The 463,351-nt window shown below is 41.4% G+C and overlaps 4 protein-coding genes and 2 long non-coding RNA genes across 9 annotated transcripts; 3 read left to right on the forward strand and 3 right to left on the reverse strand.

The window, feature by feature from the left end:
* Positions 1 to 84,578: 84,578 nt before the first annotated feature.
* Positions 84,579 to 244,329, reverse strand: LOC132383516 (tetratricopeptide repeat protein 9A). Of its 2 annotated transcripts, XR_009508697.1 has the most exons (5): positions 243,587 to 244,329; positions 163,345 to 163,527; positions 139,841 to 141,281; positions 89,870 to 89,982; positions 84,579 to 84,596 (listed from the first exon to the last, which is right to left on the reverse strand). XR_009508697.1 is itself a non-coding variant. In XM_059954596.1 (3 exons), the coding sequence occupies exons 1-3, from the start codon at positions 243,996 to 243,998 to the stop codon at positions 141,202 to 141,204; spliced, it is 675 nt and encodes a 224-aa protein (XP_059810579.1). In that variant the 5' UTR covers positions 243,999 to 244,329; the 3' UTR covers positions 137,627 to 141,201. The 2 variants fall into 2 exon arrangements, 1 of the variants encoding a protein (XP_059810579.1); XM_059954596.1 differs by lacking the exons at positions 84,579 to 84,596; positions 89,870 to 89,982 and having other exon boundaries at positions 137,627 to 141,281.
* Positions 244,330 to 248,700: 4,371 nt separating this feature from the next.
* Positions 248,701 to 299,349, reverse strand: LOC132383527 (uncharacterized). Of its 3 annotated transcripts, none has more exons than XR_009508706.1 (3): positions 299,297 to 299,349; positions 254,049 to 254,184; positions 248,701 to 252,454 (listed from the first exon to the last, which is right to left on the reverse strand). It is a non-coding gene; the product is annotated as an uncharacterized LOC132383527 (long non-coding RNA). The 3 variants fall into 3 exon arrangements; XR_009508705.1 differs by having other exon boundaries at positions 299,287 to 299,349; XR_009508703.1 differs by lacking the exon at positions 299,297 to 299,349 and having other exon boundaries at positions 254,049 to 257,058.
* Positions 299,350 to 299,367: 18 nt separating this feature from the next.
* Positions 299,368 to 320,215, forward strand: med6 (mediator complex subunit 6). The gene is made up of 8 exons (XM_059954611.1): positions 299,368 to 299,434; positions 302,023 to 302,182; positions 311,340 to 311,431; positions 312,969 to 313,051; positions 313,626 to 313,734; positions 316,274 to 316,389; positions 319,150 to 319,177; positions 319,270 to 320,215. The coding sequence occupies exons 1-8, from the start codon at positions 299,413 to 299,415 to the stop codon at positions 319,398 to 319,400; spliced, it is 741 nt and encodes a 246-aa protein (XP_059810594.1). The 5' UTR covers positions 299,368 to 299,412; the 3' UTR covers positions 319,401 to 320,215.
* Positions 320,216 to 330,715: 10,500 nt separating this feature from the next.
* Positions 330,716 to 357,816, reverse strand: LOC132403918 (peroxisomal N(1)-acetyl-spermine/spermidine oxidase-like). The gene is made up of 7 exons (XM_059987744.1): positions 357,698 to 357,816; positions 356,247 to 356,414; positions 352,884 to 353,025; positions 349,936 to 350,129; positions 347,202 to 347,454; positions 338,311 to 338,407; positions 330,716 to 330,838 (listed from the first exon to the last, which is right to left on the reverse strand). Exons 2-7 carry the CDS (start codon positions 356,395 to 356,397, stop codon positions 330,716 to 330,718), a joined length of 960 nt encoding a protein of 319 aa, XP_059843727.1. The 5' UTR covers positions 356,398 to 356,414; positions 357,698 to 357,816.
* A 12,137-nt stretch (positions 357,817 to 369,953) lies between these two features.
* Positions 369,954 to 376,290, forward strand: LOC132405434 (uncharacterized). Its single transcript, XR_009515870.1, has 4 exons — positions 369,954 to 370,033; positions 370,164 to 370,282; positions 370,618 to 370,698; positions 375,964 to 376,290. It is a non-coding gene; the product is annotated as an uncharacterized LOC132405434 (long non-coding RNA).
* A 16,125-nt stretch (positions 376,291 to 392,415) lies between these two features.
* Positions 392,416 to 439,933, forward strand: synj2bp (synaptojanin 2 binding protein). Its single transcript, XM_059954638.1, has 4 exons — positions 392,416 to 392,585; positions 410,212 to 410,348; positions 423,316 to 423,411; positions 425,468 to 439,933. The coding sequence occupies exons 1-4, from the start codon at positions 392,420 to 392,422 to the stop codon at positions 425,579 to 425,581; spliced, it is 513 nt and encodes a 170-aa protein (XP_059810621.1). The 5' UTR covers positions 392,416 to 392,419; the 3' UTR covers positions 425,582 to 439,933.
* Positions 439,934 to 463,351: the final 23,418 nt, after the last annotated feature.

Below are 463,351 nucleotides of genomic sequence, written 5' to 3' on the forward strand. Positions count from 1 at the left end.
TTGAATTTCCCTCCCCTTACCTTAAAGCCATGTCCTCTTGTACTGAGCAGTTGTGCCCTGGGGAAGAGGCTCTGGCTGTCCACTCTGTCTATTCCTCTTAATATCTTGTACACCTCTATCATGTCTCCTCTCATCTTCCTTCTCTCCAAAGAGTAAAGCCCTAGCTCCCTTAATCTCTGATCATAATCCATACTCTCTAAACCAGGCAGCATCCTGGTGAATCTCCTCTGTACCTTTTCCAATGCTTCCACATCCTTCCTATACTGAGGTGACCAGAAATGGACACGGTACTCCAAGTATGGCCTAACGAGAGTTTTATAGAGCTGCGTCATTACATCACGTCTCTTAAACTCTATCCCTCGACTTATGAAAGCTAACACCCCATAAACTTTCTTAACTAACCTATCTACTTGTGAGGCAACTTTCAGTGATCTATGGACATGTACCCCCAGATCCCTCTGCTCCTCCACACTACCAGGTATCCTGCCATTTACTTTGTACTCTGCCTTGGAGGTTTTTCACTCAGAGAGTGGTTGGTGCATGGAATGCACTCCCTGAGTCAGTGGTGGAGGCAGATACACTAGTGAAGTTTAAGAGACTACTAGACAGGTACATGGAGGAACTGAAGGTTGTGGGTTATATGGGAGGCTGGGTTTGAGGGTCGGCACAACTTTGTGGGCCGAAGGGCCTGTACTGTGCTGTACTATTCTATTTTCTATGTTCTATGTCCTTCCAAAGTGTACCACCTCACACTTCTCTGGGTTGAACTCCATCTGCCACTTCTCAGCCCATTTCTGCATCCTATCAATGTCTCTCTGCAATCTTCGACAATCTTCTACACTATCTACAACACCACCAACCTTTGTGTTGTCTGCAAACTTGCCAACCCACTCTTCTACCTCCACATCCAGGTCATTAATAAAAATCACAAGAAGTAGATGTCCCAGAACAGATCCTTGTGGGACACCACTAGTCACAACCTTCCAATCTGAACGTATTCCCTCCACCATGACCCTCTGCCTTCTGCAGGCAAGCCAATTCTGAATCCACCTGGCCAAACTTCCCTGGATCCCATGCCTTCTGACTTTCTGAATAAGCCTACCGTGTGGAACCTTGTCAAATGCCTTACTAAAATCCATGTCGATCACATTCACTGCACTACCCTCATCTATATGCCTGGTCACCTCCTCAACGAACTCTATCAGGCTTGTTAGGCATGATCTGCCCTTTACAAAGCCATGCTGACTGTTCCTGATCAGACCATGATTCTCTAAATGCCCATAGACTCTCTCTCTAAGAATCTTTTCCAACAGCTTACCCACCACAGACATAAGGCTCACTGGTCTATAATTACCTGGACTATCCCTACTACCTTTTTTGAACAAGGGGACAACATTCACCTCCCTCCAATCCTCCGGTACCATTCCCGTGGACAACGAGGACATAAGAATCCTAGCCAGAGGTTCAGCAATCTCTTCCCTTGCCTCGTGAGCAGCCTGAGGAATATTCCATCAGGCCCTGAGGTCTTATCCGTCCTAATGTATTTTAGCAGCTCCAGCATCTCGTCCTCCTTAATATCAACATGCTCCAGAACATCAACCTCACTCATATTGTCCTCACCATCATCAAGTTCCCTCACAGTGGTGAATACCAAAGAGAAGTATTCATTGAGGACCTCATTCACTTCAACAGCCTCCAGGCACATCTTCCCACTTTTATCTCTAATCGGTCCTACCTTCACTCCTGTCATCCTTTTGTTCTACACATAATTGAAGAATGCCTTGGGGTTTTCCTTTACCCTACTCGCCAAGGCCTTCTCATGCCCCCTTCTTGCTCTTCTCAGCACCTTCTTAAGCTCCTTTCTTGCTACCTTATGTTCCTCAATAGACCCATCTGATCCTTGTTTCCTAAACCTGCCTTCTTCCACCTGACTAGATTTTCCACTTCACTTGTCACCCATGGTTCCTTCACCCTACCATTCTTTATCTTCCTCACCGGAACAAATTTATCCCTAACATCCTGCATGAGATCCTTAAACATCGACCACATGTCCATAGTACATTTCCCAAAAACATCATCCCAATTCACACCCGCAAGTTCTAGCCTTATAGCCTCATAATTTGCCCTTCCCCAATTAAAAATTTTCCTGTCCTCTCTGATTCTATCCTTTTCCATGATAATGCTAAAGGTCAGGGAGCAGTGATCACTGTCCCCCAGAAGCTCACCCACTGATAGATCTGTGACCTGACCCGGTTCATTACCTAATACTAGATCTAGTATGGCATAACCCCCAGTTGGCCTGTCAACATACTGTGACAGGAATCCATCCTGGACACACTTAACAAACTCTGCCCCATCTAAACCCTTGGAACTAAACAAGTGCCAATCAATATTAGGGAAGTTAAATTCACCCATGATGACAACCCTGTTATTTTTGCTCCTTTCCAAAATCTGCCTCCCAATCTACTCCTTGGTATCTCTGCTGCTACCAGGGGGTCTATAGAATACCCCCAGTAGAGTAACTGCTCCCTTCCTGTTCCTGACTTCCCACCCATACTGACTCAAAAGAGGATCCTGCTACATTACCCACCTTTTCTGCAGCTGTAATAATATCCCTAACCAGTAATGCCAACCCTCCTCCCCTTTCCCCCCTCTCTATCCCTTTTAAAGCACTGAAATCCAGGAATATTGAGAATCCATTCCTGCCCTGGTGCCAGCCAAGTCTCTGTAATGGCCACTACATCATAATTCCATGTATGTATCCAAGCTCTCAGTTCATCACCTTTGTCCCTGATGCTTCTTGCGTTGAAGTTAACACACTTTAGCCCTTCTACCTTACTACCTTTATACCCTTTATTCTGCTGCTCTTTCCTCAAAGCCTCTCTATATGTTAGATCTGGATTTACTCCACACACTTTTTTCACTGCTCTATCGCTCCGGGTCCCATCCCCCTTGCAAATCGGATCCCACCTCCCGAACCATGCTAGCAAACCTACCAGCAAGGATATTGCTCCCCCTCGAGTTCAGGTGCAACCCATCCGATCTGTACAAGTCCCACCTTCCCCAGAAGAGATCCCAATGGTCCAAAAATCTCAAACACTGCCTCCTGCAACAACTCCTTAGCGACGCATTCAACTGCCATCTCCTCCAATTCTTACCATCACTATCACGTAGTACTGGCAGCAATCCTGAGAACGTCACCCTTGAGGCCCTGTTCTTCAGCCTTCTGCCTAGTTCCCGAAACTCACACTTCAGGACCTCATCTCTCTTCCTGCCTCTGTTGTTGTTCCCAACATGTATCACGACTTCTGGTTGCTCACCCTCATTTCTCAGGATGTTATGGACACATCCAGAAACATCAAGAACCCTGGCACCTGGGAGGCAAACTACCATCCATGTTTCCTTTCTGTATCCACAGAATCGCCTATCTGTCCCCCGATTGTAGAGTGCCCTATACTGCTGTTATACTCTTCAGTTCCCTACCATTCTGAGCCACAGGGCCAGACTCAGTGCCAGAGTCACAGCTGCCGTTGCTTCCCCCAGGTAGGTCATCCCCTCAACAGTACTCAAAATGGAGTACTTATTGTTGAGGGATAGCCACAGGGGTGCTCTCTATAATCGGATATTTTCCTTTCCCTCTCTTGACAGTCACCCATTTATCTGTCTCCTGTGGCCTTGAGGTGACTACCTCCCTGTAGCTCTTGTCTATCTCTGCCTCACTTTCCCCGAGAAGCCGAAGGTCATTGAGCTGAAGCTCCAGTTCCCTAACTCAGTATCTGAGGAGCTGCATCTTGATGCACCTGGTGCAGGTGGGGCCATCAGGGAGGCTGGGAGTCTCCTGGAAATCTCACGTCCGACACCCAGAACAGAACACTGGCTCTGTAGACATGCCCCCTGTTTTCTCTAGAGTTGAATAAGAAATAAAGAACGAACTTACCTGGACTCCACCTGTTCTTGCTGAAGTCTGTTTGAGCCAAAGCCTTCCTACTCTGTCTTAGACTGCTCCAATGGCAACCGCTTCCACGATGACTGCCCCGGTAGGTGATACCTCTGTTTTATAGAGACTGGGTTTCTCGTCAAAAATCTTTGTCAGACCTGTGCAGGAATTTTCCTGCTGCATTTGTGCAGTACTCCAACCAACAGCTCCTGTCAAAAAACTTGCTGATTTATGATAATAATCATAAATCTTTAAAAAATAAAGAAAATAGAAATGGCTGGCTACATTGGAAAGATGTGTTCAACTGCAGAAGAGATAGCTGGATTCTATATACTGAGTGAATTAGGCAGCATTTTAAAGTAGATGATATAGCCAATGAGAAACAAGCGCCAGTTTTGCTGAGTGCAATGGGTTTAAAGATATAAGCTTGCTTAGAGGTTTGATTGCTCCAGTCAAACCAGTTGAAATGAGCTTTGCTGATATTGTGAAAGTAGCGCAGGAACACTTAGAACTGAAACTATTGTTGACTGCAGAACACTTTATGTTTCATAAGTGGAATCAAAAGGAAGAGGTGTCCATTTTAGTGTACGTAGCTGAATTGAAGAAGTCGTCTGAGCATTGTTAGTTCAGCGATGGGTTTAATGAGGCACTAAAGATTGTTTAGTGTGTGGAATCTTCCAAGAAAGCATTAAAACGTGGCTCCTAACTAAAGCACAAATTATATTTAAGACAGCATTTGAAATAGCTGTATCAATGGAAAGAGCAGACAGAGACACAATTGAGTTACAGTCAGGAATGAAAGTCAACAAACTATCAATGTCTGAAAATATACCATTGTGGCAGGAGTACACATGCACCAGTTTAAAGCTGACCACTTCCAAAAATGCAGCAAAGTAAGACATATACAAGGAGCATGCCGGACAGACAAAAATATGTGAACTGCACAGAGCAGAGAAAAAGATAAAAAATTAGCTTGCATTTTCAAGAAGAGCATTAATCTGCATAATGTTGATGAAAATTCTGATAATGATGAGAGTGACACAGTACTGAGTAGCCTTGAGATTTAAAATGTGAAAATTAACAACAGGCAACCAAATAGCTTACATTAGAAGTGAACAGCAAATTAACTAAAATGGAATTGGGCACTGGCTCGGCTGTTTTAGTCATTCTTCAAAATAAGTTTGAGCAGCATTTCTGAACTGAAGCCTGTAGATATCAAACTAAGAACTTACACTGGAGAAGAGATAACTCCAGTGGGAATGACATTTGTAGCCATAAATTACAACAACCAACAAGCTACATTGGGCTTGTGTATGGTAAAAACGTGAAGGCTAGCATTGTGGGGACATGACTGTCTGAGACCACTATGACTTGATTGGAGATCCATCCACCATTTGCATGCCATATCTTCTGCAACAGAGTCAACTGAAAGTGAATTAAGAACTGTACTGGATGATGGCACAGCAGTATTCAAGTATAACATTGGAAAACTCAAACACATCAAGGGTAAAAGAGTGTTAAATAAGAGTGCCAAACCCAAGTTTTACAAAACCCATCCTGCTCCTTATACCATCTGTGCAAAGTAACCAGTGAGCTTGATTGCACAGAAACTGAAGGAATATTTTCCAAAGTTGAATGGAGCCTATGGCAACATCAGCGGCGAAAATAGTCAAGAAGAATGGGTCTGTCAAGATCTGCGGTGATTTTAAGGTCACCAACAACCATGTATGAAAGTAGATTAATACCCTGTGCTCAAGATAGAGGATATCTTCACAAAGCTTTCTGGGGGAAAACATTTTAGCAAAGTGGACTTAGATGAAGCCTACCTATTGATGGAGATAAACACACACAAGGGGCTTTATCGCTATAATAGACTGATTTTTGGGATAGCATCTGCACTTGCTTTAAGGCAGAAAGCTATAGACTAGGTGCTACAAGGCCGCCTGGGTACTCAGAGTTATTAGGATGACACTAAGGATGACAATGAACATCTCAAAAATGTCAAACCAGTGTTACAAAAAATTAGACGATTCTAGGCTCAGAGCACAATGCAACAGGTGTGAACTATTTAAACAAAGCATCACTTACTGTAGTCACACCATTGAGGCACAAGAATTACACAAGTATGCTGAGAAAATTCAAGCAGTTGTGGATGCCACAAAGCCAAGGGACACTTCACAGTTGTAGTCCTTCTTAGGATTTGTCATTTACTAAAATAGGTTCTTTCCAAACTTGGCTTCCATGCTCCACCCCTTGAACTCATTTTTACAGATCAGGAAGAAATAGCAACGGACAAAGCAGTGTGAGGTGGTTTTCAAAAGGTAAAGAAACGGTGATGTCAGACACTGTATTCCCACATTATGAACCACAACACATCCATGAAGCTTGCTATGAACTGTTCAGGCTACCAACACGTCCAAAAGAATCATATCCAGAACCATTTCCTGCAGTCCCAGAGTCAACTGCTTATAGCCACCATGGAGGAGGACCCAGAACCTGAGATTATTTCACAGCCTCAAGTCTCTCCTGTCAAGCAGAGTGATCTACCACTCCCACACTCCCCACTGTCAGGAAAGACATTATTCCACAACAGTAAGAAATTTTCAACAGCGATTAAATCTTTAGGCCTGATGGAACAACTTAAAAATTATTATGCTGTGGAGGTCTATATAGTAGTTGCATTTTATATGAAGGTTAGGGTTAGGGTGTATGCAGCATGTATACAAGTTGAGATGCATTCTATGTTGAGTAGGGAGTTCAGAGTTAAACAGGTAGGAGTGTTGTGTATTTAATATTTGAGTAATATTGTACACATATTGTTTGAATAAGCATCCTTTGCTGCTTACATAATGCATTATGGGTTATATGCAAAAGTATGGGAATGTCATATGTCATCACACTATCACATCATATGTGTGTGCCTCGCTTAATGTAAAAATAAAGTAAAATACATTATTCCTGGCTCCGTCTTTTTGCTTTCAAATAACATAAACCGAGTGGTGAATCTCTAGATTTTTCTGCCATGGATGATTGTGAAATCCAGATCATTCATGATATTTAAAGAGGAGGTAGAAAATCTTCAAAAGATCAGGGCATAATGAGCTTCGGGGAACCAATGCAGGAGAGGCAATGAGACCTGGGAATTATCTCCTCTTCTGAGCAGCTGCAAGCATATCGAATGGCAGGCCAGGCCTGATGGGTCAAATTGCTCCGCTATTCCTATTTTCTGGTGTCTTGCCATTTCTAAATGGTGTGAATGTGCATATCTCAGATAAAAAATGTCAGCACACCATTAGGCCTAAGAAGTCGGAATAGGTGAAGGCTTTAATGCCACTTAAGCCTGCTAAATTATTTGATAAGTTCGCAGCTGATCCTATTATCTCAAATCCATTATCTTTCGAATCTTCATATCCCTTGATGCTCTTGGCATTGAGCAGCCTTTAGATCTCAGTCTAGAACAACCTTGGGGCAGTTCACATAATGCTACAACACTGCAACGTGACCCTGGTTCAATTGCATCAGTATTTGTAAGGGGTGTGTGCATTCTTCCCGTGACTACTTGGGTGTCTCCCGGGTGCTCTGGTTTACTCCCACATTCCAAAGACTGGTTAGTAGGTTAATTGGTTACGTGGATGTCATTCAATGGTGCAGGTTTGACGGGTTGGAAGGGCACGTACTATGCTGTATTTCTGAATAAACTTATAAATGAATACTTACATGCTTCCAATACATGCATATATGCATATATACAGAACTCGCATATATGCATACATACAGTATGTATGTATGTACATAATACATACTCAGTGACTGAGCATTCACCGTCCTTTGGAGTAGAGTATTCCACACAAAGTAAGGAGGAAGAGGGGGGAGGGGGGTCTTGGGACTCTTAGCTCATCAGTTATTACCCTGCTTAAGTCTGTAGGTTTATAATATCCAGCCAGAGGAAAGAACTTTTGAGCATCCACACTCTCCATAAGAATCTCGTATGCTGCATTGAGATCATCTCTCCTTCTTATAAGATAGTCTGCAAGGAGTCATCAGATACTTTCAAGTTAGCTTATTTCTTCTGTCTGCTGCTGCAATTACACCTGTTTCTCATGTTCTCCATTGGTGTCTGTGAAGTTGACAGAAAGTGGGATGACAAGCAGTAACAGTCTTCTTTCCACCTCCTCCGCCTAGAACTCATGAGCAATCCCAGAAGACCTGTTCCTATATTTTCCCTTGGTTGTTCATACTTTCCGGGCCACAATTGCTTGTAGAAACTAGTTTAGCCACAGTGAACATTCTTTTTATCAGAGATGCATTCTAGATTTAAGTCGTGCAAGTAATGCTGCTGCATGTGTTCAGTAAATGTAGTTTGCTGCAAACAGAAAGTATTGTAAGGACAGGAAGCATTGGAAGAGCACACAGTTGACTCAGGCCTCAAGCTGTAGGATCTCTTGCTTTCAGCACTAGAAGTGAGGCATTCGAACCATTGCATTCTACCGGGAGGGGCAGCGTTGCCCATTCGTGGCCACTGAAGATTTAAAATGGACTGAGGGGCCTGGGCTATATCTGCATATATTTGTCTAGTTGTGTTTTTACTGATGTTCTATATGTGCTTGTATATGCGAAGACTGGGCCTCAAAGCCAGGGATTCATCTAGCAGGAGTCGAACATCAGGGCCAGTGGATAGATGATACTGGTGGACTGGGGGGGCCTGGATTCTATATATTCATATTCTGCATCATTGTATTTTTCACTGGTATATGTGGGTTTGTTGACATGTATGCATCAAGCCAAGGCATCATGTGGGTAACCGCACTACCTGCCCCCTTGTGGAAGTGTTCTTCCAAGCCAACATCTGTGCATCAGGAAGCTGTCAGCATGGAATGTCCTGCAGACGCTGCAGGACAGGGACTCTAGGGCTATGGTGGGTTTGATCCCTGAGTAAATTGTCCAGAAGGTCTCATTACCAGAACTCATCAACCTCACTTGGCTGGCAGTGACAAATGAAACAGCCCATAACTGCATATAACAACATCCAGACAACATCGGGCTTGGTCTGATAAGTATCAAAGTACATACACATCACTGTATACAACCCTGAGATTCATTTTCTTGCTGGAACACTCAATAAATCCATAATAGAATCAATAAAAGACCACACCAACCAGTTCAACCTGAGTGCAAATACAAAAAGAGATCTTATCTTGATCTTATTGAATGGTGGAGCAAGTGTGATGGGCCAGATGGCCTACTCCTGCTCCTATTTCTAAATGCTCAGGAGCTTGATGGTTGAGAGATAAAAACTGTTCTCGAACCTAAGACTCCTGTACCTTGCTCCTGATGGCAGCAGTGAAAGGGAGCATGACCTAGGTGGTAGGTGTCCCTGATGATGGATGCTGCTTTCCTGTGGAAACACTGCATGCTTGACAACCGTGACAATGTCAGGTAATATTGTGGCAGGAAATGATCATCTCAAAGAAGAGAGTCATAACACCTTCATTCAAAATTCAATGGCATTTTATGAAGTTTTTTTTCTATCTTCTAATTGCTCAATCCTGGTACAAAACTGCTAACAGAAAAGTCCTTGCTGTCTGAGTTAATTGAATAAGTATCTGGGTGAGTCACAGATACATGAAAGCTTCACTCTCTGTGTCCATCATATGCTGAGCCAGCCAAGCTAAATGAGTTGTAGTAGAACGAATGCTGCTTTTGGGCTAGAAAACAAAGAAACAACCAGTGCTTCTGATCCCTGTCTTTATGCAACAACCTGTGCTAAATTGTCCGCTGGTGACCTTTCATTGAGCTTGTGGCTGTCCTTGATGCTTTCTGTTTTCAACAGTTGCTAAATGTGGAAGGTGCCCTTTCATTGTCATTCTCACATTACTGCCTTGTGAAAGAAGAATGTGATCTAGATCTTGTTGATTTCAAATGACTGATGGCTTATATGTCCATGAAAGTACAGCTTTCCTTTGCCTAACCATTCCTCACATCATTCCATTATAATTCATATTATACTTCCCTATTTTCACTTTCATTTGAAGCTTAATAACAAATGGATACTGATCCAATCATTTTGATCAATTATGAAATAACCAACTACTCAATATCAAAATGCTGGAGATTTTATCTTCAAAAATATGTAGAAGTATGACAGGTTTAAGTTTTCATTATTCTTAGTCTTGAATTGTATGTGTCTAGACTTTATCCACTTGATAAAGAGGATAATTTCTATTCAGGTCTGCACTGCTGTGATCTAACAAATATTTTGAACCAAAGTTCTGTCTATGTTCACAAGCCAACTCTAATCATCCTTGCTGGCTGGTGTGCTCAGAGGATAATGGATAATAATGAGTCAAATACCTTTCACCAAAAAATTTATTCACCCCAGTAATACCATTAATGTATTACTTGCTGTTCCTCATTTCCCACTAGAAGTAGCCTGAAAAAAATCTGCTATATACAATCTACTTAGACCAAGTTCCACAAAGTTTGTTCCCTGGTGGTGTGATTCTTGAGGCTCCTGTATCTTCTTCCTGATGGCAGCAACAATTTTCTCATTTGCAGACCCCATTCAGTTCGGATTGCAAACAACATCTCCTCCACAATCAGCATCAGCCAAAGTGCACCACAAGCCCCCTGTTCTACTTGCTTTACACTTGTGACTGTGTGGCTAAGCACAGCTCCAATACCATATTCAAGTTTGTTGATGACACCACTGTCATAGGCTGAATCTAAAATGGTGATGAATCTGCATATAGGAGGGAGATTGAAAATCTAGCTGTACCACAACAACAACCTTTTAGCAAGACCCAAGGAGCTGATTATAGACTTGAGGAGGAGAAAACCAGAAGTCCATGAGCCAGTCCTCGTCAGAGGGTTCGGAGGTGGAAAGGGTCAGCAACTTTAAATTTCTCGGTGTTATCATTTCAGAGGACCTGTTCTGGGCCCAGCATGTTAGTACAATTACAAAGAAAGCACAAAAGTGCCTCTACTTCCTTAGGAGTTTGTGAAGATTCAGTATGATATCTAAAACTTAAACTATCTTTCATAGATATGTAGTTGTGAGTATATTGACTGGCTGCATCACAGCCTGGTATGGAAACAGCAATGCTCTTGAATGAAAATCCTACAAAAAGTAATGTATACAGCCCAGTCCATCATACGTAGAGACCTCCCCGCCATTGAGCACATCTACACAGATAATTATTGCAGGAAAGCAATGTCCATCAGCAGGGACCCCCACCACCCAGATCAAGCTGTCGTCTTGCTGCTGCCATCAGGATGAAGGTAGAGGAGCCTCAGGATTCACACCACCAGGTTCAGGAACAGTTATTACCCCTCAACTATCAGGCTCTTGGACCAAAGGGGATAACTTCACTCAACTTCTTACCCTATAGCTGAAATGTTCCCAAGGACTTCTCTTATGTTTTTGATATTTATTGCTTATTTGTTATTATTATTATCTAATTTTTCTCTGCTCAAGCTGGTGAAACCTAAGGCACAGGCATAGCCAAGCACACTCATTTCTCAATTAGTAGGAATTTTCAGATTATTCCAGTGGTGTTCAGTATTGTGGCTTTCTGGAGATTTGTGTTGCCCTATTGTTTAATGCCATTGTGCACTGACTTTGGGGTGATGTTTGTTGCAAATATTATTATCTGGATAATGTATATCCTGTTCATGTTCCAAAGTCTCTCAATTCCCTCTTTCAATTCAGCGTATTTCTGGTGTTTTTTCACTTCCTGATTTCTGTAAGCTATGTGTATTTGGAATGGCTATATCCTCCTTGTTTATCCTGTCATATTATATCTGGATGATTATTATGGATTGCCCTATCTGCAATAATTAATCAGTCATAATATAACTTGTGGAACTCTAAAATTGGATCAGGCTTGCATTTATAGGAAGGTATGATTTATTTTCTGAGCTTGTCTTTTAAAGCAAGATTTTGGCGACTGATGTTTGCCACTTGATTGGATCTCTGTAAGTAATCAGATTGTGTTGAACTGCTACAGGATCCTGTAATGTGTTGGATTGTTTCTGGTTTTCCTTGACATCTTCTACATTTTTCATCATGAATTTTCTGGTCTTTTATTATGCATTTTTGATCATTTTTTGTGTTAACCATCTGGTCCTGTATTGTCACAAGGAAGCCTTCTGCTTCTGGGAAGAGGTCACCAACTCTGAGCCAGCCATTCGACACTTCCTTGTCAACATCTAGTTTGCTCAGGTCTTGGAGATGTCTTCCAGGGAGGATCATGCTCTTCCATTAGTTAACTTTTTCTGCAATCATGATAATTGCTTCATTTTTTCTGAATTGTGCTCTTAATTAAGTGTGGTGGTGTAGACTTCTTACCAAAATTGCATATGCTCCTGTGGAATGCTGAATCCTGTTTTTGTTGATGAAACTATGTCCTCTGAAGTTTCATCTGACTGCTGTGTAGATTTTTAATGCCTATTATTTCTCTTCCCACTTCTGTGCTAGGTAGTGTTAATCTAAGCACATTCCAGTGTACATAATGCTTTCTGAAATTATGATTTATTATTTCTTCTTCCTGTCTGAAATTGTACAGTTTCAACGATGGGGCGGAATATTTTTTCTCTGCTTCTTTAGGACACGCTGATGGATGAGTGGATTCAAAAGATCAGGAACAGCGCAGGTAGGTGGTCACTCTGTGTGATGTCCTAAGGTTTTCGTAATCCGGTGTTCCTTGAAATCTCCCTCTACACAAAGCACCAGTCCCCAGCCCTAAATCAATATCTGGTGACACTTGTGTGTAATGTTGCATCACATTAAAAGTACCATCTGTACAGTTGTTTAGTGGACCATTATAGATTACGTGAGAGCAAAGCAAGAGATGCAAAACTCAACAGCAACTTGTAGTTAGAGACTCTGAAACCTTCCCAAAGTATTTCACATGGATGAAAATCCCTGACACCAAAGGCAATAGGAGAAGGTGACAGTTGGTGGCTAAAAAAAGATAGAAATAGAAAATAATTCTTTTGAAGAGCAGGAAATATAGCCAGGAGTTTAGGCCTCTCAAAGATGTTGGTAAATAGTTTGCCTCCAGAGTTGGAGACAGAGAGATTGAGAAAGGGGAGAGCAGTGTCAGAAATAGACTGAATGAATTTAAGGGCAGTCTGGAAGTTGGAGGCAAAGTTGATGAAAATGATGAGCTCCACATGCGTGCATGAAGCAGCACCAATACAGTTGTCACTGTAATGCAGAAAGAGTTGGGGAGCATTTCCAGGGAAGGCTTGGAACTTAGACAATTCATAGACTGTTCAGCCTATGTTTTATCTTTTATGAACCTACCGATTCTCACAGGAATCATGACCGTATCACTTCCCGCCCTATCTCCTGTAAAAGTGCTATTCCCTTTTCTCAGTTTCTTCATCTCTGCCACATCTGTTCCCAGGATGAAGCTTTCCTTTCCAGGACAACAGAGACATTCTCTTCCTTTAAAGAATGGAGTTTCCCTTCCTTCACCACTGGTGCTGCTCTCACCAACATCTCCTCCATCTCCCGGACATCCACACTCAACCGGACATCTTCCCACTACCATAACGGGGATGGATTTTCCCTTACCCTTACCGACCACCCCATGATCCTTCGATTCTAACACATCATCCTCCACAACCTCTGCCATCTTCAGTGGGATCCTACCACCAAATACATCTTTATTTTCCCCCTCACTCTCTGCTTTTGTATCAGAATGCTACCTTGTTGATTCTGTTATATATTCATCCCTCCCTACTAATCTCCCTCCTGGCACAAATCCCTGCAAGTGAGAGAAATGCTACATCTGCTGTAGGCAACATCCCATATGCTTTCCAACCACACTATCTATCTATATTGCCACTTTGAATGACCTATGGATTTGTACTGCAAGGATTCTTTATTCCTGAATACCCTGAGTCCTTGCATCCATAATGCCTATTCTCACTTCAATACTAAAATTCATTTCCTCTCCCTTATCGGGATTAAGCTCCATTTGCCATTTTTTAGCCAATTTCACCAATGTATTCCTATCTCTGCATACTAAGAGCACCTTGCACACCATCGACACCTCTGCCAATAATCCGCAAATGAAGCCTCGCATTTTGTTTTCATATATTACAAACCGCCAAGTTCCAACCACTGAATCTTCTGGGACACATACTCATGGGGTTCCACAGAAGTGGAAGGAACTTCAGTTTGCCTCTAATTTGTTACTGAATTTTACAGATGCACCTTGGAAAGAATCCTATCAGGAAGTATTGCAGCTGGGTACAGTAACTGTTTTACCCAAGACCATAACAAATTGCTGAGAGCTGTGGTTACAGCCCAGTCCATCACACAGACTAAGCCTTCTCTCCACCCTCAATTCCTGCTGCTTCAGGAAAGCAGCCAACTGATCAAGTGCCACCTCCACCCTGGCTATGTTCTATTCTCTCCTCACCTGTCAGCAGAAGATATAAAAGTCTGAGAGCATGAATTCTTCAGACTTTAGGACAGCTTCTATCTTACCGTTTTCAGACTCTTGAACAGATCTCTCACCGGCCAAAAGATAAATGGATAGCCTAATCTACCTCATCATGGCCCGGCACTTTATGTGTGGACCTGCAGTGCACTTTCTGTGCCACTACAGCACCATATTCTACATCTTGTTTTCAGAATCAGATTTAATATTACTAGCTTATGTTGTGAAACTTGTTATCTTTACAGCAGTAGTACAATGAAATACGTGATAAATAAATATAGAGAACAAAAACTGAATTACATTAAGTATATATACGTGTCTGTGTGTGTGTGTGTGTGTGTGTGTGTATATATTTATATATATATCTCTATTAAATGGTTAAGTTAAAATAAGTAGTTGTACAGGACAGAAATAAAAAAGTTGTGAGATAGTGTTCATGGGTTCACTGTCCATTTAGAAATTGGATGGCAGAGGGAAAGAAGCTGTTCCTCAGTCGCTGAGTGTGTGCCTTCAGGTTTCTGTACCTCCTTCCTGAAGGCATGTCCTGGATGGTGGAGATCCTTAGTGACGGACACCACCTTCCTCAGGCACCGCTCCTTGAAGATGTACAGGATACTATGAAGACTAGTACTCACGATAGAGCTGACTAATTTTACAAGTTTCTGCAACTTACTTCAATCTTGTGCTGTAGCACACCCCCTCCCCTCACCGAGATGGTGATGTAGCCTGTCAGAATGCTCTCCATGGTACATTTGTAGAAGTTTTCAAGTGTTTCAGTTGACAAACTAAATCTTCTCAAACTCCTAATGAAATATAGCCACTGCCCTGCCTTTTTTATAGCTACATCAATATGTTGCATCCAGGTTAGGTCCTCAGAGATATTGACAACCAGGAACTTGAAACTGCTCACTCTCTCCACTTCGGATCCCTCTAAAAGAATTGGTTTGTGTTCCGTCATTTTACCCTTCCTGAGTTCACAATCATCTCTTTGGTCTTGCTGATTTTGTATTGTTTTTTTTTCTGTTATCTAGATGTACTTACTGTGTGCATGGCATGATAAATTCAGATTATGTACAAAACAAAAGCTTTTAGTGTAAGTCTGTACATGTAACAATAATAAACTATTACATGGCAACACGAGTGAATCTGCAGATGCTGGAAATAAATAAAAAACACAAAATGCTGGCAGAACTCAGCAGGCCAGACAGCATCTATGGGAGGAGGTAATAACGACGTTTCGGGCCAAAACCCTTATTACCTCCTCCCATAGATGCTGTCTGGCCTGCTGAGTTCTGCCAGCATTTTGTGTTTTTTTTTTATAAACTATTACACTGTTATTTTTAGATATCTGATTGCAAAAACAATCCTCTGCTATTACCCTCCTGTTGCTGAGCTACTTTTGGATCCAATTTACCATCTTGTTCAGGATCCCATTGCCCTAACATTTTGAACAAGTCTCCCTTGTCAAAGGCCTTACCAAAGTCCAAGTAAATCACATTTACTGCTCTGGCCTTATCAACCCATTTTGTTATTCTCTTAAAAAGAACTATATCAAATTGTTCAGACAGGATCTGCCCTTGTCAAATAAATACTGGCTGTCTCTGACTAATCTGTACAAGCAATTGTTTATCTTCTCACTCAGAAGTTTCTTCAGTAATTTCCTCACAGGTGTTGCTAGGGACTTGGGCCTATGGTTACGTGGCTTTTCCTGGCTGCCCTTCTTGAAAAACATTTGTTGTCCTCCAGTAATGTGGTAACTCACATGTGTCCAGAAAAAAAGGGTTTCAAAATCACAGCCAGAGCACTGGCATTCTCTTCCATTGCAGCTGGGATAAATTCCATTCAGCATTGGGGATTTATCCACATTAAACCTACATAAGCCAACTGTAGAGGAACATACAGTATCTGCTCTGTAGTGATGGTTGAGGTAGAATGGTAAGGGAAGTACTTATAGAGGTGACAACTACATTCCTCCAAAAACTGTCAGAAGATTGTGCTATAGCACCGGCTCCTAGGGAAAGTGTTATGCTTGTTAGACACCTCAAGCTAAATACTGAAAGATATTCATCATTGGGGACCCATAATTCAATTGAAGGGACTGTTGCTCTAGCCAACTTGAAGATCTGAGGCCTATTAAGAGGCTGCTCCTGAATTTATGGTCTGCACCAGTCTTAAATTGCATGCATGTGACTGAATTTCATAACAGTGACATAAATCATTCATTATAAGCTAATTAACATGGCTATATTTTGCATTTGAGCAATAGAGACATTGAAGGTCACTTTACAATTCTGCATTGCATATTTAGGACAAACTTATCAGCAAACATTTTTAAAACACGTGCAATAGAATATCTAGGTCTTTGAATCTCTAAGTTATCAAAGAGACTGTTTATATTGTGGATTACATCTCATCTTCACAGAAAATGCAGTTTATTATTTAGGTGAACTATGGTATTGTAATGGATGGTTGCTATAGAAATACATTTATAATCATAGGGAAATTATACAAAGCTCAATGAAATTTATTGATGTATGGCAATACTCCAGCTGTTGTTTTATGTACAGCATATAGTTCTGCATAACTTAGTTGGTTACAGATTGATTCATAAAGCACATCAGCACTGAACAGAGGCTATTTACTGAAGTAAAGATGATGAATGCATTTATTTTAGGGTCTCTACTGAATAGATCAAACATTGCTTATCTCATGGGATTCCTGGAATTTTATTGGTGAAGGTGACTGGGATATAGGGTTACAACTATGATTTACATTGGTTGAATAAGTCAAATCTGTTTAGGACTTTAGGATTTGTAATGACATTTTGTGAATTGTTAATAAGCAATTCTATCCATTTCAATACAAAACCAATGAACCTCGTTAATTTCTTTCTCACAATAAGCAACCAGGTAATCTACATGTCCAATTCCAGATATTGGAAACAAATAATTTATTCTAATCTGCATTATGGGAAAATATTACCAGGCAAACAGAGGAAATCATTAAAGGGTGTTCTCAAATTCCCTTAGAAATGTGTAACATGTAAATGGCTAACATGAGGGGACATAGTTTTAAGGTGCTTGGAAATAGGTACAGAGGGGATGTCAGGGTTAAGTTTTTCACAGAGAGTGGTGGGTGCTTGGAATGCACTGCTGGAGACAGTGGTAGAGGCGGATACAATAGGGTCTTTTAAGAGACTATTAGATAGGTACATGGAGCTTAGAAAAATAGAGGACTATGCAGTAGGGAAATTCAAGGCAGTTTCTAGAGTAGGTTACATGGTGACACAACATTGTGGGCCGATGGGCCTGTAATGTGCTGTAGATTTCTATGTTCTATCCCTGCTAACTCATGAGAATCCCTGACTCCTGGCTCATGACCTCTGGGAGTGGGGAAGGAGCATTCAGGATGTCATTGAGAAACTCAAGCCCATTTTTTTGGGCACCTAGCATAAAAAACAGATGGAGCACACTACTTCCCAAACTATCCACCTACCTCCCTGTCAGGCATCCCTGGCCCAACTGTGTGACTGTCTGATATTCAGTATCGGCCTGATCAGCCACCTCATAACTGAAGTTACCCCAGCCTTGATGGACTGTCTAAGACATTGGTGACTTACATACAACATCTATCAGCATTTGTTTACAAGGTTCAGAATTATGGAATCTGCTTACATGGAATCGGTCACAATTTGCAGCATTTTTATACAGTTAACATTAACATTAGTCTTTAATAGCTTGATCGTTCTACATCTTGCAGAGATGTAAAGGAGCACAATGGACATGGGACTTTGTCAGTGTAAACTCTTACATGAGCGCAGACAAAGCCACACAAAATATCACCATTACACAGTGCTTGCTCACAAACGGGGGAGCCCTCCTAGGTGTTGAGATCATTATTTATTCCCCAATCAATCGATTACCTGGTTATTATCATAGTGCTATTTGTAGAAACTTAGTGCGTATCAATCAGTTGACTCAATTCTTACATTATGACAGTGACCATGTCTCCAATAAAATTGGGTGTAAAGCTGTTTAGGCCATCCAGGGGTTGTGAGAAGTGTTTAAATAAATGATAAGTTTTTTACTTCAGTGGAGCTTGGATACTGGTAGGGTGTGGCACAGTAACCAAAAGCAGATGAAGATAATGACTTAACTTTCTGTTTGCTTAACCATCTTGTTAAGATCCATTAATTTTTGGTTCCAATTAGCTATGATTCATCAGTTCAAATTATTTCTTTATTGGCCAAGCTTACATGCAGTTGTATCTAAACACTATTACAAAAGACAAAACAAGAGTCTATCAAATCTACACAATACATAACTTACAGTGAATGCCTGATGCTAGTTCCAGGACTTCCAACAAGATAAATGGAGAAGTTTCTATTCCTCTTTACATTTCAAATGTAATTACATCTTACAAGTTTTACCCTTTGACCTGTGGCTCATTAATTTTTCTATTAGTTCTTGGAACAGATTATATGATACAATTCCTCAAATGCCAATTGCATCCATCTCCTTGATCTTTCTGCAAATCTCATTTAGTTTGCTATTTGTGAATTTAATACATGTTGTTCTCAGAAGTACTCATCTTTGGTCATTCCCGGAACAGCCAGGTTTTACTAACACAGCCCTTGTCTGGCTCTCCACTCATCTAAGTACTACTATTTACTTTTTCTCCATTGGTCCCTCTTTCATAGCCACTGACCCACTAAACCCAATTGGCACAGGCCACTGATCACCATAGTTAGGAACTTGTATTCCTACCTCCTAACGTAGCTTTAACCTTTCTCTCAGTTTGTGTTCAGTGTCATGATCCACTTGAATCTGTGTATCTCCTTGACTGCTGGCTTTGTCTTGACCACAGTTTATTAATTCAACAGTCCTCGATCCAATCAGTGTAGTTTCTGTTGCATTAAATGGCCCTGCAGCAAGCACTTTTCAGGACATAACTCAGTTTCAATTCTCATTCCTATTCAAAATTTGCAAAATTCAGGTGGTGACTATTTTGATTTGGTTTAAAAAGCTGGTTTCATGCCTTCAAGAAATCATACGAATCCTGGTGCGGGGCCCCAGCCTGAAACATCAACTGTTCATTCATTTCCATTGATGCTGAGTTTCTCCAGCATTTTATGTGTTTTGCTCTGCATTTCCAGCATCTGCGGAAGTCATCTTCGACATTTGCAGTTTTTAATTCAAGTTCAGTTCCACCATGGAGTTGCTATCCTTACCTTTCTCATTTCAGCTGCCATCACATATACCTACCCACTTCCTGTGATAACTTGATATTTCCCACAACTGCTTTTGGTTGGATCTGATCCGAATTGGGATTAATATTTGACAATGCAACAAGTAGGAAGTTGTGGCCCTGCCTAGGGATCAGTCCATATAGTGAGAACAATGGAAATTCCATTACTGGCTTCATGCTGTTTGATAACCTGTTTTGTTATCCTGCCTCACATCTCAATCTCTGTAAAGAGTTTATATGAAACATTTTCAACTAAATGCAGACATACAAAATGTCATTTCTCCAAGGAAGGGAAGTACAGCCTGCAAGCTGAGGTTACATCCTCCTTGATTGATGGAGAATTCCCTCAGTATCCAGAAGCAGAATCAGGTTTAATATCACTGACATATGTCATGAAAGTTGTTGCTTTGCAGCAGCAGTACATGGTAATACATAATAATAAAAAACTGTGAATTACAATAAGAAGGCATTGCTCCTTGATGTCCTGGATGCTACAGAGGGTAGTGCCCATGATGGAACAGACTGAGTTTATAACTTTCTGCAGCTTAATTTCGATCCTGGACAGTGCCCCCCCCCCCCTCCACAACCATATCAGATGGTGAAGCAACCAGGTACATGTGTAGAAATTTACGAGTGTCTTTGGTGACATACCAAAGCTCCTCAAAGTCCTAATGAAATATAGTCACTGCCCTGCCTTATTTGTAATTGCATGGGCCCAGGATTGATCCTCAGAGATGCTGACACTCAAGAACTTGAAATTGCTCATTCTTTCCACTTTTGATCCCTCTATGAGGACCAGTGTGTTTACCCTCATTTTACCTAGTATAAAGTCCACAATCAATTCTTTGGTCTCACTGATGTTGATTGCAAGGTTGTTGCTGTGACACCACTCAACCAGCTGATCTATCTCACTCCTGTATGCCTTTGCATCACCATCCGAAATTCGGTCAACAATAGTTGTGTCATCAGCAAATTTATAGATGGTATTTGATCTGTGCTTAGCCACAGGGTCATGACTGTAGAGAGAGTAGAGCAGTGGGCTAAGCATGGATCCTTGAGGTGCCCCAGTGTTGATTGTCAGTGAAGTGGAAATGTTCTTTCTGATCTGCACAGACTGTGATCTGCTGAGAAAGTCAAGGATCCAGTTGTAGAGGCCCAGATTTTGGATTTCTTTAATCAGACATGTAGGAATGATTATAGAACATAGAATATAGCACAGTGCAGCACAGTACAGGCCCTTCGGCCCACAATGTTGTGCTGACCCTCAAACCCTGCTTCCCATATATCCCCCCACCTTAAATTCCTCCATATACCTGTCTAGTAGTCTCTTAAATTTCACTAGTGTGTCTGCCTCCACCACAGACTCAGGCAGTGCATTCCATGCACCAACCACTGTCTGAGTAAAAAGGCTTCCTCTAATATCCCCCTTGAACTTCCCTCCCCTTACCTTAAAGCCATGTCCTCTTGTATTGAGTAGTGGTGCCCTGGAAAAGAGGCACTGGCTGTCCACTCTGTCTATTCCTCTTAATATCTTGTACACCTCTATCATGTCTCCTCTCATCCTCCTTCTCTCCAAAGAGTAAAGCCCCAGCTCCCTTAATCTCTGATCATAATCCATACTCTCTAAACAAGGCAGCATCCTGGTAAATCTCCTCTGTACCCTTTCCAATGCTTCCACATCCTTCCTATAGTGAGACGACCAGAACTGGACATAGTACTCCAAGTGTGGCATCTATAAAACTCCAAGAGTTTTATAGAGCTGCATCGTTACCCCGCAACTCTTAAACTCTATCCCTCCACTTATGAAAGCTAACACCCCATAAGGTTTCTTAACTACCCTATCTACCTGTGAGGCAACTTTCAGGGATCTGTGGACATGTACCCCCAGATCCCTCTGCCCCTCCATGGTACCAAGTATCCTACCATTTACTTTGTACTCTGCCTTGGAGATTGTCCTTCCAAAGTGCACCACCTCACACTTCTCCAGGTTGAACTCCATCTGCCACTTCTCAGCCCACTCCTGCATCCTATCAATGTCTCTCTGCAATCTTTGACAATCCTCTACACTATCCACAACACCACCAACCTTTGTGTCATCTGCAAGCTTGCCAACCCACCCTTCTACCCCCACACCCAGGTTGTCAATAAAAATCACAAAAAGTAGAGGTCCCAGAACCGATCCTTGTGGGACACCACTAGTCGCAACCCTCCAATCTGAATGTACTCCCTCCACCATGACCCTCTGCCTTCTGCAGGCAAGCCAGTTCTGAATCCACCTGGCCAAACTTCCCTGGATCCCATGCCTTCTGACTTTCTGAATAAGCCTACCACCTGGAACCTTATCAAATCTATGTTCTATGTTCTATATTTGGATTTTCAGAAGGCCTTTGACAAGGTGCCACACATGAGGCTGCTGACCAAATTAAGAGCCAACGGTATTACAAGAAATTTACTAACATGGTTAAAGCATTGCTGATTAGTCAGAGGCAACGAGTGGGCATAAAAGGATCCTTTTCTGGTCGGCTGCCAGTGACAAGTGGTGCTCCACAGGGATCAATGTTGGGACCACTTCTCTTTATGCTGAATATCTGTGGTGAACTACATATACCTGTCAGGACATGCCTCCTGCTGACTGCTCCTGTGGCTCCTCCCACAGACCCCTGTGTAAAGGCGATTGAAGCCTGAGCCCGGCCTCTCAGTCTCCAGGATGTAGTATGGTGGTCAACCACTGCTTGTTCCTTCTTCCAGTCAATAAAAGCCAATATCTCACCTTTACATTTCAGAGAGAGTTATTGATGGTGCATCAATATCAATGATTGTAATGATGGCTTTGTTGGTGGAATTTAGAAGAATGAGGGGAGATCTCACTGAAACCCTTCAAATGTTGAAAGGCCTAGACAGAGTAGATGCGGATAGTATGTTTCCCATGGTAGAGGTGTGTAGGGCAAGAGGGTACAGTTTCAGGGTAGAGGACCGAGAGGTGGAGGAATTTCTTTAGCCAGAGGGTGGTGAATTTGTGGAACTTGTTACCACAGGCAGCTGTGGAGGCCAGGTTGTTAGTTATATTTAGGGCAGAGTTTGATTGATTCTTGATTGAACACGACATCAAAGATTACGGGGAGAAGGCCAGGGAGGGGGAAAAGGGATCAGCCATGATTAAATGACAGAACAGACTGGATGGGCTAAATAGCCTAATTCTGCTCCTATGTCTTATGGTCTAAACACTGAGCTGTAGTCAATAAACAGTAGCCTGATATGCTTTAGAATTGTCCAGATAATCCAAGGCCACATGAAGAGCCAATGAGATTGCAGCCTCTGTAGACCTACTGTGACGACAGGCAAATTGCAGTAGGTCCAGGTCTTTGCTACTAACCATAACCAACCTCTTAAAGTACTTCATCACCATAGATATGAGTGCTTCTAGACAATAGCCTTTAAAGCAGCTCAACCTGCTCTTCTTGAGCCCTGGTATGATTGTTGCTCTTTTAATGCAGGCAGGAACTTCGGACTGCAGCAATGAGAGATTGAAAATATCTTTGAACACACCCGTTAGTTGGTTGGCACAGGTTTTCAGATCCACACCGGGTACCCATTTGAGGCCTGTTGCCTTGTGAGGGTTCACCCTCCTGAAAGACGGCCTGACATCTTCCTCCAAGACAGGGTCACTAGGTGCTGTAGGGATCATCGTACCTGTAGTTACATTCTCACTTTCGCAACATGCATAAAAGGTATTGAGCTCATCTGGGACTGAAGCATCACTGCCATTCTTCCAATTACATAAACAGGCTTCACCACAGTCAGCTTCCTTATGTGGGAACTGATCAAGTACACTGTAGAATCCAGGAAATCGGTGTGTTTTTCACCACAGTTACATAATGGTAATTCAGGCTTTATATCCCCACAGGTTTAATATTATCTTGAAATCCAACTAGCCACTTCAGATTTTCTTCAAAACATGCAATATACTGATATACACTGTATTCAACACTGCAAGAGGCAAGTGGCAATCAGCAATTTTCCAAATCTGTGGTTTCATTAGCAGTCCATTAATGTGCAAGCTTAAATCCTCTACTTATATCACAGCTCGTGGTGTTCCGGGAAGAAAAGAAACCTGCAGCTATGACAGCTCCTGCACTGAATCTAAATGCACAGCATATGAAACAAGATGTCAAAATACCTTAAAGCTGCTGACTGGTATTACTTCATTTTATTCAGCTCTCATTTCTCAGACCTGTTGGACAAGATTGGATAGATTTTTGCATAGTTGGGGAATTAAAGGTCATGGGGAAAGGGCAGGTAAGTGGAGATGAGTCCATGGCCAGATCTGCCATGATCTTATTGAACAGAGGAGCAGGCTTGACGTCCAGTTGGCCTACTCGTGCTCCTATTTCTTAAGTTCTTTTGTTCTGTATAGAATCGGATCTAGGCAATTTGGCTAAAATCCATAAGGAAAATGAATTTATAAAGCTTGGCACTAAAGATAATTTAGATCCCTGAGAAATAAGTAAGTAAAATACTCATTACTTGGAGGAATACATTATGCAGTAGCATTTCTTACTTCGACAATGGTATCACTTCACCCCTAATCACTGTGAAATAGCACCATGTTAATCTCAAACAAGAGAAAATCTGCAGATTCTGGAAATCCAAACAACACACACAAAATGCTGGAGGAGCTCAGCTGGCCAGGCAGCATCTATGGAAAAAAAGCACAGGCAATGTTTTGGGCTGAGACCCTTTGGCAGGACTGAATGAAAGAAAGATGCCGAGTAGATTTAAAAGGTGGGGGAGGAGAGAGAGAAACACAAGGTGATAAGTGGAACCGCAGGGGTGGGGATGTGAACTATAGAGCTGGGAAATTGATTGGTGCAAGAGATCCAGGGCTGGAGAAGGGGGAGTCTGATATGAGAGGACAGAAGGCCATGGAAGAAAGAAAAGGGAGGAGGAACACCAAAGGGAGGCGATGGGTGGGCAAGGAGAGAGGGTGAGAGAGGGAAAAGGGGATGGGGAATGGTGAAGGACGGCATTACTGGTTCCAGAAATTGACATTCATGCGATCAGGTTGGAGGCTACGCAGATGGAAAATAAGGTGTTATTCCTTCAGCCTGAGTGTGGCCTCATTGCGAAGGTAGAGGAGGCCATGGATTGACATATCAGAATGGGAATGAGAAGCGGAATTAAAATGGGTGGCCACTGGGAGATCCTGCTTCATCTGGCAAATGGAATCCCCACTGATCTCCCTCCTGGCACTTACCCTTGCAAGCAGAACAAGGGCTACACCTGCCCCTACACCTCCTTCCTCAATATCATTCACAGCCCCAAACAGTCCTTCCAGGTGATTCGAATTTTCACCTGTGAGTCTGTTGGAGTCATACACTGTGTCCCATGCTCCCGGTGTGGCCTCCTGTATGTCAGTGAGACCTGACGTAGATTGGGAGACTGCTTCGCCAAGCATCTACACTCTGTCCACCAAAAGAAGCGAGATCTCCCAGTAGCCATGCATTTTAATTCCACTTCCAATTCCCATTCCAATATGTCAAATCATGGCGTAATCCACTGTCATGATGAGGCCACACTCAGGTTAGAGGAACAACACCTTATGTTCCATCTGGGTATCCTCCAATCTGATGGCATAAACATCTTCTGTTCTCACCCATCTGCCCCCCCCCCCCCCGCCTCCAGCCCTCTATCTCTTTCACCCAATCAACTTCTCAGATCTTTATTCATCCCCCTCCCCCAGGTTTTACCCAGCACCTTGTGTTTCTCTCTCTTCTTCCCTACCTTTTTAAATCTACTCTGCATCTTTTTTTTCTCCAGTCCTGCCAAAGGGTCTCAGCCCAAAACGTTGACTGTACTTTTTTCCGTAGATGCTGCCTGGCCTGCTGAGTTCCTCCAGCATTTTGCGTGTGTAACCACGTTAATCTTTTGCAAGTTATTGCAACCACTTCCTAAGTAGTTACTATTTAAGAAAGGCAATATCCCTATTTTAAACTCTCATTATTCTCAGAAGTGAAGCTGCCATAAAATATGTAATAATCTGACAAAGCATGCTAACTGATGGGTTTAGGCAAGGATATAATGAATTCAAATGACATGTCATTTATTTTCTGAATGAGCAGCCTATATATTTGCAACCTCATAATAGGAGTCAAGGTGTGAAAGAGTAATTTTTAACTAATGCACAAGAATATGAGTAGGTCATTCAGATGCCTGAACTAATTTCACTGTTAACTTGTGATCATAGATGATCTGCATCCTGGTGTAGTTTAAACATTTGGCCCTGTGACTCTTTAAAGTTTTGCCTTGTAAAACAACTCCTCAGTCTCTGTTTCCATTTTGTCCCTTGGGGAATATATGTAGCTGCATGTTTTCCAGGTTTTCAGAGGAGTTTCAGATTTCCACCACCTTCTGTGTCAAATGATTCTTGATTCTAAATGGCATGACTTTAAGGGTTTTCCCACTGGTGGAAATAGTTTCTCTCCATCTAACTTGGCAATCCTTTGATTATCTTAAGCTCTGCATCGAACGCATTTAACCACATTTAGTCCAGTGAATAAAAACACAGTTTCTGCAATTTGTTTTTGTAGTTTTTACCTTTTCAGATTAGGAGTGATCCTGTTTGTTACCCTTCAGTTTTAAACTGCTGAAGGGCACTGCCCAGAAATTAATAACCAAGTGTAAATAACATAACTTTTAGACCTCTTGAGATAATAAAAAACAACATTCCATCGGTTGTGTAATTGCTTTCCTTTTGTATTCATCCAGTAGCAGTTCTTCATGTCTGTATTTGGCCTCTAAATCTCAGCAATTTCTAGCTTCATGCCATTTAGAAAATGTACTGACTAATCTTTCTTTAAAGTAGCAACTTATTACTTTCCACAATATTCTCCATCCGACACAAGCTCCCCCCACTTACTTAAGTTCTCATGCAAGGTTCAAAGTAAGTTGATGATCAAAGTGCATATATGCCACTATATATCCTGAGGTTTCTTTCCTTGCAGGCATTCACAGTAGAACAAAGAAATGCAGGAAAATCAACAAAAAGCTCCACAAACAAAGCTGACAACCAATGAGCAAAAGAAGACAATCGGTCAAATGCATTTAAAAAAATAATAAATAAATTAATGCTGTGTACTTAATTTATAAGTTTCACTCAGCGACTTTCTGCTCCTATTTATACTGTATATTATTTTGCCTAATTGATTGTTATCAGCAAAGTTGAATATAAGGCTGGCTATTTCTCAATCCAAAGCTCGCGCGTGTGTGTGGGTGCATGTGTGTGCGTGTGGGTGTGTGTGTGTCTTTATTTATTGATCGTTTTATTTATCTTTCTTTCTAGGTATTTATCTATTTATTTTTTTATTTAGAGGTACAGTGCAGAACAGGCCTTGACACCCCCAACAAGCTGCACTGCCCAGCAACCCGCCAGTTTAATGCTAGCCTAATCACAGGGTCATTAACAATCTCCATTTAACCCACTAACCATTACGTCTTTAGAATATAAGAGGTGACTGGAGCACCTGGAAGAAATCCAAGCAATTGTGGGAATGACATACAAACTTCGTACTGAGGACACGGGAATTAAACTCCAACATCGATGCCCTGAACAGTAATAACATCGTACTAACCGCCACACTACAATTTAAATATTTGTACATATTTACATTTATGTGAGGGTTATTTTACTAATGATTGCAATTGTGTTATGCCTATGTTGCTCAATCTCAATATAAATTCTGATTTCTTCATCTCTAAGGCATTAATAACGAGCTGCATAAAATCAGTTGCTGATGATATTAGAGTGATGGACAAGCTTTAATTTATTATCCCATCTGGGAAATCAAACATTGGAACCTGTCCAAAATCACTTACCATTTGTGAAGTGGCCAACTGGCCCATCAAATGTGTCACACACCCAAAATGTTGGAGGAACTCAGCAAGTCAGGCAGCATCAATGGAGGGGAATAAACAGTTGTCGTTTTGGGCTGTGACTCTTCATTAGGAAAGTAAGACTGTAGAAGCGAGCATAAGAAGGTGGAGGGGGTGGGGAGTACAGGCTGGGAGGTGAAAGATGAGACCAAGTGACAGGGAAAGTGAGTGAGTGGAGTAGGGGGGAATAAAATAAGAAGCTGTGAGGTGATAAAGAAAAGAGTTAAAGGATGGAAAAAGAAGAAATCTAATCAGAGAGGATAGTGGACTATAGAAGAAAGGGAAGAAGGAGGAGAACCAGAAAGAGGTGACGGACAAGTGAGGAGAACTGAACGGTGAGAGGACAGCCAGAATGGGGAATTTTTAAAGAGAGAAGGGGAAGGGAAGTATTTACTGGAAGTTAGAAAAATCAGTGTTCATGCCATCAGGTTGGAGGCCACCCAGATGGAGTAAGAGGTGTTGTTCTTCCAGCCTGAGTTTGGCCTTATCATAGCAGTAGAGGAGACCATGGACCGGCATGTCTTCATGGGAATGGTAAGTTAAATTGAAATGTGTAGCCACTGGGAGATCCTGTAATTGGCAGTGGTTAGAGGAAAGATGCTCAATAAAGCAGTCTCTCAATCTGCTTTGGGAATCATTGATGTAGAGAGGCTGCGCTGGGAGCATCACGTACAACCAACCCCGACAGACTCACCTGAAAGGACTGTTTGGGGCCCTGAATGGTGGTGTGGGAGGAGGGGTAGGGTAATTGTAGCACTTGTCCTGCTGACAGGACTACGGGGCCACTGACAATTGTAGTTGGAATGGGAATAGACTGAGTCAGATTGAATGCAGTAGTTCGTAAATAAATAAATAAATAAAACTGCTAATCTAATAAAAATATTTAACGGTGAAACTTAATCAACGTGCATTGATATTGCTTCATGGTCTTGTGAAAAAAATTAAACTTCTCACCCAAGTGAGAGCCATTTATTTTGACCATGTTTTAAACAAAATGTACTGAAGTTTACAGAAGTAAACTGGCATGAAACTGGATGACTTTGGTGCTACAGATTTGACTGACCTGTTTCTGAAATTTATTGGTATTCCCTAGATTTCCATGAGATACTTTTCCTTCTCTGTAGATTCTGATTTCACTTTTACAATTTTGCTTTTATATGGGAAAACGAAGGGACTGGGAATGGGAATAAAAAGGGAAGTGAGAAAATAGAAGAGTTTAAGTAAGGGAAGAGAGATAAGAATAGTGAAATGTAAATATAGATAACCTATACCTGTTATCTATAGGTAACAGATAAATAGGCAGTAAAAGGATGATGAAAAACCTGATAGGAGGAAGAATGAAAAAAGTGTTGCTCAACTCTTATTAGCACAGCAGTAGGATTCAAGATATAGGGCTGATCAAATAATTTCATATATCAGTCCTAAATATAGAGAAAGGAACTGACATTTAGAGATAAGGACTAACTTGTAATTGGAACAGAAAAATAGTACATTTAATTTGACTACATTTTACAAGGATTTTACACTATCTGCAAAGCATGGCAGATTTTTTTCTTGGCAGAATTTGAGATTTTATTTGTGGTCTGAATAACCAAAGAGACTATCTGCTGAGATGATGATGATGGCTAAGGGAGCTGATGGTGTGTTTTTTTAACCATGGCCATTTTCATTGGATCTGGACATGTCTAGCAAGGCCAGTATTTACTGCCCCCTCTGAGCTGTCCTTGAGAAAGTGTGCTGTGCCACCTTTGTGAACTGCTGTGCTCCTCCTTGGTAGGGTTTAGGTTATACAGTGGATTTTGGTTAATTGGGCCATCAGGCAGCTGCTTATGTGGGTCAACTCTTAAAGAACACAAACTAATCAAGTAAGTTGTCGGGATTCCAATCATTTATTTGGGACACCATCCCACGTTTGGGAGACTGTTACAGAATGGTATCTAATTAGTAACATCCACAGGCCGGCAATTCTTAAGATCGACTAACAGTTCTTGGGCACATAGGAAATCTGCATGGAGCAGAGCTCTAGCCACTTCAGCGAGGATGAAGTCCCACGTGTAATGTTTCCCACTGAATCAGAGCATCACCCATCGTGTGCCGTAAGTCCGGATCCTGCTGGCGTTAGCGGCTTCCAACAAGATTTTGTCACTCTTTGCCTTCTCATCAATAGGACAATGCTGGCAGCACACTCACTTGAGCACCTGTGTCACACAAGTTAAAAGGGCGTCCATAATGAACAGTAGATTTCCCTGGCAGCTGGAAACCATGGTGTTCACAGACCTCTGCTGTCCCGATACGCTGGCATTTTCGAAGCTGCATTTCCTAGCATTCATACCAAAGTAAGCATGGGAAAAACACAGACCCTGCATTGTCTGTCTGAAGCCCTTATTGAGGCAGGGACAGGAGGAGGACTTACGTACCTCCACCTGGTTGCGTGTAGACTATCAGCCATTTTAGCAAGCTCCCTATAGTCCTTCACGTGTGCATTAGTGAGGGCTATGCAAACTGGATCAGGAATTTGCTGCATGAAGAGTTCTTTAAAAATAAAACAAGGATAGTGATTTCCCAGGAGAGACAGTATGTGGTTCATTAGCTCCGCTGAGGCCAGACGAGGAGAACAACTGTTTGAAGCGTTCAGAATCCAATAGTCCGAAAGTCTGTAAAAGGTGCGTCTTTAGCAATCGAGTTTTTTATCTTGCAGCCATAGAGTTGCTGAGTGACTCTACCACATAGAAATATTTGGTGTTGTTGGCAGAGATTTCTTGCAGTATGAATTGAGCCTCGGCTTGTACAAACCAAACAATGGCATTTTGCTTCCAAAACTGTGGCAGCTTCAACGTGACTGCATTGGCCAACATGTTCAATAACTCTGGAATTGTCCTAGAGCATCAGACTCACAAACATCAGTTTTCATAAATAAAACAAAGAGAAACGTTTTACCTTTAAGAAAAAACATAATAACTCATTTATTGTACTCCAAAACCCAAACACAAAGTACAGTAACCGAACTTCACCAAATTACATCATCACGTCGGACCAGTCTCTTAAGGTGAACCCCAACCTAATGTTGGTGGTTGTTAATTATGTACGGTTCACCAATTACATTACCCTACACCAGGAGTGTAAATGTAAGCATTTCATTACTTCGACAAGATTGAAACTATCAAGAATTTGAATGTGACGATGAAAATGATGACTTGGAGGATGCATTGTATTAAGGCAGTCCATTACCTGCATGAAATGAATGTGCTAATTTTATTAATTGTGTACATTGGGTGAGTTCCTCCATCAATAACCATTAGGAACATATACACAGTTTTATATACAGTTGTAGTTTTGGTAGTCTTCTAATTAGTTCTGTATTTCATTTAAATATATAATTTGTTACTCAGTTATATGGTAGTTTATCTTTTTATATACCTTTTTAACTATTTCCTTGAAACTTCGGCTAATTGGGCCAAAATGTACGAGTCCTGATGTATCACAATTAACCAGAATCCATTGTATATATTTCCAAATAACTTGGATGGGCATGTGCAGGTAGGAATATTGTCATGTGCCTGTTGTCCTTGGCTTCAGTAGATGGTAGAGATGGCAGGCTTGAGAGATGATGTTGGAATTGTCAACAGCTGCAATGCCTTTTGTAGATATTACACAAAATGATGCAGTGGTAGTGGAAAGGATGAATATTTAGGGTGATGGATGGTAAAGCTCCAGCCTTTGCCTAGTTTTTCAAGAATGACGTTGAACTTCTTGAGATTACTTGGAATTGGTGACTGGAGAATATTCCTGTACAACTCCCAGCTAGTACATTGTAGATGATGAAAAGGCTTTGGATTGGCAGTTACAAAGCACCTGACCTGCTCTTGTAAACACAGTATTTTACGTTAGTTGTCCCAATGAGGTTTTGGTCAATGATGACTAGACTATAGAAGATGGGAACTTGATGATGTTATTGCCATTGAACTTCAATAGCCAGTGAGGTCCTTTTTGGAGGTGCAAATATTACATGCTGAAGACCCATCCCTTCATTTTTCCCACAAATCTGACCCATGGATCTTCTGCCATAGAATAAGATATTATTAGCACTGAAAGAAAACAACAAAGCTATAAAAGAAAATACATTAAAAAATATTTTTATAAGGGACAAGAATGGCAATTGGATGAGAAGAAGTCCAGAATAATACAGATAGCAAGTGAATTTAGTGGAGAAATTGACCAGAATCTTGTCAATATACAAAAAGGTGTATTTTTCATTACTACCTCAGGACTGGACAGAAACGAAGAAGAGTACCAGCTGAAGCATATGGTATGACATAGATTTATTTTCACTATAGTTACAAGTGTTATAGAAAAATATATTAAATAATATCTTGAGTTAAACATTGAATGCAGGCGAACCATTAAGATTGTAACTGATATATATTTGCAATTGTCCTGCATTTCTTAGTTACTTTCATCAACAAAAATTGAATAATTTCAGAATTAAACTTAACAATGAATGGAGTTTACACTGATTGATGTTTGCAGAAGAAGGTTTCAAATCTTGGCCTTATTTTGCATGTAGAAACATCTGCTTTACTAAAATGCTGAAAGATCTAGCATTAAATCCAATACCACTGTCCTAGTCTTATATTGCCAAGCCCATGCAGCATTCTTTTACTCATTCTATCCAGTAATATCTTAGTGTTTGAATGTTTTGATTTAAACACATATAATCTTTCAAATTCCAAGAAATGCAAGCTCAGTTTATGCTGGAGCCCAGGATGGAACTTAGGAGAGAGATGGTGATGAGAGGAAGGTGAAGGGAGAGTGAAGTCACCATGAAGATTCAAACTCATTAGTCATGTTTTAACATCTGAAATGTAAGAGAAAGGTCTGTTGCACACCAAATGTTGTGAGGAGCAACATTGTTCCACAGACTGTGACAGCTTTGAGATGTAAGTGTTGCTGACAGAGCATGCATGTACTGATGCATGGCATTAGGGGTGGATGTCAGGATGTGATATGTACAGTGTCTTGCAATTGCTGGACAGTTTAAATATTCCTGTGATTCTTGGCAGGCATGTATGGTGAAGGCTGGAATTTGATTAGAAATCCATGTGTATGAGTTGGAGCTAGCTGAAGACATTTGCAAAGGAAGGAGATGTAGCTGTGTTTTGGCCAATACCATTTGAAGATTAGAAAGGGAAGAGAAAAAAAGAACTTGAAGAGAAAGCGAGAAGGCTGAGGTTGAACAAGGCAAATGAGAGCTAGACAGCAGACAACATCTTCAAGACTGGCATTCATAAAAGAAAAGTGACACTGAATTCATCAGCAAATGAAAATCAAAGATGCAGCAGATGCTGGAATTCTGAAAAAAACCACATAAAGTGCTGGAAATGCTCAACAGATCAAGCAGCATCTGTGATGGGACAAAGAGAATTAACCTTCCAAGTTAAGAACTTGTTATCAGAACAGCTCTGATGAAGAGTCTCCAACCTTAACTCTATTTCTCTTCTCACAGATGTTGCCTGACTTGCTTAGTGTTGCCAACATTGTGTGTTTAATGTCCCAATTTTGTGGCTATTTTTTCTTTTGCTGACTTAAAATTTTGCATTGCTGTCTTTAACATAATGCACCAAAAGACTGTGCATTACAACTGTTAACGACTACTGTGCCTGATATGTAAGATGCTGGCCTTGTATTTAGTTAATCAGTTGTTCCAATCATACAAAAAGTGTCAATGTGTACAACACAAAATGTTGGCTGACTGATTAGTTGGAGAATTTCCCACATTTTGAAAGAGCAATGCATAAAAAGTACACTCTAATATACTAAGTAAGAAAATGAGAGGGAAGGGCAAGAGGCAGATCCTAGAGAGTACTCCAGTGGCTGTCCCCCTTAACAGTAAGTATTCCTGCTTGAGTACTGTTGGGGGGGACATCCTACCTGAGTGAAGCAACAGTGGTCATGCCTCTCGCTCAGAGTCTGGCCCTATGGCTCAGAAGGGTAGGGAAAGGAAGAGGATGGCAGCAGTGATAGGGGACTCTATAGTTAGGGGGTTAGACAGACAATTCTGTGAACGCAGGAAAGAAACGCTTATGGTAGTTTGCCTCTCAGATGCCAGGGCCCAGGATGTTTCTGATCACGTCCACGATATCTTGAAGTGGTAAGGAGAACATCCAGAGGTCATGGTACATATTGATACCAATGACATAGGCAGGAAAAGGGAGGAGGTCCTGAAAAAAGTCTACGGGGAGCTAGGAAAGAAGATGAGAAGCAGGACCTCAAAGGTAGTAATCTCAGGATTATTGCCTGTGCCACATGACAGTGAGTATAGGAATAGAATGAGGTGGAGGATAAATGCATGTTTGAGGGATTGGAGCAGGGGGCAGGGATTCAGATTTCTGGATCATTGGGACCTCTTCTGGGGCAGGTGTGACCTGTACAAAAAGGATGGGTTGCACTTGAATCCCAGGGGGACCAATATCCTGGCAGGCAGGTTTGCTAAGACTATTAGAAAGAGTTTAAAGTAGAATTGCTGGGGGGCGGGAACTGAACTGAGGTGACGGAAGAAGGGATGGTTGCTCACAAATAGAGAAAGCTTGGAGACAGTGTAAGAGAGAGAATAGGCAGATGATAGAGAAGTGACGCGCTCAGTCTGATGGTTTTAGAGGTGTTTATCTTAATGCAAGGTGCATTAAGTTCCCCTCCACCTGGGGACTTCTCAGACAAGGATTCGTACACAAAGCAATGGAGACAGATTCAGGCTTTCGAAAATCAGTTCTGGTCTTGTTGGAGACACGAATATCTACCTTTGTTGTAACACATACAAAAGTGGACAGAACCTCGCAGGGATCCTCAAGTTGGAGTTTTAGTCCTGCTCAGGGACAAACAGATCACCCGCAACTGCTGGCCAATGGCCAGAATCACTGCCACATTCCCTTGTAGGGATGAACATGTTAGGAAGGTTGAGTTGAACACTTCTGACCAAGGTGATGTGAAAACTTAGCAATGATCAGTTGCGGAAGTCATTCTACTTCTACCTAAAGACTGATCTAGAGACTGAAGTTTTGTATCATGTTCGTAGTGACCTTACGAAGGTGTTGCCCTTAAGGCATTTGTTTAGCTTTATTACATTTTTGCTTTAGTAATTCATTTGTAATTATTTTCTAGTTAAAGTTAAGGTTATCGAAAGTAAATTCACTGTCTGTGATGTATCGCGGCATGCGATGATGTCACACCTGATTTCGCCGCGTCTTGTGGGAAAATGCCGGTTTGGAGAAACAGGAAGGCGGAGGCTTGTGTGTGCAGGATTAGCGCGAGAAAAGTTTCATTCTACGCACTAAGAATCATCATAGAAGAAATGACGTAAGTTCATAAGATAATCGATATGTTGAAGTAAAAATGTTAACACTGATTCTGTTAAAAGTAATGACAGTTGATAAAGTTTATTTTCTTGTGCTATTGAAAGCGTTGCTGGATAGTTTGTGTTGAAGTGTATTTAAAGCCAATTGATGGCGTAGGTAGATTCTGACTGTATGTTATACTTCAATGTAATATAGTTTTTGTTGTAGTTTTACTTTTACAATTATTTATGATGTAAATGTGATGCCAAGAAGGAAACAAATACTGTATATATTTTGTATTGTTTTATCAACACTTTTCACCATACATTAATGTGGAAGAGTGAACAGTAAACGGTTAATCTTACTGCGATCGTGCGTTCATTGACTACGGTTTAACTCAGTGTTTCGTTCAGAGATTCTACACCTATACGAGAACACTACAAGTATCATGAATAAAGCGGATGAGCTTAGAGTGTGGATCAGCACGTGGAACTATGATGTTATAGCCATTACAGAGACTAGGATGGTGCAGGGACAGGAATGGCTACTTCAAGTGCCAGGCTTTAGATGTTTCAAAAAGGATAGGGAGGGAGGCAAAAGAGGTGGGGGCATGGCACTGTTGATAAGAGATAGTGTCATTCCTGCAGAAAAGGAGGAAGTCATGGAGGGGTTGTCTACAGAGTCTCTGTGGGTGAAAGTTAGGAATAGGGTCAATTACTTTACTGGGTGTTTTTATAGACCACCCAATAGTAACAGGGACAACAAGGAGCAGATAGCGAGACAGGTAAGTTGGATAAGCCACCAGGACTGGAGGAGATGTACTCCAGGCTACTGTGGGAGGCGAGGGAGGAGATTGCTGGGCCTCCTGTGATGATCTTTGCATCATCAATGAGGATGAGAGAGATTCCGGAGGGTTGGAGGGTTGCGGATGTTGTTCCCTTATTCAAGAAAGGGAGTAGGGATAGCCCAGGAAATTATAGGCCAGTGAGTCTTACTTCAGTAGTTGGTAAGTTGATGGAGAAGATCCTGAGAGGCTGGAGTTATGAACATTTGGAGAGGCATAATATGATTAGGAATAGTCAGCATGGCTTTGTCAAAGGCAGTTCATATCTTTTGAGCTTGATTGCATTTTTTGAGGATGTGATTGAGCACATTGATGAAGGGAGAGCTGGAGATGTAGTGTATATAGATTTTAGCAAGGCATTTGATAAGGTACCCATGCAAGGCTTATCGAGAAAATAAGGAAGCATGGGATCCAAGGGGGCATTGCTTTGTGGATCCAGAACTGGCTTGCTCACAGAAGGCAAAGAGTGATTGTGGATGGGTTAATTTCTACATGGAAGCCAGTGACCAGTGGTTTTTCTTGGGGATCTGTTCTGGGACCCTTACTCTTCGTGATCTTTATAAATGACTTGGATGAGGAAGTGGAGGGATTGGTTAGTACATTTGCTGATGACACAAAGGTTGGGTTTGTTGTGGATAGTGTGGTGGGCTGTCAGAGATTACAATGGGACATTAATAGGATGCAAAACTGGGCTGAGAAGTGGCAGATGGAGTTCAACCCAGATAAGCGTGAGGTGGTTTATTTTGGTAGGTCAAATACGATGGCAGAATATAGCATTAATGGTAAGACTCTTGGCAGTGTGGAGGATCAGAGGGATCTTGGGGTCTGAGTCCATAGGACACTCAAAGCTGCTGTGCAGGTTGACTCTGTGGTTAAGAAGGCATATGGTGTATTGACCTTCATCAATCATGGGATTGAGTATACGAGCCGAGAGATAATGTTACAGCTATACAGGACCCTGGCCAGACCCCACTTGGAGTACTGTGCTCAACTCAGGTTGCCTCACTATAGGAAGGTGTCATGGTCCGGTCTGTTAACTGCTCATTTCAGTTAATTTCCTTTAAACTCTGTTCCACTGGGCTCCTTGATTAGGGCACCTGATCCTCATTTGAACTGGCAGCATATAAACTCCAGCTTTCATCTACTCGCTGCTGGTTCATCACCTCATCAGAGCAGCTATGCAAGTTCCAAACCCGAGTCAAGTTCCGAGTCCCAGTCAAGGCTCTGTGTCCAGTCCAGTCAAGGCTCTGTGTCCAGTGCAGTCAAGCCTTCGTGTCCAGTGCAGTCAAGCCTTTGTGTCCAGTCCAGTCAAGCCTTCGTGTCCAGTCCAGTCAAGGCTCCGGGTCCCAGTCCAGTCAAGGCTTTGTGTCCAGTCCAGTCAAGGCTCTGTGTCCAGTGCAGTCAAGCCTTCGTGTCCAGTCCAGTCAAGGCTCCGGGTCCCAGTCCAGTCAAGGCTTTGTGTCTAGGTCCAGTCCAAGTCCAAGTCCTGGCTCAGAGTCTAAGTCATGTCTAAGTCCATCTCTGTGCCTGTGTCCTGCACTTGGGTCCGCTCCTTGAGTCACTCTAGCCGCCTCCATGTAATAGAAGGATGTGGAAATCATTGAAAGGGTGCAGAGGAGATTTACACAGATGTTGCCTGGATTGGGGAGCATGCCTTATGAGAATAGGCTGAGTGAACTCAGCCTTCTCTCCTTGGAGCGACAGAGGATGAGAGGTGACTTGATAGAGGTGTATAAGATAAGAGAGTCATTGATCATGTGGATAGACAAAGGCTTTTCCCCAGAGCTGCAATGGTTAGCATGGGAGGGCATAGTTTTAAGGTGCTTAGAAGTAGGTACAGAGGAGATGTCAGGGGTAAGTTTTTTACGCAGAGAGTGGTGAGTACGTGGAATGGGCTGCTGGTGGTGGTGGTGGAGGTGGATATGATAGGGTCTTTTAAGAGACTCCTGGATGGCTACATGGAGCTTAGAATAATAGAGGGCTACGGGTAAAGCCGAGGTCGTTCTAAGGTAGGGTCATGGACATGTTCGGTACAGCTTTGTGGGCTGAAGGACCTGTACTGTGTTGTATGTTTTCTATGTCTTTGCTTAGCTTGTGTTTGGAACGTGGAATTGACCTGTTTAGGAAGTAGTTGAGTGAAATTGGTGACATGAAAATATGCTACGATGGAAACATTACTGATAGATTGAATTGGTGTACATATAACAGGAGAATATCAGCAAAGAATATAATTGCTGTCACCAGATAGTTGGGCTGAATGGTTTTGTTTCTGCGCTGTATATTTTATACAATGTTATATGCCATTTGTAAAATCATTCTGAGGTGGAACTACCCTTTGTGGTCTTTTACTATTAGAGCTCAGCAGAATTATATTTTGGCATGAAATTGACTTCGCATATTAGTGCCTCCAAGTCACATATTTCACAGTGAGCTAATCACCGACATTTAGCATTACTGTCCAAGGAGAAAATCATCAATCAAACTATCAATTAAGATGCATGTTGGAAGCAGATCATTTTAAGAACACTTGTGAATTTGGATCACTCTGATTTTTGAGCACAGAAATGGTAAGACCCATTTGACAGGCTGTTTAACTCTTTCATTAAGTGAACTACTTCATTAAGAAGCTTCCTACTTCATGGGTAAAAACACCATATATACATGTGTGTGCAAACGTGCACATCAACAACCTTAACCTATAGTCTTTGTGTTAGCTGCAGCATTGCTGGCAGCCAGGTTATGAAGGCAAAAACATGTTTTCTGTCTGTGTGTGAGCTCATGAGAAGGGAAGAACATGAGTATGTGGGTGGTTGGGTGGATCTGTAAGTGTAAGTCTGAGTGTGGGTAGATGTGTGTTTGCTGGATAAATGGATACTATTATGTGCAAACGTGTGTGGATGCTTGCAGGCGTGCATCTGTTGACTGTAGAGGACATAGCACTCATCCGTGTGCAGTTAAATACCTTTCACCAACCACTGTGATGTGAAGGCCAGGGTCCCATATGATGAAGGACCACTGAGTAGAAACGGGCTGCAGTGTCCAGCTATACCTAATGTAAAATGGCACCTTTGAGAAAGGAAAGGAAAAAAATTCTCCAAAATAAAGTTTGGCCTGAAGTAAAACTTTTCAGCATACAGTTCATTTCTGTAAACTTTAATTTTAGTTCCAACTGGATGGAAGTTTTCTTCCAAGCAATTTTATCTGAAATGTTTTTGAATGGTTTTAAGCCTACATATAAAAGTCAAAGATGAATAATGCCTGCGGGAATGTTACAGGATTGTGAAGCACTCAAAGGGAATATTTGAAATCTTGCTCAATTTAGTTACTAAGAAATGCAATCTGAATCCTGTGAGTTACAACCTTCAGTCTGTTACTAAATGATGACATGCAGATGTTAAATAATAAATAAAACTATTTTCGAAGAACCTTGCTCTTCATTTGATGGTGTCATTTATAACTGCCAAGGTTGTGGAGTTCAATACCAGAAAGTAAGAGTTATCAAAAGAAAAGAAACGTTAGATGCTGGAGCTATGGTTATTTAATTTTTATGGAGTTCTGTGTGTTAAGTGACATCACATATTATCAAATAATATCATATAGTATTTTCTGTGTGTTAAATGTAATTTATATATGGATGCCATGGCAGTGTAGAGGTTAGCACACACTATTACAGCTTGAGGCATTTCTGAGTTCAATTCCAACACCATTCTTTAAGGAGTCTCTTTACATCTTCCCCATGAAATGTGGGGGTTTTCTCCAGGTCCTCTGGTTTCTTCCTACTGTCTAAAGATGTACCAGGTAGATTAATTGGTCATTGAAATTTGTCCCATGATTTAGGTTAGAGTTAATCGGGTTTATCAGTGGGTTCAAGTGTGGGTTTAGTATTTTTTAAGGAACATATGGGTCAGCACAACATGTAGGGCTGAAGGGCCTGTATTGTGCTGTAGTGTTCTAGTAAACCAAATGCAGTCATGGGGAAAAGATACAGACAGAGGTGGGAATTGAACCACAATCACTGGTACTGCCAAGTGTCACACTAACATGATGCTACTATGCTGCCCTATCAAAGCATTCTATGGCCCAATCCTTCGATCTTTGTAACTTATTCCAGCTCTTCAGTCAGTGAGAACTCCTTGCTCCCAAATTTTGTCTTCCTCTCTGACTTGGCCCAAAACATCAACAGTTCATTCCCCTCCATAGATGCAGTCTGTCTTGGTTAGCTCTTCCAGTGTCTTCATCTGCAGAACCTCTTGTGGTTCGAAAGAACTAATCAGGTTGCAGTGGCTGAACAATTCCCTTAGCTCAAGGAGATGATAAAGGAAATCCCTGTTATTATTTCATATTTCTGAGTGAGTTTCAGAACTACAGATGCTTCAAGTTGTTGAAACACTTGATGTGGTGCTTTTTCTTGTACAACAGTAACTCTGTGAACCTGAACTAAAGAAAGTGATAGAAGCCCTTACAACTACTGATGAAAGGTTCTGGAGCTGAAAAGGTGAGTGTACTTAATTGGGTACACTAGATGAGTATTACAATGGAAAACGAACGACCTCCCCCAACCCCAACACCACTGCGAGTACAAACAAAGGCTCAATGACAATGCTAATGGAAACATGCCAATGGGAATCTGGACTGAGGGTAGAAGCAGGGCATTCTGGGAGACTGATGGCCATGGGCAAATGAAGGGAAAAGTTAGAACAGACCAGGGCTGTGTATTGAGGAGAGATGACAAAGGCGGGTGAATTAGGAGGTAGAAGGTAGAAGGATTGCAGGGTTGAGTGTTCAGGAGAATTATCAGAATTGTGGATCTGAAGGTCAAGTGACTAGGAGAATCAGGGTTCAGGTGTTGGGCACAGGGAGGTCAACAATGACATCAGAACATGTTGGTTAAGGTTGAGGAATTCTGGCAGAGATAATGTTCTGATATAGTGGATACCAGTGTTGGCGCATGGCCTAGCGGATAAGGCATTGGTCTAGTTTTTTTTTCATTTCTAACATTTTTGGAATCCATTCTTGAAAGAATTTTATTGGATTTTCTCCCTCTGTACCTTCCATAAGACCAACAATTTTGATATTATTTCATCTACTTGAGTTTTCAAGCGCATCTATTTTTTCCAACATCCGTTTTCTTTCTATTGTCCAGGCAAGACTATTGTCTTCTATCTTACCTATTCTTTCAGTGTTTTCTTCCACTGATCTGAAGGTCACTGGTTCGAGCCTCAGCCTGAGGCAGTGTGTTGTGTCCTTGGGCAAGGCTCTTAACAACACATTGCTCTGCGACGACACTGGTGCCAAGCTGCTTGGGTCCTAGTGCCCTTCGCTTGGACAACATTGGTGGCGTGGAGAGGGGAAGGCTTGCAGCTTGGGCAACTGCCGGTCTCCCATACAAGGCGCAACCTTCCAAGGCGCAAATTCATGGTCTCACGAGACTAATGGATGCCTATACCTATACCTAGTGGTTACCATCAACACGTTGTCTAAAATTACCTCATGGCTGTTTCAGAAATGGGAAGACATTATTGTGCTAAGCATAACTATCACTTTGGAAATAATTGTGATTTCTAATTGTGTAATTAAAAACAAAACAAAAAAAGCAAAGCAGATCATATTAACATAGAAACATTGAAACACAGAAAATCTACAACAAAAAACAAGCCCTTCAGCCCACAAATCTGTGCCAAACATGTCCTTACCTTAGAAATTACCTAGAATTACCCATAGCCTATTTTTCTAACCTCCATGTACCTGTCCAGGAGCCCCTTAAAAAGCCCTATCATCTCCACCTCCACCACCTTTGCTAACAGCCCATTCTATGCACTCACCACTCTCTGCGTAAAAAACTTATCCTTGACATCCCCACTGTACCTACTTCCAAGCACCTTAAAACTGTGCCCTCTCATGCTAGCCATTTTCCCTGGGAAAAAGCCTCTGAAAATCCACACGATCAATGCGGATTGATCATCAACTTATACACCTCTATCAGGTCACCTCTCATCCTTCTCATCCTCTGTTGCTCCAAGGAAAAAAAAGCCAAGTTTACTCAACCTATTCTCATAATGCATGCTCCCCAACCCAGGCAAAATCACTGTAAATCTCCTCTGCACTATGGTTTCCACATCCTTCCTATAGTGAGGCGACCAGAACTGAGCACACTACTCCAAGTGGGGTCTGACCAGGTTCCTATATACCTGCAACATTACCTCTCGGCTCCTAAACTCAATCCCACAGTTCATGAAGGCCAATGCAATGGATGCTTTCTTAACCACAGAGTCAACCTGCACAGCAGCTTTGAGTGTCTATGGACTCAGACCCCAAGATCCCTCTGATCCTCCACACTTACCATTAATACTATATTCTGCCATTATATTTGACCTACCAAAATGAACCATCTCACACTGATCTGGGTTGAACTCCATCTGCCACTTCTCAGCCCAATTTTGCATCCTATCAATGTCCTGCTGTAACCTCTGACAGCCCTCCACACTATCCACAGCACCCCCAACCTTCCAGATCATTTATAAAAATCACGAAGAGTAGGGGGTCCCAGAACAGATGCCTGAGGCACACCACTGGTCACCAACCTCCATGCAGAATATGACCCGTCTACAACCACTCTTTGCCTTCTGCGGGCAAGCCAGTTCTGGATCTACAAAGCAATGTCCACCTTGGATCCCATGCCTCTTTACTTTGTCAATAAGTCTTGCATAGGGTATCTTGTCAAATGCCTTGCTGAAATCTATTTAACTACATCTACTGCTCCACCTTCATTAATGTGTTTGGTCACATCCTCAAAAACTTCAAAGAAGCTCATAAGGCACGACCTGCCTTTCACAAAGCCATGCTGACTATTCTTAATCATCCCTATGGCTCTCCAAATTTTCATAAGTTCTGCTTCTCAGGATCTTCTCCATCAACTTCTCCATCAAGCACATGGAGGTCAACCAGTGAGAACAGCGGGAAGAGTTTAAAAGTGAGTAGAGTTGAAAAGGTGACGGTTAATTCATCAGCGGTTTGAACAGGGCACGACTGCGTAAGTGCATGGAGGTCGGCCAGTGAGAACAGTGGGAAGAGTTTAAAAGAAAGACACTTACAGACCAGGCATCGGAGTAGAAGGAGACAGAGTAGGAAGGCTTTGGCTCAATAGGGCTTAGGCTACAACGCGTCAAGGCAAGGTAGATCATCCGTTTAGAATACAGACTGAAAGAATGTGGGGGAGGCCAGTTTTCTGTGCTCAGTCAGATGTGGGAGGTCCTGGAGACTCCCGGCCTCCCAGACGGCCACATCTGCACTAGGTGCATTGAGCTGCAGCTCCTAGGCTGCAGTGTTAGGGAACTGGAGATGCAGCTCGATGACCTTTGTCTGGTCAGGGAGAGTGTGGAGCTGATAGAGAGGAGCTATAGGCAGGTAGTCACTCCAGGGCCTAGGGAGACAGATAAGTGGGTAACAGTCAGGAGGGGGAAGGGCAAGAGGCAGATGCTAGAGAGCACCTTAGTGGCAGTCCCCCTCAAAATTAAGTACTCCTGTTTGAGTACTGTTCGAGGAGGAGGGCCTACCTGAGGGAAGCAACAGTGGTAGCGCCTCTGGCACTGAGTCTGGCCCTATGGCTCAGAAGGGAAAGGAAAGGACGAGGAGGGGAGCTGTGATAGGGAACTCTATAGTTAGAGGGTCAGACAGGCGATGCTGTGGACACAGGAAAGAAATGCGAATAGCAGTTTGCCTCCCAGATGCCAGGGTCTGGGATGTTTCTGATCGTGTCCACAATATCTAGAAGTGGGAAGGAGAACAGCCAGAGGTTGTGGTACATATTGGTACCAACGACATAGGTAGGAAAAGGGAGGAGGTCCTGAAATCAGACTACAGGGAGATAGGAAGGAAGTTGAGAAGCAGGACCTCAAAGGTAGTCATCTCGGGATTGCTGCCTGTGCCACGTGACAGTGAGTATAGGAATAGAATGAGGTGGAGGATAAATGCACGGCTTAGGGATTGGAGCAGGGGGGCAAGGATTCAGATTTCTGGATCATTGGGACCTCTTCTGGGGCAGGAGTGACCTGTACAAAAAGGACAGGTTGCACTGGAATCTGAGGGAGACCGATATCCTGACGGGGAGGTTTGCAAAGACTATTGGGGAGAGTTTAAAGTAGAATTGCTGAGGGATGGGAACCGAACCGAAGGGACAGAGGAAAGGGAGGTTAGCTCACAAAAACAGAAAGCTTTGAAACAGTGTGAAAGGGAGGATAGGCAGGGATAGAGAAGGGACACATTCAGACTGATGGTTTGAGATGTGTCTATTTTAATGCGAGGAGTATTATGACCAAAGCGGATAAGCTTACAACGTGGATCTGTACTTGGAGCTATGATGTTATGGCCATTACAGAGACTTGGATGGTGCAGGGGCAGGAATGGCTACTTCAAGTGCCAGGCTTTAAATGTTTCAGAAAGGACAGGGAGGGAGGCAAAAGAGGTGGGGGCATGGCACTGTTAATCAGTAATAGTGTCACGGCTGCAGAAAAGGAGGAAGTCATGGAGGGATCGTCTACGGTGTCTCTGTGGATGGAAGCTAGGAACAGGAAGGGGTCAGTAACTCTACTGGGTGTTTTTTATGGACCACCCAATAGTAAAATCGAGGACATCGAGGAGCAGATAGGGAGACAGATTCTGGAAAAGAATAATAATAACTGTGTTGTTGTGGTGGGAGATTTTAATTTCCCAAATATCGATTGGCATTTCCCTAAAATGAGAGGTTTAGAAGGAGTGGAGTTTGTTAGGTCTGTTCAGAAGGTTTCTTGACACAATATGTAGATAAGCCTACAAGAGGAGAGGCTGTACTTGATCTGGTTTTGGGAAATGAACCTGGTCAGGTGTCAGGTCTCTCAGTGGGAGAGCATTTTAGAGATAGTGATCACAATTCTATCTCATTTACCATAGCATTGGAGAGGGATAGGAACAGACAAGTCAGAGAAACGTTTAATTGGAGTAAGGGGAACTATGAGGCTATCAGGCAGGAACTTGGAAGCATAAATTAGAAACTGATGTTCTCAGGGAAACATACAGAAGAAATGTGGCAAATGTTCAGGGGATATTTGCATGGGGTTCTGCATAGATACATTCCAATGAGACAGGGGAAGGGTGATAGGGTACAGGAACCGTGGTGTTCAAAGGCTGTTTTAAATCTAGTCAAGAAGAAAAGAAGAGCTTAAGAAAGGTTCAAAAAAACTAGGTAATGATAGAGATCTAGAAGATTATAAGGCTAGCAGGAAGGAGCTTAAGAATGAAATTAGGAGAACCAGAAGGGGCCATGAGAAGGCCTTGGTGGACAGGATTAAGGAAAACCCCAAGGTATTCTACGAGTATATGAAGAGCAAGAGGCTAAGACATGAGAGAATAGGACCAATCAAGTGTGACAGTGGAAAAGTGAGTCTGGAACCGTAGGAGATGGCAGAGGTACTCAATGAATACGGAAAAGAATCCTGGTGACTGTAGAGATGACTTGTAGCGGACTGAAAAGATTGAGCATGTAGATATTAAGAGAGACGATGTGCTGGAACTTTTGGAAAGCATCAAGTTGGATAAGTCACCAGGACCAGACAGGCTACTGTGGGAAGTGAGGGAGGAAATTGCTGAGCCTCTGGCGATGATCTTTGTATCTTCAATGCAGATTGGAGAGGCTCCAGGGGATTGGAGGGTTGTGGATGTTGATCCCTTATTCAAGAAAGGGATTAGGGATAGGCCAGGAAATTATAGACCAGTGAGTCTTACTTCAGTGGTCTAATGCCCTTCCCTTGGACGACATCGGTGGCATGGAGAGGGGAGACTTGCAGTTTGGGCAACTGCTGGTCTTCCATAAAAAAAAACTTCACCTAGGCTTGCGGCCTGGAAACTTTCCAAGGCACGAATCAATGGTCTATCAAGACTAATGGAGACTACACGCACACACTTCAGTGGTAGTAAGTTGATGGAGAAGAACCTCAGAGGCAGGATTTATGAACATTTAGAGAGGCATCTTATGATTAGGAATAGTCAGCATTGCTTTGCAAAAGGCAGGTCGTGCCTTAGGAGCCTGATTGAATTTTTTGAGGATGTGACTAAACACATTGATGAAGGTAGAGCAGTAGATGTAGTGTACATAGATTTCAGCAAGGCATTTGATAAGGTACCCATGCAAGGCTTATTGAGAAGGTAAGGAGCCATGAAATCCAAGGGGACATTGCTTTGTGGATCCAGGACTGGCTTGCCCACAGAAGGCAAAGAGTAGATGTAGATGCGTCATACTCTGCTTGGAGGCCAGTGACCAGTGATTTGCCTTAGGGATTTGTTCTGGGACACTTACTCTTTGTGGTTTTTATAAATGACCTGCATGAGGAAGTGGAGGGACTAGTTAGTAAAAAAAAAGGTGGGGTGTTGTGGATAGTGTGGAGGGCTGCCAGAGTTTACTGTGGGACATTGATAGGATGCAAAACTGGGCTGAGAAGTGGCAGATAAAGTCAACCCAGGTAAGTGTGAGATGGTACATTTTGGTAGGTCAAATATAATGGCAGAATATAGTATTAATGGTAAGACTCTTGCCAGTGTGGAGGATCAGAGGGATCTTGGGGTCCGAGTCCATAGGACACTCAAAGCTGCTATGCAGGTTGACTCTATGGTTAAGAAGGCATACAGTGCATTGCCTTTATCAATTGTGGGACTGAGTTTAAGAGTTGAGAGGTAATGTTGCAGCTATATAGGATTTTGGTCAGACCCCAGTTGGTGTACTGTGGTCATTTCTGGTCGCCTCACTACAGGAAGCATGTGGAAACCATAGAAAGGGTGCAGAGGAGATTTACAAGGATGTTGCCTGGATTGGGAAGCATGCCTTATGAGAATAGATTGAGTGAACTCAGCCTTTTATCCTTGGACCGGAGGTGGTTGAGAGGTGACCTGATAGAAGTGTACAAGAAAATGTGAGGCATTGATCGAGGGGATAATCAGAGACTTTTTCCCAGTGCAGAAATGTCTAGCGCATGAGGACATATTTTTAAGGTTCTTGGAAGTAGGTACAGAGATGTCAGGGGTACGTTTTTTATGCCGAGAATGGTGGGTGTGTGGAATGTGCTGCCAGCGGAAATGGATCGATAGGGTCTTTTAAGAGACTCCTAGATAGGTACATGGAGCTTAGAAAAATAGAGGGCTATAGGCAAGCCTAGGTAGTTCTAAGGTAAGGACATTTTCGGCACAGCTTTGTGGGCTGTAGGGCCTGTATTGTGCTGTAGGTTTTCTATGTTTCTACGTTTCCATCTTACCAACCACTGAAGTAAGACTCACTGGTCTATAATTTCCTGGGATATCTCTACTCCCTTTCTTGAATAATGGATCAACATCTGCAACCCTTCAATCCTCCGGAACCTCTCCTGACCCCATTGATGATGCAAAATTCATTGCCAGAAGCTCAGCAATCTCCTTTCTCGCCACCCACTGTAGCCTAGGGTACATGCAGTCTGGTCTCAGTGACTTATCCAACTTCGTCCTTTCTAAAAGCTCAGGCACATCCTCTTCCTTTATATCTACCTGCTGAGGCTTTTCAGTCCGCTGTAAGTCATCCCTACAATCGCCAAGATCCTTTTCTGCAGTGAATACTGAAGCAAAGTACTCATTAAGTACTTCTGCTGTCTCCTCTGGTTCCATACACACTTCTCCACTGTCACACTTGATTGATCCTATTCTCTCAGTCTTAGCCTCTTGCTCTTCACATACTTGCCTTGTGGTTTTCCTTAATCCTGGCCACCAAACCTTCTCATGGCCCCTTCTGGCTCCCCTAATCTCATTCTTAAGCTCCTTCCTGCTAGCCTTATAATCTTCTAGATTTCTATCACAATCTAGTTTTTTGAAGCTTCTGTAAGCTCTTCTGTTCTTCTTGATAAGATTTACAACAGCCTTTGTAAACCACAATTCCTGTACCCTACCATCCTTTCCCTGTCTCACTGGAATCTACCTGTACAGAACTCCATGCAAATATCCCCTGAACATTTGCCACATTTCTTCCATACATTTCCTTGAGAACAACTGTTCCCAACTTATGCATCCAAGTTCTTGCCTGATAGCTTCATATTTTCCCTTACTCCAATTAAATACTTTCCTAACTTGTCTGGTCCTATCCCTGTCCAATGCAATGGTAAAGGAGATAGAACTATGATAATTGATTTCCTGATGAACGGAACCCACACCTACAGCAAGTTTCCTGGTCTGCACAAAGCAGGGTGAGTTAAAACAAGTTGACTTGAGATTGTTTTTTATGAACAGGAAGACCCTATTTAATATATTGTCACAGGTTGCACTAGAGACATCCCTTGGACATGTAGACACTCTGTCTGAGATATTGGAATCACTCAGAATCACTTAAAATGACTGTGAAAACCTTTATCCTTGAAATAAAGTTCAACACAGTATCATCTGACAGGATAAAAACTGACATTTGACAGCCAGCATGAAAGAACTATGAACCATCAGACATGATTTCTTGTGATTTTTAGGTTCAGCTGTGACTTTAAACAAGGGCAGATCTGCTATGCAGTCTTTGAGGATCAAATGAGATTTTCTGGTCTGTATGTTCCAGAGGAACAACAATAAATTCCTTTATGTGTCATCTTGTGAAATTGGGGATATGGTGTTAGATTAATGGCCTCATCCTTCTGTCTCCTCCTCCATCAACGCAAACCTTATTCTGTCTGATGGGCAAGAGTGTCCGTCCAGTCAAGTGATTTTTTAATTTGTTAACAAAAGATCCCCTTACTTCCTTAGCTTTGGCACATTCAGCCAGTGGCAGATGAGATTTTCAATCTCTCTCATGATCAATTCGTGATATTCTTTCTGAGAATGTCAAGAAATCTGCCCTTCTGAATGGCAACAGTCCTCACAACCAAGTGAACGCAAAATTGCAGCTGCATAATATGTGCCTGTGAGCAAGTGGAATAAATGGATGGAAGAAGGGAGGTAAATTCTGTTTCACATACCAATGTTTGCCCTTCCAGCCCAATGAGCCACACTGCACTGCAACCCATCTATTTAATCCTAGCCCAATTACAGCACAATTTACAATGACCTATCGACTAACTAAACAATATGTTTTTGGACTGTGGAAGGAAACCAGAGCACCCAGAGAAGCCCAGGTACACACGGGAAGAACACACAAACATTCTTATGAAGGACGCCGGTATTGAACTCTGAGCTGCAACATTTCAAACAATAATAGCGTTGCGATAACCCGTACACTACCGTGGAGCCCCATTTTCTCTGGAGCCGCAGAGGCCAAGGGAGACATGATAGCAGTTACAAGATTATGAGGGGCATAGATAGACAGCCAGATCTTTCCCCCAAGGTTGTAATGTCTAATACCAGAGGGCATGCGTTGAAGGTGAGAGGGGCCAAGCTCAAAAGAGGGTTTCTAGAGTAGGTTACATGGTTTGAATAACTTTGTGGGTCGAAGGGTCTGTAATTGTGGTAGATTTCTATGTTCTATGTTCAATAGTGTCTACCAGTTAGTAAAATAGGTAAGTATTTGAAGGATTAAAAGCAAGATAGTTAAATATGGAAAATAATCAAGACTGTAAGTGAATGTGTTTGGGTATAAGACTGATCAGATTTTTCTATATAGAGCAGACATGGACTCCAATTCCAATTACACATCCTCTAAATTTAAATAATTGTTCTTCAATACAGGGACTCCAATCCTCTATTACCCCTCACCAGTCATCATCACTCAACCGCTGTTAATATACCGTATTTGTCAGGGCACCAAAGGATTTCAAAGCCAACATTCTTCAGTTTTTCTGAGGTTGTTCATTCAGCATTAGTTCAGTAACCTAGGCAGAAATGGAAGAGTGAAAAGTTGACCAGAGTTTTAAACTAGAACCCTTCATACCTTTCATTGTAGATGACAGTGTCAATAGAATAATATGGCAGTCACTCACTTTGTGATACAAGGAGGTATTGATGCAATTTGTCACTGGGAGGCAGTCAACTGCAAGTTCCTTTCAGTAATAATCTACAGCTTGTACTTTTAAAAATATTCCATAGATGCTTACAAATTTGCTTGGCAAACACTATATCCAATATTTGGGAAGAAGACTACAAATATTTGATGTTAAATTGATGGTTAAATTTAGATTTTGCACCTAATTCAGATGTGACAAAGCTTCACGGTGTCAGCTACAACCAGACTGAAAGTCTTCCCATTTTTGCCTACAAAGCCTTTAAGAACATAGCTGACTCAACCTAACAAGTCAATGAACATTGCCAAGCCAGTTTACACACTAATAAATAGTTCCAACCCAATTTACAAAGTCCTGAGGCACTGTTTATCAACATTTCAGTCCACAGACATTGCTAATCTATCCTACAAAGCCAACAAACATTACCATTTCAATGTACTCAGAAATATAGTAAATATTGCTAATCTAATCTAGAAATACTAGACATTGCCAATCCAGCCCATACAGCAATGTCAGCTAATGATCCAATTTGCGTAGCCAATGAACGCCATATCTTCAAACCTCAAGGCCAACGGGTAAAATTTTACTACTCCCAATGAACACAGATGAATGCTTCCAGAATGTTTCTCTTTTACTTCAGAATTCCAATATCTACAGGTTTTTATTATTTCTGATGACCTTTGGATTTCACGTACCTAAATTAATGTAATGAGTGTCATGTTGCCTCAAGAAATCTACAGCGTACACTATCTGTGACTTCAAGCAGCTGACTGTACTGTTTTGCAGAAGCCTTGCATTCCTCATCTGAGGAATATCAACAGTGTGTTACACGCTGTGCAATATGGCCATTGTGAGGGATGACTCCTGCTAGGAATTAGTTGTTCAAAACTTAGAGCAAGGAGGGAGGGAAGAAGAAGTGGTTCTGGGAAGAGCAAGCAAAAGCACTGGAGGTAGAGACATGGTGTGGAGTAGGTAGAGTAGGAGGAAGGTAGAAGAGGGAGTGGAGCTGTGGGAGATTTGAGGTAGAGGCAGAATGAGAAAAAAAGGGCAAATGGAAGATGAAATAATGAATTGGTAGAATTTGGAGGCAGGGCAGAGTAATGATGGAACTAAACGGTGACTCCTTTGCATGCATCTTTGAAAAAGGCTCTATTTTCATCTTTCATATCTTTGTTTTTCCCTTTCAAGGTTCTTTTGAAGACCCTGACCTGGAGTTACATGCTGACTATGGTTCTTTGCAGGAATGGGACCCACTCTCGGGGTTTCATAACCGGCCGTTGTTGTTTGGCATGCCAAGGGCTCGGCCTAAGAGTCTGGCTCAGCTTTGGAGGCCTAGGATTTTGGGGCTCTGGAGATGGGCAGATCAAAGGTCGGTGTCACGGCTGGAGAACCATGTGCCTTTGGGGGAGGTAGAATATCTACAGCTGTGTGCCTGGATACTTTGGCACGGAGCTTGAAAATAAAAGCAACGTAACGACTCTTAACATCATAAATCTGTGAGTTGTTTGTTATGTCTCCCCTCTCACTGTGAAAGGAAGACATCTCTTTCTCCTTTATTAGGGAGAAAGAGAGCCTATGGTATGTTGAATACCGGGTGAAATTCAAAGTCTTTGAGGTAACTGCAAGTCTGTGTCTTTACTGTTGCTTTGCTCACACTTGAGTGCTTGGTGGCGGGTGCTGATGCTTTTTTTGCCAGTGAGGGGAGGGGGATCGTTGCTTTGCTGCTGCTTATATGCAGGAGGGAGGGGAGCTGGGGGTACTTTGGGGTTCTAACTTTTAACTGTATTTCATTCATTAGGGCACTCCTCTGTTTTCATGGATGGTTGTGAAGAAAAAGCATTTCAGGATGTATATTGTATACACATCTCTGACATTAAATGTACCTTTGAAACCCTTGAAGAGAAAGCACAACAAAAGCAGAGATGGTGGAGGGAGCGCAGGAACAGGAAGAGTGGTTCTAATGTCGAACAACTATTATGCTGAATGTGTGACTATTGATCTAAACTAAAAACCTCCACCATAAAATAAACATAAATTTTATATTCTATTTCAGCGAAGACATCTTCATTGGTAATTGTGCTCAATTTGCCTACTACAAAGGATTAATTTCCTGTTAAAATGGGTGACAGCTGTCAGTTGCCTCAAGCAGATATTTCAAGGAAGGTTTTGTAAGGTATTGCCACATTATGTTCAGCTTTTTTATTGAAGAACTGCTGCACGGAAGCATTAAAATGTGTTCAATGAAATGGCCAGATCTAGTAAAGTCAGATTTCAAACCAAGGCTTTTCTGTTGATTGTGCTATGCCTTCAGTTTACATTCCCAGCCGGGTGTGAGTCAGTAAATTCTTGAACAAGACAAATCATGTTTTTAGCTGCTGTAACTGATGGGAAAAGTGCCAAATAGATTTCCAGGCACTTGATTTTCATTTCTTTCTGGACGTCAATAATTTGAGCTGCTTCTTTCAAAACTGGATAATGAATTAGCATCCTTCTCTGAAAATGACAAGTTTTTGCCATGTAAACATCTATCGCATCTGTGTAAAATTTTCAGTGTTAATGCAGAGCAACAAATGACATCCTGTTTGGTTCTCAAACCACTGAATGTTTAAAGACAATTGAGGTGCAGTAAAGACTTCTAAAACATATGTCATTTTTTTGCAGATTTACAAGTATGTCAAGCTTTATAAATATGCTGATAAGGTTCTTGAAAAAAAATTGCAAGAGCTGGAATCATTTTTGGAGATCATTATGTTGCCCTGAAGGAATATGTTAAAGGTACAAAGAGGAGCAAGACAATTTTTACTAACAGTACATACAACTCAGCATTTGGATGGAAAATATTTAGTTCCTGAGTGGTTGAATCTTTTGCTTTTTGCTCTGTTGTTTTGTGTGATTTGAGAGCTAGAAACAAGTTTAAACACCTTCTCAGTTCCAATTCCAGTGCTCACCCATCAATAGCTCTAGGTTTCATATATTCTCCCTTCATTATCACAGAATATACAAAAATTCCCTTTGTCACCCATTTTCTTTGAACCTTTATTAAAAGGTGCTGTTGCCACAATATAAACTACCATCTGCAGACTGTATAAATAATCTTTACTAAATATTTGGCTTATGCATAGGGGCTTGAAGAATTCTTTGCAAGGTCATTCTGATTTTTACTCGTAGTCAGTTTCTTGAAGACTTATAATAATTCTCCCAGTAGTTACACAGCAGGCTAGGCAGCATCTATAAGGAGAAGCGCTGTTGACGTTTCGGGCCGAGACCCATCGTGTGTTGTTGTTTGAATTTCCAGCATCTGCAGATTTCCTCTTGTTTTCTCCCAGTAGTTATGTTGGTATTGTCCAAAGATCACCTAATGTGGTGTGGGCACAGCAGGAGCATCCATATTGTCTTTCTGATGGAGAATCCTGCGTCCATCATTCACTGGGTCAACCAACACCTGTGGTTGCATAGAATATGCATTTGACGGATGGATACAAGAAGAAGCAGTTCAACATGGTTTTCCCATGGAATTCCTTTCTTCAATGAAAAGTCAGAATCCAAATTAAAATGTAAGCATCTTCAACAGTCCCAATTGAATTTCCCTGAGGAGGTATGAAAACACAAACAAGACAATTTGTCTCCATGCACATCATTGCTTCTAGCAGGTTTTAAGATAAAGGACCCTGTTTAATAATGTTGACAATACACTGTGGTGCCAGACCACTGCTAATTCAATTTCTAATTTACTAATTTTAGTGATACTTGAATCAGTCAACATCCTCCTGAACACTGGAGATGGTTGGTCTGCAAAGCTAAAGTCAGCTGCACTCAATTAAAAATTCGGTAAGAAGTAGTTCTGCTTCAATTGCTTCATGATATAGATTAATTCTGAGAATTGGGAAATGAGTTCAATTCTTCAATGTACGCACAACCACGGCTGGCCTCTGCACCTTTAATATGAGATTTAAGTTTCCTGCTCCTTCCTCCTATTTGGGAATATCTGTATAACAAATTAATACTCTTGAGGAATTGTCTTCTCTAGTATATGCTGACAGACCCTTGTAGTTTTTTAAAAATAAATGTTGATAGGGCTTAAAATGGTAATTTTAAGGTTCCACTATATTTCCCTTTCATCATCTGTTTGTCAGGTTGTGCAAATCAAAGAGCAACGCTTTAAAACTACTAGCTATCTCATAAAATTCTCATTGCCTTAGCATCATAGTGAGTTTGACTTTAGTTACCATGGGTTGAATCGACCAACTGAATAAAATGAAATAACGTTTTGAAAACACAGTAAGATGACAGCAGTAAATTTTCATTTGTTATCTCTCTGAAATACAGGTTTTCCCCTCAACAGACAGATATGACAATGATTAAGCCAAGGCCTGGAGCAGGAGGACAGCTCTCCAGTGCAAATACCCTATCTCAGGAATTAGTCACCTACAACCTGGAGGAGAGGCTCATCAAATGGGATCTACACATCAGCCAGGGCTAGAAAGTGGGAGATGTTTTTTTGCTTCATGCTATCACGTAGCAAAGTGGCTATCACAATGTTTGCTTCAAAGCACTAAAGCTGAAGGCTCCTAAAATTATTCCAAAATAGATAATCCTGTGTTCCTGATAGGCACCTTCCATTCTGATTCTTTTGGAGTAGATCATTTATGCCAGAGAATATTCATTTTGATTTAGGAAAGTGGGCTTATACTTGGCCTTCTCCTGGGATATTAAAGTCATTGTTGCAAGATGTGTCCATGACTAGATTTTTTAAAAAACATGGAAAAATCATGTGCATAAAACTTTTGAATTAACAGCGACAATTGGGTTAATTTTCCTTTTGTGAACTACACCTTATGGACAGGATCTGCAAGGGATCAACGACTATGTCAATGACTTTGAGTAACTGCGCTAGCTTGAGTCACAAACAAGAGAAAATCTGCAGATGCTGGAAATTATGGCAACGCATACAAAATGCTAGAGAAGCTTGGCAGGCCAGGCAGCATCTAGGAAAAGAGTACAGTCGAAGTTTTAGGCATTTTGGTGTATTCTGAGAGAATACAGCAGATTCATTATTCATGGAACTACTGTTGATGACCTGTTCATTGTCTGATAATCTACTGGAGGAGAGATTACTGGACATCTTGCAAACTCCCTTGTACACATTACTTTCATGATGGGAACAATCTAATTAAAGGGATCTTTGTAACACCATGACAGCAGTCTCAACTTCCACAGCATCTCTATGTCATGGATGGCTGCTGCCTGTCCTCCAAATGGAAAGTGCAATATCAGCTGTTAGGCATTGCAACATGATAGAGAATTCGATGTCCACAATGCCGTAGAACTGCACTTAATGCATTTTCCTCAATATTGCGTCTAGCACACCAAAATAGGGTGAAATCCAAATTCTGTGTGTATGTTCTCGAGGTGTAATTAACTTCTAATTTCATTCCGCTGACTTTTTCAGTCACTAAAGCAAGGGCAGTTAAGGATTTAAAGTCTTGTAAATAAGTCATGTCATAAATCACTATTTACAACAAACAAAATACCATTAAAAACAGTACAGAACAGTGGAAATACTGGATTAGTACTTTCAAGTGATGTCCACCGAATTAATTATGTTACTCAGGGGTGCGTATGTGTGACTCATCGATCACTGTAAATGTGTTGTGTGTTAAAGTGAATTTAATTCCATTCATATTTTAAATACAGATCAAACAGGTGTACTGGGTAATGTACATATATATCTAAAGCCAGTTCATTCTTGCTTGAATGGGCTATGAAACAAGCAAGTCAAATACCCATTCCCCAACAGATAAAGAAGTATGTTATACAAAGCATCTGACAAACTGATTTTCTATTGCCTAGTTTATATACAGAAGCATCATTATGTTCTTTTGGTGAACCTTTTCTTGGAGATTCCCATCTATCATGAGCTGTATAATCAGCTCATCCATGATATTTGCAAGTTCTGGAGCTGGTAATGTTATCATCCACCCAATGTGCTGAGATCAGCGGGCAAAGCTATGATACATTTATTATTCCTGACTGCAATGTCTTTCAGCATGTGAAAGCAAACACAACTGGTTTACGGATGCCCTGCACAGAATGAGACCTGTCATACAACCTAGACTGCACGTGACTCCAACTCACCACTATGTTGCTGCCCTTCAGCTAGAAGTGCAGCACAGGGAATGATTTAAGAGGAAAACCCAAGCTAAATCTGAGTGGAATTCTCACTCTGCCAAGTTCAAGAACACCTACTTCGGTTCTCTTCAACTATTTAGTTCTTGAACTTACGGGGAGAAACCTCATCTTTACTTTTTAATAAAACTATGTCCACCTTGAGTATGTTGCATTAAAATGAATATTTTTTCTGTCTAATTAGCTTTCTTGCGAAAATTTGGTATAATTAATGTTTAATTTATGTTTCTCTTGTGTACGCTGCTTATATGATGCTTGATGCCTGTGATGCTGCAAGTTATTCATTTCACCTATGCATACAGGTACTTGTGCATTTAACAATAAAACTCAACATTGACATTGAAAGAATTTGTTGTTATGTAGTTCCTGTGTATATTAGTTCAAAAATGACAGTAAAGATATCCACATGCTTTCTCTGTTGAGCCATAACAGGTGGTAGGAGTGCGCTCAATGCCCTTCTGTACCATATGGAAAAGGCTTCAATCAATGTGGAACATTGATTTGGTTCCACTTCAAGTGTCGTGTTCCAGCCTAAACTCTGTGTTAACATGACACAGCTGAGAGCTGTACAGAGGAATTTAAACTTAACTTTTAGAAGAATATTTTAAGCAAACAAGCTATGCTATACATCTACAAGGCATATTATAAGGCTGTGTCAACAAGCGTAATTATTAATGGAGGTGCCCACGATATTAATGGAATGGATCTGCTATCCATTCCACCATTCCCAGGAACCTTCCTGGTAATTGTGTGATTCAACAGTTTTTGGACCTTTCCGATGGTGCCATTAACTTTCACTCATCTTCAGGAATGATCTGCCTTGCACTGAAGGGCTCTGCTGTTGATTTAAAAGCCTGCGCTATAATATGTTGCACCTGCCCAGCTTGGCCTGATAAACTTTACTCCAAGGTGTGCAACATTAGGAGAATAACAGGAGGTGACATAGAGTGAATGACCTGCTGGAAATCAGAGGAAGAGGAATGGAATGAGATGTCCATATCTACAGGTGGCATATCTACATATCATCAGACCATGAGGCACAGGAACAGATTTAGACCATTTGGCCCATCGAATCAGCTCCACCATTCAGATCTGGCTGATTTAACACAGCTCTCAACTATGTTCTCCTGTCTTCATCCATAAGTTATTACGCCCTTACTAAAGAACCCATCAACTTCCGCTTTAAATATGCCCGATGACTTGGCCTCCATAGCCGTCTGTAGTAGCAATGAAATCCACAGATTCACCACCCGCTGGAATTCCACCTGATCTCTATTCTAAATACATGGCCTTATATTCTAAGGCAGTGTCACAGAACATAGAAAAAAAACCTACAGCACAATACAGGCCCTTCTGCCCAAAAAACTGTGCAAACGTGTCCTTACCTTAGAGATTATGTAAGGTTACCCATAGCCCTCTACCTTTCTGAGCTCCATCTACCTGTCCAGGAGTCTCATACAAGATCCTATTGTCTCTGCCTCCACCACCATCGCCAGCAGCCCATTCCACACACTCACCACCCACTGCGTAAAAAACCTGCCCCTGACATCTCCTCTGTACCTACTTCCAAGCACCTTAAAACTGTGCCCTCTCGTGCTAGCCATTTTAGCCCTGGGAAAAAGCCTCTGACTATCCACACGATCAATGCCTCTCATCATCTTATGTACCTCTCATCCTCCGTCTCTGCAAGGAAAATAGGCCAAGTTCACTCCACTTATTCTCATAAGGCATGCTCTCCAAACCAGGAAACATCATTGTAAATCTCCTCTACGCCCTTTCTATGGTTTCCCCATCCTTCCTATAGTGAGGCAACCAGAAATGAACGCAGTACCCCAAGTGGGGTCTGACCATTACCTCTCAGCTCCTAAACTCAATCCCATGATTGATGAAGGCCAATGCACTGTATGCTTTCTTAACCATAGAGTCAACCTACACAGCAGCATTGAGTGTCCTATGGACTTGGACCCCAAGATCCCTCTGATCCTCCAAGATCATTAATAATATACTCTGCCATCATATTTGACCTACCAAGGTGAACCACCTCACACATCTGTGTTGAACTCCATCTGCCACTTCTCAGCACAGTTTTGCAACCTATCAATGTCCCGCTGTAAACTCTGACAGCCCTCCACACTATCCGCAAAATGCCAAACCTTTTTTTTTACTAACCCATCCCTCTACATCCTCATGCAGGTCATTTATAAAAATCACAAAGAGTAGGGGTCCCAGAACAGATCCTTAAGGCATATTACTGTTCCCTGACCTCCATGCAGAATATGACCCGTCTACAAACACTCTTTGTCTTCTGTGGGCAAGCCAGTTCTGGATCCACAAGGCAATGCTCCTTTGGATCCCATGCCTCCTTACTTTCTCAATAAGTCTTGCATGGGGTACCTTGTCAAATGCCTTGCTGAAATCCATATACACAACATCTACTGCTCTACCTTCATCAATGTACTTGGGCACATCCTCAAAAAATTCAATCAGGCTCATAAGGCAGAACCTGCCTTTCACAAAGCCATGCTGACTACTCCTAATCATATTATACCTCTCTAAATGTTCATTAATCCTGCCTCTCAGGATCTCCTCCATCAACTTACCAACCACTGAAGTAAGAGTCACTGGTCTATTAATGCCTGAGCTATCTGCACTCCCTTTCATGAATAATGGTACAACATCCACAATCCTCCAATCCTCTGGAACCTCTCCCATACCCATTGATGATGCAAAGATCATTGCCAGGGGCTCAGCAATCTCCTCCCTCGCCTCCCAAATTAGCCTCGGGTACATCTTGTCTGGTCCCGGTGACTTATCCAACTTAATGCTTTTCAAAAGCTCCAGCATATTATCTTTCTTAATATATACAAGCTCAAGCTTTTCAGTCCATTGTAAATCATCCCTACAATCGCCAAGATCCTTTTATGTAGTGAATATTGAAGCAAAGTACCCATTTAGTACCTCTGCTGTCTCCTCTGGTTCCATACACACCTTTCCACTGTCACACCTGATTGATCATAAAAACATAGAAAACCTACAGCACAATACAGGCCCTTCGGCCCAAAAAGTTGTGCCGAACATGTCTCTACCTTAGAAATTACTAGACTTCCCCATAGCTCTCTATTTTTTTATTCTCTCTATTCACTCACGTCTTATGCTCTTGCTCTTCAGATATTTGTAGAATGCCTTGGGGTTTTCATTAATCTTCTCCGCCAAGGTCTTCTCCTGTACCCTTCTGGTTCTCCTAATTTCTTTCTTAAGCTCCTTCCTGCTAGCCTTATAATCTTCCAGATCTCTATCATTACCTAGTTTTTTGAACCTTTCATAAGTTCTTCTTTTCTCCTTGACTATGTATACAACAGCCTTTATACACCATGGTTCCTGTACCTTACCGTCCTTTCCCTGTCCCATTGGAACATACCTATGCAGAACTTCACGCAAGTATCCCCTGAACATTTGCCCCATTTCTTCTGTACATTTCCCTGAGAACATCTGTTCCCAGTTTATGCTTCCAAGTTCCTGCCTGATAGCCTCAAATTTCCCCTTACTCCAATTAAGCACTTCCCTAACTTGTCTGTTCCTATCCCTCTCCAATGCTATGGTAAAGAAGATAGAATTGTGAACACTGTCTCCAATGTTCTCCCACTGAGAGATCTGACATCTGACAAGGTTTATTTCCCAATCCCAGATCGTACAGCCTCAACTCTTGTAGGCTTATCTACATATTCAAGAAACCCACCTGAACACACCTAACAAATTCCACTCCATCTTAACCCCTCGCTCTAGGGACATGCCAAACAATACCTGGGAAATTAAAATCTCCCACCACGACAACCCTGTTATTATTACAACTTTCCAGAATCTGTCTCCCTATCTGCTCCTCAATATCCCTGTTGCTATTGGGTGGTCTATAAAAAACGCCCAGTAGAGTTATTTTAAAAACACAAACACAAGGAAATCCACAGATGCTGGAAATTCAAGCAACACACACAAAATGCTGGTGGAACACAGCAGGCCAGGCAGCATCTATAGGAAGAAGTACTGTTGACGTTTCGGGCCAAGACATTTTGTTAGGACTAACTGAAAGAAAAGATAGTTAGAAATTTGAAAGTGGGAGGGGTAGGGGGAAATCTGAAATGATAGGAGAAGTCAGGAGGGGGAGGGGTGAAGCTAAGAGCTGGAAAGGTGATTGGCAAAAGGGATACAGAGCTGGAGAAGGGAAAGGATCATGGGACGAAAAGAAATCAATGTTCATGCCATCAGGTTGGAGGCGACCTGGACAGAATATAAGGTGTCAGTGGAACAAGTGCTACACCTGCCCTTACACTTCCTCCCTCACCACCATTCAAGGCCCCAGACAGTCCCTCCAGGTGAGGCAACACTTCACCTGTGAGACAGCTGGTGTGATATACTGTGTCCGGTGCTCCCGCTGTGGCCTTTTATATATTGGTGAGACTCAACGCAGGCTTGGAGACCGTTTCACTGAACACCTACGCTCTGTCTGCCAGAGAAAGCAGGATCTCCCAGTGGCCACACATTTTAATTCCATATCCCATTCCCATTCTGATATGTCTATCCATGGCCTCCTCTACCGTCAAGATGAAGCCACACTCAGGTCGGAGGAACAACACCTTATATTCCATCTGGGTAGCCTCCAACCTGGTGGTATGAACATTGATTTCTCTAACTTCTGTTAATGCCCCTCTTCCCCTTCTTATCCCATCCCTTATTTATTCATTCCCCCCTTTTTTTCTCTCTGCCCCTCTCACAATCACTCCTTGCCTGTTCTCCATCTCCCTCTGGTGATCCCCTCCCCCATTCTTTCTCCCTAGGCCTCCTGTCCCATGATCCTTTTCCTTCTCCAGCTCTGCACCCTTATTGCCAATCACCTTTGCAGCTCTTAGCTTCATCCTTCCCTCTCCTGTCTTCTCCTATCATTTCAGATTCCACCCCCCCACTTTCAAATTTCTTACTGTCTTACTGTCTTTTCTTTCAGTTAGTGCTGACGAAGGGTCTCATCCCAAAACGTCAACTGTACTTCTTCCTATAGATGCTGCCTGGCCTGCTGCGTCCCACCAGCATTTTGGTGTGTTGCAGTTTAGTTATTGACCCCTTCCTGTTCCTAACTTCCACCCACGGAGTCTCCGTAGACAGTCCCTCCATGTCCTTCTCCTTTTCTGCAGCTGCGACACTATCTCTGATCAACAGTGCCACACGCCCACCTCTTTTGCCTCCTTCCCTGTCCTTTCTGAAACATATAAAGCCTGGCACTCAAAGTAACCATTCCTGCCCCTGCACCATCCAAGTCTCTGTAATGGCTACAATATCATAGCTCCAAGTACTGATCCACGCTCTAAGCTCATCTGCTTTGTTCGTAATACTCCTTGCATTAAAATAGACACATCTCAAACCATTGAGCTGAGTGCATCCCTTTTCTATCACCTGCCTGTCTATCCTCCTTCTCACACTGTCTCGAGCTTTCTCTATTTGTGAGTCAACAGTCCCTTCCTCCGTCTCTTCAGTTTGGTTTCCACCCCCAGCAATCCTACAAAGTAGTTTAAACTCTCCCCAATAGTCTTAGCAAACCTCCCCACCAGGATATTGGTCCCCCCTGGGATTCAAGTGCAACCCGTCATTTTTGTACAGGTCACACCTGTCGGAGTGAGGTCGGAAAGAGGTCCCAATGATCCAGAAATCTGACTCCCTACCCCTGTTCAAATCCCTCAGCCACACATTTATCCTCCACCTTATTCTATTCTTATACTCGCTGTCGCATGGCACAGGCAGTAATCCCGAGATTACTACCTTTGAGGTCCTGCTTTTCAACTTCCTTTCTAACTCCCTGTAGTCTGCTTTCAGGACCTACTCCCTTTTCCTGCCTATGTCGTTGGTACCAATATGTACCACGACCTCTGGCTGTTTTCCTTTCCACTTCAGGATATCGTGGACGAGATCAGAAACATCCCGGACACTGGCACCTGGGAGGCAAACTGCCATCTGTGTTTCTTTCCTGCATCCACAGAATCACCTGTCTGATCCCCTAACTATAGTGTCCCCTGTTGCTGCTGCCATCCTCTTCCTTTCACTACCCTTCAGAACAAGATTTGGAGAGCACCTAAGGATTTCCAGCGGGAAGACATTTTGAGTTCTCGGGGGAAGAGAGAGGCCAGACTGCGCAGACACGTGATGTCAACCAGTTGAGCGCAAATAGTTTAAAAAGGGCAAGGAATCTGCAGAAGTTTTTGATTTGGAATAAGAAGGCAGCGGGAGAGCACCTAAGGATTTCCAGCGGGTAGACATTTTGAATTCTTGGGGGAAGAGAGAGATCAGACTGCGCAGGCGCGTGACGTCAGCCAGTTGAGCGCGAACAGTTTAAAAAGAAGGCAGCCATATCCAGCGGGCAGCGTCGGGAGCAGGCAGCAGAGTGAAAGGGCTTTGGCTCAACGGACTTCAGCAGTAACGGGACGAGGCGAGGCAGTTGTTGGTTGCAAAAGGAAGTGATATGCGTGTGAGGTCGGTTTCCTGTGGTCAGTCCTGGAGTCTCCCAGCATCCCAGTCAGCCACATCTGCACCCAGTGCATCCAGATGCAACTCTTAAGGGACCATGTTAGGGAACTGGAGCTGCAGCTCGATGACCTTTGTCTGGTCAGGGAGAGCGAGGAGGTGATAGAGAGGAGTTCCAGGCAGGTGGTCACTCCAGGGCCATGGGGGACAGAGAAATGGGTCACAGTCAGGAGAGGGAAGGGGAAGAGTCAGGCACTAGAGAGTACCTCTGTGGCTGTACCCCTTGACAATAAGTACTCCTGTTTGAGTACTGTTGGGGGGGGACAGCCTACCTGGGGAAAGCGACAGTAGCCATGCCTCTGGCACAGAGTCTGGTCCTGTGGCTCAATGGGTAGGGGAAGGAAGAGGAAGGCAGTAGTGATAGGGGGCTCTATAGTCAGGGGGTCAGTCAAGCAATTCTGTGGACGCAGTAAAGAAACTCAGATGGTAGATTGCCTGCCAGGTGCCAGGGTCCAGAATGTTTCTGATCGCTTCCATAATATCCTGTGGTGGGAGGGAGAACGGCCAGGGGTCGTGGTACATATTGGTACCAACGACATAGGTAGGAAAAGGAAGAGGTCCTGAAAGAAGACTACAGGGAGTTAGGAAGGAAGTTGAGAAGCAGGACCTCAAAGGTAGTAATCTCGGGATTACTGCCTGTGCCACGTGACAGTGAGAATAGGAATAGAATGAGGTGGAGGATAAATGCGTGGCTGAGAGATTGGAGCAGGGGGCAGGGATTCAGATTTCTGGATCATTGGGACCTTTTGGGGGACAGGTGTGACCTGTACAATAAGGGCAGGTTGCACTTGAATCCCAGGGGGACTAATATCCTGGCGGGCAAGTTTGATAGAGCTGTTGGAGAGGGTTTAAACTATGTTTGTAGTTTGGCAGGGCGGTGGGAATCAGAATGTGAGTGCAGGGATTAAGGTAGAAGGACAAGGGCATGATGCTAAGAGTTCTGAGTTGATGAGGAAGGACAGGCAGGGATGAAAATAATTATAGCCAGTTAAAGGGGTTGAAATGTGTCTATTTCAATGCTAAGAGTATTAGGAACAAGGAGGATGAACTTAGAGCATGGATTAGTACGTGGAACTACGATGTTGTGGCAGTTACTGAAACTTGTTTGGAGGAAGGGCAGGATTGGATAAACTTTACTCCAAGGTGTGCAACATTAGGAGAATAATAGGAGGCTACTTAAAGTGAATGACCTGTCCCACTGAGGCAAGGAAAAAATAGTAGGAAAAGGGAACTGTGGCTGACAAAACACGTGAGGCAACTCATCAAGAGGGAAAAGGAAGTATATGTTAGATATAAGAAGCAGGAAGTAGGAGGGGTTCATGAGAAATATAGGGTAGCCAGGAAGGAGCTAAAGAAAGGACTTAGGAAAACTCAAAGGGGGCATGAGAAGGCCTTGGCATGTAGGATTAAGGAGAACCCCAAGGCGTTCTATGTGTATGTGGAGAACAGGAGGATGACGAGAATGAAGGTGGGACTGCTAAAGGATAAAGGGGGCAACATGTGCCTGGAGGCGGAGGAGGTTGGAGAGGTCCTAAATGAATACTTTGCTTCAGTATTCACAAGTGAAATGGATCTTGATCAGGATGAGGTCGAAGTAGAGCGGGCCTGTGTGCTGGACAATGTGGAGATTAAGGAAGAAGAAGTGCTGGATCTTCTTAAAAACATCAAGATTGATAAATCCCCAAGGCCGAATATGATACACCCCAGGTTGTTGTGGGAATTGAGGGAAGGGATCGCTGGAGCATTAGCTATGATCTTTGAATCCTCTTTGGCTACAGGGGAAGTGCTAGAGGATTGGAGAATGGCAAATGTAGCTCCCTTGTTTAAAAAAGGTAACAGGGAGAAACCTGGGAACTATAGACCGGTGCAGACATTGGTGGTTGCAAACTACTGGAAAGGATTCTTAAGGATAGGATCTATGAGCATTTGGAGAAGTACAGTCTATTCGTGGATAGTCAACATGGTTTTGTGAAGGGCCTCACAAGCCTGATTGAGTTTTTTGAAGAGGTAACAAAAGAAATTGATGAGGGTAGGGCAGTGGATGTGGTCTACATGGACTTTAGCAAGGCACTTGACAAGGTCCCTCACAAGAAACTCATCCAGAAAGTCATGAGGCTTGGGATAAATGGAACCTTGGCTGTTTGGATAAAAAAATTGGCTTAAAGGAAGAAAGCAGAGGGTAGTTGTGGAAGGAAAGTATTCTGCCTGGGGGTCGGTGATTAGTGGAGTGCCGCAGGGATCTGTCCTGGGACCCCTGCTATTTGTGATTTTTATAAATGACCTGGATGTAGAGGCGGAAGAATGGGTGAGTAAGTTTGTGAAAGACACGAAGATTGGAGGAGTTGTGGATTGTGCTGTAGGTTGTCGAAGGTTACAAGAGGATATAGACAGGCTGCAGAGTTGGGCAGAAAAATGGCAGATGGAGTTCAATCCGGACAAGTGTGAGGTGATGCATTTTGGAAGGACAAACCAGAAGACTGAGTACAGGATTAATGGTCAGTTATTTAACAGTGTGAATGAACAAAGGGACCTTGGGGTTCAAATCCATACATCCCTCAAAGTCGCTGCAGAGGTTGATAGGGTAGTTAAGAAGGCCTATGGGATGCTAGGCTTCATTAACGGGGGGATTGAGTTCAAGAGTAGAGAAGTCATGTTGCAACTCTACAAATCTCTGGTGAGACTGCACTTAAAATATTGTGTTCAATTCTAGTCAACTCATTATAGGAAGAATGTGGAAGCTATAGAGAGGGTGCAGAGGAGATTTACCAGGATGTTGCCTGGATTGGAGAGCAAGTCATATGAAGCAAGGTTAGCAGCACTGGGACTTTTCTCTTTGGAGCATGGAAGAATGAGAGGGGACTTGATAGAGGTCTACAAGATTATGAGAGGCATAGATTGGGTGGATAGTCTGTACCTGTTTCCCAGGGCACCAATGGCAAACACCAGAGGGCATATGTACAAAATTAAGGGAGGGAAGTTTAGGGGAGACATCAGGGGTAAGTTTTTTTTTTACACAGAGGGCTGTGAGTGCCTGGAATGACTTGCCAAGGATGGCGGTGGAGGCTAAAATATTAGGGGTATTTAAGAGCCTCTTGGACAGGCACATGGATGAAAGAAAAATAGAGGGTAGTGTGGGTTTAGTACTTTTTTTTAAGGATTATATGGGTCGGCACAACATGGAGGGCTGAAGGGCTTGTACTGTGCCGTAGTGTTCTATGGTTCTATGGTAGCCTTCTGAGCCACAGGACCAGACTCTGTGCTTGAGGTGCAGCCACTGTTGCTTCCCCGAGATAGGCCATCCCTGCCGCCCCAACAGTACTCAAGCAGGAGTACTTATTGTCAAGGGGTACAGTCACAGGGGTGATCTCTAGCCTCTGACTCCTGCCCTTCCCTCTCCTGACTGTTACCCACCTATCTGTCTCCCAAGGCCCCAGTGTGACTACCTGCCTATGGCTCCTCTCTATCACCTCCTCACTTTCCCTGACCAGATGAAGGTCATTGAGGTTCTCTGTCCTCTGGTCCCCACTCTCCATGTCCACTCTATGTGGTTGGTGGTTGGCATCCGTCTGTCTCAAAGGACAATGGGTGATGATCTTCATCACAAGCCTGAGTAGAAGATATGGAGATCCTGAGATGCCCAGTTGTCAAGACCTCCCTCTCAGCCTCACCAGTGTAGTCCAAAGGAAAGTTTATGAAGCAATATGTTTGGTACCAGCTTGGCTGCAAGGATGTTCAATATCATCTAGCAGCCTTTAGGGGCTCCACTCCAGATTTTCTGTTTGGGTTCACTCCTATAGCCTCCATCTTTCCCGAGGCTGCCCACAAGGCAGTGGGGCTGCTTACTGGGGATCTGGTTCATGGGCACCAGAGCGTGTCCACACAATGGTGGTCCTGCATGTTATGTGTGCTGGGGCCAGACCTCCCATCCATCCTCTGTAGTTCAGCCTGAGTGCTAAAGGAGTTCAGTTTCTGTGAGTTGCCAGCGAGGAGGCACTTCATGAGGCTTGCTGCTGGAGAGGCTACATACTGGCAGGAAGAGACTCACACATTCAGCTCTCCTCTTCGCAAGACTTCTAGCTAGTGGTGGAAGCTGAGAGTGAGAGCGACAAGCACTACCCACTATACTCCCACACTAGATGCATCACACCAACCATTTTAACACCCACTCTACGTAGGCCTATCAATATTCCATAGGTTTCAATGAGATCAGCCCTCATTCTTCTAAACTCCAATGAGTACAGGCCCAGAGCTATCAAACAGTCATCACACATTAACCTTTTCATTCACAGGATCAATCTTGTGAACCTCCTCTGGACCTTTTCCAAAGCCAGTACATCCAATAATAGATAAGGGGCCCAAAACTCCTCACAATATTCCTGAGTGCAGTCTGACCAATGCCTTATAAAACTTCAATGCCACATTCTTGCTTTTATATTTTAGTCCTGTCGAAATAAATATTAACATTTTATTTGCCTTCCTCACCACTGACTCAACCTGTAAGTTAACCTTTGGGGAATCCTGCACGAGGACTCCCAAGATCATTTGCACCTCTGGTCTACCCTGGACCAAACATATCGATGCAGCTACATGACAGTGGCTATATTTCAATAGGAGTTTGAGGAGATTTGATATCTTACCAAAGACACTCACAAATTTCTACACGTCCCATGGAGAGCATTGTAATTGGCTGCATCACCATCTCGTACAGGATGGGGGAGTGCTATTTGACAGCATCAAAACAAACAGCAGAGAGTTATAAACATAGTCAGCTCCATGACAAGCATGAGCCTCTGTGGTATTCAGGACTTCTTCAAAGAGCAATGCCTCAAAGAGGCTGCATCCATCATTAATGACCCCTCCCCAACACCCAGATCATGCCTTGTTCTCATTGCTACCATCAGAAAAGACGTACAGAAACCTGAAGGCATACACTCAGTGATATAGGAATGGTTTCTGCCTCTCTGCCATCCAATTTCTGAATGGATATTAAACCTATGAACACTCCCTCACTACATTTTTATGTTTATTTTTGCACTACTTACTTAATTGAACTATTTTACACACACACACACACACACACACACACATATATATATAAAATATACTTACTGTAGTACACATTTTTCTATTATTATGTATTGCAACATACTTCTGCCGCAAAGACAAATTTGAAGACATATGCCGGTGATAATAAATCTGAATCTGATTCTGAAATTGCTCCCCAATTATAAAATAGTCTACACCATTATTCCTTCTAACAAAGTGTATGACCCTACATTTCTCAACACTGTATTCCATCTGCTACTCCATTCTCCTAATCTGTCTAAGTCCTTCTGCAGACTCCCTGCATCCACAACACCATTTGCCCCTCCACCTGTTTTTGTATTTTCCTCAAATGTGGCAACAAAGTCATCAATTCCATCATCCAAATCACTGATAAACAGTACAACATGAGAAGAAGCAGTCGCAACACCAACACCACAGAACACCTCTAGTCACCAGCAGCCAACGAGAAAGGGCCCCTTTATTTCCATTCTGTGCCTTTGCTAGTCAACCAATCTTCTATCCATGCTAATAATACCATGGGCTGTTATCTTGCTTAGCAGCCTCATGTGCGGCACCTTGTCAAAGACCTCCTGAAAATCCAAGTTAACAGCATCCATTGACTCTCCTTTGTCCATCTTACCTGTTGTTTCCTTAAACATTTCTAACAGATTTATCAGGCAAGATTTGCCCTTAATGAAACCACGTTGGCTTTGGCCTATTTTATCATGTGACTCCAAGTATCCTGAAACCCCATCCTTAACAATGGACTCCAAAATCTTTCCAACCACTGAAGTCAGGCTAACTGACCTGTAATTTCTTTTCTTCTGCCTCCCTCCATTCTTAAAAAGTGGAGTGAAATTTGCAAGTTTCAAGACCCACTGAACCATTCCAGAATCGAATGGTTCTTGAAGAGTCACTACAAATTTCAGTGATGTCCAATTTCTGATTCATCATTGAGGGCTCACTTCCATTATGGAATTGAGCAGTGTATGAACATGTTAGTAGGAATCAGTAGGCATCACAGTCAGCCCCACACCATTCCGCCTCCCCACACTGGACCAAAGACCATATTACCTTTTGTGACCACATACATCATAATGACTTTGAAGTCTTCAGGTGAATCGGCCTGCAAATGCTAATGAGGTTTCAGTCAGTCTAGCCTGAGCCCTTGCTCACTTTGTTCATACTGTCAAAGGCCTTTTCAATGTTTCCAAGTGTTTCTGAAGAGCAGTTTGACATTTATTTGAAAACATATTGAACTAATTAATTATCTTTTAAAAAACACAACATGACAATGATATAAGGGAATGTGAAAAACATATCCATCTTCCTGATAAAGGCTTGCAAATAATGCCTGCCCCAATTAAATGAACGGCGCCATACTGAATGTATCAGCTGAAACTGAAGGGTTGGTTGTGATGTATTTGCCTTCCACTCCTACCCCATCCCCCCACCCACGTTCTGCATCCTACTTCTGGACTCAACAGAGAGAATCAGGCTGAGAGAAAATTAGGCTTGTCTTCGACTTCCAGCTGTTACCAAATTCATCATTCTGTGCATAGATGCTGGAATCCACAATACGGACAGTGATACAGAGCACTCCGGGGATGGCATCACTTAGCTGGATATCAGGCAGGAGGTCATTGAACTTATTCAGAGTCATAAAGAAGTACAGCACAGAAACAGGCTGTTCAACCCATCTAGTCCACGCCAAAACAATTTAAACTGCCTACGTCCATTGACCTGCTCTGGGACCATAGCCCTCCACACCCCTACCATCCACATACCTATCTAAATGTCACGTAAACATTGAAATTGAGCTCACACCCACACCACTTGTGCTGGCAGCTCATTCCACACACTCACAACCCTCTGAGTTTCCCCTCATTTTCCCATTAAACTTTTTACCTTTCACCCTTAACTATGACCTCTGGTTGAAGTCCTACCCAACCGAGAAAAAGCCTACTTGCATTTATCCTGTCTATAGGGTGGGTATAGATAATTTCATATTGCTCTATCAATCCTCCCCTCAATCTTCTACCTTCGAAGGAATAAAGTTCTAACTTTTTAAATTTTTCTTTCTAGCTCAGGTCTTCCAGTCCCAGTAACAGCCTTGTAAATTTTCTCTGTACTCTTTTGACCTTATTTACATCTTTCTTGTAAGCAGGCGACCATAACTGCACACAATACTCCAAATTAGGCCTCACCAGCATAACATCCCATCTCCTGCACTCAGTGCTTTGATTTACGAAGGCCAGTGTGTCTAAAGCTTTCTTTACGCCTCTATCTATTTGTTTCTACATTGCATCCACAAGTTTGGAGCATCAAGCGAGCATTAGCAGTGACACTTGCAATAATCATGACTTGCTATTTACACTGTTTCTGAATTTCTGACTTAGGAAACAGGATTTTCCTCCTCCAGCTCACCAAGTTATTCAGCGTTGCATCTGAGAACCCTTGCTGGTTGTTCACTTGCGTTTTCAGCCATTGCTCAGAACATCACAGCTCAGACTGCCTTTGGAACCAGTTAGCAACACCTCCTGCAATCGGACTGCACAAGCCTTCTGCAAAGTTTAGACTGGCTTTAAGTAGCACCACAGCCCAGGTGTGCAGCTAATGAATGCCGAAGATTTCATAAGCTGCTCCCAACACCAATATAGTGTGCAAACTGCCATGAAATGAACATTCAGTTATAAACCTTCTATTTCACCTCATCAGATTCAGTTTATTTATCACATGCACATTAAAATATACAGTGCGTCGTTTGCATTAACATCCAACACACAAGGATGTGCTGGGGGCAGTCCATGAGTGTTGCCAACATTCTGGCACCAACATAGCGTGGCCACAATGCTCAGCAGAAAATGACAGAACGTAGCAAAGCAGAGCAAAACAAGCAATGAAACAAGAACAGCAAAGCAAACCCCTTTCCTCATTCCTATCCGGACACATACACGCATACATGGTCCTCCAGCTCCACAGGCTGGAGTTTCTGGGATCTATTTATCTGAAGGATATGTACACCCCTAGAAGAAGGAATATTCTAAAGGGAGGATGAGATAACTGTGGTTTACAAGGGAAGTCAAATACAGCAGAAAAACAAAAGAGAGGGCATACAATAGTCAGCATTGTTTCCTTTAGGGGAAATCTTGCCTGTCAAATCTGTTGGAATTCTTTGCAGAAAACTGGATAGACAAAGAGGAGTCAGTGGATTTTGATACTTCGACTTTCAGGAGGCTTTTGACAAGGTGACACACAAAAGGCTGCTAAACAAGGCAAGAGCCCATGGTATTATAGGAAAGATACTAGCACGGATAGAAGATTGGCTGACTGGCAGGAGGTTAAGAGTGGGAATAAATGGGGCCTTCTACAGTTGGCTGCCGGTGACTGGTGGTGTTCTGTAGGGGTTGGTGTTGGGACCGCTTATTTTCATGTTATATGTCTATGATTTGTATGATGGAATTGATGACTTTGCGGCCAAGTGTGAGGATAATGTAAAGGTAGGTGGAGGGGCAGGTAATGTTGAGGAAGCAGGGAGTCTGCAGAAGAATTTGGAGAATAAGCAAAGAAGTGGCAGATGGAATACAGTAGGGAAGTGTACGGTCATGCACTTTGATAGAAGGAATGCAGATGTCGGCTATTTTATAAACAAGGAGCAAATACAGAAATCAGAGGTGCGAAGTGACTTGGGAGTCCTGATGCAGGATTCCCTAAAGGTTAACTTGCAGCTTGAGTCAGTGGTAAGGAAGGCAAATGAAATGTTAGCATTCATTTCGAGAGGACTGGAATATAAAAGCAAGGATGTAATGCTGAGGCTTTATAAAGCATTGGTCAGCCTGCACTTGGAGTATTGTGAGCAGTTTTGGGCCCCTTGTCTAAAAAAGGATGTTCTGGCATTGGAGAGGGTTCAGAGGAGATATAGGAGGATGACCCCAGGATTGGAAGGGTTAATGTATCAGGAGCTTTTGATAGCTGTGGGTGTGTTCTCACTGGAGTTTAAAAGGATGAGGGAGATCTCATTGAAACCTATCGAATATTGAAAGGCTTAGACAGCGTGGATGTGGAGAATATGTTTCCTATAGTGGGTGAGTCTAGGACGAGGGGGCACAGCCTCAGAGTAGAAGGAAGTCCCTTTAGAACAGGGATGAAGAGGAATTTCTTTGGGCAGAGGATGGTGAATCTGTGGAATTCATTGTTACAGATGACTGTGGAATCAGGAATGTGATCGACTGCTCTTCCTTTAACAATACGAGCTCAATTCCAACAATTCTCAAAATGCGTGACACCACCCAGCACAAGGCAGCCTACTTAAATGGCACCCCATCAATGACCGTAAGCTTTCCCTGTCTCCACGGCAAGTGTGCACTGATAACGATTTATTAAAGTCCCTGCAGTCAATTAGAAAATCTACTCCAAACACACTTTAGAAAACCAGATAAGGGCAAGGATAGCCATCAACTGCAGGTTTCTCTCCAAGTCGCACACCACTCTGCCTTAGAAATATTTTACTCTTCCTTCATTGTTGTTGGGTCTAAATCCTGGAACTCCCACCCACAGTAGTTTAAAAAGGCAGCTCTCCAGCTCATTTCACAAGGGTGATTAGGCATGAGCAATAAATGCTGGCTTTGTTTTAGATCATTTACCTAGATCCCAAAAATCAATTAAAATAATGGCCTGCTGCTGTTGCTATCTTTCCTGACAGTGCCACGAAAAGCCAACTCGATGTCTGGTAAATGTATTGAAGTAAGATCCTTTCTGTCATTGTCGGATGGATCTGACATACACTAACCTTGAAAGGGGATATTAAAGAAGTGTGTGAATGGGACTGTGAGTTATGTCAGTGCTCCCTGACTCTCATAAGTGCCTGCAGAGTGGAGTGGGAATTAGGAAAAGCGTTGGTTCTGAAGAGTTTTGTTGTTTATTTAAGCCATCCAGCAAAGAAGACAGAATTTAAAACCTGCTCTGAGATTTAAAAATGCCCCTCTTGTGCCTTCAACCTCTTTATAAAAATGAACCACAGCCAAGTATCGTCTGGCTAGTGGGATTGAAAAACTCAAACATGCCTCGAAGCATTAAGCTCTAAACATTAAAGATTATCTAATTGCTTCACTCCGGGTAGTAGCTAATACATTAATGAAAAAACTAGTAGAGAGATTTGCAATATGTGAGGCTATTCAGCAATCATGCATATGGTAATGTTCAGGCAATTCAGACTATTTTCTAATTTTTGCACGTCTTATATAAAAAAATTGCTTTGTAATAAAATAGGGGCTTAATCTAGAGAGAAGGTTCAGAGATCCTTAAGGCAAACTCCATTTGAATTGGTGTTAACAGTTTGCTTTTTCATCCAAAGTATAGTGAATCCCACATTTAGCCAATAGATCAAGAAACAGCAAGATCGTTCTCTCTATCTGCACTGTCTTGTGTATTGTCTCTCCATATCTGAGTCAAAGCCTGAGTATTCTAGTCCCAGTAGTGTGAAGTAAAGAAAATAACACAAGGATGAACTCCATTGCAGTACTGAAATAACACTGCTGTTTCGGAGAGGCCGTTTTCAGAGTTAAGGAAGGCTATTGTTGCTTTTGTTGGGATCCTGGTCATTGTTTATCTCTGAAGCAATGTCACTAACTTCACATCATCTGACCACATTATAGCACAGTTTGGCTGAGTGCAGAGTTTTGCTGCTGATTTTCCCACATTTCAAGTACTTCATTGACTTTAGAGTATCTCAGGATCAGGAAGGCACAAGCTGATCCTTTCACATAACTTACTCTTTCTTATGTTCGCAATGGGTTGAAATTGGGACAGACTGCGCTTTCTCATATTTTGTTCCCAGCAGCTAAGAGCTGTGGATTTCCTTAGTCTTCCCCTCCTCCTACACATTTACACAGCCTATTCGTCATGCAACACAATCATAATAAAAGATGGGATACAATATCCTCTGGAAAATAGTAATGCTTCCATTACTGCTGTGGTTGAAGCCATGGGTACAGGAAAATAAGTTACTTGAATAGTATCTGAAGGACTGGACTGTTCATCCAGAGATGTGGTTTCAAATGCCAATATTACAGCTACGGAATTTACATTCAAATACTTAAATAAGTATGGTATCAGCTGTGATGATAATGAAACTAGAAGACTGTTGTAAAAACCCATCTGGTTCACTAATACACTTCAGGGAAGTAAGTCTGCCAGGCTCGCTGGTCTGGCCGATATGTAACTCCAGATCCATTATTGTGCTTAACTCTCAACTGTTCTCTGAAATGACCTAGCAAGTCATTCAGCCCAAGGACAATTTGAAATAGAAAAGCTGGGCATCTCCACATTCTGTGAAGGAATGAAATAAATCAAACCTGAGACATTATTGGCTAGTGCAGGTCATTTACTAGAATATCGAAGTGAGGTTGGCTTTATTATTGTCATATATACCAAGACAGAGTGAAAGGGTTTTGTGGTCAGATCATGCCATATATATGTACTTTGAGGTAGTTAAAGAAAAACCGAATGCAGAGTATAATGTTGTGGCTACAAAGTGCAGTGGGGTAAAGAATGGAGTGGAAGGATCACAATGATGTAGATTGGGGGGGGGGATTAAAGGCAATAAGTCACTTCTGGCAATAGGATACATACATCCCAATAGTGATTGTGTGGTAGAAAAGAAAATAAAGGATCTGATAATGGATGCATCTCTGAGAGGCATGGCAATAATCTTGGGAGGGATGGAGCTGGATTTAAATGTACATATAGACTGAAAAAAATAATCAGATGAGCAAGCTGGCTTGGATGAAGCACACCTAAAGTAGTTTAAAAATAGGAGCTTAAAGCAGCAAGTTGAACCAGAGCACGTTGCATATTAGGTCTGGTATTGTCCAATGGGATAAGATTAATTAATTACCTCAATATACGTGCACTCCCATGATAATAACGATCACAATGTGAATCAATTTTACATTCTTTTGGAGGGATAGAAGATAGGTTCCAACATACCTCTTAAACTTAAATAAGGGCCATTATGAAAGTATGAAAGGAGAGATTGCAAAAGTGAACTGGTAACATAGGTTAAGGAATTGTTCAGATGAGATACAGAGCAAATATTTAAGGGGATATTTCAGAATACACGGAATAGATGTATTCCAAAGAGAAAAGACAATTCCATAGAAATGACCATGGTTAACTAAAAATGTTAAAGGTATTATCAATCTTAAAGAATTTACAAAGATGTTGCCTGGATTGGAGAGCATGCCTTATGAGAATTGGTTGAGTGAACTTGGCCTTTTCTCCTTGGAGCAACAGAGGATGAGAGGTGACCTGATGGAGGTGTATGAGATGATGAGGGGCATTGATCGTGTGGATAGCCAGACGCTTTTCCCCAGGGCTGAAATGGCTAACACTATGGGTATAGTTTTAAGTTGCCTGGAATAGGTACCAAGGGAATGTTAGGGATAAGTTTTTCACACAGAGTGGCGGGTGCGTAGAATGCACTGCTAACGGCGGTGGTGGATACAGTTTAGTCTTTTAAGAGCCTCTTAGGTAGGCACATGGAGCTTAGTAAAATGCACTAGGGAAATTCTAGGCAGGTTCTAGAGTAGGTTACATGGTTGGTACAACATTGTGGGCCGAAAGGCCTGTAATGTGCTGTAAATTTCTATGTTCTAAGCAAAAAGCATGTAATTACACAAAATCTGGGATCATGTCAGAAGATTGGACTGAATCTAAAAAAATTAGCAAAACATACTCAAAAGATTAATAAGGTGGGAAATATTAGAGTACAAAATAGACTAACCAATAATACAGAAACAGTAATGATTTCACTAGGTAATGAAAAAAGAGTTTACAAAGTGAATGCTGGTTCTATAGAAAATGATATTAGGGGATTAATAGTGGAAACCATAGAGACAGCAGATGAATTATATAGACATTTTGCATCCAGCTTCACTACAGAGTAGGGGCTCCCAACCCTTTTTTTTTACATTGTGGATCAATACCATTAAGCAAGGGGTTGTGGCCTCCTTACATATATAAGCTACATTCCTAAAATAACAGTAAACTGGGAAAGAAGGGAAGAATTCAACATAGCATTTATCACAGAAGTAGTGCAGGACAAATTATTGAATCTGCAGGCTCACAAACTCCTGATCCTTGCCTGATTCCATTCTAGGATATAGCTAATGGGATAGTTGATGTGCTGGATTTAAGTTTTCAATATTTTGTAAATCTGCAAAGGTTCCATTGGGAGGGGAAACAACACTTATAACTTCCATTCAGAAAGGGAGAGATAGAAAGAAGGAAGAGGTTAGTTATATTAACATCTATCAATGGGTGGCTGTTAGAAACTTCACCTTCTTAGGAAGATCCTCTGGATTGAGGACAATTTGCTTCCATTGATTGTTGTGAGTTCTGACGTACCTGATGAGGCCAACGTAGGAAGCACAGATGCTTTCATAAATGAGGTGGACATGCCTGGCTGGTCATGTGTTCCTTCTACCATTCTGCCTGATGCAAGTGCTAAAGGTTCTCAGTACCATTCCAAATGCTTCCCAACCTTTGAGTGGTCAGGGCCTGGCACTCCTAAAAATCAGATTTTGAAGAAAGCTTTGAGCATATCATTGTACCTTGTCCTCCATCTGCCTGGTATTCTCTTCACATGACACACATCTTAGAAAAGAGATTTCAGGAAACTGGAGTCAAACATGGAAATGAGATGGCCAGCCTAATGGAGCTAACTGAGTGTAACTTGCGTCCCAAAGCTTGTTGGGATGACAAAGTTGTTTTTGTTATCCTTCCAGTAGGTTTGGAGGATTTTATGGTGTGGTATTTTGTGGGGTTTTTCCCCACTGTCTTGAGGTACAGGTAGTCCGGGTCACAGAAGCAGAAAGCAGAAGTCACCAAATTCTATGCTGGTCTATCAAAGGAAAGGTGAATTTCATAATTAACATCTGCATCTGCAGGTTAGTGGCTCTGCACACACAATAAATGATCCATTATTAAAGCTGTTATTACACTTACAAGGAAATCATGCGAAGAGAACATGGTCTTGTGAAAGGAAAATCATGCTTGTGCAACTCATTATAGTTCTTTGTTGAAGTAACATGCATTGTGGCTCAATGGAAACTGATGGATGTACTATCTACACTTAAGTTTCCAGATGCTGCATGAAAGATTATTGGAAAAATAAAAGTTCATGGTACAGGAGGTATAATTTTGGTGTGTATAGAAAATCAATATTAAAACATAGATGCTGGAGATATGAAATAAAAACAGAAAATGTGGGAAGTACTTAGCTGGTCAGTCAGCATCTATAGAAAGTGAAACAGGTTATCATTTCTGGTCAGAAACCTGACAGAAGGTCTTGTTAACTTTAAGATTCTGTTCACACAAACACTGCCTGACGTTCTGTTTTCAGCACTCTTAGATAGTGTGGATAGAAACATAGAAAACCTACAGCACAATACAGGCCCTTCGGCCTACAATGCTGTGCTGAACCCGTCCTTACTTTAGAAATTACCTAGGGTTACCCACAGCACACTATTTTTCTAAGGTCCGTATACCTATCCAGGAGTCTCTTAAAAGACCTATCATATCCGCCTCCACCACTGTCGCCAGCAGCCCATTCCACGCACTCACCACTCTCTGTGTAAAAGAACTTAACCCTGACATCTCCTACGTACCCACTTCCAAGCAAGTAAAACTGTGCCCTCTCATGCTAGCCATTTCAGCCCTGGGGGAAAAAGCCTCTGGCTATCCACACGATCAATGCCCCTCATCATCTTATACACCTCTATCAGGTCACTTCTCACCCTCCATCACTCCAAGGAGAAAAAGCCGAGTTCACTCAACCTATTCTCATAAGGCATGCTCGCCAATCCAGGCAACATCCTTGTAAATCTCCTCTGCACCCTTTCTATAGTTACCACATCCTTCCTATAATGAGGCGACCAGAACTGAACACAATACTCCAAGTGGGGTCTGACCAGGGTCCTATATAACTGCAACATTTCCTCTCGGCTCCTAAACTCAATCCCACAATTGATGAAGGCCAATGCACCACAGAGTCAACCTGCGCAGCTGCTTTGACTGTCCTATGGACTCAAGACCCCTTTGACCCTCCACACTGCCAAGAGTCTTACCATTAATACTATATTCTACCATCATATTCCACCTACCAAAACAAACCACCTCACACTTACCTGGGTTAAACTGCATCTGCCACTTCTCAGCCCAGTTTTGCACCCTATCAATGTCCTGATGTTACCTCTGACAACCTTTTACACTATCCACAACACCCCCAAATTTTGTGTCAACAGCAAATTTACTAACCCATCCCTCCACTTCCTCATCCAGGTCTTTTACAAAAATCATGAAGAGAAGGGGACCCAGAACAGATCCCTGAGGCATAGAAGATTGGCTAGCTTACAAAGAGTAGACTTATTGAAAAAATGTATAGGTATATGGACAGGAAAGGAATGGAGGGTTATGGGCTGAGTGCAGGTCAGTGGGACTAGGTGAGAGTAAGCGTTCAGCATGGACTAGAAGGGCCGAGATGGCCTGTTTCCATGCTGTAATTGTTATATGGTTATATGGTTATAATTTTTTTTTCTGGATGACAAGTTGTAACAAGTGGTACACCAAAAGGTTTGGTACTGGATCATCAACTTTGTATAAATTACGTAGATGCGTAGGGGTGAAGACCCTAATGTGCCCAGCAGAAATTGTATCCACAGTGTGATGTGCTTTGAGAGCTTGGCCATTGATATATCTTCTCCAACTTGAAGAGCAACATGAATCTGATCCAATTTACGTACAATCACATGTCAACAGCTATTTCATTGACTCTCCACTCAGCTCTGGAAATGTGACGAGAAACCTAGGCGAGAATGGTTAGGACCCATGTACCAGAGTACCTGAGACTAAAATCGAGACATGATACAAAACTGAAACCAAGACAAGGTTCTAAGCTAGACGAGAACCCAATTGTGACCTGATAATTGACCACCGAACCCCAGTTCAGGTACTCTTTAAATATTAAAATCCTGATACCAAAACACGTCTGCCAATTAATGGGATGCCTGAATCTTTAAAAGGGCCTCTCCAGTTATCCACTTTCCAGAGAGTTAGAGTGTCTAAATCCCGGAAACTGGCACGGTTGAATGCTTCTCGTAACAGGACTCTCTCCCAAACAACCGACTCCCGACGGCCCTGGCTGCTCAGAGAGATGATGATGGAAGTCATGTATGAGAGCCAAATCCAAAATGTCCCTTTACAGCATCCAGCACTGTTCCTCAAGTCCCTCCCAGCCCACGAGGAACTTCCAAAGACCCCAAACAGTTCGCGAATCCAGAACTCTTCTTACAGTGAAGATCTGTTTCCCATCAGCAAACATGGGTCACGGCGGGTCTGATGGTGGTGGAGCTAAGGAGTTGGTGCTTGCATATTTTCATTTAGAAATGTGGAAAGTGGGATTAATTTGAGGGTCTTGGGAGCTGCAAGGTGCAAGTCTCTAGGCTTATTTCTTAAAAAACTTGAACTTGGGTGCCAACTTCCCAGACTCCACCAAAAGGGGCAAATCCTGAGAAGACAGCCAAACCTGTGCCCAGGCTGCAAAGCTGGTCATTATCTTCTCTTGCAGTTAGCCTTTACTTAAGCCTTCCAAGTAGAGGCCAACAAAATCTCCCTTGCCCTAGTCCATTACTTCTTGCAGCATCTGACGAGATCTTCAGCCTCTTGTTCAGGGAATAGGGGCAGAAAATACCCAAATTGGCATTCAAATTGGGATATCCCATGCGCCAAATGCTGTATAGTTTTGTGAGCAATCTCTGCCCACATCAAATGGTCACACCACTCGTCTGGTTTTTCTGAGACCGGGCATCTTAGGGCTTGTTCCAAATTTTGGTTCACCCATTCTGTCTGGCCGTTATTAGCTGATTGGGGCAACAGAGGAAAGATTTGCTATTTCCCTGCAAAAGCACTGCAGACCACAATCTGACACAATGTCCACCAGAAATCCTTGGATCCTGAAGACCTGATGCAAGATAATTTCAGCCATCTCTGCAGAAGATGGTAGTTTATTCAAGGCAATGAAGTTGCAGGCCTTCATAAAATGATCTACAAATACCATGATGGCGGTCTTTCCCTTGGAAGGCAGAAGACCCGTGACAAAGTCCATGGAGATGTACGCCCATGGTCTGTCAGGAACAGACAGAGGGTGAAGGAGCCTCTGAGGTTGAGTGTGGGACTCCTTACTCCGGGTGCATATGCCTGTACGCATGGTTGGACATTTCTCACCAGTCCAAGCCACCAATGTCTTCTCTTGATGACCTCAGAGTCCTAACAATCCCTGGGTGAGCAGTCATTTTTGATACATATCCCTATTGAAGTACATAACACCTGACAGAATCTGTACTCTTTTCCATAGATGCGACCTGGCCTGCTGAGTTCCTCCAGCATTTTGTGTGTGTTGCTAGGATTTCCAGCATCTGCAGATTTTCTCTTGCTTGTGACCTGATAGAATACCCCCTTGCACCTGGGCATTGCAAACAAGTTTGATGATCCCTCAACCAATTGGCGCTATCAGCCTGGCTTGTAGAAAAACGGTGGCAAGCTGCTCCTCTCTTTCGGGTTCGTCGAACTGATGAGACAAGGCATCTGGCTTTTGATTTTATGACCCCGAATGATAGGTCAGGATGTGTCTAAAGTGGGTAAAGCAAAGAGACCACCTCGCCTGCCTGGAATTCAGTCTCTTGGCCTCCTGAATATAAGCCAGGTTTTTGAGGTCTGTTCATACAATAAAAGGGTTCTTGGTCCCCTCAAGCCAGTGATGCCATTCCACCAGAGCCAACTTGAGCACAAGCAGCTCTCTTTTCCCAATGGCGTAGTTCACCTCTGCCAGGAAAAGCCTCCTGAAGAACAATGCGCACAGGTGCAGTTTATTGTGTCTACTGAGGCAACACTGCACACATTCCAATGTCTGAGGCATGCACCTCCATGCTCCATGATGAAGGGAACTTGGCGCAACCAAAATGGGACCTGTTGTAAACCACTGTTTGAGCTCTGCAAAAGCAGCCCCTGTTTCGGTAGTCCAAACAAAAGGGCCCGTGGATCTCTTGGTTAGTGCTGTGAGTGGAGCTGGCACTGAGCGAAGTTTTGGTAAAAGTTGGCAAATCCTGGGAATCATTGGTCATGTTTCACATTGGCTGTTTGTGGACAATCTCTGTGTCTTAGTAGGCCGTGCTTGAGATTGCCATTAGAGATGATGAAACCCAAAAATGAAATGGTGGTTATGTGAAATTTGGATTTCTCCAGCTTTTCATAAAGTCCATGATCAAGGAGCTGCTTTAAGACATCTCTGACATGAGCGATGTGCTCCTCCGTGGACTTGGAGAAAATTGGGACGTTTTCCAAGTAGACGAAGACATACTTATGGAGCGCATTCCATACAGGGGTTTTGAGAGGAGCATTGATGATATAGAAAAACCAATGCCTGCAGCAGGATCTGCCCAGAAACCAAGCGGACAGCTGTCCAGGCCAGTTGCAGGCATGGGCTGAGTCAACTCCTGCAGCAGTACGTTGAGCCGAAGAGCGGCCCCCAAGTCCAGGGAATTAACAGCAGACACAGAGTCCACAAAAGCATTCATTCAACTCTTGTCTGTTCTTAACCCAGGAGATCTCCACCTTCAGCATGACATCAGAATCCATGAGAAGTAACGACTGCTGTTTCAGTCCTCCTGACACTGGCCAGTCTGTACAGTTCTTCCGATGGCTACAGCTTTGGACATCTGGCCCACAGTGACCTGCTTCCTCACAGTAATAACAACATCCTCTACTCCGATGTTGGGACCTGAGAGTCTTGTGCAACCGATTTGCACGGGCTTGACAGGATCCTGAGCAGGAGGTGGGCTGATCATTGTCTGAGGTTGGGGAGTGGAGCTGCAATGCACTGAGGCTGGGCTCGGGCTAGCCCTCTTCAACCTCATGAGATAATCCCACTTTTGCTCCTCCAGGCAATTGTGGAGGATGGTGGACTGGTCGATGAGTCTAGGCCTCTACATTTAGTTCATCTTGGAGTCCATGGGGTACAGAATGGACAGGCCTCTCCATTCCAGCCACTCTCTTGGGCTAAAGGGCAAAAACTCAATAGCATAATCGGCCGCTGATTGACTGACCTGACGTGCCTTTATTAGACAGTCCGAAGCTTGGTTTTCTCCGGCAGGGTGATGGAACACCCTCCTCGTGGCAGCCATGAATTCCTCCAAATCTGAGCAAATCTCTGAACTTCATTCCCAGTGTGCCGTGGCCCGGGCCAGGGCTCTCCTGGTCTGGAGAGGGATCGTGAAGGCCACCTTTCCACACTCTAACTGGAACTGGGACGGCTGGAGTTCGAACACCAATTGAGTGAGGATGCCGTGGCAAGAACCTGGGTCACCACTGAATCCCTCTGGGGTCAGAAGATGTACTGGCTCTGCAGAGCGACCGACAGCCTCGCCTGAACGACGCTGGCTTTCCCCTTGTGATTGCTGGCACACGGCGACCTGGAGGTTGTGTGTCTCCAGGTCTAGCTGTGGCTGGCCATGGCTGATAGAAGGCTCCAATGCCCTGCTTGGTCCATGTTAGGCTCAATCATATTGTGGCGAGAGACCTCGGCGAAGATGGTAAGCACTCAAGTACTGGAGTATCAGATGCCAGAATAGAGACACAATATGAGACTGAAACAAAGACAGGGCTCTAAGCTAGACCCTAGACGGGAATCCAAAGTTGAGCTGACGTTTGAACACCGAACCTCAATTCAGGTGCTGTTTATGTATTAAAGTCCTGGCGCCAAACCATGGCCACCAATTAGCGGGACAGTCTAAATCTTTAAAGGGGCTGCCCCAGTTCTTCATATTCCCGAGAGTTAGAGCATCTAAACCCCAGAAGCTGGTATGGCTGGGTGCATATCATAACAGGATGCTCTTCATTGACTACAGCTCTGTATTCAGCAATGTCATCCCTTATCACTAAGCTTCAAGACCTACACCTCCCTGCGCAACTGGATCCTCAATTTCTTCACCTGCAGATCCCAGTTAATATGGATTGGTGACAGCATCTTCTCCACAATCGCCATCAGTACAACTATACCACAAGGCTATGTGCCTATCCCCCGTTATGCTCACTGTGTACTTTTGATTGTGTAACTAAGTACAGCCCCAATGCCATATTTAAGTTCACTGATACCACTGTTGTTGGTCAAATCAAAGGTGGTGATGAATTGACATATAGGAGGGAGATTGAAAATCTGGTTAAATAGTGACAGAGTTGATTATTGACTGCAGGACAAAGAAAGCAGAGGTCGATAAGCCAGTCCTCATTAGAGGATTGGAGGTGGAGAGGGTCGTAACTTTAAATTCCTTGGCATTATCAGATCAGAGGATCTGTCTTAGCACCAGCAGTAAGTGCCATCATAAAGAAGGCACAACATTATCACTACTTTCTTAAAAGTATATGTCATCTGAAACTTCAACAAACTTCTATAGATACAAAGTGGAGAGTATTCTGACTCCACATCATGGCCTGGTATGGAAACACCAAAGCCCAGGAAGAGAAAAGTCTGCAGAAAGTTGTGAACACAGCCCAGTCTGTCGCAGGCAAAGCCCTCCCCACCACTGAGCACGTTTACAAGAAGCACATCCATCATCACGGACTCCCACCATCCAGGCCATGCTCTCTTCTCACTGCTGCTATTGGGAAGGAGGTACAGAGCCCTAGGTCCCTCACTACGAGGTTCAAGAACAATTATTACCCTACAACTATCAGGCTCCTGAACCAGCAGTAATAACTTTACTCACTTCAACTCTGTGAACTGATGTCACAACCAGCAGACTCACTTTCAAGGACACTGCAATCCATGTTCTCAGCATTATTTTTTTATTTCCACAATTTGCCTTCTTTGCACATTGGTCATTTACAGCCTTTGTTCTTGGATAGTTTGTCATATTTTCCATTGCATTTCTTTATTTTCCTTTGAATGCCTGCGAGAAATGAATCTCAGGGTAGTAGTTAGCGACAAATAATAAGTATTTCAATAATAAATTTGACTCTTTCACTCTTTGACTAAAGGCATGGTTGCTAAATTTATAGACGAGATCACTTTGTGAAAAGCACATACAGGGGCTACAAAGGGAGTTTATGTAAATGGGAAATGAACTGGTAAATGGAATATTACATGCAAAAATGTAAAATTTTCAATTATAGTAGAACAAATACATTTCAAGTGGATTATGTAAATAGCGATAGAGCAGAGAACAAGATGGTAAGGAATCTGATATCCTAATGTACAATCATAAAAGGTCGCTTTGCTGGTACTGCAATACCTGGAAAAATATTGCAATTTAGAATGTATCAGTGCAACACAGTCTGAGTCTGAGGGACCCAATACTTAAACAATTTAAACACCAGGCCAAATGGATTGGAAAGGCAGGGTGTTGGGACAGAGGTGCAGATCAGGCAGGTTCTGCTCACTGGTGCGTGATGTTTGCTCCGCTCTTCGTTGCTCTAAGACCGAAGCTGTGGGTCTGCTCCGGCTGCTCGGGGTTTTGTATCTACGAGCCTTGTAACATATTGCTCCGCTGTGTGATACACTGAGGCTGAGAGGCTGTGGGCCCACTCTGGCTGCTCCAGGTTTTCACTTCCATTTTGAATGCTGTTGCTTGCTTTTACTGTTTGCAGGATTTCTGTTCTTCTTTTTCTGTGCATTGGGCATTTGTTGGTCATTTTTTTGGGGGAGTTCTTTTGGAGTTTTTTTGTGGCTGCTTGTAAGGAGATAAGTCTCAAGGTTGTATAATGTATACATACTTTGAACTTTGAAATTTGAAAGCTAACAGAATGTTATTATTTTTTGTTAGAGGAGCTGTGGAGATATTTGGAGAGATTTCATTTAAATACATGATAACCTAATGCATTTTAAAACAGTTAAACTTTTAAAGTAGAAAGGTCAAAGTTACAGTAAAAAATACATTATAAATATTTAGATACATGATAAACCACTAAAATGCACACTATGGAATTAGCTAAACATTAAATGCTGAATTGGCCAACTCTGCCTGGGATAAATGAAAAGCAGATGATGGAAACCTGAAATAAAAACAGAGAAACACTCAGATGTTCAGCAGATGTGGCATCATCTGTGGAGAAACAGAAGTAACATTTCAGGTTAATGGTCTTCTGATGATTGTTTATACTGAAATTGTACTAGCACAAGTAAGCATATTGACTTTAGACTCTTCTATGCTATGAACACCTTGCTTAATGACATTGATCGATGACATTAGAGAAGTTGGCAATCACTGCTTTAGAGAGGACTTCTGAGCAATGTTCTTTCATTGCAGTGCTGTAGATAAATATAGCTTTCTGTCTTGCGTGAAGGTTATTAATTAGAATCAAAAATACCCTATAATTTCTGGTAAAGGAATATTGAGGCCAGAAAAATGAGGCTCTATTTCATGGCTTGCTAGTGGAAAATCGATTCTTTGCATGGGCTACATATAGTTAACATCCAGCTGTGTTTAGTTTAAAAAATTTCCCTTCACATGACAATGATTAATCTGTAAATGAAGCTTTATTATATAGATGACAGTGGAACAATTTTCCTATCCTTCCAAGTAGCAGGGAAAGATCTTTGAAGAACAATTTAATATTCTTGTTATTTTACTGTTATGCTTGGATCAGGGATCTTGCTTTTGTGATGTATTTTAATGGATGACTTCTATATCATGCACAATTCAGCCTGAGGGATAAAACCAGTTTTCTTCTTTTTTTATATATAATCAAGAACATTGAATCCTTCTTTGTCAGCCATAACTAATGAAATAAATGTAAAAAAGCAGGAAATACTCCAAAATGGTAACTGTTTCTTTCTCCACAGATGCTACCTAGTGAGTGAGTTCTTACTGCATTTTCTTTTTATTTATTTCAGGATCCTAACATAAGTAGTATTTCATTAGCCAAATCACTGTCTGTTGCTGGTGGAGTCAACAGTGTCAAATGGTCTCCTTGCTCTCCTGTGTCTGGGTAACACAATTAACTTGAAGTCTGAAGACTTCAGATTCACTCTGTGCTCTTGTGCAATGCTTCGCAGGTTGGGCATCTCAGATGAAACATTAAAAGGAGTTCTCAATTGCTTTTACTGGTGATTTTTATATGATTCAAAGAACTGATGATACTCTGAAGAATTGTCAGCTCTCATTTAACACTGCTCCCTCAACAGAAACTTACAGCAGAATTTTGTAATTCATTCCTACTTGTAGAATCTTGCCATAAATAAAAGCAAAGCCATTTATTTGTTTTAAATTTATTAACTGTACTGAAATTTGATGAGTCTCCATAGAAATGTCTACCAGCTTTGCAGAGAACAGAATTTCCTTAAGCGGACATGAGAGCAGATTTGCTCAATGTGATACATTATAAACACTTCTAAATGTACCTTAGCAGCAAGATCTGAAAGCCATCCAGCATCTCCATCCCTCTGTCCTATGTTAGTGCCCACTAACATAGCTTTTCCTGTGAAATCTGATCCATAGGAACAAAGCTCAAACTGTCTGAAGTCATTCTACTTAAGATATTTTGCCTGTAGGACTCCATTTCCTTATTCTTTATTTTTAAATTGTGATCATTTCTCATTTCCAAAGTTACAGTCCCTTTAGTAGAGTCTGGTCATCCACTGAAATATCTTTTACATGTTTAAGGGTTTTCTAAAAGACCCATTGACATCTTTCAAGTATTTGTGTCCTGCATTATAGTAGCTGTGTTTATATAGATCAGTATAGCTCAGGAACAGACTCTTCAGCCCATGACATCTGTGCTGACTATGAGGATAATGCCTGCATATGATCCATGTCACTCTATTCCCTCTCTGTTCATGTCTAAATGCCTCCTAAATGTTACTGAGGTATGTGGTTGCAATCCAAGCCCTGCAATGCATTCCAGATACCAACTGGTAAACTGGTTTATTATTGTACTGAGGTGGTGAAAAACGAAGCTTTGCAGGTCATTCCATTACAACAGTGCATTGAGATGCTGTCCTACAAGTTATAAAAAATACAGAATCCAAATTAATGGTGCAAGGTCATAAAAGTAGATTGAGAAGTCAAGAGAGCATCTTGTCATTTTAGGAAACATTCACCCATCTCATAGCAGCTGGATAGAAGGATAGGTCCTTGAAGCTGTGGTTTCTAATGGGAGAGGGTAGAACCCACCACCCTCTGGGTAAAAAAAACTTGCTTGCAAATCGCCCGAGAATTTTCTACTCTTAGAAATGCCCTCTAGTATTTGACATTTCCATCCTAGATTAGTCACATTTACATTGGAACATCAAAACATACTGTGAAATAGGTCATTTGCGTCATTACTTGTGATGTGCAGAGGGCAGTCCAAGAGTGTTGCCCCCACTTCCGGCATCAACATAGCATGCCCACAACTTACCAACCCTAAACGTGGAATGAGGGCAGAAACCCACATGGTCACAGGGAGAATGTACAAACTCATTACAGACAGTGGCAGGAATTGAGCCCCACTCAGTGCTTGTTGGCTCTGTAAAGCTATTGCACTGCATGCTATCCCACTATGTCTATCAGTTCACCATTCAACCTCTGATGCTCCAGAAAAAAACATTCAATTTTGTCCAACCTTTCCTTACGGTTTATACATTCTAATTCAGGAAACATTTTGGTGAACATCTTCTGCACCCTCCAAAGCCTCTGCAACATTCATACGGACTAGCAGCCAGAACCACATACAGTCCTCTAAATGTAACCCAACTCACGTTTGATACAGCTCCAAACAAGAGTAAATCTGCAAATGCTTGAAATCCAAGTAACACATGCAAAATGCTGGAGGAATTCAGCAGGCCAGGAAGCATCTGTGGAAAAGAGTACAGTTGACAGAAAAAAGGGATCTCCCAGTGGCCACCCATTTTAATTCCACTTTCCATTCTGACATGTCGGTCTATGGACTCCTCTGCTGTTGCGATGTGGCCACACTCAGTTTGGAGGAACAACTTATATTCCATCTGGGTAGCCTCCAATCTGATGGCATGAACATCGATTTCTCAAACTTCCAATAATGCCCCACCTTTCTCTATTCCCAACTCCCATTTCCTTCTCTCACCTTCTCTCCTTGCCCACGCATCGCCTCCTTCTGATGCTCCTCCTCCCCCCTTTTCTTTCTTCCATGGCCTCCTGTCCTCTCCTATCAGACTCCCCCTTCTCCAGCCTGTATCTCTTTCATCAATCAACTTCCCAGCTCTTTACTTCACCCATCCCCCCTCCCAGTTTCACCCGTCACCTTGTGTTTCTCCCTCTCCTCCCTCCACCCTTTTACTCTGATTCCTCACCTTTTTTTCTCCAGTCCTGCTGCAGGGTCTCGGCCTGAAACACGGACTGTACTCTTTTCCACAGATGCTCCCTGGCTTGCTGAGTTCCTCCAGCATTTTATGTGTGTAATTTTTATCCAGCTGCAATATATCATGCCAACTTTTATACTCAATGCCCTGATCGATGAAGGCAAGACTGTTGTATACTTCAAGTTAAAGACGCAATCAGTTGTATGTTAGCTGTGACAAGTGTTTGCATGCTATTACTTCCTAGAAGGCAAAACCTAACATAAATGGCTGTGATGAGTCACTCTGATGAGCACAAAGCTCTTCATGCATGCTTTGAAAGAGTGTATCTGTGGACCTCTGCAGCATCTGGCAACCCCGTGTTCTCTGTCTCAGAGGCCGACATCAGAATACCTTTCAAGAGAATGAAGCCTTGAGTGGTGTCAGGCCACGATGGTATACCTGGGAGGGCACTGAAAATTTGTGCTAACCAACTGGCTGGAGTATTCAAGGACATCTTCAATCTCTCTCTACAGCAGTCAGAGGTTCCTTTCTGCTTTCAAAGAACATCAATCGTACTGGTGCCCAGGTACAGCAGGGTGAGCTGCCTTTATGACCATCATCCAGTAGCACTCAATTCTAACATGATGAAATGCTTTGAGACGGTGGAATTAACTCCTGTCTGAGCAAGGACCTGAACACACTGCAATTTCCCTACTGCCACAACGCTTCTACAGCAGATGCAATCTCTCTATGGCAGGCTACTATTTATTGATTACAGCTCAGCATTCAGCATCTTCATCCCCGCAATAGTAACCAACAAGCTTCAAATCCTGGGCCTCTGCAACTGGAGCCTTGATTTCCTCACCAGGAGAGCACAGTCAATGCAGATTGGAAATAACATCTCCTCCTCACTGACAAAACAGGTGCACCTCAAAGATATGTGCTTAGCCCACTGCTCTGCTCTCTCTACACCCAAGATTATGTGGCTAGGCACAGTGCAAGCACCATCCAAAATTTTGTTGATGACAACTGTTGTTGGCAGAATCTCAGATGGCAACGCCGAGGTGTACAGAACTGTGATAAATCAGCTGACTGAGTTGTGTCATTGCAACAACTTTGCATTCAACACCAGCAAGACTAAGGAATTGATTGTGGTCTTCAGGAAGAGAAAGTGAAGAGAACACACCCTAGTCTCCACTGAAGGATCTACAGAGGAAAGGATGAGCAGCTTCAAATTCTTGGGCATCAACATCTAAGAGGACCTATCCTGAGCCCAACATACTGATGCAAACATGAAGGAAGCTATACTTCATTAGGAGTTTGGGGAGATTTGGTACAGCACATCACCAAAGGCTCTTACAATGGAGAGCATTGCGTATAGTTGCTTTACCCTCTGGTATGGAAGCTCCAATGTGAAGGATTGAAAAAATCTGCAGAGGATTGTAGACGCAGCCAGTTCCATCATGGGCAGTAGCCCTCACCGCCACCCCCCAGCATAAGGGACAACTTCAAAAGGTGGTGTTTCAAGAAGACAGCATCCTTGATTAAGGACTTTTGCCAACCAGGACATGCATGATTCTTATTACTACCATTAGGGGAAGGTAAAGAAGCCTGAGGACACACTCACAATGCTTTAGGAACAGCTACTTTCTGTATACCATTATATTTCTGAATAGTCCTGAAATCATGAACACTACCTTACTATTTTGCTCTTTTTTCCACTCTTGATTTATTCTTTACATTTCTTCTTGTAACAATTAGTAATGTTTAAGTGTTGCACTGCACTGCTGCTGCAAAACAGCAAATTTCACAACATAGCTGCCATTTCCCTGCCTAACTTTCCAAATTATTTATTTTGTGCTACATATTCGACAACCTTCCTCACTATACACAATTCCACCACTGGGTTATCCGCAAATTTACTAATCAGACCACCCACATTTTGTCGAGTATATTTTTATTTATCGGTGCTTTTTGGTAACAGATCCTTCCAGCCCAATTGCACCCTGTGACCGATTAACCTACTAACCTGAAAAAGCTCTGAATATGCGATGAAACCAGAGCACTCGGGAAACCCTCCTGGCCACAGGGAGAATGCACAAACTCCTTAACGACAGCAACAGGAATTAAACCATGCCATACCTATAACAAAGAAAAGTGCATTTTGTTTGCAAACTAAATCACAAATAAAAAGACAGTGTTAGGTTGTGGTGATTCAGTGCAAAAAAGCCTGGGATGGATAGGTGGGTACACACACAAGACTGAGGACATACCTTATCAGAATGATTCCGAGTAACAGGAGGATGCAATGGGGTGTTCATGGAGTTGGCATGAATACAAATCCAAGGACAGAGCTAGACAGAAATTGACTTGGCCATAGAAATACAGAAGGTAGTACAATAGAGTGTTATTCCAACTGCCCCACAGTGTCATAATGGGGGGCATTGGGAGTGGATCCAAAAGCAAGACAGACACTGAACTACCAACAACAGGACTAGGAGTGAGAAGGAAGCAAGGAAAGTGGGGAAGAAAGGATGCTGGATATGACAAAGACCCCAGACGAGACAAGGAATCCGGGCCTGGGCTAGGACTAGACAAGGATAGCGGAACCAGGACATGGAACTGGGAACTAGGAGCCTGGGCTTGGACTCCGAGCCAGAGACTGGACAAGGACCCAGAACCTGGGTCTTGACTTGGGCTCGGACTCCAGAACCAGGCTTGGACAAGACCTGACAACATAAAGAGGAGAGGCACAGGACTGGACGTGAGACTCCTAAGCGAGTCAAGGGAACCCCAACACAGGACGAGGGAATCCCAGCACTGGGCTGGGCAAGGTATTCCTGGCCTGGGCGAGGCACATGGACAAGACGAGAACACGGAGCCCTGGGCTGAGGGAGAACAGGAACGCAGAACACGGAGCCCTGGGTCGAGGGAGAACAGGAACATGGAACACCATGGACCCCTACTTGGGTACAGGACATAGGGCCAGGACTCATTATACAGAACACTGGACAAAGAGATGCAGTTCCCAACACTAGGTAGCAGCAAAACCACCAGACCTACCTAGCAAAGGCATGGACACAGACAGACAGTTCCAAACAGGGCGAGGCTCCAGGTCAAGGCAAGGCTCCAGGCAGAGGCAAGGCCCTAGGCTGAGGCTGCAGGCAGGGCTTCAGAGGGAAGGAAGGGAACAGTCCAGCCTCAGGGTAACAGCAATGACAGCCTGACTTACCCAACAGAGGCAAGGACCAGGAGGGACAGATCCCACCATAGGATAACTGCAAGGACAGCCTGACTTACCCCACAGAGGCAAGGACAGGATACCAACAGGACAAACCCTCACAGAGGCAAGGAATGGGATACTGACAAGACAAGCACCACAGAGACAAGGCCGGGATACTGATAAGACAAACACCACAGAGACAAGGACAGGATACTAACAAGACAAACCAGCAACCACCCTCAAACCCAGGGCCACTTCTATTCCCGGCCCCAAGACAAGAATCAGGTGCCTACAATTAAGCCCAAATGAGACAAGGGAACGCTGGAAGACCCAGAGTCTGGAGTCCATGGACCGGACCGTGAGCCAGAATGCCGACTTCATGGATTGGACCATGACATACAGTACTGTTCTACAGGGATCAGTGCCAGAACATTAATATGGATAAACACAGGAGATTTGGGAGATGCTGGAAATCCAGAGCAACACACACACACACACACACACACACACTGCTAAGGCAGATGTTGATAGATTCTTGGATGGTCAGTGAATGAAGGGATACAGGGAGAAGGCAGGAGATTGGGGTTGAGGTAGATAGATCAGCCGTGATGAAATGATGGAGCAGACTTCATGGACCAAATGGTCTAATTCTGCTGTTACATCTGAAGGTGGTATGGTCTCATTGAACTCAGCAGATCAAACAACATCTATGGAAATTAATAAATATTCATGAAGGGTCCTGGCTCAAATGATTGACTGTTTATTCATTTCCATAGGTGCTGCCTGGCATTAAGGTGGATGTTAATGTCAGGATTTTAAGATGTTAAAAATTTAAGGTTGGCTCACAAGGCTGATGGAAACATTAAGTTTAAAACTTTGAATGATCGGGCAGGCATCATTCACACCTAGAATCAATGTAAGAAGCATTGAACTTTTGGTGATCTTAATGAATTATTTAACATTCTCAGAGAATTTGACAAGATAGTTACTTAGAGAATGTTTCCTCATGTTGAAAAATCTATACCTGTGATGAAATTTTTTCAAAGTAAAGGTCTCTCATTTAAAACAGAGATGAGGAAGAATATCTTGTCTCAGTAGGGTGGTGCAGTGGTGTAGCTGGGGTTGTGCTCTGGTGGTCTGGGTTTGATCCAGAACTCAGATGATGACTGTGAGAATGTTGCATTTTCTCCTCCTGGGGAGGTGATTTTTCTCCAGCATCTCAAAGACACCCTGGTAGGATGTAATTGAAATTAGTTCTACTGCAGATGAGTAGCAAGAGAATTACGGAGAAGTTAATAGGTATGGTGGGTTGCCTCATTACAGAAAGAATATGGAAGAATATGGAATATGGAAGCTTTGGAGACAGCGCAGAGATTTACCAGAATGCAGTCTGGGTTAGAGAGCACGTTGAGTGAGCCAGGGCTTTTCTCTGAAGAATGAAGGGGAATGAGAGGTGACTTGGTAGATGTGTACAAAGTGATAAGAGGCATAGATCACGCGGTCAGACAGAAGCTTCTTCCCAGGGCAGAAATGGCTTACACAAGTGGGTGTAATTTTAAGATGACTGGAAGAAAGTATAGCAGGGACACCAGAGGTAAGTTGTTTTTACACAGAGAGTGGTAGGTGTGTGAAACATGCTGTCTGGGGTAGTGGCAGGGGCAGATACATTAGGGACATTTAAAAGACTCTTAGGCACACAGATAAAGATAAATGAAGGGCTATGTGTGGGGGGAGAGGGTAGGTTGATCTTAGAGTAGGTGAAAAAGTCAGCACATCATCCCGGGTGTGAAGGGCCTGTAGCATGCTCTACTCTTCTATTTTTTCGTGTGAGAGAATAGTTATAGGGACGGAAGTAGTGGGATGCTCTGGGAGCTAGCATGGATATATCGCCAAGCAGACTCTCTCTGTAGTATATCATAAGAAAAAACAGTATGAATCTTCCCTTCCCTCCACCTCTTTATTCTGGCATCTTCCCCCTTCCTCCTCAGTACTGCAGAAGGGTCTCAGCCCGAAACACTTCCATAGATCTGCCTGACCTGCAGAGTTCCTCCAGCACGTTGGGTATGTTGATTTGGATTTCCAGCATCTGCAGACTCTCTTGTGTGAGTAAGAGTCATTGTTTGTCTGGGGCCCAGACTTCTGTGGAAACCAAATCATTTGATACATTCCAGGTCAGCGTTAGCAAACTTTCATTCTGTAATGGCATTATGGGTTACGGAGAATAGGAATAAAAGTGGAGTTAAGATACTGAGTGGTGGAGCAGGATACCACTGCCTGTTACCCAAATTTTTTATGTTGTTTTGTTCGTTGAACTGGTTGCGTCAGAAATTCTATCCAAAGCAGAGATTATAACTGACAACTATCATTCAGATCTGTTTCTATGTGATGACTAAGATGCCACCTGTGTTGTGACTATCAACCCCACTGAAAGCAAGGTCAGCCCATTCACTTCCAATAGATAAGCGAGGAAATCTGAAGAAAAGCATTGGATCTATCAACAGGATCTGAAAAAAAAATCAGATAATTTCAGTAGTATTGCAGTTTCAATATACTTCCGCTTCTTTTTGCTTCTATGTTACCATTATTATTGTGAATATATCCAACTGCAAGCCTGTATTTAAATTGTGCTTATTTTTCTGCAAAGCAGTGGACTGCCATCAAATTCTCTCACATGTAAAAAGGGTCATTTTTTTGGGAAGATGTTGGTGCAGCTCCTGAAAATTTTCTGATCCGATCCATGGTGCACATGAGGGACTTGTATCAAGGTTCAAGGTACATTTCTTATCGAAGTATGTATGCATTATTCAGCTCTGAGATTCATCTTCTCCAGACAGCCACGAAACAAAGAAAACCATGGAAGTCATTCAAAGAAAAACATCAACACCTCCCCACAAAAAAAAAACACTCAAAAGGCAACAAGAACATCTAACCCCGAACTCCTGAGGAGATAATAGATCAATATGGGTTATTGTGCTCAGTTTCAGTAGCCTTGCTACAGGAATGATATTATTAAACTGGAAAATGTGCAATCAAGGTTTACAAGGATGTTGTCAGACTTGAGGGGCTGAGTTGTAGGAATATGGACAGACTAGAACTTTATTCCTCAGAGCTTAGGAGACTGAAAGATTTTATAGAGCTGTATAAAAACATGAAAGACATAGATAATGTGAATGCACTCAGTCTTTTTCCCTGGGGTGGTGAGTTGAGAACTAAAAGACATAGGTTTAAAGTGAGAAGGTAAAGATTTGATGTAAACTTTGAGGTCAATTTTTTTTAACACAAAAGGTGGTATGTACAGTATGTGGAATGAGCTGCCAGAGGGAGTAGTTGAGGCCGGTACAATAACTTTCAAAAGACCATTGAACAGGTATATATATTGGAAAGGTTTAGAAGGTCAGTGTCAAAAGCTGACAAGTGAGACTAGCCTGCCTTGGGGCATGGACAGCTGGTCGAAAGGGCCTGTTCTGTGCTCTATAACTCTATGACTCAATGCCTCTATGACAGACCTGTGCTGGGATTTGTCATTTTCTGGTTCATATAACATGGCAATATACTGGCTCAGAGCCTCATCTTCCTTATCATACACATAAGCATAGAGTTGTCAGTTTGCAGGGTAACGTAACTGGGATAAATGTACATAATTCACAACCACCAACATTGAGTTGGGGTTTCACTTTAAGAGGCTGATCTGACTTGATGACATTATTACATAAAAGGTTTTTAGTGCACTTTTGTTGTGTAGGTTTTGGAGTTCAATAAAATATGTTATGGGTTTCTTTAAACATAAAAAGCCTCACTTCATTTTATTTGCAGAAACCTACACTGGTGACCCCGATGCTCAAGGACGATTCCAGAGTTATTGGACATGCCAGCCAATGCAATTGCTTTGAAACTACAAGAATTTTGTTCGTACAAGTGGAGGCCCAGTTCTCCCTGCGAGAAATCTCCGAATATTCCTATGTGGTAGCATTGCTCAGCAAATCCACGGCAGTGAGAGTGGTGAGTCTACTAGGACACCCGCCTGAACACGATAAATATTGATCACTGAAAACTCACCTTTTACAGACTTTTGGGCTATCGGAGTCAGTGCGCCAAATAGTTGCTCTCCTTACCAATTCTTGGTAATGGTAAGCCTCCGGAGCAAATGGACCAGACGCTGTCTCTCCTGGGAAATCAGCATGCTCGTTTTATTTTTAAAGAACTTTCCATGCAGCCCTCGCTAATGCACTCATGATGGACTTTAGGGAACTTGCTAAAATGGCAGATAGGCTCCACTCCATCAAACAGCGGTGCATTATTTCTCCTCCGTTCTCTACCTCAATAAGCCTGTTTAGCAAGGCCCCCAACATAAGGACACCTGTGGCTGCAAAATCAGATGATTGGGCCTGTGCTTTGGAAGGAACGCTAGGGAGTGCCAACCACCTTGCAGCTTCAATGGTGCCAGTGTATCGGGGCTCCAGCTGCCAGGGTTATCCACTGTTCATTATGGTATGACATGGGTACTCAAGTGAGTGTGCTGCCAGCATTGCCTATTGATAAAAAAGGCAAAGAGAGATGAAACCTCACTAGAGGCCGCCAATGTCAGCAAGATCCAGACTTATGGGTTACAACAGGTGAAGCTCTGCTTCATTGGATGGCGTTACACATGGGGCTTCATCCTAGGTAAAGTGATTAGACCTCTGCTCGGTGCAGATTGCCTGTATGCCCAAGGGCTGTTAGTCAACCTTATGAACTGCAGGCTTGTGGATGTCAAGGAATTCTCAGACCTCACCAGGCCCATATTCTCCACTATAGTCGCAAAACATGGGGTCAACACCACATTCCGACAACTGGCCTGCCAGTCCATGCACACACGTGTTGACTGGACCACAAAGGCTGAGTCTGTCAACATGGAAAGACACGGAATTGTACACTGGTCGAATAGCCCCTGGGCTTCATCCCTCCGAAGGACCCCTAAGTCCGACGGTACTCTTCTCCATAGATGCTGCCTGGCCTGATGAGTTCTCCAGCATTTTGTGTGTGTTGCTGGGATTTCCAGTGTCTGCAGATTTTCTCTTGTTTGTACTTATGGGCTCCCATCAGGTGCCTATGACAATTTTGCTGATGACAACTGTTGTTGGCAGAATCTCAGATGGCAACGCCGAGGTGTACAGAACTGTGATAAATCAGCTGACTGAGTTGTGTCATTGCAACAACTTTGCATTCAACACCAGCAAGACTAAGGAATTGATTGTGGTCTTCAGGAAGAGAAAGTGAAGAGAACATACACTAGTCTCCACTGAAGGATCTACAGAGGAAAGGATGAGCAGCTTCAAATTCTTGGGCATCAACATCTAAGAGGACCTATCCTGAGCCCAACATACTGATGCAAACATGAAGGAAGCTATACTTCATTAGGAGTTTGGGGAGATTTGGTACAGCACATCACCAAAGGCTCTTACAATGGAGAGCATTGCGTATAGTTGCTTTACCCTCTGGTATGGAAGCTCCAATGTGAAGGATTGAAAAAATCTGCAGAGGATTGTAGACGCAGCCAGTTCCATCATGGGCAGTAGCCCTCACCCCCACCCCCCAGCATAAGGGACAACTTCAAAAGGTGGTGTTTCAAGAAGACAGCATCCTTGATTAAGGACTTTTGCCAACCAGTTCCCAATTCATTGCAGACTGTTGGCCCAGGATCTTGGTAATAGGATACAGCACACCATGGTATATCACCCACGGTCCAATGGCCTATGCAAGTGCCTTCCTTGACCAATGAGTGTTGGTATGATCAGCCTTCATGGGTCCTGCTGGAGCTCAGAATAGCTCCAAAGGAGGATCTGCAGTCGTCTGCAGCTGAGTTGGTATATGGGCAGCCGTTACGAGTGCCAGGTGATATCATTCCTGATGCCACAACCAGTGGGTTGGCCTCTCAACAGCATTTTACCCTCTTCAGTAAATTCAATACCTTTTCACCTGTGGCTACCTCTCATTGTGGTGTACTACGCTCTTGGGTTCCTATGGACCTAGATTCTGCCGCATTTGATTTCATCCACCATGATGCACACCAGCATCCCCTTAGGCCCCCTTATGATGGCTCGACCCATGTTTTGGAATGGGGAGAAAAGATTTTTATCATAGATAAGAGAGGCAAACCTGAACTTATTTCAGTAGATCGCCTTAATAGGGCCCACCGAGATTTGGTGCATTCAGCTGCCATGCCCCTGGCGTGACAACGTGACCACGAGCATGTCAACGCATCTGTGGACAAGCCAGAGGCTCCTGCTGTTCCGCCTCCCATGCAACATGGGGCCCGGGCCAGGTGGCTCACCTAAGCTCCAGACAGGTTCACAATGCTGAATTCTGGGAGTCCTGTGTATTGAGAGAAATGTACATAATCCACAACCACCGACATTGAGTTGGGGTTTTGCTTTAAGAGGTCGGTCTGATGCGATGGTATTATTGCATAAAAGGTTTTTAGTGCATTTTTGTTGTGTAGGTTTTGGAGTTCAATAAAATGTGTTATGGGTTTCATTAAACATAAAATGCCTCACTTTGTCTTATTTACAGAAACCTACTCATTTCCCACTGAAGGAAGTGTGGGTCTGCTTAAGGAAGATGAATCTTTTGCCGTGAATGAGACTTGAATGTCAGTAAGAAAAGACTTACACTCATGACCATCCGATGTGGCTGCTTCAGCCCACCTCACAGCGGACAAGACTACAAATGGGTCAGAATATTGAAAAACAACCCTAACCAGACCATCCAATAGCAACATTTTCCTTTCCACTCTTTCATTGTACTTACCAGCTATCAATGTTCTATGGAAAACTATGTTGGATCAAACACCACCATTAATCACTGCAGAAGTCCACTGGAACATTGTGTTATTTTACATTTATTTCAGTGGCTAAGGTTAGCATTATTTAGCTTGAATTATCTTCCCCAACAACAGCATATTTAAAAAAGGTGTGACAGCAAAAACAGTAATGCTTTCTAAAATATAAAGTTTGTAATTAGCTCAATAAATTTGAGTGTTGGCTTGCTTGGTAATTGGAATCTGTGCCAGGTTTGTGCTTTTATTTGGTGCCTTCTTCTGTGCAACATCAGTTATCCACGGTTCTGTTGCTTTTAGATATTGCATAACACAACTAATATGAAGGAATTAATTTACACTCTGGGTATTTCACTTTTCTTTTTCTGTTCAGTTTTTTTGGAGTATCGGTTGTCACTGGTTGTATCTGCATTTATTTCTCATCCCCAAATGCCCTTAAGACTGTGGTAGCGAGCTGTATTCTTGAGCCAATGCAGTGCAAAGGACAGAGCATTTCAGGATTAAGATCCAGGGATGCTGAAGAACTGTGGGGTATATAGACGGTGTTCTTCAACAGTTGCTGCCTTTGTTTTCTTTGATAATACGGACCATGAGTTTATCAGTTGCTGTTGGAATGGTCTGGGGATATGAGGTGCTGTTGGAATGGTCTGGGGTTATGAGGTGCTGTTGGAATAGTTTGGGGTTATGAGTTGCTGTTGGAATGGTCTGGGGTTATGAGGTGCTGTTGGAATAGTTTGTAGAAGCTACTGCAGTGTGCTTTGTAAATGGTACATAGTGCAGTCACTATGTGTTGGTAATGGAGGGAATGGATGTTAGATTGTATGATCAGATCCCCATCAAACAGGCTGCTTTCTCCCATGTCTGGTTTCTTGGATGTTTTTGAAATTGCAAGTGGAGAGTAATTGATTACATTTTTGTGCCTGGTAAATGGAGGAAAAGCTTTGGGAGATCAGAGAGTGAATTGCTCACCACAGGATACCCAGTCTCCACTTCCCCTGTAGTTACATGATGTATGTGACTGTTTGCATTCAACTTCTTATCAATGGTAACTTTCAGGATATTGCTGATGGAAGAATATTGAGGCAAATTCCAAACTTTATACTCCAGTTGTGGTTACATCAGTGACTTAATAACTGCCTCATTTTGTAATCAACTCCATGAGATCACTTATCCTGAGAACTGCACCTTGCTTTATTGCAAGTTGTAAGTGAGGGACAGGATTTCATATTAAAGGCTCCATTTTCTTTCAGTGGGACAGAACTGGGCCTCACGCAGGTTGAAATGTCTGGATCTGTTTTGTGACAAGTGTGATTTCCACAGAAAGTTGCCACTTAAAAAAGCACAAAATGGTCCAAATTCTTGAATTTATTTTTAGCCGAAACTGGGCAAGTTCACCTTGATCACAACTACCCCAGATTTGCCAAAATGCCAGTTGACTGTACAGCCAGGGAATGAAGACTCGTTCTCCCACACTCCTCCACTTTCTAGCCTGGTGTTACTGGTCAAAGATGAGGACCTGAATAATGGATCAATTTTTCACATTTGAGCCTTCGTATTGCCATTCATCAGACAAAATGCCAATCACTCACCCTTGTGGAAGCATGGCCTTGATGTTGAATCTGGCCACTTCTCTGAGCACAGTTGAATTCCATGTTAATCATTAAGTGACAATAAAAAGCACCTATGATTTTGTGAATAGAATTAATTCTTCAGATAGCAGATTCAAAAGCCACTTTTACACTTAGTGCACAGGCTGAGAACATTTTAATGGCATTTGTACTGAGTCTGACTTCCATTTTTGACACTTTAGGTTTCAAGTGACAGGTACTAGTATATGCATTGTTGTCTCATTTTTAGATACAGTCAATCACCAATCCCATTACTGCAAAGTTTTGCTTGTTAATGGTTGCTCCATTACTTTGTTATTTAAAGTATCATTTTCTGCTGGCTGCTGTTGAAAACTTGAAAGGTGCACATTTAGCCTCAGGACTTCACCCAGTCACTCCTGTTACTACACAGTATCTGTAGGGATCATTTCATACACGCTTGAGAAATCGGCTGAGACATCAGATGGTTTCATTCTGCTGTTTCTTACATGAGGTCTTCCACGTCTGTCTGCCAGTACTTCAAAGATCTCCACTGTCATTATCTTGTTTGCTTTCCAGTGTGAAATGCACACCACTTGTGACATAACAACACAAGTAGTTGAACTGCTTCTCACAGCTCCACAATCCATGGTCAATTCTGATGTCCAGCGGTGTCCGTATGGAGTTTGCAAGTGCTCCCTGTGATTGCATGGGTTGACACTCTCATTTCCACTCACAGTCCAAAAAGACTTATGGGTAATGACAAATGTAACTTGACCCTAGAGTGTTGATATGTGGTAGTATATGAGTTTTAGGGAGGTGGGGTGGGAATTGCAGAGAGTAACATTAATGGGAATGTGGGGAGAAATGGATTAGTATAAGATTAATATGACAATGAGTGCTTGATGATTGGTGCAAACTGGGTGTACTGTATTTTTCAATCATCCAATGTTGGAATAGCTCGTTAAAGGCCATACTCGGGTTATTAGGCTACTGGACAAATAGCCAATAGATGCTTGATATTGGAATAGTTCTGGTCAACAAGGCAATTCAAACAGAGCACCATGCTTTTTAAATCCTGGCAATTCAGAATCAGAATCAGGTTTATTATCACCGGCATGTGTCGTGGAATTTGTTAACTGTCAATTGAATATAGAAATGGCAGCTAGACCTCCATAATTAGCACATTCTAGCATGCTACAAAGTTTTAATGATATTCTCTCAATGATAAACAATATCTTATCCTCTGTTTCCTTAAATATTTCCCTAAAGCTCAATTATGGGATGAGTTCCAATGCTTTGAATGGAACTACTGGATTATTGAAAACCTTTTCTGCCAATTGATTCATATATTTAGCAGTTGTGGTCATAAAGTGAATAGTTAATTTGCCTCATTTCCAAATTAAAATAATTGATGTTTTATTTGCAGTTCCACATTAAAATAACTCTCTCTTATGAATTGGAACAATTTGGTAAAATTACAGTTTAGAGAGTTATTTTGTTTGATAGTTTGGGCAATTGAGGAAATATTTTAACATGTTGATTCAATTTAATTGATCTTTTATTTATCTCTGGCCCTCAAGAGATATGAACAAAAGTACATTATATTCAATGTTCGTTCTTTTGTTCCACACCATGATCTACATATCTAATTTGTGCATTATTTAATTAACTTGAATAGACTAGTTTCCATGCTAATGAAAAAGTTTATTGCCCTTAACATTTCAGTTAACATTTCAAATTCCTTCAGCAACTTTCCCTAAAAACTGCTAGTTTCATTTCCTTTACTTTCCAGTTGTAGTGAAGGTTCTTTGACTTGATATATTAACTCAATTTCTTTTTTGACAGATGCTGAGCATTACCAGTAAATTCTGTGTTTATTTCAGACTTTTGGCATCTGTAGGTTTTTTTTCTAATTTCACTTCTTTTAATACTCAAAAATATAAAGGACCTTTCAGTATATATCGAAAAATGCACAAGACAAATTGTGAGTTGGTCATTACAGGCAGGGCACTGTGAGAAAGTTAAAATGGAATGGGAGGGAGCAAAGTATGTGTGGAGGTTGGCTTGCTTCCTGCCATAGCAAATAAAGGTATATAAATCAAGGACTGGCATCCTAAAGAGTCCATGAGGTAAAAGCAAAAATTAGAAATTTGAATGTCCTTGAAATGAGTAGCATCTGCACCATCTCTTCCATATTTCCTAATCATATCTTGTGTCCCATCACTCCCTGAACCCTCTTGAGACATCTCATTATCTGTGACTTAGTCCTCATGGTGACGACATACCATAGGATAGAAATTCTGGTGGATGCAAATCAGTGCACAAGATGTGTGTTGTAATGGGGAGCCGCTGAACGTGACTTGCATATTATTGTATCGGTGCTGGGGACCAAGGCTAGATAATGCAGTCCTTTCTTCCATGGCCTTCTACCCTCTCCAATCATATTCCCCCCCCCCCATTCCTTTATCTCCTTCACCAATCAATTTCCCAGCTCTTTACTTCACCTCCTCCCCCGTCCCAGTTTCACCTATCACCCACCACCTTGTACTTCTTCCTCCCCTCCCCCACCTTCATACTCTGACTTCTCATACTTTTCCAGCTGTGATGAAAGGTCTCGCCCCAAACAATAAAATGTTTATTCCTTCCCATAGGTACTGCCCGACCCGCTGAGCCTCCAGCATTATGTGTATGTTGCTGCTGCACAATGCAGAGCTGCTGACTATCGTGGGCCTTGTTCTGATGTGGCATAAGGAAGAGTGATTGGTGCATGTTTTGTTATTGAGACGGGAGATAGTGGTGTGGGAAGGAATCATTGCAGCCTGTGGTGTAGTGAGGAATGATCAAACAACGTTGACTTGCTGTAATATTAACTGAAAGGAGTATATTCCCAAAATAGTCTAAGCTAGTAAATCACAAAGCTGAACGATAGAGACAGGTACATTAATCATTCTGCACTCACAGAAACCGTGATTGGATTCAGCTTCTAACTGCAGTGGTTGATGCATAGGTTTCATTACTGCCCTCACTCTCTTTGGCTTCAGCACAGGAGTACTTGCTGGCAGTACAGTGCAAAAGTCTTAGGCAGAAGAGTACCTAAGATGTTTGACAGTACTGTGGTTGTCAGCGTGGAGTTGAGAGCGAGTTTGTAACTCTGGCGGGAATAGAGGACGATGGGAGTGGCGAGGGTGGAGTGCTGCTGGAGGGCTGTGGGACAGACAGGTGGCAGAGAAAGGGTGCCGGGGAGGGGGGTGTAAAGAAGAGTAAAGTAAATTTTATTATCAAAGTATGTATATTTACCACGTGCAGCCTTGAGAATCATTTCTGTGGCACAGGTGCAGACACATCCAGCCCTGAGACACCAGGTAAGGTCATCTGATTCCAAACAACTGGTTTACTGATCATTACAGAATGTCTCTTCAGTGTTTCCCTCTCCCTCCTCTCTCCCTTCTCCTTTTTCCAACCATGATTCCCCTCTCCCCGCCCCTTCCTTCCCACTCACAGTCCACAATAGAGACCCATATCAGAATCAGGCTTATCACTTACAAATGTCATGATTTATTTTTGCAACAGCATTACTGTGTATAAAATTACTATAGTACCATGAAAAAAGTCTTAGATACCCCAGCTATATACATGTGCCTAAGATTTTTGCACAGTACTGTGGGTGTGTGTTGCTGCAGCTATTGAGCTGAGGTGAATCTGCAGCCCAGAGTTGGTGACACTGGGGAGGGAAACAATAGCAGAGAAATGTTCCAAGCCACGAGAAGCAGCCAGCACTGCGATGTGATTTTCCTCAAAGCAGCAGTTTCTTTTGCAGAATCAGTTGTTTTATTGTAATAAATCAGTGCTGCCAGAACATTAAAATATACAGCAATTTGGTTTTCTACATTAGTTATTCTTATCCATTGAGAGTCTTTCAACCCTGAAATGCTTTTGTACAATGATTTTAAAACTTGCATATCGAGCAAATGGAAAACATAATAAATCTTAGCATAGATTTTTTTTTATATAGTCAGTGTTTATTGTAAGGGCGGATGTGCCTGAGTTATCTAGAATTGTGCAAAAAAGGTAAATTGGACCCTAAATTAGATTTAGAAAACTGAACGTGCTGGAAATACACCGGAGATTAACTAGGTTCAGAGTTATTTCTAAAGTCTATTTCCAGCATAGGAAGTGTTACACTTCACAACATTAGGAAAAACTCAGAAGGTCAGCAGCATCTGCGGAAGGAGAAAGAGTTAAGACTAACTGCCCTCATTGGCCCATTTTTTTTCAGAGATATTCCCTTTGGGCCACGCATCCTTCCTGCATCTTCTCTCCTGCTGAAAACTAATATCTGCTCCCAAAGGGGCCAGCTGCTTGGGTGTGTTGCAAGTGAGTAGATGTTGTAATGGAGGATTGCAGGTTAAGGGGGGATGGAGGTGTTGGTGGAAGAATGCTCCCAAGTTTTCACAAAAGGAAATGCTTTGTGCATGCAGCTCATGGAAAAACTCCATGCAGGAGCCATATTTTTGGCAGAAAGATCCCAGGAAAGACTCACGTGCTTTGATTGATGATGTTTAATACCTGATTCTTGCTCTGTCTTCTGTGGGTTGATGGAAGAGTAGTCAAAGTCTCCCCTGTTTGGGTATGGAAGTTGCTGTGCTCCCTCACTGAGCAGCACACTGTCAGTTGTGGCAGTGGCCTGGAATGATCCTGGGGCTAGGAAGCAAAGAGAAACCCTGAAGCTGATTTCCACAGACAAGGCAGTCCAGATGCATGAGATTGTTACTGAAATTGTGAGATATTCCAAATGAAGACAAATAGTATTGGTCATTTAAATAGCATAGTTTAGGGGGCAATGTCATGGTTCACCGTGGCTTTATCTGCAGCAGGTAACGTATTTTAAATGTTTTTTAAAGGAAGTCACCAAGCAATAGATGCAGGGAGGGTGGCGCCTGTCATCTAATAAACTTTAGAAAGGCACAAGAGATTCAGCAGATGCTGGAAATCTTGAGGAACCCACAGAAAAGCCTGGAGAAACGTAGCAGGTCGGGTGACATCTATGGAGAGGAATAAACAGTTGACATTTCAGGCCAAGACCCTTCATCTGAAATGGAATGGAAGGGTCAGAAGCCAGAATAATGTGGGGAAGTGGAATGAAGGATGAAGCTGGGAGGAGATAGACAGAAGAGGTGAAGAGCTGAAGAAGGATGATCCAAACCTACCTCTCGAACAGGAGACTCGTGTCTGCCAAACTTCAATTTGAAGTGTGAATGCCTTGCGAAACAACAACATTGCAGGTTGATCACGAAGATTCAGGCGCATGGGATCCACAGTGACTTAATAGCTTGGATTTAGGATTGGCTTTCCCATAGAAAACAGAGGGTGGCAGTGAAGAGTGTTACTTTGGCTGGAGGTCCGTGACCAGTCAGGTTCTGAGTGACCTCTGTTGTTTGTGATATATCGATGGCTTGGATGAAAATATAGATGACTTGGTTAGTAAATCTGCACACAACACAAAAATTGTAGGAGTTGCCAACATGGAGGAATGTTGTTGGAGGAGACAGATGTAGATCCATTGCAGATGTAGAGAAAGGGAAGAAGGAGTTTAGTCGGGACAAGAATGAAGTTTTGCACTTTGGGAGGTCAAATGTAAGGGGAAAGGATACAGTTAATGGTAGGATACTTAACAGCATTGGTGTACAGAAGGACACCTGGAGTCCAAGTTGGTGCCTCCCTAAAAGTGGCAAGGCAAGTAGATAGAATGCTAAAGATGGCATTTGGCATGTTTGCCTTCATTGCCAGGAGTGTAAGAGTCAGAAGTGGCAAATGAAATACAATGTTGGAAAGTGTATTCTCATGCATTTTGATGGAAGAAATAAATGGACAGACTATTATTTACATGGGGAGAGGAGTGAAAATGCAGAGATGCAAAGGGACTTGGGTGTCCTTGTGCAAGATACCCTAAAGGTTAACCTCTGGGTTAAGTCAATTGTGAAGAAGGCAAATGCAATGTTGGTATTCATTTTTAGAGATATAGAATATAAAAGCAGGAATATGATGTCGAGGCTCTACAAGACAATCGTGAGACCACACTTGGAGTATTGTGTGCAGTTTTGGTCTCCTTATTTTAGAAAGGATATACTGACATTGGAGAGGGTTCAGACAAGATTCAGAAGAATAATTCCAGGAATGAAAGAGCTATGATATGAGAAATGTCTGGCAGCTCTTGGGCTGTATTCCCTGGTGTTCAGGAGAGTGAGGGGGATTCTCATAGAAACATTCTGAATGTTAAAAGGCCTGAACAGATCAGATATGGCAAAGTTATTTCCCATGGTAGGGGATTCTAGGACAAGAAAGCATGACTTCAGGATTGAAGGATGTCCATTTAGAACTGAGATGTGGAGAAATTACTTTAGTCAGAGGGTGGTAAATCTGTGGAATTTGTTGCCACGAGCAGATGTGGAGGCCAAGTCATTGGGTGCATTTAAGACTGAGATGGATAGGTTCTTGATTAGCCAGGGCACCAAAGGGTATGGGGAGAAGGCCAGGGAGTGGGGATGACTGGAAGAATTGGATCAGCCCATGATTGAATGGTGGAACAGATTTGATGGGCCAAATGGCCTACTTCTGCTCCTATATCCTATATCTTATGGTCTTATGGTCAATAGACAATAGTAGACGATAGACAGTAGGTGCAGGAGTAGGCCATTTGGCCCTTCTAGCCAGCACCGCCATTCACTGTGATCATGGCTGATCGTAGACAGTCAGTACTCCGTTCCTGCCCTCTCCTCATAGCCCTTGACCCCGCTATCTATAAGAGCTCTATCTAACTTTCTCTTGAATGCATCCAGAGACTTGGCCTCCACTGCCTTCTGGGGCAGAGCATTCCACATATCCACCACTCTCTGGGTGAAAAAGTTTTTCCGCATCTCTGTTCTAAATGGCCTACCCCTTATTCTTAAACTGTGGCCTTTAGTTCTGGACTCACCCATCAGCGGGAACATGCTTCCTGCCTCCAGTGTGTCCAATCCCTTAATAATCATATGTTTCAATCAGATCCCCTCTCATCCTTCTAAATTCCAGTGCATACAAGCCCAGTTGCTCCAATCTTTCAACATGTGACAGTCCCGTCATTCCGGAAATTAACCTTGTGAACCTACACTGCACTCCCTCAATAGCAAGAATGTCCTTCCTCAAATTTTGGAGACCAAAACTGCACACAATACTCCAGGTGTGGTCTCACCAGGGCCCTGTACAACTGCAGAAGGACCTCTTTACTCCTGTACTCAATTCCTTGTGTTATAAAAGCCAGCATGCCATTAGCTTTCTTCACTGCCTGCTGTACCTGCATGCTTGCTTTCATTGACTGATATACAACAAGTACTTGTTGTACTTCCCCTTTTCCTAACTTGACTCCATTTAGATAGTAATCTGCCTTCCTGTTCTTGCCACCAAAGTGGATAACCTCACATTTATCCACATTAAACTGCATCTGCCATACATTTGCCCACTCACCCAACCTGTCCAAGTCACCCTGCATTCCCATAACATCCTCCTGACATTTCACACTGCCACCCAGCTTTTTGTCATCAGCAAATTTGCTAATGTTACTTGAAGGGGTGCTGTGGATTTTGTGAACAGGGCCCTTTGATATGTCTGCCCCTTGGAGCTCTGTTTCTTGATTTCCATTTAGTTGTTTGAACTACTAAACCGATTTCAAATTGCAGGCGTGCAAATTTGTCTCTTATACAACTATAATATTCCAGTGGGGTATGTCTGTCTGACATCATTTCAGCACCTATTAGAGGTATTAAGCTCAACGTGTCAGCTGTTTCTCTTTCCACAGATTCAGTTGACTTGCTAACTGTTTTCTTTTTTCAGCACTTACAGTGGAGGAAGTGTCTGACGTCCTGAGGCAAAGTAGGCTGGATAAATACCCAGGGTCTGACAATGTGTTTCCTCAGACCCTGCAGGAGGCAGATGCAGAAACTGTTGGGACCCTAGCAGAGAAATTTAAATCATCCTTAACAACAGCTGAGATACCAAAAGATTGGAGGATAGCCAATGTTGTTCTGCTGTTCAAGAAAGGCTCAAAAAATATAGGCTAGTGAGCCTGCTATCAGTAATGGGAAAGTTATTGGAAGGTATTCTGAGGAACCGGATATATAACAAGTTGGATAGACATGGGCTGATTAAGGATAGTCAGCATGGCTTCATGCGTGGTAGGTCATGTTGAACTAATCTTATAGAGTTTCTTGAGGAAGTTACCTGGAAAGTTGATGAGGGCAAGGCCATGGCTGTATTACACATGGACTTCAGAAAAACATTTGACAAGGTCCCGCGTGAGGAGGTTGGTCAACAAGGTTCAGTCACTCAAGATGAAGTAGTAAATTGGATTATACATAGGCTCCTTTGTAAGTGTGAGAGAAGTCAGGGAGTGGTAGTAGATGGCTTCCTTTTTAGCTGGAGGCCTGTGATTAGTGGAGTGCCACAGGGATCAGAGCTGGGTCCTTTATTATTTGTCATCCACATCAATGATCTGGATAATAATGTGGTTAACTGGACCAGCAAATTTGCAGATGACACCAAGAATGCAGGTGCCGTGGACAGCGAGGAAGACTATCAGAGATTTCAGTGAGATCTGGACCAGCTGGAAAAATGGGCAGATGGAATTTAGTGCAGACAAGTGTGAGGTGTTGCACTTCAGAAGGACCAACCAGGGTAGGGCACTGAGGAGTGTGGTAGAACAAAGGAATCTGGAAGTACAGGTCCAGAAATCATTGAAAGTGGCATCACAGGTAGATAGGGTCATAAAGTAAGCTTTTGGCACATTAGCCTTCATAAATCAATGTATTGAGTACAGGAAATGAGATGTTATGTTGAAGTTGTATAACATTGGTGAGGCCTAATTTGGAGTATTTTGACAACATGAAAAAATCTACAGATACTGGAAATCCAAAGCAACACATACGAAACAGAACTCAGCAGGGCAGACAGCATCTATGGAAAAGAGTAAGTAGTGGACATTTTGGCCGAGACCCTCCTGGAGTATTATGTGCATTTTTGGTCACCTACCTACAAGAAAGATGAAAAAAGTTTGAAAGAGTACAGAGAAAATTTAGAAGGACGTGGCCAGGTTTGGAAGGCCTGAATCATAAGGAAAGATTGAATAGGTTAGAACTTTATTCCTTAAGACCATAATACCATAAAATATAGGAACAGAATTACACCATTCAGCCCATTGAGTCTGCTCCGCCATTTCATCATGGCTGATCCCCGACCTTACTCAACCCCATAATCTTTGATGCCCTGACCAATCAGGAAACTATCAATTTTCAAGAACCATGGTCTTGGCCTCCACAGCTGTGTGTGGCAGAACATTCCACATATTCACTACTCTCTGGCTAAAAACAATTCCTCCTTACTTCTGTTCTAAAAGATCATCCCTCAGTTTTAAGGCTGTGTACAGGGTACACCACCATAGGAAACATCCACCATATCTAGTCCTTTCAACATTCAGTAGGTTTCAATGAGATCTCCACACATTCTTCTAAACTCCAGTGAGTACAGGGCCAAAGCTGCCAAATGCTCCTCATATGTTAACCCCTTCATTCCCGGAATCATCCACGTGAAACTCATTCAGACTCATACCAATGACAACACATCCTCTCTGAGATATGGGGCGCAAATCTGTTGACAATACTCCAAGTGTGGCCTGAGCAGAGTCTCAGCATTATCTCCTTGTTTTAAATTCTATTACCTTTGAAATGAATGACAAAATTGCTTTTGCCTTCTTTATCACAGACTCAACCTGTAAGTTAACCTTCTGCAAGTCTTTCATGAGGACTCCTAAGGCCCTTTGTACCTCTGTTCTTTAAATTTGTCCCCATTTAGTCTGCACTTTTGTTCCATTTACCAAAATGCATTATCATACATTTCTCAACACTGTATTCCATCTGCCACTTTTTTTGCCCGTTCTTCCAATTTGTCTAAGTCCTGCTGGAATTGCATTGCTTCCTCGGCACTACCTACCCTTCCACCTATCTTTGAATCATCTGCAAACTTTGCCACAAAGCCATCAATTCCATTATTTACATTATTGACAAACAATGTGAAAAGTAGTGGTCCCAATATCGACTCCTGAGGAACACCACTAGTCATTGGCAGCCAGTCATAAAAAGCCCCCTTTATTCCCACTCTCTGCCTCCTGCCTGTCAGCCATTCCTCTATCCATGTCAATATCTTTCCTGAAATGTCATGGGATTTTATCTTGTTAAGCAGCCTCATGTGTGGCACTTTATTAAATGCCTTCTGAAAATCCAAGTAAATGACATCCACTACCTTTCCTTTGTCTACCTTGCTTGATACTTCCTGAAAGAATTCTAACAGGTTTGTCAGGCAAAATTTTCCTTTATAGAAACCATGCTGACTTTGACTTATTTTATCATTAGTCTCCAAGTACCTAAAACCTTTTTCTTAATGATAGACTCCAAAACTTTCCCAATCACTGAGGTTTTGGCTAACTTGCCTATAATGTCCTTTTTTTTGCCTTCCTCCCTTCTTAAAGAGTGGAGTGACATTTGCAATCTTCTAGTCCTCCAAGACCATGCCAGAATCAAGTGATTCTTGAAAGATCATGACCGATGCATCCATTATCTCTTCAGCAACTTCTCACAGAATTCTGTTATGTAGTCCTTCTGGTCCAGGTAACTTATCCACCTAAAGACATTTGAGTTTGCCTAACACTTTTCCCTTTGTAATAGAAATGCACTCACTCCTGCTCCCTAACTCTCATGGACCTCTGAAACACTGCTAGTGTCTTTCGCAGTGAAGAATGATGCAAGATACTTAATAAGTTCATCCACCATTTCTTTGACCGCCATTACTACCTCACCAGCATCATTTTCATGTGTGCAATATCAACTCTCGCTTCCCTTTTATATAACTGAAAAATCTTTTCATATCTTGCTTTATATTATTGGCTAGTCTACTCTCATTTTTACCTTTTCCCTCCTTATCCCTTTCTTAGTTGCCTTTTGTTGAATTTTAAAAACTTTCCAATCACCCACCTTCCCACTCACTTTTGCTGCATTATATGTCCTTTTCTTGGCTTTTATGTAGTCCTTAACTTCCCTTGCCAGCACGGTTGCCTACCCCTGCCATTTGAGAACTTCTTTTTCTGTGGGTCATTTTATCCTGGGCTTTGTGAACTATTCGCACAAACTTCAGCTACCTCTGCTCTGCCGGCATCCTCGCCAGTATCTCCCTCCAATCCACCTGGGAAAGCTCCTCTCTCATGCCTCTGTAATTCCCTTTATTCCATTGTGATACTGATACATCTGACTTACGCTTCTCCCTCTCACATTGCAGTACGAATGCAATCATATTATGATCATTGGTCCCTAAGGGTTCCTTTACCTTAAGCTCCCTAACAAAATCTGGGTTATTACACAAAACCCAAATTCAGATAACCTCTCCCCGAGTAGGCTCAAGTACAAGCTGTTCTAAAAAGCCATCTCATAGGCATTCAACAAATTCTCTCTCTTGCAATCCAACTCCAACCTGTTTTACCCATTCCCTTTGGATTCAAGTGCCATCCGTCCCTTTTGTGCAGGTCACACCTAGCCCAGATGAGGCCCCAATGATACAGAAATATGAATCCCTGCCTCCTTCTCCAATTCTTCAGCCATGCATTTATCTACCACCTCATTCTATTCCTATCTTCACTGTTGCCCGGCACAGGCAGTAATCCCAAGATTACTATCCTTGACATCCTGCTTCTCAACTCCCTTCCTGACTCATAGTATTCTGTTTTCAGGACCTCTTTCCATTCTCTACCTATGTTGTTGGTACCAATATGTACCACGACTTCTGGTTGATCACTCTCCCTTTTCCGGATATTGTGGACATGTTCAGAAGTACTGTGGGCCCTGTCACCTGGGAGGCAAACTAGCATCCGTGTTTCTTTTTCTCATCCACAGAATTGCCTATCTGTCCCCCCCCAACTACAGAGTCCCCTATTACTGCTGCCATCCTCTTCAGTTTCCTACCTTTCTGAGCCATAGAGCCAGATTCAGTGCCATAGGCATTGTGAAACTTGTGTTTCTTCACTGGAATGTATAAAATTAAGAGGATATTTGATAAAGGTATACAAAATTATGAGGGGTATAGATAGGGTAAATGCAAGCAGGCTTTTTCCACTGGTGTTAGGTGGGACTGCAACCAGAGGCCACGAGATAAGGATGAAATGTGACAATCTTAAAGGGAACATGAGGGGAAACTTCTTCACTCAGATGGTCATGAGAGTGCGGAATGAGCTGCCAGCTAAAGTGATGCAAGCAAGCTTGATTTCAATGTTTAGGATAAATTTTTATGGGTCCATGGATGATAGGGTTATGGAGGGCTATGATCACGGTGCAGGTTGGTGGGAGTGGGCAAGTTAAGTGGATTTGGCGAGGACCAGGTGGGCTTAATGGCCTCTTTCTGAGCTGTACTTGTCTTGATTCGTTTATGACTTCATGACTCAATGTCACTGTGAAGGTTGTAGAGCTGACTGGCAGAAAGCCCCCATGAGTCAGGTTGGTCAATTTTTTGGGAACTCCTAAGAGAAACATCGGCCCCCTTGCATCAAGTATCACAATATATTGTGTTTCTTGCTGGGAAATTAGTCTTTCCCACCCAAGAACTTTACTTTTATGATGAACAAGTGTCTTTGCTTCTTGCATACAATTCCAGTTAAGGAACTCAATTACAGATGTGACCATTTCCCCATTTCCAATTTGAGGATAATTACTAAAAAGGTCTTTGATCTAAAACCTAAAATGCAGCTTTACTTTTCTTTCCATTGATGCCACCTGATCTACTGGGTGTTTCCAACATTTTCTGGTGTTATTATTGATGATTATATATACTGAGTGTTGGTAAAGGTTCCCGCCATCAATACAAACCATTTAAAGAGAAACTTCAATTAAATTATTTTCTTAATAACTTAACATAAATTATTTATCTCTCTAACATTGAAATATGTTTGTGACTGCAGAAGACGTGGCAGATTCCCATAAGTTAGACTTGAAAATCAAATTATTAATTTTTCCCTCTATTAGTCCTTAGCATCTGAAGGAAAAGTAGAACTGTCCACTTTTCTACTTTAATACAATCACAAACATGCAAATCCTTGAAAGAAAAGCTGATTTATTGATTTTTAGTAATTTCTGATGTTTACTGTTTGTATATTCAAATTAATCTTTCAATATACCAAGTGTTTAGTAATAATAACTCACCAACTGCCTTTGAGCTGTATGGGAAAAGTCGGATTGCATAAGAAATAGATTCAGAATAGGCCATCAGACTTGTAACTCCCCCACCATTCAATAAGGTCATGGCAGATATTTTATTATTGCATTAGCTTCCTGCTCTAATCCTGATTCTCTAAATTTGGAAATACTTATCATTATCTGCCTTGAATATTCTCAGTATTCAGAGCTTCTACCACTCTCTTGGATAGAGAACACTCTGGGTGAAGATACTTCTTCTTGTGTCTGTACTGCGATTCCGACCATTTGTTTGGGATGGTAATGCCTGGTTAGAGACAGTACAGTTAATGCTAGACCTGTCAAGCCCTAGAAGAATTTTGTCTGCTTCAATCAGATCACCTCTCATTCTTTTAAATGCAAGAGCTTAGCTTCAGTCTGCTCAATCTTTCCTCAAATGTCAAATCTGCAGTTCCAGTGACAAATCAGGGATCTTACCTGTTGATTTAAAGCCAGAGGGGTATAAATAAGATGCAGTCTGTTCAGGGGATGCGCATGATGAATTGTTTGTTTTAATGTGGGAGATATTTCATTGAAGTTTCTGCAGAAGCCAATTCCAAGACCTTCCAATAATATTAGAATTTCTCTAGCAGACACTAACCATCAAAAGGCTATATTTCAATAATTTTCTTTTGTTTTGCTGCTCTGCCAACATTTCAGCAATTATTCATTTACACTGTGGGCTGCCCCTTTTATGAGTTGTTATCCTGCGGGCAGAGATATTGAGGTCACAACCTTCCCATTAGCTTTGGGCAGAAGTACCTAGATCTGATCATTTTGCTTTGTGAGCCACTCTGTGCATTGAAGAAGTATAGGTAGATTAAATCAAGTGAATGAGCATACTCCCCTATGGTTGGGTGTCAGCAACTCTGATCAGCAAGGTCCAATCCAAATTTCAAGTTATTTTCTGTTAACTCTGGAAGGTATCGGTTTCCAGTACCTTTATTTCTCCCACTAGTTACCACTGTATTTTCACTTACCTGTTTCCTTCTGTGTTACACTGAAAGTCATATTGCAATGGTTCAGTGGCCCTGTGTTTCTGCAGAACAAACGTCCTTTGGGATCCAAGATCAATGCTTCTTTCTGAAAGTCACACAAGGAATGTTCTGCCTAGTCTGATCAGCAATCTCTTGAAGCACACTCCGCTGCTAATGGAGGTCTAAGTAGAACCCTGAGCTTGCATCAGACACCTTTGTACCTGACTTAAAGTGGATATAATGAATATGAGACGGTGACTGATTAATTTAGCGAGGAATTTTTTTTTTAACTGTGTCACGAGGTGTGGAACATGTTATTGTAGAGCTTGAGCTAAATAGTGAAGATATATATTTAAGAACAAGGTAATTACATAAAGAAGAAAGAATGAAGTAAAGAGAATGGGAGTAAGGTCAAGTGGAATTTAGTTAATAACATAGGTCAAATTATCAGAATAGTTAGTTTCTGTGCTTTAAATTGTACGCAGTGATAAAAGGTGAAAACACATCTTCACCCAAGATAGCTGACTCCAAAGAAGAATCATTTGAATTACTCCAGTTTTAAACAAAGGTTGAAGATTTTCGTGTTCTGCACAATGAGGCCTGGAGAAACCCTGCAAACCTTATGTAGCCATAACTCTATAAGAATTTAACTCTTATACATACAGATGTCTGCACAATCTTCTGACCTAAATTTAACTATCCTTTAGAAATATCAATAATAACTAATCAAAGACTGCAAATGGAAGTCAACCCAAATTACTAGTCAGTAACCTATGCTGCCTATCAATTGATTTTGACATTACTAATGTCTGGTGACCCTGCGTTTGAATACTTCATGTAGTTCTCTGATTATTGGGCTGGGTTTCAAATTCAAATTCTATAATCTGCTGGATTTCTGCTTGTGAGTGTTTTCAATCTACAATTCATTCAGGTGACAAAGATGAAGCTTAGAAGTTTTGGTCAAGAAATACCGGCTGTGTGGTGAAGAAAGCACAACGCTGCCTCTTTCACCTCAGACGACTGAAAAAGTTCAGACACGAGGAAATCTGCAGATGTTGGAAATTCAAACAACAACACACACAAAATGCTGGTGGAACACAGCAGCCCAGGCAGCATCTATAGGGAGAAGTGCCGTCGACGTTTTGGACCAAGACCCTTCGTCAGGACTAACTGAAAGGAGAGATACTAAGAGATTTGAAAGTAGTGGGGGGAGGGGAAAATGCGAAATGATAGGAGAAGACCAGAAGGGGTGGGATGAAGCTGAGAGCTGGAAAGGTGATTGGCGAAAGTGATACAGAGCTGGAGAAGGGACCGGAGGCCTCGGGAGAAAGAAAGGGGGGGGGGAGCACCAGAGGGAGATGGAGAACAGGCAGTGCAACATAAAGATTTTTATTCCTCATGTTATAACATGGAAGCACAAAATAAAATTCTAAATCTAAATCTAAAATCTTATTAATGTTATGTTAGAAGGGTTTCTTTTAATAGATAAGCTTTTCTAATCACATTGGTATTGAAGCCCCAACCTTGAAAGGAAAAGATCCTAAACCCACCAACTCCCCTTTTGCCCCCCGAGGTTTGATCCACACACCATCTAATAATATCCCACTTTTAAATCTTTATTACTCCTCCATCCCCATGCTGACAATCCCACCACAACTATACAAATCAACAGCAATTTTTTTTCGTCTTGGAAATCCAATCACTCAATCTAACCCATTGCCCAATGCCTTGGTCAACAAGTACATCACTTGTCCACCTGATCACTGAAGCCTCTTCGGCTCTTGAACAGCAGCAATCCCATTTCACTAGCCGCACAATCACCGTTTAATCTTGAACCCAGGATCCAAAGTCCCTGCTGGTCCTAGGACCACTTGCACAGTTAGAGCAAATGAAGCGTCTTCAACTCTGAAAAGAATGTGATCCCTTTTGGAATTTCAGCATTATCTATGACAATGAGTCTATGACCTAAAAGGTCAGAGCCCAATAAAGTTCAAATGTTGATTTGTTGTCAAAGTATACAACTCTGAAATCCTTCTTCTCCCGATAGCCATGAAACAAAGAAAGAAAAGAAAGGCAGCACGATCATCAACCCCCAAATCCCCCTCCCCACACAGGCACATCGATCCACGAATACCCCTCCCCACACATGCACATCGATTCACAAATCCCCCTCCCCACACAAAAAAAAACAAGGAAGATCAGGCGAAAAACACAGAATATAAAAGTCTATAAGACTGAAGAGTCTACAGTCCAAGTCCATATGCAAAAACACAGAAAACCTGGGTCATATTCTTCCAGCACAGCAGCAGACTCTCCTGAATTTGATCGTGGGAGCGATCATTCTCCACATACCACATTCCCTGTTCTCCTTCATGTTTCAATCTCCCTTGTTGTTTTAACCAGTGCACAATAGAAGCTTTAATCGGTGAAAGTGACTCCTTACCTAACTGTACTACCATTGTCCAGTGCCTAGGTCTTTTCAGTTTAACTTGGGATAAGTCAATGCATGGTTTGTTAAGATGTCTGGTGTTCTAAAAGATGCAAGAGTTGTGCGTGAAAAAATTGCCAGTCTGGTACACACAAACGATTGAATTTAGAAGGTGTCCACTTTACGATATACTAATTACATGAATAAACAGCTTGGTCATCTTTTGATTGATACGAGCTGGAAAACTGAGTGGAAATTTATTAAGTAATAGAACAGTACAGCACAAAAAAGGCCCTTTGGCCAACATATTCCGTGCTGAACTGTTATTCCTCCTAGTCCCAACCCACACCTGGACCATAGCCCTCCATCCACTTCCTATCTATGTACTGTACTTAGCCAAATTTCCTTAAATGTTGGAAATTTACAATGTTGGAATTTAACCAATTCCACTGGCAGTTCATTCCACACTCGTACAACTCTCTGAGTGAAGAAGTTCCACCTCAGGTTCCCCTTAAATATTTCACCTTTCATCTTTGAGTTCTAGTTCTAGACACATCCAACCTCAGGGGAAAAGTCCTGCATGCACTTACCCTATCTATACCCCTCATAATTTTGTATATCTCTATCAAATCTCCACTCATTCTCTATGCTCCAGGGAATAAAGTCTTAACCCTTTCAACCTTTCCTTATAACTCAGGTCTCAATTCCTGGAAACATCCTTGTAAATTTTCTCTACACTCTTTCAATATTATTGATATCTTACCTGTAGGTAGGTGACAAGAACTGCAGACAGTACTCCAAATTTGGCATTACCAATGTCTTATACTACTTCAAACTAACATCCCAACTCTTATACTTAATCCTTTTGATTTATGAAGGCCAATGTGCCAAAAGCTCTCTTTACAACCCTATCTATTTGTAATGCCACCTTCAATGAATTAAGTATATCCTACCCTGTTTTTCCCTCCCAAAATGGAACACCTCACACTTGTCTACATTAGATTCCATCTGCCATTTTTCATCCAAATTTTCCAGCTGCTCCAGACCCTGCAGCAAGTTTTGAGAGCCTTTCTCACTGTCCACTACACAACCAATCTTGGTGTCATCTACAATTTTGCTGATCTATTTTACCACATTATCATCCAAATTTTTGATATAGGTGACAAACAATAACAGGCCCATCACTGCTCCCTCCGGAATACCAGTAATCACAGACCTTCAGTCAGCGAGGCAACCATCTACTACCACTCCCTGGTTTCTCCTGCTAAGCTGTTGTCGAATTCAATTTACTACTTCACCCTAAATGCCAAGTGATTGAAACTTCTTAACCAGCTTCCCATGCAGGATTTTGTCAAATGCCTTGTTGAACATGTAGACAACATCCACTGCTTTTCCTTCATCAACTTTCCTGGTAACCTACTCGAAAGCTAGATAAGATTGGTTAGACATGGCCTACAAAACCATGTTGGCTACCCCGAATCAAGCATTGTCTGTCTAAATACTTATCTGCTGCTTAGAATACCTTCCAATTATTTACCCAGTACTAATACCAGGTTACCAGTCTCTAATTCCCCAATTTATTCTTAGAGACTTTCTTGAACAATGGAACAATATTAGCCATCATCCTTCATTACTCAAACACCTCACCCATGGTTAAGTGTAGTGCAAAAATTTCAAGGGACATTGCAAATCATTCACTAGCCTTCCACTAAGATCTGAGGGAACATATTATCAGGCCCTGGGGACTTATCCATCCCAATTTGCCTCCAGACAGCAAGCACCTCCTTCTCTGCAATCCATATACATGACCTCATTACTCTTTTGCCTCAGTTTTGAGTAATACAGATGCAAAAAATCCATTTAAGATCTTCCACATCTCTTTCTGTTCCATGCATATACAGTATAACTATGCTGATCCTCAAAAAGACCAACTTTGTCCCTTGCTCTCAGTTTGCTCTTTATATATCTGTAGAAGCCCTTAGGATTCTGCTTCACCTTGTCTGTCAGAGCAACCTCTTGCCGTCTTTTAACCCTCCTGAATTTCCTCAAGCATTCTCTTGCATTGCTTATACTCCACCAGTGCCTCATTTGTTTCTTGCAGCCTATACCTGCTTGGAACCTTCTTCTTAACTAGGGCCTCAATACTCCCCAAAAGCCAAGGTTTCCAAAACCCATTAGCCTTATGAAATATTGAACAAAGAAGCCCAAATTAACCTATCTCTAGCATTCTCAACCATCCTGTCAAAAAAAAATAGAAAAAAGAAGTGGAAGTAAGCCATCTGGCTTCTAAAACCCATCCCATCTTCAATAAGATCATAACTGACTTGATCTTCACCTTGCCTGCAATTTTCTGCCGGATCCCCACAACTCTTGACTCTCTTTCAGTGCAAAAATCTGTCTCGATTTTGAATGTATTGAATTACCTACCCTCTGCAGCTCTCGAGTAAAATATTCCAAAGATTCATATCCCAATGACCAATGAACTTTCGCCTAATGTCTTTAAATTGTTGGGAGAACTATTTTCTGAGGTTATTTCCAAAGATTTAGATTCCTACTGGACTCTTGCTCGCATAGATGCATCTGGATCACTGATAAACTGTATTCTATATCAAAGAAGGTGATGTATATATTGAAATAAAACAAAATATTTCTTCAACGGGTTGATCAGGGCATGACTGCGCAAGCGCGTGGATGTCAGCCAGTGAGAACAGTGAGAAGAGTTTAAAAGGAGACAGATTTATAGAGTGGGCATTGGAGGAGCGGGCGACGGACTAGAGGAAGACAGAGTAGAAAGGCTTTGGCTCAGTAGGGCTTAGGCAGTAACAGGTCGAGGCCAGGTAGGATACAGACATGTGTATGAGGCCGGTGCTCTGTGCTCGGTGTCAGATGTGGGAAGTCAGGGAGACTCCCAGCCTCGTGGTTGGCTACATCTGCGCCAGGTGAGTCGAGCTGCAGCTCCTTAGGGACCATGTTAGGGAACAGGAAATGAAGTTAAATGAATGTCATCTGGTCAGGGGAAGTGAGGAGGTGATAGAGAGGAGCTATAGGCAGGTAGTCACACTGGGGCCTCAGGAGGCAGATAAGTGGGTAACAGGAGACATAAGGGCAGGAGTCAGAGGCTGGAGAGCACCCCTGTGTCTATACCCCTTGATAATAAGCACTCCTGCTTGAGTACTGATGGAGGGGAAAGCCTACCTGGGGGAAGCAGCAGTGGTCACGCCTCTGGCACAGAGTCTGGCCCTGTGGCTCAGAAAGGTAGGGAAAGGAAGAGGAGGGGAGCAGTCATAGGGGACTCTATAGTCAGGGGGTCAGACAGGTGATTCTGTGGATGCAGGAAAGAAGCGCGGATGGTAGTTTGCCTCCCAGGTGCCAGGGTCTGGGATGTTTCTGAACTCGTCCACGATATCCTGAAGTGAGAAGGAGAACAGCCAGAGGTTGTGGTACATATTGGTACCAATGAGTTAGGCAGAAAAAGGGAGGAGGTCCTAAAAGCAGACGACAGGGAGTTAGGAAGGAAGTTGAGAAACAGGACCACAAAGGTAGTCATCTCGGGATTGCTGCCTGTGCCATGTGACAGTGAGTATAGAAATAGAGTGTGGTGGAGGATAAATGTGTGGCTGAGGGCTTGGAGCAGAGAGCAGGGATTCAGATTTCTGGATCATTGAGACATGGACAAAAAGGATGGGTGGCATTTGAATCCCAGGGGGATCAATATCCTGGTGGGAAGGTTTGCTAAGGCTATTGGGGAGAGTTTAAACTAGGATTTCAGGGGGGTGGGAGCCAAACTGAAGAGACTGGGGAAGAGGCAGTTGGATCACAAATAAAGAAAGCTTGGAGACATTGCGAGAGGGAGGATAGGCAAGTGATAGAGAAGGGACACACTCAGACCGATGGTGTGAAATGTGTCTATTTTAATGCAAGGAGTATGAGATTAGAACGTGGATCACGACTTGGAGCTATGATGTTGTGGCCATTACTAAGACTTGGATGACTCAGGGGTGGGAATATTTACTTTGAGTGCCAGCCTTTAGATGTTTCAGAAAGGACAGGGAGGGAGGCAAAAGAGGTGGGGGTGTGGCACTATTGATCAGAGATAGTATCACAGCTGCAGAAAAGGAGGAAGACATGGAAGGATTGTCTATGGAGTCTCTGTGGGTGGAAGTTAGGAACAGGGGTCAATAACTCTACTGGGTGTTTTTTAAAGACCACCCAATAGTAACAGGGACATCGAGGAGCAGATAGGGAGACAGATTCTGGAAAGGTATAATAATAACCAGTTTGTCGTGGTGGGAGATTTTAATTTCCCAAATATTGATTGGTATATCCCTAGAGCGAGGGAATTAGATGGGGTGAGTTTGTTAGGTGTATTCAAAAAAGTTTCTTGACACAATATGTAGATAAGCCTACAAGAGGAGAGGCTGTACTTGATCTGGTATTGGGAGATGAACCTGGTCAGGTGTCAGATCTATCAGTGGGAGAGCATTTTGGAGATAGTGATCACAATTCTATCTCCTTTACAATAGCACTAGAGAGAAATAGGAACAGAGAAGTTAGGGAAACGTTTAATTGGAGTAAGGGGAAATATGAGGCTATCAGGCAGGAACTTGGAAGCATAAATTTGGAACAGATGTTCTCAGGGAAATATACGGAAGAAATGTGGCAAATGTTCAGGGGATATTTGCATGGAGTTCTGCATAGGTACATTCCAATGAGACGGAAAGGATGGTAGGGTACAGGAACCATAGTGTACAAATCTAGTCAAGAAGAAAAGAAGAGCTTACAAAAGGTTCAAAAAACAAGATAATGATAGAGATCTAATAATAGAGATAGAGGTCTAGGCTAGCAGGAAGGAGCTTAAGAAAGAAATTAGGAGAGCCAGAAGGGGCCATAAGATTAAGGAAAACCCCAAGGCATTCTACAAGTATGTGAAGAGCAAGAGGATTGTAGGGATGACTTACAGCAGACTGAAAAGCTTGAGCATGTAGATATTAAGAAAGAGGATATGCAGGAGCTTTTGGAAAGCATCAAGTTGGATAAGTCACCGGAACCGGACGAGATGTACCCCAGGCTAATGTGAGAGGCAAGGGAGGAGATTGCTGATCCTCTGGCAATGATATTTGCATCATCAATGGGGACAGGAGAGGTTCCGGAGGATTGGAGGTTTGCAGATGTTGTTCCATTATTCAAAAAAGTAGAGTAGAGTAGCCTCAGAAATTATAGACCAGTGAGTCTTATTTCAGTGGTTGGTAGGTTGATGGAGAAGAACCTGAGAGGCAGGACTTATGAACATTTGGATAGGCATTATATGATTAGGAGTAGTCAGCATGGCTTTGTGAAAGGCCGGTCATGCCTTACAAGCCTGAATGAATTTTTTGAGGATGTGATTAATCACATTGATGAAGGTAGAGCAGTAGATGTAGTGTATATGGATTTCAGCAAGGCATTTGATAAGGTTTATTGAGAAAGTAAGAAGGCATGGGATCTAAGGGGACATTGTTTTGTGGATCCAGAACTGGCTTGCCCACAGAAGGCAAAGAGTGGTTGTAGACAGGTCATATTCTGCATGGAGGTCGGTGACCAGTGGTGTGCCTCAGGGATCTAATCTGGGACCCCTACTCTTCGTGATTTTTTTAAATGATCTGGATAAGGAAGTGCAGGGATGGGTTAGAAAGCATACGGTGCATTGGCCTTCATCAATCATGGGATTGAGTTTAGGAGCCGAGAGGTAATGTTGCAGCTATACAAGACCCTGGTCAGACCCCACTTGGAGTACTGTGCTCCGTTCTGGTCACCTCACTACAGGAAGGATGTGGAAACCATAGAAAGGGTGCAGAGGAGATTTACAAGGATGTTGCCTGGATTGGGAAGCATTCCTTTTGAGAATAGGTTGAGTGAACTTGGCCTTTTCTCCATGGAGCAACGGAGGATGAGAGGTGACCTGATAGAGGTGTATAAAATGCTGAAAGGCATTGATCGTCAGAGGCTTTTTCCAAGTGCTGAAATTGCTAGCATAAAAGGGCACTATTTTAAGGTGTTTGGAAATAGGTACAGAGGAGAAGTCGGGGTAAGTTTTTTACGTAGCGAGTGGTGAGTGCGTGGAATGGGCTGCTGGCGGCGGTGGTGGAGGCGGATATGATAGGGTCTTTTAAGAGACTCCTGGGCAGGTACATGGAGCTTAGAAAAATAGAGGGCCATGGGTAATTTCTTTCTTTTTTTGAAACTATTTAAATTTATTCCTTCTAAAAGTAGCATTTGATATGAAAACACAAAAGTGTAGAATGATAATAGACAAAATGCACAATATACTGCATATCTTAATTTTCTTCTCCACCTAATTCTTCTTCCTCAGCTTCCTCTCCAGATATGGCATCCTGATATTGCTGATACTCAGACACCAGGTCATTCATATTACTTTCAGCTTTCTAAAGTAGGGACATGTTCGACACAGCTTTGCGGGCTGAAGGATCTGTATTGTGCTGTAGGTTTCCTATGTTTCTCTGTTTCTAAAATACTGATCAGCAAAAATCTGTGAAGAGAGAAAGTTAAGTATATCAGATGAAGATGGTTTAAGTTGGTACTGCTGAAGGTGAGCAACAGCTTTCTGGCAGTTCCCAAAACAAGAAATAGAACTGAATACTTTATTAATAATACTTCCTCTGTAAAAAAAAATTATGGTAAATGATCACTGCAGATGATGGAGAGGCTGTGTTGAGAGTCGAATTGTGTGGGTATGAGGCAAAGTCTGGGAGAGGTTGCGTCTTGTTCGAGGAGAAGTAAAGCAAGGTCAAGGCATGTTTGAGATGGAGTCCGGACGAATTGAGTGGAGGAACGTTGGAGTAAAGGAGAAGAAGCAGATCCGGGGCCCGTCCACCTAAACCAAGAGTGAGGTTCAATCAATCAAAGTGCCAGGTCAATTTGGAAAGGTCAGGTACAGGCTGAAACATGACAGCAGGATCCAGGCCCAGAGCATATTGAAGCGAGAGGACACGGATCTTAGGGTAAGAATGACCCAACGTTCGGATGATTTAAACACTGGGCCAGATGTATTGTAAAAGCAGAGTGCCAGGACCAGAGACGAGTGTCAGGCTAGTTCTGCTCACTGCTCTGCGGTGTTTACTCTGCTATGTGTTGAGCTGAAGCTGAGGCTGGGAGCCTGCTCCAGCTGCTCCAGGCTTCGTGTCTGAAGTCTCACCCCACCCCCCACATTGGGGGTTGTCCGTCTTTTTTTTAATGGGTTCTTTTGGGTTTCTTGTTTTGCGGCTGCCTGTTAGGAGACAAATCAAGGCTGTTTAACGTACACATCCTTTGATAATAAATGTACTTTGAACTTTTAAATTTGATTCATGAATTTGCCAGTATTTACAGTCTTAGGCTATTGTGCTGTCTTTGCCCCCAATTGATGAATGACTGGCAGAGCCCAGTACATCTTATTGCATTGTGAGGCTTATTATCTTGAGTCACAATGAGCTTTAATGAGTGAGACATATCCTAGCATCGTTAAGTTACCTTGTGGATATTGGCTTTATGAAGCTATTGCAAACTTAGTAGATGGACATAGTGTCACCGCATTATGATTAAGATTGAACCTGGGTTTGTACTTGGTAGTTTCAACATGTGTTTTTTCTAACTCATTCTGATAATAGTATATTCTGCCAACACTGAAGTCACAGGCAGGCATTTAATATGTTGTAGCTTCTGTTTATGGTAATATTGCAGAAGTGTTACTACTCATTTCAAGCCAAACTGCATATTGTGTGTATTTCTGCCAATATTCCTGAGCCAATCTACCTGAATACAACAAGGAAAGGCTTTGAGGGTGCCTCTTATCATAATTAATCTTTATAGCATGATGTATAGTTTGTATTATTTCTTTGCATTCATTAACATGCCAGAAACATTCTTAAATCAACACAAACCATGGATGCAAATGCATAAATATACAATGAACATATAAAGTCCAAAATTTATTTTGCTTCCTGAGTCAAAATCTTTTATTGTAGATGCAACTAGAAGCAGTGAAGGCTGAATTTGGAGAGCAGAGCATGAAATTTGATGTGATAATATTAGCCGTGTAAGAAATTTCTGGTCTTGGATCATTGTTACCCATTTATCTGCCCCTGGAGTTCATATTATACAAATATAACTATGCTTTGAAAATATGCAAAATATTTATCCTTAATTTGAGTATATTTCATGGCCCTTTAGGTAATACATACCATATTTTGCCTCAGCTTGATCATACTAACACCATGACTTGGACATTCAGAGAAACGTATAGTGTTTTACACTTCTTTAGCTTGACTTATCTCAAATAGTGCTTCTATTCACCCACACCACCAGACTTAGGAACAGCTTTTACCCTTTAACCATCAGACTCCTTCACTGGTGTGGATAACTTCACTCCCCTCAACACTGAACTGACTCCGCAACCTATGCACTTACTTTCAAGACTCACGTTCTCAGTATTATTTATCTAATATTATTCCAATTATTTGTCCTTTTTGTTTTCGCACAGTTTGCTTCTTTTGCACATTGTTAGTCTTTGTGAGTAGCTTTTCACTCATTGTATTGCATTTCTTTGTTCTACTGTGAATGCCCGCAAGAAAATGAATCTCAGGGTAGTATATGGTGAGGTATACTTACTTTGATAATAAATTTACTTTGAACTTTAAACTTCCTTTTGTTTTTATCATCTCTAAACACCTGCATACCTTGTATGTTAACACTTTCTATATTCCACATAGTTCTGCTCAAGTAATGATCTAAGATTTGACAGGAAGAAGAAAAAACACTGAAAAGAAATTAACTCAATTCGGTACTGACCCTACAGGCATTACCTTTTGGGCCCAGGGACTGACCATGGCTTCTGGTTTTATTTGGATTATAGACAGAGGAATAGATCGTGACTGCAATAATTTTTGGAAAAGGAGATGTTATTGGGGTCAAGTGCATTCCCTTGTACTAATAATTTGTATTTACATAATGAGGACCTTAAAAGGATTAATGGCACCTAACGGCAACTCCTTTGTTTGCATCTTCGGAAACAGTTCTATTTCCATTTTTAATAACTCTATTTTACCCTTTCAGGGTTTTTTTGAAGACCCTGACCTGGAGTTACACGCTGACTACAGTTCTTTGTGGGAATGGGACCCGCTCTCAGGGCTTCACAAATGGCTGTTGTTCGGCACGCCAACGGCTCGGCCGAAGAGCTTTGTTCATCTTCAGAGGACTGAGATTTCATGACTCTGGAGATGGGGGGGGGGGGGGTCGGAGGTCAGTGCCTCCGCAGGAGATCGGTGTGTCGTTGGAGATGGAAGATCTATCTGTGTGCCCAGAGAACCAAAGATCTTTGGGCACAGAGCTCAGAAAAAAAGTGATACAATGGACTTTTAACATTGTAAACCATTTGATATGTCTCCCCACTCACAGTGAAACAGAGACATCTCTTTCTCCCTTATTAGGGAGAGAGAGAGCCTGTGGTATGTTGAATACTGGGTGAATGAGTAGTCTTTGGGATAACTGCAAGTCTGTGTCTTTTCCATTGCGTTGCTCACACTTGAGTGCTCAGTGTCGAGTGCCAATGCTTTTTTTGCCAGTGGGGAGAGGGAAGATTGTTGCTTGTTTCCACTTATGCTCGGGAGGGGAAGCTAGAGGGGACTTTCAGGTTCTATCATTTAACTGTCATTTATCCTTTGGGGGCACTCCTCTGTTTTCATGGGTAGTTGTGAAGAAACAGCATTTCAGGATGTACATTGTATACATTTCTCTGATGTTAACTGCACCTTTGAACATGAGAAAATTCGTGTGCAATTGTAGAATTAAATATGTGCTTCGGTTTTTACTCTGGAGCCTTTGTTTCCTGCTTGTTCCATAATCCCAAATAAATCTGGTTGAATTTCCTGTTGTTATCATCTTGCCAGCTGCGTTCAGAGTTACACACAATGCGTGACACACTGCTAAATGCAGATGTGTCCCTTTTGTTGGTATTGTTGTACTTCAACAGAAAATTCTGCCACATGAAACAAAGAAATAACTCAGAGAAAATCCAAAAACAAAAGCTCTGAAACAGAACAGAAAGTGAACTACAGCTGTGAAAATGCATAAAAACATACTGTCTCAACAGAAATGTTTCTCCTTTATTATATTAAAAAGGTACTTCATCACCCTGATTAAGTGAATTTACTGGCAAATGGTAGCAAATGGCTGCTGCAAGAGGGAGACAGAAAGCTGAGAGATTCTAGTTCAGTTAATCTTGCACATTTTTCCCTCCTTTGTCTTCTCTCCTTCATTGACTAATGGCCACATGTCTCATCTGTATTACATGTAGCTGCATTTCCCATCTGCTTTTAGTCTGTATATTCCAATTTAGTGTCATCTTAAAATATTCTTCTTTGATGAACAAACTGTGCAAAAACACAACTCTGTAGAGGAAAGGACTGTGCAGTGGGATTGTAGTCTGGCCTATGGGAGCAGATTTCAAATGCAACCCAGACAAATGTGCCTTGAAATGAGATTACTATCATTTTCATTTAGAATCGACTAAATGACTGCAGTAATTTCCTATTTGCAGTTTGCAGGTCGAATGAAGTCACCAGTATCCAAACCAGTATCCTTCCTGAATTTCCAGTCCTCCATAACTATTTCCATTATAATATAGGTTTCATGTTCCCAATGTCCTATCAAACACCATTGTTTCTCCTCCCCAATAGTATCTACATCCCCATCCTCCCCAAAGCTGCAAACAATCACCTGCCAGTCATTCCTCTTCCAAAATCCAGAACCAACTACTAGTCATTCCTGACCTTGATGATCCCATACTCCCCACTCCAAATATCCCTCCTTACCCTACCACTGCATAGTTTTCACCTAGGGTGGAAAACAATTGACAGATGACAGAGTGCAGGACATGGGGTGCACAAGAATTCTTTGGCAATGATCTGCTAACTATCTGACTGTCAGTTTCATTACAGTTCTTAATGGATATGGTTGAAGAGTACAACACGGATCCAGGTCCAAATGTAATACCCATAGGATTGTTTGAATGGAAAGCAGGAAAGAAATGCAAAAAGGATTGGAAGATATAGAATCCAAGCGGGTAGAATCAAGAAATTGCAAGGGTAAAAAGACCCTGATGGGAGGTACTTACAAGCCTCTGAACAGTAGCCAGGATGTGGGCCACAAATTACAATTGGGGATAGAAAAAGCATCTCAAAAGGGCTGTGTTATAATAGTCACTGGGGATTTTAATATGCAGGTAGATTGGGAAAATCAGGTTGCTGTTGGATCCCAGGAGAGAGAATTTGTAGAATGCCTTCAAGATGGATTTTTGGAACATCTTGTGGTTGAGTTCATTTGATGATTAGCTATTCTGGACTGAATTAGTGAAATTAAATGGATTTGATTAGGAAGCTTAAGGTAAAGGAACCCTGAGGAGACAGTGATCATAATATGATAGAACTCAGTCTGCAATTTGAGAGGGAGAAACTAAAGTCAAATGTATCAGTATTACAGAGGAGTAAAGGGAATTGCAGAGGCATGAGAGAGGAGCTAGTCAAAGTTGATTGGAAGCGGGCACTAGCAGGGATGACAGCAGAGTGTCAATGTCTGGAGTTTCTGGGAGCAACCTAGAAGGTGCAGGATAGATTAATCGTGAAGTATTCTGAAGACAGGATGAGGCAATTGTGGCTGACAAGAATAGTTAAAGCCAACAAAAAGGCAAGAGAGGGCATATAATAAAGCAACAATTAGTTGGAAGTTTGAGGTTTGGGAAACTATTAAAAACCAACAGAAGGCAACTAAGAAAGTCATAAGGGAAGGAAAAGGTGAATTGTAAAGGTAAACTAGCCAGAAATATCAAAGAAAATACCACATTAAAAAATACATATATAAAGATTTAAAAAGAGGTGAGATTAGATCTTGGATCACTGGAAAATGATGCAGGAGAGGTAGTGGGGGACAAGGAAATGGTAGATGAACTGAATAAGTAGTTTTGCATCAATCTTCACTGTAGAAGTATGCCAGAAGTTCAAGAGTGTCAGGAGGCAAAAGTGAAGTTGCCATTACTAAGGAGAAGGTGTTTGGGAAACTGAAAGGTCTGAAGGTAGATAGGTCACCTGAACAAGATGGACTACACCCCAGGGTTCAGAAAAAGGTAGCTGAAGAGATTGTAGAGGCGTAAATAATGATCTTTCAAGAAGCAATAGGTTCTGTCATGGTTCCAGAGGACTCAAAAATTGCAAATGTCACTCCCTCTTCAAGAATTGAGGGAGACAGAAAAAAAGAAATTATAGATCAGTTAGCCTGACTTCAGTGGTTGGAAAGATGTTGGAGTCCATTATTAAGGATATGATTTCCGGGTACTTGGAGGGACATGATAAAATAGGCCCGAGGCAGCATGGTTTCCTTAAAGAAAAATCTTACTGGGATATCTGTTGGAATTCTTTGATGAAATAACAAGCAGGATAGACAAAGAAGAATCATTTGTGTGCTTGGATTTTCAGTAGGCCTTTGACAAGGTGCCACACAAGAGATGGTTTAACAAGTTAAGAGCCCATGGTATTGCAGGAAAAATAATGACATAGATAGAGCATCGGTTGATTGGCAGGAGGCAAAAAGGAGCCTTTTCTGATTGGCTGCTCATGACTAGTGATATCCCACAAGGTTTTTGCTGGGACTACCTCTATTTATAATGCATATCAATGATTTGGATGATAGAATTGATAGCTTTGTGGCCAAGTTTGTGGAAGATATGAAGCTAGATGGAAGGGCAGATAGTGTTGATGAAGTAGAGAGGCTGCAGAAGGAGACAGATTAGGAGAATGGACAAAGAAGTGACAGGTGGAAAACCATATCGGGAAATGTATGGTCATGCACTTTGTTTGAAGAAGTGAAAAAGCATTGAGTATTTTCTAAATAGGGATGAAATTCAAAAGTCTGAGGTGCCAAGGGACCTGTGAATCTTTATGCAGGATTCATTGCAGATTAATTTGTAGGTTGGGCCAGTGGTAAGGAAGGCAAATGCAACATTAGCATTCATTTTGAGAGGACTGGAATATAAAAGCAAGGATGTAGTGCTGAGGCTTCATAAGGCCTGTTGAGGCCTCACCTGCATTATTGTGAGCACTTTTGGGCCCCTTATTAAAGAAAGGATGAGGTGACATTGGAGATGGTTCAGAGGAGGTTCATGAGAATGATTCCAGGAATGAAAAGCTTATCATTGATTGGGGGCTCTGAGTCTTTACTTGCTTGAATTTAGTAAAATGAGGGAGGATTTCACTGAAACATATCGAAAGGTCTAGATTGAGTGGAAGTGGAGAAGGTGTTTCTTATGGTGAGGTCGCAGCCTCAGAATAGAGAGACGGAGATGTGGAGGAATTTCTTTAGCCGGAGGGTGGTGAGTTTGTGGAATTCATTGCCGCAGGTGGCTGTGGAGGCTACAGCATTCATGTATTTAAGTCAGAAATTGAGGCGTTCTTGATTAATCAGGACATGAAATGCTATGGGGAGAAAGCAGGAGAATGGGGTTTAGAGGGAAATGGATCAGCCATGATGAAATGGCAGAGCAGAGTTGATGGGCTGAATGGCCTAATTCTGCTCTTATGTCTTATGATCTTAAAAAAATGTAACTTTCTAAGTTTGGCAGCAAACAGGTGTGTCAGTGTAGTATAAAGAAAGTCTGAATTACATGATATTTTCAACCCTGTCACTGATGTCCTTTAGGTTGATAATTTAAAACTGCCCATTCGCTGAGACAAACTCTAAAAAATTATGCTCTCCCATTAACGCACTCATGCTGAAACAAGATATCCGTGTGCCTATCTTGTCAGCCTGGACATTAAAAGGCAATCCAAAAGTCTTGCAGATTTACTGTCCACGAACAGTCAATGGATGATAATGGGGAATGTCATTTCAGCTTTCTCTCAAAGGTGATCTGTTACCACATGACTGACAGAGACCACGACTCTCCAGGTTGTGCCGTTTATCTGGTGAGCCACAGAGAATCAGTACACCCTTCATGCAAGTGAGGACCCACACTTAAGATCAACAGCCTCTCTGAATATGACACAAAGCAAGGCAAGACCGTTATTATTAATGAGGAAATCTATCAACATTCCAGATTGAGTTCTTGGAAGAGTATGATATCTGAGCATACCTCATTTCCCAGTCTCAGTTTGTCTGTGGCTGATATCAGGCACGAATGAGTGAAACCATTTACTTACAGTGGACCAGCAGTGACCAAGAAAAGACATGTTGTTACCTGATTGTGACCTCCACTAACCATTGAGGTAATTCTCTTCCTGCCCACTGGTACAGGCTACTGAATTGATGGTTTTCATTGGGCAATCAGATTATTAGTATTAGATAAACTTTTTAAACCAACTACATACAGTCTTTTGAGCATATTGAAAAATAACCATCATCTCCAACTTATATTGACGTTCAGTGTAGAACATCATTATTAAATGACCATACCAATCTTAATAATTTGAATATAATCTTGTTACTTGAGAGTCAGGATTTGCCTACTCTGCTTTCAGCCTTGCTTTCCTCTGTGTTCAAAGTTCAAGGTACTATCGAAGTAGATACGTCACCATTTGCAACTGTGAGGATTTGTTTTCTGGAGGGCTTACTTAGTAAATCCAAGAAACATAATAGAAGTAATGAAAGACTGCACCCAACAGGATGGACAAGGAAAAGACAACAAACTATGTAAATACAAAAAAAAGTACATAAGCAATAAATATCAAGAGCAGGAGATAAGGAGTCCTTCAAAGTGAGCCCTTAGGTTGTGGGAACAGATCAGTGCTGGGACGAGTGAGCTTGTGTGAAATATTCCACCTTGATTCAAGAGTCAGATGGTTGAGTGTGATAGCTGTTCCTGAACATGATGGTGTGGGTCCTGAGGCTCCTGTACCTTCTTCCTGAAGGCAGCAGCAAGAAGAGAGCATGGCCTGTTTTCCTAATTCCTTATTATCTGGTAATAGCTGACTACAAGCTATAACCTTGAAACCTGCAAAGCTGTTTTCATTGCCAGCAATCATTTTGTTTATTGGTTTAGAGGGGATAGTGAGATGGTGAATTTTTAAAAAAAGTTCACCATGTTTTTCTTCTGAAGGGGAAAGAAAAGTTCAATTTAAAAGAACAGCATGTTTTTCTTTGGAAGGGGAGAGAAACATTCAAGTTAATAAAAAGGCAGAAATAAGCCATGCGTATGGCCACTGGTTCATAAACTGTTAGCACTGGGTGATAATAATAATAATAATAATAATAATAATATGAATAAAGAGCAAAAATGGCTGACTACAGGATGATACGCATGTTCAGTTGCGCAATAGATAACTGGATGATATACATTGAATGAATTCAGCAGTAGTTTGAAGCAAGTGTAATAGCTGATGGAAAGAGAGTGCCAGTGTTGCTGAGTACAATGGGCAAAAAAGCATAGTTTGCTTAGAAGTTTAACAGCTCCAACCAAACTAGCCAAAACTATCTTTACTGATATCGTGAACATAATGCAGGAATACTTAGAACTGGAAACATTTAATTGCAGATCACTTTAGGTTCCATGAGTGGAATCAAAAGAAAGGGAGTCCATTTCAGCTTAGAGAGGTGAATTGAAGAAATTGTCTGAGCATTGTCGGCTTAGTGATGGGCTTAATGATGCAGTGAGAGTTCGTTTAGTTTATGGAATCTAACAAGACAGCATTCAAAAACAGCTCTTAACTGAAGTACAACTTACATTTAAAAGAGCAGTTGAAATATGGGGGGTGATTGATAAGTTTGTGGCCTAAGGTAGAAGGTGTCAATTTTAGAAAACCTAGTTCATTTATTTTTCATCATAGTCCCCTCCTACATTTACACAGTGCAGCGGTCGTGGAGCATACGGATCTTGGACCTCCAGAAAGTGTCCACAGATGGGTGATTGACAAGTTTGTGGCCTAAGGTAAAAGGAGATGAGTTATACAGCTCTCGTTACATCCACATGCAGATCAACTCTTTGAGTAATTATGCAGCAAGTTTGAAGTTAATATCGCCTTCTACCTTAGGACACGAACTTATCAATCACCCCAGTGAGTTATTAACTTCAATCTTTGTGGCAGGGGCTCACATACACCAGACCAATGCATATTTAAAGGCAAAACTTGCAGAAAATGTAACAAAGTAGGACACATACAAAAAACATACCAGGCAGTGAAAAATAAATAGACTGCACAGGGAAGAGGAAAAGCTAAAAAGTTACAGTTTCAAAAACAGCACTAATCTGTATGGTGTTTGTGAAAAATATGATAATAATGATAATGAAACAGGACTATGCAGCCTTAAGATTTAAATGTGAAAACTAAAAATAGACGAGCAATATGGCTTACATCAGATGTGAATGGCAAATTAATTAAAATGGTATTGGACATTGGCTTGGCTGTTTCAGTCATTCAACAAAATGGGCATTTCAAATAGACTAAACAGCCTGTAAATATCCCACTAAGAACTTAAACTGGAGAGAAGGTAACTCCTGGGGGAATTACATTTGTAACTTCTACACAACAACCAAAAACTTGTAAGTGGTAAAACGTGAGAAGGTCAGCATTGTGGGGCTGTGAGTGGCTGAGACAACTACGAGTTGATTGGAGATCCATCCACCAATCTGCATGCCACATCCCCTGTAATAACACCAACTTCATGGACACAAATTTCTTGTGCAACTACAAAGTGACCAGAAGTGTTCCCAGTAGCCTCTACTACCGCATCATATACTGTCGATATGTTGAGAAGCCTCTTCTCCAGGACTGGTGTTCCAGAGCATTTAGTCAGTGACATGGAGCGCATTAACACCTTACACCCAGCTACATTGGACCCATTCTGGTTTGCTTATCACTTGAATCAATCCACTAATGATGAAATAGCCTAAGCCCTCCACTCCGTCCTGTCCCACCTGGAAAATGAAGTCTCATATGTCAGGCTGCTGTTCATAGAGTTCAGTTTGGCTTTTAACTCCATCATACCACAGAAACTGGTGGGAAAACTTTCCTCACTGGATCTCAACACCTCCTTCTGCAACTGGATCCTGGACTTCTTAACAGAAAGGCCACAGTCTGTCCGTGTCTCTAGTCACATTATGCTGAGAACTGGTGCTCCCTAGGGCTGTGTGCTCAGCCCACTGCTGTTCACACTACTGACGTGTGACTGTGTCGCCGGTTTCAGCTCAAACCATATCATCAAGTTTGTGGATGACACAACAGTGGCTGACCTCATAATAATGATGATGAGTCAGGGTACAGAGAGGAAGTGGAGCAGCTGGTGGATTGAGGTGAGACGAACAACCCAAGTCTGAATATGAAGAAGACCAAGGAAATCACTGTGGACTTCAGGCAGGTGCAGATGAACCACCCCCCTCTCCAGAGAGACAGTTAAGTTCACCAAGTTTCTGGGAGTTCTCATCACAGATGACCTCACCTAGCCCTTAATAACACCTCCCTGAACAAGAAGACACAGCAGCGCCTCCACTTCCGAAGGAGATAGAGGCAAGCAAGACCCCCCCCCCCCCACCACCACTATTTTAACTGAATTTTACAGCAGTACCATTGAGAGTGTCCTAACAAGCTGCATCTCCATCTGGTACAGGAGCAGCAGGGCATCGGACTGGAAGCCCCTACAAAAGACTGTGAGAATTGCTGAGAGAATCCATACCATCCATCCAGGACATTTAATGGGAGCTCTTTATATTCTCAAGGATCCCACCCAACCATCCAGCATCCTCTTTGACTTTCTACCATCAGGCAGGAGACTCTGATGCATAAAAACAAGAATGGTCAGGATGGGAAACAGTTTCCTCCCTCAGGCCATTAGGCTTTTGAAGTCCCTGCATTTGAAGTATCATCAGTTAATCTATTCTGTATGTTACAATATTTAATGTATGCACTTTATTTGGTTTGTTTATGTGCGATTCATCTGTAGATTTTATCCTTGCTTTCCGAAGTTATTGTGTGCTTTATATGTGTTATGTGTACGACTGTGCTTTACACTCTGGTTTGGAGAAATATTGTCTTGTTTGACAGTATAAATAGTTAAATGACAATAAACTTGACTTGATACTACATCTGCACTGTACCACCTAGCTAGAAATAGTTTGGCAGAAAGGTTTGTCCAGGTTCTAAAGAATGTGCTGAGCACATTGTCAGCAGAAAACACTGCAATGAATCCGGGGCTTGCTGATTTCCTCTTTGCCTATCACAACATAGCACATTCCACAACCAACAACTCAACAGCTGTGCTATTCCTTGGTCGTCCCTTGTGCCCACGCTTGGATCTCCTCAAATCCAACCTCAGAGTGATTATGTAGGAGAAACAGCTGGGAGAAACTGAGGGATACTGTAACAAGGAGGTTCAATGCTTCACTCCTGGACAAGCAGTCCTGGTGATGGACTACAGAGGTGATCAAAAGTGGGTACTTGGACAGAACTAGACCACTCTCTTACAGAGTGGAGATGACACATTGATCAGAGTCAATTCTTAGAGAGCAAAGAACCACTTCCTACAGTCCCAGAGTCCACTCCTGTGATCACCACAGAGGAGGCCCCAGAACCTGAGATTGTTTCACAGCCGCAAGCCTCACCTGCCAAACAGAGTGACCACTGCAATCCCCACCCCAACCCCCACCCATCAGGAAGACGTTATTGCACAAGAGCAAGAACTTCTCCACAGCAATTAAATCTTTACACTTGAATAGGACAAATTAATATTTACTATGTTGTGGATATCTATGTAGTACTTGTGTTAGTAGTAGTTGTGCATATTATATAATGATGAGAGAACAATATATTACATATTTTGAGTTGAGATGCAGAGAAGCATTTTATGTTGAGTTGTCATTTATAGCTAATCAGAGAGGAGTGTAGTGAAATTAATATTTTAATAATATTTGAGTAACATTCTAAATGCATTGTTTGATTAAGAATTCTTAGTTTGTGAACGTAATTCATTAAGGTTATACCTAAGAAGTATGTTAATGGCATACGCCATTATGGCACCACGTCACCCCTCACTAAAACAGGACAGAAAAACTAAGGTGGCAAATATCCTGGCTTTTATGGTTTTCTTTCAATTAGTTTCTGGATTTACAAAACATAACAGATGCCAGGAAAGACTAAAAAATAATTAAATGTATAAAAACCTCCCATTTACTGTAAATCGCTTAAAGTAATCTACCTCAGTCAGTGCATTTCATCAAATGGATTTACACATTAATACTTCTATATTTATCATATCACCTTTAACGTTTGAGATAAACCTGCCAATCTCTACCAAATATGGCATGTTTTATCCATGCTGGCAAGCTCCATTTTGAGAGCAAGTTCATTGAATTTAAGGCTTTTAAAACATAAATGTAAAGGAATTTTAAAACACTTCAGTAAAGTCAAAGTTCTTCTGTTAAGACCAATGACTGAGATGTGATGTTATGATCTAATTCATGTGGCATAAATGAAATACTTCCTCCTTCCAGATGCAACAATAAGACTTGATTTGCAGCACACTAAGGTAGCTGCAGTAGTACTAGAGAAGACAAATCAGTATACCCTTCAAATCAGTTCACTGTAGGCAACTATCACACCCAGAAGCATACTGCGTGACAACTCTTGAAGAAATCCAGATCAAATTAAGGTTGTACGTTCATAATTACTATCACTATTCAATGCAAGTCCATCCTTGGCAACCAAGCTCCCAACAATAGCGCATGACCAAGTTAGCATCAGTGGGGCATGAGCCATACAGGAGTGCTCCTTCAACTTTCCTCAATTGATTTTATTTGTTTTCATTTAACTCCTGTTAAATCCAGTGGCAAGCTGGTGCAGTAGTTAGTGCTGCTGGCTGACAACTCCGGAGACCTGGATATGATCCAGGACTTATGTGCAGTATAGGTGTTGTGAGTTCCCCCTCCCCCCTATGGCCCACATGATTTCACCCCTGCATCCCAGACATATGCTTTTAGATTCACTGGTAAATGCAAATATGTGGAGAAATGCCAAAGAATCAAAGGGGAGTTGCAGGGCTATAGGAAACTAAAAAAGAGAATAGGATTTACTGGACTGCAGTGGTGGGAACCAACATGAATGAGAATGGGCTGAAAGGCCACTATGTTGGAATTGTTGAGTGATGAACAGACCTAATGGACAATGGGGTGCAGAGTTAACCATTTCCAACCCCCCCCCCCCCGAAAACTACAAACTATTGCAGTTGTTATGCTGCTCATGAGAGAGAGATAAAGCCCAGGCAAGAACATTTGCTACAGATAAGAGGGGAAGAGAGACTGTTGATTTACTGTATTACAACTTCTACAAGGATTATTTCCCTTCTACTACTTGGCTCGTTAACATTCCTCAGGAGATAGCAGGAGTGGCCTGATTTGATGGACATGGTCATTCAGAGTTGATGGATAGCTGAGACCCCGTGAGTGGGGATAAAAGACAGGTCTGGAGAGACACCCTTCAGACACACCAGTGGACACTGACTGAATGTTGGGAACTCACAGGAAAGGTGGGGGCTTCGGAGACCGAACCAGGAGATCAGTCAGTAAAACTCAGTGTTATAGCAGGGCCGGTGGGGACTTGTGTGCGTGTCCACTCATGCCAGAGTGACGAGTCCACCACAGAAGAATGGTCTAGCTGAAGGACGGAGGGGTCATAACTGAATGACCACCACAACAATGATGCAACGGAATCAAAAGGCAACAGGAAGGTTTGCTGACTGCAGCTGCTTAATCTCTCGCTCTCTCTCTCTCCACAATGATTTCAATACAACAGCCATAACTACTTCAGCATTTATGAACTGAACTCTATACTTTCCTATGACAAATCATTTACCCCTAGACATCGATAGAGCTTGTTTATTATTGATTATTATTATTCCTACACGTTTAGGTTTATTACTGCTAACTTGTTTTATATGTATATTTGCATTTTTGATATTGTATTGTGTAGTTTACTAATAAACACCTTTAGTTTGGTACCACCAGACTCCAACTGATTCTTCTTTCTCTGCTGGTCAGACACCCAGTTACAGGGTACGTAACAGAATGAGCAAGTTATTTTTTGTTTTTGATTTCTTGACAATTGAGTTTGTCTAGTGCAGGGGTTCCCGATGTTTTTTTATACCATGGACCCCTACCATTAACCGAGGAGTCTGTGGAACCTCTGATAATGATTATCGAAGTCTGAGCCATCGTGAAGGCTTTACAGATTCAATTCTGGGTCTGTGCAGAGTTTGCTTTATATCAGCAAAGCAAAGTGTATGCTGCAATTGGTTTCCATGCCCAGAGTTAGAAAGAGAAAATAGATCATAATGTCTTTTCCTCACGGTGGTCTCTTTAGGCCATTTGCAGTGTGGCGAGTCATAGAGCTGAGACCGATCCAATTCTCGTCCACTTGATTGCATTTCTTCAAAGCTTACCCGCTACTGAGAAACAGAAATCTCACACATCTGTAGTGTTATTCATTCCCTGTTGCCGCTCGAGTGCAAATTGATTAACTCAACACAGACTGGCAGGTGAACTCGGGGCCTTCTTAAAATGTGCACCTCAGAACCATGAACACACAATGGATAAGCACTTTAAGAATTGATGCTAGTAGAAAAAAACATTTACATCAGGTTCAATATTCAAAAGCGAACTGAATTAAGAATTAGAAAAAGATCAACCCAACCCTAAGCTTCACATTGTTTTGTTAACAAATCAATAACACTGATAGAGTGATCAATACCAGCTTTTTCCTCAAGAACATGCTAATTAAGGAGTTCTACATAAAATCAAGAGCATTTATTTAATACTATTACACCACTAGCATGAAGTAAGTGTATGAACTGGTCACATAAATTTGTAATGAGATCTCAGTATTCTCCTCAACCTGACTAACTGTGAGTCCCCAACTCTTGTTTAGAGGTGCTTGGAAGTAGGCACAGAGGAGATGTCAGGGGTAAGTTTTTTATGGAGAGAGTGGTGAGTGCGTGGAATGTGCTGCTGGCAACAGTGGTGGAGGCGGATAAGATAGGGTCTTTTAAGAGACTCCTAGATAGGTACATGGAGCTTAGAAAAACAGAGGGCTATGGGTAATCCTAGGTAATTTCCCAAGTCAGTACATGTTCGGCACAGCATTATGGGCCAAAGGGCCTGTACTGTGCTGTAAGCTTTCTATGTTTCCAGGTTTCTAAAGTCAAAAATGGAAGCAAAATAACTTGGTCTGTAAAAATAGACCTTTCTGCATTCAATTTTGAAATGGTTGCATTGTGATCTTCCTGAGCTACTTTCCACCATCGAAGCAGGAAGTTCCTTCCACTCTGTTATGGTCCAGCACTTTTAAACATTTTGGTAGCTGTGGGGTCAAAGATTGCTCTTCGATGAGCAAACAATGCAAATGATAGCAGCACTGAGGGAATGGGGCACTCTTGGTTGTTTATACTTCAGAGGAGACCTCAAATAAATAACCTATCCATCTCACCCACTGATCCAGAATGAATGAAGTGCCTGACGCTCTTGCACGGAATATCTTCTCATCATCAAATTTCCAGATTAAGTATTCAGTTCTCATACTGCTGCTTGTGGAAGCACATTATGAGGCTATTACATTTGCATGGATAAATGCAATTTAAATGTGGTAGAAGTACAATATGTAAGAATAGAAGATTGAAAGATACAAACAGCATAGATAGTCATAACCTGCTCTCTATATTTGATTGCAATGTTTAAGAGAAATTTGGATGAGTATGTGGATGGGAAGGGGATGGAGGGCTATGGTCCATGTGCAGGACAATGGGACAAGTGAGAATAACAGTTTAGCACAAACTAAACAGACCCAAGAGTTGCAGTGCACTATAGATTTATGTTAGGGTACGGGTTTAAGATATGAAGAAGTTGTAAAGGTTTTTTTTTTAAACACAGAAAATAGGTGTTATCAGGAACACACTGCCAGAAGGAGATGATGGATTTAGATGTTTAACTATGTTTAAGAGTTGTTCAGCTGACACTTAAATAGGCAAGGCAAAGAAGGATATGGTCCCAATGCAGACCAGAGGGATCAGTGTAGATGGACAGAAAGTTCTGTGTGGATGTGGTTGGCTTAAGGGCCCATTATTGCACTGTACAACTCTATATTATTAGCTGAAACATATTCAGAGCTTTGAGATGTGACTGAGGAATTATGTTAAAGTGCTTTATTTTCAGCCAATAATAAGACCCCCTTGAAATGGTAAAATAACTGGGAGAGAATTATAAATTACTAATTATGAACTGAGAAGTTGGAAATGACAAGTTTTGAAGACTACATTTTCATCTTTAGATTTGTTAAAAGTAATGCCTCCTTAGTTATAAGAGCACACAGCTTAACTCCTGACATAAATGTGACCATCTAAAAAGATTGGTATATTCAGTACATTTTGTTTGGAATATATTTTATAGCACACTCCCCTAAACCACCATTGTGATTACTGCACTGTCTAAACACAACTATTAATACTCAGATTATAAAGGGACTGATTAACCAAAGGCTAATAGAACAAATGTTGTGCTGTAATTATTTTGCATCTTGTATCTTCCTTTAACAACACACTTATTGTACCATTGATATCAAAATACGTGCAATCATAAAGCAGAAGAGAAAACGGTGTAAATACTCAGCAACTGTTGCATTACCTTCACCATGCATTACCAGGGCTTCTGGTTCTTATGCCATATTAACATCACGGCTCACTCCTGATAACATAACTGAAAAGCTGAATTCTTTTCCTAGTTCTTGGCAAATTGTTGTGCAGCGTTAGGAACACTTGCATTTAAATGACGAGTTCATTCTGCATTCACTTGTGGTGGGCCTGACGGACTGTGGGAGAGAGTTTCCCATAAATCATTAAACAGCTCAAAGCCAATAACATTAATGAATTTGCGACTGTTGGTTAACTTGGGAAGTGGATGTATTAACATTTCTAAGACCTGTTGTGTTAGAACTACCTGTTTGTATTTGTATGTTGCAACTGATGGGATCTACTGATGTAAAAACTAAAGTTTATTAGTTAAGTATATAAATACTTGACTTTTTTTGGCAGCCTTCTCTCCCTTCCGTCCTTACTCTCTCATTTCTCTAGCTTCCAAATGCACTGCTTTTTTCTAATGGTTCTCACTAAAATATTTGGCAGAGGAACTTGAGACAAGCACAGTGATGTTAATTCATGGTTCTTCAGTTCTGCAAACAATTGTGTTCCACTTCCACTTTGGTTTATCCATTCCACTGAGCATACTCAATGTTCGTGTCACATCACATCTAATTCCACTTCAGGAAAAGTTATACTTTTTAATTTAAAGCACAAATATCAAAATTGATAATAGTAGATACTTGTTTTCTCTTACTGTCTATACAGGGTTTTTAAATTTTAATATAATAATTCTTGTGTATATTTTAAACAAGACTTAGATTAATAAATAGTCACTCTCAACTCTTTCCTCCATCCCAAACCTTTAACGAGAAAAGGTTAAATGACAGTGCAAATGTACAAGAATGCACAAACGTTTTGTATTCTTCCTACAAAACCTATTGTGTTAAGATGGTCTCGCTTGCCCAGCTTTTAGTCAGGATACTTGGAGTTGACCATTTTATGGAATTGTTGTGATGTCATTGCAAAAGCACTCATTTCCCCATTCTTATTGAATGATACTGCACTGCTTTTCATGTTTTCAATAAATATTTGCCAATTCCTGTTATCAATAGAGCTTTCTCAGTGTTTAACCTTCTGTGACAAGCAAGACAGGTAAAAAAGTCTTAACCAAGCTTGCCTATGGTCTTGTAATGACATCACAGCCTGGGCTTTTTTCCAGTCCATTCCCAATTCCACAAAGCTGCTGAACTTGGTGTGTTCTGCAGTGCTGCAGTTCTTCAGCTGAGGAACCAAAGTCAGTGTTGCGCAGGCAAACATCCAATCCACGGAACAAAGTTTTATGCTGAAATATAGCCCTCCAGTCAGCATCCCAATTGTCTGTTCATAATCCTGGAGGAATGCATCCATTTACAGTGCTTCCTTCTCTTTCTGTGAGCTTCTGCTGAGCTTCATCTCCGCTAGCTGGATGTATCTGATCACATTTGTATCTGCAAGAGAAAAACACGTGTAAAGATGACCCAGTGTGCAAAGCCCCCTATTCCAGGCACCACAGATAAATTCACCGTGCTGATAGGCTAACTCTCATTCTTGACCATAAAAACAGAGCACAACCTGCCCATAACTTCTAATCTTGTTGCCGTCCAGAGGAGCAAATGGACAGAGCTCTTCAGGAGAGATTATGCTGAAGTTTCCCCACACACTTTGCCTATTGCTGACGCCAACCAAAGCAACATGCATCTACCTTGATCAGGCATAAGAACTTCAGCAATCTTGTGATTAGATTTCATTCAGCAGAGGGCTGTGTATTATGTTCATGGGGATGGGTCATATTTGCACACACTGCCTCTCTTAGTCCTTCTTTGAATGTTATTTCAAGTTATTGAAACTAAAGAATAAGGATGGAGTAAGAAACAAAAATTAATTTAGAGTTTAACGGAAGAAAGCCGAAGAATCTGAATATAATGTAAACATCTTATTACAATTATAGAGCCTTGGTAAGACTATGCTGGAGTAATGTGTACATTTTTGGACTCCTTATCAGAAGAATGGGTACTCCTGCTCCAGAATGAATAAGCAAAATTTGTAATTTTAAAAAAACTTTTACTGAGATACAGCACAGAATAGGCCCTTCTAATGCTTCCATCCACATCACCCAGCAATCCCCTAATTTAATCCTAGCCTAATTACTGGAAAATTTACTATGACCAATTTTCTCTGGACTGTGGGAGGACACAGGAGCAGCCAGAGGAGACCCGCACAGTCACGGGGAGAACGTACAAACTGCTGACAGACAGCGGTGGGAAATGAACCCAGGCCACCTGTACTGTAAAACGCTGTGCTAGCCACTAGGCTACTGTGCTGCCCAAGATTAACCAGATTCTCACCAATCTGGAATGATTGGTCTGTTATACAAAAAGAAATTAGGAGGGAAAATTAAGTAGGCTAGCCCTTTATTCAGTGTTTTGAAGAATTACAGTTGGGCAGTTACAGGGACAGAAAAGGTGCAGAAGATTATGAGCCAAACACTGGTAAATGGGACTAACTTGTATGAGGCATCTTGGTTGGTTGGTTGACTAGTTGGGCTGAAGAGCCTGTTTTGGTGCTGTAGAACTCTATGTTGGAAATCTTCATAGGATAGATACTGGACAATATTTCCCCCAGGTGAGAAGCCTAAAACTAGGTTTCATAGTCTTAAAATTAAGGTTTACTCATTTCTAACTTTAATGAAAGAACTTACTTCACTCATAAAATTGTAATTCTCTACCAGCAGAGATGTGGATTCCTTTGAAAATGAGACTGATTGATTTCTGTGTATTAGAGGAATCAAGGAATAAGGTATAGGACAAAAAAAAGTTAATGTAAAAGATTAGCCATGATCTTGTTGAGTTGCACAGCAGACTTCAGGGAATGATTCCTGCTTCATTTTACGTTCTTATAATAGCAAAGGGTAATCAGTGATAGTACTGAGAATCAATTTTAGTTAAGCTCAGTTTGCACGATACGTGGCAACAGAAAGCAGTCAGAAGAAGAATACAACCTGGGAAAAACACAGCCTGCAAGGTGCCCTGAAACAGTGATTACTCAACACTGTTGGCTGGTGAATTTTGCCACAAACATATTTAAAATGGAATGAGTAATAAGACTATACCAAAACAAAAAGAGTACTTTACATTTTAATAGAACGCAAAAGGTTGAACAGCACTGTGGAGAGCAATCTGACTGGCTGAATCACCATCTAGGGTAAGGAGGCACCATCTAGGGTTTGGACCTAGCCTCCTCACCATCAAGGACATCTTCAACATGCCTCAACAGGGTGGCATCCTTCATTAAAGTCCCTCACCATCCAGGACATACCCTCTTCTCATTGCTACCACCAGGGAGGAGGTACGAGAGCCAGAAAACACATACTATATGTTTTAGGAACAATTGCTTCCCCTCCAATATCAGATTTCTCACAGACCATGAACACAACCTCACTTTCCGCACAGTTTATGTTTTCCTATTTCATATTGTAATTTATAGCAATTTTTTAAAATGTATTATACTGTCCTGCTGCTGCAAAACAGCAAACTACACAGCATGCGATAGTGATAATAAATGAAGATTCTGGTTCTGATTCAAGGGAAATGCTTGAACAAATATCTTAAAAGGGCAGAGAGGTGACAATGCAGAGGGGTTAAGGGTAAGAAATTCAGAGTTTGGTGCCTTGTCAGCTGAAGACACAGACAGCAATGATGGATCAAAGAAATTAGTGTTCTCATAGTAAGGGAGATTTGGATAAGTGCAGAAATCGCAAGAGGTAAGGGACTATAAGGTTATAGAGAGAAAGCGTGAATGAAACTCTATTGGGAATTGCAAACAAAGATGAGAAACCATCACGTTACTTTTTCATATTTGGACTTTCATGTTTTTCTACAATACCAGAGGCTATTTGGCCCACTGAATTGCTGTCAGCTCTCAAATCAATCCAGTTCCCCACGGTTCCCTGTAACCCATTGTCTCTGTCTCTTCTCATTACTATCACCAAGGAGGAGGCACAACAGCCAAAAGCTGCACGCCCAATGTATTTCACTGTGTGTTTGGTTGTTTTGATGTACATGTGGCAGATAAAGCTAATCTAGTCTCTAATCTATACCCTGATAGAATAGTCCTGTCACCCACCTACATTCAGGGTAATCTACACTAACAAATTAACTGACAAAGCAGCATGATTCTAGGGGTCGTATGTGAGTTTCTTGTATGGCTATGTATTGTGAAATTAGGGCTGAGTAATCCACCTTAACCCAGCATTGAATAGTACTGAGTTAAGCAACTGATAACATACAAATTCAGATTCAACCTTCTCTCCCAGTTGCTCATTGTGTAACATCAAAATTGGACCCTTTACGGGCATCAAGTGCCTACTGCTGGGCATGGCAGTTCATAGGATTTATAAAGAGAGGATCCCTGAAAAACCTGTGAATACCTGGGATGTCACTTTCAGTGGATATGCTGAAGTATAAGTTTCCAATACCCTCCATCTGTACACGGAAGTGTCAAAAGAAGATCAATCTTCATTGTCTTTGCTTCACAAGGCAGGTTGCTACAGCAATCTACCATTTGTAACTGACTGACCCTCCACATCCCGAGACTGTTCATGAAGTCAATGAGGTGATTGTACTTTGTAGATGAAGCTTCATCCCACAACCTTGTAACTCATACACAAGAGGCTTAGTGTAGCAACAAGGATGGCGCATCTCATATCATCTCTGTAAGTTCTGCCATCTCCAACAGGATCCCACCGTCCCACTTTCCATTTACCACACTGTTCGTTCCCTACGAGACTCCCTTGTCCACTCGTCCCTCCTGGTACTTATCCTTGCAAGCGGAACAAGTGCCACACCTGCCCTTACACTTCCTCCCTCAGTACCATTCAGGGCCCCAGACAGTCCTTCCAGCTGAGCTGGCACTTCACCTCTGAGTCTGTTGGGGTCACCTACTGTATCCAGTGGCCTCCTCTATATCAGTGAGACCCGGCAGAGATTGGGAGACCACTTCGACGAGCACTTACACTCTGTCTGCCAGAAAAAGTGTTATCTCCCATTGGCCATTTCTATTCTACTTCCCATTTCCAATCTGACATGCCAGTCCATAGTCTCCTCTACTGCCATGATGAAGCCACACTCTGGCTGGAGGAACACCTTATATTCCGTCTGGGTAGCCGCTAACGTAATAGCACAAACACCAATTACTCAAACTTCCAGTAATACCTCCCCCCCCCCCTGCACCATTCTCATTCCCCTCTCTCACCTTATCTCCTTACCTGCCCATTACCTCCCTCTGGTGCTCCTCCCACTTCCCTGTCTTCCATGATCTTCTGTCCTTCCCTATCAGATTCCCCCACCTCCAGCCCTTGATCTCTTTCACCAATCAACATCACCCCTCTCCTTCTCCCAGTTTCATCTGTCACCTACTACCTTGTACTTCTTTCTCCCCTACCTCCAGCTTCTTCCTCTGACTTCTCATCTTTTTTTTTTCCCAGTCCTGATGAAGGGTCTTGACCTGAAACATTGACTGTTTACTCTTTTCCACGGATGCTGCCTGGCCTGCTAGTTCCTCCAGCATGTCGCGTGCGTTGTTCAGTGAACGTCAGTCCAGCAGGATGCTGTCACAATATCTGAACTTTGTAAGCTGAGTGTCCAAACAAGAGACATGCAGTGCACATCTGTACTAACTATGGAACTTAGTAAGTTTACCAGGGCCATCTCATGTAACCACAGCCTCTCAGGAAATGAGATATAAACTGGCCAATGCACAACTATCAAAACTCTTAATGAAATCCTCTAGCAACCATATATATACAAGCCTATACAACCATAATGAATTCTGGGACAAACCTGACACTATATTTTTTTTCCTTTATTTTCTTGGTTGCCAAAATCAGGAGGAAGCATCTGAAAACTCCACAGGGAAATTCAGGAAAGGAAAAATAGATAGAGAAACATTTTTTAAAGGCTTCAGCATTCCAAGTTCCAAAAGAACTTAAGAGATTTCCTGTTCCTCTCTACTGAATCTCAAGGTAGTAAGAGAAGAACAAGGAAACCTCTTGGGCAACTTCACAGTCTATGAGATTTAAATAACAGATGGGAATTGTACAGTACATGCACCCTCTCCATCCATCTCCCGATGATTCAAAATATATCAGTCAGCAGACACAAATGCTGTGCTTACAATTTTATGTGCTCTGCAAGCTTCAGCATACCTGGTGCAATTCTACCAAGACAGGCCTGTGCCTGCGCAGAAGCAGCATGGGCCTCTTTGTGAGTGTCCCCATGAGGTTTTCCTGGACTGCTCACGGGATCCTTCAATGCAGGAAAACTCTCGGCAAATGAGTGCTTGCAACCCTAACAGAACCTTGTCCTTGAAAATGCATTAGTCTGTTCCCTTAACCCAAGTAGGCAGTGCATGTCAGATCAACTCTACTGCAATTCCTAGTGACTAATAAATCTCTCTCTGCTTTGAATCATAGCGTGCACCAGAGAGAGGGTTCATTCTGAAATACCCATTTTATACTTGTGCTCCACCGAGAATATAGACGTTATTATAGCATGACAGCAATGTTCATGAGATACAGAGTACTCAACTGACTGTACCTTGTCCCATGGGGTGTTTTATCTGTCCCAATTTACCAGATGTAAATTGGATAGAAATACAGTCAACCAGAACTTTCGTGGCTGCACAGCTGCACTGATTAATGATCCTGGCTGATTTTACAATTCATTTGTCTGATCTGGATCATGATACAAGTCAAAGAAGCTCTACTTGTGTTAAATTGGGAGGAAATGAAGGGAACTCACTGCTCTCACACACACATCCATGTCAACACACCTGAGGTGGAGAACACCAGGCAGAACTTCCGAGAAAATTCATTCATCTCCATCAATTTTACAAAAGTAAATCTGAATGTTGCACAGTGCCACTTGGAAATAGTAGAACACTTAAATAATTCAATTATATGTAGCTGGAAGTCTAATTACACTTTCTTCTCATAGATGATGAGGAAGGTAAGTGGCTTGAAACCTCCCAGTGTCGATATAAATATTTCTCAGATGTGATGTTCTGCTTCACTCCACAGCTGTGAGTGAACACCATGACATGTCTATTGAAGGCACAGGAGCAGAATTAGGCCATTCAGCCCATCAAGTCTTCTCTGCTAACTAGTTCATCCTTTTGATGCAACATTGTAGAGATTATGCACAGTAAAACACATCAAAACTACGAGGGGTGATTGATAAGTTTGTGGCCTAAGGTAGAAGGAGTCAATTTTAGAAAACCCAGCACATCTATTTTTCAAACATTTTCGCACTTAGTCCACTGGTCGTGGAGCATACGGATCCCTTCTTTGTAGAAGTCGGTGTCTTTGACCTCCAGATGTGGTCCACAGCATGGGGTGATTGATAAGTTTGTGGCCCAAGGTAGAAGGAGATGAGTTATTAACTTCAAACTTTCTGCACAATCGAAGAGTTGAAATGCACATATATGTAACGAGAGCTGTATAACTTATCTCCTTCTACGTTAGGCCACAAATTTATTAATCACAGCTGCTGTGGACCACCTGGAGGTCCAACACGCTCTCATTACATGCACATACAGTTCAACTCCTTGAGTGATACTGCAGAAAGTTTGAAGTTACTAACTCATCTCCTTCTACATTAGGCCACAAACTTCTCCTTTTACCTTGGGGAGATTGATATGAGTTATTAACTTCAAACTTTCTGCAGTATCAAAGAGTTGAACTGTATGTGCATGTAACGAGAGCGTGTTGGACATCCAGGTGGTCTGCAGCAGCCGTGATTAATAAATTTGTGGCCTAAGGTAGAAGATGGATTATACAGCTCTCGTTACATGCACAGGCATTTCAACTCTTTTGAGTGAAAATGCAGAAAGTTTGAAGTTGATAACTCATCTTCCTCTACCTTAGGCCACAAACTTATCAATCACCCCATGCTGTGGATCACGGCTGGAGGTCCAAGATGCCAACTTCTACAAAGAAGGGATCTGTATGCTGCATGACCGCTGGACTAAGTGTCTAAATGTAGGAAAAATAGATGTGCTGGGTTTTCTAAAATTGACTCCTACCTTAGGCCACAAACTTATCAAACACCCCTGCTGTGGACCACTTCTGCAAAGAAGGGACCCGTATGCTCCACGACCGCTGGACTAAGTGTGTACATGTAGGAGGGGACTATGTTGAAAAATAAATGTGCTAGGTTTTCTAAAATTGTCTCCTTCTACCTTAAGCCATGAACTTATCAATCACCCCTCGAAGATGGCGGCTAAAAAATAAAGTGAAGATTGAAGTTTTACATTTTTACATTTACTTCACTTTGTGGGCATTTTCTTGGGTCATGATTATTATTTGCCAAAATTATATATTTTTGGTTATGAGCTTTAGATGTATAAAGCACAGCTACATTGAAACTGATATTGACTATAACAGGTACACAAAGCTAAATCAAACATGTAGATTGCCTATCACCCAGCTGGGTGACAATCAAAGGAAAGTTGATAGGAAAATAGGGGAAAGGGGTTAATGGGACCACTCTGATATCTAGTATAGACTCAGTAAACTGAATGCCTGCCTCTAGGTCAAAAGATACAAGAGATAATAACATGTAATTAACCTGAATTGTCTGCTGTTTGCCCCTCTCTGGGCTATCTAATTACATTTATATTGAAGTAGTTGGCCCAATTGTGATTACAGAGGACTCCCAGCTTATGAGTGACTTTCAGCTATGAAATTCTGGCCTTTGTAAATTCATCTATCCATTTTTAAAGCATTTTTCAATGCCATTCTCATTCTTTCTCACATGCCAATCAAACTACCTTTCTCCTCTTTTCCATGTGCTTACTCTAAGGTCATTTCAAAGGACTCAGGATTCAAAGTACAGTTATTATCAAAGTACGTACGCAGTATACAACCCTGAAATTCCACTTCCCACAGCCAGCCACGAAACAAAGAAACATCATGGAACCTGTTCAAAGATAAACATCACCCTCTCATGCACAGAAAACAAATCTCGCAAATGCCAACAAGAAAAAAAACAAGTATAAACACAGAACATAAAAAACAAAATCAAAACAGTTCATTTTCAGTTCAGATCAGTGTTTATTATCTGTAGGCTACCCTAATTCAACGTCGCCCAAATTAGGAAAATAGCACCAGAAAACGAGCAATCAGGAAGTACAGTCCAATCCACAAACTGCAGGCCCAGAGCTTCGTTCTCATCCTCCGACAGCATTGAGGGAAACAGACAGACCATTCAATCACAGGGTCTTCCCTTGGGATCAGTGAGTGAGAGGGAGAGAAGGACCATTACACGCAGACACCTTCCTCCGGCAGCAGCGAGAAGCTGGTAGGCAGCACTGAACACTTGCTCGCCTCCCGCACCCGTCTTGATGTTTTTAAACTTCCTCAACATATTAATTGGCGAGATCAGCAAGAAATCGTGGGCTCACGTTACAACTCTCAGCTTCTTGGCCCCGAGGTCGCTCACCCCGTGGAATCTCCTCGGAGACAACAAAGCACCAGATCATTCAATTGGCCCCAAAACACACCATCAAACTGCAGATCACAGGCTCCAAAGGAACCAGAACCACTTTTAGAAGAAAAAGAAGAAATGGAAGAAACAAGCTTGTGGACCATCTGGAGGATATTGCCTGTGCTAGTGTTGTTCACTGGTATCACCAATAACCGATTAATCTATCACTGTAACCTTGTGATTTGGGAGAAAATGATAGTAGCTAATGGAACTTACGTGGTCCTGGAGTGAATATACAAACACCAGAGACAGCACCTACGAATAGGACTGAACTCAGTTCCATGCAGTTACGAGGCAGCAGTTCCAATTCTAAATGATAATTCTTTGCAAGGCCAAGTATCAATAGGAAATTTGAATTTGGCCTTACCAATGCAACAGCGTCATTCAGCTGGAGGCCACAAAGTTTTTGACAGTTGAGCTGGGGTTTGCTGTTGTCAAAAATGTCTGGAATACTTGAACTTGCTTTACAGAATAAAGGTTATCATGCACTCATAAAGTAGGCCGCATACCTAATTAATACCCAAATATACTTTTATGTAGCTTTCCATGTCTCAGGAATTTAATGCAATGAAAATATTTGTGGAGAAAATGAATTGGACAAGGATGATGATGAAACAGAGTCCCTTGAACTCATGAAATAAAAGAGAAAAGTCAAAGCTAATAATGTTGAAGTAAAATGTAATCTTGTGTATTTTGTTTAGAAGACACAAGAGATTATTGCAGCCTCAGATGGTAATAAATCAAAGCGCAGATGAAGGACAACGTGTCTCAATAATGAGACAGATTTAATAGAAACAGGAGCAAAAAGGGAGAAAAATACGCTGGAACCCAATTTTAAAACAAAATTAGAAATGCATGGATGCACAGATGTACATTGAGAATGAGATGAACAAATTGTTCATTAGATATTAAGAAATGACTTCAAAATGTGGAAGAAGTTTTCCAGCTGCAGCAATTCCAGTAATTGATCCAATAATCAGATGCCAAAGCCAACATTTATAAATTTCCCCTTTTAGTAGAAACTATTAAGTGAGAACAAGCACCTCGGGCCAACAATCCACTAAAGAAGTTTAGTGGGTTAAAGAAATCTGTCATGTTTCTGTCAACCTTTACCAATTTTTATCAATACTCCATAGAAAGCTTCCTATCTGATGCATAACGGCTCGGTATGGCAACTGCTCTGCTCTGCAAGAAGATACAGACAGTTGTAGACACAGTTCAGCACATCACAGAAACCAGCTTCCTCTAATGGACTCTGTCTATACTTCTTGCTGCTCAGTAAACTAGCCAGCACAATCAAAAAGCCCACCCACTCCGAACACTCCCCTCTCTCCTCTCCCAGTGGGCAGAATTTACAAAATTCTGAAAGTATGTACCATCAGGCTCAAGGGCAGTATCCACACAACTGATACAATTCTATTGAATGGTTCCCTAGTACAATAAGATGGACTCTTGTCCTCACATTCTTTCTTTCTAAATCTTTTTATTATTATTAGTAATATGAACAGAATACAAATGATATATTGATAAAGAAATTACCAACATACAAATTCCATTACATATGAAAAAAAACATACATAATAGTTACAATATAAATGAGTTTACCAAGACATAAGCCATAAAATATATGTATGATCATGGTAACTCTAAATATTTCATAATATATGATATAAAAAAAGAAAAAAGAAAGAAAAAAAACAAAAAAAATATATAATGCAAAACTAGCTAATCTACTAATCTAATAACTAATAACTAATATAGAAGAAAAGAGAAGCAAAAAAAAAGAGAGGAAAAAAAAGGGCTGTTTATAATATCTCACAAAAATAAGTATTCATCAATGCCGTCACTTCCGGTCCTCTCAACATACATAAGCTAAAAGCTGGGAAATCAAATGAATTTGGCACAGGGTCATATTACATCATATGAAAATGTTGAATAAATGGTCTCCATAACTTTTCAAATTTAATAGAAGTCTCAAAAGTACCACTTCTAATTTTTTCTAAATTTAAACATAACATAGTTTGAGAGAACCAATTAAATACAGTGGGAGAATTAATTTCTTTCCAATTCAACAATATAGATCTTCTAGCCATCAGAGTTAGAAATGCAATCATTCGACGGGCAGAAGAAGATAAATGCAGTGAGTCTAACATTGGTAAACCAAAAATTGCGGTAATAGGATGAGGTTGTAAATTAATATTCAAAACCACAGAAATAATATCAAAAATATCTTTCCAATATTTCTCCAAAAATGAACAAGACCAAAGAGTTAAAGACGCAATTTCAGATTGACATCTATCACAAATAGGACAAATATGAGAGTAGAAATGAGCTAATTTATCCCTGGACATATGGGCCCTATGTACGACCTTAAATTGTATTAATGAATGTTTAGCACATAACAATGATGTATTAACTAATTGAAGAATTCTATCCGAATTCTCACTAGAAATAATAAGACTAAGCTCTCTTTCCCAATCCTTTTTAGTCTTATAAAGAGGCTCTGAACGTTTCTTCATAATTATATTATAAAGTTTTGAAATAAGCCCTTTTTGAAAAGGGTCTAATTCAAGTAAACTCTCCAAAATATCTGAAGGCACAAAATTTGGAAACGTAGGGAGTACAGAACTTAAAAAATGTCTAATCTGTAAATATCTAAAAAAATGAAATCTAGGCAAGTTATATTTGTTGGATAATTGCTCAAAAGACATGAAACAATTGTCTAAAAATAAATCAGAAAATCTTAGTAATCCCTTAGTTTTCCAAGTCGAATAAGCTTGATCTATAATGGAAGGGTGGAAAAAACAATTAGATACAATAGGACTATTTAAAACGAATTGAGTCAACCCAAAAAACCTCCGAAATTGAAACCATATAAGCAAAGTATGTTTAACTATCGGGTTGTCAATTCGTTTCGGCAATTTAGAAAGAGCAAAAGGGAGAGAAGTCCCTAAAATAGAACCCAGAGCATAAGCTGATACCGATTTAGTTTCTAAACTCACACAAGGGCCGAAAGATCCACCCCCATCTTTCAACCAACATAACAAATATCTAATATTAACTGCCCAATAGTAAAATCTGAAATTAGGTAATGCTAACCCGCCTTCCTTTTTTGTCTTCTGTAAATATATTTTACCTAACCTGGGATTTTTATTCTGCCATATATATGAAGAAATTTTAGAGTCAACATTAGTAAAAAAAGATTTCGGGATAAAAATTGGTATCGCTTGAAAAATATATAAAAACTTAGGTAAAATAATCATCTTAATAGCATTAATCCTACCTATTAGGGATAAAGATAAAGGTGACCACTTAGTAAACAAACATTTAATCTGATCAAATAAGGGTAAAAAATTAAATCTAAATAAATCTTTATGGTTTTTTGTGATTTTGACCTCACATTCTACCTTGTTAAGATCTTGCATCTCATTGTTTATCTGCATTGCACTTTCTCTGTAGCTGCTGCACTTTATTCTGCATTGTTATTTTTTGTTACATTGTACTACTTCAATGCAATGATTTGATCAGTTTGAACCAATACCATTCTACCTCCATTCTAATCCTAACCCAGTTCCCCACCAATAATACCCTAATTTTTCCTGTAGATCTCACTGACTTTTGATCCGGAACTGCACAGTCCCTATGCTACTAACCCTTTTCACATTTCTTCCACTTTTCCCCTTAACATGTTGGCCCATAACTGCTCCCTTGCCCACCACAACATGCACGCATAAACCCGAAGAGAAAGCGCTCATGGACTATCTGACTGCCAAGAGGATCATAGTGTGCTGCATATGGAGGAAATAAGTGAGTAGTGGAGAAATGATGAGGGCTGTACCATTTTGTTGAATGATAACAACTGTGGCTCAGTCAGACCCCATCGTGCCTCTGAACTGAGAGTTCCTGCCTCGAGAAGAAACAGAAATCAGGCTGACACTGGGAGCAACATTAAAGGAGTACTGTGCTAACATTCACAATGCTACACAGAGGCCCTGTCTCCTTTCAGTAAGGTACCTGTCCCCACTTGATGAGAACAGTTCTAAATAAAGGCAATCTGGCCCATGTCAACATCCTGTGATTTCACACCTTGCTAGAAGAAGTGAGCTGGTGAGAGACTGTGCTGGCAAATGGGGATTTTGGGGAGGGGATGATGTTGGTGAAAGGCACCCTTAAGAGGATCACAAGTGTGGGGCAGGGCATGGGTGAGAACTTAATACCGACAGAAATTTAAAGACACAAAGCCAGACCTAGCTTGATGCTTCTGACTCTTTGGCAACCCTTTAACACCAAAATTAATTCAACTGCTGGTTCAGCATTTTGAGTGCAAGCTTGAATTCTGTGCAAGAGACATCAGATAAGAATTATGCATTGTCTGGCATCACTGCGTAAGCCACATGCCATCACTCACTAGATTGTCAAAAGCATAAACTAAGTTTATCTGCCTGACCTTAAACGGGAAATTCAAAGCCAAAGCCTGAGCCATGAATACTCCCGGTCCAGTAAAGATACCAACTTTGCGTCCTTGAAGGAGTAAATCTAGAAGGTTATTATTAACTCTCTCCTTGCTCTTCTGATTTGTATGAAGTCTGCCCACCGACTCTGAAAAATTTAAAATACTTTAAGGTGTAGCTTTTCTCATGAGGACACTTTTGCAATAAATTAAATGAAAAGAAAACTGAAGGAAAAATATGCATTTGTTTCATACATCGTCCGTAACACCTTACTGAATTGTGCTAGACCCTATTACCCCTGTATACATCAATGCTCGTCAGGACCATTTACTGTATATTTCCCTCTTAGATGTGTCCTCCAGAGTGCAACACTTTACACTTGTCTGAATTAAATTCCATTTTTGCAACTGACCTATATGCTACAAAAGTCTCTAACATACTTTGTCACTGTGCACAATTCTTGCCAATTTTTTGTGATATACAGACTTACTATTCAGACCTTAAAAACAAGTGAGGTCCCAGCACTGATCCCTGTGGAACACCACTGATCACATACCTCAAGTCAGAACAACAACCTTCCATCATTTCCTCTCTCAATAAATAAGATCCTCACAGGCTCTGGGGACTTTATAACCTTGAAATTCTCCAAAAAGATCTAAACCTCCTCATTCCTGATATCAACATGTTCCTCACCAATCTCACTCTCCCCCTACATCCTTCTCCCTTGATGAATATTAATACAAAGTACTTATTTAGAATCTCACTTGTTTCCTCCGGCTCTAAGTATAAATTCCCTTCTTTATGCTTAACTGGTCATACCGTCTCGTCAGCTACCCTATTGTTTCTAATAAATGTTTAAAATTTCTTGGAATTTTCATTAATGCTACTCACCGAAGACATTTCATGGCCTGTTTTTAGCCCTCTTATTTAAGTTTTTTTCCTGCTTCCTTCATATTCAAGTGTCCTGTCTGATTTCAGCTTCCTAAGCTTCACATATGTTTCCTTTTTGACTATATTTACAACATCTCCTCATCCGAGGTTGCTGAACCTTGATCATCCTTCTTCCTGCTCATAGGAACTTGTCGGCCCTGAATTCCGAATAGCTGGTCTTTGTACAACTGCCATGTATCAGATGTGGATTTGTCCACAAACAGCCACTCCAAATCTATTCCCTAATTGAACTGACTTTATTACTGACATCCTTCATATACATGAGGAGTAAAAATCTTTACGTTACAATGTGCAATTTGTAGTAATTTATAATATATAGTATGTACAACAGGATGGTAATAAGATGGCTAAATATGAACAGTCAATATAACATAGAAATACAGTTGTGTCAGCATGAATTAAGCAGTCTGATAACTTGGTGGAAGAAGCTGTTCCAGAGCCTGTTGGTTCTGGCTTTTATGCTGCGGTACCATTTCCCAGATGGTTGCAGCTGCTACCTAATGCTGTTATAACTACCTTTTGCCTTTATTCAGAAACCAGGGAAACAATGAAACTGGAAAGCTTCGAAATTTCAAGATTCAAGTTTATTTGTCACGTGTACTTCGAAACATAGTGAAAAACGCTATTTGCATTAACAACCAACACACCCAAGATGTGCTGGGGGCAGCCCACAAGTGTCACCACACATTCTGGTGCCAACATAGCTTACCCACAATGCTCAGCAGAACAACACAGAACACAACAAGCAACAACAGCAAAAACAAGCTACATTCCTCCCTCCTTCTCATACACATAGACCATCAATTTTACACCAGGATAGGCTTCTTGCTCCAGCTTTTAGTGGACACAAACTCGGGCTTGAAGACTGGGGTTCAACCTCCCCAGTGGACCTGCAGACTCAGCTCCCGCCAACGAGCCTCCACTTGCATTGAACACAAGGAAAGCCCTGTATTCTTTCTCAGCTGGCTAAAATGATCCTGGACTTGTGGACTAGAAGATATGAAAGGTTCTTGTGAAATAGACAATTCGATCCACTAAATTTAATCCTTATTAATTCCAGGCTCCCCGGTCTCAATCTTTGGAACAACCCTACTGATTTTGCCACAGTTATATTTCCTGACCAGATCACAACAAATGGTCATCAACCTTTGCAATATCGAATCTTAAAGGCCAGAATTATTTTGAGTTATTCAAAGTGAATGCTATCAGGAAATACTCAGTTGGATTATCTCTCCCCGAGTGCAATTCCCCCTTAAAATTTCAGTCCCTTCTGCTTATATAACCATATAACAATTACAGCATGGAAACAGGCCATCTCGGCCCTTCTAGTCCGTGCTGAATGCTTACTCTCACCTAGTCCCACCTACCTGCACTCAGCCCATAACCCTCCATTCCTTTCCTGTCCAGATACCTATCCAATTTTCTTTTAAATGACAAAATTGAACCTGCCTCTACCACTTCTACTGGAAGCTCGTTCCACATAGCTACCACTCTCTGAGTAACGAAATTCCCCCTCGTGTTACCCCTAAACTTTTGCCCCTTAACTCATGTCCTCTTGTTTGAATCTCCCCTACTCTCAATGGAAAAAACTTATCCACGTCAACTCTATCAATCCCCCTCATAATTTTAAATACCTCTATCAAGTCCCCCCTTAACCTTCAATGCTCCAAAGAATAAAGACCTAACTTGTTCAACCTAACTTATTAAGGAATGTATTCCAGTGACCCACAGGGCTGAGACGTTACTAAGGAGGTGGGAAGAGAGTGTGGTGGAAGAGATTGGTGAGATGATCTTAAGACTGAAAATGTAAAGGCATTGGCAGCCTGATGTCCAAATCAAATTAACTACAGGTCATCTTTCAGATATTTTTGGCAGGTTCCTTGCCCAAGATTCAGTCTGATGGACAAATGTCACCAATCTAATAGGTCCAACAGCTTAAGGCCACAAATAGAACATAGAATAATTCAGCACAGGAACAGGAACAGGAACAGGTCCTTTGCTGCTGATGCTTCCTTAGCATGAAGCCAAATTAAACCAATACTTAATGCCTGCACATGGTCCATATCTCTCTATGCAAGTGCCTACCCGAATGTCTGCTGAACACCACTGTCATATCTGCGTCCTCTACCAACTGAGGCGGCGTGTTCCAAATAACCGTGTAAGGGTGGAAAAAAATCAAAACAGAGGGGATTGGAAATGTCGTGAGGTAGGGAGAAGCCCTGCGGGATACCATGACGGAGATTGGGGAGGGTGGATTTGTGAAAGCAGCAGGGTCATCCCAAAGGCAATTAGATGCTGAGACTGAAGGAGTTTAGAGTCAGGAGGGATCATCATGAATGGGACATTTTTTTTTAAACAATGTTTCACATCATCCAGGGACAAGGGAAGAAGGAAAGAGAGTTGTGTGCTGCAGGAATCAAAAGGGGGTAGTGCAAGTGGGCTGGGGGGAGGTATCCTGTGGAGCAATGAAGAGTTCATCAACATATTGATGTAGTCATAAAGAAGGCAAGTCAGTGGCTATACCTTATTAGGAGTTTGAAGATATTTGACATGTCAACAAATACATTAAAAAACTTCTATAGTTGTACCGTGGAGAGCATTCTGACAGGCTGCATCACTGTCTGGTACGGAGGGGCTACTGCACAGGACTGAAAGAAGCTGCAGAAGGTTGTAAATCTAGTCAGCTCCATCTTGGGCGCTAACCTACAAAGTATTTAGGGAGCAGTGTCTCAGAAAGGCAGCGTCCATTAAAGGACCTCCAGCATCCAGGGCATGCCCTTTTCTCACTGTTACCATCAGGTAAGAGGTATAGAAGCCTGAAGGCACACACTCAGCGATTCAGGAACAGCTTCTTCCCCTCTGTCATCTGATTCCTAAATGGTCATTGAAGCTTTGGACACTACCTCACTTTTTTTAATATACAGTATTCCTGTTTTTGCACATTCTTTTAAATCTATTCAATATACATAATTGATTTACTTGTTCATTTATTATGTGGGTGGGGGAAGGCTGGAGAGGACAAAAGAGGGAAGGGGAGGTGGAAGGTGGGAAGGAAAAGGGTGGGAACAGAGGGGATGTGGGAGTAAGATAGGGAGGAAGGGAGTGGAGAGGATCAGGGTGGAGAGAAGGGAGAGGATAGGGAGGGAGAAAAGTAGGGGAGAGGACAGGCGTGGAGATAGAGGGTGCATAGGGAGGAGAGGGAGGAGATGGGAGAGGGAGAGGACAGGAGATGTGGGGAAGGGAGAGGGAAAGAGGAGGGAAATGGGGAGGAGAGGGAAGGAGGGAGTGGATGGGGAAAAGGAAAGGAGGGAAGTGGGAAGGAGAGAAGGAGAGGAAGGGAGACCAGTGGAGGGGAGCCAGGGAGGCAGGGGAGGTAAGGGTTGGGAGAGTGAGAGAGGGCAGGTTAGGTGGGGAGGGGAGGGAAGGGGATGAGTGGGCAGAGTGGAGGGAGGAGAGGAGAGAGGAAGGGAGGGAGGTGAAGAGAGATGAAGTGAGGTGAGGAGAGGGGGAAGGGTGGCAAGGGGAAAGGGTGAGAAAGAGAGGAAAGGAAAGGGAGGAAGGGAAGTGGATGGGGAGATGAAGGAAGGAAGGGGAAGGAGTGGGAACTGAGAGAATGAGGGAGGTGAGGGGAGAGAATGAGGCAAGGGAGGTGGAAGGGAGAGAAGAGAGAAGGAGGAAGGGGAATGAAGAGGGTGGGAGGGGTGATGGAATGGTAGTGAGTGGACACACAGAAGGATGGGAGCGGAGATGGAACAGTCTAAACTGCAAAATTCCTGTTCAATTCAATCAGCCAGTGAAAGTTAAAAACCCTCAGTTGCTAGAAATATGAGATAAAACTGAAAATACTGGAAATACGGCCACTTAGGCAGCATCTACAGAAAGAGAAAATGATTGGAGAGGTGAAGGGCCTCCATCCTGACCTTCACCTGTTTCTCTTTCTACAGGTACTTCCTGTCCTGTGGTTTCCAGGTTACTGTGAACCAGTGGCCAGGGGCGAGGGTGGAATCTTACATTTCTACCAAGGCACATTAATCTTGCTGAATCAGGGAAGTGGGTTGAATATCTGAGATAGACTGCAGCTCAAGTATTTGCTGCTGGATTTCAACTGGCTGAGATATAATTACAGGCTCTTATTTTTTATAGATAAAGCCAGCACTATTGTGGTCCCCAGACCCTCTTTCATATGTTTGACTAGATAAACACTGAACTTAGTCACTATTAGCAATATTTTGAGTAGTTTCTCTGCAGCTAAAATTATAGATGATGTGCTGCCAGGCTTGGACTCCACACACAATTCAATGAAAATGTACCAGTGATTAACTTGTCATTTGCAGTACAAATACTTAACTTTAAAGAATGACTAGTCTGTAACCTGTGGATTATTTAATAACTTCTGCTGGTACTCAAGAGGATGCATGGAGCTGGGTTAATTTCTGAAATGCCATCATAAATTTGCTGATGATACAGCCATAGTTGGCAGAATCTCAGATGAAGACAAGAGGGCATACAGGAGTGGGATACACCAGCTGGTTGAGTGGTGTCACAGTAATAACCTTGCACTCAACATCAGTAAGACCAAAGAGTTGATTGTGGACTTCAGAAAGGATGGTGGGGTGGGGGCGGCTACAACACCGAATTCAAAGAAGCTACAGGTAGTTGTAAAATCAGTCAGCTCCATCAAGGGTACTAGCCTCCATAGTATCCAAAATGTCTCCAAGGAGTGGTGGCCTCAGAAAGGCAGCGTCCATTATTAAGAATCCTTTTCACCAAGGACATACTCTCTGCTCATTGTTACCATCAGGAAAAAGGTACAGAAGCCTGAAGACACACACTCTGTGACCCAGGAACAGCTTCTTCCCCTCTGTTATCCAATCTCTAAATGGACATTGAATCCATGAATTCACCACTTTTTTTATTATTTCTGTTTTTGCACTACTATTTTTAAATTATATATACTCACTATATTTTTTTTCTATATTACATATATTGCATTGTACTGCAAAGTTAACAAATTTCACGACATATGCCAATGAAACTAAACCTCATTCTGATTCTGAACTGTACTTTTCTCATGGCAAATCTAGAAGGCCACAGTACCAGATTTTACCATGCATTTTAAGAGTCTTAGAATAACACAGCATAGTAACAGGTCCTTTGACCCAACTTGTTCATGACGACTAAGATGTCCATCTAGTCCCATTTTCCAATTTTTAGTCCATATTTCTTTCAATCTTTCCTATCCAGATACTTGTTCAAATCTCGTTTGTACCTGCTTCAACCACTTCTGCTTCTGGAAAACTATTCAGTTAGGGAACTGTGCTGAGCATCGCTATAATCCTAAAGCATAGGTGAGAAAGATAACTTTTCAACAACTGCCTCATTCACTCATTCAACACTGGTTAAACTGCTTAATGCTTTGCAGGCAGCAAAGAACTTGCTCTAGAGTGGGGGTTCCCATCCCTTTTTATGCCATGGACCAATACCATTAAGTATGGGGTCCACAAACCCCACGTTTGGAACCCCTTCTCTAGAGTAACATTCTGAACCAACACTAATATTACTTTTGATGCCAGCACAAGAAGTTTGTTACAAAATATCACATTCTAATCTCCCAATCACCATGTGACAAGCACAAATTTGAGGGAGAATGAGAAGTGAAGAGATTAAATCTGGAATATAACTAACACAGTTCAAGAAAACCATTGAACCTAATATTGAGCTAACTTAGCACATCAAATTCCTAGACTTGGGACTCAGCACTTCCCCTGCAACTGGTCCCATTACCTCCTGACCAATAGACCACAGTCTCAGGAAGGATAGGCAGCAACTCCTCTGCCATGATTATCCTCAACACTACCCTCTGTCTCATTCCTAATGCACTCACAGCTGTGAGGCCGGCTTCTGCTCTAACTCCATCTACAAGTTTGCAGACGACACCACGGTAGTGTGCCAAATCTCAAACAACAATGAGCTGGATGGAGTACAAGAAGGAGACAGGAAGTATTATGACATGGTGCCATAACCACAACCTTCACTCACTGTCAGCAGGACAAAAGAGCTGGTCACTTACTTCATGAAGTGATGCACATGCTCCTGCATACATCAGTGGTGATGAGATCATGATGGTTGACAGCTTCAAGTTCCTATGAGTAAACATTATGACTAGCTTGTCCTGATCCAACCACATGGCTGCTCTGGTCAAGAAAATGCAACAGTGTCTTTCCTTGCTCCCGAGGCTATTCAGCAGGTCCCTTTTGACCCTCACCAAGTTTTATCAGTGCATCATAGATAGTAAATGTGTACAATACATAACACATTTAATAATAATAAATTAACTTTGACTTTGTAAACACCATGCCTGGATGAACCATGGCTTATTAGGGTAACTGCTGCACTGCCTGACTGCAGATGGTTGTGGACACAGCTCAGCGCATTATGAAAACCAGCCTTGCCTCCATGCACTCTGCCTACACTTCTTGCTTCCTCAGTAAAGCAGTCGACATAATGAAAAACCTATCCACTCCTCACATTCTCACCTCTTCAGCACCTCCTCCCCCCAAATCAGACAGAAGATACAAAAGCCTGAAAGCACGTACCATTGCAATCAAGTGGAGTTTCTGTCCCACTGTTATAAGACTACTGAATTGTTTCCTAGTAAAACAGAATGGATTCTCAATTCTTGCCCTCACAATCTACCTCACACTGCACTTTCTCAGCAACTAAAACACTATGTTCTGCATATTGCCTTTCCCTTGTACTACCTACATGTACTGATGTGGTGAATTGATCTGTATGAACAGAAGTTCATACACTGACCCTTGGCATATCTGTCAATAATAAGCCAATTTACCAACTTTCATTAAACTTGATATGGAAGTATCTCAAGCAAATTCAACAGATTAGGGTTCAAACCCAATATTCAGAAGATTCTCCACATGCCTGACTTCGAGCTAACTCAGACATTACATGTTCCTGCATTAAATGTCTCATGCCTTCAGCCTCTAGGGAACAATTAAGTCGTTGCCATTTTGACTTGCAAGTAGAACTGTGAGAGTTCATGTTTCAGGAAATCTCATTGAAGAACAGGTAAATTTTTCTGCTACCTATTTTTCTCTGATACTGACAGTAAACAAAATAAGTGACATTTTGGAACAACGTTCAACCCTTGGAACAGTGGTGATATCATACCGCTCAATCCAACACAATATTTTGTTTGTACCACAACTTGGTGTGGTTGACAGCCATGGAGATACCAAATTAACATAATCAGGTACAAATGGCCCAATGGGAGAATGAGAGGACTGAAATTCTGCCCTCGTGGCATTGTAGTAGGGCAGCTCAGACAGCACAAAAAAACGGATCCATTTCAGACATTCGGAAAGCAATAAGCACCAGTAATATTCATTTCACAGGCCTTCCCTTACAAGTTACTAAAGCTGAATTTCTAGCTCTCCATCACATGTGCATTTCTAACAAAGTGTCTGCAACTTGAAATGGTAATTATGTTTCTCTCCACAGCCTGACCTGCTGAATGTGTCCGACAATTATTTTTAAATTACTGAATACGTGAAATTCTTCAAAAGTATTTTCTTTCTTCTCCACATAATCTGTGTTTGAAGAACACTTGTATAACGGTACAAGAAAATTCGATCCGAGTGTAGGCATGAGAAGCTGCTTGGTTCATGTCTTCTGTTTGCTTCAACCCCCTGAATATTAACACCCTGAATGCTTCATATGACTGAAACCACCGGTCAGACTGACAGAGTCCTGGGACGGCTCATCACCAGCTTCGGAAGCACTGAAGAACCTGCCCCCTCAGCAGTTCACTGGGCCCCTCCTCCCTAACTGATCACTATGCATTGTGAATACCCTTTCCAACCTGCAGAGCCCCACACAAGGGAGCACAGGGCTAACTCCCTTTACTCAAAAGTCCAAGGTGATGGAAGTGGTAACAGGAATCCATCGCCAAACACAAGTTCCTGGAGGACCTCAGCAGATCAGGCAGTATCTATAGGGGGAATAAACAGTTGACTTTTCAGGCCGAGACTCTTCATCAAGACCCTTCATCTCGCCCCAGAACATTGATGCTTGACCTGCTGAGTTCCTCCAGCATTTTGGGTGTTGCTCTGGATTTCCAGCATCTGCAGGATCTCTCATGTCTGTGGAGAGGAATCCACCCTTCCTTTCCCTGGTCTTTGCTCCAGAAAGTTTGACCTAAATGCATCCCACACTACAAAAGGTAATTGTTACAGTCTTGCTTGAATCATAGAGAAATTAGTGTCTCAGTTTACTTGGGGATGTCGTCAAATACGCAGCTCTTTTGTGGTCCAGCATTAAGTAACATGAAACTATTGAGAGAGAACCAGCCTGCAATGGCACGAAGACCATTATGACCAGCGCTTCCTTGTGCAGCATTTTTTTAAAAATTAAAGTATCACATTAAATGTTAAAGTGTCTCCCTCTCATTTGGTTCGATATATCTGAGAAACAAAATGGAGAATACACTTAACTCTGCACATATCTGTATGCACCGCAAGTTAGACAGAGGAAAGAAAAAGATCCCTTACCTGTTGGCTCGCGGTTCCTTGCTTCCTTCAGATAATACAGCGCTTTGTCATAATCTCCAAGATGGTAGTAGGCCACGCCAGAGCGATACAGAGCCTTGAAATTATCCCCTTCCTTCTTCAGGACCTTGAGACAATATTCCTTCACCCGCTCATAATTCACTAGTTCTGCTTGTAGTAAGCAAGCTATTGAGGAAAATGAAGACAGAATATGAGGAATAAATGATTAGAGGTTTAACATAGACTGGAACACAAAAATAAGACAACAGGAGATTTTGCTGCACTTGGGGTTTTTGTTGTCCTTGTGGCAGGTACAAACATCTTCCAGTTAGATGGTTGTGGCCTGCAACAATTGATGCCTGGTATTTGCATGAACATATGTCAATGTTGATGGATGTTGCTATCCTTGTGCGGGACAGCATTTGTCCCTGTGGCGACAAGGTTTACTCTCAAAAGTAAAGCACCATATGAACAGCTTCCAATAACAAAGTAGGAACTTGAAATTCTATTGCCAGAAGGGTAAAAGCCTGTCACAATTTGTACAGACTGATAACCTGGCCATACTTCTCACAGAAGTTGTTGAGTCATACTGAGATACAGCATAGAAACAGGCCCTTCCGCTCACCAAGTCTGTGCTAGCCATTAGCAACCCATTTCCACTAATCCTACATTAATCCATTGTTTATTCTACACACATTCATTAATTTCCCCAAAATTCTTCCACTCACATACACATTAGGGGCAATTTACATAAGATCATAAGACATAGGAGCAGAATTATACCACTAGGCCCATCAAGTCTGGTCTGCCATTCCATCACAACTGATTTATTACCCCTCTCAACTTCATTCTCCTGCCTTCTCCCTGTAACCTTTTATGCCCTGCCTACCAAAGGAACTTCCTGTTTTAAATATACTCAATGACCTTCCCTCCAAAGCTATCTGAGGCAATGAATTCCATAGAATTACAACCCACTGGCTAAATGAATTCCTTCTCATCTCTGCTCTAAATGGACATCTCTCAATTGTGAGCCCAGACACCCCCATTATAGAACATTCTCTCCAAATCTACTGTATCTAGGCCTTTCAATAGTCAATAGGTTTCAATGAGATCCCACCCCCATTTTTCTAAACCCCAATGATTGCAGGCCCAGAGTTGTCAAATGCTCCTCATATGTTAACCCTTTCGTTGCTGGAATTATTCTCGGAAACTACTTCTGGACCGTCCCCAATACCAGCACATCTTTTCTTAGATAAGGGGCCCAAAACTGCTCACAATACTCCAAGTGTGGTCTGACCAATGCCTTATGAAGCCTCAGCATCACATCCTTGTTCTTATACTCTAGTCCTCTCTAAATGAATGCTAACAATGCATTTGCCTTCCTTAGCACTGCCGCAACCTGCAAGTTCACCTTTAGAAAATCATGCACGAGGACTCCCAAGTTCTTTTGCACCTCTGACCTTTGAATTTTCTCCCCATCTGGAAAACATCTATCCCTTTACTCCTTCTACCAAAGTGCATGACCAGACACTTCCGCACACTATACTCCATCTGCCACTTCTTTGCCCATTCTCCCAATCTGTCCAAGTCATCTGCAGATCCCTGCTTCCTCAACACTACCTGCCCCTCCACTTATCTTTGTATCTTCTGTGAACATGCCCATAAAGCCATCAACTGCGTCATCCAAATCCCTGACTTATAGCATCAAAAAAGGCAGTCCAATATCGACACCTGCAGCACACCACTTGTCACTGGCAACCAAACAGATTAGGCTCTCTTTACTCCAACTCTGTGTCTCTTGCCAGTCAGCCAATCTTCTATCCATGCTAGTATCTTTCCTGTAGCACCTTGGGCTCTTATCTTGTTAAACAGCTTCATGTGTAGCACCTTGTTAAAGGCCTTCTGAAAATCCAAGCAAACAACATCCACTGACTCTCCTTGGTTTATCCTGCTTGTTATTTCCTCAAAGAATTCCCACAGATTTCCCCTCAAGGAAACCATATTGACTTTGGCCTACTTTATCATGTGCTTCCAAGTACCCTGAAAATTCGTCCTTAATAATGGACATCTTCCCAGCCACTGAAGTCAGGCTGACTGGCCTATAATTTCCTTTCTTCTGCCTCTCTCTCTCTTCATAAAGAGTGGAGTGACATTGCAAGTTTAGAGTCCTCTGGAACCATTCCAGGATCTAGTGATTCATGAAAGATCATTATTAATGCCTCCATAATCTCCTCAGCTACATCTTTCAGAACCCTGGCATATGGTCCATCTGATCCAAGTAACTTATCTACCTTCAGACCTTTCAACTTCCCAAGCACCTTCTCCTTAGTGATAGCAACTACACTCACTTCTGCCCCTAACACTCAAGAATTTCTGGTACAATGCTAGTGTCTTCCACAGTGAAGACTGATGCAAAATGCTTAAGTTCATTCACCATTTCAATGTCCCCCATTACCATCTCTCTAGAGTCATTTTCCAGTGGTCCAATAACTCTTGCCTCTCTTTTATTCTTTACAGATCTGAAATATAGCTTATTAGGGAGAGTGAATGGGTGAAAGAGATGAGCTACAGGGAGTTGGTCACCCCGAGGCTGCAGGAATTGGATATGTGGGTGACTGTCAGGGAAGGGAAGGGAGGGAAAGAGCTCAGATAGTGGAGAGCACCCGTGTGGCCAACCCCCTCAGTAATTGTTATCTCATTTTGGATGCTGTTGAGGGGGATGACCTGACAGAGGATGACCACGGTGATCGGGTCTCTGGCACTGAGCCTGGTTCCGTGGTGCAGATGGGAAATAAGAAGATGAGGAATGCGGTGTCATAGGGGATCCCATAGTGACAGAACAGACAGGAGGTTCTGACAGCTTGATAGAGATACCCGCATGGTGTGATGCCTCCCAGGTGCCAGGGTACAGGATGTCTCGGATCTGGTGCACTGTATTCTGAAGGGAGAGGGTGAACAGCCAGAAGTCTTGGGATATGGTTGGTACCAATGACATAGGTAAAAAAAAAGGGAGAAGGTCCTGAAGAGAGAATTCAGGGAGCTGGGTAGGAAGTTAAAGGCAGGACCTCTAGGGTAGTAATCTCAGGCTGCCTGTGCCACGTGCTAGCGAGTGCAAGAATGGCATGATCAGGTGTATTAATGTGAGGCTGAGAGACTGGTTTAGGGGGCAGGGCTTCAGATTCCTGGATCATTGGGGCCTCTTCTGGGGGAGGTACAACCTGTACAAAAAGGATGGGTTACACCTGAACCCAAAGGGGTCCAATATCCCAGTGGGTACATTTAATAGAGCTGTCAGGGAGGATTTAAACTAATTTGGCAGGGGGATGGGAATCAGAGTGATAGGGCTGAGGAAGGGGAAAACAGAAATAAATCAAAGATAGCGTGCAACAGAGGTTATAGAAAGAACAGGCAGGAAAGGAGGCAGAATCAAAGCCAGTGGTGTGAGTTACAGGGCAATAGAGGCATGGTGCAGTTAAAACAGAAAGCAACAAAAAATGGACTGAGAGTGTTGTGTTTGAATGCGCGCAGCATAAGGAATAAAATGGACCATCTTGAAATTCAGCTACAGATTGGCAAATATGACGTTGTGGCCATCTCTGAAACTTGGCTAAAGGATGGCTGCCATTGAGAGCTCAACGTCCAAGGATATATGGTATATCGAAAAGATAGGTTAGTAGGCAGAGGGGGCGGTGTGGCTCTGCGTTTAAGAAATAATATTAAATTATTGGAAAGGGATGACATAGGATTGGAAGGTGTAGAGTCTCTATGGGTTGAGTTAAGAAATATCAAGAGTAAAAGGACTCTAATGGCAGTTGTATACAGGCCTCCAAACAGTAGCCGGGATGTGGATTACAAATTACAGCAGGAGATAGAAAAGGCATGTCAGAAAGGCAATGTCATGATAATTGTTGGGAATTTTAACATTAAAGTGGATTGGGAAAACAAGGTCAGTATTGGACCTCAAGAGAGAGATTTTGTAGAATGTCTAAAAGATGGCTTTTTAGAACAGCTCGTTGTTGAGCCCACTAGGGGATCGGCTGTGCTGGATTGGGTGTTGTGCAATGATCTGCAGTTGATAAGAGAGCTTAAGATTAAGGAACCCTTAGGGAACAATGATCACAATATGGCTGAGTTCACATTGAAATCTGAGAGGGAATTTCAGTATTTCAGTGGAATAAAGGAAATTACAATGGCACGAGAGGGGAACTGGATGAAGTTGACTGGAAAAGGATATTTGCAGGAAGGACAGCAGAGCAGCAATGACTGGAGTTTCTGCAAAAAATAAGGGAAGTGTAAGACAGATATATTCCAATTAAGAAGAAATTTTCTAAGGGAAGAAGTACACTACTATGGCTGACAAGTGAAGTCTGAGCCAATGTAAAAGCCAAACAGAGGGCATACAAGGAAGCCAGAGCTAGTGGGAAGCTTATAAAAACTTGCAGAAGGAAACTAAGAAGGTCATTCAGAAGGAAAAGATGAATTATGACAGGATGCTAGTGACTAATATCAAAGAAGATACTAAAAGCTTTTTCAAGGGTAAAAGAGAGTCAAGGGTAGATATAGGACCAATACAAAATGACACTGGAATATTGTAATGAGAGATAAAAAGATGGCAGAGGAACTGAATTTGCACATTGCATCAGTCTTCACAGTGGAAGATGTCTGCAGTATACCGGACATACAAAAGTGTCAGAGAAGTGAAGTATGTGCAATGAAAATTATAACTGAGAAGGTGCTCAGGAAGCTTAATGGTCTGATGGTGGATAACTCTCCTGGACCTGATGCAATGCACCCACAGGTTCAGAAGGATGTAGCTGGAGAGATTGTGGAGGCATTGACGATGATCTTTCAAGAATCAATAGATTCTGGCAATGTACCGCATGACTGGAAAATGGTAAATGTTACTCCACTATTTAAGAAGGGTGGGAGGAAGCAGAAAGGAAACTATGGACCTGTTAGCCTGACATTAGTGGTTGGGAAGTTGTTGGAATCGATTGTTAGGTATAAGATTACGGAGTACCTGGAGGCACATGACAATATAGGCCACAGTTAGCATGGTTTCCTGAAAGAAAAATCCTTCCTGACTAACCTACCACAATTCTTTGAGGAAATTACAAGCAGGATAGACAAAGGAGATGCAGTAGACGTAGTGTACTTGGATATTTAGAAGGCCTTTGACAAGGTGCCGCACATGACGCAGCTTAGCAAGATAAGAGCCCATGGAATTACAGGGAAATTACTGGCATGGGTGGAGCATAGGCTGGTCGGCAGAAAAAAGAGAGTGGAAATAAAGGGATTCTGGCTGGTTGATAGTTACCAGTGGAGTTCATGGGAACATAGAAAACCTACAGCACAATACAGGCCCTTTGGCCCACAAAGCTGTGCCGAACATGTCCCTACCTTAGAAATTACCTAGGATTACCCACAACCCTCTATCTTTGTAAGTTCCATGTACCTATCCATAAGTCTCTTAAAAGACCCAACCGTTTCCATCTCCACCACCATCACCGATAGCCCATTCCACATACTCACCACTCTCTGCGTAAAAATCTTACACCTGACATCTTCTCTGTACCTACTTCCAAGCAACTTAAACCTGTGCCCTCCTCTGGCAGCCATTTCAGCCCTGGGAAAAAGCCTCTGACTATCCACATGATCAATGCCTCTCATCATCTTATACACCTCTATCAGGTCACTTCTCATCCTCCGTTGCTCCAAGGAGAAAAGGCCGAGTTCACTCAATCTATTCTCATAAGCCATGCTCCCCAATCCAGGCAATATCCTTGTAAATCTCCTCTGCACCTTTTCTATAGTTTCCACATTCTTCTTGTAGTGAGGTGACCAGAACTGAGCACAGTACTCCAAGTGTGGTCTGACCAGGGTCCTATATAGCTGCAACATTACCTCTCGGCTCTTAAACTCAATTCCATGATTAATGAAGGCCAATACACCATATGCCTTCTTAACCACAGAGTCAAACTGCACAGCAGCTTTGAGTGTCCTATGGATCCCTCTGATCCTCAAGAAGAAGAAGGCCCTTAACTCCAAGTGGAGTCATCGGGACGCTGTCGTGATGGCGGTTTTTTAGCAGGCTTTCTTGTTTTTACGAGGCCGAGTTGCGAGCTCATCACTCAACCCAGCACGGATGGAAACAGTGTGCAAGGGAGCCAGCTGGATTTGAACTCAGGAGCCTTCACTCCGAAGTCCAGCATTGATGTCACTACACCACCAGCCGGCGACACTGGCAAGAGTCTTACCATTAATACTATATTCTGCCATCATATTTGACCAACCAAAATGAACCACCTCACACTTATCTGGGTTGTACTCCATCTGCCACTTCTCAGCCCAGTTTTGCATCCTATCAATGTCCCACTGTAACCTCTGACAGCCCTCCACACTATCCACAACACCTCCAACCTTACTAATCCATCCCTCCACTTCCTCATCCAGGTCATTTATAAAAATCACAAAGAGTAGGGGTCCCAGAACAGATCCCTAAGGCATACTACTGGTCACCGTCCTCCTTGCAGAATATGAGCCATCTACAACCACAGCCTTCTGCGGGCAAGCCAGTTCTGGATCCACAAAGCAATGTGCCCTTGGATCCCATGCCTCCTTACTTTCTCAATAAGCCTTGCATGGGGTACCTTATCAAATGCCTTGTTGAAATCCATATACACTATATCTACCTTCATCAATGTGTTTAGTCACATCCTCAAAAAATTCAACAGGGGTCAGTGTTGGGACCGCTGCTTTATACGATGAATGTCAATGATTTGGGCTATGGCATTGATGGACTTGTGGCTAAATCTGCCGATGATACAAATATAGGTGGAGGAGCGGGTAGTGTTGAGGAAACAGAGAGCCTGCAGAGAGACTTAGATAGTTCAGGGGAATGGGCAAAGAAGTGGCAAATGAAATACAATGTTGTAAAGTGTATGCTCATGCACTTTGGTGGAAGAATTAAACAGGCAGACTATTATTTAGATGAGGAGAGAATTCAAAATGCAGAGATACAAAAGAACTTGGGAGTCCTTGTGCAAGATACCATAAATGTTAACCTCCAGGTTGTGAGGAAGGTGAATGCAATGTTGGCTTTCATTTCTCAAGGTATGGAATATAAGAGCAGGGATGTGATGTTGAGGCTCTACAAGGCACTCAGGAGACCACACTTGGAGTATTGTGTGCAGTTTTGGGCTCCTTATTTTAGAAAGGATATCTTGACATTGGAGAGGGTTCAGAGAAGATTCACAAAAACAATTCCAGGAATAAAAGGGTTACTTTATGAGGAATGTTCTGCAGTTCCTGGGTTGTATTTCCTGGAGTTCAGGAGCATGAGGGGGTACCTCATGGCAAAGACATGGCAAAGTTATTTCCCATGGTAGGGGATTCTGGGACAAGAAGGCATGACTTCAGGATTGAAGGACATTCTTTTAGAACAGAGATGTGGAGAAATTACTTTAGTCAGCGGGTGGTAGATCTGTGGAATTTGTTGCCATAAGCGGCTGTGGAAACCAAGTCATTGGGTGTATTTAAGGCAGAGATAGAGAGTTTCTTGATTAGCCAGGGCATCAAAGGATACAGGGTGAAAGCAGGGGAGTGGGGATGACTGGAAGAATTGGATCAGCCCATGATTGAATGGCGGAGCAGCCTCAATAGACCAAATAGCCTACTTCTGCTCCTATATCTTATGGTCTTATGGAAAAAAATATTGGTATCCTCTTTGATATTTCTGGCTAGCTTACCTTCATATTTCATCTTTTCTCTCCTTTTTTTTACACTGACCAATTAACTTACTAACTTGCACATCTTTTGGCATGGAAGAAAAATCATACTGCCTTATGGAGAATGTGCAATCTCTGTGCAGACAGCGCCCAAGATTAAGCATCATCAGTCATCACAATAGCGGCAGCAGATATTTTAGTAAACTTTCAACAACTTGCAATTAAAGAATGCTCTCAATTGAGTCAAAATATCCCATGAACTTTACAGGAAAATTATTAAAGAAAAGTCAATACTGTACCAAAGCAGTGATATTCATTCAGGTGATCAAAAGATTTTGAAAGAGATTTATACATTCTACAATTCAGGCATGGAAGTCTACAGGCCCAGTTGCCACTGGTGCAGGAAAGAAAGTCAGGGATGTAAAGATGACCAAGAAAAATGGAGGCATGCAGAACTCCCCAAAGATTTCAGGGTTGAAGGAGAATCTTGTATGGAAAACTGCTAATGTATCTCAGAGGATGGTGACATCAATGTTTTATGAAAAAATAATCACTATGCAGCAGATCATATCATCCTTACACCAAAAGCATACCTTATTACTGGAAGAAGTAAGGTTGGGGTTTCCGGTGACATCATCATTGAGAATGGCAGCTTAAGTCACTAGCACCTCCGGAAAAATGCGTAATAAGCCCCATTAACCCATCAAATATAATATTTTTTGAAAAATATTTGAACTGAAAAGAGGGGCAAGAATGGGGAGAAGAAATGGAAATAAAAAAGCGACGCTGCGGAGCCTGCGTCCGAGAGGAGTGCAGCGAGCGGCTCTCCGACCCGACCGCGTGCGAGCGAGGCGGCTGCTGGGTCTCTTTCAGACGAAGCAGCGAATATCTTCAAAATCCTGAAAGAGATAAAGGAGGTCCAGAAAGAAATAGAGCAGCAGCTCCATGATATTAAGGCAGAGTTCGCCAGCGTTAATCAAAATATAGTGGTGGCAGAGACTCGCACTGAGAAGGTGGAAGATCACGTTCAAAATGTGGAATGGATACTGAGCAAGACAATAAAATCATACATCACCAAGAAGGTAAACTGCTTGACCTGGAGGGAAGATCACAGCGGAAAAATATCAGAATCTACAACGTTCCCGAAGGAGCGGAGGGCTCGTCAGTGACGGAGTTTGTCGGAAAGTTACTGCGGGACACGCTGGAGCTTCCCCCGGCTAAGAAGCCAGAAGTCGAAAGAGCCCACCGCGCGTTAGTCCCAAAACCTACCCAGGATAGAAAGCCACGCTCAATAATAATTAAATTCCTTTGGTACAGCACCAAGGCGGAGATTCTATGAAGGGCCTGGGGTAAGAAGAGAGTGTTTTTAGAGGATAAATTAATATATTTCGACCAAGATTACCCCGCTCCCCCATGGTCCTCCAGAAACACAAAGAATACTCCAAAGTAAAGCAAGTATTAAAACAAAATAAGATTAGATTTCAAACTCTGTACCCTGCTAAACTTCAAGTGTTTTATGACAAAGGGACGCAGTTGTACCAGACAGTGGAAGAGGCGACTACAGACATAAAGGCCAGAGGGTTGCCCGTCAGCGTGATCAAAATGAAGGAAAGCCTGGCTGAGGAATTGTCCCACTCGGCTTGGGAAATAGTGCGAGAAACGAGAAGGCAGGAGACCGGAGGAGACCGAGGAAGACCTATCAGGAAGAGACCGGGAGTTTCCCAAAGACAGTCCTCACCCCCTTCACAAGAGCCATAAAGTTTGGCTAACTTTAAAAATGTTGAGAAGCTAAACGGAAGCAAAAGTACACGGTGATATCCCTATCTTGAGAAATGCTTACTATAATGTGGATTTTATATTACTTAGTTGTTATTCTTTATTCGCTCACTTACTCCTTTTTCCCACCAAAATATGAGAATATATATACATGTGTGTGCATATATGTGTGTGTGTGTGTGTGTGTGTGTGTGTGTCTGTGTGTGTGTGTGTGTCTGTGTGTGTGTCTGTGTCTGTGTGTGTGTGTATGTATGTGTATATATATATATATATGTGTGTGTGTGTGTGTGTGTGCATTTATATATATATATGTATATATAGGAGTACATGGGGAAATCTTTTCTGTGTAATGGATTTGTTCACTGACTTTTATGAATACTGCAATGGGGGCCCTCAACTCACAAGTAGGAGGGGTTATCCCCCAGAGCTAGAAATTTCTTCTAGCTCAACGCAGGGTCACTTACTAGAGTCCTCAGCCTTGGAATCACACGTTCATTGCCATTTTTGTTATTATTTGAGTTTCTTGGTTCTTATTTGTTCTGGGAGTAGATCAATTAAGTTTTATTCTAATTTCAATGATACATTGACAGATAAATACAGATGGCTAAGGACAAGGTAAAATTCATTTCTTTTAATGTAAATGGACTATTAAATCCAATGAAACGTAAGAGAATTTTATCCAAAATGAAAAAAGAACAAGTCCATATAGTATATTTACAGGGAACTCATTTAAGGGATAATGAACATAAAAAACTAAAGAGAATGGGCTTCACTAATCTGTTCTTCTCATATAAATCAGGACATAGGAGAGGAGTTGCTATTCTTATCTCAAGTAAGCTAAATTTTGAAAAAATATTCAAAATGGGAGATAAAGAAGGCAGATATATTCTGGTAAGGGGGAATATAGATGGCAATTCAGTTATTCTATTGAATATATACACACCCCCGGGAAGTGATATTGGTTTCTTTCAGAAAATTACTGATATTATGGTAACAGAAACAGAAGGTATCCTGATATGTGGGGGAGACTTAAATTTACAATTACAACCAAAGTTAGACTCTTGGAGTAGAAAAACCTATGAAACAAAACCCTTTCATAAGAAAGTTAATACACTTTTTGAGGATGTTGGCTTAATTAATATATAGACAGACCTTTTCCCTGACAGAAGGGATTACACTCATTATTCTGCTCCACAGTCTGTATATACAAGAATAGACTATTTCATAACATTTGGAAAAGACAAAGACAAAATAAACACCTGTGGAATTGGGATAATAGATGTAAGTGACCATGCACCTATATATTTATCGTTGATTTTTACCTACAACCAAAGAATACTATTTGGAAATTAAATTCAAGTCTACTCAATGATCCGTACTTTAAGGAACAAATTAAAAAAGAAATTAGTCTCTACTTAGAATTTAATGATAATGGAGAGGTTTCATCTCCCATTTTATGGGATATTCTGAAGGCGGTCTTAAGAGGGAAAATTATAGCGATATCTTCATATAAGAAAAAAAATAAGCAATAAAACATTAGAGGAATTACAAAATAGACTGAAGGAACTAAAGAAAAAACACAAATTGAATTTGGCATAGGATACATTAGGGGAAATTAAAAGAATTAGGAATGAAATAAATAATTTGGCTACGCAAGAAATCAGACAAAAACTTAATGTTTCTGAAACAGAGACATTATGAAAGTGGATCGAAATCTATGAAAATACTGCCGTGGAAACTGAGAAAAAAAGATAGCAGAAAATACAATTCATAGAATGAGGGATCCAAGAACAAAAATGATTAAAAAATAAGCTAAGTGAAATTCAAGAAGCTCTTGAAGTGTTTTACAAAACGCTATATTCAAAAGTTCCAGGGGGAAGCATGACCCAAATTGACACCTTCTTGAATTCTCTAGAGTTACCCATTTTAAGCGAAGAACAAAATAGAAGAATGACTGCTGACATAACTGAAGTTGAATTAAAAGCTGCAATTAGTAGGCTTAAATTAAGCAAGTCACCAGGATCAGATGGGTATATGGCAGAGTGGTACAAAGAATTTAAAAATGAGTTAATTCCTGTTTTACTCCCCACACTGAACTGGGCTCTAAAAAAGGCACAAATGCCACCCAGTTGGAAGGAAGCAATAATCTCAGCTATACCTAAAGAAGGCAAGGATAAAATGGAATGTGGGTCATTTAGGCCAATATCCGTTCTTAATGTAGATTATAGGTTATTTACCTTCATCATGGCCAAACGATTACAGGAGTTTCTACCCCTACTGATACGTAATGATCAGACAGGCGTTATATGACAACACCAGACTCAAGACAATATACGAAGGACACTAATGCTTTTTTTGTATATCATGGATCATATACAAAAAAATAAAATCAAAGCAATAGTGATTAGCGTGGACGCTGAAAAAGCATTTGATTCGGTTAATTGGAATTTTCTTTACAGAGTTTTACGCAGATTTGGTTTCCAAGACACAATTATTAAAATTATACAGACACTATATAACAATCCTACTGCTAGGATTAAAATCAATGGATATTTATCAAATATTCTTACTGTAGAAAGGGGCATGAGACAGGGTTGTGCATGGTCACCACTACTCTTCGCGTTATATCTGGAACCATTAGCTCAATACATCAGACAAAGTGAAGATATCAGGGGAATTACTATTAAAGGGACAGAGCATAAATTGGCTTGTTATGCGGATGATATTTTCATCTATCTAGGGCAACCAACATACTCTTTATCTAAATTGATGCAATCCTTCGAACAATATGGTCCATTTTCAGGATACAAGATCAACATAGATAAAACCCAATTACTTTCATATTACTATAGCCCACCAAGAGAAATTGTAAGTTGATACCCCTAGGCATGGCACACAGAGTCTTTCAAATATTTGGGCATCATTATGCCAAAAGATTTGGAAAAATTATCAGAATGTAATTATCAGTCTTTATATATAAAAAAAAATTAGGGAAGATGTGGCAAGATGGAGCCTGATTACTTTTTTCAGTCTCAGTTCAAGGATTGAGTCTATTAAAATGAATATACTGCCCAGACTGTTATATCTCTTTCAGACCCTACCAATAGAGATTAATCAAAATCAATTCAATGAATGGAACAAGATGCTATCAAGATATATTTGGCAGGGTAAAAGGCCTAGAGTTAGTCTCAAAACTTTGCAATTAGCAAAGGAAAAGGGGGATGGGGCTTGCCTTGTCTTAGAGATTATTATTTTGCAGCACAGTTGAGAGCTGTGATATGTTGGTGCAACCCATAATATGACGTTCAATGGAAAAACATTGAGGAACAGCTACTTCCCATCCCCATACAAGCAATTTTGGCTGATAACAACCTGCAAAGGTACATAAATACTATTGATAACCCATGGGTGAAATTGACTCTTAAAATATGGAAAACTACTATAAAAGAATATAACCTAGAGGGAGATACAACAATTTTTAAATGGTGTGCATATGACTCTGATTTTACACCAAATAAATTGGATGCTAGATTTAAGGACTGGACAGCTAAAGGAATATCAGTTCTTTGCAACATAATGAAAGAAGGAACACTGTTCAGTTTTGAAATGCTTAAAGAGAAACACTTACTAGAAAAACAAGATTTTTAATCGGTATTTACAGGCGACAATATGTTAATAAGATGCTTAAAAATATAACCAAGGCAAACACATGCTTGATAGAGCTCTTTAGAAAAGCATATAATTCAGGTAATGGTAGTAGAATCATTTCAAGCATGTATAAGGGCTTGTCAAATCTTAAAACATATTCGACTTCATACATTAAAACAAAATGGGAGAAGGAAGGAGGGATAATTACATCTGAGGAAGAATGGACAACAATATGGAGATATCAATGGAAGTGTACCAATTCACAGAAATGGAGGGAGTTTGGATGGAAAAACATGATAAGATATTTTATTACACCCTTTCAGGAATCCTATGATGATAGTAACCTCCCTGTTTGCTGGAGAAATTGTGGAAATCAAAATGCAAATCATTATCATATTTTTTGGGACTGCCTTGTTATCAAAAAATATTGGGGAGGGGGATACACAAATGCCCTACAAGACATCTTTAAATGTGAAATACCCTTGGAGAGTAAGGCCATATATTTTGGATATATACCTCAAGAATGGTTGAAAAGAGATAAATATTTAATGAATATACTGTTGGTGGCTGGTAAAAAGACTCTTACTAGGAAATGGTTATCACAGGAGAGCCCAACTTTAAATACATGGATGGAAATTACAATGGACATTTACAAAATGGAGAAAATAACAGCATCTGTTAATCATAAACTGGAACAATTTGATTCATACTGGAAAAATGGTTTAACTACATAATGCCTCATAGGCCTGATTTTATTCTCACAAATCAATGAATCTGTTGTAAAAAAAAAGAGATCACTCCCTACTTGTACATAGTTCTTTCCTTTTGCTTGTTTTTTCTTTGCACTCTTTTCTATAAGTGCATACCCCAGATAAATACTTTGTGGAGATTTTGTGATTTATATGATTATATGATATATATGTACAATGTTTGAAATACATCTTATGGACATTTGATGAACTTCAATAAAAAATAAATTACGAAAAAAAAGGAAGAAGTAAGGTTGGGCTTTAAAATGAGGCTCTCCGTTGATTGGGATCAACCATGGATGTTGTGTTCCAGTTGTCTATGTGATATGAAAACCAGGAAAGTATGAAATAGAGAGCAAGCTGGTGCCCATGCATCAGGCTCCCCTCTCCACACAGCTGATGAATCCAAAGAAACAGCAGAGACCAATACAGTTTGGCACTAGCGGCTAGAGTTGCCAGTCAGTGTGGAACTCAATGTGGGTTGCTCCAGATCCAGATTTTTCCTCGAGGACTGAGGTTCAATGAGTTTCCTCCCAAAGCCGTCCCCATTAGTGGATATAATAGCAAAGCAGCCGAAGTTTGAGATCAAGAATTTTCCTTCTCCTAGCTGAGCTGCCAACCACGACTCATGAAGCTACTGGTTTTAAGATATCAATAACCTGCCTTTTCCCTTACTCCTGTCATTAGAAATGTTTCCACTGGGCTAAGTAGCTGAACAACACATGATGGCCAGGAGCTGGATTTGGTTGTCAGAGGCTATTTGAGACACATGTCTTTGGGAGCATTTAATAAGTAGTGTAAGTCTATCCCCACTACCTCCCCTAGCTATGACAACCTTAAGGAATGAGGGCTTAAAAATAATCTTTCTATGAACAATGCTTTTAGGCTACAGAACATCTTAACAGAAATAACGTGAAAGCAGAACCTATTATATTAACTAAAAGAGAAAGGGATTTATTCTGAGAAGGAAAAAATGATCAGGTTAAATCTAAAGATTTGATCAATCATTGATGCCTTTATCTGAGAGAATAAGGGATACAGGGAATTAAGGACATAGGGAATGGGATTGGTCCATTGGGAGTAAGCAGCAAAGCAGTACGAACAAATGGCTTCCTTCTCTGCCATTATAAACACAGGAACGGGACAACTTGAGCACTTTTAAAGAGAGATTGAGGCTGAAATTTTAATTAAACTAAAAGATTATATTTTGGTGTATACAGGTGTGGTGAACTACATCTACCTGTCTGGACACGCCCCCCGCTGACTGCTCCTGTGGCTCCTCCTACGGACCCCGGTATAAAGGTGATTGGAGCCTGAGCCCTGGTCTCAGTCTCCAGGATGTAGTATGGTGGTCAATTGCTGCTTGTTCTTTCTTCCAGTCAATAAATGCCTATATCTCACCTCACGTCTCGGAAAGTTATTGATGGTGCATCAACAGGTCCTGCACAAGAGAACTATTTGCAACCCAAACTGTTCACCAATCAGATATGTGATCACAAACAGAGTTCCCACATAATAGAAGATGCTTGCAACCCCAAAGCCACAAAAAATGGCCTCTCCCTAAGTAGTAATTTTTTTTATGATTCAACCAAGGATGCAATAGGCACAACAACTCCAGCTGCACAGTTTAATTTCACTTTTAAACTCAATGAGGAGTAAATAATACCAAACTAAAAGACATCTGCATTCACAACAAAGAACCTTATTGCATAGAATGTAAATAATGGGCCCATCTGCTTCATAACAGCCATTTCCTTTGTCAGTAAACTTACACAGCAACAACCTGAACAATCATATTTGTCAATAAGTTTAATTCCCCAAATCAATACCTTTCTCACACAGATACTAGTCGTTCCCTTTCTCCTCTGGTCCACTCACCTCTCCTATTAGGTTTCTTCCTATCCAACCCTTTACTTTCCCACCCAAACTTCACCTATCACCTTCTAGCTAGCCTCCACCTTTTCCTTCTGGCATCTTCCCCCTTCATTCCCAGTCCTGAGGAAGAGACTCGATCCAAAACATCGACTGCTTGTTCACTTCCATGGATGCTGTCTGACCTGCTGAGTTCATTTAGCATTTTGCCTATGTTGCTTTGGATTTCTAGCATCAGCAGAATTTCTTGTGTTTATACTTGTCAGAGACAATTCGGAAATACTATACTAGTCATAAAAAATACTTTTAAACAATAATGGGAAAGAAACTTAAAAAAGTTGCTGATGTGGTAACTAGCTGTCAGCAGCACAGTAAACTAGATGAAACCACCTACTGAGCTTGCAATGGTCATGGCAAGGTTTCCTGTGGCTCAGTGCATGCTTCAGCAATCCTGCTTCAGCAAAGTTGATTTTAATTCATGCACATGGGGAGATGGAATTGCAGGCCACGGCACAGTTTGGAAAAAAAAGCATGTTCACTGCTGGAGCAGACAGGAATAGCAACACTGTTGGACTAGCAATTCAGAAGCTTGGACCTGAGACCCAGTTAAAGGAGAACATAATGTACCACTGCACACTGGCAACTTAAACTAAATCAATCAAGTGATACAAACTTGGTTTCAGAGGCAATAACTATGAACGGCCAGATTAGAATATTCAAAAAACACATCTAGGTCATTAACATGTTGTAGGGAAGGGAGTTTGTGGTCTGATTGTGTCTGGACTATACACAATTAAAGTCATATATGCTTTGGTTGATTTTTAAAAGCCATTTGAATCAGAATCAGATTTAATATCACCGGCATAGTTAAATTAAATTGGATTAAATAAGTAGTGCAAAAAATAGGCTTAAAAAAAAGTGGTGACTTAGTGTTCATGAGTTTACTGTCCATCAGAAATCGGATGGCAGAGGGGAAGAAGCTGTTCCTGAATTGCTAAGTGTGTGCCTTCAGGCTTCTATGCCTCCTTCCTTATGGTAGCAATAATAAGAAGGCATGCCCCTGGGTGATAGGGGTTCTTAATGATGGACAGTGCCTTTTTGAGACATTGCTCCTAGAAGATGTCTCGATACTATGGAGTCTTGTGCTCACAATGGAGCTGACAAATTTTACACTTCTCTGAAGCTTTCATCCCATGCAGTAGCACCCCCCAACCCCCACCACCACCATGCCAGACAGTGATACAAACAGAATGGTTTCCATGGTACATCTGTAGAAATCTGCAAATGTTTTGAGTGACATACCACGTCTCTGCAAATCTCTAATGAAATATAGATGCTGTTGTGCCTTCTTTATAGCTGCATCAATATGTTGTGCCCAGTTTAGGTTCTCTGATACATTGACACCCAGGAACTTGAAGCTGCTCACTCTCTCCACTTCTGATCCCTCTGTGAAGATTGGTGTGTGTTCCCTCATCTTACCCTTTCTGAAGTCCACAAACAATTCTTTAGTCTTACTGACATTGAATGCAAAGTTGCTGCTGTGACAACACTCAACTAGCTGGTATATCTCACTTTTGTACATCCTCTCTTCTCCACCTGAGATTCTGCCAACTATAGTTCTATCGATAGCAAATTTATAGATGACATTTGAGCTGTGCCTAGCCATACAGTTATGGGTGTAGAGAGAGCAGAGCAGTGAGCTTGGCACACAACCACAAGGTGAGCCACTGTTAATTGTCAGCAAGGTGAAGATGTTATTTCCAGTCTGCACAGATTGTGGTCTCCTAGTTAGGAAGCTGAGGATTCAGTTGCAGAATGAGTTTCAGAGGCCCAGGTTCTGGAGCTTTTCAATCAGAACTGTAGGAATGATGGTGTTAAATGCTGAGCTATAGTCAATAACAATCATTGGGCATACGCTAGCAAAACCACCTAGTTCAAGGGTTAGTTAGGGAGGGTCTACAAATGCTGGCTTTACCAGCAATACAAATTCCAGAAATAACTACATTAATGAAAAACATACAGACATTCTTTGCCCGAATGCCAGGAATACAGGTATGAAGCATCTCCTCTTCTGGTGAACCTTTTCAGTGAGGTGCAACATGAGAAGCATCTGTATAAATCCATTTGAACTGTCCTAGAATTTAACATTCCATAACCAAGCTCTGAATTTTAATCAACATTATTTCACCAAATTTAAGAATATAGACCATAAGACTGTCAGACATAGGAACAGAATTAGGCCATTCAGCCAATCCAGATTGCTCCACCATTCAATTACGGCTGATCTTTTTTTATCCTTGAACTTTGATGCTATGACCAAACAAGAACCTATCAATCTCTGCCTTAAATACACCCAACAACCTGGTCTTGACAGCTGCTTGTGGTAATAAATTCCCCAAACTTGTCACCCTCTAGCTAAAGAAATTTTTCCACATCTCTATTTTAAATGGTCACCCCTCTATCCTGAGGCTGTGCCCTCTTGTCCTACACTACCCCACTATCAGAAACACCCTTTCCACATCTATTCTGTCTAGCCTTTTCAACGTTCAAAAGGTTTCAATGAGATTCCACTGCCCACCATCCTTCTAAATTCTAGCAAGTAAAGGCCCAGAGCCATCAAATGTTCCTCATAATAATAATGCTTTCATTTCCAGAATCATCATTGTAAACCTCTCTGAACCCTCTCCTATGCCAGTACATCTTATCTTAGATAAGGAGCCCAAAGTGTTCGCAATACTCAAGGTGAGGTCTCACTGGTGCCTTTTAAAGCCTCAACATCATATTCCTGCTCTGATATTCTAGACCTCTTGAAATAAAAGCTAACATTACATTTACCGTTCTCACCTCTGACTCAACCTGGAAGTTAACTTTTAGGGTGTTCTGCACAAGAACTCCCAAGTCCCTTTGCATCTCAGATTTTTTGGATTTTCTCCCCACTTAAAACATAGTCTGCACATTTATTTCTTCCATCAAAGTGCATTACCATGCATTTTCCAGCATTGTATTTCATTTGCCACTTTCTTGCCCATTATCCTAAGCTGTCCAAGGCATTTTGCAGCTTTGCTGTATCCTCAACACTACCTGCCATTCCACCAATCTTCTTATCATCTGCAAACTTGGTAACAAAGCCATCTATCCCATCATCTAAATCACTGATATACAGCATAAAAAGCAGTTCCAACATCGACTCCTGTGGAACACCGATAGTCACTGGCAGCCAACGAGAAAAGGATCCTTGTATTCCTACTCACTGCTGCCTACCAATCAGGCCAATCCTCTAACCATGCCAGTAACTTTCCTGTAATACCATGGGTTCTTAACTTGGTAAGCAGCCTCATGTGTGCCACCTTGACAAAGGCCTTCTGAAAGTCTAAATATGCAATGTCCACTGCATCTCCTTTACCTATCCTACTTGTAACCTCCTCAAAGAATTCCAACAGGATTGCCAGGCAAGATTTTCCCTTGAGGAAACCATGCTGACTTGGTCCTTTCTTGACCTGTGTCACTAAGCACACCATAACCTCATTTTTAACAATCGACTCTAACATCTTCCCAACCACTGAGTTAGGCTAACTGGTCTATAATTTCCTTTCTGCTGCCTCCCTGCTTTCTTAAAGGGTGGAGTGACATTTGCAATTTTCCAGTCCTCCATACCAGAGTCCAACGATTCTTTTTTTTAAATATATTTTTATTGAAGGAATGACACAGTATAGAATATATAATGGATTACAGTTCCCTCCATTTTGCTTTTATATCTTACCCCTAAACAACTCTCTCCTCACCATGGTAGCTAATGTATTTACAACATAACAATTCACAAATACAAGTACAGACATTTCACCGCCAGTTGATTCTTGAAAGATCATTCCACAATCTCTACCTCTACCTCTTTCAGAACCCTAAAGTGCAGTTCATCTGATCAGGGTAACTTACGTACCTTTAAGTCTTTCAGCTTTTTGAGCACCTTCTCCCTTGTAATTGTAACTGCACTCACCTCTCTTCTCTCACACCCTTCAATGTCTGGCACACTGCTCTCTTCCACGGTGAAGACTATAAGCAAAAGCAGACTATGACCTCAGATGATGTGACATGTTGAGACCTTGAACACTTGGGCTTTTCTTAAAGACAACGCTTTCAATTACAGCACTCACACACTGAGGCATCGCACTGACAGATAACTCCACTCCAGTACTCATGCACGCAGACTGCAACACAGTCTCACACACACACTGCCACGCATTCACAGACACAGCTGCTCCTGTATACACACCATGATATTCCTCACATTGTGAGAAGTTCCTCTCAGAGTAAAGGAGCACTGAGGGTGCCACAAATGCACCTCTGAATTTTGGGAAGGCCATGATAGACTCCAACCCAAAGGCTCACCAAGCCACATTTGCACCATGGAAGAGATTGGGAAATCTACTGTCCTGCAGTAAAGAATGTCAATAACCTTCCCAGAGTTGTGGTGTGGAATGAACTGAGAGGTCTGACACATGTCAGTCATGGTGGCTGGATTGGTCCTGAAGCCAAAGAAGTTGAAAGTGACCATAATCTTGAATGATATGGCCAAAGTTGTGCACAGCAGCTCCATCCTCCTGTCTCTCTCACAACTGCCTCCTAAACCTGAGCCACAGAGATGTCTTCCTCCAAGATTGAGGCACGAGAGTGCGTCTCTGTACATTCTTTGGGATTGGGGTCAGCTCCTCTTCTTCCTTGAAGACCTCATCACCTGCAAGGCCCAGGTTGAAACCCCCTCCTATGAAGTGTAGTCAGCAGGATACCACCGAGATATCCGAGATTAAGTGCTGAAATGGAGGCAAGTCTAACCTCTTATCATTTGGAGTTTCTCTCAGCCAATGAAAACAGCTGCACACCAGACTGCAGAATCAATCGTAGAACTGGTAGCCATTCAGCTTATCATGTCTTTCCCCACTCCTAATAGACCAATAGCATTAGTCCCACTCACCTGTTCTTTCACCACAATCTTACAAACTGCTTTACACTAAGTGCCTATTAAATTTAAATTCCTTTTTGAAAGCACTGACTAATTCTGTTTTGAATGCCTCCTCAGGCAATGCTGCCCAGGTCAAAATGCCCTCTGAGTTTTTCACAGCACTTCTAAATCTTTTGCCCAAAATTTTAAATGTGATCCTGGCTTTTAATGATGACGTATTTACTCTGCTTCAAAAGCACACCCTGTCTTTTACCTGTGATCTTACAGTGTGAGAAACGAGTGTGCTGTATACAATTGACCTTTCTGTAGAAACTGTCCTTTGAATGGTGCAGTCACAGAACATGCAGTGAGTGAAGACCTGATTGGTCTGTGGCTGCCAAGTGATGGTTGATCCTTGGGCCAATGCCATCCATTTCTAGCCGCCAGCACTCCTAAGGTGACATTGCAAGAGGACTGATGTCACCGCGTCCAATAAGGAAAACGTATCAGATGGATTAGCTTGTGTTGTGACCGGAAATGCCAGGTCAAATTTCCTGAGAGACGGGATATGACCTAGAGAAGGTCACACTCTGGTTAAACTCCATTTTCATAACAGCATTACATGATCTAATTTCTAGGCAATGATATTTCAAAGTCTCATTATTAATTGAACCTGATATATTTGGCAGTGAAGTCTGTTCGATGATTATTTCACACAATAATTTTTCTCAATTTATGAGGAAAATGAAAGCAATGATATTATTGATGTGAGCATTCATTAAACAGGTACTTAAGCCCTCCAATAAAATTCTTATAAGCCCAGAGCATCAACTAGCTTCACCAGATCACCCGTTGCCACCTGCACATTTTACATTAGTGCAAAGCTGTTCTGGCACTTTTGGCTTCATGCTGATGCAAATTGTTTAGTATAATTAGATCATGAAGTTGCCAGTATTGAATTTACTCAGTGATTTACAGCAACCTCAAAGAAGGAGTCCCTTATCTCTTCAGCACTGTAAAACCAAAATGAAAACAAGTCCAAATTTGTTCAGTATTTTCTTGATTTTCAGAATATTAATTCATTAATATTTGGAGCTCCATTTTCTCTGCCGAATTGAGAAATATAATAAGAGAAGAGCACAAGTGTGGTGTTTGGCTTTTCAAGCATGCTTCACCATTCAACACAATCATAACTGACCCTTACACAATGCCATATTCCTGTTCTCTCCCTCTACTCCTTGATATATTTTGTAAAATATATCATCTTTTTAAATATATTCAGTAACTTGGCTTCCACAGACTTTTGTGGATGAAGATTCTCACCTTCTGAATGAAGGTTTCATGTGTCCTAAACATCTTTCCCCACTTGCTGAGACGTTTACTTCTCATTCTAGACCCCCTCTCAGCAACCAGCCTGTGAAGCCATGCACAAATTATACATATTTCAATGAGATCTCCTCTTATTCTTCTAAATTCGATTGAATTCAGACCTAGTCAACTCAGTGTTCCCTCGTACAGAAGTTAGACCAACCTGGGAATCAATCTGATGAACTTCTGTTTAGATGCAGAGACCAAAACAACACACAGTACTCATGGTTACTTTCACCGAGATTCTGTATAACTGATGTAAGGTAACTTTCTCTCGTTCTCAGAATCTCTTTAGGCCAGTGTGCTAATTTCCTTCTTAACTGCCAGCGTCAACAGTGTGTTTACATTCAAAGCCTACAGCAACCAGATTTATACTGCATTCACTCCTTCAGTTATACTTCAACATTTCCCAATCTATCATCGAGTTACACAAGAGAAAAACAAGCTCTTTGGCCCAACTTTAATGTGGATCCTCAGTCTGAGCCAGTAATTACCCATCCTTAACTGAATTTAAGAAGATGGTGGTGGTGTTCTCGAACCACTGCAGTCCCTGAGATTTGGGCAGACCAATAGTGTTTTAGGGAAGAGTTCCATGATTTTAACCCAGCAAGGTGAACGTCAATAGATTTCAAGTGAGCGTGAAGTAGGAACTGGAGGGAAACTCTGAAGAGGTATTGTCCCCATTCTTTTGCTGTTTGCCCTTCTAGGTGGTAGAGGTCAAGGAATTGGAGGGTGCTGCCTAAAGAGTTTCTGCCGTACACCCTGTAGATGTTACTATCTGCTGCTATTGTGCGGCGGTGGAGGGGTGAGTAAATGGTTACATATGGGGTGCTAAACAAGTGGGTGGCTGTGTTCTGCAAGGTACTGAGCTTTGTGAGTGCTATTGAAGTTGCATTCATCCATCACACTCCTGGCTTAAGCCTTGCAGATGGCAGACATATTTTGTGGTGGCTGGAGGTGATTAACTTGCCACAGGATTCCTAGCCTCTTGTAGCCACATTGTGTACATAGTCACTCTTGTTCAGCTTCTCATCAATGATAACCCTTCAAGATATTGATAGTGGGAGACTGAGAGATGTAATGCCATTGAATGTCAGCTGCATTTTCTCTTGCTGAGCTTGGTCAGTGCCTGGCACTTGCATGGTGCGAATGTTACTTGCCACCTGTCAGTTCGGCCTGGAAAATGCCCAGGTCTTGCCACATTTGAATGTGGACTGCTTCATTATCTGAAGTCACAAATGGTGCTGAAAATTGTGCAGTCATCGGCAGAAGTTCCTACTTTTGACCTTGTGATTAAAGTAAGTTTATTGATGAAACAGCTGAAGATAATTGGGCCTTGGATACTACCCTGAGGAATTCACCCATGCTAATCAAGTTGACAACATGAGCTAATCCCATTTGCCTGCATTTGGTTCATATCTCTCTTAACCTTTCCTATTCACCTCTTACATTCCTGCTTCTACCACTTCCTCTGGCAGCTTGTTTCATATACCCATCACCACATTCATGAAAAACAAGACATTCCAGTCCCTTTTAAATCTTTCCCCTCTCAGCTTAAACCTATACCGTGTAGCTTCTGTGGTTACTCTTCTTATCTATGCCGCAAACCCTCCACCGCTACACTCCAGAAAAAAGAGCCATTTTTGACCCATTAAGCCATCAAGAACAGTTCATTAATTTTCCCTCTAACACTTCTGCTCCATACTTCCAACAACTCTCCATAGGTCCCATCACTCACTACAAATTTCCTGTGGGCAATCTGCACATCTTTAGGTTGTGGAAGCAAACCCATATGATTAATAGAGAGAATGAGTGAATTCCACACTGACAACTCTACCACTGCACCGCCTAAAGAATATTACTGTTCAGTAATGAATAGGGGGGCTTGCACATGAAAGACAGACATGGTAAACTGCAACGTTACAGAACTGGCAACAGTCAGTGAAGTGGTGAGACTCTAATTATCCAGCTACTGCTGACCGTTCAGACTCTTTCTCCTTCTTACAGCATCTCGCCTCTCAAGTAACAGCCTCTCTTTCTACCACACATTGAAGGACCCAAAACAAAATCCCACATTATCTTAACTGTTTTCTTCCCTCTACTCTTGTTGCAAGTGTCATCAATCTCAGCAACGTCAACCTCCATCATAATTCATCGTGCTCTCCTTTGAATCTCTACCTTCATAATAAAGGCTCAATAGCCATTCACTGATCGTGCTTTCTCATGTAACCACCCTACCAACAACAATATAGATAGCAAAGCAATGAAACTCCAATAATCCTGGCATAGTTCAAGTTTTGCTGGTGCCAGACTGCCAGATTATCTAGCCCATCATTAACACCCTTAGGCATGTTTAATGCTCCTGTTAAAATGATTATTCTTATGGACTACATTAATCTACAGTACGCTATAGAAACATACCATATATTTTAATATGTACAATATTTTAAAAATATTCTAACAAATGTTCCAGTAAACCTTATAAGTTTAAAGGGAGCATGGCAAATAGGGTTCTGATCTGTTTAAATAGATCTCAGGAACCAGAGCCCCAGTGAAAAGAGCTCAACAAACATCACCTGGCATGCTAGATACCAAACCACTGGAATTTCCAAATAGTCAGAGAATAGATTAACAAAGTTTTTCTGTACACAATACTTCCATGATTAACCAGTAATAGGCTACATCTCAAATAGCAATGAGTCAGAGTACAGGAAGTAAAGAGAGAGCTTACTGACATGGTGTCATGACAACAACCTTTCGCTTAATGTCAACAAAAGAGCAGCTCGTTGACTTCAGCAAGGGACAGACAGTGTACATGCTCCTGTCTACATCAGTGGTGCTGAAGCTGAGAGCGTTGAGAGCTTCAAATCCCTTGCAGTGAACATCACTAATAACTTGTCCTGGTCTAACCGCGTTGATGTCATGGCTAAGAAAGTTCACCCACACCTCCTCTTCAGAAGGCTAAAGAAATTGGCATGTTCCTGATGACCCTTGCCAATCTTTACTGATGCACCACCGAAACCTTCCTATCTGAATGCATAATGACTAGGTATGACAACTGCTCTGAACATGACCACAAGAAAATGAAGAGAGTTGTGAGCGCCTCACGGAACCAGTCTCCCCCCCCCCCCACCCCATGGACTCTGACAATACTTCTGACTGCATCAGTAAAGCAACCAACATAATCAAGGCCTCCACCTACATTCTCTCTTCTTCCCTCTCCTACCAGGCAGAAGTTCCAAATGCCTAAAAGCACATACTACCAGGCTCAAGGGCAGCTTCTATCCCCGTGATCAGATCTTGTGTAAGATGAATTCTTGACCTCACAACCTATCTCATTGTGATCTTGATCCTTATTATTTGCGCCACTGCACTTTCTCAGTAGCTGTTACACTTTATTCTACATTGTCATTGTTTTATCTTGTTCTTCCTCAATACTCTGTGTACTGATCTGATCGGTATGAACAGTACACAAGACAAGCTTTTCACTGTATCTTGGTACATAAACCAACACCAATGATAGAAACTATTGCCACAGTTGGTGGAGATAAGGAGTTGGGGCATAATCTAAAATTGGTAAATTGGTTTATTATTGTCATATGTACCAAAGAACAGTGAAAAACTTGTCTTGCATAACAATGATATGGACCTTTATATTATAACAGAGAATTGGGGAAGGAGATGGTAAAACAATAACAGAGTGCAGAATAAGTTACAGAGAAAGTGCAGCGCAGGTAGTAGACAATAAGGTACAAGGCCATGAACAGGTAGATTGTGAGGCCCATAGTCCATCATAGTGTACTAGGGAAGCAATCAATATTTTTATAATAGCAGGATAGAAACTGTCCTTGAGGGTGGTGCTATGTTCGTTCAGGCTTTTGTATCTTCTGTTGATTGGGAGGGAGAAGAGAGAATGTCTAGGTGGGGGGGGGGAGGTCTTTGATTATGTTGGTTCCTTTATCAAGGCAGCAAGAAGTATACACAGTTACTACCAGGCTTTTCAGGGAGGATGGCAAGGAAATAAATGGTTGGCAACATTATGTAATCATTGGATTTAAATGGCAGCTTAGTTTCGTGGCAGCCATCCTTAAGTTAATACATGAAAACTAAAATTATTTTAATCCACTTCAAAATCATGGGATTAATTGGCCATAGAGAATGATCCTATTGTGTAGGTGAAGAAAGGTGTAAGGAAGAATCTGGGGGAAGTTGATCAGAAATAAGGGAGAATAAAGGTATTAATGAAAACGGATGCTGGACGGTCAGTGCAGACTTGTTGGGCTGAAGCACCTGTTTTGATGCTGTATGATTTGATGACTCTTAAGTTAGTATGTGTAGTGTAGGCCTCCCTTAGTCTCGATAGACCATGGATTTTTGCCTTGGAAAGTTTCCAGGGTGCAGCCCTAGGCAAGGTTTTTTTCATGGAAGACCGGCAGTTGCCCAAGCTACAAGTCTCCCCTCTCCACGCCACCGATGTTGTCCAAGTGAAGGGCTGAAGTTAGTAGCATATGGTATATCCATTGGAAATCAGGTGAGTACATTTCTTCCATCACACTAAATTGGAAGCAGGTCTACTCATTCTATTGCTGTGTTCCAGTGCACTGTAGATTCAAAGCACTGAATTTGTTGTTTCCAAATGGTAACTTTACATTCACCACAATGCTGCAGCTGCTGCCTAATCAATCATTGAGTGCACCAACTTTAAAATACTGCCTAAAGTATAATGAAACACTTATTGTAACCCTCTTATAATTCATGTAATTATGATCTAACAGCTTCAAATTAATTTACTTCCATAATTACCATATTTTATCATCTTATGGAGACAGTGGCATCGTTTGAAGCTGTGGTTAGAAAGCAATGAGGTCACAGTGTAATCTTAGGGTTCAAGGGCTACTCACAAACCACTCGACCTTTACTCTTATGTCACCAGCACCCCTCAAAGAATCCATTTTCTTAACATAACTCTCATGCTGCTTCAGACCGTCCAGCAGTTCTCACCCTAGAATACTTCCTTCTGTAATTTTTGTCAGTCTTGTTTCACACGTGCCCACCTCAATTATGAGAAGCTGTTTTTAACATCCTCATGTCTCCCATGTGGGCTGACCTTCGCTGTAGATCTGTCTGGGTTTCCACTTCAGTGCTGAGGATCTGGTAATGGATAACTGGTTTATTGTCGTCACATGTACCGAGGTTCAGTGAAAAAAAATTGCCGTCCATACGGATCATTTCACCACATCAGTACAGCCAGGTATTACAAGGGAAAAGACAATTTTCTCTCAGTCCAAAATGCTGATCTTAAAATTTCTTAATCAATAACCAGGACAAGATGGGACTCTTGACCAACCCCGACATCTTCATCAACAGATAAAGCCTTTGCTCCTCTCACTTGTTGAAATTTAGAGACAATAATAAAATAGTCTTCAGTATTCATTTAATATTGGGGAAGGTGTTTATTGTGCCCCCCACCAATGAGTCTCTTTAAATTGTCAGGACTCTCTGCACAATTGAGAAAACAGATACTATTTCCTGTGACACCCTGGCAACAGCACCAATTGGCCATGGAAGGATTCCCTTGTTAGTTAGTTCTCAATTGTTTGCTCAGTGCCCATAATACGACACAGCACAGCACAAATATATAAAATTACTATAAGTTGCCAAATAAATGAATAGGGCAAGACAAATGGAATAAAGAGTTAGTGTTCATGGGGACATGAACCATTCAAAAAGCAGAAGGGAATATGCTGTCCCTGAACTATTAATTGCGGTTCTTCAGGCTCCCGTATCTCCTTTCAGATGGGAGTAATGAGAAGAGGGCATTTCCATAACATGATCCTCATATGCTTCCTTCGTCTCTTATCCTGTCCACTTTCAGTGTACTGGGTCATGTAAAGTTATATCTGATCACTTGTACCCTAAAGTTCAAAGTTCAATGTTAATTTATTATCATATTAGATGTCACTACATACAACCCTGACCTTCATGTTCTTCCAGGCAAACTCAGTAAATCTATAGAATAATAATCATAACAGGATCAATGAAGGACCACACAAAACTCGGCATTCAACCAGTATGCAAAAGACAACACACTTGCTAGTACAAAATAAATAAATAATAACAAATAAATAAGCCATTAATATTCAGAACATGAGGTGAAGAGTCCTTGAAACTGAGTCCTTAGGCTGTGGGAATATTTTAATAAAGGGGCAAGTGAGGTTGTCCCCTTTGGGTGAAGAACCTGATGGTTCAGGGGTAGTAACCATTGGTAAATCTGGTGATGTGAGTCCTGAAGCTCCTGTATCTTTTCCTGATAGCAGCAGCGAGAAAACAGCATGCCCTAGATGGAGGGTCTCCCTGATGATGGATGCTGCTTTCCTGCAATATTGTTTCTTGTAGACGTGCTCAGTGGTGGGGAGGGCTTTACCTGTGTTGGACTGGGCTGTAACCACTTTTTGTAGGATTTTCCATTAAAGGGCATTGGTGTTTCCTTACATAGCTGTGAGGCAGTCAGTCAATATACTCTCCATTACACATGTATAGATGTTTGTCAAAGTTTTAGATGTCAAGCCAAATCTTGGAAAACGCCAAAGGAATTAGAGATGCTTTCTTTATAATTGCACTAACGTGCTGGGTCCAGAACAGGTTCACTAAAATAATAACACCAAGGAATTTAATGTTGCTGACTCTTTCCACGTCTGATGAGGACTTGCTCATGGACCTTTAGTTACCATCTCCAGAGATCAATAATCAACTCCTTGGTCTTGGTGACATTGAGTAAGAGTTTGTTATTATGGCACCAGTCAGCCAGATTTTCAATCGCCATCCTATATGCTGATTCATCATCACTTTTGATACAGCCCACAAACAGTGGTCCCATCAGCAAACTTGACAATGGCATTGGAGGTATGCTTAGTCAAACAGTCATAAATGTAAGGCAAGTAGAGTAAAGGGCTAAGCACACAACCTTGTGGTGCACCTGTGCTGATGAAGATCATAGAGGAGATGTTGCCAATCCAAATCGACTGGGGTCTGCAAGTGAGGAAGATGAGGATCCAATTGCACTAGGTGGTATTGAGGCCAAGGTCTACTCTAGGAGCTTACTGATTAGTTTTGAGGGGATCTTGATACCATATCTGTTGTGTATTTAATATTTCAGTTACATTTGAGTAATCTTGTATATAGATAGATAGATTAAGCATTCTTGTTAGTTTAAATAATTAATTACAAGTTATATATAAAAATAGGTAATGGCATGTCATCATATTGCCATGTGATATATGCATGCTTTGCTTAAACTGAAGATAAAGTTACACCTGCATTTCATAATCTCAACCCCTTTTGAATTAATTCAATGTTCTGAAGTTACAAAACGTAACATTGGCAATAAGGGATTTTAAAAATTAATGGGAGAGGCTAGTGACCTATTAAAGCGCAGCAAAATAAAATAAAACACTGCTAGGAACAGATGAGCCTAAAAGAAACAGTCCACCACATGGAGAGAACTTGGGTTTTAAAAATAGCTGTAAACAGGAGAACTGATGGGTTCATAAAGAGTGAATACGGGGTGATAATAATCATTTAAAAAAATCAGAAATGGCTGGATATGTTGGAAAATAGATGAGTATGATTACACAGTGGATAATTGGCTCATGTATACTGAAGTATTGGAACAGTATTTTGAAGCAAATGAAAGAACCACTGAGAAGTGAGTACCAAATTTGCCAAGTGCATTAGGGTTAAAGGCATATAGTTTCCTTTGAAGTTTGACTGCTCCAACCAAACTGTCAGAAATGAGCTTTGCTGCTATTGTAAAAAAGTGATGCAGGAACACAGAGCCCAAGCCATTGCTGATTGCATAACACTTTAGATTTCATAAGTGGAATGAAAAAGAAGGGGAGTCTATTTCACCGGAAGTGGCTGAATAGATGTTGTCTGAACATTGTCAGTTCTGTAATGGTCTTAATGATGCACTGAGAGATCGTTTAGTTTGTGGGATCTTCAAGGAAAAATTTCAAAAGTGGCTTCTAATTGAATCACAGCTTACATTTAAAAAAACAGTAATCTCTGTTTGCATTTGGAGCACAGCTTATATTTAAAAAATCAATGATCTCTGTTTCAATAGAAACCACAGATAGAGATACAATTGAGTTGCACTCAGGAATGAAAGTGAGCTTGAACAGAATTGCAACGTCCAAACAGAAACCAGCCTTGCTGAACAAATTGTGTTACTCCTGTGGGAGGGGCTCACATGGACCAAAAAAATGTAGATTTAAAGCTGAAACTTGCATAAAATGCAACAAAGTAGGACACATACAAAGAGCATGTCAAGTAGACAATAATAAATTGTCCACACAGAAAAGGGACAATGCTAAACAGTCAAGTTGCAGTTTGAAAGAGAGCATTAATCTGCATAATGCTATTGAAAAATCTGATAATGATGAGTGACACATGATTCTGTAGCCTTGAAATTTACTGTGTGAAAATTAACAATAGACAAGCAACATGGTTTACACCTGAAATGAATGGCAAATTAATTTAATTGGAATTGAAATTTCAATCATTCCAAAAAAAGAATTTGAACAGCATTTTAAAGATACTAAACTGAAGCTTGCAAATATCCAACTAAGAACTTATACTGGAGAAAGATAGCTCCTGTGGAAATGATATTTGTGACAGTGAAATACTAGAACCAACAAGCCACATTGAAGTTGTATATGATAAAAACAGGAAAGCCAACTTTGTGAGGATTTGAGTGGCTGAGACAACTACACCTCGATTGGAGATCCAGCCACCATCTGCATGCCACATCCCCTGCAATGAAGCTGACTGAAAGAAAGATACTGGAAAATGCCACAGCATCTCCATGCTGAACACCGTGAACTGTTGCCCAATAGAGGACAAACAGATGTTGGTGCCAACCTCTGTGCCTCTGTTTAGAAAGCATATTGGACCAAGGTAGAACAATGAGAAAAGAGCTATCAAATTCACTTTCTACAATCTCAGAATCAACTCCTACAACCACCATGGACGAGGCCCCAGGACCTGAGATTGTTTCACAGCCGCGAGTCTCACCTCCCATGTAGGGTGATTCCCTTTGTCAGGAAAGACTTTATCCCACAAGAGGAAGAAATCCTCCATAGCCTGAATGGAACAATTTAAAATTTACTATGCTGTGGCTGTGTGTATGTAGTAGTTGTATTATATAATATACTGTGCATATAGTGGAGATGCAATCTATATTGTTATAGAGTTTATAGCTATGTAGAGAGGAGTGTTGTGTATTTAATATTTCAGCTATCTTGTGTGTGTGTGTGTGTGTGTGTGTGTGTGTGTGTGTATTGGTTGATGAAGCCTTCATGTTTATTTGAATAAATAATTTTGAGTTATATGAAAAAATATGCAATTACCTACATCATCACACTACCATGTGATAGGTGCATGCCTCACTTAAGGTAAAGACAAAGTTATACCCAGATTTCAGATTCTCTTCTCTTCCTTTCAATTAATTTAATGTTTTGAAATTACAGAACATAAAAATATCCATCCCTTCACAGTGGTGTACTGAACCACAAGCATTATTACTTGCCTGATATGTCATTAAGATAATATTCTTGTTTCTTTGCTCTTATGTGCTATTTCTAAATCAGGCTGCTCTTGTCATTGGAATATTTTGCTGACACTTTGCAGGTTCCAACACTCACATCAGTATAACAAAATGAAGTAAATTATTATTTCCTCAAGTTCTAGAAAGCTGTTGGAATATACAAATGTACATATATTAATTTACTATCAATAGAGTTAGCCTGGGGTCTTTTGAACAATCCCTCGACCAGAAATCTCATGAGTTGTTCTCTTACAAAATGGCTGACTGTGAACAAACTGAAAATTGCTGAATTGCTTAAACCATGACATAGCCAACTTGTGTGCTTTTGAATAAAAATAATTGGCTGATTTTTTCTGCCACTTCAGTTCGTGAGCCTGAACTGAAATTGGCTGTGTACCTAAAACAAGCATTAAGCAAATGGGTGCCTCTTTGTATACTTATTAACATGATTGAGGTTCAGAGGCTATGCTGTTAAATTGGTTAGTCCTTCAGCAGCAGGCTATTTGCATGCAACACACACACACACACACACACACACACACACACACACACACACACACACACAGAGTCAAGCAGCATCTAGTTTGAAGCTCAAAATAAATTTATTATCAAAGTATATTTTTTTTAGTGAGGTACAGTGTGGAGTAGGCTCTTACAGCCCTTCGAGTTGCGCTGTCAGCAACCCCTAATTTAACCCTAGCCTCAACACAGGAGAACATACAATGACCAGTTAATCTACCAACTGGTATGTCTTTGGATTGGAGGAAACTGGAGCACCTGGAGGAAACCCACATAGCCACAGAGAGAACATACAAACTCCTTACAGACAGTGGTATGTCTCCATGTACTACCTATCCAAAATTACAGTAGACCCCCTGAGCATAGTGGTATACTGTTTGAGTAACTGATTGCTGGAATTCTAGAACATTGATTCAGAAGTACTAGTTCAAATTTCACCAAAGCAGTTGATAATTTTGAATAATTAAGCAATGTAATGAATCTGGAATTAATATAACAAATATAGTTTTCAGGGATGGAAATCACAAAACAAACATCGGCTTAACAATGCACACAATTGTTGTCTTGTGGGTCTCAGCTCAAAATGTCGACTGTTTGTTCATTTCCAGAGATGCTGCCTTACCTGCTGACTTCCTCCAGCATTTTGTGGGTGTTGTCTAGTCTGATCTGTTTGGAACTCCACAAATGTGATCTGCTCTCAATCACCTTCTCAGTTCAGCAGCAATTAGAGGTAGATAACAAAAGAGGCAATGCCAACAAGGGCATTGGAAAATAGGAGTAGTATTTCATTTTTAGTACTTCAAATGTTATCCTTAACTTGAATGGTGCAATCTGTATTTTGTAATCTATAAAAATATTTTAAATGTTAACTGGAGGTTGTGTTTTTTTTCCTCATAGTTTTGTTGTCGGGAGGCAGGGTGGAGATATATCTCTATCAAAGGATGTGTAAGGTTCTCCTTCCCTCCGCTACCCTGCAGGTCACCTTCGGGCAAGGTGTAGCACCCGCTTGGCCCCACAAACAGGGTCACCTGCAGCCAAGAGAACAGGTAGTGAATGGTAGCATGCACAGCTGGAGCACATCACAAACACGAGGAGATCTGCAGGTGCTGGAAATCCAAGCAACACACACAAAATGCTGGTGGAACACAGCAGGCCAGGCAGCATCTATAGGGGGAAGCACAGTCGATGTTTCGGGCTGAAACCCTTCATCAGGACTAACTGAAAGGAAAGATGGTAAGAGATCTGAAAGTGGGAGAGGGAGTGGGAGATCCAAAATGATAGAAGAAGACAGGAGGGGGAGGGATGAAGCTAAGAGCTGAAAAGTTGATTGGCAAAAGGGATACAGAGCTGGAGAACGGGGAAGTGACACTTCACCTGTGAGTCAGCTGGTATGATATACTGCATCCAGTGCTCCCATTGTGGCCTTCTATATATTGGTGAGACCTGACGCAGACTGGGAGACCGTTTCACTGAACACCTACGCTCGGTCCACCAGAGAAAGCAGGATCTCCCAGTGGCCACACATTTTAATTCCACATCCCATTCCCATTCTGATATGTCTATCCATAGTCTCCTCTACTGTCAAGTTGAAGCCACACTCAGGTTGGAGGAACAACACCTTGTATTCCGTCTGGGTAGTTTCCAACCTGATGGCATGAACATTGATTTCTTTAACTTCCGTTAATGCCCCTCCTTCCCTTCTTACCCTATCCCTTATTCTTATGCTCTTAGCTTCATCCCTCCCCCTCCTGTCTTCTCCTATCATTTTGGATCTCCCCCTCCCCCTCCCACTTTCAAATCTCTTACTATCTGTTCTTTCAGTGCTTCTCCCTATAGATGCTGCCTGGCCTGCTGCGTTCCACCAGCATTTTGTGTGTGTTGCATATCACAAGTCCTGGTTATGTGACCACTGACCAGGCAGACAACCTCTGAATCGATAAAGGCTGAGTTCACTTGCCTTGTGAAAACTTGCCCAGAAGAAGGCAATGGCAAACCACTTCAGTAGAAAAATTTGCCAAGAGCAATGGAAAAACCATAATCACCCAACGTCATACAACATGGTGCAAAACAAATGGTTGACAGTGATCTATTTGAACTGAGGCCTGACAGTGACCAATGTCAGCGACACTGATGGCAAGTCACAGAGGCCGTGAGTAACATTTCATTCAAAACAATCATCATCAATCACAACCAATTTTTTTTTATGATTGCAATTTACATGCCATTCTGAGCAGCTGGGCTGTGCTTTGCACTAACTTTTGAGCTCCTACTTCCTGTCATCTATTTAGCAAATTGTTCCATTCCATTTTCCCCAAGGAACTTTAGCTGTGCTTTTAAGTTTATCTGTGCTATCACCTTAATAACTCAGAACTATTGATTCATACTGTACCTGTTATTAGTGATGAAATACTTAAGTCCCTAGCATTAATAGTTAATTAGGCCTTCAGTTACAAACAATATCTTTGTGTTAGATTTATTAGCTGTGACATGACATGTTTTACTTTGCACCAAGACCCAGACCACTATTGCCAAATTCCTCTCTTTCAGAGGCTAGAATCCCAACAATTTTAGATATAGCTCAAACATTCATTCAGACTTTAAAGTCAACTTCAGTATGAGATCTAAATGGCTTTCAGTCTGGACACATGTGAACTATTGCATTTTGGCAAGTGAAAGGTGAAAACAAGGGTATGACAAACAGAACACATGGTTGGGCCCTAGGGAGTGTTGTGGGACAGAGGGACAGAGGGAGCACAAGTATACTGTTCATTGAAAGAGACGTCACAACTGGACAAGGTGTTAAAGAAGGTGGTTGGTATGCTGACTTCATCAATCAGGACATTGAGTACATCATGTTGAAGTTGTAAATACTTTTGAGGCCCCACTTGGAGTACGAGTACAGTTTTAGTTTCCATGCTATAGGAAAGACATCATTAAACTACAAAAAAATGCAGGAAAGATTTACAGGGACGCTGCCAGAATTCTAGGGCCTAAGTTGTAAAGAGAGATTGGGCAAGCTCGGAGTTTAATCCTCTGAAATGCTGGAGACCGAGAGGTGACCGTACGGAGATGTCTAAAACAGAAACAAAAACTAGAGGGCAGATGTTTAAGGTGAGAGGTGAAAGATTTACAAAGGACTTGAGAGGCAAACTCTTCACACAATGGGTGTGTTTACATGGAATGAGCTGGCAATAGTCTTGAGGCAGGTACATTTGGATGAGTACATGGATAGGAGAGGTTTGCAGGGATATTATCCAAATGGGACTAGCTTGGTGGGGTCAGAATAGATGTGCTGGGCCAAAGGGTGTGTTTTGCTGCTGCATTACTTCATAAGAAAATAAGATAAATGTAAAGCAAGCATATGATTACTAAGAAGAAGCAACATAATGGGGCAAATTACTTGTATTCTTTCCCACCATGGATTATTGAGAAGTCACACGAGGATTTCTACTGGATGGTATTTACACTGCATGATCTAAACTACTTACTAGACTTAGAAGATGTGTTCAAGAAGATCTGATGAACTGTTGGACATCGGGGGTAGCCCGGTGAGCTCATCCAAGGCATTCACTCCATAACTCATTGTAATCCCACAGCAACTCAATCAGGCAACCTGCCTGCCTCCGTTAATTTTAACAGCTTTGGTTCCTTGTTGTAATCCAGTGGAGAGGAGAATAGGCAAGAGGTCACTCAACAAAACTTTTCGTCTTCCACCTCTACTTCACTAATTCCCCAGCTGTTTGCTTAGGTGTAACTCAGCACAACTTTGAGAGGAGCTTTAAGTATGACATCTACTTGCACACCAGGACTATCCTCTTTCCTCTCTGAGCATTGTCTGCCTAAACCTCTACTTCTTACTTCCACACCGAAATCCACTGTGCTCCTTCAACTTGAGATCAATCTTTTAAATACTCTCCTCATGTCTTCTTCCCCAGCATTTTTTCCGCCATTGTGGCCTGCTACATCTTATTTACACTCCTTTCTCTCAAAAGGCTTCGAAAAAAAAACCTTACATTTTTGATTCTCAGTTCCTGTTCACAAGTAACCAGTGTAATCATATCCCTGAACACAAGTGCAGGGCTGGTGGGGTGCTGTATCATCTGAATTCAAATCGTTAGGGCAAATTAATTAAAATGGAATTTGAATTTCAGTCATTCCAAAAAATGAATTTGAACAGCATTTTAAAGGTACTAAACTGAAGCTTGCAAATATCCAACTAAGAACTTATACTGGAGAAAGATAGCTCCTGTGGAAATGATATTTGTGACAGCGAAATACAAGAACCAACAAGCCACATTGAAGTTGTATGTGATAAAAACAGGAAAGCCAACTTTGTGAGGATGTGAGTGGCTGAGACAACTACACCTCGATTGGAGATCCAGCCACATTCTGCATGCCACATCCCCTGCAATGAAGCCGACTGAAAGAAAGAAAGATACTGGAAAATGCCGCAGCTGTCTCCACGCTGAACACCGTGAACTGTTGCCCAACAGAGGACAAACAGATGTTGCTGCCAGCCTCTGTGCCTCTGTTTAGAAAGTATATTGGACCACAGAAGGACTGTGAGACGAAAGAGCTTTGACCCAGGTTGAATTCCCGCAGCTGCTGGTAATGAGTTTGTACGTTCTCCCTATAACTGCATGTTTCCTCCGGGTGCTCCACTTTCCACCCGCAGTCCAAAGACATATTAGTTGGTAGATGAAGAAAAGGGGCAACGGTAGAGAGAACAATGGAAATACCTGCTGTGAAGGCAAGAAGCCGTTTGTCCAGTTGTATCAGTGCCGTCTAGTAAACCATAGCTGACCTGCTTGGAGGAGCATAAACAGAGAGAGATAAAGGAGGGCAAGGGGAAAGAATAGCCACAGTGTGCTGGAAAGGTGAAGCAATGTCACCACACTTTGTTCACAGTTTGCACATTCTCTCTGTGACTGTGTGGGTGACTCCCAGAGCCCTGGTTTCCTCCTACATTCAAAAGAAGTGGGTAGCTAGTAGGTTTTCTAACCACTAGTGTACAGGTGAGCAGTAGAATCTAGGTGAACTTGATAGGAGTGAGGAGAGAATAAAATAGGATCAGCAATCCTGACCCCTGCTGCTGTCCATGTGGAGTTTGCATGTTCTCCCTGTGTCAGTGTGATTTCCCTCCAGGTGCTCTGATTTCCTCTAACTTTCCTAAAATATAGGGTCAATTGCCCCTAGTGTCTAGTGTGTGATAATGAGCTGGGGAGGGGCATAGGGTCACGGTGATATCACCATCAACATCATTGTGTGGCGTAGGTGATCATGGTCTTGACCATGATTGCTCTTGACAAATTTTTCTACAGAATTGGTTTGCCATTGCCTTCTGGGCAGTGTCTTTACAACACGGTTGACCCCAGCCATTATCAGTACTCTTCAGAGATTGTCTGCCTGGCATCAGTGGTCCCATAACCAGGGCTTGTGATATGCACTGCCTGCTCAAACAACCATCAACCGCATGTTCCCATGGCTTCACGTGACCCTGAAGGTCAAGAAGGAGATTTAAGCAGGTGCAACACTCTGCTCAAGGGTGATCTGCAGGCTAGCAGAGGGAAGGAACACCTTACCTCCCCTTTGGTAGAGACACATCTCCACTCCGCCACCAAACATGGGAATATAGGGGAAACTAAAATGGGTTAAGGTGGGGCTGCTATAAAAATAGTGCTTGATAGAATGAAAATACATTTTAAAAAGTCGTTTGACTGATGGAAATACTGTATAAGTGCCTCCTTGATTTTCTTTTTCATGGTTCATTGCTGATATTGGCAGAAATTTCTGTTGCTTAGCAGAAAAATAAAGTCTGTAAAACTAATTCTTTTAATAAAAGACTGTTTAGTCTATAATTAACAGACTTGTAATTAAATTGTCCTCTGAGCAATCTTGCTGTTTCAAAGCCACACATTTCAGCATGAATTGCAAAGGAAAAGTGCCACGAATTGCCTGCATTCTGCAGCGTCTTGTCAAACAAGGATACTCCGCTCCTGAACCGGCAAAGTAACAACAAGGAGTTGTCACCATCTCAGAAGGCATGAGTAATTCCAATTTAAGTGTTCAGTGGTAGTTCCATGAAAATGAATCAGGGGAAGCCACTGATTCACTGTCTTGCTTGCCACACAGGTGATCGTCAAGCCTTGTTATTAAACTTAGCTGTTGAAAGTAGTGATTAGTAGAATTAGATTAACTGCTACCACCTCTTGCTTGGTTGTCTAACATCAACAGGAATAATAGTTAGGAAAAACACTGGCAAACAGCATTGCAAACCCCAACAGTGCGTTTTTATCACTAAACAGGAACTCGGCATTATTTACAAAATAAGGAGGGCACATTCAGTGATGCTACTAAAATTAACATTTTCTGAAGCAATTTTTCACCCTACTGATTCATCACCTTGACTCTCTTCTAAACTCGCCTGAAGACAACAATTCACATTGATTTCCAGCTCTAATTCCAAGCGGCCAGCCACATCTGGGCATAATCATGGACAACCGCCTAATTGGAGTGGGCCAGAGCAGCGGAGGGGTGGAAGATTCCCCATAGGTGATAACTTGATAAATTCAGGTTTATGTAACAACCAACTCGCCTAAGCATGTGCTGGCAGCAGCCCACAAGTGCCACCACACATTCTAGAACCAATATAGTATGCCCACAAAGCTTGGCATGACAATACAGAATACAACAAAACAACAGCTATCATGTGACAAAGCAACAACAGCAAAACAAGCCCCGTTCCTACCTCACTCCCACCCACCCAATCACCCATGCACATACAAGAGTCCTCTAACCCCATGACAGGCTATTTTTGGTATCCAGCCTCCAGAGGACTCATGGATTCACAAACACTGGGCCTTCATTTCCCCATTGGACATTCAGAGGTTTGCAAACTCCACTCCAATAATTGGGCCTCGACTTCTGGATGACTGATTGATCTTCAAGTTTTGATCTGGAATTCCAATCTTCAGTATCGACCTAGGTTTCGCCAGTAACAACAAATGAGGACCCAATCTCCAGACTCACCAATGATGGGCCCTCCATCTCCAGTCTCGCTGCCTTGCGTATATACCTAGAGATTCACCAGCACTCACGTCTCCTGCCCGCAGGGAACTCCAATCCCGGGACATGCCAACAACTCATTGACCTGGGGCGGGAGCAGGGGCAGTGTTGGTACTATAAGCCCTTGTCCTCACTGGTCTACCAGGACCATGTTGTCGCCTTTGAACATGGAGCAGAGGCTTAGTCTCTGATCTGTCCCCTAATTCCCCACATCCCTAAGACGTAATGTCACCGCCAACTCCCATCTCAGCCTCTAAAACAATCCCTATGAACTAAGAACCCAAAAAGAAATTTAAAACAATTCTGAGCTGCAACCTCAATGGAAACCACAACTCAACACCATCTTGACCCCAATTCAATTGCAGACCAAGTTCTGCTGCATGGCCACACATGCACACACTGAGAGATGGTTTTGAATGGAGATTACCTCTCACACTGCCTCCTCCTTACTCCTCCATCTATCATCCCCTTAACCCTCTTTGGCTCAATTCTGCTTGTTCACAAATCTCTTACCCTTCAATGCCTGAACCACATTCTCCCCCCACCCCCATCCAAGTCCTTTACCTCCCCACTCCCTCTTGCACCCTGCTGTTTGGCCAAGATTAAAGGTTGAAGGGAGGGGGACTGAAGGAAGTTGGGAAGAAGCCACAAGCATTTGAGAGGTTCTTACAGGTAACATCTGTAAAACAAAGGTCTTCTACCAACCTGATCCTACAACACAACACCCTCCCCCAACAAACAAAACCCCCTGGAAAACACAGACCACTTCTTTGATCTTAGGAACAATCTTAGGAGAACTTAGCAGAGCGCCTTATGAGAATAGGTTGAGTGAACTCTGCCTTTCTCCTTGGAGTGATGGAGGATGAGAGGTGACCTGATAGAGGTGTATAAGATAATGAGAGGCATTGGTTGTGTGGATAGTCAGAGGCTTTTTCCCAGGGCTGAAATGGTTGCCACAAGAGGACATAGGTTTAAGGTGCTGGGGAGCAGGTAAAGAGGAGATGTCAGGGGTAAGTTTTTTATGCAGAGTGGTGAGTATGTGGAATGGGCTGCCGGCAACTGTGGTGGAGGCGGATACGATAGGGTCTTTTAAGAGACTTTTGGATAGGTACATGGATCTTAGAAAAATAGAGGGCTATGGGTAAGCCTAGTAATTTCTAAGGTTGGGACATGTTCAGCACAACTTTGTGGGCCGAAGGGCCTGTATTGTGCTGTAGGTTTTCTATGTTTCTATCTAGCAATGGCTAGACATTAGTGATCAAATGTGCATTGCCTTTAGTGCTTCATCATAGTCTTTGGCAGACTGAAGAAAAGTGTAAATAAAGCCCAAACCTTATGGACTACGAGGTAGTAGTGATCCCTGCCTTGTTGAATCTAGAACTTTGAGCAGATACCACAGAGATTTTTAGCACCAAGCACTATAAACCCACCAGGTGGATAAGCAGACTGACATCAACATCCTTTCCCAGGCCCACACACCCATCATTCACATTGTAGTTATACTAAAGCTCTGGGTACCTAGGCAGCTTAACTGTTCAGGCTACATCGTACTGCCAGGCAAGAGATGACCACATTCATAGACAAAATGATTCAATGACATTGAAAACCTCCTTGAAAAAGTGTAACATTCCCACCAGCTTGGGGAACATCATCCCCTGGTCACTCAAGATAGAGGGGCAGGTGGCATAAGTTGCTTGGGAGATGGTGCATTTCTTCCATCCATTCTCTGGGAGTACAGAGAATCCCGTGTAAACAGTGGAAGGGATACACCACCTCCCAAGCAACCCATCGAGCACCTTCAGTCCAACCCATGGTGTGTGGTCACCACACTGCCCTCATTCGTCAGTCTGAGAACCACAGAGCCAGAGTGGAAGCAATCCCCTTCAATACTGAGGGGCTGCCTAAGGAAAGCACATAGCAGCAGAGTGCCACGGAGTTTATACCTCCCAAGTCCTGACTTCATATACACAGAACAGCGATCAAATACTTTAACAAAATCTTTGAATACTTCAAAGGAGCATTGACAGGTAACATTTAAAAGTGGGGCACAAAGAGATTAGGAGTGATTTTAAGAAACCGGAGAAGTTTAGTCTAAAGTGGATTGCCCTAGTTGAGAGCACAGAGCTTGATTAATACATGCCTGTTGCAGGCAATGCAGCAACTCTGAGCTGCTTACTGATTTCAGTGAGTATCCAGAGCTTGCCTCACTGCTGAGTGGCTAGTTCCTCAGTAGGAGACCAAAGCAGAGGGAAGATGATACAAATGAAAGTTCTTATTACTTGAAGTCAAACTGCGCTATTCAAGGGGAGGTGGAGTCCGACTGCAAGAAGATAGCAGATGCCAGCTTGGAAAATAATGGCATTGCATGGGAATGAGACTGAAGATTTTCCATCAATGACCTGGAATTTGGAGGCAAAGATGGGATGAGATGTCTTCAAACCACAGAGGGCAAGAAACCCCCTCAGCCACGGGTTAGCAACCTGGGATCCTCAGACCATTGCTTAGTAGTATTAGTCCATGGCAATAAAAACACCAGTATTAGTCCTGGCCAATACAAATTCTTGTATTCAAATCCTTTTAAAACAAGGACCAATATACTGTTTCATTTTCTTACCATTAAAACGTAAGATACTACCTTTCTATTTTGTCTCTGTCCACATTATATTCGATCTGCCCTCTCCTTGTCCATTCAATTAGCCCAGCCACATCTCCTTGTGAGGACGCAGACAGACTTCCAGGGTCTTAGCCCTGAACATCAACTGTTTCTTCGTTTGCATAGATGCTGCCTATCCTGTTGAGCTCCTCTAGCATGCTGTGTGTTGCTTCAAAGTACACAGTCACCTAGGTCAGTATCAATAACAAACTCGGTTATACCACACTCAGCCCCCTTATTGGAATCATCGGGATTGTGAATAGCTTTGTCCCTTCAGTGCCCAGTCATCAAGGCCCTCTTCTTTATTACTCTCTTGTCACTTGGAACTTAAGAACCATCAGCCTTTATCAACGCCGGTTTTCTTTATCAGATCTGACGTAGGTATAATTTGCAAACTACATGCTGATCAAGTAGTTTGGTAAAAGCCTGGCAAATGTGAACATTCTTACTGCATGGAGTAATCTAATTTTATTTCATCCCAATTCTAGCTTCCTCTTTCTTGCCACAAACCTACCTTTTTGGTTTATTTATATTTCTGCTTGCACTCTCTCCTTCCTGCTTTTATCAGTCTCCACACTGCATTTGCATCTCACTCTTTTGCCAATTCTTCATTACTCCCACCCCAACCCTGCCATTTTTCCCCACAGCTTTTAATTCCTCAGTTGATGATTTGCCACTTAAAGAAATTAAGTTGATATTCTCCTGAGTTCAGAGGAACGAAGGCAATCTTACTGAAATCACAGAATTCTTGTGGGATTTGAGACAGAGGATGTGGAAGTGGGGTTTTCCATGGCTGGTGTGACTGGTACCCAGGATCGCAGACTCAAAATAGGAGGTCAGCTATTTCTTCACCCAGATGGTTGCAGTCATTTGGAATTTACCCTCTGGAGTTGTGGGGTTTCAGCCACTGAATGCATTTATTGTGTTCAATAGATTTATGGGCATTGAGAAAATTCACGAGAATGATCCGGTGAATGAAAGGGTTAATGTATAAGGAGCCCTTGAGGGGCTCTCATTGGAACGTATGGAATACTGAAAGTCTCAGTGTATGTGGAGAGGATGTTTCTTACAACGGGGAAGTCCAGGACCAGAGGGCATAGCCTCAGAAAAGGACGAATAGAGATACGGGATTAATGCAGGTAGGTAGCACTGAGGTAAAAGAGCAACTGGTTCTGCATCATTCAATCAACAGACTAAATGATGCAGCAGGCACAAAGGGCAATTGGCATCCTCCTGTTTCCACTTCTAAAGTAGCTTGCAGTGGACTAATATTTTGCTGTTGAGATCACAGACTAACAATATCAGACTGGCTGCTTTTGTATTAAAGTACAACCATAGTTGACCAGATTAAATTTGCATACAATTTCTGAGACTGACAATGATTGTCCTTTGGATCCCTGAGTTTTGCCATCCTACTTTCATCAAGTATAAGCCGATGCTGAATGGCAAAGACTAAAGAGATTGCAGATGCTAGTACATGGAGCAGAGAGAATTACTGAGAGAAGTCATTTGGTCGAGCAGCATCTGCACTGGGAAAAGGTGCAAGTCCATTTTTGAGTTCCAGACCTCACAACAGAAGTGTGAGGGAAGAGGAAGGAACAGCTGTGTAGAGTGGTACAAGGTGGTTGGGGGGGTAGGGCTGGGATGGGGACTGGTAGGTGAGAGGAGGCACCAGATGCGGAGGGGATGATGGGTGGATGGAAGAAAGTGAGAAGTTGGAGGCGGGGGGGGATGCCACGGGAGCAAACACAACTCGGTGAGTGTGCATGGAAGGAAAATGCTGGGTCATGAGTTACCTGAAATTGGAAAATTCAATGTTCATACCTTGTTGCATCTTTGCTGGCTCCTGAGTCACTGAAACAAATTGAAAATTACCTTTGCAAAGCTTTCCATAATTTCACTCATAATTCCGTAGCTTTTCCATGGCTCCACAATCCACCAGTTTTCCACTGCTGCAACCTGGGCCTGACTTTCTCAATTTGCAGCTGTCCATTAGCAGGCCACACTCAAAGCTCTGGGACTCTTCCTAAACCTCTCTCCTCTTTGATCAGGTGTGTGTGTGTGTGTGTGTGTGTGTGTGTGTGTGTGTGTGTGTGTGTGTGTGTGTGTGTGTGTGTGTGTGTGTGTGTGTGTGTGTGTGTGTGTGTGTGTGTGTGTGTGTGTGTGTGTGTGTGTGTGTGCGCGCGCGCGCGCGCGCATCTTGAGAAGTGTCATTTGGTTACAGCAGGCATGAGTAACTATTGGAAGAGAATAACCATTGGAAGAAGTACATTACTCTATTCAAATTGATTCTACCTTGTGTGAAGCACTGTCTCTTTGCAAAGAGCTACCATCAGCTCTTCTCTGTAATAACAGCACCAGCAAACCATTTACTAAAACATTCCTTGCAGCTTTTGAGATCTACAATTCAGCAATTTGCAAAGAAAATGACTTCAGTGATGATGACTGGGCAGAGAATTTACAAAGGTAATGAACATTCCTCACCAGTCCATCCATACTTCTTCTAAGCATTTACACAACAGATGTTATGTAAAAGGCTATATTTTCACTTAACATCCATGTCTCCGTAACAGTCACAGAGTAACACAGGAAGGATACAGGCCCTTTGATCCAATGAGTCTGGACTGATCATGTTGTCTATCTAGCTATTCCTATGCCTTAGGTCTCTCTCCTTAACGTATCCATCTGAGAGCTTCTTAAATGATAGCACAGTGCCTGTCTCAATGACTTCCTCTGGCAACTAATCCCATATAGTCAGCATTCTTTGGATGAGAATGTGGCCCCTCAGGTCACTTTTAAATCTTTCCCTCTCACCCTGAATCAAGTTTTGGACTCTCCTACCCTCGGTCCTGGCAGCAACTTCATAAATATTTTCTGCACTCTTTTCAGCTTAACCACATCTTTCCTAAAACATGGTCACCAACACTGTACATAGTATCCCAACTGCAGCTTCACCAACAACATACAGTCACAGATTAATGTCCCAGCTCCTATACTCAACACCCTGACCAATGGAGGCCTGTTTGCTAAATAACTTTTAAACCACCCTGTCCACCTGTAACACTGTTTTCAATTAACTCTGCATTTGTACTTCTATGCTCCTTTTTTTCATTACACTCCTAATAATGCCTACCCTGGTTTGATTTTCCAAAATGCATCACCTCATACTTATCTGTATTGAATTCCATTTGCTACTCCTCGGCCCACTTCCCTACATTATCAAAATCCTAATGTAATCTACAATAACTGTCTTCACCACCAACGTCACCTCCAAATTAGGTGTCATCTGCAAACTTACTGACAAAGCTCTGTGCACTCACATCGAATCATAGAAATAATGAATAACAAGGGTCCCAACACCAAACCCCGCAGCACACCAGCCTCCATTCTGAAACAATCTTCAATCACTACCCTCAGCTTCCTAGCTCCTAATTCATTTAGAATCCATCTAATCAGCTCTCCCTGGATTCCATGGGACCTAACCTTCCAGACCATTCTACTACGTGGAACCTTGTCAAACCCTTTCAAACTCCAAAATGGCAATATCCACTGATCTACCCTCATCTATCTTTAATGCTGCATCTTTGAAGACATATTAAATATTTATTAAGTATAACTTCCTACATGCCAAGCCATGCTCACTCCTCCTAATCAGGTGTTATATACAATACTGGTAAATTCTCTAATAATTAGCATTAATAGTAGGCTGAGAGCCCTGTAGTTTCCTAGCTTGTCCTTGTTACCCTATTTAAACAAAGGAACTATGATAGCAGATTCCAGTCTTGGGGAGCTTCCCCAAATTCAGTTCAAAGTTTCAAAGTATACATACTAAATACAACCTTGAGATTCATCTCTTTACAGATGGCCACAAAACAAAGAAACCCAGTAGAACCCATTAAAAAAGACCATCAAATACCCAATATGCAGGAAAAAAACAAATCATGCCAACAATAAAATTAGGCAAATACCATTCAGAACTGCAGTTCACGAACGTGAGACCACAGCCACAAAGCCAGCCATCACTGCTGCTGATTCATGAGCCCTTTATTTTCAGGCCATAGCCTCAGTTCAGCACAGAGGTGAGTAAATCTTGTATAGCAGCAAGCCGGACACCAGGCCTACACTTTGCCTCTGGCCCCAACACCCTGATCTTTTCAATCTGGCCCGGTGCTTATATCAATCAAGCCTCGGGTCCTTCTTCTCCATCTGGCCTGGGCCCAGCCACTTCGATATGCTCTCGGGTCCACACTCCACCACCTCAATTCAGCCCATACCTGACCTTTCCAATTCAGCCTGGTGCCTCAATCAATCGAGTCTTGGGTCTCTCCTGACTCTCGAGCCTAGGCCATGCTGCCTGAATTCTGTATTGGCTCCGCTCATCCTGCCTCAGTTCTACCACAGAGAATCACCTCCAAGTCTACTCCAACATCAGCCAGACACTCGCACATTTCCCACTCACGGGCCCAGGCCAAGCACCATCGATTTGGCCTGTACACACCATGCCACAACCATCCTGCACGTTTGAGACTTCAGTTCACACCACAAAAAATGCCAGTTCATACAGGTGGTTCAAAAGCTCAACTCCGAAAGAGGAGTTACAAGCTATTGACTGCAGTGATCATATTCCTGAAACTGTGTGAATAATAGAGTAATTTTTTGTTTGTTACCCGCGTCATCATCGTGCTTCACCAGGCTAGCAATGAAGCAAATGTCTTCACAAAGGCCTCTACAATTTGTTCTCTGGCCTCCCACAGAGTCCAAGGAAGCATTCTGTCAGGCCAAAGGGATTTATCAACCGTAATACCAAGGAGAAATATCTTTTATATATTCCACTCATCCCTGTGTTCTGAGACACAGATTGATTCTAACTGCTCTCTCTGCCAGCAATCCTTTTGCTCTTAATCTACATAACCACTTGGAATTTTCCTTAACCTTTCCTGCCAGATCTACCTCATACTCTGTCTTTGCCCTCATGATTCCCTCCTAAGAGCATACTGAAATCTTTTATACTCATGACTTCAACCCCAACCTCCTGATGTACACTTTCTATTTTTTGTTAACTAAAACCTCAATATCTCTCGGTAGCCAGGATTCCCTAAACTTGCCAGGTTTACCCTTCTCCCTTATAGGAAATTGCTGCCACTGGACTCATATTATCCCCCTTAAAAAAGCCTCTCATGCCATTCCTCTCCCTTCATATAGGCTCTCTGAATGAACCTCCTGCCTAATTTCCCCAACATTGGCCCTGCTCCAGTTTAAGATCCCGACCTGTGGATCTATCTTAACCTTTTCCATCACCATCCTAAAATGAACAGAAGAGTGCTTACTAGACACAAAGCTCACTGATTGCTACATAAGTTACTTGCCCTGCCTCGCTCCTCAGGAGAAGGACCCGTATTGCACCCTCCGGAGTCTATATATTGCCGCAGAAAACTTTCTAGGACATATTTCACAAACTCCAGTCCATCATAATACTGTGTGGCCCGATCAATGACTGTAAAGTTGGAATCTCCCACTAATACAACCCCATCATTCTTACAATTATGAGCAATTTCTGTACCCACCTGCTACTCATCTTCTTACTGGCTATCAGGGTTTTATAATACAATCCCATTACAGTGACACTTGCCCTACTGTTCTTAAGCCCCACCCATTTAGCTTCAATGCACAATCTCCAACAATATCATTTCTAAGTACTGTTATCACACCCTCCCTTATCAAGAAGGCAATACCCCCTCTCGATCCTCCGAAACCTCCACTCGTTCCACCAAAAGCAGAACTTCCCGCCAGCCAACCATTTTAATTCCTGTCACCATTCCCATTCCGACATGTCAATCCATGGCCTTCTCTTCTGCCATGATGATTCAAAGTACATTTATTGTCAAAGTACATTATACAACTTTGAGATGCAACTCCTTACTGACAGCCACAAAACAAGAAAGACAAAAGAATTGCCACTGCCTGTTCTCCCTGTGACCTCTGGGTTTCCTCTGGGTGCTCCAGTGTCCTCCCACAGTCCCAAGGCGTAACGGTTAGTAGGTCAATTGGTCATTGTAAATTGTCCCATCATCAGGCTAGGATTAAGTCAGGGGATTGCTAGGTGGTGTGGCTTGAAGGGCAAGAAAGGCCTATTCTGTGTAGTATCACAATAAATTAAAAAAAGATAAACCTATTAAAATAAAAAGACCAACAAATACCCAATGCGCAGAGAGCAAAAAACAATAAAAGCAAGCAAACAGCATTCAAAATGTAAGTAAGTCCATAGAAATGAAGCTCGAAACATCCGGAGCAGGCCCACAGCCTCGGCCTCTATTTATCAGAGCAAAGCGTCGCAGAGCCCTCAGACATGAAGTCCAGAGCAGGCGGAACAGGCTCACAGCCTCAGTCTTATAACGTGATTAGAGAGAGTTCTGAGCATGCGCAGAAATGATAGAAAGATCTGGAAGTGTGGTGCTGTAAGACATGTGTGGTTGTTGCTGTTAAATAAAAGTTCTATTTCTTCCAGAACGTGAGTCTTTATTAGTAACCCACGGTACATATGAATATAGAGAACACAACAAGCCTCAGTGCAGCAAAGCACGGAGCAAGCATTCCCTCACCTCTGGTCCTGACTCCCTGCCTTTTCAATCCATCCTGCCAGGTGCTTAAATCATCCAAGCATGTGTCGTCCCTCAGCCTAAGACCCAGGTCCTGTAGCAACAACATGTTCTGGGCCTGGACCCTGCTGCCATGTTTCAGCCCGGGTCCGATCATTCCAAATCAGCCTAGCACTTAGATTGATCAGACCTTGCTCTCAGTTTAGGTAGACAAGTTCCAAAACTCCTCCACTCTGACTTTTCTGCACTTCACACACCCCAACTCCGTCTCAAACATATCTCGACCTCCCTCTGACCTTTCGCTTCAAACATGCTTTGAACTCAATCCAACTTTACATTGCACCCGCATGCCTTGATCCTCGAGTAAACCTTGCCTTCGCTTGCCTCTTCATCATCTGCGGTGACCATAATATTTTACAAAAAAAGTGTTGTTAATAAAATTGTGTTTCTTGCTTTGGGAACCACCAGTAAGTTGTTGCTCATCCTCAGTAGCATCATTATCACTCTCAGGTAGGAGAAGAAATCCCTTGTATTCCATCTAGGTAGCCTCCAACCTGCTGGCCTTAACTTTGATTTCTCCAACCTCCAGTAATCTCTTTATTCCCCTCCCCTTGTCTCTTTTTCTATTCCCTACTCTGGCCTTTTACCTCTTCTCTTCACCTGCCTATCACCTCCTCCGGTGGCCCTCTTTCTTCACTTTCTCCTACTGTCAACTCTCCTCTCCTATCACATTCCTTCTCCTCCATCCCTTTACCTCTCCCACACACCTTGCTTCACCTATCACCTTCTACATATCCTCCTTCACCAGCTTTGTGGTGTACCTGTGCTGTTGGATATTGGGGAGGAGATGTTATTGCGAATTCAACGTGACTGGGGTCTGCAAGTGAGGAAATCAAGGAGTTATTGAGGCCAAGGTGTTGAAGCATATTTATTAGTTTTGAGGGGATGATAACATTGAATGCTGAGCCGTGGTGATAATGAGCATCCTGATGTATGGATCTTTGTTGTCCACATGTTCCAGGTTTAAGTGAAAAGCCAATGAAATGTCATTTGCTGTTGTGCCAATAGGCAAATTGGAGCCGATCCAAGTCACTTCTTAGGCATAAGTTGATTTGTTTCATCATCAATTTCTCAAAACACTTCATCAGAGTACATGACAGTCATTGAGGCAGGGCACCGTATTCTACTTCGGCAGTGGTATATTTGATGCCTGCTTGAGGCAGATGGGGACCTCAGGCTGACCTGTTGTCACCTATTTGGTTGATTTCACTTTGTAAGAGGTGTCAGCATTCAGGCCCTGCCATAGCTATCGAGCATCCTTCATTGATTCAAGTTCAGTCTAGAACAGTTACATGGCTTGTGAGGTGGCTTTCCAGATATGGTACCTGGCCTCCTTCTAACTTTGTTCGGCAGACTTGAGTGCCATGGATTTGGCCCTCAACAGATTGCAGATCCCATGGTTCATCCGGGGCTTCTGTTTGGGGAAGACTCTGAATGATTTTGTATGGAAACAAAAGTCTACGACTGTTTTTATAATGTCCGTGACTACCATGGTGTATTCATTCAGATCCACAGACTTGTCCATGAACACAGCCCAGTCCACCAACTCAAAGCAATCCAGTAGGTGTTCCTCTGTGTCCTGCAATGGACTCTTCCTTCATCTCCGGGCTCTTGCTCTTTGGTCCCTGCATGTGTGCAGAGAGGAGGAGAACAGCCAAGTGATCAAGCTGTCAGGATCAGGTGGGGGAACTCCCTTAGCAAATAGAATGGTTGGGAGAACACAAGTACAACAAAAACTGTCATATCAGAGCACCACAGAGAATTTATCATGGAAGGTATATCTCCACCTTTTTACCCTTTCTGTGTCAGCAGTTCGGTCCATCCTGTGTATCGAGAAGCCTTCAGATCTGACTGCCATGTCCGGTGCGCTCTAAGTATGCCACGTCTCAGTAAAACATAGAACACAACAATTCCTCATTTCCCTCCAATACTGCAACCTTGCCCTTAAATCCTCAATTTTGTTCTCCAGCAACTGCATATTTCCTAACAGAATGCCGGATAGAGGGGGCCTCATCCACCAGTGTTTCAGTCTGGTTTGGAGTCGTCATCCCACCACCTCTCCTCCAGCCATGGTTCACCGGTGTCTTCTTGGACAAATTTTTATTTTTCTGGTGCTTTTCAACCACCATTCATTTTGCTAAGTGATATAATGCAAAGGTACAGAAGGTCTGGCAGAAAAGAGTTATTTTTAACTACCTTCTGTCAGCAGGAAGGAATGGAACAAGGGACTGCCTGAAACATAACTGTCTGTTAAAAGGCTGCCTATTATCTAGTACTGTGCTATAATGTTTCCCCTCATTAATCTTGTCATTTGAAATTATGTACAGCAGACATATTTTGTGTCCTAAATCACCCTAGGTTCTGAAGACAGCTTTTCTGGAAAAGGCAACTGTTTCGGCAAAGACAGGTGCCTAGAAATTACAGTGCACCCTGACAGGTGTACTTGAATGGTCCAGGTGCAATGGCCAATGACATTTTGGTAAGTTCTAAATGGGTAATGCATATTTGCATAGAAGCATTTACAAGGAGTACCCCTCAATAATAATGACTAGTTAGGCACAGAGAAAATCTTTATTTATCGACAATACCTTAAATGGCGCAGTTCACAAACACGTGAATTTACACAACTGCATGTACACCCACTAGGTTTCCCAGATTCTCTATGGACAGTCAAAGAAGATAAAAGGTAATATGCAGGAAAAAAAGTTTAAGCTGGCCAGTCATTCCTTGTGGTCCTGATGTGATCTCCAAATATGCGATGAGGGGTCATCCACATCCAGGACAGTTGGCCTCTGGAGAGTTGTCACTGCCTGTACTCCTAAAATCCTGCATTCTTATTCCTTTCCTCATTAGATCATTCTACGGTGTTTCAATTTCATTGGCTCAAGGTCACCTGACTGACCTGTGTCAGCTTCTTATTGGATGTGGCCCAAGGCTACAAGCGGTTTTGCTTTAAGCTCTCCCTTCAGCTTTGTTATCTAGGTAGTATCTTTTACTCTGTCCAACTTTGAAAGGTTCAAACCAGTCCAACCAAGTCAGCCAAACACTGGACCCAGATGATCAGATCACAAGCTATTCCTGCAAACCTGACATTTTATGTAATAAACAGCTCTTTACCTGAGAGAACACAGACAAAATGCTGGAGGAACTCAGCAGGTCAGGCAAAATATATGAAAATGAATGAACAGTCAATATTTTGAGATCCTTCTTCAAGACTTATCTGAGAATAGACAGTAGGTGCAGGAGTAGGCCATTTGGCGCTTCAAGCCAGCACCACCATTCACTGTGATCATGGCTGATCATCCACAATCAGTACCCCGTTCCTGCCTTCTCCTCATATCCCTTGACTCTGCTATCTTTAAGAGCTCTATCTAACTCTTTCTTGAAAGCATCTAGAGAATTGACCTCCACTGCCGTCTGAGGCAGGGCATTCCATAGATCCACAACTCTCTGGGTGGAAAAGTTTTTCCTGAACTCCGATTTAAATGGCCTACCCCTTGTTCTTAAACTGTGGCCTCTGGTTCTAGACACACCCGAAATCGGGAACATGTTTCCTGCCTCTAGAGTGTCCAATCCCTTAATAATCTTATATGTTTCAAGCAGATCCCCTCTCATCCTTCTAAATTCCAGTGTATACAAGCCCAGTTGCTCCAATCTTTCAACATATGACAGTCCCGCCATCCCAGGAATCAACCTCGTGAACCTACGCTGCACTTCCTCAATAGCAAGAATGTCCTTCCTCAAATTTGGAGACCAAAACTGAACACAATACTCTAGGTGTAGTCTCACCAGGATCCTGTACAACTGCAGAAGGACCTCTTTGCTCCTATACTCAACTCCCCTTGTTATGAAGGCCAACATACCATTAGCTTTCTTCACTGCCTGCTGTACCTGCATGTTACTTTCAGTGACTGTTGAACAAGGACACCTAGATCTCATTGTACTTCCCCTTTTCCTAACTTGACACCATTTAGATAGTAATCTGCCTTCCTGTTCTTGCCACCAAAGTGGATAACCTCACATTTATCCACATTAAACTGCATCTCCCATGCATCTGCCCACTCACCCAACCTGTCCAAATCACAGTCCAAGAATGGTCTCAGGTTTTTGCAGATAATTAGCAGAAACTCATTGTGTCCCCATTCAACTGCTCTGATTGTTACCCCACAGCAAGAATCAGCTCACCAAGCTGTTCACAAAATGACAGCTGCAAGGACAGGCTTGCAAAATGACCACCTCCATTCCTGCCACCACACAGCAGTAAAAAAGACTTCTGGTTCTGTCTGTTTCCACCACACTTGTCTCATTCCTGTTCACTGATTTGTAGACTGTAGTTCTTTCTGACCAACATCTCCCTCCTCTTAATCCAAAGATATTTATCTTTGGGTCATTATCCTCCTCTCATTTTGTTAACTGTCTGTAGGACTGCCATGAAGCCCCAGTAGGTGTACCACATTTACATCATATAAAGTTACAGATAATATTTACTTATCAAATTCACATACTCTTTATACAGACAATCATTTGTTCTGTTTTATAAGAGCATCATCCTCTAACTTTTGCATAACTTCAGCCTTCCACTTCTAAGTTGATATACATTAAGCATTACAATGATCAACATACATAAAATAAGTATTGCAACAGCATGTGATACTATTGTCACCCATATATGTATTTGAATGTCTAATCCTCAATTCCAAAACTTACTCCAAAAATCTGAATCGCTCAATGTATAGTTTGCAGTCAAGTGAGGTGGCAAATCGGTAACAACATAGTCCCATAAATATGATTCGTATCAGTGTGTTGGATCTTGAAGTTCGCCTTCATTACCACATCTACCGCTGACTGAGGCTAAGTTTGTCCTCCAATAGCCAAACCTAAAGTTACGTTTCCAGTGGCTACATTGTGACTTTCCAAATGGCATTGCTTCCATTCCTTGGTATAGCTCGTGCCGCTGTCACTATATGTTTGTCCCACCAGTGTATTTTAGCAAGAAAGACAGATTATTCACAGGCAGAATAGATAATGAACAATTTTCATCAGTACTGAAACCACAAGTATCCTCATAATACTTGGGCACACTGTGAACCTTTTCACTCTTTTCTCCCTGTACAGCGTTCTCCTGTGTACAGTCAATAATGATTGAAGCTACCTTTGGAAAATATTTGGTTGTAACTGTCGCAAAAGAAATATCTCATGTGAATCACTGCTCGTCTCAATATTCACGTGTGCGATCCCAAAGAACTGTAAATTTACCAAGGCCAACATTACCTGTGGGCTGCTCAGTAACTGGATCCAAAAACTATTATTCCCTCTGGGATACATGATAATGTCACGTCTAGATCTTACACAAGAACTATACAATTGTATTCTTTGGGGAACCTAAGACTTTGCCCACACCTGTCAAACCATTCACCCCAGCACAATACAAATTGGAATCGCTATACATCCTTTGTTAGCCCCACGTTACCCAAATCCATTGTAAAAAGTTGTTTTTGATCTCTGAGGGCTCACCAGGTAACGACATCACTGTTGACACGTTTGTCCACTGTAATGGCTCGGGTAAGACACACCACAATCCCAAACATAGTTAATTCCACTGCAACAAATTACATTTTCCCTTCATCTTGAGATAAATGAAATCTTGCGTGTAAAGCTTAACACTTTCCTTTAGCCCTTACTGGGCACTTTCAGCTCCCTGGTATCCTCATAGGTCATGCATGTCAGTGGGTTATTTGGTTCCTTTCCCCCATCTGGGACCATAAATTTTAATGTAAGACCATTGCACTTTTTATATATTCCTGACGCTGCTCTCCCTATCAGTTATTGTAATTCTGTTTTTATTTTACTTCACTGAAATCCATAATCTTAGCCCGTTGCTCCTTCTGTCTTCCAATTTCCGCAATCTTCAACCACCCTGTCCGTCTGCAAAAATTTTGCTTTAGAAAAAAAATAGGTGCAGGAGTAGGGCATTCGGCCCTTCAAGCCTGGATTTTAAAATCTTGTCACCCTTCTTATTCCCCCTTGGGATAATTTTGAGTGAATGTTCACCTTTGTGTTCTTATACTCTCACATATATCCCACAGTTGGTTCTTCTTTCGTGAGGAACCCACCTACAAAAAAAAATAGAATTTTTCCTTTGATTGTGTCTTTGTTCTTGGGTAATTGCTTTATCCGATCTCTTTCCACCTCCTCCCTCCCACCTTTTGTTTTGATACTTATGATCCCCAGGATCATTTACTATCATATCTTGACATCTGTGCTGTTCTCCCGTACCATGAAGAATATCTGCTTTAATATCCTTTACAACTACATCTCAACCCTGCAGTGTCAGGGCTGACTGACTAAGCAATTTTAATTTGACTATCCAGCAGCATCTGGATAAATATGTGTTTTCATTTGTAACTTACATGACTTACACTATGACTGCATCAAAACTATTTTCCAAAGAAACTCAAACGCAAAATCAGTATGTCAAAAGTCTCGAGCAACATCTTTTATGTTCTGTAAAAAGAAAGCAGCCTTGTTAGTAAAAACAACTTCAAGAATTGTTCCCAAATATTGCACTCTTCCAAAACAGCAATTTCAAATTCCCAATTTAACTGTCCACCAATGAGCAATTTCCCCAAATGCTCATTTTGCTCTGAAATATGGGCATACAGAAAGACAGATTTCCATCCCCTTAACCTGGATTCTATATGGCCAGTGTGAAATCTGGGTCTCTCTCTAAAACTAATTTGATGGAAAACAAAGAAACACAAACCAAAAACATGGGTAATATAAAACAAATATCCATGCTTGTATTTTTCTTCCTTCAAAACGTTCACAAGTAACTGTAAGACTTACAATAAACAGTAAAATCCCACTGTGAAATACTTTGACAAATTTTTGAAAGAATAAAGGAAAAGATTCTCATCTCTCTCTCTCTCTCTCTCTCTCTCACACACACACACACACACACACACACACACACACACACACACACAACACCTCACATAACATTTCAAACATACAATCATCCATAGTTTAAAGCAGAAAATCATTAACACCAAAATATTAAGTTACAATCACAAAAAAACTGAGGGAATATATTACTTTAAGACTTTAAAACAAAAAAATGTTGCAAGTTATTCATCATGCACAAGTAAACATTCAACAAATTTAAAGCATGGCATCCCCACTTCAACAAAATTTCCAACACCTTCTGATGTTTCTGTAACTCTAGCCTCTGGTCTGTTAGGATGTAGATTATATGAACTGTTTGCTGTACAGTTCTAGGCATAATGACCCACATTACCACAGTTGAAATAGCAGCTCTGAGCATGGCACTGGGATGTTTGCGCCCCACAAGTTTTCCTGATACGGTGAAGGTGCACACCATCACTATGTTACTTCTGTTCTGCAATCTCTCTGCTGGCTTCTCCCCTGACTTGCAATTCTCCACACAATAGCCCGTGTACTTTCCTGAATTGGAGACACTCTAGCTCCCTCTGAAGTATTCCTAAATTTAAAATCTAACCCCTGCACTTCCTTCTTCAATGCTCTAACCATTTTCCTAAGAACCCCAGTTCCACATCTTTCTAGACTTGTCAATACCTTGAAACATTAATGTTCGTAGCCATCCATTTACATCTTCTGGTTCTAAATGATCTCAATTTAATATTAATCCACACACCCCTTGGAAAACCGCCCACAGAGGGGATGCAAATGTAGTCTGGTATTCTCCTTTCCTCTGGTAACATTTAATTAACTCAACTATTGGGTCACTGCTGTTATTACCCATAACAGTGAGTAGTATCACATTCTTTAACTTCTCATTTGTTCCCCTAGCTGTGCTTCTAGCAAAGTGGAGTGTATGTCTGGATGCAAGCACATTATAATCAATCTCGTTTCTTGGCATCATCTAGACTGTGTATTGTTCTCTGGTAACCAATTGCCTGGAACAGCTCCATAGGATCATTTCCGGGCATAAATCTCCTGATATTCTTAGCAATATTCCTCGGCTGCTGTACCCCAAATGGGGTAGTGTATGTTATATTCTGATTCTGATTTCGACAGTCAACAGTTTTGGCCTGGACTCTTCAACAGGATTGGAAAGGAAGGGGGCAGAAGCCAGAACAAAAGGATTGTGGGAGAGGAAGGAGTACAAGCTGGCAGGTGATAGGTGAGAACAGGCGAGGGGGGACATGCATGGATGGGGGAGGATGAATGAAGTGAGGTTGGCATGTAATAGCTGGTAGAATGAATCTAATCAGAGAGGACAGTGGATAATGGAAGAAAGAGAAGGAGGTGGGAAACCGGAGGTAAGTGCCAGGCAGGTGAGAAGGGCTGAGAGGGCAACTAGAATGGGGAATAGAAAAAGAGAGGAGGGAGGAGGAGAAAATAGTAGAAGTTAGAGAAATCAATGTTCATGCTATCGGGTCAGAAAATGTGGTGTTGTTCGGATATGTACTTAAAGGTCAGAATAGATGTTCAGGGCCAAAGGGCCTATTTCTATACTGCAACAATCTATAACAACTTATGTTCTGAAAATGCTATTTCCAGTCTCTCACCCAGACTGAACTCAAGAGGTCGACCCAAGGCCGATTAGGGCTCATAGGGGCTACAAATGGAGGGAGTGGGGGGGGGGGGGTGCTGAGAATGTGGGATATTAGATGGAAAAAGGCATAGTACTCAAAGACTATTTTGTTTGCCTCAGAATTCAAAGGTTAGTGTCCCAGGAACTTCCATGAAAAATATCCCATGGCCCAAGACCCTCTTCTCAAAAAAAGAGAGCTGCACTAGGAATAACCTCATGCCAAGGATGCCAGTATGGAAGTGGTTTTGGGAGAGGCAAGGGTGAAGTGCCCAAATTAAAATGAAGCAAACCAAACAAGTTATATTTTAGCATTGTGCTTCCTTCATGAAAAGAATGTAGTTTACACAAACTAATTTCCTAGGGTAATTCCTGTTTCAGTACCAGCATGTGTCAACCCCGTGACTTTGCTCCTTCCGGTTTATCAAGTTTAAGTTTATCATCATTGGCATATGTACTCAAGGTATAAATGCCACAAAACTAACTTTTTGCAACAATACATTACAAACATGGTAAATGAATTAACAAACTTAAATTAACATCATTTACACAATAAATAAACATAGCAACACTTCTGCATGTTGAGAGAGATAAAAGAAATAAAGTCCAAGGTAGTGTTAGGATTTACATGCCAGTTTAAGAACTCCTTCTCAGCTCCCTTCCCACTCTCAGTCCACAATAGAACCCATATCAGAATCAGGTTTATCATCACTCATGTATATCATGAAATGTGTGTTTTGTTTTTGTGGCATCCCTATCATCTCCCTTATATTCTTGGACAGGAAGCCAGTGGGCAATGGACAAAGGACAGACTCACTCTTCATCATCTTCATTACCTGTCCTTCTAGTCTCCATTCTAAATCAGGCAAATGGCAAATGTATTAGATCTTTTTTGTGAGCTCGTGCCAGCTGTTGCAGATTAGGCTCATATAACACCAGAACTCAGCATGCAAGACCGGAAAGGTTTTGTTGGTATAGAATTCTTACACTTGCAATCCTCACTCCAAAATCAATCAAAACTGCACCCCTAGCTCCCTCTCAGCTACTCTGCACACTCCACCATCTTTCCAATTTTATAAGCAGTATGGATGAGGGATAGAGGTACATCTCTACCAAAGGAGGTGTAAGGCACTCTGCTAGCCTGCAACCACCCTTGGGCAAGGTGTAGCACCATCAGGAACATCAGGATCAAGTGAAGTCAAGGGAGCAGGTGGTGGATGGTTGTATGAGTAGCTGATGCACATCACAAGTCCTGGTTATGAGACCACTGACAGCAGGCAGCCAATCTCCGAAAAGTATAGATAATGGCTGGGGTCAACACATCTTGTAAAGTCACAGCCCAGAAGAAGGCATTGGCAAACTACCTCTGCAGAAAAATTTCCCAGAACAATCATGAATAAATCCTATTGAAGCACAGGTTTAAGCCTTCATAGCTCTGTACACCAGAACAATCCCAGATTCTCCTGGTCTTCACATGGACTGAACTGGTCTTAGCTGGCACAGAGCAGAAACTAAGTATAGCTTCAGTTCCTTGAACCACAGAAGAGAAAGGAAATCTGATACAGTTCTGCCTCTTGATTACTATAATCAATGTGGATGTCAGAGTCGGCAGAATTGAGTGCAGCTGTGATGTTTTGTTGTGGTTTAAAAGACAAGTGGTACTTAATAAGAAAAACCACATTTGGAGAATTGTCACGTTATTCATGGTTTAATACCAGAAATCTGAAATACAAACAAAAACTACTGAAAATAATCAGCTGGCTGGGCAGCATCTGTGGAGGAGGAAAGAGAGGGAACGTTTCAGGGCAACAACCTTGCAACAGAACTGGGAATGAACAGATAAGCTGGTTTCAAGAAGAAGAATAAGTGGAGAAGACAAAATGGAACAAATGGGAAAATCTGCAATGTGACAGAAGGCAGGAGAGATTAAGTAAAGGGCAACAACACTGAATTACAAAAGTCTAGGGGTCGTAATGTTAAATTATGAAAGGAATGTGAAAAGAATACTTGAAAACTATAATATGGATGCTGGAAGTACTTACTATCTAAAACTACTAAACAAAGTAAAATATGTAAACTGTAATGAGCATAATTCAAAGTTGAGATATTGCACCTTGAGCTTACTTTGAACATTGCTGTGACAGGAGGAAGGCCAAGGTCAAAGAGCTGAGATTGGGAGCAGAGAATTAACACTGGGAGCCTGGTCACTCTTACAGACCATTTGAATTTTCCTCTTCCAGTGCATGTGCACAGTCCTTCTCACAATAAATTACTTGCAGGTTCTTTAAGGATCTGCTATCTGTTTACAATTTCCAGTAAGGATATTTTTAGATCCTATTGTCAGGCAAGTGTCTGCATTTTATTTAACTTCCTTCAGCACCAGACATTTGATGGTTATATTAACATTGAGCGATAACCTGTGATACCTTGACTCATCTATCATTCCAAGCAGGCACCTTATCTCCTTCTTCCATTTCATTTTCAAAGTCTTTGAACAAGCTTTCATCACACTTACTATTCCTAGAACTCCAGATCTGAATCCCTTTAAATACATTTCTAACTTACAATAGTAATAGAGCATATTAAAGTCAAAAATGGTATCTAATATAACAGTGATTTTTTTTTGTTATACTCAATCTGTTTTCAGTCTTAGCCATAGCATTCTCCTTCCATATGTCTCGCCCACTGAGGAGGGTGAAAACAGTAACCATTAAGTGGTTGATCAAAGCAGGCATTACCTAATGGTAGTGTCCCTCAGGTTTATCATTAGCCCCCTCCCTATTTTCACTTACACTCTCTTCAGAGTTGGAGACAGTGACAGTTCCATTAGCCCACTGCGTCTGTGTCAAACTTTTTGCCCACCTATACCAATCCCACATACCTACATTACGACCAAATCCATCTTTGTTGTGCTTATTTATGTGTTTGACTAAATGCCTCTTAAATATATCAATTATCTGATTTCATCATCATTTCAGCATATTCCAGATAACAACCACACTCCATGTAAATAAACATTTCTCTCATCTTAAACCAATATCCTCTTGTCTTTAATGTCCTCACCATGGGAAAAAGATTCTATCAACCCTATCTATGCCTCTGTCGAGCCATCCTTCAGCCTCCTTCACTCCAGGGAAAACAAGCCCGGGCTACTGAATGTGTTTAGATAACTAAAGTCTCCCAGTTCAGGCAACCTCCAGATGAATCTGCTCTGCACTCTTACCAGCTCAGTCACATTCTTCCTATAACGTGGTGATTATTCTTGTAAAACATATTTGATTTCACAAACAAAAGAGCAATTAACTCGAACTCCTTTCAACTTCACACAGTCTTTGCTGCTCACAGTGTAGTCCCCCTGACAATGGAATGATCACATGCAGATTGGGCGACCCACATGCGGAACATTTCCATTCAGTCCACTAGTGTGATCACAAGCTCCCAGGTGTCTGCCATTTTACTTCTCTAACCCATTCTCACACTGCTTCTCATCCCCAGTTTCTCACACTCTTCTAATGAGACGAAAATAAACTTGTTGAACATCCAAGTTGTTTCTTTAATAAACCACACATCACTATGACTTTACTTCACACTTGCATCTATCTCCACACTGTCATCAACTTTCACATTGCAGCATCAGATCTGTTGCTGTTTCATTTCTCCTATTTTTATAGCCAATCACAGATCTGTCCAGTTGTACTTTCTAACCATCCCCTCACTGTCTCCTTCTCTATATATTAAATCTTGTTCCTCTACCTGAGGAACCTCCAGCATTTGGTGTGAAATCTTGTTAAAACCCTTTTCAGTTTGATGAAAATTCATCACCTTAAAATATTAATTTGAATTCTCCACAGACACTTGATGATCCTGAGACAAATATCAGAGTTGTATTGTACATGCAGTCTTTGACAATGAAATGAACCTTTGAATCTTTGAGTATTTTCCATCTTTACTTCAGCTCTAACTCACGACCACTTCCTTCCAAACCTCTGCTGTCTTTAACTGTTACTCCATTTTATCTGGAGATTTGTATTGAATTAGCAGAAATATCTTCCAAATAAATTTCAGGACGAATGCAGGCATCGTCTTTAGTCTCCACCTCAAACTCTGTACGTTAGCTACTCATCTGAACATCTTTTCCTCGACCAAATGCTCAAACTGTTTCGATCAGTGCTGTTTCATTTACCTCCAAGATAAGTATCCAATTTGACATCTGCTCCAATGCCACAAACACCTACTACCTCCTCCATTACTTTGCACAAATCAGTCATTGTAATGATCTGCTGCAGAAAATGCCATCCTCCATTACCTTTCAACTTGACCCGTCAATTTGTTCCAAGAATCAGTGATGTTACATTTACATCCAAGGTTTGACATCTGTTCCAATACCACAAGCACCTACTCTACCTTGCCCAGACCAGTCACTGTAGTCATCTGCTGCAGAAAACCTCATCCTCTTATTATCTCTCAACATAACCTCCCATCTTGTTCCAAGAACCTTCTAGCAAGTCATCCAACTTGAACCTAAGTTCATCATAACTACCTTTCCCACAGGTTAATTCCAACCCTGAACCTACTCCTCCATTATCACTCTCCTCAACAACCTACACTGGTTTCAAGTTGATCAAAGCCTTGATTTAATAATCTGGTTGTATAATCTTAACTCCTGCATTGCCTGGTATTCTGCAGGATTAGACCATTTGTTAATGGTGTGTAAGCAAATAATAAATGGAACTGATGCAAATAATTAAGGAAGTGAACAAAGTTTTTATGTAAAAAAATTATATATCTATTTCCTTAACTTAAGTGTGGGTGTGGGAGTGAGTGTGAGGGTGAGGGTGTGGGTGTGTGTGGGGGGCTGTGGGTGAGGGTGTGGGGGAGGATGTGGATGAGGGTGTGGGGGTGGGGGAGAGGGTGTGGGTGTGGGGGTGTGGGTGTGAGGGTGAGAGGAGAAGGGTGGTGAGATGGGGAGAAAAGGAATTTGATATTTTGGATCAGAATCCTTCATCAAATAACAGTCTACGTTAAGTAACTGTTTAAAGAAAACTGAAGCCAACTTTCAGTCACATTCACTGCAATTCTGTGTGTCACCTGATTTATGATCTTCAAGTACAATTGGACAAAGTCTTCCATCAAGGAAGCATCCTGCATAATAGTGCCATTATTGATATCAGTGTCAGAGCACACCTTTCCAAAGTCAGTGTGGATTTTGGGTATTTGGTCAACTATCTATGATTGAGCATACTTCTGAAGACAGCGTTAAACATCTACAAGTTGGTCACAGCGACAGCACTATTACATAACTGTGAAATGCATGCTTGTACGTCGTGAAACATGGTGACCACAGTCCGGACTGCCTTTCGAAAACAGCAAGGTGGGACAAGATTCCACAACCTGATGATGCTCCAAGAGTCCAAGTGAACAGCCTTGACTAGAAACATCGGCTGTTAATTTCCCTCCAAAGCTGCTGCCTGATCTTCTGAGATCCTCCAATATTTTGTGTGAGTTGCTCAAGACTTCCAGCATCTGCAGAATCTTCATAAACTCCAGCTGCCACCGGCCTTCAATGTATGTTTATTTCATCACTGCTACACTGATCCAACCACAGTAAATATATGAAGGATTTATACATTCCTAAGGTTCCACAAAAGAGTGAAATCCTCCCTGGAATTCCTAAGCTTCTACTACAGGAAGGAAGCCACTCCAAGACAGGTCCAATGAAGACTCGTGGTATGATGGCAGACATGAGGAGCAGCTGTTAAGCACGGAGTTACAAGGTGCGCAGCCGGTAAGAAGTCAGCTCAGGATCTCAAGTACTACCAAGTAGGATTTATCAAAGGGGCATCAGTGTCAGGCTCATCATATCAACACAGTAAGCAGCCATACTTGCACAAGGTCACAAATGAGCAAAAATTATGATGTCCACAGCTCAGTGCATCCATGGGGGAGGGGGAAGTTGGAATTGGATAGATGTCCCAGGGAGTTACATGCACTATTTACGTCAACACCTAGATTATCATTTCAAAGCTCAACTCTTTTTTATGGGAAATACTGGCTCTAGAAATAGTTGTCAATTGTGTTTATAGTGGCAGAAATACACAAATTATGCATCAGTGACTGTAACCTTGAGATCATGTATTCCTCCTTATATCACTGCACAGAAAACCTCCCCTTCCATCGTCAATTACATCAGCAACACACTGCTTGAGCTACCCTCAATAATAAAATTCACAAACTATAATTAAAGAGACAGTACAAGAATCTGATATACCGACAGAAATGTTGGAGGTATGACTTGGCCTTTCACAAAGGTCATCTTGGTAAATGGCATTCTGTGTGCCGTCGTAGTACGCAGTTTTACCCCTGCGATTCTGCATTTTGAGAGTTCTTACCCCATGTCTTGCAGTGAGGGTTTAGCTATTAGTCACATGCAATGCCAATCAGAGCTCCGCACATGTGACCTGGGGTTTTCGTGTGCCCTGCAAGATGTTTACATCGCTGCAAAGGAGAAGACTAACATACTCAGCTTCTCTCAGTGTACGGATTTCTAAAAGAAAAACATCGCTCTGCAGTCTACTATAACCAGTCTCACTGTGAAAAGATACTTTAGGCAGATGCTGGGAGGCTGCTTTTGGAAAGATTGCTCTGTGTATAGACGGGTTTCTGCAGAAGAGAGTGAAACAAATCCTTTAGATAATCATGGAGTTTCTTTCCATAACCAGAACTTCAGACACCTGTGCCAAATTGTTCAGTTACTCAAAGCAGACTCTAGGGAATTGTCTCAATAACAAAACACTTGTGCGTTGCCAGCTGGTCCACGAGCACTTGCAGTGATGTTTAAAAGACTGCCTGAGGTGATCACATGGGATGGAAGGCCTCCTACTTAATTCCTGCCCTGAGCTAACTTGGCCCTTAATTGCAATGCACATGGTGGGCGGGATCAAATGGGAAGGTGAGGAGTACAAAATAAAGCTTGATTGCCACTACAACAAAAACACAAGTGTTCATGAGTAACAGATGGACACAGCACTATTTGCACCTTTCAGAGGCGATAGCCTGGTTACACCCCCAGATATCTGTGTGGGTGAATGGGATTAGTAAAGAATTAATATAAATAGATGTGACAGTCAGTATGCACCCACTTATACTAGGCCTACACTGGTGGGTTGAGAGACCGGTTTCTGTGCATCTATGATTCTATGAACCGCACCAAACATTTATTCAATAACTTAAACACAAAAGAGTTTAATAAATTATCCATTCCTATGGGAGGCAGTGATTACATCATAGCTGCTCCTATAATGCTTTAGAAATCTGGATAATTTGGATTCCACAGCCACTTGTCCACAGAGGAATCATTAACCCTGTGGTTGCTGCAAGGAATCGTGGCTCAAATTCTATACTAACTTGAAATGTCTGTTGGAGTCCCCAGGAATAATGTTTTCTCAAATCAAGTGAGAGGCTGGAATTTGGTAATACACCAAATACAATACTGTACTCAGAATCATTTGGAATGGCCACATCAGTCATTTGCTCACAAAGGCCTGAAATTATTACCACTGCACTAAGGCTCAGTGATAGCTCTTGTGAATCAGTGCCACACTCTCATGTACCCCTTCAGAGGCTGAACTACAGAGTGTGCTGCCTCCGAGGTGTAGCCTCTTGGATAAACTAATAACAGTAAGGCTTGATTTGCCCTCTTTGGTTAGAAATTGAACCACTGCATTAACAGATTTGAAGAAATTTCCCTGGTACGCTAAGAAACAATTATATTCAGATGACAAAACTAAGAACAGATGCTCTCTGTACATTGTCAGAGAGCATGGAAACAGGCTCTTTGGCCCACTGAGTTCACGCAGACCTTTGATTACTGATGCACCATCAATAACTATCTCTGAGACGTTAAGTCGAGATATCGGCTTTTATTGACTGGAAGAAAGAACAAGCAGTAGTTGACCACCATACTACATCCTGGAGACTGAGAGGCCGGGCTCAGACCTCAATCGCCTTTATACAGGGGTCTGTGGGAGGAGCCACAGGAGCAGTCAGCAGGGGGTGTGTCCAGACAGGTATATGTAATTCACCACAATTACCATGTAAACTCATCTCATTTTCCAGCACTTGATCCATGGTGTTTTGTGCTTTGGAAATTTAAGTGATCGCCTGAGTATTTCCTAAACATGGTGGGAGACTGCCTCCTAGATTCTGACCACTCTCTTGGTAAAAAAGGTTCTTCTTGAGTTCGCCTTCAAACTTCCTGCCTTTTACCTATGCCTACGTTAACATCTACACCTCCTTATCATCTTGTTTCACTCAATCAGATCTCCATTCAGTCTCCTCTGCTCTAAAGGAAACAAACCCAGCGTCGTCTCAGTACTGAAGAGTTCCAACCCTGGTGTCAATCATGTCTGCATCCTGTCCAGTGCAATCATACCCTTCATAAAGTACAGTGTTTTGCTTCTGGGATTGCTGCTGTGTGTAAACCAGTGCTTTACACATTGTTACAATGACCAGCCTTCAGGATAGTTAATTGGCAGGGAAGTGCTTTGGGAGAACATAGATCTGCAAAATTCTTTTTAATCATCAGTCTCCAACAACAGATGCCTACAGGGATTATCAGCATCTATTTTAAATTGGCACAAATGGACATACCTGGGAGCTGTTCAGCTTTAAGTTAATAACTCTGCCACTTACATTTTATGCACAAATGGCAGCAGGTCCCCCTTAAAGAGGAACAAGAAACACTTAGCCGTCAATGTGGGAAGAAACCTCTGGTATCTTTAAACGTTGTGTCAAAGATCACATTGGATTGGCAGGTAAGAGCATACCTGCTCAGACTCACCCATGCGTTTGTGTTGTCTGTCAAACAATCCTCAGCAAAGCTTTAATGAGTTTATTTCCTTCCCTGCCTTTCACCGCTGAAATTTCTTGACAAGACACCAATGAACAGGGTGAGTGATTTTTCAGGGCTGACAACCAATCATAAATACCTCCATTTCATTCCCACACTGCCATTTGCCGCTTCAAGTTTTTGCTTAATATTTCCTTGGGAGAATTATGTTTTAAAGGAAGACAGTGAGTGAAAGAGGCAGAATGAGTCTAGTGCCAAGGTTTGGAGTGGCTACAACGAATAGAAGCATAGAAGGGAAAGACTTGATAGAAATGGGACCCGAGTTAAAATTGTATCCACAATATTTGCCTAAACAAGTGCTTTACCAATGAGTTAATGTTTATGTGCTAGCAAGACCTTCATCAGAGGTCAGAGTCAACTCCCAGAATTCACAGTAACATCTCTTGGGTCAGAAATTAAAAACCCAATCTAAGGCAAAGTATGTTTTCTCTACTTGACCTGGAACCAGGTATAAAAAACTGAATTGAAAGTCCTTGCTGCAATGCCTACACACACTAGTACTGATCAAGTATAGAGATGACATGCAGGAAAATCACGGCGACCTGGATGTAGTACTGAACTGGACTGGCGCTATCCAAACAGGAGCACAATCTGATGTACAGTTGTGCTTTTCCTATCAAAACTCTGGCAGCCAAGTCTTGTTTCACCTTCAAAAGTGAACTTACTTTGTTCCACTTTTCTCTCCTCTCTCCTGTCTTTCATTGGTCACTTCCCATTTGCTGTATTTACTTTCAGACTTCTCTTGACTCCAAATAAATGGATCTATAAATGATCTTTCTTTCCTCACTGTGGAATAACTTAACAAATCGGTGTATTGGAATTCAGAAGTACTTTCTGCGTCAACACACACCTGTTTCCACATCTACATCTAGTCAAACGCAGCCACATAAAAAGCATCGATCTTCCTGCAAACCAGACAAGTGAACCTGGGTAATGGATGACAGCCCACTGCGTATTTGTACTCTTCCATTCGGGATTAATCCAAAATGATTGAGAGCAGGCATCCCAACAAAATTACCTTCCCTATTTCTGAGACAAACCTTAAATGTTGAACTGGTGAGATTGTCTAATTCAGGAGATCAGAATGGGATAAAAATGCAGCAACCATTTTGATCCATGTGGCTTCTTGATCCATCTCAACACAAAGAAAATCTGCTGTTGAGGTAGGGGAGAATTCAGGTAAAATATCTGAACATGTATTCCCCTTACATTCCCTTTACTCATCTGAGAGGCATAGACAGGGCAAATGCACACAGTCTTTTTCACAGGGTGGGGGATGAAGAATCAGAGGCCATAGGTTTAAGGTGAGAGGGGAGAGATTTAATAGGAACTTGAGGGCAACTCTTTCACTTGGAGGTTGGTCAATATATGGAACAAGTTTCCAGGAGAAATGGTTGAGAAAGCTATATTAACAACATTTTAAAAAGCACTTGGTCAGGTGCACGGATACGAAAGGTTTGGAGCAGTGGTTGCTAAACGTTGCTTGCCATGGACTAATAATATTAAGCAAGAGGTTCATGGGCCCCTGGTTTAGAGATATGGGCCAACGAGGGGCAAATAGTACTAGGTTACATGGGAGTCTTGGTAGTCAGGCCTAAAAGCCTGTTTCCATGCTATATGACTCTAAGCTATTTGAAGAAGGAAAAATACTGCTAAGATCATCTTTAATACACAAGGAAACAGGACCATGGTTGAGCCACCTGGACCTTTAAGCCTGCCCCACACATCACAAACTGCTTAGACCGCAGCCAGTAGAATCTTGAGCAAAAAAAAACAAACAGCTCGAATAACTCAGTAGGTCAGGCAGCGTCTCTGGAGGTAAACAGATGGCTGAAATATTGAATTGAGACCCTGCATAACTCTGTCCTGATACTGGATCTCGATCCGAATCATCGACCATCCCATTCCCTCCAAGGATGCTATCTGACCCACTGAATTCCACTAGCAGCTTTTCCTTTGCTTCTAGGTGAAATTTCTTTTCATAGACTTCTGGGCTGTACACCTCAACCCCTTTAAAGTGAAATACACGGCACGAATACAACAGCTTGCCAATGATCACTCCTGATTTGTTAGGGGGTGAGGGCAGTGGGGGGGGGGGAGGGGAGGGGTGCTATTATGAAGACATGCATCAACCCAGGGCAAAAAGAAAGAAAAACTGTTTCTGCTTCTGGTGTAGATGGGGAAAAATAATGGTAACCTCTAACTAAAGTTCTATGGAGGGGAATAAACAATTCACGATTCATCAAGAATCCTGATGAAGGGCCTTGGTCAACAGTTTATTCCCCTCCATAGGAACTGCCTGACTTACTGAGCTTCTCCAGCATTTCAAGATCTTCAGCACCTGCAGAATATCTTGTGTTTATAACTAAAACTCTTCCATCCTTCAGCTCTCCTGCTCTGTCACTAAAGTCAGTGTTGTTGACAACTTGGATTTCTACAAGTACTTTAAACAGGCAATTAAAATGACAATAGCTTACAATGGTCAAAATGACAGCTTTAGAAGAATGATAAAAAGAGGAATTTTCAGAAGGAAACAAGAGAAGCTTTCAATATTGCCAGGTTGGTTCAATGTGCTGCAAATGGTTCTCACTTCATGCAGGAACATTATCCACTTAACAAAATCAGCATTCTGCCAAAATTAATGAGACATGCACTGAACAGGTGCCCTCTTAAGCGGAATCGGCTGGATTCCAGGAAGTGACAAGCAACTCAGCAGTGAAACTCGTAATGCCAGGAGCTGCCCAAAATCTGAGATAGAGCTGCACCACTGCCATGAAGGAGCACTCAGGAGAAAGTAACTTGAGGCTGTAAACTGTAACCATACTCCCATCTTTACAGAACGGACTGAGGAGCTGGCTAAGATCTTCCCCACGGCATGTGCTGTGGACAAAAATCGCTGATGCTAAGCTGTGACTGCTGCTCCTGTTGCTACCATTCCCCACTGATTGCTGCAATTCAGTTTAATAAACAAAATGTTAACTCTACCATTTCTTGATTCTCAGCTATTTCATTTTTGGAATATTTTTCTCATTTATTCATTTCTGGGATGTGAGTGGCACCGGGCTCAGTAAGCAGATACTGCCCACCCCCACATCCCAGTCCAAACATTGTGCTTCAGCAGCTCCAATACACCCAAGCTCCATGCTCAGCCTCTCCAGAGGCCTAGAATCACATATATAGCCCAGATAGGGTAAAACAGGGACTGAAGTGAAAGAGAAAGAGTTATTTAAAAATCCAGCAATTTCATGGTACAGCTTTCCTTCTCTCACTTTCTCTTTCCATTCATCCTGATCTGTTTCTCTTTTTCTCTCCATGACTATTCCACCACAGAGACTGCTAACCACCACCTATATTACTGACCTGTTCCAACTATTACCACTCACAGTTCCAATGTGTGGCCTAATCATATCCTTCCATGTAAGATCATTATGAGTGAAGCTCATCCCAAGCATCTGAATCCATTCATCAAGAAAGATCCTAAACTCTCTTTATTGCAGCCTTCAATTGTTATCTAAATCTTTCCAGAATCCTCTCCCGAATTAATCAGCCTTAAAATCTATTCAATCGAGGAAATATTTTACGTGAATAATTCTTTAATATTAACCCTAAAGCTCCCTCCCCCGAGTTATTTGAACCTGCAACACTGTTTGACTCCCAAGACATAATCAAAATAAAATTCCGATTTCTTCCTTTCCTTCAATTGGAATCAGATTCAGATTTAATATCCCTGGCATATGTCATGAAATTTGCAGTATTTTCCAATATATAATAATAAAAACTGTAAATTACAATAAGTAGATATAAAAAAGAAAATTTAATTAAATAATTAATGCAAAAAGAGTGGGGAAATAAAGAGGTAATGTACATGGGTTCATAGCCCATTCAGAAATCAGATGGCAGAGGGGAAGAAGCTGTTCCTACATTGCTGGATGTGTGTCTTCAGGCTCCTGTAACTCCTCCTTGATGGTAGCAATGAGAAGAGCGTACATCCTGTGATGGGGGTCCTTAAAGATGGATGCTGCCATTTTGAGGCATCGCCTTTTGAAAGAGTCCTGGGTGCTGGGGAGGCTAGTGCCCATGATGGAGCTGGCTGAGTTTAAAACTTTCTGCAGCTTTATCAAAACCTGTGCAGCGTCTCCTCCATACCAGACGGTGACACAACCAGTTAGAATGCTCTCCACTGTAGAAATTTGTGAGTGTCTTTGATGAATATCTATTCTTCTCAAACCCCAAATGACATACACACCTAGAACAGATCATTAGAGATACTGACACCTAGGAACAACCCTGCTCTCCTTTTCCATTTCTGATCCTTTAATGAGGACTGGTGTGTGTACCCTCGACTTCCACTTCCTGAAGTCCACAATCAATTCCTTGGTCTTACCGATGTTGACTGCGAGGTTGATCTGTAACACCTCCCAACCAGCTGATCTATCTCACTCTTGTGCTCTTCCTCGACACCATCTGAGATTCTACTAACAATAGTTGGGTCAGTACATTTATAAATTTCATTGGAGCTCTGCCTAGCCACACAATTGTGGCTGTAGAGAGGGTAGAGCAATGAGCTAAACATGAATCTTTGAGGTGCACAGTGTTGATTGTCAGCAAAGAGGAGATGGTCTTTCCAAACTGCACAGTCTGTGGTCTCCAGCAGTGGACGTCAATGATCCAGTCACAGAGGGGGGAACAGAGGCCCAGGTTTTGGAGCTTGTTAATTAGAACTGAGGGTATGACTGTGCTGAACACTGAGCTGTGATCAGTAAACAGCAGCCTGACGTAGGTATTATTATTGTCCAGGTGATCCAAGGCCGAGTGGAGAGCCGGTGAGATTGCATCTGCTGTTAGCCTGTTGTGACAATCGGCAAATTGCAGCAGATTCAATAGATGTGTGTGCCACTGGGCAATGGTCCTTAAGGGTGCTAACCCTGGTCTTCTTGGGCACTGTATGATTGTCACCCTTTTCAAGCAGGTGGGAACCTCCAACTACAGCAGTGAAAGGTTGAAGATATCCTTGAACCAGATGGTTGGCACAGGTTTTCAGAGCCCTACCAGATACACCATCAGGGCCTGACGTCTTGTGAGAGATCACCTCCTTGAAAGATGTTCTGACGTCAGCCTCTGAGACAGAGATGCTGCAGGGATTAACACTGGTGTTGTTTTATTCTTCCTATCAAAGTGTGCATAAAAGGTTTTGAGCTCATCTGGGAGTAAAGCATTACAGTCATTCATGATGTTAAGTTCCACTTTGTAGAAAGTAATTCCCTGCAAACTCTGCCAGAGCTGATATACATCCAATTCCATCACTAACTTCAATTGGAATTGTTTTCCAGCCCTTAAAACAGTCTTCTATTGGTTATACCTGAAGATCTTGTACAGTTCTGATCACCGGTGTTGAATACCACAGATCTTGCCCTCAGCAGACTACGAATCTTCTGGTTCATCCACAGCTTTTCGCTTGAGTATGTCCAGTATGTTCTTGAAGGCACACACATATCCACATAGGTATTGATGAAATTGGTGACAATGATGAGTTGATGAGTCCTTGAATATTGTCCAGTCTTGTAAGTGTTCCTTCACCTTCCTTGACCATACCTTCTTGCTTCTCACTACTGGCACTGTATTCTTTATTCTCTGATGGGAGTAGAAGTACAGCCAGGTGATCAGAGGTGATATCACCAACAGATCATCTCTCAGCTTTTTTTCTTTCTTTCTGTAAAGCCAGACTCTATCCAGTACTTCCAATTAACACAAAGTTCTGACACCGGTAGACATTCTTATGAAGGCCCATGTCTTCAAGGTCTCTTGTCTTTGACAGATTCAAACCTAGACTCTAATGCTTTCTGGAATTTGCATGTTCTCCCATGTAGGTTTCTCCCAGACATTTTGGTTTCCTTCCAGATTCCTAAGATATGTTGGTTGTTAGGTTAATTAGGCACTCTAAATTGTTCTTAATGTGTCAATAATTTCACTCCACCTCAACTCTGAACTGATTACATCATCTACAGACTCATTGTCAAGGTCACTAAACTCATATTCTCGTAATTTTTCTGCACTCAGGAGAATACAGGGAGCACAGTGCAAGTAACTGCACAGCCCCAGCAGTCTCTTCCCTCTGCAAGACCATGGCTGAGTTTTTGTCTCAGCATTTTCCCACACATTTCCAGATCTCTCAACTCCCACTGGGGTCGAAACTTGAACTCCTGAGCAAAGAATATTCTCATCACAGTCCTTCATGCGTAAGTCTAGACTCGTCAACCAGAGGGAACAGTTGGAATATATCCTGCCAAACTCTCGAAGATTTTACAAGTTTCAAAGTGGTCTTGTCTCAGTTATCTGAACTCTAGACACAGCAGAGACACAAGAGATGGCGGATGCTTGAATCTAAAGCAGGAAAGAACTACTAGAGGAACTCAGCAGGTAAGGCCTCATCTGCAGAGGGAATGAACAGTCATTTTGGGTTGAGAGCCTTCACCTGGACCGCAGATGCTACCTCAAAAGTCAAAGTTCAAAGTATATTTATTATCAAAGTACATATACATGATACAACCTTGATGTCCATCTCTTTACAGGCAGCCACAAAACAAAGAAACCCAAAAGAAACCATAAAAAAAAGAAGTCCATCAAACATCCAATGTGCAGAAAGAAAAAGAAACAAATTGGGAAAACAATAAAAGCAAATAGCATTCAGAATGAAAGGTAGTCCACAGACACAAAACCTGGAGCAGCCTGAGCAGACCACAGCCTCAGCCTGCAGTTCAGCACAGAGCTGAGGTAACGTCACAGAGCAGCGAGCTGAACCGGTTCGACCCTTGTCTCTGGTCCCGACACACTGCCTTTTCAACCTGGCCCGATGTTTAAATCATCCAAACATTGGGTCGTTCCTCACTCTAGGTCACGGACTCTGTCACATTGATACACTCTGGGCCTGGACCCTGAAACCACACTTCAGCCCATGCCTAGCCTTTCCAAATCAGCCTTGGTACTTAGATCAATCAAACCTCACATCCTTCCTCACTCTTGGTTTTGGTGGACTGGCCTTGGCTCTGCCTCGCCTCCATTTGCTTCAACCCTCCACTCTGCCTCAACTCTACTTGCTTCGACTGTCAACTCTGCCTCAACTCCATTGTTTACCAGACATTTTACTGGAAAAAGTGTTATTAATGAAGTATTTAGTTGTATTCTGCGTTTTGTTTGCCGCTAATAAATAGTCACTGGGCTTCACCAATATCATCTTAAACCGGACCCACTTAGTTCCTCCAGCAGTTAGATTTTGCTCTGGATACTGCAGTCCCATTCTAATCCATTACCCACCTTCTACCTACCATCTCACATGGGGAATAAACCTCTTGAATTTTTGTTATATCAATTCTAGGAAACCCATGTCTTCTAAGTAAGGAGTCCAAAATATACTTTGGTACAGTTGCACCAAAACACCATGTAATTACAGCAACAGTTAATTTATTAATCCAGTTGCAATAGAAGCTAATACAATCTGAGTATTTAAAATCCAAGCAACACACACAAAGTGCTGGTGGAACACAACAGGCCAGGCAGCATCTATAGGGAGAAGCACTGTTGAAGGCACTGGGAAGGTTCCCAGGTGATGCACAGGTCTCTGCACACCACAGGCAGTTCAGAGAAGTGACCTCACAAATGCAATGAACAGAAGTGAATAAAAAATAGAAAAACACTGCATAAAGTGAAAAAAGAAGATCTTGATCGTGTATTGAAAGAGTGAATTCATCAGCACTAGAGTGAACATATGCAACTTAACGGTATGCTGATCATGAAACAAGCAAAGGCGTATCATGACAAGTTGAAAATTGAAGGTAATCATGAAGATCAAGCAGGCTGGTTGCAGAAATATAGGAAAGGGTACAGTATTAAATTGTTAAAGAGATGTGGTGATAAAGCATCCGCTGATCATGAAACAGCAGAGGAATTCATTGATGAGCTTCCCAAGATCATCGCTGATGAAAATCTAACACACTGTATGGCTGCATCAGTACATACATGATAAACAAGTGTAAAACAAAGACTGCTTGTTAGTAGTACTTAAATTCAGAGTTGGGAATGATGGCGATCACAAGCTATCTCATTAGATTTCATTAACTTCCGTTAAGACGGCGGTGCATTTGACCGCAGCAGCTTCTACAGGGCCAACCAAAGGTGTTATTGTCCTTTTTAAACATGTTTTTATGATTGCAAGACCCATCTGGACATTAAGAAATTAAAGTACCGCACAAACACTTTGTGCTGTGTATGACTGGCGGCATTGTGTTTTGCACCTTGGCCCCAGAGCAACGCCATTTTGTTTGGCTGTATTCATGGGTATTCATATATGGTTGAATGACATTTAAACTTCAACTTGGACTTACGTATTCCAAAATCTGAAACAATCCGAAATCCAAAACACATCTGGCCCAAAGCATTTAGGAGAAGGGGTACTCAACCTGTATTCTGTCTGCTCAGCTCTTTGATGCTGCCGGTTCCTTTGATCAAAACTGCAATGCATTGGTAATTGTCTAAATACATGTGACTGGAGTTTCAACTAAATTGAAGGTAAAGCTTTCATTAAGGACCTAAAAACATAATATATTACAGCATCTTGTCAAGGCATTTTCTAACTGGTTGCCCAATATTTCAAAGATGATAGCTATGACATATAGTAAAGCTTCAGTACTTCATTACTCTAGTCGGGTATTAAAGCAATGAGGCTCAGAATCTCACATACTGTTACTTGAATGTGACAGCTTGAAAACTTGAATCTTCCACTGCCCAGAATTAATCGGAAACCTCCAAATCTATAATGATAAGAACCTATAAAATAGTAATTTTGTCACAACTTTGACTGATAGCCAATCACCATGGAAACATGAGTGTACCAACAAGAAAGGAAACCTATTTCGTTGTTTCTTATTGCATACACCCAGCAACTGAAACAATCTGTCTTAATAAAACACAGCAAAAAATTTATTTCTAAGATGAAGGCATTAGGATTAGGGTGAATGTCCTTCACATTACATTAGAACATAGCATTTATAAATGTTGAAAGGGTATGACTTGTCGATCTTCCTGCGTAGGGTGGCCCTTCCTGGGTTAACTGCCCACCTTCCTATCTGGCTTTCTGGACCTTTATCCTTTCCCTCCAAGAAGAAAAATTCAGTCCACTGATTCCAATGTCTTGATTCATTCTTTCCTGACATAGCACCCTGAGCACTTGTTAACATAACATTTTATTTATATATATATATATAGTTACTTTTTCTTTATTGTGTCATACAAGTTATCTATAATTTGTTAATTTAAGTTTGTGAAATGTATGTCTGTTATGTTTGTAATGTACTTTGCTGCTGCAGTAAAACTAGCTTTCGTGGTGTTTATAACCTGGACGTGTATACTGATGACAATAACCGTGAACTTGAGCTCTGTGACAGATATCAGGATCCCAATCCAAAACGTTCAAATATCAGGATCAGAATCAGAATTTGCTGGTTTAATATCACCAGCATACAATGTGGAATTTATTGTCTTTGTGGCAGCTGCGCAATGCAATACATAATAATAAGGAAAAAGCAAAAGAAGATGTGAATTACAGTGCAAAAATAGAAATATAAAAATAGCGAGGTAGCGTTCATAGGTTCAATGTCCATTCAGAAATCAGACAGCAAAGGGGAAGAGACAGTTCCTGTATCATTGAGTGTGCTTTCAGGCTTCCACACCTCCTTCCTGATGGTAGCAAAGAGAACAAGACATGACCTGGGTGATGGGTTTCTTTAATGATGGACACTGACTTTTTGAGGCATCATGCCTTGAAGATGTCCTGGACACTACGGAGGCTAGTGCCCATGATGGGCATGAACATTCACACTCATTTTCAAATCCTTGCCCATCCCCACCTCAGCTGCCTCCTCTGACACCCCACATAATCATGCTGCACCAGTTCTGGTTGCGTGCACAAACTCAAATTTAAACTATTCCTCCACTGGCACTTAAGGTGTCAAGGCCCTAAGCTCATGTGTCTGCATTTTGAAATCTCTTTCTGATTCTCCTCTAAGGTACCTCTATGCTAAAACTACAGTACATATTACTTTGGCTAAGTATTTTGCTACCTGTCCTAAGATTGCTCTATATAGTTCAGTGTCAAATTTTGTTTGAAAATTCTCCTGGGAAGGGCTTTGGGAGATCTTCCCATGGCAAAGATAGCATGAAAAAGCCAGCTATCAATGTTGTTTCAATATTTGTAACCACTTATGCTTTAAACTGTATTGCCACTTTGAGAGATCATGAGGTGGGCCTTGCAGTGAGAAAATAACAGAGCAATAGCAAGAGCTCCTAATAGCAATGGTGTACTGATAAACCAACCCTCAGGGTACAAAAACCAGCAACCTCTTTCACTCTGCTAATGTCTATGGAGACATCAGGCCGCCAGATGTCTACAGCATTTTATGGAAAGAACTCTCTGGCACAAGAGCCCCATCTAGTGAAATCTTGCTGACCACATAGTAACTTTGCTAGGGCACTAGAAAGTCCTCTAATGCATGATGTTTTTTTTCTAACTTCACCAAATCCTATTTCCACTCTGACCCAACACCACAGGCACGTGCAATCTATTGGACTCTTAAAGAGATTTCAAACCACAACACTTCTATATGGATATTTGGCAAATGAACTGCGCTATTATTCAGTCACCAACACAGCCAGTTTTTATTTCTGCGGATGCTCTCATGCTAAACATATCACATTATCTCTGACTGCTCTACCACGATGCTGGGCAATAAATATTCAGAGTGAACTGCGACTGAAATTAAGCCACAATGAAAATCATGAGGCGAGTTTACAGAGTGCTGGCAGGGAAATGAACTGAGAATCAGGGTAAATAGAAATCAAGTTACATTGAAAGAAAATGTAATGACGAGCAAATGAAATGGAAGCCAGTTATTTTAAAAGGTGAGAATTTCTTACAAGGGGAAATCAATATCAAAGAAATGTTAATGTGTTATAAAGCAATTCAGTTCTTCCATTTTCCAAAAAGCTTAATTTCTGTGATTAAATTTTAGTTTACTTACAAATATAAGACTATTGAATGGCACCCTAGTATGGTAAAATGGACCCTTGATCTCACAATCCACCTCATTAAGGCCTTGCATTTAAGGACTCCCTTGAATGTATTCTGTAACTGTAACACTTTATTCTGTATTCTAAGCAGCACACACAAAATGCTGGAGGAATTCAGAAGGTCAGGCAGTATCTATGGAGAGGAATAAACAGTCAGTATTTTGGGCTGAGACCCTTCATCAGGACTAGAAAGGAAGAGGGAAAGAATCCCGAAAACAAAGGTGGGGCACAAGCTAGAAGGTGACAGGTGAAGCCAGGTGGGTGGAGGAAGGAGGGATTAAGTGAGAAGTAAGGAGGTGACAGGTGGAGTGCTGGAGAAGAAGGAATCTGATAGGGAGAGAAGAGTGGGCTTGGAGAAAGAAAAGGAGAAGGGGCACCAGCGGAGGTGATAGGCAGTCAGAAGAGGTGGTGGGGGGGAATCAGAGTAGGGAACTGAAGGAGAGAAGGGGAGGGGCTAAAATTACTAAAAGTTGGTGAAAATGATGTTCATATCATCAGGTTGGAGGCTACCCAGGCAGAATATGAAGTACTGCTCCTCCAAGCTGAGAGTGGCCTCACCGTGGCAGCATGGGATTGGAGACTGGAATTAAAATGATTGGCCGCTGGGAAGTTCTGCTTTTTGCGGAGGGAGCAAAGGTACTCCGGCATTCTGCCATTGTAATACTCTGTACTATTCCCTTGTACTGATGTGATTAAATAATCTGTATGGATGGCATGCAAAACAATGTTTTCACTGTATATATGACAATAATAAATCAATTTACCAATTGTTAATTGTAAAGCACTGTTCACCTTTCAATGGCACATAAAGTCTGCTGGATCACAAAAGCTTCAAATCTCTTATGATTACTCAATCACTACACACTGCACTTCCAAGAGAGGTCAGAACAAAATCCCTGATGACTATTTGCCCCAACAATATCATCAACATCGTCTCGGAAAAATAAACCAGAGTTACAAATGCAAATAAATATCAAAGTCATGACATGGTGCAGATGGAGAAACCACACTAGCCTTCAGCAGATCCAAACCTCCACCTGAAGTTGGCCTCACAATCTTTCCAATCAAAAGACCACAAAAAAACTAATGTTAGTTCTGCCATTTGAGATACACCTTTCAATCTGTAGTCCCTTGACCTCACAAGGCTGGGCTGTTCTAAATTTAGAACAGTCTGGAGTCTTTTAAAATGACCTCCAATATCTGCATTAGCTACCTTGTCTCTATTCTGAGCTCTTCTGCACAGAAAGAACATGAGTCAGCTAAATAACACAACATGCACTTTACTATAATAGATATACATGCAGTGCACACTAAGATACAGCATTATAATGTTAAATTAGTTCCAATAATATTCTATTATTAACTATTATACTTTCATTTATGGTGCTTTACTGCATATAGAAAAGCAGACTGATCTTGGAATTCTCCAACTTCTCATGACGTCTTTCGGAACCGACTGCGATTACAAGGCCTTCTTAACAATTTCATGACACTTCACCTTTTGCATGTTGTAGCAGATAGGCATCAGCTGATGCCATTACCGTTTTACTAAACAGACCATCATGCACACCTCCATTTCCAGACTTGGAAAATTTCTTTACCTTGCTTCATTGCTTTCCAGCAAAACAAGGTAAAGTGGCCACACATTTTGCATAATGTTGGAGATCAATAAGGCTTTTTCTTCAAATTGCACTATAGCGGAGATTGCCCCAAGCCTTACATGAAATATGTACTTAAAACAGCTTTTAGTACAAAACTGCGGCAGCTAGAAGAAGAAATTCTCTGATGTGCACAAGCTGGCTTGAAACCTTCATGCGGTGCCTAATTTATAGGTCAACCATTTCTTTGATGGATGAATGAGTGGCTGGCTACCTCACAACTACCTTTCACACTCCTAACGGTCTCATGTATAATTACTACTATCATTACAGAAAATTGAGACAATTTTTCCAATTATATTTCAGAGCTTCGTGTGATCAGGCTGAAGCTTCTCTGCACCGTGCTAATTTTGCATTCAAACTATGACACCGATTAATTCATGATCTCTGCTTGACATTATTTGAATTTATATGCAACCATTAACTGCTTATTTTAGATGTTGATCTTGATTCATAAACACATTAAATGCTAAAAGCTACCAGCTTTTTGATCTAATATATCTTTCGGAGTTTCCCACTTTCTTTTGGTCTTTCATTAACATATCCTTCTGAAATATTCATAACATTGAAAATACAGATTGTGTTTAGTGAATACCAATGGCTCATAATGTAGGCCTCATAATATCATACTAATACTGCAGCAGATCTTTCTGTTACCCAAAAGATATGCAAAAACATTATGGGTGGGCAAAGGCTTTAAGCCCTGTGCTTAAAAGCAGAGAGATCTTGACAGCAGTTGCCTTATGCTTGTCCTGCTTAAACTCTGGGTGTCGTAGATTGTTTTAGGCTCAATATCACTAGTTGATGCTGGTACCACAAGTCAACTGGCACCCTTCAAAAACATTTATGATGAAATGATGGAACCTAAATACTGAGCCAAGCAGTCCAGACTCAAACTTGAGCTTGATTCATAAATTTCTCATAATGTGCTTGCTCTTGACAGAGAAATTGCTGTTTCCACTGACATTGATGCATTTATCAGTATTTGGTAAGGACGTTCATGTGGTGAGGAATATTTCACTGAATAACATCCTGGTGGATCATTCATAATGGTCTGTATCTCTAAACCTTGCACTAATCTACTCTGTGATGTCACTATTTCCATAATATGAGATCTCAGCAAATCCCATTTGCAAATGTTAACACCCAAGACAGTATGGATGATCAAAGGGTAAAGGAACAGGTGGAGCGAGGTACCAACAAAAATGTGCGTTCGCTTAACTGTCTTCGATTGTGATTTCCATGTTCGCTGCTTCTAGCTTGAGACAGCCAAAACATTCTGCTAAGAGGCAGCGAATGGTGTTAACCCCTTCTTTTCTTTCGAAAGTAAAAAAACACGAACTCTCTCTTATCAAAACAGACGGCAACAATTGGGGTCACGAACAGATCGCGTACCGGCTGACGGCGACTCACCTGCCAAGCTGTTGTAGCACTCGATCTCGCTGCTCTCCACCACCTTCTTCTCCTCCTCGGTCAGTTTCGCGGACGTTCTGCTCGGGGTAGGGTGAACCTGGACCGCAGAGGACGAGGACTCGGATTCGCCCACTGACAGGAAGCCCTTCATCTCCAGCAGTGCGCGGTGATACTTGCCGATGGCTTCGCGGAATTTCTTCTCCTTGTAGCACTGGTTGCCCTGGCTCTTGAAGTCCAGCGCTCGCCGGATGATCTCCTGCGGGTCGGACTGGCCGTGCTCCCCCTTGATCACACTCAGGTCGCACTGGGACACATGGACCGTGCCGCCGCCGCCTCCCCCGGCTCTGGCTGCATCTCCTGACCGCCCAGGACTAGAGATGTGCCTGATGCCAGCCGGCTTTTTATCTTCCATCTCTTAGCTGCTGCCACTGCCGCTGCCGCCGCCGAACTGTTTCATGGTGCAGGCAGCTGCAAACAAACAAGCCGCCTGTTGGGTGTGTGGTGGCGTGTGGGGTGTGCTTGCGTTTGCCTTACTCCGCTGACTGGACTTGTCCGACGGATGCGCCTCGAGCTCCGCCGCTCCGTCTGTGTTTTGGGAGGAGAGGTGGGGGCAGATCCTTAGGTTTTCCCTGTATTCCTGACCCGGAAGAGCAGGAGCAATCTACACGTAATCCAACCTGATGCGGGATCGAAAGAAGCGTGAGGGTCACTGGTTTGAAGATGTGGTCAGCCAAGAGCTGGACAACTAAGCTCGACGCTGCACTCAGGGATTCTGCACATAATATATGCGTACCCGGCCAGGCGGGAATACAAAGGACAATCTCTTACTTAGGCTGCAAACTCAGTCTCGGCCCGTAACCACGACTTTTTATTCATTTCCATTGGTGCTGCCTGACCTGCTGAGTCCTTCCAGCATTTTGTGTATGTTGCTTCGCAAAATCAACATAAAAAGTAATTATTTCAGATGCATAAGACTCAAAATGCTAACCTTCAGCTTCCCTCTTTTATCCTTCAAAGAGTGTAGGTGTTCACTGTTGAGGGCCCGTTGTCCAAAAAAAGGATGTTTGGTCAAAGACTCATCCATTTGGTCCTCCACCATCATCCATCCCCTCCCCCTCCCTGTTCTATTGCCACCTGTGACGTTTAGGTATTGAACTGGGCGGGAACACGCAACCTACCCTCCCCAAACCACCACTTCTTCTTGAAGAAGGCAAATCCAATTACTCAAGCACTTTCATTCCCAAGAGAAGAGTAAGAGCAACAAATCCAATAATAAATCACGAGACCTCACTTGTTTGCATGATTCAATGGTGCATTCCATTGATAGTTTTAGGGAGGTGTTAATTTCAAACAATTTCACTTGCCAAAACTTGAATCCTGTGTGAGTTTGAAATCGGAAGTAAAACCAGGTATCACTGCATCAAAACAGGCCCTTTAACCAAAATGAGACGGAGTTAACCACCAAGCACAGACTCAAACTAATCCTACGTTATGCTTTCCACATTCCCCTCCCCCCCCCCATGCACCATCAATAACTCTTGGAGATGGGGGACAAACGATAGGCTTTTATTAGCAGCAAAACGGAGCACAGCATCTCAGAGACTGAGGGGGGAGCAGTGCCTCCAATCGCCTTTATACAGGGGTCTGTGAGAGGAGCCACAGGAGCAGTCAGCAGAGGGGCATGTCCAGACAGGTATACATAGTTTACCACACACCCCCCCCCCACACACACACACACACACTCATACACACACACCAGTTCAGTGGCCAATTAAGCCATCAAGCTGTATTCCTTCCACATGTGGGAAGAAATTGGAACACTTTGAGGAAACCCAAGCAGTCACAAAGAGAATGTCCAGCCTCCCCACAGACAGCGAATTACTCAATTTGCTAGAGCTGTTCTACATCAGGATCTTGAATCGGAATGGCAATTTATCTCTGATTCTGCCTGACTAGATTGACCTTCCTTTGGAAAATTACTTTTGGACATGTCCCTTTATCTATAGCCGGCTAATGAAAAAATAAAGTCTTCCTTTTGTACTTTCATGCTGTTGAGGGAGACTATTTGGAGTCAGTGCTATTTCTCAGAATATTGCCACTATTCCTGTTTCCAATTTATTTATTTTCTCCTCGTTGTGTCTCATTCATTCCTAGTGACCTGTAATGGATTCCAGTAATAAGACTAGTAACTTCTGACATTGCTTTATATTGATATCTTATGAATATCTGTTGAATTGTTCCATGCAGCCGGCTTAAAATTACACTATTCAGTGCAGAAATTCTTGGTTCATTCATATACAATTAACCTATTTATGATTTTAACAGCTGTTACATCTTTTATTTTGAAGATTAGTGTAACATTTTGTAACTCCAAAACATAAAAACTAATTAAAAAGGAAACAATGAGCCCGGGAGATCAACGTGTGTACTTTATTTTCACTTTAAGCGAGGTGTGTACATATCATGTGATAGCGTGATGACGTATGCAATTCACATATTCTTACACATAACCCATAATGAATTATTTCAACAAACAAGAATGCTTAATCAAAGAATATATTTACAATATTACTGAAATATTATATACACACCTCTCTCTGATTAGCTATAAATTCCAACTCAATATAGAAAGAATCTCAACTATATACACAGTATACTATATAATACAACTACTATACACATCCACAGCATAGTAAATTTAAATTGTCCCATTCAGACCTAAAGATACAACTACAATGGAGGATTTCTTACTCTAATGGAATAACGTCTTTCCTGACAAGGAGGTCACTCTGCTTTGCAGGTGAGACTTGTGACTGTGCAAAAACCTCAGGTCCATTGTGGATGTAGGAGTTGACTCAGGGATTGTGGGAAGTGGTTCTGAAAGCTCTGGGCACCTTTCTTCTCTTTCCTTTTCTTCTTCTAGTTTATGCATCTTGACCTTGAGAAGGCATATTCAGTACAGTGGATTATTCTCTTATAAATCCTTCTATTGCTCCCTTTACCATCTGATCGCTCCTCTTGGTTTCCTCACGCACAACATCATCTGACAAACCCTCTGTTTTTCTATCTCCATTGACTCTTTTTGGCCTTCCGTTCATCCAGCTGAGCTTTGGTATCTGCATCTACTTTTACATTCAGCTTTTCATTTCCCATTTGATGTTCATGCAATAGCCTTAATGCACGCAGAGTAGACTCTGGTTCCTTATACTCACACAAGTTACATGCTTGCAACTTTCCTGAAGCTTATCAAATTCTCTTGCAGCTTAAAACGTAGTCACATTTTGCAAGTCATTGCCTGATTAACATATCAGAGGCTTCCTCAGGTAGGCTGCCTACAAAAACTGTTGTAGTCAGACCACTGCTTTTGTCAATTTCACAGTTCTGCTAAGCAGGAGGTTTTTCTTTGGTCCAATATGCTCTCTAATCAGAGGCACAAAGGTTGGCACCAATACCTACTTGTCTTTGGTTGAGCGATGGTTCATGGTGTACAGCACGTAAACAGTTGTACCATCATCCAGTTAACTTCGTTAATTTGCTTTCTGTTGACTCTATTGTAGAAGATATGACAGTTCTCCCGCTGAGAGAGAGGGACTGAGATACACCAGACAGGGTACAGATCTCTCCCTGAGAAAGAAAGACTAAGAGATACCTGTACAGATCTTCCAATGAGAGAGAGGAACTGAGAGACAAGTTATAGTTGGCTCAGCCACTCACAGCCCCATAATGCTGGCCCTCCTGTTTTTACCAAATACAAGCCCAATGTGTCGGGTTGGTTATTGTATTTCACTGTTACAAACGTCATTCTCACAGGAGTTATCTTTTTGCCAGTACAATTTCTTAGTTGGATATCTTAGTTGGATATCTTCAGTATCTTTGAAATGCCATTCAATACTTTTTGTGGAACAACTGAAACAGCCAAGCCAATGTCCAATTCCATTTTAATTAATTTGCATTTCACTTCTGGTGTAAACCATACTGCTTGTCTGTTGTTTGTTTTCACATTATAAATTTCAAGACTACGCAGTCCTGTGTCACCCTTATCACTATCAGATTTTTCATCAACAGTGTGCAGCAAGGAGCTCTTTTGAAACTGTGACTTGGACTTTTAGCTTTTTTCTCTTCCATGTGTAGTCCATTAATTTTTGTCTGCCCAGCATGCTCTTTGTCCTAATTTGTCGCATTTTCTACAGATTTTGCCTTTGAATCTGCATTCATCTGGTGTATGTGAGCCCTGCCACAACAGTAGTACAAATTGTTTGGCCAGGCAGATTTCCATTTAAACATTGCAATTTCATTCCTGACTCAACTCATTTACGGCTCTGTCTGCTGTTTCCATTGATACAGGTATTTCAACTGGTCTCTTAAATATAAGTTGTGCTTCAGTTAAGAGCCATTTTTAAATGCTTTCTTGGAAGATTCCATAAACTAAACAATCTCTCAATGCATCATTAATCCCATCACTGAATTGACAATGCTCAGGCAACAGCTTCAATTCAGCCAACAACTTTGAAATGGACTCCCCTTACTTTTGATTCCACTTATGAAACCTAAAGTATTTTGTAATAAGCAATGGCTTTGGTTCTAAATATTCCTGCATTACTGTCATGATATAGGCAAAGCTAATTTCAGCTGGTTTGGTTGGAGCAGTTAAACCTTTAAGCAAACTGTATGCCTTTAAATCCAATGTGCTCTGCAAAATGGGCACTTGCTTCTCACTGGCTGTCCATTCACTTTAAAATACTGTTCGATTCACTCAAATTACAATATCCAGTTATCTCTTGTGCAATCAAACATGTCTATCTTTCCAATGTAGCCAGTCATTTCTGCTGTTTTTTATGATTATTATCACCTGGTGTCACTGTTTATGAACAGGTGAATCTGTCCGCTTTCTGCCTTTTTTTTAAAGTCAAACATCTTTTCTAAAAAAAAAGCACATTCTGCACTTTTTTTTCTCTCTGCTGCATTTTTTTTACTCAAATATCTCACTGTGCTTCAAAGGGTAAGTAGACATATTGGGTTCATTTTAAAAATACCTCATCATCACTGTTATGTTTTGTAACTCCAAAACATAAAAACTAATTGAAATGAAAACGAGGAGCCAGGAGATCAACATATGTACTTCAATTTTTACTTTAATCAAGGCATGCACTTATAATGTATTTTACATATAGGGTTACATAATGAATTATTTAAATGAACAAGAATGCTTCATCAAACCTTATATTTACAATATTAATCAAATATTACTGAATTGTTAAATACATAACAATAAATTCAAAAAAAGATTAACAGTCATTAAATTATCAGATCAGATAGTTTCATCTGAACATATTAAATATCGTTCAGCTAATACAACATCATGTACTTTATGATATCTTTAGATCTTGGAAGAAGGTGTGGTAATGTTCAGATTCCTAAATCTAATTTGCAAATATCTAACAATATTTAAACATGGTGGAATATGATGCAGTAATCATCTACCTCTAAATGTCTTTGGAGAAATTACTTGCTTCAACCTTTCACAAATATGGTAGTGTCACCAAATGCCACAATTTAAGTGCTGTTATTTTGATTATTTCAAATGGTAATGTGCGCATTTCATTGTTAAAAGTTGTCTATTCAAATAACCTCAGTATTATTGAATCACTTTTTTATACTTTGCTACTGATCTGTTTTGATGTTCCATGTACTTCTCCTTTCTGATCTATTGTTTCTCAAGGCATCAAAATAGTAAATGTAGATTCTTAGACCCAAGATCTGGAAAACTCTCACAGTGACAGTAAACAACAAGCAGCGGATCCAAGAATCAAAGCATCATTTAAGAACATGATTCTGTGATCCACGTACTGTGTAGGCTGTCCTAAGTGGAAGACATTGTGTAGGTTGAATCCTCATTTTTGTTCATGTCAGTTTGGTAATTTAATATAACTTTCTTCCTGTTGTTGCTGTGGAGAGGAACTTTTGTTATGAAGCATTGTTTTCCAGAACCATTCCAACATGTTTCATATACAATTAATTTATTTGAGGTATAGCTGTTGCTGCTCTGCAGAGGGCCTGGACAGAATGTTGGACTGATCCGTATCCCACAGAGAGCAACGTGAATGTTTCTGCCTTGGCGGTGTCTGTCAGTAGACAAAAATGCTGCACAACTCAAAGTGCTAGGTTTACAAAGTTTGACATTATATGTTATTAATACAGGCTGAGCACCGAAATGCTTTGGGGCCAAAAGTGTTTTGGATTTTGGATTTTTTCGGTATTTTGGAACATTTGCATCTATATAATGAGATACCTTGAGCATGGGACCCAAATCTAAACATGAAATCCATTTACTTTATGTATACAACTTATACATGAAGGTAGTTTTATATATTACTTGTAATAATTTTGTACATGAAATAATAATGAGTACATTGAACCACCAGAAAGGTAAGCTATCAATACCTTGGTCACCCAGGTGGACAGTCAGTGGCTGTTTGGCATCGTCATCATTCCCAACTCTGAATTTATGTGCAGTTTTGTCTTACAGTTCTTCATCACACATGTGTACTAATGCAACCACTTTGTGTGTTAGATTTTCATCAACAACATCCTTGGCAAATTCATCAATGAGTTTCTCCGCTGCTTCATGGTGAGTGGATGCTTTATCACCAAAAATCTTTAAAAAATTAATGCCATGCCTCTTCTTAAATTTCAGCAACCAGCCCGCTGAGTATTCGCAGTTACATTCCATTTCAGTTTCTCATGATAAATTGCTGCTTGTTTCATGATCAGCATCCCATTAAATGGCATATGTTCATTCTGATCCACTCTTTCAATACATAATTCTGATCTTCATTTTTTTACTTTATGTGATGTTCTTCTATTTTTCATTAACTTCTGTTTATTACATGTGAAGTCACTTCTCAGAACTGACTCTGGTGCGCGGAAAACTGCTCCACCTCGGAACCTTCCCGGCACCTTGTGGAATTTTCCAATTGTGACATCATGACAGCGTTCAAAAACATTTTGGATTCTGGACGTTTATGCATTTTGGAATTTCAGATAATGGGTGCTCAACCTGTATTGATGTATTGTAGTCAGAATTTTATAAGTAGACGGACAGTGGGCTGAAATCTAGAACAGGCAGGTTCTGATGAGAATGTTTTCATGTTAAAGGTTATAATTTTACATTTCTCCAAGCCATGTACCCTTTTGTACTTGAAGCTAATCACTGATTACACTGGCCAACAATTTTTTCAAAAGTGTTGCTTCCTCAGAATTTTATTTTGCTTATGATAGACTGCTTGAAGCGGAACATAATTTCAGACTACTTGTATCACTTAGGAATTTGGAGAAACAAGAAATTAACTTTTATTGAATATAATATGTTTAATAGAAATAATTCCACTAAGCCAAAAATCTTTTTGTTGATGATTTTCATTTGTACTCGGTGTCTGAGGCTTCTCGCTTAAGTGTCCAATAATAATCAGCCAGCATCGATGGATTCCAGTTGCTCTGATAGTTTCTCCTGGTGAAACCTTTCATCATGCTTGTCACTGACAGTGCCAAGATTTGCAGGGAAGAAGTCTAAACGGGAATGCAGAAAATGAATCTGTAGTGACATTTTGCACTTCATAGTTTTGCATGCTTGAGGCATGTTGTCAACCAGCTGCACGTGGTTTGGCACCTGTAGTTGCCAAGAAAATTTTCAACAACATTCTTAAGTACCTTCCGTGCGATTTTCTTCCATCCCACTAGAAGTTCTTCAAATTGCCTGTCGTTGATGCCCTGTTTGATCTGTGGACTAACAAAAGCATTGCTGCCTGTAAGGTGTTTGCACATTCTCCCTGTAATGGCATAGATTTCCTCCAGCTGTTCCTGTACCCTCCCACAGTCCAAAAAGTTGGTGGGTTAATTGGTCGTTGTAAATTGTCCTGTGATTAGGTCAGGGCATTGCTGGGCAGCAAGACTTGGAGTGCTAGAAGGGCCAATTCCATGTTGTATCTCAATGAATAAGTAAAAATAAATAAATAAAGCCTTCCTTAATCTTGACATCAGTTATTCTGACTTGAATAATGATTTGAAATGACAAATATAGGAAATATTAAAAAATGGCTTGTGATAGGGAAATTTCACAGTGATTGTCATAATCAGCAGCCCAAAATCCATAAGGTACACACAAAAGTTTTCAGGAAGCTAAATCTTTGTTGTCCATTGTTACCAGACAGCTTCTTTCTGATAAACACTCAGATGCTAATAATGCAGCACAAATGTTCAAAGTAAATTTATTATCAAAGTACGTACATGTCATCCTGGATTCATTTTTGTGGGCATACTCAATAAATGCATAATACAATAATAACCACAGTAGAATCAATGAAAGACCGCACTAACTGGGTGTTCAACCAGTGTGCAAAAGACAACAAACTCTGCAGATGCAAAAAGAAAGAAATAATAAAAATAAATAAGTAAGCGATAAATATCAAGAACATGGGATGTAGAGTCATCCTTGAAAGTTAGTCTATAGGTTGTGAGAACCTTTCAGTGATGGGGCAAGTGAAATTGAGTTATGTTTTCCCTTTGGTTCAAGAATCTGAAGGATGATGGGTAATAACTGTTCCTGAACCTGGTGTGAGTCCTGAGACTCCTGTACTTTTTTTGTGACGATGGCAGTGAGAAGAGAGCATGACCAGGGCAGTGGGCGTCCCTGAGGATGGTTGCTGCTTCCTGTGACAGTGCTCCATGTAGATGTGCTCAGTGGTGGGAAAGGCTTTACCCCTGAAGGACTGGGCCACATCCACGACCTTTTCTAAGATATTCTGTTCAAGGATATTTGTGTTTCCATAGCAGGCTGTGATGCAACCAGTCAATGTACTCTCCACCATGCATCTGTAGAAGTGATTCAGAAAAAATATAGTTATTATGAAGTTGAATTTATATCAGCCTCTGTAGACTGGGGCATTTGACTCCACTACCAGCCTGTGTATCCCAAATTACATTTTATTAGTGTTGTGTGTCCTCGATTTCTTTGCTGGGTATAAAATGGATCTGATAATCCTTAATTAAGATCACCAAAATCCATAATCCATGTGACCCATGATGTTAGCCATCAATACAATATGAATTGTGAAGCCTTATATATCTCAGATTTATGATGTACAGTAATTTAACTGAGAAGCTACATAGTGCACTGCAAGTGCCATTGTATGAGTTCACTTCCATTTATTATTTAAAGCAGGGTAGAGACAGAGCAACATGGAGTACTTCAGGTCAGCATATAATCATGCTGTAAATGTGAAGGATAAAAGGAAACAGGAACAAAACAAGAAGAATATTTTTGCAGCATTTCACCACAAGAGGGTACTGAGGCGGAGACTGCATTTTTATTTGAAGTGGCACTGGATAAGTATTTTAAAGGGATGATCTTCAAAGAAAGGGAGATTAAGTTAGATAATTACAGTGAATAGCCAACATCAGCATGGATGCATGAGACAGACAGATCTCTCTCTGCTCTCTAGTTTCTTGAATTGGAAGCCAGAGTGTTTTTATGATGAGCACTTTCTTTGAATTGCAGAAGGAAAGAATGCATGCTGGATGCTATGCCTTGGTGTAAGGTATTGTTAATACTTAATATTTTTTGTCTCCTTTTAAATAGCAGGTGCACGTCACAGGCATAGACTCAAGAATCGTAACTGAGTATATGGCAGGGCCATTTCCAGCATGAAGGGATTGTACGGGTGGGCTTTGCTTATTCCTCACTCTATGATCACCACCAATAGCAGTGCAGTACAAAGGAGGGGTGGGAGGGGGTACAGTAGCATTCTGAAACTACTTATCTGTATTGGCCTTCAAAGGTTCAAAGATTCTTTTTATTGTCAAAGTATGCATGCACAATACAACTCTGATATCTGTCTTCTCCAGTTAGCCACGAAATACAGGAAAACCATGGGGGTTGGTGAAAGATCAACCCCCCCCCAGCATGAAAAAGAAAAAGAAACAAAACCCACAAGCCCCAAATCTTACCCCTTCCCCGCGTAAAGAAACAGCCACAATAACAATCCCCGACCCCTCACTCACAGCAAAGAACAGCGGCAGCAGCATCAAAACCCCCAATCGCCCTCTCACACACAAAAAATTAACCGATCACCCATCCGCCATCAGCCACAAGAAAGAAAACACCATAAAACTGAAGGAGACCAATATAAATCACAGACCTAAGTCTCAGAATATCGAAAACAACTTTCCGTCACCATACAAGGAGATTAGCAGCGTAAACTCAGTCCTTCCATGAAGAAAAACCACCACGCTGGGTTTAAATACTGACGACCCAAGTCCAAAGACCGCCGACCTGGCTGCTGACCGTCACTGCCTTGGTGCCCTCCATTGGGAGCGATCGCTGACCCCCCCCCCCTCTACATTCACCTCAATGCTTCAATCTTCCTTGCCACTTCGAGATGGATTCATTCATGACCCCATACCCCACCTCTGGTGTTTTCCGTGAGTCAGCTCATATTCTCGGTCCGTTTCTGATCTTCTCCGCGAGGCAGCTCCCCGGATGCAGCAGGTTGCGAGATCATTCGATCAAGTTCCAAACTGAACGTTGTGGGTTCCAACAGTTTCTGTAACACAAACAAAACAAAAAGAACAAGAAGGCATAAAAAAAGTGAAATCATTGAAGAGATTTGCTCCCTGGAAGATGTTGTTCGAGAAATTGTTGTTCGCTGGCGCCATCTTGACCCCCGAATTATTTATTCTACCCTTTATTTATTAGCTTTATAAAGATCTGCAAAGTTTTACAACTGCTTATGGAGGAAAACAATAGTTAATCCTGTCCTTGACTGGCATGAGTAACTATGCTTCCCTGGAGACTGATTAGGAGTCAATTCTATGAAGAAAAGTAATATTTCAAGGTCTTTCAAGTTCAGGACCACAGAAGTATTTAGGGTTGTCTCAATTGCTACCTAACAGAGATCATTTGATGAAAAGTGCTGTTGGCAGTGCTACCTAGTCCTTAGTAACTTGCTCATCAATGTTCAGTTTGGGTTTCACGAAGACCATCAGCTTGGGTCCCATCGCATTCTTGATTCAAACATGAACTGAAGGGGGAACAAAGACAAAGAGGTGAGAAGTGGGTGAAATGACATTTGGGATTCTTTTCTCACACAGTGGGAAAGTACCAAAGATGGTTTGGACAAATGTCTGTCTATTCAATATATGATATTAATGCCATAGTATCTGGAAGAGCCTGCAGCTGTTGTTGATGCTTGTGGCAATTTTGAATCAGAATCAGAATTAGGTTTATTGTCAATGACATAAGTCAGGGAATTTGTTGTTTTAGCACCAGTACAGTGTAAGACATAACAAATTACTATATGTTACAATATAAATAAATAAATAAATAAATAATGGTAAAGAGGAATAGTAAGATAGTGTTCATGGATCATTTAGAAATCTGATTGCAGGGAGAAGAACCTGTTCCTAAAACATTGAGGGTGAGCCTTCAAGCTCCTGTATCTGCTCCCCGATGGTAGTAATGAGAGGAAGCCATGACCCAGATACTGTTTTGATGATAGACTGTTTGAGGCACTGCAGAAGATACCCAATCTTTACCCCCTCATAAATCTGTACACATCTATCAAATCTCCCCTCCATCTTCTACATTCCAAGGAATAAAGTCCTAACCTATTCAATCATAACTCAGGTCTTGCAGTCCTAGCAAGATCCTTGCAAATTTTCTCTCTGCTTATTCAACCTTACTTACATCTTTACTGTAGGCAGGTGACCAAATCTGCACAGCATCTTCCAAATGAAGAAAAAGAATGTGCTGAAGCTTTTGGAAAGCATCAAGTTGGATAAATCGCTGGGACCAGATGAGATGTACCCCAGGCTACTATGGGAGTTGAGGGAGGAGATTGCTGAGCCTCTGGCAATGATCTTTGAATCACCAATGGGGACGGGAGAGGTTCCAGAGGTTTGGAGGGATGCGGATGTTGTTCCTTTATTCAAGAAAGGGAGAACCCTGGAAATTATAGACCAGCAAGTCTTACTTCAGTGGTTGGTAAATTGATGGAGAAGATCCTGAGAGTCATTTGGAGAGGCATAATATGATTAGGAATAGTCAGCATGGCTTTGTCAAGGGCAGGTCGTGCCTTAAGAGCCTGATTGAATTTTTTGAGGATGTGACTAAACACACTGAAGAAGTAAGAGCAGTAGATATAGTGTATGTGGATTTCAGCAAAGCATATGATAAAGTACCCTATCGAAGGCTTATTGAGAAAGTAAGGATTCAAGGGGACATTGCTTTGAGTTTTCAGATCTGGCTTGCCCACAGAAGTGGTTGTAGACGGGTCATATTCTTCATGGAAGTTGGTGACCAGTGGAGTGCCTCAGGGATCTGCTCTGGGACCCTTACTCTTCATGAATTTTATAAGTGACCTGGATGAGGAAGTGGAGGGATGGGTTAGTAAGTTTGCTAATGACACAAAGGTTGGAGGTGTTGTGGATAGTATGGAGGGCTGTCAGAGGTTACAGCGGGACATTGTTAGGATGCAAAACTGGCCTAAGAAGAGGCAGATGGAGTTCAGTGTGAAGTGGTTCATTTTGGTAGGTCAAATATGATGGCAGAATATAGTATTAATGGTAAGACTCTTGGCAGTGTGGAAGATCAGAGGGATCTTGGGGTCCGAGTCCATAGGACAGCTGCGCAGGTTGACTCTGTGGTTAAGAAGGCATACAGTGTATTGGCCTTCATTAATCGTGAATTGAATTTAGGAGCCAAGCGGTAATGTTGCAGCTATATAGAACCCTGGTCAGACCGCACTTGGGAGTACTGTGCTCAGTTCTGGTCACCTCACTACAGGAGGGATGTAGACGCCGTAGAAAGGGTGCAGAGGAGATTTTCAAGGATGTTGCCTGGATTGGGGAGCATGCCTTATGAGAATAGGTTGAGTGAACCCGGCCTTTTCTCCTTGGAGAGATGAAGGATTGATTGTGTGGATAGTCAGAGGCTTTTTCCCAGGGCTGAAATGGCTAGCACACAGGTTTAAAGTGCTGGGGAGCAGGTACAGAGGAGATGTCAGGGGTAAGTTTTTTACTCAGAGAGTGGTGAGTGCATGGAATGGAATGCCAGCAACGGTGGTGGAGGCAGATACAGCAGGTTCTTTTAAGATACTTTTGGATAGGTACATGGAGCTTAGAAAAACATAGGGCTATGGGTAAGCCTAGTAATTTCTAAGGTAGGGACATGTTCGGCACAACTTTGTGGGCTGAAGGGCCTGTATTGTGCTGTAGGTTTTCTATGTTTCTATTAAATTAGGCCTCACCAACATCTTGTGCAACTTCAACATAACATCCCATCTCCTGTACTCAATACTTGATTTATGAAGGCCAATATGCTTATTTACCTGTGACTCCACTTTTAATGAATTATGCACCTGTATTCCCTGATCCCTTTGTTTCCCTGCACTCCTTTGTGCTCTACTATTCACTATGTAACACCTACCCTGGTTCATCCTCTCGAAGTAAGACAGCTTGCACTTGTCTACATTAAATTCCATTGGCTAGTTTTTGGCCCACTTTTTCAGCTGGTCCAGATTCCACTGCAAGCTCTGTTAGTCTTCCTCGCTGTCCATTACGACCCCAATCTTGGTGTCATGCGCAAATTTGCTGAGACAGTTAACCACATTATTATCCAGGTTATTGATAAAGATAACAACCAACGATGAACCCAGCATCAGTCCCTGCAGCATTCCACTAGTCACAGGCCTCCAGTCAGAGAGGCAACCATCTCTGGCTTCTCCCACAAAGCTAATGTCTAATCCAACTTACTACTCCATCTTGAATGGTGAGCAACAGAATCTTCTTGACCAACCTCCATTGTGGGACCTTGTCAAGTGCCTTGCTAAAGTCCCCGTTGACAACATCTACAGCTTTGCCTTCATCAACCTTCCTGGTAACTTCCTCGAAAAACTCTGTAAGATTGGTTAGACAACACCTACCAGGTTAAAGTTATGTACATTTTTAGTTCAATAAATGAATAACTAAAAATTATTTTTAATAATGATTTAATTCACTGAAATATATTTTGATGGTTCCACATGGAATCATGTTAAAAATTCATAAGCCCAGATATACAGAGTTGGAGAAGGTGACTTGTTGTTTAAAAAATAAGCTTGTTAATTTATCTAAATTATTTGTACAATTAATTGTGTATTTCCTCAAATACAGCAGAACACATACAATATATTCAACTGTAAAATATTCTTGGATTGCCTTCATTATTAATGCATTAAGTTTCAATTTTTTTTCCATTTATATCACAATGCCAGTCAGCAGAGCTCTCCTCCAGATAAAGAGCAAGGAAAATTGATAATAAATAGTAATCACTTTACATTTTTCCTAATACTTTTTACTTTATGTTCAATTTAAAAGCCAACTTCTCTAAGCAAATCTACTACTTTAACTTCATATATAGCATAAAATGACTGAGTTAGCATTGTATCAGCTAAATGTATAATTTCACCATTGTACCTACTAACTCTTAAAACCATATTTTAAGAGATATTATAGAAAAGCAAAAATAAATTGGCAGATTGAAAATCATGCCACTAACTTTCAGTAATGATACAATTGCTTTCTAGGTTCAACACGATCAATGTAATAAGATTTCACACTAACGCTTATGTGTGTTTTAGTACACTATAACTGATCTGAGAAAGGTCACTGAACACTCGTGAAGAAACATAAATATCTCATTAAAACAAATGATCAACTTAAAGTGTAGATAAAGGTTTACTCAGCAGCTGAAATTTAGTAGCAGCACATATTGATTTTCTATGATAAAGTTGGACAAAAAAGCTGTGTAAATAATTGCAGTTTCTGCATTTTAGTTGTCTCATCTTTCTCTCAATTGCACAAAAAGTAATTGAATATCTCTGAGTAACACACACAAAATATTGAAGGGAATCCAACAGGTTAAGCAGCATCTATGGAGGGGAATAAAGAGTCGATGTTTCGGGCTGAGACCTTTCATTAGGACTTGGTGAAGGGTCGCAACCTGAAGCATTCATGAAGGACCTCAGCCCAGCCAAAGCTCAAAATACATCCTCTGTGACAGTGGTGCATTATCCTTCCTGATTCCCCTAAACCTCCTCCTCCACATCCTTTGATATGACAAATTTCACCAACCATCTCCAACACCTTGGGTGGCTTGTGTTTGATCCCCATCTCACGGGTATATTGCTGACAAATGTGTATTGCATGACACAGTGCTAATATGCAGTAGGTAAATAAATTTCATTGGGAAATGTACATCGTCTTAGTTTACTTCAGCATAGTTTATGCACTAATGCATTGTAGAAGGCCACACAAGCATGAAAACATTCAGCCTCATTCACTGCATGCCTCATCAACCCTTTCTGTGATTTTCAAGTCTGTGTGCCTGAGGAAGATACAGCCCAAGCATACAGAAGGAGGTCCTTATAATATGGTTAAATGAGCCTTAGCTGAGCATGCCTCTGCATCTTGTGTTGTGTCCCTATTTCAAGTAAGTCCACAACATTGAAAGCTTACTCCTTGTAGTCACTCTTGCTCAGTCATCACTCTCACCCAGCTCACCCAATACCCAATTCTCTCCACTCCAACTGTAAAGCCGGTTTTCTTTACAATGACACCCCTTCTCAACAGCCAACCAGATTTTGTCCTCCTAACAATGCCGTAACTCGCCCCTTGAGGCCTTGATTTCAACTTGCACACCTGAATTGATTCCCTGCTATCTCTATCTACATCTTTCCTCTCCTCAGCCTTTCTCCTCACAAAGTGCACCATCCCCCTCCCATCACATGACCCATAAAATGTTACCATTGTTCTCATTGTTACCATCAGGAAGGAGGTGCAGAAGCCTGAAGGCGCACACTCAGTGATTCCGGAAGCATTTTCTATCCCTGTACCTTACAATTCCTAAATGGACAGAGAATACTATCTCACTATTTTTAATACATATTATTTCTGATTTTGCACTGTTTTTAATCTATTCAATATATGTATATATACTTACTGAAATTGATATACTTATTTTTTTCTTTTTATATTATTATGTACTGCATTTTACTGCTCCTGCTAAGTTAACAAATTTCATGAGACATGCTGGTGATAATAAACCTGATTCTGATTCATCATCAAACTGTGTTTCTGACTCCATGCTCTAACAGCGGTGCCATAACATTTAAGAGAAAATCTGCATATGCTGGAAATCCAAGCAACACACACAAAATGCTGGAGGAACTCAGCAGGCCATAACATTGTCCATTTCCATCCCTTGGTGGTCTACATGCTGCTGAAATTCTAATCCACTTCCAGCGTTGACTATTGTAATGCTCCTCTGGCATCCAGGCCTCCCATTCTCCATCCTACATAAACTCCCGCACTGTGAATCACCCTAGCCTGTTGTTTTCTCCTTCCTCTTGAGTTCCATCCATTGGCCCTCAGGTTCTTGAGTGTCTACAAATTTCCATCCCTGTATTATGGTCTCACACATCACTTCCTCCATTAATTTTTCTATCCCAGCAAAACCACCCTCAACATCAATCTCAAAATTTCCTGTCGGCTCTTTTCCATCCTTCTTTTCCATTAAGAATCTAAAACCACCTAGATCCCCATTCAAATAGTTTTCTTCAAGCACTTCTACCTCTATCTCTACTTAAAATCCTCATTAAAAATTCATTGAAGTAATCTTTCTGAAAGATAACTGCTTCCCTTTCCATGGATGCTGTTTGTTTTTCCACATCCAGTATTTTAACATAGAATCTTACAGCATAGTACAGACCCTTTGGCCCATTATGTTGTGCTAACCTGTTAGTCTACGCTAAGATCAATCTAATCCTTCCCTCCTACATATGTCTCCATTTTCTGTTTTGTATTTCAGACAACCAGGTTTTACAAATATTTTTTTTTTTGCAGTCCTGTTCATTTCTACTAATGCCCCCATCTTTGCTTTAGAATCCCTCTTCCTTATGCTTTGATAAAGTACCTATGGGTGTTCTCTATGCCAGAGTTGAAATAAAAATACAAGTATTTGTTGTTTTTGAAGTAGAAAATATCATTAGCAATTCAGACTCTGTGGATTAATGTGATATAAATCTAAATGTTAGAATCAGATGAACAACATGAATTGCCAGCAGCTGTCATTTTTATTTCCAAGCTGTGTGGCCTTTGGGATTTAATTGTCCATCAAAAATCAGAAGGGCACACAGGATTACAGCTGATGTCCCACTGATTGTCAGTTAACCCTTGGTGCTTGTTGCAAATAGAGGATACTAATTACAACATCATAGGTGCCTAGCTGCCTATCGAAAAGTTTTTTTTTGCTGTTCGTTGATCTTTTTGAAATAACAACAGGACTTCCGTTGGCTGCTGCAGCATTACATGTATTAACAGAACAAATACACTGAAACTGGGCAACCATCTCGATCCGATGGAGAACTACTCATAAACAAAGAGCTGACATACTCAGAGTACAGCTTCTTCAAGTGTTCCCGTCTTCACAAAGAACGACCTTGAAATTGTAGCACGAAAGCTGGATGTTTGGTACAATTAACCTGAATAGGTGTGCTCTCCTGTGACCCCCAATCACACGTGCTTTTTATAGAAGTTAATGCATCCTGAGGAACACCAATCTGATGATTATGTTACTGAACTCCACAGCGAGGACCAATTGAAGAATGCGAGTGAAATACCTCAGAGGCAATTTGAGAATCAGTTTAGTACTAACAGGAAATAAAAAGCTGATATCAGTAATATATGTCCTTAATCTGTTATCTCTGATGTGTCCCAAGGAAAAATCTTTCACCTCTTCCTATTTCCCATCTGCACACTGACACTTGGTAACATCAGGATGAAATGTGGCCACAATGAAGATATTCAGCAGTATCTCATCACCACTTTTCTGGCTACTCTAAATTGCCAAATTAAGATACAACAGTAAATAAGCAGAAATTTCCCCCACTCAAGTGCAGGGAAGGCCGGAGGTATCTTATTTGGTGCCTAGGACAATTTCTGTTCTCTAGCTGTTGACTACACCCCTTTCCCTGACTTGTCCAGAGAGGAACTGTTTGCAACCTTGCAATAATCTTCTGCCGTGTAGGTGTGCACTGTTATGACTGCCTACTTCTAGCTCTACAGCATTGCCTGACCCTCCCCTTGCCTTGCCTCAACTTTGTTCCCTCTAGACTTGTCCATTCTTGTCCTTCTGGTCTTGATCTACTCACTGAAAATTTCATCCAAATTACTGACATCTGTGTCCTATATGCACCTATTTCTGTTCAACAAATACTTCTGCGTATGATGACTGCTCTAGGCTCTGGTTAAGTGTTGCTTCAGTTTTTAAAATTGTTGCACTTGTGTCTAAATTCATTAATGGACTCACCCCTTTCTATCTCTGTAATCAGCACGCCTTCTGTGATTCCTCTGCCACTCTAATATGTCATACAATCATCTGTAAATGTCATTGGTCCACTGGTAGTCAAGCTTTAGCTGCTGAAACTCTAATTTCCCTGAATTGTCTCTCTTTTCCTCCTTTAAGAGCATTTAAAGCCAAGCCTGGCTTACTGTCCAGTTTTGATTGATATTGCTCCTGAGAAGCACTTCAGAATACTTTACTATATTTAAAAGCATTGTGTCAATGCAAAGTGTTGGCTCATTCTCACCATGAAAGAGAATTGGGTCCTACTATTCTGACTCATTTTCACACCGTTTTGATCAACTTGATCATATAAAACCATAAATTATGGGAGAACAATTAGGGATTTGGCTCATCGAGTCTGCTCCACATTTCATCATGGCTGATCCATTTCCCCCTCTGTCCCATTGTCCTGCCTTCTTCCTGTAACCCTTCATGCCCTGACTAATCAAAAACCTATCAACCTCTGCCTTAGCCCAATGACGTGGCTTCCACAGCCATCTGTGGCAATAAATTCCACAGATTCATCACTCTGGCTAAAGAAATTCCTCCTAATCTCCATTCTAAAGGAAGCCCTTCTATTCTGAGGCTGTGTCCGCGGGTCCTAGACTCTTCCACTATCTCCACATCAACTGTAACAAAGCTATTCTAATGAAGCAACACCCAGAGAATTTCCCTCTCCCTTTCCCTCCCTTCTCCTTCTCCCTCTCTTCTCCCTCTCCCTCTCCTTCCCTCTCCTCTGTCACTCTCCCCCCTTTCCCTTCCCCCTCTCTCTCTCCCCCTTTCACTCTCCTTCTCCCTCCCCCTCTCTCTTCCTCTTCCTCCCCCTCCCCCTCTTCTTCTCCTTCTCCCTCCCCCTCACCCTCCCTCTCCCATTTTTTCATAAGGAGTGATGCAATAGGACATTTTCTTCAATGCTGTATCAGTGCAAGTGCAATTATGCATATAATCATGAAAGAAACACAACCAAAATATTAAGTAGTCTGTTCAGATATACTGGAAAAATCTCAGCACATTTCCATTGTAGACTCAGTTTCATTTCAAGTAAATAAATGGTGGAACTCTGATTACATTTAAACAAATGGAAAGCAAAGTGAGTTTTCTTTAGAAAATATTCTTAGAATCTCTGTCATGTAGCAGAAACAATGATTAGCACATATGAGCATTCTCACACCTTTAAGAACTATGCATTCCATGAATGGTGTGACATCTGATATATTATTCTTATTGTTTTATTAACCATTATCGTTCATTGAGCACCTTCAATAAAAACTGTTTGGTTAGATGCTGTATCTTGCAGCCTGTTTTACACTACAGCAATTATAGAAGAACTTGCAGAAGCTGTAGCACATACAAAATTCTGGAGGAACTCAGCAGGTCAGGCAGCATCCATGGAAAGGAACAAAGATTCGACATTTTGGGCCGAGTCTCTTCATCGGGACAGAAGCTTGCAGAAGCCATGTCAGTGATAAGTTTGGGATCTTGATGTTGATCAAGTGTGAAGTGGGTGAAATCAGGGGTCCCCAGCTATGGTGCCAGCAGTGGCAGGCAGCAGATGCGTAGAAATGTTGATGAACTGAATAAATCCAAGAGGTCGCAACCTTTTGTTCTGTGTGTGGAATGGCTGTCGGTGTATCTCAGAGCAAGTGGTTTTGTTGTGGTCTCAGGGGACAACAGAGACCAGAACAACAAGCTATGCATGAAAAATGGAAGTCAACAGCAAAACTTGCAGCGAGGCTCTGGGGATCTGGGTCTAAGGACTCAATTTGGTTCGGGATGCTATTATTGTTGCTTGCTTCTATTGTCTGCATGATTTTTTTTTGTTTCTCTTTCTCTGTGCGCAGAGAGGTTTGGGTTCTTTCGGGCTTCTCGCTCTGCAGCTACCTGTAAGCAAACAAATCTCAAGCTGGTATAATTTATACATTCTTAAATAATAAATGTACTTTATATCTCGGAGATTGAAGAAATATAAACTGTGATTTGCCAGCACCTCAAATCATGGATATTGCTTCTTGCATCAACATCGTAAAAACTTCTAAGGGATATGTTAAATCCAACCATTTTGGAGATGTTCTGGAGTTACACTCTCGGGATAGGCAGTCAAAAACTACTAATTATATTCTTATAAAAGGTCACCAGTATGTAACATCAGCTCTTTTTTTAAATCTCTCCAGAGAGATTGGTTCAATCTAACTCTCCTTTACAGCTTACTGTTTTTCTATCAGATTTCTAACATCTGAAGCTTTAAGATTTTTGCCTGAAGTCTTGGCCTGTGGAATCCAGCAATGGGGAACCGCTTCAGTTAAGTGCCTTTTAAATAGAAAAATAATCGATCACAGGTGTAACTAGTAGAAATCCTGCCCAACAGCTCTAGTGATCCTGGTGCTGTTTATATGGAGCTTGCATGTCTCTCGTGTGATCACATGGGTTTCTTCTGGGTGCTCCAGTTTCTTCTCACATCCTAAAAACATGTCAGTTGACAGGTCAATTGGCCACTGTAAAATTACTCTAATGCATCAGTGAGTGATATAGTCTAGAAGGCTTGAAGGAAATATGGGGAGAATAAAATGGGATGGTATAGATTTACTGTAAATTGGTGCTTGCTGGTCAGATTAGCCTGGTCTGACTTGGCCAAAGAGCCTCCTTACAAGTTTATTGTTTATGTGCACAATGCACTTATGTACAGTGAGATACAGTACACTGAAAAACTTGCAGCAGCATCGCAAACATATGGATCTAGACAACACATAGAATATAAATTATACATAAGTAGTACAAGAGAGTAGAGAGAGAGAGAGAGAGAGAGAGAGAGAGAACTGTGCAAAACCAAACATTAGTGAAAAAAGAGACAATTATAGACACAGTCCATGGCAGTGCTAGTGGTTGTCCAGTGTTCCATTGCTGAGGTAGGATTAGGGTTGTTCAGGTCTGTAGGAAAGTAACTGTTCCTGAACCTGGTGGTGTGGGTCTTCAGGCTTCTGTATCTCTAACAAGAAGAGATTATGATTCTGATAGTGGGGATCTTTAATGATACGAGCTGCTTTCTAGAGCACTGCATCTCTCTGACTCTATGCACCGGCTCTCTCTCATCATCCCTTACAAGTATTAACACAAGAGATTCTGCAGCTGCCTGAAATCCAGAGTAACACATATGAAATACTAGAGGAACTCACCTAGAGGCAGCATCTATGGAAATGAGAACCACTGACATTTCAGGCCGAAACCCTTCATCAGGACTACAAGTAGGGCGTTAATCTGAAGCTCTATCCCACAACTGAAGAACCACCTCTCCTCTTCCTGTCCTAATATCGGGTCTCTCGCTTCCATTGACCCCTTCAGTAGTCTACAACTAGACCAGTGACTTATTTGTTTTCCTCCACATGGTCAATAACCTCACAGGAAACAGAAGGAAGACCTTACAGCATATTAAGCTTGCAAGGAATGTTCGATTCCATGTAAAGCCCAGGACCACATACCTAACTGAATTTTCCTGACGTGTCCCTCCATAAAACAATTCTACTTACATATTTCACTTTTAACATGTCTTTTGTTGCTGAAAATAAACTCCAGAATGAGAATTATTGTACCTGATTTTTACTTGCACTACAATGAGCACAGTTCACCCAAGTAAGGAGAATTTATAGATATTCGATGTGCTTCAGCTGTTGTGGTTCTCTCTTTAAGAATTGTAAGGCTAAAATGTTACCTCAAATCATCACTCAATATCAGGAGTTACATCTCCTTCTACCACGACAAGGAGAATTGTTTTATAAATAGGAGCATTTTATTGGTATGCTGAACTGTACGCTGGATACAGAGCAATTAGATTCAATTACCCAAGGCAGAGGATTGCTAGTTTCTTGTCTTTCACTAACAGTGGCTTGTGATCCTGCTCATGTGCTGTGAAGTTCAAAAGAAAAGACAGAAGTGTGTTGTAATTTGATTTTCAACGACAGGTCTTCCGTTTCAGTTACACTGATAGATCCTGTCAAACTAAACCTCACTCTAATTTCTTTTTTATCTCCAAGTTCCGCTTTCTGATCTAACACCTAAATTCCTTTTACAAAACTGGAATTGACAGATTTTGGCCAAGTAGAATCAAGGTGAGTAAGCAGGACTAAAATGTTGCTCAGCCACATGGCTACTAATGGGTTGAGGCTGAGTCATGTTTGTCTGTCTTCTTATTTTGAAGAAGCATGTAATATTTCCAATTGTTTTGGTCTTCTGATTCAATTCCGATGTCGAAGCAATGTTAGAGCTTTAGCAGTTTCCGCAGCTTCTCTCAACAGCCTTGGAGGTATCTCTCCTTGACCTTTCACATTTGAATATTGATAACCATTTAACCACATTTAGTTATTTTATTATTAGCCTTTCTAATTGTGTGGTTTCCTCTACTTTCACTATATATTGCCAACATCATCTTCTCTAGTGAACAAAGGTACAGAAACAAATGGAAACACTGTCTATATACCACATCTGAAATCTGAAATAATGATATTAATGTTTAGCAAATCAGACGTTATTTTTGGAAAGGCAAAAAGTTAATGATAAAGACTTTTCTTCAAAATTGGGAAAAATAAAACAAACAACACACACAAAATGCTGGTGGAACGCAGCAGGCCAGGCAGCATCTATAGGAAGAAGTACAGTCGACGTTTCGCGTCGAGACCCATTTTTCAGGACTAACTGAAAAAAAGAGATATTGTAGTAAGAGATTTGAAAGTGGGAGGGGGAGGGGGAGACCGAAAATGATAGGAGAAGACAGGAGAGGAAGGGATGATGGTAAGAGCTGGGAAGTTGATTGGCAAAAGGGATACAAGGCTGGAGAAGGGGGAGTATCATAGGATGGAAGGCCTTGGAAGAAAGAAACGGGGAGGGGAGCACCAGAGGAAGATGGAGAACAAGCAAGGAGTTATTGTGAGAGGGAAAGAGAGAAAAGAAAAATACTTTAAGAATTAAAAATTACCAATAGGGTAAGAAGGGAAGGAGGGGCATTAATGGAAGTTAGAGAAATCAATGTTCATACCATCAGGTTGGAGGCTACCCAGACAGAATATAAGGTGCTGCTCCTCCAACCTGAGTGTGGCTTCATTTTGACAGTAGAGGAGGCCATGGATTGACATATCAGAATGGGAATGGGACGTGGAATTAAAATGTGTGGCCACTGGGATATCCTGCTTTCTCTGGTGGATGGAGCGTAGGTGTTCAGCGAAACGGTCTCCCAGTCTGCGTCGGGTCTCACCAATATATAAAAGGCCACACCGGGAGCACCGGACGCAGTATAACACACCAGCCGACTCACAGGTGAAGCGTCGCCTCACCTGGAAGGACTGTCTGGGGCCCTGAATGGTGGTGAGGGAGGAAGTGTAAGGGCAGGTGTAACACTTGTTCCGATTACAAGGATAAGTGCCAGCAGGGAGATTGGTTGGAAGGGATGGGGGATGAATGGACAAGGGAGTCACGTAGGCAGCGATCCCTACGGAAAGCAGAAAATGGGCGGGGGGGGGGGAGGAAAGATGTGCTTGGTGGTGGGATCCCATTGGAGGTGGCAGAAGTTACGGAGAATTATACATTGGACCCAGAGGCTGGTGGGATGGTAGGTGAGGACAAGAGGAACCCTATCCCAAGTGGGGTGGCAGGAGGTGAGAGCAGATGTGCATGAAATGGGAGAGTTGATGGTGGAGGAAGGGAAGCCCTTTCTTTAAAAAAGGAAGAAATCTCCTTCATCCTGGAATGAAAAGCCTCATTCTGAGACCAGATGAGGGAATTGAGAGAAGAGGATGGCATTTTTACAAGTAACAGGGTCAGAAGAGGAATAGTCCAGGTAGCTGTGAAAGTCCGTGGGCTTATAGTAGATATCAGTATATAAGCCGTCTCCAGAGATAGAGATAGAGAGATCAAGGAAGGGGAGGGAGGTGTCAGAAATGGACCAGATAAATTTGAGGGCAGAGTGAAAAGTGGAGGCAAAGTTGATGAAGTCAATGAGCTCAGCATGCCTGCAGGAGGCAGTGCCAAAGCATTTGTTGATGTAGCGAAGGAAAAGTGGGGGACGGATACCAGTATAGGCTTGGAACATGGACTGTTCCATATAGCCAACAGACAGGCAGGCATAGTGGGACCCATATGGGTGCCCATGGCTACACCTTTAGTTTGAAGGAAGCGGGTGAAGCCAAAGGAGAAATTATTGAGAGTAAGGGCTAGTTCCACTAGATGGAGGGGAGTCGTGGTAGAGGGGAACTGGTTGGGTCTGGAATCCAAAAAGAAATGGAGAGCTTTGAGACCTTCCTGGTGGGGGATGGAGGTATATAGGGACTGGACATCCATGGTGAAAATAAGATGATGGGGCCAGGGAATTTGAAATCATTGAAAAAATCCAGAGCATGAGAAGTGTCACAAACATATGTGGGAAGGGATTGAACAAGGGGGGATAAAACAGTGTTGAGGTATGCAGAAATGAGTTTGGTGGGGCAGGAGCAAGCTGAGACAATGGGTCTACCTCACGAACATAGGTGGGAAGGGATTGAATTGCTTGAATTTGCAACATCTGCAGATTTTCTCGTGTTTGCAAAAATAAAACAAATATCAGTTGCAGAAGAATGAGGGGGTGGGGAGGAGAGACAAAAGAGAAGGTCAGTGTCCTTTGTTTCATGAATCCTGGTTAACCCCTTCTGTACCAGATGCAGCGATTCAGAGCAATGGGTTTATTATACACCGTCAGGATAGATCTATAGAGTCTCTCAAAAGCAGAGGTGGAGGAGTGTGCCAGGTATGATTTGCTGACAGCTATTTCAAAAGCAAAAGACAATCTCAAATGAGGTTGGAAGCAACATCGGATGTACGAAACTCTGGCAGGGTCTGCAAGACATTACTTCCTACAAAGCAAAACCCAACAGCATGAATGGCAGTGATACTTCACTACCAAATGAACTCAACGTCTTCTGTGCCCGCTTTGAAAGGGAAAATACAACCACAGCTGTGAAGATCCCTGCTGCACCTGATGACCCTGTGATTTCTGTCTCAGAGGCCGATGTTAGGCTGTCTTTAAAGAGAGTGAACCCTTGCAAGAGGGAAGGTCATGGTGAAATACCTGGTGAGTCTCTCCGAGGTGTCAAGATCTCTGAGGATCTAACCTGGTCCCAACATATCAATGCAGTTATAAAGAAGGCAATACTTCATTAGGAATTTGAAGAGATTTGGCATATCAACAAATACACTCAAAAACTTCTATAGATGTACCGTGGAGAGCATTATGACAGGCAGCATCACTGTTTGGTATGGAGGGGCTACTGCACAAGACCAACAGAAGCTGCAGGGGTGGTAAATTTAGGTGGTTCCATCTGGGTACTAGCCTATAAAGTACCCAGGACATCTTCAAGGATTGGTGTCTCAGAAATGCAGCGTCCATTATTAAGGACCCCCAGCACCCAGGGCATGACCTTTTCTCACTGTTATCATCAGGTGGGAGGTACAGAAGCCTGAAGGCACACACTCAGTGATTCAGGAACAGTTCCTTCCCCTCTGCCATCTGAGTCCTAAAAGGACATTGAACCCTTGAACACTACCTCACTTTTTTTTTCTGTTTTTGCATGATTTTTAATCTATTCAATATATGTATACTGTAATTGATTTACTTATTTATTTTTTTCTAGATTATGTATTGCATTGAACTGCTGCTGCAAAGTTAACAAATATCACGTCACATGCCAGTGATAATAAACCTGATTCTGATTCTGTTAGGGCTGTCTGCATTCTCAATGAAATTGGAAGGGAACCTATGGTGAAAGACAAAGGAAAACCAAGAAGGATTGAGTGATGGTGCTGGCTGAAGAGAGTGAGGAATGGGCATCTGGAAAAGATGCACACTGGAGGAAATTCATAAAATCTGAAATACCAAGGAGTGGAAAATATCAGCAATATGAGATGCAAGATGGAACAGCCAGTAAACTAATATTGTTGAATTTATTGTTGAGCCCTGTAATATATCTAGTTGGAAAATGAGTCCCTGTTGAGCTTATGGTAAGCTTCACTGGAATAGCATAAAATAGCAAAAGCAGACCACTCACCAAATGAGAATGGGCTAGAATTAAAGTGTCAGGCAACTGGAAGCTCAGTCTGCAGTCTGACTGGATATGTTTTTAAAGCAGTTGACCAATTTCCAATGGTTTGAACAATTGCATCCAACGTATCATTTCTTTCACTCTAAAGCAGGGATTCCCAACCTTTTTGATGCCATGGACCCCTACCATCAACCAAGGACACAGCCTTGGACCAAACAGCTTGCTTCAGTGATCAATATCCTGTGAAATTCTGTGATAAAACAAAATGGATACCGGGCCAAAGAAAGAAAGGTGGTTAGTAGAGATGGCCAATTGCTTGATTGCATTCAATTTTAAAGCAAATCTTTACTATGCAGAGAGCAGTAGAAAGGCAAGGAGAGATAGTGGAGTCAATTTCAGAGTGTTATCCAAAGTAAATGATGGTGAAGAACAAAGTGAATAGTTTCTCCATAAAGGCTGACATCAGAAAAACAAAGCTGAATGCAGGTTGCAGACTAGGAGGAATGCAAGGAACTGGAGAGATTTAAAACAAATGCTAAGAATTTGGAATTGAAAATTAATGAATCAGGAGCCAATGTATTTCAGTAAGGTTGGATGGGTAAACCAGAAGGCATAGAACTGATTATGGAGAATTTCGGGAATGAAGGGGTTAATAAGTGAGGAGCGTTTGCAAGCTTTGGGCCTGTACTCACTAGGATTTAGAAGAATGTGGGGGATCTCATTGAAACCTACCAAATGTTGAAAGGACTAGATAAGGTAGATATGGAGAGGATGCTTCCTATGGTGGGGATATCCAGAACTAGAGGACACAGCCTCAAAATTGAGGGGTGACCTTTTAGAACAGAGGTAAGGAATAATTTTTTTAGCCAGACAGTAGCAAATCTGTGGACTGCTCTGCCACAGACTGTGGTGAAGGCCAAGTCCGTGAATATACTTAAGCCAGAAGTTGATAGTTTCCTGATCGGTCAGGGCATCAAAGGACATAGTGAGAAGGCCAAAGTAGGGTTATATAGTGAACCAAAGTAGGGTTGGAAGCTGGAGATACTGAAGGAGAGAAACGGAGATCTTTATGATAGAGAGGAAATGAGGTGAAAGCTCAGTGTAAATCAAGTTGCCAAACTACTGCACTGCCTCATTTTATCTGTGGTTGGGGAAGTTAGTTTAGTGATTAACAGGAGATGTCTGTGGTAGGAGGCAAAGGTCTTTCATTAGCTTTGCAGAGGAAATTAAGGGTAAGTCAAGGAGCAAAGATAAGTGCTTTCACAGAACAGAGGAAAATAGAGATGGAAAAATTAGAGTTTGATACTGTCAGTGCATAAATGGAACAAGATAATATCATCGATAGTAATAAATAGAAAGGAAGAGGTGAGATATTTATAGAACCTCAGGGGACACCAGAGCTTATGTTTTATGACTGGCTATTTCTTGATAAGTAGATCATGGAGATATTAAGACCTGCCTGCAAAATGGAAATATTATGGTTTATTCAGACAAAAGGAAAGAGGATGAAGGTGTGAGGATTTGTTGAAATCAGAGACCACAGGTGAAGATAAGGAGACTGTTTTGTGGAAGAAGTTGGGTGGTTAATGATGGAATTATAAGAAAACAACATTTTACACACACAGGCACAAGAACAACAGTAGAGGCTTGGGTCAGAGTAATACCGAAATTTCACCTGGAATAAAGAATTCATCATTCCTGATAACATGCCCTTAAACACCTAGACACTTCTTCCCCTTCCCCTTTGTCTTTGCCTTTCTACCTAAAATTATTTGATTCTTTGTGCCACAGCAATACTTGTAATTTTCCCTTCTGTACCACTATCCCTTGGCAAATAATAAAATTGTGTTCAGCATACCCTCAATTTCCCATAATGTATCCTGGCTGAGCAGAACTCCCAGCAAGTAGCATAAAATCATAAAACCACTCAGTTGGAATCCATAATGTGACATGACATTAGCGAACATTTAGAAAGCCACAGCAAGTCGTCAGGGTTGCAAAGAACAGGTCACGCTTGAGTGATATAATGGATTTTTTATAAAAAAAAGCCTTGATATGGGGAATGTGAATGATGTTATGCTATTTAATTTTTCAAAAGGCATTTAATAAGGTGCCTCGTGAGAGATGCTTTATTAAAATTAAGGCATGTAGAATGCTGCCTCAAAGATAGAGGAAAGGCTAGTGGACAGTAAGCAAAATGTAGAAATATGTAAGTTTCTTGGATTAAAGTAGCTATGGTGCAACCTAGGATCTGTGGTGAAACTGCCTGTGTTTTCTAGACACAGCGGAATCACAGCTTAGCTTGCCAGTGATATTGAGACAAGAAAATACAGAGCTTTGAAGGAAGAATGAGCAAGGCTAAAGGAAAACCTCGGAGGTAGAAGAAATTCTTGCAATTTATAAAAGAGAAATAGTTGACTGGGGGGTGAAATGTATCGAGGAGAAGTATACATAAACAAAGAAGAGATCGGAATCTCCAAGACATAGTAAGATTAGTACAGATGGGTACTTGATCAGCATGCCAGGGAGGGCTGGAATGCTTGTTTCTGTGCAGTGTGACTCTATGCCTTTGTAGTGGTCCATAACATATTCAATATTGTCCCCCAACCTCCACTCTTTCCTAGCAAAACTCAAATAATAACTGGCAAATTGTGAGAGGAGACAATAAAGCAAGCAAACTTGAAGCAACTTAAATTAACAAATTTGTAGTGTTGTAGCGGTGTGCTACAAGCAGCGCTAGAATTACGACACGGAGTCGGTAACTGCAGTCGAAGGAAAAACTTTATTCGAAAACTTCAGCCTCACTTTTAAGCCTCTGTCAACCGGCCCCCCATGGCGAAGAGGCTCCAAAGCTCTGTGCTCGCAAACCCCCGTAGGCTATCTAATTGTGAGTCGGTTCGGATACGCTAGGAAATGAGGCGCTACATAACCCCCCCCCAGAACCGGCGATACACCCCCCAATGTCCACAGCCTGGGCCAGAACCTGCTTGGGAGGTCGGCCTCTGCGCCGAGGCGCCGGAAACTCGGCCGGTTGCGCCAGGTCCACATGGGCCGGCTTGAGGCGGTCCACCGTGAAAACCTCCTCCTTCCCCCCAACGTCCAGCACGAACGTGGACCCGTTGTTCCGGAGCACCGTAAACGGCCCCTCGTATGGCCGCTGCAGCGGCGGCCGATGCCCGCCCCTTCGTACAAACACAAACTTACAGTTCCGTAGGTCTTTGGGTACGTAGGTCGGGTGCCGCCCATGCTGTGACGTGGGTATGGGGGCCAGGTTACCGAGCTTCTCGCGAAGTCTGCCCAGGACTGCAGCGGGTTCTTCCTCTTGCCCCCTCGGGGCTGGTAGGAACTCCCCGGGGACGGCCAGGGGCGCGCCGTATACCAACTCGGCCGACGAGGCGTGCAGGTCGTCCTTGGGCGCTGTGCGGATGCCGAGAAGGACCCAGGGAAGCTCGTCCGCCCAGTTGGCTCCTCGCAGGCGGGCCATGAGGGCCGACTTCAGGTGACGGTGGAAACGCTCCACTAGCCCGTTCGACTGTGGGTGGTAGGCAGTGGTGTGGTGCAGCTGAGTCCCCAAAAGGCTGGCCATAGCTGACCACAGGCTGGAGGTGAACTGGGCGCCTCTGTCGGAGGTAATGTGGGCTGGTACACCAAAGCGGGATATCCAGGTGGCGAGCAGGGCTCGGGCGCAAGATTCGGAGGTGGTGTCGGTGAGCGGGACCGCCTCTGGCCATCTTGTGAACCGGTCCACGATAGTCAGGAGGTAACGCGCTCCGCGCGACACTGGCAGGGGGCCCACGATATCCACATGAATGTGGTTGAAACGCCGGTGGGCGGGATGGAACTGCTGCGGTGGAGCTTTGGTGTGCCGCTGAACCTTGGCCGTCTGGCAGTGCATGCACGTTCTGGCCCATTCACTGACCTGTTTGCGGAGACCGTGCCAAACGAACCTGCTGGAAACCAGCCGGACAGTTGTCCGGATGGAGGGATGCGCCAAGTTATGAATGGAGTCGAAAACACGTCGCCGCCAGGCTGCGGGGACGACCGGACGGGGCCGGCCGGTGGCGACGTCACAGAGTAGGGTCCTCTCACCTGGGCCCACGGGGAAGTCCTGGAGCTGCAAACCAGAGACTGCAGTCCTGTAACTCGGAATCTCCTCATCTACCTGCTGTGCCTCTGCCAGTGCCTCAAAGTCTACCCCTTGGGAAAGGGCATGAACGGTAGGGCGAGAGAGCGCATCCGCCACGACATTGTCCTTACCCGAGACGTGCCGGACATCCGTTGTGTATTCAGAGATGTAGGACAGGTGGCGTTGCTGGCGGGATGACCAGGGGTCGGATGCTTTCGTAAATGCAAAGGTAAGCGGTTTGTGGTCCGTGAACGCGGTGAAGGGTCGGCCTTCTAGGAAGTACCTGAAATGCCGGATTGCCAGGTAGAGCGCCAACAGTTCCCGGTCAAAAGCACTGTACTTGAGCTCGGGTGGCCGCAGGTGTTTGCTGAAAAACGCCAGGGGTTGCCAGCGACCTGCGATGAGCTGCTCCAGCACCCCACCGACTGCCGTGTTAGATGTGTCCACTGTGAGGGCGGTAGGGGCGTCCATTCTGGGATGTACTAGCATTGCGGCGTCAGCCAAAGCTTCCTTCGTTTGAACGAAAGCGGCGGCGGACTCCTCGTCCCAGGTAATGTTCTTGCTCGGACCCGACATCAGGGCGAACAGGGGGCGCATGATCCGGGCAGCTGAAGGGAGGAAGCGGCGGTAGAAATTGACCATACCTACGAATTCCTGAAGGCCTTTGATCGTGGTGGGTCGGGGGAAGTGGCGGACCGCATCTACCTTAGCGGGCAGAGGGGTTGCCCCGTCTTTAGTAATCCTGTGGCCCAGGAAGTCAATGGTATCAAGTCCGAACTGGCATTTGGCAGGGTTGATTGTAAGACCGTACTCACTCAGTCGGGCGCAGAGTTGACGGAGGTGGGACAGATGCTCCTGACGACTGCCGCTGGCTATGAGGATGTCATCCAACTAGATGAACGCGAAGTCCAGGTCCCGTCCCACCGCGTCCATTAACCGCTGGAACGTCTGTGCGGCATTCTTCAGGCCGAACGGATGCGGAGGAACTCGAAGAGGCCAAACGGGGTGATGAGAGCCGTTTTGGGGACGTCGTCAGGATGCATCGGGATTTGATGGTACCCTCGGACAAGGTCGACCTTGGAGAAGATCCGGGCGCCGTGCAGGTTTGCCGCAAAGTCCTGAATGTGCGGCACAGGGTAGCGGTCCGGTGTGGTAGCCTCGTTCAGCCTGCGGTAGTCGCCGCACGGTCTCCAGCCCCCCGTCGCTTTGGGCACCATGTGCAGGGGGGAAGCCCAGGGGCTGTCGGACCGCCGGATGATCCCCAATTCCTCCATTCTCTGGAACTCCTCCTTCGCCAGTCGGAGCTTGTCCGGGGGAAGCCGCCGAGCACGGGCATGGAGGGGTGGTCCCTGTGTCGGGATGTGGTGCTGTACGCTGTGCCTGGGCATGGCTGCTGTGAACTGCGGTGCCAGAACCGATGGGAACTCCGCCAGGACCCTGGTGAAATCGTTGTCGGACAGAGTGATGGAGCCGAGGTGAGGGGCTGGCAACTGGGCCGCGCCCAGGGAGAACGTCTGAAAGGTCTCGGCGTGTACCAGTCTCTTCCTGGGCAGGTCAACCAGCAGGCTGTGAGCTCGCAAAAAATCCGCACCCAGAAGCGGTTGGGCTACGGCGGCCAGTGTAAAGTCCCACGTGAACTGGCTGGGGCCGAACTGTAGCTGCACCTGACGGGTGCCATAGGTCCTTACTGTGCTGCCATTCACGGCCCGCAGGGGGGGACCCGGTGCCCTGCTGCGGGTGTCGTAACTCGTTGGAGGTAAAACGCTGACCTCAGCCCCAGTATCGACCAAAAACCAGCGTCCCGACCTGCTATCCCACACATACAGGAGGCTATCCCGATGGCCAGCCGCCGTAGCCATCAGCGGCGGCTGGCCCTGGCGTTTCCCGGGAACTTGCAGGGCGGGCGGCAACGGCGGGCTTCTGCGCCCCCCCGCTGGTGGTAGAAGCACCAGTGTTCATTGGGCCGGGGGTTGGCGGGCTCTGCGGCCGGGCCTGGACTGGTTTGCTGCCGGGAGCGTGGCTGGGAGATCTGTGCGATGGACGCCCCGCTCACCTTTTTGGCGTTCCACAGCAAGTCCGCCCGGGCTGCCACCTTCCGGGGGTCACTGAAATCCGCGTCGGACAGCAGCAGGCGTATGTCCTCGGGCAGCTGCTCCAGGAATGCCTGCTCAAACATGAGGCCTGTGTGTCCCTCGGCCAGAGACAACATCTCATTCATTAATGCCGAAGGAGATCTGTCTCCCAAGCCGTCCAGGTGCAGTAAACGGGCAGCCCGCTCGCGCCGTGAGAGTCCGAAAGTCCTGAGGAGCAGGGCTTTGAATTCCGTGTACTTGCCGTCTGCCGGGGGCGACTGTACGAACTCCGCGACCTGGGCAGCTGTGTCCTGGTCGAGGGAGCCCACCACGTAGTAGTAGCGGGTGTCTTCTGAGGTGATCCGGCGAACGTGGAATTGGGCTTCGGCTTGCTGGAACCATAGGTCCGGGCGCTGTGTCCAGAAACCCGGCAGTTTCAACGAAACCGCATGAACAGAGGCGGCGTCGGTCATTTCTGGTCCAAAAATCGTTTGGACCGTCGGGGTCACCAATTGTAGCGGTGTGCTACAAGCAGCGCTAGAATTACGACACGGAGTCGGTAACTGCAGTCGAAGGAAAAACTTTATTCGAAAACTTCAGCCTCACTTTTAAGCCTCTGTCAACCGGCCCCCCATGGCGAAGAGGCTCCAAAGCTCTGTGCTCGCAAACCCCCGTAGGCTATCTAATTGTGAGTCGGTTCGGATACGCTAGGAAATGAGGCGCTACAGTGTTACATTTTTGTTTTGATTTTCAGTTTTTGTTAACTCAGGTTTGATGTACCCTTGGAAGTTTCTTCATCTGACCTTCTGACTCTCTCTTTAAATAACATATTGTTTACCTGTGGGACAGAGGCCATATGCTTTTGATCCAAATCTCTATCAGAATGCTTTGTCTGGCCTCCCACGGTATCACTTTCTCCTTACCTCAAGGAAAATGCTCATTCTGAGTAAAACACATTTATTTAGTTCAGGATGTTTATAATTGCATCCTAAAACTCATCCTTTATTTTTAAGAGCCCTTTGGTTACAATCTTAGTGTTCCAGTCACCAAAGATGCATACAGACAGACAGTCATATTTCATTGATCCGAGGGGAAATTGGGTTTTGTTACAACCGCACCAACCAAGAATAGTGTAGAAATATAGCAATATAAAACCATAAATAATTAAATAATAATGTTAATCATGCCAAGTGGAAATAAGTCCAGGACCAGCCTATTGGCTCAGGGTGTCTGACACTCCAGGGAGGAGTTGTAAAGTTTGACGGCCACAGGCAGGAATGACTTCCTATAACGCTCAGTGTTACATCTCGGTGGAATGAGTCTCTGGCTGAATGTACTCCTGCGCCTAACCAGTACATTATGGAGTGGATGGGAGTTATTGTCCAAGATTGCATGCAACTTGGACAGCATCCTTTTCGGACACTACCGTCAGAGAGTCCAGTTCCTCCCCCACAACATCACTGGCCTTATGAATGAGTTTGTTGATTCTGTTGGTGTCTGCTACCCTCAGCTTGCTGCCCCAGCACACAACAGCAAACATGATGACCTGTTGAGCTTTTCAAGCATTTTCTCATCTTATCTTAGATTTTCAGCACCTGGTGAATATTTAATTTGTATTACAGGAACTTACTGACTTAAAACTTGCTTAAGAATTTTCAACTTAAGTTTGAACCAAATTGTTGTTCTGCACAGTCTGGGACTTAGTTCATGAAACCTTTTTTTAGGGGTGTTGTCATTGGGGTTACACAATTAATTTTTGTTGAGAACAACCACACAATCATTCATTAATCACAATTATTGAAATCATTGGCGCAACTTTTGAGTTAAAACACACAAACAACTGCTATGAAGAATCTCTCAAGATTTATTCAACAGGTAAAATTTGTTTTTCACCAATTAGTCAAAATCTGAAACCTCTTTGCAGGAAACTGACAGTGACAAGTAACCTCACTGAATTCAGTGGAGCCGCTCAGGGTTGGGGTAATTTACTGCTGACTAGAACAGTTGAAGCTGTTGAGGCAAGCACATCAGGAATGCTGAGAATGTACACTTACTTAGAAGCTTCCTGATCAAGATACAACATGGATTGGGCTTTAAGATCGGATAGCAAAAAATATAAAGGGTTAGCAATGGGTTATGTGGTTTGTGGGAATGCCTGGTTGTTTCCTAAGCATGGACTACAACTGAAAGCATATCTGTTAATTTTGTGGTAGTGCAAGAACCAATCTTTTCCACTGTTGCAGTAAAAGGCAGCAGATTTTTCTATTATTACTACTAACATTGTTGAATTAATTTCAATTTCAATTAAATCACACTTGTTGGCACTGTAGATGTGGCTTTTTTAAACTACTAATTGATGGAATAAGTAACTGCACAGAAAATTATCCCTAAACTAATAACCACCATTGTCAGGAAATTCCAATATTCAGCTGCCTGGGCTGATGATAACTATGCAAATATGTGCACAATAGTTAGTGAGCAGCTCTATGGTTAAAAATGAAACTGCTACTCTGGCAACTTCAAATTACATGCTATTCAGGTGAAAGGACATGATTTATGCTATTTATGCAAAGTAAATATTTGAATACATCTGCTTCTCTATTTGTCTACTTTTAGATCTCTGTCATTGCATCTCATCTGTTTGGATCTTTTTCTAATCAGCATGCAATCAATAATTAAGTTTTAGAGAATGTGCATTAATGACCTGTCCAACTATATATTGATTTGTACTTCAAGTAAATTCCAAGCATATAATTCTAGAAATGTGTCTGCCCATTAATGGATTGAACAGGCTTTGAAATATCCATTAAGGTGAGAGAAAGTATGTAGTCAATTTAGGCATAGCTGTAGTGGTGTACAAGATGCATACAAGAGCTATTTAAAGGAATAAAAAACATTCTGAAACGGGTTAGTACTCAACAGCCCGAGCCATATAAGCTACATGATGACTTCATCTTGAGAAATGTAGTAATGATGGGTGGGATGATTGCTTTACTTTTTGCACTTTTAATTGTCTGAAATGTAATTTGGACTGAGGTGAACCGATGCTCCACATGAGCTCAGTCTATTTGCTAACTGGCCCCAGTGTGTTATTGAGAAGTGAATATCAATAGCTGATATTTGTGTAGATGATGATATTTCAAAATGGATAGTCATTGCTTTCCTTCTGGAGTTTACCATAAAATAAAAATGGTTTGGGGGTATTGAAGTTTATGCTTCTTAATTTAGAAGCTTAAATACTACTCATTGAAAGTTTCAAATTATTTGTCTATTCCTTTCAAATTCAACTGTTGAATAATGGACTACCAATGGCTGGAGGCAGCAAAATGCCTTTGCAGCTGATGTATACACTGTTCTTACTGACATACAGAGATGATCATTTCCAGATCTCCCATTGTAGACTTAAGAAAATGAAGGAGCAGGAATAGGCTATCTGGTCCATCGAAACTGCTCCATTATTCAAAAATATCATGGTTCATCTGGCTATGGATTCAGTTCCATCTACCTGCCCTGCTATCCAAAAGTTGATCTAACTATGTCTTAAATATATGTTTACTACTACTGCTTCCTTGGAAGATAATTCCACTGTTTCACTACTCTATGGAAAAAGCAGTTTCTTCTCATCTCCTTCCTGAATCTATTCTCTCAAACCTTGAGGCCCTTTTCTTTAGTTTTCTTTAGTTCTTTAATATATTTTTCCTTATTAGGTGGATGAAGTCACATTTACTCCATTTGCCAGAGTCTTGCCCAGTCACTTAATCTATCTATGTACCCCCTCATCCTCTGTACAATTTGCTCTTCCACTCAGTTTTGTGTCATCAGCAAACTTAGATATGCTACACTTGGTCCCCTCTTTCAGATTGTTAATATATATCATGAACACTTGTGGGCCAAGCACCAATCTCTGCAGCACTTGGTTTATCACTGACTGCCAACCAGGGAAACATCTATTTATCCCAACTCTCTTCCTTCTAATGGTTAAACAGTCCCCCATCAATGCTAATGCATTACCCCATGCATCTTATCTCATGGATAAAGCTTTTAAATGCTAGTTCTTCCTTTCCCAAAATAAAATTACTAAGAAAACATGCGATTGGAGGTGCAAGTTTCACACCTTGGAATTCAAGTGGAAGCATAGCACTCTCAACTCCAGGAAAAAGAAGGAGGGAGGAGGAGGAGGGAAAAAAGAGAAAAGAACATAAATCATTGATCATTAACTTCTTCCAATTTCTTGGCACTTACCAAGGTAAATGCCGGCAGTAAGGCATTGAGTACCCAGTTCAAATCTAACATTATCAGGCTTGATTTTAAAAACCTGAAAAACATATTGAACCTAAAGAAGAATGTATGAGAACAAATGATATTTTTCACATTTTAAAAGAGGTGTTGTTTCATGACTTATGAAAATGGTTTCCTACTGCTCAGGTGCTTCCACATGCAGAACAATGGAAGACTCCTGTCCTAGTACTGATTGGATGTGAGCATCCAAATGAGTCTTTGACTTAATGTATCTTAACAAATATGCCAACAGTTCACGCACAGCACAATGTTAAACGATAAAATCAGATATCTGACTTTAAAGCTTAATATTGCTGGCAGCCATCCTGAATGTTCACCCTTTCGAGGCAAGTATTAGTTTTTAATTTAAAATGGTTTAACAACTCATTTACTATAGTCATTGATGGATTAGACAAAAGGATGGAGTGTTCATAACTGACATAACCAAGTGTAACTTCCTCTTTCTAGGAATAAATTATGTGGACTTTTACCACACTTCCCCTATCATAAATGTATCATTCCTTTGATAAGGAGGCTAGATCTGTATAATATATCCCATCAGCACCATTCTTTAATAGAGCAAGATATTTCTATTCTTCTACACAAAGCCCTCTTGCAATAATGGACAACATACTATGTGCCTTCCTAGGCTTGTTATGCCTGCTTGTTAACTTTCAGTTATTTGCATACAAGGACAACAACTTCCATCCTGCCCTTAAATTCACTTAGTTAATTTCTGACACCTCTCTCCCTTTTCTCTCTGCCTCCATCTCTAAGACAAAATGTCTACTGATATCTTTTATAAACCTATTGACTGTCTTGACAATACACCTTTCCACCCTGTCACCTGTAAAATTGCCATTCCCTTTTCTCAGTTCCTTTGTCTCCATTGCATCTGTTCCCAGGATGAGGCTTTCCTTTCCAGAACACCAATGAGGTCTTCCCCTTTCAAAAGAAGAGGATTTCCCTTCTCCATCATTAATGCTGCCCTCATCTGCACCTCCTCCATTTCCCAGGCATCCACCCTTAACCCATCTTCTCCCTGCCTTAACAGAGATAGAATTCCTCTTTTCCTACCTACCACCCCATGAGCCTCCACATCCAACATCTAATTCTCTGCAACTCCTGTTCTGTTCAACAAGATCCTCCCACCAAACATACCTTTACCCCCCCCCCACTCTCCGCTTTCTGCAGAGACTGCTCTCTCCATAATTCCATTGTCCATTCATCCCTCCCCACTAATCTCCCTCCTGACATCTATTCCTATAAGCAGAAGTGCCACACTTGCCCATTCCACCCCTCCTTCACCTTCATTCAGGAACCAAGACAGTCTTTCCAGATGTGGCAGCACTTCACCTGCAAATCTTTTGGGGTCGTCTACTGTATCTGGTGCAGCTGATGTTGCCTCCTCTATATCAGTGAGACCTGACATAAATTGATGGACCGCTTCATCAAACACTTTATTCAGTTTGCAACAAGCAGGATTTTCCAGTGACCAATCATTTTAACTTCAATCACCATTCCCATCCTAACATGTTACTCAAGGCCTCCTTTACTGTCATGGAGAGGCCACTCTCAGGTTGGAGGAGCAACACCTTATATTCTGAGTGCCCTCCAATCTGATGGCATGAACTTCGGTTCCTTTAACTTCCAGTAATTTCTCCCCTCCATTCTTACCTCTTCTCTTCTCCTCAACCTCCTATCACCTCCCAATGGGGACCTAACTCCTTCCCTTTCTTATATTTTCCACTCTCCTCGCCTATCAGATTCCTTCTTCTTCAACCCTTGATTATCTTTTCCACCTATAATCTTCCAGCTGCTCACTTCATCCCATGTCCCCCATCCACCTGGCTTCATCTATTACTTTCTAGCTTGTAATCCTTCCTCTCCCCCCCCCACCAACAGCCCCCCCCCAAAATTTTTTATTCTGATTTCCTCTCCCTTCCTTTCCAGTCCCAATGAAGGGTCTCAGCCCGAAACTTTGTCTCTATTCCTTTCTATGGATGCTGCCTGACCTGTTGAGTTCCTTCAGCATTTTGTGTTTGTTACTCTGAATTTATGTTTTTTGACCAAAGCAATTTAACTTACATTTTATTCCATATTACATTCCATCAACCATGTCCTTATCCATTCACAGCCAATCTGAAGCCTTTCTGCAACCTCCTCTCAGCTCACACTGCCACTTGTTTTAGTATTGTCAACATGGTCTTGTTGAACTTCGTTTCCTGCTATTCCTTCCGATCCCAAATTTGATACAGATTCTAAACAGGTAAGGCCCCATCCGTGATCCCTATGGTAGGCACCCTAATCACAGCCTCCAGGAAGGCCCTGAAACCACCTACCTGACTACATTTATCATCATTCGTAATCAATGTGTATATTGATAAATTGTTTGCATCTTACTTTTGCTTGAAAAAAAGGAGACCTCAGTACATTGTTAAGAATTGCTATGAGGTGCTCTTTGGATCCAAAGAGGTGTTGATACTGTGATCCTATTGGACAACAGATTCATGAGGTATGGTCGTCTTGCAGAAATGTGCCAGGAAGTCTGGACCATTCAGTCTGTCCACCTGCCAGCCAGGGGAGTATACGGAAAATAGTGCCTATGGCAAGCACTGAGGTTGCGCCCCTGTCCAAATATCTGACACCCATCTTTTAGATAACTTTACCATAATATCAGCTCAAAAATACAAGTCAAGCTCATTAATCTTTTAATTAACAAATTATGGTACTATGTGAAAATTACAACTGCACCTTCCCTGCTTTCACTGATGCAAATTGGTCTATGATGTGATCAAAGTCAGTTTTTTCAGTTTCTTCTCTTTCTACACTCAGCAGAGCAAGATCACAAAGTCTGCCTTGACCCATGGAGGCTCTCAAATACAAAAGTATTTGTTTTAATTTGCTAAAAGATCTCTCACAGCTGGCGATGGAAACTGCGATGGTTAGCATTATCTGAATAGCAATGTGAAGATTGGGGAAGACGCTCTCATCTCCATATTGAACAATAACTTCAAGAAGCTCTTCAGGTCTTGATATTTTCATGTTGACCTGCCTTGATAGCAATATTCTGCAATCCAAAATTTCTTCATATAGCTGCCGTCCATCAACATTAGAGCTGTACAATTCGCCCAAATTTTCACACTTCTTTTTTAGGTTGTTACTGTCGGCACTGTAACACAGTCCCTCAACATCAAGAAGGAACCCAGACTTGGCGTCAATGTCGTGCAAACGAGTGAACTTTTCGTCCATTTCTCGGTGAAGATGGTCGAGTGTTCCCTTCATGATTCTTTCCATTTCCTCCTTAGCTGTTAACCCAGCGTCTCTCGTGTTCTCATCAGCCATTCGTTTCTTTCGTCTCTGATGTCTTTCAGCTTCAGTATTCCATTCCTGACAGAGACCGACTCCTTCTTTGAGTGACTCACTGACCAACACCTCTTTCATCATAAAAATGATTTTGGAGGGCTTTCAGATCCAGGGCAGTATCGTGGAAGTTCATGCTAGGATCCTGCAGCCTCTTTTGAATACGGTCATGCGAATGAATACTTTGTTTCAAAATCCTAGCAAAATCAGAAAATCATAACTAAACATGCAGTTGTACAGCTGCCGTGTGTCACTTCTTGTTTCGCTGGTCTTGTTTTCATTGTCTATCATATCCTGGAGAACTTGAAGTATCTCCTCAAGGTACTTATTGGCGGGCTTCACTGCTTCTGTCCTTGCACTCTACTGGGTTTCGAACTCTGACTTAACAACCACAGGCACGGTGTTTTTGAGTTTTTCCCAGCGCTGTGCTGAATGAGAGAAAAACACGTACAGAGCTTCGATGGTTCCAAAAAACATGACCATCGTTGTATCCTGTTTGGCTGCATGTACACACACCCCAAGTTGAGTGAGTGATTGTCGCAATTCACAAACACTGCCAGGTTGTTTTTCTCACTTATTCTTTGATGAACACCACCTCTGTGTCCAGCCATCACAACAGCGTTGTAATAGCACTGTGACCGACAATCTTGTAGCTCCATTTTGTCCTTCTCTAGCTGTTTAAGGATGTCTTCAACCAAGCTCTCAGCATCCTTCTAGCTTATCTGGATAAAAACAAGGAAGGACTCTCTAACACAGACTGTTTTCCTATCAAAATCAACTTCCACATACCTCACTACTTCTGACATCTGCTCATGGTGTGCCTGATCAGGAGTCGAGTTGAACATGAAACCATAGTACTTGGCTTTACCAATGCTTCTCAGTAAACTCTGGTGAACAGTGGATGCCATCATGTGGATGAATTCGTTCTGGCCACCCAGTGAAAGATAAGACATGGATCCAGGATGACTTTCCAAATGAGTGAGGTGTTCTTTTATGACAGGGTCAAAGATGGACAGTAGTTTCAGTAAGCCAAGGAAATTTCTCACATTGGAGTCGTCATCTATCTGAAGTGACTCCCTATGTCCTTACAAAGCCAGGCTCTGAGTCACAAGAAATTTTATGCAGTGAAGGATTCTCGTCAAGATATTATGCCACTTCTGCTTTTCCTTCTCAATCTGTGACTGAAATAGTGTCAATAACTCCTCTGTTTCCAGCTAAGTTTCTATCCATTTCTTTTCACTGTGTGAAGCATTCCCGATGATTCTTGGCATTTTCATGAACACTCATCCTTTCAGGTGCTTTCCACTGGTTGAATCCACTTTCCTGCTCCAATGAGGATTGATGGTCTGACCGGGAATACAGAAGACAACAGATACAAAATGCAGACTTTTTAGAATGGGGAATAGACCAGCCATGAGCGAGTCTCTTCATCACCAAGGCCATTTCCCAATTTCCTCTTGAACCAAGTTTTGTTCATTGAGCGGTTATTTTTTGGTAGGAAAGGCCCCTCACTGTTCTGGAAATACTTCGAACCCAGCTTTATTATTTCTGTTCTCGATGCGTCAGGCAGAATTGCTTTTCCAGTATTGTCGAACTTCAGATGTCATGCTGTTCAATCATTTCTGGTATGACAGTTCGAGGCTCTTTGACACCATCCAGTTCACTAGGTTCAATGTCATCAGGTTCAATCTCGTCAGGTAAAATCTCCTTAATAAACTCAACATCACCAACACCGCCGTCTCCCCTCCTGTCATGTCCACGTTCCCTGTGGCAACCTCACTCTTAATCTCGTCATACTCGAATTTATCTGACATGACTTCCTCCTCGGCTTGTGATGTATTTGTACTTGATCCACCTTCAGATTCTAACAATCTTGTAGAAGGTGCAGATGACTCCATGGAATGTGTTGAACTTCTTGTTCCAGGTTTTTCAAAGAAGGGCTCGACTACCTGGCTTCCTCTGCCTCCAACTTTCGTCTCTTCCGTCCTTCAGCTCCACTTCCCTTCTTCCTCGTGAAGAAATGTTTCATGGTCTTCTTACACAATGCTCTGAAATAAGGCCATCCTAGTGCTTCTCACCCACGATAATCAAAGACAGATCATGCATCTGAAGAAAGTTCTCTTTTCACTATCCGAGGATGGCTTGTCTGACTTTAATAGAAACTGCTCAGTGGCGCCCCCTTCAAGTGGTGTCCAGGGCATGTGCCATATCTCAGATACATCACTGCTGCCAGCTCTTATATAGTTTAAATGTTATGCCTTTGTGAAGTAAGTCGTTAGATCTTCAACATCAACATGCTGTGTCCCAATGCCATTGAGAGGGCATTACAAGAAGGAGTTTCAAAATCAGCTTCCTTTTAATATTTAAAGATCGTAAAGTAGAGAAAGCTAAAAGACAGCCAACAAGCCACTCTGAAGTATAAGTGTCTGGAGATTTGGGGAAATAGGGGAGTAAACCTGGTTATGAATGGCAGGGTGAGTTGTAGTATGGGAAATAGAGCAGCCAATTTACATGCACTGAGCCTCCCGTCAGCAGTACATATTATAATAACCGAATAATCTGTTTAAGAAAGATAAATATTGGTTAGGAGTGTTCTGCTGAATGACTGTCATGGGAGCATTTGCATCACCTTATAGGACAAACGTTGGTTCATTATTATTTCAAGAAGTTAACACTGGCAACAGTGCAGCACTCTCTCAATACTGGAGTGCCAGCAAATATTTGCATTCAGGTCTGGAATGGACTAGAGATATCATTAGTTACATGGAGCATATATGGTTTGAAATTTTCAACCAAGTATGGAAAGTTAAAAAGACAGAGTAAATAAAGCAATGGTAGCCATGGTTAATAAAAATTACAAAAATCATACAAACCGCTTCTCCAATTTTAAGACTCTCCTTAAAGCCCGGCCCTTGCTGTCACCTGTTCTAATAATGTCTTCTTTGCCTTAGAATAATACTTGAGTATGCTCTTGTGAAGTGTTTAGGGGCACTTCATTAAGGTGCTGCACAAATACAAGTTGCTCTTATTGGCATTATTACCAAGGAAGATAAGAAATTCCAGAGACACTGGGAAGAGAGTATCTCATCTCTTGAGTTAAACGTAAGAGTTTTGTTACAAGAACATCAGAGAATATCCGACTTAGTCTGCTTAGGTCATAGGACGAAGGAGAAAAAAGCATTCTCAGATCAAATAAGCAATGTGTGAATCAGAGAAAAGAATGTAAATTAAGATGGAACTGGTTGTGTGAGTCTACTGCCCTCGCAGTACGTATATACTACGTATAAAGCTAAGCAGTGAATTAAATAACTTCTGAAAAATCACCTGAGATAGAAACTTCCTTCATGATTTTTAATGAGATTTTACTTGAGAAATTGCAGAAAATTAAGTAAAATATGTAATAAATTCAACACAGAATCGTTGAGCGCCTGGCTGTACTTACACTGTCAATTGTTCCTGCAATCAGAATTAACCAAGGTAAAACACACACATACCACTCCGCAACTATGTAGATAAGAGTAAACACACATTGCAACAATAATTTAATAATGATAAACATAATAATTCCTTCAAAGTATATCTGCTGTTTACCAATATTAACAAAAACTTAAGACTCTCAGATATTACTGTTTCAAGGGCAAATAAAAAGAGAATGGAGATTGCTGTCTTTCCATCATGTGCTTTAGATCAAATCTAAACTCATCTGCACAGGAAATTATATTAAAAAAACAGCTTAAACAGGAAGTGGTGTTCATACAAAATAAACTTTGCCTCTAGAGGACAGAAAAGAGAGGATTATCAAACATACAAGGTGCTTTCATCGTGCCATTCCCAGGAATTCCAGGAGGTTCAAGGAGTCTCCAGGATAAATGAAACTGGAATTTGGGACCTGTATGCTTTCATTCTCCCTTTCACCTAGATTTCTCAGCTACCAAAATGGATGAGGATTTGGTGCAAGTGAAACATCTTCTATAAAAACCATGAAACAATTTACGTATATATGCATTTCTGTGAACAATTGTGGAGAGCCAGATCGAAGGAAGACCCCATGATTTAATGAGTGATTCCTACCAGTGATTAATCACGCTGCACCATTGGCTGCCTTATAGTTATTATCATTCCACTTCAGTATAATAAAGGAGCAAAATCAGTCAAAAACTCAAAATATGACTTATAAAAACTTACAAAATACAACCTTTCTTATAAATAGCACATCTTTGTAAAGTGAACTTTAATTAATATTGTGTGTTAGAGAGAAAGGAATTAGCTCTCTGAACTTCCAGATCCTGACTCCACTACTAGAAACAACTCATAGCAAAACGCCTTCAAATATACTAAGTCTGTCAGTCTTGCTGCAGCTGACATCCTGGTGTCATATGGAGCAAATATTGCATTACCCGAGACTGAGAAGACAAGCTGGATACATGTCTGGCTGGCTGGACACAAACTATCCTTCATCACATGAGATAGGAAGTCTATAAGCTGATTAAAAAGCTTCCAGATGAAACCCCTGCTCCTATCTGCAGGAAGGAGGGTATTGCTTCGGACATTACAACCTCATTGCACCACCTACTGGTTCCTTCTTCACTGCAAAAGCTTTCAATTGCTGCCATTGAATTCCAGGAAAAGTTGATTGAAAGTGTTCCTGTACAAACAAAATGAAATGCCACATAATGAGAGCGGGCTGCTGTTAAAAGGCACTGACTCTGGAATTAAGCACTTCATGATGTAACTCTAAAAGATGGTGAAGCTTTTCTTTATGTTCCATATGCTTTGCACACAATACAATGTCCTGTGAATCAGAAACAACATTTGAAGGTCAAGTTCATGTTTGTCCAAGTCCACTGTCACAGGCAAACATTTGCAGATTATAAATGCCAAGAACATTGGCCTTCTGCATATTGCAAGATGATGACAAACATAACTCAGCATGAATTTAAGTTGCTAAACATTAAACTAAACATAAATTGCTATAGCTACATGCATTTCATTCACCAGCACACCAAGGTCCCTCTGTACACCATTTACTAGATTTGCATTTTTTAAAACATTTACCTATTGCTAACATTTGATAACATTGCTATCTTCTATCTTCTTGCCCACTCTCTCAATTTAACAATAACTCGTGACAGGCTCTACGCCTGCCTTTTTCTCACCTAAATCTGTTTCACCAGCAAACTTTCATCTAAGTCTTGAATATAAATTTAAGTTACTAAGGGCCCACTACAGATTACAGTTGTATTTGACTGGAAATAGCATGCCAAACTGAAATGAACCTCTTTATCCATATTCTCCGTTTACAGTCCTTTAAGCATTTCTCTATTCATGCTGACTTATTACCCCAACCAATTAATCCTCAATGTTATGTGGTAAATTTTGACTTTCATGCTATGTCAAATATTTGAAAATGGTGATATATTGCTTTAACAACAACACACACAAAATGCTGGTGGAACACAACAGGCCAGGCAGCGTCTATAGGAGAAGCACTGTCGACGTTTCAGGCCGAGACCCCTTAGTCTTTATTTAGTTTCTTCCTTTTCATCCTTACTAGTAATGCAATCAAAATGCTTTATTTTATTTGTAAAACAATATTCTTCTTTTATAAATCTATGGTGACACTGCCTATTCAAATATGATTTTCTAAGTATTTTGTCAGAATGTCCTTAATTCTGGATCCCAGTGTTTTGTGACAAGAGGCTGGCTAGTTGGTCTGTAGTTTCTTATTTTCCATTCTCCTTCATTTCCTGAATAACAATGCTATATTTACTATCTTTTAATCAATCAAGACTGTAATGTATTTTTTAATGAAAAAAATCACTTATACATCCATTATTTTGGCAGCCACCTATTTTAGATTCCTGGGATGTGAGCTATTAGTTCCAAGATATTTATTGGCCTCTGTTTATTTTCTTTATTTCTCTTATACTCAGTCTTGCATGACAAGGATCACTTTAAGTTTTTTGCTGTCATTAGATTTTTTGGCCAGCTTTATTATGACCCTTAGTTGTGGCTTTATTTTCCCCCATAAAATATTCAGACTTTTTGATGGTTGAATACTTTATGATTACTCATCAGTCATTTAATATAGCTGCCAAGCATTTCAGATTTGTTTCCATATTACTTCATAACTTAATCTCATATTTTATCATCTCCTCTTTTACTCAGCTGTTGCAGCTCCATAGGATTCTATCAGTACTCCAGCTTACTCCTCTTTATATACATATTCTAAAATATTTTTGAACCTAACATATTTTTAATCTTTTGGTTAATCATGTATAGGCATTTTTCCCATGGAATTTTATTTCTTGAAGGAATACACAATTTTTGAGAATTATGAAATACTTTGTTAAGTTTACCACTGTTTTCTCTATAACTAGGTTGCCAATTATTCCTGTTAAATGTGCTGTAGGAACCATGCATCTGTTTTCTATCTGCATTGTATTCTGTGTGGCACGTTTATTATGTGTATTATGGTAATTAGTCACAGCGGCATTGGTTTGTTAGAATAGCCACTATATGTGTTAATACGATACAATGTAATACAGTCTCACTCATTATCATTTCAGTAGACCTGTCCTAGGCAATTACAAAAAAAAGCATGGTAGTGCCTCTACTTCTTTAGGAGTTTGCATAGATCTAAAACTTTGATAAACTCTGATAGATGCATGGTGGAGAGCATGTTGATTAGCTGCAAACAGCCTGCTATGGAAACACCAATGCCATTGTACAGAAAATCCTAGAAAAAGTAGTAGATATGGCTCAGTCTATCACCCCACCATTAAGCACACCTAAATGGAGCATTGTTGCAGGAAATCAGAATCCATCATCAGGATCCTCCACCACCCGGGTCATGCTCTCTTCTTGCTGCTGCCATCAGGAACAAGGCACAGGGGCCTCAGGACCAACACCACCAGGTTCAGGAACAGTCATTTGCCCCATCATTGAATTGCTCCCACAATGTATGGAGTTACTTTCAAGGACTCTTCAGCTCATGTTATCAATATTTATTTATTATTATTGTTTTTCTCTTTGTATTTGCAGTTTGCTGTCTTTTAAATGCCCAAATTGGTGCAGTCTTTCTTTGATTCTATTGTGTATTTATTGAGTGTACCCACAAGAAAATGAGCCTCCAAGTTGGGTATGGTGACATAATATGTACTTTGATAATAAATTAACTTTGAACTTCGAACTAGTTACTGTTGAAACAGTCAATGAGGTCACACGAGTTGCTTTGATTTTTTATTAGGCTTGAAAATTCTCAATGAAATTTCTGAAGAAGCACCAGAACAATGTGGTCTGCAAGAAACTTGCTTAGGAGTTCAGTGCATTATTTCATTTTAAGTGAAAGTTACTCCTCTTTCTGAAAAGACTTCAGTTTGTGTATTATTAAGGAGGAATTGATACTAATATATTAATCACATACATTAAAACTAAAAAAAACTAATGATCTTCTGGTGTTTGACCAACTGTAGGGTCTCACCATAGTTTTTCAAGACATATGTTGATGGCAAGTGGACTTTGATAGGGTTCCTACCACATAACCAATCTGCCATTTCCTTTCCTGCAACAAACTTGATTTATTTACTGCGTCAAACTGTGTTTGAAATGATAATTGCCTCTACACATTTGAATGACCCAGGACTGCTTGCAAAGTCGACTCAGACAGAAACAGTAAGGAGTGAGATAGGAACGATGCCATGAGAATTCAGTCACTCAACCTGAACTTGAAATATCAGATTAAATGCTGCTCTGTGTCTTCTGGATGGTTGGGCCACGTAACTCCATTTCCAGCATGGGAAAAACAAAGTCCAGTGATAACTATCTAAGGTAAGTACTCAGTCTCAGCCCCAGAGTTATTCCCTCTATCTTCAACTTAGTATTCAATTTGTATTGTGAGATTTCACATTACTTGCCATATGTGATTCAAAGGAGTGGATAGTTCAACTCTTACATTTGTCTGTATTAAACCTTGGATTCAGTGTTCACAATAAGGTGGCTTTTGCAAAACATCACACTGCTTTCCGACTTGATTCTTGTCTAAAATAAAGGAAGTGTTAAAAATGTAATCTCTTCTTTTTAATGCAAGTTTCAAAATAACTAAGTTAATGCATTGGGGGTAATGTTCTGAATACAGATCTCCTATCTCCTGGGAGAACACACCAGACATTCAGTGCCTATTATTTTCTAAACATTAAATAGAATAATCAGCACAACTGTGAAGAATACATCCCTGAATTTCAAATAAACCTTTCCTGGAAACAGAATTTCACGAACTGTGCTGACTCAAAAACTTTGTCCCAATTATTGTCCGTTCAAGGATGCAAATTTAAGGTTACATAATCAGGGATTATAAATGCACAGAATTTTATTTTGGATCACATTTAAAAGACAAACTGTTTTTGCTTGGATCATAAATACTGGATTTGACAATATAATTAGAACTGAAAATAGTTTTCGATTAGCTATTCTTGCTTTAATCTCCCAACATATCAGTCAATTAATTCCTCACAAGAATATAGATTGTCCCAAAATGTACCAGTGTTTGCCTGCATTGGAGACCACCTGTGATGTTATTAGGTGCGTGATTGATGCTTGATAATATTTATGTGTTAAGGTGAATTGCAGAGTGGTCCCTGGGCTACTGGGTAATTTTAAACGGAAGTGATCACAATCAGAATCAGAATCAGGTTTATTATCACCAGCATGTGTCATGAAATTTGTTAACTTAGCAGTAGCAGTTCAATCCAATATTTAATATAGTAGAAAAAATGATCAAGTAATAATAAAAAATAAATAAATAGGTAAATCAATTAAAGTATACTTACATTGAATAGATTAAAAATCATGCAAAAAACAGAAATAATATGAATAAAAAAGTGAGGTAGTGTTCATGGGTTCAATGTCTGTTTAGAATCAGATGGCAGAGGGGAAGAAGCTGTTCCTGAATCATTGAGAGTGTGCCTTCAGGCTTCTGTACTTCCTACCTGATGGTAACAGTGAGAAAAGGGCATGCCCTGGGTGCTGGGGGTCTTTAATAATAGATGCTGCCTATCTGAGATACCGCTCCTTGAAAATATCCTGGGTACTTTGTAGGCTAGTACCCAAGATGGAGCCGACTAAATTTACACCCCCGCAGCTTCTTTCAGTCCTGTGCAGTAGCCCTCCCACCATACCAGACAGTGATGCAGCCTATCAGAATGTTTTCCATGGTACATCTATGGAGGTTTTTGAGTGTATTTGTTGACATACCAAATCTCTTCAAAATCCTAATGAAGTATAGTGCAATCTACTCCAATTAAACCATACTTCTGCAAGATCTGCGCACAAATAGATCCATTATCTGGGCTTTTGTTTCTACACAGCACACAGCATAGATGACTCTGCCCAAGAACACAAGGAAATGCGGAGAGTTGTGGACACATCATGAAAGCTAGCCTTCCCTCCATGGAATCTGTCTACACTTCCTGCTGCCTCGGTAAAACAGCTAACATAATCAAAGATCCCACCCACCCATTCTCCCTTCTCCCCCCATCCTCATCAGGCAGAAGATGCAGAAGCTTGAAAGCACATACCAACAGGCTCAACAGCTTCAATACCACTCTGAAAAGACAAGTAAGTGGATCTCTTGTATGACTCTTGACTTCACAGTCTACCACGTGTACATTAGTGTCTGCCTGCATTGTACTTTTTCTGTAACTGTAACATTTCATTCTGCATTCTATTATTGCTTTTCCCTCAAAGTACTGATGCAATGAATCGATTTTATTGATGGCATCCAGAACAAATCTTTTTTAACTGTATCTTAGTACATGTGACAATATCAAACCAATTTACAATGTGAGAAGTACTTTTTCCACTTTAAAAATATACTACGTCTTGTCGATTTATATTTTGCCCAGAAACTGGAATGGAAAATAATCTTAGTTATTGATGTTTTAAAGTAGTTCCAATGAATTCATAAATGTTTAAAAGGTGTCATGAATGATTTAGGTATGACAAATAAAAGGACTGATCTAGAAATCCCATCATGTAGCTTCATAGGAAATGGTGATGTGCAGTTGAAAATGGGTTTCAACCAGAGAAATTTGCATATATTTCTGGATACCTTGGCATCCACTGGGGCATTCGTTGTCTTATATTTTGGTGGGATTTCCATTTTCACTGGCACATTTATTCTACTGTAAAGTCCACCCAGTGCAAGACATGCAAAATATTCCTGCAATTAGATTTTCAATCTCACTGGTCTTACTTAGAAACAGAATGACCACTCTTACTGACCCTATTTCTGCTAAAACTGTATTATTTAAAAAGTCAACCTGTGAACTGCTTTCTCTATCCTCACTTAAGTTTTCGATTCAGATTTGTTTATCATAAGTACATCAAAACATATAGTGAACACATTATTTGCATTAACAACCTGAACAATATAAAACATTTAAAGAATTTTTAAAATCAAAGTACAGATACTTGGGCCTGAGACCAGAAAATAAATCAGTGCTTGGCCACTGCTGGAGCGGGCTTGGGCTCAAGAGTGAAGAATTAACCGATGTTTGTCCAATTTAAGCATTGAGCCAGATTAGACAGATCAAGGCGTCAAGGCTGAGGGTGCAGGACCAACGGTGTTTGGCTCACTACTTAACGAGATTTACTTGCTTCAATGCTAAAACTGACTCTGAAGCTGTGTCCTGCAACATTGGCACTTGCCTCAGCGCTGGACTGGCCCCGTGGCTGTGGATTCACTTTCGGAGACTCCGATTCATGTTCTGCGTGTAATTATAGGATGTGGAATCAGTTCAGAGTTTAGGTGAGAGAAGACATCCACGCTGGTTCAGAAGCCTGACGGATGAAGGGTAATAACTGCTCATGAATATAGTGGTGCAGGAATTAAGGCTTCTGTATTTCTTTCTTGATGGCAGTAGTGAGAAGAGAGCATGGCCTGGATGGTGCAAGTCCCTACCTAATCTAAGGATGTCCCGGGGGCAGCCGCACATTCCACCACCAACATCGCACAACCACGATGTTGGAATGTCGGGCGACGCGTGCGGGCTGTCCCGCACATATCCTTAGGTTGTGATTTATGCAATCTTCTGCAATTCCATCTCCAGCTTCCCATGTATCTGGTCTGCTCTCCTGTGAAGATCAAGGTCACGGTCAAACAGCTTCACGACTTCAGGACAATCCTATGCTGCTCCCACTGCTGTCTGCCACATGCCACAATTTGCTGCCCATTAGAGAGATCATCCAAAGTCCATACTCAAGGAGAGAGGGTTTCATTTTTTGCCTTCTTCAGCAGATAGAGACAACAAAGCAGGCATTTAAATGCCTGCATTTTAAGCTTTCAGAACTGGCAGCTTTTGCACTCTGCACCCTGATTTGAACAGCCACCTTAGCTGGAATGTCTGGCTATTTCCCTGGAGGATCTCCCTACACAAAGATCACGTGTCCCGCAAGCAGTGCTTTGCACTCTCCCATCCCTTCCCCATAAAGGCAGCATCTGTTCATTCATAAAAAGACATCTCAATAGCCGGAAGAGTGTTGTTTGCTCTGTGTTCTGTCCCTTCAAAAAGTGGTTTCAAAGATCACTTGTGCTGTGCTAAATGCCAGCAACTACACAAACTTGCAGTACATCTAAAGAGATTACCACAGGAAAGTGTTACACAGGGAAACCCAATGTTGTTCTGTGACTTCATAACAGAAGTTTTATAACCACACTTGGGTGACACACAATATCATTACAAGTTAGCAATGCATTTCATAGTCTCAGTGAGTTTGGCTTTAGAATGAATGCATGATCTTTATTGTCATGATACATAGATACAATGAAACTCTGTTTGGCTTCCTCTCAGGCAATTAAATAAAGCAGTAGATAAAAACAAGACTGTAATAGAAAAGGTATTAAATAGATAAGTAGCAGAAAATAAGTTGCAGCAGCACCAGAATATCACAGTAGTACTCAAAGTGTCGCTAGTGCAAGTATTTGAGTCCTTGTGTGTGCTCACAGTTTCAGTCATTGTTCTGTGGGAGTGGTGTGATGGAGGCCACAGCTCCGTGGTAGAAACTGTTCCTCAGTCTATTTGTTCTGGCTTTTAGTGTCCTGAACCTTTTGCTGGACGGCAGCTGGTAAAACAGGGAGTGGTCGGGATGTGTGGTGTCTCTGGTTATGCTGATGGCTTTCCTCCTGAGTCTGCTGGAATAGATGGTGTCCAGTCCTGGGAGCTCCATCCTGACAATTCACTGGGCCGCCTTCACCACACGATGCAGGTCTTGGTGCTCAGTGGCTGTGCAGCTAGCATACCACACTGTGGCGCTGTTGGTCAAGATGGTTTCAATTGTGCTTCTGTAGAAGTTAAGCAACAGCTTTTGTGGGAGTTTGGCCTGTTTTGGCTTTCTGAGGAAGAATAGCCTTTGTTGTGACTTTTTTACAAGCAGCGAGGTGTTGGTGGTCCATGTCAGCTGTTTTGACAACATAACTCCAAGGAACTTAAGGTTTTCCACATTTTCCACTATGTATATGGAGGGGAGGGTGTGTACTCTGTCCTTTGATCTCCTTTAGTCAACGATCATCTCTGTTGTTTTATAAGTGTTAAGGACCAGGTTGTTTTCCTTACACCACTCCATCAGATGATCCACCTCGAGACTGTAGGCTGTTTCATCCTCATCCGAGATCAGGCCACTGTGGTATCATCTGCAAATTTAATTATGGAGTTGGAGGTGTAGATGGGGGTGCAGTCATGTGTGAAGAGTGTATAGAACATAGGGCTCAGTACAAGGCCCTGCGGGGTGCCTGTTTTTAAGGTGAGGGTGGTGGAAGTGTGCTTACCAATTCTGACTTGCTGTGGTCGGTCTGTGAGAAAGTCCATGACCCATAAGCACAGGGAGGAACCAAGGCCAAGAGTGTTCATTTTGCTGACCAGTTTATGGGGATATCTGTGTTAAATGCAGAACTAAAGTCCACAAATAACATCCTCACATAAGTGTTCGGTTCCTCTAAGTGAGCCAGAACAATATGGAGGGCTGTTGTGATTGCATCCTCTGTGGAGCGGTTTGCCCGGTAGGCAAACTGGTGTTTGTCCAGATCAGGTGGGATTGTAGCCTTAATGTGTGAGAGCACAAATCTCTCAAAGCACTTCATGGCTATAGGTGGCAGTGCTACAGGGCGATAGTCATTCAGGCACTTCTCAGCTGATCTTTTGGGCGCTGGGATGATGGTGGAGGTTTTAAGGCATGTTGGAACAACAGCTTGTTGCAGTGAGAGGCTAAGTATACTTGTAAACACCTCAGCAAGCTGGTCTGCATATGCTTTCGGTACCCGGCCGGGCACTCCGTCTGGGCCAGTTGCCTTACTCGCATTCACTTTCCTCCGGGAGAATCTCACCTGGTGTTGCTGGAGGACCAGAGTGGACTCATCGTCGGGTGGGTTGATGAGTGGAGCAGTCTCCTCCCTCTGAGTATCAAAGTGGGCAAAGAACCGGTTGAGGACATCAGGCAGTGTGGCGTCATCATCTGGCAGCAGATTATTGGTTTTGTAATCTGTCAGCACTTTGATGCCTTTCCACATACTGCGGGAGTTGTTGTTATCAAATTGATTTTCAATGCGCAATTTATATTTGCGCTTTGCATCCCTGATGCCCCTGCGGAGATTCCCCTGTGCTTCACTGTCGGCTTGTTTGTCTCCTGACCTGAAGGCTACCCGAGTTCTGCCCTCACATTGCTGTTAATCCATGGCTTTTGATTGGGATTCCACACATATACCTAGTCCTTTACATGTTGTCATGAAATCCTGAAACGCCTTCATCACTTTGTTTCCTGAATGCATCCTTGCTGACCAGTTCACCAACTACCCCCTGCATAAACTATGACTTATCCTAAATACAGTACCTGTCCCTAAATAAAACCAGGTTCTATTCCATTTCTTACTGATCAACCTCTGAAATAAATGTTGGCATTTATTTCAAGGGGAATAGAATAGAATAGAAAAGCAAGGAGATAATGCTGAGCCTCTACTTAGAGCTGTACTTAGAGTATTGTCAACAGGTTTGGGCCCCATATCTCAGAAAGGATGTATTATCATTGGAGAAGGTCCAGAGGAGATTCACAAGGATGATTCTAGGAATGAAGGGGTTAACATATGAGGTGCATTTGGCAGCTTTGGGCCAGTACTCACTGGAATTTAGAAGAATGCGGCGGGGGGAAGTGGGTCTGATTGAAGACTACTGAATGTTGAAAGGACTAGATAGGGTAGATGTGGAGAGGATGTTTTCTATGGTGGGATATCCAGAACACACCAGACCCATGATAAACTCCTTTTCTCACCTATGAAAGCGCCAAGGAAGATTGAAATCATCAAGGCAAGTGCAGAAGGGGAGAGGATGTTCAGCACTGTCTATCAGCCTCTCCCTCGTGCTGCCAGAAGGTGTCTGTGTGTGACATCCTCTCTCCCCCTCTCACTCACTGCTCCTGAAGGAAGGTCCCTGTGTTCAAATGCTCCTTCTCCTGTCAATGCTGTCAGAGGATGGTGCTGGAGATCTTGTGGATTGGAGTCTCTGCTTCATGTTATGATGTGATTCTGGTTGCTCCTTTTTTAATGTTGTTATTTTGGGCAATTTTGAATCCGGGCAGCCTCAGATAACAAACACTGAGCAGAAATGGACTCGTATTCCATTTATATTGCTTTTCTTTTTGCGCACTGGGGAGGAGCTTGCTGTTTTTCTTGGAACAGGTTTGATGCTTTTGTTTCATGGGTCTTTGTGGGGAAGACAAACCTCAGAGCTGTATACTGCATATATATTTTGATAATAAAATAATCTTTGGGGCCACAACACTGGTTAAGGATGGCATTGATAAACTGAAACATATCAATGGTAAAATAGTGTTAAGTGAAAATACCATACACAAGTTTTACAAACCCCATGTGGTTCCTTATACCATCCGTGATAACGTAGCTAGTGAACTAGGTCGCATGGAAACGTTCTTACTCTTGTGGAACAATGCCTTTCCTGACAAGTGATCACCCTCCCATCCTTGTCACCACTGTTATGTTTTTTAACTGCAAAACATAAAACTAATTGGAAGAAAAACATGGGATGTACTGATGAAGGGCTCGGCAAGAAACGTCGACTGCTTAATCTTTTCCATAGATACTGAGTTCCTCGTGTATTTTGTGTACGGTACTGTATTGTAAAATAAGGAAGTCTGGAATTCGAGTCGAACTTCATATTTACTTTCCAGCGAGACGCGTACGTATGATGTGAAGACGTGTGCCAGTCACGTGTATTTACATACAACCCGTAATGAATTATGTAAGCAACAAAGAATGTTTAATCAAACATTATATTTTTAAATATTACTCAAATATTAAAAACACACACAATTTGCTACCTCCTCCTCCTCTGTCGCAGCTGCGTGAGAGTAACTCCCGACCTGCGTCCCGCCTCAAAATGATGACATCATTCGGTCTTGTGGTGACGTATTAATTGTGCGCCGAAGTAGGCGTCATGGCGGCAGTGGACAACAGGGGTGAGTAACGGTCGGTGTGGTAGGGGGTATTTTGCAGAGAGAGCGGACAAACTCCGGAGATACCTCCCCAGGTTTGGAGTCGGAAAGCTCCGGAGGTCCTTCTCTGGGGTCTGCGATTCCCGTTTAGCTGTTCTGAAACTCTTTAATCTATTGGCAGCCCATTTTACCATTTACTTACTGAGCGTTTCCTGAACCTCTTTTCTGAGGGCCCGTTTAGTGTGGTCACAGGCGGACCCAGATTCTGTACTTTAAAAGCTCCCTCTCTCTGGTCATATTCACCTGAGGGTGGAGGAGCGATAGGATGGTCGGCGTTTCGGATCGAGACCTTGCATTTTTGCTGCAGGCGCTGGTATCTGCAGTCTGCCAATTTCTGCTCTCTCGTCAACCCCACAACCACTACACTGCTGATTACTACACTCGACAGCTTTATATTTAAAAATAAAAATCTTGAGGTAGTTCCTCAGTCCTGATGCTTGCGATGTATTATTCCACAATGTTCCGTATATTATGAATCTGTTGTCCAGTCATTGTAGACGCACATGGGTTCTTGATGTACCCTCTTCCAGTTGTTTATCCATCTTATTGTCTGTCCTTTGTCATCGTTATGAGGACATTCAGTCTGGAACTTGCCCTGATTTTGTTTTAATCTACCTTGCTGCTTTTGGATCTCTGAAATCTGCCCCCTCTAGTTTTGTTTCGAATTTCCTTGTCTTTCTGTTGTGCGCCTTGGGAATTTTTTTTTAAACTCAGGACATTGTTATTGCTGCTCAGGGTACTGGTGATAAACTAAAGATGGAGGTAAAGCTGTTTTTTGGTAATATGTGTAAGTTGAAATCCACTGCCTTTATTTGTAGAATAGGTGCATCACTGGCAAGGTCGGTGTTTGCTGCCAGTTACTAGTTACACTGGGAGTGTTTTGATGAGCCCTATTGATGACCGCAGTCAGTGTTGAAATTGGCTGTGATACTGTGTCTGGTGAAGGGAGTCAGAACACTAAGGTTTTAGCATTGGGAGCTCTTAAGTGATTGACACCAAACTAAGAATCAGATGTGCATTATGAGGGAATTGATATTATTTCTGCGGTTTTGAATATCGATTTACAACCTCATCCTATTACCGCAATTTTTGGTTTACCAATGTTAGACTCACTGCATTTATCTTCTGCTCGTCGAATGATTGCATTTCTAACTCTGATGGCTAGAAGATCTATATTGTTGAATTGGAAAGAAATTAATCCTCCTACTATATTTAATTGGTTCTCTCAAACTTTGTTATGTTTAAATTTAGAAAAAATTAGAAGTGGTACTTTTGAGACTTCTATTAAATTTGAAAAGTTATGGAGACCATTTATTCAACATTTTCATATGATGTAATATGACCCTGTGCCAAGTTCATTTGATTTCCCAGCTTTTAGCTTATGTATTTTGAGAGGACCGGAAGTGACAGCATTGATAAATACTTATTTTTGTGAGATATTATAAACAGCCCCTTTTTTTCCTCTCTTTTTTTGCTTCTTTTTTCTTCTATATTACTTATTAGTTATAGTTATTAGATTAGATTAGCTAGTTTTGCATTATATAATTTTTTTGTTTTTTTTTCTTTTTTCTGTTCTCTATATCATACATTATGAAATATTTAGATTTACTATGTTCATACATATATTTATGGCTTATGTCTTGGTAAACTCATTTATATTGTAACTATTATGTATGTTTTTTTCATATGTAATGGAATTTGTATGTTGGTAATTTCTTTATCAATATATCATTTGTATTCTGTCCATATTACTAATATTAATAAAAAGATTTAGAAAGAAAGAAAAAGATGCATTTTCCATTGAATGCACTGATTCCTGATATGGTGGATTTACCATTAGTGGAAAGATTGTAAATACTACACCTGTATTTGTTGGAATTTAGAAGAATGAGAAGAAAGCTTCTAGAAACTTGGAAAATTCTTAAAGGGCTTAATAGAGTGGATGTAGGAAGGATGTTCCCCTGGCTGAGGAGTTCAGAACTGGGGTACCATATAAAAATGAGATGTATGCCATTTAGAAAGTTTTCTTTATGCAGAGGGTAGTAAATATTTGTAATTCCCCATATATGAGAGCTTTGGAAGTTCAGTCATTGAATTCATTCAAAACAGATAGATTTTGAATATTAAACCAATCCAGGGATAATGTAATAAAGTGAGGAAAAGAGAACAATTTTAATGAATGGTACAGTGAGCTCAAAGGGTCTACTACTAATTCTTATGTTGGGGATACTTCGAAATTGTATTGACTATTGTAATCCAGGGAAATCCGTGGTATGCACAATGGAGTACCACAAATTCCAGCGACCTAATGTTAGATTATTTGATATCAGCAAAAAAAAAAGAGGTAAATATTAGACTATGCTCTGCATTCTGAGAAGCCACGTAAAATGTAAACCATCAATTGATGATGGTCTGGTTTCAATATCTAGTTACCTGAACAAGTAGATTTTGTTGACATTATGCAACCACTTTTTTATTTTCTCTTTGTAAGAGTTAATCAAATTAATGCCTGTTTAAAATAAAGCCTCTTGTATGTGCTGTGTTTCTTTTAGATAATCTTCTGGGAATCTCATGGGTAGACAGTGCTTGGATTCCAATTCTAAATCCAGGGAATGTGCTTGACTACTTTTCTGAAAGAAGCAACCCATTTTATGATCGAACCTGCAACAATGAAGTGGTCAAAATGCAGCGGCTTAGTCTGGACCATCTGCAGTAGGTTTTGCTCGATCAATGTGCTCTAAAGTCAAGTTTCTTTCAACAGTTTCCTTGGATTACTATAAGTGTTGTTGTTTAAAGTTTTTAACTGGTGGGCTTCAATCATTGCGAGCAGTCACTTGTGGGAGTGCTTGCGCAAGGTTTAAAAAATGTTTGAGCTATTTCGGGACTTTTCAGCAGGTTTCAATTATTGCGAACACACTGGTGGGAGAGGTGATGTGAGGTTTAAAAAGAGCTCGGGGTCTTTCAGGATTTTTCAGCAGAATTCAATCATAACGATCTATTAGGCATTTGGCAAAGGCCAGTGAAAAGAAGTAAGGTGTAGGCGGAAAGGCCATTGTGTGAGTGGGCCAGTGTTAGATAGGTCAGGCTTGGGCGAGAAGGGAGCTTAGGATCTAAGTAAGTTTTTTCTTTCTTTCTCTATTAGTACATAGCTAGTATGGTGAGAATGGGTCTAGGGTCTGCATGAGGTGCATCCATCTGCAGCTCCTTACAAACCGTGTTAGGGAATGGCTGCAGGGACTGTTTTGTTGTGTCTCTGAGATGTGGGAATAACCACGTCTGCACCAGGTACACTGAGCTGCTGCTTCTTAGGGAACGTGTTAAGCAACTGAAGCTATAGCTCAATGACCTTTGGCTCTTATGGGAGAATCAGCTGGTGAGAAATGGGAGCTGTAAGGAGGTAGTCATCCCCACGTTGCTGGATGGCTGTCAAGAAAGCAAAAGGGAAGTGTAGAGTATCCCTGTGGCCATTCCCCTCAATAATAAGTTTATCACTTTGGATACTGTTGGGAAGGACCACCTACCGGGGAAGCCGCCAGCAACCAGATCCCTGGCACTGAATCTGGTTCAGTTTCTCAGAAGTGGGGGGGGGGGGAGGAAAGAGGAGTGCAATAGTGATGGGGGAATTCTGGATTAGAGGAGCAGACGTTAAAGAGCCACCCATATGGTATATTGCCTCCCAGGTACTAGGGTCAGAGATGTCTCAGATCCGGCCCAAAGTATTCTAAAGGGGGAAGGTGAACAGCCTGAAGTTATGGTACGTATCAGTATCATAAATAGGAGAAGGGAGGAGTCCTGACAGGATATAAGGAGTTGGGTAGAAAGCTGAAAAGCAGGATCTCAAGAACAGTAATCTCTAGATTGCTGCCTGTGCCATGCGCCAGTGACGGATGATTAGGAAAGAATAGGATGATTATGCAGATGAATGCATGACTGAAGAATTGGTTCAAGGAGCAGTATTTCAGATTTCAGGGTCATTGGGATCTCCTCTGGGGAAGGTATGATCTGTACAAAAGGGGTGGGTTATACATGAACTCGGGGGATCAATATCCTTGTGGGCAGGTTTACTATAGCAGTTGGGGAGGATTTAAGCAAACTTGGTAGGAGGGTGGAACCTGGAGTGATAGGGCAGTGGGTATACAAGTTGATGCAGTGTGAAGTGATACTGTAAGGAAAGACAGGCAGATGATAGGGCAAAATTGCAGGCAGTGGGATGAGTTAAGTGCAACATTGGGGCAAAATTGAAAAAAGTGAATACACGACTGAATACACAGAATGAAGTAAATTAACTTGTAGCACAGTTAGAGATTGGAAAGTATGACGTGGGCCCTGAGTTGCTGAGTTGTGGCTGAAAGGAGATCATAGTTGGAAGCTTAACATCTAAGGATACACATTGTATAGAAAGGACAGGCAGGGTGGGAGTGGCTCTGTTAGAAGAGATGACATAGGATTGGATGCTGTAGATTCCCTTTTGGTAGAGTTAAGAAAGTGCAAAGGTAGAAAGACCCTGATGGAGGTTATATACAGGCCCCTGAGCAGTAGCCAGGATATGGTGTACAAATTGCAATGAGAGATAGAAAAAAGGGTAGTAGTACAATAGTTGTGGAGGATTTCAATATGTAGTAGATTAGAAAATCAGGATAGTGCTGGGTACCAAGAGTTGGAATTTGTAAAATGCCCATGAGATTGTTTTTTAGAGCAGTTATGGTTGAGCCCACTAGTGAAAGGGCAATTCTGAAATGGTGGTTGTGTAATAAACCAGATTTGTTTCGGAAACAGGGTACAGGAAACCTTAGGAGGTAGTGATCATATTATGATAGAATTCACCCTGCAGTTTGAGAGGGAGAAGATAAAATCAGATGTATCAGTATTATAGTGAAGTAAAGGGAATTACAGAAGCATGGGAGGGGAGCTGGCCGAAGTTGATCGGAAGGAGACACTGGCAGGGACGATGGTAGAACAGCTTTGGCTGATGTTTCTGAGGCAATTCAGAATATTCAAGGTGGATACATCCCAACCAAGAAGTATTCTAAAGGGAGGATGAGGTAACTGTTGCTGACAAGGAAAGTCAAAGGCGGCATAAAAGCACAAGAGAGGGCATACAATACAGCAAAAATTAATAGGAAGTTAGAGGATTGGGATAAAATAGTTAGAAGATAAAAACCAGCAGAAGGTAACTAAAAAATGCAGTAAGGAGCAAAAAGATAAAATATGTAGGTAAGCTAGCCAATAATATGAGAAGATACCAGAAGTTTTTTCAGATATGTAAGAGTAAAAGAGAGGCAAGAGTGGATATCAGCCCACTGGAAACTGATGCTGGAGAGGTAGTAATGGGAGACAAAGAAATAGATGAACGTAATTATTTTGCAGTATTCTAGAGATTCAAGAGTGTCAGGGCAGAAGTGAGTATAGTTGCTGTTATTAAGGAGAAGATGCTTGGGAGAAGCTGAAGTGTCTGAAGGTAGACAAGTCACCTGGATCGGATGGATTACATTCCAGGGTTCTAAAGGAGGTAGCTGAAAAGATTGTGGAGGCTTTAGAAGTAATCTTTGTAGAATCACCAGATTCAGGTATGGTTCTGGAGAGCTGGAAAAATGGAGCTGTCATTCCACTCTTCAAGAAGGGGAGGAGGCAAATGAAAACATTATAAGCCATTTAGCTTGATTTCAGTGGTTGGGACAATATCGGAGTCTATTATGAAGAATGAATTTGTGAAATTCATTGCCACAGATGGCTGTGGAGACGAAGTCATTGGATGTATTTAAAGCAGAGGTTAATAGGTTCTTCATTCATAAGGGTGCCAGAGGTTATTGGGAGAAGGCAGGAGAATGTAGTTGAGAGGGGTAATAAATCAGCCATGACTCGATGGGCTGAATAACCTAATTCTGTTCTTATGTCTTATGGTGTTAATAATGTATACCTACCTGGTGTTGTAGGTACATAATCATCTTATCGTTCAACAGCAAGAAGGCTGAAGAAAAGATGACTAGGCAATGGAACAAAAATTGTTCCTTAAATAAAACTTAAGTATTTTTCATTTTTTACTCAAGATAAAAGAAGAAATTACCATTTCAAAAGATAACTTAAATGTGGTATATTACTGTGACGTGTAATTTGTTGGTTTGAACTGAAAGCACTTGCATTCGGTTTTTCTGTTTTCATTGCTTTTGTTTTGCTTATTTATTTTTTTCCTGCTGTTAAGTTTTGGCTCTCGTGTTGTTTTTCTTGGTGTATGTTACATAAGAACATAAGAAATAGAAGCAGGAGTAGGGCATCTGGCCTGTCGAGCCTACTCCTCCTTTTAATAAGAACATGGCTGATCTGACCATGGACTCATCTCCACCTACCATCTGCCTTTTCCCAATAACCCTTAATTCCTCTACAATGAAAAAAATCCATCAAATCTTGTTTTAAATATATTTTCTGAGGTAGCCTCCACTGCTTCATTGGGCAGAGAATTCCACAGATTTGGGAAAAGCAGTTCCTCCTCATCTCTGTCCTAAATTTACTTCCACCGAATGTTGAGGCTATGATGCCTAGATCTAGTTTTACCTACTAGTGGAAACAACTTTCCTGCCTCTATCTTATCTATCCCTTTCATAATTTTGTATGTTTCTATCTCATCCTTCTGAATTCCAGCGTGTACGGTCCCAGGTGACTCAATCTCTCCTCATAGTCTAACCCCCTCATCTATGAAATCAACCTGGTGAACCTCCTCTGTACCATCTCCAATGCCAGTATATCCTTCCTCAAGTAAGGAGACCAGAACTGCACGTAGTAATTCAGATGCGGCCTCACCAGTACCCTATACGGTTGCAGCATAACCTCCCTGCTCTTAAATGCAATTCCACTAACAATAAAGCCAACATTCCATTTGCCGCCTTGATAGCTTGCTGCACTTGCAAACCAACCTTTTGCAATTCATGCACAAGCTCTCCTGAGTCTGTCTGCACCGCAGCATGCTGCAATTTTTTACCATTTAAATAATCTGATCTTCCATTTTCCTTCCAAAGTGGATGATAGTGTGTTTACCAACATTGTGCTCCATCTGCCAGACCCTTGCCCACTCACTTAACCTACAAATATCTCTCCGTAGACTCTCCGTATCCTCTGCACAGTTTGCTTTTTCACTCAATTTGGTGTTATCAGCAAACTTGGCTACACTACACTCAGTCCCCTCTTCCAGATCGCTAATGTATATTGTGAACATTTGCGGGCCCGACACCAACCCCTGTGGCACACCGCACACCACTGATTGCTGACCAGAGGAACACCCATGTATCCCAACTCTCTGATTTCTATCGGTTAACCAATCCTCTAACCATCCAATACATCGGTTAACCAATCCTCTAACCATCCAATACATCACCCCAAACTTTATCCATCGTTATCTTATGGATAAGTCTTTTATGTGGCACCTTATCGAATGCCTTCTGGAAATCCAAGTAAGTAACATCCATCTTTTCTCTATCCACTACATTTGTTATATCCTCAAAGAACTCCAGTAGGTTTGTCAAACAGGACCTGCTTTTGCTGAATCCATGCTGTGTCTGTGTGACGGATCCATTTCTTTCCAGATGCTGTGCTGTTTCTTCTTTAACGGTAATTCAAGGCATGCATACAATGGTCCAGTGGATTTGCATGGGATGCTTTTGCTGGCTTAAGTTATGCCTTAGATCTGAGAACATAGCAACAACATTAGTTATCAAAAATAATTTATTATTTCATTTAAACATTAAACTAATTCAATTCAAAGACAGGCCAAGGAGTATGGATACATTGTTCTAAAACCTTAACCATAGTGATTGATTGCAGTATTTGCCAATATTGTTAGGAGATGAGAGTGCATTTTTTAATGAGTTAAGTGGAGTCTGAAGTATCTTACTTTTTACAGGAACATGTCTTACGGCCCACTGTGCTGTGCTGAACTAATTAAATGTCAGACTGATGTAATCCCTCTTCCTTTGTCATGTCCATATATTTCCATTTCCAGCACATTCATGTATGTATCTAAGAGTCTTTTGAATGCCTCTATTGTATTTGGCAGCACTTCCAGGCCACCACTTTCTATGTATTGATTAACCTTTTCCCATACTTCTTTGAACATATCCACTCCTCTCATCTTGAATGCATGCTCTGGACTGGACATTTCAACCTGGGGAAAGAGATAACGGCTGTCCACTCTATCTCTGCCTCGAATAATATTATGCATTTCTATATATGTACACACTTTATTACAGATAAGCACAGAATTCCAGTTAATTAGGACACAATTAAGCAGTTGCCCCAGTTAGTCAAATTTTCATGGAAATAGTTAAAAGACAAACTACCGTTTAACTGAGTTACTATTTATGTATTTAAATGAAATACAGAACAACTTAGAACATTACCAATACCTTTAGAGTACCATTAAACTATAAGTTTTTTTAATGGGTATCGATGGAGGAATTCCATCTGCTGAGTTCTTTTGATTAATTGCAATTAAACAAAGTCAGCGCAGACACCTAGTGAAGATAATGGACTGCCTTCATACAACGCTTTAGATGATTGCATCCTCTAAGTAGTCATTTTCATTGTAACATTAAAGTTGATTTTCGATACCTTCAAATTTGTCATGATTCTTAACTTGAAATAGTGAAATTGTTTCATTTTCACACTGGGATGTTTCTGGCAATTCCAAACCTGAAACCTTGGTGAACAAAACAGTTTTGAATTGTCTTACTGTTTATTTCTTGCCAGCTATCAGTGACAAAGTTCACTGCTTTTTGAACACAAACACACACAACAGACGCTATTTTAAAAACTGATCACTCTCAGCACGGTGTAGTGTGACAGCCATGCAATTGTGCACAACTGACACTAGTTAGAAACTGTTTGGCAACGGTATCCTTCCCTGATTAAGCAGCATAGTGTCCCAAATAAACGAAGAGAATCCGGCTATTTTGTCTGTTTAGTTTTTGTTCCAAATAAACAGCTGCTCCGATTAACCAGTAGCCCAATTAACATTTTTCCTATCCGTGCCTTGTGGCTCATCAGGTGGAAAACTTGCTGTAGTATTTCTCTCTTTTTTTTTAAATGAGACCAAGTTGCTAGCTTGGTGTTCAACCCAGCACGGATGGAAAGTTTGCAAGGAGCCTCCCAGATGCAAACCTGGAACCACTTGATTTGAAGTCTGGTGCAAATGCCACTACACCCATATATACACATACTATCACAGACCTCCAGCCAGAATCAGACCCATCAACCATTACCTCTGCCTTCTATGAGCAAGCCAATTTTTAATCCAAGTGACCAATTTAAAATGGACCCCATGCAGCTTAATCATCGGGGATGAGCCTTCCTTGTGGGCCTTGTCAAATGCCTTACTATAATCTATGTAAAAGACAACATCCACTGCTCTACCTTCACCTCCTTTGTAAAACAACTATCAAGTGAATAAAACACAATTTGAACTGCATATAGCCTTGCTAAGTGCCCTAATAAGGCCATGGTTTTCCAGATGTTTTTAAACCCATTTCCTAAGAATCCTCTCTACCACTGAAATAAGACCTCACTGATCTAGATTTTCAAGATTATACCCATTTCCATTCTTGAATAATGGAACAACGTTAACTACTTGCCAGTCTTCCCTAACCTCACCTGTAGCTAGAGAGGGCACAAAGATTTTGTTCAAGGTCTTATCGATCTCTCTTACCTCTCTCAATAATCGGTATATCCCGTAAGGCCCTGGGACTGATCCACTTTGAATTTCATTAATAGACCCTCTGTCTTTATCTTGAAATGCCTTAGCAAATTATCTTTTGATCTCCACATCCTTGTTCCCTCCTTTTTCATTGAGTGGTCCTACCCTCTCTATAGTTATCCTTTTGTTCTTGATGCATGTGTAGAATGTCTTGGGATTCTATTTAATCCTACTAGCCAAGGACTTTTCATGGCCGCTGTGTTTTTCCTGATTCCTTTCTTGAGCTCTGTTTTTTGTCTTTATAATAAGGGCTCTGTTTGATTTAGCTTTCTACTCCTTGGATGTGATTCCATGTTTGTTTTGACTGAATTCATCATTCTCGCAACATCCAAAGTTCCCATACCTGACACCTATTTTTGTCCTCAAGAAAGCAGCAACCATCATCAAAGACTGCAATCATCCGGTCTGTGTTCTCTTACTACTACCATTGGGCAGGAGGTACAAAAGCCTTGCGCCCTGCACCACCAGGTTCAAGAATAGTTTCTCGTAAAATTCTGTCACATTTCTTTTTTCTTGCGAGTGTCTGCAAGGAAATGAATTTCAGGGTAGCATACGGTAACACGTATTTACTTTGGTAATCAATTTGCTTTGAACTTTGTACTCTGTGCAGATGGTCTTTAAACACTCTCCACGTGTCAGATGTGGACTTCCCTGAAAGCAGTTGTTCCTAATTAATTCTAACTAGTTCCTGTCCAAATATGTTAATATTCCCTGTGTTGATGTTTTTTCCTTTATACATAAGCCTTAAAATATATGTAAATATGCAAGGAATGACATAAAGTATATGCCCTTCATGCCAGATTAGTGTAGATAAGCAAAATGGTCAGTGTGGACATGATGGGCCAAAGAGCCCATTCTGTGTTGGATAACTTGACACTATGACCTGTTATTGGTTCAAAGATTCTTCCATTCTCCAAGATACTAACATTTCATTGTGGGGCCTTTTTATTTTCTTTTGCCAAATATTTCATTTGGGATCAGTGTCATTAACCTCTTCTAAAATGATTCACTATGATTTGGAATGTACCTTTATTCATATGTAATTAGGTGAGCAATACCATGGCCGTGATTCAAACAAAATGCTTATCCCTGTTTTCAGCCTTGCTCCAATTAACCATATTGTCATTTTAACCCCTTCGTATTTGGTAGAAGAACCTACATTAGATTGAAGGGTCTCAGCCCGAAACGTCAACTGCATTCTTTTCCATAGATGCTGTCTGGTCTGCTGAGTTCCTCCAGCATCTTGTGTGTGTTGCTTGGATTTCCAGAATCTGCATATTTTCTCTTGTTTTAGATGGAAGTTTAGTTATAAAGTAACAAATTTAAGCAATAAAGGTAGATAAATGATGTTCTGTGCCATACTTAATATGTTGCAATAATAATTCTGTTGAGGGTCATTTTTTAAATGAAGCTTAAAATCTGCTGGGTAAGATGTTTATAATTGAATGCAATATTTGATTTTTGCTTTATATTTTGACTTATTAAATAATTTTTCATCCATATGCAATAATAGGGATATGTCCCTGCAGATAGTTCAATTTAGATTTTTTTAAATTGAAGAAATTTAAAATTTTGCAGTTCACTCCTATAGAGCAGACTTTCAAAACCACAAATGTGGCTTCTTTGCCCAGAGCTAAAAATGTTAGCTAAATTGTGATCTAAATTGCCTCTGGTTTTCAGGAAGCAGCTGGTAATGATTGATTTCATCCCATCGTTTCACTGTGGCTCCTGTTAATGGACCCATTAGATAAACTTAATGAGAAAATTGCTTCATTTTTTAACACTATAACAGCATTGTTAGTGTTTGTATCGTCGAAAAGTAGGAGCTAATCCAGTTATCTGTGGTGTATGTGATTACAGGTAAAAGTTGTGTAATTCTGTTATTTATCCTCTATCTTTGACCCTTGTGTGAATTTGATGGTCACTAGAGTACATGGATTACATTATGGTTAAGTGTCAAATTCTGGAGAATGGAGGGTGGTGCAGAAATTATTTAATGGCTTAAAATTAGTTTAACCTACCCAAGGAGCTCGCATTCCCTTCAGTTAGAACTTTTGTGTAAAACAGTTTGCTGGTAGTGTAGTAACCTGGTGAAATAATAATTTGAGTCTTGTTTTTGTTGTGTTACAGTAACATGACCGGTCTGGAATACATTCTGCTTCATGCTCAGGAACCTATATTGTATATTATTCGAAAGCAACATAGACATTCTCCAACACAAGGTAAGAAATTTCAATATCATTAAGGCAGTCATAACAAAATAGCTTTGCAATGTTTCTGTGGTCTTCTTCCCAGCAGCTTGGGGAATTTTCCATTTGTGACATGATGTCAGTACTCAAAAAAATTTTGGATTTCAGATTTTTTCAACTTTTGGAATTTCGGCTAAGGGATACTCAACCTGTAATTCTAAACAAAGTGTAGGTCTAAGATAAACGTACAGTAGTAAAAATAAGACATCAAAACGTACAGTGAAATGTGTCAACAACAAACAGTCCAGGATGTGCTGAGGGCAGCCTGCAAGTATCGCCATGCTTCCAGCACCAACACAGCATGCCCACAAGTTACTCACCCTAACTCGTACATCTTTAGAATATGGGAAGAAACCCACGCAGTCACAGGGAAACCATATGAACTTCTTATGGACAGCAATGGGGATTGAGCCCTAACTGCTGGTGCTGTAAAGCTTTATGCTAACCACTATGCTACCATGCCAGAAGTGCTGATGTGCTGAGTGACAGATGGCACTGCATGTAAATAGTCATTAGAAGATGGTGGTGTTGTTCCCCCCATCCATTTGCTCTTCTATCACCCCTCTGTTTCTCGCTCTCAAACTCAGTCTTCATTTTTTTCATTGTTCTTGTGCAGATGGCATTCTTGCTCTGCAATGAAAGAATATTTTAAAAGTTCTGTTCACTTTGGATAAGCAAATCCTATTTGTTTTCCTTCTATTAATGGGTATATTGGAATGAGTATGGTGCATTAATATGCAGCAAAGATTGCTGTTTGTAGACCAAGAGGAATCTGAGCCTCTTCAGCAACAAGTACTGGCATTCAAAATATCATAGAAAGTTGAATTATATAAAATAACCATCTTGTGTGCCTCTTTAGTATTCTTGCTTTGAGTCATTATGAATATGATCCTCGGATAGAGTTTGAGCCTTTATTGAAGATTGATTTTCAAACTTAATATATCGTGAGAGCTGCATATTGGCAGAAACTATTCAGAAGCTTTGGATTTAAACAGAAGCCTTGCTTCTAGTTTGGATAGTGTTTAGATGGATGGTAAAGATGACACAATGTTAATAGTGGAACTCTGTTTCCCTATAGAACTAACAAAAGTGCGCACACACCTTGTTGTTGCTGGGATTTGTTTTGTTGAAGAAAGCTCACATTTCTTAGTGTAAGTAGTTACGGCACTTCAATTCATTGTGAGCTTTGTGTTGTTGTACTATATAAAGCCAAATAAACCTGTCTATTTTTATTCTGGTAGTGAATAGCCTGGGAAGAAAATAGACTACAAATAACTTGGGTCCTGCGCATGAATCTGTTTTTCTTCTGTAATTCCCTAATAAACCAGTACATGAAATCATACCTGTGACTTATATTATGTCAGGCTGCTTATGCTGAAAAGCTAGGATTTTACGCAGCAGTATTTCATGACAGAAATTGCTGTAAGGTTATTTATATTTGTACCAATTCTAAAATTTACTGTAGCATAAGAAATTAACTTCGGATTATCTTTATTTTTATCATTTCTAGCTACTCCTTTAGCTGACTATTATATAATTGCTGGAGTGGTGTATCAAGCTCCTGATTTGGGATCTGTAATAAACTCCAGAATGGTAGGTTATTTTTCTTTGTGTTTGGTATTCCAATTCAATATTCAGTGGCCATGATCCATCTAGGGTAATTTGCCATTTATTTTTCAGAGAAGAAAACCAAAATGCTGCTTTTTCTCTTGCATTTCCTCCTTTTGTGTCTCATAACAGCAACAGTTGTGAAGTGGTCTGTTTGGCTGGATATCACAGTTCTTGTCCTCCCCTTTATATTTCAGAAAAGAGAAAGAACTTATTTAACTCTGTAATAGGAGAAGCAACGATTTTGCTGAAAGCAGTCATAAGTTTAAACTTCAAAAACAAGCCAAGCCTGCTTTTATGAATCATACCAACCCACTAATGATAGTATTGAGATCTACACAGCCTGTGTGTAACTTATAAATTATATCCATTTTTTAAAAATACAAACTACTGTAATATAATTTAAACATTCTCCATTATAGATCTAGTACAGTAATTTCAGTGTAGTGTCCTGTGTATCCCCTTTCAAGTCAGCAGTATTTTTATATCAAGGAAAGATCATAACTGAAGGCATAACAACTATCATTATTTTCTGTTTTATATTCTTCCAAAAAAAAAGCTGACAGCAGTGCATGCTGTGCAGTCTGCATTTGATGAAGCAATGTCTTACTGTCGATACCATCCCTCTAAAGGATACTGGTGGCATTTCAAGGATCAAGAAGAGAGGGGTAAGTTTTTATGTACACTACTAACATTGACCATTTTTTTGAAGTTTAGTAGCATGCCACCTACTGGTGTAAAAGCAAAGAGGTATTTAAAATCTTGAATGTTACAGGCAGTGTTTTTGGGAGAAATTGTTCCCATTGACAGAAGAATCAAAGATCGGGAAACATGAAATATTGATAATTGGCAAATAAATCTAAAATGGCATCAAGGAAAATTCTTTTATGCTGAAGAGGATTGGAATTCACGACAGGGATAATAGAGAAAGGTGATTCAATTGCCATTCAAAAAAGGAGCTGAAAGGGAAACCCAAAATCAGAAGTGCTTGAGAAGAGTGCAGTGGAATGAGATTAACTGGACTGTTCTTACTTGGAATCAATATGGACTTAATGAGTTGCACTGCCTTCTTCCATGCAATGAACATTGAGTGTACTCCCCACCCTTCTTGGCAAACTATGTTCCGGAAATCATTAATTCCTCCTTCCAGGCCTGCGAGGTGTTTCTGGTATTTTCTGTTTGCATTCCTTTGCCTTTGTGGCTAGATGGGAAACTCTGGATTCAGATTAAACCACCTTTTTGATCTTGTAAAATTCTTTTATTTTTCCCAAGGGCCTCTTTACAGCAAGCTTATTGTTTAACTCTCTTGTTGCACAGAAATGAATCTAAATAATGTTTCCTTGTTTATTTCTAAACATATTTGAAATTCATCTTGTATACATTTGCAGTGCTTAATCCCCTGTGTTGTTACAGATTTGATTTGCCTCATCTGCATGTATATTAAAGTCCCCCACAGTTACATTATTACCCATTATACTGCCAATTTTCCCATTTATGCTATGCCCTGAATTATAATTCCTTCTCAGGAGGGGTTTGGGTTGTGGGTGATGATGGTAGGGTAACTGCCAGTAATATATTTGATAGCCTGTTATTGCATAACTCCACCTAGACTGTTCTGTACCGTTTTCCTGCAACACAAACAGCTGAGCCACAATTCTTTCTAACTACTGAACTGATGTCACCCTTATTAACATTGCTATTGTGCTTCCTCGTTCTTTTTGTCTGTTTTTCCTAAGCTTTGAGTACTCTGGAATATTTACTTTTCTAGTTCTGCTCAGCATGCAGCCACATTTCTGTGATGGCACTGAGATCATATCCATTTACAGTTACTGATGTCATTCATTCATCTTGCTGTGGATGTGACACACATTAAGCTGTAGAGTTTTTAAATTTGCTTTTTTAATATTTTTCCCGCACTCTGGCCCTGTTTATGGTTGCTTCTTCTGTTTACATGCTCTCAGTGTTTCTAACTTTAGCACTACTGCTCTCCTTCCTGACTCTTGTTACTATTCCAGTCCAGGTGAAGGGTCTTAACCCAAAATGTTAACCCATCATTTCCTTTTACTGTCACTGCCTGACCTGTTGAGTTTCTCCAGCATCTTGTTCCCCTGCCAAGCTAATTTAGATCCTCCATGAAAACACCAGCAAACCCTCTTTTGAGCATATTGGTGTTTGTTCTGCTGAGATGTAACCCACCTAACTGTTACTCCACCTGCTCCAGAAATGGAGATAAAGTCTGAGAAATCTAAATCCCTCCCTCTTGTGCAACTCGGTAGCCACCTTTGTTGTTCTCCTCTTTCTGTAGGTGGCACTGAGAATGATCCTGAGATTGCTACCCGTGTGGTTCTGCTTTTTAACTTATTTCCAAGATCCTTTAAGATTTGCTTACAGGACCCTTGTATCTATAGTTTTGTTACCAGCTTCTGATTCTCCACTCATCCCACCTCAGGATGTTCTGGAGATATCCATAACCCAGGAGACAATCTGAAAACCAAGCTGGAATTACGTCTGCAGACCAGAAACACCCAAGTTCTCATCAAACTTATGAATCCACTACCACCATTGTTCTGTCACATTTCTTCCTCCCTTTCATGCTCCTGGGTGCCACTGCACTCCCTTGAGAAACCATTATCCTCTTCAGTATTCAAAACCAAATTGGACTTGCTGCTCTTCCTAGTTTTCCTTGCCGTCATTCATTCCTTCTGCTCACACACTGATTAGCTGCAGAGTGACTCTTCTGAATGTGCTTTCCACAGTCCTCAGCCTTGTGGATGTACCGCAGTGACTCTAGCCATGCTGCAACACCAAAACTGCAGCGGGAAGTACTTCCCGTATAGGTCACTGTGCAATTGTAGCTACCTTCCTAGCATGGGATGTGCAGTCTACTTGGCTGTTGCCCTTTCATGCCTCACCTTCACCAATAAGCTTTCAAATTAGAAACTTGTCAAAAAGTACTGAATAATGCTTGGGGGTGGGGGGCCTGGCTGCCCGCCCCCCCCCCCCCCCCCCCCAGCATTACTTTTGAAATGTAGTGCCATACTTTGCCAGAAGTCTTTAGAAAGCTGGGCCTCTGAAATGTACTGGTGTGGTTGGCCAAACAATAGTTTAGGTGAGGTTAAATACATTGATTAACAAACCTATTTAAAATGATGATTGTCTTCAGGGTAACTGAGATTTTTTTTGTCTGTTTCTTCTTCTCACATCCAGATAAAGTAAAACCAAAATCAAAGAAGAAAGAAGAGCCTAGTTCAATATTTCAGCGTCAGAGAGTAGACATGTTACTTCTGGATATCCGACAGAAATTCCAGCCCAAGTATATTCAGGTCTGCCTGCAACATTCAGGTTCACGCTTTTGTTAGTAAATGAATAAATATAGAAGAGCATTGTGACCAACCATGCAAAGTTCCCTTAATTTTACAATATCTAGGGAGACCAGATGGCTTTTAATGTTGTTTGAGGAGCCCAGGGTTTGCACCATTTTCTGAGGCTCCTTTTAATATTAAAACCATCTGGCTGTACCTAGTGGCATGAGGAGGCTATGGCAAATTCAGGTAATGGGAACTGAATTCAAAGGGACTTGTTCAGAGAAAGGGTTGAATATTAAAGGAAAATGGTTGAATGTGGCCCACCCAAAGAGTAGAATTAAATAGTTTTGTTTATGCAATGTATTAGTCTTTGAATCCATCTTTAAAGGTAAAATTGCTAATGTTTGCTACAAACATGAAATAAGTTTGTCCATTCTTGTCGCCTTATCCACAAAATCTTACTTCAGTGGAAAAGATAATATAGACCAACTATTGGTTACCTTGAAAGCATTAGGTTCAACGGTTCATTTATTATCAAACTCTGAAATTCTTCTTCTCCCGATAGCCATGAAACCAAGAAAGAAAAGAAAGGTAGCACGATCATCAACTCCCAAATCCCCCCTCCCCACACAGGCACATCAATCCACAAATCCCCCTCCTCGCAAAAAACACAATATAAAAAAACTATAAGACTGGAGAAAAAAAGTCCATTGTCCAAATCCATATCCTAAAAGCAGAAAACTTGGATAACATTCTCCGGCAGCGCAGCGATCAAATGGCAGTCTCCCTCTCTGGTTGTCTAAAGACAGTTTCCCCTCTCCAGCAGTAGAGCAATCTCACCAGCAATCAAAAGGCAGGCAGCTGGTGTTCACCTTCCGTATTGCAATGACCAATTAATCTATTAATTGGCCCGTCTTCAGAATGTGGGAGGAAACAGGAGCACCCAGTTTCCCACGCATTCATGGGGAGGATGTACAAACTCCATACAGGCACTGCCAGATTTGAACTCTGAGCTGTAATAGTGTCAAGCTAACCCCTAGACTACCATGGTGCCCTTTTGTACCAATGCATGCTGAGCTCTAGGTCATTGTTAACTTGCTCACTGAAGAATGCAAGAGAATTTGACCTCTTATTGCCTTGTAGCTATTGCTATCTGACCATAAGGGTGTATAATGAAAACTTGGAAAATATAAATCACTTTTCATAACTCCAGTGATACTTCTCAGAGCAGATATATTGATGATCAAATTCGCCATCACCTTTACTTCAGTACAACCCTATGATACCTGAAGTAGTGTTTGAAGATTAAGACAGATGATCTTTGCCGTCCTATATGCAAACTTGTAGCAGATATTGCAAAGAACTGTAAAGCACCAATGCTTTCTGCAGCCCGTCCCATCCACTGATGAGATCAGTGATCAACTTTTTCTCTACCAGACTAACATTCCTGGCACTGAGACTCTAGTTATACTAAGTCAGTGCTGATGGGTAGGCTATGTCATTCACTCGCTCAGCACATCACCCATGAAACAGACACTGCTCTGAGCTCTGGGAGTCCCGCAATAGCCCAGTCAATCCCCTGAGAACCCACAAAACAAGAACCATAGGACATTACAGAACCGTTTTTCTGCCTAGTCCCACTGACCTGCACCTGGCCCATATCCCTCCATACACCTCTCATCCATGTACTTGTCCAAGTTTTTTTTAAATGGTAAAGGTGAGCCTGCATTTGCAACTTCAGCTGGCAGCTCATTCCACACTCCCACCACTCTCTGTGTGAAGAAACACCCCCCCCCCCAATATTCCCTTTAAACTTTTCCCCCGTCACCCTTAACCCATGTCCTCTGTTTTTTCTCCCCTAGCGTCAGTGGAAAAAGCCTACTTGCCTTCAATCTATCTATACCCGTCATAATTTTATATACCTCTATCAAGTCTCCCCTCATTCTTCTATGCTTCAGGGAATAAAGTCCTAACCTATTCAATCTTTCTCTGTAACTCAGTTTCTTAAGTCCCAGCAACATCCTTGTAAACCTTCTCTGCACTCTTTCAACCTTATTAATATCCTTCCTGTAGGTCAGTGACCAAAGCTGTACACAATACTCCAAATTTGGCCTCACCATAACATTCCAACTCTTATACTCAATACTTTGATTTATAAAGACCAATATACCAAAAGCTCTCTTTACTACCCTATCTACCTGTGATGCCACTTTTATGGAATTTTGTATCTGTATTCCTAGATCCCTCTGTTCTACTGCACTCCTCAATGCCCTACCATTTACCTTATATGTTCTACCTTAGTTGGTCCTTCCAAAGTGCAATACCGCACACTTGTCTGTATTAAACTCCATCTGCCATTTTTCCAGCTGGTCCAGATCCCTCTGCAAGCTTTGAAAACCTTCCTCACTGTCAACTATACCTCCAATCTTTGTATCATCAGTAAATTTGCTGATCCAATTTTGGAAGAGTGGAAGAAAGTCATCTGCAGATCCAAGGGAGTACCAACAGGAAGTAATATTTCCCAGCCTGTTCAGAAAATAACAACTTCTTCCTTCGTTAGCTCATTCTCTCCTTTTCACTTATTACTCCGCTTCCAGATTCAATCTCATCCTGTTAAAAACTGAGCACAATAAAGTGTTCCCCTCTCATTTAAGTGCTGATCTCATTACAGTGAACAGGATGCTGCTATTAAATAATGTGAGAATTTCCATGATCTTGTATTATAATCCAAATGCTATTTTTTTTTTAATTATTGATTATTATTGTTTTCATTTTCAGCCAAAATCTGGAGACAAGCCTGTACCAGGTGAGTTGTTTTTTGGTAAGTCAAGTTAGTAGTTTGGGCTTTTAGATGACTCTTTTGATTGACTTTTTAATATTTATGTTTTTGCCTTTCAGTGGAGCATGTGAAAAAGGAATCGGAGCCAACAACTGAAACAGTCAAACAGGAGGAAAAAGACTCTACAAAGAACTCTCAGCAGAGTTCATCAGCCAAAGCTCCTCCTGAGAAAAGGATGAGGCTGCAGTGAAGAGATGGTTGAATTCCTCACTGAGTCAACAACTCCTGGGCTCTATGACTGAACTCTTGTGTATTCATTTCACACAGAGCAATTATTTCTTGTTTGTTTCAATACTGCAAACACAAAGTATGTTCTCTGAGAGAATATTAATCCTTTCAATTCTTAAGTTCTCTTCTACTTCCAAATTAACACTCCTGCTTGTTGCTTTGTACATTACTTTTTGTTAAGGTTGAAATAAAACTGGATCATTGAAAGATGTACAAAATAAAGCTAATATTTTTAAGAGTTGTGGGATAAGAGGATTAAAGTTGAGAGCAACTAATACCATTGGAACTTGGAATGGTACCTGCCCATTTAGTATTCATTTAAAAAGGGTGCTTTATACAAGATCAAAGAATTATTTAAGTCAAAAAACTGTAAGTGCTGGAAATCTGAATTGAAAATAGGAAATGCTGGTTGGGCACTACCTGTGGCGGGGTGGGGGGGGGGGGAAATAATGCAAGTGTCAAGTTACAGAAGCATTCTGATAAAAGTCCAGTGACCTAAGTTTCTCTTTCCACTGATGCTACCTGACTGCTAAGTATTTGTAGCAGTTTCTGTTTTTATCTCCCTTCAACTTTAAGCAACCATCTGTGGCTTAAAGTTTCTTCTGTATGTTCTACAATACCCTGCAGTTTGAGATGCTGCCATACATCATTTCACAGCTAATTAATGAATGTTTCTGAAAAGGAAATTGTGTGAATAATTTGACTTTTAAAGTGTTTATTTAATGGTGTGATTAATGATGTAATTTTATGTTTCTCAATAAAGAACTCTGAAACTGTTGCAGTGCTCTAAAGCAGATGTTTTCCAAGAATGTGTTAGTTCAAGGCATCTTAGAAATATGTGCTGAAGGAGGCCTCTTGTGTCCATGCTGAACTCAGAGATAAGCTAGTCCCATTTCCAACTCCAGTTTCCAAACCTGTGATTATCTAATGATTTGTCATCTTCTGACAATCTTAAAAGATAATGAGTTTTATATTTAATTCCTGATTCCTAGTAAAATAGCAGTAAAATCTCTGCTTTTGAGTGAGAGTAAAGGCCTCGATCTTCAGGAAAGAAGCTGACATCGATTCTCTAACACAAGCACAGTTTTACAACGATGGTTGGCCAATGTCAAGTGTCTCGTAGATTCTTGGAGTTCACAAGGGAAGTGGTAAGTTAGTTGGTGTCATATTGGATGTGTAATGAACAAGGGAGATGGTGGATTGCCAACAAGCAAGCATGTTGCAACATCAGTACAAAATTTTGCTGTCTTAGTTTGCACCGTACACAATCAGTGTCTATTAGGAGTGAAACTAATAAGTGGTCACAGAAGTGAACCTGGTGTGGTCTTCTGCTGCAGTAGCCTATCCACTTCAAAGTTTGATGCGTTGTGCTCAGAGATGCTCTCTGTACACCATTGAAGTAACATAGGATTATTTGAGTTACTGTTAGCTTGAACCAGTCTGGCCATTCTCCTCTGACCTCTCTCATTAACAAGGTGTTTTCACCCACAAAGCTGCTGCCCACTTTCTTTTGTTTTTCTCACCATTCTCTGTAAACTTCAGCACTGTTGTGCATGAAAATCCCAGGAGATCAGCAGTGTCTGATATACTCAAACCATTCTAACACCAAAAATCATTCCACAGCTAAAGTCACTTAGATCACATTTCTTCACCATTGTAATGCTTGGTCTGAACACCTGGACCTCTTGACCATGTCTACTGCTTTTATGCATTGAGTTGCTGCCACATAATTGCCTAATTTGATGTTTGCATTGATGAGTGGGTGTACCTAATAAAATGGCCACTTAGTGTATGTTCCATTTTATTTGTTAAACGAGGAAAAGTTGTAAATATTATGCAATAGCTATATCTAAGTCAGGCTTCTGCTGATTAACTGCAGAATAAAAGCAATTAGCACCTGTAAATATTTGGAGATATTTTGATGCTTCGTCACAGCACCATCTGCAGGTTTAATACATTGCATAGAATTGGGTGACATATAACTTAAAACCGGTTGAAGTCACTGCATATTCCCAGTGAAATTGGGAAATTGAATTGGGCACACGGGTGGACCGGATGAGAGATGGCCGGTGTGGTTTTGTCAACTCATTATTGCTCTCCCTCTGTATCTCAAACTCTGCTGGTAACTTTAAGACATCTCTCTCAGCACACAATCCTGTTTTAAGTAAGTGATGCACCATCAATAACTCACTCTGAGACGTAAAGGCGAGATATCGGCTTTATTGACCGGAAGAAGGAACAAGCAATGGCTGACCACCATACTACATCCTGGAGACAGAGAGGCCGGGCTCAGACCTCAATCGCCTTTAGGGATCTAGGAGGAGCCACAGGAGCAGTCAGCAGGGGGCATGTCCAGACAGGTATATGTAGTTCACCACAGTAAGTCACATAGACAACTGCAGAAGTTGGATCACAATAGTTTTTATGGTAAGATTCTCTTACCATATTTTCTGCTTGAATACCATCCAGGGAGTGAACCTGGCAACCAGGCTTTACGGCGTTGTATAAATCTGGCCATGCCACTGCCGCCTATAGATCTGATAATGCCCCATTCCCTGTTATTCAACCACCAAAATTTCAGTCTGATCTAAGAGCTTGTTCCATGTCATGTGCCTTCCTCATGTGTACATTATGAAACCCTCCAACAGTAATTTACATTATTTTATTGCCAGACAATCAACCAGGCTTTATCCTTCATTAGTGCCAAATGGAAAGGTCTAGAAGTTTTTTCTCATCAGCACTTGTTCAGGCGATAACCTATTACGGAAAATGCCAAAGTCTAAACTACTATAGTGTTTGTTTAGGAGCACTCACCTACATGGCTTTGGCTGATCTGTAACTTCACATTCCCGTCTTTGCCCATGATCCATTGGTACCCTTATTCAGCATTGAAGTGTGTAAAGTAAGAGGGGTGATTAATAAGTTCATGGCCTACGGTAGAAGGAGTCAATTTTACAAAACCTAGCACATTTATTTTTCAACGTAATCCCCTCCTACATTTACACACTTAGTCCAGTGGTCATGGAGCATACGGATCCCTTCTTTGTAGAAGTGGTCCACACTAGGGGTGATTGATAAGTTTGTGGCCTAAGGTAGGAGATGAGTTAAACAGCTCTCATTGCATGCACGTGCAGTTCAACTCTGAGTGAAAATGCAAAAAGTTTGAAGTTAATAACTCATCTCCTTCTACCTTAGGCCACGAACTTACCAGTCACCCCTGCTCTGGACCACCTCCAGAGGTTCAAGATGCCGACTTCTACAAAGAAGGGATCCATATGTTTCACAACTGCTGGACTAAGTGTGTAAATGTAGGAGAAACAAATGTGCTAGGTTTTCTAAAATTGGCTCCTTCTACCTTTGGCCATGAACTTATCAATCACCCCCCTGTACTCAGTGTTGGACATACACAGTGGGGCAGATAGAACTCTGAAATATTTCTTGACAGATGCTGCTTGACCTGTTAAATATTTTGAGCTTTTTTTTTAAATCTTAGATTTGTAGAATCTGTGATATTTTGCTTTTGGAATAATCTACAAATCTTTCTCTTGAAAAAGCAAATGGTCACAGTGACAGTGTGCAGGTGTCACAGCCTAGCCTCATAAAGTAAGTGACCAGCTAAATGTACGTTTGGTATAATGCCATTTACTTTTTTATTGATGGTTTCCTCTATACTATTGCTATGAAAAACTCAGCTATTGTTAAATGCACAAAGCTAAAATATTTTCATAGTCTTTAGAGAGAGAGCATTGGGGAAACCTCATAGCAGGGCTACTGAATTAATTTGCTGTGATCTTGGATAGAAAACGAAAGTGCTCCAACAGGTAAAACAGAAGAAATTATGAGAAAAATGGTCAAGCTTTTCGAGCAACACATACAAAATGCTGGTGGAATGCAGCAAGTCAGGCAGCATCCATAGTGAGGAGCGCTGTTGGCGTTTTGGGCCGAGACCCTTTGTCAGGACTAACTGAAAGGAAAAATAGTAAGAGATTTGAAAGTAGGAGAGGGAGGGGAAAATGCAAAATGATAGGAGAAGAGGGGGTAGGGTGAAGCTGGGAGCCAGAAGGGTGATTGGCAAAAGGGATACAGAGCTAGAGGATCATGGGACGGGAGGCCTAGGGAGAAATAAAGGTGGAGGGGAGCACCTGGCCCCCACTGCCTTATTTACACCATGGACGTCCAGTCCCTATATACTTCCATCCCCCGCCAGGAAGGTCTCAAAGCTCTTCACTTCTTTTTGGATTCCAGTCCTAACCAATTCCCATCTACCACCACTCTCCTCCATCTAGCGGAATTAGTTCTTACTCTCAATAATTTCTTCTTTGGCTCTTCCCACTTCCTCCAAGCCAAAGGTGTAGCCATGGGCACCCATATGGGTCCCAGTTATGCCTGCCTTTTTGTTGGCTTTGCGGAACAGTCCATCCAAGCCTATATGGGTATCCGTCCCCCTCTTTTCCTTCGCTGCATCGATAACTGCATTGGCGCTGCCTCCTGCACGCATGCTGAGCTCGTTGACTTCATTAACTTTGTCTCCAACTTTCACCCTGCCCTCAAATTTTGCTGGTCCATTTCTGACACCTCCCTCCCCTTTCTTGATCTTTCTGTCTCCATCTCTGGAGACGGCTTATCTACTATAAGCCTACAGACTCTCACAGCTACCTGGATTATTCCTCTTCCCACCCTGTCTCTTGCAAAAATGCTATCCCCTTCTCACAATTCCTCCGTCTCCACTGCATCTGCTCTCAGGATGAGGCTTTTCATTCCAGGACAAAGAAGATGTCTTCCTTTTTTAAACAAAGGGGATTCCCTTCTTCCACCATCAACTCTGCTCTCCAATGCATCTCTCCCATTTCCCACACATCTGCCCTCACCCCATCCACCCGCCACCCCACTCAGGATAGGATTCCCTTTGTCCTCACCTACCACTGCGCCAGCCTCTGGGTCCAACGTATAATTCTCTGTAAATTCCGCCACCTCCAACAGGATCCCACTACCAAGCACATCTTTCCCTCCCCCCCTTTCTGCTTTTCGCAGGAATCGCTCCCTACATGAATCCTTTGTCCATTCTTTCCGCCCCCCCCCCCCCCTTCCCACCAATCTCCGTCCTGGAACTTATCCTTGCCCTTACACTTCCTCCCTCACCACCATTCAGGGCCCCAGACAGTCCTTCCAGGTGAGGCGACACTTCACCTGTGAGTCAGCTGGTGTGGTATACTGCATCCAGTGCTCCCGGTGTGGCCTTTTATATATTGGTGAGACCCGACGCAGACTGGGAGACCGTTTCGTGGAACACCTACGCTCTGTCCGCCAGGAAAAGCAGGATCTCCCAGTGGCCACACATTTTAATTCCACATCCCATTCCCATTCTGATATGTCTATCCATGGCCTCCTCTACTGTCAAGATGAATCCACACTCAGGTTGGAGGAACAACACCTTATATACCGGCTGGGTAGCCTCCAACCTGATGGCATGCACATTGATTTTTCTAACTTCCGTTAATGCCCCTCCTCACCCTTCTTACCCCATCCCTGATTTATTTATTCTCCCACTCCTTTTTTTCTCTCTTTCTGTCCCTCTCACGACCTTTGCTTGTTCTCCATCTCCCTCTGGTGCTCTCCTCCCCCTTTCTTTCTCCCGAGGCCTCCCGTCCCATGATCCTTTCCCTTCTCTAGCTCTGTATCCCTTTTGCCAATCACCTTTCTGGCTCTCAGCTTCACCCCACCCCTCCGGTCTTCTCCTATCATTTCGCATTTTCCCCTCCCCCCACTACTTTCAAATTTCTTACTATCTTTTCTTTCAGTTAGTCCTGACGAAGGGTCTTGGCCCAAAACGTCGACAGCACTTCTCCCTATAGATGCTGCCTGGTCTGCTGCGTTCCACCAGCATTTTGTCTGTGTTGCTTGAATTTCCAACATCTGCAGATTTCCTTGTGTCAAGCTTTTTGAGGTTGTTTCTGCACAATTGACCATGGCCATCCATTTTTATATTTTGAATAATCCCTCTTACTTAACATCTTTCCTCTCTTTAGATGCTCACTGTGGAGAACCTGGGTAGGTAATTGTATCCAAGTTTCTGGAAATGACATCCTTAACACAGTTACTAAAAATTATGGGCGAGTCACTTGGGATGATTTGTCCCTGCTGGTGAGCAATTTTGTGCTGTGAACTGTGGCAACATGACAGGTCAATAAAAATGTGTGTCATTTAAAATGATAAGCTATTAGAAAAGTGTTCAAGCATGATGTGTTGCAGAACAAGTAAAGCTCGTTTCTGCTGTTCCTAGTGGCCACTTACACTTTATAAGTAGTCTATGTTGTAAATCTCTTGCCTGCACAGGCTTCCAGACAGCAGTCTAAAAAATAACACTTTACCAGCTCCTGGAGTGGACTATATACCCCTTCTAGAGTCTCAGAGATTTGTCCTGACTGCTTTTGGAATGCAGGTAGTTTTGTAGCAGAATGGCTTGTGTAACTTCTTTAAAAAATTGGATTCACATGTTTTGCATTTGCCAAGCGATGTTTCATGAGTTTTGCTTTTTGCAGTCTGTATAAAAATAAAACAAAATATTCTGTGTTGGACATGTTCCTAATCACACTTGGTCGTTTGTTGCATACAGCAAGACAGATCCTAATTAGTAAAATCTAAAAATGAAATGATATGATAATATCTATTTTTGGGATTATGGCACATATGCTATGTATATAAACTAACTTTTTTTAGAGTGATCTATAGTGCAGTACTGTGCAAAAGTCTTGGGCACGTAAAACACTATGTAAAGCAAAGATACTTAGAAAAATAAGGAATTGAGAAGATATCAAAAAATTACTATAAACAGCAGTAAAAAATAAAAAATCAAATCAAATATTTGATGTGAAAAACTTTTGCCTTTAAAACTGCATCACTGTGAAATTAGAAAACTTAGAAGCACTGTGTCATTTTTTTATATAAGAATATCAGCTGCTAGGTTGCTCCAAGCACCTTTGGTAACTTACTACATTTCTTCGCAGACTGTCACTGTCTCACGTTTCTGTCTCTTCAGGTAATCCCAGGTTACCTTGATGTTGTTGAGATCTGAAGCCATATATTAAAAAAAATCTAGTGTTATACAAGACACTTGCACAGTACTGTACTATTGCTGATTTTTGTCATTGAGTTTTTTATTGCTTTTGTCGGTGTTGCTAATTTAGCTAAAATGTTTATTTGTTTTCTGATTTTTTTTTCCGCAGGATTTTTAAAATTTTATTGGCATTGTTTATAACGTTCTAATCTATTATTATTTCCATACCTGAGGCCAGAATGCAAGTGAAAATGATTAGACCATAAGAACTGATAAGGATGTATAGAAGGATTAAGCAGGGTTATGAGAAAACAGAAAAGAGTGGAAAAAGCCATATGTACATAGGGAGAAAAGAAACTTCCAGGAAAGTACATGCAAAAAAAAGGGACAATGGAAAGCACAATGGGGATTCTGTTCTCTGCAAAATAAGCACCACTGGCTATATTTATTAAAACAGGATCCATCTGGAAAGCATATTGGGAAGCCAAATGTTTTGCGTTCTTTAAAATGTAGGGAATGATAAGGTGCAAGTGTCAATATGTGTACCCAGCAGGTGATCCTCGGATGAGAATGCACAGCCAGTCTTGTGCTTTCCATTAATGGAAGCTCCAGGCAACATTTTGAAAATTAAATGCTTAGTATGGTGAAAACATTTTCTTTATTTGTCAACTACCCATTAGCAAGGACATTAATAAGACCATAAAATGTAAGAGCACAATTGGGCCATTTAGCCCATCACGTCTACTCCACCATTCGATTACGGCTGATCTATTTTCCCTCACAACCCCATTCTCCTGCCTTTTCCCCATAATGTTTCACACCCTTATTAATCAAGAATGCTTTAAATGCACCTAATGACTTTGCCTCCACAGCTGTCTGTGGCAATGAATTCCACAGATTTGTCACCATCTGGCTGAAGAAATCCTTTGTCACCTCTTTCCTGAGTGTGTTTTTTTTTTGTTCTACTCTGAGTCTGTGCCCTCCGGTCCTGGACTCTATCACAATTGGAAACATCTTCTCCATGCCCAATCTATCTGGCCTGTCATATTCCATAGGTTTCAATGTGATTATCTCCCTCCCAACCACCCCTGCCACACCCATTTTACTACACTGTAGAAGATTGAAACTCTATAGTATTGCATTATTGAACTAGTATGACAATAATGTTTGAGTATGTTGAATATGTGCATGTCTATCACCACAACTAATAATGGATCTACTGTAGAATTATATTGTGTCATGGATTTTGAGTGGGCTAAATCAGTTGGATTGTAAGTACATTCTGAAATGCAATAAGAACTGGTTCTGTATTTGCTGGAGTTTAGATGAATGAGAGGGGATTTCTTGAAACCTATTGAATATTGAAAGACCTAGACAAAGTGAACGTGGAGCGAATGTTTCCTATAGTGTAGGACCAGAGGACACTGCCTCAGACTAAAAGGATGTCCCTTTAGAACAGAGATGGGGAAGAATTTCTTTACCCAGAGGGTAGTGAATCTGTAATTCATTGCTACAAACAGCTGTGGAGGTCAGGTTATTGGGTATATTTAAAGCAGAGGTTGTTAGAGTCTTGATCACTAAGGGTGTCAAAGGTTATGGGGAGAAGACGGTGGAACAAGGTTGAGGGGATAATAAATCAACCATGATGAAATGGTGGAGTGGAGTAGGCTCAATGGGCAGAATGGCCTAATTCTGCTTCTACAGTATGTCTTATGGTCTTATTTCCCAGCAATCCATTTTTTTTTGGGGGGGGGGCAGTGAATACATATCAATTGAACCCTTAGGGAAAGCACTGTACCTGGGAAACTTTGCCAGACACTAGGTGAATTTGTGGAGTTCAAGTTCATTGATACACAATGACAATTTAATGATCCATGTTTTGTCTCGGAACATTGCTATTGTATTTAAACTGCCAAGGGAGTTTTCTTGCCAAGAGAGAAGTACTAGTTCTGATTTCTGTGAATAATTTGTTTATTGCTTTTATTATTATTACTAACATAATAAAAGCTTGTTCCTCTTTTTGTGTGTTTCTTTAGAATCTAGAGCACTGCTGATAACATACTCCTCATCAAGCTCTGCATCTTTCAAAGGTTTCAAAGGTACATTTAATGTCAGAGAAATGTATACAACATACATCCTGAACTGCTTTTTCTTCGCAACCATCCATGAAAACAGAGGAGTGCCCTCAGAGAATGAATGACAGTAAAATGTTAGAACCCCAAAGTCCACCCCCCCAGCTCCCCTCCCTCCTGCATGTTAAGTGGCAGCAAGCAACAATCTCCTCTCACCCCACCAGCAAAAGAAAAGCATTGGCACCCACTACTGAGCATTCAAACATGCTGCAAGGCAACAGCAAAAACACACACTTGCAGCACCCCAAAGACAACTCGTTCACCTGATATTTGACATACTACAGGGTCTCTCTTCAATAAGGGAGAAAGAGGTGTCCCCGTTTAGTTATGTGAATCAAGCTTATGTAGAAAGACAAACATCACAATGTTCTATGTACTCAAGTCTCTAACTTTAGATCACTACAGGGAGTAGTTACAGAAAGGTGACGAGACTAACACTTAGAGAGTGGAACAAATGAAAAGAGTGAGAAATATGGGAGAGTAGGGGAATGTTAAAGTTTGACTGCATAGCAGAGGAGTGATTAAAGATGGTGAATAGAATAAGTGTTCTGAGAACTAGGTGGGGTGGCTTAGAAAATGGGGATTAAATAGAATCAATAAACTGATTTTAAACTGTGGCAGAAATTGAAGACTAGAAGCTGTGTGCAACTGGTTACCATAGGAAGTGAGATTGAGAGAGCAGAGTGAATGGAATGCATGAAGCACCATTTCTCTCAAAGAAGCGGTAGGCAATCCTATTATAGAAGGGTTTGCACAAGATCTTCTGGAAGAAGGATGACCAAGTTATAGAAGAGTTTGTGCATGCATGCATTGGAAACAGTGACCATAGTTCAGTTAGGTTCAAGATGGTTATAGGAAACAATAAGGGTGGTCTTCAAAATAGGGCCTTTAGACTGGAGGAAGGTGGATATCCTGAGCAATTTTGAGTATGTTGCTCAAGATTTCCAGCATCTGCAGTATCTTTTGTCTGAAGGCAGATATAAGACAGGACCCAGTGGGAACAGATGCTAGAGGGGAAAATGACATCTGATAAGTGGGAGGTGTCTAAGTGCAACAGTAAGAATTCAGTATGAGCATGTCTGTAAGGGTAAGAATCAGAGAGGTTAACAAAGGATATTGAAGATATGATCAGGGAGAAGAAACAAATGTATCTCAGTTATAGGAAATTGGTATTGAATGAATCCTTCATAGGGGATATAGGAATGAATTTAAGAAAGAAAATGGGTCCAAAAGGGGCTGTATGATTTTGTAAGATCAATGACCATGGTTATATCTAAAATTTAGCATCGTAGGAGGATGGCAGCGTCAGTGGAGTGTGATCTGCACAGTGTGCTCATAATGATAGGGGTCTTCAAGCTCTACTATTTGCTTTCTTGGGCTGTTAACATTTTTGCTATTTTGATATTTTCTAAATATGATGCCTTATTCTTCAGTATAGGTGAATGGGCTACAGTGTAACACCAGTGTTGGTCCAGGGCAGTCATTTAATTCGATACTGTAACTAGAAGAATTCAACAGGTTGAGCAGAATCTGTGTGGGGGGTAGGGGGAGGAACTGTTAATGATGTGAGTCAATACCCTATTTCAGGAACTTGATTGATAATATTGAAAGACACATAGACATCCCCTACCCTTGAGCCACAGCATTCCTCCACCAGATTGTTCATTGGTTCAGATTCCTACATTTGCAGCCTGTCTCCATTTGCTTAGATAATATTAACTACACAGCATCACCATGTGTATAGCACAATTGTAATCTTTGCTTTAATGTGCCAGATTTAGAAGTTACAACAAAACTTGGGCAAATTAGTAGGATGCACAGTTCAATGAGTCAATTAGAAATTGAGTCTATGATAATGATTGAGCAGGAATGCACAAAATGTATTAGTTGTCAAAGATTTTACTCACATTATCAAGTAAATATAAGTCAAATCAAAGTTGCTGAACATGTCTAAAATGTTCTTAAGCGGAGTTGATTCATCTTTGAAATGTTTTGTCACTGAAGGGCTTTTAGACAAAACATGATTAATTTTTAATGCAGCAACTCAAAGAAATGAAAGACTTGAAGTTTCAGAACTTCGATTTTGGAAATTCATTTTGTGAAGTAATGATCTATTAATCGAGTTGCCTCCCTCCAAACAGACAGCAGGGCTCTATGAGTGGTGCTGTGGTAGCTTTGATGTGCTGCTTCACCAGCAAATAAAACCTGCAACATCTGGAATGAGAGTACTTGGTGACATGATGAATGTTCATTAGTATCAGGGATGGCAACATTGGAATGAATGCAACTTTTTCCATTTAACCCACAGCAAGAGGTTCTGCTGGTTGTGTTAGCCTCATTCGATAGACTACAAGGCAATGATTGCCCAGAATGCCTCATTCACAGCCTTGATGGATGAGGTAAATATAATTTATGATCTGAAGTCAGTTCTCCCAACACTATGGCCAATGAAATTTTCTCAAAAAAAATAACAGCAACACAGGCCAAGAAAATCTAATGAAAGGTGTAAGTCAGCAGAACTCATCCAAAGTGAAATAAATAAAAACATCAGGGGTCTCCTGATGAAGGGTTTCGGTCTGAAACGTCGTCACTACCTCCTCCCGCAGATGCTGTCTGGCCTGCTGAGTTCTGCCAGCATTTTGTGTTTTTATTTATTTCCAGCATCTGCAGATTCACTCGTGTTGCCTTCAAAGTGAAATAAACATGGCTTTGTCACTGCAGAGTTAAAGGAAATGGCCTAGGTTCCCTTTGCTGATTAAGCTCTGGCAGATGTTCAGTATAAGGAGCCAGATGAAACCAGATTGAATTAAAAACAAAAGATAGCAGGTTAGACATTTACAGAAAGAGAAACAGTCAAAAACTCTTTGCAGATAATCCCTGTATTGAAAGGTCTCTGATCTGAAATGCTAGCTTGCTCTTCTTACACAGTTCCTGCCTTACCGAAGAGTTTACAGCACTTGCAGATCTTCAATTTCCTGTAAATGATTTTGATTTTAGCCTGTCTGCCCAAATGTTCATTCAATGCTAGCACGTGAAGAACAGGAATTAGAACAAAAAACTATAACAGGTTCCCGAACCGGGGTCCACGGACCCTACGGTTAATGGTAAGAGTGCATGGCATAAAAGAGCTTGAGAAGCCCTGGTCCATAAAATGGCACCCAAAAAAGGAGCTGGGGGAAGCAGAGCAAATTGTGTCTGTAATACAGATGTCACTGTAGAATTTGGCAGACTCGCAAGTGTGTTGCGTTTTCATCCATTGGTAACTGGTTATTCACAAATTTCAGGGTATAGAAGCTTGGAACTTTATGACTTTAAATTTAGCTTTAATTGCATAGAACTAGTTCTTGATTTAAACAAAAAGCAAAGTAACCAAAAATATTTTGAGCATTTTTTTATAAGTTGAGAAGAGTGGGCAAAATGCATTATAGGATTATGGGATTTCTGATACAATGAACTACCATGGGCAGAGAATGGTGCATTGAACATTCAGCAAATTATAGCTTCATAAATATCACAGGATCAATAAAGTGATAGCAAAATTTTGTAATTTATATGTTCATAATACAAGAAATACTGTAGCCAGCTGCAAGATATCATCCAAATCACACTTCATAATGATTTGTGCATATTTCTTTATTGTGGGGATGTGAAGAATGATTGGGATTTACTGCCTAAGGTCAGATGTATCAGTATTACAGTGGAGTAAAGGGAAGCACAAGAGAGCAGTTGGTCAGGACTGATTGGAAAAGAACACTGGCAGGGATGATGGCAGAGCAGCAAAGGCTGGAATTTCTGGAAGCAAGTTGGAAGGCACAGGATATATACATCCAACAAGGAAAAAGTATTCTAGAAGCAAGATGACATAATCATGGTTAACAAAAGTAATCAAAGCCAACATAAAAACCAGAGAGGGCATATAATACACCAAAAATTAGTGTGAAGTTTGAGGATTGGGAAGCTTCTAAAAACCAGCAGAAGGCAACTAAAAAAAAGCCTTTAAGAAGGTAAAGATAGATTATGAAAGTAAGCCAGCCAATAATATTAAAGAGGATACCAAAAGTTTCCTCAGGTACATAAAGTGCAGAAGAGTGACGAGAGTGAATATTGGACTGCTGGAAAACAATGCTGGAGAGGTAGTAATAGGAGACAATGAAATAGTGGAAGAACTAAGTTGCATCAGTCTTCACTGTGGAAGACACTAGCAGTGTGCTGGAAGTTCCAAGTGTCAGGGGACATGAAATCTGTGAAGTTACCATAACGAGAGAGAAGGTTCTTGGGAAAATGAAAGGTCTAAAGGTAGGTAAGTCACCTGGACCAGATGGTGTACACCCCAGAGTTCCGAAAGATGTGGCTGAAGAGATTGTGGAGGCATTAGCAATAATCTTTCAAGAATCACTAGATTCTGGAAGACTGGAAAATCGCAATCATCCCACTTTTTAAAAAGGGAGAGAGGCAGAAGAAAGGAAGCTATAGACCAATTAGTCTAATGTCAGTGGTTGGAAAGATGTTGGAGTCGATTATTCAGGATGAGGTCTCAGGGCACATGATAAAATAGGCTGTATCAGCATAGTTTCATCAAGGTAAGATCTTGCCTGACAAATTTGTTGAAATTCTTTGAAGTAATAACAAGCAGGATAGACAAAGGAGAATTGGTTGATGTTGTGTACTTGGATTTCCAGAAGGCCTTTGACAAGGTGTCACACGTGAAGCTGCTTAACAAGCTATGAGCCTATGGTGTTATGGAGAAAATTCTAACATGCTTAAAGCAGTGGCTGATTGGCAGCAGGCAAAGTCCTGGAATAAAGGGAGCCTTTTCTGGCTGACCGTTGGTGACTATTAGTTTTCCACAGGGGTTTGTGTTGGGACTGATTAACTTTACATTACATGTCAGTGATTTGGATGATGGAATTGAAAGCTTTTTTGCAAAGTATGCAGATGATATGAAGATAACTGGAGGGACAGGTAGCTTTGAGGAAGCAGAGAGGCTATAGAAGAACTTGGACAGATCAGGACAATGTGCAAAGAAATGGCAGATGGAATACAGTGTCAGGAAATGTATGGTCATGTACTTTGGTAGAAGAAATGAAAGGGTTGACTATTTTCTAAATGGCAAGAAAATATAAAAAAAACTGAGGCGCAAGGGACTTGAAAGTCCTTGTGCAGGATTCTCTAAAGGTTAATTTGCAGATTGAGCCTGTGGTGAGGAAGGCAAATATGATGTTAGTAATCATTCCAAGAAGAAAAGAACATAAAACCAAGGATGTGATTCTGAGGTTTTATAAAGCTCTGGTGAGGCCTCACAAAGTAGTTTTGGGCCCCTTGGAAAGGATGTGCTAAAACTCAAAGGTTCAAAGTAGGTTCACAAAAATGACTCCAGGTTTGAATGGCTTGTCATATGAAGAGCATTTGATGGCTTTGGGTTGGTATTCACTGGAATTCAGAAGAATGAGGGGTGACCTTATTGAAAATTGGATCAGCCATGATGATATAGCAGAGCAGACTCGATGGGCCAAATGGTCTAATTCTGCTCCTACATCTTTGGTCTTGTATCAGTATGGGAGCACTAACATCTCAAAGACTTAATAATTTTTCAACTACATTCATTGAAAGAGATTGCCAATGAAGTGGAATCGTGCACATCAGGCTATGAGTTATGAATCAGTAATCTATGCAAAGTATTGCCAAAGTCAAGTTTTGCTACTGTCGTTTTTAACAGTTTTGATTGGGAAGAAGTGAATAAAACATCAGTCTAGGTTCTTATTTCTGTTCCCTGTTCTGTGATTTCTGCTATAAAGTGTACATTTATTCACATTGAATAGGAATTGATCCAAACACATGAATAGTCTGTAGGGGAGCAACATCGAGGCTCTTGTATTATGTCGAGAAATTGAAGGTTAAGAGGTGGCCTTCCACTTACAACTAACAGTAGGGGAGGTAAGCAGGCTTGAGAGAGAAAGTGTACTTTAAATCAAATGTATATGATAAAGGTATACAAAGAGGCACACAGATAGAGAGGAGAGCCAGAGACTTTTTCCCAGGCTAGAAGTGGCTAATATATGAGGGAGCATAATTTTTAGGTGATTGGTGGAAAGTATAGGAGGATGTCAGAGGTAGGCTTTTTACACTAAGTACTAGGTGCATTGAATACATGGCCAGGGATGGTGGTAGAGGCAGTTACAGTACATTAGGGACACTTAGAGATTCTTAGATAGACACATGGAGGAAAGTAAAATGGAGGGCTATTGATTAGATTGATCTTGAAATAGGTTATAAGGTTGGCACAACTTTGTGGGCTGAAGGACTTCTTATGTGCTGTACTGTTCTATGTTCTAAATCTAAATAGGACTCTAAGAAATTTGCTTCGGTCACTAGCATGTTCTATGCCATAACTTACTGGAGAAGAACTTCTTTCTGTTGCCTGTGGTAGAGGTTCACCAAGCTGGTCTATCATAGCACTGGTTGAAGTGATGGGAGTAAGAGCCATGAGTATATGGGTTACTGAACCATTTTGTTACGTAAACACTCTTTAGTTCAGGCAGTGAAGATCTCCCTAAAAAATATCCCAACAGAAAATAGATTAAGTACACATTTTTTTTAAAATAGAAAAATATATTTCTCATCACTTTTAATTAAGAAAGTGGCTACTTTTTATTTACATTTTTAAGCTAGAGTATGTGAAAGTCCATATTGTCCAAAAGGTGAAAATATCTCTACAATGTTCTTACAGCATTAACTAATAGAAATTAATAAACTAGAAAACATACTTTCAGGTTAAACCACCAGGCACTATTACAGATGTGGAGGAATGCTCACCACACACTCAACACATGAAGAGACTTCATTGTTAGATAAAACCACAGATGTATAAGTGACAAGTGATTGCTGTGATAAGTAGGGTTATTGTAAATTTTACGACATTGTTAAAGGCATTTCTCACCCATTACGAACAAAACATTTTTATTCTTACTACATACAAAATTATTGTCTACCACTTTGTATCCATAATGTTGCAGTCACCTGCCTGTGATAAACGTTTGGGATTGCTCAGTGATGATTAACATTGTTGCACAACCCTTTACTAAAATCTGAATGTAAGATAAACTTGATTCATGCAGCTGGCATTTCTAAACAAGTTTCAAGTAAAATCAGCAACACTTCAAATTAACATTTATCTAAATTCAGCTTTGCTGCAAGTCTCTCCATTAAGGGCTCTGGACAGTACTGAGTTACATAAAAGGACATAAAATGTTTTTTTTTTAATTTACTTTTTTTTTATTTTACTCCATCTTGTAAATTCATATACACTAGTTTTACTGAATTTATTACTAAATCCTTTTCCTCATTTAAGCTGCATCTCTGAATAGCAAACATCTTTAAACACGCTGCAGAAACCTGTCAAAGGCCATTGGTAAACGATGGGAAGTTAGTGAAGTCCCAGGTTCTCTATCTGAGGCTTAGTTGCCAGTTGAGCTTCACAGGAGAGCTATGGGTTGAGGTTATCAGGTGGAAAGGCTCCAACAAGTGCTGCAGCATGAAAGCAGGAGCTTGATTGATATAGTCCAGAGGAAAAGTCCAATAGCATAATATCTGATCAACAGATAGTCAGCAGTAGAAACAGTGAGCAGCTTCAAGTTCCTGGCTGTCAAAATCTCGGAGTATCTACCTTTGAAACAACGTGCACGAAGAAGACAAGCCAACAGCTCTATGTCAGGAGTTTGACATGACTTGGCATGTCAACAAAGGCTTGTGCAAATTTCTACAGGAGAACTGTGGAGAGCAGTCTGTCTGTTGCATCACAGCCTACTATGGGGCTTCCAAAGCACAGGATCACATGGGATGCAAAGACTCGGTCAGTTCCACCATGGGCACAACCCTCCCCATCATCAAGAACATCTTCAGCAGGAGATGCTTCAAGAAGGCAGCATCCAATATGAGACCATAAGATATTCAGATTCAGTTTATTGTCATTTAGAAATCACAAATGCAATGCAGTTAAAAAATGAGACAACGTTCCTCCAGAATGATATCACAAAAGCATATGACAAAACAGACTACACTAGAAAATCCACATAATGTTTGACAATCCCCAATCCAGAGTCCGGAGAGGTTACTGCGTATTAATATCGTGCTACCATCTTAGCGTGTTCCCCGGAAAGGAGCTCCAAATCCAGCAGACAAACAAGACCAAAAACTAAAGCTACACGACCTGCACAAAACCACATAGTTACAACATATAGTTACAACAGTGCAAGCAATAGCATAATTGATTAAAAAAAACCATTTAAAAAAAACGGGCGCAACAAAAATAGTCTGAAGATGTTAAAGGACTATAAGTTCAAAAGAATTCACCACACAGTTTCCACAAGTCCTCAGGGTCCTGACAGACTCGCCATCCCATGCCGGTGGCAGAAGGGAATACCCCCACTATGGACTTCCACGGCACCACCCGACTCAGCCTTGCAGACGCAGCACACAATGAAAGCTCCATCGAACCCAGCCTCGCAGACGCAGCACACACCGACAGCGACTTGACCCGAGTCCGTCGAACCTCCAAGCCGACGACCATCCCCTCCGGCACAGCTTCTCTGAGCACCATCCTCTGCTGAGCGTATTAAGGTGGCCCCGCCAACGGAGCAGAATTGGGTCATTTGGCCCAATGAGCCTACTCCGCCATATCATCACGGCTGATCCAATTTTCCTCTCAGCCACACTCTCCTGCCTTCTCCCCATATTCCTTCATGCCCTGACCAGTCAAGAATCTGTCAACCTCTGCCTTAAATATACATAAAGACTTGGCCTTCACAGCTGCATCAGACAAAGAATTCCACTGATTCACCACTCTCTGAAGAAATTCCTCCTCATGTCCATTCTAAAAGGATGTCCCTCAATCTGAGGCTGTGTCCTCTTGTCTAAGGCTCTCTCACCATCCACTCTATCAAGGTCTTTCACCATTCAACAGTCACCCCTCATTCATCATATGATGAGCCATTTAATCCTGGATTCATTTTCATGACTCCTGATGAAGGGTTTTGGCCCGAAATGTCACTACCTCCTCCCATATATGCTGTCTGGCCTGCTGAGTTCTGCCAGCATTTTGTGTTTTTATTCATTTTCATGAACCTCTTTTGAACCCGCTCCAGTTTTAGCACGTCCTGTCTTGAATAAGAGGCCCAATACTGCTCTCGATACTCCAAGTGAGGCCTCACCAGCACTTTACAAAATCTCAACATTGCATCCTTTCTTTTGTATCCTAGTCCTCTTAAAATGAATGCTAACATCGCATTTGCCTTCCTCACAACAGGCTCAACCTGTAAATTAACTTTTAGGGAATCTGGCACAAGCATTCCCAAGTCCTTTGGCACCTCAGTTTTTTGTATTTTCTTTCCATTTAGAAAATAGTCAACCCTTTCATTTCTTCTACCAAAGTGCATGACCGCACTCTCTTGGGGGCGCTAGATGGAGTAGGTCACATTTTGGCTCTACTCCGGTTATTCTTCAGTTTCCTTACCACCCTTTTATTATCTATATCAAAGTGTTTATAACACCTTTATATGCTTGAATTCTGAATTTTAATCGACGGAAATGACCACCAGAGGAAGAAAGGCATTAGCCGAAGGCAAGCAAACCAATAATGGAAATGGGAAGAAAGAAGGTGTATTCGAACAGCCTAAACAGACTCAACTCACTTTGCAGGCTATCTCGAACCTTTTGGATGAAAAACTCGATAAAAGGTTTGCTGCATTGGAAGTAATGTTAAAGGGGAACGAAGGTAGACTGGCAGCACTTGAAAAGGAGAACAAAAAACAGCAACGGCAAATTCAGAGCTTATTGAAGCTGGGAAAAAGAGAGATTCCAGATTGAATTCTTTGAAAAAGAAACTAACTTCGACCGCTCATACACTGGAGCAGTATAAAATCAAGATTATTAGTTTGGAGAGTCGTAGTCGCAGACAGAATTTGCGAATAATAGGACTCAGTGAAGATGTTGAGAATGGGGATCTTACTAAATTTTTTTCTCAATTCTTAATGCAGGTCTTTGGCTCGGAGGTCTTTTCTTCTCCTCCTGTACTTGACCGTGCCCATCGGGCTCTAAGACCAAAACCATCGAAAGAGTTAAAACCGCGCCCTGTGATTCTTTGATTTCATTATGTGAATACTAAGGAGCACTTAATTCGAATTGCTCGTCGGAAAGGAATTATTGAGCATCAAAATCTTAAGTTTCATCTGGTTGAAGATTATTGTCCTGAGGTAATGCAAGAAAGATCGCGTTTTAAATCAGTGATGTCGGAATTATATCAAAGGAATTTCCGACCGGCCTCTGCTATATCCCGCAAAGGGTTGTTCTGCCTGATAAGTCGTTTAACTGGTTTACATCCGTGGATTTCACACAACAATTTCTTAAAGATCATTGTTTGAACTTGGATGTCTGATAAGTTTACTGTTCCTTTATGTTTGTATACATCTGATTTATTAGTTAATAACCAGCTTATAGATTTGGACATTTCAAGTTCATAGAACTTTGCCCTTGGACTGATTCTTCTAGTACTTTGTTTTGGCGTAAGGATGTTTATTATGTTTCTATGTTAAAGTTCCTTTCTTTTTCCTTTATTATTTTATTTTTTTATTTTTAATTGTTCACTTTAGAAAATTATTAAGATTCTGACTTAGTGATTATTTGTTTTTTCTTGAAATATTATTAAGATTGTATTCTGCTTCATTTTTTATGACCATGTCTTTTAAAATAGTCTGTAAATGGTTGTTTTTTTTTCTTAACATGTGTTTGCTACACAACAGTCAAGGATGTCTACCATTCCGTCCAACGACCTCACTTCGGAAAATCGGACCATCAGGCCGTACTCCTCCTCCCGGCTTACAAACAGAAACTGAAGCAGGAGGTCACGGTGCCAAAAGTGGTGTCACGTTGGACAGAGGGAACGGATGAGGTCCCCCGTGACTGCTTTGAATCGGTGGACTGGTTAGTATTCAAGCACTGGGCAGCTAACCTCGATGAGTATGCCTCAGCTGTCACGGACTTTATCTGGAAATGCACAGAGGACTGTGTGTCTCACAAGATGATCCTGATATTCCCTAACCTGAAACTTTGGATGAATAGTGAGGTCCAGTCCCTTTTGAAGGCTAGAGCTGAGGCTTTTAGGTCCGGGGGTGGGGGGGGGTGGGGGGGATATCAGTCACTACATGGAATCCAGGCCTGAACTCTGGAAAGCCATTTAGGGCACCAAGAGGCAATATTGAGCCAAGTTGGAAGCCCAGGCTAACCAGAGGGATGCCAGTAGACTATGGCAGGGTCTAAATGAGATCACTGGGCGCAAAGAAAAGGCTGGGAATATCAACAACTGCGCTTCTCTTCCTGATGAACTTAATGTATTCTACGCAAGATTCAAACAGAAGAGGAGCGTCCCGCCCCCTCTGGATGAACCGGACCTGGTGGCATCAAGATTCATTGTCACCGAGGAAGACGTTAGAAGAGCCTTCCTGAAGATAAATCCAAGGAAGCTGACAGGCCCAGATGGTGTCCCGGGACGGGTTCTCCAGGCCTGTGCAAGCGAGCTAGCTGGAGTGTTTGCTGACATCTTCAACTGCTCCCTGCTTCAGTCTAAGATCCCCTCGTGTTTTAAGAAGGCAATGATAATCCCGGTGCCAAAGAAAAGCATGGTGGCATGCCTGAATGACTATTGACCTGTAGCTCTGACATCAATTGCTATGAAGTGCTTCGAGCGATTGGTTATGGCACATATCAACCATAACCTACCAGTCAACCTTGACGCTTTGCAATTCGCCTACCGGAGCAACAGGTCAATGGCAGATGCCATCTCTCTGGCACTACATTCCTCCTTAGAACACCTGGAGAATAAAGACGCATATGTAAGGCTCCTTTTCATTGACTACAGCTCTGCCTTTAATACCATCATTCCAAATAAACTGATTCCTAAGCTCCGGAACCTGGGTCTTAGCACTCAGATCTGCAGCTGGATCTTCAACTTCCTCACAGATGGGACCCAGGCTGTAAAAATAGGGAACAAGCTCTCCTCTACAATCACTCTGAGCACCGGTGCCCCACAAGGCTGTGTACTCAGCCCCCTGCTGTACTCACTGTACACCCATGATTGTGTAGCCAAGTTTCCATCAAACTCAATATATAAGTTTGCTGATGACACCACAATTGTAGGATGTATCTTGGGTAATGATGAGTCTGAGTACAGAGAGGGAATTAAGAACCTGGTGGCATGGTGCAAAGACAATAACTTATCCCTCAATGTCAGCAAGATGAAGGAATTGGTTGTTGACTTCAGAAGGAGTAGCGGACCGCACAACCCCATCTACGTTGGTGGTGCACAGGTGGAACAGGTCAAAAGCTTTAAGTTCCTCAGGGTGAATATCACAAATGACCTGACTTGGTCTAACCAAGCAGAGTCCACTGCCAAGAAGACCCACCAGCGCCTTTACTTCCTGAGAAAGCGAAAGAAATTTGGCCTGTCCCCTAAAACCCTCACTAATTTTTATAGATGCACCGTAGAAAGCATTCTTCTAGGGTGCATCACAACCTGGTATGGAAGTTGTCCTGTCCAAGACCAGAAGAAGCTGCAGAAGATAGTGAACGTAGCCCAGCATATCACACAAACCAATCTTCCATCCTTGCACTCACTTTACACTGCATGCTGTCGGAGCAGTGCTGCCAGGATAATCAAGGACAAGACCCACCCAGCCAACACACTCTTTGTCCCTCTTCCCTCTGGGAGAATGATCAGGAGCTTGAAAATTCATACTTCCAGATTTGGGAACAGCTTCTTTCCAACTGTGATTAGAATGCTGAACAGATCCTGACCCGGATCTGGGCTGTATCTTCCAAATATCCAGACCTGACTTGCACTACCTTACTTTCCCTTTTCTATTGTTATGAATGTGGAGCAACTCTGAGGGGCCAAAGGGTGCAAAGTCGCCCCCTCCTTTTTGAGAATTGCAAGATTGCTATTATTTCGGGTCTGAGACCCAGGAAATGAGAGAGATACACATCATATCAATAATGAAAGAGAGAGAGAAAGAGAGAGAGAGAGAGAGAGAGAGAGAGAGAGAGAGAGAGAGAGAGAGAGAGAGAGAGAGAGAGAGAGAGAGAGACGTAGGATCACAGCAAAGGCAGTTGCCATAGACAACGCAGAATACACAAACAGGTGGAATGTCTCCTGACATAAGCGGAACGGAACCACTGATTACTGCTATTGTCTCTTGGAGAAGGAATTGTGTATTGAGTACTGTACTATTCATTGAAACCCCTCAGGGGACAACCAGAGTGGTCTGGTTGAGGGATTGCATCATCCCAACATGATTGACATCTGAGACCCCGTGAGTGAGGATAAAAGAAGGGTCTGGGGAACACCCCTTAGACACACCAGGAGAAACGTACGAGACCGGTGGGGGGCTTGTGTGTGTGTCCACCCTTGCCTGGGTGACGAGTCCTCCACGGAACGGTCTAGCTAAGGGACAGATACGGATCAAGACCGTACCAAGGAAAGTCGGTAAGTTTTTCTCTTTCTCTCTCTCTCTCCAACAATTGCAACACAGCGACGAACAAACGGCTGCAGCCTGTATGAACTGAAATGAACTCAATATCTCCATCGGACAATTCATTATCCCCTAGACAACAATAGAGCTTATTTCTTATTAATTATTATTATACTCGCACTTTTAGGTTTAGTATTGATGACTTATATTATCTGTATATTTGTATTGATATTATTTTTGTGTATTTTTACTAATAAATACTGTTAAAAATATTATCACCAGACTCCAACGGACATCTCCATCTTTGCTGGTAAGTAACCCAGTTACGGGGTTCGTAACACTATTTTCTAATTATGACTTATAATTTAAATTTTTATTATATTAACTTTGATTTGTACTTCAGGGAGCGCAAAGTGCAGAATCAAATATCGCTATGATGATTGTATGCTCTAGTATCAATTGTTTGGTGACAATAAAAGTAAAGTTTGGCATTCCTTTTGCAATGTTTTGACTATGGGTGTTTTTTATTTTTTTTTTAAGTTGGAGACTTGCCCTCAAGAGAGATGGGGATAGGGAAGTTCTTAGGTAGTTTTCTGGCTGTCTATTGGCCAGGTTTCGGGTCTTTGTGGGTGGGGGAGGTATTTTTAGTTCATTATTTTTCATTTGGGCTGGTTTGAAACTACAAAAATGTCTGTATTGTTGTAACTTCCGGATCCTCTTTAAACTTTTTTCCCTCTTCCTGATTCATGGGTTTCCTATGCAATATGGTTAACCCTTTACATGCTATATGGTTTATTTAAGGAAAATGGATAATATTATTAATTTTGTTTCATGGAACACAAACTGTTTGAATCATCCAATTAAACAAAAGAAGATTTTTAAAGTTTTTCACAGATTGAATGCTCAGATTCTTTTTGCGCAGGAGACTCATGGGAGGAAGGTGGATAATCAGCGTTTTTTAAAGTTTTGAAAAGGTCAACAGTTTCATTCTAACTCGTTGACCAACGTGAGAGGTGTTTCCATTTTTATACACTCCTCAATCTCATTTGCTCATTATGATACAATCTCAGACCCATATGGTAGATTTCTATTAATTACTGGTTTACTTTATAAACAGTTTTGGTTAATATTTATGCACCAAATACTGACTGTCCTGAATTCTTTAAACATCTCTTCCCGATTTAAACGAATATATGTTAATAATGGGTGGAGATTTTAATTGTTGTCTGAATCCTATAATGGATAGGTCTGTGCCCAATCAGGAACTTCCAAACAAATTTGCGACTTTTATTAATTCCTTTTTAGTTGACTCTGGAATTTTAAAATTTTAGAGGTTTTTATATCCAAATGACAAAGAGTTCTCTTTTTCTCATGTATATCATAATTATTCTAGAATTGATTACTTCTTTATTGATTCTCAATTAGTTTCATTTGTCACTGCCTGTGAGTATGATGTAATTGCCATTTACAATCATATGCCTTTGAAACTATCAACTAAATTAATGGATGTAACTTTTAGTACTAGACAATGGCGGTTCAACTGTATTTTGCTGCAGGATTTAAATTTTGTTAATTTCATTAAAGAACAGATTGTATTTTTCTTTTCAACTAGCTCAATGGAAGGAATTTCCAGTGGGGTATTGTGGGATACCTTTAAAGTATATATCCATGGGCAAATTATTTCATACTCTGCTGGATTGAAAAAACCAATTAATAGTGAAATACGTACATTGGTTGATAAGATTAAAGAAATTGATTTTAAAAATTCTATTGCTTTATAAAGAGTGAGTTGAACTTCAGATGCAACATAGTTTGTTATTAACATCTCTGATTGAAAATCAATTACTTAAAACTAAGAGTCAGTTTTATATACATGGTGATAAATCGGGTAAATTATTGGCTAATCAATTGAATGCTGCTTTGGCGAAATATCAGATTAATAAAGTTCATGAACGGGATAGTATTTTGACAGTTGACCATGATGAAATTAACAAATCTTTTCAAGAATTTTAGAAACACTTTGATATAATTTAAAGTGGTTCATAGGGCTCATATGTCCAAGGATAAGTTAGCTCGCTTTTACTGCCATATAAATCCTGTTTGTGATAGATGTAATTCTGAAGTAGCTTCCTTGACGCATATGTTCTGGTCTTGTCCTCTTCTAGGAAAATATTGGAAAGATATTTTTGATATCATTTCAGTAGTTCTGCGTGTTGATTTACAACCTCATCCTATTACTGCAATTTTTAGATTACCAGCAATAGACGCCAGTCATTTTTCCTTATCAGCATCATTTAATTGCTTTCATGACATTAATAGCCAGAAGATCCATTTTACTTAAATGGAAAGATTCCAATCCCCCTACCACATTTCAATGGTTTTCCCAAATGATAGCATGTTTAAACTTGGAAAAAATTAGGAGCAGTACTATGGACCCATCAGTTAAATTTGAAGAAACTTGGAGGCCATTTATTCAATATTTTCCTATGATGTAATTTGATGCTTTCTGAATCCTTTTTTAGTAGTTTTTTGCTCATGTATAGAGGAGCGGAGTTAATGGCAAATTTTTTAGTTTAGTGTTTTTTTTTCCTCTCTTTATAAAATATCTTTTTCATGGTCAGTTACTAAGAGATTGGGAGACTAAACTACATTTGTTACTTGGAATCTGTGTTTGTACATGTTAACCATTAGTAATATAATCCTGATCTCTTTGTATCATTATTATTATTATTGCTATGTATATTAATTTGAAACTTAATAATAAGATTGAAAAAGAAAGACAAAGTGCATGACCATACACTCCCAACATTCTCATAATCTATTTCAGTCCTCCTGTAGCCTTTCTACTTCCTCAAAACTACCTGCTCTCCACCCATCTTCATATCATCTGCAAACTATGCAAAAAAAGCCATTAATTCCATCAACCAAATCACTGCCATATAACGTAAAAAAAATCTGCCCCAACAAAAACCCTGTGGAACACCACAAGTCATCAGCAGCTAATCAGAAAAGGTTCCCTTTATTCCCTCTCTTTGCCTCCTGCCAATCAGCCATTCTTTATCCATGCTAGCATCTTTCCTCTAATACCTTGGGCTCATTGCTTCTTAAGCAGTCTCATCTGTGACACTTTATCCCCATTATCTATTCAGCCACCTCTTTCAGAACCCCAGAGTGTACAACATATGGTCCAGGTGACTTGCCTACCTTTCAGTTTCCCAAGAACCTTCTCTCTATTAATGGTAACTTCACACAGTTCTGACCCCTGACATCTGGAACTTCCACCACACTGCTAGAGTCTTCCACAGTGAAGAATGATTCAAAATATTTATTCAGTTCATCTGCCATTTCCTTTTTCCCCATTACTACCTCCTCAGCATATTTTCCAGCGTCTGATGTCCACTCTTACCTCTCTTTTACACTTTATGGACCTGAAAAAACTTTTGGTATTCTCTTTAATATTATTGACTAGCTTACCTTTGTATTCCATCCTTATCTTTTTAATGACTTTTCCAGTTGTCTTCTGTTAGATTTAAAAACTTCCCAATCTTCTAACTTCCCACTAATTTTTGCTCTATTATATGCCCTCTCTTTGGCTTTTAAGTTTGCTTGGACTTCTCTTTTTAGCCACAGTTCTGTCATCTTGCTTTTAGAATACTTCTTCCTATTTGGGATGTATATATCCTGAGCCTTCCAAATTGCTTCCAGAAATTCCAGCCATTGCTGCTTTGCCATTATCCTTGCACTCAATTCTGGCCAACTCCTCTTTCAAGAATCTAATTCCCTTTACTCCACTGTAATACTGATACATCTGACTTTAGCTTCTCCTCAACTTTCAGGGTGTATTTGATCTTATTATGACCACTTTCCCCTAAGGGTTCTTTTACCTTCAGCTCTCCAATCAATTCTGTTTCATTTTATTAAAGCCTCTCACCATCTGTATCATGGTCTCTTTGCTTTACCATTAACAGGCAGGAGCTACAGTAGTCTGAAGACCTACACTCATTATTTTAGGAATAGCCTCTTTCTCTCTATCATCACTTTTCTGAATGGTCCATGAAATCATGATCACTAACTTTTTATTTATCTTTCATACTATTTATTTATTGTAACTTCATAATTTTTATTCATGCACTATATTGCTGCCACAAAATTAATTTCACAACAAATATCAATTATAATAAACCAACATCATCACTTCTCCTTCTACCAAGTGTAGTAGCCTAATTCAAAACATGGGCATTTCACCATTAAGATTGAATATTAATGCAACTGCTGCCTAGGAGATTGTTATTCAAAAACTTGTGGAGCCTTTGAGTCATGCATCATTGAGCCCAGTTTGTGTTGCTAAAGTCATAATGACAGTGACTGTAGCTGATGTCACTTTGAGCATTGGACACCACATGTCAACACTGGCATATCTGGATATGCTGGATAAAATTTTCTGGTTGTTTTTTGTAGCAAAACAGTTTAGTATTTTGGCAGAACGTCCTTAACCTCTACTTCAAAACAAGTCACTTTCAGTTCATTGTACTAAAGTACTGAGGCGTATCAAAAAATTAAATTGAGTAATATGTTATCTCAAGTAAAGTTCATTTTAGTTTTAAATATTACACCCATGAAGCATCACTCATCTCTGATTGTATATATGATTGTAACATTGTGACCTTTTTGGGGATTATTAATGGCGCGTGGCCAAGTGGTTAAGGCTTTGGGCTAGCGATCTGAAGGTTGTTAGTTTGAGCCTCAGCCAAGGCAGCGTGTTTGTCCCTGAGTGAGTCACTTAACCTAACATTGCTCCTGCACGTTTATAGCCCAGTGGTGGTGGTTGGTGTAGTATGGACAAGACAAGACAAGATGAATTCAGTGGAAGTATTTAGGTAGCAAATAATGACTGAAAGGAGAATTATTGAAAAATTGACATACATAATATATTGTTTAAACTTCTGCCCACTCATTGCTCTAGATCCAATACACACCAGAGGAGGGTACCGACACTTGAATTTCAGGGACTGCATAAAGAGGTTTCAGAGATAGATACAAAGATAATGCAAGTTTTGTACCTTTCTGTTGGTCTGACTACGTAAAAAACAGGAACATGTTTCCACCATTCAGTCAGATTGGGTTTCTGAACTGAAAATGGGGTCTCGTCCTCCCAAACCAATCCAATTACATCTGTATTTTCAACCCAAAGTAGGGTCTCAGATTCCAGATAAATCTTATTCATTGTTCCAAAGCCCAAGCCTTGAATAGCACTCAGTTTTTGTTCAGGGAGCCTTGGCTGGAAAAATGACTGTCCATTAGCCTTTAGACAACCTGCAGATTAGAACAAAAACAACATATCAAACTCTTCTTCTCTATTGCATTTATTTTACATATTCTGCATTAAAATGAGCCTCTCAGAGGTAGATGAGGGTAGGGCAATGGATGTTGTGTTTTTGGACTTCAGTTAGCCTTTCAAAAAGCTCCACGTGGAAGGCTGGCCTGGAAGTTTAGATGCCATGGAATCCAATGAAAGCCTGTTGGATGGATTGAAAACTGGTTCAAATGTAGGAAGTAGAGGATGATGGTTGAAGGTTGTTTCTCAGAATGGAGGCTAGAGACTATTGGAATACCACAGGTGTCTGTGTTGGGACCCTTGTTATTTATAAATGATTTAAATGGGATTAGTCTTGATTAGTAAGCATGCAGATAACATGAAGTTAGGAGGTGCTGATAGTGAAGCAGGTTGCAGTTTAGATTACAGTTATGGAAGTGAGCCAATGAGCAGTAAATTAATTTCAGTACAGGTAAGTGAGAGATGATGCATTTTTGAAAGTCAAATCAATGTAGGGTAATACTATGATTGGTAGAGCATTAGGGAGTGTCAGAGGGACTACTGACATCACAGGTAGACAGGATGGTGAAAAATGTGTTTAACACACAGGGCTTTATACTCAGAGCACTGAGTATAGGAGTTGGGATATTATGTTACTGATGTACAAGATGTTGGCGAGGCTGCACTGGAGTACTGTGTACAGCTTTGAGCACCCTTTTTCAAGAAAGATGTGTTTAAACTGGAAAGAGTACAGAAAGGATTTATGAGGATGTTGCTATGACTAGAGCATTTAAGTGCCAAAATATAGAGAGGGGTTGGCCAGGCTAGGTGTTTATGCCTTGGAATACCTTATAGAAATGTCTAAACTTAGGAGGCATAGGTAGGGTGGATGGTAGCAGTCTTTTCCCTAGGGTAGGGGTGAGACAAAAACTGGGGGGACATAATTTTAGGGTAAGAAGGGGAAGATTTAAAATGGACCTAAGCTGCCGAAGAAGTGGCTGAAGCAGGTACAGTAACAGGTGTAATTTAAGATGCTCTTGTCTAGGGGCATGCAGGGGCAGAGCTTAGAAGGAGCTGGGCTGCATGTAGGAAACTGGAACTAGATGGGAGGGCACCATGATCAGCATGGACTTGGTGGGCCGAAGGGCCTGTATCGGTGCATTATTGTTCTATGGCTCTATGACTCTACTGTGCTAGCAGACTCACAGATTGGTTACTTTTCTAAACTGATCACTGTTGGTTCACCTTTCTCTCATAGTGGCTTATATAATAACAGCAATGCTACCACTCAGGAATAGTTTTAATGTTATAGCATGAACTTCAATCCATTAAAACACTTTTTCTTTATCAATCCCACATTCCATTTAATTTTATATATATTATCATTGCTTCTTTATTCTCACTCATTTTAATACAAATAAACAAAGTTCTGCAGATACCAAAATATAAAAAGAAAACTCTGCAAATACCCAGTAGGGTAGGAACAACTGTGGAGAAAGAACCTGAAATAAAATTTCATGTCAGTGTCCTGCAATCATAACATTGAATCTAAAAATAAAAGCTGTTCTTTGCCCAAAGATGCCGCTTGTGCTATTGAATACTTACACAGTTTTCTAGTATTATTTAGTTCCAGTTCCTGACCATATCAAAGATTTAGTACTGAGGACCCGAACTTCAGAATTAGCTGTAACTCCAATAGGAAAGTATAACAGACAACTCCCATGCCATTCGATTAACAGGAATTCTACCTTACAGAATTTACGAAACACTATACAAAAATTTGGGATAAGGTATAAAATCCACTCTAATGAAATTAATGTGAAAAAAGGTAATAGATATACACACCGATTTATTTCAACCCAGTGTTTCCTGATGCAGGCATAGGTGATGCAGCTTTCTGCTGTGGAAAATCATGGTGCAAACCATTTTCTAGGAACTATAAAGTGGCCTGTTAACTTGCGAACTTTGGGGCATAGGAGGAAACTGGAATACCCAAGTCATCTTAGTACTGGGTCTCTGAAATATCTGCAGTACCTGCTAGGAGATCAATAAAATTGATTCATTGGCTTTTAAGTAAAGGTTCACAATCTAAAAGAGTTACTCTCTATCGTGTTCCAGGTAGCCTCCTGGAAATGATCTCAAATAAATTCTCTTTCAATGTGGGTCAACTTGGGAACTGATCTTGAAGATGTCAAGGCACACAAGATATCGCGGGGACCCCAATTTCACTGTAGTCTTCCACCTTTACTTTGTATCATCATGAAAGTGTCAGTATTATGGTTATTATTATATATGTGAGGTCAGCCAATAGTATGCCAGGGTGTTGGGAGATTACAGTTTAATAATTCTGCAGAAATTTATTGTGGTTTGTAATTGGTTAGCAATCCATCACTGCAGCACGATCAAAGTTAGTTATAGTAAACAAGCTGCATTTTTGTTTATTTTTAATCTTACACCATGTTTAATGTTGTTATAATTACCCAGTGAAATGCTAACAATTATGTGATCAGCAAGAATGTGGTCTCCATCTTCACACACCACTCTGACAGGATACATTGAAACATCTCCTGACTCAAAACTTCCATTCCACTGGATTTGATTAATGGGTTTCTTCAGCAGCAGTATCTCTCTCGGAATAGCCTCAAGCAATTTCTGAAGCAGGTTCGGGAATAATCTAAAACAAGAGGGTATTCTGTCACTGAGAACACAAAAAGGGAAGAATATGCCTTCAAGCAAATTCCATTCAAACGTGGTAAATCCATATGGATACATCAGGGAGAAGGTGGTCATGGTCATGGAGAGTGAAGAAGTATTTTATCTGGTATTAACTTAAAAATTCTGGGATGCAAAGGAAACTGGAGTATTATTTGGTTATCTCCTATATCTCTGTAGTGTGGAATTGGAGATTCGTGTTTACTAAATCAGGCAAGAGTGACAGATTCCCTCCTTTCAGATGAAAAAATGTACTGGAAATATTTCTCAATTCTCCATCTCTCCCTCCCCACATGCTTAACACTTCCTCTTGCAATCAAAGCAGGCTCTTGTTGACATCAATCATTCACCATTGATCATTAACTCAGCTGTTAACATCTCATTTCTCTAATTGTAAATGCTTTCTACTCAGGCAATTGCCAGGTTCACTTCAAAGGACTACAGTAAACCTGCCTAATCCACAAATTTTGGTCAGAATACTGTAACCAAACCCCTCAAAATCTATTCTATCAAACATAATCTTTTAAAAACTTCAGAATCATTTTGTATTTCTAAAGGAAATAGACTTGTAGCCTATCATATGTTCAGAGTTAGGACTCCATTGGATCGTGTCTAGACCCTTGGAATTTTTTGATGAGAAATAGATGAGAATATTTACCAACGACACTATATGAAGCCTTTGCCCTTCCGTAATTTACATTTAAAGATAAATGATTACCAGATCTGGTTAGCTGAAGTGGCAATCATCAATCAATTGACCATGACTTCTCCACTCACATTACCAATCTCCCATTAAGACACTGAGGGAAATATTTAACCGTTTGACAGTTATGAAGGGTCAGTAATAATGTTACTGAAAGAGTTATTTATCAACATTAGAATTATAGTAGCAGTATTTATACATTGCCCATACAAGCAGATTGGGTTAATTGATAATAACTGAGCTGTTAAAAAAGCAATTTGCTTAGTCACATTAATTTAATTGTAATGTCCCACTTATTATCAATTTGCAGCTGAAATTAGTGCCTGAATTAACATATATTAATGAGATTAATGTAGCATTGCTTTCCTCAAATAGCTGATAAACTAGCAAAATTAAATAGCTTGCCCATTTCACAGTAAGTTGAAGCTTTATCTTTGAAGGATAATGAATTGGCCCTGGTTGATGGTTGCATGTTCTATTGAGAGAACACAACACTTCTACTGATTTGTCATAAGTCTCATATTTCAGGTCTTGTCTAGCTATAAAGAGACCTAATACACTTTTAAAGGAAAATGCTGTGTTTGTTTCATTAAAGACAAACATTTGACTGGCCCTCAACCTGATGGCATGAACAGCAATTTCTCTAACTTCCTCCTCCCCTTCTCTCTTCTCCAATTCCCCACTTTGGCTCCCCTCTTACCTCTTCTCTTCTCCACACCAGCCTATCACCACCCCTTGGTGCCGCTCCTCCTTCCCTGCCTCCCATTGTCGACCCTTCTCTCCTATCGAATTCCTCCTTCTCTGCCTCTTTACCTTTTCTACCTATCACCTCCCCAGTGTCTTACTCCATCCTCCCCTCCACCATCTACCTGGCTTCACCTATCACCTTCTAGTTTATACTCCCCCACCTTCTTATTTTGTCTTCTTCACACTTCTTTTTCAATACTGAGGAAGGGTGTCAGCGTGAAACGTCGACTGTTTATTCAATTCATAGGTGCTGCCTGACCTGCTGAGTTCCTCCAGCATTTTGTATATGTTGCTCTGCATTTGATTATATGTTACTATTTCTGGAGTTCAGCTACACTGAAACTGGATACTGCACTTGCTAATATCATACTGAACCATTTTCCTCCTGCTCTTTCAAATATAGTTGTGTTTAATAGCATATTTATATATTGTGCATATCATTATATTTATCTGTAAGGACTACGTGACTGAATTTGCAATATATCCACATAAGTAACTGAAACATTCAATAACTGACAATTTTAACAGAACTTATAGAAATGAAACATTGAACTAGTGCAATATTTAGGTATTTTTTGATGTTCTTGGGATCTTGTAGTATTTATTGCTCATCTCACAAATGTCTGAAAGAATTAAAGGTCAGCCATGAGGCGTGAAATTGGAATCTCATGTTGACTGGATCAGGTCAGAGTGATGGATTCTTTCTTCCCGCTTGAATTCGTTAGATTTACAGAAACTTGATTATTTCCTGGTATACGGCTACGATTTAGCAAATTTTGAACACTGAGTTTAGCACACTTCACGACCAACAATGACTGTGACATTGAGTGCTCATGGGATAATATAACCTCTAGGGTAGAAGGCCTAATATACCCAAACCAAAGGCAAAATTATCATTGCTAGTAGACATCATATCAATTTATTTGCAGTTAGGTTCGAGTGTGTTTCACTAACCCTTGAGAGTTTCTGTCATTGCCTTCAATGTTTTTATACTCCTTATATTCATGCACAGGCACTTCTCTCAGACTATCTGCTGCAAGGTGAGCACATAGCAATTTCATTAACGTGCTCAGTAAACCTTGCTTCTGCCTTCGCAGGTCAGCAACCCATTGTGTGAGTAGCATTTTCACTTCCTGCAAGTAGACATCAGCAAGGCTCTTAGCTTGAGTATATCCCCTCTAGTGGACGAGAAGATGAGCATTTAACAGTATATTTCTCGCTAGATTCTTCACTTCTTTCAGGACGTCAGGATCCAGCTGTTTTTACACATTTGTAAGCACTAATAATTCAGGGCCAGATCTATCATGGGTTTCCTGTAAAAGGTCATGTTCTTTGGCCAGTTGATAAACAGGGTTCTTTGTGCTTGCCCCATGAATATACTGGGATCCTTCATCAATGATTGATTTACCTGAGAAGCTTAAAAAAACCCTTCATTTGAGATATAATTAAGCTGAAAGAAGAATTAGTTTCAAATTAGTGGAAACTGTGAAGAAATGGTAAACTTCAGGTTTATACTATTATTGGTCAAATTTCATGACTATCATCTGAGAACAAAAATAATTTAATTGACACAAAATGCTGGTAGAACACAGCAGGCCAGGCAGCATCTATAGGGAGAAGCGATGTCGACGTTTCAGGCCGAGACCCTTCGTCAGGACTAACCGAAAGGAAAGATAGTAAGAGATTTGAAAGTAGTGGGGGGAGGGGGAAATGCGAAATGATAGTAGACTGGAGGGGGTGGGATGAAGCTAAGAGCTGGAAAGGTGATTGGCGAAAGTGATACAGAGCTGGAGAAGGGAAAGGATCATGGGACGGGAGGCCTCAGGAGAAAGAAAGGACGAGGGGAGCACCAGAGGGAGATGGAGAACAGGCAAACAACTAAATATGTCAGGGATGGGATAAGAAGGGGAGGAGGGGCATTAACGGAAGTTAGAGAAGTCAATGTTCATGCCATCAGGTTGAAGGCTACCCAGCCGGTATATAAGGTGTTGTTCCTCCAACCTGAGTGTGGATTCATTTTGACAATAGAGGAAGCCATGGATAGACATATCAGAATGGGAATGGGACGTGGAATTAAAATGTGTGGCCATTGGGAGATCCTGCTTTTTCTGGCGGACTGAGCGTAGGTGTTCAGCGAAACGGTCTCCCATTCTGCGTCGGGTCTCACCAATATATAAAAGGCCACACCGGGAGCACCGGATGCTGTATACCACACCAGCCGACTCACAGGTGAAGTGTTGCCTCACCTGGAAGGACTGTCTGGGGCCCTGAATGGTGGTGAGAGAGGAAGTGTAAGGGCAGGTGTAGCATTTGTGACTCTCACAGCTACCTGGACTATTCCTCTTCCCACCCTGTCTCTTGCAAAAAGGCTATCCCCTTCTCACAATTCCTCTGCTTCTGCCCCATCTGCTCTCAGGATGAGGCTTTTCATTCCAGGACGAAGGAGATGTCTTCCTTTTTTAAGCAAAGGGGCTTCCCTTCGTCCACCATCAACTCTGCTCTCAAACGCATCTCTCCCATTTCCCGCACATCTGCCCTCACCCCATCCACCCGCCACCCCACTCGGGATAGGGTTCCCCTTGTCCTCACCTACCACCCCACCAGCCTCCAGGTCCAACATATAATTCTCCGTAACTTCCGCCACCTCCAACGGGATCCCACTACCAAACACATTTTTCCCTCCCCCCCCATTTCTGCTTTTCGCAGGGATCGCTCCTTACGTGACTCCCTTGTCCACTCATCCCTCCCTTGTCCACTCATCCCTCCCATCCCTTCCCACCGATCTCCCTCCTGGCACTTATCCTTGTAAACGGAACAAGTGCTACACCTGCCCTTACACTTCCTCCCTCACCACCATTCAGGGCCCCAGACAGTCCTTCCAGGTGAGGCGACACTTCACCTGTGAGTCGGCTGGTGTGGTATACTGTGTCCGGTGCTCCCGGTGTGGCCTTTTATATATTGGCGAGACCTGACGCAGACTGGGAGACCGTTTCGTGGAACACCTACGCTCGGTCCGCCAGGAAAAGCAGGATCTCCCAGTGGCCACACATTTTAATTCCACATCCCATTCCCATTCTGATATGTCTATCCATGGCCTCCTCTATTGTCAAAATGAATCCAAACTCAGGTTGGAGGAACAACACCTTATATACCGGCTGGGTAGCCTTCAACCTAATGGCATGAACATTGACTTCTCTAACTTCCGTTAATGCCCCTCCTTCCCTTCTTACCCCATCCCTGACATATTTAGTTGTTTGCCTGTTCTCCATCTCTCTCTGGTGCTCCCCCCCTTTCTTTCTCCTGAGGCCTCCCGTCCCATGATCCTTTCCCTTCTCCAGCTCTGTATCACTTTTGCCAATCACCTTTCCAGCTCTCAGCTTCATCCCACCCCCTCCGGTCTACTCCTATCATTTCGCATTTCCCCCTCCCCCCACTACTTTCAAATCTCTTACTATCTTTCCTTTCGGTTAGTCCTGACGAAGGGTCTCGGCCTGAAACGTCGACATCGCTTCTCCCTATAGATGCTGCCTAGCCTGCTGTGTTCTACCAGCATTTTGTATGTGTTGTTGTTTGAATTTCCTCGTGTTTGTAATTTAATTGACACTTTTTTTGATGAGTGATTTAGTATTTGTTGCCAACTAGAAGTAATCTACTAAATGAGTTAAGTTTGGTAAGTTTATTCTCAAGTCGCATGTTGCTTAGGAGAGCAAAGCCATAAATTAATCACATGTTAAGGCATAATTCTGTTGTTAAAGTGAAAATATTATAACATTTGATTTTTGATAGATATTATGTTCATCATTTGGTGAACAGTATGCCATGCCTATCAGAAAAATCTGCATTTTTGAGCAACAGGAAGTCATGGGTAATTATTTTATTTGTTTAGGGATACAGTGTAGAACAAGCCCTTCAGCCCTTCGAGCCAAGACATCCAGCAGCCCAACAATTTAACCCAAGCCTAAGGGGGGGATAATTTAATGACCAATTAAACCTACTAACCGGTACGTCTTTGGAATGTGGAGGAAACCGGAGGAAGCCCACATGCACATGGGAAGCAATGTTCTCTCTATCTTGTAACGACCAGTGTGCACAGCAGTTTCTTTTACCCAGTGACAACAACAGGTACACACTGAATAATTTCTTCAATAAGAGCAGTATAAATGAGCCAGTTCTAAGATCTGCAGACTTGTCATCGCAACCTCCATGCTGTCAACACCGCATCAGAAACCCGAAAAGGAAATGAGGTTGTGTAAGATCGTGAAATATACTTAACATGGCAACAAGGTAGAGGATGACAACCTTTTGTGCGCAGTTTAAATTCCTTTGTGAGCTAGTAGAAAAGTATGTGAGCTTGCACATGCACACACCTTAGAGGGAACATTGATAGGAGGTAGTGTGCAAACTTGCTTACAGAGGTTGCTGGAATTGAGCTCCAGACTCCAATGCCCCGAACTGTAACAGCATCACAGAGGGGTAGCAGTTAGCCCCATGACGCCCCATAATTTTCATAATTCATAGTTACTGAAGTTTTCATTTAATCGCACCTCAGTTATGATTTTATAAAGGGATCTGGCTTGATGTATGTTAATTTCTGCCTTCCTGTGTGTTTTCTGAATCATTAATCATTACCAAACAGACTGCCTCTGATCCGCCCTCCAGGTTGACTTGAGGCCTCAATAATCTGAACATCAGTTAATCCTTGCGTTAGCAGTTTTCCAGCAGCTCCCACACCAACTATCCCAGCTCCAATCACAACCACTTTGGGACCTTTCTTCGGCATATTTTTTTGAGTTCATCCTTAGAAATAAAAAAACACACACAAACACACATTAGATGCAAACTTTCTGCAAGACAGACCTGCAATAGATATGTCTGGTGTGACTTTGGTAACTTTCCCTTATAAAACTTAAGTCATTTAGTCATTGTACAGAAGGCATTCAACAACAGAATAAGCTCGTGGCTGGTTAGAAGAATGTTCTGGTAAATGCTGCTGGATTGTTTTTATCTTAAGATTTCCTTGGTAACGGGTTTGACAGGAAATCTAATGATGAATTTATCAACCTAATGTTGAATTTGCATTTGGCTGATTATTCCTTTCAGAATCAGCATGAGAGACTGAAATCCAGAATGTCTGAATTATTATCTTTCAGGATATGAGAAAGAGAATTTTGTTTGAACCTGGTTTGCCATTGGGGAAAGTCAAGGAAAGGCAGTTCCATTACATCAGGCAGTGATCATTGACAAGAACTGGCAAGGGCAGTTCTCCTAAAAAAAAATGGATAGATACTAGTCATATATTTAAAACCCATTTGCAAAAATAAGGCAAATTGTAAAGGCAGCCATTTCACTCACCTTAGGTGGCTTTCTGTGGAAAACCCAATCAGTCCTATCCCTCTAGTTTTTCCTGGCAATCATATGAACTATTTTCAAAACTCAAAGTTCAACGTACATTCTATTATTGAAGTATCTATAAATCATATAACTTTGCCATTCTTCTGCTTAACAGATAGCCACAAAACAAGAAACCTGAAAGAACTCAATTAAAAATAAGACCAACACCCATTGCACAGAGAGAAAGTAAATCAATCAAATCATGCAAACAATAAAGCAAGCACTAGCACTCAGAACGAAATTGAGTCCATAACCCCAAAGTATTTTTCCTTAACTATTTATCCTATTTCCTCTTGAAAGCACTGGGCAAGTCTCTTTGTCTCTTTCCACCTCTCGTTCTGGCAGTAAGTTTTGGTGCACAATCATGCTCAGGGTGAAAAAGTTTCTCCTTACTTCTCCCAACGCCACTCCCTTCCCAAAACCTTTAGCTCTTTAAATTGAAATATTTTTCTTCTCACAAAATGTAAAAATGTATTTCACATGAACTCTTTATTATATAAACTCCTTATTAATTATTAGTTTTATATTTCAACATTTAAAACCCCAAGCAATATTTTTTGTACTTTGATAGACTACCGGTAGTATTGATGTACCTCAAAGCAATCGTCAATCAGACTTGTAAACATCTAAAATTTCACCTAAAGTTCATGAGAATTGGAACACTTAGTATGTTAGTAGTTGAAACTCACCCATCAGATTGATCTATGTAAGATCCAGTTTTGTCATCAATCTTAGTTTTTCTTACCTCTGACTTATTCATGGGATAGTAAAGCTGGCATTGAATTGGAAAAATCTATTTCAACAGCTGTGCTAATGACATTATAAAGCATCTTAAAGCACATTGTTTGTTCAAATACCTCAATAAGTAATAAATAATTATTTAAAGAAGAGTAATACATTTTCTAGTATCTTGACCATTTATTTCTCAACCAATGTCGTAACTAATGATTAACTGATTGTTTAGCTTATTCTGCTTTTTGTGGGACCTTGCCCTGTGTAAATTGTCTGTCGTACATCCAACAGCAGTTACAACAGTGAGTTTCTCTTCCTTTCAATAATTTTGCTAGCCATAGAAAATCAAATGCACTTATATTCAGCTGATCATTTGACTTCCCAAGTTAGCAAGCATTTTTTTCCTGTTTGTCTCCTATAATAAAGCAGGATTCTGTATACTAATTGAGGTAGGCTGCTTAATCTTCCAGGCCACAATGAATGATCAGATCCTTTCCAAGATAAATGTATCTTTAATGCATTCCAAATTTCAATAAATACTGCTAGAAACAAGCAATAAACTCTGTGTAGTCCCAATGGAAGTTAATGAACCTTAATTTTTACTTTAAAGTGGTTTCTGCTTGCTTTAATTTTAATGCTATGCAGTTTTTCTGATATGAAGTAAAACTTAAGGTAAGCCTATTTTAATGACTTTGCTTATAATTTAAGCAAAAAATGAAATGTTCCTTTGGACCATGGTGCACCCACAAAACATATTATCACACACACTGCATAAAACTAAATATTACCACAAATAAGTTAATAGAATATAATTCAAAATGCATGTAGTATGCAGCACAGGTAAACAATAAGAGCACAGTGAACAGCTCGCTGTCCTAGTGTTGAGATCTTAATGGTGGAAGGATATTCAGTGGTCTCACAGTCTGAGGGAAGAGGCTTTTACCCATTCTGGCATTCCTCGTCCTGATGCTCCTGTACCTCCTTCCTGACAGTAGTGTGTCAAAGAGAATTGTGGTTTGGGTAGTCGGGATCCTCAACCACACTTCAAGCTGTTTGTATACAATGCTCCCAGTATAGGGGGGAGGGAGACGGTGGTGATATGGGAACACATCAAGAGTTTGAAAATTAAAAATGTTTAAAAAGCTTTCAGGCCAAAGGCTTGGAAAACTGAGAAAAATACTAAATAATGCACAATATCAGAACCTAGAACAGAAACAGGGAAAATTACAGCAGGTGTAAATTTAGGCTTTGTAGAATAACACCAGAGAATGTTCAGAGGTGACAGCAAAGTCATGTGGCCTTAGTTAACCACCCATTGTTAAAATAAATGGTCTAATCTTTAGATTTTGAACTGAATTCAAATTCCACTGCTCCAGTCATAAATCAATATGAGATCAAGGGATTATCAAGAAGCTGAATATTTATGCATTGCAACCTAAACGCAGAAGTCTATGTAAGGCTCAAGGCAAGAGTTGTTCTTTCAGTATTTCACAGCAGGGTGAATGACGATCAAACAGAGAATGCTGCTTCTCCAGCAGGAATTGCAAATCTTGTTTCATTGCTAGCAGCTTGTTCAGAAGTGAGGTCAAACTGCAGTGCCGGTGGAGGGGGTGGGGGGGGGAGTGGAGGAGTGAACAGTAATGCAAAGCTCATAGAAACACCTCAGAAGGCATGTATGATAGGAGAAGGAAGATTTGTTTCACATAGAAGACTAAAATAGAGTAAATTAGAAAATGAGTCATGGAAATATGACAGCCATATTAGTGACCATATGGATTGACCCTGGGGTGTCCAAAAACATCTTTCATTTCTGTAGCTTTGAGGAAATTGATTGGAATACTGCTCCATATGCTGGGCATTTATCTATGTGCATTTTAGCAAGGCAAATTCTGAAGTCCAAGATGACAGACTGCTCAAACAAGTAAAAACCCACTGGATGCAAGGGATATACATCTGCTGATATTCCAGGGACCTGTAGGTTGGACTCTTCTGGGCTCAGTTCTCTTTCTGATCAATTATCAAAGATTTAGATTTGCATTTAAGGAATATGGTTAAAATTTGTGCAAAAATGCAGTTGATAGGGAGATAAACAAATATAAGCTCCTAAAAATATCGATGAATATCCAGTGAAGCAAGTTTCCTTATAACAACTGCAATGAACTTTAGAAAATACCAGATATTTATAATAATTGAATAAAAGCCAGTAAAAATCAATCCACAAAGATCAATCTGAAAGTCAATAGTCTTCTTAAAAAATGTCATTGGGTGGTCCCACCTATGACTAAGCACGTACTGACATGTGCAATAATGGTAACTTCATAATGGCAGTCCTGTCAACATATTAGCTTCACTCACCATTGTCACAATCAGCTGTCTCTCCATTCTTCCAGTGGGAGTCAGCTGCACACATATCAAAATGACATTTGGTGGGATTTGGGTTACAAACACAGACTATTCATCTTATAATCAAAATGCACCAAAAAATCTGATATAGAAACGGATTTTTTTTATCAAGATCTCTCTGTCTTAGTTCAGCTCAAAGAACAGGTGAGCACTTATTCATGCAAAATGTTAAAATAGCAACAGAAAATAAAACCTTTTCTCTTAACTTGCATTTACTTTTGTATATATTTTGCCAAAACAGTTTGGGTGTACATGAATTAATAAATGCTAATGAGAAAAGCAGCATTGATATGTCAATATTTCTGAAGCTGTATTTCTCAAACAGCAATGTCGCTGAATGTAACATATTCTAAACCCATAATTGGCAAAATGTGCAGCTGTGTTCTCAGTTAGCATATGTTTTTCCTTACTCCTTTGCTCCTCAAAGAGATTAAATCTGAATTTGTATGGTACTGATGACAGAATAATCTGTTTGTGACCAAATTCCATTCATTTTCAGTAGTCATAACTCACAACTAAGCATTGTGAGATGGGTCTATTTTGGAATTTCTTACCTTTATCTTAGACTTGTTGATGTGCAGCAGAAGGTAGATTTTCTCAGACCTGATTTTTCCTTCAACTGAAATCTCCCTAGCAACCTCCGGATCTTTTGTTACTTTGGCAGAGAATGCCAATAAATTGATAAGTCCAAAGGCGGTTTCTAACTTACGTGCTTTTTGGCTTAAAAATAAGCAATGAAATTCTGGAAGTCACTTGCTATTGAGTAATGAATAATGTAGTTTTTATATTTCCAGAGCTTAGCTGCACTGAGAAAAAGATCTGACTTAGTGTCAACCTTTTGCAATTGTGATCGAGTGACTGTAGGAACTTGCACAAATTGTTCACATTCTTCTTTCTACAGCAAATGTGTGTAAATAAAGATTGGTTTATTTATTTACAACTTTGTCCTTTATACAGAGATCTTAATGTGTCAGCATATTTCTACTGGTCTGATTTGCCTCTGGGTTTTTTAAAGATCTTAGAACTTATACCAGGAGCTACAAGAATTAGTCCATGGAATGATGCATTGTTAAAGCTTGACAATTTAAAATGCTCCTCTTTTAGGCTGAAACACGGTATTTATCAGCAGTGTGAGTACTAGTGAATTGAAATCTTCATTATTTTGTACCATGAATTAAACAAGGCTAGCAGGTGTTCCTTATTACAATAAGGTCCAGGGAGTTCCCACCATGTTCAATCCAAACTGAAAGCTGTAGAGGGCAGATTGTGATGCCTTTAGATTCATGATAAAAGCAGAAAATAATTGAATAACTGTGCCAGAGAGCCAGTACAACATTGTACTATTCTATGATCTGATGAAATTTATGTCAGTGTTAATAATGGTGCACAGCCATAGAAATGAAGAAAGTAATAGTTCAAGAAAATTAACAGCCTAGAAATTTTATAGCATTGCATGATGTTTATTAATGCTAAACAACATAATTTTGGCAATTGAGTACTTACTGTACTTTTCTTGAGAGTCAGGAAATTGCTTTCCCATTCTCTGAACATATCATATGCTATGTACAGAGGATTAACCAATTAATAACTTAGATGCTTTCATACTTTTGGAATGCTTTTAAATGCATCTAAATGTATTTGATGTATTTGATATCTAAACGAGACCCTTAGATGCAATGTCAGTGTTTGAGTAGCTTATCAGCTGCCCGAGTCCAGGAGGGCACATTCTGGCCCATTATTTGGGAGACAAGATTTTCCCTTGAGGAAACCATGCTGACTTCAGCCTATTTTATCATGTGCCTCTAAGTACCCCGGAATCACGTTCTTAACATTCAACTCCAATATCTTCCCAATCACTAAGGTCAGGCTAAATGGCCCATTATTTCCTTTCTTCTGCCTTCATCCTTTCTTAAAGAATGGAATGATAGTTCTAATTTTCCATTCATCCAGAACCATGCCAGAATCCATTGATTCTTGAAAGATCATTACTAATGACTCCACAATCTCTTCAGCTACCTCTTTCAGAACCCTGGGATATAGTCCATTTGGACCAGGTGGCCTATCTACCTTCAGATCTTTCAACTTCCCAGGCACCTTCTCCCTAGTAATAGCCACTGCACTCACTTCTGCCCCTGATACTCCCAAACTTCCAGCATAATGCTAGTGTCTTCCACAGTGAAGACTGACACAAAATATTTACTCAATTCGTCCACCATTTCCTTGTTCCTCACTATTACCTCCACAGCATCATTTTCAGTGATCCGATATCTACTCTCGCCTTCCTTTTACTCTTCATATATCTGAAAAATCTTTTGGTATCCTCTTTTATATTATTGGCTAGCTTACATTCATATTTCTTCTTTTCCCTCCTTATGGCTTTTTAGTTGTATTCTGTTGGTATTTGAAAGCTTCCCAATCCTCTAACTTCTCACCAATTTTTGTTCTATTATATGCCCTCTCTTTGGCTTTTATGTTGGCTTTCCTTGTCAGCCATGGATGTATCACCCTGCCTTTAAAGATCATCTTCTTCATTGGGATGTAGCTATCCTACACCTTCCAAATTGCTCTCAGAAACTACAGCTATTGTTGCTCTGCCATCATCCCTGCTGGTGTCCCCTTCCAATCAATTTTACCAGGTCCTCTCTCATGCCTCTGTAATTCCCTTTACTCCACTATAATACTGATACATCTGACGTTAGCTTCTCCCACTCGTATTCTATCATATTATGATCACTAAAGGTTCCTTTACCTTATGTTTCCCAATCAAATCTGGTTCATTACACAACACTTATAACCCATAATCTACAGCCTACAGCTGAGCAATGCTATCATGATTAGTTTTTGGGGCATTTATGGTGTTCAGTTACTGATTGGCAACTCCACCACAAACAAGCTCCTGTGCTTTTAAGATTTTCTCATTCTAATGGTTCTTAAATTTCTATCTCTTATTCTCTCAATGACAAAGTTACTTATAAGACATAGGAGTAGAGTAAGGCCATTTGGCCCATTTATATTCCCTCTTCTGCCTTCTCCCCATAACCTTTGACGTCTTTACTAATTAAGTATCTATCAACCTCCACTTTAAATATACCCATTGACTCTGTGTCTAGAACTGCCTATGGCAATGAATTCCAAAGATTCACCATTCTCTGGCTAATTAAATCCCGCCTCATCTCTGCTGTACAGGGATGCCTTGAATTCTAAGGCTGTGCCCTCTGATTTTAGACTTTCCCACTATTGGAAATCCTCTTCACTTCCACTCTATCTAAGACTTTCAATATTTGGCAGGTTTCAATGAGATTTCCTCTTGGTTCAGGTACAGATTGGTAGGACTAGGCAAAAGACCAGGTCAGACAGACTGGAAAGGACCGTTTCTGTGTTGTAGTACTCTGTGACCCTATTTCTTCACAAATTTAAGCACAGAATAAAAGCAGTGGATTGTAATGCTTTGTTATGTTTGTACTAAAAAAAATTACGACCCAAATCAGTTTTTATATCTGAATATTTATAAGAATCTTATTACACTGTTATTTTTTGTAACTTTTTCAATAGTTTTATCATTAACTTCTTATTTAAGTCGAGCTCATAAGTGTTATTTCCTTTACCTAATGAAACTGCCCTATGGCATGATCATCTAAAAGGTCATCTCCATCTTCGCACATCAACTTAACCAATGCTGAGATCTGTCCTTTCTTTCCACAGGATCTGTTCAACAGGTTTCTCCAGCAGCATTTTCTCTTGGGAATATCTTCTACCATGTTTGGAATCAACTTGAGGAATGCTCTGGAAAAGCATAAATTTTACTTGTTAAATCCTTAAACAAAAATCAAATGAAGTGAATAAGACCAAATCATTTAGACATGTCTTAAATTGTGAATATTGAATGCATCCATCAGCACAAGGGTCCACTTAAAAAATACACAATTATTTTGATGTTTTCCAGATAAACTACTCATAACATCAATTTAACTTTATCAATTTTAAATAAAGAGAATGCATGCTAATAAATACAATGGGACATATTAACTGTGATGATAAATGGATTATATATAATTTATAATTCAGTATCTCAACAAGTAACTTTATCTGGGCATGGTATTCTAATAAAGTTGAGTATTAATAATGCAAAGTTAAAACAATTTAATTTCCATTAATTTATATACATAATAGAGGTCAGTAGTTAATTAATGTGCATCCTAACAAGACATTTTAAAAAATTATGTTACATAATTAGTAAAATAATTGGAATATACATAGCAAAAATTTAATATCCTAATAATTAACATATATATTGGAATATTCCTTGTCATGATCCTGACTACTTACAATGTCCACTGTAGTAATTTTACAAAGATTTATTAAATAAGAGAAACCATTAAAGATGAAAGGAACCATTTAACCTCATCCACCCAATGGATATATCTGAACCTAATGGACAATGGTGAAGACATACTTGAATTATTGACCTTTCCCTTCTCTCCATTTCTGATCAGCCTGTATGGATGTTTTTGTACTTCCTGCAGTGTGGAATATTATGGGACAGCCTTCAACATTCCATGCTTTCATATGGTAGGGTTCTGACTAAAAGTCTTTAATTTTGAACTAGTTTCAGTTTGTTCCCAATGTAACACACGTGCTTTCCTGACTGTCATTCTGGGCATCAGGTAACTGTATTTGTGCAGATAGATTAATTTAATGGCTAAGGCTTCTTGATGATGCCTGAATGGTTAGGTGTTCAATTGTAACTTACTTACTGCCTGTTATGCTGATGGTACTTAGGGCAGCAATGAAGGCCCTCCATCTTTCTCTGTCCTTGGCCACACAGAAGTAGAGAGATTCTTCATTGCTGTTTCTTTAACAGTTTTGTTTTACCAGTCAGGGTTGTTAGCCCTGAGCTGAACCCCCAGACATGGAGGGCCGGTGGACCACTCTTAGCCTGGCCCCTTTCCTCTGACCTGCTTGGCACGGGTGACCCTACCAGGAGCCCAAGCAAAAAGCCCTAACTCCAGCCAACATAGCTCTCTCTGGGTCACTGAGGCAGGCACAACTAGGTTGTGGTCCTCTTGACGGATTCAAAAGTAAGTTGTAACTTAAATGTATGCCTTAGTCAGTGAAAAGGAAGTATTGGTGAGAACAAAAAAGTAAGAAACAAGGCAGAGAAATGGGGAGGGGGGCGAGGAGTGGTGAAGGTGGGGAGTAAGTTTTTAACACGTTAATTATGTAAAATCTTATGGACTGCAGATGTGGCAACTTTTTAGGTGCTTGGCAATGCCGGAGGGCTTTAATTTTACGGACTCTTTCTCCACTATAGCAGAGTACAAGGCTTTGACCTTCATTACACCACTACCCCCTGCCAGGGATGATGCAACAGTATATTTCCAGATGAAACTCATTGATTACAAGGCAGGTTAACCCTTATCCTGCTGTGAAATAGGTCTTGCATATTTCATTGTTTCTCCAAATACCTGCCTACAGACCCTGATCTGTCTTTGAAATTGAGTTTGATTTTGCTTTGTTATTTCTCTACTTCCCTATACATATAGAACATAGAATAGTACAATACATTACAGGCCCTTTGGCCCACAATGTTGTGCCGACCCTAAAACCCTGCCTCCCATATAACCCCCCCCACCTTAAATTCCTTCAAATACCTGTCTAGTAGTCTCTTAAACTTCACTAGTGTATCTGCCTCCACCACTGACTCAGGCAGTGCATTCCATGCACCAACCACTCTCTGAGTGAAAAACCTTCCTCTAATATCCCCCTTGAACTTCCCTCCCCTTACCTTAAAGCCATGTCCTCTTGTACTGAGCAGTGGTGCCCTGGGGAAGAGGCACTGGCTATCCACTCTGTCTATTCCTCTTAATATCTTGTACACCTCTATCAAGTCTCCTCTCATCCTCCTTCTCTCCAAAGAGTAAAGCCCTAGCTCCCTTAATCTCTGATCATAATGCATGCTCTCTAAACCAGCATATACATTTGTTCAAAGGTACTAACCAGTTTCAAGTTTTTATAAATGTAATAAATATTCCCAACTGTCTACATTAAAGAGGCTGTACCATTTTTAACAGCCCAACAAATTACATAAATTAAAAAATAATGCACAGTACGCACAAAGTGTTCTGGTCTGACAGCTCTGTGTGGAGATCAAAATAAGTATTCCTAGATAAACATACAAAATAAACTTGTATGTTTATTTTGTATATTGTTGTTGAGGAGGAAATTAATCTACATGTTCCTGGTGGTAACTTGGCCCTTAAGTAATATTTTAGTAGATGCCCACAGTTGTACTTGCTAGATATATACTTTCAATACGTTAATATTTGTAACCATTAAACATCTATGAAATTATGTAATTTAAATACAAAAGAAAAATGGTAGTTATACAGATTTTTTAACTAACTGGGGAGAACTTCTGTTTATATAAAGTTAAATGAAGTTAATATTCAGTTAATTCTGGCAGTGAAACATCAAGGAGGCTTTGTGCTGCAAGATTTACACATTCTTCTTTCATCGGCCAAGCGTCTAGTGCCAGAGCTTTAGTGGAGTCACCAGTCCAGTTTGTGATGAGCTGCTTTCTTTCTTCCATCACCAGTACTTTGAGTCATGTCCACCCCTTTTGTTGAGAATGAAAAACATTGAAATACATATCTAACTAGATTTCTCAGTTTTTTCCTTGAAGGAGTCCATATTTTTTTACCATTTAAAAAATGGGATTCTTCATGCTTGCTCTACTGGGCTCTGGAGATAGCTGTCAAATACCAGCGGCATTCTTATCCTAATGGGAATAGTATGACGGGGAATAACCTTTTGGCTAAAATACTTCACTCATTGTCAACTAGTTGTAGACCATAAGACATAGGAGCAGAATTAGGCTACTTGGCCCATTGAGAGGGCTCATTTCCACGATGACTGAATTATTAGCTGTCTCAACCACATTCTCCCGCCTTCTCCCTGTAACATTCGACACCCTTACTCATCAAGAACCTATCAACCCCACTTTAAATATCCCCAAAGACTTGGATCCAACAGATTCACTGTGGCAGTGAATTCCACAGATTCGCCACCCTCTGCCTGAAGAAATCCTCATCTCTGTTCTTAAGAGGAGTCCTTCTATTCTGAGGCTGTGTCCTCTGGTTTTAGCCTCCCCCACTATAGGAAACATCCTCTCCACATCCACTCTATCTAGGCCTTTCAATATTCGATAGATTTCATTGGACCCCCCCCCCCCACCGCCAAACTCCAGTGAGTACAAACCCAGAGACATCAAATGCTCTTCATACGTTTATCCTTTCATTGCCGGCATAATTCTCATGAACCTCCTCTGGATCCTCTCTAATGCCAGTAAATCTTTTAATAGATAAGGGGCACAGAACTGTTCACAATATTCCAAATGCTGTCTGATTAATGCCTTATAAAGCCTCAGCATTACATTCTTGCTTTTCTATTAAAGAACTCTCAAAATGAATGATATCAATGCATTTGCCTTCTTTACCACTGACTCAACTAGCAAGTTAACCTTTAGAGAATCCTGCTTGAGGACCCTTAAGTCCCTTTTGCTCCTCTGATTCTTGTCCAGTGAATGTAGTGAACTCCTTCATCAACCTCTGTCAGGGTCCGGTCTGGTCCGGAATCTGCGTTCCGAGTCTCGATCCAGACCGAGGGCTCCGGGCTCCGGGTCCTGCAGTTGTCCCTCCCGTCACCTGTGAACTAGTTAGGATCCTCCTGGCTCAAGGAGGCACACCTGTGACTCATTGAGCTGCAGGTGTTTATAAGGGGCCTTGGGACTGGGACCAGGCAGGTGGTCATTTTGTTCTGTAACCTGTTCTGCCCTGCTCGGAATCCTGCTCTGCCTTGGTTGCTGGACTGTTCTGTATATGCTCTATCCGGTTGGTCTTGTTCCCCTGCTTCTCTCCTGTGTGATGGTCCCGCGGTTCCACCTTATTCTTCTTGCTTGCGCTGCCACACTGTCGGTTGCCTTTCCCAATTCACCGGTGTATCACGGTAGTCCTGCTGTTCACCCTGGACCCAGCGTCCTACCCATTGCTTCCGTTGGGCAGGTCCGGCCGGACTGCCGCTGCCCGGTGGCGGTTCTGCCCCCTCCTACCTGTTGCTTCTGTCGGGCAGTTCCGGCCGGACTGCTGCTGCCCGGTGGCGGTTCTGCCCCCTCCTACCCATTGCTTCCGTTGGGCAGCTCCGGCCGGACTGCCGCTGCCCGGCAGGGGTTCTGCCTTTTCCACCTATTGCTCCCTAAGGGTTGTGCCCCGCACCTGCCTAGGTGTCCACAACTGGTCCAGGCCTCTATGTTTTCCGCCTGGGAGGCGGCCCTACCCAGGATCCAAGCAGCCCGCCCTAAGGACTCCTACCTTTTCCTCCCCTCGTGTCCCACGGGTTGTGCCCTGCACCTGCCCAGGTGTCCACGTCTGGCCCAGGCTTCTGTGTTCCCGCCTGGGAGGCGGCCCTGCCCGGGATCCCTGCGGCCCTCCATAAGGAATCTGCCTGCCTGCCCCAAACTGTGGGACCTACCTGCCTGCCTGCCTGAACTCCAGGAGCCCGCTCCACTCTGCCTGCCTGACACTCTATCTACCTGAACTCCAGCTCTACCCTTAAATGCCATGGCATCCCCATCCTGACCTCCCCCTCGTACTTCAGTGTCTGCGTCCTGCGTTTGGGTCCATCCGGCCCCCGTTCCTGACAACCACTCATTTACCTGTATACAAAATTCTTACTGTATTATTTCCTCCTTAAAAAAAATCACTAAAACAAATAACAAAGTTGATTTTCCAGTTTTTGTTTTTTATTTGCAAAATTAGTCTACCTGAAAAGACTTTAAATCAGGGGCCCCTAACCTTATTTATGCCATTGACCAATACAATTAAGCTAGGGGTCCGTGGACCTGAGGTTGGGAACCCCTGCCTTAAATCTATAGCTAGTGGATTAGTTGTTTACATAAACATGAGAGCTTAAGAGAAGACATATGGCATAATTACCTGAATTATTCAAGGCACTGAGTTCAAGACTAAGTAAGTTATTTATATTTTTTTAACTTAGACATACAGCTTGATAGCAAACCATTCTAGCACCAACCAATTGCACCCACGTGACTAAATGACCTACTAACCTGTATATCTTTGGAATGTGGGAGGAAACCGGAGCACCCAGAGGAAACCCACACAGTCTCAGGGAGAAAGTACAAAATGATCTTGGATGTAGATAAGGTAGACAGAAAGGAACCATTCCATTGGTGGAAATGGCCAAAAATTGGTGCACATAAATGGAAGGTAAAGAGCAAAAGTGATGAAGATTTATTTTTCAAGCAATAAGTAACTAAGGTCTGGAATGGACTTCTGGGGTTTGTGAAAACAGACTTAACGGTGGAATTCAAAACAAAATTGAATAATACATGAAAAGCAAATAAAAATATGAAAGTCTTTGTGAGAGGAGTGGAACTAATTGGATTGCTCATGCAAAGAATATGCATAGACCTATTGGACCAAATGTCTTCTACTGTACTTGAACTGGTAACTATAAATTAATGTATGTTTCATATATATATATGAGATTTTCCTATCACATTTAATGGCATTGACATCTCCAAATCCATTACCGTAAAAATTCCTATTCTTGTTGACCGGAAACTCAAGTGAGTCAGGCATGTGTCTCCCATGACTACTAACAGTTTTGAGGCTGCAGTCCTGACTCCCCAAAATCTCTTTATCATTAAGACATTGTACTGGTTAACCATCCAACCCTCATAGAATATTCTCTCTTTACATGATTTCTCCGGTAGTAATGTGTGTAAGCTACTGGGAAGATAGTAGCCAATTGCCAAGTGTTTGATTCTATAACAGAACCTCGCAAACCAGATCCAGAAGGACAGATGCATAGAAGTAAGTTCACCTCCTAGCTCTCCAAAAATCTCACATTAATACATTTGGAGATATATTACTCAACCATTATGATTTTCATTGTTCAACATCTTAGAAGTCCATACCTTACAAATTATGGATGTATCTTCAGCAGATGGAGTGATGTGGTTAAGAAAAATCCTTACACTATCTACTTAAGGATAATAAGGGTTGAACAACAACAGAAGACAACTCAAAAAGCAATAGGGAGAGAAAAGATGAAATATAAAGGTAAGTCAGCCAATAATATAAGAGATGCCACCAACGGTTTTTTTCAGATATATAGCAGAAAGAGTAAAAGAGAGGTGAGAAGGCACTTGGGAAGCTGAAAGGTCTGAAGGTAGATAAGTCACCTGGACCAGATGCGCCAAACCACAAAGTTCCTTAAGAGGGTTCTGATGGAAAGGCAAAGCAGACTCGATAAACCGAATGGCCCAATTCTGCTGCTTGGTTTTATGTTGTATAATAAATAGTGGCTTATTCAGCAACATCTGCATTCTAATAATTTTCTTTTTAAAGACTACAAAGCTTGGCATTTTAAAATTAACTTTGAATTGATTTTACAGATCTCAGCAACAGCAAATCATTCTTTCATCTTGTATTACTGCAATTATCTGGGAGGGAAGCTGGAATCAGCTTTGTCTGAGGTATGAATCATTTTTTTCTTTCAAAGTGGCAAATTACAACAGGAATGTTAAGTCTCTGCATAATGATCCCATCCTCCATTAGTTTAAGTTTATAATTAAACTAATTTGCTTACTTGCATTTCACTACACAGCAGGCTCCTTCCAGATTGAATACAAAGAGCAAGATGCTTGGCACTACATGAATACATATTTTGTATATATCTTTGGTTATTTATTATTGCTAAATGCTCTCTTATCTATTTGTATATAAAGCTAACTTTATTTTGAGGCATGCCATTTATATAGTATGTTCTTTCACCAACAACATTCCAGCTCAACCAGAGTTCAGGTAACTTGGAAGACTTATGCCATTTGATCTGACTGGCAATAAAATTCACAACCAATGCAAAGACAAAAATCAACAAAAGGAAATGAGACCATGAAAAACTTGGTGCAAGAGCTATCCCATTGAATTCTGCTCCTTTATTCAATAAAATCATGGCATAAATCTACCTCTCACAATGTGCTGTACCTTTTCTTTCAAATTGATCCATGGGACACTACCTTTCCAAAATCGCTCTCCAGGAGGTAGTGACAGTGGGAATGCAGCTTAAAATGTTGCATTCGTGCGTTGATGGAGACAGTAATCCAAGGCTTATTGATTTTGCATCTGTCATTTTACTCTGTTGCTATATTCCATATGGAGTCCAATGCTGAGACCCAGATTATCCAGCATTGTACTGGGGAATTCACCATTCAGATTCTAAACTAGATCAGACCTGGTGTTGATGCTGGAAGGTCAATGGCTTCAATGAGTGTGACATGCCTGTTGATCGGGATATGTTTCACTTTTTTATTTTGAAAAGTGTTTTTAGTTTTCTCTTTTACATAATTTTTCATCTTACAACATTTAAAACTTAACTTTCAAATTTCCAGAGGCATTTTTAACTGTTAGTATGCCTCGCAGGACTAAGCTCCACCTATAACTTTGCCTTCTATAAAACCTGTCAGAGGGAACAGAGCTCAGCATTATACCACCACTGTCTGGACCTTGTAACTATCTCTAGTTCATGGAGGGTCACAGAGATCAGATTCCCACATCAGGCTCAAGCATGCAGAGATCACAAGTTGTGACACTAGGTAGTAGTTGGTGTACAATGTGATTTGACTCAGAATGTTTTTTCAAATCCAAACATGGTGTCTTGGAGGGATGTTTGCATTTTCCTGCACCTGGTTAGACTTGTAGCATCCTTAAGATTTTTCCACACTGTAACATCACCCTCTTCTACCTCATTTGTGACCTCCAGATTTGACCATTCTATCCTCTAGAAACTTGAGGTCATTCCAACTTTGCTGTCTAAATTCTAACTATTTGATGCACCATCAATAACTCTTGGAGACAGAAGGCGAAAGATAGGCTTTTATTAGCAGCAAAAGTGACCACAACATCTTGGAGACTGAGGGAGGAGCAGTGCCTCCAATCGCCTTTATACAGGGGACTGTGGGTGGAGCCACATGAGCAGTCAGCAAAGGGGTGTATCCAGACAGGTATACACATAGTTTACCACACTATTACCCCCAGTTTTCACTAAATCACATAGGATCTCCAATGTACTTTGGATAATGCTAGTGTTCTGACACAATCAACTTAAAGTAATATTTACAAGGCACTAGAGTTGGCAACAAAAGTATCCTAATGCTAATAGCAGGGAATCAGCAACACCACTACTTGTAGCAATGCCATTGCATCATCCCAAACACAAGAAAATCTGCAGACGCTGGAGATCCAAGGCAAACCACACAAAATGCTGGGGGAACTCAGTGGGTCAGGCAGCATCTATGGAAATAAACAATAGATGTTTTGGGGTCTTGGCTTCCTCCAGCATTTTATGTTGGAGGACTTAACTGACTTCCTCCAGCATTTTATGTGTCATTGCATCAATTGACCATTTAACTTTAGCATAAATATATACAATTTAATTACAGACTTCCAATTGAGCATCACCTCTGATTTAAATTGACCTCTCGAAGCTCAAAATCCTTTGGGACCCTGCCTTTTCAACCACTGTAATCACCCTAACCAGCAACCTTCCAAGATTTTAATTGACACCCAGTACTACTGAATTTTGAGCACTCTGGCATTGCTCACCAAGCTGCCAAGGCCCTAATCTCTGGAATTCTTTTTTTTAATTGATTGTTTCTTTCTTGCTCTAACCACCTTTAGCAAGATCAGTGCATCTCAGGACGTGGCCCTTCAGCCCACAATGTCCCACCAAACAAATTAAATCAATAATCTAATGCCTACACAATGTCCATATCCTTCCATTTCTTGTACTAAGCGAGAGCCTCTATTGTATTTGCCTCAACACCATCCCTAGCAACACGTTCTAGGCATGCACCACTCTCTTTGTAGAAAACTTGTCACTGGCAGGAAAGCTGTTTCCTGGCATTTCAACCCAGGGAATATATACCAACTGTCTACTCTACCTATGCCTCTCATATTCTTATAAAGTCAATTAGATCTCTCCTCAGCCTCCACAGCTCCACAGAAAACAACCCAAATCTGTCCAACCTGCACGTTCACACTTAAGAAGCTTGTCCTTAACAGTGTACTGTCCCTTTTCATTTGATCTCTCAAAGTGCAACACTTCACATTTGGTTGGGTTAAACTTCATCTGCCATTTCTTCACCCATAACTGCAACTGATCTATATCCCACTATATCCTTTATAAGTCTTCTACACTATCCACAACACCCCAAATCTTCTTTGTATCAACCCACCCATCCATGTTTTCATCCAGGTAACATAGATGTAAAACAAAAAGTGTAGATGGTCCCAGTATAAATCCCTGGAGAGCTCCTCTAGTCACGGACCTCCAGCCAGAATGTCTTCTGGTCTTCTATGGAGAAGCCAATTCTGAATCCAAGCTGTCAATTTACTATAAATCCCATGCATCTCAACCTTTCCCATGAGAAAACGTGTCAAACACCATACTAAGATCCATTTAGGCAGCATGATTTCCTCAATCACTTTGGTCACTACCTTGAAAAACTTGATCAAGCTAATAAGATATGATTTTCCTCATGCATGGCTATGCCCATTGTCCCTGTGGGGCCATGGTTTCCTAATTACTCATACATCATATCCCTAAGAATCTTCATCTGTTCCTTCCCTACCACTATATGAGACATCTTGGTCTATAGTTTACAGGATTATTTTTATTCCCCTTCTTGGATAATAATCAGCTATTCACTAGTCCTCCAGGACCTTGCCATGTGGCCAGAGAAATATTGGTCAAGATATCGGTCAAGGCCAAAGCAATCTCATCTCTTGCCTCTCTTAATAAACTAGATTAGAGTGATAGCTGTGTGGAATGAGCTTCCTGTAGAAGTAGTAGAGGCCAGTTCAGTTGTGTCATTTAAGGTAAAATTGGATAGGTATATGGACAGGAAAGGAGTGGAGGGTTATGGGCTGAGTGCGGGTAGGTGGGACTAGGTGAGATTAAGGGTTCGGCATGGACTAGGAGGGCCAAGATGGCCTGTTTCCGTGCTGTGATTGTTATATGGTTATATGGTTATATTATATCTTGTCAGACTCTGGGGATTTATCCACTTTAATGTTCTTTAAAGACCCAGCACTACCTCTTTCTTTATATTGGAATGCCCTAGCAAATTTGCATACTCCTCACTGATCTTCCTATCTTCCATCTCCTTCTCCTTGGTAAATACTGAAGCAAAGCACTCATTTAGAACATCACCCCACATCTATCAAACACATTTTCTCTCCTTTAACTTTGAGTGGTCTTATCCACTCCGTAGTTATTGTCTTGCTCCTGACGTACATAAAATGTCATAAAATGACATAAAATGTCTTGAAATTTTCTTCAATCTTACTTGCCTAGGACTCCCTATAGCCTCTTTTGGCTTTCCTAATTCCCTTCTTCAGTTCTTTTCTGACTTTGTCAAAGGCAAATAACCTTTGTTAATCCTCATCCTTGCCAATTGCTTACAATTTCTCCGGTTAAGATGCAACTTGATTTGCATTCTTCTGTTGATTATCCAGAACAACACACTTACCAAAGGGAGAGCTTCTGATCTGTCCACCTAGCTGACCTGCTACGTCAACAATCTGTATGTCAATGAACTTGTCCTTTATTGTGCACTATTTATTCATGTTGTTATTTAGTCATTTTGTGTATTTGAACTATACTGATGCCGCAAAAGAAATATTTCATGGCATAAAATTGATGTTAATAAAACTGATTTTGATTCTCAGCAGAGTCCAAAATAATTTGTTAGAGAGGTGTGCAGCACTCCAACAGGTAATCTAATTTGATTGTGGTTAGCCTTGTAAGTAGGGTTACTTCTGAGAAATCAACATGCTCAAAACCTGCTTTTTCCATGCAGAATCAACTACTAACCTTTCTAGACCAGTAAAAATAGCAAGATAGTGTTCATTGATTGTTCAGAAATCTGATGGTGGAGGGGAATTTTTGAGTGTGGGTCTTCAGGCTTTTGTACATCTTGTATAAGATGATGAGAGGCATTGATTGTGTGGATATTCAGAGGCTTTTTCCCAGGGCTGAAATGGTTGCCACAATAGGACATAGGTTTAAGGTGCTGGGGAGTAGTTACAGAGGAGATGTCAGGGGTAAGTTTTTTACTCGGAGAGGGGTGAGTGGATGGAATGGGCTGCCAGCAAAGGTATTGAAGGTGGATATGATAGAGTCTTTTAAGAGACTTTTGAATAGGTACATGGAGCTTAGAAAAATAGAGGGCTACGGGTAAGCCTAATAATTTCTAAGGTAGGGCCATGTTCGGCACAACTTTGTGGGCCAAAGAGCCTGTATTATGCTGTAGGTTTTCTATGTTTCTATCCTCCTGATAGTAATAATAAAAAGATGGTGAGAGTCCTTATTGGGAGATGCCACCATTTTGAGGCACTGTCTTTTGAAGATTTCCTGGATGATGTGCAACACTGTGCCTGTGGTGGAGTTGTTTGAATAAAATGATCACAATCACAGTGAGGACAACATTTTTCTCAACACTTAAATACATTGCAACAAGCAAACTTGACTTCCCACGGGGATTTGTAGTATTTTCTCTTGCTTCTTGTTGGGTAACGTAGATGTGGAACAGAGGCACTAGAAGCAATTCAGACACCTGCAAAAATCTCTGCCTGAAATGTTGACTCATTTCCATAGATGCTGCCTAACCTGTTTAGTTCCTCCAGCATTTTGTGTGTGTCAACCCGAAATAATGACTCCCCTTCATATCTGCTTCTAGTTTCCTTGCAAATAACAGCTCTTGAACCATGGTTTCATCTTTTATGAAGTGAACATAACCAAGAAGCAAAGATTTGTTGACTGGCATATTTGACTCATCCAACTGCAGAAAAACTTCTGTTGTCCTAAGTATGTATGTTGCACAATGTGTCTTCCACATTTTTAGCAATTTCATCTCTTCGTCTTTGAACAGAGTTATTGCTGAGCAGAATCTCTTTAATTATTTGGTTTGGTAACGTATGCAAAACTATACTCAGAATCTCCCTTACTGCTGGCACAATCAGTTCTCCTCCAATTGTATGAAGCTTTCCAGATTTAGCAATAAGCAATAAAATGTTGTATGAGACACACAAGCCAACACTGTTTTGTTGTGAAGTGCTGCTTTCAAGTGTTTTCCATTTCTGGACATTTTCATGAAGTGACTGAAAATAAGCCGAGTTCTTGTTTGCTTTATCAGAGTGCATTCTCTTCAAGTGTTCAAGGGGTTTGGATGATTTAATTTCCTCATTTGAAAAAACTGTTTTCAGACAACAGACAGGTTGGCTGATGTTAGTTGTTTGGTGCTGGTATAAATCCACATTTCAGATACTCCACACTATACCGTCTTACACATCTTTGTTTGGACTGCTTCTGCCACTTTTGCTATGGATTAGTGACCACGGTCAATTGCCTATTGTTTAAATCCAACCTCAAGTGTTGTGATTAATAAAGGGGAAAATTCTGACATCATCATAGCTCAGGCAAGATCTTACGCTCAGACTGAAGGTACGTAAGATTGGGTGGCGATATCTCAGTTGTGTCATTGGCTTGAGAAATGCAATCAAGACCATTCAAAAGGTCAGATTCTGAAAATTACCCCATTGAATGTCATACACTAATTCACAGGAATTGTGGTCACTGCATGATTACAGTATGAGAATTGTACTACCCAACACTGTACTACAGTAGTGAACAGCGCAGAAATGACATGATTTATTAAATCCAGATTTCTCATGATATGCAAAATACAGAAGTGTCATATTGCTTTTTAACAACTAAAGTTCAGTTCAAGCAAAGTCTAAGAGAATGATGGGTTAGCAAGAGATGAGGTGATTACCTGATCATTGTTATCAATTATGCAGCACTGAGGATCATAATGCTTATAATAAGTAATTAATTTCTTAAATTAAGCCTGTAATTCCCCAGCGGCCCCCTTGCTATCAAGTGCCTGAACACCAGCCGCTTTATCTTTATCACACCCCTAGAAATTCACATTGCACCCAAGGGAGCAATATCACACACTTTGGGAAAAACTATTCTAAATGAGTTTTAGATAAAATTCAGAGGAATATTTTCTGACTGTAGCTGATCCCATTTAAGTATAATGAAAATACTGCCTTGTTTGACATGCTATTTTTAATACACATATTAGCCCAAGGTTTCTCTATAGCAACTTGAAGTAGAAAAGTACACCCTTTATTTCATAATTATACATATTACAAAGTTATGACAGAACCATCAGAACCCCCATGCTTCAGATACCATCAAAGAACTGCTGTGTGGGCTGTAGGGACAAGACTGGCATATTGAAAAGAATAATGCAAGGTGCCTGTTATGAGATGATATAAGTGAGTTGCAGTGACTGGAAAGAATGAAGCAAAGGGTATCAATTGGATAAAGACAGGAGTAAGTAAGTATTTATGCATGTACATATCTGTCTATATATTTAGAAAGACAGTACAGAACAGGCGTTTTTGGCCCAACGAACTGCACCGCCCAGTAAACCACCTATCTAACCCTGGCCTAATCACAGGACAATTTACAATGATCAATAAACCTCCTGACCATAAAGTCTTTGGACTGTGCGAAGAAACCGGAGCACCCGGAGGAAACACTTGCGGTCACGGGGAGAGCATACAAGCTCCTTACAGACAGCGGTGGGAATTGAACTCCAGTCACTGGCTCTGTAAAGCATTACACTAACCACTATTCCACCAAGCTACACTGTAAGAAGATAAAAAGAGTCCAGGAAGTACATGGCCCATTAGGCTTTTGAGTAAACAATTTTCAAAATCCTTATGACTGCAAAACAAAAACATTCCCTCACTGAACATACAGTATTTACATATTGTGGCGAGCATTTGGTCCATAACGATAGACAAGGAAGCACAACAACTGCTTTATTGTGATAAACACAAAACAGACCGGGCACTGTGACCCAGAGAGTGCACCCAACCAGTCTCAGACAGACGGGGGAGGTGACCATTACACGCCCTAGTTACAGTTAGGGTGACCCACAAGTACACAAGCGAATAACTGTGTAGCCAAAGCTAAAATGTAACAATAAATGAACTGGAACTTCCCACCATAATCCCACAAAAGCATTTTAACACAAGAATAATAAACCGTACTGGCCATTAGAAATGCAGAGGAGGGCTGTCGACCATGCCCTCCGAGAGCATCACAATATTTTCCTATGACACGAAAAGAGGTCATTCAGTTAACTGAGTCGACGTCAGCTTCCAGATCAGAATCAAATCAGGTTTATTATCATTGACAAACAGTATTTCATGAAATTTGTTGATTTGTAGAGGCAGTACAGTGCAATGCCTAACAATTACCGTTTCTTATAGTAAAAAATAAATACTACAATAACTGAGCAAATTAGTGAGGTAGTGGTTCTGTGTTCATGGACTGATGAATATGTTCTTTGAAAGTTGAGTATGCACCTTCAGGTTCTGCACCATCTCCTTGATGGTAGTAATGAAAAGAATCTGGATGCTGAGGAGATTTCATGAGAGATACCTAAATTTAAATTTTTCTGAAGTCTTGAATAGATAATTCCATTCCTCTCTATCGAAGGGTTTCTCTGCATCTAAAGATAATATACATTCTGAAACCTTGTTAGAGGGGGAACACATCACATTTAATAAATGCTGAATGTTAAAATATGAATAGCGGTTTTTAATGAATCCCGTCTGATCTTCTCGTATAATGAACGGTAAAATATTTTCAAGCCTGCGGACTAAAATTTTAGACAGAATTTTAGTATCTACATTAAGTAAGGAGATTGGTCTATAGGAGGAACATTCAGCAGGATTTTTATCTTTCTTCAAAATAAGCGAAAAAGTTGCTTGATAAAAAGATTGTGGAAGTTTACCTAATTTAAAAGATTCAGAAAGAACAGCAGATAATTGAGGTATAAGTAGTTTAGAAAAGGTTTTATAAAATTCACAAGGAAAACCGTCTGGGCCTGGAGTATTACCAGAGTGAAGAGCCGCAATAGCTTTGACAATTTCGGCACATGAAATTTGGACCTAATTTTATTTATTGGGTTAAACTATTATATCTCTCACCTACAGCTCAGGTTCTTACTAATTCTCAACTCTCTAAACCACTTAACCTATATCGAGGCACTAGTCAAGGCTGTCCTCTTAGTCCTCTGTTGTTTGCTTTGGCTCTAGAACCTCTAGCCACAGCACTCCGTAATTCCAAGGCTATTTCAGGTATCACCCGAGGTAATACTATTCATAAAATTTCTTTATATGCAGACAATATTTTACTTTTTATTTCCAATGTGAATGACTCCTTAGCTTCCACTCTTTCTTTATTTTCTCAATTTAGTCGATTCTCAGGTTATAAGTTGAATTTATATAAAAGCGAATTATTTCCTTTAAACAACCTGATACCAATCAACACCAATCTTCCGTTTAAAACTATGACTAATCAGTTTACTTATCTTGGAATAACTAGGACTAAAAATTTTAAACACTTGTATAAATCTAATTTTATTCCACTACTGAGTTACCTTAAAAGGCTATTTAGTAAATGGTCTCCTCTTTCTTTATCCTTGTTAGGCCGTATTAATTCTATTAAAATGAATGTGTTACCTAAATTCTTATATCTTTTCCAAGCATTGCCTATTTTTATTCCGGAGAGTTTTTTCGACTCTTTGGACTCAATTCTGTCTTCTAACATATGGAATAATAAACAACCGCGGCTGAACAAAGTCTTTCTTCAAAGGAAGAACAAAGATGGTGGTCTAGCCTTACCTAATTTCAGATTCTATTACTGGGCAACTAATATAAGGAATATCACATTCTGGTCATATTATATCAAGAAGGACAACTGTCCACCATGGACTTTACTAGAAGCTCAATTGGTTAAAAATCCCTCAATTATTTCTCTTCTTGGATATTCTCTTCCTTTACCCTTCAGTAAAATTACTGATAACCCAGTTCTTAAACATACTTTGAGAATCTGGTCGCAATTTAGGAAGTTTTTTGGTTTTTCTCATTTTTCTCATTTGTCCCATTCTTTGTAATTATTTTTTTCTACCCTCTACTAGTGATAAAGTTTTTATAGAATGAAATTGATTGGGTATTCGACAATTTTTGGATTTATTTGTTGATGGGAACTTAGCGCCATTTGAGCAGTTGTCCATCAAATTTGGTTTACCCCAAACTCATTTTTATGGTTACCTTCAATTTAGAGATTTTCTGCGTTCTCAATTGGCTACCTTTCCTTCAAGTTCAGATAAGAATCTCTTAGATGATATTTTAAATTTGAAACCTTTTTTTGATGAGGGATACCTCCTGCTTGAGGCATTGCCTTTTGAAGGTCTTGTCTTGTTTATAGCCGCCACTGGGCTATAAATGTGCAGGAGCAGTGTGTGCTCAAGGATACACACGCTGCCTCGGCTGAGGCTCAAACTAACAACCTTCAGATCGCCAGCCCAAAGCCTTAACCACTTGGCCACGCGTCAATAGCAGGGAGGTTAGCTCCTATAATGGAGCTGGCTGAGATTACAATCCCACAAATCCCATTCTTCCTCTTATTTTCCCTATAACCTGTTCTCTCACACATGTCTTCTACTCCATCCTCTTACTCTGACAAGTCAACTATATTAGGATAATTTACCAGAACAAGTTAAACTACCAATCAACATGTCTTTGAATGTGTTAAGAAATTGGAGAATTTAACAAATCAAGTGGTCACAGAGAGAATATTTAAGCTGCATTCTCCTTGCTAACATCCCACAAATTCAATCACAACCTTCTTAACAAACACGAGCTGTTTGTCTTTAATTTTTAGCTATTCAAATTAAAATGTTATATCATATCCCGGAGCTGATCCACCTACTTCATTAATTGGCTTGTTGTTATTCAATAATGATACAGCAAAAGTTTTCTAGTCCTCTGATGCCACTCTTGTTGACTGAGAGACCTGGAGAATCATTGGCAGAGCCTCGACAATGTTTGTTTCTTCTAACAGCCTGGGACAAATATCATTTTGAGCTAACTATTTTTGAAGATATTATCGCTCTCATAATTCACCTCTTATTACATTTATCCCTTCCAACATTTCACACTCTTCCCCCTTAGTTACAACATTACCATTGCTGTTCTCCTCCTTTGGAAAGTGGGGGATAAAGCATGCACAATCCATATATTTAACCACCATACATTAGTCCCAAATAGGCCACATTCTTCTCTAAGTTATTATCTTGCTCTTAATGTGCCTTAAAACTCCCTTTGATATTCCACACCAAATTTCTTCAGGTCCTTTGATTTCCTAATTTCCCTTTTAATTTCATTTCTATGCCTTCTGTGCTTATTTTGACTTTATGCAAATTTTGAGATTTCATATCTATTGTAAGCACTCTTTTGCATAATTCAATCCTTTCTACAGTTCGTCATTTGGGGTTATTTGGCAAACCTTTTTTGTGAGACTACGATTTTCCAGAATGTCTTAATTTGCTTTTTGAAAGCCCCTCTCACCACTATGATGTTATTTTTCCTGTTTCTCAACCACTTTTAATAAATCATTTCTTAGTTTTGTAATATTTGCTTTTCCTCCAGTTAGAGCCTTTACTCCCATCTTATCTTTATGCTTTTCAATAATTATGCAAAATCTAATTGAATCATTCCTCCTGCAACAAAGGACACCCTGTCAACTGCCACTGTCTTGCTTCCTTTATAGCTGCATCAATATGCTGTGACCAGATTAGCTCCTCAAAGATATTAATACCCACCTACTTGAAATTGCTCACTCTCTCATTTCTGTTCCCTCTATGAGGATTGGTTTAAGTTCTCTCATTCTACCTTTTCTGAAGTCCACAATCAGCTCTTTGGTCTTACAGACGTTGAGTGGAAGATTGTTGTTATGACACCACTCAACTAGCGGGTATGGCTCACTCCTGTATGCTCTCTTGTCACCATCTGAGATTCTGTCAACAATAGTGGTATCATCAGCAAGTTTATAAATGCCATTTGAGCTATGCCTAGCCACACAGTCACAGGTGTAGAGAGAGTAGAGGCTAAGCACACATCGCTGTGGTGCGCCAGTGTTGATTGTCAGCAAGATGGAGATGTTATTTCCAATCCACATAAATTGTGGTCTTCCAGTTAGGAAGTTTGCAGAGGCAATCCATTTGCAGAGGGAGATACAGAGGCTCCGGTTCTTTAGCTTTTCCATCAGGACTGTATGGTGTTGAATGCTGAGCTATAGTCAATAAACAACATCCTTTCATAGGCATTTGTATAGTCCAGGTGATCCAAAACCACGTAGAGAGCCATTGAGATCGTACCTGCCGTAACCTATTAGGCAATAGGCAAATTACAGTGAGTCCAGGTTTTTACTGAGTTAGGAATGGGTTCTAGCCGTGACAAACCTCTCAAAGCATTTCATCACTGTATACGTGAGTGTTACCGTACGATATTCGACACGGCAGCTCACACTGGTCTTCTTGGGCTCTAGTATAGTTGTTCCCCTTTTGAAGCAGGTGGGAACTTCCAACCATAGCAATGAGACACTGAGAATGTCGTTGAATACTCCCACTGGATGGTTGGCATAAGTTTTCAGAGCCTTACCGGATACTCCATCAGGACCTGTTGCTTTGCGAGCATTCACCTTCCTGAAAGACAACCTAACGTCGGCCTCTGCAAAAGAGATCACAAGTTTACCAGATACTGCAGGATCCTCAGAGCTGTAGTTTTATTCTCCCTCTCAAAGCAAGCATAAAAGGCATTAAGCTTGTCTGGAAGTGAAGCATCACTCTCATTCATGACGTTGGGTTTTGCTTTGCAGGAAATAATGGCCTGCAAACCCTGCCAGAGTTGACATGCATCTGATGTTATTTCTAACCTCTCTCAAAATTGTTTCTTGAAATAGCCCTCTGCAAGAGATACCTAGTTTTCATGTACAGACATGGGTCACTTCACTTAAATGCCACAGGCCTAGTCCTCAGCAGATAATGAATCTCCTGGTTCATCAACAGCTTTTGGTTTGGGAATGTTCAGTAAGTTTTTTTAGGCACACACTCATACAAACAGGTTTTAATGAAGTCGGTAACAACTGCAGCATACTTATCCAGACTCAAAAATGAATCCCTGAAGACAGTTCAGTTCACCAATTCAGAGCAGTTCTGTAGGTGTTCCTGTGCTTCCCTTGTCCATACCTTCTTGGTCCTCACTACTGGTGCTGCAGTCTTTAGTCTCAGCCTATACTCAGGGAATAGAAGTATAGCCAGGTGATCAGACTTTCTAAATTGTGTTGTTTCCTCTGGTATTGCAAGTTATCTGTTGCTAATAATTATTTAGTGACTTTATTAAGCTGTCCTCGTAAAAATCCCCCGAAATGATGGGGAAGGCATCAGGATGTGCTGTTTCACGCCTGTTGATTACATTGCTCAGTCTGTCCAGAGCCTGTTTGACATTGGCCTGAGGTGGAATGTACACCGCTACCAAAATAATCGTTGAGCTCTCCCATGGCAGATAAAATGGATGGCACTTGATCACGAGGTTTTCCAGGTCTGGTGAACAGGATACCACAAGGGACTGATCATGAGGCATACACCTCCACCTCTGCTTTTGAGAGACTCAACAGACCTATCTTGGTGGTATATGGTGAACTCATCTATTCAAATCGTTACGTTCAGCACAGAAGGGGTTAATCAAGATTCTGTGAAACAATGGATGCAAGCGGTGCTAATGTCTTCTTGATACAGCACCCTAGCTCTGAGATCATCAGTTTTATTTACCAGAGACTATACATTTGCCATCAAGATAGTCAGTATTGGGAGTTGAAATCTCATTTTTTTTAAACACACCATTAGCCCAGCGCGATGTCCCTACTTCCACCAGAGGTTTAAAGGAACAATATACTGACCATAGTCCAATATACTTCCGTTGGCTTTGAGCAGACTATACTCCAAGTGTAACCTAACCAATTCTCATTTAACTTTATATTAGAGTCATAAAAAAGTACAGCACAAAAACAGGCCCGTTGGCCCACCTAGTCCATGCTGAACCAATTAAACTGCCTACTCCCATCAACCTGCACCAGGACCATACTCCTCCATACACCTTTCATCAAGGTACCTATCCAAACTTCTAATTAAACATTGAAATCGGGCTTGTATGCACCACCTGGGCTGACAGCTCGTTCCACACTCTCACAACTCTTTAAGTGAAGAAATTTCCCCCCATGTTTCCCTTAAACTTCTCACCTTTCACCTTTAACTGAAGACCTCTAGTTGTAGTCCCACCCAACCTCAATAGAAAAAGCCTGCTTGCATTTACCCGATTTATACTCTTTATAATTTGTATACCTTTATCAAATCTCCCCTCAGTCTTCTACATTTCAAGGAATAAAGTCCTAACCTATTCAATTTTTTTCTTATAACTGAGGTCCTCCGGACTTGGCAACTTCCTTGTAAATTTTCTCAGTACTCTTTGAACCTTATTGACATCTTTCCTGTAGGCAGGTGACCAAAACTGCACACAAAACTTCAAATAGGGCCTCACCAATGTCTTATACAAATTCAACATAACATTACATCTCCTGTACTCAGTACTTTGATTTATGAAGGCTGATGTGCCAAAAGCTTTCTTTTCGACCCTATCTACCTGTGATGCCACTTTCAATGAATTATGGACCTGTATTCCCAGATCCCTTTGTTCTACCACACTCCTCAGTGCCCTACCATTCTCTGTGTGAGACCTAACCTGACTGGTCCTACTGGAGTGCAACACTTAACACTTGTCTATGTTAAATTCCGCTGCCATTTTTTCAGCCCATTTTTCCAGCTGGTCCAGATCGCGCTGCAAGTTCTAATCGCCTTCCTGGCTGTCCACTATACCCCCAATCTTGGTGTCATCCTCAAATTTGCTTATCCAGTTAACCACATTATAATCCAGATCACTGATATAGATAATAAACATCAGCGGACCCAGCACCAATCCCTGCGGCACTCCACTAGTCACAGACCTCCAGTCATAGAGACAACCATCTACAACCACTCTCTGGATTCTCCCACAAAGCCCATGTCTAATCCAATTTACTATCTCATCTTGAATGACAAGCAATTGAAGATGCTTGACCAACCTCCCATGAGGGACCTTGCCAAGCACCTTGCTAAAGTCCATGTAGACAAAAATCCATTGCCTTGCCTTCCTCAATAAACCCTATAAGATTGCTTAGGCATGACCTACCACACACTGAATTATCCCTAATCAGTCTATGTCGATCCAAATACTCATAAATCCAGCCTTCTAATAATTTTGCCGCTACCGATGCCAGGATGATTTAAATATCTCTGTTAGGGCTCCTGCAATTTCTGTACTTGCCTCCCATAGTGTATGAGGAACACCTCATCAGGCCCTGGGGATTTATCCACCCTAGTTTGCCTCATGACAGAATACACCTCCTCCTCTGTATGAGGTCTCTGCTGCTTTGCCTCACTTCTATAGACTCTGTGTCCCTCTCTTGAGTAAATACAGATGCAAAAAAAAAATCCTTTTAAAATCTCCCCCATCTCTTTTGGCTTCATGCATGGATTACCATTCTGATCTTCCAGAGGACCAATTTTGTACCTTGCAATCAGAATCAGACGTATTATCAGACGTGAGACTTGTTAACTTGGAAGCAGCAGTTCAATGCACTGCATGATAATCCAGAAAGAAGAATAAATAAGTAAATCAATTACAGTAAGTAATTGGGCAAGGTGGGCTCGTCAGCCTTGGACGGCAGCCCGCCAAGGAGAAGGAAAGCTCTGATTTTAGATCTCCACTGCTTTCTGGCCATACCCACCCATGGGAAAGACTTTGGGAGTATACCCCAAGGAAGAAATCCGTAGCCAAGGTCCCTAGGTTTGATGTTTACAACTTCACTCTGGCAACCTCTGTGACAACCCTGGCCCTTGTCCTTCCCTTGGACTACATCCCACTGCATGGGAAACAGCCTGTTCTTTAAATCTTCCCATCCAGGCTTGCTCCCTGGAGAGGACCACAGTCCACCAGAGGCACAAACCCATGATCCCCGGGATCAATAGCTGCCCACTATATATTAAATAGATTATAAATAGTGAAATACAGAAATAAAATATTTTAAAAGTATTCATGGGTTCAATATCCATTTAGGAATTGGATGGCAGAGGGGAAGAATCTGTTCCTGAATCATTGAGTGTGTGCCTTCAGGCTTTTGTACCGCCATCCAGAGGTAACAGTGAAAAAAGGACATGTCCTGGGTGATGGAGGTCCTTAATAAGAGCAAAATCCTTGTGCTCTTAACATATATTTGTAAAATCCCTTAGAATTCTACATCACCTTGTCTGCTCGGGCACATTGTGCCTTCTTTTAGCCCTCCTAATTTATTTCTTAAGTGTTCTCTTGCATTTCTTACACTCCATTAGTACCTCACTTGTTCCTAACTGCTTATACCTGCTATGCACCTCCTTTTTTCCTTATCTTTTGAAAACCAAGGCTTCCTACATCCGTTACCTTTACCTTTTATTCTGAAAAGAACTATGCCATATGCCTTCCTTACCACTCCATCAATCTATGTAGCCAGTGTTATGAATGTGCCACTGCTCTGAGGGGCCAAAGGGTGCAGGGTAGCCCCCTCCTTTTTGAGAATCACAAGATCACTATTGAGTCAGTTCAGGAGACCCAGGAAATGAGAGAAAGACATGCAGAATCCACAAAGAGTTGGAATGTGTCCTGGCCTCCGAAAGGCGGAACCATTGATACCGGCTATTGTCTCTTGGAGACGGACTTGTGTATTGCATCCTGTACGATGCATCGAAGCCCCCAGGCAATGAACCGAGGGGGAGGTTGGTGGAGGGATTGCATCATCCCAACCTGATTGACATCTGAGACCCTGTGAGTCAGGATAAAAGAGGGTCTGTGGGAACAGCCCCTCAGACACACCAGAAGAAATGCTAGCGATCCCGTAATAGCAAAAGCTGGTGGGAAGGCCACGTGCGTCCATTTCCATTTGCCCTAGAATCGGTGGGCCTTTACCACGGAAGAACGGTTTTTAGCTAACAACGGGGAAATCAACTCCCAACGACTCTCGAAGGATTGGCATCATAAAAGGAATGGGCAAGTTTTAACCCGTCTTTCTCTCAAACCAAAAAGCTGCAGCTTGAATGAACTAAAGTGACTTTTATATTTCCACCGGACAATACATTATCCCCTAGACAACAATAGAGCTATTCCTTATTGATTATTATTATTATACCCGCGCTTTTAGATTTAGTATTGATGACGTATATTATCTGTATGTTTGCATTGATATTATTTTTGTGTATTTTTATCAATAAATACTGTTAAAAATAGTACCATCAGACTTCAATGGACCTCTCTATCTTTGCTGGTAAGTGACCCAGTTACAGGGTACATAACACCAGTTTCAGGGAGCTATGGACCCCAAGCTCCCTCTGCATATCAGGACTGTTATGGGTCTAGCCTTCAATAGCCTCGTCCTCAATCACAATCAGCACAGATGCACCTCAAGGCTATGTGCTTCGCCCCTGCTCTACTCACTGTATACTTAGGATTGTGAGGTTCAGTACTTCTCCAATACCTTATTTAAGTTTCCTGACAACACCACTGTTGTTGGCCAAATCAAAGTTGGTGAAAAATCAGTATATAGGAAGGAGACTAAAAATCTGGCTGAATAGTGCCATAACTAAAGGGCTCATTATTGACCAAAAGAGGGAGGAATTCATAAACCAGTCTTCATAAGGAGATCAGAGGTGGAAAGGGTCAGCAACTTTAAATTCCTCGGTATTATTATTTCAGAGGATCTGTCCTGGCAAGTAAATGCCTTTAGGAAGCAGGCAAAGCAATGCCTCTACTTTTTGAGAAGTTTGCGAAGATTTAGCATGCCATCTAAAGCTTTGATAAACTTCTATAGCTGTGCAGTGAAGAGTATATTGACTGGTTTCATTTTGGCCATCTATGGAAATGCTAATGCCCTTGAACAGAAATATACAGCCCAGTCCATCGGGGATAAGGTCCTGCACACCATTGAGCATATCTACATGGAACACTGTTGCAGGAAAGCAGCATCCATCATCAAGGACCCCTACCACCCAGGTCATGGTGTCTTCTCATTGCTATTATCAGAAAGGAGATTCAAAAGCCTCAGGTCCCATACCACCAGATTCAAGAACAGTTATTTTCCAACAACCATCGGGTCCTTCAACTAGAGGGGATAACTTCACTCACCTCAACAGTGAACTGATTCCATAACCTAGGAACTCACTTTCAAGGGCTCTATAACTCATGTTTTCAATATTTATTGATTATTTGTTTATTTTCTCTTTTTGTATTTGCAGTTTGTTGTCTTTTGAACATTGGCTGTTTGTCCTCTTTGTTGTGTGCAGCTTGTCATTTATTCTATTTGCATTTCTTTATATTTACTTTAAGTGCCCACACAAAAATGAATCTCAAGGTGGTATATGATGATGTACATGTACTTTGATAATAAATTAACTTTGAACTTTGAGACCTTCAGCTAGAATTACTCATATTGACCATTATCCTGTCTTCTATTGCGGTGGGAGTGGGGGACAATTCTGAATCCAAACTGCCAATTCACCGTTGATTCCGTGCATCTTAATCTTCTGGATGAGTATCTCATAACGGATCTTGTTGAATGCTTTACTAAAATCCACGAGGACATCTGTAGCTCTGTTCATCGATGCCTCAAGACGCAACTTGCCCCATACAAAGCTCTGCTGGCTGTCCCTAATTAGGCCATGCTTTTCCAAATACTCATAAATCACACCCTAAGAATCCTCTTCGTAAACTTGCTACCACTGATGTGAAACTCTCTAGTCTATACTATCCAGGATAATCCATTTTTGAATGATTGAACAACGTTAATTGCTCCCCATCCTATAGGACCTTGTCAATGGCAAACGGAGGACACAAAGATCATGATTAAAGCACCAGAAATCTCATCTTTTTCTTCTCTCAATAATCTGGGGTACATCTCCTCAGGTTCTGGGGAATATCCACTTTAATGTTCTTTAAGAGACCCAACACCATCTCCTTACCTTGAAACGCCCTAGCCAACTAGAATATTTCGCATTGATCCTCCATGTCCTCCTCTTCAGTAAATACTGAAACAAAGTACTCATTTAAGACCCCGCCCACATTTTTGCCTCCGAGCATATTTCCCCTTCTTTATCCATGATTATCCTCCTGCTACTGATGTAGGTTTAGAATGCCTTGGGATTCCCTTTAATCTACTTTCCTTTAATCTATGACCCTTCCTTCTATGGACTCACTTTTGTGAACTTCAGTTATTTGCTTGCTTTTGTTGTCTGCTTTTGTTGGTGTTTGACAATGTTCTTTTAAAAACTGCTGTCTGATAATCTCCTTTTTTAAATGGGTTCTATTGTTTTTTTTTAAAGGAGAGGAATCTCAAGTTTGTATGTAGTATACATTCCTTGACAATAAATCTACTTTGACTTTACTGGAACATTAAGAACCTCTACTCTACGCAATTGACCTTTGTTTAAAATTTCAGTGTGTTTTTTAATCAGTTCAACTAGCGTCAAAAATGCTTTGAAAATTACATTTTCTCCTCAATTTCTCCTGTATGGGAGGTCTCTTGGTTCCTCAGCTGCAGGGCATCCAACATTTATGAAGCAAAGGAAATAACAGTTGTTAAGCCATGTAAAGAAATCTCTAATGGCCAAATGAGAATAGATCATTCAAACCCATTTTACTCTTTAATTAGATCTTAATTTATTCTTTGTCCTTGTTCTATACTTAACAGATTTGATTAACAAAGATGTGTAAATCTGCTCATCTGAATTTATCAATTGGTTCGAAATCTGGGCATTGAAGTAAAATTGGAAAGCTTCAGATATCCATTAAATTTTGAATAAACAAGGATTTTCCAAATGTTTAAGTTTACTTTTGAACATATGTCCTCAATATTTGGATATTCCATCAAAGGCAAGGATTTTAACTACCACTCTTTCATCATTTTAAACTCATCTTCTCATCTTCTACATTCAGGGATTTCAAGCCTAGCGCATTAATTTATTTTGCTTCATCTCAGAGCTCAAGCAATCAAGGCAGGAATTGCTTACTGACCATTTTTAACTGGCATTAGAACATAGAACAGTATAGCAACCCAAGAGACACTTCAGCCTGCCAGGTCTGTGCCAAACATGATACCAATTCAATCTAATCATGCACATAGGTTACACCCCTCCACCTCCTGCCTGTTCAAATGTCTCTGTCATGTCTGCTTCCCTGGGTATATTTAAAGTGGAGGTTGATAGGTAATTAAGGGCATAAAAGGTTGTGGGGAGAAGAGAGAAGAATTGATTCGAGAGGTGGAAAATAAATCAGCCATGATCGAATGGCAGAGCAGACTCGACGGGCTGAATGGACTAATTCCGCTCTTATGTCTCATGGCCTCAGCTTCTGACCCTCCAGAGAAAGCAATACAGGGTTTTCCAACCTCTCCTGATAGCTAATTGTGGTGAACTACGTGTACCTGTCTGGACACACCCCCTGCTGACTGCTCCTGTGGCTCCTCCCGGTATAAAGGCGATTGAGGCCTGAGCCCGGCCTCTCAGTCTCCAGGATGTAGTATGGTGGTCAACCACTGCTTGTTCCTTCTTCCAGTCAATAAAAGCCAATATCTCGCCTTTTCGTCTCAGAGGGAGTTATTGATGGTGCATCACTAATACTTCCTTATTCAGCCATCATCCTGGTGAACTTCCTTTGCACTACCACAAAGCCCCCACGTCATTCCTGTGGTGCCACAACTGCTGGCAACACTTCAAATGTGGCTTCAGCAGCTTTATGCAGACGTAACTTGATTCGCTAACTTTTTATCCTTAATGGCCAATAAAGTCTTTACTTCTGTTGCCACGTTCAGAGAGCCCTGCATTTACTGCTAGAGATCTGTAGAGAGACACTCTCCTGAAATAAAGGAGTTATCATAGAAGGCTCCGGTGTCATGTTGGTCAAATTGTATTTTATTGAGCTCCAGGACCAGAGTTCTCTCCAAAGAACGAGATGCTTATTTCACCAATGTTCATCAGCCAACAAATCTGCCCTTTTCTCGCCCCTCAAAGGTATTACCGAAATCTTCAGCGCAAGACAATGGTTGCAGTATTAAATTATTGCAGACATTCCTTCTTTTACAACCATCAGACCCCTCAATACTCGAGTCTAGACTGACATATACATCATTTATTATTATATTGTAATTTGTCCTCTACGGTGCTTACTGTCTTGTTTATTAATTATTGTACTGCCCTGCACTGTTTTGTGCACTTTATGTAGTCCTATGCAGGTCTGTAGTCTAGTGCAGTTTTTATGTTGTTGTACCTAGTTGAGTGTAGCCTTGTGCTGTCTCACGTAGTCACGACCCCCGCTGCCAATCACAGCACTGGACAGACTCCGAACCCTGGCTCACGGGATCCCACCACCAGCCACATCTTTCCCTCCCCCCCACTCTCGGCTTTCCGCAGGGATCGCTCCCTACGCGACTCCCTTGTCCATTCATCCCCCCATCCCTCCCCACCGATCTCCCTCCAGGCACTCATCCCTGCAAACAGAAGTGCTACACCTGGCCCCACACTTCTTCCCTAGGCCCCAGACAGTCCTTTCAGGTGAGGCACCACTTCACCCGCGAGTCTACTGGGGTGATCCGGTGCTCCCGATGTGGCCATTTATACATTGGGGAGACCGGCGCTCAGCCCTCCAGCAGTGGCGGGATCTCCCTGTGGCCACACACTTCAATTCCACAGACTACTCCCACCATCCCATGTTACTTCACTCCTGATGAAGGGTTTCGGCCCGAAACGTTGTCACTACCTCCTCCCATAGCTGCTGTCTGGCCTGCTGAGTTCTGCCAGCATTTTGTGTTTTCACGTACTCTAGTGTAGTTTTGTGTTTTTTCATGTAGCACTAGGGTCCTGGAGGAATGTTGTTTCGTTTTTACTGTGTACTGTAGCAACAGTTAATGGTCGAATTGACAATGAACTTAACTTGATGGTGCGCCCTCGCCAACCACAATTGCCACCTGGCGCCGGTACTAGCGCGGACCATACAGTTCCGCCTGTGCCGGTCAGGAGCATGCGTACACGGCGTTGCCGGACGGCAGCTGAGTGCGCGTGCGCGAGCGCGAGTCGCGTGCGCCACCCCGAAGAACGTATGTGCAAGAAGGTTCGCTGGCGGTTTCCACTTGTGCGTGGCTCCGGCTCCGCGGTCGCGTTCGGTGGCTTTATTCTTCCTGCAGGCGTTTCCTCTGGTGTCGGCATGAGCTGTACGCCTTACACCACCCTGACTGAGGAAATTAGTCTGAAGCGAGGCGCTTCAGGTAAACTGAACATTAGGGGTAATTGGCGTGTGGATGTGGGGGAGGAAACGAGTGATGGGAAAGCGACATTTGGAGGGCAAAGCACGGGAGGTGTAGTTAATGATATGCCAGCAGTGAATGTGTGGCAGCAGGCAAGTACAACTGAAAGTTCATGAGGCTTGTGGGCGGCAAGTGGCCAGGTGGGTAGGGTTGGATGTTCTATGTAGGTTAGCAAGGACATGGGAGCATGTTGGTAGTTGCTGCGGACTTTAGGGAATGGACATCAAAAGGAAGGAAGTAACAATGTATTAAGGCTTTGATCGAATAAACTTTATGAGAGTGGGATGAGGAGTGAACAGGGTCCTTGCAGCACAAATTGCTCTTCCTCATTTCAGATGGGGTGCCTACTTGAGGGGAAGGTATTAAAATAGATCTTGGAACAGGTGCAAGCATTCCTGTTAAGTTAGAAGTGCAATAAATCTGCAGGAAGAACTGAGTGAGTTGGATAACATTTGTTGGGTGACATGCAACTAACTGAAATGTGGAGAGTTCATTATCCTCAACACCCCCACCCCACGCACATAGATGTTGCTCAATCCACTAGGTTCCTCATGAAGATTTTGTGGTTCTGGACTCTGGTGTATGCATTCTCTTGAGTCTTCATATCAAAAGTACATATTTGCTTCCAAAACAAAATAATAGTTGAACCTGAAAATCTACTATAAAGCAAAATGAAGGTTGCAAATATTGAGGCAGTTAGGCAGCACCTTAAGAAAGACGAATAGCATTTTTAGTCAATTCCCTATCACTAAAACTATGCATGTCAAGCTGAGTTTTTCCCAAATGTTTTCTGGTTTGATTTCTCTATAGCATTCTTGTCTATAATTTTATTTAGTTTTTTAAAAAAAATTAATAGCCTTTGATTTGGAGATCAGTGAGATAAAGTTGACGTAAGATCACTTTTTATGAATCTTTTGTATATTTTTGAAAGTGCATTTTGATCTGCAGACATTTAAACAAAAACATTGCATATTATTGATTCCTGGATCATTATTTGAAGCAGTTCCATCATGCTCAAAGATTTACTTTCACCCTGGTTTTGTTGGACTGAGGTTGTTGAAGATTCTTGTACTTAATCTGCCACTAGTGGGATAGAAGTTGTTTAGTGTGATGGATATGATGTTTGAGAGATGCTGTAGTCCTTTGCTTATTTACTTGGCCACCTTGTGTTCCTCCTGAAGAAACTAGAGCTGCTCAGTACCTTTTCAGATACTTTTCTATTCTAGAAATCCTCCTGAGTTGAGAGGGCACTTTTTTCAAAGACACAAGCTAGAAAGCCGAGACAGCTTTGGGCTTATATAATGTGAACAATTTTTCCTCCTTGCATCTTCTCTATCATATCTTGTGCTTCTAATGAGCTCCATGAAATTTTGGGGAAACCTTTTTTTTTCTTTCCCTTGGCCTGTCAGGCCACACTTCCACTATGGCTCCTGTCTCATCCTCAAATTTCTTTCTTTTTTATTATAATTATATCCTCTACGATCTTCAACCCGTCTGCTACTCCTTTGTCCCTAGTCCTACTGAAATGTTGATGATCATGTTGCCTGCCACCCATATCTGCTAATACTCCCTCTCAAAAAAAAATTCACTCTCCTCTATAAATCCACCATTGTCAACCACACAATAAATCTTAGCATTTTTTGTACTTGTGCCAACTACCCTAACTGCCACCTCCCTTTAATTTCAAGATCTTGATGGGGTTGTCATCTCCTTAAATGGGTTTACAGTGTTTTTGAGACCCCCTGTATTTCTATCTCTCTTCAAGTAAGTTCCATCTCACTAGAGCACCACTTATCAAGATGAACATGATATTCTTCATGGTTACTTTGAAAATCTTTCTCTAATGCAGGGATCCCAAACTTTGTTAATGCCATGGACCAATACCATTAAGCAAGGGGTCTGTGGACCCCAGGTTGGGAATCCCTGCTCTAGAGGTTCTCCATCATACTCTAGCCATACTACTTGATCACCTTCTCCTCACCCAGCCCATCACCGTTGTTTAATTGTGTAGTACGAAAACATTGGAGTTGTTGCTGCAACTTGCAAGGGGTTGGAGATGTACAGTATGAAGTACTATGTATAGTTTTTGAGATATTTGTGGGGGAATATATTGAAGGCAGGTTGGGAAATATTCAGATTTCTGGGATGAAGAGGTTATAACAAAGATTAAGCAGGGTGAATCTTCCCACATTTGAGTTGAAACTTTGATTTTTTGGTATTCTCAAGCCCAGTTAGCTAGGAAGGTCAGTCATTATACAAATCTGAGTTTACAATTGATAAATAGTATTTTGGATGACAAGGAAATATTAGCTACAACCAAGCCGAGATCAGAATCAGGTTTATTATCACCGGCATGTGTTGTGAAATGTCTTGTCTTAGAGGCAGCAACACAATGCAATACATGATAATACAGAAGATAAAAACAAATAAGTAAATCAATTGCAGTAAGAATATATATATTAAATAGATTTAAAATAGTGCAAAAACAGAAGAAGTATATATTAAAAAAGTGAGGTAGTGTTCATGGATTCAAAGTCCATTTAGGAGTTGTATGGTAGAGGGGAAGAAGATGTTTCTGAACCGTTGAGCGTGTGCATTCAGGCTTCTGTACTTCCTTCCTGATGGTAACAATGAGAAGAGGGCATGCCCTGGATGGTGAAGGGAAGATTGTCTCTGATTTTCTTGAATCACAGAACAGGCTTAAGTTCCCAAATGCAACTTTATTAGAGATATATAAAATCTTACTTGGTTTAAAAATTATAAATAGATATCGTGTCAGTAGGCAGATTATTTAGGAAAATGATTCACTGATTTAAGATTTTTGGTGGATGATAGAAAATGAGCGTAAGAAACTGTTTAAGAAGAGTGGTTATGATCTAGGATTCTATCTCCAAAACTGACCAAAATGCAGTTAATCAGGGCTTTTGAAAGGAAATTAGATTGCTTTTGAGGGAAAATCATTTGTACTAATGAGACTGCTCCATGAGGAGCTGATGCAGATTTGATTGGCTCGATGTTTTCAAAAATTATAAGAAACAATAGAAGCATGAGTACACCCTTCAGACTTCTCAGTAAGATCATTACCTTAATGTAATTTTTCTCCACTTTCCTTAATTTCCCCTATTATATAAAAAATTTATTGAACTCCATCATGGATAGACCTGGCAACCGTGAATTTTTCTGTTTAAGCAACTCCTTCTCTGACCTGAATTTCCCTACTCATTTTGTGAACATGACATTTAGTCTGGGTACACAAAATAAAAGAATTTTCAGCTGAAATCCCCTGGTGGCCAGCCATTTTAATTCTTTTTTCCATCTGAATCTACATAGTAATATTCCCCATCGAGTAAAGTCCCTATGTCTGATTGATTTAAGTGCCAGGTGAACGAGAAAGGTCAGGTGTGGGCCAAATTGTGGTGGCAGGGTTCAGGCCCCAGAGTGGTCTGAGAGTGAGGAATGACCCGATGTTTAGATGATTTAAGCATTGGCCCAGATTGAAATGGTCAGGGTATCAGGAGCAGGGGCGAGGCGAGGCAAGGGCCAGTTCAGCTTGCTGCTCAGCAACATTTACTCAGCTCTGTGCTGAACTGGGGTTGTTGCCTACTCAGCTGCTATGATGCCTGGCTTTGTGTGTTTCATAAATTTTCAAAACATTTATTGTTTGCACATTTTTTTCTCTCTGTGCATTGGGTGTGTGATTGTCTTTTTAAAATGGGTTCATTGTTTTGTGGCTGCCTTTTAGGAGACAAATCTCAAGGTTGTATAATTTATGCATACTTTTATAATAAATATACTTTGAATTTATTTCGGCAAAACAGAGGAAGGCATACAGCACGCATAAGCAATTTGGGACTAGTGAATCTCTTGATGACTACAAGAGTATAGGCATGCATGTGAAAGAGAAGTTAGGATGGTTAAAAGAGGGATTTGGGAGGCAAGGTGAAGCAAAATCCTAAGAAATTCTATAGGTATATTAAGAATAAAATGGAGGCTAGAGAACGAATATGTGCCCTAAAAGCACCTAGCATGACAGTCTAGGTGTGGAACGAAAGGAAATGGGTGAGATTTTTAATATTTCTCTTCAGCTTTTACTGTGGAAAAAATAATTGAAATTAAGGTAATGAGGGAAATGAATGAAGTTGTTTTGGACCACGTACAAATTAGTAGGGAGAAGGTATTGGAGATCTTAAAATGCATAAAGATGGATTAATCCCCAGGCCTGACCTGGTGACCTGGTGCATTCTGGACGTTGTGGGAAGCTAGAGAAGAAACTGGAGCAGTTCTTGTGATTTTTGCTTCACCTCTGTCTAAAGGAGTGGATTTGGAGAACTGGAGTGTGGCAAATGTGGTACCATTGTTTAAACAGGATAGCAAAAACAAGTTAGTAAAATATAGGCCAGTGAGTCTAACATTGGTGGTGGGTACATTGCTGGAGAAGTTTGTGAGAGACGAGACCTAGAAATATTTGGAGAGTCTGATTTGGGGCAGTCAACATAGCTTTATGCATGGGAAGTCCTGTCTGACAAATCTGTTGGAGTTCTTCAAGAAGGTAATCAAGAGGAAGATGAACTTAGGGCAGTGAGTATCTATATGGACTTTATCAAGACCTTTGACAAAGCCCTCATGACAGACTAGTCTGGAAGGTTAGATTGCGTGACATCCAGGAGGAGAAAGCGGATTGAATTCATAATTGGCTCAGTGGTAGGAATCAAAAGGTGATGGTCGAGCATTTGTTTCTGACTGGAGGCCAGTGTCTAATGGAGTTGGTGTTGGGACTTCTGTTGTTTTTAAATTGTATTCTTTGGCTATATTATTAAGTGTACATGTACACCTGCTTGTTAATGCAAATATCTAATCAGCCAATCATGTGGCAGCAACTCAATGTATAAAAACATGCATCAAGAGGTTCAGTTATTCTATCAAACATCAAAATGAGGAAGGAATGTGATTTTGACCATGGAGTGATGGTTGATCTCTGGAGCTTACCAAGAATGGTGCGAGAAATAGAAAGCATCAAGTCAGCAGCAGTTCTGTGGGTGAAAATGCCTTTTTAATGTGAGAGGTCAGTGGAGAATGGCCAGATTAGTTCATGCTGACAGGAAGGTGACCCTAACTCAATTAACCATGTGTTACAATAATGGTGAGCAGAAGAGCATCTCATAATGCAGAAAATGTTGAACCTTGAAGTATCTGGGCTACTGCAGCAGAAGACCACGAATATACACTCAATGGCCACTTTATTAGGTAAAGAATAAAGTGGCCATTGACTGTGTATAAACAATCTGGATATGAATGTATAAAGCACGGTTAGTAAGTCTGCAGATATACTAAAATAGGTGATGTTTCATATAGTGTAGAAGTTTATGAAGAATTACAGGGGATGTTGGATCAACTAGTTATGTGGGCTAAGGATTGTCAAATGAATTTCAATCTAGATAAATGTGAGTTACTATATTTTGGGACCTCAAACCAAGAAGAGACTTGTACAATGGATTGTCGTGCCCTGGGGACTGTTGTAAAACAGAGAGATCTAAGAGTTCAATTGCATAGTTCATTGAATTCAGCATCACTGGTAGATAGGGTGGTGAAGAAAGTGTAAGGCACACTGGTTTTCATCAGTCAGGGCACTGAGTATAGGAGTTGGGAAGTAGTGATGCAGTTACATAAGATGTTGGTTAGACCACACGGAGTATTATGTACAGTTTTGGTCACCCTATTATAGGAAAGACCTTATTAAACTAGAACAAGAGCCAAAAAGGTTTACCAGGATGTTACCTGCACACAGAGCCCTGAGTTACAAGAGGTTGTGTAGACTAGGACTTTATTCCCAAGAATGTAGGTGAATGAGGTGTGAGATGATGGAAATATTTAAGATTACAGTCTTTTTCCCAGGAAGGGTGTGCTTTAAAAAAAGAAAAAGAATTTCAGGATGTATATTATATATATTTCTCTGACATTAAATGTATCTTTTGAAAACCTATTGAGCATATTGAGCAATTGGGCATAGTTTGAAGATCAGAGGTGAGAGATTTTAAAGAGACATCTTCACACAAAGAGCTACCAGAAATAGTTGAGATGGGCACATTAGTGACATTTACTATATAGATAAGTACATAGGGATTTAGAGGGTTATGGGCAGATGGGACTAGTACAGTACACAAAGATGTAGTCAGGTTGGGCCAAAGGGCCTGTTTCATGATCCTGTGACTCATGACACCAACTCTTGAGCTGTAGCAAATGATGCCTAGAAGGGATGTTGTTCTTGCTGTCAGGTTGAGCTACGTATTCAGTTTTACCTTGCACCAAGCTTGCTTGCTTTCAACTTTGAATTTTTCTACTCTTAACTTATTGTTATCAAAATCTTTATCCATGCCTTTATTGCAATCCTTTTCCCAACTTCTAATCTCTAAACTCAGACCTAACTCATGGGAATGGCCTCCCCAATTAATTAGAAGCCCCACTGCAGAATCTCAGTGGAAGTTTCAGTCCTCCTAGTTTTGTTGTAAGCAACTTTTCAGAATTAGAAATCATAGTTAACATTTACCGTTTCACCAGGTTGTTTTTTTTTGCATAAACAGGGAATGTGGTCAAGCTAGCATTTGTAGCTTTATGACATTTTTGTACCTCATGTAAGATACGATGGCTAAAGAAGTATTGCTAGTCATACAATGTACAGGTGGCCCCTGTTTTTCAAACATTCACTTTACGACTGCTCGCTGTTACGAAAGACCTACATCAGTACCTGTTTTCGCTAACCAAAGAGGATTTTTGCGTTTATGAAAAAAGACGCACGCTTTATACGTGTATTTACCCAGAGGAAGACTACCATGACCGTGAAGCCTTGTGCGGGCAGTTGTGCGCGCATGCATGTACATACATATGTGTGTGGGCATGTACATGCCAATTTTTTTTTTCTCCACATCCATTTTGGCTCACTGACTTCCTGATTTTGATAAGTGAAACTACTCCATACATACAATAATTCTATTTTATATAGGCTGTATATTTATCATATCATTCCTGCTTTCACTATATGTTTGTGTTATTTTAGGTTTTATGTGTTATTTGATTTGATTTGGTAGGTTATTTTTTGGGTCTGGAAACACTCAAAAATTTTTCCCATATAAATGGTAATTGTTTCTTCGCTTTATGATATTTTGGCTTACAAATGGTTTCATAGAAACGCTGTACCTTCGGATAGTGGGGCGAACCTGTATTTATAAAGCAAGTGAAAGAGAGAGGGAAAAAGCATAAGAAAAGACAAGAGAGAAAATGTCCTTCAATGTGTTTACTCTGTTTTATAAACCAAATGGAATTCACAGGCCAGGCTATATTATGCATTTCATAGCCCTTTGAGCAACGTCAACTGATCTCCATTGGCTTTGTGGTTCTGATTCTGTTGAGTCAAATCACGTGACCTGTAAATACTAAAATCCCTGTAGAAAAATAGTTGTATAGTTTTCATCATCATTCTTTAAATACTGCTCGTTGAGCTTGCATGTAGTGTTTGTGCCACACTGACCACTGGGAAGCAAGCCAATTCACGATCAATGGCAGCCACAGTACAATAGTTTAAAAGCTGCTGTAGTTGGGAGTGGCGGTGGTTGTGTGGCAGAATGAAGGTCACAGCATTCTGCAAGTGTGAATAGTTTTAGAGATGTAATGATGCATTGAACAAATTGTATCTGTCCTCCTAGAACATGGAAAACAAATAGAACTTTGTCAGAATGAGTAGTCAATATTCACCTATCAACATGTTGTGCTTTTTGCATGAACATGGCTTGGATTATTCAAAGTTCAAAGTAAATTTATTATCAAAGTACATTTCTGTGTCCAAATCCTGGGATTCATTCTTGCAGGCATTCACAGAACAAAGAAATACAATAGACTAAATGATAAACAAGTAAAGTGCAAAAGACAAACTGCAAATGCAAAAAAAAATAATACTGAGGGCTTGAGTTGTAGAATCCTTGAAAGTAACTGCATATAGTGGAAGCTGTTCAGTGTTCAGGTGGGTCAGGAGCAAGAATTAGATGTTCTTTATAGCATCTGATGGAAATTTAATTAAGTTTAGGTTAAATATTCCTTCTAGAATCCTAACAAATAGGAAGAACTAATTTTTAGGCAAATACTATTTGTTTCTGCCTGTGGATTCTCTCCCTCTCTCCCTCCCTTCCAAAGTAAAAGACAGTATTAATATATGAGGATTTCCCCCCCCCCCCACCCCGCACATAAACTTGGTACGTTGCATTGATTGTTGTTTGCTGCATGTTCAGGAAGAAAATTGAGGCAATTGTTATGGACAACTATCGCTTAGTTTTATCCTGCTGGAGAAACAAGTGAATTGTCCAGTGCTGCTGGTGGATGTTCAGAATATATATTCTCTTCTATAGTGAAACACGGAGGCATTTCAAGTCAAATCAAGTCACTTTTTATTATCATCTCGACCATAACTGCTTGTACGGTACACAGTGATGCAGCTGCTCAGGATGCTCTCAATACAATCCCTGTAGAATGTGATGAGGATGGGGAGAGGTGGGAGATGGACTTTCCTCAGCCTTCGCAGAAAGTAGAGACTATACTGGGCTTTCTTTGCTATGGAGCTGGTGTTGAGGGACCAGGTGTGATTCTCTGCCAGGTGAACCCCAAGAAATTTGGTGTTCTTAATGATCTCTACTGAGGAGCCGTCGATGTTCAGCGGATAGTGCCCTCCTGAAGTCTACCACCATCTCTTTTGTTTTGTTCACATTCAGAGACAGGTTGTTGGCCCTGCACCAATCCGTTAGCCACTGTACCTCCTCTCTGTATGGTGACTCGTCGTTCTTGCTGATGAGACCCACCACGATCACGTCATCGGCGAACTTGATGATGCGGTTCAAGCTGTGTGTTGCAGCACATTCATGGGTCAGCAGAGTGAACAGCATTGGACTGAGCACACAATCCTGGGGGGGCCCTGTGCTCAGTGTGATGGTGTTGGAGATCTTGCCTCCGATCTGAACTGACTGAGGTCTCCCAATCAGGAAGTCTAATATCCAGTTGCAGAGGGAGGTGTTCAGGCCCAGTAGGCTCAGCTTTCCAATCAGTTTTGATTAGTCCAATTTGACTAGACACTGACATTTTACTTAGTTTGTCAACAGCAATTTTTGTTTCTGCCATGTATCACTGTTAATCTTAAAATGGTAAATTGAAGTGGCCTCTTCAAAAACAGCGATTTAGCAAACCTCAAAAAATGCTGGAGATAGCATGTGTAGAAATTAATGAACAGTCGATGTTTCTGGTCAAGACCCTTCTTCAGGGCCCAGACAGATGCTGTCTGACCTGAGTTCCTCCAGTATTTTGTGTGTGATTTTAGGTTTCCAGCATCTGCAGAATTTCTTGTATTTGTGATTTGGCAGCCCTATCATTCAGGTTCACTTTCGCATTTTTCCTGCTGATTAAACCTACCATTAGTTGTTCCTTGGACATTTGAATCTCCAGATCTATCACTATCTTTGGACTTTTAACCGGTTCCAGCACAGCTATCAATGGCCTCATGTTCAGTAGTGCAAGCAACAAGTTTGTTGTGTATAATTTCCTGGACTAGAAAATTTTAATTCGGGAAAGGTTGAATAGACTTGAGTTAGTTTGGAAAAGGGAAGACTTAATTGAGGGGTATAAAACTGAGAGGCTTAGCACAAGTAGAGAAAGACCTATTTCCGTTAGTATCTCTGCTGGTGGTGTAGTGGCATCGTACCAGACTTTGGAACGAGAGGTTCCGGGTTCAGATATGTCCAGCTCCTTGCACAAGTTCTTGCACGGTGCTAGGTTGAATGTCAAACTAGCAACTTGGCCTCATAAAACAGACACACAAGAAACAGCAAGGTCGCCGCCTGATGCACCAAATTGGTGCAGGGAGAAAATGGGGTGGGAAAAAAAATCATAGATTTATGGTCATTGTTAGGAACATTAAAACACAGATTTTTTTTAACTATAGTGTGGAAGGGATCAATGAGCACAGCGTCTGATAGAGTAGACACACTTACCACTCTTATAAATGCTTGGATGTACTTGAGCTATGATCTGGATTATACATAATGTGCTGAAAGTTGGTATTAGCTGGAGTAGTTCTTTCAAAAGACATGGTCATATTTGCTTGAGTGATCTTTTTCTGTGTAGTGAAGTTTCTGGTTTTATTCCATGACTATGATTATTGATCATAGTCAAAAGGTTGAACAAGGTGTGACTACTGTTCTGAGCTGCGTATATTTCACTGCAAGGAGTGTTGTAGGAAAGGCAGATACGCTTTGGGCATGGATCAGCACATGGAATTATGATATTGTAGCTATTAGTGACACTTGGTTGCAGGAGGGGTGGGTGGGACTGGCTGCTCAATATTCCTGGAATTTGTTGTTTTACATGTGATAGAGCAGGAGGGTTTAAAGGGGAGGGGATAGCATTATTAGGGAAAATGTCACAGCATTGCTCAGACAGGGCAGGGAAGAGAACTCAGACTGAGGATATATGGGTGGAATGAAAGAATACGAAGAGGATGACCACATTAACGGAATTGTATTAAAAACCACCCAACTACCTGTGGGATTTAAAGGAGCGAACTTGTAGACAGATCACAGATTGTTGCAAGAAACATAAGATTGCGATAGTAAATGCTTTTAACTTTCTACATATTGACTGGGAGACCCACACTATAAAAGGGGTGGACAGGATAGGTTTTGTTTAAGTTTGTTCGGGAAAGTTTCCTTTATTTAGTACATAGAGAATGTAATACTAGATCTCCTAGGCAGGAATGAGACAGGGCAGTGACAGTTTTTGTGTCGGGGCACACTTCGCATCTAGTTATCATAATGCCATTAGTTTCAAGATAATTGTGGAGAAGGGTTGAGATTCTAAATTGGAGAAAGGCCAATTTTAATGGCAAGTGTAGACTGGGACAGCAAAAGTGTACTTGGGAAGTGGGAGGCCTTCAAAAGTGAAATTTTGAGAGTATGGAATTTGTAAGTTCCCATCAGAATATTGAGAGAGTTTGAGGCCCTTGTTAAGAAGAGGAAAAAGCTATATTGCAGGTATAGCCAAAATGCAAGAGAACACTTAAGAAAGAAATCAGGAGAGCTGAAAGAAGGCATGTGGTTGCTCTAGCAGACAAGGTGAAGGGAAATCTCATGGGCTTCTACAGATATAGTAATGTAGCGGTGTGCTACATGCAGCGCTAAAATTACGACACGGAGTCGGTAACTGCAGTCGAAGGAAAAACTTTATTCGAAATCTTCAGCCTCACTTTTAAGCCTCCCTCAACCTGCCCCCCGTGGCGCAGAGGCTCCAAAGCTCTGTGCTCGCAAACCCCCGTAGGCTATCTAATTGTGAGCCGGTTCGGATGTGCCAGGAAATGGGTCGCCACATAACCCCTCCCCCCAGAACCGGCGATACACCCCCCAATCTCCACAGTCTGGGCTGGAACCTGCTTGGGAGGTCGGCCTCTGCGCCGAGGTGCCGGAAACTCAGCCGGTTGCGCCAGGTCCACATGGGCCAGTTTGAGGCGGTCCACCGTGAAAACCTCCTCTTTCCCCCCCAACGTCCAGCACGAACGTGGACCCGTTGTTCCGGAGCACCATAAATGGCCCCTCGTATGGCCGCTGCAGCGGTGGCCAATGCCCGCCCCTTCGTACAAACACAAACTTACAGTTCTGCAGGTCTTTGGGTACGCAGGTCGGGTTCCGCCTGTGCTGTGAAGTGGGTATGGGGGCCACGTTACCGAGCTTCTCGCGTAGTCTGCCCAGGACTGCTGCGGGATCTTCCTCTTGCCCCTGTGGGGCTGGTAGGAACTCCCCGGGGACGACCAGGGGCGCGCCGTATACCAACTCAGCCGACGAGGCATGCAGGTCGTCCTTGGGCGCTGTGCAGATGCCGAGTAGGACCCAGGGAAGCTCGTCCGCCCAGTTGGCTCTTCGCAGGCGGGCCATGAGGGCCGACTTCAGGTGATGGTGGAAACGCTCCACTAGCCCATTCGACTGTGGGTGGTGGGCAGTTGTGTGGTGCAGCTGAGTCCCCAAAAGGCTGGCCATAGCTGACCACAGGCTGGAGGTGAACTGGGCGCCTCTGTCGGAGGTAATGTGGGCCGGTACACCAAAGCGAGATATCCAGGTGGTGATCAGGGCTCGGGCGCAAGATTCGGAGGTGTTGTCGGTGAGCGGGACCGCCTCTGGCCATCTTGTGAACCAGTCCACAATAGTCAGGAGGTGCCGCACTCTGCGCGACACTGGCAGGGGGCCCACGATATCCACATGAATGTGGTCGAAACGCCGGTGGGCGGGATGGAACTGCTGCGGTGGGGCTTTGGTGTGCTGCTGCACCTTGGCCGTCTGGCAGTGCATGCACGTTTTGGCCCATTCACTGACCTGTTTGCGGAGTCCGTGCCAAATGAACCTGCTGGAAACCATCCGGACAGTCGAGTCGTCCGGATGGAGTGATGCGCCAAGTTATGAATGGAGTCGAAAACACGGCGCCGCCAGGCTGTCGGGACGACGGGACGGGGCTGGCCGGTGGCGACGTCACAGATTAGGGTCCTCTCACCCGGGCCCACGGGGAGGTCCTGGAGCTGCAAACCGGAGACTGCGGTTCTGTAACTCGGAATCTCCTCATCTGCCTGCTGTGCCTCTGCCAGTGCCTCAAAGTCTACCCCTTGGGAAAGGGCATGAACGGTAGGGCGAGAGAGCGCATCAGCCACGACATTGTCCTTACCTGAGACGTGCCGGACATCCATCGTGTATTCAGAGATGTAGGACAGGTGGCGTTGCTCAGGGGAAGACCAGGAGTCGGAAGCTTTTGTAAACGCAAAGGTAAGCGGTTTGTGGTCCGTGAACGCGGTGAAGTGCTGACCTTCTAGGAAGTACCTGAAATGCCGGATTGCCAGGTAGAGCGCCAACAGTTCCCGGTCGAAAGCACTGTACTTGAGCTCGGGTGGCCGCAGGTGTTTGCTGAAAAACGCCAGGGGTTGCCAGCGACCTGCGATGAGTTGCTCCAGCACCCCACCGACTGCTGTGTTAGATGCGTCCACTGTGAGGGCGGTAGGGGCATCCATTCTGGGATGTACTAGCATTGTGGCGTTCGCCAAAGCTTCCTTCGTTTGAACGAAAGCGGCGGCGGACTCCTCGTCCCAGGTAACGTCCTTGCTCGGACCTGACATCAGGGCGAACAGGGGGCGCATGATCCAGGCAGCTGAAGGGAGGAAGCAGTGGTAGAAATTGACCATACCTACGAATTCCTGAAGGCCTTTGATCGTGGTGGGTCGGGGGAAGTGGTGGACCGCATCTACCTTAGCGGGCAGAGGGGTTGCTCTGTCTTTAGTAATCCTGTGGCCCAGGAAGTCAATGGCATCGAGTCCAAACTGGCATTTGGCGGGGTTGATTGTAAGACCGTACTCACTCAGTCGGGCGCAGAGTTGACGGAGGTGGGACAGATGCTCCTGACGACTACTGCTGGCTATGAGAATGTCATCCAAATAGATGAACGCGAAGTCCAGGTCCCGTCCCACCGCGTCCATTAGCCGCTGGAACGTCTGTGCGGCATTCTTCAGGCCGAATGGCATGCGGAAGAACTCGAAAAGGCCAAACGGGGTGATGAGAGCCGTTTTGAGGACGTCGTCAGGATGCATCGGGATTTGATGGTACCCTCGGACGAGGTCTAACTTGGAGAAGATCCGTGCGTCGTGCAGGTTTGCTGCAAAGTCCTGAATGTGCGGCACAGGGTAGCGGTCCGGTGTGGTAGCCTCGTTCAGCCTGCGGTCTCCAGCCTCCCATCGCTTTGGGCACCATGTGCAGGGGGGAGGCCCATGGGCTGTCGGACCGCTGGATGATCCCCAATTCCTCCATCCTCTGGAACTCTTCCTTCGCCAGTCGGAGCTTGTCCGGGGGAAGCCGCCGAGCGCGGGCGTGGAGGGGTGGTCCCTGGGTCGGGATGTGGTGCTGTACGCCGTGTCGGGGCATGGCCACTGTGAACTCCGGTGCCAGAACTGATGGGAAATCCGCCAGGACCCTGGTGAAGTCGTTGTCGGACAGCGTGATGGAGCCGAGGTGAGGGGCTGGCAACTGGGCTGCACCCAGGGAGAACGTCTGAAAGGTCTCGGCGTGTACCAGTCTCTTCCTGGGCAGGTCGACCAGTAGGCTGTGAGCCCGCAAAAATCCGCACCCAGAAGCGGTTGGGCTACGGCGGCCAGTGTAAAGTCCCACGTGAACTGGCTGGAGCCGAACTGTAGCTGCACCTGACGGGTGCCATAGGTCCTTACTGTGCTGCCGTTCACGGCCCTCAGGGGGGGGACCCGGTGCCCTGCTGCGGGTGTCGTAACTCGTCGGAGGTAAAACGCTTATCTCGGCACCAGTATCAACCAAAAACCGGCGTCCCGACCTTCTATCCCACACATACAGGAAGCTATCCTGATGGCCAGCCGCCGTAGCCATCAGCGGCGGCTGGCCCTGGCGTTTCCCGGGAACTTGCAGGGCGGGTGACAACGGCGGGCTTCTGCGCCCCACCGCTGGTGGCAGAAGCACCAGTGTTGGTTGGGCCCCCCACCCCTGCCCCTGGGGTTGGCGGGCTCTGCGGCCGGGCCTGGACTGGTTTGCTGCTGGGAGCGTGGCTGGGAGATCCGTGCGATGGACGCCCCGCTCACCTTTTTGGCGTTCCACAGCAGGTCCGCCTGGGCTGCCACCTTCTGGGGGTCACTGAAATCCGCGTCGGACAGCAGCAGACGTATGTCCTCGTGCAGCTGCTCCAGGAATGCCTGTTCAAACATGAGGGAGGGCTTGTGTCCTCCGGCCAGAGACAACATCTCATTCATTAAAGCCGATGGAGGTCTGTCTCCCAAGCCATCCAGGTGCAGTAAACGGGCAGCCCGCTCACGCCGTGAGAGTCCGAAAGTCCTGAGGAGCAGGGCTTTGAATTCCGTGTACTTGCCGTCTACCGGGGGCGACTGTACGAACTCCGCGACCTGGGCCGCTGTGTCCTGGTCGAGGGAGCTCACCACGTAGTAGTAGCGGGTGTCTTCTGAGGTGATCTGGCGAACGTGGAATTGGGCTTCAGCTTGCTGGAACCATAGGTTCGGTCGCTGTGTCCAGAAACCTGGCAGTTTCAACAAAACAGCATGAACAGAGGCGGCGTAGGTCATTTCTGGTCCAAAAATCGTTTGGACCGTCGGGGTCACCAATTGTAGCGGTGTGCTACATGCAGCGCTAAAATTACGACACGGAGTCGGTAACTGCAGTCGAAGGAAAAACTTTATTCGAAATCTTCAGCCTCACTTTTAAGCCTCCCTCAACCTGTCCCCCGTGGCGCAGAGGCTCCAAAGCTCTGTGCTCGCAAACCCCCGTAGGCTATCTAATTGTGAGCCGGTTCGGATGTGCCAGGAAGTGGGTCGCCACAGTAAGAGCAAAAGGATAGCAAGAGACAAATTGGCCCTCTTGAAGATCAGAGTGGTCATTTATGCATGGAGCCGAAAGTGATGGGCAAAATTTTAAATGCTTTCTTTGTATCTGTACTTACTTGGCAGATGGACATAGTCGAAAGAAGCGAGGCAAAGCAGTAGTGAGACCATGGACTACATAGAGATTAAAGAGCAGGAGGTGTTTACCGTCTTGAGGCAAATTAGCGTGGATAAATCCTGAGGGCATGATAAGGTTCCCACAGGTCCTGGGTGATGCGAGTGCAGAAATTGCAGGGATCCTTGCAGAGATACTTAAACCATGCTTAAGCATGGGTGAGGTACCGAAAAATTGGAGAATAGTGAATGTTGTTCCATTGTTTAAGAAAGGCTGTAAGACAGAAGTTCCCAACCTGGGGTCCATGGACCCCTTAGATAATGGTTGGGGTCCAGGGCATAAAACTGCAGCTCTAAGAATAAGCTGGAGAATTAGAGGCTGGTGAGCCTGATATCTGTAGCAGATAAATTCTTGAAAGATAATCTAAGGGACTACATATATAAGTATTTGTATAGGGACTAATTAGGGGTAGCCAACATGACTCTAGGTATAGTAGGTTGTGTCTAACCAATCTTATAGAGTTTTTTTGAGGAAGTTACCAGGAAAGTTGATGAAGGCAAAGCAATGGATGTTGTCTACAGGGACTTAAGCATGGCCTTTGACAAGATCCCATGTGGGAGGCTGGTCAAGAAGTTTCAGTTGCTTGGTATTTAGGGTGAGGAAGTAAATTGATTTCAACATTGGCTTTGGAGTAGAAGCCAGAGAGTGGTGCTAGATAGATGTCTTTCTGATTGGAGCACTGTGACAGGTGGTGTGCCAGAGGGATTGGTATGAGGTCCATTGTTGTTTATCATCATTATCAATGATCTGGATGATAATGTAGTAAACTGGATCAGCAAATTTGAGGATGGCACCAGGATGGGGGTGTTGTGGACAACAAGGAAGGGTATCAAAGCTGGCAGCTGGATCTGAACCAGCTGAAAAAAATTGGGATGAAAATGGCAGATAGAATTTAATGCAGAAAAATGTGAGATGTTGCATTTTGGAAGGGCAAACCAGGATAGGACTTGCACGGTGAGCGCTAGGACACTGAGTAGTGTGGATAGAATTGAGGGATCTGGGAATACATATCCATAATTCTTTGAATGTGGCAACACAGGTAGATAGGGTTGCATTGGTCTTCATAAATCAAAGTATTGAGTACAGGTGTTAGGATATTGTGTTGAAGTAGTATAAGACATTGGTGAGGCCTAATTTGGTGTACTACGTGTGTAGTTTTGGTCACCTACCTATAGAAAAGATGTCAATAAGATTGAAAGAGTGCAGAGAAAACTTACAAGGCTGATACCAAGCCTTGAGCACCTAAGTTACAGGAAAAGATTGAGTAGATTTGGATTTTATTATGTAGAGTTTAGGAGAATGCGGTGAGATTTCATAGATGCATACAAAATTATGAGTGGTATAGATTGGGTAAAAGTAAGCAGGCTATTCCCACTGAGTTTAGGTGAGACTTGAAATAGAGTTCATGGATTAAGAATGAAAGGTGAATTGTTTAAGGGGAGCATGAGGGGGAACTTCATTCAGAAGTTGGTGAGAGTGTGGAATGAGCTGCCAGCGGAAGTGAATGCGGGTTTGATTTCAATGTTTAAGAGAAATTTGGATAGGCATAGTACATGGATAGGAGTGGTTTGGAAGGCAATGGGCTGAGGAGCATTTTTGTGTGGTGCAGTGTTCTATGACTGTATGAGAGGAAAGCAAGAGTGTTGTTAAGTTATGAGGGAATTCCAAGAGCTAGGCTTCAGGCTTCTGGAAGCATGTCTTGAATAATGAAGCTTTGAAAATCTGGATCATACAGGAGAAAGTATCTGACTAAGAAATATCATAAACACATCCTTTTTGCTGTTCTCATTAGAATTTATTATGAGTGTGTTTGAAGTGCTTAAAATTAGCCTGATCTCTAAATATAAATGTGCTATTCCAAGTTGATCAAAAGGTACTGCTGTTTGGACTTTCATTGAAGATTTCAGAAGATACGTTTCATTTCAGAAAGCTTGTGCTATACTAGCCGTTGTTGATAAGGTAGTTTTCTTTTAACTACGTTTATTTATGACCTTGCTTATTTGTAGGGTTGGGATTCAATATTATTGGAGGAACAGATTACCAGCCCAATTGTAAGGACAGTGCAATCTACGTGAGCAAAATTAAACCTCATGGACCAGCAGATCTTGATGGACGGTTAAAGGAACAAGACCAAATCTTAGCAGTAAGACTTCTGTTTTGAATACTCATTGGGTATGAATTAATCTTAAAACAATGACAGATTCTCTGATATAACCTTGCAGTTAAAATCTTCATCCAAGGAGCTATTCTGGTAATTCTCCACACCACCTGAAGGAACTTCACATGCTTCTTAAGTAATGGTAACCTGAACAAATAGCAATACTCTAGTTTGTTTTGTGTTATTTCTGTGTGTTTGTACTTAATACCTCTACTCTTGAAGCTCAAGATTCCACATGCTTTACTAACTACTCTAGAAGTATGTCTTACTGACTTTGCACGTTTATGCCCATGGGTTGCTGGCTGAATCTGTCCCTGTACACACCTTACAACTGATGTCTGTGATAGCTCTCTGCATCTTTTCATGCAAAATAAATCAGTTCATACTTTTATTAAATTCTGTCTTCCATTTGTTTGCCCATTCTTTTGGTTTATGGGCTTGTCCTTTGACAAATCTGAGCAGATCTTATTGTTGGCAGATTGTGAAATTTTAATTTTTTTCAATGTCCGTCATGTGAATTAGTTCTCTCAATGAGGACTGTTATGAAGGTACCACAGCTTGAGGGGTCGAAGGAACGGGAGTAGCACCCTCCTTCCGGAGAATCGCAAGATCACTATTAATTCGGGTCTCGGAAGTGAGAGACAATGCAATGGTTTTGGCCATTGTTCTTAGAGACACCTGTGTGACGTGCATGTCCCTGCTACGTGACAGCTACCATGGATATGGACACCCTCGGGCAATGTGGGGGTGGAGATTGCATCACCCTACTTTGATGGACATCGACAACTCTGCAAGTAAAGATAAAAGCGGACTGCAGGAGGCAGTACCCTAGCAACGCACCCGGAGGAGACCCTCGCTCAGTGCTCCCGTGGCTGGAAGCCACTCAACGCCACGTGCGCTCCTAAATCCTTTGCCTGGGGAGCGGGTGGCTGAGAATACCAAGAAGGACTTGGAACTAACAACAGGGAAACAACGCTGCCCTGATTTAACGGAGTGGCTTCCTAAAGACCCGGGCAAGTTTTTCGTTTTTTTACTGCTCCCTCTAAAACATGTGAAACCCAGCGATTCCCCGAAAGGCTGAAGTCTGCAGGTTTCTGAGTGACTTTTATATTTCCAACGGACGATATATTATCCCCTAGACAACAGTCGAGATTACTTCTTAATGATGAACATTACTATACCCGTGTTTTAGATTGAGTATTGACGATGTGCATTATCTGAATGTTTGTATTAACCTTACTTTTGTGCCCCTTTATAAATAAAAACATTTGAAAATAGTGCCATCAGACTTCAACGGACCTCTCTATCTTTGCTGGTAAGTTATCCAGTTACGGGATACGTAACAACTTGGGGTTCTCGTCTCGAGATTTGACACCAAATTGGGAGGCCAGTGAATCGGGCTTGTAAATCCAAAACTTGAATCTGGTTACGCGGGTAGCCAGACGGGAAACCAGCAAAGATGGACGTGGGTGAATTTATGAAAAACTTGACGGTGGGGACGCTAGAGGCGGCCACCAAATCAGACTTGTTAAATTTAGCGAAGGGGTTGAACCTCGCAGAAGTGAGGTCATCCATGAAAAAGTGGGAGGTACGAAGGGCCATAACTCAGTATTACATTGGGAAGAATGTGTTTGAAGATGAGGTATTGGAAGGTATCCCTGAAAAAGTACCATCAAGTGGGACGGTTCAGTTAGAGGTGGAGAAATTAAGGTTGGAACGTGAAATTAAGTTAAAAGAGCTGGAAGCGGTTGAGAGAGAGAAAGAAAGGCAAAGACAGCATGAAATTCACCTAAAGGAGCTAGAAGCAGACGAGAAAGAGAGGGAATGGGCCGAGAAAGAGAAACAGAGGCAACATGACCGGGAAATTGAGAAGATGAGGAACGAGCGAAGAGATCAAGGGTTAGACCAAGCGGAGCGGTTTAATGTTAGTAGGGAGTTGAGATTGGTGCCCCCTTTCGAGGAGACAGATGTCGATAGTTATTTCTTGCTTTTTGAAAAGGTGGCAGTAAATCAGAAGTGGCCAAAAGAGCAGTGGGTGGCGTTGTTACAAAGTGTGTTAAAGAGGAAGGCCCAACGAGCATATGCGGCGTTGTCCCTGGAGGAGGGAGGAGCGGAGAATTATGATGAGGTAAAGAAGGCCCTTCTCCGGACTTACGAATTGGTACCTGAGGCCTATAGACAAAATTTCAGAAATTTAAGGAAAGGGTGGAATCAAACGTATACCGAGCTAGCCCATGAGAAGGGGGTGCTCTTGGACCGTTGGTGCACCGCGGAAAGGGTGGACGAGGATTATGGGCGTCTCAGGGAGTTACTTTTGATCGAGGAATTTAAAAGTTGTGTTCCGGAGGAGATCCGGATGTATTTGAATGAGAAGCCGGATAAGTCCATGTCAGAGTTTGCTAGGTTTGCGGACGAATATGTCCTAACCCACAAGACAAAGACTTCCCCGAATAAAGGTCCCCAGAGAGACCGTGGGAACTATCGAGAAAGTCCGACGAGGGAGGCAGAGGTCCCACCGGGAGCTAGCGGTAAGGTTGAGGGGGAAAGGCAAGACGGCCAGAGGTTTCCGGGTTTGACCTGTTTTAATTGTGGAGAGGAAGGTCACATTGCATCTCGATGCTTTGCTCCGAGAAAGGAGATAGGAAGAGGGAAAGCCGCAGTCCCTATCGGGTGTGCCGTGGTAATCAGCAAATCGACCAGAGAGCCGAGGGGAGACAGAGTACGAGAAGGCTCTGAGAGTTGTCTGTCACACGGAACCGTGTCTGTGACGGAGGGAGACACACCAGTTCCCGTACGAATCTGGAGGGATACGGGAGCTGAATTGTCTCTGGTTAGCCGTAAGGTACTAGAATTTGGTCGGAAAACGGGCATGGTAAAGGTGGAAGGAATAAATAAAAGGATAGAAATGGTGCCCTTATATAAGGTCATTCTGGATTGTGAGCTGCTGTATGGATCAGTTGAAATAGGGGTGCCCTCAGAATTCCCAAGAGCTGACGTGGACATCCTGCTGGGAAACGACTTAGCAGGGGGTAAGGTTTGGTCAGCCATGCTGCCGACCTGGCGACCGGCGAGTTTGGTGGCCCCACCCCAGTGCCCAAGGACCCTCTCGCCGGCGCGGTCACTCGCAGCATGTCGAGAGGAACAGCTGAGAACAAGAGCAGTTTAAATTTGCCCAGTTTTGATTTGGCCGAGACGTCTTTGCTGACACTGTGCCACGAGGGTTTAGAGGGTGGTAAGACGAAGAGTAGTAAAGTGAAAGGGGGTAAGGGAGAGGAGATAGATCTGCCCTTAGCAAAGAGAAAGGTCCTAAAGGTAGGAAATAAAGATGAGAAACAGATAAAGCTGTTAAAAGGTCCAGAGTTGGACATGGATGATCTGTCTGGTTTGGCAGAATTGTTTGAAGAACTTGAGAGTTCTAAAGGTGTTCCCAATAATGAGAGGAGGGCAGTCCTAGATGGAAAGGATACCCTTGCCTCGAAGGGGTCTGCTGAAAGGGCCGAGGAGGTTGTTTCAGCTCGCAGGGTTGCGCCTTCCCCGGGTGGGAGCTGCCCAGAGAGTAACTGGGAGGATCGGGGGGAGTTAAAATTTGAAAAAGGTACGGGTGTTGAAAGCCTGGAAGAGGCAAATGTCCCGTTTGAGTGTGTCCGAGATGGGGATGCACGTGGTGCTGAACCTGGTAACGGAGCTCAGAAGAAGTCTGAGGTATCTGATTCAGTGGGACGGGGCGGCCGTCCTTGTGGGTCAAATAGGTTCAGTGGGAAAAGGGTTAACCTTGGTAACCGGGGGAAGTGTGAGTTCCCCGGTGTTTGTACTCGAAGGTGGGTTCAAAGTTAACGCAGAATTTAAGAATGGGGGGATGAGAATTGTTATTGAAGGAAACGGAGTCTGTAGTTTCCAAATCGAAGGAAGAAATCTTAAACCTGGCAGATCACTCACAGAGTGAGCCGGGGAATAGCGGGGCCCCCCACTCTATTGTTATGCCAGGATGGGGTGTGAAGAGGCCGCCTTCGACATGCTACTCGAGCGAAGAGTTCGAATCAAACACCAATAGCCTGAAGGGGACTGATAAAAGGGCCAGCCACCTGGGTAAAATCGAAGAATTGGGTGAAAAGGGTCTAAGTTTGGGGCATGGTGTTGCAAAAATAACCCCGATGAACAAGGCTGGCGGGAGTTCACCATGAAAAATTACTCAAGTTCCCCACGGGGGGGGGGGGGGGGGGGGCTCGCCGAAAAAGAGGCAACGGTTAATGGAGATGCCATTGTTAAACAGCCAAGCAGGTTGAACAGGTTTGCGCCAAAGCCTGTGAATAATAAAGACAGCCCCTTTGGAGACCTGCTGGTTACGTAAAACGACTGAAACGATCAGTGTTTGCATAAACTTCTGTAAATGCACCTAAGCTAAGGTCACACCTCCTTAGTTTTGTTGCGAAAAAAAATAATAAATAGATGGTTATTGAATTGAAGTCTGATGCTACAAGACTTTAGTACAGTACGCGATGTTAAGATATTAAAGAAAGGGGCACTGTAATAGTTAACTATTTAGATACTGACTTAAATGTATAACGGTAGTATTCTGTGAAGAGAAAAAGCTTGGGTACTGTGTTAGATTAAAAATCCTGTAAGACACTGTACAACTCCGTTTTTAACCGCTGGTAAAAAACGCTGTTTTTAGAGGGGAGGTGTTATGAAGGTACCACAGCTCTGAGGGGCTGAAGGAGTGGGAGCAGCCCTGTCCTTCCGGAGAATCGCAAGATCGCTATTAATTCGGGTCTCGGAAGTGAGAGACAATGCAACGGTTTTGGCCATTGTTCTTAGAGACACCTGTGTGACGTGCATGTCCCTGCTACGTGACAGCTACCATGGATATGGACACCCTCGGACAATGTGGGGGTGGAGATTGCATCACCCTACTTTGATGGACATTGACAACTCTGCAAGTAGCGGACTGCAGGAGGCAGTACCCAAGCAACGCACACGAAGGAGACCCTCGCTCAGTGCTCCTGTGGCTGGAAGCCACTCAATGCCACGTGCGCTCCTAAATCCTTTGCCTGGGGAGCGGGTGGCTGAGAATACCAAGAAGGACTTGGAACTAACAACAGGGAAACAACACTCCCCTGATTTAACGGAGTGGCTTCCTAAAGACCCAGGCAAGTTTTCCGTTTTTTTTACCGCTCCCTCTAAAACACATGAAACCCAGCGATTCCCCGAAAGGCTGAAGTCTGCAGGCTTCTGAGTGACTTTTATATTTCCAACGGACAATATATTATCCCCTAGACAACAGTCGAGATTACTTCTTAATAATGAACATTACTATACCCGCATTTTAGATTGAGTATTGATGACGTGCATTATCTGAATGTTTGTATTAACCTTACTTTTGTGCCCCTTTATAAATAAAAACATTTGAAAATAGTGACATCAGACTTCAACGGACCTCTCTATCTTTGCTGGTAAGTTATCCAGTTACGGGATAAGTAACAGGACTGTTTACCATCCTCCATTTATGCAGGGGGGGGGGGGAGCAGATAGCACAACATGATGATTTCTTGTAAAGAAATGTTATTTTTATGTAGATAGATATTGATCCTTGTGTTCCAAGAAGTTCAGTTTTGTTCATCAGTCTATTGTACTGTCCTTCCATAAAATCTATATGGAGAATATCCACTGCATTCCCTTTCTTAACCTTCTATACAAAGAATTACACTTAAATTCGGAGAACACAACCTTCCTTTCACAAATCCATGAAGGCACCCCTTAATTCAAACCTTTCAAAGCACTTTCTAGAGTGTTGCATTTGCTACTTTTCAACCTTCTATACAAATAATATTTGTTTTGAGGGGCTCTGAGTACAGGAGCAAAGGTGTCTTCCTGCTACTATAAGGACCATACTGAGATACACACCAGGGTACGAAATTTCCTTCATCCATTATCTTGTTAGCAAATGTACAGTCACTGGAGAGCAAGATTGAGGACCTAAGGGCAACATTGCTGTATCAAAAGGTAATGAGGGATCGTTGCATTCTGTGTTTCACGGAGACATGGCTAACTCAAGAAATGCCACATTTGGAATCAGATCGAGGTCTGATGGAATGGACTGCTGATTTGGAGAAAGCAAAAGGTGGGAGTTTGTGTTTCATTGATAAAGTCTTCATAGTGCTTGGACACAGCAATTTTGTTGCACTCTTCTTCCGGCCTGCAACATCTAGTGATTAAGTGCCGACCATTCTACTTATCAACAGGGTTCTCCTCCACGATCCTCATCGTAGTTTACAAAGGCTGATGTTCAGCAAGCACTTGAAGTTCTGAATGCCACCTTCAGCAAACAAGAAATGGCCTACCTGGGTGACGTTCAGATCATTGTCAGGGACTTTAATGAAGTGTTCTCTGCCCAATTATCATAAACATATCACCTGTAGCACCAGGTATCACAATACACTCGACTGCTTTTATACTTCCATAAGGAATGCTTACCTTTTGATCCCTTGATCACATTTTGGGAAATCTGACCATTTGGCTTTCTTCCTCTTAACTGTAAACAGGCAGAAGATAAAGAGCAAGGCTCCAGAAGTAAGGACAACTACGTGATAGTTGTGAGAGGCAGAGGAGTGGCTACAGGATTGTTTTCCATTGGCGGATTGGGCCGTGTTCAAGGCCACCTCAAAGGTCTGAACGGTTGTCACAAAGTTTGTAAAAACAGTTTTAGAAGATTATGCCCCTACAAAATCATTCAGCATCTTCCTCAGACAGAAGCCCTAGATGAACGATGATGTCTGTAATCTGTTGAGTGCCAGATCAGTGGTGTTCAGGTCTGGCAACCAAGTAACATACAAGAGGTCCAGTTTTGATCTCCAGAAAGCCATCTCGTATGTGAAATTGCAATTTCAGACCAAACTGGAATCACTGAAGAATACTCAACAGTTGTGGTGAAACTTTAATATTACCACCACTTACAAACCAAAGTGAAATGGAACAACATAGGTAACAAGGTTTTGCTCCCAGATAAGCTTAGTGCCTTCTATGCTCATTTTAACACTCAAAGCATGGAAGTGCTTTTCACAAACCTCCATAACTCCAGATGACCCTGTGATTTTAGTCTCTGAGGCTGACTTAGGCGCATCCATCTGGAGTGTGATTCCACAGAAAGCTTCGGCCCCAGATTGGGTACCTGGCTGATACTGAAGGCCTGTACTGATCAACTGGCTGGAGTGTTCACCTGTATCTTTAACCTCTTGCTTTGACAGTCTGACGTACCCACCTGCTTCAAGCAGGCTTCAATTATACCGGTGCCTGAAAAGAACGTGGTAACCTACTTCAATGGCTTTCGTCTAGTAGCACTTACATTCACTATGATGAAATACTTTCAGAAGTTGGTGATGAAACAGATCAACTCCTGCCTGAAAGGCAACTTGGATATGCTCCAATTTGCCAACCATTAAAACAGTTCAGCAGCAGATTGGCTTTTCATTGAACCCTGGAACTTCTGGACAGTAAAGATGCATACGTCAGGATGTTCTTCATTGACTAAAGCTCTGCATTTAACGCAACCTTCCCCTCAAAACCAATCAATAAACTTCAAAACCTAGGTCTCAATATATCCTTGTGCAACTGGATCCTCTATTTCCTCATTTGCCGGACCCCAGTCAGTTCAGATTGACAATTACATCTCCTCCACATTTACCATCAGTTCAGGTGCACCACAAGGCTATGTGCTTAGCCCCCGATGTACTTTTTTTATACTTATGAATCTGAGGCTAAGCACAGCTCCAAAGCTATATATAAGTTTGCTGATGATACCATTGTTGTTGACCAAATCAGAAGTGATGACGAATCAGCATATAGGTGTGAGATTGAAAATCTGGTTGATCAGTGCCACAACACCTCTCATTCAATGTCAACAAGACCAAGGAGCTGATTATTGACTACAGTAGAAGGAAACCAAAAGTCAGTGAGCCAATCATCATCATCTGGGGATCAGAAGAAGAGAGCGTCAGTAAATTTAAGTTCCACAGGATCTGTCCTGGGTCCAGCATATATGTGCCATTGTGAAGAAAGCAAAACAATGCCTCTACTTTCTTGAGTGTCTGTGAAGATTTGGCATGCCACCTAAAACCTGGACAAACTTCTAGTAGATGTGTGATGGAGAGTATACTGCCTGATTGCATCAAGGCCTGGTGCGGAAAAACCAATACCCTTGTACAAAAAACCCCACAAAAAGTGGATACAGCCCGGTTAATCACAAGCAAAGCCCCCAACCATTGAGCATATCTACATGGAGCACTGTCGCAGGAAAGCAGCATAAATCAAGGACCCCTTCTCACTGCTGCTATCAAGAAAGAGGTACAAGAGGTCTCAGGACCCACGCCACCAGGTTCTGGAACAGATATTACCCCTCAACCATCAGGCTTTTGAACCAGAGGGAATAACTTCCCTCAACTTCACACACCCCATCACTGAACTATTCCCACAGCCTATGGGCTCACTTTCAGGGACTCTTCATTTTATGTTCTTGAGATTTATTGCTTATTTATTATTTTTTTTTGCATTTGCACAGTTGTCTTTTGCACATTGTTTGTCCATCTTGTTGGGTGCAGTCTTTCATTGATACTATAGTGTTTCTTGTACTTACTGTGAATGCCCACAAGAAAATGAATCTCAGGATTGTATATGATGACATATATGTACTTTGATAATAAATTTACTTTTGAACTTTTTAACTGTGCCATCTCATTCATCCTTCCAGAGGAAGAATGTCCTTTTAATAGTGGGAAAGCAGGAAGATTTGCCATATTGATTGCTGGGATTGAGTAACTATCAGATAAGGAGATAGTTGTTTGATAAAGCTGAAACATGTAAAAACTCTAGTTCATAAACTGGGCTAGATGAACTAGTTGCAGGGGTTTCTTTCCCCTTGCTGGAGGATATTAGAGAAGGGGGTAGTTTAAGAGTCTTTGGACCCAGAGTACAAGGCAAGATATTTAGGACTGAGAGGAAGAATATTCTGCACTGATGTTGTAGAATTTTCCACCTCAGAGGGCTATAGAAGCCATGTTAATTATTGCATAAGGCATTGAGGAATGAGGAGAATGGTAGTATGATGTGGACTATAGATCAGCCTTGATTATGTTCAGTGACTGAGTATGCTCTCAGATTTAAATGCCCTGCCTCCTCTTATTTTTCTCTGTTAGTCTTCTAATTTAGCCATTTGACTTAACATTCTCTGTTTAAGCCTTAAAATGATCATTCTTCAAGTGCTTTCCCATTGCCATCTGGTTCACCTCATTCCACAGCACCAGATCCAGCAATGTCCTTTCCTCAGTTGAGCTTAGAACATCTATAAGAAGAAGTACAATCGACGTTTCTGGCCCAGATCCTTCGTCAGGACTAACTGAAAGAAGAGATAGTAAGAGATTTGAGAGGGGGAGGGGAAGATCCGAAACAATAGGAGGAGGAGGAGGAGGGATGAACTAAGAGCCGGAATGTTGATTGGCAAAAGGGATACAGAGCTACAGAAGGGGGAAGATCATGGGACAGGAGGCCTAGGGAGAAGGAAAGGGGGAGGGGAGCAGCAGAAGATGGAGACCAGGCAAGGAGTGATTATGAGAGGGACAGCCGAATAAGTGCTACACCTTTCCCTACACCACCTCTCTTACCACCATTCAGGGCCCCAAACAGTCCTTCCAGGTGAGGTGACACTTGTGAGTTGGCTGATGTGATATACTGCATCTGGTGCTCCCGGTGTGGCCTTCTATATATTGGTAAGACCCAACACAGACTGGGAGACCGTTTCACTGAACACCTACGCTCCATCCACCAGAGAAAGCAGGATATCCCAGTGGCCACACATTTTAATTCCATGTCCCATTCTGTTATGTCAATCCATGGCTTCCTCTACTTTCAAGATGAAGCCACACTCAGGTTGGAGGAACAACACCTTATATACCGTCTGGGTAGTCTCCAGCCCCTTGGTATGAACATCAAATTCTCCAACTTCCAGTAATTCCCTCCCCCTCCCTTCCCCCATCCCACTTTCACTCTGCCTCCTCTTCCAGCTGCCTATCATCTCTCTCATGATTCTGCCGCCTTCTACTACCCATAGTGCTTTCCCTTGAATTCCTTCTTCACCTTTCCTGCCTATCCCCTCCTTGCTTCCCCTCCCCCACCCCTTGATCTTCCCTCTGATTAGTTTTTCACCTGGCATCTACCAGCCTTCTCCTTCCTACCCTCCCCCCACCTTCTTTATGGGGCCCCTGCCCCCTCCTTCTTCAGTCCTGATGAAGGGTCTCGGCCTGAAACATTGACCGCTTTTTTCCACAGATGCTGCCCGACCTGCTGAGTTCCTCCAGCTTGTTCATACGTATTGATTTCTCTAAGTTCCGTTAATGCCCCGTCCCCTTCTTACCCCATCCCTTATTTATTAATTAATTAATTTCCCCTTTTCCTGTTCTCTCTTTTTTTTTCTCTCTCTGTCCCTCACACTATCACTCCTTGCCTGCTCTCCATCTCCCTCTGGTGCTGTTCTCCCCTTCTTTCTCCCTAGGCCTCCCATCCCATGATCCTCCCCCTATATCTCTGTTGCCAATCAACTTTCCAGCTCTTAGCTTCACCCCTCCCCCTCCTGTCTTCTATCATTTCAGATTTCCCCCTCCCCCTCCCACTTTCAAATCTCTTACTATCTTTTCTTTTAGTTAGTCCTGATGGAGGGTCTCGGCCCGAAAAGTCGACTATACTTCTTCCTATAGATGCTGCCTGGCCTGCTGCATTCCACTAGCATTTTGTGTGTGTTTCTTGAATTTCCAGCATCTGCAGATTTCCTCATGTTTGAGCTTAGAACATTCCAGTTAAAATTCCTTTGAACACATATTGGGGATTACCCACTTCATATAACCTTTTAATCTCCTAGTTTATGTTGGCGCAGGTGAAGCCCAGTGACTACTTACTGGCGATAAAGAAAACATAGAATACAACTAAATACATTATTAACAAAACTTTTCCTTGTAAAATTTATGGTAAACGGTCACCACAGATGATGGAGTGGCAAGTGAATGCGAGGCTGAGTAGAGGGTCGAAGCATGCGGGTACAAAGCATGTTCGAGGCAGTCAGGGCAAGTGGAGCAGAGCAAAGTTGGAGCAGGGGAGAGGCAGATTGAAGACCTGTCAATCTAAAGCAAAAGCTAGGTTTGATTGATCTAAGTGTCAGGCAGATTTGGAAAGGACGGAAAGGGCTGAAACTTGGTGATGGGTCCAGGCCCAGAGCATACTGATGCAACAGGGCCCGGGTCTTAGTGTGAGGAACACCCAATGTTTGGACAATTTAAACACTGGGCCAGATGAATTGAAAAGGCAGAGTGTCAGGATAAGAAGTGAGGTTTGGGCCAGTTCTGCTGACTCCTGTGTGATGTTTACTCAGTTCTGTGCTGCACTGAATTGAGGCTGTGGCCTGTTCTGGCTGCTCCATGCTCCATGTCTGAGGGTTTCGTGATGTTTACTCAGCTCTGCACTGAACTGAGGCTGTGGCCTGTTCTGGCTGCTCCATGCTCCGTGTCTGAGGGTTTCGTGATGTTTACTCAGCTCTGCACTGAACTGAGGCTGTGGCCTGTTCTGGCTGCTCTGGGCTTCGTATCTATGGATTCATTTTCATTCCAAATGCTATTTACTTACTTTAGTTGTTTGCACAATTTTTTTTTCCTCTACACATTGGGTGTTTGGTCTTTTTAAATTTTGGGGGGTTTCTTTGTTTTGTGGCTGCCTGTGAGGAGACTAATCTCAAGGTTGTTGAATATTTACATTCTTTAATAAAACCTTTGAACTTTAAATTTAATCTTATTCTATTGATATTTGGGCAATTGCTGCTCTATTGTACTTGCACGTGTCTACATTCCCTGCAAGGTTAATCAGAATCAGGTTTAATATCACTGCCAGATGTCATGAAATTTGTTAACTTAGCGACAACAGTACAATGCAATACATTGTAATATAGGGAAAAAAGCTAAATTACAGTAGGTATATATATGCATATTAAATAGTTAAATTAAAAATAGTGCAAAGCAGAAATAATAAAAGTGTTCATGGGTTCAATGTTCATTTAGGAATCAGATGGCAGGGTGGAAGAAACTATTCCTGAATCACTGAGTGTGTGCCTTTAGGCTTCTGTACCTTCTTCCTGGTGGTAACAGTGTGAAGAAGGCATGTCCTGGGAGATGGGAGTACTTAATGATGGACGCCGCCTTTCTGAGACACCGCTCCTTGAAGGTGTCTTGGATACTACAGAGGCTAGTATCCAAGATGGAGCTAACTAATTTTACATCTTTCTATAGCTTCATTTGATCCTGTACAATAGTCCCCCCATACTAGATAGTGATGCAGCCTGCCAGAATGCTCTCCACAGAACATGTGTCTTAGGAATCTGAGTGTCTTAGGAATCAACTCAAGTCTCCTCAAACACCTAATGAAATATAGCCTCTGTCTTGCCTTCTTCATAGCTGCATGGGTATGTTGACCAGGTTAGATCCTCCGATAACTTGATACCCAGGAGCTTGAAATTGGTCACTCTTTCCAATTTTGATCCCTCTGAGGATTGGTTCATGATCCCGCGTCCTACTCTTTCTGAAGTCCACAAACAGCTCTCGGTCTTACTGACGTCATTGCTGTGACAACACTCAACTAGCTGGTATATCTTACTCCTGAATGTCTTCTCCTCTCTGAGATTCTGCCAACAGTGGTTGAATCATCAGCAAATTTATAGATGGCATTTGAGCTCTGCCTAGCCACACAATCATGGGTATAGAGACAGTAGAGCAGTGGGCTAAGCACATTTCCTTGAGATGCACCAGTGTTGATCGTCAGGCAGGTTAATTAGTTGTATTAACCAGTCCATGACATAACTTATTTTAGATTACATAAAACATGTCCTAACTCCAGCAGTAATGTAAAAATATTTTTTTTTATAAATTAGATCAATGGGCGAGAGCTTGCCAATGTGACTCATCAGGAGGCGGTGGAAATATTTAGAAATTCTGGTGATGTGGTGACACTATTGGTTTCAAAAAAGGTAAAATGTGTGACTATTAAGTCTGTATGCTGACCAGCCAACTTCTCTTTCCTATTTGCCTCAGTTATTAATGCATTATTTTTAGGGGAAGCCTGAGGGCCACTTTATATTTGAGCTTTTTGAAATGTGGGTATTGTTTTGAAGCTCCTGGAATAATGTTGCATGAAAAGACTCACTTAAGTTATTTTGTCAGTATTGGCTTGGTTATATTAGTCATTCTTTTGAGTCAGAAGTTTGTGGATTTAAATTGCATTCCAGATATGTAAGCACTGACACCTCTACATAGTACAGATTAGTGAAACAAAGAATCTTGATACTCCACAGATCGGGTAGCATGACTGCAGAGAGGAAGCAGTCAATACTTTAGTTCAATTAACTTTTATTAGTTTCAGTAAAAGATCATTTGTTCTGGAATGTTATATTTGATTTCTCCACAGACGCTGTCAGAGCTACTGAGTATTTCCAGCATTTGCAGATCCCTGCATTTTAACCCTTGGAATTTCTTGTTTAGTATTTATAGTCAACCATGTTACTTACAAAAGCATAAAATCAAGAGGTTCTCCAGATGCTGGAGTTACTTAAACAGATTGTCAAGTCACTATCACATTGCTGTTCCTATAATTTATGCTGTATTTATCCTGGCCACTGTGTTTATAATTGAAATTATATTTTGGTATACAATTGTGAAATCCACTATTTAAATGCTAATTCTTTGGAGTTGGTTCTTAAAAAGAATATCTTTCAGTGATGCACTGAATCATCCAAAGGCAGAGTTGAGTGAGAAAATGTTCTCAGGGTTGGTGAATGCGCGCACATTAGTCCACTTTGTTGTCACCTTTTTCCTAAAGTGCAGATTCATAATTAGATTTTAGAACTCAAAATCAAAAAATGAGATCCAAATCAGGCCTCCCACTTATTCTGCATTTTATTCTACTGCAGAAAATAAAAACTAGGACTAATTAAAATGGTGAGCAAATTGCTTTAATTTTTTAATTGACTTTTATTTTGATCCATCTTGCCAAACAATCTGTGTTTGGCTTCGGTGTCTTGCGGTAACTTCATTAACTAGGGCATGCAGATTATTCCTAATATATTTCAATTCTTAAGGGAACATCATCTCAGGGTCAAAAATGATGAACCATAGCTGATTACAGATTGTGTAACAATACAGTCCCCATGTATTTATACCACAGATGGGACATTAGCAGCCTTGGAAAGTGAAACTCTTCCACTTCCCAGCTAACAAATTCCCAGCAGTTTAGAGTACACTAAGTAACTGAAGACAAAACAGTTGCCTCTATTTTATTACTATGTGATACTTCCTATCCACTGAATTAAGTTAATTTACCAACAAAAATATTTCAAGTACAGCCTGGTTCTCTGTGCAAAAACATTGACTGTATTCAGGACCTGGCTTTGCTTTTCATCAAATGCTCTTGGTACTTTGGAATTGAAATCTTAAAGATATCGCTGTTGAACTTTGTTCACTTTTCGTGAGTGTTTTCCAGCAGTAGTGCAGCAGTTAATGCCGCTGTCATAAAACTGCAGGAACCTAGTATTTGACTTCATACTGTGCAGAGCTTACATATTTTCCTTTTGATCATGTGGATTTCCACTGGGTACTCTGGTTTCCTCCTGCATCTGAAAGATGGGCAATTATTAGCAGCCAAGTAAAGTAGAGCTCTTCCACTTCCCTGCTAACAGATTCCCAGCAGTTTAGAGTGCACTATGTATGTTGGGAAGTAACTGATCACTGTAAATGCAGGAGAATTGGGGCATGATGGAGGAGGCTTGTTAATTAGTGTGTGAGAAAGAATGGGCTATAGGGATGTATCTATAGAAATGGGACTGATGAAAGTGCTTTGAGAGTTGGCATAGTTTCTGTGAGTCGAACAGCAGCCTCCTGGGTCATATGTACGTAATATGAAAGTTAATTGGCATGTTAGCATTCAAATGGTAATTGACTTAAAGGGTGCTCAAATTAACCTTTGAAGATGACCTTCAGTTTTAGGGATCTTCAGAGAGTATACTAATACATTTTATCTTTTTCTTTCAGGTAATCAAGAATAATCAAAGCAGCAAGTTAACTTTATCACCAGTAGTAATGGCAGTACTGGGTTTTACAGTGTTGGCAATGTGTATATATGTGAAATATCGCCGTAGGTTATGAAGATACAAATTTTACTTTTCTTTTAAAGTAGGCCAAAAATTTCAATGCACACTTCACTGCTGCTTATTTGTATGCCTAGCCAAATACTGACTTTAAAATTTATTAACTACCAGAGAATCTTAGAGAATGGAAACAGTAATGGAATTCCAGAATCATAGATAGGTTACAATGATCTTTTAATAATATAGCAAATAATGAAGTATGTTATAAATTACATACACTAAGTCCTCATTATTCACAGGGGGTAGGAGTATGGACTTCTTGTTCATAACAAAAAATTCAAGGATGCCATTAGACAAAGCACTCCCCAAATATATGCAAATATATTCTTAATAACATTACCATGTATTAATGCACACAAAAGTTTCTAAATACTGAAAAAGAATTAATTATTTGCTAATAAAGTAATTTCAGTAACAAGCAGTGATTGGTTTGAAAAAAGCAAGGTGCAGCTACGTAATCAAAGGCTGCTGTATATTAGGGAAGTACACAACAAGGCATACTTAACACAAGTTGTCACAAAACTGATTACTATTTATACAGATAATACTTGGTTCCTTAACAGGAACATGAATATAAGTATATCCAAAAAAATTAAGATGGAAACTGGGGTTAACTTTGTGAATATGTAGAAAATTGAAAGATTCCGGTCCAAACAGTGCGAAGCTGCGGTCTCCATTTTGCTCAGACTTAGTTGTTTTTTTTAGGTCCGTAGCGTTGCTTTTAGTGACGGAGAGGGGAGTTTGGGGTCAGGTTAGGGTTTAGGGACAGGGATATAGGGGCATTAGAGGTCAGTTCATAGTCTCTGCCTCCTCTCTGCATTTTAGGCCAGCAATGTGGACATCTATGGCTGGATGTTGGGCAAACAAACACTATAGACGAAGACTGCTGTTGACACCACTTGTGCAAACTTCCAGGTCAGGGAGTTCCCCAGTGTTGGTTGGTACAGAGTTTTGAGGTCAAGGGGCAGGAGCCATGAGGGTTCATGACTCCCTAGCTGCATGGGTTGGCAAATTTGGGGTTTGAGGCCTGGAATTAAGTTCCATCATAGAGTCTGGAGTTTGGGATCCTAACAATGGCAAGACCAGGGGTCGGTACTCAAGGTCAAAAACTAAAGGTCAATCAGAAGTCAGAAAATCGAGGCCTGATGGCTGATGTTCTGGGTCCTCCGGGGAAGTCTGAGGCCTGATATCTGTGAGTCTGCTATAGGCCTGGATCAACTTGTTCTGGGGTTGGAGGACTGTGTTTGGTGGGTGGTTGAGTAGGAGGAAAAGGGCTTGTTTTGCTGCTGTTTTTGTTGCTTGTGTTGTTCTGCTGAGCACTATGGGCATGCTCTGATGGCACCAGAATGTGCGGTGACACTTGCAAACTACCCCCAGGACATCCTTAGCTTGTGTTGGTTGTTAACCAAAACGAAGTATTTGATTGTATGCTTCAGTGTACTTGTGATATGAATCTACAGATGGCATCTCCTCAGATAATGAGGACTAAGTGTACTGATTTTTTTTAAAATGGGTTTGATAAAAGTTAAGCAAGGGTGATGTTTAAGGAAAAATTTTTAAGCTAAATGACATGCAAAAAATATCTTAATTTGATCAAATTCAACATGTACGTGCTATATCTGAGAAAAATTACTTCATTACATTCAGTTTTATTATCTATATTCTTGACAGATGATATGCTCCAGGAACAGATTAGCCTTTTTAAAACAGCATGCATGCAGTTGAGAAGTTCATTATGTCACCTGCAGGAATATATTAAGATAAAATCTCATTTCACTAAATCTAGTAAATAGTGTACAGTTGCAAGAAAAAAATTTGTGAACCCTTTGTAATTACCTGATTTTCTGTATTAATTGCTCATAAAATGCGGTCTGATCTTCATCTGAGTCACAATAATAGACAAACATAATCTGCCTAAATAATAGCACACAAGCAATTGTACTACTTTTTGTCAATACTGAGTGCACCATTTAAACAATCACAGTTTAGGTTCAAAAATGTATGTGAATCTCTGGGATATTGGTTTCTACAAAAGCTATTTGGGGTCAGGTGTGCTGATCAATAAAATGAGATTGGAGGTGTGGGTTGTAGAGGTGCCATGCCCTATAAAATAACACCACAAGGTCAGGTTACTGACAAAGCTTGCTCATCTCAAGAAAGATCTGTTGATGCACATCATACCTTGATCAAAACAGCTTTCAGAGGACCTTTGAAGAAGAATTGAAGAGATGCACGAAGCTGGAAAAGGCTACAAAAGCATTTGTAAAGACCTGAGTGTTCAGCAGTCCAGTTAGAGAAATTGGCTACAAATGGAGGAAATTCAGTACTGTTGCTACTTTTCCCTAGGATTGGGCATCCTGCAAAGATCACACCAAGAGCACAACATGCAATGCTGAAGGAGGTGAAAAAGAACCCAAGGGTAACAGCAAAAGACCTGCAGAAATCTCTAGAACTTGCTAAAGTCTTTGTTCATATGTCCACTATCAGAAAAATACTGATCAAAATGGGTGTTCATTGAAGGACACCATGGAGGAAACCACTGCTCTCAAAAAAATACATTGCAGCATGTCTCAAGTTTGCAAAAGACCACTTGGATGTTCAACAATGCTTTTGGGACAATGTTCTGTGGACAGATGAGACAAAAGTTGATTTTTTTTGGCAGAAATGCACACTGCAATGTTTGGAGAGAAAAGGGCACTGCACACCAACACTGAAATCTCATGCCAACTGTGAAGCATGGTGGAAGGCGCATTATAGTTTGGGGCTGCTTTGCTGCCACAAGACCTGGACTGCTTACAATCATTGAGGGAACAAATGATTCAAAATTGTATCAAGACATTTTACAGGAGAATGTCAGGGTAGCGGTCCAACCCCTGAAGCTTAATAGAAGTTGGATGAAGCAACATGACAAAGATACGAAACACAAGAGTTAATCAACAACAGGATGGTTTAAAAAAGAAAAAAGTGATTTGGAATGGCTGAGTCAGAGTCCAGACTTTAACCCAATTGAGATGCTGTGGCATGACCTGAAGAGGGCTGTTCATGCAAGTTTGCCCAGAAATTTTGATGATCTGAAACAGCTTTGTATGGAGGAATGGTGTAAAATTCCACCTTACCATTGTACAAATCTGATTAGAAGCTACAAGAAATGTTTGGTGGAGGTTATTGCTGCTAAAGGAAATTCTACCAGTTATTAAGTACAATGGTTCACATACATTTTCCAGCCTGGATTGTGAATGATTAAACAATGTATTCAATAAAGACATGAAAAATACAATTGTGTGTTGTTAGTTTGGCTAGATTGTGTTTGTCTATTATTGTGACTTGAATGAAGATCAGACCACATTTTATGAAGCCAACCAGGTAATTGCAAGGGGTTCGCAAACTTTTTCTTGCAACTATATTTTAAAATCCTAAGATCATATGGATTAAAATGTGATAAAGCTTCTTTCACACAAGGTTCCAGTATGTTACTAGGATAATTTATGAATTAATGCATTTTGATGCTTTTTAAAAACTGAATTATCTTAAATATAAAATATTTGCATTGTTATTTAAGCACTTCCATCTTCATAAGCCTTATTACAACTGATTTGCTTAAATTATGTACTTTTTTAAAAAATGATCAGCTGACGTGTTGGTTGTTGAATACTGATCAGCTGATATAATTTGCTTATGGAAGTTTTTTCAAGAATTTAGTGTAATGCTTACATTTAAGGGAACAGGATACAGATGTTTTAAATGGTATAATTGTTTTTAAAAGATCATAGAATTGTATTAATAGAATATGACAAGAAATCTAATGCTGGCTTTATAAATTTATCTGGATATCTTAATGAAAGGTGACAATGTTGCATCTCTGGTTTCAAAATGATTTCCACAAGTAGTTGGTAAATCGATATCTGGGAATATATCTTAAAAAAGGGTCTTGGCCCAAAATGTCGACCATCTGTTCTTTGCCATAGATGTTGCCTGACCTGCTGAGTTGTTCCAGAATTTTGCCTGTGTTCCTCTTATTTCCATCATCTGCAAACTGTCTCGTGTTTGTCAATATCTGGGAAGACTATATCTGCATTATTTTGATCAGTTTTACTAAAAGACAATGTTGGGCAAGTCCCTAGAAATCAGCTTTTACACATTAATATCACACATTGGTTTTGTGATTATTTCAGATAAATTTGAGCAAATTCTGATTGCAGAACAATTGTAAGTAATTAGTTTTATATTTAAGTTTTTATTTGAGAACTGTAGTCGAACTTCTTTTCAAGGTGCTATTTGTCAAAGTTGGCAATAGGCAATTGACAAGTTTGCTTTAGTCTTTCCTCAGATGCTTTGTCAATGAGCAATGCTGAAATGATAAATTCATGGCCTTAATTGCTGTCTTTGTTGCAAGGGAAACAAGCCTAAGATATTCTTTGGACAGTATCCTGTTAAGTTTTACAAATTAATTTTGTAATTTAATGAAACCTAAACAATATTGTAATCCTTTTTCAAGGAATTCAGTCCAAAATGCGCCTACTTTGGGACTGCCTATTCCCTTTTAAAATTTAGATTTTCATAATTCTCTTAACTGTTAGCAATGTACACTAATCATACTTAAAATAGTATCTGAAAATCTCAGCTAACACAATTTCTGAAGTAACTGACAAACATTTCAGGTCAGTGCATAAGTGTTTCCAGATGTGCTGTGCAATTTCTGCTCTTTGTTTTATCACCCTTAAGGGAGTTTATTACTCTATGGGGAATAGAAGGCATAAAAGATGCTTTGAATTTTCCATTGCTATTTAAATGTGTATGGACCAATCCACTGAAGCTACTATGTACCACTTTTACAATCTTTTTTTCAAATTGGTAGGCAGGAGGCAATCTTGTTCTGCTTTGGCCTTTGTCTATTACTGCCATTAAATTTAAGATACTTAATGAAAATATGCTGGAAAATGCACTCTAGCTTAAAATCCTTTTAATTGTGTTTAAAAGATGTATTCAAATATTATACCAACTATTTAACTGGTGATATGATTTATAACATTATCTTCATATGGCACCCAAATTAGAATAAATCCCCCCCCCCCCCCCACAAGGGGATACCTGTGATTGTACATAGTTGGCCAACGGAATCTACATTGTGCTTTTTGAGCTATGGCATAAAAAATTTTGACCCTTCGCCATGTCTGGCTCTTTGATCCATGTGGTTTGAACAGCAAAGAGTTTTATTTATTGTATTTAATTTCTAATTGAATTATTTGAGCTGTTTTAATAGCAGCAGCAGGGAGTTTTCATAAACTTTTCCAAATATCTGCTTTTCACAGTTATGTGTTATTTACACACTTTTCTCAAGCAGGATCTTTTCCATAGAAGACAATCACAGATTCTAATTATAGATATTTGAAAATGACAACCTGCCTGAGGAAACACAAACTGAACACTAAAATTTAGAATTTTGAATCAGAACATCTTATTTTCTACCTTGATCAGGTTTCTGATTCTTGTTCCAAAACATTATCTTTTGTTGTGTAACACTAACAGTGGTGACTGTTGTAGATGGGGATATCCCTGTATTTGCCCTTATATAAAGTGTTATCAAAGTTTCCATGCTGAAGTAAACATGAGACAATAAACAGTGTAATATACTGTAGATATACCCATCTTCACGTGCTAACACCATCATTGTGCTGGTGATATTCTTTGATCTTTGTAGCATGTCAATGTTTAAAAACAAAAACAGTCTACCTTGCTTTGCAACTGTTGAACTTCCTTATAAGAACATTTTTTTGTGGATCTAAGATAATTCAGAGGTATTTAAATTGAACAAAAAGGTTGTAGCTTTTATGACTTAATAAATGTTGCCACATGAACTGGAAAAATATTTCAAACTGACACTTCCCATGTACAATTTTGAACAGAAAAGTTTTTCTATTTTAATATTTCTCAGACTACAAACTCAGTAGAATTGAGATATTAAAATCATATTCACTTCTTTTCAAAAATAATGCCGTGATATTGCTGCCTATATTGACCAACTGTGTTAATGCAATTCATTCTTATACTAGTACTGTGGGGATGATGAAATTTCTGCCTTTATTAGGGAAGAGTTTCTTTATTTTTAAATGAGGTTTTATATCTATTTCAGTATATCTTCACTTTTTCTATTAAAATGAAAATAAAGCTGCCAGAGCTGACTGTTTTAATTTACGTAGGCAATCAATGCTGATGAAACCACATCCTTTTTATTGATGTGTTGCCTTGATTCATAATCAGATGGCTTTTTTGATCATAAATTTTGTGGTTTTTTTATGTACGTAGTATGTGTGGGACTGAAGTGCTGCTAATTAACTGTGAAAATTGCATAATGATTCAAAGATAACATTTTTATGACTACAGTAATATTAACGAGCATCCTATGAAAGTCTCATGTACATTATTACCACTGTAGTCAAGCCATTTGAACAAGTAAAATCTTGCAAATTTTGATTGATGCAAAATAAAATGAAGTTATTTATGCATATTTTTGTCAAATTGATGCCTGAAAGAAAAAGATGCATGAAATTTCTTGCTAAATATTTGCATTTTATTTAAGACACTTAGATTTATTAACTTGTGCCCTGCCAAGCAAGTGAACTATGCCACTATTCTGTTCACATTCTTGGAGAATTCATACAATCTATACAGTTTTGCGCAAAAGTTCTGTAATTAAATGTGTGAAGAGCAGCTTGCTTGTCATTATTATTTACCTGGCTCTGCATAAAACTAAAGCAATTAAATTAAATTGTAAGGAAAGAGCGTAAAAAAACAAATTAGTGTTTGGATATATTGATCCCGTGATGTGCATAAGTACTGTTGGCTGGGATAAAGTTACCCAAGGCAAGACTTTTAGTCAATTGTGTCCGTTCAAAAATCATTCGAAATCGAATAATGGATTTCTCATGACTCGATGCCAAGTACTGCAGCACATTTCTTTGCAATTAATTCATCTGAAGCTTGGTCATGCAGTTACTTGATTATTTGTTTCCTCAATAATGGAAGTAGATTAAGATAAAATTAGCTATATCAATTTCATCAGGATAATGGCCCAAATCATAGTAAAGCTAATATGCAGCATGTGCTGAAGTGTCACCTGTTGGTTAATCTTGTTCTTACACTAAGTAGATCCCCTCCTGTGAGCTTCCTTACCAAAGCCAGCTGTATTCTAATTGGCAGAGAACAGCACATCCTGCACAACTCAGCCTTCTGGTCATAAATAACAAGACTCACCCCCGGTAATGCTGTAACACTAGCTAGCCCATGTCCCAGGCTTAACAGTTATGAAGGAGCTTAATCACACCTTCAAAATTATATTTAATTAAAATAAATCATTTATAGTAGAAAACGCTAAAGTGTAATTGCTTGTAGCTTAAATGTAAGTTATCTAGTACTTATTCTTCCTGCTTTATTTCTTCTGCTTTTTTTGCAATTTGTGGATAAATTTTTCAATTGTAAGTGCTGGGAAGCTATAGAAACTCATCTTGCAGCACTGGATCTTCAAAGAGCAATGGTGTTCAGTTGTAAATGAGTTCAAATCCCTAAATGCCTAAATCCCACCCCTTTACGTACAGCTATATACTAGCAATCTTTCCTATATACTCTGTCGTAATGAAGGGTCTCAACCTGAAATGTTGACCTTTTGTCTCCACAACTGCTGCTTCACTCACCAAGTTCTTTTAGGGTTTTGTTTTTGTTGTAGATTGCAGCGTTTGCAATCTTTTATTACTCCAGCATAACTGTTTTGCTGTAATCTGTTTTTGCTGTATATCAACAAATTAGTGTTACCACCAGTAACTCATCATTAAAGTGAGTTCACAAGAAAAATATCTGCAAGTGTCCGCCATCTATTTTTTGATGTACCTCTGTCAGAGAGACACTGATGATTGACAATAAAGCCATCATCAAGTGGAAAAGTCAAATTTCCTCCAAAGAAATGCTGAGGAAAAAATGAAAAAAGCCAATTGTAATTTTTAGGTTTTACAGAGCCTGGCCCTGTGGTTCAGAAGGGTAGGGAAGGGAAGAGGAAGGCAGTAGTTATAGGGAACTCTATAGTTGGGGGTCAAACAGACGATTCTGTGGACGCAGGAAAGAAACTCGGATGGTAGTTTGTCTCCTAGGTGCCAGGGTCTGGGACGCTTCCAAGATATCCTGCAGTGGGAGGGGAAACAGCCAGAGGTCGTGGTACATATTGGTGCCAATGAAATAGGCAGGAAAAGGGAAAGAGGTCATGAAAAAAGACTACAGGGAGTTAAGAAGGAAGTAGAGAAACAGGACCACAAAGGTAGTAATCTCGGGATTGCTGCCTGCGCCATGCGACAGTGAGAATAGGAATAGAATGAGGTGGTGGATAAATGCGTGGCTGAGGGATTGGAAGGGTGGCAAACATTTAGATTTCTGGATCATTGGGACCTCTTTTGGGGCAGGTATGACCTGTACAAAAAGGACGGGTTGCACTTGAATCCCAAGGGGACCAATACCCTGGAGGGGGGAGGTTTGCTAAGGTTACTGGGAAAAGTTTAAATTGGAATTGTTGGGGGGTGGGAACCAAAATGAAGAGTCTGGGGAAGAGGAAGTTAGCTCACAAATAGAGAAAGCTTGTAGACAGTGTGAGAGGGAGGATAGGTGATGGTGAAGGTTCGCACTCAGACCGAAGGTTTGAGATGTGTCTATTTTAATGCAAGGAGTGTTGTGAACAAAGCGGATGACCTTAGAGCGTGGAACAGTACTCGGAGATATGATGTGGTGGCCATTACAGAGACTTGGATGGCTCAGCAACAGGATCGGTTACTTCAAGTGCCGGGTTTTAGATGTTTCAGAAAGGACGGAGGCAAAAGAGGTGGGGGTGTGGCACTGTTGATCAGAGATAGTGTCACAGCTGTAGAAAAGGTGGATGCCATGGAGGGATTGTCTATGGAGTCTCTGTGGGTGGAGGTTAGGAACAGGAAGGGGTCAATAACTTTACTGGGTGTTTTTTATAGGCCGCCCAATAATAACAGGGATATCAAGGAGCAGACGGAAACGGATCCTGGAAAGGTGTAATAATAACAGTTGTTGTGATGGGAGATTTTAATTTTCCAAATATCGATTGGCATCTCACTAGAGCGAGGGGTTTAGATGATGTGGAGTTTGTTAGGTGTGATCAGGAAGGTTTCTTGACACAGTATGTAGATAAGCCTACAAGAGGAGAGGCTGTACTTGATTTGGTATTGGGAAATGAACCTGGTCAGGTGACAGGTATCAGTGAGAGAGCATTTTGGAGATGGTGATCATAATTCTATCTCCTTTATAATAGCATTGGAGAAAGATAGGAACAGACAAGTTAGAAAAGCGTTTAATTGGAGTAAGGGGAATTATGAGGCTATCAGGCGGGAAAGTGGAGGCCTAAATTGGAAACAGATGTTCTCAAGGAAAAGTACGGAAGAAATGTGGCAAGTAATTCAGGGGATATTTGTGTAGAGTTCTGTATAGGTACGTTCCAGTGAGACAGGGAAGTTATGGTAAGGTACAGGAATGGTGGTGTACAAAGGCTGTAATTAGTCAAGAAAAGAAAAGTTTACAACTAGTTCAGAGCGCTAGATAATGTTAGAGATCGAGAAGGTTATAAAGCTACTAGGAAGGAGCTTAAGAAGGAAATTAGGAGAACTAGAAGGGGCCATGAGAAGGCCTTGGCGGGCAGGATTATGGAAAACCCCAGGGCATTCTACAAGTATATGAAGAGCAAGAGGCTAAGACATGAAAGAATAGGACCTATCAAGTGTGACAGTGGGAAGTGTGTATGGAACCTGGATGAAACAGCAGAGGTACTTAATGAATACTTTAGTATTCACTATGGAAAAGGATCTTAGTGATTGTAGTGATAACTTGCAGCAGACTGAAAAGCTTGAGCATGTAGATATTAAGAAAGAGGATGTGCTGGACCTTTTGGAAAGCATCAAGTTGGATAAGTCACTGGGACTGGATGAAATGTACCCCAGGCTACTGTGGGACACTAGGGAGGAGATTGCTGAGCCTCTGGCGATGATCTTTGCATCATCAATGGGGACGGGAGAAGTTCCAGAGGATTGGAGGTTTGTGGATGTTGTTCCTTTTTTCAAGAACGGGAGTAGAGATAGCCTAGGAAATTATAGACCAGTGATTCTTACCTCAGTGGTTGGTAAGTTAATGGAGAAGATCCTGAGAGGCAGGATTTATGAACATTTGGAGAGGTATAATATGATTAGGAGTAGTCAACATGGTTTTGTCAAGGGCAGGTTGTGCCTTATGAGCCTGATTGAAATTTTTGAGGATGTGACTAAACACATTGATGAAGGAATTTCGAGCAGTAGATGTAGTGTATATGGATTTCAGCAAGGCATTTGATAAGGTACCCCATGCAAGGCTTATTGAGAAGGTAAGGAGGCATGGGATCCAAGGGGACATTGTGCTTTGTGGCTCCAGAACTGGCTTGTCTACAGAAGGCAAAGAGTGATTGTAGACAGGTCAAATTCTGCATGGAGGTCAGTCACCAGTGGAGTGCCGCAGGGATCTGTTCTGGGACCCTTACTCTTCGTGATTTTTATAAATGACCCGGATGAGGAAGTGGAGGGATGGGTTAGTAAGTTTGCTGATGACACAAAGGTTGTAGGTGTTGTGGATAGTGTGGAGGGCTGTCAGAGGTTACAGTGTGACATTGATAGGATGCAAAACTGGGCTGAGAAGTGGCAGACAAGAGTTCAACCCAGGTAAGTGTGAAGTGGTTCATTTTGGTAGGTCAAATATGAATATGATGGCAGAATATAGTATTAATGGCAAGACTCTTGGCAGTGTGGAGGATCAGAGGGATCTTGGGCTCCAAGTCCATAGGACGTTCAAAGCAGCTGCGCAGTTTGACTCTGGTTAAGAAGGTGTATGGTGTATTGGCCTTCATCAATCGTGGAATTGAATTTAAGAGCCGAGAGGTAATGCTGCAGGTATATAGGACCCTGGTCAGACCCCACTTGGAGTACTGTGCTCAGTTCTGGTCTCCTCACTACAGGAAGGATGTGGAAGCCATAGGATGGGTGCAGAAGTGATTTACAAGGATGTTTCCTGTATTGGGGGCATGCCTTATGAGAATAGGTTGAGTGAACTCGGCCTTTTCTCCTTGGAGCGAAGGAGGATGAGAGGTGACCTGATAGAGGTTTGCAAGATGATGAGAGGCATTGATCATGTGGATAGTCAGAGGCTTTTTCCCAATGCTGAAATGGTTGCCACAAGAGGACACAGGTTTAAGGTGCTAGGGAGTAAGTACAGAGGAGATGTCATGGGTAAGTTTTTACTCAGAGTGATGAGTGAGTGGAATGGGCTGCTGGCAACAGTGGTGGAAGTGGATATGATAGGGTCTTTTAAGAGGCTTCTAGATAGGTACATGGAGCTTAGTAAAATAGAGGGCTCTTGGTAAGCCTAGTAATTTCTAAGTTAGGGATATGTTTGACACAACTTTGTGGGCCAAAGGGCCTGTATTGTGCTGTAGGTTTTCTATGTTTCTATGTAGCTGTTGCTAAATTTGTTAGTGACACTAAACTAAACAAGAAGGTAAGTTGTCAAGAGAGTGGAAAGGAGACAAGGGGATGTGAATAACTGTTGGAAAATGTGAAATTGACCATTTTGATAGGGAAATGTTTGAAAAATATCTACAAGGTCAGAGATTATGGAGGAATCTGGATGCCCTGGTGCCTGAGCCATATCATGCTGATAATGCATATACAATAAATAATTGGGAAAGCTCCCAAAATGATAGGAATTAATGCAAAAGTGGTGACATTATGCTTCAGCAAAATAGGGCATGAGTGAGACCACTTTTGGAGGACTGTGTGGAATAGTACCTTTGATTTTTGTCTGAAAAAAAAATCTCTGAAGTTTGAGAGTTTTAGTAGCTCTTGCTCCAAGAGTGATAGAAGCAAAAACTACATTATTTTTAAAGGCAGGAGTTGAAAAGTTACCAGGGTAAAAGGCATGCAGAGTTTGAGGTTATCAGTTTGATAATCGTATAAAATGGAATAGGATCTTAGAATAGGATTGAGAGGCCTCTTGCTACTTTAAATGTATCAATGGGCATAAGGTACCAAATTTCCAGAAGTACTTGAAGGAGCAAGAAGTGTCCAGTCACTTTAGACATCTGTATTTGCTGATCTGTAAATTGAATTTTATTTAATGCTTTGCTAGTCATTTTTAAAAAGTCTTCAGTGAGATATCACTCTTTGTATATACAAAAAGAATTAATTATCAGAAGGGTTTGTCAAGTTGACTTTCATGTTGCTTTCATAAGCTTAGTAAGCCTTTTTAATGCAAACAGCTGAGGTAAAGCAACTGCATTTATAGACATTAACTCTCAGGTGTTTTGTTTGCCACATTCTTCCGAGAGTCATATTGCCCTGAGGTCCCTTGGGGAAGATGGCTTTTGTGTAACTTTGTTAAACTAACATGTAATTGGGAAGAATGGAGGAGTTCAGTGCACCTGCAAAGAGAAAAAGGTGGATACCCATTTGTACCACCTATCTGATGGGTTAGGCCTGACAAATAACAGCCCTGCAGCTGTACAATCTGTAAAAGCTTCACAGGAGACGGCACTCAGCCTGCAGGGCAGGCAAAGGCCTCTTCCCCACAGATAGAAATGAATCAGAGCCTGTTTTCAAACAAAACTCAGCATGTAATATCAATACAGACAGAAGTAAGATGTCCTGGGCAGAGAGCAATAAATTAGTGACACTGATTGAAACGGAAAATTGAAGATCTGAAGATAATATTCTGAAAGTACCTAATGTCCAGACAGAATCAAGAAGGGAAACCTTGACCTAATAAACAATGAGATCCATCTCCATAGCCTCCTTTTCTCTATGGATAAAGGCAATAGCCATCCTGTTTCCACTAAAAGCAGGCAGAACAGTCTTGATTACAAAAAAAAACAGAGCTTCTGAAAGCATTGACATTGAGTTGAATTGTCATTCGCCCAAGGCTTTTGAGACTCTACAATTAATTTGACTAAAAGATTCTGAGAAGCTTTTTTTTAAAAAAGTTTCAGTTAAAGTCAAAAGAAGACTTGTGATACACATGCTATGAGCATGTCACTATCTTACAATACTTAAGAGGAGCTGACAAAAATTGATTTAGTAGGATACAGAATGGTGATCAAAGTGCATGAAGAGACTTCTTAAGAAACACACACAAAATTCTGGAGGAACTCAGTAAGTCAAGCAGCCTCTTCAGAGAGGATAACAGTGGGTATTTTGGGCTGAGACCTTTCATAAGAACTGCAAAAGAGGGGGAATGAGTACAGCTGGTATGTGATAGGACCTAGTGAGGGGGAAGGTGGATGATTGGGAGGAGGTTGGATGACGCAAGAAGCTGGGAGGGGATTGGTGTAAAATGTAAAGGGCTGAAGAAAAAATCCAATGGAGAAGACAGTGGATTGTAGGAGAAAGGGAAGGAGGAGGCAAACCAGCAGGCGTTGATGGGCATGTGAGAAACGAAGACGTGAGAGGTCCCAGCGATGTTTGTCTCACTTAGTATTTCCAGCATCTGCAGAAACTCTTGTATTTATCTTCCTAGGAAGTTTATAATATTCAATGAATAACTTAACATGGGTACATGCAGACAGACTGAAAGGGAGAAGTTCAGTCACATCCACGTCAGAAATGAGTCAACATGCACCAGTGTATATCAAAGGAGCAGTAGTAGAGTAAGTCAGCAGTTTTAAATTCCTGGGCTTTGGTGTATCAAATGATATGCTCTGGGCCCAGCATATTGATGCAATCACAAGAAGAGCAGTTCAGCATCTTAGAAGTTAAGGAGTTTCAACATGTCACCAAACACTTAACAAACTGCACTAGATTTACTGTTGAAAGTATCCTGACTAATTGCGTCATTGTCTGGTATGGCAATCTGAGTGTGCAGGGATGCAAGAAGCTGCAGAGTAATGGACTCTGCCCAATACATCACAACCACGTCCCTCCCCATTACCAGTAGTCTCTACGTGATATGGAGCTACTGTCGGGCAAGAGGTAGAGAAACCTTAAATCCCACATCGCCAGATTCAAGAATAGCTACTTTTGCTTCAACCATTAGGGTTGCATCAGCTCTTCTTCAAGCCCTAATCACTACTGCATAACAGCACTATGATCACTGATCACTTTGCATTAAAATAGAGGTTTTTTGTTTCTAATTGTGTTTTTCTTGTAAAAATTGTAAAAACTTTGTTTTTCTTAGGAATGCTGCTTATCTACAGTAGATGTATATGCCAATGATGCTGCTGCAAGTAAGATTTTCTTTGCATCTGTGAGTACGTGTGCTTGTGCATCTGACAATAAATTTGACTTTGAACACGAGAGCTCTCTAACTTGTCTTTTTTTGTTATTACCATGGATATGCTTGAAAAATGCTGACAAACAGGTCAAACATCAGAAATGTAAGTTACAATGCTCTATTATTTGAGAACGTACTGCATAATCAGCAACTCCAAGGCAGTTGGGAGGAAACCATTAAGATACTACATAAACTTAATAAAAGCGTAGGCTTGGAAATGAGTTTCAGAAAAATCACAGGTTTGACACAATCAGCAAAAGCAAAAGATGCACATACTACAAAATGTTGCATTGACAACAAATTAATAGAATTTATGTCCCCTGTGGAGCCTGAGGTACTTGGGAGCCCAAATAGATTTATGTCATGGTGTCACCAAGGAAGGTGCATGCCGAAAGGTGGATGGATGATTTTAAAAGGAGGAGAAACCCTTTTTTAAAAAAGTGGACTACACAGAACATGGTTCCAAGACCACCTTCACATGATTCTTACAACAGCCTTCCAAAACTGTTGGAGAATCAGAATCAGGTTTATTATCACTGGTACGTGTTGTGAAATTTGCTGTTGATTTGTGATAGTAGTACAGTGCAAGACATAAATATTAGTATGTTATTAAAAATATAAACAGTGCAAAACTGGAATAGTGAGATAGTGTTCATGGGTTCATAGGCAATGCCTGAAGCATTAAGTTTGGGTCTTTTGGCTGCTGTAGTAATGAGTACAAGACATGTCCTGGATGGCAAGAGTCTTTAGTTGATGTTGCCTTCTCGTAGCACCAACTTTTGAAGATGCCCTTGATGTGGAGAATTGTTCCAGTGATGGACCTGGCTGGTCTGTAACTCTATGCAGCCTCTTTTGAACCAGCATATTGGAGCCTTCCTACCAAGCGGTGATGCAACCACGCAGAATGCTCTCTTCTGCACCTGTAGAAATTTGTTAAAAGTATTTGTTGAAATACCGGACCTTCTCAAACTCCTAATGAAGAATCACACGTAAAATGCTGGAGGATCCCCACAGGTCAGGCAGCATCTATGAAGGGGAATAAACAGTTGATGTCTTGAACCAAGATCCTTTATTTCCCTCCATAGATGTTGTCTAACTTGCTGAGACCCTTCAGCATTCTGTGTGTGTGTCTGTTGATCAAGATTTCCAGCATCTGTATAATCTTTTGTATTTATGTATCCTAATGAAGTATATCTGCAGGCATGCCTTTGTCATGATTGCATCAGTGTGTTGGGCCCAGAATAGATCCTCTGAGGTGTTGATGCCCAGGAACTTGAAGCTTCTCACCCTTTCCACCACTGAACCATCAAAGAGGACTGGTGTGTTTTCTCCCACCTTCTCCTTCCTGAAATCCACAATCAGTTCCCTGGTCTTATTGACATTGCATACAAGGTTGTTGCTGAAACACCACTCAACCAACTGATCTACCTCACTTCTGTGCACATCCTCGTTGCTACCCAAGATTCTGTCTTTAACAGTGGTGTCACTGGTGAATTTATAAACAGTGTTTGATCTGTGCATAGCCACATGGTCATGGGTGTAGAGACAGTACAGCAGTGGAATAAACACCAGTCTTTGAGGTGCACCTGTATCGATTATCAGTGAAGAGGAGATTCTATTACTGATCTGCAGTGAGTGTGGCCTCCTGATGATGGAGTCAAGAATCCTATTGCAACAGGAGGAACGAAGACCCAGATTTTGAAGTCTGTTGATTAGTGATGAGGGGATGATGGCACTGAATGCCAAGTTGTAATTGATTAACAGCAGCCTGTTTGTATTGCAATTCTCTAGGTGTTCCAAGGGCAACTGGAGACCCAATGAGATTCGATCTGCTGTAGATCTATTGTGGTTGGCAAACTGCAGCAGGTCCAGGACCTTGCTCAAACAAAAGATAGCTCGAGCTACGAAAAACCTCCCAAACCACTTTATTACAGTAGATCTGTGCTACTAGAGAATAGTCAATGAAGCAGCTCAGCCTGCTCTTTTTGGACACTAGGATCATTGATGCCCTTCTACAGTAGATGGGAACCTCTTCCTGCAGCAATAAGAAGTTGAAGATGTCCTTGAATATTCCATCCAGTTGGTTGATGCAGATTTTTGATTCCTGGCTAGGTACACATCGAGGTTTGACATCTTGCAAAGGTTCACCCTCTTGAAGGATGTTCTGACATTGGCATCTAAGACAGAGGCCAAAGGTTGCCAGATGTTATGGGGATTTGCATGGGTAGAATGTGATCTTCCCTTTCAAAGTGTGCATAAATGGCATTGATCTAATCAGATGTGAAGCATCACTGCTGTTTATGCTGCTGGGTTTCACCTTATAGGAAGTAATGCCCTGCAAACCCTACCACATCTAATTGTCTCTCTAACTTCACACAGAATTGCCTTTTCATTCTCATGATCACCTTCCATAGATTGTGTGTGGATTTCTTGTAAGGTTCTGGATCTCTGGTCTTGGAACACCACAGATTTAGCCCTTAACAGGCTGAAAAGCTCCAGATTCAACCACAGCTTCTGGTTTGAGTATATCTGGTACTTGCACAACTCATGCAGTGCATATAACAATGCATGTCTATTATAATTACTAGAAACAATAGGAAGTTTCTTCAAACATGTATCATTTGTGATACTTTATGTAACAGATTCAGTGGAATAATATACCAATTATTTTAAATGGAGTCACTCATAGGTTCTGCATCTACAGTGAAACAAGAAGTCTCCTAGACAACAGGTAGTGGATGGGAATGCTGATGGATGACAGTGCTGAGAAATTTTACAGGTCAAAAATGAATGGAGTGGTAAGAGGTTTATTGATTTTGTTGGAGTTTTCAGGGTGAATAACTTGATCTTCAACTGGCCTTTTCAGCCAAATATAGCCCCAACCTTATCTACTAGAGGACATCATTGCCTTTAATAGAATTGGCCTTTATGAAATGTTAGACATGATATTGAAGTGACAAGTACATGTATCCAATAAACAGCTTAGTTGATATTGGCTGCATAGAAATTTAAGGTAGTATGTGTTAATGCATTGTGAAAAGAGTTCCTATGAAAGAATACCTTAAAGAAAGAAATTCTTTCTTTGAAGTCTTTACCAAAAAGGGAGAGGTTATACCTGAAAAAGTAATTCACTGAATACTCACTGCTCACTGATCAAACTCTCACAACATTCACTGGCTTTACCACAACCAAACACACATGGTGTTGCCAGTGCTGTTTGTTACAGGGGCCCCATCTCTTTCCCCTCAGTCTCTGCTGACTGAAGAGCTGCTGTAACCACAGTGGAGTCTGGAGAATGGCAAATGCCAGTACAGTCCTGGCATTAGTAGGTTAACTGGTTTATCTTTGACAATAGGGGAGATTTAAAAAAACAGTAACTGGAGGAAACATTTCATAGTCATATGGAAAAAACTAGTTGCAAGGACAGTCGGAATCTTTTCCCAGGGTAGAAATGTCAAACATTTAATGACATGCTTTAAAGATTTTAGGGGTGCGGTGAGGGGTGAAAAAGTACCTGGAATACGTTTATAGTAGTGGAAGCAGCTTGGATGAGTTTAAGAGGCTTTTAGACACATGAAAATGAAGGGAATTGTGAATGATATACAGGAGGAGGACATTTAGTATAAATTGGCATCAAGATTGGCACAACATTGTGGGCCATATGGCCTGCCCAATGCTGTACTGTTCACTGTTGAAAAGTCTGAATTACCTGGATTGGCTGATTGAAATTTTTGATGAGTAATGGAGAAAATTGATAAATATTATATGATTGATGTAAGGATTTCATGAAAAGTTGTACTGCACTAAAGGGGTCAACAGGAGCATCAGTTTGAAATTGGCAAAAGAACTGAAAGCAGAGTGTTTCAGTAAATGGTTATTTAGATAAATTTTGATATGTGACATTTATGATAAAAATTTAAAATTTTTAGATGAATAAAGTTTGGATTCTTGCTAATCTGTGCAGAGGGTATTAATGGATTTCAAGAGCACATTGACTGATGAAATGGGCAGACTAATTACAGATCACATTTAATGCTGAGAAGTATGCAGTGACACATATTGGAAGAAAGAACAATATAGTCAAATTAGTAAATACTAAAGGGGATACAAGAATTGAGGGACTTGAATGCATGTGGGTGTAAATCACTGTAAGTAGAAAGGCCATTTTGAGAAAGTGATAAATAAATTATACTGCTGATCTAAGAGGAGAAATCTCAATTATAAGAATAAACTACTGAATGAGGATTATGGCTTCAATAATAAACATCTTAGGGTGTTGGATAAATAAAAGTAAAATATGCACAGTTATGGGGAAAATATAGGGGAGTGGGACTAACTGGATTGTTTATTGAAAGAACCAAATGATCAGAATCATTTCTTTCTTTGTCATATCTCTAGATTCTGGAAAGTTGCAAATATAACTCCACTCTTTAAGAAGAGAGGGAGGCAGAAGAAAGAAAATTTTAGGCCAGTTAGCTTGAATTCAGTGGTTGACAAGATGTTGGAGTCCATCATTAAGGATGAAGTTACAGAATGGAGGCACATGATAAAGTAGACCAAAGTCAGCATGGTGTCCTTAAGGGGAAATCTTGCCTGACAAATCTGTTGGAATTCTTTGAGGAAATAACAGGCAGATTAGACAAAGGGGAACCAGTGGATGTTGTTTACTTGGATTTTCAGCAGGTCTTTGAAAAGGTGCTGCATATGAGGATGTTTAGCAAGATAAGAGCCCATGGTATTACAGGAAAGACACTTACTTGAATAGAAGATTGCTTGACCATCAGGAGGTAAAGAGTAGGAATAAATGGGGCCTTCTCTGATTGGCTGCTGGTGACTGGTCATGTCTGCAGGGGTCAGTGCTTCTTTTCACATTACATGTTAATGATCTCTGTGATGGAATTGATGGCTTTGCGACCAAGTTGTGGATGATATGAAGGTAGGTGAAGGGGCAGGTAGTGTCGAGGAAGCAGGGAGTCTGCAGAAGGATGTGGGCAGATTAGGAGAATGGGCAATGAAGTGACAGATGGAATATAGTGTAGGGAAGTGTATGTTAAGTAACTTGTAAGAAGGAATAAAGGCATAGACTATTTCTAAACAAAGAGAAAATTTTAAAAAATCAGAGTTTGAAATGGACTTAGGAGTCCTCATGCAGGATTCCCTGTAAGTTAACTTGCAGGTTGAGTTGGTTGTAAGGAAGGCAAATGCAATGTTAGCATTCATTTTGAGAGGACTAGAATATAAAATTTAAGATATATCACTGAGAGTTTATGAGGTATTTGTCAGTCTGCATTTCGAGTACTGTGAGAAGTTTTGGGCGTGTTATCCAAAAAAATGTGCTGGTATTAAATAGGGTCCACGAGAATGATTCTGGGAATGAAAGGGTTAATGTATAAAGAGCATTTCATGGTTCTTGGCCTGTACTTGCTGGAGTTTAGAAGAGTGATGGGGAATCTCATTGAAACCTATCGAACACTAAAAGGTCAAGATAGCGTTTTTGTGGATAGTAAGTTTCCCCTGGTGAGGGGAATTCTGGGACCAGATGGCACAGCCTCAGAATAGAGGGACGTCCATTTAGAACAGAGATGAGGAGCAATTTCTTAAGCTAGAGGGTGGTTAATCTGTGGAAGTCATTGCCACAGAGGCTGTGGAAGCCAAATCACTGGATTAATTTAAAGTAAAGGTTAATAGCTTTTTTTAGTTGATCGGAGTGTCAAAGGTTTCGATGAGAAGGCAAGAGAATGGGGTTGAGATGGATAATAAATCAGCCATGACTGAATGGTGGAACAGATTCGATGCGCCAAATGGCCTAATTCTGCTCCTATAACTTTTAGTCTTATGGTCTCATTGGTCAATTCTATTAACGTGTCAGGAATCATTTGACAAAATAATTTGCTACTCTAGACAGCTTCTTTAGCCCAGCTATAACATTTTGATTATACTCTAGAAAATAATAAACTTTTTGGAATGCAGTGGTATATAATTTAAACAATAATTATTCAGTGCTTGGCATTGTTATTTGAGACCTGCTTGACTTTATCTTTACAATATATATTTGGAACAGACTCTGTCATTGGAGTAATTTTTTTAAAAGCAGGCTAGGGATGGTGCAGGGGTGTGTGCAATGTAAGTGATTGTAGAATTTTGGGCATAAGTACAAAAAACCCAGATTTCTTTATTATCATCTGATCTCACCACCTGAGTGTGCTCATGTTTGGTTAGGGAACATTATCTATAGGTTTCTTGCCATCAGGGCTGCTCTAAGACCCTCAAATAACAACCAGGCTGTGGAGCACAAATTCTTGCAATTCTATATGTATTTAAAGCAAGCCTGCACTGAGATGTCTGCACCATTTTCTGTTTACAGGAATGCATGTTTATATCCTTGGTACAAGCATATAAATATTACAGTCATAATTGGTAGTGGTTGTCCATTGTTTCTGACAGGAAACCTGTGGGGGAGAGATGTGAAAATGGAAAAGCCATTGCATTGGGGCTATTCCCCTCTCTTAACCTCAGAGGTCCGGGTCCAAGAGAATGAACAAATATCACAAATGTGGTCTTCCTTAGTTACAATGGATGAACATAACCTCATCTTACCTCGTTATGCCTTTCCCTCCCCAAGAGGATTTGCAGACTCACCTTCCCAGCCATTGAATCTCACTCTAGATCTCATCCTCCCAGTAGGCCGGCGCTTGTTTCGAATGCTAGGACAGGCATGTCCCTATCTCACTAAGGGTATGAGGCCATTGGCTGCACTCACCTGGTCTAGCCCACATGTCTAAGCGGTGTACCGGAGGGGTGGGGATGACTGCTATTGTGAGCAAACAGCTACATGAAGCCACAGATGAGAGCTGAGTGTCTGGTGGGCTCACAGGTGAGCAATCACAGGTGAACATCACTAGTCCCTTCACCAGAAGTGCTACCCCTCCCTGGATACCCCATACACCCCATAATCATAATTAAGACATTCAGTAAATATTGTTATCTTTTTAAATAATTGAATAGCTTCTGCACTGCCAAATTGTTGGAGTGAAGTTTGAATCAGTGCCCTCAGACTTCCAAAATTATACCTACAGTCCCAAATACATACATACCTGAATGAATGGTTCTGGAAGTGATAGTGGTGAGATCATGAGCAGATTGAACCACTAGAAGAACACAGAGTAACAGATCAAAATGTCAATCAATGTGCAATGCTAATTTAATCTGAGAGTGTTCTTTCACAACTCATTGCTTCCCTTTCTTATTCTCAAATGCGAATAAAAATTCAATTTGTTTTTCAGCTTTCCAATTATTTTGGAAATACTCATCAGGTAGGCCACCAATCTTTCATCAGAATCACTTCCAGTTCTTCAGCGATGATGAAAGTCATCAACTTGAAATCTCAGCCTTGTTATTCTCCTCAAATGTAGTTAATTAATGAACAAATGAAAATAGTTTAACCAGCAGAGGGAATCCCCCAACGTCCACAATTTAAAGGTGTCATTTCCCACTTAGAGCAGTTTCTGAGGTAATTCCTTCTACTTGTTGCTATGTCAATACTAAAAATGTTACTTTCTCTAGTTATTTCAACTGCAGGCCTATAATGGGAACATCATAGATTGCACCTTCTGACCAGAAATTTGGAGTCAAAAAGTCAAAGTTGACTTATTGTTGTATGCTCAAGAACATGTGCACACTTACAGCAGCATCACAGGTTCATAGTATCAGGTACATGTTGGATTGGACTGTATAATTGTTATTTTCTTGTAGTTTAATTTTCTTATGCTTGTTTGTATTTTCATATAATTACCTATTACATATAAATGCCCAGTGTGCTTTTTAGTGGTTGTAGCCATGAGTATTGCATTACTTGAATAGAGTCTATCTCATTGGTTAACGTATCTATGGAAATCAATGGAATTAGCAAACTGGTGTAAGAAAACCAGACCATAATAGATCAATCCCTTTGTCTTTGTTTTTTTGTTTTTTCTCTCCCTCTCCCACTCTCACCTTCCTTCCTTACCTCCCTCATGCTTCTTCTCCCTTTGTCCTCTTTGTTCTTATAACGCTTAATGAACCATCATAAGCAACAAGTGTTATGCTTCAACCTTGACTTCCAAAGAACCTCGAATCAAAAACATCAAGATCTAACAACACAATATTCACTCTATATATATATATATGAATACACAATTTTTCAAGAAAAACACAATTAGAACAACAAAACAGCTCTTTGTAGTATAAAATAGTCGTACTATTGCTATAGTAGTTACTAGGATCACATTCTCCTTGCAAATGGAAAATTAGCAAAGGGCAGGCAGGCAGAAGGATTTTTATAGGGAACTGCAACTTCAATATTCTGGAGCATTTATCTACCTGAGCTTTAGCATGGGTCTATGTACGAGGTGTCAGCACTTCAGAAAGGAGGTCCTGATTGAACAGTCAGCTACTAAAGACACAAATGAAACCTCAGAGTACAGCAAGATTTACATTGCCAGTGGCTGCCCAGGCAATTAGTAAATGAAATCATGCCATATCCCATATAACAGTCAAAATGCTACCCTGCTGGCTGAAGCTCGCCTAGTGCAAGTGGACTTACTTACAACAAAGGAGACTTCATGTGTCCTGGCTGTAGGCTACACAGTCTCATTGTGATTGGCAGCAACCTTGAATAGATTGTTAGCAGGTACTGGCACTAGCAATGGCTTGAATAGCAAAAATACATCGTCCTTCCCAAGAGAGGACAAAGAATACACACCCCACTTTTCATGATAATCTGTAACCATGGTGGCAACAATCCGTTTACACTGTCAACAGGTAGACTGTAGAACCATGGGTTGATTTTCCTCTGAAATCCAGTGGCAAAGGCAGCAGAGATCATGTCCAAGATTTACTGAAATTATCTTGCTTCCACAAGTGGCCAACTGGAAAAGAAAGGCTCCAAATTCTGCACAAAGTCTTGGGCCAGATTGTTGTTGGATATGCTAACTAATTAAGGTCAGGATTTTATAGGATGTTCCATCATATCTCTTCTATAATATCTCTATTTAATTCCCCAGCTGAATTGTTTATAGCAGAGCTCAGGTGGCTCCCGTGGCCAGCAATCTGCCATGGACGGTATTCTTTCCATTTGCTCTGGCTAGCAGCTATTCGCAGCCTTCACCTTGCCAAATCTACATCTCTTCACTACGTCCTGTCAGTATCAGAAATGTTAGCCACAAGTGCAAAGTTGAGTGACGGCATGTTTTCATCATTATTTTCATCAGTGCATTGTCTGGTCAGTTGGCAATTCTTGGGCGTCTAAGGTGAAAAAGGGAACGGGGAAAAGCAGTGTTGAAGACTAAAAATGAAAAAAATAGGTGTAAACTTTTCTTGAATATCAAAAGGATGCAAGAAGGTGAATTGCCTTTGAGGGTAGGTTTCATTGGCCATGTGCTCAACAATGGTTGCTCCGTAGATATACTGTACTTGGCTCCCAGTGTGAGCAATTGCTTGCTTAATAGAACTATAAGTCCACATACAGGTGTATTTTATGTGACCTTTGCAAATAATGATTCTTGAGTTTCTGAACAATAAACTTGACTGACCCATTTTTACCTAATAACACTAATAGATGTTTCAAACAATTTCAATATATATCAACATACATAACACATCCTGAATTGATTTAAATGCACTGATTGTTGCAGGAATAGTTCTAATATTGAATATAAATCTGAATAATGAGTTTTAATTATTGATGTGGAGCTATTTCTATCAACCCTTTCTTGTTCCTTCTCTCCTAATTATTAATTTAATTGTCTTCTTTTATCTAATGCCCATTGTACCATTCCTTGTCTCTTCTACTTTGCAGAAATAGCTTGCACATAAGATTAAATACATAGCTAAAATTTAATGGCTAAAGAAGAAAACTGTTACTGTTCTGTTGCCTGCTAAATATCTTAAAGCAAGAGTTACTGCTGATGCCATAGACAATGACCATGTAATCCAATAACGGCAGGAGATATCCAGGGCAGAAGGTCAATAATGTTTTCAATGTACCAAGTGTTGGTTGCTGCGCTTAATGTGACAATGATAAACACATACTATTTGCAAATAATTACTGCCGTGTGTACTTTATAGTTTCTACAATGGATAATTTTCCCAACATTCTTTTTTCATAATTGCCAAATGCTTTCTCTGATTGTATTTACATTCTGTTTATTTATATATATATATAGTTGCATAGTCTTGTTTTAAATAGCAGTTCTTGTAAATGTGTATTTCCTGGGCTCATTAGTACATAAGAAACAAAAGAAGCTAAGTTCTTGCTGCATTGTATCAACCATTCATGTATTGCTTCAACACCAATCTGTTGGAAATAATTTGTGTCATAAAATATATACTTAAGATTTTTTCAAAAAAGTTTAAATTTCTTCCTGAAGGTACCAGTTTATCCTTGTCAGCAACATGGGTCACTAGCACATCATTTGCTTTCTCTTTATCTAAAATATTATAGGAGTGCACAGTTTTATTGCTTACCAGGAAGTCCCATTATGGTAAAAAAAATATTAACAGTCTCTGGGAAACAGAATTCTCTTCAGTTGTGCATGTTTTAAATGTGTACATGTGGCAGCACAAAAGATAATATTGTGTGTGAAATGATTGATCTTGGAAGAAATTAGAGAAGAGCGTCAGGTAGCATGAAATAAGCCATAAATATTATGTAGACTTCTCCCAATGTGGCTCATGGAAGTGAATAATTTTTTTATGATAGTGGTGCTGATTGGGTGCTGCAATTTTTGTTTTTCATTTGGACTGGGAAAGGTGATCAAGAATCAGGATGTCAGCTGTAAATGAGGAATATTTTGAAGCATAACAGTAGTATACGTCTGTCAATTGAGTGTAATTATGTTGCTAACTGAGGTCTGACTGTCTGTGATGACAGCTTCTCTGTGATTATCTTCAACTGAATTAAGGATAAATAGTCGAGCGCTATATCCTTGTAAAAGATATAGTGCTACTCCTTTGTAAATCATTGGAATATTTGTTTAAAGAGGAACTGGGACCTATCCTTGCCAAAATTCTTCTGCCAGCCAAGGAGATTAATTGGTCATTTGCCCAATTGATATGGTAGGGTTTTATGAGAAAGCTACTAACTGTAATTAAATACTTCAATGTATGCAAAATGTGCTGCAATCTTTGAGAGTCAGGATTACTCCATCTATTTGTTTTTTTTTAAGTTATAATAGCATCAAATCAATTGGCATTTCCTTTCCATTTGTACATTCCTGAAGATGCTGTAATCAAGTCACTCAGTCCAATTCTAAAGGTCTTACTATAATAGAATTCCACACTTCTGTATTTTGAAAGGTTCTGCTCTGTCAATATGAAAATGACAGTGCACTCCCCATGCATCTGCTCTGACAGATGGTGATATTGGTTTTGTGTAGCTAAAAGTGTTGGCAGGATCTTCAAGTTCATTTTTTTTTCTCAGCTTAGGAAGGAATTCCTTTTCAGCTACATACTGACAGCAAATTAAAATGTTATTGCTTCTGTACAACCACAAAGTTGACATCATCCAGGGCAATTGTTATTCAGTCCTGAAACCACTACAGTCTGTTTTCCATTTCTCTTGCTCCTAGTTTTTATCCTTTTCATGGGAATATTTAATGATTTCGGCAAGTACCAAATGGCCAGTTTTTAAAGTTGAGTAAAGGCTATCAGACTATGTGACCAGGAGCAGAAGGCAGTTGAGTTTAATCCCCATGTAGGTGATGTTCACTTACGCTGGACTGACTTCGGCATCTGTCCAAGAGGCTTTCCTCCTGGAGACAACTCCCTATGAGCATAGACTGCACAATGATATTGAGACTGTGGAGATGTACTTGTAGTAACAATGTGGAATTTTTGATTAAAACAAAATGGAACCTCTATTGTACCAGAGTGTTTTGCTAATAGTGTTTGTGCAACATTATACCGATGGACCTTGAGTATATGACAAACTGCAGAAAGACAAACAGATGTGTTACTAGAAGAATGCCAAGTACACTGATTAAGCAGGCAAATGGAATGCAACCTGACTTTGAACTGATGTCCCATAGCTAACACTTGGGCATAAAGAAGTGCTTATGCTGTTCGTTTTTTTTTAGTATCACGGGCTCTTGTCTGGTGACGGTCTTCCCTTGCAGCATGTAAAATAATTGCGTGAATGATTGATCCGCTCTGGGTAGACCACTCGCACAAGTATAGGGTTGGTGGACTGCTCGTTGTTATTAATTTAGGAGGGCTTTCTTGTCAATAAACTGCATACTATTCAAAATACATATTTGTCTCAGAGTGTGGATAATGTAAAATATGATGGCACTGTATAAACACTATTTACTTTATCTTTTCTGTTTTGCTGTCTTGTATTTGGAATGAACAATCTGCTGGAGGAACTAAATGGGTTGAGCAGTGTCTGTGGGGCAGGAAGAATACTTAGACCTTAATGCCATAAGACATAGGAGCAGAGTTAGGCCATTCAGCCAATCAGGTCTGCTCCACCATTCCATCATGGTTGATTTATTATCCCCCTCAAACCCATTCTCCTGCCTTTGACACCCTTTTGAATCAAGAACCTATCAAACTCCTCTTTAAATATAACCAAAAACTTGGCCTCCACAGTTGTGTGTGGCAATAAATTTCACTACAGGAAACATCTTTTTCATGTCCACTCGATCTAGGCCTTTAAATATTTGATAGGTTTCCCACCACCCATTCTTCTAAACTCCAGCATGTAAACTCCCATCAAGTGCAGCTCATGGTTAATCCTTTTATTCCTGGGGTCATTTTTATGAACCTCCTCTGGACCTTCCCCAGTGCTAGCACATACTTTCTTGGAGAAGGGGCCCAAATCTGCTCACCACATTCCAAGTGTGGTCTGACAAATGCCTTATAAAGCCTCAGCCTATATATCCTTGCTTTATATTCTAGCACTCTCAAAATGAATGCCAACTTTTTGATGTGGTTCAAAACACTGCATCAGGACCTGAAATGTCAACTGTTCCTTCCCACCCCCCCCCCCCCCACAAATGTTCCTCCAACCATTTCATTATTGCTTCAGATTCTAGTATCTACTGTCTCTTCTGTCTCTCTTGCATGTGGAATCCTTGATTCATTAACAGTCTCAAGCATCAAAACTAGTTTGATTGCATAAGGATTGGGGAAAAAGAAAAAGGAACGTTCTCTAAAGACCATCAGACTATGCAAGAGCCAACTTCTTAATGAAAAAGTGTTTACCCCTGCTCCGTTGTCTTATGTTCTTAAGGTCTTGTTCCTTTATCCCTTTTTTCTGGCAGCTCATATGCAGATTTTTAGAGTGGCTTTGGATTAGGACCCCAGTGCAACTTTGAAAGTTACACCTCAAAGTGTGGTGTTGGAACGTCTACTTCAGAAAGGAGCTAAGAGCATCCTGGAAAACATTCTTCTGCCAATGTTAAGAACGTGTGGTTGCAAATATATGTACAATGTAATTTTGTTTATTGTGCTCCTTCATATTTAGGTGTCTGAACACATCTTATGAGAGTAACAGCACTGAATACCAGCAATGAAAATTTGCAGTTCCATATTAACTGCAGTTTGTAAGCAGGAACACAGGCAGCTACAACCATATGTATATTAATAATATTCTGGTGGACCTGGGCTATGTCCTCTCCAAGATTAGTTGTAAATCTTACATCTTCTCAAACTTCACTGATTATCCAAGGGGTTGAAAAATATTAAGTGGTTTATTAGTTTATTGAGGAGCAATGGTTACAGTATAACCCATTACAAATAAAACATTTACCAGACACCTATATTTCTGATTGAATAAGGACACATCTTTTGTTTTGGCTTTATTGCTATCGTTCTCTCTCCCTCAAGGACTCTTCATTCTGTTAGAAGTCATTTTAAAGGATCAAATCAAAACTCAAAGCCCCCCTCTCCATCCCTGCTTAGCTCAGTTTGTTAGTCTTCTCTGGCCCATATTTTTCTAAGTGCATGTTGCTGTGGTTGAAACAAGTCCTTCTACCAATCATTAGCTTGAGTATACAAAGTGAACATCTATACTTCTGTTGAATTCCAGCTAACCCGGATGTCAGTCTTTGTGAATTGTTTTTCTGTTTGTATTTTCATCAAGTGGACCTTCCCCAGATTTTGTATTAGTCCACATACTGGCCTTTTGTTCAAATTATGCTCTTAACCAGTTTATCTGGATGTACCAGAGCAAAGTATTATCTCACTGTGCTAAAGGCAGATGTCTTTTTGTGTCTGTTCACTTGTCCAGTGATCGTTGACCATGGATATCCAAATCTCCCTGTTCTGCCATTGGTTTTAGCTTCCACCATTCAGAAATTATTCTGATTTGCCTGTCTTAGGTCTCACATTCCTCACTGTTGACTATGGTTTTATGCTCTTACTTTAAAAATATCAATATCCCTAAACATCCATCCACACTACTCTCAACACCAGCTACTGTAACTTGTTGCCATCAAAATATATGCCTAAGCAGGATTCATTTAGCAAAGTTAATTGTGAGTTTAATTGATCAGGAGGTAAATATTCTGTATTCCAGAAAATAACTTTCAGAAAATATAGACAAAATGAAAGGATGAAAGTGAGTGGATCTGAGCTGATAATAAAAGACAGGATAATGCATTACAATATTGCCCAGAAGTATGGATGTTTGGAATTCTGTGATGTAGCAGCATGAATGGAAAGCAGATTGCGACGTCTATCAATTCTATTCAACCAATTTTTGAGCCATGCCTCATAAATAGAATGGATTTAAATCTAGAATTTTGTTGAGATAAATTATTTTGGTGAGTGCTATTGATTTCTCCTGCTGAAAAATCTAGTGTCAAGCTGCATCAAAGCTTTATAGCTGATATAATTGATGTCAATTTGTGACACAGATCTCTGATCAGAAAGCCAAGGGAATCATCCATGTGAGATAAGATTTTCCTTCAGCACAAATGTAGTCCTGAGATTCTAATATCATTTTTCCTTTAAAAGACGTGTGAAATTCACCTACTGTATACAGCAATAATTCTCCTAAAATTAATACAGCTTGTTGAATTATTATCTTTCACCTATCCAAATATATATTTATAGAGACTCACCCAATAATGACAGGCCTTCAGAAAATAAGTTATTGGCTCATCCCACTGTGAGAACAAGAAGGAATATATAATTTGCTCTCTGCTCGAAGGAGATCACTCAGCTGAAATCAACAATTCTAAGAACAGAGGAGTTGTTTTAATTACTTCATACTTAAAAGTGAAAAATACCGTGGCTGAAAATCTTCTGGTGAAAATAATCTGCAACAAAATTAATATGGATTAAAATTCATGAGAAATATGAGATTAAATTCATAAAGTTATACAGCACGGAAACAGGCCATTTGACCAAACTCAAATCTGCTGATCAAGATGCTTCTTCATGCTAATCTCAGTTGCCTGTATTTAGCCCATATCCTTCTAAACCTTACCTATCAGGTAGGTTTAATAGAGCTTTTAGGGAGGGTTTAAACCAATTTGGCAGCGGTATGGGAACCAGAGTGACAGGGCTGAGGAAGGGGAAAACAGAAATAAATCAAAGATAGCGTGCAACAGAGATGATAGAAGGAATAGGCAAGAAATAAGGCATAATTTTACTCTCCTCCCATCCGGTAGGTGCTACAGGAGCCTCCGCTCCTGCACCACCAGGCTCAGGAAGAGCTTCTTCCCTGAGACTGTGACCCTGCTGAACCTCACATCACAGTGCTAAGCAGTATTGCACCCATATTGTACTGTCTCAGAACTTTTATATTTGTATGCTGTAGCACTTTTTATTTGCAGTTATTTTGTAAATAACACTATTCTTTTGCACTTCTGGTTAGATGCTAATTGCATTTCATTGGCTTTGTATCTGTACTCAGCACAATGACAATAAAGTTGAATCTAATCTAATCTAATAATCACAGCCAGTGGGATGAGTTACAGGGCAATAAAGGTGTGGTGCAGTTAAAACAGAAAGCAACAAATACTGGACTGAAAGTGTTGTATTTGAATGCACGCAGCATAAGAAATCCATCTCTGAAGCTTGGCTAAAGGATGGCTGCCATTTGGAGTTGAATGTCCAAGGATATATGGTGTATCGGAAAGATAGGTTAGAACCATAGAACATTACAGCGTAGGAACAGGCCTTTTGGCCCTTCTTGGCTGTGCCGAACCATTTTTCTCCCTAGTCCCATTGACCTGCACCTGGACCATATCCCTCCATACACCTCTCATCCATGTACCTGTCCAAATTTTTTTTAATTTTAGAAGTGAGCCCACATTTACTACCTCATCTGGCAGCTCATTCCACACTCCCACTGCTCTCTGTGTCAAGAACCCCACCCCCAATGTTCTCTTTAAACTTTTCCCCCTTCACCCTTAACACTTGACCTCTGTTTTTTTCTCCCCTAGCCTCAGTGGAAAAAGCCTGCTTGCATTCACTCTATCTATACCCATCATAATTTTATATACAAATCTCCCCTCATTTTTCTACGCTCCAGGAAAAGTCCTAACCTGTTCAACCTTCCTCTGTATCTCTGTTTCTCAAGTCCCGGCAACATCCTTGTAAACCTTCTCTGCACTCTTTCAACCTTATTAATATCCTTCCTGTAATTAGGTGACCAAAACTGCACACCATACTCCAAATTCAGCTTCACCAGTGCCTTATTCACTTTACCATAACATTCCAACTCTTATGCTCAATACTTTGATTTATAAAGTCCAATGTACCAAAAGCTCTTTTTACAACCCTATCTACCAGTGACGCCACTTTTAGGGAATTTGTATCTGTATTCCCAGATCCCTGTGTGCAACTGCACTCCTCAGTGTCCTACCATCTACCTTGTATGTTCAACTTTGATTTGTCCTTCCAAAGTGCAATACCTCACACTTGTCTGCACTAAACTCCATCTGCCATTTTTCAGCCCATTTTTCCAGCTGGCCCAAATCCCTCTGCAAGCTTTGAAAACCTTCCTCACTGTCCACTACACCTCCAATCTTGGTATCATCAGCAAATTTGCTGATCCAATTTACCACATTATCATCCAGATCATTGATATAGATGACAAATAACAATGGACCCAGCACTGATCCCTGTGGCACACCACTAGTCACAGGCTTCCACTCAGAGAAGCAATCCTCCATTACCACTCTCTGACTTCTTCCATTGAGCCAATGTCTAATCCAATTTACTACTTCACCATGTATGACTGAATCTTCCTAACTATCCTCCCATGCGGGACCTTGTCAGAAGCCTTACTGAAGTCCATGTAGACAACATCCACTTTCTTCCCTTCATCCACTTTCCTGGTAACCTTCTCAAGTAATAGATTCGTTAAACATGATCTACCACGCACAAAGCCATGTTGACTCTCCCAAATAAGTCCCTGTCTATCCAAATACTTGTAGATCCTATCTCTTAGTACTCCTTCCAATAATTTATCTACTATCGATGTCAAACTTACCGGTCTATAATTTCCTAGATTATTTTTAGAGCCTTTTTTAAACAACAGAACAACATGAGCTATCCTCCAATCCTCCGGCACCTCACCCGTAGGTATCGACATTTTAAATGTTTCTGCCAGGACCCCTGCAATTTCAACACTAGTCTCCTTCCAGGTCCGAGGGAGTACCCTGTCAGGTCCTGGGGATTTATCTACTCTGATTTGCCTCAAGATAGCAAACACCAATCTGTATAGGTTCCATGACCTCACTACTTGTTTGCCTTATTTCCATTGACTCCATGCCAGTTTCCTTATTAAATACAGACGCAAAAAAACTATTTGAGATCTCCCCCTTTTCTTTTGGTTCCATACATAGCCGACCACTCTGATCTTCAAGAGGACCAATTTTATCCCTTACTATCATTTTGCTCTTAATATACCGGTAGAAGCTCTTTGGATTCACCTTCACCTCTTCACCTTGACTCCCAAAGCAACCTCATGTCCTCTTTTAGCCCTCCTGATTTCTTTCTTAAGTATTTTTTTGCACTTTCTATACTCCTCAAGCACCTTATTTGCTCCGTTTCCTATACATGTCATACATCTTCTTTACGAGAGTTCCAATATCCCTAATGAACCAAGGTTCCTTATTCTTATTCACTTTGCCTTTAATCCTGACAGGAACATACAAACTCTGCACTCTCAAAGTTTCTCCTTTGAAGGCCTCCCACTTACCAAGTGCTTGCCAGAGAACAACCTGGTCCAATCCACGCGTTTTTTAGATCCTTTCTCATTTCTTCAAATTTGGCCTTTTTCCAGTTTAGAAACTCAATCCAAGGACCAGATCTATCTTTATCCATGATCAAGTTGAAACTAATGGTGTTATGATCACTAGAACCAAAATGTTCCCCTACACACACTTCCGTCACCTGCCCTAACTTATTTCCTAATAGGAGATTTAATATTGCATCCTCTCTAATCGGTACATCTATATATTGATTTAGAAAACTTTCCTGAACACATTTCACAAACTCTAACCCATCTAGACCTTTAGCAGTGTGGGAGTCCCAATCAATATGTGGAAAATTTAAATCCCCTACTATCACAACTTGATGTTTCCTGCAGTTGTCTGCTATCTCTCTGCAGATTTGCTCCTCCAATTCTCGCTGACTATTGGGTGGTCTATAATACAACCCATGAATGTGGTCATACCTTTCCTGTTTCTCAGCTCCACCCATATGGCCTCGGTAGACAAGCCCTCTAATCTGTCCTACCTGAGCACTGCTGTAACATTTTCCCTGACTAGCAATGCCACCCCACCCCCACCCCACCCTTCATCCCTCTGCCTCTATCATGACTCAAACATCAGAACCCTGGAACATGAAGTGGCAGAGGGGCTGGTGTGGTTCAGTGTATAAGAAATAATACTAATTATTAGAAAGGAATGACATAGGATCGGAAGGTGTAGAGTCTCTATGGGTTGAGTTAAGAAATGGCAAGGATAAAAGGACCCTAATGGCAATTGAATACAGATCTCCATACAGCCACTGGGATATGGATTACAAATTACAACACAAGATAGAAAAGGCATGTCAGAAGGGCAATGTAATAATAATCTTTGGGAATTTTAACATGAAAATGGATTGGGAAATCTAGGTCAGTACTGGACCTCAAGACAGAGATTTTGTAGAATGTCGAAATGATGGCTTTTTAGAACAGTTTGTTGTTGAGCCCACTAGGGGATCAGATGTGCTGGATTAGATGTTGTGCAATGATCTGGAGGTGATAAGAGAGCTTAAGGTTAAGGAACCCTTAGGGAACAGTGATCACAATATAAGTTCACTTTGAAATTTGAGAATGAGAAACTAAATTCCAATGTATCAGTAATTCAGCAGAATAAAGGAAATTGCAATGGCATGACAGGAGAACTGGCCAGGGTTGACTGGAAAGGGAGACTAGCAGGAAGGATAGCAGAGCAGCAATGGCTGGAGTTTCTGTGAAAAATAAGGGAAGTACAAGACAGATATATTCCAAATAAGAAGAAATTTTCAAATGGAAGAAGGACACTACCGTGGCTGACAAGAGAAGTCAAAGCCTTTCATTCCTGGAATCATTCTTGTGAATGTTCTCCAATGTCAGTATATCCTTTCTAAAATAAGGAGCCCAAAACTGCACACAATACTCCAAATGGAACACCTCCGAGACAGCTGGAGAATGTTACTGGGGCAGTGGGGAGTGAGGTCATGGTGGACTCTAAAAGCAAGGATGAGATGTTTTAAAACTATGATGATGCCAGAGTGGGCAACAAGCACCAGGTGATAGACGAAAAGAGCAGTGTAAACTGAAACATGAATTGTATAAGTCTGGAAGTGTGCAAGGAATGAGAGTGAGAGCCTGGCTGGAAGAGGTTAAGGGAAGACTTTCCTTAAGGATTATCTATTTACATCTTGCTTCTATTTTACAAACTGATTATTTTCCAGCTGGAACCCTGTCCACAAATTGGATTTGATTTTTGTTGCCTGAACTGAATGTTTTTTTTAACTTGTATCAAGTCCTTTGTGTTAACAATGAAAAGTGTCCCCTGGAGCAGATTGGTCACTATGGTGAATTAGCATGTTAATTGCTCGTTTGGGTTAAGTATCACCTCGGGTACTTCCATCCAACAAGAAGTGGTGTATTCTATAATGCTGAGTGACCAGCTATTGTTTTATTCCAGTTACGATGTGAACTTTTGCCCAACTTCAATGGATTGTCATTTCACTAAAGGAAAGAGTTGTTATTGTTTCAGTACTGGATATATAAATCTGGGTTTCTGTATTATTATCAGTGAGATAAGTCCTTTACTGTTACAATTTTTACTCCTTCTCATATCAACTCCCACATTAAAAGTTGTTCTCATGGATCCATTTTATAGACCCACGAAGTACAGGGAAACATGTATAGACCATTCAGCACATTAAGGATGCTCTGCTGTGCAATAGCTGATCTGTGTCTTGAATCTATCAAATAGTGTTGGTTATGCAACATTTTAAATCCTTGCTTATCTTTAATCCATCAATCTCAGATTTAACATCATTAGTTAAGACAATAGGCATTACTTTTAATTGGATGTACCTTAATACTATTCCCAGTGTTGGTAGGAAAAATGTTACTTTCCTCCTCTAAAGATATGCTTGGCTCTGATTTTATGGTAATTTCTTCCTCTTCTGCTGGTCAAGAAAAGGCAAGGAAGGATTTTCTCTATCTACCTCATGAATTCCTTTCAAAATTCTTAATACGGCAATCATAATTTCTGTTGACCTCTACTATTCACAGAATATGTTGACAGGCCTACCAGAGGAGAGGTCATACTGGATCTAGAACTAGGCACTGAAAACGGTCAAATTGCATCCTGTCAGTGGGTGGGCATTTTGGAAGCAGTGACCATAGCTTCCTGACATATAGCATTACCTTAGACAGGGATAGGAGCTTCTGGTAAGATGGCTTCTACATGGTCAACCAAAGGTGTTATTATCTATTTTAAACATTTTTATTATCACAACACCTTGCTGGACATTAAGAACTTAAAGTACTGCAGGTCTACCCCATCAGCAAGTTGCTCATTGGTAGAGAAACTGAAGGAGCTGGACTTGGTGTGCATTGCGATGCTGCTTTCAACAGAGAGGCATCAGTGCATGAAGGAGGTGTGCAGTCTGACACTGAGTGATCACCTTAGTCACTTTTCTCCTGATCGTAAGACCCCTTTAAATGTTGGTGCTGTGGAATGCTGCAAATCTAATTCATTGGTTTATTGGTGACAGCTGTTTTGGATATTCATGTATGGTTGAATGATGGTTGAACTTGAACTTGAGCGTGAGAAATATTTAATTGGAGGTGTGTGAATTATGATGCTATTAGGCAGGAACTTGGGTGCATGAATTAGAAACACATGTACTTGGGAAAATGCACAACAGAAATGTGGAGGTTATTCAGGGAGCACCAGCATGGGGTTCCTGGATAGGTTTGTCCCTTTCAAGCACAGAAAGGACAGTAGGGTAAAGGTGAGGAAGAAGGAAGCACACCTAAGATTTAGGAAGCAAGGCTTAGACAGGTCCCTTGAAGGTTATAAGATAGCCAGGAAGGAGCTTAAGAAGGGACTTAGGAGAGCTAGAAGGAGTCATGAGAAAACCTTGGTGAGCAGGATTAAGAAAACCCAAGGAGTTCTACACCTATGTGAAGAACAGGAGGATGATTAGAGTGATGGTGGGATGAACAGGAATGGTTTAACTACATAATGCCTCATTGGCCTGATTTTATTCTCACAAATCAATGAATATGTTGTAAAAAAAAATCACTCCCTACTTGTACAAAGTTTTTTTCCTTTTGCTTGTTTTTTCTTTCCGCTCTTTTCCATAAGTGTATACCTCAGATAAATACTTTGGGGAGATTTATGATATATATGATTATATGATATATATATACAATGTCTGAAATACATCTTATGGAAATGTTTGTTTGATGATGAACTTCAATAAAAAATAAATTACAAAAAAAAAGGGGAAACATACCTGGAATTGGATGAGGTGGGAAAGGTCCTTAATTGACACATTGTTTCAGTATTCAGCAGTAAGAGGAACCTTGATGAATATGAGAACTGTGTATAATGACAACATACTGAAACATATCAATGTTAAGAAAGGGGATGTGTTGAAACTTAAAAAACTAGGATGGATGGGTTATACGCTAGGTTACTACTGGAAGTGACAGAAGATATTTGGCAATGTTCTTTGCTGCCTTACTGGCCATAGGACTAGTGAAAAACTGGAGGGTGGCAAATGTACATTTGTTCAAGAAAGGTAATAGGGATAATCGTGGGAATTATAGAGCAATGAGTATTACATCAGTCATGGCAAACTATGGAAGAGAATTCTTAGAGACAGAACTTACAACCATTTGGATAAGCATAGTCTTAATAGGAATAGTCAGCATGGGCTTGAGAAGGTCAAGTCACGCTTCCTGAGATTGATTGAATTCTTCAAGGAAGTGACAAAACTAATTGATGAAGGTAGAGCAGTGAATGTGGTGCATATGGATTTCAGAAAGCCGTTCAACACAGTTACGCATGGAAGGCTCATTCAGAAAATCAGAAGACATGGGATCCAGAGATACTTGGCTGCATGGATTCAGGCTGGCATGCCCACAGAGGGCAGAGGGTGGAACTAGATGGAGCATATTCTACCTGGAAGTTGGTGACGTTATGCTCTGGAAGCATCAGTTCTGGGACCCCTGCTCTTTGTGGTGTTCATAAATGACTTGGATGAGGAAGTGGAAGAGTGGGTGAGGATGTCTGCAATGACGTGATGGTTAGTGGAGTTGTGGATAATGCTGATGGTTGTAGGTTACAATGGGACATTGATAGAGTGCAGAGCTGCACTGTGAAGAGCAAACTCGAGCTCAGTCTGGAAAAGTGTGAAGTGATACACTTTGGAAGTTTGAACTTGAAGGCACAGTACAAGGTTAATGGCAGGATTCTTAGTAGTGTGAAGGAATAGTGGGATCTTGGCATCTACTTCCATTGATCTCTCAAAATTTCCATGCAAGTTAATGGGATTGTTAAGAAGGCATATGGTGTGTTGGCCTTCATTAGCCAGGGGATTGAGTTCAAGACCCACAAGGTTATGTTGAACCTCCTTGAAGCTCTAGTTAAACCACACTTGGAGGATTGTAGTCAGGTCTAGTCGCTTCATTATGGGAAGGATGTGGAAGCTTTAGAGAGGGTGCAGAGGAGATTTACCAGGATGCTGCCTAAACTTGAGAGCATGTCTTATGAGGAATTGCTGAGCAAGCTAATGCTTTTCTCTTGGGAGTGAAGGAGGATGAGAGGTGACTTGATAGAAGCGATTAAATGATGAGAGGCATAGATAGAGTGGACAGTCAGATACAAATATGAGAGGCATAATTTTATGGTGATTGGAGGGAAGTATAGGG

Source organism: Hypanus sabinus, chromosome 2, assembly GCF_030144855.1.
Source record: "Hypanus sabinus isolate sHypSab1 chromosome 2, sHypSab1.hap1, whole genome shotgun sequence".
NCBI lineage: Eukaryota > Metazoa > Chordata > Chondrichthyes > Myliobatiformes > Dasyatidae > Hypanus > Hypanus sabinus.

What these genes read in the sequence shown, in the direction of transcription:
- LOC132383516 (XM_059954596.1), bottom strand. Translation starts at nt 243,998, where the DNA reads ATGGAAGATAAAAAGCCGGCTGGCATCAGGCACATCTCTAGTCCTGGG. An exon ending in GTGCTACAACAGCTTGGCAG is followed by an intron (nt 163,528 to 243,586) that starts GTGAGTCGCCGT and finishes TTTCCTCAATAG; the next exon opens with CTTGCTTACTACAAGCAGAA. An exon ending in AAGGAACCGCGAGCCAACAG is followed by an intron (nt 141,282 to 163,344) that starts GTAAGGGATCTT and finishes TTTCTCTTGCAG; the next exon opens with ATACAAATGTGATCAGATAC.
- med6 (XM_059954611.1), top strand. Translation starts at nt 299,413, where the DNA reads ATGGCGGCAGTGGACAACAGGG. An exon ending in TAGACATTCTCCAACACAAG is followed by an intron (nt 311,432 to 312,968) that starts GTAAGAAATTTC and finishes TATCATTTCTAG; the next exon opens with CTACTCCTTTAGCTGACTAT. An exon ending in TGGAGACAAGCCTGTACCAG is followed by an intron (nt 319,178 to 319,269) that starts GTGAGTTGTTTT and finishes TTTGCCTTTCAG; the next exon opens with TGGAGCATGTGAAAAAGGAA.
- LOC132403918 (XM_059987744.1), bottom strand. Translation starts at nt 356,397, where the DNA reads ATGCCGAAGAAAGGTCCCAAAGTGGTTGTGATTGGAGCTGGGATAGTT. An exon ending in GTAGTCAGACCAACAGAAAG is followed by an intron (nt 338,408 to 347,201) that starts GTACAAAACTTG and finishes CTCCTTTTCAAG; the next exon opens with TGCTGCCAGTCTACCTTCGT. An exon ending in GGTTCGAGATAGCCTGCAAA is followed by an intron (nt 330,839 to 338,310) that starts GTGAGTTGAGTC and finishes CTCTCATTCCAG; the next exon opens with ATGTTGCAGGTTTTATTTGC.
- synj2bp (XM_059954638.1), top strand. Translation starts at nt 392,420, where the DNA reads ATGTGCAAGAAGGTTCGCTGGCGGTTTCCACTTGTGCGTGGCTCCGGC. An exon ending in TCTGAAGCGAGGCGCTTCAG is followed by an intron (nt 392,586 to 410,211) that starts GTAAACTGAACA and finishes GCTTATTTGTAG; the next exon opens with GGTTGGGATTCAATATTATT. An exon ending in AACAAGACCAAATCTTAGCA is followed by an intron (nt 410,349 to 423,315) that starts GTAAGACTTCTG and finishes TTTATAAATTAG; the next exon opens with ATCAATGGGCGAGAGCTTGC.